The sequence below is a fragment of the Strix aluco genome, chromosome Z (genome assembly GCF_031877795.1).
Source record: "Strix aluco isolate bStrAlu1 chromosome Z, bStrAlu1.hap1, whole genome shotgun sequence".
Lineage (NCBI taxonomy): Eukaryota > Metazoa > Chordata > Aves > Strigiformes > Strigidae > Strix > Strix aluco.
The window spans coordinates 53905230-54481945 of record NC_133971.1 but is presented as its reverse complement, the minus strand read 5'-3'; the positions used below and the strand labels follow the sequence as shown (position 1 = coordinate 54481945).

The 576716-nt window shown below is 38.1% G+C and overlaps 2 protein-coding genes and 2 long non-coding RNA genes across 17 annotated transcripts in view; 1 reads left to right on the top strand and 3 right to left on the bottom strand.

Moving 5' to 3' along the window:
* The window catches only part of EFNA5 (ephrin A5), a 224401-nt gene extending 60553 nt beyond the window's left edge, over nt 1-163848 (bottom strand). For 2 of the 3 annotated variants that reach the window (XM_074812942.1, XM_074812944.1), the window contains exon 1: nt 161690-163488. In XM_074812942.1, coding sequence (XP_074669043.1) covers nt 161690-161814 — 125 coding nt within the window. In that variant the 5' untranslated portion in view covers nt 161815-163488. The other variant, XM_074812943.1, reaches the window with a different exon arrangement.
* An 11403-nt stretch (nt 163849-175251) lies between these two features.
* LOC141918519 (uncharacterized) lies at nt 175252-183119 on the top strand. The gene is made up of 3 exons (XR_012621699.1): nt 175252-175324; nt 177172-177228; nt 181592-183119. It is a non-coding gene; the product is annotated as an uncharacterized LOC141918519 (long non-coding RNA).
* Nucleotides 183120-217445: 34326 nt separating this feature from the next.
* On the bottom strand, nt 217446-223648 carry LOC141918888 (uncharacterized). The gene is made up of 2 exons (XR_012621823.1): nt 223542-223648; nt 217446-217699 (listed from the first exon to the last, which is right to left on the bottom strand). It is a non-coding gene; the product is annotated as an uncharacterized LOC141918888 (long non-coding RNA).
* A 3817-nt stretch (nt 223649-227465) lies between these two features.
* Nucleotides 227466-539293, bottom strand: FBXL17 (F-box and leucine rich repeat protein 17). 12 transcript variants are annotated; one of them, XM_074811923.1, is made up of 10 exons: nt 538227-539290; nt 524026-524148; nt 520774-521031; nt 519880-520011; nt 448977-449084; nt 437674-437804; nt 331579-331655; nt 246282-246424; nt 240901-240955; nt 229257-229395 (listed from the first exon to the last, which is right to left on the bottom strand). In XM_074811923.1, exons 1-10 carry the CDS (start codon nt 538980-538982, stop codon nt 229388-229390), a joined length of 1791 nt encoding a protein of 596 aa, XP_074668024.1. In that variant the 5' UTR covers nt 538983-539290; the 3' UTR covers nt 229257-229387. The 12 variants fall into 12 exon arrangements, 10 of the variants coding, with proteins under 10 accessions (XP_074668023.1, XP_074668024.1, XP_074668027.1 ...); XR_012621550.1 differs by lacking the exons at nt 229257-229395; nt 240901-240955; nt 246282-246424; nt 331579-331655 and adding exons at nt 396277-399467; nt 400729-400879; nt 401781-401853; nt 420584-420622 and having other exon boundaries at nt 538227-539291; XM_074811922.1 differs by lacking the exon at nt 240901-240955 and having other exon boundaries at nt 227466-229395; nt 538227-539287.
* Between the last annotated feature and the right edge of the window lie 37423 nt (nt 539294-576716).

Sequence of the window (576716 nt, the reverse complement as noted above, 5' to 3'; positions counted from 1 at the left end):
AGATGCTGGAGGACCTCTTGTGCAAAACTGTTTGTAGCCCTCAACTCCAAAAATTGGTCTCTGGTCTAACAGTTTCCCCCTACCCCCAAAACCAGAGCACAGCATTAGGAGTACACAGCAACACTACAGACAGCAGAAGAGTCAGCTGCTCTCAGACCTGCCATGTAGCCAAGGGTTTGTCTGAACAAGTAGAGCATGAAGTTGCACTGCTTTCAAGGTTCATAACAGTAGCAGCATGCAATCAATGTTTGCATCAGCTAAAAGACACATTCCAGACCTTTCAGTATCCATTAAGACTGCAGAGAATTTAAACATCTCCTCGAAACAAATAGTAAAAATCTCAGTGTAAACAAATGTTCCTATGAGCTTAACCAAATCACTGATGATCTGAAAGCAGTATCATACGAGGGTCAGTGCAGAAGAGTTGCCTTCGTTGCTCACTTATTACAACTTCAGGAAATAACTTTTTGCACTGTTTTACAGTTTTTGCACTGTAAATCCCCTGTCAGTAAGCCTTAGATTTACATCACCAATAAACGTTCTACAAAGATGGTTTGGATTGGGCTGGCAGGGTTACATCCAGCATCTACAAAACTGCTCTCATTTTTGTTTCCAGAGTGCTCTGAAGGATTTTGCAAGCCAGCATCAAACATTTTCATTGACACTCAGCAGAATACCTGTATAGTCCTACTATTTCAGTATTTGCATAGTAAGATACTGTGTCCTAATCTTAGGATGGAGACAATAGTTCCACACTCTTCTCTGTTTTGGTCTAAAGCTTTGTCAACTCAAGTCTGTGTTATTTTCCATCCAGATAGCATTATCCAGAGCAGAGCTCATTTGACAACAGAGCTCCCACAGCAGGAAAGGTGACAGAAGACAGCTTTTAAGGCTCTGCCCCTAACTTACCAACTGACAAAAGTGCAAAGAAGCCTTTCCCCACCCCTTATAGACGTTTCATCAGGAACTTGAATGCACTGAGGACTGCACCTCCCTGCCACTTAGCACCTTACTACATATTACTCTGAGACCCATCAGCTGATGAGCACAGTGTCACAATATTATGATGAGATTGTTACTGCAGAGGCTCCCTGTTACTCTGTTTTCTCCTGCAAAGCGAATTTCTGCACAATTTTAACATAAAGAAGGAGGAGCTCATAAAGGCATTTTGAGGCACTGGAAGAGCAGGATGCATTAATAAATACATTAAGTTAGACCCAACTATAACTACCCACATTATTTCCTTAATATTACTCATTCTTGTCCATTATGGCTTGCAACAAAAAGGTGGGTAGATAGCCTCCATGAGAGAAAACAAGGCACAAAGCAGTAGATCAGGACCTGAACACAACATGATCCAGTGTTGGCCTAATAACAGATTCCCTGCATGCTGTCCTACCTCAGGTTTTCCTTGGTAAAAACAGTAGTATTTCACTGCTTTGGCAAAATAACCACTGATGACTGAGTCATGTGGATACTATAAGGTGACATAAATATCTAGTTAGGAAGATGAAATGAGCAGTACATCCAACTTTCAGATTTGTCTGCTATTCCTGCAATTTCAACCACCAGTTTTGTTTTCTGCAATGAATTATGAGCAGCTGCACAGGCAGGAGCCCTGCCAACACCAGGAGCAGCTTCTGCCACCTGAGCTTCACCCAAGTCTCTTTGTACAGTCAGAAGATAAAGGGGCTTACACAAGACCATTTCTTTGCTGAAGCAGTCACAACGGGAATCAGCTGGAAGGAACTAGCTGTAGTGTGTAGGATGAATAAACATGAAAGCATTACTGCTATGCAAGTAACTTTTGGGTTTCAGACATGGGAAAAACTTAACTCTTATAATTTAATTAAAACTTTTTAAAAATTAAATTTTCTTTTTAAATTCACCTTTTGCAACTGCTTTCCCAAAAACATTCAATTAATTGAACACAAATTTATGAATACCTTTAGTGCACCTTATCTGATTTTTTAATGATTATTTTCATGCAAATAAAACCAGCTGAAAAATAAAACTCAATAAAACACACAATTTGATTTTCTTCCTCTCCCAAAAAATTCTAAACAGATGTTTCAGGGACTAAACGTAATAGAAGTCAGATCCTTTCACAACAGGCAGAATTCCCCTCATAAAAGTGGAGAATGTGGGTGAGAACTTAATAAGAGAAATCAAAAAATATTCAGGATCCATATTAGTGGGTGATCATAATACATAAAAGGAGCAATGAGAAGATGCAGCATAAGATTATGTTAATGAGAGGACTAGAAATTGCTGCAACAGATCATTTTCAGCATGGTAAGGGCTCAATGGTCAGAAGGAGTCCAAAGCAACCTTCTCCTCTTTCTCCATGCCTGGATCTGCACTGTGTTTCACCCCAGAAGCAATGTCTGGGGCTAACCTCCACTCCAGCTACCTTCCTGATTCATGGTTAGGGACACCTCCAAAGGGCAGCAGCATATGTCCCTCTTCTACTTCCTCCACACATCTGGCTGTGGCTTTAGCGTGATGGCTGTGATCCAGTGGGAGAATAGCACTACTTGGTGGGCAGGATAAATTGCAGAGGAATCCTTGCTGCTTCCCTGCAGACTTCATCAGGACTCCAGGACACGCTTGCCAAATGCATGTCACCAGGGATATGCGGCACTTGGCAGTTCTGCCTAGAGACCTGGCCTCCCTTTTAACCTATTTTTTTACTACTATTTTATTTTGTTTTTAATAACTGCATAATGTTTTGTTTAGGCACTTTACAGTCCTGCTGCAACACTGTAAAGTCTCAAGTGTGTACAGTGATGAAATGCCTCAGGGAGATAGTTTGCAGAACATGAGGTAACATCAGCTTTGTAATTTAATTCCCAGTGCATTTAGCACAGCTGAGAATTAGAAATAAAATCAAACTAAATTCCAGAGAGCAAGTTTCATCAGGCAGTGAGGGAAAGAAATAAAAAACTTTTTCTCTTTTTAATGAGGGACAGTGAAGCCCATTCCAGAGAAGGAATGCATTAGCTCCAAGCATCAGAGAGGTGGCTGACAATGGGCAGTGAAGGACTATACCGGAATTTGCACTCAGTGGCTACTTTATAGCATCAGCTGCTAAAGGTCAGTAAGCGCACCTGTGTACTTTTCAAGGACTTTTAATTTAGGCAGGCCCTGCTTGACAAACCTGATCTCCTTCTATGACAGGGTGACCTGCTCATTGGATGAGCGAAAGGCTGTGGATGTTGTTTACCTTGACTTCAGTAAGGCCTTTGACACCATTTCCCACAGCATTCTCCTTGTGAAACTGGCTGCTCATGGCTTGGATGGGCACACGCTTTGCTGGGTAAAAAACTGGCTGGATGGCCGGGCCCAAAGAGTTGTGGTGAATGGAGTTAAATCCAGTTGGCGGCCGGTCACGAGTGGTGTCCCCCAGGGCTCGGTTTTGGGGCCACTCCTGTTTAACATCTTTATTGATGATCTAGACGAGGGGATCGAGTGCACCCTCAGTCAGTTTGCAGATGACACCAAGTTGGGTGGGAGTGTTGATCTGCTCGAGGGTAGGGAGGCTCTGCAGAGAGACCTGGACAGGCTGGAGCGATGGGCTAAGGCCAACTGTAGGAGTTTCAATAAGGCCAAATGCCGGGTGCTGCACTTGGGCCACAACAACCCCCAGCAGCGCTACAGGCTTGGGGAGGAGTGGCTGGAGAGCTGCCAGTCAGAGAGGGACCTGGGGGTGTTGATTGACAGCCGGCTGAACATGAGCCAGCAGTGTGCCCAGGTGGCCAAGAAGGCCAATGGTATCCTGGCTTGTATCAGAAATAGTGTGGCCAGCAGGGACAGGGAAGGGATCTTACCCCTGTACTCGGCACTGGTGAGGCCACACCTCGATGACTGTGTTCAGTTTTGGGCCCCTCACTACAAAAAGGACATTGAATTACTTGAGCGTGTCCAGAGAAAGGCAACGAAGCTGGTGAAGGGTCTGGAGCACATGTCGTACGAGGAGCGGCTGAGGGAACTGGGGTTGTTTAGTCTGGAGAAGAGGAGGCTGAGGGGAGACCTCATCGCCCTCTACAGCTACCTGAAAGGAGGTTGCAGAGAGCTGGGGATGAGTCTCTTTAACCAAGTAACAAGCGATAGGACAAGAGGTAATGGCCTCAAGTGCACCAGGGAAGGTTTAGACTAGATATTAGGAAGCATTTCTTTCCAGAACGGGTTGTTAGGCATTGGAAAGGCCTGCCCAGGGCAGTGGTGGAGTCCCAGTCCCTGGAGATGTTTAAGAGTCAGGTTGACATAGCGCTTAGGGGTATGGTGTAGTTGAGAATGGTCAGTGTTAGGTTAATGGTTAGACTAGAGGATCTTCAAGGTCTTTTCCAACCTAGATGATTCTGTGAAAACAAACAAGGGACAAGGCAGAGAGGAATGGTAACTGCACTGCATCCAACTGCACTCACACAATTGCAGAAGTCATTCTGACTTCCTTTTCTGATTGATTTCATATCCTGTCCTTTCGTTGCTATTTTACTTCCAACTCATGAAAAAACATCTTTGAGATAAACCAAGGAACAGAACTGGACAGTAAGAGTATGAAATTATCACAGAGCATGCATTCCCCAATTCCTAAACACGTGTAATACACCAGCAAGTGACATCATCTAGACTTCTTTTTCTCTTTATTTTCTAAGTTTGTAACAACATACTGCTCCTTCATTCATGCTATGAAATGCATCTCAACAACACAAGAAATACCCTGTGCTTTGTTTTACATTAGCCTGGGCCCTGACAAAACATTCGATACCTTTGAATAGAATTACATCCAATAAGCAATTAATAGCTAGGCATGGCCCTTTCCTGTCAGTCAGACAAGACAGAGACCTTTCCCTACCCTCATTTAACTTTCTGCCTGTAACAATGTAAAAGAATTGATTTGTAAATAACTAAGAATGTGTCTGCTTTTTGATTTAGCATATGCTTTGTACATGTTTATGAGACACGGAAAAAACTGAAAGTGGATGAAAGAAGGACCAACTTCCACAAAGGATGAGGTTGTGGACTCCATCCATGTTTTGCTCTGTCTTCTTCTATTGCCAGATGACTGTTTCAGATCATAACAGAGCGCAAATTATCCATAAGTGCAAAATGGATACAGCACAAATTGATTTGGTAACATCACACAGACATATTGTATGAATAATGAGGTTCAGTTGCAGTATGTCACACAGAAAGCATAACAGTGTTAACTGATTTTTTGAAAAGTTGAGTAACATATAATTCACCAAAGGAAAAATATAAAAAATAACATCTACTCTTGATGTAACTTTCCTTTGCATTTTTAATAAATTGTTTGCTGGGAAAAATAGTATTTAATTTATTCTGAATCATATTCCCCTTACAATTAACTCTGAAAAATTCAAATGAAAAACTGAGATCATCTTGCCCAGGTAATCTTTATTACCAGCTAAATTCATGTTCTTCTGAAAGAGCTTGTTCATTGGTGTGAAACTTCAGGAAAAGCAGCAGCTCGATCTGAGTATCTTCAGTCTTTACTTTCCAGTTATCCAGATCCTTCACAGCTATCTCTAAACTCAGACAAGGCCATTACTCAGAATGGACCAATTTGGACCAATTCACAGGCTATGCACACTGGACACCAAGTTATTCTCCGTCAAGGATGTAGTCCTTTCACATACTCATGGACAGTATTTTCCTCTAACTAACCAATCAAGCTGCTCAGTATAATTGGGCAACTACTGTAATCTCTGAACTACTAAAGTAAAAGGCAAGCAAATACTATGGGTAACAGAAAAGCCTGGATAACATATCACAGGATATTTTACTTCATTCACTTGTGTTCATGAAGTCCCACTAGCTATGCATTAGCATGGCTTTGTCAGCCCTACACTGGCTTCAGGGGCATTCAGTAGATACTATATCAATCTCTTAGGTCTTAGACATGTTAGACTTGAATGCAGGACAAGTGTCTTTTTGCTAGCTTTCTGCTCCAGAAATACTGTCCCCTTGGTAGCTCATGCTTGGAAGTGCTGCTCAGCCTCTCTCCCTCTCCAGTCCAGAAGGATATCCCCAAACTAATGGAGTGACAATGGCCCAGGGTAGCACAGCTTCTGATCAGCCTCTCTACCCTGCAGCCCAGCACAGCTCTCCTGCTACCATGCACAGCTCATGGTATTGCACCAGGTAACTGGCTTGACTGTGACCCACTCAGCTCCAACACCAAGAGAGCAGCTTCCCCCATTCACCCCCTGCACAAGTTGGAGCCTCCCAGAAAGGAGGGCACATCCCAGGACAAAGCCAGCTACTTGCTGTTTGGCTAGTGACCATGCCTGCATCTGGGCAATCCACACTGACCCCTGGCTCATCATCCCACTGTATTAGCTACCACTTAAGCTGAAAAGTGTACTACCCCTGAGAAGTGTAGTAAGTGATGATGGAATAGAGGCTGCCTTATTATGCAGAAGATCACAGTAACAATCAATTTAAAGCACAATAGACATTAAACAAATACAGCAATAAGATGATTAACTGATTTAATCAAGGTGATTTTTAACAAGTCGATTATCTAATACAGGCAATACCTTTAAATAACCATCTGACTTATGCAATGGCTCCTGCAATATTGTAGACTCAGAGAAAGTTAAAATGAGTTCTGAATTCCTCACCAAATACTTTTAAAGGTTTGCAAAAAGTCTTGAAAGGAAGTAGGAACTTTCTGCTTCGGGCTACACAAATTCCAGTGTGTCCTACATACTGTAACCTCTTGATCAATTATTCCCTGCAAATTTTCAAAATGTTCTTTTTTAGGTTTGCCCTGATATCAGGGCATTGGGTATATCAGGTAATCAATGAAACTGTAATAATTGTACTTCATGCTGAAGATCTTAACTGCATGAAGTTATTTGACAGACTAAGACACAAACATTTTAGTGGCATGTAATAAGCTTTTGGACCAAGCACCAAGGCTTGCATTGAAGAATGTGGCAAATAAACAAAATAAAACATCTGCTCCACTGCAGTTGGTGTTAGTACTGTAAACTCAACTGCAAACTTTGTTCCAGGCAAGCCACCCACAATGCTGCAGAAGAGACAACAATTTAATACAGAAGGTCTGAACCTGTTTTCATTAATGTCACTGGGAATTCTCCCACTATCTTAAATGAGATTCCACAAAACCTCCTCTTTTTGGCTGCAGATTAAAAAAAAAAAATAAAATCAGCATCTAGGTGGCTAGAATTTTACTTGTGATTTTTCTGATGAGTCTCATGTGTGCTTTTAAAGGTCTCTTTTCTTGCATGTTTATAGTAGCCTTTACAAAATGGAAAAATTTTTCCCTTTCCCCTAAGGCAGCTTGAAGAAAAGGAAAACAGAAAACTGACATAACCCAAGAAGTTCATTCAAAACAGCTGGACACTAACACTGTGCCTACAAAAAAAGTAGGTTTTTTTAACAAATACAAGGAGGTATGCACATTGAACTGCTTCCCTTAAGGAGTGATCCTCTTTCTGTATCTTTGGGACTTATTGTTGCTTTTAACTGTATGACCTTTCTCTGAACAATCCCCAAAGTCTCTTCCCAGCCAAAAAATGGAGAAATTAATTGAATACCTCTTAAATCACTACATAGCAAGGAAATAGATTAAGTTAAAAATATGTTTTCTAAAAAAGCATTCAGAAATAATATCACTTGGACTTAACACTGCAGACAGTACAAAAATGTAATAATGATATAAAATGGAACTGTAACCAGTGGAATGACTGGATCTAGAGTATATGGTTGAGAAAACTCCTGTCAGAATTGATCTATGAATGATATAGCTGGATATGTTTTCCCACACAACAGCTGAATATTATGTTTTATATAGTTTTAAATAAATCCACAAACCTCCCCACATCCCATTTTCTCTTTCCTTTTGAAGAAGGGGGAGCGAAGCAATATGCAGAGGAAAGGGAACGAGAGACTTTCATCTGAAAATGCTACAATTGTACATGACTCATGATCTGTTTTAAAGGTATAAGGATGCAGTTATTGAGCTATATATCTGGGAATGAAGTGTTTAGTTGGCAAACCTCTTCTAGGCACAGCAATAATTTTCTTAAGCCTTTCAGTAAGGCTTGGAAGCAGGAGGGGGTTTAAGTGTGAAGGAAAGTTACTCAAAGCAATACATAAAATTTAGGAGCACTGAAGAACTTGAAAGTATGAAAAGCTTTTAAGATACAGTGAAAGCAATTACTTGCTGATACAGCATCAGTAAGAAATTTATTGCATGCAGTTTTACTGAGAGACAAGTAAGAGGCACTCTTACACTGGAACAAGTTACCATGAAGTATTTTGGCCCTGCCTTCACCCCTAAAATGTAGCTTTCCATTCCCTGCCCAGCATAAAATTCCACTTGACTGGGGTTTTGGAGCGAACCGATACAACTCAGGCTTCCACCACACTCTCAGCTGTCCTGAATTCATAAAGAAAGTTGCTGCAGATTGCGTCTCCTCAACCAAACTGAAACAAACTTCAGCTGAAATAAACTTCCTCCCTCAATTTCTCATTATCACTTGCTTCAGCAGAACCTGGGATTAAATCAAATACTGTATATGGCAGGTAATTGTCTCACACAAAAGAAGGAATGAAAACCAAAGAGATACAGTTTACTGCTTCTCATTCCAAGCTATTTTTTTTAACAGGAATGGGATGGCATTTTATGGTGGCCTGTGCCTCCCTGCCCGAGGGATGATATCTGTTGTGAATGTAAGACTCTTGTTTTGTCCTTGGTGTCAATTCACAGAGCTGAGGGCAAAACAGCACCACAAGGTTTGTACCTGTGACACAAACATAACCAACTCATGTTTTCTTCAGTGACCATTTCATAATACACATTTTTGCCTTCCACCAGGCTGGTATTTTCACAAGACAAGCAGGTGACTACATGTGTCCCCTAAACACAGGAATATTGCTGAGCCTGTTGCTTTTAAAAAATACAGCTCTTTCTTCTACTGATTGCATTGCTTCTATAGGCTAGCATAGTCTTTGGCTTAAGAATTACACAGAAATTTAATGGCACTTTCCTCTATCCCCCTTTCTATTCCATTGAAAACTTCTTCAGCTTTTTTCTCCCCTTTAAAAACATACAGTGAAACACAACATATTTAAGATTCTCTTAAGACAGCTATTTAGAACTGAAAACAAAACCTCTGGCAAAGGAAAATCATTGATGTATTCTTTCTGCAAACATAGCTTAACATGTTGGCCAAACCAGATTGTTAACTATTGTGTCATAGTAACTATAGAAAAAATCCGAACCACTCCCACTGAAAGCATATGAAGCAGATAAACAAAATACTTATTAGGCTTTGCTCCTAAGTAAATTCATCATAGGTTGCAGAAAAAAATTGACTGAACAATTATGTAGCGTTTCCATCCATTTCTATTCCTAGTTTTCTAAGGGGATTTCTACTTAATAAAATGAGTTTGTCCAAACACATCAGCCTCACAGCTTGGGGACATCAAAGAATGTAGAGAAAAACCAGACCAAGGTCACAGCAAACCAGTCCTCCCAGACTCCCAGGGAGGGAAGGCATAGCCATGCTCTTTACAGCTCTCGCCTCCTACACTATCCGCTGGAGAAAGTCACACATATCACATAATGTATCTTGTGACTATAATAACACTTACGAAACTGTAACAGGGACCCAGAAAAAGAAGAAGTTGAGAGCGAGTGAATGAACAACCATATGTACACACATACCTGTTATAGTAGAAAGTCTCAAGTCAGACTCTGTGTACTTGTTAGAGTTCATATTTATCTCGTCAGGGGTTGTGAACAAGCCGAAGCACAGCCAAAGTAAAACTCAACATCCCACTTAAATTTGTTAATTCATGTATGGAAAGCCAAAATGTGCATGTACCGATCTCTATTTTTAAATACTTCTTATTGGGGATTACTTCTCTTCTATGTTGGTTAGAATATATTGTGCTCACACACACACATGCAGACACACAGAGGATATTCATCAAGCACTTGCTGTGACCAATCACCTGCACAATCATGAAGCCAGCACAAATCATAATTTGCATGGATATTAGAAGAGAGTGTTCCAGCCGATGCAACAGTACAGCACAAATAGACAATTAGAAGGAAAAGAAATAAATGCTTGGTTTACAGTAACATTTTTTTTTCAGATTGCACATATTACTAAAGGAAAAAGGCATATATTTACAAAAGAAATTTTTTCCAGAAAAGCACGTATTACTAAAAGACTGAAGCTAGAAAAATGTATGGTGCCTGTTACTTAAATTCTCAAGTGGCTAGCATCTACTTCTTAGCTTCTTTTACATGTATTTTGTAAGAAACAGGTTGGCTAGGTTGTTGATACGGGATTATTTGCCTTGCCTGGATTTTTGATGAGAAGGATGTGTTTCACTATTTCTCTTTTGGCTTCTACAGAATTCTAGTTGTGTTTGCCTTGAAACAGATAATATGCATGTAAGGCACACAGCTAGTATAGATTAGATGTAACAAATATATCTACATAAAAATCTGTCTTGAATGATGAAGAAAGATTACAACACAGATGCTTATTCATTTACTTAAGTAGGAGAACTCTTGAAAATGTTTTTTCTCCCAAAGCTGAAAGTTGAATAACAGTTTATCACCAAATAAAAGGGGATTATAATACAGATTTAAACAGGCAAGACCCATATAATAAAAAAAATATGAAGATTTCATTTTAAACAATCTTCCTTAAACAGAGAAGAAAAAATTTGCTTTCAATTACAATATTTTTATCATGTACTGTCAAGAAAAGGGGGGGAGAGAAGATGTTTATGAGAAAACAAACTAATGATTGTGTTATTATGAGTGCAGAAGGAAATTAATTTTATAGTTTCTCACTTGTCAGCAAACTACTTCATAAGATATCACTACATGCTAGAAGCAATCCTTTCACAGACATTCCTGAATCATAATTGTGCCAATCAACATTATTTGGTGGAGTGGGCTCACTTTCCAAAGGTGTTTTTGAAATACTCCAGTATTCAGCTACCATGGTCCTACAATACAAGGACTTCCCTGGGGTCCTACAATAAAACCTCTCCTCCTCCTCCTCCCTTTACACACATGTATTTTGTTTTTAGGAACCAACTTTGAATCAGCAGCTCTGACAGATCTAAGAACTGAAATTATATGCCAAAATCCACCACTGATTAACCATTTGTACTCCAACAAAAAAGAACACAGCTGCAATGTGCTTTAGTGATTTAGTGAAAATGGACCTAAAGAGAATTGTTGAAATATAACTGAATGTTACTATGCATAGCATTACAGAGCATTGGCTCTAGACAGCCAGTGGACAAACACTTTTTTTTTAAATGAAGTTAATATCCTCACTATATGATGTCTGCTAATCTCCAGTTGACAATGGAAGGAAGTGAACAGAAACAAGTAAGATGAGGATGGTTTTGCCCTCTCCTCTGTTTTCCCTTTCTTTCTTCTTGTCCCCTGTCCTCAAAAACTCTGCTCCTCTTGCAGTTTCCCCAGCTCAGACAGTTATGGCAGAACCTCTTAGTGAAGGAAGTCTTAAGAAGCAGCCTAACAGGATGGCACCCCCTTCAGGGAACCTCTCCAGCCAGTAGGTAAGGCAACTTGAAGAGGAAGCAAGGATTTTTTCAAGTCAAGAAGTCTCCTATCAATTTTTTTTCCACTTAACGTTTCCAGCCTCCTACGGCCCTCTCTCATGCTAGAGAGAAAGACTCAAACTATATTTTTGACTAATTTTCTTTTGTAACAGTGAATAGAAGAGGGAAACACCTGGTAAGCTGTCACCTATTCGTACTTTGTGCTAGTTTGGCACAATCTTCCACGCTAGTTAGTCCAAACAGCAGCAATGCACAGACCACGGACTGGCACAAAAACATGTGGAATATGCTGCTCCACTGCCATCTTCATGAATAGTCTCTCTATCATATTTAGGAAGTGGACTGTGTTAAATGTGTGTTGCTTTGGGGTATACCTACTTACACTTACAGACTTTCACACTTCTTTGTTCTCTTTGCTCAGTCTCACCAGACAGATGGTACTCAAACTATGTGGCCATTACTAAGGCTAATAAGATGATCTTACTACTTTGAACTGCTTTAATGACCGAAGATAGCAATCCTTCAATGCTTTCAAGGCAAGTATTTGCTTGTTTTGATAAAGTGAAGAGACATTATGCCCATTCCCTTTGTTTCTATGGTACATCTGAATATATAAACGTTGGTGCTCAGTGAACAGTCAAATCCATGCCTAAGGGTTGTTTTCATAAAGAACTCGAGTCTGGTACAAAGGAACAAGTTGCAGTCATCTGGAAGGGGAGAACTGCAGACTACCACTGTCAATCTGACCTTGCCCCTGTGTAATTTTCCCATCCTTACTAATGTGTCTTTCAGCACAAGATGGAATGTGCAAATGAGATAGAGTAAGCTACTGCCCTTCTCTGACAGTGAACACCATTATAGTATTTATACTATGCAGGAGTTCCTGTTTCTGCACGATAAACAATTTTGTCAGTGCAATTTAGCCTCTAAAAGAAGTTTGACTACTCAAATGCAATAGAAACAGATTTCAAGAAAATAAAGGTATATATCTAAATCATACCTTCCCAGCTAAAGGTATGTCATATGTCATCTTTCCTTATTCAGTGATTCCAAATGATCTTCCAATGTAAGAACATTCTCTGGTGATGAAATATGAAGAGGTGATGATTTCCTCAAATTAGGAGGACATTAACAATTAAGTGTTACTGTGAACATTGTTACAGTGAGGCAATTATAACTGTATTCCATGAAGAGCAATAGGAAATAATTACTCTTATTCTCAAGTGATAGTTCTAACAGAATGAGATTCCCAATCTTAAATTCATTAGACAGGCAGCTCTCATTTCCTAGTCTAAGAAAGAATCAGTCTGTCTTTGTTGGAAAGGTATTGCCTATCTTTCATTAGTGAAGTGTGAATGCACATTCATTTCTGTTTGATAATATCAAGCAGTGAGCTAAAAGACATTTTCAGAATATGCATCTGGTGCAATATCCTCCTCACAAACACTGTTCACCTCTTCCATATGACTCTAAATGCAAAGTTCACCCGGAACCAAGGAACACTCATGCTTACTTAGCACGAGAGATTCCTCATGTGTATGCAAGTATTCTCCAACTGGTGGTTCTCTGATTCAGTCTAAGGAAAAACCTTATGTGGGGACAGGTGCAAGTGCATCACATAGCACAATCAACACCTAAAATTTGCAATACAGAGAAGTTGGCCCATAGTAACTTGCATGCCAATGCTTGGATGCCAATGATCTTTACAATCTAATCTTCCAAGAAAGCAAGAGTATCACAGTCCTTCCTGTGGGTTATTAAACTTTGCAGAATTACTGGGGGGGTGGGAGAAGGGAATCTGATTTATGACTTTAAACAGCAAAGAATGCCTAAGTGAATTTTTGGTGCAAAGCTAAACAGAATGTAGAAAAAACTGAAATCAGGCATAATGGCAGCACCAATGCCTCTAACCACAAAACAGATACTGAAATCCTTCAGGCCTCAGAAGCCCTCATTCTTTGCTGACTTTTAGACACTATCACTCCACACTCTCCCTATTAAACAGAGGTACTGATGGGCTGTAATAATTAGGAAAGCCTGCCAAAAAGATGTTAGCACAGGGAATGCATCAGGTGACAGAACAGTGCCTGCAAGAACTCTGGGACCTGTCAACTTCTGTAACTATATCCTCCTGGCCTGACACAGTAGAGTTAATTAGAAACATCTGTAGTAGAGAGATCAAGCAGAGGCCGTAGGCAGCTTATTTGCACAAGAAAGGTACAACTCATGTGGGAGGTAAAGAGGATAGAATCACAAATACATACAGATCAGTTACATAAACCTGATCAGTTATCTGAGCTATATGTACTTCTGAAATAAACTTACCTAAGTAACACAAATGCAAGACTGATGAAAAGCCTTAACCGTAACACTTGGCAAACTGACTTACTGAGATCTTTACAGTGAGAACAAGTCTCCACTGACATGCAAAATGCCATTCATCTGTTCAGATATTATGGTATAGGCGGCTCCACATGTTTCTCTGAAAAGCAAACTATGTTGCCTTCACCTTTTATTATTGCTAAGGACCTTAGGACAAGCTAAAAATGCTAATTTGTTTAATCACAGTTCCTGCTGCTGCAGTTTATGGCAAGCAAATACTTTTAACTGTGAATTCCCTCCTCCCTCCCAAACAAAATGTACTTTGGGAAAAGTCTCTGTTACAGATGGAACTACGATTTTTCTTTCTCCCACTCCCAAAGCACAGATCTTTCAGTCTATCCAAGAAAATGTGCTACAATTTGGGGCTAAATGGTTGAATATTATACACCAAGCAGAATTCAAGAAATTCAAATGGTAAAATAAGTTTATGGATGAAAGAGAACTTGGCAGAGTTGTGCACATGCACAAATACAACTCAGAGAACTTTCCATTCCTACAACTCTGTCCTACATCCACGTTAGAAATCAAGAGCTTTCAATAAATTACTACAGGAGAGCTGGAGGCTTTTAGGCTGATCAGGGACCAGCCTAACCATACAGAGTGCTTCTGTGCCTGGGCACATCAAAACTTGTCAGAGAAAAGAAACAAAGTGAAAAAACAAAGAATTGATTTTGTTTAATCTGTAAAATACATGAGTAAAGAAAAACAGGATGCAGAGTCTTCAAAGTGAGCATGAAGAATTGCATAAGCAAATCACATGATCAAAATACAAATCTGTAAACAATTTTTGGCACGCATTTTCTGAAGCACTCATTCACTACTTAATTTTAATATGATACATTGCTGAGCCTTGGGTCCCTAGCACATGTACCCCAAGCAACCAGTTGCAGATGTTTACATGACTGTCGCCCCAGCACACCTCAGCCCTCACAAGCTGCCTGTTACCATGTGAGTGGTGGCATATATGGAAACACTTGCCCATGAATCAGTAGGTCCACACGTTGGGCATGTCTGTCCATAATCTTAGCACAAGCAGATTTCATGGGCTGCCTAATGAAGTAAGTCAGAGTCCCAGGGCATGGGCACCTTCTGCCACCTCCACTGCTGCACAAGGGTTGGCAGCAAGGTATGATGGCCAGCTGTGGGCAACAAGACCTCAAATCATCAAAGCTACATCTGTTGAAGTTAATTTGTTAGAAATACTAATTTACCTGAGGATTTTTGTTAAAAGAAGGTCACTCCCAATCACCCCCAAAACTTCCAAAGGAATGCCTGTTTGCTGACTGTAGTCCCCCTCCCCTTTCTCTCATGTCCAGCAGTCCCAGTTCAGAGAATCTTCTGTTCCAAAGCTCAAGAAGTCCCAGCTCTTCTTTGGTCCATTTGTAGTCCTCACATGGCTTTTTTCTTTTCAATCCAAATTTTTTCTGCTCAACCACTTGAAAATTTAGAGAGGTTTGTATTACCACATTGCCAAGGAACTATTTATAGTCATGATACTTAAACAACTAATTATCAGATTTTGACATATATATACTTTTTTTAAAAAAGACTTTTTTTATAAAAAATCTCAGCACTTAAGAGAATATACAGAGCTGCATGAAATAACAGCTGGAAGTAAACACGTTAGTTTTTGGTAAAGTTGGGGAGCTAATAACTCAAGACTGCAAAGATTTACCTGCTCTGGTTACTTATAACTCCAAGTGTGAGTGTTACTGAATTCTGTAGTGCAGCCTGCAGCAATGCAAAAACTGCGAAGTGGTTGAGCAGAATGCAAAGATTATGGTTTTCAGTGTTCCATTTTCATCCTAAAAATGCCATTAGCAGTATGTATGGGTAAAATCTCACCAGTTTATTCAGATTTGGAGGGTATGGCCCTAAAATCCCTGGCAGGAAGTCAAGAAGGACCTTAGTATTTGGACACTCCTTTAATATTCTGTTACATGTAGGGCACATCCTGGAAGAAATCCAACAGCCTGTGCTGAAATGGAATAATGCTTTCATTTTCCAGTTCACTTTTGCTGATCTGAAATGTCTGCATCATACATCACTGCAGAAATACTTAAACCAACAAGAATATCAGTGTGTGACTTAATAAGGTACCTAAACAAGACACTTGCTGATACACAGGCTACTTAAAGCAAAGATATGAAAAAGTAAGAACAGATTTTTCAGGTGGTTTGTTTTGGAGGTTTTGTTTTGGTATCTCCTTTCAACACAAAAGGTGTTCCCTGTGGAAGAATAATCTCTTTTCTTTCACACCACCAGAGACTGCTGGCTGTTTCAACTGCTTTCAAAACCAAGTGTCTGTGCAATTACAAAAAGACTGTTGTTAATGTGTTTCTTCTTTAACAGTCATTAGAAAATAGGCATATACAACATTTTCAAAACATGCAGGTACAGGATGCATTCCTGATGAAAAGAGGAATTAAAAATTTGTGAGGTGTTCAACTACACAGATTTCTGATTACAAAAAAAAAATCTAGATGTAGCCATGCTGCCTAAACCTTTCTAAATCCATACTCTGTCTGTCAAGTTATGGCTGTGTCCACACAGCATAGGCTGAGCAACCCATGACTTCCTAACTCAGTTTAACAAGCCATCAATTAAAGGCAGATTTTTAGATGAAGCAAAACTGATTGGTTGCAGAGGGATTTCTGGACATTTTAACTGATACCCACTGAAAATACATGAGAAGGATTTCAAACTCAGAAAAAATTGACTGCAAAAAGCCCTGACAGATATATAATGCCATGATAAAAATACTACACATTATGTCATATCTAATAACCCACTCGTGCCACATTACACAGCTGTTTTTGTTACACTGCAGTGCCAAATACAGTCCCTTCTCTCTTTCTCTCTTCCTCACTCTAAATTAACAAAGAAGAAAATTAAACTAGCAGTTTTGTGGGCACCACCTCTATGCAGAACACAAGTTTTACCCTAAACTAAAGTCACAAAGATGAGGTAAGTAATTCTGAGAGTGAACGAAATTTTTAGTTGCTTTCCCAAGCTCATTAAGAAAGGGCCTGATTCCCACAGGTTTACCCAGAATAATTAGCAGCAACAAACACTGGTAGAATTTCAGTGTGCAGGTCAGCCTATGGGATTAGTCACAAAGGTTTTGTAAATTTCAGAATATACCTACACAGATGTCTGGGGTAAAAAAAAAAAAAAAAAATATAAGGCTATATAATGAATGCAGCCAGAACCATTAAGTAGTTTAGAATTTCTAAGACTCCCACAACCAATAAATTTTATGGAAAAAAACATTAAAGTCAGATGGTAAAAAAATATATAGCATAAAAGTTTCAAACTTCTAGACAGCTTGTAAAACAGTGGTAATGCAAGAGGGAAATGGTAAACACACTAACAAGAGTTCATCAGTCTTAATAAATAGGACAGGGTCACACGGGTTTACTTCTGGAACCCATAAACGTCTCTGAGTATCTAATTATTTCTGAAAAAAAGTCTGAGGTTTTATTTCCTTCTATTCCTCAACAGATTAGCTCATTCTTCATCAGATACCATTTTAAACTGAAATATACTCCTTTCAAAAAGGTTTGTTTCTTATTGACATGATAGAATACTATGTACCATCTGTTCTTCCAAGAGAGTATTACTAAACAATATTAAACACTACATCCTAATGAAAGTATCACAAAATGTGTTTCTTATGAGAAGTACATAACAAAATTGGTCATGGCATCAGTCTATATAGTAGCTCCAGATTTTGAAGAAAATGTCAGATTAAGATCAAGAGTTTTCACTTCTAATTTGTACTGCAGACTACAAAAATATATTTTCTATCACCTTGCCAGGGGAAAAATGGGGTTATATTGTCATCTTTACAAGGAGGCAATCATCCCCCTCACTAGGCAGATTTTTAGTTCATTGGGCCTGACATAAAGTTGACAAATGCTTCTTGTTCATGTTTTTGTGAACAATTACTTCATAGTGTTGCTCAGGTTGGTAACTTCACAAATCATAAGTAACAAACGCCACCTTTGTGACCAAAAAAACCAAATAATGAATAATGCATGTGTAACTGCAGGGTACATATGTAAGCAAATGCATAGTAATGGGGTAATAAAAATAGCACTTTGTTCTGACTGTGGTGCTAATTAGAATCTGATTTGCTATTTAAAAGGTATAAATGAGCAGAACCCATCCTACCATGACTCCCAGGCAGGTTTCACTTTTTAGGAACTAAGGTACTGACCTCAACAGCTGAAAAACTAAAGAGTGAGTGGAAGTAAGAGGTCTGTTAATGTACCCCTGCCCCGTGTTACTTTGGCATAATAACAATTTTTGTTCAAGTGAGGTGCTTTTTCACTGAAGGTGCCACTGCAGAACTGGCTGGGTACCCCTACTGCCAAACAGGGCATTACCAGGGAGCTTTAGAAAGTAGGACATAAAACAATAATTGATTTCGATCTTTCCTTCCTCCCTTTCTTTCCCTGGTTCCTTTTTTCCCTTTCCAAACACATTGTTTTGTTTTTCGAGCTACAAACCTTCATTCCATAGTAGCATACTGAAGAAATTCAACCTCAAACACAGCACATGATTACCACCACATAACATTTGCAAAAAGATTTGTGTTCATTAAAAACATAACAAAACAAAACAAGCTAGACAGACAGACTTCTTTTCGTAAGTAATAGCATAAATATCAACAACTCCCAAGTTCTACACTGGTTAGATACAACAGAATGTCATGTGTGTCCCATGGAAAGCAAAAATCATTATGAAACCCAGAGGAAAAATCAAATCTCCTCCTCTCATCACCTCTAGAAAACAACTGATGAAGCATCAGCTAAATGATGTATCCACTATGTCCTTATTACATTATCCCACCTATATATTCAGTGTCCTTCAGATATTACTTAAAACCCCTTAGGCTATTGTCTAAATCGAACTGTTAACTATCCTTAGTATTTCGGTACTGTTAAAAATACAACCTGAAGTCACAATGGGATTTCTCCCTCCTCAATTTCTCTAAGCAAAACTATACTTATACTTGTGCAGGCACCCCCAAGCACTACTCTCTAATGTTCTCATCCAATATGAAAGCTTATGTAGGATTCCATATGGTCATATCCCACATATTGCTATATATTTAAAATTTTTAAAAGTCAAAAAGAGTAATCTATGTTACTGTACTTCTGTAGAGTGGCAAAATCCTGGGTATTCTGTCCAATATTAAGAAATAGGAATATCTTCTTACAAACATGACAATACTGGACACGTGATCAAATGTTTGGATATGGTGCAGAACAAAAAGAACAATTTATCAAACTAAATATAACTCATCAAGTTATATTTATCAAATTATAATGATAAATAATTACATGTATTAAAGCTACCGGCTTCCTAAAGGAAAGCCACTTCAGTACATAGATAAATGTGTGTTCTAGAGAGTATCCGGAACATTTGCACAATTTGGCCTGTTACCCAATTCATGTGTAAACTGACAGAGGAAGACAAAAATCCAAAGCTACTGAAACACTTATGATGTATAACACCTGTCATTGCTATTCCCCTGTCCAGCCAACCTCCCATAATGCACACAGTCAAAGCCCATGCCGTGTCCTCCCCATCCACCTGCCTCCCCCCCAATCACCCCGATGCTGGGTGAGCTAATTAGCGACTTGTCATCTCACTTGTGCATAGTTTAGCATGGAGTTGGGCACAGGGCAACAACAGGAATCCCTCTGGGTCTCATCATGACATCATTTGGGCAGCATAGCCTGTGATAGCAGAAAATGAAGCTGGTATTTATACACGGGCATTAGAAGGGGGCCCTCCCTTATAAGGCTTAAGATGACAAAATGTCAGCTTCAGTCATCTGACAGGCTTTGGACTCCCTCTGTAACCTCTTTCTTTTTGGCTGCTCTTTTTTTATATATACATATGACACTAACAGAAAAATAAATTTAAAAGAGCACTGAGGCAGAGTGTATTTCGTGAACTGGTGCCAATGCTTCATATCTCATGAACACTGCAAAAACAATTCATTGGACTAATTAGTTTACAGTGTTTAAGCAGCTTGTTTTCATCTTTAATCTTCTTTATGTAATACTGCCAACAAAGCCATATTATCTTCTGATTTTTTTCTTATACAGTTTAACAAATATAATCTTTTCTTTTCCTGGAGATTACTTCATTTAGACATCAAACTACCCTACCCTCCCCTACTGTTTTTTATTCTCAGGGAGAACAATATAAACAGCACCAATTCATTTGCTTTTCAAAGATCTTCAAGATTATGCTATACTTTTTCTTCCTTTTTTAAATCTTATCCAGTTCATTTAATTTCTCATTTTTAGCTATCCTTCAGAAAGCAACTGTGTTTGCCTTCCTCTGAAGATAAAATGACTGCTCTTCCCCCCTCATGGGTCCTAGTAACTGAAGAGTGTCCCTATCTTACAATCTTTGTTCAACTTGTTTTAAAAAGTACTGGAAAAGCTAATAATAACTAGCTAAAAATAAACCAAGCAAGCTTTTAAATCTGAAACAGGCTCATCTTTTTACATTCATCAGCAATGACTGGCTTGAATTAGAAGAAAACATATAAATAAACAAACCAAATAACCTCTATTTACGAGTCTGGAAGCATGTCTATTTCCTTGTTCCCTCAAATGTGACTTTGGTGATGTCCAGGACTGTGAGCATGTCTGGAGCTGGCTCAGTCACACCAGCTGACTACCACTCTCCCTATTTCACACTAGGGTCCAAAAACATGAGCAACACTTTTGAAAGGCTTGACCCAGTAGGGACACAGTATGAAACCTCCAGGAGGCCAAGACATTACTGTCCCCACCTAGTCATTCTGCCTCTTGTCATTACCATGTGACAAGCAAAATCAGTAAAACCAATCAGGTGTGTACTGAGCTGCATCCACGTCAAGGCAGCCAGGCTACCTTCAACCAACGTTGAAGGTGGGTTAAGTAAACTCATACTGAAAGATTAGATTTTCTCAGAGAGCTAGTTAGATTTTCAAGTCAAAACATATGCTCAATCATATTAATAGACAGCTGGGGACAGCAGCTTTTTAAGTGACTCCAACCAGGGTCATGGAAGGATTGTCTTTGATGCTGAACACGTACAGCCAGGACTGGACTTTGCAACACACAGTCATAGTCACTGTCTTTTTAAAGTACAGAAAGGGAGATTGTAGTACATGCCTTTTATCCAGTAGTTTAGTGGCATGTTCTACCAGTAATGTACATATTATTAGTTTAATTCCTGTCTTTGGTATTATTTCTGGTTTTATACTGCTTGAAGTAAAATGAACAAACCATCCTGGAAACAGCAAATCAATACTCCAGCCACAAGGTGAGAGAGAAAAAAATATTCCTTACTTTTTAACAGCTTTTATCTCTAAGCAAGATGTAGGACATCTCAGTGTTTAGTTGGTAAGTGCCCAAACCTTTTCATTGATACTGCTCTCTCACAAAGAGGCATCTTTGGACATTTATTTCATGCAGATAGCTGAAGTCCACACGGTCAACATTAGTTTCCTTTCTGATTCTTTGCTCGCTTTAGAGCTGTCTGCTGTCTCCCCATGCTTTCCACATTAAAGTTCATGCTGTCCTTAGTTGTCAGATTCCCAGTAATTCTTAATTAGCACTGAGAGGTGACACTGCTGCAGCTTCACAAGCACAAGACCACCAGTGGAGTTCCATCCTGTTGTGCTCAAGGGACTTCTCCCTTCTGTCTCAAGGTTAATGCCTGTAACTCCCCTGGGAGCTAGCAGCTATGCAGGCTGCTTAACTTAAGATACCCAAAATCTCCCAGCCACTTGGGGATTTAGTGACTGCAGATCACTTGCACTATTTCTGAATGCCTGAAAGGTTACAGGAATAAACTTTGTAAATGAGTGAAAAGCGTGAAAAAATTAATGTTATATTAACTTTTATTAACCTTCAATTTACATTCTAAACTACTGGATTAAAACCTCTTGGGTTGAAGTTTTGCTTAAAAATTTTCTCTTTAAGAATACATGCAATCCCAGAACTGTCTAATGTTAAATATATGCAGGCTTTTCTATTCAACACAGACGGGTACCAGTAAACAGGATGGGAGAAATGAAAGATGAGAAATTACAAATATGCATAAGCACATAAATCTTTAACCCTTTATTCACAGGAAGATTTTGCAAGTGTCTTAATTTCTCTCCTCATTTTATGGTTTACTTCTGGACTAATTTAATGAAGGTTGGAGAGGGATGAAAGATGCCTGATTGTTACCACTTCCTTTCTCTCATTTAAAGCAAAAGCATGTATTTTTTTTTAACTTACATCTAATACTTAGCAATATATGAAGCAGACCTGCTATTACTCTTAATATAATTCTTCAGTGTATCCCAATATCCTCTAGAAAGTTTCAACTGTAGTTCACAAAGAAAGTGATGAGTTTTCTTCCTAGAAAAAACAGTGTTTGTGACTCATGGGAGCTGATGAAACAGGCAAAGTTTTGATGTTTGCAATACTTCTTAAGAGTATTAACTGCATCCACTAAGACTGGATAAGACCAGTTTGGCAAGAATTATTTTTCTGGTCAGCAGGAAAATTCATTCTGCAGCAGAAAAGTCAAGTCTCCATAGGCTCATCTTCACAGATGAGTCTTTTAGATTGTTTTTTTCTCATTTTTCTGAACCTATTACCATGATTAACAAAACATTATGAAGTGTCATATTAAATGTATTCAAGTGGATGAAATATTCTTACACAAGATTTCATGTTTTGTTTTCTTTCTCATCTTCAGCCTGTCACATTCCTGATTTTTTTTTAATATTATTTAAGAGTAAATAGCCACATGATTTACTGTGGAGAGAAAACATCTATGCATATGTAGAAGAGCTCACATGTTCTTCCATCTCTTTAGTTACAAGTCTACAAACAAGATTTCTCATTAAATGGCGGTGTGATAGAAATCCATCAGACACTGTTCCTAGTAAATGCAAGCCCTTAACCTACCTACTTTGCTATCCACCAAAAATACCACTCAAACAATATCTGGCTCACTTCTGTGTTTGTTTGGTTTTTTTGTTTGTTTTTTTTTTTAAATCACTAGACAAAGACTGGCCATGTGTGTGATGCCCCACTGCCTTTTCCTAGAGGTTTTTTTTCTGCCTTCTGGTTTTTGGGATTTTTTACAAAGCACAAATTTTGTACCTGATGACTTCTTACTCTGACTGCACCTGATACCATAATTTAAATGATAGTGCATGCACTATACCTGGAACTCTCCTAGGCTAGAAGTAGCCACTGCTAGTATCTCCTCACTTGAATGACAGTGGCCTGCTTCAAGACTGACTCCAGTAAGAATTGCTAACAGAGACCTACAAATGCAGATTAAGTCCAGAAATTGTATTCCAAACAGAGTTGTTATTATAAAAGATGTATCCATCCACAGCTATTGTACCTACTCTTACCCAGTGCATAAAGTTAGAAAATAAAACATAAACTGAACGATGTCAAGCACTGATAGGAAGGATTTCAGCCTTGATTACACTTGGAAAAAACTCACCAGCTTTTTCCTTAAGAAATTCTTTACAAAGCACTGCATTACAGATGTTGTATTATAGCTGCTCTTTCCCAAAGGAATTCTCACTCTCTTTCACACAAAGACATAGACACACGTCTGCCTGAAAGGGCAAATGCTACAAGCTCTGCTTGTCCTTCACTGGAGAAAATCTCCTCCCAGCACTGTAGGACTGTTGCACTCTACACATCAGCAGGAGAGGCTCATCCACCAATTTCAGCTCTGAATGGTTTCTTACACAACTCAAGTTTTATGCACACATCAGTAAATTCTTAGTCACTAGTGGCACAGGCAACTAATGCAGCTCCTCAGGTACATTTAAAAAAATAATTAAAACAACCCAACAGGTAATTGAGAATCAGTTGAAGAAAGACTGCACGAAGTGTTACTTGTCCTCTCCTGCTGCAGTTTTATCACAAAGCAACACCACTAGGGTTTGCACTCTGTGTTTATAGGCATCAGATTGTTAATTACTAGTCAAGCTGGTTCACAAGTATTAGGCAAAGCTGTTGAACACTTTTAAAAATCTCACATTCAATACAGCCTTTAGTTTATTACTGTTTTACCTACATGACAAAATAGATGTTGCACACTTTCTCCAAAGGATTACAGAAGTTAAAAGTGTTGCAAGATGTTTTAAAATAAACTTATTTTATCTGAACATTCAACTTAAAACTACCTGTCTACTGCTGTTTGTTATCAACCTATACAGCCTGATTTCAGCTATTCACTTTGCATTTGAAAACTATTTGCTTTTTACTAATAGAAGAACAGCATTCCTACAGTAAGGCTTCCTTCTCAAAGCTGTATTTTGATCTTTAAAAACATTATAAAATCCATCCCACCTGCATTTTCAGTAGCATACCATCTTCTCTTTTCTATAAAGTCCCTCTGTTGAAAGCCATTACCATAAAGAAGAAGTGGAGGACTTTACTCAGATGTGTACAAGTTCTCTTCAAAGCTGAGAACCCAAAGATAAGAAACTAGACTGAATTTGCTGCTGTGAATTGTGTTTCTGGCTGAGTTGATGCTCTGAGATTTTTCAAACTATTCCAGATAAGTGATGGCTGGTACTCTACCTACCTTGGTAAAAAGAAAACTGTTAGGTCATAACACCAGTGGTGGCTAATGCAGGATTTAATGCATGAACCTGATTACTTTTACCATCTCGTGTAGTAATTACTAGAGCTAAAAAGATATTGTAGCTTTCAGGAATAAAGAGAACATAAGTTAAAAATGTTAAAAGACATAAAGAAGGTTTATGTAAAAAAACTACTAAGCACTCATATGTCAAATACACTCACATTTGTATGCATGTGAACAAGAGTCTTAAAAATATTTAAGAACTATATGAATAGAAACAGAATAAGTGGTCATTTTCTTTACTTGAAATACTTCACAGCATAAATTTAATGAGCCTAGTCTAGTAACAATACGGCATAATTCCTTATTTTGCCAGTGAGTAAGTCACAAGAGCAATTATATTCCTATTAGCTGTTATCTGTAGCTTCGGCCAATGATAACAATCATCAGAAATAATATTTCTACCTCAACAAACTACAAAGTATAACTCATAATAATCCAACATGCATTTAGATATGGAGGCACTTTTAGTGTTTTATTCTACTAAACCCCCTCTTTTTATCATAAAAAAATATATATTTTATAAATCAAACTAGGATATTGTGAACTGTATTATGACAGCCCGCACCCTGTGAATTTCTTATTCAATGTATAAGTATTAGCTCAGAAAAATTCTGAAGTAGTAATTCTGCAAATTTGTTTTGTAGTATGTAGACTCTATCAACTACAGACTTTCCTCTAGTTTTTCCCCTTCTTGTTTGAGAATATTCAAAAAAAGAAAAAAATAATTATCAGTATATGAACATACTGTTTCCTGATTATTATAGATCCTTATTAGGATTATTAGAATAGATATTCTAATATTTCACCTTATGTCACAGTATGAATTAGAAGAATTCAGCTTGACTCCAGTATTCTGTCTTTTGATATTTCATATGATTGAATTTGAACCATGTCTCATACATATGATCAATACCTGACAAAGAATTTCATGTTTTTAAAGTACCCATGCATGTTCTGCTTAGAATAAGTTAAAACACTCACAACCCAATTTCATTTCCAAGTTACCTTTTGAATTACGTGGACCATCTCACTGAAAGACGTTCTATTGATACAGAAAAAATATTTTGGCTTAGTATGTAAGTCAACTTTAAGGTAGCCATGTTTTTCAATGTCTTTCAAAGAAAACCTGGGCAGCATGCATACTGAACAGGTATTTCTTCTAGAAGCCAGTCCTGTATTCAAAAGGGAAGAGGTGATCCTTATACCTCAGCCATCTTCAGCACCAAAAAATAGCTGAATGAAAATTTAACCATAGAAACACGTGTGCTTTTTTACTGTCAATGCACAGGTGCTTTTGACAGCAGATGCTGGCTGTGAAATAAATTTAAAAACTTTGTTACCTTTGATAAATGACAGAAAATAATTCAACTGTTCTCTGGTCCTGCCTGTGTTTGCAAAACTAAAGAATGGGAAAGCAGATGCACTTAAGTGGACTGCAATACCAGAGAACACGTTTTTCTTTCTAACTGCAGCTGCACCTCTTAAATAAGCACAACTTATAAAACTATGCAAGAAGAGAGATGAAAAATTGTAAAGAAAATGGTGCAAAATGGTGGGTGACAAGGGCCACCTGGTTGGCTTACACTTACGAATCTGTATTGTTCTTATAGAACCTTATTACTACTCCAAAAGCCATGCAAAAGGAAAAATAGCTCGACTCTCCAAGAAAGGTACAGAGTTCTCTATGTGGTAAATTAATAAATTACCTAACTGCTTGTTAATTACATCCTTCCACCACTCATCATCCCAAGTACCCCTACACTATCACAAGCATCACCTCATCATGTGAAAAAGGAAGATTACATGATCACTATAATAATTATTTTTCAACAACAACAGCAAAAAAAGCTAGGTAAGTACTCTTATTTGAAGCCATCAATGTGCAGAGAATCATAATTAATCTTTATGTAACATTACCATTTCTCCTCAACTATTTAAGTATCATTATAATTGCAGGTCCAAAACAGGAACCTCTTGGCTTCAGTTAATGATTCTCTCACATGCTTTTCTCCCAAGACAAAGCTCTGATCTGAGAGCAGAGTTGTAAACAAAATTAAGTGAATATAAGTGGGAGCAAGAGTAGGGCAGGTCCTAATGACTTGCCTGATCAGATGAAAGGGTTAACCTTAAATACCTGTACTCTGGGCTGGTAGAAATTAAGACAACCATGGTGACAAGGAGCAAAGAAAGGATAGGGCCAGAGACCAAGGAAAGGCAAACACATTTCAGTCTGTATTTACCCTCACTTGCTACATTTGTTTGTTTACTACAGACAGGATAGTTTTGGGGTTTTTTTTAAAGCCTTTGCTCTTTAGAATAAGCTGCTAAAGGCAAATAAAACCTGCTTTATACTTTATACTGCAAAGGTTATTCAAGTCCTCTTCTGAGTGCCCAGCTAGAAAGCTCTCTCAATATAAGGAGAGTTACAATGTTTCTTTTAAGTCCTGGTCTACTCAGCCAGAATGCCAGAATCAAGTGTGAAAAGGTAAAGCAACCCTTCTAATGGCAGATACTTCTAAATATATGTCAGAAAGACAGCATGGGGACTAAAACATCATTTCCAGTTTCATTGTAATAGAGCAGACCTAGAAACAGTTTACAGTAGAAATATGGTACTTTTCTAATGGCATATTCTTTACCCCTCTGTTCTTCAGGGTGCTCTTGTCTGGAAGAGAAAAAATTTTCATTTTTTTTCTGCTGGCACACATGAATTATGTTACCACTGTAAAAATCATGCATAACAGACCTAATGTTCAGGTTTGCCAGTTGCTCCACAAAAAATATTACAACTGCCATTCTGGTTTTGTAACATTTTCTCCCGGTTATGCCTTCAGCCTGCAGGCTCTTTAGTAACAGTTTAATGCCTGGATCTACTGTAAATACTCATACAGGTTATACTTCAGGATACCTGCTGACTCAAAATAGCATACAGTCAGTCGTCCTCTAAATCTCATGACAAAAATCACACACTGTTTGTGCTGAGGAATTTTATTTCTCACCCACGATCTACTATTCACTTACAGGGACAAGGAAGATGTCATTAGGGAGCACTGAGCAGTATCCAGGTTAAATCATATTAAAAAGATATAGTATATCTGCAAGCAGCAGTTTAAATTTAGCAAGCAAACATAATCCTTTTTACTTATTTTCTATCAGTACTTGTTTGTACTTCTCTTATTCAGAGGCATTTTCTCCACATGTTCACATCACCCTTGCTTTATGCCTTTTGTGGCATAAAAATCCTGACATATTTTCACCCTGAAGCTATGATCATCATCTTTTGAAACTAACAAAGCACAGACAATGATGAAAAAGCCCATAAACCCTAACACTTGAAGAAAATGCCTGGCAAAATTTTAGCCCAGATGTATGCTAAATATAAAGGTATCAACTAATGACTACAACAGAATAAAATACTTTTTATGTTTTTAATTAAAGCTGCCATAACAGGGAGTTTATTTCTTCCACACTCACTCTTTCCCTGTCAGTCTAAGCTGTTTTATTGTAATGCTTTATTTCAACATGGGAGAAAAGATAAGAATGCCCTAAGGTGGAAGTATTACCAACACAGATGGATCAATCTTCCAAGCACGAAATGACACAGATCACAAAGCAGGTAAACTGTACAGAGTATCTGGAGAAAGCTAAATAAACAAAAAGAGGTCAGTGACTCAGTTCTGTGGTGCTCTACAGCCATTCTGGTAGAGATAATTTGCCTGGTGAAATTGTACTGATCAGTAGCTCCAAGGCAGCTGTGACTTGGCTCTGTGACAGTCTATTGACTAGAGCCTTTTTTTTTTCCTTAATTCAAATACCATACTTTTGCAGCCTGACCCAGGCTGAAAGGTCCCATCAGCAGATGTTGACATTATCTCCTGATTCTAACAGTTCATCATAAACAAGTAGTCTGCTTTTTGAGCTTTGTTTTGGTTGGGTTCTTTGAAAAAAGGCCACATAGGGGAATAGAGGGGGGAAAAAAGATTATGATTTATAACTTGGTACAGGATGCATGTTGGCACTTCTATCATGTGTTTCCATTATGATGAAAAAAGCAGGATGTCATTATTCTGTATTTTCCTACCTGACCAAGTGCCATTATGTTCTATCGTATATTGCCATTTCCTTCAACAGTCCACCTTAAGAAATGTCCAAAAACACTGGTTTTGTGCTGCTGCTGTCTAGTTACATTTCTAAAAGTATCCCTCTTTTCTCTTCTGTATCATACTTTTTTTATCAGGCATAACAGCTGAACTCAAATATGCTACACCTTCACCCCTGCTTAAGGTCAGTGACAGGTGCATTGTTTATTTACTGTTTTACACTGTGTGGAACAGTCAACAATTTGAGAAGCGGTCCTCTGCTACAGCTATGATCTTTAAATATGTCAAAGTAAGGACCATGCTGTACCATGTAACCTTGACACAACCATATCAGTAATGAAGATTGAACTGTTCCTCATGCATCACCAAACCAGATGCAGCAGAAGAACAGAGCACTACTGACACTCTCTCACGAACAGCCAGCTGCCATGACATAGAAAAAAACCCAGTTCCTTTTGATGCAGCTAAGAGACTTTTCAAGCGTGGCCTGGTGCACAAATTTATTCAGATAGTTTTATGATTTAGGCTATTGCATATGGAAGTCTTCAAGGAAGATACTGAGCACCATTTCATGGGGATCATTAGCTAGAACTGACCTGAAATGCCACAATCAAATCTACAAAGAGATCAAGACCAGCTCCATCTAAAAATCAGAGTGATTTTTTATGTTGACATCAATGAAAGCAGAGTGGGATTAGTGGGGAAATATGAACCCAACTAAAAGTCACACCTACAAATGCCTTGCTTTGGAGTCAGTGAGCAGTTGTACAGTCAAAAGTCTAGTACCCAAAATGAGTAAGATGAAAGCTCTATTACAGAGATTTTGATTACTTCTCTATTTGTTTGAGGGTACAGCCTGATAGGAGAGGCACATAATCTAGCAAATTGGCCACTACATTCAGTGTTGTCATCTATGTCCAAATCTCAGTTTAATCAGTAACATGCTCTATGACCCTGGATAACATGCTGCCTGCCTTATAACTCTCCTCGTCTTGGGCCTCTCCTGAACACTGCCCAGCCCTCAATTCAATGAGCACACTCACCACAAATGAATCCAGCTTATGATTCCAAAGGATATTGTTACACAAGTAATTCCTATAATTTGTAGAAATAGTTGAAGTTTAACATTTGTTTTTGGAATCACTGGCTACCAAAACTAAATGTAAGATTTGACTTCATTTAGAAAAAATAAAAAAGCTATTAAAGAATCAGCTCCAACCCACACATTTAACACTTGCCTCACTTCTTTTCTTCACTCTATACACTTCTACATTCTATACATTTCTGCATGTAATTACACCTTGGTGTAATTGGTGTAATTACTGTGGTGCTGTGTCAGAAATTGTGCTCATTTACTGGACTAGTGCAATCATCACTGAACATTAAATCTTTCATTTGTTAAATTCCAGCATTATAAACAGAATCATCTCAGGCTATTCAGAAACCAAGTATCCAAGCACTTTCACGTGTTATTCCACTTTAAGAAGGGAAAATAATACTGAACTACTCACAGGTGATACTGAATACAGATCAGCAATCTTAACTCCATTTTATATTAAATATGCAGTCATAACATTTTATCATAAAACAAAATCAGATACACATTCATTAAATTGTTAATTCAGGATTCCAGGAACTTCTGGCAGCAGTGTAAGATTTAGTGACTCTTACTACTTTTCTTTTCCTTGAACCAGGATACACAGATTTTAAATGTATGCAGTGGGTATGGTACAGAAAGATTTTGATGGATGTGCAATTTTCTTTCTTGTATCTTTCCCCTGCCTTTTCTGCTTCACAAAAGTTGAGAGGTAATCGAAGTGCCCAGACTGTATGGTTCATCAACAGAAACTGTTGATCAAGTGGAGCCTCCACAGCATACCCTGTTATCTGAGCAGGGTTAACACTGTATCTGGACTGGTAAATTCTCCTTCTACCTCTGCTGACTCAGAAAGGAGATTTAAATGAATCTGCTAACTCTCAGCACACTGCTGATTCTCTGAAGTGAGCTATACACCACTTACAATCAAACTGTAAACTAGTCATTCCACTTCACTGATCTTGTTCAGGCTTCCCAGAGTTTAACAGACAACTCATTATCCAGTCCATCACACTGCCTGTCTACTTCTCTCTTCCAGTTGTTTCAAGACACAAGATGAAGCAACTCATGCTGTCTTATACAACCTGCTTTCTGAGTTTCCCTGTTAAAGAAAGCTGCTGCGCAGTGGACTGAAGGGAAAAAAACTCCAAAACAAAACAAAAAACCTCACATCACCAGTGGACTTACTCACAGCACCTTGAACAGTGCTATCATCAGCAACAAGCAGCTACAAATTCTCCAGTGTGTCAAGGACGGATTTCCTAAACGTGATCCCCTAAAATGGTATATTTCATCTGGCATCTTTTTCATCGAAAGTACATTAACTAGCAGGAACCTCAGCAGTGGAAATGGACTTAAAATAACCTAACCCTATGAATAGCAGCTGTATCCTGTTATTTGTGATGGGAGTCTTTTGACAGCCGGCTGCTGGAAAGCACACACATGGTCATGGGCAAGTTGGGGAACAGCACAGAAGAACCAGGCCTTTTCTTCTGTTCACATACAAAGCTGCCTTCAGAACTCCTCTTCCCATCAAACTCCAGCAGAAATACTTGAAGAATGGGTCCTGAGAGAGCACTTCTCCTTGCCTTCAGTGGCAACAGCTTGCAGACATATGACACTTTATACATACCAAGAGCTGGCAGCTTGAAAGGTGGGAAGGATAGCATGCATCTGCTTCCTAACAGCATTGGTGCTCCAATCCTTTTCCCATTCATTGCATACAGAAACGTCTCCATTAAGAAACTCACCATCAACAGATGGTCCCAGGCTAAGGTGTAATCAGGAGCAGCTTACTAAATTTACCCCAAACAAACAGAATTACAGGCTTTTGCTGAATCTGAACTGAATTGGGAACTTGGGTGGTACAGAGAGTGTTAACACAAGTACATCCCAAAATGATGATCTAAAGTTGTCAGCAAGAATCAGCTCTGCCCTGAAGTTGCATATTTATACTCATGGTGCTTATTGTCTCAGCTTATCCAATAGATCCTTATTTTGAGAGAATTTTTAGCTGCATCCTAATTAAGTCATTTACCTCCTACAGTCCTCTTCTCCCCTCAGGATATACTCTGCTAAAAATGTTTTAATGCAAAATCTACACTTTCATCACCTTCAACTCATATTTCAGTATGTTGACTTTTTACTCCATTAAGAAAATAAGAACCACTATTAAAATTGGAAAAGCCTTTACCAAGACAGAAAACTATGTTATAACATAGGATTGGATGTGTAGATGCCTTTGAAAGCATCATTACCTTGAAGTTATTTGCTGTTTTGTTGAATGCAACATTTAAGTTTGGAATCATGCCCTGTTACAATTTGCTAACAGCAATTCCAAACAGAAGCAAAGGAAAAAAAAGATTAATTTCAAATGCAAGTTCTGTATTGAGATTTAATATCTGAATTTACATTCACTGTGCAGAAAACAAATGTTTCCTTCTTAAACAAAAGTTTATACAACATCACCTTATTGGACAATGTTAAGACTATCTGTTGGCTCTAATGACAAAAATAAGTCTTTAAATTTCTTGTAGACACACTGCATATAAGAAGATTTAATAAAAATCACAGCCTCAACTGCCTTAAGAGAATCCTTTAGCAAATCATACCAGAAAAAACCAGTTCTCTTCTACAGACTGGCATACACACATAAAATAATACCCAGCGTGCAAGTAGTCTGCACCAGTATAACTGCGGATCTAACCTCGCCAATGGATTTCATACAGTAATAGCAGGCAAAATAACATGCATCTGTGTGCTAGTGATTGGAAAAATTTCATTTGTAGCAAAACTGACCACCATTTTATGTATTAATTTGATCACTTGAAGGGAAAATTGTCCAGGTGACAAAAAATATAGAATACCAAAGTCATGAGTGTCACTGCTGAAGATGACATGCCAGTGCTACTCTGTGGTTAAAAACTACACATCAAAATGTAGCATTGCTCCATTTTATGTGATCCCATTGCCTTCAGATGGCAAAATCTGACTAAACAGTGAAAGGACAATAAAAGCTAATTTCTTCAAACTAGCTTTGAAATAATTAAGTACCTTTGTTTGCCTTGTAAAATTTAGGCCATTTACACAATTGATGAAAACAGAGTCCCGAGGCTGTAGTTTTTCAGCACTTGTTCAACTAAAGGAGTCCCTAAACTTCTGTCTCAGGGCAGTGTACTGCTCCCAAATTGTACCAAAACAACTACTTTTGGGGCCCTGATACATTAAGTGATTTGGTTAAAATAACAATAGGTGGCCGTTAGCAGAGTTATTTTTGATGTTGATCAATCCCTTGATCCATTTCATGGTGTGCAAGCTGTCAGCACAACTGAGAATGACAAATGCTCAACTACAGGGAGATCTCAGCAGACAGCCAAGGAGTAAGAAACTAGACCTAAAATCAGCCAATCTGCCAGAACCCTTCACACCACAGAGCTGTGGCTTAGAAAAGAACTTTTGGGGCTGGGTCTTACATCAGGGTATCAGCCTTGAAGTTTGAACCACCATTTGTGCAGTCACCTTCTTTACCCCTTTTTAGCACTGAATGGTTGCCATCAAGAGCTCCTTCACAGTTATCATTTCTGCCATGTAAAACTTTAGGTCAGAGATTACTGCCCTTATGGACCAGAAACTCTCCTTCTGTGTAATTACAATCTATCACATCTAGTCGCTACACATACCTGCACTGCAAATGACTACAACTATGGATTATTATTTTTTTTTAAAAAAGCAACCTACAAAGATGATTTTTAATCTTTTCCAATATCACAGCGACATTCTTCTTCAGTTTAGTTATATAACAATATTGGCTGTTGATGATTTTTTTGTGATTTTGTGATTTTGATAAGGAATGATTAGGCATTAGGCATCAAATTGGTGTCAATAAGTTATTTTATCTCGTTTTGGTGACAGTGCGAGACTTCTTTTTATCTCATAAGTTGGTTTTTTTTTTTTTTTTTTCTTTCAAAAATAAAGTACCTATAGGTATTTATCCTTTAAAAAACTGTAAAGATCTAAGTGCTATGATTTAGCTGATAATAAATGTTTGTCATTTTATAATGGGAAGTCTGGCAAATGCTTAAGTACTGCAACAGAAAATGTGAGCTGTATGCCAAATCCCTCACACAGCCTGCGGTCCTTCATGAACACCAGAAGCACACCCTATACCTCCGAGTGAGTTATGGAAAAGGAGATACTTCCAGGAGTAGTCCCCAGATGGGCAACAACTACCATCTCCAGTCACCCCTGTAGCTTCACCAGGGGCTAAACCTTGGATTGGAAGCCACACTTGAACCATTCAAAAGGTGCAAACTAGTTGTTCACTACATAAAACACATGTCCAAATACAATTGCAGCTTTGGGTAATACAAGCCTCTGCATAAAAGCAAAAAGTTTTCTACTAATTTCACTAAAACTGTTAAGAGTTACCACCATGCTAATAGACAGTGACAAAGACAGCCCAAGTGAATGAAAAGGAATCACAGAAGAGATAATGTAGGAATGCTACAGTAATGGTTTTCAAAATAGAACAGATATATTCCAGAATAATAGAAAATAAGGCTGAGACGTACATCTTCCCTGAGAGATACCTATTTCGGATTTTGAACTATATTCATTATTGTATAAATTTTTCTACATTTTCCACATGTACTTTGTAACTAGTATTAATGTTCTGGTTTTAGAGCAAAATTAATTTTGTATGAAGAGAACTGGTGAATACTTATACTTGGAGAAGACTCTGCAAGCTGATGTCTGCCTCCATAGCACCAACATTATCATATAAATTTAATGGAGCGGAGTAAAAAGACCAAGCCGTAAGTCTTACCACTTACTTGGAAAAAAGTTAAACTAATAAGTTCATGACTGCATAGAGCAGCCTGAGATGTATTGTGTGTAAATTGCAGATCATGTACTAAATCCACCTAAGGAATATGTAATCTGTAAATGCAAAACCTACTATCCATCTATCTGATTACAAAATCTAGGTGCTAAAGTTGTTTCATAAATGAGTCCTAGGTGGATTTTTCTGTAACTTCTGCCATTTTTCTGTTCCTAAGTCAGAAAAGGAAATTAAAGTGTCCTTTGTGGTATTTTCTAAATTTGGCACTGAACAATTTTCTGTCTTTTAACTTTGTAAATCTGTAAGGTTAGCAAGCCTATGTAATGATTAGCAGTAGTTCTTATTCTTTGACTAAAGTGTGTGCCAACATACTGAAGCCAGAAAAATCATACAGTGAGTTATTCAAAAGCCTGCTATAAAAGTTACTAAAGAGGCAGGCCTCTTCTCTGGGAAACATATCTTGGCTTTGCAGCCTTGGATAAGGAGATTCCTCAACTTGAGGTGCTCCGCTACACTGCTGATCATAGCAAATCTGCCCATCTGAAGTAAAAGAATTATCACCAGCATATTATTAAATTTCTGGTAGCTGGATCTATCAGCAACACACGCAGCCCCTGGTAAATTCAAAAAGACATTTCCAGTATTAAGGGTGCAGAGATTTTCCTTTGCCCATTCTTAAGCCTGTCATATCTGGTATTTAGGAAGGTAAAGAATTGCCTAATGAGACACCAATCTGTTTCTTTAGTTGTGGGATCAGTGAAGAAGTTTTTAGCAATGCTGATCTCTCCTTGCTTGCATTCCCTGAGGTCTCACACGTAACTGGATCCGCAAAAACCCATGCAGGAGCACAGAAGAGGTGCTTCCTTCTATCACTCTCTCCTGTCTCGCTTCCCAGTTTTGTCCCTTTTTTTTTTTTTTTTTTGCATGCCATAAAATCAGGCTGCTTCATTAAAATGCAGTATATGAAGTGCCTCTGCAGAGCCAGAGCACCTGTGGCTCTGGCCATGTCAGCAGTGCACTGCAGAGTAGGCAAGGGGAGGCTGATGGGGTGGGAAGAGATATCCTCCTTGGAGTCTTCCGCTGTGCGAGGGCTTCCCTCCACGGCCACCTTGCTTCTGCTGAGGCTTTGAAGGCTCCCAGTCACAAGAGCACTGTGCAGCAGCCATCTTGCTTCAGCACACTTCCAGCTTCATGCAGCAAGCCTCAAGCAGAGGCTATGCTTTTTGTTCTTTATTATCCTGACATCAATGTAACATAAAGGTAATCCAGGCGCAGGCTATACGCAATGTAAAAACAGAAGGAGAAAGCTGGCAGCAGCAGCCTGACTTCAGGCTTTCAGAAAGTCAGTGAGAGCCTGCCAAACACAATCTTAGGTAGAAGCATTAGCACATCTGGGACGCCCCAAATGCCTAAAACCAAAACCAAACTAAAATGCTCTCTAGCCATGCCACTGTCTCCACCTCCTGGTGGGGGGAGAAGCAGAGGGTTTTGGCTGAGAATCTAGTAATCACCAATTCCCCAGATGAAACTATGTACGACAAGTTCAGCCTGCAGCAAGTTCGTGCAGCCAAGTTATAAATCCCTCAAAGAGGGTCTCATAATAAAAATGTGAACACTGTCTTAATAGATGGCATCTTGACCTGACAGAAATTTGGCCTCCATCGCTCTGTCAAAGCAGTCTGAGACACAGAAACGAGCAGTCCCTCCCTAACCTAGGACGTGTGGGGAGGGAGGAAGGGGTTGATGGATGGTTTTGTGGACAAAAGAGAGAGGGATGAGGAATAAACTGCAATTTGATCCGTGCAGCAGAAAAAAAGCAGGATGTGACAAGGTAGACCTAGCTCAGTGTCACACAGGTGCAAGCCTTGGAATTGGTTTCCTGAACATCTGCAGCAAACATAAAAAACAACTGCCAGTACCAAGGAGGGAGAAGAAAATAACACATCTCGTGTTGCATAGAGCAAACCAACCAACAACACAACACAAAAGCAAAAAAAGTTTTCTCTGTGACCATGGCATTCACTGGCTGCTCTGTTCCTAATTTCCTGGTTTAAGCTGTGTGTTTTGCCACATCATTGAAGAAAATAAGAATCCTGTTTGGAAACATCTCCCTGTTGAGACCTTAACAGAGACAGTCTTCCAGACCAAAACAAAGGAGGACCATTCACAGGGCTTCTGGCATGCTCCTCCCCAGCCTCCCACCACTAAGTACTTCAGACTAAATACAAATTGGAGTCTCCTCCTAGAATCCACAAAGATCCATCTTAAGAAAATATTCAAGTACATCATAGTCAAGGAGTCATTTGTGTGTTTTTCTTCGCCTATGAGAACGTCTGGCAGAAGAAGAAAAGGTTACTGTTTTGCCCATAATTATTTCCCCTCCCCCTTTCATCTTTCCTATTCCCAGGGTAAGCATATGAAACAGTATACCAGCACACCAGATTGAATTCATTTACAAAGCTTTAATTTTTCACTTAGCTGCGTACAAAGCAAAGGTACTAAGGAATGACCATTCACACGTGAAGAGCTAAATTAATTTGCCCAAGAACATGAGTGCCTTCAACTCTTACAGAAATAACCCAAACAACAGATTCTCTTACCTTGCCAAGAAAACAAACTCCTTGCTCAAAAAAAATGAAACAAAAAAAGTACATTTCCCAAAAATTCTTCAAACCTGTTTATTGAACCTGATGTTTTCCAAGTGATTGACTGCTTTTTAGTGGTCAGAACATTTTTTTTTAACTACTTGAGATAAAAAATTTGGCTTTTTATCACTTTTCCCCTCATATGGCTGCTACTGCCTTCCTTAACTCTCTACAGTAAATGAAAAAAATTACCTCAGCTACAAACATCACAAAATCCATGAATAAGTATTTATTAAAAGTATTTAAAAAAAAAACCCACAAACCTCCCAAAAGGCTCTGTTCTGATGAAATGATTCTCACAAAAGCATGCTTTCAAACCACAAATCTGGCTTAGCTTTCCAAAAGAAGCTGGTAGAAAAATGTGTGCATTACTTACTATAAAACAAAAAAGAGGATAAAAGAAGGAAGTACTAGGAATAAAATAACTATATTGTGAGAGGAGACTGAGAGGAAGAGTTATTCAAATTACCAAGTGGTTTGGGAACCTAGTATCTTTTCTCCCTCGAGATAAAATCCTGGGCAACTTGGAATAGCTCACAACTGCCCCTGAATATAAGTCTCTTCATGAGGAGTATGGAAAATGTCAGGGAGAGAGCATAAAAAATTAACAAATCCTGCTACATTTATCTCTTGATGGATTACCTCAGAGATGCAAGCAAGGGCTACTGTTTTTCTAAAGGTACATCTCCTCCACAAACAATAGCGTATTTTGAAAGGTCCGTTTCCCCAGCTTGGTGCAAGTCGCCTCCCCACTGTCTGCCTGACCACAGCCTGTAACTACAGCACCCCTAAAACGCATAGGAAGTTCTCCAAACAGCTCCCATCTTCCTACAGCAGCTGTAAACTTGTACACACATGCAAATGTGTTACCTGGCAGTCACAGGTAACACATTAGCTAATTTGATGGACACCACAGCATACTTACTCAATTTTGACAAGGACTAGAGAGTCACTTTTCACTCTCATCTTCCTTTTTCAAATCACCTAAAATTAAAATGAGAAGACGGCAGCATAGGCATTCCTGATGCTGTGAGAAATCCAGCACTGCTGACATACTGTGGAGTGAATCAGTTTTCTTACTCCTCTGCAACTGACAACGTGATACTGGTACTACTGGTAGCAAAGTATCATATGGAGAAACCTGTGCTAGCCCAACAGTGCAGTATGTCTGAGCAGACCAGTTCACATGGACAGGTATCTCTTCCCTTCTGAAGCCAGACATCCTGCTGTACCACACAGACCAACAGAAGAGGAAAAAGAGGGAAGGTTGCTTTGGAAAGAGGCAACAGAACCTTCACTTCTTCACACAAGCCTTGCCCTCTTGTGCCTGCTACTTCCCAGTTTTATCCCTTCTAACACTCTGTCTTGCATAAAAGACATTTATTTAATAACAGTAACAGAGCTGTGGAAGAAGGCTTTGTAGTTCCAGCTGGAGTAAGGATAAAAGGAAGACTGGAGAGGGCAGAGGACTTTTGCATCCTACCTCATAGTAAATGAAGCCAGGGGATACTCTGTGCTGAATTCAAGCCTGGGAAAGTCATCTCTGGCTAGAAATTGTCTTCATTTTTTTTTTTTTTTTCTTTTTTTTTGGGGGGGGTGGGTGGGATGGGGCTTAGATGAGTGTTTTTATTTAATAAAATGCAAGTACAATCTGGATAAAAGACTTTTTAATGAAGCCACTGCAAATGACATTTTTCTCTCTACTTTAGAATGCTGCAAATAGCAAATTAGCATACCTCAGAGTGGAATTTCTGCTACAGGAGAGATGAAAGGTTAACTGTCCAAAAAGTAAAGAATATGTTTGACATCTATTTAGAAAAGAAAGTGTCTCCTAATAAAAGCAGAGGTCCAGCTTGATGCTCCTAATTCTCCTTCAGTGTTTGCATAATTAGAGAAACCTAGTCCAAAAGCCTGACTGAAAAAATAAAAAAATAAACAAACACTGGAGACCTCAATGCCTTGTTTGCTGTGCTTGTTAGAAGGCTCTGGAGGTCACAGTGATTGACAAGCCTTTGGTGCCTGTAGGAGAAGTGCTGATGCCTACACGTCACTTGAGAGGCAAGCTCTGCGTACTGACCATGACTAATAGGCAAAGGGCAGCCAGCAAGCTGAACAATGTAGCAAGCAAACCCTCATGAACTAAGGGTGGTTGAAAGATTGCAAATTGCATTCTCCATCAATTAGTACCAATTACAAAACAGGAGGGTATGGTATATCATGAAATAAAGATCTGCCCTCAGTCCAAGGGATTTTCATAAAGCTAACTTTGTTCCCACTTCTTAGCATGCACCTTACTGCTGCACACACATGCCTTGGCTCCCACGACGGATTTTGCTGTACATGTTACTAAAGCAGTAAAGGTGTTTAGAAAAGCAATTTGAGCCAGGGCACACAGGCTTAAGTTTCTACATACTACCATAACATAAGTGCTAAGACTGGGGTTTCATAAGGTGTGACAGAGACAGGAATCCATGGCCTCAAGCCAGACAAGACTCTTTCCAAATGGATCCCACTCCAAGTGCTCACTGCAGCCTCACATAAACACCACTCAAAGCATCCCCAGAAAGCCAGAAGCTCTCAGTGGCTCCCCCTTTCAGTCCCTAGTCTTCACTTGGGCAGAGTGAAGAAGAAATACCACCAGGAAAGTAGATGATTACTCTCCCTTTTTCTAGCTCTGTCTAAAGCAGGTCTTGTTGAGTTCTTGTGTTTGTTCTATGCATGGTTAAAGACAGCAAATTGCTTCCACAGGCGCACTTGTAAAGGTGGTTTATGACATGGCTCCATGGATTTGTCCTGTGTCTGTGCTTGTCTACTTCTGTAGTGTTTTAACTCTTCCTTGCTGTTCTGAAGGCATGGTGTAACTCATTAGGTTACACCTCAAGTTGCATCTAAGCTTCGTTAGCATTTTAAAGACAGCTGTGCCTGTTTAGCAAAGGAAAAACAGCCCCATTCAGTGTTTAAACTTACACCTTCAACAAACAGTCAAATATTGACTGATAATATTGACTATGTTTTTCAAGCTTTACTGAATCTCTACATAGGCTAGACGAATAATAATATAAATGTGATTAAACTTTCAACAAGAGTAGGCAGCAAGAGAAAAAGAACGTGTTATTTTATTTTACTGAAGTCACCTTAGGCATCATACTTGTAATAATACTTTGATCTTAGCAGTTTTCACTAGTAAAGCTCCATCGTATTTTACAAAGGAAGGTGGTATTGCCACTTATGTATAGGGTACTGTTACTGCACAAAGAACTACTGTTAATTTCTTTTCTCATGCACCTTTCCAAGCGCTAATGTGACAAATTAAAAAAAAAAAAAAAAATCTAGTAAAAATTATGGAGCCTTGGTACAGTTATCTTTCAAAGACTTGCTGGGTCCTCATCTTTTTCCCATTCACCAACAGCTGGCCTTTTCTGTCCAGAAAGGATCTGGGGCTTGCTCCAGTACTGGAGACAATGAGAACACCGCTGTTGTGTGACTGAGTTCAGTAGGTAGGGCTGGGCTCTTCATCTATTTCATTTCATTTCATCTATTGTTGTGAAAGCCTAGTGTTCTGTTCAAGTGTGATATGGAAGCAAGACAGAGAAAAGTGCAGCAATAAAGTTCCACAGAAAAAATAATACATTTAACACTACAAGATAACTGATGCCAGAGCCAGCAAAGGCTATCTTTTTATATATACTTTAAAAAAAAAAAATTTTTTTTAGAAAGCTTGGCTGGGTAATTACTTTTGGCAAAACACAGGCATTCCTGGAAAATCATGTAGCACAAAAAGGAATAAAATATGGGTGTAACTCTTAAAAGTGAAATTAAGATCTTAAGTAAGTGCCACAGTTATTTTACAGACTTGGTAAAAATTCTTGGGGTTAAAGAAAAATGGAGTCTTGCTTCAACAGCTTCATTTGGATATTTTCTTTGAAAGCAAAAAAGAAAAAAGGGCATGCACACATTTGAGAAGCACTTTAATATTTCAGCAGCTCTAGAGCTGAAACTAAATGATACCAGAGTAAGGACTGGTTTTCTCCTTTGAACTGTAAATACTGTTCAGCTTGTGTCAGGTATGATAAACCTAAACTAAACAGTGCAACTGTGACAAAGCACAGTGACTCACTTTCCCACTCTCCCCTATTTCTCATTTATAGCTTGTTTTTTCCTACTTGGAAAGAAAGAGGGGCCTTCCATTCATTTCCAACAGGGGCACAGAAGTATTTCAGGAGGTAGAGTGACAGGATGTCACCAGGACAACACAAGTAAACACAAAAGACAGATACAAAGAACAGACTTCTTCAGTGGCATGTTTGTCAGATGTTTCATAAATCACAGTGTCACCATATTACAACAATAACTGCTCTCTTGTAACATACTCTGGGTTACCCCTCCATGTATGGGGTAGTAGATATAGCTTGCAAATACCACAGCTGGCTTGTCACTAACTACTATAAATGGAATAAATCAAGAGATTGTTCCTCAGTTCTTGATATGCTCTGTTACAGACAACTTTCATAGATGTAGACCACATGAGGTATTACTAGCCCCAATTACCAGGTTCAAGATAATGGCACAAATGACAAGACCCTCAAGAGGGTACAAAGGCCTGTTTCATCAGTGCGCTCCACACCACAGAATCTGTCTGCTCCTCTGCGCTACCATAAGCACTTTCACCAAGGTCATCACCTAAGTCTGTTCATTTTCAAGTGTTTTAAAGTGCATTTTTTTCTACCTAATTTCATCCAATCTAATCTAGTTTGACAGTGATAAAGGATGGGTGGGGTCTTGGTGATACTTCTGAAAATTCACTTTTATTTCAACTCCATAGCATGAGTAATCATCAGCTGCCATAGGCAGTCAAACATAGCGCTTTCAAGTTTGCAAATAGGGCCTTGGTTTCCCCACCTCCAAAGTCTCTCGCCTGCACCACAGCACATACTTCAAAATATTTAACTATATTTAACTGGTAAACCAGTTACAATATGGTAGTCTAGAAGGAAAACTTACCTAAACATATTGAGGCAGTACAGAAGAAGAAAAAATGAAGTAAAAGAAGCCCTCTCCAATATCTTTCTCATATTACAGCAACAAATGATACAGTCACTTTGGGGCAAGTTTATGAAAAAAAAGGACCTTCAGCTGTAAATTGCATTTTCTAGTCTGTTTTTTATTTCCACTACACTTCTGTTGCTCTCCAAGTCTTGGTTGTTTACTTATTCACATGCACACATATATGGTGGTCTTGTCCATGCAGTAAATTGGATTCACCATTCACTGATGAGTAATTTCTGGTCTGCCCATTAATCTCAGACGTTGTATTTTTCCCTAAATTTCAAGTCTTTGAGTAGCTTCAAACTACCAGAAGATAAATTTGTCTTCATTTCTGATTATGAAAAAAAATATATTCCAAATTACTCTAGTGTTGAGCCCAGCATAATTTTGTCCTGCAAAAGTGACAGATTTAAAGGTCTGATTTCTTGCAACCCTTCACATCTAGAAATTTCTGTGACATTCTGGGAAGAACATTACTTTCTAATCCCTGGATAGTAGTTTGAAGATAAGGGCCCTTTTTTTTTTTTTCCCCAATGTAAAGAACCCATTTTAGAATTTCTTAATTTATTTTCAGTTATCACAAATCTAAGTATGGTTAGCTCACAAGAAACCATGAAAACCTCTAAAATTATGTACAATTTATTTTGTGTAATTAAAAGCTACATGACTTTGTCCATTATCTGAAGCTTCCCCATGGCCACATTATTTAATTTCAGTAGCAGTGTGGCCAGCAGACATGACAAAAATATTTGCAGACATATGTATATTTAAGCATACCTGTTTAAAATTAAATAAACAAAGATACATTAAAGGACAAATGAGGCAGTCAAACTGAATTAGATATTAATGTTTCACATTCTTCTGACATAACTAACTCCTGCCTCAATGTACAAAGTCTATTCGGATACTGGTTTATCCTATTTTACACTTACTAACATTTTCACGTGTATTTTATCAGTTATTTAAAGTAGGTGAACCAGCTGAATGAGAATACAAACATATCACCTATGAAGATGACTTATCAGTGCTCTTCTGAAAAATAAAGACTGCAAAGCCACGTAATCCATTATAGTAATCTGCTCAGATCACTTAACAGATGTTGGTCTGAGAATGTAAAAATAACAGCAACTGACAAACAGCCTGTCATCGTTTTCAACCTGAACAAATACTCTTAACACAACAGGATATATACAAATATATTTTTAGGGGATGTGTTAAATCTCTAAATTAACTTCAAAATAGCTCTAAACTTGTGTGATGCACTTCCACTGAACATATTTTTGTAAAACCCTGATAGTCCTTCCTTTTCTTAGTCCTTTTGGCTAACTTATGTACCAACATGCTTAATATTAGCTCCTGTACTGCCATTAACCGAGCACATCCCCTGAGAAGATGTCATCCATTTTGCAAACACAAAATGCTAAAACCAGATCACCCCTTCACAAATGCAACATTGTGGTTTTTTAGCTTCCACAATCACAAATAAAAAATTACTTTCTATGCAGGGGGGTGCAAATGCGAGAAAGCTTGATTTTTAAAAACCCTCTTGGAGTTTGAAATTTAAATTTTTGGAGCTATGCTCATCCTGCTATAACCAAATGAGTGATGGGGAAAAGCTCCTTGCACGGGCCAATTGCAGCATGTTTGGTTTTGGCAGGGTAGAGGAAGTGACATGTCAGCTCAGTTAATATGTTTCTCAGGCCAAGAGGAAGAGTCAAAAGGCAGTTGCATGACTTTCTTTTTTGTAAGGAACACACCATCAGATGTTTTGACCAGTCACTTAAATCTGCCTACCACATAGAGAGCTGTGCAATGAAGAACCCTCCAAGTCCCAAACTGAGATGCAACATAAAAAAAAAAGTGGAAGTGCTTGCATTTGTGTGAATGCAAAACATATACTATGGATTATGTCACTGGAAGCAGCATGTCCTTGTTTTCAAAGGTAAGCAGAAGGAAATCTCAGTAGTGCACCTGCAGATCAGGCTTTCTGCAAGGATTGATGCTTTCAGAAAAGCACGGAAGGAGACCACAGGCCAGGCCACATTGTATTTTCTCAGGAAGGCTCTATCGCTAACAAAGAAGGCAAAGTTTATCATGCTCAGTGCCCATATTCTGCAAGCTTGCTGTAATGCTCAAAGGGCTTAAGTGCCCTTATCTGCCAACCCCTGCTTCATGTCTTCATTTAAATAAATCCCTTTGTAATAACAAACGAAACTTGCTACTTAGCCTGTATGCAGATGAGGAGGGACAGCGTGCTTTTACATCTGGCTGGCAAAAGACAATCCATACCTGTAGCTAGCATGAACTGTTTAGGGATTACAGACAAAATTAACTAAATGGATCTCCCTGTTCCCACCTTTCCCCCACTAAATTCTTTAACCCTTCTTACTGTAACAGAGTACTTCCAATGCACAGTGATTAAAGCTACAGCTTTCTACATAATTTTGGCAACTGTGGTTTTATTTAAATTATGTTTAAATTAGTGATTTGTAAGAACACATTCTTAGACTTGGAGTGAGCAGAAAGAAGGAATAAGGGGAGTGGTTTCAGATTATTTATACAACACCAATTCCTGCAGTCCTGACATAGGCTTTCAAAGGCATAAGTCATTTACAGAGGTCAGGATATCCTGCAGTTCACCAGCTTAGGAATGCTTTTAAAAATTGGCTGTGAAGAGGAATACAGATGTTCATTGTAGTTACTAGAAATAAAAGCAATGGGCGAATGACCAAAAGCTTATTATAGAAAAAGGATTTCCTGAATGTATTTACATATTCCTTAGATGGCAATTTACAAATTACATGTTCTTCAGCAAACATAGAAATTAGAAAGTTAGAAAAAAACTACTGGAATAATTTTAAAATATTTTTAAAAGCTACAGAAATAACCTGAGATTTCATTAAGCAAGGCCACAGAGGTCTTGACTGCATCTGTGATTTCTATCATGTGGGGCTTGAAGACAAAGAGGACATTTACATGAGTAAAGATGATAAAGGATTAGTTCCAAAATGCTGAATTGTCCATTATAAAACAAATTATGCAAGTTTCTTCTGCAATTTAAAAGCCCTAATGTTTTACACACCAACAGGTCAAAACTAGTAAGTCACTCCGCGCAGTCTATGCAGGCTCAGAATTAAATAATGTCAAAAGCACCATAACTAAGAAAAAAAAAAAAAACAAACTGAAGAGATAAACATGGCTTTACCTTCCTTCTCCCAAGCATTAGTAAGCATTTATATAAAGACTTAAAATTTGAAACATAGAACCATACATAGAAATCATAAAGAGCTCAATAAATGCTCCAGGCCAAAAGTACCTTTGGAATTTTCTAAAAATAGAAACAAAACTCCCTACCCTTTATGCTGATTCTAATATCCTAACATTACTCATACAATATACTTTGCCTACAGAATTTAAAAATAAATCAGGTATTTATTCAGGTTATCAACACAAGTTTGTGTTTTGGAATTTCTTTACATCCCTTTCTTCTCCTACAACAGGGCTCTTAATTATTACCACGTGAAATAAAAATGTAACATTGATAGTTTATTCTCCATGCTTTCCTAGTAGAAGTCTTAATCTGTCCTTCAGTGCATTGCCAGTCTAACAACTTTTCTCCCTGCAGAAGATCATAAGACTAAAAACATCTTAAAGATACACCCTACCATTTTTTTATTTGGTAAGGGACTATGTTGGGTTTTGTCCCATGGACACTCTTAACATAAAAGATGTAATCTAGTTCACTGATGGGCTACGGTGTCTGTACATTTTCTCTCCGTTAAAATAGCATACGAACACGGTTTACAAACCCAACCAGCATAGAGAAACATACTGACAGCATATATTTCTTTAATATTTACTTGACCATCTGTAACATCATTGAGGAAGTTTTAGAGATTCTCAAGTGACAAACAACTAAAGAAAGTAATAACTAATTTAAAAGTTCCTGAACTGTTTATTTCCAGTGCCCTGAACTCACACAGTTTTGCTGCAGATGACAGATCTCCACCGTTCTTAGTTTTCAAACATGCTAACAACAAGATACATAGGAAAGTTTATTTTTGTCTCCAAACAATGCTTGGAGAAACACTGGAAGTCTTCTTCAATTTTGTAAAAGGAAAAGAAATTGTACATAAACTGAAGAACTAGAGTTGTGTTTCTGAATCACCAGAAAGTTCTATACATTTCTCCTTACCTGAAAATCATCATCAAAAAGGTTGACTTTAAGAAGTACTATTACAGCCAATAACTTTAGTCCTACTTGTATATAGTCTTCTTTCATATGACTAAATTGGAGCTGCATAATGGTTTCAGTAATATTGTCATGGTGAATAGACCATATGAATGATGAGAAGTTGAAGCTGAGTCAGATAAAAAGACATTTCATGCAGTCCCCACTTCCAGCTCTCTGCCACAGCAGACCTTCTCCTCCATCCTTCTAGCATAAACCAATATGTAGCTAGCCCTTAATTCCTCAGTATCACCTAGGTTAGTTTATATACTTAGCATTTTAAAAACCAGACAGAACCAAGTTGGAGTGTAGCCACACATGCAGTAATGTCAGCAGCACAATTAGAAGCAAATACCCCTTTAGCCTCAGTCAGGTGCAGCTGGAACAACACATCTAACCTACCTTTCATATATGTTATCTAGAGTGTAATGCATGCATGTATTTACTCCCTTCTGTACACTTGTGACTCCTGAAAAAGTTCTTGTCGATCACATTTTATATTCTCTATGATCACATCCCTCTAGGATCAACATAAATTATGATCTGATGACAATATTCAATATGCGTAATTATCTAACACCCAGCACAGCCTAAAACTTTCCAAAAAATGCAAACATTTTTCCTAGCATACAAGTCATTATCAGAAAGAAGTTCCAGGGTCTAGATGTTAGTCATATTCTGACATTTTATCAAGACAGATTATTCAAGTAATATATGATTGCCCTTAGCATCAGTATTTTGATAGCTGCACCCAACAGGTGCCCTCTTCTCTACATCCACTTCTTCATCTTGCAAGAAACATAAAAAACATTCACTCTAGAATGAAATGATTGATATATACAGACTAACTGCAAAAATATTCCTAGCCATCTTCACCAGAACAAAATACTGTTCCATAACAGTAACATTTATCTCTCAAAAATAAACCACTGTGGACTAGAGTACCAGTGAATCTGCTTCAGGAATTAATTTTGCTATCATTACTCAAATCAGATATTGAGGTGTTGCATTTTTTCCTAACGATTTTTTTAACAAATCTATTTTCCTGTTCAGCATTTACAGTCTGTAGGGTGATACTTATCTAAGAAAGGCACATTACTGTGAAACGCCTCAATTACAGTATTCTAATAGACAGATTTAGTAACATGTCTGAGAATTTGACTCACTGTGTTCAATCAGATTGTTCATGTCGTAAGAACTCGTATGTTTATAAAGCAGGTGAATTAGGCCCATAGCCATTAGTTTAAAACTAACAGAATTTTTTATGCTAAACAGTGCATTTTAAAAAGCTATTACATGATTCTAGACTGGAAACATCTCATTAAAATGTGATGTTTGGGGCTGTCCTAGAATTTTAGTTTGTAAGAGCTCAGACACGAAAGCGATCAAGCCTGTGCTGCTATGTAATAGGTTTTCACTGTGAATATTAACAGACTGAACTGTGACACAAATTGGGAACGTGTATTTTAAATCTGAACTCTGATGAAATTTCTCAGTACAGCAAACATTCTGGAGGGCTGGAGGATGTGATCGAAGCTGTAAAGCCAGGGCAGCCTGGACTCCCTGCCTCCCAGCAGGGGCAGTGGAAGGGCACAGGAGTGCTTTTGCTTCACAGTGAATCAAGGAACTCTTTCTGGACCCCTGAAATATCACCAGCATCCTACTTTTCCTGAAAGCAGCAAATACAATGCTGGGGAGCCTCCTTCTCATCTTAAAAAGCAAAGGTTCACAGTGTGTATTGCAGAGACTGGAGAAAAAAAATCTTTTGAAATGACAGGCTTGCCTCTCTAATGGCATCTTCTCACTTTACACAGCAGGTCTTACAATTTAATTGTGTCATCACTGAGATGAATGGGTCAGTTCACAACTCTCAACTACTGACTTCAGCAAACACCACCGCATTGCGATTAATACTCAGGCTAACCTTTTTTCACAGTCATGAGGGTCAAATGTAAACACAGGATGCCTGAAGCTGAGACCCTCAGAATGTATCTGGTGTGCTTATGCCTTAGACCAGCCTAAAATAAACCTCATGAAGTTAAGAAAAGGATGTTAGCAGACATATTAAAAAAAAAAAAAAAAAACCAAACCCAAACTCAAAAAATCCAACCCGTCTACCCCAAAAAAACCCACAGAGGCTGAAATTTCCACCAGCTCAGTAAGTACTGGCAAAATCAGTATTTAATCCGCACTTGATGCTGGGGGCACAGGTGGCAATAGCCAGGTTCCCTGTTTTGACAGACCTGCAGACATCTAAAATTCTCAGACCCGTTTTTCCTCAGTTTATGACCCTTTACCATATGAATAGCAAGTCTAAAATTCTCTGGACATTTTTCTGTCCTCCTGTAGCTCCTGAGAGCTGTCCTCTCAGAGCACTGGAGCTTCCATCACCTCCCTTTATGCAACACTGCTCTCAGCTATAGCATATCTATCGTTAAAGATTTCCTATTGCTTTCATTTTTTTCACAGTGTTGTGCTATGCACTCAGAAGATAAAAAATCAGTAGCACATGACATAGAAGCTAAACCCTGAAGTTAACACATGCAACTGGTAGGTCATATATGTTGAACCAAAATTCCTAAGAACAACACTTGGAAAAGTTATTAATCATTAAGCATGTCCTGCACACAACAGATAAATGCTTGTCACATTCAGAAGGAAACCCTCCTCACCTCCATCAGCATGAGATCATTTTTCCAACACAGCAAAAATCTTCTACTCCAGCAAGTGACCCCCCCATGTTATCACAAAAGCCTAGGGTTCACAGACACTGGCGGGATTAAGTTCCCTGAAACGTACCCAGTGTTGAGACTGATGACACCTTCAGAATGATTTTTGGAGTCATGTTTCACAGATTCTTCTTATTCCTCCTCTATCAAAATTTGATTCCACAAACCAGCACATATTATGCTAAGTATGTGTGGATAGTCCTTTACAATTGTTTTCTTTTAAGCCTAAAAATGACAGTTACAAGTCCAAACAAGATAAATGGAACAGCATTATTTCTCAGGAGAACAGAACCAAATGGGGAAAGCATGAACAGAATAAAAATACTGGAATCAAACCAGGATTCCTAAAAGTATTTATTAACCTGTATATTCCTAAGGTCCATGATCAGAGCTACTTTATTCTATTTTGGAGAATATTCTTACAAGCAAACAAATCTGGCTGACCAAAAGCTGCTAGTGTCACCCAATATAATGTCAAATCATCACTACAGGGAGACTGCTTTGAAGAAGGGTAACATAAGGTTTCTCACAGGAAAGTCCTGAATTTTAAATAGAGTCTTTCCTTGCTATGGAAAGCTACAGATAAACAGAAAAATAAATAACTGCAGCGTTCCATAATTTAAAGAATGTATTGAACAGTGTGGCAAGGCAATAATACTGACATGTCATAACTTTCATACTATATGCTGCATGCAGCAAGTGTGCCCTGCAAGGTAAAAAAAACCTTTGTTTTTTCATTTTGCACTGCAGTCATCATTAAGAGAATTTATCTGCAGCCTGTTCTAAGTGCACTTGCAGAAGAACATCACACAAATGCTAGGAAAGCTTGCCTCCAAAATGCTTAGCTATAATAAAGCTATAATAATGGTTTTATTTTGCAGCCGAGCTAAGGAAAGCTGGAATGCAGGCATATAAATCTAAATTGAATTTGTAAATACTTGTTTTTAGGATTTCTTTGGAAATTCACAAAGAAAATTTAAGTATGAATTCCCAATATGCAGATTTTATGCTTTTATTAATCATATTTTTATTTCCTCTTCTGCCATAGATTTGTTTTTACCTATATAAATAGATCCTAATAATACAAGTGGGGTTCCATTTAAACTTGTTAATTCTCTTTTAGAAAATGAATTCTGTAATATATACAGGGATCAGTAATAGTTCCCATGGTAATATTAAAAAAAAGTTTAATATTGGACATAAATATTATTGTTGTAAGAAACACCTTTCCCATATGCTTAAAATAGCACACAAGACAGTATTACACACAATAATTTAAACATATGTATATACTGTTGACATATAAAATCCTGGTTATATACTTGGATTTATTATTTGTATGCTTCTTCATTTTCCAGTTTACAATGTATTTGCATGCCGAAGCCTTTTTTATAATGTACAAATTCTATCACACATATTATAAAAGCAGTACTGCAGAACTAGGTGTATATTAACCAGAAAACAGTAATGCACTCAGCTGAAAAATATACAGTAGTTCAGCTGAAAAACAGGCCAAATCCAGATACACAAATACCTCACTTTTATTACTCTTTCTTTATACTCCACTGAATCCATATGCTTAGCCATAAAGAAAGGCAGTTTTTACTGTATGTCACGTGTTTTTAACGAGGAAGGTCAATGTAAGGATTCTAGTGTGTCTTTAGTACCATTCTTCTCCTCATTATAAAATTGTGACAGCGGCTCTAACTCCAAGACAAGTTTAGCCTAAAACTTACTTTCTCCATTTTTTTTTTTTTTACAAGAGGAAGTGTTTGGATTTTACTAGCCAAGTCTGAGATATCTGTTCAGGGGTTTTGCAGGGAGGGGTGTGGTGGTGGTGGTGGTGTGCTTGTTTGTTTTTTGTTTTAAATCAAGATATTTCATATTTTAAAATTCAAAAGCTCTGGTTGATAACTGCAGAATACTGCTTACTGCTGTGGGAAAGGGATGCTGTTTTGCTGTGACTGTCTCTTCAGGATCTCAGTACTTAACATCATCTGGGTATCTGGATAGCTCCAGTGCCATCCTTAGCATTGTTACCACACACATCTATAAACTGTCCCACCACCCTACTGATGGAGGAAAAAAAGGGATTAAAATCACTCCTATTTTATCAGACAGAGAATTGAGGAACAGAAAAAGTAAGTGGCTTATCCAAGGTTATGCAGCAAGTCTGCTACAGAATACAAAGCAAAGTAAATTATTTTCCACATTCTTGTAGCCACAGTACCCACAATGCCATCCTTCTGTTCCCTTTTGAGCATAAAGAGTTTTTAAAAGGAGAGTGTAATATGCACCATCCATATCAAGTACACAAAAACTGCATGCTGCAGCAAAACAGACAGAAAACACAGTCAGCAAACAAAAAACCACAAGAAGGTTGTCTTTTCAGAGTGTACTTTGACATAATCTCTGAACCTTAAGGGCACACCAGAGGAAAAATCTCCCAGAGTTCTGTAAGGTCTCAAAAATTCACCCATAACCTAAATTTGTTATGCTAGGAAACCGATTTTGTTTATATAATTCTTCTCTCTTTTTTTTTTTTTTTTTCTTTTAGCATGTCAGCCATAAATAAATGTCAAACATATGAGCAAGGGACCAGCACATTTGTACAAGGTAACAAGGGGGAGTGACACTCCTCAAACTAAGGGATGGCTAAGAAATACACCAATGGCAAAGTCCTTAGACAAAACAAGTGTGTGTATCAGTTAGGCTCAGGACATGGAGGTTAATGGAGTATGGGGACAGCTGTGTTTTATGGGTCCTGCTGAAGACAAATGATTGTAGAGAGGAGCATAAGGAATTCTCTACTATTCAGAAGGTAAGCTTAAAAGACAAAGCACCGGAGTGTGAATGCTACATGGGACATTTACTGGTGAAGACCCCTGGCTGAAATTGAGCAGCCTGTCGGGATACGTAGGACATTTGATAGGTAAAATCACTCTTGCCATTTGGGTCACGATGTCATTAACAGTCAAACATCAGCGCTAAAAATTAATGACCTACATCTGACTGCCCAGCGAAAATCTACTCTTCACAACGTTTACATTTGAGAATGGATTTAGCAGGTAGCAGTTACTGTAGGCTATTTGAGAATAACTAATTTTAACTAGAAAGCATTAAAGCAGAAGGAACAGAAATTACATTCTGTGCACTCCATAATCTGTTAGGCAGAAGATAGAAGGATTTGAACGGAGATGCAAGCATAAAGTTCATGAAAGCTCCCTTACGGTCAGCTCCTCAGTGCAGAACACAGAAAACCATGTACGATGTTCCAATGCCTCATACAGTGACACACACCAGCTGATCTGCAAACAACAATCTGGAGGCCTTTACAGCATATCAATGATAAAGTACATGGCAAACTGGATGCTCTACATCAAAATGTATCAAAAAGCATGAGGGAAATGAGAACATTAAACACAAAAATACTAACCATATCTTTTTGGCATTATGCTGACACCAAACTATTTAAGCTGCTTAATGTTCAAGGGTACCACATAATAACCTACAGGTAAGCGGTTTTTTATGTAATCATAAAGTTAATCGATTCAGATAAAGTATGATTTAAAGTGATGAAATAAACAAATAATCAGTATAGTGGAATTACTTTCCACTAACCATACCCTACGTTTGCTTCAGTTGATCCCTCTAACCTGGATTTTCCAGCTAATGAACAGCAGCAGAAATGTCCTCAAACAAGAAGTTTCTAATTGAATCAGTTGATGCAGAAAAATTAGACAATGGGAAAAATAGAGCCAGGAAAACAATTGATAAAATAAATCTAATTTCTCAACTATTTTCTCTGACTCGAAACTAAAATATTATCCCACTGAAGTCATTTAGGGAAACACAAAAGTTTAGCCTCTAGCCTCAAAAAGGATTAGGAACTTCTCAGTCCTTTTCTTTGATCCTTTTCCCTCCCTTCTTTCCTGATTTGTATCAACATCATATTTGCAGCATTGTCAGAGTATCATCTCTGCCTCCAGAATGTCATTTCTGAAACAGTTACTTCTACATGAACATTGTAGTCTGGGGCTAACTGTGGCTGTATCAAAGAAAGATGGGATGTTAACAATGAAAGATGATAGATGTAAAGAAATAGGAAATAAAAGAAGCAAGGAAAGGAAAAGAAGATACAACAAAGGTTCTAGCTAAAGTGCAGTTTTGGTTCTGCACTGTTACACAGCTCATCTTACTCCACTTCCTCCTCCATTTATCATTTGAGGATTAAACAACAACATCCTAAAAATAAGGTGTACCCCTATAGATAGTAATAACCTCCTAACCAAACCTTACCGTTTTGGCCTTGGAGCTTACTTCAGAGAAAGATTTGAACTTGTGAGAATAATCAACACAGAAAACAGTTACCACAGACAACAAGAAACCTCTCCAAAATGGCATGATAGCATGTAGTAACATTAATCCAAATCCACTCCCACTGAAATTAAATGCTAAAATTATTTCCTTTATAAATGTAGATATATTTAAACTTTTACCTACATATTTTAGTCCCCTTTGTTTTCAGATTTTCTCAAGACTTTTTTTCTTACATGCTACAGGACCTTTTCTTGGCAGATCTTTTGGACTGTTGTAGATTTGCTACCAAATTTAGAAAAAACAAACCACATCCTGCTGTCCTAATTTCTGAAGTGGGAGGGAATTCTTCCATTTGCTCTGTTTAGTAAGATCTGGAAAGAGGAATCGTCCTGGTTCTTGCCTTCCCTATTGTGGGACAGCAATTACAGAAAAGCCATTGATGGAATATATTGACCTGAGAAATGAACAATGACAGAGAAGCAGTAGAGGATCAAGACTAAAGTAGTATTGCACTCTGAAGGACAACAAGAGTAAAGGAAAGTAAATGACAGTAAAGGTCCTACTAAGCATGACAGCTCCTACTAGCTTGAAGAAGTAAAGGCACATGTGAAAGACTAAAAAGAATTTTAAAAGCATACAATGAGAGGATCCCATCACACAAAACTCCAAAAAAGGTGACCCAGGACGGAGAGATACAGGGATGTTTTCTCACGTCAGAATTCTTCAGTTGTCTGACAAGGAAATCTTTCTCCTGTGAGATCTTCATGAGCTGATCTAACTGTATTCTGGCATGGGCTTTTAGATCTCTAGAGATGGGGAGTGTCAGGCCAGAAGAACTGTTATCCAGCCTTCCACCTGGTGCAGTCCAAAGAGACCACGGAAACGTTTCAGAAAATCTGGCCATTCATGGACAGGGAAGGATTTATGTGATGATTATCAGAAAAGATTCATTCTAGAGACAATCTCAATGTCATTGGCTTATGTACTTCACAGGGTGACAATGAAAGCCCAATTGGCATAATTTGGTAGGAATGTAGTCACCTTCGGACAGAAGGGGACTCCTGAACAATCACTAGAATCTGTCATACTAGTTATTCACAACTGCTCTGAGAGTATAAAGCTACTTATCAGTCTTCTTAAAGAACACCGTTACTTTCTTTGGCTACAGGGGAACTGGAGAGCTATCACTTCTGTTAAATAAAACAAGCATGATGATCTTCATAACATGTATGTGAATATATCTTTTCTTTCAAGAAAAGTACTGTTTCCAAGCAAAGGATGGTTTAAAATAAAACCCAAAAACCTAATAATTTTAGAAAATGAGAGCTTCTAGCATCTCAAAGACAGAGCTCCTGAGATTTACCTCTATATATTAGGGGTGTAGAGTAACAGTTCTTGTATTGGATGGTTTACGGCTTGTAGATCTATGGAGACCCATTTCAACTGAATTCTTTAGCAGCTTATATGACAGAGATGTCCATTACCCAAATGGACAGCACTCTCTATTGATCAGTGCTCCACTTAGCAATCCCATTTGTTATTCTTTTGTCTCTGCCCTCATCTGCACTAGATAAAAAGAAGGAAATAATCAGGCTCTACAATAGTTAATCCACCTATAAGGCACAATGAGCAATTAAAACACATAAGGCACAGAACACTTAGCATATCTACCTCAAAAACAGACATACTGTGTTTCTTTGTAGCTTTCCATATGACAGACAGGGAGAACGGAGAAACAGCCTTAGTATCAAAAAGGAAATAAAGAAATGCGACAGTCACTGCAAACTCTGTTTATGTCAAGTGTCACGTTCCCTTCACAGTTTCTTTATGAAATCTCAATATATAGTAGGAAAAAAAGCCAAAACCTCAATAAAATGACAGAGCCACTACCTAATTAACCAGTGAACCCCCTGGGGAGATGCAGCTGCAATTAACTGGATTTCTGCAGTTAGAATGCAGTCATCTAGTATTCACATACACATAGTATGTTTTTTACATAGTTCTCATACAGAAGATTAAATTTGTCATGACAAAAACAATACTGAAACCTTTAACATTCTCCCTTATAGTACATATAAGCACACATGTCACAGAGACAGAAGCCCTTTTCTTTCACTGAATGCCATAACAGAAATAATTAAACAATTTCCAGACCTGAACTGCATAGTCATTAGTCAATGATTTGAACCGCCACTAGAGCTCAAACTGCACTTTGCCCAGGCTTTTCAACCCATTTCCATTCAGAAAGCCTTCCATATCCAGATTTCCCCTGAGAAATGTTTTATGATGCTGTAAAGACTGTCAACCAGAGACGAGCTCCTCAGCACCTGAGCCACAAACAGAACTATCAAATAACACTTAATTGCTGGATGATGCTGGATGGCTGGGCTTGAATTCTGATCTCCAAATATTATCCATGCAACTGTCTGCAGAAATAAGACTGTTATGATAGCAGCAGATCAAACCAATTAAAATGGGGAACAGTGAGCATATCAAGACCCTGACTTTCACCATAAATACAATTTAACACACATAAGTGGCAAGATGTAATGTGCTCTCTGCTACATCAAGAACACAGCTGAGGACCTAAGTCCTCTGCACTGGAAGGAGGCATAGGCATAGATGAGGGAATAGTATAGTGTGAGTGAAGGAAAACACAGCATATTCAGGACTAAACACAGTAGCTGTTAATTACTTTTATAGACACTGCTGGATTGCAAATACTGATATCAATAGCAGACAGGTTCATTTTAAATTTAGGATGACGTTAACAGCTTCGGTCACCAGCATGAATATTCCAAGAGAACTACAGGGCACGTATCTTTCTTTTGCCTCACATCTGAGTAACTTCTGCTTTCCAGTTCATGCAATTCCACTAGCATCTCTGTCTGGTATTGTTCACACCCTAATCTACTTCATGATTTATCTCTCAGTGTTGCTGTCAAAACCCTCCAATAAGGCCATAACCTTTAAATTTTTACACACTCAACAACTAAGGAATACAGCGAAGATGTTGCACATGAAAGGAACACTGAATAAGAATTTCTTAGTAAGTGTATAAAATAAAGTGTATAAAAAAAGGCAGGAACACAGGAAAAGACCAAAATGGGAGGGTTGATATCAAATCTAAGTAACGGGTCCCACAGGGCAAAACCATAATTGACTGCTGGGAACTAGTGTTAATAAGGAGAATCTGGTTTTAATGGACATTAAGAAATAAATTTCAACTTTAACCAAAGAAAGGCACAGCACCATGCAACAGTGTTGCTTGGAACACCTTCCCCTCCACTCCAGTTTCTCTCAGTTAGACCTTTATAATTGAGAAGTCATTAGAAAAGGTGTTCACCTTGTCTGAGTTGAACAGTGAAAAAAACCCTTTAAAATTTATCCATAATTTTTTTTAGTGCTACTAATCTCTATTTAACTGTGACCTCTCCATATAAAAATGGACCTACAGTACCAGAATTAAAAGTAGAACAGAGTGCTCACTCCCATTTGCTTTTCTTTCTGATTCTTTCCCTTTTTTAATACTGCATTGCTGTGATGTTATTTAACAATTTAATGTTATTTAAACCTTGCAAAATGGATATTTTAAGTGACATTACATAGACAATCTTTTACATACTGTTTCAATTTCAGATGAAGCTTGCTCAAATTAGAAAGGAAGAATATTAACTTTTCCTCCTCATTCACAATCACCCTTGCAAATAACCTACACATCTAAACAAAAACAAAAAACCAAACCCAAACATTCTTATCTTTTTTCTATAGCTAAAGATTTTGTTTGTCCAGGCCTACCCACATGAACATCTGCTGCATCCTTCATATTCTGCTACCCAGTCTCTTGCATTGTCAGCATAACTCACTCAAGAGAACAGAAAGGGGGAAAAAAGTGATTGAGCATGTTATAACGGCCTTAAAAATACAAATGAGAATGTTTTTTAAAACTGATGTCATTACTTAAAGATCATTCCTAAAATCCCAGTCATCTCTTCTTACAACTTCTTTTTATCCTTCAAGGAGCACCATGCCCTAACTTTCATTATCTGCATTCTCATTGAGCTCACAGAAATCACAACACAGATGAGAAATGAACAAAACTCTGTTATTTGCAAATGCATGTCACATTTGAGCTACAATTTTACTACTTAATACAGTTGATTTCAAATGTTTCAGGTATTTTTAGTCCATTTATAAAATGTTTTTCCTTAAGCACTTCCTTTTATCTTAAATCAAAATAATAGCATTATTCCTGTCTGTACTGGTATAATTCCTGTATGACCATGCTTTGCGCTTTTAGTCTGTTTTGATCCTTTGGTCTGCTTCGTTTGAATCAGTGAAGTAATTCTTGGATCACTACCCCTTTTCTCAAAAATATGGCCAGCAGAAAGGCTTAGTGGCCTATTCCAACTACTTATTTTATTATTCCAGTTTTGCTCATTCAACTACAAAAGTATGCCTGGTACCAGATACACACAGTGCAACCCTGTGAGCAACACACTATTTCAGATATGTATACTGCATTTCTTCAGTATTCAAGCCAATGCTCTGCAGCTTACTGAAATCAATGGCTTGGCTCTTCTTCACCTCTTCAGAGGAGTTTCAGGAATTAAGATAAATTGGCTGCTAATCCTTCCATATTACTCTCTTATTGGGGGGCGGGGTACGACTCTGTTTGTCTATATGGAGTTTTACTCCTCTATAACATAATTGCAGTTTTTGCACCTTTTCTGATTACATTCACTTTCCCCCTTCAAGCTTCTCCCCTCTCTGCCCTCTTCTCACTTGTTTTGATATGGCTTGCACGTTTCCTGCTATTACAATTAACAATGCACATACAGAGACAATAGCCACTGTCACAACATTCACAGCTTCAAAGCTCTCTCCAACTTGCAAGAGAACACTAATGAAAAGGTTGAATTTGAAATCCCACTTATCCTGAAAAGGTTGTGCCACATTGAGATGTCCTTGGGAGACTGCTGGGAGACACTGGACTCTTTGAATGTTGTCATGATCATTTTCTCAGCAAGATAACTATGCTTCACATGTCCGGACTGTTTAGGGGCACAACACATACTAATTTAATTTATGTTTTTAGGGGAGCTGAAGCTTTTACAGAGAAAATGCAAGGGGCTATAGTTTGCACTGCATTCACAAGGGATTATGCCCATCTTTCAAGAGCTGACCGCAGAGCTGCAAGGGGCAGCAGTGAACATCAGTTCAGTTTCCTGGGAGTGTTCTTAATTCACACTCACTGCCTTGCAAAGAAACTACTCACATACACAAAAGGGATTTAATAAAAATCCTCCTGGACTTTATAAAAATCTTGAAAAGATTTGCTACTCTATTGCTACTCTAAATAATTAGGCAAACCCATACTGAGTACAGATATATTACTACAGGCAATGGCTATGCTGCTGCTGTTTTGCTATTTTAACAGCTTCATGCCATGAGTGTTCAAAATAACCTTTAAAAAAAAAAAAAATACTCTGTAGCTTTAGTTGCTTAGTACACTTAGAGCAGGTACCAACCACAGCTATTACACAGCATTTCGCACTAAAAGATTTGTTAGCTATCTTATGGCCATGACTATTTGTCCCAGACTATTTTAGGAAGGCTAGGAAGCTCTGTGCACTGAAACAGATGGCCTGACAGACTGTGATGAAACAACAGAAACAAGGGAATTTCAAAGAATAAAAAACTTCTAGCCACTACTTATACTACAATGTATTGCCTCTGCTGCAATACAATTCCTATGCTTGCAGATTTAAGCAGAACGACAGTCACACACTATCAATGAACTACTCTTTTCAATTACAGCCCCTGAATTCACCTATGTTGTAAGCATATGAGGATAATAAGTCCTTCCAAGCCACACCTTCAAACAGGAGACTTATTTGAGAGATTCAGGATCTTCTTGAAGTTTCATTCATTCACTATTAATGCCTTCGTAAATTTGAAGAAAACGTGTGTCCCAGCTCAAGGCTAAGTCTGAGGGCTATTCTCTTTTAGGTTTTCATTATACAAATCTCAGTACAATATTGGGCATGTGAAGACTGGTGTAAATGATGTACAGTAATGAGGACTATGAGTTAATGTGACTTCACCATACTCAACGTTAAACTTTCCACTTTTGCTAACAATCCTCCTTGTCCTCCACTATTTTGTCAGTACCTTCACAGGTTATGGCCTCAACTACATATTAGTCAGAGGCCCTGCACCACAACTTATCACTGAAAGGGCAAAAGAAGAAGGAAGAAACACAGTAAGAAAGTGTATTTTATATCTTAATTCTTCCATTTTGTTAACCATTTTCTTCTGAAAGAGCAGTTTTGTCTATGTTTTTGTTTTATGACTGGAAGAGACTTGTGGGAAGCAATGACAAAGGGTCTCAGGAAGTAAGTTAAAAACACTTTGACAAAATTATATCACGTCACTGACAAAGTGAACAGAATGTGAAATATTCTTTTTTATGTAGTCCTTTAGGCACATCAAGAGCTTGATATGCAGAGGACCAGGAGTCTCCATGTCCAAAGGAAGGGAAAAAAAAAAAGGAAGATGCAGATTCCAGGACCTGGTCCAGTAAAGACAGGAATACTAAACTCAAATGTATGTAAAAAGCCTACATCATGCAGGCAGATAGAAAAAGCATGTCTTCTCTACTAGTAGCAAACAGTCTTTATGTGTGCTTGACCAAGAAAACAGAATCCAAGCCTGTGTTCTCGTGATAACCAGACAGTGTGATTCAAAAACATTTGACATATTAATGCAGCAAGACTCAGAAACCCAGTGCAGCATCTTAGAAAATTGCTAAGGTATCCATTTCTCAATTTCATGTCATTAATGGCTTTTTTTGATCCAATTCAAGTATGTACCATTTCCCCATAAGAGGGGCGAGATAGCATTCTTTACTGTCAGTGTTCAGGACTCAAGAGCTGAACTCAAATTGTCTTCCCTGCTCCCTTTGCCACTCAGATCCCACAAACACAAAGGCTTGTGAGTTTGTTCATGTAAGAAATTTTAGCAGAACTCATTTGGAAAACCAAGTCAGTCAAGCTCACACATAAACATTGGAAAGACTGAGGCTTAGACAATTAGAAGGAATAGTAATCAGCAATTTAATTCGTCACTGGTGCACCTCATGCCAAATAAAAAAAAAGAGGAAAAAAAAAAAAGCTTAAAGCAAGCTGACATCTGCCAGTTTCTTCTCAGGAGAGGTCCAAGAGGAAAACAGCTGGGGCTCTGAAAAGCAGAATCAGGGTGCACTGGCAAAGGTGTCTCTTCTAACATAGGTGTTCTCCATCTCTCACTTTCTTGAGTACAAAACTAAATGCACATATAAAAATAGGAGACAGGAAAAAAAATCAATCACTCCTACTCTTGAATGTCTTGCAAGTAGGATCAGCAACTCTGTAATTTATTTTAACGTGTCCACTTTCTATTAAAAAAAAAATTGTGCTGTTCCGCACCTTACCTTTGTATCTAAATGGTGGCGGGAAGGAGGAAGAATGAGATTTTTAAAAGCTATGTTAAGGATTTTGTTTGGAAAATGTACATGGTCTTCAGGTATCTTAATTGCTATGAATTCTGCCTATTTTTTCAAATTTAGGACTATATACATTTGAGCACAGTCTTCTCAGTAATTCAAGCCCCACAACAACAAGCTAAGTACCATGGGCAATACATAATGGGAGATCAGCTACTATCTGAAGATGGGAGTATGACATCTGGGATTTCTGTTCATTTCTTTATCCATTTGTTCCTTATTGTTACTACAATCCTGGTACTAGGAATGGACAATAACATATAGAACTTACTACTGCAACTGAGAAATACGTAAGATCTTTCAGCAAAAACATTTACATTGAAAGTAACACTGGAGGCAACATCTATGAAGATAATCCTGTATTTCCCATTTATAAAACCCATTTTTTCATATTGTTCTTATTTTGCCCAAGTTTCCACAACTGGAACATATCTGTTGGGTATTTTAAAGAGGAAAAATGACTGACACGGGACAGTACAGGTGAGAAGGCAGAAGTAAGGCTAGCAGAATCCCTGCCTGTTAGAAAATGTTTCCCTATAGAGCCTGGCATGGAGATTCCCAACTCCCATCACTACCCTGCTGTCAGAATATATCAAAGCCCATCAGCAAATCCCTCCCTGCACAGTGCTACTATGCAAAACATGACAACCTGCTGCTGTTACCATTTATTCAGTTAGCTCAAATAGCAGAGAACTACGAAGTGACTACAAATTTCAGCATTCCCAATGATCTCTGGCAGTTTGATTTGTTAAGGAAAAAGATGCACACTGCAGAGAAGTGTTAAAAACATTTGTCAGGTTGCAAAATCAAGCTTTTCAAAGTCAGGAAATGCTGAAAAGTTGGTGGTATTTTACCTTGGTGTCAGTTTGCATCTGCTACAATACAATCCATAACTACATGATCCTAGTACTATTTGTTCTGTGGGACCCCTGCCTCATTCAGTCAGAGTGAGAAGAGTTTATTCAAGGAACAGTTAATTTTTTTCAGTAGAAAACATTTCCATTAACAGAACTGAGGGATTTTTTTCATATTTAAAAAACAGTCTTGCAACAAAAACCGTCAGAAGCTTGTCACTGCCTCTTACTCCAGTTACTTAGGTTGCCAATACTGCCAAAACTTACATTTCAACACTTCTGCCAGCTGAAGAGTATTATTAACTGTACTGTACAGAGATGGAATTAAGGCAGAAAAAGGTTAATGCCAAGACTGACCAACAATTTGGGCCCCCCAATCTGCAGTGGTTTGGGGTGTTTAGCACTTTGTCACTCATGTTCAAAGCAGAGTTCTCACTGACTACAATTGCACCTATGATAGTTCTGCACTTTTGCAGATCAGATTCCATAGCTTCAACTCAAGTCACCCAGAAAATGAGGAACATGCAGTTAGTAATCATCTGTGAAAAATCTAGGTTAAGCCATTTGCCTAAAACTGCACAGAAACTCTTTTTAAAAAGTTCACTCAACAAATCATATTTTTCCTGTGCCCAGTTCATTCCTCGCACTAGTTAAGAATTAGGCCCTGGGGATAAAAGAGCTCATTACCATATAATAAACTATACCACTTTCTGTCCAAGAAGATGCCACTGCAACTAATTCTACTTCATAAAGCAAATCAATGAAACAATAAACCACTCAACAGCAAAATTTCTACCCAAAGCAGAGTTTGTACTTTCAAAGAGAAGCACCCAACAATCCTTCAGATAACGTCAATCACTTGGCTATGACTATCAATGGTTCATGAAAAGTCCTTACATAGTAAGGTGAAGAAGAACAGTAAAAAAGGCATAAGATAGCTAAAACATATAGGAAGGAATACACAGAGAGAATTTGGTTAGATGACTAATTTCTTTTCACTTTAACCAGGTCAAACTGACGAAAGGTAGGAGGCAGAAGGGAAAAAAATAGGAACAGCAAGAACTCCTATCAGCATTTATATGGCACTTCAGACGTGTAAACTACTTTTAAAAATTAACTAATTAATCCTCACAACCCCATATTCCCATCTGATGCAGTATTATAAACCTGCATTTTACAAGACGAAACTAGGGCACAGAGATTAAAAGCTGTAGTTCCAAAGAGTCCATTAATACTGTGCATCAGTCTGAAGTGCCCAACTTGAGACTGAAAAAGAGGCCATAAGATATTCTGAGGACCCTCAGCTCCTGAGAAAGCCAGTACCCATCAAAAAATGCATCTGAGAAAAATATCTGAAGTTTGGCATTGTGATAAAAACCTAAAAACATTACAATTTAGAAACATTTTTTGAAGGGATTGTTACTGATACATATTAGAGACAGAGCCTGATATTAATTTAAAATTGAATGCAAGACAGTGAATTTAATATTGGTTCACTTAAGGGAAGGCAGCTAGCACTGAAAGAAATCTGAATGAAGCCTCTGTGCTAGGCAACTAAAACAATTTAGGTAACAGAGAAAGGGGTCCACAGAGAAATGTAGTGCGCTAAGTCATGGCCAGTCAGCACAGTTCAGCTACCGCAGACTGAATATGGTATTTGTTGAGTCAGAAAGGCAGGCAAGGGAGAAAACTGCAGTGCTTGAACATACAAGAGACCTTTCTACCTCTAAAGAGAGCAGCAATAAGCAGTAAGCAGCTCCTGAAATTTGGCATCCAGTGCAGTCTCCTGGAGCCCCCCACTGCTGGTCAGACTGCAGATGAGCTTCTTCTTCTGAGACCTCTGTGGGTACCTGCACATTCACTCCTCTCACCACACGAAAAAGTATGCTCCTCACTCATGTGCTTGCTTGCAGAACTCCAGGTTTTAAAGTAGGCACAAGAAGTGCTTGGAAAAAAACAAATATTGGATTTTTGAGAACTTCAAAAGTAATTATTTTCAACCTTCTGAAAACCAGACTGTGGATCAAAACACCATGAATAAACCTTTTGAAGGACCCTGTTTTCCTGTGGACAGACACAATTTTTAAAAGTCACATCTAAAAAGTGATAATCTCCTCTTAATTTTTAAACTGTGTCTTCAAATAAGCCTACCTATGATATTTACTATTTGCAATGAATGCGCTGCAATACAGCAGTAACAAACGTAACTGACAGCGTGCAGCAACTCCAAGCTGAATGCCAGGTGTGGAGTGTATGTCCTTCCCTGTTGTCTAAACCCCTTCTTCACTCCCCAGTAAACACGGAAATAAAAACCATGCATTGAAACTCTCATGTTTCTTAACACACCAAAACCACATCTTTCACAAACATTACCTGTCTGTCAAGACATCAGCCTTGGCATACCAAAAGGCATTTTGTGATCCCAGCTGCTAGCCATATATATTTACTCCATCAGCTGCTGTATCAAAAGCCTCATGTTTGTACATCTTCAGTGGAACATGAAACTTACTGGTATCAAAGAGGTTAAGCAGTTCATCCTCCTTTTTTTGGCATAAATGGAGAAAAACATTATGAAATAAAAAAACCTATGCTGCAGAAAACATTTAGACCTATATTAAATATACAACTATGTATGGGATTTCCCATTTCTAAAGGAAAAACATTCAACTCTTTCTAAGCAAGTTTCTTATACCAGTCTTGTTTGTAGAGCACTAAACACAATGTCCTCCCTCATCCACCATTCTGACCAGGACATTTCACAATAAACACTCTCCCCCCCACCCCAAGCCATTTACAAAGGTTACAGAGAAGTCCATTTCTGCTCTCAGCACTAAATAAAAAGCGTCTGCTTCCAAACCTTTCAATTTTTTGAAGAAGGACAGGTATTTTTTCCCAGCAATTCTTACTGAGTACTGCATCATTCCAGAAGTTAATTACTTAAGGCTGGGGTCAGAAACTTGTGATTTGAAAGCCACATGTAGCTCTTCATCAGCATGCATTTAGGTCTTCAGTCTTCTGGCACCAGCCCACCATTTTCAACAGCACACAAGTGCAAAAGGAGAGGGTTTTTTGCAAGAAAGGTTCTTAATGGCTACGGAATCAACAGCTCCAGCAGTTCTTCTCTGTATCTGATAAGAGCAAATCAAACTTCTGACAGTCAGTTTTGACAAGTAACATGTTATCTCTCGCTTCCCATCAACTTCACTGAAACATTGATATGCACACAAGACAACCATTAAAGTAAATCATCATAGCAAAAGCTTGATAAAACAGCAAGCAATATTTCCTAAAGAGTTATAATTCTGCATTTTGCAGCTAGGGATTTTGTTTTGTTTTGTTAAAAAAAGACCAGCAATACTAAATGTTGTCTTCCCTGATGGCAGGGAATTGTTCTGCTGCAGAGACATTTCAGTACAGACTCAGTCTTTGTCTTCTTTTTGTCTTGTACTGGAGCATGTCTCTCCAAATAAAAACAAACTTACACACATGCACACATAAAAACCAGGTTCTTCTTCCCTCCTGTAATGTTCTGGAGGACAGTTGATGACTGAAAATAAGAGGAGGGTGAAGGGGCCAGAACAGGAGACAGATAGTTTGTAAAGGCCACCTTCCAACATTGGTACTGCTCTTCAGTTCATCCTTGTGATCAATTTGGTTGTCTCCAGAACATCTCTCACAAGCTGACAAATGATGAATCCCATCTCAGAATCCATAAGCAGAAAACCACCACTTTGATAAACAGCTAACAGAAGACATATATGCACCTTTCATAAGGAAGATGAATCACTCTTTTTCACAAAGTGCTTCCAACAGGAACACTAATTCTGTATTTATTTGCAGAGCATATGTACTGTGTTCAAAGCAGTGCATTAAAAAAGATCTCTGGCAGCCAATTGGTTTGATTACATTACTCTTCCCAGTGCAACAACGGCTCTGAAACAATAATAATAAAAGAGTCTCTATATAAAGAAAACCCCCTAGCAATATTTTGTGGGGTGTAATTTCTTTGTTCTTGCTGGGGGGCAGGGGGGGATGATGCAAGGGGAATAATATTTTGAACATTTTTCTCCAAGAAATATCCACAAAATATCAAGGTCATCCAACAAAGGCTTTCATGCACTTTCCCTTCAACACAGCAGTTATTTTTAGTAATAACTCCAAGAATATAATGCAGGATTCTTTGATTTAGATCTGGTCATGTGAATTTCCTGACACCAGGGGACACTAGGTAAACTGTAATGCTCTTCCAAGTCAAAGAATGGTCTTTTTTAAAGCTAGGATGTTGATGAATTGTTACTTGCCAAGGCCTAAGCAAGCACAGAACACTATATCTATTTCTCCTTCTCTCAGGAATGATAGATGGAAAAATGAGGCAGGAAAATAGTTGGAGACCAGTCTGAGCTGACAACCTAGCAGATATAAGCAGGATTGTTTTAATCAAACTGTGAGAAAAAGCAGCTCTTTGTATTATTCCTCTAGTCTTGTTCTCTTATTGAAAACATAGAGCATGGGAAATACTGCACCACATTTTTTTGTCTGAAAATTGTAGCATGTTGAAAATAACAAATGATCACCCCCACACACCCTGAGACACAAAAAAGACTCTTTTAACAAAGGCAGCTTCACATAAACCCTGACTTACAAGTTATGACTCACTTGTAATGCCAACAGAGATGCTGGGGTACACATGGATTAATTAGTTTGTAAGTGCAAAGTAATATTTACCTCTCCTAGGGTAGGTGGATGACTCATACCCTACCATCTAGTGCCTACACCATTCATATTCCATGCCATAATAATATTTACTCACAGATTGTGGATAACAGAAAACAATTATCAGATATGCAAGTTTTCATGAATTTAACAGGAATATCTAATAAGATCCAGTTAGCTGTTTCCCAGGAGATGGATTGCACTGTCCACTAAACATATGCACTCCTGTAATTTTAACAGGGATTCAGACAGACAGGCCTAGAGATGGGTTTGGCATGCCATTCAGAGCGACCTGGAGAAGCTCGAGAAGTGGGCCCATGTGAATCCCGTGAAGTTCAAGAAGGCCAAGTGCAAGCTCCTGCACATGGGTCAGGGCAAGCCCTGGTATCAATACAGGCTGGGGGATGAAGGGATTGAGAATAGCCTTGTGGAGAAGGACTTGGAGGTACTAGTGGATGAAAAACTGGACATGAGCCAGCATTGTGCGCTCACAGCCCAGAAAGCCAACTGTATCCTGGGCTGCATCAAAAGAAGCGGGACCAGCAAGTCGAGGGAGGTGATTCTGCCCCTCTACTCTGCTGTTGTGAGATCCCACCCAGAGTACTGTGCCCAGTTCTGGGGCCTCCAGTTCAGGAAGGACATGGACCTGTTGGAGAGGGTCCAGAGGAGGGCCACAAAAACGATCAGAGGGATGGAGCACCTCCTCTGTGAGGAAAGGCTGAGAGAGTTGGAGAAGAGAAGGCTCCAGGGAGACCTTATTGCAGCCTTTCAATACTTAAAGGGGGCTTATAAGAAAGATGGGGACAGACTTTTTAGTAGGCCCTGTAGCAATAGGACAAGGGGTAGCAGTTTTAAACTAAAAAGGGTAGATTCAGACTAGATATAAGGAAGAAATTTTTAACAATGAACGTGGCGAAACACTGTACTCAGCTGCCCAGAGAGGTGGGCATTCAAGGTCAGGCTACTGACCTGTATGAAATTCATCAGTGATTTCAACCTTATTCCTACTGGCAAGTAACTGAATGCATGAACTGAACATGGCACAGAAAGAAACCAATGAACCAGGCACAGAAAAAAAACAGTCAAGCAGTGACATTCATTGGTGTATTTATAAGACAACTTCGCCAAGCAACCAAAACCAGAATGAATGTACAGGCTGAGCTTCCTTCACCAGCTCAGTAGGTTGTACTTCCTGCATCCCATGCTGCACAGAGGGCCTGGGATGACACCCTGCAACAGCAACTGCATACCATGGACTGGAGTGAATGAGTGATCCAGTATGCTGCAGCAGTGCGCTTCACAAGACGGGCAGAGAGCCACCACACATTCAAGTAAGGCATCATCTCCAGGGCTACTAATCCTGTGTTATACTTGTCTACTTCACTTGCCTGTAAATATATATGAAAGAGAAGAAATAAATAAAATGAATGAGTTCTTCTTTCAGAGGTTCTTCTTGGGCAAAAGGACTTAACACTGGTAATGCCCAGGAATGGTGTAAGAACATTCTTCCCACAAAGGTGTAACAATTTTTTTTTTAGCCTTGACATTTCTTGAAACATGGGACTATGGAAAAATCAAACTTCTTAGCTGCTATAATGCCTCAGAAGTAATACAGAAGTGCTTAGAAGCAACACAAAATTACTTAAAAGTTCCTCAGGCACAGTGAGGACACTCAAGCACACTTAAGGTCTCCTATCAGCTGACATACCTTACTTAACTATAGGAAGCAAGTTGGTGGTCTTCATCCATACAGACAAGTATCAATGCACAGGAGCTACCATTACTTTTTAAATAGTCGTAAGTGTTGCTAACAGTCTTCTGCAAAGAAGTCAATGCATGAATAAACTGATCTCCCACTTCCCCCATTCAAATAAGTGCTTTAAAAGCCAGACAGGAAAGCTGTGCAGTGAGCTGAACCTTTTGTTGCAGTATTTGGGATAAATGTAGTCTGTGGCTAAAACGTAGACTTCAAGAATGTCTCTTGCAATTTCATCTAAACCCATCAGCCCACTTCAGAGGGACTTCTAGACACATGCCAAGTGTTAACAAACTTGGCTGTACAACAATCTACATAGGCATGCAAACGGTAAAACAGTTTTTCCTGTTCTGACAGAAGTCAAAGCTGCAAGTCGGGCATACAATTTCATATAATTGAGTTCCAAAATCCTAACTGAGAAGTGGGGTTTAGATGCCAGAACAATTAGAAGCATTAAAAAAGATAGCTCAGCACACAAGGAAACCATGAAATTCTTCACAGTCTGCCTGTGTATTTTAGCATTGATCAGTGACAACCACATAGTCCAGTGCTCTTCCATGGCAATTTGAACATGACTTACTGAAATAAGTTAATTCAAAGTAACTAAAACAGATGTGTGTAGTCCTGCATGGTTACAGAGTTCTCTCCAATTACAATTACAACTGAAATTTCCATTACAGACATGATGCTTTGCTAAGATGGCATTTTTACTTTGTTTTTCTTCCCACCCCAACCACCTCCCTATTGTTAGTCCTGAAATAAAATTTTTTCAGGTTTTGTTTTTTCTCTAGCATGAGGTTAATATGGATTTTCCTCAGATAATTTCTTGCACACAAATTTCTCAAAATTTAAAAAATGACTGTGAAGGGAAAATAGGACTTTTACAGAACAACTCTATAATAAAAAGGTTTGAGAATGCCTGGACAATCTTAAGCTGTTTTTCATTCTTTTCTAAATCAGGGAAGTTCAAGGGTTTTAAGGAATCACTCTTTGTTTTAGTGAAGAACAACAAAAGGACAGCGATATTATCTGGGCCTTGGCTGTGCTTAAAATACAAACAAAAAGCAAAGCAGACATTGTTTTGCTTTTCTCCTACTTCACTACATTTGTTACCACATTTCATTATGGTGGGATTCTGTTCCCGTGATCATTGTGCCACAAAGGCACCTGAAGTCATTACTCACTCTGTTAATCACTAATATGGATGGGGAAGAAGGGCCAGAACCTTTTCACATGACAGTCTCATATTGCTCAGGGGAAATAAATGATCGAAGTGTTGAAAGACCATGAAATATAAAATGCCCTCCCTATAAACTTAAAAGGTAAAGCTGCCAGTTGTTTCTAAACTTTAGCTATCCTTGCATGCTACATTATTCATGGTCCATTATACTTCCATAGCACTCATTACTAACAATTTCCATTGTTTTCCAAAGCCTGTAAATATGAGAAAGTACTTAAATACACTTCTAAGTGTCAAATTTAAGCACTGTGTTTTCCCCAAGTTTAGCATCATTGCTCATGTAAGTCAGAGAAGTAAAATTTGACCTTAAGAAAGCAGTTCAGTTAGAAGTAGAGAATGTATTTATTTTTTTACATGCTGCAGCAATGCAAAGAGCTTCTTCTTCTTTGCCTTCCAAATAAACAAGCTAAAGGAGAAGGTTGCAATGGTAAAAACACTGAGGTAAAAATACCTGCGTCTCCACTCCATACACTTACAGCACAGTTCTTGCCTGCTTCGCAGCCCAGGAATTCTGGTTTCATCTCTTCTACTGGGCAATGTAAAAATCATTGTGAGTTCAGTCCGGTTTCAGTGACAGAATTTTCACAGCTGTCCAGGAGACAAGAAACTGACATTTCTTCCACAATTAAGGAAGCTAATACATTGCATCAGTTTCATTCAGGGAGAACTGAAAATAGATCCCCATGTTCTTGCAGGACAAGACTAAGACCCATGCCCACTACCTGTCAGAATGAACACACCAAACTGATCTATAAAACTACAGCTTAAACCCCGCTGCTCACACATGCAGAGCCTCAAATTCCTGCCAGACAATACTGCCTTCACTTTTCACTACAACTAACCGGAACCCTTATTGTTACTAGCAATGTTTTCCTCTTTTTATTGTCTAGCCAAAACTTGCTCCTTCAGTACAAATTAATAGCACACTTGGGATAGGAAGATCTTTAGGAGATCATTACAGGATTTCGACACTATTTGTGTTGTCACCATGTGGCGCCTCTTTTACAAAAGGGTAGAGCAGCAGGTTGTGCAGTGTGCTTGCAAGACCATAATGCTGAAGATTTTGTTTGTATATCCAGATAGAGGAAACACTTGCCTTTAAAAAGGTCAGTGTTTGATTTAACAAATGCCCTGCCAAGAAAGCAGACTCCATTCTCAGTGGTTTAACACTAGCACTCACTGGGTGGCTGGGTGTTTCAGAGCATTGCTAGCCACTACAAAGACTTTTTACATATGTGATTTTCCCCAGTTTGAAATCAGCCCAATTCAGTCATTTCTATACTTCGCAGTCTCTCTAAATACATGAGAGATGAGTTTGGCAAGCCTTTGTTCCAGCACTGCGTTACAAACTCATTGCAACATCCTGTAAATTCTGAGGTTAAAAAAAAAATCTATGGGGAAATGCATATTTTAAATTAAAGTTAATAAACCTGTCTTCCTTGTCTCTGTAAAGCATACTGCAGTTCTGTTGCTTAAGTTACGCATGCCCAAACCTTTGCTTATACAGTCTTACTGACTTACTTCAGAGAAACCACTCATACAAGTTCAGTCATACACGTGCTTAGACATTTGCATGATTAGGCTAAAATGGGTAAATGTGAAGCAGACTATCAAAATAATAATTTAAAACTCAAGTGCGTAAACACTGCATGCAACTGAATATAAAGTCGAAAGGAAAAACCTTATACTCCCAAGGAAAACTGATTTAATAAAACTACAGCAATAATAACAATGATAATAGCTACACTGATATGCTACTTTATAATTTCAGAACATCATAATAACAACAAATCATAGTGATCAGAGACAGCATCTATGTATTTGTTCCTAAGTCCATTAAATGAAAGGGTCACAGAGTCTCATTTTTTCCCAACTTTTCTGTGGAGATAAATTAAAGGAGATCGTGGCCCTTAATCACATATTCAAATTACGCACAGATGCTACTCTTTTGTCCCTACCCTCACAAATTTTGAAAATAAATAATTAATAAATAATACATGCATTACATTTGCAACGTTGTATTCAGTAAGATCCATCTAAAGGCAGCAACAAAACTCAGAACCAAATATGTGTGCTCTTTCTACTTCCATGGATGTTTAAGTGTTATTTCCTCAGTAATACTTTTTGTTCTATGGAAAATTAATCCAAAAAAGAAACAGTAAAAATCAAGATAGATTCCACCTTTGAAAAATAACAACACTTCATATATACTCAAATATCATTGCACTGATGCAGTATTTTAACACTAGTCTTCGTGCCACAGCTGTCATGAGACCTGGCTCCTGGTTGTCCTACCACTCAGGCTATCACCAGCATGCAAGAGTGGAAACGTGACAGAATTTGTGCTCCCTCTGTTGGCTACCTTGCTCTTTGGTAGGAAAAACATGAGCCATTTCACATTAAAAAAAAATCTTACTGGGAGGGAACACTATTTTAATTTTTTGGATAGACACGAAAAACTATTTGCCATGCAACAGAGAATGAATTTAGAAACAGAGCAAGCACACAAGCAATTAAATGTCTGAACTCAGACAGGGGCTTGACCAGGTCATAAATTCTGCAAGCATAAATATCTGCTCTCAGGGTTTTCTGTCTGTAAGGAATCAGTGACACGTACTACTAAAATCATCAGGTTTAGGCATGCAAGCACGTATTTAGATGTCAAAGTACTGGCATATCAAAGCACAAAAAACACTATCAAAAACTGTGCAGCTGCTTGTAAATGCCAAAGTTTAACAGATTTGGAAAAATACTGGACTATATATGCATATTCTTGGTATGTCATACCAAGAAACCTAAATCACAGTTTAAAACTTGGATAGTAAGAAAACTCCTTTTAAAAGGCTTTAGAAGAATTCCTACTTTATAGAAATGAATGCCAGCAGGTATTTGGTTCAGGAACACAAACCAAGTAATTATATCGCTTTAATAATTGTGAAGTCTCGAAGTGGTGATACTGGTCATAATATTGCCTTCACTTTCTAGACAGGTAATTAACTTCTATGATGTTAACCTCCTTACTCAGTAACACCATCAAACAACTGTATCGCAAGCACACCAGAAATGCAGGCGCATCTCCTGCCAAGAGCCTTTGCCCGTGAGCTTCTGAACCCAGCAGACCTCTGAGGCAGCAGAAAAAAGAATAAAACAGGGAGTGACTGCAATATAAACAGGGCTCTTCTGCAAGGCCCCAGGTTGTTAAACAAAACATATTAGGTAACAACAAGGCTTAGCAAGCCACTGACTTATAAGTCAACACATGGGTGTGTGGCTGGCTGGAATTCCCAAATGAGATTGTCTACCAGACAGTCAATTCCATTACCCTGCTCCGATAAAACCTGCAAAACCTTCAGACAGCTAGCCTCCCCCATCATCTGGCAGGACATCCAGCAAGTAGATCTGTGTGGTCCTGGGAGCAGGGGTCTATTCCCTCTTAGCTTTCTAGCTGTTTTTACTGTGACTTACTTCTTTGTCTTTCCCACCCACAATAAACTGAACTTCAGCCTCCAGAGCTACAGCAGTTTACAGGTTGACATCCTTGCCACAAAAACAAAGGTGCTGCTTGGAGCATTATTGTGACATTGTATTTAAAGTGAGTATCAACAGCTTAAAGGCATTCTACCTCATTTTATCAGGCTCAGTCATCTTAACATATTTTGGCTGCTAAGTGTTGTATAAATTGTAAGGAAACCAAGCTCTAGTTTTTGCCTGATGAGGAAATGGTGTGTACAGAGCACTGCAGAGGAGTGGATCTGAAATATGAATATGTTTAGATACTATGTATTTTTCTCTTGACAGCTGAGAATTGACGAAACCCTGGTCTTTACATTGCAGACAAAATGTTACTTGATCCCAGCTAATACTAATGGTTAGAAAAGCTTGTCTTCATGCTGCAACCTGCAGAAATGAAGATCATCCATGCCCTTGACACTAATCAAGTTAAAACATTCCCTCAACTTCCTTTTTTTTAAGGAAAGAAGAAAATTTAAAAAGCACCATATTCTGCTATATCCTGATTATTCCTATATGAATATGCCTCCAGCAGGACTCAAAAAACAACAGCTGCATCATTTCTGCTCTGTGGGGCACACGCCTTCGACTGCTAGGGTAAAATCCTCATATCCGCTCACACTTTTTACATACCAAAAGGGATGACAGTCATCTAAAGCAGACCTTGCATTAGTAATGCAGTATGCATTACTCTGACAGGGGATATATCTCAATAGCAATAGAAAGCACCTCTGTGACTTCTCTTTGAAAAGTATTTTGCCTGTGACACTGAGAAACCTTACAGGCATCCAGGTTGAGGGAAGGGAGTGGACAACAGTCTCACACAAAAAAGATTTTGGGCAATGATGACAGAAGGCTAGAAAAACCCCAAAATCCCAAAACTTTGGGACTAAGATGACAAATAGCTTATAACGACCCCCTTATTTCTAATGACTCAGCTCTGAGTTTTGAGTTTACATGTTTCTTGAAGAAACACAAGCACAGCATTAATATTAATACTGAGCATTTTAGACAACAGATACAGAAAGAAAACTCAAAGCCATCTAGCTGTCCATCCATACTATATGCCATACAGAGTAGGTCTTATCTACAAAGATAAAAAAGATCTCATCAGCTAAGACAGTAGTCCATCAAACATGCAGAAACCTAGAAAATACCATGTATGACAGTCATTTTGAATCTGGGAAGCCATGATATTAGCCAGTGAATACCCCCCAACAACTCCATTCTTTTATTAGAGAAATAAAATAATATAGTAACATTATTTTCAAAATACAAAGAAATTAGGGGGTTTAGAGTATATGAGAAGGTCAAATGTAGCTGTGTGGGGGTTCTGCTCCATAGAGTTTTAATAAGGAGAATTAATGTACTTGTTTCCAAAGATTTATGAAACCAAATGTGACTAAGTACTTATTTTCCTATACAAACATTGCATAAAGGATATTTAAAAACAATAGTAGAAACACAGTGCAGTGCCATCTGTCCTTTTCAGAAAACACAGATACAGTGAATGCTTCAACTCCTTAGTCCAAAACCTAGTAATAATTTGTGGTACTGCTGATCCATTTGTGACTAAATGCTAAGTGACTCTCTCTCAAGGATTTCATCAGCATGTACACTGAGTTAAAAAACATAAAGAGTAGAAAGAATATTTTCTCTCAAACCAGGGGAAATAAATTATTGAAAAGAAGTTTTTTTAAAACAACTCTCTGCCTCAATGAAGAAGGAGGCTTCCGTAGCAATCTCTGCAGTATAATGAGTGGAATTACTGAGAGAGAATGTCAGACACATTATAACTCAAACATAAACAGCAAAGATGGTTGCTGATACATCTGGAAAGCCCATTAGCCTTTAGAAAATAAACTTATTTAGATTTACAACTTCAAAATAGAAAAATCCAGAATGCTTTAAACTGAAATACACATATATACAGCTTACCTCAACATACATTTTGAAATTGACAAGTAGACTAGCTTTTGATATAATTTATTCAGATTGGTTCTAGCCACTAACCAATGATTGTGAAGTACCTCTTTAAGATTCAAAAAAAACCTGAAAGATGCTATATAAAATTTACTTTAAATTCCTTAGATTTCTACCACGAGGTTTAAGTTCCTTGCACTTAACTTTTTTTTTTTTAAATAAATTCTTACATTATGAAATGAAATACAGTACAAATCTATCTATTCATAATACTGCACTGACATAAGAAACACTTGCATAATGGGCAACAAGAAAGAATCAGGTATTCAGCTCACATACTGTATAAATCCCTATAATACAGGCCTGTTTTAATACAGCAGCATGGAGAAGTCCTCCTGCTGAATAGCATTCTACTGAGTTTAAGAGCACACATGTGAAGTTCTGTACTACCTCAGGATCTAGGTAATCTACAAGAGGCAAGCATACTTTTGTAAAGCCAAGAATCATCGACAGTTGACCAAAATATAATATATAAATAAATATAACTACAAATACAAGTAGTTGCAAAAGGGCATTTCAGTTTTAACTACATTAAAAAAAAACCCAACAAACACAGCAATAAATCATCCCTCAGGCTATAAAAAATTACTTTGTCCTGACAGCTGTAAGTGATTACATATCTGCTACATTTTTCCTAACCACACTTAAAAAACAAATAACAAAAACAAAAAAACCCACAAAAAAATCCCCAAGCAACAACAACAAAAAATTCTTAAATCTTTCAGAGTAAGTGAACCAAATTCTGAAGTTTAGACTAGGGGTTTTTGAAATAACCTTCTTTTCCTGCCTTTGCGACATGCTGGACTATTTCAGTAGCTATTTACACCTCTACTACAGAGACAGCTTGACTTATGATGTAGTTTCACAATCTCTGGCACAGGTCCACACTGCTGCAAATGGATGTTTCTGCTGACACAAAGGAAGAGGTAATGAGAAGGGAGAAGATGGGGGAAGAGCAGATAGCCTTCTGCAGTAACACCACTACTTTGTAGTGAACATTTTACTACAGAACTACTTTACCAGATACTCTGCCAGACTATACCAAATTTTTGATAAGATACTACATGAACTATTTAGCAAGTGACAATCTTCCAGATTCTTCTTTTCACATATATCCTAAAAGTCCAGACACTGGATACTGCTTTGACATGTCAACCACATTTTTGACTGTCAAGGATTCCTTCAGGTTGCTGGAAATGGAATTGGTACCAGTTTCCAGATTTGTTTATAGGTCTACTTAGGGAACAGGAATTACAGTTCATCAGTGATCAAGATGATAGTATTTTGTGCCTCAGAGCACCAAGATTTCCACATGGTTTTCTGAATACTATGGTTTCTCAACAAAAAGTGATAAGGAGACTAGTAAAAGCTTGTGAGAATATGAGTGGTCCAAAATAATTTATGAATAAAAAGCAAGCATTAGCTGTCAACAGCCCTGAAGATGCATGCAGTGCTGAACTTGTTCCAGTGACAGGAGTATCTAGTAGTAGTTGTTATCATACTGCTAACTCCATCTCAGTCAGTGACAAAATTGGACTTTCCCCACTTTGACTCATATATTCTTAAAATGATACTACATTTGAATTTGGGGTAAAAATTCTGTACCTACAACAGTGATGGCTCAGGGTTGACCTGGTTTCAGAAATCTGTCTCTTTCAGTTAGTTCCGGAGTACCTGCAAGGCATGTTTTTCTAGCATTTTGAGCATTTCAGAAAACAGTGCTGCTCACTTTGTTATACAGGAGATTCTGAAAGCTACAAATAACATCTGTGAGGAACAAACCACCAAGTCTCTGCAATTCTTCTATCTATTTCCTCCTTTTTCACAACTTCCTAAAGGATGCTTCTTGAATATCAAGTTATGAATACAATAGGGACAGCGAGTAATGTGAGCCAGCCATTTGTTTAACAGGGCTAACCCCAAGCCACTAGTGCTTGCACAAGCTGTTAAATTGTCATTATACCAGAGCTTCCCAGAGGCCAAGTGCAGAAAGGTCATCTCTTTGAGAAACTGTATACTCTTTACTTCGTGTTTTTACTCTCTGGGGTTAGCTGTAATGTGTCCTTCAGCATGACTTGAGGCTTGAGTTTGGAAAAGTACAGATACTGCAGCAGATATGAAGGGCAGCAGTGGTGTGAGAGCAGTTCCAAGGCAAAGCCATGAAGAAAGTCCATGATGGGACTAAATGATGCTGCACAGCAGATGTGTGCCCCCCAGCCCCCACCTCCTGCCACAGCCTCTGTGTGCTGTATACGCACAGGAAAGGAAAGAATAAAGAAAAGTATGCATGATTCAGAAAACAAGACTTATGAAGATTTAAGAAAGAAAATAATACAAAGCATGCAGTGCAAGAACTCAGGCTGTGCGCTGGCAATTACTTTCAATTTAGCTAGGATGTTCAGGTGATCAGAAAAAACATAAAAAGTATGCATGTTTGATGCTTTGTATTTATTATAATCTTTACGTAAATGTCACAGTATCTTTTATTGTCTTTGCTAATATGATTTCTGGCCTTCCACAGTGAAGACTGTGTTTGTCAGAAGTACACTTTTTCTGTTAGACAAGACTTTTTAGCATCTCAAGTTAAATGTTTAAACAGAAGACTAGGGAAAAGAGCATTCAACTATAGTTTTTTGATGAGGCGAACACCACGTTTTTAACACAACGTTTAAAAAATTGTCCTTTAGCTACTGTTTCAGTTCATGTTCAGCTCTGTTATCACAAACTATAAATATAATAATTACGTGTATGCTCTGACAGTAGCTGGTATGTGTCTGCTCTCGTTCATGCACCTAAATAGAAATTGCTTCTGTTCCAAAGAATTTGTACTCCAAGAATTCCATGAAACAAAGGGGCTCAGAAGTTCTCCATCTATCATCCCTTTATGTCCAAGGGACTTGAGAAGAAAGGAGGGAAAGGACATCAATAACCTCCTCTTCAGGCTCAGCATTACAAGCATGCCCCAAAGAATTACAGTAATCATTCTTGACTATACTCCTGACTTGGTCGTTGGATGCTTTAGCTTTTCTTTCCCCCACCTAAATTACAAGAAGATAATAATTTAAAATCACCTCAGTTTTCAGATAGGAAACATAAAAGGGAAGAAGAAAAATAAGACCAGAGTGCGTAACACTGGGCATTCACAGATACCTTTTAAGGACTTCTTATGCACAAATGGGTATGGAGAAAAAAGTTTAATTATATATTACAGTGTTTAACTCCTATCTAAGAATCCAGAGGTCTGCAAAATGAAAGGTTATCCCAAAGTCTAATAAAACATTATACCTGAATGTCCCTTTCTCACATGCCAAAGAGTAATGCAAGGCATTAGAGCTGCCACTGCGCTCTGAGCGCCAACCTGGCCGCAGCTAGCAGCTCATTTATGACCTCAGCATCAGTTGGTCAAAGCAGATCATTTAGCAGAAAACCTCCCAGGTTGGTTGTCTTCCCATCCCTCACTCCCCCCACATGGTAGCAAGCAGGTCCAGTCAGGCTGCACAATTCCCCGGCTATCAAAAGCACAACATTTTTCATGTTATTTGAGAGGTTCTTTCCCTCCAATTCAAAGCTGCTTTCACAAATGTGTTAGTGGGTGAGAGCTTTCTATTCTTGCACTAGATGTGATTAATTTGTGGCATTAACATGTCTAGTTCTGCACAGACAATGGGAATGGACTGGCTCAAACCCCATCTACAAGCAATTTATGCCACAGAAGTTCAGACTTAAAGAAAAAAGGGTTTGACAGTAGCAAGTTTCCTGATTGTTATGGATGGCACTGAGTGAACCACAATCAAGTATTTCTGCAAAAAAGAAGAGTGCTATTACCATTAGTACCAGTTATTATTAAAACAGACCCGATAGAGACAGAATAGCATTTTTCTCATAGCTGCACAGATGGCAACAAAACACATTAAAAAAGCAAAACCCGATTCTTACATTTTCTTTGGTTCATCCAGCAAATAATATGCACTAAGGAAGTAGGGACATGAAACCCTGAATAGAGAAATATCTTCCTTCAGATACTCAGATCTCCCTCTTACATTTACAATTACAGCTGCAGAAGTGTAAATAAACAGCAAAAAGAATATTTGTTAAATTCTATTCTCTCAGTATATTGTTCTGGCTAAAGCCCTGAAAGACACTCCTATCCAATTCTGTAATCAATCTTAGCTCACCTTTGATGGACTAAGATAATAAAAATTCAAAAGCATTTGCGACCATGTTTGTCCTAATATTCAAACTTTCTTTATTCCAGTTTCTCTTCTGTACAGGCAAGTGATGAAGATCACCTCTCAGCCCTCATGAATAAGCTCACTTGTATCATGCATCAGAAAGATGCACTGACTCAAATTCATACATAGATACACAGATATGAGAATGCACTGGCCTGAGATTTCATCTCCTATATATACACATTTCCTGGTCTAACCAGATACATAAACTGCATTATTAGATGCACATGGTAAACATGCACACATTCTAATCTGCATTAAAAAAGCAGGCCTCCATGTTATTCACAAAACAGGGTTTTGCAATTCTTCTGAATGTCTAACATAAGCTGATGACGTTCTATACAGCAGTCAAAGCATGCTATCATTATTAAAAGTATTTCATTGTTTACTACCTCTCTGGCAGGGTTTAAGAGAAAATTAAAAGGGACAGAACAGGAAAGCAAAAACCAGGCAAAGCGTAATGAATGTCTACTTAACCATATACTGGCATGTGTTCGAAACTAACTGGACCAAATTGCAAAGAAGGAGTCTGTGAAGTGAGCTGGTATTCTGAAATGCAATGTCAATAAATGGAAGGTCCTCTTAATTTCTAGCAATTAACCCAGTACCTTAAAGTCAGTAATTACATACAGAAGCATGCCCTGCACTGGCCTTGAATTTGTTTCATAGCCAATGCATATAATTAGTCCTGATTAATATCCCACATTGCACATCAACAGTATCAGCAAACCCAAATGATCTAAACTGCTGCTGCCACAGGAAGCCTTAGTGGTCTGATTGCTGCCTCTATCAAAGCACTCTGCCCAAATGCGATTGAGGGCTGATTTGGCACCCACACTGCCTGATTTATTAAGAGAGGAATGGCACTGCCTTCCACATAATCACCTTAATCCCTTGCATCAACTAATTAAAACACAGAGAAAGCTTTTACTTATGTGTGAGCAATTACGACAAGTTCCTGGTTGGTGTCCAAATGGATTCATGGCATTAATTTGTGAACAATAAAACTTCGTGTATTAGAGAATTTTAACAGGTGACTTTACATACAGTATACACATTTTCATTAACTGTGAGCACATTAGGGAGAAATAGGTGAACCTTACCCACACTTAAAAGTGTTCACAAGACTATTTCCAGAGAGAAACAATTAAAAATTCAAGCAAAATAAATTTGCAGCAATGATATACACAAAAACTGACAAACCTACTGCAAGAGTAACTAATTGTCTGCAGCATGTAATTTCAACTTCTCCAACAATATTTACATTCTGTTAACATTCCCTTCTCAGATCAGATTTGTCTGTAAGTGAAACTGAGTGACAAATAGTAGAACTGGTAGCAACTGTTATTGGGGATCATTCCCAGTTAAAGGGAAAGTGGTCTGTGCAGAAAGCTTCATCAAAAGCTGTGCAACCTGCTGTGTGGCTTCTGTTCTTCTGGTTTGTCTCAGTTAGAATGGGAAGCACTCCAGCATCAGGGATGCACATAATCTGACATGGGGGATAGTGCATGGGAACCCACTGCGTCAGTCATTCAAGCCAAGGCATTCAGTGATAAAGCAACACATTATGGTTACAAGCTCAAAGTGCACGACCTGTGAACTTTTCACTGTGCAGGTTGTTTGCTGTCCAGATACAGCATAACGCACCTAAAGCCAGTGAAAGGGATCACTGTTTTGACTTTTTTTATTTTATTAAGTGTTAATCATATTTGGCAGGGGGGATGATGCTAAATTATGCCACTCACCTTATGAACTGCAATGGAAGAAATCTACATCTGCCAATTAAAATGTAACAGCAAACAAAGTCATGTCAGCACCTCACTTTCTGAATAAATTCCTACCACAACTAATAATCCACGTTCCTCTCCAGGCTACAAGAAAAAAAAATCGGTGGGATTCTCCTGCTAGAATTTCTAACATGTTTCAAATGCAAGGGCAGTGAATGGTTTTCATACTGACAAGGGAGTGTACATACATAAGGGAACCAGTTTCCCTTACTCCAGAGAAATGAAAGGCTTGACATATTTCAGCAACTACATAACATAACTTGGGAATATTACTGAGTGAAAAGTAATGGCTGTTCCCTAAAGATGATGTTTATTATTCATACACAGCAATGTCCCTACAGGTCTGCAAAATCTCTGTGAAAGCAGTACAATAGAGAACCTGCCTACTGAAATGCATTTTGAACAGACACAGGGTACCAAATATTATAAAGCATGCACAATTCCCTGGCTTCTGTGAAGAGCAAAACAGTATCACTGGTGTTTGGGGGAGGGGGATGGGAAATATGGGGAAAAAATCTGGAATTGCTTCAGTGCTGACTAATTTAGTAAAAGGAGAGAAATTTAAATTGATTTTGTGAACTCCTCCTCTCTATACTGATCCAGTACACTTCCCACATCTGTCTTTAACTGCCCAGGGCACCTCCTGCTGTCTTCCTCAACATGGGCACTCTCCCTTGCCAGAGAGATCCTTAATCTGATCGGCCGTATCCTGACCACTGTGCCACTGCAAGATCTTACCAAGGAATAGAAGAAAAGAAAATGGCTTGGTAAAATAACAAACCTTAAGTCACAATACTCTTCCAGCCCCGGTTCCCTTCAAAGGCAATGCAACCCAAGCTGGGACCAGCAAGTGGCTGGCAGCCCTATGGCTCTGCATACTGGCAGCAGAGCCACAGTGTTGAAACACACACATTTCCTTCACTGAAAACTAGGAAGTCAAGCAAATGCTTAAGTTTTACAAGCAAATATTTATGAGGCGGTCATAAAACAACTTTACATCCTGCTAGTCAACACTAGGGAACATTATTTGGAGTTATTGTAATACAAACTGAGAGCTCTGTATAGCAACTGAATATGAGTTTTGTATCTCTTTCTCTCCCTTCCATCATGCTCCTATTCTTCATCCCACATTCACAATTCAACTCTCCCTTTTCACATTGTCTTGTGACTGGGGTTTGACAAAGATATTTTTTAGCAAGAGTTTCCTGCACCACCAGAGTGGGGTCCTTTTTATCAATGTCCCTGTAGTACCTTCAGGGTTTTGACAGAAAATCCTGTGTAACACAGGCAATGAGCTTGTCTGCCAGCACATTCCCACTATCATCAATTGGAAATGCTTACTTAAGCAAATCTGCCAATATGTTCCACTCGTCTCTGCCCCGTTCTGACAGCAACACTGCTGCTGAAAACCAGCACCAGGCAACATACTGCGAGGGCTGCTGCTGCCACATCTGAAAGTTTCCTTTCTCTTAACTACCCTATGCTATCCCTGGGCAAAAAATACCCATCGTGTTCATCACCTGTGGGAGAACAACCTGCCCCGGAGTGAGGATGGGCTGGCTGCCCTGGGGACCTCTGCTCTGTGCCTGCTCCCATCTCTCTCCTCCAAACATCCAGAAGAGAAGGGGGGATCTACGAGTGGAAAGAGACATAATGGCTAAAACAAATCAGCAGTGGTAACAACCTTTAGCTTGCCTGGCCTTGTTTTACTGTTTTACTTTAGGTAAGACACAAATCACATGGAAAGGGTGAAAGGGAAAAAGAAAGTACTGGCTAAAAGCAAGCATGCTGTTCTCTCCCAAACATGTCTTACCTTCTGGCAAAATATTCTGGGAACAAAGTGTCTGGCAATAAAACATTATGGTTTCCTTCTATTGGCCATTATTCTCAGCATGCAACATGAAAGTCTGTTTTCTGCAATAATAAGTCTTCAGGGTTTCACTGGTGCAATGTCTTAGCCTATCAAAACGTCTAAAACACAGTTCATGGTTTCCCTTGTATTTGGGGATGGGAGGGAAGCTGTGAAAAAATTCAGAAAAGAAAAGAAGATCAATACATACCAACTTTGGTAACAGCAGCTGTTGGCAAGTGTTCCTTCTTTGAATAAAGCTGTCAATATAGCTAAGAGCTTAAGGGCCAATTTCCAGAAAGAGTTACCTTCCCAGACTAAAAAAGTAATGATTTGTAAACATTCTTTGTTTCTGCCCCATCCCCACACTCTTTGTTTTCCTGTGGTAATCGGCAGAGGCAAGCTGTCACTTTCATGCGCATGTTATGAGCACAAAGAAGGAGAGTGTGATGTGATGGCAACCCTACTCCCCCCAGACTGCCTGCTTGTAAAACAAACAAACAGCAACTACAAACACCATGCTAAATCCTTCAGGGGAGGGGGAAAAAAACCCTTAATTTGATTGATTGTGTTTAAGGCTGTGGAGGAGTCTTCCACAGAAATCTACCACACTGGATCCTGGCATAGCATCCAGATATTTGAAGCGCTAGAATTATATATGGTGGCATGTGTCAGGCCATCTCACTGCACCTAACAGTTGTCTCCAGCTTCATTTCAAGATAATCAGCTGCAAAAGTCACTTGAGAAAATTCTCCCCTTCATGGGGATTTCACATAAAAGGCTCTAAAAAACACCTTCACCTACCAGAAAACTGAAGAAGTGGGAAAGACTAGAAAATTCTGTACTAAAACAAAATGACCATTTATAAAAAATCAGTCAACAGTATCCAGCATTAATAGGACAGAATCAAAATCTTTTTTAAAAAGGAAGAAAAATTAAATCAATAAATTAGCTCTGGCCAATGACAAACCTCATGAGTTTAACTTGATATGCCATTAATATGAAAAGAATTTGACGGTTTACATAAGGGATGTGACCTAGTGCAAACAACCTCTGGCTTCTACATCTTCCAGATGGCAAGAGATTAGGCTAAAGTCTTTATTCTCATAAGAAGATTTTTTTCCTCCGTGGAAAAACTATAAAGGACAATTCTGTTCTGAACTTCAAATCTCCTTCCCAAATGTCTACTCAATTCCAGGCCTTCACTAATGTCTTTTAAAAGAAGTCTTTGGGCCTGAAGTTGTGAAGAAGAAAAAGAATTAAAAAAAAGAAAAAAGAAAGACTAAGGGAAACCTAAGTTTAATGATTGCCTTTAGAAGATACATTGACAAAAGCAGCGGGGGAAGAGTTTGGACTATCATTAACTTAAAGAAAAAGGTTGGCAAGTTTCAATGGTGGATGTGAACATCTGTTTGAGTTTGATCTTGATGGACTTAAGACAGGGAAAAAGTTAAGCCTACTTACATATTAAAAAATGCAGTTATGTTAAATTCAGTATGTACCATTTTTCTCACTTTGATTTATACCTATCATTGACAAAGACTTTGAAGGACATTCCTGTTTAATATGGTAAAGAGTCACAGCAAAGGGCACTGTCTCTGCTTTGCAAACGTTAATATGAAAAATCGTCCCTTGACAAAGCATGACACTATCTCCCATTAATCCCTGAAATACAGCAAAAAGGGAAACTGGAGTCTTTCATTGCTTCTCATCCAGGGGAAGACATGAATGATTAATCAAAGTGGACCATAAGGTGAAAATATACTGTGTGAAACGTAACTTTTGCAGATAGAAATTCATAACCGATTAATCAGATTAAACATTTAAAAAAAAAACTCAAAACATATTCTTCAGTGCCTAAAGTATCAAAAAAGTAATCTGCGAGAATTGTTCACTTTTTCCTCCAACCACCACAAAGTATTACCTCATTTCTTGCTTAACTGGCATCACCATAGTAACCTTTCCCCTGCAAGAAATATTCCCCAGGGGCCACCACTCCCTTCAGCACATGCGTTCAACAGAGGTGCCATATAAATTGACTGATCTCTGAAGACTCACTGTAAATTCACACCAACCTCAGCCATTAAAGGATCATCTTCAAATGTAAGCTTAACAAGTGCTCTACACAGAACAGATTTTAAAGTGATCAACATTTTTGTTCAGTACAAGATGTAGAGAAACAGAGCAATTATTACCATGATATTATTTCCTTAACTAACCCCCTCTTCCCCCCAGCCTTTGGTAAGTCATTTTACACATGATCTTCTTTCATTCTCAAACATATAAACTGGTAAAGATAAATTTATAGGACTTTCCACATAACAGTTGTGTCACTCAGACTCACATGCTAGAACACTCCTGCAATCACACAACTTTAGAATGTTATTTAAGGAAGTGAGCTAAGAGGATTACATCATAGTGCCCGGTTTTCCTTGACTGTCCAAAAAGAAAAAAAAATAAAGAAAAAAAAATTGGATAATATACCAAGTCATCATTTTACGGACTTCCCTTAGGAAAGAGTAAGATCTACAGTTTTGCTTGTAAAATAATTTGGGGTATGGTCAAATACTAGAGTTAGTAGTAAGGCTCAAGGATGTAAAAATATTTGCCATAAAGTGGTCTCTTACCAAAGACAGGAGGTTTCTTACTAGGCAAGGTATTTTACCATTGTGCACCAATTCTGGAATCTTCTGTAATTATCAAATTAGAAAAACAGAGGGGTTTGACACACTCCTAAATGACATTTCTTTTCAGTCCCCCCCTTGGCCATTCTCGGGCTACACTGTTCCCATCCAGCAGATGGGGACAGTAAATCCTCCCAAACTCCTCTCCCCACCTCCTCCTCACTAGCAGAGGGCCGCTCTGAACGGGAGTAAGAGGGGTAAATCGGTTTCATGATGATTCAGAAACAAACTCTCTCAAACCCACTTTGCCCATGATGCTGCTCCAAGTGACAGCCCCTCTGCTACTCCCACCCCACCCACCCCACCTCTGCAATACAGCCTGGTATGGCCCAAGTAAGTCAGGGCAGGTTTGTACACCTTTACTGGTAGGATTTTGTTTTAAACCCAGACTATTATAACCAAAGCATGAGCATTTAGTCCAAAAATTCTGCGGCAGCAGTACCTTCTGTAAGAGCATCAAACTGGTGAAAAGTAACTAGGGGAGCAATTCTTTAAGCTTTCTGAGCTTTAACTAAAAACAAACCACAAAGTTTCTGATATTTCCTGAATGCTCAGAGAGGATTTGGTTTGTTTGATTTGTTTAATGAATAAGGAAAATTCAGAAGAAGGTTAATTCAGCACAGAAGAGGGTGGAAGAAAGTGATACAGATTTAACTGCCTTTTAACGTTCAATTTAACATATGTCAGTATCTTCTTTTTCCTGCTTTCAACAATGTATCATCTGCCCAGTATTTCTGAATGCCCTTTGAAAAGACAAATTTCTCCAGATCCTCATGGAGACTCAGCCCCATCTCTATTTGTGTGCTTTAAGGTATTCCCCTTTTCCTTCTCATTTATCCCTCAGTTTCTACACATCCAGTTTTGTTTTCTCTTTAGTTACACTGCACTGCATTTCTACTCAAATCTCTAATTTGTAATTATTTCATGCTTTCCAGGCATACTCAGCAGAGAAGTGCAAAACCAGAAAGTCTAAATTACTCTACGTCTGTAAGGAATTTTACAAGGAGGAAAGATCAGATATTTGACTGCTATTGAAGGAGGACTAGATTCTAGATATGAATGGGACAGCTGGAAATGCCTTGGATATATTTTGCCTTCCAGTTCCAAAAAGCTGGTCTCATTTAGGATTAAATTTGAAGGTTCTCTCTTGACAGAGAAAGATATAGATTTGTTTGTCAAAAAAAACTGATCAAAAAAACAAAGTTCTACAAAAAAACAATGAACGCTGATAACTGTTTATCCATTTAATTAATATATACTTTGATGCAAGATTCAAATACAATTCCCATGCAATCTAGACAGCAGTGCACACATTACCAATAACTAACTAAAAAAAAGTAACATTATCAACAGTAGCAAACCTCAATTTTTCTTTGCTAGCTTGTAGTGCTCTTAAAAAAAAAGCAGCTTTACAAGTATCTAAAACAAGTTTCTGTTGTTTTTTGGAGGGCGGAAGCTGAAGGTGAGGTGAGACATCTTTAAAGCCCTGGTAATAGATGGTAATAGAGATATGATTAAATGTATCCTTGTAATCTAGTACCCAGTGGCTGGGATAGCTGTGCATTGTACCTTGCAGATGTAAAATTCTAGTCCCTTAATCAAAATGAGACTTAGCAGGTTTGAGAGCAACAGAAATTAAAGTACATTAGGACACTGTTCTTCATTTGTCTACTTCCTCTCTGTGCCAGTAGAAGACATTTTCCCCAGATGGTATGCTAAACTGTGCTCAGAGATCAAAAAAACCACAGGCCAATCAAACAGTTTTTCACCTTACATCACCAGCACTTCTCTTCAGGTCACCAAACCTAAGCCAAGATCCTCACTTTCAAAGCACCAAAGAGCATTCTCATGTCCTGGGTCCTTTAGACTTCATCTGAAGCCATATTTGGTTATTGATTTCTTGAACAAATGAATCACAAATATATGAACAGTACCCCTCTGGGATTCTGGCAAAGGGTTTGCTTGTGTATTTTTATATAGATGCTGTTTATACAGTAGTGTTTTCAGCAATCCTGCTTTTGTCTCAAGGATGGTGACCCCTATCTGTTAAACCCCCAAGAAGTAATGTTGACAGAACCAGAGTTGCAATTTGTCTAGTAGCACGTGGAAATTACAGCAGCTCTTGGCAACAGTGGGATGTTTCTACAATGCACCTAACATCCCAGATGGGCTGCATCCAAAATCCACTTGTCCAACACAGAACAAGAAAGAATATCATTACAAAATATAAAGAGAGATCAACTTGGCCTTTACCTACTTAGAAGAAAACTGGGCACAGTGTTTTGTCAAGTTTTGGAAAGGCAAAGATGATTTTATTTTAAATTTCCAAACTCCACAAAGAGCTGCTTTTGTAGAGACCTAAAAAGAGAGATTAGTTGGGTGATCTTTAAATGTTAATTATGTCCCTCAGTGGCTTCAGCCACAGAGCTCATCTCTCCTTTCTGGACAAAGTCATATACCTTGCCATAAGTTAAATTATATCATTGACAGAAATCACAGATCTTGTTTACCATCCACAAGCTGAAAAAAATCTCATCATGCTGGAGCTTAAAACAGCCTAATGGCCCATTTGAAACTTGCAGGCTATGCTTTTCAATTGGGATTTGGCTGGAGTGGAAGGTGGGGACACCCTCTTCTAACTGCAGATTTTAGGTATGCCTTTGATTAGAAAAGCGTGGTCTCTTTGTACATACAAACACTTTGTTTTTAAGGGAAAAAATGAACTGCACTACTCCATCCGGCTTAGCAGAAATCTGTGCTAAACATTTTGTAGAACTTTAGTCAGGCAAAAGACAATCTTCAAATTGGGAAGAGGCGAGTAAATTGATTTTGCACTAGTAAATACAACCCTGTACACACACTGGAGCTGAGTGCTTAGTACTCCAGCTTCACAGCTAATCCGAGGGGAAGCTAAGGTTCTCACTTCAGTGGGTGAGCTGTCTGGCAGAAAGTAACAGGCAGCCTTCCTACCTTCAGTGATAACCAAAGCAAAATGTTTTGTTCAAGGTCAGCTCATTTTCAAGCTTCCTTTGTGCTCAAATGGCTCAGCTGCTCCCATGCATATATCTGAAACATACCTGCAGTGAGCTGCAAGTCCTTCAAATCCTCACCAGACTAAAACTGGAAACTCAGGATGAGGGGAACTTGAAAAGAAGCATCAGCAAGCCCCAGGAGGCTATTGGAACACCAGTTGCACATTACGTATCTGTTTTAAAAGATGTAGTTTGTAATCTCTTACATCACATGTAAGACTGTATTAAAATGTAATTCTGTTGCTGCTTGGTTCAATAATCTTATACGGTGGTTATTTTCACTCCTTCCTGCTTATAGCAACTGTAACTTGTGAGGAAGAGAATGCCTTGCAATTCAATTGCAAACAACACAATGGTTACTCTTGAAGTCTTTGTTAATAAATCTTCCATGAGTTTACAGTATATTATTAACTACATGGAAGCTAAAACCAGATCTAACATGCTCTGGACAAGGAGTGCAGCAATATCTCAGCCCTGTCATAAAGACAATGTATTAGTCAGGTACATAATCACATTCCCGAAACTGCAAGAAAGCATATTTAGCAACACAGACATCCACGTAACAGCTTCTGACAGCCACACAGCAGCTGGAGTACTGCTTACAACTGAAGGTGCATGCATTTAAAAATCAAACCCAAAAAATTACCCATATAAATACCTTTCAAGTGTATTAATCTCTGGATCAACTTTGTACTGAAGTTCTATTCCCCAGCTGTTTTCATTTCAGAATGACATTCATAAAAATATATTTTTAAATATTTATCTGCTTCGACTATTTTTTCTCTATTTTTTGAATGGTGTTAAGACGTGGTTGTTTCTGAAATTTTATTGCCACCAAAATATCAGAATGTGTCTACTAATTGGCTGTGGGATGAAGGTATTTTCAAATAGCATAGCATTTTTTCCAATATCAAAACACACTTTCGTGAGCTGAACAATTCATATTCCCACTCCTAAAGAAAACAAGATATATGAAATAATATATAGAAGACTCTGCATAGACACAACTGGTCAAATTTTTCACTAGAGCCCTAGCAGCTTTTCCTTCTGTTTTTTAACTCCTTACAACCTTTAGGCAACTAAAAGAACGATTTTATGCAGTCCTACGCCATCAGAACTATTCATAGAAGTATTCCCACACACAGAAGAAACCCAGTGTCCTTTAAAAATCACAAGAAGTTAAGATGCTTCCAAATCTCATTCTTAACCAGTATTTTAACTTTATCTCCATTTCAAATAATTTTTTTTTCCTATTCTAAGTCACCAACTGACAAAAGCCAGGCTAGCACACCAAGGAAATACATTGATTTATATTCGCAACATTCTTCTAAATTTTCTTAGAAGCCTTCCATATTGTTACCACCAGAATCAAAGATCTGATTCTATGCAAGACAGAGCCAATACTGCTGCTCTTATTATCCAATCTAATCTGTGCACACCCAAAGTAAAAAAAACCAACATAATAATTGATCCTCTGTGAAAGCATCCACAGGGTTTCTTCCATAGTGACAAACAGATGCTTAATGACTACTTCCTTGCAAGTTCACAAAATATACAAAGCAATTGCAGTAATGCCAGGTGCATAAGTACAGACCAAAATTAGCAACAGAAGAAAGCAAGCTGTTGTTACCAATTTTGCATAACACTAGAATAGCTAGAACAGAACTAGGCTCCTCTGAGCTTCTTTCAGAGACCTCTGTGATATCAGGCAACTTGAAAATAACCCTTTCACCACAATGTTTTCCTACCAACAGTCCTGCTCAGGACTTAAATTAGACAGCTTGCTCCACAGCTCAGTTCAAAAATACTATTTACCACTGAATTGGAAGTTTTATTGCTTATGGTGCATGCACTCGATTCTAAAACAACAAAGCTTAACTACTCAAGAGATGCTACTCTGAAAAAAATAATTCCTGTAAAATCACTGCTTCTTTACTTCCATATTACAACAAGAGAATTACTTTATGGCCACAGTTTGCTGTATTAAAAAAGTATGAGAGATACAAAGCAAAACAAAGCTCCTAAACAGCCATCCAGTCATTTTACACAACAGACAAGCAGAATTTTGGCTTTTTGGACAAACAGCTTAAACAACTTACAGTCAGGATTCCTTTTATGGTTTCAAAGAAGAGGAGCCCCTATGCTGCATCTACCCCACCATAAGAAAGTAACTGGGTACTTCCTGAGGTGCAGGGTAATTATTTCATATTTTATATAACCCTAAAATACTTCAGTGGAAGAAAGGAGGTGCAGAGAAAGAGTTTATCATGCTCTTTTCACAGCTCTTCATTATTTGGGTAAACATATCACACATGTTTAGAAAATAAAATGGAAACAACAGCTGAACCACAACTTTCAGCTTGCCAAGATCTACAGTATGTGACAGAAGATTAAAATAAAATAGGGTTAGTAAAGCTGGAAGCTTATCCAAAATATTACAGCAGAAATGCCTCATTTCTTCCTTTGCATACAGTTTTATAGGAGAAGAAAAAAAAAAAAAAACCTTTTCGGGATTATTTACATTTGCAAAGAGGGGTAAAATGAAAGCTGAGGGGCCTGAAAGCAACTGTTAAAAAGAATTGATATTTCACAGATTCTCTGCAGATTCAAATATGTGGATCCTGTTGGCTCAGCCTGCTTAGAAAACATTGCCAATCAACATGTGGCTCCTCAGCAAAAAGAAGCCTTCTTTCAGAAAGATTTCACCCCAAGAGAAAACTCTCTCCCCAGTACTGCCCTGGAGAAACTATGTACTAACAATCAGTAGGAAATGGAATCTGGAAACACACCACTTTGGATAGAAAGGATGACATTAGTCAGATAATAAGTCAACATAAGATCCCACTTAATATGAAACACATTTATGCTATCCCAATTTACATAGTTTAGGAGCAATCTGATCCAGTAATATATTTGATGCTTTCCAATGAGCAAGTTGGGACAACCACATCATTACTTCAAAACTCCTACAAAAAACGTTGCCTCTTGCTAATCTTTTGCTCCTGAAGGCAAAACCCCAGCTATCACTCCCAACATGAAAATCACAATGAAATTTCTGTGGATTTCTTTTTCTTCATCATTTCAGATGTTTAAGCCCTTAGCTTTTTATAGCTTCATTCACAGATGATTTTAGCAGGCCATTAAAAAAATTCACATCTGAAAGAAGTACTAAGAATGAGTAAACCGTTTGTAAACCCCATAAAATAAGATTTCCAAGGTAAATTATACTTTTTACTGTTTTCATGGATAAAGATAATTTGGAGGAGGAAAATATTCAGGCCTTGTTAAACCAGCATTGTGCATCAAACCTGCAGCAGAAACCCATTTAACCTCACAGTGTGCCCTGGACTATCATAATACAGATGTAAAGCGTAAGACAAAAGTTAGCAACATGAGATCCGGGCTGCTCAGCCGGGTTCTCAAAGGTAAATGTGCAATACATACAAGTTTTTATAGAACTCACTGCTGCAAGGTGAGCAACAGCTCCTGGGACCTCTCCCCAGAGGCAAAAAGGTGCACCTGCAGCCCAAACACAGCATTCCCAGTGAAAGGTTATTTACAGGATGGACTCATAAGAAAAAAGGTCTCTGCCAGTGCCCAGATATCCCAGGCTTAAGGACTCTGCCAATGCAGCTGGTACAAATCTCTCAAAATATGTTACACTACAAGGCCTTTTTTCTTTGAAATATATCTTCCTCAGCCTGGACACCAACATGCTTAAAATAAAAAACACAAGTTGGTCAAAAACTGGACAGGAAACAGAGGAAGCACCTGGGAGGAGCATCAGGAACAGAAAGCTGTTGATTTGGACCTGCAGATCAGAACAAGAGAAGCCAGTGTTGACGCTCTGCTTGCCTGTGCAGGAGGCCAGCTCTTCCTTCAGTTTTTTGTCCTGTTGCCTTACCCTTAAAGCACAAAAGGCTCATGAGACAGAAGATTTTGGAGATTGGGTACTGAGGAAAAGAAACAATCCCAAGCAGTTTTTTGTTTTTTTTACAAGTGACACTCAAGTTCTCCCCGTATTCATACTTTCCTCATCCTGTTTTCATTGCACTGACACTAATCTGCCTTGAAATTGGCTGATTCTGCCCAAGCCATGTTTACACAGAAGCATGTTTCATCTGGTTGTCCTCATTCAGAGACCAGTTTCTGCTCTGTGGCAGGAGAGATTATTAAAAACCGTATATTATAAGCATATGCTTTAAAGTGACTCAACTGGGAACGATAACTGTATTATATCAGCCTTCCACTCCCTAGGTCACAGAGAGGGAGAGGTAGCAGTAAAAATCTCAAATGGAAATTGCTTCCTAAATATATTATCCTCCATAAAAGCCATTTAGCAACTGCTAGTACCCACAAGACAAAGGAAAAAGATAAAAAGTACATGTGAGAGGACAGAGTAGGGAGCAGTGTGGAGGACTCATTTGCATTATCACACTGAACATTAACCACAAGAAGGAAAAAAACAAATGCTCCCTGTTTTGCACAAACATCAATTACATCTAGTAATTTCACTGATCGCTCTTGTGTAGACGGTGCTTTGCTGTCACTTTGCATACACAGTTCTGGCTTTTATGGTGCAGGCAGTGTTTCACTGACTGACTCTACATCAGAATTCCCCTTTGGGGGACAGGGGGAAAAATTTTCATTTTCTCCTATGATCAGCAGCAACATGTACAGTCCCACATGAGGCCTTAAGCTATACACAGTACCTAAACCTGGTAGCATATTTTATGGCAGAGAATACATGATAATTTTATATAAGCACACTTCAGTACAACACAAAGACACTTTTCCACCTAGGTTTTGGGTAACACTTTCCTGCTTTACAAAAACTCCAGCTGAAGGAAAGAGGGGCACTTGTTCCATTTGTTGGGCAAGAAGGTGAGTCCTTTGCTGCTGTTTCCTCATTACTATTCTAAAACATTAAAAAATGACCAGTCTTTAACTCCTTATTTATTCACTGCTTCAGCAGCTGCTACTAATCCCAAGAGAGCAGGACTTAATTCCGAATGCCAGCAGTCAACTTTGTGGGGGTCATCCCCACCACAACTCCTCCAGTAATTAAGACAAAAATGATGTTAGTCTTTCCCAGTTGATAATTCTTAATTTTCTAGACCTATGAGCCAAGGCAGAAGAGAGAAGTGTTACTGGTTTGCTTTCTATCCGTTCATTTTACACAAAAAAAGGAGACACCAGCCACACAAGAGGGAGTGTTAATCTACACTTTCTTGTATATTACATTTAAAATAAGATCTAAATTGCTGTCATTTGCAATTCCAAATAAAAGGTATCCAGACTTTAAAAATATGTATTCCTTTATGAGTTCAACAGCTTTTAACCTCCTAAACTATGGAGCTGATAATTCTATGCAAAAAAATCATCTGTAGTCGTGTCGTAGTTTAAACCCAGCAGGCAGCCAAACACCACACAGCTAGTCCCTCAACCCTTTCCCCTCAGGAATATAAAGGAGAAAATAAAGCAAAAGTCTTAAGAATCATGATAAGGACAGGGAGGGAAGACTCACCTATTATGGATACAGGCAAAAGACAGACTTGTTCGGGGAAGAAAAAACATCAATTTAATTCAAACACTAACAACCACAACACTCAACAGAGTGGGACAGTAAAAAGTATAACCACACCTTCTCCCCCACCCCTCTTTTTCCTGGGCTCATCTTTGCTCCCGATTTCAGTGCAGTGCAGAGAGCAGGGAACGGGGATTGCGGTCAGTCCCTCACATGTTGTTTCTGACACTCCTTCCTCCTCAGGAGGGGGTCTCCTCACACTCTTCCCCCTGCTCCAGCGTGGGGTCCCTTTCACAGCAGTCTGTCCTCCATGAACTTTCTCCAACATGAGTCCTTCCCACGGGCTGCAGCTCTTCATGAACTGCTCCAGCGTGGGTCCCTCCCGTGGGTTGCAACTCTTTCTGAACTGCTCCAGTGTGGGTCCCTCCTGCATTTTGTAGTCCTCCCAGTGCCGAACTACAACAGCAGGGGCTCAGCTCAGAGTCCTGGCCTTCTGGGAGTGCAGCCACCTGCTCCCGCAGTGAGGTCCTCCACAGGCTGCAGGTGGGCATCTGCTCCACTGTGGACCTTCATGGACTACAGGGGCACAGCCTACCCTCTCACCACAGGCTGCAGGGGGGTCTCTGCTTCAGTGTATCTCCCTTCCTCCTCCTCCTTTGCACAGGTGTATTTCTCTCACAACCCCTCCTCACAACTCCAACTCTTCCTCCCAGGTTCTCCCTCTTAAATATGTTATCACAGAGGCACGGCCACCTTCACTAACTGGCTCAGCCTTGGCTGGAGGCAGGTCGACTTGGAGCCAGAGCGAGCTTTGACGAGCTTCTTGCAAAGGGCCACTGCTGTAGCCCCCTCCCCCGCTACCAAAACCTCCGCCAGACACACAAACCCAACCCAGGTTGCTACAGCAACATCTTAAATTCAAAAAGAAACACAAAGCCATGAACTGCATATATAAACATGCACTGAACCCGTGTCCAGGCAGACTTGCTCAGTTCAGTAAAATGGGCAAAGCTAAAGCAGCTCCTCACCAAATTCTGGAATAACAACCACAACTGGAGATGGAAGACACACAGCAAAATCCACATCCTGAGAATAACTGCAATTACAGTGATGTAGGGAGGCAGAGATGCTTCCTATTTATTCTCCACCCCTCAAGAGATATTTCCTAAAATTACTGCAATTCCAAGAGGTCCTTAAAGACATCAAGAGACAGTGGAGCTAGGAATGAATGCAACAACTTGCCAAGAGGTCAGCAACAGACACTTTTGACTAATCTGTCAAAATATACTCTGTCCCCTGAGGACAAAAGAAGAGGCAGATATTACCCACTCACAAAAGGCCTTAGGGAGAAAATATATTTGGCAATAACCACATTTCACCAAGCTTAAAAAAATAATCAGACACAAACTGCAGAGCGTTACCAATCTCTAAATATATATTTGAGCTTCACAAATGCAAACGGAATTTGACCCTTCTCCTGGGATGAACTGCTTCTCTGAAATCTTAAACTCTAAGGGCAACACTGAGAAGGATGGGATTCTTGAAGTGCTTGACAAAATACATTCAAATGCCTGTTAGATAAAGGAAATTTATAGCTCAGTGTCAAATATAGATGTCTCAGGGCTCTTTTCAAGTGAGTACGATCATTGCTACACAAACAAATCTACTGAGGAGATGCCCACAGCTCCTTTACCATTAGCAACAGACTCAAAAAAACCCCCTATAACCAAAAGCTGAAATTAAATATGGTCTGATTTTTAGCTCCCATAATATATTGCTACTTTCTTAAACAGATGTCAGTATGTAAATTACACAGTTGTGCACACTTTCCCAGCTACATCAAGAGTTAATTGAACAGCAACACAGCTAAGAATATTTCTCCAGTACCTCAGTACTTGAATGGACTGTCACTTCAAGTATACAAACTGGCTCAGTCTGCATACCACATGCACACAGTTCATACTGGTTTTCAGTCCACAGACAGCAATGATGAGCATACCGTCTCCATCAAGAATGTGGCAGGTAGCATGGTGGGGAACCAACTGAGATATAAGGTAGAGGGGAATCAAGTCTGCATCATTCTCAACCGAAAAAAGAGTATTAACAGTGATTAACAAACATTTAACCCACTTTGCTCCAGAGATCCCTGGCCATTCTCATATAACACAAAGACAAAACCTCTGAAATAGATCCAAACAAGAACACAGGCAGGGGCTGAGCACTGTAATTCACCACTGCAGGCAGGCAAAAAATTACCACCTTTGTAACAAAGGACTGAGGGCACTGACAGATGTCTCTGGCAAACCATGCTGGGACGGCTGAATACCAGCTGCCCGCCTGCCCCTTCATCACTGTGCAACCTCTCAGCCATCTTCACCCACAGTCTTCAGTTCACTTGCTTGCCTCAGCAGCTCAGACTAATGCACTGACCTGTGAAGGGGGAAGAGGCACATGTTCCCTTTTATCACTTAGGTACAAAGCTGGTAACCTCTGGCAGAGGGTTAAGTGAATACACACACTGGACAGGCAGTAATTTTGAGTGAAGGGGTGAAGATGCTGGGGAAAATAAGCTATTAAAATTGACCAGAGAAGAATTGTTAGAGCTCAGCTCGCAGACCCCCAAATCTCTGATTTGCATGAATTGTCTGACACTCATGCCAAAGATCATCTGTCATGTTGTATGTTCACTCAGATCAACCTAGGAGCACAGCGTATTGCACAGGACTGCACATTGCGAGGGGAAAGAGAAGATAGGGCAAAATCAAAGACAACCACCCACTAGATGAGGTGAGAAAAGACCCACAAGGCAAGATGAGGAATCAGTTTCTAAAAGCTGATTTCAGACAATGACCATACCATTTAACTATCAGTGGAACAACCAGGTATTCCTTAAAGAAAAGGATTATGTCAAGCAAGCAATCCAGAGATGTCTTTATTTTCTTTGTTCTTCTACATACACTATCATTTAAAAGATAACCAGTGTAAGCCTAGATCAGAAGGAATGGATGGCTGGGAAGCAGATGAAAGTAAGGTTTACATTCAAGTACTTGCTACGGACTACGTGAGAACACAGGAGAGAAAAACAGAGAAAGGTAAGAAAAGGTGTATACATGTAGGGTGAGAGAGAAGGAAAATTTAACCTTGTGCCAAACACTGCAATGCAATTATCTTGTAGCTGCAGGTCTTGCACCTGAAGTGACATGCACATTAAGATCAGATCCCCTGTGCCCTTTGCCCCTCACTGAAAAATAAATTCTCGACCCTCACATAGTATTCATCTTAGTCTAGCAGGCTTTCTTTTCAGATTTCTTGAGACAGAAAGCGAAGGCTGCCTGTCCATACCAAATCCACTCTCAAGTAAAAAACAGTATTTATTCTTAGGCATTCTATTTATAATAGTGAGCAACAAGATACTGAGCGCTACAGATTTAGAGGAAGCTAGAATATTAAAAAGATTTTCATCCAAGAGCTACGGATATTTGGACATTTTGTGTTTGGAAGCTCTAGCTTGTATGAGTTTTATTGAAATACAGACACACTTCTCTCATCAGGGTGGCATGTTTCTACTATAAGACAACAGAAAAGCACTTGGAGGTCTTGCCCCATATAATCAGCTTCCCTATCACCGATGGCAAAACATACACCAAATGAGGCACAATAGAGGAACTTGGCTTTAAAATTGTTAAAATTCTCTTACACAGTTGGGTGATTTTATGAATATGATAGTAATTATAACTTTTAGAATTCAAGACAGGAACAGCAGATAGAACCTAATTAAGATAGAAAAATTACTAATTCATCTTCATAAGGACTGGGAAAGTCAACAACTCTGCAAAGGGAGGTCCTCTGTCACTTAATATATGCAGAAACAACTAACTAGACCAGGGACTTGCTGAGAAATAGATACACCTCACACAGGAGGCCAAGACACTGAATAGACAAGAAACAAGAGTAACAGTGAACAGTGGCAGTTTCTTCCATCATACATGACTGCTGTGGCCTGACTGCATTCTCAGTTTAGTATGCACAGAAAGACCATGCAGAAAATTTTATTTCTTTCAGTTACCTTCACTTCAACTTTACAAAGATCTCTGAAGAACTTGCATTAGCCTGTCCTTCTAACAAATACTGCAAGGCAGTAGAACCGTCTTCAACACTGGACTGACTTCCCCTCATACAGTTTAGGGAACAAGAAAGAGTAGAAGGCAGGAGGAGGCTTTTTAAGAACGTGAGGAGGAGAAGTATTTTTGTTCTTTCTGCTGGAAGGAAGGATGGGGATGGGGGGAGTAAGTAGATGGGTAGAGAGGGGTGCATAAATACCATCTTAGAAAAATCTGAAGAACAAATCCAAAGTGAAGATCTCAGCAAATACTCTGTATTCTTACTAAGCTTCTGACATGTCAAGAAGACATGTTTTATTCATAAAAATATTAAGATAGTTCAAGGGGAAAAAATAAATAACATAGCAAAAGATCTCATTCTCAACTAAATGCCTCACATTCACCTTCTAAAAAATCAGCTGGCAGTATCTGTACCTGATCTTCTCCACTTTTCCCACTCTTCAGCATAGAAATCACCAAATATGTACATACAGGTGATTTATTCCTCTTATTCCAGCAGTGCTGGGTTTACTTCTAAGGCAACTCAAGAGGAGGTAATGACGTAGCTGAAGTAGAAGCATGTAAAAACAGGTGAGAGATGACAGCCACACAAGGCCCCTTCTCCATTCCACAGGACGTTTTTCTAATTGCTGTTTCACCAAGTGAAAGAGAGAGAGTAAAAACAGTGAAGCTAAATTCATACACATACACACACACACACAAACCACGCAGCTTCTGCTTCTGTTCATGCAGTCCTTATCCAGACCCATTTAACAGCATTAGCTGGAGATGAAAGGAATGTTTTGCAGTAGACAAGCATGTGTTACTATATCCAGTTGGGCAAATAGCGGTGCCAGCGATAAAAATCCCATAAACTGTGCATTGTTGATACTTATTTCAACACCTACCTCTGTCATAGTAGCATACACTACCCCTTCACAGTAGCATAAATAGACACATTTGCGTACACACATTTTGTGTGCGTGTGGTGAGTGTGCTGCTTTCTCACTCTGGTACAAAGTACTTGTTCATGGCTGCCTCCTTATTTCTAGTCCAGCTACCAACTCCTGCATAGGATACCTCTCCATCCTAGCCCCCTCACCAGCTCTGTCTCCCTCCCTCTCACTCGCATTTCACAGAATCACAGAATCATTCAGGTTGGAAAAGACCTTGGGATCCTCGATTCCAACAATCAACCCTACTCTGAAAAGTTCTCCCCTACACCATATCCCCCAACATCTCATCCAAATGACCCTTAAACACATCCAGGGATAGTGACTCCACCACCTCCCTGGGCAGCCTATTCCACTGTCTGACCACTCTGTGAAAAATTTTTTCCTAATGTCCAGTCCAAACCTCCCCTGTTGCAGTTTAAAGCCATTCCCTCTTGTTCTATCGCTAATTACCTGTGAGAAGAGACCAGCACCAACCTCTCTACAATGTCCTTTCAGGTAGTTGTAGAGAGTGATGAGGTCTCCCCTCAGCCTTCTCCTCCTCAAACTAAACAGTCCCAGCTCCTTCAATTGCTCCTCATAGGATTTGTTCTCCAGGCCCTTCACCAGCTTTGTTGCCCTCCTCTGCACTCGCTCCAGCACCTCGATATCTCTCTGGTATTGAGGTGCCCAAAACTGGACACAATACTCCAGGTGTGTCCTCACCAGTGCTGAGTACAGGGGGACTATCACCTCCCTACTTCTGCTGGTCCCACTATTTCTAATACAAGCCAGGATGCCGTTGGCTTTCTGGACCACCTGGGCACACTGCTGGCTCATGTTCAGCTGCTTGTCAATTAGAAACCCCAGATCCTTCTCTTCCAGACAGCTCTCCAGCCACACCTCCCCAAGCCTGTAGCGATGCATGGGGTTGTTGTGGCCCAAGTGCAGGACCTGGCACTTGGCCTTGTTGAAGATCATCCCGTTAACATTGGCCCACCGATCCAACCTATCCAAGTCTCTCTGTAGAGCCTCCCGATCCTCACGCAGATCAACACTCCCGCTTGGTGTCATCTGTGATCTTCCTGATGATACACTCTATGTCCTTATCAAGATCATCAATAAAGATGTTGAACAGAAATGGTCCCAACACCGAGCCCTGAGGAACACCACTTGTGACCAGCCACCAGCTGGATTTAACTCCATTGACCACCACTCTCTGGGACCGTCCAGCCAGCCAGTGCTTGACCCAGCAGACCGTTCGCTCATCAAGGCCATGAGCAGCCAGTTTTTCTATGAGAATTCTATGGGGAACTGTGTCAAATGCTTTTCAAAAATCCAGGTAGACAATATCCACAGCTTTTCCCTCATCCAATAGTCGGGTCATGTTGTCATAGAAGGAGATCAGGTTTGTCAGGCAGGATCTGCCTTTCATAAACCCATGCTGACTAGGCCTGATCATCTGGTTGTCCATTATATGACTTTTAATGGCACTCGAGATGACATGGTCCATGAGCTTCCCTGGTACCGAGGTCAGACTGACAGGTCTATAGTTTCCTGGATCCTCCTTTCTGCCTTTCTTGTAGATGGGTGTCACATTTGCCACCCTCCAGTCTCATGGGGCCTCCCCAGTTACCCATGACTTCAGGTAAATCATGGAAAGCGGCTTGGCGAGCACATCTGCCAACTCTTTCAGCACCCTTGGGTGTAACCCATCCAGTCCCACAGACTTGTGTGCATCCAAGTGATGTAGCAGGTCTCTGACCACTTCCTCTTTAATTGTGATGACCTCATTCTGCTTCCCCTCCCCATCTCCCAGCTCATGAGGCTGGGTGTCCAGGGAACAGCCAGTTCCACTGCTAAAGACTGAGGCAAAGTAGGCACTGAGCACCTCAGCCTTTTCCTCATCCTTAGTTACCATGTTTCCCTCTGCATCCAATAAAGGAGGGAGATTTTCCCTAATCCTCCTTTTGCTGTTAATTAATTTATTGAAACATTTTTTATTAACAGCTGTAGCCAGGTTGAGCTCTAGCTGCACTTTGGCTCTCCTAATGTTCTCCCTGCATAGCTTCACTACATCTTTATAGTCTTCATGAGAGACCTGCCCCCTCTTCCAAACGTCATAGATTCTCCTTTTGAGATCCAGCCAAAGGTCCCTGTTTAGCCAGGCCGGTCTCCTTCCCCGCCTGCTTGTTTTTTGGCACGCAGGAACAGCCTGCTCCTGTGACTTTAAGACTTCTCTCTTGAACTATGTCCAGCCTTCCTGGACTCCCATATCCTTCAGGGCAGCCTCCCAAGGGATTTTGTCAATCAGTCTTTTGAACAGGTCAGACTTTGCCCTCCAGAAGTCTAAGGTGGCAGTTTTACTAACCCCTCTCTTTGTTTCTCCAAGGATTGAAAACTCAATCATCTCATGATCACTGCACCCTAGACGGCTTCCAACCTTTACTTCCCCCACAAGCTCTTCCCTGTTCACAAGAAGCAGGTCCAGGAGGGCACCTTCCCTGGTCGGCTCACTCACCAGCTGTGTGAGGAAGTTATCCTCCACACATTCCAGGAACCTCCTGGATTGTTCCCTCTCTGCTGTGTTGTGATCCCAGCAGATACCCGGGAGGTTAAAGTCCCCCACAAGAACAACGGCAAGTGACCACGAGATTTCCTCCAACTGTTTATAGAAAGCTTCATCCACCTCACTGCTTTGGTTGGGGGGTCTATAGCAGACTGCCACAGTAAGATCTGCTTTATTGGCCCTTAACCTAATCCAAACACTCTCAACCCCGTTATCACTATACTTGATTTCTGAGCTCTCATAGCATTCTCTAACATACAGGGCCACTCCACCACCTCTCCTTCCCTGTCTATCCCTCCTGAAGAGCTTGTAGCCATCGACTGCAGCACTCCAGTCGTGTGAAGCATCCCACCACGTTTCTGTTATAGCTACTATGTCATAGTTCTCGTGCTGCATCATGGCTTCAAGCTCCCCCTGTTTGTTGCTCATACTGCGTGCATTAGTGTAGATGCACTTGAGATGAGCTAATGAATCCAACACCTTTTTGTGAGTGTGGGCCCCGTTCCCTACCAGATCCTTCTCAGGTGCTTCCATGATTTCTAAACATCTTTCCCTTCTCTCAAATGAAATGCCAGAGGGAGACGCCTCACTAGTCCACCATCCTTCAAACCTTGGCATGCTTCCCTTGAGCTTATTCCTAACAGGCCCAGTTATATCCCCCTCTCCCCTCATATCTAGTTTAAAGCCCTGTCAATAAGCCCTGCTATCTCCTGCCCCAGAATCCTTTTCCCCCTCTGGGACAGCTGCATCCCACCTGTCCCATTTGTCACCAGCAGACCAGGTGCCTTATAAACTTTGCCACAATCAAAGAACCCAAAATTCCGATGGTGGCATCAGTCTCTGAGCCATGTGCTAATCAGATGTGTTTTCCACCCTCTTTCAGTGTTTTTCCCTTCCACTTGACGGATTGATGAAAACACCACCTGAGCTCCTGAGCCTTCAACTAGCCACCCCAGTGCCTTGAAGTCTTTTCTGAGTGACTTTAGACTTCTCTCTACCACCTCATCATTACCTGCCTGGATAACCAACAAAGGGTAGTAATCAGAGGGCTGCACCAGAGCAGTGACCTTCCTTTTAATATCTAACCCAAGCCCCAGGGAGGCAGCAGACCTCCCTGTACTAAAGAGCTAAAAAAACTGTAACTAAGGACATTTACATATAGTTCACAACATAAGTTGTTCACTTAAACATAAACCTCCGATAGAAATACTTCTTCAACTTAGCCAGCTGATTACTGGAAGTTTTTTCTAACTCCTGTTTTCTGGGGTTTTTTTCCAGAACTGAGCTTTTCTTGCTATTTGTGCTGATAGGTTCACTGAAACAATATGCCATATCCTCTTGCCAAAGCACAGAACCAAATCAGAGCATAAAGAGACACTCTATTTTGACAATAAAATGGCATAAATTAAAAACACTCCAGCACTTAGGTTAAGTAAAAGTGATAAAATGAAACCAAAACCTCAGGGAGAGCAACTCTGGCCCTAGAGGTCCCTTGTTGCTTGTCCGTGAGATACACATCAGGCATAATAAGATCCATTTCAATAAATGTTAAGCAAGAAATTTTCTATAGGATAAGGTGACATATATATTTTTACAACTGCTAAAGCAGCAGAAGACTGGAGATTCCCATGGTTCTGATAAGATGTGGACTGATTTCATACCTCAACAGAATTTTAAAAATAAGAATAATCAGAATGTGTGTATATATGCACTGTTCCCTAGTATGAAACTTCACAGGGACTGCTCTTTCATTTACATAATTTTGGGAACAGGAAAAAAAAGTAACCCTACGGTTGTACTTTACCAAAACTCCATGATGTACTTTACCAAAACAAACACTGAGACACTTGTAAAATGTTGAGAGGGCAGGGCGGAATTTGTGGTATTTTTACTTCGATAAAAATTTACACAGCTAAATGTCATGGCAACATGGTAACAGAAATACTCACAGCAAATGCTATGAAATGCATTAGCTCTACCAGTCACTCTAACCAGAAAAAGCCCAAATTCCTTGTTTAAAAAAGTAGAGTAAAATTAAAATTTGTTACTGTTCACAGTGAGCAGCACACAGACAGCATACCTACTGTCTATACTGAACTATAGTTCAGTATCTCAGCTGCCCTCACCCCAGAAGACACCTGTATTTGCCCCTAAGCTCAGCCTCCTACTGACAACCCAACAGCAGTCATCACATTCACAGACCTCTATGATTCTATGGTATTTCACTAGGCAGCCCAGCAATTTCATGAATATGTATGAGGCACTTTATGCCACCTACAGGCTCTACTGCTTTCTTTCTCTGAAATCCAGTGTTCATTTAAGCTTGTCTCCATCTATCTGACCACAACCTTGGCTGCAGCCAAGCTCCATCTCTCTCCAAAAGACTTTCCAGAGGTGTCCTGATATCAAGCTTCCTCTAACCTGCCTGTTCCCTCTCACAAGGCCTGACTGATCTCAGGGCCCATTTCTGCCATACATTTCTCTCCTCACTTTCAGATTTAACTTTTCCTGGCAAACACATCCAAGCCCCTGCCAGCCCTCACTATGTTGCTTTCCTACAGGACTACTGCAAGGACTAGAGCTTTTTTACCTTTCAGGAGCCTGAGTCTCCCTTGAATCCCACTACTCTCTGAAGTTCAGATAAAGCCAACAGGACTATTTGCTTGAGAAAGAATTAGGTGTTCAAAGCCAACTGCACTATTCTTTATCATTACAGAACGACTTTGGTATTAGTTATTTCAACATAATGGAAAACGATGAAAGCAAAATTACGAAACAGAGAAAGAAACTTTCTTCTAATGGATCGCTTTTTTTGAGAAATGGGAGAACCTGCAGAACACTGCACTAAGCCCTGGGAGCTGCATTACACAAATACACCACATATCATTATAACAGGAAGCATCTTCCTGAAAATCGTTCTCATACAAACTGTAGACAAGATGCAAAAAATCTTAACTAGTCCTCCTTTCTCTTCTCCACTTAACCCTTACCATCCCCTCCCCCCTAAAAAAACAAACAAGAAAACAAGCCATCAAAGGTAGGCAATGTCAGGAAAAGAGTCAATGTAGACACCTCTAAATTTCAGTGGAAGCAGAGCTTCAATAATAGATAGATTTTTGCTAGAGAGCTAGCAAGACAGGTTTTACTCTAATATTGTAAGGCAGAGTCAATAATGACCTGCAGACAACTAGCAGCAACGCCATTTATTTTGGAGACCCCAATATAAAGTGTATTATTTTGGCATAAATGCTTGTTTTGGGTTGGGCTTTTTTGGGAGGAAATACCATGGGAATCCTTTAGATCCTTCCTAAACATAGACCAGCAAAGTTTTCAGGTGACATGATAAATGACTTTATTGAGTTTTACAAGCAAGTCAGGAGAAAGCTGCTCTGATATGCTCTATACATCTCTAAGAGAAAGATGTGTTACCTCCTGTGCTCCTAGAAACTCCTTTATGTAAAAGGAAAGATACATTCAGACTTTGTAGGAAACCTCATCTTAAAAATCAGCAAACAAATGCAGCATCACCATATTTGGCAGCTGCAATATCTGCGTACTCCAACAGGTCCCTGTGAAAAGGGTCTTGAGATCTCATGAACTACTAGTAAAGTGTTGTGATTTTTTCCCTTGAGTCATGCACCCAATGTATTTTTAATCTAAAAAGCTTTTTACATGAAGAGGTTTGTACACATATTAACAAAACAAAATTAGCCATCCCAAAATTTATCTCCTGGACAAACTGTGACCGCATTGTCTTATACAGACCTGACCTGGAAATACTCTTCTGGTCCACACACGCATTAGGTTTCAGTCCCATTTTCCTTTCTTACCTTCAAAACAGTATGTCCTCTTCCTCCTGTCTGAGACACCTGAAAGCTGATGGTCCACTGACAGATGCCTGAATTGGTTTATTCTTCGTTAACTGTTTACTTTGGATCAAATGAAAGCAAAAAGACAATGGAAAACAGCTTCACTGGGAGAAGACTCATGTGGGACAAATTAGAAGCCACTGTAAGATTTAAAAGTCCAGGGAAAAACAGGACTAACCGGAGGCAGCTGTCAGGATGTGGTTTTTCTGTTTATATTCTTCTCCTTCCCTCCCTTAACCCCCTTATGGATATTAAGAGAGAAAGTAAGCATGTGTATGTGTGTATGCACAAGCAAGAGCAAATGAGCATGCATGCAACACTGACCTCTCTTCTCCATACAGACAGCAAGAGAATATAATGTAATCTGTATGAGTGAGGCAACTTGGTCACAGAAATAAAAACAACTGGTAGAGCCACTTATTTAAGAAAAAACTAACTTTTTTGTTATCCAAGTACCATAACATGCTGTAAAATTGCAATTTTAGAACATCCGTTTTAATAATTAAGTGAGCTGTAATCTGGAACTGGAGACTTAATGTTCCACTTTGGTCTTGTGAATAGCAGTCCTGTTGCTGGATCAAACTTTCCTTGTACTCCCTCATCCACCTCTCCCTCTAAATGCCAGAACACCAACTGTTCATAAGGCACATCACCATGTACAGCAGAAGTGTTCTTTATTCACAAAAAGAAAGAAAAAAATCTCAGTAGTTTAACTTCAACAAACAGTAAGTAATGCACACATGGTAGCAAAAATGCGAAAGATAAAAAACGTCATGACTATCTCCCCACTTACTACTGTTAATTCTCCACATAATGCACTGAAGAACAAGTTCAAAATAGCTTTTGTTAACTAATCGCTAAATCAGTACTCCAGGGATATCAGACCCCTACTCCTTACCACAATCTTCATCTTCATGTCTGTGGAGGTTTGAACTCAGCCAGCAGCCAGATGCCACGTGGCCAGCCATTCACCTCCCCCCTCCCCCCTCTGGTGAAATAGGGGAGGGACAAAAAGAAGAGAATTTGTAGGTTGAATAAAAAGAAAGAATTTAGTAAATATAACAAGAGAACAGTAACAATACTGAGTCAAAAAAAAGAAACGGGTAAAATGCAGCAGTGGCTTACCAAGCGCAGCGAACACCCCCGCAGCAACACACACCCGGGCCAGATTCGAAAATCCCGCACCTGCCCAAGAGAGCCCGCCCCTCTATATCCCTGGGCATGACATGACATGGTATGAAACACTCTGATGAAAGTTAACTCCATCCTGGTCGAATCCAGGACAGTCTCCACCCCTTATTCCATACCATTGACGTTATGCTCAGGTTCCAAATACATCTTAAGGAATCACCACCCTCTTTTTTCCCAGGTCTCACAGATATCATTCCCTTAGTCTATGGGCCATCCTTCCACAATGTCTGCTGAGTTCATTTGGTCCATAACTTTGGGTTCCATCTGTCATGGCAGTCTCTAAGGCTGAGGAATGAGGCGGAGTTGGCTCTGTTGGTGGAGCAGGAGGCTTTGGATGTGGCAGGAGGATGTTGCGGGGCACCAGTTGCAATAACAGGGTTATTTGACAGTCCGGTTCATTGGCTATTCTCACCTAAAATCAAATCTCCCTGAGGTACACATCGGACCTCTCCATCCTTCTGCATTACCCACCAAGTGCACCCAGGTCCTTGGGCAAAAGTAATCCCAGTCATGGGTTTACCTTTACCCAATGCAGGAGTAACTCAGATGGTCTTCCCCAACATATTCCTAATGCACACTATGGGGACTTTATCCCCATCCATGGTAAGAGGTCTGATTGAGCAGAGCCAGCTTGCTTGGCAGATCCTCTGGTATTGACTAACAAGGTGGCCTTTGTTAACTGCACATCCCAGTGTTTGAAAGTTCCACCACCCATTGCTCTCAGTGTAGTTTTCAGCAATCCATTGTATCGCTCACTTTTCCGAGGCTGGTGCATGGTAGGGAATGTGATATATCCACTCAATGCCATGTTCTTTGGCCCAGGCGTCTATGAGGTTGTTCCAGAAATGTGTCCCATTATCCAACTCAATTCCTTCTGGCATGCCATGCTGCCATAAGACTTTCTCCTCAAGGCCTAAAATGGTGTTCCACGCAGTGGCATGGGACATGGCATGAGTTTCCAACCAACCAGTGGCTGCTTCCACCATTGTAAGCACATAGTGTTTGCCATGCCGAGTTTGTGGGAGCGTGATATAATCAATCTGCCAGGCCTCCCCATGTTTACATTTTGACCATCGTCCTCCATACCAAATGGGCTTTAACCGTTTGGCTTGCTTGATCATAGCACATGTCTCACATTCATGGATTACCTGTGCAATAACATCCATGGTTAAGTCCACCCCTCTGTCATGAGCCCATCTGTATGTTGCATCTCTTCCCTGATGGCCTGAGGAGTCATGGGCCCAGCGAGCCGTAAACTGTTCACCCTTATGTTACCAGTCCAGATCTACTTGAGACACCTTGATCTTGGCAGCCTGATCCACCTGTTGGTTGTTCTGATGTTCTTCAGTGGCCCGGCTCTTGGGTACATGAGCGTCTACATGACGTACTTTCACAAACAGATTCTCTACTTGAGCAGCAATATCTTGCCATAGTTCAGCAGCCCAGATGGGTTTGCCTCTGCACTGCCAGTTGCTCCGTTTCCACTGCTGTAACCACCCCCACAGCGCATTTGTCACCGTCCATGAGTCAGCATAGAGGTAGAGCACCAGCCACTTTTCTCACTCAGTGATATCCAAGGCCAGCTGGATGGCTTTCACCTCTGCGAACTGACTCGATTCACCTTCTCCTTCAGCAGCTTCAGAAACCCGTCGTGTGGGGCTCCACACAGCTGCCTTCCACCTTCGATGTTTCCCCACAATGCAACAGGACCCGTCAGTAAACAGGGAATATTGCTTCTCATTATCCAGTAGCTCAGTATATGGTGGGGCCTCTTCAGCATGTGCTACCTCTTCCTCTGGTGCCATTCCAAAATCTTTGCCTTCTGGCCAATTTGTGATTACTTCCAATATTCCTGGATGGCTGGGGCTCCCTATTCGAGCCCGTTGTGTGATTTATGCGACCCATTTACTCCACATGGCATCAGTTGCATGGTGTGTAGAGGGGACACTCCCTTTGAACATCCAGCCCAGCACTGGCAGTCGGGGAGCCAGGAGGAGCTGTGCTTCAGTCCTGATCACCCCTGAAGCAACTCGGAAGCCTTCATGTGCTGCCAGTATCTCCTTTTCAGTTGGAATATAGCGATCTTCTGATCCTCTGTATCCCCAACTCCAAAACCCCAGGGGTCAACCCCGAGTCTCCCCTGGTGCCCTCTGCCAGAGACTCCAGGTAGGGCCATTCTTCCTGGCTGCAGTGTAGAGCACATTTTTAACATCTTGCCCTGTCCAAACTGGCCTGAGGGCTACTGCATGAACTATTTCCTGCTTAATTTTTTTCAAAAGCCTGTCACTGCTCCGGGCCCCATACAAAATCATTCTTTTTCCGAGTCACTTGATAGAGAGGGCTGACAATCTGACTGTAATTTGGAATGTGCATTCTCCAGAAACCCACAACACCCAAGAAAGCTTGCATTTCCTTTTTGTTAGTCGGTGGGGACATGGCTGTTATTTTATTAATCACCTCCATTGGAATCTGATGGCATCCATCTTGTCATTTTACTCCTAAAAACTGGATCTCTTGTGCTGGTCCCTTGACCTTACCATGCCTTCTAGCAAAACTGACTCTCAGAAGGATTTGGATTATTTTCTCCCCTTTCTCAAAAACTTCTTCCGCTGTATTACCCCATAGAATGATGTCATCAACGTACTATAAATGTTGTGGGGCTTCACCCTGTTCCAGTGCAGCCTGGATCAGTCCATGGCAAATGGTGGGGCTGTGTTTCCACCCCTGGGGCAGTCAATTCCAGGTGTATTGGACACCCGTCCAGGTAAAAGCAAACTGTGGCCTGCATTCTGCTGCCAGAGGGATTGAGAAAAATGCACTGGCAATATCAATCGTGGCGTACCACTTGGCTGCCTTCGACTCTAGTTCATACTGAAGTTCTAACATGTCTGGCACGGCAGCACTCAGCAGTTGTGTGACTTCATTCAGGCCACGATAGTCCACTGTCAATCTCCACTCTCCATTAGACTTTCGCACTGGCCATATGGGGCTGTTAAAAGGGGAGCGCGTCTTGCTGATGACTCCTTGGCTGTCTAGATGATGAATCAGTTTATGGATAGGGATTACAGTGGCTTGATTGGTGCGGTATTGCCGTCGGTTGTAGTGGCAACTGGCACCTGTTGTTCTTCGACCCTCAGCAATCCCACAACAGAAGGATCCTCTGAGAGACCAGGTAACACAGACAGCTGTTTAATTCCTTCTGTTTCCAAGGCAGCTATACCAAAAGCCCACTGATACCCGTTTGGGTCCTTAAAATACCCTCTTCTGAGATAATCTATACCAAGAATACATGGACTGTCTGGGCCAGTCACAATGGGGTGTTTTTCCCACTCTTTTCCACTTAGGCTCACCTCAGCCTCCAATACAGTCAGCTGTTGAGACCCCCCTGTCACTCCTGAAATACAAATGGGTTCTGTTCCTTCAAAATTTGATGGAATTAGGGTGCACTCAGCACCAGTGTCCACTACAGCCTTATACTGCTGCAGGTCAGATGTGCCAGGCCATCGAATACACACAGTCCAGTAAACTCGGTTGTCCCTGTCCTCCGCCTGGCTGGAGGCAGGGCCCCTCTGATGTTGGTCATAATACTCGCTAATGGCAAATGGGTTTGTGTGATGTGCATGGGTTTCAGCCTCATCCTGATCACTCACTTCTTCTGAATACAAGTCAGAAGTTCTTCTCATAGGATCATGAGCAAAGTCGACCTTTCTGCTCTGTTTGGGCGCTTGATTACTAGAAACTGGAGCAGCATTTCTCCTGAAAGGACCACATTCTGTACTTGTTCTTCCAGCTCACATACCTGCTTTTCTAGGAGGTAGGTAGGTTTTCCATCCCATTTCTTCATGTCTTCTCCATAGTCACACAGGCAATGCCACAGCTTCCCCCGTGGTGTGTACCGGTTCTCTCGAGTAGAGAAACGATTGCTCCTAATAGCTGAGATTCTGGTCCATGCAGGTGGGGAGTAGGACATTTTCTCTTTAAGTTGCTGGACATCTTGAGATAATTTGTTCACAGTCACGATGATGGGGGAAGAGACACTTTCTTCATATTGTAGTAGGCGAGCCAGTTCATTCACTGTTGGTCCCTCTTCATCTCTCCAGTCCATTAGTGCTAATGCACTGGCATATGATGAGGGTGTGCTCTGTACAAACTTCCTCCACATGGGCTGGGTGCATTGGACCTCATCTAGATTTGTGGGTAGCTGTGCATTATCTGGGTCATAGTAAGCTACCTCCCGCACAGCTAGCTCCCTCAAGTATTGAATGCCTCTTTCTATAGTGGTCCACTTACTTGGTCGACATGTAAAGTTGTCCTTGAAGGGATACCTCTCCCTCACACTTGACAGAAATCACCTCCAGAGACTGAGATTTTTGTGTCTCCTTTCCAATGACTTTGTCAGTGCCCCCTTCCCTAGACAGGGATCCCAGCTGCCTCGCCTCCCTACCCTCTAGTTCCATGCTACTGGTCCTGCTATCCCAGCACCGCAGCAGCCAGGTAACGAGTTGCTCATCTGGATGGTGGCTGAAATCTTTTGTTATGTCTCGTAAGTCACTCAGGGATAAGGATCATGTGACTATCACTGGCTCTGCCTCCTCCTCCTGTTCTCGATGGGCCTGGTTCATCATCACCCTGTACACTGTGAGGGGATTTTCTTGTGTATTTCTTCTTCTGTATGGGAGCAACTGACACCGTCATGGGTTGGTTCTCTGGCTCAGCTGCAGCGCCCGTCCTCGGGCTTGTAGTGGCTGCAGTTTCAGTTACTTGGTTACCAGGTGCAGAGCCCTTCTCTTCCTCTTGAGGATGCTGAACAGAGTTTAATAGCACTGGGTAAGTGTGGGCTATGCCCCAGCATGTTGCAGTGAGCTGTGCCTCTCTGGAATTACCCAGGTGACAACATACTTTTTCCAAATATTCCACTAGTTCTTCAGGATTCTGCACCTGTGCAGGAGTGAAGTTCCAATACAATGAAGGTGCCCACTGTCCTAGGTACTTGCCCATTCTACTCCACACCCCCAGCCACTCATAATTCTCCAACCTTGGGGTAGGTTTCCAAGTGATACTCTTAGTTTTAACCCTGAACAAAACCTGAACCACATTCAGGATCACACTAGCTCCTACAGCACAGCAACCATGTTAATGTCAACATTCCAAAGATATTTGAACTCCCCAAATTCCTCAAACACAACTGTAAATAGCCCCAGGGCCGATGACTGCAGCTATCATAGATGAGCATCACATAGCACAACAGAAACAAAACCTTAACGCAGCTCTCATGGAAGGTGAGCAACAGCATGGGAAACATGTATTGCAAATGAGGTGATAAGAACTTAAGGAGCCAAGCAATCCACATTTTACCCGTTTAAAACCTCGTGCCCCATGTTGGGCGCCAATAACTGTGGAGGTTTGAACTCAGCCGGCAGCCAGACGCCACGTGGCCGGCCGTTCACCTCCCCCTCCCCCCTCTGGTAAGATAGGGGAAGGACAAAAAGAAGAGAATTTGTAGGTTGAATAAAAAGAAAGAATTTAATAAATATAACAAGAGAACAACAGTAACAATAGCCAGTACAAAAACAGAAACAGGTAAAATGCAGCAGTGGCTTACCGAGTGCAGCGACCGCCCCTACAGCAACACACCCCTGGGCCGGACCCAAAAATCCTGTGCTCGCCCGAGAGAGCCCGTGCCCACTTGTATCCCTGGGCATGACATGACATGGTATGAAACACTCCAATGAAAGTTAACTCCATCCTGGTCGAAACCAGGACAATGTCATATCAGCTCAGGTCATTTTAGGGTGGAATGAACACCAAAGACACAGATAATAGAAGAGGAGACAGGAGGAACAAATGAATGGGACACAGCACAGGCTGCTTGTTCCAAACCACTGAACAGCTGACAATCCCCAGTTCCTCCAAAGATAGTTCTGCCTCTTCCCATTTTTATTCTCTACTTTTCCTCTACCTCTTGTTTCTCTCTCCATGCTTATTCCATCTATAAAGCTGTAAGTGAAATGGCAAATCTCTGGATTTCAAACTTCCAGGCAAATCAGAATTGCACAGAAACCAAGTTACACAAGAATCAAAAGAGTCACCTTTACTCCTTCTGTTCCTCTTAAGAAGGAATACATCAGAAAAGTTGATCTGACTCCATGTGTGATCAACATATTTAGAAGCAAAAGAGCATAAAAAGTTTTAAGTGCTATCACAGAAAAACAAAACACTAGTGCCTGGCCAAAGCTGACAGATGCAATCAAGAATGATTTTTCTCTAACTGTTCAAGCGGTTTGACTCTCCCTGCTGGGTGAATGAATCGCAGATAAGCTTCGTAGCAGGCATGTGCCTTTCACAGTCCACATTTTCTGTGTAATTATGTGCTTTGGTCCTAGTTTGCCAGTGTATTATTGCATTAAGCACCGCAACAGGTGATGCTAACAAAGATAATACTATAACAATATGCCTTTCTGCACTGTAGCAGCCACCTAAAAGTAGGCTCTCAGTTTGCTGTGAGCATGTCCACAAGTCATATGAGAAAAAAAAAAAGAAAAAGATGAGGTTTTGTCCTTCAGTGACACTGGCATAAAGTTCTATATCCAACATCCCCTACAGCAAGCTACTTGGGATGCCAGTCGAAGGCTACTCCTCTGTTTGTTATTGTCTGTGATTAAATACATTCCCATTTCTTTTGAAATAAATGATCATGCTTTTCAGTTCAGTCCTCAAAAACAAAATTTTTAAGTTAAAAAAAAAAAAAAAAACAGAAGACAAAACGCATTTAGTTTATGAAGGGTGAAAAAAGGTTGGAAAGACATACCCAGAGCTAATGATTGCATTTTATTCACCTAGCTTTCAATTTCTTGAGAAAGTTAACTAACTCACAATCCCACCATAACACCCTTACTGACTTTAGGTGGAAAAAGTATTTCTCCTTGCTAAGAATGCATATAACAGAGAAGACTGTTTTCCACACCAAATTACAGGTTCTTCTTGCAGTAACTACCATTCCTACTGGTTATTTTTATGACACATGAGTAATTCTAAAAGATCTAAATGTGTTTTTTGAACTACCACTCTAATGTGACACCTAATAACCTCTGGGAAAAGGGAGTAGCATTTTCTACATACCTATATAGGAAAACACCATGCTCTCTCAGCCTTTTCAGTACACATATTTATATGAACACATTCACCATCATAGGGTGCAATGTTCAACAAAGCATTCTCCCACACATTTAATTAAGACTTGATTGACAGAATCCAGAAAACCAGGATGAGAGCTAAGTCACTGAGCTATCCCTATCACCCTCAAGGAAAAAAAAACAAACCTGGCAAACCACCCCCCCAAAAAAAACCCAACAAAAACCCTTCACACATCAAAACAAAACAACAGAAAACCCATAGTTGTCTTAGCGTTGTCACATGTATTTATTCTCCCAGATGTTCAAAGGCAGCTGAGGCTGTAGAGGCTAAAATCCAAAAAGACCTTGTCTTGTGGCAAAGCAAATTTAATTTTTTCTAGACAGTTACATCCATTTGTTGTTATATTAAAGGCATCAATTATTCCTTGTCTGCATGAGTTTAATAAAAAAGAAAGAAATATTAGCTAGTGTTACTGAAAGAAGTTGCAAGGGAGAGAAACAAAAATTTTTCATGTGCATATGAATGGCCTTTAAATGGCAGTGACCTAGAGCAGGCTTGACCTACTAAACATTTCCTGCATTGCTTACACTCCTGAAAAGGATAAAAGCAGACTGACTGGGAGGGCTGAGAGTTCCGGCAATCCTTACTCCTGTATTCCTCAGATTCTTTGCTGGTTGGAAGGGAAGGGAGAAATGGAGGAAGGGGGAATAGAAGATGCACAGGAATAAGACAAAACCTCCTCAATAAATAACTCAATAAATGGCACAGGAAAGAGCAGCAGAGCAGCCAAAGCAAACATTAGCTGTACGTTTCTTCACTGAACAAAGTATCCGGTCCATTTGCCACTGTGGTTGGCAAACACTGCTCACTGTCTGACAAGTGACACCTACAGTATGGATGCAGTGGATCAGACACTTAAAATTAAACAGCTAACACTCAGTTTTTTACTACCTATATGTCATTCAGTAAATCTGTCCAGCTGTTCACCAAAAGCTAATCTGGCAAGAGCCCAAGGCTTAAGAATCAAAAATGTCTCGCTCCACGCAGACTGTGTCTGAGCACATTCGCTCCCTCCTGAACAGACTTCTCCTCGTGAGGGAGATTTCTGACCCACAGCCGAGCCATCCCATGCACTGCACAGCACCAGACTCTCCTCCCTTGGCAACACACCCCTTGCCATGTGATGCCTTTCAGTCCCAGTCCCACTCTTACTCAGACAGACTCCCAAATATGGTGCTGATGTTTAAATTCACATCTACATGGTCAATTCAGAAGCCCATTACTTTATTTAAAATCCATCTCCTTCTGTAGTGATTTTATTATCAATCAACACAGTGCCACAGTATATGAAGAGACACATCAATCCCTACCCCAGACAAAACCTGTTAAGGATGCATCTACTGGTGGGTGGGGGGTGTGTGTGTCTGTGTGTCTGTGAGTCTGTGTGTCTGTGTGTCTGTGTCTGCCTGTGTGTGTAGAAAGCTAACCCTGCTTGCAAGAGAAGTAAAGATGCAATGTTTTGCTTTACTGCCATGCTGTGGGAAATACAGTACTGCATCCAAGCCAGGCTTCTTTTTCCACACCGCGGCAGTAAAGAGAAGCAGCACAACTGCAACCCACCTTGGGATGCAGAATGACTGAAGAAGGGCAATGACTGGACTACTTTTACTACTGCTGACACAACAAAGACACAGTTTAAAAAAGAAACTGATCATGTCCGGGGAAGGGGAAGGGGAAGGGGAAGGGGAAGGGGAAGGGGAAGGGGAAGGGGAAGGGGAAGGGGAAGGGGAAGGGGAAGGGGAAGGGGAAGGGGAAGGGGAAGGGGAAGGGGAAGGGGAAAGGTCCCCAACTTCTTCCAAAGGACGCAGCTCTTCCTCCTTACTGCCCCATCTGTTCCTGGCTTTGGCTCTAACCAAAACATGCACTCCACTAAAAATGTTGACTGCAGACCTATACACAATACCATCTAGGACAAATCATTGCAAAATCAATTACCTTTCTTTGGTGTTAATCTAAAACAGTTATTTAAATGGTTTTGGCTAAAACCTTGCTCCTCCATGGCAGGTCCTTCAAACACTCGGTACATACATTACAGACAGGTAGTTTGGTAGTTTCTTTGGTAGTTTCTGTGGACTCAGCCCTGTGACAAGTCATGGTATTCAGCATGGCATCTACCACTCTGAGTCCTCTTGTTCACCAAGTAGTATGCCAGCAGTCTTGTTCATATAGTTTTCAGGATTGGGATAGGATTCCAAGTCTGCATACAAAAAACTATTATTTTTAAACCATCATGATTTAACATTGATAATACTTAATTCACACAATTTCCATTACCAAAGCCTTCCTATAGATTAAAGAAATAATAATCCTAAGAATTAAAATTAATTGCTTTTTGTGCCAATGAGGACCGCCCTACTTCCCTCTTCCTGGGGCTCTGACTCCTGTGATCTGTCCATCTCTGTTACAAACATAAGCTGCAGGAGTGGCAGGTTCAAGTAGGAATGAAGCAAATAATTCCTGAGTGGAATGAAGCTGAAACTGGAAAGCAGCTGAGATGCCAGCCTGAACTGTTCAGAAAAAATAACAGTAGTAACAATAAGAATTTTTGTAGATACCACCCCAAATAATCCCAACAAAATGTGTGGTTGGGAGACCCAGCATGCTGCTGAATTACTGGCAAAACAGCTTTCTGTCAAAAACAGCTGATCTTGAACAATCACAAGAAACATTCTTTTTACAAAAAAGGTTTTTTTATTTATTCCTTTTGCACATAACGTTCTAGACAACAAAATATTTGCACGTGAAACTAACCTGTATTCTACTTTTCTCTGATTTTCACACTCAACAGTTAATTAAAAAAAGAAGACCAACTGAACATCTCAGAAGATTACAAGTAACAAATCAAATTTATTATTGCCAAAAGAAAAAAATAAAGTGAAAAAACATGAATAAAAGCAAAATAACAAATCAAAAAATGAACGTGACCAGTAAGGACAGTGAGAGTAAAAGATAGGTAACACCCAGAAAGATGGCAACATAAAAGAAAGAAACCTCATTCTGTTCAAAACATAGGCTTAAATTATACTCTCTTTTATTTCTAGGCTTAAATACACAGATTGATAAGGGTACGAAACACCACACAGCTCTGTAATTTTTTATAGAGGGAAACTGCATGCTTAAACAATTTTCACTTGGGGAAAAAAATTACAGCACTTTGTGCCAACTATAAAGACTTTCAAAGGGTTTTTTTGTTTCATTACAATACTGTTATTAGATTCTCCCATTTCATACAAAGACAATATAATATACAGAGAATTTCTGCTGAGCACAGTAGTTTTAGGAAGGATGACCTGTTTTTTTAAGTTCAGGGGTTACAAACCCATTTCAGACAGGCTAGTAAACACTGCATCATTGGTATTTCCATATTTTCCAATAAACAAAGCTTTAAAAGCCTAAACAGTGTAACAAATGCATGAACTGGCTTTGCTATTCAGTCTTCACAACAAAGGCAGACTAACAAATCTAGGTAGAGAGCAAAACAAACCCTTAAACTGCTGAGCTATTACCTCTTATATCTTATCACCAAAAAAAGCTGAACCACTCCCTTTCCTCATTGCTTCATGGGTGCTTCTTTCCCAGTGTTTTAGGTTTTACTTTGCTGAGAGTTGGACAGAGGATAAAAAACAGGAACAGCTGTCAGAAAGCTACACTCTTAGTGAGAGTTTCACAAAAAAGGCTAGCTGCTATTTTCAATGCAGCATACAGGTTTCGGGCATCAAATCTAACTCAGGCTATTAAAAATCAGCCGCCAATGAAACACAATTATGTGACTGACAGCTGCCGTTGCCCACGTTTTATCACTGTACTGGCTGGCACTTGTACAGTGACCCTGACACTGTCACCTGGGGGTGTTCCCCCTCCCTGGGAGGGAAGAGGGTTTGGCTTTGGAGAGAAATTTCTGGAAGGGTGGATTTGGGCCAGTGCTCTGCTGTGCTCCCTGGAGCACTGCGTGTCACAAACACCAGAGGAGCATGAGGGAGGCACTGGCAGTGGGTGATGCACTGGGCAGTCATGGGGCTGCAGCACTGAGCCTGACGCTCGCTTCCCACTGTGTCTCAAATCATTTCCCTAGCCACAGAAGCATGAAAGAGGGGCAGTGAGAGACATGAAATCTTGCACAAAACACCCCAGAAAGCTCCTCTCTAGTATTTATTGGAAATTAACTCCTTACTGACTTATGTGACATTCAAACAAACCAAAAAGAAAGGGGAAAGGAGGAGGGACTGATGATGGGGCATGAGCTGTAAATCAGACTCAACCCAGCGTGGGGTGAAACGGCAAACACTGGAATTGACCTGCACCCAAAAAGGAAGTGGGGGGGGAATCTCTTCTTCAGCTCTACACTAAAATAAAATGATCTCCACTTGATGGCTCACTCATCTCAAGACAAGCCTTTGTTCAAGATACTACCTTGCTACCAGCAAGACAAAGTGGAAAAAAAATGAAACATCTGCTCATTCAAGAAGTGCTGTTCTCCCTCTTCTGCACAAAATGTTCTCTCTGGATTTTGGCTACAATGTCAAGTGGAAGAAAACCAAAATAAGAAGCATTAAACAGAGTGTGGTTTCAGCTCCTCCACTTCCTCCCTCTGAAATTCTGCCATATAGGCAGTGAAAATTAATTACAATTTTTTACAAATAATTTGTATATTTATATACAAATTACATTTATTTAATTTCAATTGCCATGTTGGAAAAAACAATTGCTTTGGCTTTTTTGAAGGAATATATACATATACACACAGATGAGAAGAGAGGCACACACACACACACACTTGGACAGACATATATATACACATATATATTCATATGTACAATGTACAGATCATAAAACAGTGTTATTAACCATGAACTCTGGAAAGTAAGTTAAATGTGCATTTATTTTAAAAACTAAATAAAATCTATGACATAATTAAAAAACCACACAAATATTTGTTATGTATTCATTTTTTTAGATTATTTAAACTTTGATAGGCTACTTTGTATGCACTTTTGCTCTGCTCACATTCATGTTGTCCTCTCATTTGATACTTACTGAGACTTAAGTGTCACATAGTTAATAACTGTGTCAGTGAATGTGAATTACAGTATAACTAAAAATGTGGGAGAAAAAGCCACCTGGCATAATGCAAAATATCCTCCCATAAAATATCTTCAGTACCTTACTGAACAATCATTAGATCACCTTTCCAAATTATTTGGTCTATTCCCAGAGTGTTTGTTGAGATTAAGAGGTTTCTTGTTACTACAAAGTGCATATTTCAAGGCAGTGATCCAAATAAGAAGAAGAAAGGCACATAATAAGATAAAAAATGCTTCTTTTAAACTTCTGTTAGATAAATGATTAATGTACTCTTAAATTGGGCTTCCATATTTGTAACTGACTTAAGACCTTTCTCCTTCCTCAATGTACTTCAAGTTTGAGAGGATGGGGAGGGGAAGGGGATGGCAGGGGAAGGGGAAGGGGAAGGGGAAGGGGAAGGGGAAGGGGAAGGGGAAGGGGAAGGGGAAGGGGAAGGGGAAGGGGAAGGGGAAGGGGAAGGGGAAGGGGAAGGGGAAGGGGAAGGGGAAGGGGATCCACCACAAACCCCAAAACAGTGTAAGGGAAAGAATATGGAGGCAGAGATTAAAGCAATGATTAAAAGAATAAAAATCTAAAAAATTCTGCAGCTGCACAGAAGAAAAGCTGCCAAGAATACAGCAAATCACAACGTTGTTCAGAACTGACTGACTGGGGCACCTTATGTGGAATTGCAACTCCTGGTGTTTGAATCAGTCATGGTATTAATAGAACAGAGTAACTAGTAGAGGAAAGGAGCTCCTAAGAAACTTGCTATTTACTATCCTGTAAAATCTACACTACTCTGCCAGAATCCTCTTAGAGGGAAATCTGCTGAAGAAATGAACCTTCAAGCACACACCATCAGGCAAAAGACAATGAGGAACCAAACAATCACCCAGATGAAACCACTAAAAAGACACATTTTCTTTGTTCACAAGCTGCAAAACAAGCCTTATTTTCTTCATCAAGTCATAAAAGAACATAAAACCAGTAAAGAAAATTTCCATGATGCCTAAGACTATATAACCCTAAGGATTTTCTTCTGCAATAAAAAAAAATAAATAGTAATAATGGAAAACCTTCGGAAATGTAGAGATTTTATTAGTTTTATTAACTCAACAATATAAACTTGAATTATCTCAGTTTGTTTATTTGCTACTTACTCATTTCAAAGTGCCTCTCAGTGCTAATGAAAATAAAATCTCAAGTGCTTTATAAAAGCAATGGGGTGGGCTGAAATGACTAGAGATTTTTATTTTATTCATGCTAAGATGTTTTCTCCTCAGTTAGTAACTGCATCGTTAATTTAGGAAGCAGTAGTTACATTTTTGTATCTCCTGTATTACTAGTGCCATCAAAATAATCAAAGCCAAACAAACATATAACCTGAGTATTAAAGTAAATATTATTTGGGCAATTACTTTTTATTTATTGTCACTAGTTATTTATTAATACCAGGATGCTAGAAAGGGGTATATTTAACGTTTTTGCCCCATCTCTAAATTCTTTAACTCTATGGCACAGTGTGACTATTTATACTTAATCTCTTTTTTCCTCCTTCATCTACTTGTTTTCCTGCCAGTTTGCGCTCCCAGCCTGAACTAAATTAAAAAACTATTTTCAACCAATTCGGAGCTATTTAAACTTATTACTCCTTCAAGGATATTTTTACTTGAAGCACTTCAGGACTTAAATTACCAAGTTAAAATCAAAGTAATGACCCCAAGCAGAGATTACTGAGTTGAAAAGTAAATTCATATAAATAAAATCGGACTGAAAGGCATTTCCCGCTGAATGGTAGTGCCTCAATTAAATCTTGTACTGGCACTAAGCATGCCTTGTGGTTCTAACAGCCCATCACTTGCATTAAGACTATCACAAAGTGAATGAATACCAAACAAACCCAATCAGCACTTTGCCCTCAAAGCTGTGAAAACCTCCAATTTCTTAATATTTCCAGACCACTTGAGTGACTGCCTCACAATACACAAGGATAATTAAACAGACATGAAATAACTGCCCTGTTTAAATCCTAGGGGCAGTTTGTCTAACCTTCTGATCCCAAAGGGACCTGCAGCCACTCAAGCACCTGTCTGTGGTCATTATGTGACAAACTTCACAAAAATACTCTTCCCTGCATATGGGACCATCTACCACATGAACTAACATGATCCATCAGCAAACGCAAATCTTACTCTCATCTGCAAATGTAAAACAATTTTGTTATGGTTCAGTGTTCCGTCAGCATCCTCTACGTGTATAGAAAAGCAAATACTCCAACCAAGTCAAAACATCTAACTCTTTATAAATCACCTCACTTTTAAATTATTAAAACTCACAGAAGCAGTAATTGCAAAAGTAAAAATTAAGCATATGTGAAATTGCTTTAAAAAAAAGGCCAAACAAACCCAACAAGAAACACACCTGGAATTATTAGAGGTTAAATTAATTTTTGTTCTCAGAAAGATCGTCCTCCTGAATTTACTTAACACAATGGCATTTTTTTCCATTGACTTCGATGAGATCATGAGTTGGACTTAAAAACTGCAAAATAACACATCTCATAATTTATAATCCATACTCGCTGACAATTTTCTCCCTTAAAAAGAAAACAAAAAAGATTTTCATTGTTAGGTCTTGTAAATTATTCACTTTAACAATTCTGTTCTTAATTGTGGTTACCAATTTCAAATACATTCACATGTTTCATAAAAGCCAATTTCCTTCTGTCATCTTGGATACTCCACAGCACAGTTTTGCAGGGACAAAAACCATTTTGTTCACCATTAAACTGTAATATAATAGAACAAGAAATTGCTGGATCTAGAAGGAGCTCCATCAGCATCTTAAAAACCTGGCTCCATCTGCATTATGAGATAAAACAAAAACTACAAAGTCAAATGTCTGAAGGACAACGAAGAAAACCAACTCCAATACCTGTAAAAAGAGAATCTGCAAGTAGCACTATTTTTCCCTTATTTAAAAAAAACAACCAAACAACAAAAACAAAACCAAACAAAAAAACTCTCTTTTGCATGTTTTTCCTGAAGATAAAATACATTTTGAGTATTCCAGTGTCATGATCTCCCACTCCTTTCACTTTAGGAACAACCAAAAATCTCCTCCTCAGGAGCTTCTCTCATTATGAAATAAACAAGATCACTCATCTATCTAAGATCTTGTCTGAGAAACGGTTTGGCAAGACTGTAGTGTACATCTTACAAACATTGATAACATTTGCATATAGTCCCATTTTATTCTAAAAATCAGTTCTTTCATTAACTCATTTATAGATATCTTTCTGAAACTTCAAAATTACTTGGCAGTCTCAGGATTTCAAAGGGTCAATTGATCTTCCTCTCATAGTACATTTGCAATATTAACTGCACTTAGGATAACGTCATTAGGGGCCTCAGTTTTATTATTTCTATGTATCCTCCAGGGCTTCCATTTTCATCCTCAGAGCTCAATCACAGTTTTTCACACACTGCTCCTGACCAAAGATAGAACTGTGCTTACCTTTTTTTCTTTTAAGCTATATATTCAGATGTATATCAAGTGCTGATTGAGAACCTATTCCATGATGATCCCTATTTTCAGTTAAAATACATAGAGTTTTAGATTTAAGTCCCTGCCTTTTCAGTCAGACTCATTTAGTTGAAGTCAATCAAGCATGTGATTAGAAATAATAACTCACAAGCAATGAATTCAAAAAGATTTGATCTTCCCCAACCTGTGTAACTGTGGCAAACTGCTACCTCTCCACTCATACTTCTAAAGAAGATACTAAAAACATACCTCAATAAACACAGGTCTTGGACATTAAACACTGCACTTGGGACTTACAATATCCAACATTTAAATTCTCGCTTTCCACAAGGCACAATCAATACAGGTGTGGCTTCCCTTGGGTGGATACCTCCTATTAACAACATTGTTCAATTAACCATGACCAGAAATAAAAAATATGGGGAGACTTTCACATACTTTTTTAAAAAGTGAAACTGTCCACAAGGCAGAAAATTTTTTGTTTTCAAGTAAAAATCTACCACTAATGACCTAAAATACAAAGCTGTATGTTAATGACATTAATAGTATCTTAATCTTCAGCTACACTCTGTCAGAAATGACTAATCACTGCAAAGTATATTTGTCAAAAATAGCAGCAGAACTTAAAAAAATGGCAGCTTTAAGAAGGAGAAAATACAGTTAGCTCTCTCTTTAGGTTCTCTCCCTCCAAAACCAAAGGTCGAAAAATGGTATTTTTTTGTTGTGTTACTTAACTAAATGAAGAGCCAAATTCCAGTGCCTAGTGTGCAGATTTCAGAATATTCAGATATTACTCCACCTGGTTTGTATTAACAGCTCCAAAGAATTACCTGCCTTTAGAAAAATCTACCATGCTCATATTAGCCTTAATGGGTCTCTGGCTTCACCCATCTCCTTTACCATCTATTTCCCACTCTTTTACTGATATCAGAGCAGAAATACAGAATTTAAAAATCATTATTTGGCAGCAGCTCTCAAGAACTGTATAAAGCCCTTCTTTTAATGTCAGTTTTTACAGTTGAGATTGCTGGCAGAGGAATGTTCAAGTGACTTGCAATAGTTCATTCAGCAAACTATTAATCAGAACATCTGGAGGTGCTCACAGTTCAACAACCTTACTTAACTTGCCAGCAATCCTAATATATTGACCTACAAAAGCTTTTAAATATTGTCCTTTCTGAGGTTTTCTCTGGTACATGTTAAGCATCCTTTTCAAAGACAGCAATCATACAACTTGCCATATAGTTCTGCTCCCCAACTGCTATTCTGTGTCAGCCATAGTCATACCTATTTGTCTCAGGCCAACTGTCTGAGCAATCAAAAGAAGCAAATCTCAGACTGAATAAACTTTGAAATATATCTCAAATACATGTCACATCCCAGTGCCAAAACTTGAGATGAACATTGGATACAAAGAAGGATTCACCACTACCTAACACCTAATTAAAAAAAACCCCAAACCAACCAGTACTTAAAGGGAAAAAAAACCTGCAGCATTTTGCTGCATTTCTCATATAAACTGAAAAACCTGCCACACAAGTGCTCTGAAAAAATACATACCATCTTTCCAGAACAGTCCTTTAAATCAGAAATGGCACTGAAAACATCTAGTTCAAATGAAAAAGGATGAACCATATATGGGGTATCTTTCAAATCAGCATTTTTTTAGTAAGTTGCTTTGCTTTTTTGCTTGTATTCTCTTAGACTCTTCTGAAGACAATAAACATTTTCTTGCAAAAAGAATAATAAGGGATTCTATGTTCTTGCTTAGTGTGTAATATAAAATGGCTTTAAAAATGTTTCTGAGGACAACAATCAGAAAACTCTTTAATTTCATTTCATTATGAATACATGTTAGGGTAATGACTATTCTTTAATAACCCAACTCCTGCTGTAAGACCCCACTAAAAATTTTGTCACATAATCTATGACCATTTATCTCCCATATGATTTCTCTGTAGCAGTTTACATTTTGCCTGTAACTTCTATTGTCTTTACAGGAAGGATAGATAGGATCATGACTGTAAATTTGACTTATATCTAGAAATAGCACAATTTTAATATTCATCCAATTAAAAAAAAAAAAAATCATGTTAACAATTCTCCAGCTCCCACATTTGATATCACATAGTCCCACAAATTTCTACTGTCCTACAAAAGGCACAGTTAACAATGTTTTTAAAAAGTCCTCACAGGCACACTGGGCTCTCCTGAAAAGCACTTAACCACAACAATCTTCCCCCTCCACAAAATCTCAGTCATTAAAAACTACAGAGCTATCATTCATTTTCAGATATGCATTTATAGAAAAATAATCAACAATACAATTTTTGAAAAAGTATCTTATTGAAAATACTGTTAGGAAAGCACATCTATTACTCCTTAAGTGAGCTGTTCACACACAGTTACCTATTAGTACCATTTTTAGTTGTAATCTATTACTCACAGTGTTTACATTTATTAAAGCAAGTGCAATGAAAGATTATTTTTAGGGGATGAAGAGACGACAACATGACATGTTCAAGATAAAAAGTAACCAAAGCAGCCAGATTCCTTTATCTAAAACTCAACTGAAGTCCAAGAATATAAGGCAAACAATTCATTCTAGACCTTGACAGCTATTTTATACAAATTTGGGAAATAATCAGGAGAAAAGAAATTTAATTATTTCATCTGCTGTCCAAGATGTCCCCTTCACAGATTAAAAAAAAAATCTGTTTCAAAAAGGTAAGAACAGAATTTGCCCTTCAGTTATATATACAAAGCAAATGATTTTTGGGCCCAACTCCAAACTCTATAGACTAGTGAAAATAATGCTTTTTCACTTTAAAAAAGTATCAGTGAAGTCAAAGAAGAATGGCTACTTGATTACACTGATGATTTTCATGACTAAGCCTTTAATTAAGTTTGGTTAGCATGTTCTGTTGTTAGAAGCAACATTCAATAGTGTTTGGGAATAAAAAATATTATCTGACTTCCTATTGTAGGTGAAAAGGTATTTTTATCCAATTTATGTCATATTATTCATTATAGCAATTATCATATTCCCATTTGTTGTCCATGAGTTAATAAATATACACACACCCTTCTGCTCATTTCGTACGAGAAAAACAAACAGAAAAAAAATCAAACCACCAAAAAGTAGTTAAATCTTAATACAGAAGTAAGAATCATCACAGATGGTGGGTATATCCTGCTGCACCACTTGTGGGTCTCCAGTTTGGGAAAAAAAAAGAAAAAAATGTGACTTTAAGTATATCATGTGAAATATATGGCAATATACTCTTACCACTAATCTTTATTGGTAATTTATAGCTGCAGGACATTTGTAAATTTAACAGCCTATCAAAGCATTTGAGGACTCAGTCCTAAGTACTCATTAAGTAAAATTAAACATAACTTTCCATAAAGTACTATGCAGCACGAATGGGTGGGCAAGCTTGTGGGCAGCTACAATAGTTTGTAATCCTGCCTTATTACTTCCAAAATTATTTTAAAAAGCACTTTGCAGCTACAAAAAAATACTTACTCCATGATATAAATTACTCTAGCAGAAAAATCTGTTATGTCCCTGAAGGATGCACTAATTCTTCCTTCTCCAGTGGAAAAATAAAGCTAAATACAGAAATACACCACCTCCCTTCATCTTCAGGATAATATCCCCTGCATGTTTTTCTCCCCACCTATTTATGTTCTCTCCACAAGCACAAGTAAGGCCAGTAAGAATTCAGGTAAACTCCATGGAGCTATCCGGACCATCCAGCTTTAGTAAGTATATCCTCCCTCTGAAGACACCTCTCTCTCTCCAACATCAAGCACAGAACTATATTGTTGTACACAAAAAGAAAAAATACAAGGACCAAGAAAGGAAGAGAGGAAAATTACATGTGACAGAAGGTACCTATTCAAATGTACATCTTAGACAGAAGTTTCTGAGATAAATAATACAGTTTTAAAAGCAGACAAGAGGGCAACTGGCAGCTTTTGTAATTTAGCCTTCCTCTGGAAATACTCTCAATTTTAGGTTTTTTTTTGGCCTAGGAAGCACACCAAAAAAAGCACACACAGAGAAAAAAAAAAAACCAAGAACAACTTTTGGTATCAAGGCATTTTGAGGTTTACACCTGACAGTGGATTACACCAAGCAATATGGGAGGTAGTATGTGAAAAATTCATAAAAAAGGCCCAAAACAACTGTAAGGATTAAAAAAAAGTATGTTTAAATGTACTTAAGGAGAGCAAAACATTTGTTAGAAGCCTCCACCTCCTGCACAGTGAGCTGACTAACTGCAGGACCGGCAATGCCGTGTTAATTTTTTTCTTGGGTGCCAGCAGCGCACTCCCTCTCAGTAACAGTGTGCAGAGAGCACGCCCTGTGCTCATGAACAGATTTGATGCTCGAGTGAGTCTGAGTGGTCAAAATGGCAGTTGGAGACACTGACACCATCTTAGACACACACCTTTGGCCCCTCCTGATTCAGTGAGATAGATACCCTGCACAGACCCCTCTGGGCACTGCACTATAAGGTCTTGTGTTTTATGTACATTATGTGTAATTCTCTCGTGTACTATTGCTCCAGACAGACTGCAGTGAGTTGAGCTGAAGGCCACAGAGACCACAGGCCCTGCAAAGAGAGGCCAAGGGAGCTGGGTGCATGCGCTGGGAGCAGGGATGGCTTCAGGGGCACCTGGGAGCACCAGAGACCTCCTGAGGTCCCTTCCAGCCTGGATGGTCCTGTGATTTGAAATTTAACTGTCATCCTTTTGACAGAAAGCTCATTAGCCATCTTACCAGGCACCCCAAAGCACACCTCTCCAACCAAATAAAAAATGGCAGATTTTACAACATTCCCCACTGTTAACTCCACTCATAAATACTGGCTACTATATACGAAGTAGTAAACATGATTAGTGACCTGCTACACCACTTAGACATACGCAAGTCTGTGGGGCCAGATGGGATCCACCCAAGGATACTGAAGGAGCTGGCAGAAGTGCTCAACAAGCCACTTTCCATCATTTATCAGAAGTCCTGGCTAACCGGGGAGGTCCCAGCTGACTGGAGGTTAGCAAATATGACACCTATCTATAAGAAGGCCTGGAAGGAGGATCTGAGGAACTACAGGCCTGTCAGCCTGACCTCAGTGCCAGGAAAGGTTATGGAAGAGATCATCTTGACTGCCATCACACAGTATATTCAGGACAACCAGGTGATCAAGTCCAGTCAGCATGGTTTTATGAAAGGCAGGTCCTGCTTGACTAACCTGATCTTCCTCTATGACAAGGTGACCTGCTTAGTGGATGAGGGAAAGGCTGTGCATGTTGTTTACCTGGACTTTAGTAAAACCTTTACGATTTCCCACAGCATTCTCCTGGAGAAACTGGCTGCTCATGGCTTGGATGGGTGTAGTCTTCACTGCGTAAAAAACTAGCTGGATGGGCCCAAAGAGTTGTGGTGAATGGAGTTAAATCCAGTTGGCGACAAGAGGTGTTCCCCAGGGCTCAGTACTGGGGCCAGTTCTGTTTACTATCTTTGTCAGTGATCTGGATGAGGGGATTGAGTGCACCCTTAGTAAGTTTGCAGATGACACAAAATTGGGCAGTAGCGCTGACCTGCTTGAGGATAGAAAGGTTCTACAGAAGGATCTGGACAGGCTAGATCAATAGGCCAAGGCCAATTGTATGAGGTTAAACAGGACTAAGTGCCGGGTCCTGCACCTGGGTCACAACAACCCCATGCAATGATACAGGCTTGGGGAAGAGTAGCTGGAAAGTAGCCTGACAGAGAAGGACCTGGGAGTGTTGGTTGACAGTTGCCTGAATATGAGCCAGCAGTGTGCCCAGCTGGCCAAGATGGCCAATGGTATCCTGGCTTGCATCAGAAACAGTGTGGCCACCAGAACTAGGGAAGTGATCATCCCCTTGTATTTGGCACTGGTGAGGCTACACTTCCAATACTGTGTTCAGTTGTGGGCCCCTCACTACAAGAAGGACATTGAGGTGCTGGAGTGCATCCAGAGAAGGGCAACAAAGCTGGTGAAGGGTCTACAGAACAAGTCTTATGAGGAGCAACTGAAGGATCTGGGGTTGTTTAGCCTGGGGTGACCTTATCACTCTCTGTAACTACCTAAAAGGAGGTTGTATCAACAATTGTGTTTCTTCCAAGTAACAAGTAGTAAGACAAGAAGAAATAGCCTCAAGTTGCGCCAGGGGAGATTTAGATTGGATATTAGGAAGAATTTCTTCACCAAAAGGGTTATCAAGTACTGAAACACGCTGCCAAGGGAAGTGGTTGAGTCACCATCCCTGGAAGTATTTAAAAGATGTGCAGACGTGGTGCTTAGAGTCATGGTTTACTGGTGGATTTGGCAGTGTTAGGTTAACAGTTGGACCTGATGATCTTAAAGGTCTTTTCCAACCGAAATGATTCTATGATTCTATGATTAACAGTTTAATTTTGGATCAATAAGAAATGTACTTCTACAGGACAGATTCACTGTAACAGTGCCAGTTAACAATTACAACACAGTATTAAAGGATCGGAGCTTTCTCCTTACAGTGTAACAGGGAACATGGCTGGACAGAGCCCATCTTTATTTCTGCAGTAGAAAGGAGACTCTAATTTCATAGCCTTATGTATTTATAGCTACTAAATATACAGCTATCTTACAAATACACATTACATATATACATACATACAAATTTACATTACATACTATATATATATAGCTATCTTACAAAGAGTGTCCAGGAAATAGAAGATAACTCAAAAACAACACACAAAACCTTGGAGTACTGAAGTTCTGAGATGTAAACAATGCATTAAGAAACCCACACATATGAGTAGCCTATACCTGAAGATGTTTCATAGATTGATATATCCCATTTTAAGAACTTTTGATTGAATACCTAACTTCTTAAATTGCAACTACTTGTATTTGCTGACTCACTAATCTGTATAATACACAAGCAATGGTAACTGCACTTTGAGTTATCAAAGCAGACTACACATCTGGATTTTTAAAGCGCTGGCATGCGAGAACTTCCCTGACGTAACCTTTAAAACTCCACCTGTCACCATTGCCATTAAACCTCTACAGCTGGAACATGAATTTCTGCCAGTGCTAAATCCTTCATTCACGTAGACAATAACAAATTAAAAGGTGGAAGCCAAGGAAGAACAGACCTCAATTCATACCACAAAGTTTTTTCTTCCTCCTCCTCTTCCAAAGCCAAAGGTAGGTTGGAGTCTTGATTTAGACATTGATATTCATATACTTGTGGTATAGATAGAGTCTATAAAAATGTGAGTTTGTTTAGCAATTATATACACACAAACACATGACCATGTATCTATACAAATAGGTATGAACACATAAATGCTATGTACCTATCTGAAAACACAGATTTCCTTATTCTAGAACACAAAAGTAATTTCCAGTTTGCAAATAACTTTGACAAAATCAAATTCTTCAAATGTTTTCTAATTGAAAAAATGTACTTCTTAATATCCTTACAGCTCTTGTTTAATGCAGTGCCAGGCAAACACTGCTTGAGGATTTTTCTTCCTCAGTTTCTAATTACTTTTCTCTTTGGTTTTGCCTTCCTAATGTTGTGGCACAGGACTTTTCTATAGTCATTATTTTCAAAAGAACACAGGTTCTCTACTTTATAGCTTATTAGGTTATTTTACAGCACCATCTTCAAAGCAGCTGTAAGGATTTGTGTTGTTTCATTAAATGTTCAAGGCTGCGTTTTCTATATAATTTTGTATATGTTTTGTCATTTTTATTGTCATAATAGTCTTTGCAAGATTTCCTTTATTTTTTTCTTTTCTAGCTGTTTGTTTGGGTCTTTTTGGCAGAATTAATATAGGAAATATTAATGAGACAAGCTTATTAAAGCACAGGAATGAAATTAATTGGGATCTCTGCACTATTCTTAACAATGAATGGGGATGAAACATTCATTTTCTCTGCTTAGAAATAATAATAAAAGCTATTAGCCACTTTATCATCTGAAGAATTGTCACAGAGTGAGTATGTAGCATGCAAATGCCAGCATCAGCACTACCTCTGTGTACGAACATAATACAAGCAGAGGTTTAGATAAATAGTGCATGGTCATTTACAACATGCACACAAGAAAGTGTGTTACTTATTATAAAAATACATAATCAGTTCAAGTGCATTAAAACACTCTGTTTGTTTCAAGGGCTCCAACTATTAGAAATGCATCAATTTCTACCAAAATGAGGTGCACAAATGTTTCATTATTTCAGCCATGCATCCCTTGTCACAATATGTCCATTTTTAGCTACACCAGTAGTGTTTACACAAGCTATAGCCCTTGTTTTCACAGTGGAGAAAGTCCTGCTCATTAGCACTATTCATTGGCAGTTACACAAGAGGTCTACTTGCAACTACACCACATGGCTAAACACTAGTTGTCTCAAATACTGCTACAAAAAGATTTCAATGTACCCAGAGATCAATACAACAAACCACAGTAACTTCCTGACTATCTTGTTGTTACTCTGACCACCTTCCTTGTTTTATAGTGAAATATTCTTTTTTTATCCTGATGATAACAATGAAGAAATGCTGGGGGTTTTGGTGATTGGGACATTTATCTAGAAAAATTAGCAACAAAGGAATTGCTGCTATTCCAAAAATCATTTAGTACTAAACTCTTAGTTATAAAGTACTAACTTTTAGTTAGATACAGGTCAAAGCCCAAAACAATGATCTTTATTGTTTAATAAAAAGGTTATTTCTTTTCATACTGGAGAAGCAATCCAAAAATGGTGTGAGATGCAATACCATATAAGACATATACGTGGCATGCTGGAGAGACAGAAAAATAAAACTGCTGAATTAAAACAAAAAAAAGCCCAACAAAAAGAGAAGAGGGAAAAAATTAACATCTAAAATGAGCTCATAGTTGTAAATCACATACATTCTTCACAAAATATTTCAGTATTTATGTCAGAAATTAGATATTAAGTTGCTTTATAAAATTAGCAGATGCTTCTGGAAATAACAGAATTGATATTTTCTGGGTGTATTCTATACTGTACTAATTTGCATCCAAGATAGACAAAATATTACAAAAGTCATTCCAAAATAGGGTAGTCTTTGGATTACTTTTGTGCGTCAGAGATTCCTGTGTATGATAAAATGGTCAGAATTTCTGAATGTCTGTAGCTTTTTTTAAATATTCCTGGTTATGCAATTCTCTGGTCGAGAATGACTACGGTATTATGACCCTTTTGCCACCCACTGACACCTGTCCTTGCACCATCCAAAATCATGCAGGATTCAAGGTAAACTACCCCCTTCTGAAAATATACACTTCTAATTCCTCTGAAAGCTTTACAGAAGTGGTTTGCAACAAACTACTAAAGCCTTCAAGTCCTCACTAGTCACGTGGCTCAGCTGAAGAAATCCTTTTTGCCTCAAATGCCAAATCAAGCCCCTGACATGATGCCTGGTGCCAGCCAGTTAACCTGCCCTCTCCAGGCAGCTGGAGCTGCCTAACTCAACTTTTGCATCATATTACTTCTGCTTTTCTAACTTTTCCACTATTGAGCACCATCAATTATGCACTAGAATAACAGAGGCTTGGCTCAGCAATGTAACATAAAGGCCAATTATGAATGTAAATAATTTAAACACCTGCATGCCATGTTTCTTTTAGGAGTGATATGTGGCTGACTGATACAATGCACTCATAGGGAAGGCTCAGACTTTTAATATATTGACAACTCCTCTGTTCAGATGATGGGGAGGGCCTGCTGCAATGCTGCTGTTGGTCTAACAACAGAGAGGGTTAAAAAAGGTTTCTTAATTAGAAAAGAGAATGACTGAGAGTCACAAATGTGAGAAGATGCAAGTTTCAAAGTCTATGGTCCAGAGAAGTTGGCAAACCCTGTTTACACCTCTGGTACATAGATTCCCTCACCTCTAACTCATTCAAAGGAAAGGTTAAAAATGGGTTTTCAGTCAAGGAATGCAATGTTAAAGTTATAAAACACAGCTATAAAACAACCTTAGGTTACTTAAGAGTGGAGGGGAAACCTGTCTTTTTAAGGACCAGCATATCAGAAAATTCAATTTTGTACTATTAACTATAGAAAGTCCACTTTTCTCTGCTAGGCCATTCAGTGTACATTGGTGCTGCCACTTAAGACACCGATACCAGATTTTACAACTTCTATTCCAGAGAGTTTCATTTTGCTCCTAGTATGTGACTCAGAGCTATCTCACAAACAGCCAAAGATCAAGCACCTGACACCTCCTGCAGAATGCATAGGTAAAGGTCAAAATGGGGCCTTCCTCAGATAAAAATGGCTAAGGAACAAGTTTGCAACATCTGCATTAGTTTAAGTATGCTCTGAGTTTTTTTATAATATCCTTTACATGATTCAGCATTTCTGTCACCAGCCTTCACAGTAATAAGATGTGTGACAACTCTAACATATGCTATTTTAAAACAACCACGGGACTGTTAAAAACTGCAGTTAAGAGAGATGGCTTTAAATTACACTTTTTATTGGCTTTGAAAATCCACAAATAATTTGACATTGTAATGCAGGAAACATGGAATGTTTCCGCTTGAAAAACAGTCCATACTCCAGTTAAACAAGTTTTGAACCGAAAACACACATACAATAACACAGTTCATAGTTTCACATCTGAGCTGAGGGTCATGCTACACAGGAAAAGTCCAAATTCAAAGGGTGGGGATGGTCAAGGGGACAGAAATAAGAAATATGAAACCATTACATGTATAACTGAAATACAAAATCTTTCAAACAGTGGTTTCAAAACTGTGTTGGGATTTGACCACGTCAACTGAAAGAAAGGGGTGAAGGCAGCAGTGGATGTTGTTGCTTAAAACAGCAAATCTTAACAGCATCCATATGATTTAGCAAATCAGTGTGGCCAAAGTCAATAAATAATCATGCAGTTATTTTCTGAAACAATTTATTTAGTTGCTTTGAGCTAGCGATTGGTAATTGAGGAAAAGTGTTTTCATATTTTTTCCTGTTAGATGCATCTTTGCTAAGTTCTCTTCAAATAAAAAGAAGGATTTTCACCTTTATTGTTGTATGAATATTTCAAAGCAACTTCTTTAGAAGGTTACTATGTTCTTACTGCATATTTTTTCCAGTACTGACTGACAGCAAATAGCCTTGCTTAATTCCTTGCCCACCATTTTCTCCTAAGGCCAGCATATTTATTTGTAACAGACTAGAATGGCACACCAGACTGTAGGAGTGCCACTAAGTTCCTCTGTGGTGACAACTACATGCGTGAAATTGTTGCTGTACCACTGCCAGACAACTTGGAAATCTCCTCCATCAAAAAATAGGCAAATGAAATCAAGTATAATGTCTGTTTATTTATTTTTTACCCAGGAGTTTTATTTTATGCTTACTTGTATGTAGCACACAATCTTCACACAGCAGTTCTTTGCAGCCAGGCATTTTATGTGCCATAATGAGGGGCATTTTATAGACACTGTAATTACCACTATTTTAGGGCTTAGGTAGCTGACAGCCTCATAGTGGGAGACTTCCCTACACTTAAGACAAAGTTTCTCATTAAGTAACATAGATACATTTCAGTTCTGTTACACACTGGCAGGCTGACAGGTAACGCCAAACTTGTAGAACCAGCCATCCATGGGATGAAAGGTCTCAGCAGTGAGCCAGTGTGTAAGGTAATTTTAATCAAGAAGGATTGCCATGGACAACATTTCTCTATAGGACAGTTACCATTTGTGTAGTATTATACAGCATCAACAACATAAGTCAACATTATAGAAATCCTTCTCTGACCATCTCGCTATGTATGTAATGACAGGATGCTATTCTGTAAGCATGTATACAAAGTATGTTTACAAAAAATGAGAAATAAAAATGTATGATATACTCAACCCTTTACACTTTAACCACCCCACAGTATCCCAAAGTATTTTACTTTCCCAAGTGGACTCTCTATCATTTATTGCTTTCCTTCCCACCTGTAATTAATCTGTTCTATTGATGAAAACGAGAGCAGTACATTGACACCCTCTCATTTGCAGGAGCACATCTCGCAGGTTCCAGTTTCAGGAATGCTAGACTGGGAATAGGTTGTTCATTACAGTTAGTGATGTTTACTGTGTTTGTGAAACTGTTTATGTAGCCACAGTCAACGGAAGGATTAACATATGGTCCGGAAATAGTTATTCAAAACCGTGCGAGTGGAGCGTCCTTGTATGTGGGAGGGAAATACTACAAGCAACCATCAACAAATCTCCTAAATTCAGGCATCTATGGATGCCTCTACCTCAGACCACCCCCCTTCCACGTGCGTGCAAAAGTCTGCCTGCCCTGCTCATATGTGAGATTGCAAACAGTGTTTAATATTTCATTCAGCCCAAAGCACAGAGCATGTTCAAATTCAATACAAGGAAATGCTTTATCTCTTCCTTCACAGACTAATAATCCAACAAAATCAGAAGTGCCAGAGAGACATGGCAAGTTGTGAGGAAATGACGTGCAGACATTTCTGAACACTTTTATTCCTGTTTACTGTTTGGGACACTTGGAGTGAATAAACACCAATTAAGTGTCTTTTTTTTCACTGAGCATAAAACCAGACTCAGGCCTGACTGGTTACCAGAGTAATTTTACTCTGATAAACTCTTTGAAACATTTTTTCCCCCTAGCTTTGTAGATGTCATTAAAAATTATCTTCCTCATTTTTCTCATGAGAAAATGGGTTTAATTCATGAAAAAAACCTGCTAATTTAACAAATCCACCCTAACGTATAAATGAGAAACTATATCCATAGAATGCTTCAAAAAAGATTCCTATTAACTGCTAAATTTCACTACATTTTCAGGATTGCCTTGATTTTCCCACATACTGAGACTAACACTATCATCTCATTTCACTAAAGGACACCTGAAAATATTGGCCATTTACAGTGTATAAGATTGCATTGTGGGACAGCACTTTGAACAGCATGATCTGGACGTGCTCATGGAGACGTTTAGATAGTAACACCCTTCTCCGTTAACAGAAATCTAAAAACATGGACTTCATTAAAGACATGAGACAGAAATCCTAAATTTTAGAAGTTCTGAAGTGACATTACTTACTATTTTATCACTTACAGAATGTGATTCTGTAGTTAACAGAACAATAGTTGAAGGAAATATATGCAAATAAAATAATTTATATTTGAATGTTAAACTATTATTTCCACTAGAAGGAGATTCAAAATTGCTGGTTATGTTTATAAATAGTACCTACAGATTATGGTAATGGCCTATCAACCACCTTTTAACTGTTTTAGAAGTTTCCACAATGATTTCTGCAACTATCCAGGAATCCAAAACACACAGGATAGTGAACTTGTTGATAAATGATTTTTACACACCTGTCTTTATGATACTAAGATCAAATAATTATTTCATGGCATATATTATTAACTAGGAAAAATGCATAAATTCTAATTAAGGGTTGTACATTTTTAAAAACAAAAACTGGAGAGAATCCATTCAGGCTGTAGGAGCCCTTAGCTAAATGCCCATGACATTTAGAATGACAACACTATAATGCTGTTTCATGACTCCACCAGGCTTCTAGACCTGGCAGCAGTAGACACTGTCAGGTAAATTACTGCACATACACCGTCTGCTGACACTGAAATAAAAAAATGTGAAAAGGCTAAAATCAGACACATCATACTGGAAGATGGAGGAAAGGGAATAAAAATATTTCAGCACTATATGCTTTTCTATGTTACAAACAGGCCTTCAAATATGGTTTCTGTTTTTCAAGTCCTGTCTTTGCATGTATCTCTTGCATTCTTTGCTATCAACAAAGAATCCTGATAGAACACAGTACGTGAGAAATTCATCTCTAATGGTATTAAAAATTAGACCTATTCTATTATTGGGAAAAAATAAGAGACAAAAAAAAATGTGGCAGAACCTTGAACACTGAGAAAGAACCTAGATGTTGAACATGATCTGAGGAATCATAGGTCTTACATACAAAATATCACACAGGACCTTAAATATTTATTTTGATCAATATTTGGACACTGCAGGAATATTCAGAGGTGAGGGAATGCACATGGCACAAACTTGCAGACCAGAAGTCCTTCTGAAAATACACCATTCTTGACATAAATCACACATAGCAGAAACTGGAAATATCTTGAAACGATCCAAAATTATAATCAAAACAAAGAACCCATAAAGCAACTTTAATGTTACATTCACACAAAGAAACACTGTACTATTATTCTAAACAGCTCTGCACATCCTAGCTAAAGTTTTAGCCTGATTCATAATGACACTGTTAGTCCAGTCTCATATTCACGCAATTCTAGGACAATCATTGAATCACACTGATGTCCCTGAACAGCACAATTGCTATTATATGTAGCATTACTTATGTACCTATTATCAAAATAAAAGCCTAGATGTTCCAGCATGAAACTACACATCCTGCAACCTATAGCTGAAATGCAGCAGTACATATGCTGAATGTTCTCAGAGGTGTCAGATCACATACCAGACTGTTTGAGGCACTGTTTATATATACACACAAGTAATCTCTAGCTGAAGTTTTCCAGTTTTATCAATTCAAATTGAACAGAAGACTCAAGTTTCAATGTTAAATACATCGTTCTAAATTATAATGATGTCTCTCATGCAAATTGAATTTGAGGATTCAAAAGATAATATGTAAAACAGTATTATTTCTTAAAACGGCACAAATTTTACTCACCTTATCCACTTTAATGGTTACCCCAATTATTTCAATGAGTCTAGTCATCAAAGTATGGCAAGCAGAATTTGTTTCAATAGCTTGTTACACGTAGAAACTGCTCCAAGCATTGGGCTGTCTGGCTCTTGGCCATTGATACCAGAGTTGTTAACATGTCAGCAACCTGCATCCATTACTAAAGTCAAGTCCTCTCTGAACATTTTATTCCTTTTTCATTTTGTTATCCTAGTAACACTTAGGTTCAGAGGAAAAAACGGTCTGATGGGACTGCAGGAGAGAAACAAAGCTGATCATTCAGTTTCAAAATGGGAGTATATCCAAGCAATCATGCTTATCAGTTTCAAAGGGGCTAATGAAACATCATCTTCAGGTGAACTGTTTTCCTGTATTACTATTTCTGTTACAAATGATTTCTTAACTACAGAGGTATCCCCTTACTCTACTTGAGAAATCTGAATATTCAGAGGAAGGAGGAAGAGTTCAGTAGTGTTAAAACAAACAGAGGGACCTACCTCTGTGCCCTAACCATCACCACACTTTCTAGAGTAAGACATCATCCTACTTTAATTTGGTGTAATTCTTTGAAATCAACAATTTATGAAGTAGAGCTGTTTACATACACATTATCAGCATGCAAAATTCTACCACCAATTCATATCTATTATTTTTCTCAGAGAGCAATCAAATACTCTTTTTGAAGTTTGAATTGGAGTTTCAGCCATTCCACAAATTAACTTGCTACAGCTTACTTGGGAGAAGAAACCTCAAGATTAATAACTACAGAATTAGTTCCATTCATCCAAACTATTCAGTCATAAGATAGTCCAGCTGTATGCTTTTTATTTAAGGCAATTTCTTTCTTTTATGACATGATGCATTTTGTTTTCTTATTAAATATGATTTTAAAAAATGAAGTAGTCATTGTAGAAGTCAAAAGCAAATGGGCAGCAACTGAGCTCTATATCAGAAATACTAACTCCAATGTGAAGAGGCACAAATTGGTTTTTCTGCCATCAGGGAGTCCAAGGATTAAAAATTTAATGTCCATCCATCCAGATGGAGAACAGCTGTTCAGCTAATAAGCCGTATTTCCCACTTCTTGCACAGGACTGCACGAACAAAAAACTCCGGCTCTACTGAAATTAGCTTTGCAAACACCTAAGTCACTAAGCAGTGCTTCTTGCAAAAACAGCTCCAGACTTTCTCTCCTAAACTCTGCACTTCCCTTATTTCAGTGGCTAAAATTTTATCCAAGGAAAAAGTGTTTTCAGAAGTCCACCACTTTATTTCCATGTGCTTCATCTAGAAGCCATGCCACACTGCAGGTAAAAGCAAACCTAAATGAGCCATTCCTTCTAGCTAAACATTTGCCCTCTCTTAATCAGCTGTATTTTCCAGACTTTCCAGACATCCACAACTATGAACTAGTTCTGCCTGCAATTTTTGTCCTCTGTTCCCAGTACTAAACTAAGAGATCTCGTTCTAGCCCTTTGCAGGTTATTTCTTCCTGTGGGAGCAGCCAAGACATACTCCTCATAATCAGGGGTATTGTGTTTTTAAATTACAAAGAGAAGCCACCTTACAGTGAACAGATATACGTAACCCCAAATTGCAGTTCTTAAGAGGTCACAGTTTAAATCCAGTTATGTATAGAAGGATGAGCAAACTTAGCTTTGATTAGCTGCAAAGTGACAGAACTCCCTTATTTGCTTTCTTTTCTCCCTCTCCCCACTTCTCATCCTAATCAATGACCAAAAAAAAAAAAAAGCCAAAAAACAAAATCAAACACTCTGCTCCAGTGATCTGTTTGGGGAATGCTATCTGCCCATGTGTAGCCCCTTAGCCATCTGGGCCATGAAGGGCCCTCAATCCTAGCCCTGAATGGTAATTGTCTCAGAGAGCACCCTCACAGGCATTTCAGGCAGTGGGGCTTATTAAAATCCTGAAGGGCAGTAATCCCTGAATGCCACTAAAAAGATCTCCAGCTGCTACCATTTATGAAGTGGGCTTGACAAGAGAGAGAAAAGGAGAGGGAGCTGGGGGAAGGGAGGGAAGGGAAAAGAAGAATTTAGAAGAGACAAGTTATCCAAAGAGGGCCCCTGTCAGGAGAGTCACGTTTTATCAGTTTAGGCCTTCTTGCCTCATTTCCCAAAGGTATCTCTACCCCAAAAACGGCATGAAGTCTTCCTTTTACTTGTTCCTGAAGGAGTTGATAAGGGGGGAACACCTCATGAACATACCCTTACAGAAGATCTAAAATTAGGTAGGAAAGAGATACAAGGAAGGCAGGTGAGGAAGGCTGAAGCAGAACTGAGGTCTGCCTTTTCCCAGCTGGTAGGAAGAAAATTTCTACTTGTGGAAGCATTCAGAAACAGTTTTCTCAGTATGTGCATATCTCTCCCCCTGTAATTCTGAAAAGGTCTTTTCATCTCATTAGGTTAAGCTGATTAATAAAAATTCAGCAGTTTGCCCATTGCTTCTTCAGAAGTGGTGAAGCAAGTTGAAAGATGCAGGCGGAAGGTTTTTGTGTTGGAGACAATAAGTGGGATGACTTCTTAAATCCTTCGTTGTCATCCTCCATTAGAGATAAAAAGACACCTTGGCTCAAATTCTTCAGACAAACACTACATTGCTACACTGCTTTATTTTCTATTAACCTTCATGAAAAGCTTTAACCCTTCCAAAGTGCAGGGATTTTTGTGGATATGTTTTACAATTCACCATGCAAGTGAAAGCTTTCTCTCATTTCAGCAATTATTTAGACAAGCTGTTGAAAAGGAATTATTGAACACTTAGCTGGAAAACAGAGGCTGTGGAAAATGAAGAATATGAGCTGGTCAATTGCTATATTTTAGTACAAAAATGCACTCAAAGCTGAAATTGAATGTGCAATTTGCGTATCTTCAGAAACTGCTACAACTTAAACAGGGTTTTAAAAAAAATATTCTAGAGGCCTGAATTTAAAAATTTTGCATTAATAAAGTTGAAAGCCATTACATGCATTTGTTTTTCTAAATACTATGAATGAATCTAATTCATCATCCAAGGCCCTAAGAATAAAATGATAACATCTGCTCTCTAGCTGAAAATAATAAATTTTGTATTTTGAGGTATATTTGTAAAATACATTTCCAAAAATATTTATTTCCCAGTTTGTCAGAGGCTGACTGTTCAAGTAAAAGATCAGGCTGAAAAATCAAATCACTGCTACCTGTTTCCTGACTATTCATGAAAGAGTCTATTACAAATTACAAGTTTCTTTAAACTATTTTAAGCACAAACATCACACATACAAATAAAACCAGCCCTCCACAATTTCATACCTTTCTAAAATGCTACAATGTCCCTGTACTTCAGAGAAGTGTCTGATCAGACAGGCACTTATATAACATGTTCGAAGTATTTCTACAGATATTAGACTACAATTTCATGACATTTTTTTCAAAAATGTGACCAGTAAGAGTAACACTCATGCATAAATATACATATATGAGTCTCTACCATTTTCTTTATTCTCCATTAAGGCAGAGTGCTAGACCAGATATCATGATTCTTATCTGCTGAAACTTGCAAAACATGCACAGATTTTGATATACCATGAGGCAGTTACTGTGCAGCTTTTAGCAAGAATCCTCATGTCAAACCAGTGAGTATCCTCTCAGGGCATTTGCTTTTTAAGTATGATTTGGGCTTGTATCTAACATCCACAGAGGTTAAATAAGCATTTTCTTGTTCTGTTTACAAAAATGATATAAGACTATGTTGTTCTGAACTTTTATTTCTCTCAGATAAGAGACTACAAACTACAATGGAGACCTTCAGGAACCTGTTGGGTTCATACTTTGTTATGCCCTGTTTGGTACAGCCATTCTAATACTTTGCAGTAGGTAAGTAATTATGCAAAAGAAAATGCCCATACTATAAAGAAGGAAGTTTTAATGCTTCAAAAAGAACTTTCATTGATGCATCCTGAATTTTCCTGGCTGTAAAATGTCAATCATAATATTGTAACTGTTATGTTAAATGAGAAATAAGGAAGTAAGGCATACACACAAATGTGAAGAATATAGAAAAATAGAAGGAAATTGGTTTAGACCAGGTGAGAACTGCTTTTATTGCACTGGTGTAAGTCACAACTGTTTTTTTTTAATAGAAATATGAAATATATATATACAGGATACATACACATATCCTCAGTGTGGGCAAAAGCAGCAACTCCAGTAATCCTTCCCAAGAATAACTGAAATATATCAAAATAAAAATATACACCTGTATGTTGTCCTGAATTTCATGTCCTAAATTATCCTCTCATTACAATTTAAATATAGCAATGAAACCCAGTATCGGATTGTCAAGAAATAAAACTATGTTGCCCAATTACAGTACCATTGTTTGCTACTGTTTCTGACTAATCAAGCCAAGTTCTGCTAAACTTCAATTTTACATTTCTTGTTAGTCACAAATTAACAGGTCAATGCAGAATCTTGTTAACAAACAAATACAGAAGAACATAAAGTTCAACTCCTTTCTAAATCCAAAACACAGAGGCAAAGACACATGAACTCTATGCAGTTAGAAAGTTGCGTACATCCCTGATTAACCTACCTAAAGCAATGGACTGGCTGGGCACAAACCCCATGCTCTAGAAGAACAGCTCTTTATCATGTTTTGTGATTTCAATTAATTCATCAAAAGCGGACACTGCCACAGGAAACAAGCTGTACCAATCAAACCATTAAACTGATTACACTGAAGCTGAACTGAAAATCAGTACCTGCACAGACCATGAGGGTTTTTCCTCCCTTTGTTCTCAGGCAGGTCTCTTTCAACGTGAAAGGTGTAAATGGTTAGCAGTGCACTAGGCAATGTAACTCTATATTGTTGCCTGCCCCTGCAACAGTTACTTCAGTCTTCATGGAGACATGCCTAACAGGTCTTCGTATGATTTTGTTTTGTTTTTTGTTGAGGCTTACTGCAAAATAAAACACTCTTCTTGAGAACAGTGTTGGAGAAATTCAACTCCTCCCAGCCCTTACAACATGTTAATTCTTTAAGTTCTTTTAAGAAAATACTGGTAGAATTAGATTTAGAAAAATAAAATAAAATAAAAAGCTTACAATAAACCCATTCAATTTTGTGATAATATTTGTCCATCATAAAATTTTGCTATTATAAAACAGGAAAGATAAATGTAGAATTTCTAAGAGAAACAGTGAGCATAACTGCATATGAAGGAGAGTATTTTGCATTAATATGGTACAGTTATCGTATGAATTTGAAATTCAGATAAATGTGTACAGAATAAAAGAGTCAAAAAAGTTTGAAGAAAACAGACGCAACTCAGTGCACAGGGTTAAGTACCAACAGCTACCTGTCTTTCAAACTGACTTCTGCTAAAATGGGAAAACACCTGGTTAGAATGTTAGTGTACAAAATAAATCCGCATTATGGAGCTGTCAGGCAAACGTAGCATTCAGAGACAAAAAAAATTTAAGACTATATTTCTACCAAGACATAAGCTTTCTAAAAAACTCATGGTTACAGTTCAAATACCAGCTACAGTAGTGAAGAAACACAATTTTTGGGGGTTTTTTAGCATGAGACTGAAAAAAAGGAACATAAATACATTACAATTTTGATTAGTCAATCATTTTTAATAAAAACTCACAAATGAGTGTCATTTGCACCAGTTGATTTGGCAAGTACAAAGAAACAACGCCACACTAAATTTTAAAAGAGGGATAATTTGTACAATAATATGTTGGGGTTTATCTGAATGATAAACCCTTCTGAAATGCAGGCATTTTACACTTTCTCATATACACATGCTTTAAGGTTAAAATAAAAATCTTATGACTCATGTAACAGAGAAGTGTTCCTATTGCTGCAGAAGCAGTAACTCTGTATTTCCCCGTCTGTAAAATATCAATCATAATATTAAAATTGTGGTATTAGGTGAGGAAGGAGGAAGGGATGTATACACACAAATGAGAAGGATATTAAAAAAGGAGAGGAAAGAAAAGTGGCCTAGACAAGAGTCTGGTTACCTGCTTCCTTATACTGGCTTTACTGAAAGCCAGTTCGCATTCAAGGCATACACAAGAATTCCTTCTAATGATGTTTCACTTTTTTAGGTTGGTGTTTGTGATGCAGTGGTTTTCAGTAAAATATATTTTCCAACTGTTGGTTTAAACTTCAACATAGAAGAAAACATAAGTAATGGTAAAAACTGGAAAACTAACAATATGGAAATATATTGTATTTAAAATACTAGTTCAAAGGAAAATGGACTCACTGCAGAAAAAGAAAATCATAAACCTTCCTTTTCTGTCTCAAATACACACTTCTGTCTTCAGAACAGATAAAGGAACTTGAACAGGATCTGGTGATCAGCATACAATATTTACATAGTATTTTCATTAGGGAAAAAAAAGGAAAAAATTGTTTGCTGAGGACGGGAGATCTACTTCCACCTAACAGATTTTATATTCTTAAGTTTTCTACACACCAGATCAACTGATCTCTAGTGAAATTAAAATCCTGGTTAACTAAAATTCAATCACATTGCTCCACAGCAATTTATAATAATGTGTTACCTACTTATCAAAGCAATTCTTTCTGACTTTGAAATAGTACTGCTCTCTATAAGCTTGAAAAACAATGTTTTTGATAGCTTTAAGGCACTCGAAGTTTCTATCAATGGTGTATTCATATTTCGGGTAATTCCTATCCCTGTTTTAGTTTATCCTACCCCCCTCTTAAAGACTCCATTTCTTCCTGCTATAGTGCTGCTAGAGGGTGCCAGCAAAGCACAGTGCAAACTCATTACTAGCACAGAGTCAAGCACTTCTTCCTAGATAAAGGAGCAGTGCAGTAACAAGACAATCCCATTCCCATCTGAGGAGAGTAAACAGAATTTGATTTTATACAGTCCTTTCGTATTCAAAATATCCCAATATGCTTTACAGTAATGAGACAGAATCACTGTCATTTCCGTAATCTTAAATGCAAGGCTTTGTCTTGCGAGTGGAAGAAAATGAGGTCATGGGTCCTTTGAAGTTTCCTTACATCATCTAGACTGAAGGACAGGAGGGAATGAAGAACATAACTGAGACAAAAGAGAAAGGAAGGACAGCTGACCATTGTGAAATTTGTGACACATCCCTCTCATCACATTCAAGGAGCACCTATTTAGAAGCAAAAATGAATCAGCAGGAAAGATTTTTTTCTTTTTTTAAAGACTGGCAGCAGGTACAGTGCTAATCATATTTTCTTTGAAAGCTTTTCTTGGGCAGGAAGGGAGGGAGGGAGCTAGGAAACCTGCTGAGATGAATTTCACTTTCATCACAGCAAGTCAGGGATCTATATGCATACAGAGATTTGGTTCAGGTGAATGTAATGTAGTAGGCTGTATTACCCACCCTGTCAACACAAGTACTCATCCTATAAAGAGGTGAAATATCCTGGTAAACAAGAATTTGAAAGGAACTTAGTAAAAAGCACTCCTAGGGAAAACGAGGGACAGGAGGGTGCATACAGATGAGACAGCTCCCCATCCTCCCTTAGAGCAAGGGTCCATCACCCGCCCAGCATGGGCTGGCAGAAGCTTCCCCAATGAGGATGAACTGGCCAAACAAAGGAAAACATAAAATCTGCAGTCTGTGTTTTATTGCCAAGCTGGTTCCCAAATTAATTGATAAAAAAGTGGTGGTCTAATTAAACTACATCCTCTGCATCTTGTCTTCCTTCTTCACAGACAAGACAACAGCTTCATGGAACAGAACAGCAGTGGTTACACTCCTGAAAATACTTCATCCATTGCTGCTCTGATTACAGCCTCAGTGAGAGAGAGACAGTTGCCCAAGAATCCACCTTCATTGACTAGCTTCACTGAAGAATCTTTGGCAGGAACCATCCCCTGAAGGAAACAGTTGGTACCCCTTCTCCACAACCTACCTAAATGATGCTAAGGCTACGTTCATCTATTACCTCACACTGAAAGAGTGTGGGTGCTGTTGGACACTCCACTTCTGCAAAGCTTTATGCAACCCACAGCAGTTCTTACCTCATTTTTGTTGGAAGCTTCCCTTTCCTCTGCACTGAGCAGTTACGCCTTCAGCTGTGTTCACTGTTTAATTTTCCCCACCGCCTTTCTTCTCCTAACACATGCATACTTTAGCCTGGGCAATGGAGTGCTGACTTCGGAGGAACAATAGGAGCCTTTCAAGTCTTCAGAGTGAGCTTTGAGCAAGGCTCAGCTCAGAGACCCAGTCAATATTTACTGCAGTTTGAAGCCACTGTTTCATGGCTCCTTCCAAGCAGAATGCACTAGTGAGGAACCCTGAGACCTTACTTCATTTCATTGTAGCAAGGTAAAAATACGGGGATAAACAGATTATAACCAAAAATATTTTTTCTTGGAAACACTCATGGTCACAGAACAAAAAGGAAAAGGGAAAAGGGACAGAAAAGGTATAGAGGACACTGAACAACACCACAATTTATGTTTGAAGAGTAATCAGCCACTTATAATTAGGGAACTAATTTTTCACCTAAAACGGATTAGCAAAGTTTGAAAATCACATATCAGACAGCTACTATATGCAAATCCATTTAAAGTGACCCAACCAAATAAGGCATGAAAAGAAACCCACCTCATCAACCATCTAAAGCTCTCCTTCTCTTTGAAATACCTAGGTCACAGCATAACCACAGATTATACCATGACCATAGATTATAACAATGTACTTTTTTGCACAGATACAACCTTCTGATGTTTAAAAAACATAAAAATCACACTTTCATCTTATCAATAGAACAAAGAAAAAAAAGGGTTAAGAATTGACTTTTTCATGTTAAAGACCTAAATCATATGTAAGATGTAATTACTTGCCCCCCAAAACAGGTAACTTCACATGTAATGGAAATACAATTGCAGGTTTTTAAATAAACATTTTTCTATTAAAATCTCAGGATTTTTTTTTTCTTTTTGCACTGCAATCAACCTTCTGTAGAAGTATTCATCTATTTCCAGAAGCTTGCAGAACTACAGCAAAACCAACAAAATCAAAAGAAGCATCCTAGTGAAAAACTGAGGCTGTAATTTGTAGAATCTCCCCTGCTGCTTCTTCAGCTCCTTCCCTTACTTCCTATATGCATTCACATTATACAAAAAAACCCCTCCCCAAACCACGTTTCTGAGAGTGAAATACAACTGGATTGACAATCATCATTTATCTGTTCAAACTTAAAGGCAGCTGTATGATTTTGTGTTTAGAGTGGTTGAGTCCTGTCAGAACATGCTTTCTCATGTTAGACTCCACTGAAAGTTTTGAGTCAAAGAGTCTGACAAGCCACTGTTAAAACATGAAAAATTACAGCTTTTGCTTCAGATGTGTCAAGATCTTTTGAAAAACACATTTAATGTCAGCCCAGGGTTAAAGGGCATGCAACAGCAGAACAGATGCACCTTTCCACCTCTCATGTTCAGTTTTCAGATGCATGGAGCTTTGATTGTTTGAGTTGCTTTATTTGAGAATGCTGCATTATTGTCATGGCATTTGCTTGATTTTTAAAATTTAGTAACGTCAGATGGGATTCCCAGTTCTACTCCTCTCACTTTAAGGGAATGCAGGAAAGCTTCTAAGCAGCAAAAGATAGGTAGAAAGAACCAGTACAGTTAAAGGAAGACACAAACACATCTGCAACAGAGGTAAGACTCTGAGTAACTGAGAAATGCTTCTTTTCAAAATAAGAGTTCAAAAGAATAAAGTTATGAGGCCTCCCAGTCCTAAGGAAGTAAGTACAGGCTTCTTTATACCAGAATCAGTTTGTAACAAATTTCTCTTACCTCTGTTTTATATCACCTTCTCCTAACCCTATATACAGGGTGAGAATTTTAATCAATATATGGATAAATAAGCTTTAATATATAAAAAATAAATATGTAACCATGCCCAAAACAGCACCTAAGATGGAACAAAAGTTTTTTAAGAGGAAAAAATATTCAGTAACCACAACCAAAATAAAAAGTAAAATAGACTTTGCAAAAGTGGTAAATGAAAACACACAGTAAATACTTTTAGAGAGATTTAATCATGCTTCATTTTTTAAAATAGCTTAGCATTAGTAATAATTTCTGGAATTTGGAGAGGAATAAAAGAGAATGAAGCACAGTGAAGTACTGTCGACTGAACAGTTGATATTTACTTCATTTTCTTTTATTACTGCAACAAAATAACATCCCCAATGATTTAGTAAACTCAATGGTAATTTCATTCAAATATAGCACAGCATCTCATCAGAGTATGTTAATACACTATCTTTTACTCTCTGTTCGTTAGATAAAATTGCAGAATACTACTTACAGTCTATTTCAAATAACTTATTATGGAATGCTGCAGAAAAAGGTAATTAGTAATCCCATATTGTCATAAATCAGGATATTCTGTAATAAATCAGATCATTTCTCAACTGACATGCCATATTTGTGTGAACACTGTTCTTGCTTCTGATATATTATTTAAATAAAAACATTACTGCAGTGGTGTGGACCACAATAAGTAGAGAGTGTAGGAAAGGTTCTCTCTAAAACCTATGAATTTATCTTAAAAAAAAAATTATTTATTTTCCTTTCCAAAAGTGGGAATGTTTCTCAGACCAAAACCATTAAGTATACCACCCCTAACAGGAATCACAGGTAACAGTGCTAATCTCTAGCACATTTAACTAAAAACCACCAAACTCTTTCACCTGGGTACCTCACCATATTTTGGGAGTAAGACACTACCAAGACTTCTTTGTCTCTTGACATCTTCATTACAGTGTGGAAAGCAGAGGACATTCTGTGTTAAGGGTAGGGCTTAATATGAAGGAAAACAGATAATTCAAGAAGACTGGGTTAAACCTACCTAATACTAATCCTAATCTAAAAATCAAGTTTTGTAGGCATCCACTGTACTAGTTTTATGAAGTAACAACACAAAGAAGACGCAATCATTTCTCTGCCATATGTAAGACAAAAACAGTACAGAAATCCTCATTGGGCACTGCAATGGTCTGACTTACAGAAGTTACAAAGGCAAAACTGCATTCATCAGTAATAATATATTGGCTCCAAACTCTACACCTAAAGTGCTTAGGACACTCTTCCAAATGCTTTGTTCTGAAGAAGGCCATTATATCAGCACTAAATCAAGACAGCTAGTATGAACAATGGAAAACGGAGATTTCTTTTTACAGTAAGCTATAAAATGTAGTTCAGTCAGAGACACAGTCTGAAAAAGTAATATTAAACTGATGTTGTAAATCACTAAAAAAAATTTGGTTTTTTTTTTAAAAGCTAACTATCATGCTTCAGACTAGAAACAGTGAGTATGGAGATTCTCTTCATAAAGTATTCGTTGCAACTTAAGTTTTATATAATTGAGACATAGAGAAAGGGTTTGCTTGGAATTTGAAGGCAGTGGATAGCCATAATATAACAAGAAAAAAGTATGATCTACCTCTATAATTAATTTTCCTTCTTCACCCACAGTCAGTTATGATAATGTGAATCTTAACCTTAAAGAGAAATTTCATACCACCTTGATTAAAGATACTGCAAATATTTTATTTTGGTTTTATTTTAATGAAGAATCTCCTTATACTCTCAAAATCCTCAACAAATGTATGGAACTTCTGCTAGTGGAGTTCCTATCTACAACACAACTTTTGAGAGACTGATATGTATTTCATGTTTTTGAGTGAGGATTATGCTATTAAGCATGTTACAAAATGATCATGTTCTCTGCAGGAAGCGTTCCTAGTATTTTTTGTAAAGGTAGTTTGTCTGAGGACTGTTTAAGACATAAGTTCCTCAATAAAATTGTGTATTAATTTCTTGGCAACATTTGTGAACTCAAAAAGCTATGAAACATTCACGGGACATTTTAAAAATACATTTAAAAAATCAACACAGAAAATTGTCAAAGATTTTTGGGAACCTTGCAGGCAACTCACCACAAATACATACAAGTAACATTAAACTGGGCCCAATGTCTTACAACTGGATCTACCAACACAGAGACTACAAAACATGATGAAATTTCAGATGTATGCATGATGGATACAGCTTAAGAATTAGAATCTGATTTTTTTGTGAGACTCTATTTTAAGAAAAAGCTTATTTCATCAACATGTGACTTCTCAAATTAAACATGTGCCACATTTCCTGAAAGATGTCTTCCTCTCATTACATTGTATCTCATAGCCACTAGACATCAGCAAGTCCACTGGAAATAAAGAAAAATGTAATACTTGGTGCCCCATTAAATGAAATTTCCTCAAGAAAAATTGCTTTCCCATTCTCCCAGCAGCCTCAAAATACAGTGACATGCCACAGGTCAAGAATGCCTGCTCACCATTTTGATAAAAAGGTAATAAATTACATGGTTTATATATTAAAGAGTTTACATTTGCAAGGAGGAGTAGCATTCTCCAGCAAAACAGGGATTTCTGTTTTGTAGAAGACTATTATTCTATTTTCTAGAAAACAGAAACTTCTTTCCTGAATACAGTGTTTTAATAATTTCAGTGGGGAAACAGTTCTATCCTATTTGGGCATTCACAAGATCCATCTCATCTTTAAGGAATATCTTATCTAGAAGAGAGCAGTATATTGAATATAGTGCTTTGGAAAATACATAATCTGTATCCCAGTGATGTACTAATATATCTGATCAATTTTACCTTCATAACCTTGAATGATTTTTTTTTTTTTTGGCACATACCAAATTGTCACCCACTATGTAAATAGTCCAACACCTCAGAGTTTCACTAATGCCTGTCTACTAAACACATAGGATAAGCCAACTCTCTTTTGAAACTGCTGACAGGAAAGCAACTACTCATTCTACCAGGTTCAACTTTTACCTCCAGCCTCTCAACGGTAGAGACCCTAACTGCAAAAACCATTCAACAAATCTCAGTCTGTAACTTATCTGGACCCAATCACACAAATACCCACAGGGATATCTAGTCCCATGGTGCTGTGCCCTCCCACTAGATTTGACTCAGGCAGATTGTGTGGCTCAAACAAACTGACAAGCCTAACTACTGAAACTCTTATTCATGAACTATACCTTAAAATCGATACAGGATCTAAATCAATTCCCATTCAAATCAGTGGGAGAATCTTTTTATTTCAGTTGTGTTGGATATGAACACGGCCGAAAATACTGCAATAAAAAAGTATTAAAAGGTGGTGTATTAAAAAAAAAAAACAACAAACCCCACAACATTAGATCCTGTAGTATCTATCGAGGCATACCATTCAAATAAATAGATGGACTTGCATTCCTCACTAGTAACCATCAGCTCCTACTGACTTCAGCAACTTTTTAAAACTAGGATATTTATTTAAACTACTTTTGTTTATCAGCTTTAGGGACCATTTTTTTAAAGGTATTTAAGAACCTGTGGGTGTAAAAAAGCAGAACTAAAATCTAAGACAGTTAGGCACCAAGCAGTCTCAAAAATCCCACATGGCTCCTGTCTGCAACTCTAGGTATCTAAATATATTCAAAATTCTGCTTCTAAGGATCTATTCTTTTTTATATCAGCAGGCTAAAAAAACCTGCTTAAATAAATTACTCATTTTACAGGCTACAAAAAAAAATAGTAAATATTAGTGTGAAGGCACAATTTCACTCTTTCAATGTCTTTAAGGACAACATTCAAGATAAATCACTCTGCAATTATGTACTTATGCTTACATTTGGAAATATTTGTGCATTGATAAATAGAACTGGCACACATTTCACCAAAGCCACTTCTGCAGTACTACAAAATCTTAACCTGATTTCACTGAAGATGCACACATGGGCTGAAAACAGAAAAAAGGTGAACATGCAAACTAGCTGCTTTCATTGAGCTTTTTTTTTTTTTTTTTTTAATCCTCTTTACTATGCAGGACACAAGCAAAAGCATACAAAGGGTAAGATCATTTGTACCCACTTAATAATTGCAGGCAAATACTAGCTTTGATCTCAGCAATTTTATTGGAAAGCTCAGTTCACCATAAAGTGTGCAAGACAGAAAGAGAGAAAGGCAAAAGTGACTGAAATTCAAAGGGAAAAGTGTATGCAACTTGGGCATAAGTGAAGGGACAAATACAACCCTGGAATTAAGATCTTTTGAATGCAAGAATAATAAACTTTCAAGTAAATGTCACTTCACTATGACTGAGTTTCCCCAATTGGGTATTGTATATATATAATTTTAAATATATAATTATTAGGCACACACTTCCCATGTTCTTTCTCCCCAAAAGCAGAGCTGACAATGGTGACAGCAGAGTGTGTAATTAGTTTTTATTGTTCCCCTGACAGCCATAGTTCTGCAAGGACCCCTTGCCTTTTCCATTGTAAATGTTATGGAAAAATACACTAATGACAGGCATTTAATTATGGGCACAGCGACCATGATGGGAGCTGTGCCAAAAGTGATTGACAGCTTTGCATACCAGATATTCACAGCAATGGTTCTTTTTCTCCCATACCTTGTAACCCAGATTACTAAAGATATGAGTTCTTAAAAAAATCTTCTCTAAAGCTTTGGATATTGTCTATAGGTATTATTATTAATAACCACCATCTTAAAAACAGACAGAAAAAATAAATATACAAAATGGTAATTTTTTTTTGTCCAAAAGTAGCATGAGTTATTTTGAAAGAGGTCTATCCACTGATAATGCCATCAATGTAAAAGAAATCCCCACCAACTCTGGCACATAGTTGACTTTTTTTAAAATTATACATAGCTACAAACAAAAAGATACTATGCTCCCTTAACATATCCTTATTCAATATTTACAATAAACTGTCCCCCATTCAACTGTAGTTGCTGAAGTCCTTTTTCGCCTGATTAATTAGCAATTGGGAGACACTCTTTTTGGCAGCTTTTGTATCCCTATTATTTCTTCTGGTTTGGCACAAAAACTCCCTTTTGGAAGTACCAGTATTTGTACTGTACCCTGCTTAGTGATGGATCACTAATTTTTAATAACCTGAGCCCCAAGAGAAACTGCAAAAAGATGTATAAGTGTATTGGAGCAATAACTGTAAACAAATTTAAAAAAAAAAAAGGGGGGGGGGGGGGGGAAGCTGTTGCAGTACATAAAATATTAGATCTTTTCCAGGCTATGCACGGATAGCCTATCCAGGAGATCACATGTAATCTGAAGAAATGGGTCTGAATCAGCTTTTAACTATTTGATCCAAATCTCTGCCTTTATCTTTAAAAAGCTTTAAAAAAGCAACTAGCTAATGTGGATGTGCATTTTCCTTGAAGAATGCTATATCTGAATGTCCCTTCACTGTTTCTCATCCCTCCCCCACCACCAGATGAATGAAATTACTCTGTGAAGCAGATCTCTATGAAGAATGACCACACAATTCTGGACCAAATGGTTCTAAATCTATGTAGCGGTCACAAATCCCTGGCTAAACTGAACAAAGCAACATTATTCCCAAGTGGTAAGTTTGGGAATGTAAAAGTGAAGCTGTCTGGCTCTAAAGTGGTAACTTGCAAATAGCTGCAGAATCAATGTTGGCTGTCCATCCCCCATCCAGCTGGCTCTCATATCAGTAACTTCAAAAATGTAGTTTGCCATTATGGTGGCTTAAGGCACTGTGTGCCAGTGCAATGACCATGCTGTGTGTGCATGTCAGAAGGTCAATACTTTCGAATTCCAGAGTCTCTCTTTATTTCCTTCTTTTCTGGAAACAATAAGAGAGCAGGATTGATAGCTCCTACTTTGTTAACTTCTGCTCAACAAACATGCTGCCTGTATAAATACATAACTATTTTTTTAAATCTGATTAGACATCAAGTAAAAATAAAAGAAAAACCAAAACAAATAAACCCACAAAAAACAATGCAGCCAGTTTTCCTGATCATTAACAACATTAATTAGCTAATTTCTTTGCAACAACTTTTAACAATTCCAGAGGACCCAACATCATTAAAGCTGCTAGCAGTCCTTAATTAACGCTGATGAACTAGCATCACAGACTGATAACTGTGCTACAAAGATTATCATCAAATCTACCAGTAAAATACTTTTTTTCTGTCTCCTCAGAAAAAATACATCTATATTTTACTTATACAGCACTACCAAAACAACCAAATATTAGACACTGAGAGATTTGGTATTTTTTTGTTTAGTTTTGATGAAAAGATTCAGAATGTATTCAATACCAGTTTCAAACACATAGACTGAGATAAGGTACTCAAATTTATTCATAAAATTAAACAAATGTAAAAATTAAAATAAAAAATCCTATGTACTAGTATTATAATAAAAATTTATATATATTTCTTAGCAATTCCCTGTGTGATAAGATAATGTGATCTGAATGTCTGCAGAGAGAAGGAAGTTCTTCTGAATTGTAATATGAATATGAAAAATACTACTTTGGAGTCCACAAAAGCAAGAAGGTAGTGCTCCACTGCTATCCACAGGGGAAAGGCTGCAGCATTCAACTATGACTGATGAACAATTCACACAATGTGAATATGCCTGCCACTGGCCAGCATCTACCCCCAAGAAAAAAAATGAAATAATTTTGGGGAGGAAAAATAATATTATTTTAACAAATAAAGAATGTCAATGATATACAGCAAACATTAACTACAGCACAAAATACATTCTGTCAAAATATTCATCCTTTTAAATGTCACGAAGCCAGATTTTATCTTTCAGAATGGAACAAAAAGATATTTTAGCACCATTTCATTACTGTCATTAAAAACTAAAAATGGTGCCTATCAAATAAGATACTTCTTCAAGAGTCAAATGAAAACAAAAAATATAAAGTTACTCAGTGATAAACATGAAGTAAAATTTTTTATTGAGGGTATTTCTGTTGAACAATTCCACATTAGATGAATATGCTGATCTAATGACAGAAGACGGAAAAGAAAATTTTAAAAGTGAAAATACTAATACTGTACTTACAGGTTTTGTCAGTCTAAGATCCTTTTTTTCCCATGCTGTGTATCAGCACAGATAGGTAAATTCTTCCACTAGATTATAATGCAAGTGACAATAAGAATTGTAATTTTCAAGGCTTTTCAAGTAAAAATTGCCGAACCTGAAGAATTTACTATAAATTGGTATTAGCAATTCGAGCAGACCTTGCTAAGTAACAGGACTCTTGTGTATCTTCTTGTTAGCTGATTTTTCTTATGACAGCATTTTTACTGGTCATGCATTTAAACAGAAAAATGTCCATAAAACTCCTAGCGTACCAGTTAACACAACACGGGCATCTACATGTTGCAGGAGTCAAAAATAAACAAACTCATTTTTTTTCATAAAACTAGGATCTAACAATGTATTCTCATCAACCTGTCAACAGTAAAATATAAAGGATATTTTCCTAGATCAAAAAAAATAAAACAAACAAACAAAAAAAAACCAAACAAAAAACAAACAAACAAAAAAAAAAACCAACAATGTGGGATATTTTTCTTTTATTGGAAACCTTGACATTCTACAGGAGAGAAACACAATCTCAATCCACATGGAAAAGCATGCTTTTTCAATATTTTTTCAAATACTTGATTTTAACATAAATTATTTTTTAAAATGTGTAGTAGCAGGAATCTGTGGTTTTGTAATTAACAATCTATGCTCAGTTTCTTAGAAGAGGATTTCAGACATCTATACATGTTTGCACACGATAAAATAATACCTACCATTTTAAATAGCTCAACTATAATCTAGCTTGTAGAGACTACAATAGGGAGAATGCAAAAATGAAAGGAAGACTTCCAATGCATGAAGGATTCTATTCTTCCATTCAGCTATGCTGAAGTACATTACAGCACTTACAGTGAGTACAGGCTTACTCACAATAACTGTAATACCACCAGAAAGCAATTTCAATAATGCGTCTGTTTATTTTAAACCAAACGCTTCCATTTCATTATGTTGGTGTGCTGCTGACTGACTAAATTTTAAGCACAAGTGCAACAAAAACTTAAACAAAATACAGCCCTTTATTCTCAAGAGTTAATTACACCATTCAGAAACACTGGAAGATTAAATTAATCATGAGACTAAAGATATTTTTTTAAAAACAATGCTCATAACTGGATAGCAGAGCAGAGTGATTATTTGCAGAAGATCCCAGTTCCAAATTACTTCTAATTGCATTTAAAAAAAAATTGAAAAACAGCCAAAGCAAGAGAGGTACATCTCACAGCTATGGACAAACCAGTGTCTACTCATGGTTTCTCCAGGAAAGTTTGCGTCTTAGCGTCTTCTCTAAGGTGGTCCAAATGACCAGCCTTGTTTACATGCTTTCTTAAAATTTCTTTCAACAATGCAATACTCCGCCCAGCAACAGACTACTTTAGGAAGAAACAGTCACAAGGTACTCTAATAAGCCCAGGGAGTTCTCAGAGCAGATCCTTGTAATCTTTTCTGTTTCATCTTACATTTGTGTGCCTAAGTACTTACTTATATACCTGCCCACCTACTGACCCAGAGACTATTATCATGTGAAGAAACAGCACAATGGGAAGATGGACAAGAACTAAAACACAGATTCTACAAATAATGTTTTTATTGTTATTTTTAATTTTAAACCAAAAGGTCTTAGCTGGAAGATGGGACATGGGAATTAGTTTGTAAAGCTATTAATTTTCTAAACACTTAAGAGTTCATCGCTTAAAAAATTTCATTTTCAAATACTTTTTTCCTCACGCACCACTCATGATCTACTCTACACCACATCACCTTCTAATGATACGCTCCAATGCATGCAAACATATGTGTATATATATGCATATATATACATTAAGTATACATAGACGTACATTGAAATGCACTCATATTTGCATACAAATGTATGACATATGCCTCTCTGTATGAATGCAAAGACCACGACTCCTGAAGGACTAATTACATTCATTTTCTCAGCCCAGCACAAAGCTGGTAGATTGATGGGAACATATCAACAGGGGAGAGAAAGGAAGGCTCATCTTTATCTGTTCCTCTCCAGAAGGACACAGGGCTAGCAGAAGAAATGCAGCAAAGTGTCCTCACCATGTGCATTTGGTAAAGATTCAATAAGTAGCATTTTATGAAGACTACGTACCACTTAACAAGGTGCCTTTCATACAAAGGTGGAAGCTAGTGAAACTATTGTTCTTTGTGAAGTTTTTCCATAGAATTTTCCAAACTATTTCAAAACCCCACTTTTAAAATAAATACCAATATTCCTCTGGAGACACAAGGCATTAGTGAAACTATTAAAAGCACAGAAACTAGGTGTAAAGATTGAAGGCTCTACTACTGATCTTTTAATTACAAGAAATTAGTCAGAGATTTCTTCAGCTCTCAAAGCAAGCTGCTGAATAAAATGCTATCAAAATACCAGCTATACTGTTTCAACATAGTTATATATATAAACATATACATATTTGTGTGTATATATCCCAAGTACTTGAGCTCTTATGCTTCCCTTGACATATGAAAACTATATGAAATACCAAAACCAAAGCAAATGCCTTGATTTCGCCCCTCTTCATCCTCAAGTCCTTAGTTGTTCTTAACACACATAACTGCCTTCTTTCTATTCCAACCATTTTTGCATGGTTTCCCTAATCTCTACACAGGCAGAACTATTTCTAGAGAGAAAACAAGCCAAACTAAACAAAAAACCAGTCACTTGACCTCAGCATATACAATCAACATGCCATGATAAAATCTGCAAACACATATAAATGGATGGTAGGATACTCAGACATCCAGCCCGCCAGCCAGTATACTACCAAGAAGTGCCAGGCATGCATGAGCAGCCACAGTCGGAGCTTCTCAAAGTTAAGTCCATGCATTTGGCTGGTTCAGGGAGGCACTTAAAAACACATCCATTCATCCACACAATTGTAACTGAACTTAAGTGTGTCAGCATGCACTTCAGGGAAGTCAGATCCTTTTCTGAATCAGTGCCTAAATACTCAGCTACAAAATCCACCTAAGTTTAGATATCCAGGTTGTGAAATTCTGGTTGACACATAGAATTTTCAGAAGCATTCACTCATTTTTGTGTTCGCTGCTCCCAAGTATCTTTAAAAAAAACCTTCTAGCAGTATTGGTCAAATTGTGTATCCAGGTTAATTATGGGAACTCACCAGTTGAAGTTGAAATTGGTTTTCAGTATCTAAACTCTCTAACAGCTCATTTCTTGATTTTATTATTCACATAAATACACAAACAGAAAATATATCAGCATCCTATATCTTTTTAATAATTCTCTTGTGGATGTAACTTTATACACAATTTTCTTGTATAAGATACAGCCAAATCCAATAACACTGCCCATATAAAATATTTGCTTTCATGAGACTACAAGGTTTGGCCTCTCTGTATAACCAGAAACTACGCTTGAAATGCAAGTATTTTTAACCACCTTGAAACTAGTAACAATTTATGAAACTACATAACCTGCCACTGAAACAATTTATAGGGAAATACCTATATATAAACCACAATCATGAAGCACAATCCTGCAAGCAGAAAAATGTAGCAATAATTGCAGATAGTTCAGCTTTAAGACAAGACTAAAAGCAATAGCAAGTGCTAACCAAGAAAATCACTTCAAAATCTGGCCCAGGTACATGACATTTTGGCTGAATTCTAATTACAAGGACACTAGTAATCAGTATTAAATGAATATGCTCCATTACAAAACAAACTTCCCAAACTATACTTTGACAATAATATTTTGCTGTCCCATATAAGAACACATATGCAAACTGTGCTGAAAGACTAATGCACTTTAAGGTGATAATTAGAATTCATGTACACTTAATTCTAAGCCTACATAAGTAACAAAAATTTTCAAGCTTACTTGAGGATTAATTTCCAATACACAAAAAAAACACCGATTAAAAAACCTTATTATACTTCAAAATCCTAATACTTATACATATTCTCATCTGAAATTGGACTACAGCATTTATGGTACTTCATGTATGTTAATTAAATGCATAAGAAAAATACGGCATGGGAATACTTAAAACATTTCTAAGAACAGACTTAGGCTCTGTAAGAATATACAACTTATACATGCTAACAATAATGATCACAGAACATTTTTTAATTGTTCGAGCAGAACTTTTGCAACTAATCAAGAAATGTAATATGATTTTTTCTAACAGACTCTTAGGATTTTTTATTTACCAAATATTGTTCACAGCAGGAGCACTCATCAACTGGGCCACTCATCGATTTACTAATGTGTCTTTTAAGAAGGATGAAATCTTTATGTATTTCAGTAAATTGCTGGAATTTCATACTAAAAACCTAAGTATCATCATATCTGAGGGAAACACAATCATTACTAAATTCTTCAAAGTTTTGATGAAACCTTAATTTAGAGTCCCTTTAATCTCTATCAAAATGATAATTTCATTTTTAAAGTGAATTAACTAGTTCCATAGCAGTTTGTTAATTCTGAATAAAGTAAGCTAAAGCACAATGGTGGCATTTGTGTTTAAAGAATGGCAGTATATTTTGTCTTCTAATTTCAAATGGTTATCACCAAGTAAACATCCCTACTTATTGCTACATGTATAAAAACTAGATTGTTTATCTCCTCAGTCTTCTCTGGAAGCATATAAATCACTGCTAAGTTATTCCTGTAACATTAACTGCTCTAAAAATTTTGATAACCAAAGTGAATTTTGCCTTCAGCTTATATTCTGATTAAACGAATTCAAAACAGAAGTGTTTTCTTTTCTTTACGACTCCTACACCTACCATTCAGGTGTTTGCCTGTTTTTCTGTAATGATTGTGTAACTTGGAAAGCAAACAAAAACTGGCACTGTATAAAACAAAGGAGAAATATATCTGCACCCTGCTCTTTCTCATATTTTTAACTCATGGATGAGCATAACATGTCCAAACAGCTACTTCCATTGTGAGAGTGTAGTGAATATTTTAAGACAAGAAGAAATGTTTTTAAAAGGGAAGGCTTAGAAACTTCCAATTAGTGTTTAGAAGAATAACAAAACTAAATTTTCTTTGCAGTCTGCTGACGTTTAATGTTGGCCTAAAAAAGATTTCATTAACAGTAATAAAATACAATTAAATTTACTAGAATCCTTACAAATCCGTTCAATGTGCAATACCTACCGATGAGGTGTTAGTTGTACCTTCAACTATCTTTACCTACACACAGTTATTGTGCAAGCTCATCACACACAAGAGCGCGGAAGTAAAAAATCTTGAATGTAAGGTTATTTTTGAAGTATTTTAGCTGTTATGTCAGCAACGTGTGCATTTAATCAAACCTATTTCTTTCAACAATTCTCCTTTTCCCCAGTGGGATTTGTACATACTTTTTTTTTTTTTTTTCCCCAGCAGTTACGTTTCATTTTGCCTAACAAAAGAAAAAACTGGTTGTGAGAGACAAGTAATTTTTTGGGATGTATGTTCTTTGATGTGTGATGTGAGATGTAACTTTTCGTCTTATTTACTCTGAGCAATTTTCTTCATGTAAAAAGAGGAAAATGTAAGATAGGTATCTAAAATTATAGTTGCTCATTCCCAAACATGATTGTTATTCGGATAAATCCTCTTTGTCTCAAGGTTGTTCTGCCAACTATTTGTCGCTGAGGCATTGTACCAGGAATGCAGTCTTAAAGTGCTGGACAGACTAGCTAACTCCGAACACTTGAAAATTCTGCCCATTAACTTCTGCATCACCTATTTTGAAGCAACTCTGGAATACTGAGTAGAGGAGTTTTCTGCAGGCAACACAAATCTATTAAAAAACACGACCTGTGACAAAAACAATGTGCTAATCTCAAACCAAACAGCAGTATCAGAAGCATAACAAAAGAGATAACCTAAAATTAAATATCCCCAAATTTACTTAGACTAACCTAACAGGTTTGGTTTGGTGTGGTTTTTTTTAAAAAAGTAAGTCTGCTTATATGCATTTTAACCAGGCAAAAAATTTAATACCCAGGTGACTTTTTACCCAAACACATGGATACCACTTGGAGCGGGGTTGAAATTTTCTGATGCTAAACATGAGGGAAAGCTCCAGAAAAGCTAAATGAAACCTTCCTTTCCAGTAGAAGGCTTGTTGAACTGCATGCAGAGCCTGGTGTCTGAAACCCTTCGGCGCGCCTCGGCGCGACGGGAGCGGGGAAGCTGTGTCAGTACCGCTCAGCCCCGACGGGGACGCCGGCGATGCGCCGCCCTGTCCCCGGCAGCACCGGCACCACCCCGGCCCGGGACGGCGTACCTACATCGCTTCCTCACGCTTCCCTCTAGCCTGCTCGGGAGAGGCCCCCGCCGGGCGAGCAAGGCAGGGCAGGGCAAGGCAGGGCAGGGGGAAAGCCACCCCTCCGCGGCCGCGGCTGCCGCCCCTGACAAGCTATCCCGCCTGGGGCTGCCGCGAAGCTGGGACCGGCCACCCCGCTCCGTCCCGCCGACGAGGGAGACAGCCCCCCGCAGCCTCCCAGACTGGGCCCGGCTCCCAGTTACCGGCATGCGGCTCGGGGCCGCGCCCCGCCTGCCGCAGGAGCCCGCCGGGGCACAAGCGGGGTGCCGCTACCTGCGCACCCTCATGCCACCCAAACTCCTGGAGCAGGCTCGGCCGCAGGCGTGGGTTGCCCCGCTGTGAGGGGCGCACACGCCGCACCGGGGGCGCACCCTCCCGGCGCCCGCGGACCAGCGACGGCCGAGCGCTGGTAAGCGGCTAGCGTGGTGCAGCGCTGGGGGATGCAAAAGGAGAAAAACACCACCGCCACTCGCCCCACCGTCGCTGCCTGTAGTCCTAACGCCCCGAAAAGGAAGTTTTCCACCCCATCTTGCATCCGGGGTAGTTTCTGCACGCGCTGGGCAAGAGCCGCCAGCGCTGGGATTCGCTCCCCGCTCGCCTCCCCCCGCGCCGAGCGCCCCCCGCCCGCCGCCGCTCGGTGCGCGCCCGCGGCCGCCCCGCGTACCTAGGGTTGGTGCTGTTCCAGTAGACAGCGTAGCGGTCAGCCACCGCCTTGGCGCCGGGCTCCTGCCCGCGCACGCACACCCATAGCGCCGCAGCCGCCAGCAGCATCATCTCCACGTGCGGCATCGCACCCGGCCGGCGGCGCGTCGAGACGGGATGCGGAAGAAATTAAGAAAGGGGGAAGAAAAAAAAAAGGGGGGGGTGGCAATCGGGACCAAGCCGGGGACGCGGGAGGTGGCGGGGGGGGGGGGGGACGAATAAATAAAAAGTAAGGCGCAGAGGCGGGTGGGCTGCGCGGCGTGCCGCGCCGCAGTGAGCGGAGGGCGCCTGCCGCCGCAGACGGCAGGGAGGCGCGATCCGCGGTCCCTCAGGGAGCCTCACCCCGGCAGGGGGAGGTGGGGACCGAGGCAGGCGGCGGCGGCAGGCGGCGGGTGGTGCTCATGCACCGGGAGTCCCGTGCGGAGCCCACGGCACGACATACACCGGCCCGCCGGTGCGGCGGGCGGGCGAAGGGCGCTGCTCCTCTGCTCCCTGCGAGCGGCCCCGGCCGGGCTTGCAGCGCGGCCCCGCGGCTCGGGAGCGGCCGGAGGACGCAGGGATGGAGGGAGCGGCGGGAGAGGGGGTAGAAGAGGGGAGCGGAGGGGAAGGAGATCTTCCCCCTGGAAGCCCGCGGGGAGGGTCCTCGCAGTGTATTAAAGGCCGCCGGCTGGGAGAGGGGCGAGAAGTACTAGCAGGTCTTAAAGTACAAAGTTCATGTCTTCCTTCCTGGCCCTCCGCTCCCCGCAAATGAAAAACAAAACAAAAAAGAAAAAAAGAAAAAAAAAAAAAAAACGGGGAGAAAGCAAAAGCCCTGAGGAGTTTGTTTGCTGTGCTGATGGAGTTGGAGAGCCTGTTCTGCAGCACAGAGTGTCTTGAAGGCGACTTTGTGGAGTGGTTTTCTTGTCCTTCCTGTTCCTGGGCGGTGGATGCACCAAGGATTGAGCAACAGCAAAGGCGGAAAAAAAAAAAAAAAAAAAAAAAAAAAAGGCAAGAAGAAAAAAAAAAGGGGGGGGGGGAGGGCAGGAAAAGAAAGAACGGCCAATCCAAGAAATATTGCGGCGTGGAAACCAAGGAGATGGAAGTAAAAGAATTGTTTTATGAGAGGGCGTGGAAAAAAGCAAAACCTCGGAGAAAATCAGGCCTGCAAACTCCTCTGATGATGCTGGTCTTGGCTGGCCTCTCCTGCTCGGGGAACGAACGGAGCGATACGGCGAGGTGCAGAAATCTGCTTCAGCCTCTCGGAGCCTCTCTGTGATGAAGCAGGATCCAGTCCCACGAACATCAACTTCTGCGGAAGGACAAAACAATTTGAAAAAGCAGAAAGGGGGTGAGAGTAAAAGAATCCACCCCTCAGATGACTATATAGGAGATCGAAAAAAAACCAAAACGCAGTTCTTCTCGGTCTTGCCCAACAGCTGCTCCCCTTTTCCCTCTGAAGCAGCAGCAAGAGGAGCAAGGGAAAATATACCACGCCAGCAGGCAAATAAATAAACTTGAATGCAGCGGCAGGCAGGGAGGGATCGTAAAGAGCGACGAGGATTGGAGGGGCAAAAGTCAGTTTTGAAAAAAAAAAAAAGCTTTATGGGAGGAAAAAAAAAAATCTTTAAACAGTCACGCCCCCTTTTGCAGTGACCGGTCCCTTCACTGCGTGTAAATCCGACATCAGCAACCTGAAAAAGCTAGGAGCATGGCGTGCTGGGTTGTCTCTGTGCATGCGTGAGATAGGCAGCCGCAGAGCTATATACGTGGTATATAGGAGGTACATACGCATACATACATGCACACGCGTGTGTCCGAGGCGGGATCTGGCGCCGGTGTGCGTGAGGGATGAAGGCGAGGAGGAGGTGCAGGCAGCCAGCTCGGAGCACGGGCGCTGCTGCTTGATCATGTGGGATTTTTTGCATGCAGTTTACTTGGGAAAGGGGGGGGATTTGTCGGCGCAACCAGTCACGGCACAGCCTGCTGTTTGCTTACAGATTGCGTTGGTTTTTTTTGTTTTTTTTTTTTTTTTTTTTAACACCTCGACCTGATTGGCTTGCAACACGAGAAAGGAGGCGTCGTCCCAGGCTTCTCCTCCTCCATGCCAAAAAAATACCCAACCCCACCTTCTGGAAACCTGACTAATTGAATTACTAAGACTTCAGAGCGGTTCCTGTGCAGCCTTCCTGCTAAATGTAACCATTTCAACGCCGGATGCTATGATGGGGTTTACGCGGGCTGTGTTCGGATGAGTTTCTGTCTGCCACGGGAAACAGTACGCCGAGTAATTACATCGTAAAAAAACCCTCCTTCCCCACTTTCCCCCCCGGTGGGTTTCGGCTCGCACGCCGGGACCGGCTGCGTGGCTCTGCAATCTGCAACTGTATGCTCAGGCGTCGCATGAGCCAGCGAATCGCGGGCGCCTGTTCGGCGGCGGGGAAGGAGCCTCCGCCGCGCGCCGTTCTGCCTCGCCTCTCGTCCCCTTCCGTGGCCATCGCTCTGGCGGCGGCCGCGCCGCGTCCGCCGCCGCCCGCACCGCCGCCACCGACGGCAGGAGAAGGCGGCCGGTGGGCAGCGGGGCCGGCGCTTCGCCGCCAGAAAGCATCAGCTCCGAGGAGGAGGCGGCGGTGGGGCCCCTCTCGCCGCCACCCCAGCGCAGCCGGCAGCCGCGGGGCCGCGCGGCGCGGGCAGGTGAGCGGCTCCCGCGGCAGGGGCGGGGCGAGCTGGCGGCCGGGGCCTCCTCCGGAGGGGAGGGCGCTCCCGCCGCCCCCGCCCCGCCGGCGTTGCCGGGTGACGGCGGCCCGCGCGGCGCCACGCCGCCGGGGCCCGCGGGGCTGGGCTGGGGCGCGCCGCTCTCCGCCGCACCGCCCGCCGGGCCGCCGTTCGGAAGCGCCCCGACGCCCCCCAGCGGCGGCGGCCGGCGGCGCAGGGCGGTGGGGGGCCGGCGGCGCCCGCGGGCAGAGCGGGCCGGGCGCCCGCGTCCTCGCTTCGGCGGCGCCGTGCGTGAGGCGGCCGGGGCGACTCGGCTTTCCTTTTGTTTTCTGGGGGTTTTGGTATGGTTTTTCTCAGCGTGGACGGAGGTTCCAGGTTAATCTCCGCCGGTCGCATCACCCAGCCTGCCTGGCCTTTTGCCGGAGAACAGCGGGATTTGTGCTCTTTGCCCTCCCCTCGGAAGTGATTGAAGCGAGGGAGCACAGACTGAAGTTCAAAACAGCCGCTTGAATCTCTTGGGGTTTTTTGGTTTTGTTTGGGTTTTTTTTTAGCAAAGGATCGGTACGATTTTCAAATCTTTATTATCAGAGGCCTAAAAACTTGGCTAAATTTTGTCTCCCTGTCGTCTCCTTCAGCCTTGTTTTTCATGTGTTGATGTCTGTAGATTGGTCTTGGTAGGATATGAAGTACATCACCGAATACACCAGGTATAACAGTCATCACAAAACTAAACTTTTTTCATTCCTTTAATTAAAACCCCACAGCATTTCCGATTTTTTTGCTACCTTTGAACTGAATACTTTGAATAGGAATGGGCACATCCACTGCTTCCTTAGTCTTTTTACTCCAGCACGGACAGACCTGTGGAAATCACCGCCATTACAGGAAGCAGAAACACTTTCTCTTTTTTTTTTTTTTTTTTCTCTGAAGAATCTCCTCAGCCATATTTATAAGGAAAGCTTAATTATTTTTTTTTTTCTTTATTCATGCCTCGTGGGAAGGATCACAAGGAAAGAATGAGGGGTTGGTTTGTACAACTTAATGCACCTTTTAGTAGCAGAGCCAGAGCTTAATCCAGTATACAAAATATCCTTGCAGGACTATAGTACTTGGGGTTTTTCTTTAACACATATAAAGCTGTGAAAAGGAGTCAAACTACTATTAACCGAAAAAAAAAACTCAAAAAAAGACTAACTATAGCAGGAAGATACCTGTTTCTCCCTGTTTTACTTAGCAAGCAAGCTGTAGGTGGCTATATCTTACTAGTTATAAACAATATCAAATACATAAATCCTTTGGACTCAAAATAAGAAGTAAATTCTGCGAGTAAGAAAAAAAATAACAAAAAGTTTTTGTTACATCATAACCTCATATGAACCTATCAAATAGCCAATACCCAGAAGCATACCAACTTCTAGTCCACTCTCCATTTTTGTGATTATATGATTAAACTGTTATTGGTATCATAGTTGTAAACTGCTTCTGTATACCAATGGCCCCTGGCATTAGCCTTCATTTGGCAGAAAGGTAAAGACTATTAACAAGTGATTCAACATCAGGTAAACTATTTTGAATACAGTATTTAGAAAAAATAGTACATACGCACAGTAGGTGTCTGAAACTGCCTCTGACAAGTCTCTGTAGCTGCCCCTGGATCTCCAGCTTCACAGCATAAATGAGTCTTTAACATACATTGTACAGCATGTATTTTCTCGGTAGTTGCACAGAATTTCGGTGTATTGATATGCAGTGCTGCAGTTACTGTGCTAATTGATCACATACCTCAAAATAATTGAACTAAGCACAGCTTTAGACTGTCTCAGGGAAAGGGGATATATCTGTAGGTTTTCTTTCTTTCCTGATTTCCCTTAAAAACACATATAGTAGTTCTATCATTGTTCATCAATACTTAGTATTTTAAACGGATACAAATTACTTCTGGTGTTACAATGTCGGTAGTATTGTTAAAATAAGTAATTTGCTTTGTCTTTCAAAGACACTTTAGCACCCGTGAAACACAGAACTAACAAAGATATCTCTACATTTTTGCTATAGCTTGTGTGTGTGGATTTAATTTTATAAATCTGAGTAGTGCTTCAGAAGTAAAACTAACTAGTAGGGCCCAATCCAGCTTTTTCTGATGTTAACTCCAGTGACTTTCAGTGAGTTAAATAAGCAAATCCCATGGTTTTTTTCCTTTTGTTAAAACCCAGAGAATTAAGGAAAGACCATTCCAGAAAAATGGATGTGTACTGCAAATCAGTGAAGAATATAGCTTTATTTCAAAACTTTTTTGTCTAAATTTTGTGAAAATGTATGTCTTTAAATCATGAGTTAACATTTCAATAGAATTCGATGAAAGGTAGCTGGACAGAAAAATCTATAATCCTCTAGTTGGTCTGTGTTTAAATCATCTTTGATGTTTTGTTAAAAGGACTGTACGAAAATACAGCTTTTTTGTTTATTAGTGGTATCCCTAGAAATGTGTTTTTCAGGACCTGAAAGCATCATGCTTTCTTTTATTTTTAATCACTCTCTGATCCCACAAATATGTTGCTGAAAAATGACTTAGAAGCAATCTCAGCTTCAAATTAATAACTGAACAGAATGGTTAATCATTACAAATTCTCTCATCTTTACTGTAATCCCTGATACTGTAAACTGTCAACGAGTAATACAGAATAAAATCTTAGACTAATTTCCATATGACAGGAGTAGGTACCAAAGGCATAAATAATACTGTTAGAGAGAATCACTGAATTCTTTACAGAGAAGTGTATTCATTGTTTGCAAATATTCTCAAGTAAGATAAGAGCTTTCTTTCTGGGTGACTTCTCTAACTTAAAGATATTTTTTTGGTCTCAGATACATTTACCTGTGAGAGACTGTGTGTGTACTGCATACATGTTGGGGTTTTTTTTCTCCTTCTTTTTTTTTTTTTTTTTGTTTTGGTCCTAGGAGGAAGAAATAGTCTGATGGAAGAGAACAGAATGAAATGACTGCAGACAAACCCAACTCAGTATTTACTTGTATGTGAGTATTTTTGGCTGGCTAGAACAGAGGAATTTAATGAAGATTCTTGATATTCTTTTTATTAAACTGTTTAGCAACTCCCTCACTTCTCTAACCCTAATTTTCCACTCTACTAACCAGAGATAACGTGTATTCTTACTGCGATGTACTGAGGCTCAATAACTTCATGTTTTTACATGTTCAAAGGAGTAACTTTGAGATCCTTGTATAAAAAAAAAAAAAAAAAAAAAAAAAAGAAAATGCCTTAACACAAAATACAGTAGTGAATTCTAGGCAACTTTGGGAGGAATATTTTTCAGAGACACTTCCAGGCTTGTTTTTGTGTCCAGAAATGATACGTATTTCTTTTTGCATATTATTCTTAAGAATTTGCTATTGTTTTTAATGAAAATTATCTAGTTATCAGCTTTGTTTCCATTTCAATTTGTCAGTTCAAAGTCTGCGTGTCTGGCTGAGCAGTCAAAAGAGCTTCAGCTCACATATTGGGCAAAACCTGTTCAGCATATAACTATGTGGATGTTAGTCTGGAACTTTCAGAAGTTTAATACATTGAAGAAAACTTTGAGGAGAAAACAAAAGATTTCCTGGCTTCATATTGACATGTTATGATTTTTTTTCAAAGTTTGCCATAAAAAGAATTAAAAGGTAGGAGATTTTCAAAACCACAAATGGAAGCAGGGTATTTGTCTACCCCTTGAGACAATAGAAATATCCACTTTGAAGTTCAGTGTAATGTTCCCTGCATATATACAGGTAATAACTTAGATATAGTGTGTTGCCATTCAAGTTCATGTTTGTTCTTCTTTACAAATACTTTTGTTCATGTTTGCTAAATATCTAATTATGAGGATTTTGTCTGTTGACACACTCTAAAGAGCTCTAAATTTATGTCTATGTGAAGTTAAAATATTTTTAATACTGTCATTCTGAAAGGCCAAATAAAAGCATTTTTTTCTACCCAGTCAAGATTCTATGTACAGTTTCTGGCTTTACAAAACGTAAAGCCTATTGCACTGATTTGTCATTAACATTGAGTCAATAAGAATCACTGAAATATCCCAGGAATAAAGCCAAAGCAAGAGAATCTGTGGCCCCAGGATAAATATATAGCTTTCCTTCTTGCCATCCACTTCAGATCTTCCACGCTTTCCAAATTAAAGACATTTATTTAAAGATCTTTTAAAAAGACTTTTCAAAGCTATTGCTCAATCTTAATTTATTACAGAGCCAGTATCTTACAAAATCTCTAATTTTGGTATTATCAGTGTAGAAACAAATACTTAAAGCTTGTAGGTGCAAGAAAGATTAAGTACTATACTGTAAAACTAAAGTATAAGACAAAAAAAGCAATCAGATACAGTGGACAGTATGAATATAGCTATCCCAAACATTGCTCTTCACTCCTGCAAAAAGCTCTGTATTGAGCAGATACACTGTACACGTACAGATTACGTTACATGAGCAGGCTGTTGTTTCAGTGTCTGTGCATCTCCTATGATGACATGACAGGATTGAAACCAATTAAGGTAAATAATAATCCTGTTTGACCTTGTGATATTTTAAAATTATATTTTGTGTTGCTTGCTGTTCAAATGCCCATGATGAGACTGCATTTTTCCAGAGTCCTTGTGATGAAAGTTAGCTTTACAGGATGATTTCTCTGCACTGAGTAACTGCAGCTGGTGGTCTAGAACATCAGTGTTTGCTTGGAAATCCTGTTTTTAAGCAGTCTTTTCAAGATAGACAGAAGGAGATTAAAAAAGTAACAGACAAGCAAGAAACCAGAAACCAAGAGAAATACACCTGCAGGTAAAACTGAATACTGAATTCAAAATAATATATGACAAGAAATAGGTCTTTGCAGGTGTATGTGGTTCTTGTTTTTGTAGTAATACACTGATTGGTGGAAAAATAATTGATCTTGTTCATGGGCATGCTGTCTTTTGTTTCTTGCTTGGTTAAGTCTTGTTATATGGGATGGACAGCTAGAAGTGTTCTCTTCTGTCTGTGTCCAGATAAGCGAAGAAAAACAAGTTAGAAGGTCAAGGTGGGGTAGACTACTGTTATCATCTGGAAACATGATGGAAATCCTGTGCTTGATTGCCTTCAAGCCCTATGTAGTAAACATGATTATTAATTTTTGTTATTAATAACACAGTTTACAAGAGTAAAAAAATGCCGAGGATGCCATTTAACACTTTTCAGAATTTAATCAACATTCAGGATTATTTTCAATTTAAGTTTGCAGTACTGCAACCATTATTCTTTCTGCCAATTTCACATATGAATCATAAGCTGTAAAATCATAAACAGTTCCTATCTGTTGCAAAATCCTGTTCTTGCTTGTGCATATCTTCCAGTGCATAGCAAAGTCTTAGCCTTTGACACTGTTCCCTCCTCACACAGCACCACCCATCAACTAACATTACTCATATTAGTGAAAATGAATCAACAGAAAAAAAAAAAAAAAAACACCACCAAAGAGCTGCAAAGTAGGTTATTACAGATCATGCTACAACTTTGCTCTTTTAACACTGGAGGCACTTGGCCTGATACATAACACAAGTAATAGTTAGAGTTTTACAGTCTAGAGACAGCTCTAAGAAGTTTATATGCAAAGATAGCTAAATGGCACAAGATAGTCCTTCCATTTAAGAAACTTCAGAGCTCCTGTGCTAATGCAAGCTTTGTGTGTATTACATGCAGCAGAGCCATTTGCAGAGGAGCTGCTTTCTTAACAGAACAACAGACCTGACAGTGAATTGTTATGTACCATGGATGGCACATGGCCTATGCAGACGGTGGTCTTCAAGACAGCTGTTGGCACGGCATAAAGGTTACCTCAGTGGATACTGTGTGTAACCTCTCACCAGTGCAGTTTACTTTGTAGAACAGCAGTTCCACTGATACTGCAGCAATGGAACAAAGTCCTTTGTGTTGTGGAGAAAATCTTATCTGGGTAAAAGAACAAACAGAAACAAATCTGATAGATGTTATGACAATTAATTACCAAGCAAATTCTGGAGAAGTGTGTGTTCAGCTATGCATCTGGGAAGGTCTTAGTTGGATGAAAGAAATCTCAGAGGTTTCAGTGATGAAATGCTGAAGACACATTTACTTTAGGCAATGTGGAAGACACTTGTAGTATCTTTACCTATACTGTTTGTATTACAACGGTGTTTTTCATGAAGAAGCCAGTTCTTAGACTAAGAAAATCCACCCTTTCATTTAAAAAATACATTTCTGCACAATTTGCAGAGTGGAGTTTGAAGAGTGAGTCCTAAGTGTTTTTAAAATAGCAGATCTCATGTTCATGACTGGGTACCTGGCATTTGCAGTCCTGTGTTTTGTGTCCATTCCAATACACAATAGAAAAAGGAGAGTTATCAAAAACATTTTGGAAAGTAACTAAGCCACAACTTTCAAGACAGAAGCATGAAAGAAGGGACTAGGAGAACATTTTATTAATCCTCTTTATTCCTAAATCAGAGAGGTCCACTAACATAGCACTTCTGTTGTAGATTTCATATGCAGCCTTTTCCATTGCATACAGTATACCAAGTTTGGCTGACTCTTGAATTCCAATAGATCAAGAACACAGCAGAATTAGCTGCTCTGTGTGATCTATGCCTACAAAGCAGATGTCAGCTTGACAAATGCCAGTCTGATAATTGTCATGGAAAGCCAGAAGCAGAAAAGGAATAAGGGTAAAATTTTTTAAGCCTGCTTAGCAAGACTTTGATTATAGTCTCATTGTCAGTGAAACTGCTGTGGATGTAGCAGAGAATGAATTTATGAAAACATTGCAAAAGTTTGAATGACATTGTCTACTTTGTGCCAGTTCTAAGTGAACATTTTTCTCCTTATCTTCAGCCGTGCCATAGCCTTGCCATTGTACCATTAGAGAAGAAAATAGGAGAATTTTATTTTCTTAGACCATAATGTCAAAAACTTATATGAGAGAAAGTACCCTTTTGGCACTCATAATCCCTTTTGTTTCATTAGGATTTTTTTTACCTGTTCCATCTCAGCTTCGCTTTTGTACAGACTTTGCACTGCTTAATGAAAATTGTTCATAAAAATATTACTTTTTGAAATTGAAGTTACAGAAGGCTTGTATAGTTAAGAAATTAATTTCACATCTTTTTGGCAATCATTTGCTTTTACTGTCCTTCATTTTGGACCTTTGCCATATGCACTCCAAAAACATGCATCTTATATTTGACATTGGAAAGGTGTTCTCAGAACTAATTATATCAAACTTCCATTTCAAAGTGAAGAAACTGGAGGAGATGGTGGAATCCAGCTAACAGATGACTAAAAAACAGTTTTGAAATGTAAAGCAGTCTTATAATTGTGGAGGGGAAATGCTGAAGTCAAGAATTGAGCAATTACTGATATATCATAAAAGGGTAGAAATATAAACATGAAAAGAATTCATAAGCAGATTTCTTAATTAGAAGGGATTATTAATATATTGTAAAATTATTGTGTATTCTTTGCATTAGAGCATTTAGCATTTCTGCATAAACAGAAGAAAACAAATGACAATTGTTTTATACTTCTGAAATCCTTTGTTAACAGGTATATGGTAGAAACAGTGGAAAATCATGTTACTCTAAAGGCTGCTGATGAAATCAACAGATCTGTAATCACTTATGACAGTGAAAATGTTTTCATTTTGAGTGACAATTGATGTTTTCTGCTGTGCAAATTTCATTGCATCTTCTCTGAGCAAAGAAATAGGAGTCACAGTTAATTTTGTGTAACTATTAAAACTTACTTTGGAGGGGGGGAAAAAAAAAGAAGGGAAAAGGTAGAAAAACCCAGACAAATCAAACCAGAATGTGACACTCAATGTCTGAGGTCAGCCATCACAGTGGGTTTTTTTATTACTAAGTTGTGTAGGATTTGACCAATTTGACAATCCTTTAACGTGCATTAGAATATCAGAACTTTATCAGAAGGAATTTGCCACATAATTTATTGCCACATCTTCCCATTTAACAGATTGCTGTGGTTATATTCCTCATTTATCTACATGACCTAATAAGCAGCAGAATGGATGTTCTTTATTCAAACACAGGGCACCACTAACATTGCAACTACTGTATAGTAATGCTCAGTTAAACGTCCTGCTCCTGGAAGGCACTGGTGAAACTGTCACACACTGAGCGTATTCATTTGTTACGATCTTTGGTACAGAGTTTTACGGGACTGAATTCAAGAAGATTAGACCTACAGCACTTAAATCGTCCATGAGTTACAGTAAAAGAAAACTAGTGTATTGTTAGAAAACAGCTGACTGTGCCTAGAATTCATTGAAATTGTCAGAAAGAGTGGCTTGCAAGTCACTTGTGAGAAAAGCTATAGCAACACACTTAACACAGTCCTGCCAATTTCATGCAGACCTGCCACAGTAGGGTTTCTCTTGCATGGCTTGTACCTGTAAGATCATGCTCCACTGCACAGGCTTTAGGACATAAGGGATTCTTGTATCTGTAGTGTAAATTTAAATATGTGATAGATGAGAAATAAGATTAATAAAATGTATGATAAATTTAATTAGTAATTGAAAAGTCTATGTGAAAAATCAAAGAATATTCAACTGAGTTGAAGTTTTACCTGCTAACTTATTCTTGCCAACAAAAATACTGTACATTGTAGATCAAGAACGTGTAGTACATGGTATTTAGTGTAACTGGGCAAAACAGCAAAGGATATTATTATAGCACGATAAATAACCCTATAGTATAAAGCCTGATATGACTGTTTATACTGGTAAGCTAAATATGGAATGCTAAAGCTTTTTTACAGCAAAGTTCCTTTTTTATACATATATATCTGGAACAAAGCATATAACCTGGAAAGGTTATAATCATGGTTTAAAATAAGTAACTCTCAATTTTTCCTTTGTGGTCATCAATCCCACTTCTCCAAAGAACCTCATAAACACAATAGGCCTAATGCCAAAACAAAAATTAAATGCTTGTGTGATCCCCAAGAGAAGGCATACTTTCACTATGAGGTATTCTCACAAGAAACCTTGTAAACCTTAAATGAAAGTGAATGATCTAGAGTTTGTGGCATTCTCGTTTGTTGCTTTGACAGCACTGTTTATCAAAACAGCTACCATTTTCAAAGAAAGATTACTTAAATTTGACTATATTGCTTTTCTGTTGGAAAGAACCTATAAATAAGAAGTTCGCTAAGATTTTTGGTTAGTTTGCTGTTGATCTAGTTTATTCCACAGCAGTCAGTTAATCCCTCCAAAGTATCATCTACTCATCAGTTCATTATTTTCTCTAAGCTTAGATGGAATATATTAAAGCTATTTGGAAGCATTTAAAAAGAAAAAAAGGTTGGAAAAGAACAGTACCCTGCATGTCAGCCCTTTAGAGAACTGAAAAAAAACCCAGATGCTTTGTTATATTGTTTTCCCAAGATACTTCTACTGTCCTTTCCCTTTTTCCTCATCTACTGTATTTATCTGTTTTTTCTTATGCTCATTTAAACAACTGCACTTAAAAAGCAAGTCAGGTTACATCTGACAGCTATGGTTGCATTTGTTTTACCCTGATACTCTCTAGCTGCTCTTTGCTTTTGTAACTGATTTATAAGAGCTGGCTGTAATTTAGTAGCATGCATTTTAAAAGAAATGACAGTTTAACATCAAAAGATACAGAAGCAGTAAAGGTCTCAGACTTGCACAAAGATTCCACATAATATACTATTGTTTGTACTGCATACGCATAACAATTGTTTGAAAGTATCCAGCCTTGCTTGCCTATAACTTCTCAGCCATGTGTATGGGCCTAGACCATTTACAGTTGGAGTTTTTTATTTGATCTGCTTAGAAAGATAGAGGCAAAATTCCACCTGGACTTCAGTGAGATCTGGATTTCACTCATGGTGAATAAGTAACCTAACAGCACTAATCAGAGTATCTGCAATATGCAACTCAATGGTGTTAAATCTCAGAATACTGTGCCATATCTCCTAATAGTGTTTTATTTGCAGCTATGGGGGGGGGGGGGGGGGGGGGGAAGTATATATTTGAATAGATTTCAAAAGCTTGCAAATTTCACTCCAAAGTATAAAAGAAAATCCTCTGATTTGTTTCATTTTGTTATGAATGAAGTTATGAAGATAGATCTTGCTTAGTCAAGGAGAGTGCAGAAGAATATATGGAAAATATAGCTGGTTATAAACAAGGGGAGATATATGAGGCTGATTGTGAGTTGGAATGAAATAATGCATTACATTCAGTCTTATATTAGCATTTTTACTTGACATTATATGCAAACAGGAGATGATTCAAGCAGGCATAGAAATCATAACAATCTAGCAGTGATGAACTAGCCCATGGTTATTCAAGCAGTAATGTGAAGCAAGGTTGCCTACAGTAGCAAGGCATTGAATTCATGTCTCAGACCTAGGAGATTCTTTCCTCCGTTGTATTCTTGTGTTTCTAAGAATCACCACTGGACATTGACAATCCACCCTGAAGCATGAGTGACCCCACAGGAACAAAAATTATGAGTTCCATGTTTAGGCTAGGCAATTTAAATATATTTTACAAAGGAAGGTAAAGAAGAGTTTTGTCTTCTTTTTTTGTTGGGAGGTCTGAGGTATTTGAGTTTGGTATTTTTCTAGGGGTATGTGCTTCAAGTCTGTAACTGTGATTTTTCTGTAGGTCCCTTGTCCTGGTTTAGCCAGGATAGGGTTAAGTTTCCCCAGCAGTGGGGGGGAAGCTCTAGCCGGGTTATTCATATATCATGCTGACGTCACATCCTGGCATGAGCACGGGCGAGCACGGGAAGAATTGGTGATCGCGTGGGTTGGCGCAGCCGGTTCTCTCACTGCTGTATCGGTATATACTTTGCTGTGTTCATTGTTATCACTGTTATTCTTATTGTTTGTTGTGTTGCTATTGCATTGTTGTATTAAACCTTTCCTTATCTCAGTCTCAGGGCTTTGTATTTCACTCCCTTTGTGGGGGAGGGGCAGCGGCCATGTGGTCTCAGACCCCGGCAGGGGCTAAACCATCACATCCCTGTAATTAGGGATGGCTGTGGATTACAGATCACTGCTAGCCCATCAGGTTGTTACCCACAAATACAACATTATGATATTGTAATTCTGAAACCTGCATTTCCTTTTTGTGTACTTCCCTCAGCTGTTCTTGAATAGTCAACAGAAAGACTTGCCTAATGGTATCATGGATTCTGTAGGAGCCACTGCATTATACAACCAGAACTGTTGAATACTGCTGTACTGGCTTCATTCTCCAGTGGTACCCAAAACACTCTTCTGTTAGGAACTGCTCTAGGACCAAGCTCAACTCAAGAAGTATATTGCAGAGAAAACACTGTGAAAGGCATGCCGTAGAGCTTTCATTCCATTTTCACAAGTTCTCTGTGGACCAATTTAATAGAATGCTGCAAACAAGAGAGAAATTACTCCCCAGGCAAACATAAAGGAAGAAATAAAATATAATAGCAATGAAAAAGCTAATTTGGACTGAGAATTTGGAGTGACACAAATTTAAAGACTAAAGTCTGGAAGAGTTTTACTATTGACTTCAGTGAAATCAGAATTTTGCCCAGTTTAATGTAGCATATCCAGGCCAGGATTTATGAACAACTTGCATGCTGATACCAGGCACCACCAAGCTGTATTTAATCAGATAGGGAGGGGAAAGTCAGAGCATGCTGTCTGTGGTGAGTAGTTTCAATAAATAGTGCCTGTCAAAGTCTTTACAAGTGTGTTCCACCATCTTTTTTAGACAAAGAAAAAGCACTGCAACCCAAACTTTATTAATAGCATCAACTGTTTTTGGTTTTGTTAAATAAACTGTCTTTTCACTAACCTCAGCTTCACAGATCAGCACTCTAGTCCCTCACCTCCTCTGTTCAGATCTGTTTGTTTAGCATTGAAAATACTTAGTTAATGCCACCTGACTGCTAAGAAATTAAAAGATCAATGTTGTTCTGTCCAGAATATAATGCAGTTATCATACTTATAAGAGTACTCACAACCTAGATTTTCCAGCAGTCCAGATCTGATATTTGCTCGTTGTACAACCTTTGACAAATCATTTAACCTCTCTGATCCACAGCTTATGTATCTGCAAAGCAGATTTAGTAACAATTACCTACTTTTCACAAGTGTTGAGGGGATTAATTAATTAGTGTTTGTTAAGCACTTAAAATTCCTTGGATGAAAGGCACTGAACTAAAAAAAAAATTACTTTTAGGCTCAGAATTTTAAATGCAAGAAAGGGCTGTTGTAATAATTCATCTGATCTTAAATATTAGAGTCCCTATAAATTCAGTGCATTTGGCTATGTGATTGCTGAAGAGCCTCTCTCCTCAAATCATGTCTAATCTTGTATTTTAAAAGTTTGAGATACAGATAATCTGATATCCCTAGACAGCTGTAACCTGGTGATACTACAAAATCAGTTGTTATACAACTGGATCAAATTTGCAGAGCTATAGCTTTTTTCTCTTGATTTCATCTAGCCTTTGTCTTCTATGTATAAAAGCTCTGTTATCATTTTATATCTTCTCTTCTAGTTGATGCTTATGTTTGCCTCTGAAAAATCTCTCTGATAAACTGAACCAACTGAGTGACTCTAGGAGCTCAGTAATAACCTGCTTTTAAGTTTTCCATTAATTTCTGTAGTTCTTCACAGAACAATTTCATAATTTTCAGCATTTTTGGTGTGGATGCTAGAACTGGACACAAATGGACTCAACAAGACACATAAAGGTAACAGATCCTCTTGCTTCTCACAGATAAGTATTTCTCTACCTACACCTCTGATGATTGCATTATCTCTATGAGTAAAGTTGAATCAAATAAATAGAGAGGCTTGTAAGCATCAGATTACTCACCCTAAAGAGAAAAGCAGTGGCTTTTAAAGAAGCCTTTTTATCCTATTTGTCTGCCAAAATCACCAATATTTTCTCTGTTCCATTGCTTGTGCATTAAATAAGAGTAACATAAATGAATACTTTGCTACATTTTAATCCACTCAAGAATCACACGTAGGAATATCAGACTCTTCATTCACAGGAGTAGCATGTAAAAAAATTTATATGTTCCCCTATTGCAGGGATATATTTAAAATTTTGGGGAGACTGAAGGTATAAGTCAGTAGCCTTTCTATGCTCCATATTTTTGTAGTTTTACATGCTTTAGCACTCTGTGATCCCCAGGCAATAACTGCATCTTGCAAGAATTTCTTTCACAGAACCTTTTTTTTTGCTTCCCCACATTTCTTTCCTCTGCTCCTTTCTTGCATTTTCCTTTCTTTCAAACTGACTAGAACAATCCTTAAGAACACTGTCTCCTTGCTCTGTTCCCCTGAGTCCTCCATCTTTGTACTCATCTGAACAATGAGTAAACTGCATTTTATTCAGTTCTTTTTATTCTGCATTAATTAGATGACTGTAGCCTGTTTTTTCCACCTGAAAATATGTACGTTTCCCATTTAATTATATTCTTGTCTTTCTCTGTCCTGTTTTTAAGGTAATGGTAAAGACATCAGTGACAATAATACCAAAGGCTCTAATAAGAGAGTTAGAAAGAAGCAGTGTTAAAAGCATATACAGTAGATTTAAAATAAATAACATGCTACAGAAAACAGAGATGGACAAACTTCCTCTGGTATAGTCCCTAGTGATTTTGCCAGTGGAATTTCAAATGCCAAGTGTTGAATCTTCACCTTCTCTTCAGAAGCTATTCCATAATGTTGCAGATCTAATCATAAGATTTTTATTCTGACATTCAAACCACATTTCTTTGTACTTTAATCTTATGCCATCCTTGCTAGCTGTATCCATAAACAATTGCTCTCCCTTCATGGGATTTACATTCTTGCAATGCATGTGTTTGAATTTAATTAGAAGGCATTTCAAATCAAAATTGTAAAAATTAGTTTTGCCTCTGTCTTATTGGACTATGATGATGTTAGTGTCCAATACTTTCTGACCAGGCTCTTTTAGATAATCCACATGAGGACAATTTTCATGTTTTAGTACCAAATTTATTTACTTTAAGATATTTGACATTGCAAGGGATTTTGATTCAGTGGAGTGATACAGCAATATACTGAAATCACAACACAAGGATACTAAAGCAATTTCAATATACAGTTGATTAACAATAAAAATGTGATTCCTGTTACTGGTCTGTATATGCTTACCATAACGATGACAGGCATGCCCAGTCACTGGGAAGGAATATATATGGGTTGAAACCAGCTCAAGCTCTGTTCAAAGTTCATTTTGTTGATTGCTTAGTTTTTATACTCTATGTTGGGCTGAGGCACTTGTACACTGCCCCCCTGCTGCTCTGGCTGGCTTAGGAAGACATTCACACCTTTTTGATTAACGCAGGGAAGGCCATTTACACAACTAGTTGATCCAGTCAACTGATAGAGCCATTGATCTAAACCAAAGGCCACCCTTATGTCTCCTTTGTGTTGGTGTAAGCTCAGCTTTCTTTACAACAGCTGTGGTCACCCCTTGTGTTCTTCCCTAAGCTTCATGAGCACATGTCTTTGCCCCTCTCCTCTGAGCCTTCTTCCATTGTGGAGGTTCATTGATCAGTTACAGTTGATGTGACCTGACTCTTAATGGTTTTGGAGTTATTTCCACAGAGAGAGGAAAACAGTTATGTTAAGACACATGCACTTCAGCTAATGCACTAGTGAAGTCATCAGAAATGAAAACAGTAGGGATGGCACGGGCTGTTACACACATATCACACCATTCTGAAGCAGCAGATAGCATAATAAAAATACGGTTGAGATCTGTACATTAGAGTAAGTACTTCTAGCAGTGGAGTGCATTTGCCATCCCGGATTTTTTTATGTTTATCCTTTCCTGATGCTTTTTTCCCTAAGTGTCCCTGGCGACACTCTCATGACAAGACACTGGACATGACAAACCTTTTGTCTGACCTGGTGCAGCTGTTATTATGTTCTTAATGTAATAGGAACATCACCAGGGCCACTAGCTAGTGTCAGTCAAACTTGAGAAGTGTTTTAATCCAAAAATCTTTTGAAAGAAATATGTTCCTTCAATGGATTCTGGCCCTCTTTCTTAAATTACCTTAAAGCAGAGGTGAACAAATCAAGACTGATATGCTTAAAAAACAGCTAAGGTTTATTTTAACTCCTTTCAGGCAAAGATCTCAAAGTAAATACCAATCTAAGACTACAGTATTCCTCTGGGAAGTATGCTTGATTCTGAGTTATTCTAATAGCTTTACAAATGCATGAATAGACTAAATGAATTATTCCACCAAACTGACATAATACTGTTATTACGTTTGACTTGAAGACCTGAGCAGACCACATACATGTAATGCCCAAGTGAATTAATGGAGCCCAAACACAGCTAGGAATGGTTGCTACGGCAGCGAGGTTATAACCTTGGTATTATAAAGTGAATGCCAATATAAGTATTTATGTAGCTACATTTAAGTGAATGTACACTAAAAAGCTGTATTCTTGGACACAGAATAATTCACAGATGAACACAAAAAAGCAAGAATCCTCACAAATATAAAAGGACCTTCCCTTTCCACTGCTGCTTGCCATCATCCTCATGTAGTACAATGTGTAGGTTCTCTCCAGTTCTCAACTGTACACACCAGATGTGGGAGTCAGGTGGTATTTGATGGGTGGAAAGCATAGCCACTTTTCATGACTTAAGCCACATGACAGGTCTTTCTGTCTTCCCCCATCCCTCAGACGTAGTACAGTTTCAAAGAAGGGTGTTCCATCACTCCTGCTCCTTCTCACACTTATGCCTACAGGCTGCCTATTTCTGCAGATTCATTCCAAGATAAAAATTCTATTCTGAAATTTTCTACTAGTTTCTTAAGAGGTGGAGTAGTCACTGGAAACTCATGGTGTTAATCAAGCCCAAAACCCAATGAAAAATAGTTTATCATCTGAAATGGTAGATCCAGGACAATAATTTCAACTTTCTTCCAAATTGATGAGCTGCACATGAAAACTAGCTGTTCAGCACATTGAAATTCACTGTCTATCTGAGGGAAAGGTAGAACAACAAGTAAGTGTTCAATCTGCATCAGAACTAACATTCCATATACAATTATATACATTCCATTAATACCCAAATGCATTTATGAAGTAGGCAAACTGATATACATAAATGTAAGGTCTAGTTTATAAAACATAGTTAGCAGATAGGGATGTTAGTGGGCAGGAGATTTCCAATAGAGGTGGACATTGGTGATAATACCTTCAAATGATTTCCTGCTGTCTACAGTTGACTGTAAATCTTTTCACAACTTTATGGCTCTAGAATTCTCCAGCCAACAACTCAAATTTGTAAAATATAATCATCTGAGGGCTTGATTTATCTTCTGGATATGCACTCTGTTCTTCCCAAAGACCTATGTAAAAAGCAGTGTAAGCATTACTAGCATTCTGAGTTGAGTCCCTCATGTAAAACTAAATTACAGCAATTGGTACATACCATAAATTAATTAAAATTTTGTAAGATACCTTTATTTCTATTGGTAGCCTAGAAGTTGTTTATGTGTTTTGCTAATTTTAGCCATTTTTGTCAAACCATGTGGTCTTGGGGAATCTCCTACCAGAAATACAATGAGTTCTGCATTCTGAGTGACAGCTCTAGGTTAACAGGTCAACAACATTGTAAAAAGGTCATTGGCAACTCCTCTGACAGACAGATTGCTTTGAGTTCTAAGAGCTTCCATGTACCTCTGGCAGAAGGACTGGGTGCTATATAAGATAAAACTTTCTAATAAATCTTGAGGACACTAAAATGAAGTGGAACAGTCAAGTAAGGGGAATGAAGAGGAATAAGCCCAATCTTCATGGCATGTTGCCACTGTGTTCCCAAACGGCTGCAAAATTAAACAAGGAGAGCATGTGCAATATCATGGAGCAATATGAGCATCCAGAGAAAACGAATTAAAGGCAAAACATTTTGAGGCTGTAAGGGAAATCAGATCAAAAGGGCCAAATTCATACCACATCACCACTGGCTGCTAAGGCTTTAGCAGATTATTGTGTATGTCAGACAGCTTTGAGAACAGGCAAATCACTTTTTTTTTTTTTTTTCTTTAGGTCTGTTGCCTCATTGCCTGCTGTGGCAGCTGGGTAATGGAGATTACTTCATGTCCAAGGAGGAATGAATAGACTACTGTGTATAAGTCTGTTGGGAAGAAGAATATTTTGGTTATCTTCAGCTCAGAGCAGGGTATTTTTGCAGGCAGTTCAAAGCAGTCATTAGGTTGCAGTGAACAGGGTGATAGAGTAAATAAGAAAATAATAGGCAATTTGGGTAACCTTAAAAATAGTATCAATTTGAGGTAATTTATTAATCTTTTAGCAATTTCACATTTGACCGTTTCTCTTCCACCTGTAGCCAATCCATGGTAGTCTCTGCTGCCTTGAGGTTAAAAAAGAACTCCACTACATTCCTTGGGTATAGCTGTGGGTACTGAGACCAAGATTGTTTAGTGTTCTTCAATAGGCAGCATCTTACTTCGTGAAATTCCCACTTCACAAATGTCATGACAACCTTCTGCCACCCAGCAGTGCAACACAAGTTTCTACACTCCTGTTTCAGGGTAGGTTAGACAGATATGACACTGTTGGTGTAAAGCACTAATATATTCCTTTTTCCCTGCTGCAGTGTCACACTAGGTCAGGAACTCGCCCTGAACGATGGAAAGTGGAAGATCTTGAAAACTGAGCCTTGGCTAAAAGTGTGATGAAAACAAAATTAGTTGTAATCTGGCAGCTGTAGATTTAACTGTGATGGCAGAATATCTATAACTAGGAACTGGACAGGCAGGCAGATGATATAGAAACAGCAAGCTTTTGGTGAAGTTTTCTGACTATGATAGATGATTCTGAAATGGAAAAAAAAAAATGTATTAATGAAGATGGCCCAATTGTTTTTATAGTGTGTGTTTTGTATATCAAGGACCAAAACTAGGACAAGTAAGACAAATAACCTCAGATATGATAGTTTTATCACATAAAAAATGTTAAACAAATGGACAACTAGCTAGGCTAGCAAAGGTACTTTCCAAACTACATGGTAACATTAACTCAATACTCTGTGGTTTAGGCTTTCAGATGAAACTGCTTGATGATCAATAAGTGCACTTGCTGTGTGTGTGAAAAGACTGGCATGAACCCTGCAGAAATGCTCAGCCACAGGTCATTAACAATTCTAAGAAGTATATAAAGTAAACCATAACAAAAGAAAGAAGCCTTGGGATTTATCTGAGATTTCCCCCATTAAGAGATGTACCAGTATACACTTTTCTTATGCCATCCACACAAGTGAAAAACTCAGTCCAGTGCTTCAGGCACTGCTATATTAAATATTGATGGGAATTCAGTCTATAGTAGATTTTTCCTTCCAAGGAACTGATAAATAGTTAATGAGGAGTTAGGCAGCTGAGTCCATCCTGAATGGGTAATTCCTTCTGTAACAACAGTTTGTTTGCCCCTTGAGGATTCATTCTTTTCTCTCCTGTATAACAAAATAAAATTTAACTTAGGTTTATTATTTGATAACCTAAAAAAAAAATATGTATTGATTTCTGGGTTCTAAATTATCTGAACACCTTTGGAAATCTTTTCCTGCTCATAAATAAACAATGAACAAGTAGCTTGTCAGCATCTGTTTGATGAATTACAGTGTTTGAAATATCACAGTCAATGTGATCTAGTCAATAATAGACAGCAACAAAAAAGATACCAGCCTACCAGGCACAAAATTAGTTTCTCTGTTACTGTTATTAATTTCTTCCCAGTCACAGTGAATAAATATACCCTTGCACATTCTAAACCTATGCTACTACTGTGGCAAGAGTCTCAGTACACTGAGCCAGCTGTTTGCCCACTGTGTGTTTATCAGCTATCAGCTGACTGCTTCTTTGTTAAAGAACTTTCTTTCCTGAAGATTTTGTGCTTAAAGAAGATGGCAACTGGAGCTGGGACCCCTTTGTGTCTCTACAGAGGAACACAGAGGTAGGAAACATTTCCTCCACAGCACACTACTAATATCCTTCAGTCAGACAGTGGAAGAATAAAGTTGTGAATCCTCAGGAATACCGAAGTCTGAGAAAGTGTATATTATTTCTTTTCAGAAACTGATCCCAGGTGAGTTTTGACGTGCAGCTTGCATTAGAATAGAGGAGGTGAATGCTCACAGGCAATAGTCACCAGCTCAAATCAAATACAAATGTCTTCAGCTGCGTCAGCTGTTCAGTAGCATACACAGAGGTCTTGATCCAGGTAGATAAGACAAAAAGAAGTGCCTAGAGACTGTTGGAAACTTGTGCAGGCTTTCCAGGTCACCTGTTATGAGCATGCCCAACATTTCGGTGCCTGTTTCTGTTCAGTAGCTGTTCCTGTTCAGTTCAGGAGATAAACCTAGGTCATTGGGTTGTCGATCTAATGTTTCTAAAATCCAGTAAGCATCTCACAGGTATTTTAAGAGAAAATAGAGCAAAGAATGTTTTGTAGCTGTAGGGGGGTTAAGATACAAAAACATACCTGTTTTTGTATAGGTATTTAAACATTTTGATAGAATGGGTAGACACAGTCAGCTCAGCACATGAAACAATAATATCGCTGACAATGAAACATGCTGAATGGTAGAATACCTTGTAGCAGATAACCTGAATGCTTTTATAGTTGGGCCACCTTCACTCCACATTATCTTAAACCATCATAAAGTGTGAGCTACTCCATTGCACAAATAATGCTTGCTATTTCTGCTATAAAAGGGCAATCCTAAACACAGTGCAAAAACCAAGCAAACTTTGCAATATGCATTAGAGAGATCCATAGAGGAGGACTGTCAGAGCATAAACATTACATACAGCAATAAATTGGTATTATATTAAATAAGAAAACCTGAGGATCAACAGCCACCTCTCAGGTTAATGGGAGAAGAAATTGGCTTGCATTTTTATGTTTAACAAGTAGTCTTATTTTACCATATGAATATTAAGGAAAAGAATTATCTGCAGGACAACCAGATGATCAGGCCCAGTCAGCATGGGTTTATGAAAGGCAGGTCCTGCTTGACAAACCTGATCTCCTTCTACGACAGGGCGACCTCCTTACTGGATGAGGGAAAGGCTGTGGATGTTGTCCACCTTGACTTTAGGAAGGCCTTTGACACCATTTCCCACAGCATTCTCCTGGTGAAACTGGCTGCTCATGGCTTGGATGGGCACACACTTCACTGGGTAAAAAACTGGCTGGATGGCCGGGCCCAAAGAGTTGTGGTGAACGGAGTTAAATCCAGTTGGTGGCCAGTCACAAGTGGTGTCCCCCAGGGCTCGGTTTTGGGGCCACTCCTGTTTAACATCTCTATTGATGATCTAGACAAGGGGATCGAGTCCACCCTCAGTAAGTTTGCAGATGACACCAAGTTGGGTGGGAGTGTTGATCTGCTCGAGGGTAGGGAGGCTCTGCAGAGAGACCTGGACAGGCTGGAGCGATGGGCTAAGGCCAACTGTAGGAGTTTCAATGCGGCCAAATGCCAGGTGCTGCACTTGGGCCACAACAACCCCCAGCAGCGCTACAGGCTTGGGGAGGAGTGGCTGGAGAGCTGCCAGTCAGAGAGGGACCTGGGGGTGTTGACTGACAGCCGGCTGAACATGAGCCAGCAGTGTGCCCAGGTGGCCAAGAAGGCCAATGGTATCCTGGCTTGTATCAGAAATAGCAAAAGGCAGCCCTTTTCAGCCTCTTCCCCAGCTCCCCCCATATCTATGGATAGAAGAATAATGTATGTCATTTTCTGTCACCACAGCCACTGTCCCCTGTTCTGCAGATTTTCTCCTACTGTGGCCTCTTTAACAGAGACACAAGTAAATTTGGCTTCTCATTCACAGATTTTTTTTTCCTCATAAAATCATAATTCTACAGAGATCAACCTGATTACCTAGGAAGTAGAGCAGAACCCAGTAGGTTGCAAGCAGCTGCCTGCAGTAAGACAGAGTGTAGCAGACAGAGTTCTTGCATTACCCTTTTAGACTCTACTTTGAGTCATGAAGGCAAGAACATAAGAAAATGAAATTAGTCATGCTAGATCAGACCAAACCATCTAGCACAGTGTCTTGTCTCTGTCAATAACCAAAAGCAGATGGTAAGTGAAGTTACTTATAGTATAAGCATGTGAGGCACTTTCTCCATGTTGGTACATTGTGAGGCACCATAGAATGTGATAGGAGCTGAACCTTTCTTCTCAACCTTGGAATTGATGGCAGTGAAGGATGAGGTTTGTGTACTTTTATCAGTGTTCCCATTAAAAAAACATAATTCATCTAAGTACTGCCTGGATTAAGGATTGCCTGATGAAAATAAGGTGATAATGCTTCTGTGTTTACAACTTCTTGCAATTTAGAGAGGAACATCAATAGTCCCTGAATAGCAGCTAAATCAGTCTGCAAACCACAGCAGCGATGACAACATCTCTGAAGAAACTAGTTCAAGGATTTGTTTGTTTGTATAAATGGACATGTTTTTAGTAAGTCTTCACTAATCTTCGGCTGGGTGATCACCTTTTAATAGGTGCCAACAACAGTTTGGAGTGAGGCAAACTGATTTATTTCTTTGATGGGATGAAAACCACAAACCACCAGACCCCAGATACGGTTACATTTACAATTTGTCTGAGAAGGAGGAATGCTTGTAGAGGTTGTTCTCCTTTACAATGTGCTTGGTGAACTGGGATGAAGTGAATAGGTTAATAATTTAGAAACGGTTGTTAAGAGAGTCTGTCTGAGACAGCATAGACTGGAGCAAACCTCACCCATCCTGACACATTTTGTGAAGAAACTGGAGGGCAACACAGAGAAACTCTAATGGAGAATACTGTGGCTACAATGACATCCTGGAATGGAGCACTGTCAATGTGACAGATGGTCAAAAGAGTTATGGAGAAAAAAGAGGAACTCCAATAGATTTTGGAGAGTAATAGTCTTGGCAGACAAGTATGCAAATACCAGAGTGATGGACATATTGCTACAGTGAATCCTAGGGAGCAGCTCCTGTAATTCTAGTACAGCAAATCACATGTCTCAGATAAAACTCATCCAAAAGTACCAAAGGAAAGAAAACTGTGAAATAGTAGAAACACCAATGAGGAAACTGCATATAATGTCTGGTAAACACAGAGCAAAAGAAGAAGCAACTGCTTTGCATTCTGTATATTCTGCTTGTAGAATTCAATGTCAGAGTGGGGTCACTGAATGAAACCCAGACACAAGGTGGAGCTGGTTCATGCTGTGACTTAATGATAACTCTGTGGTTATGCAGGTGATGGGCAGTCTGCTCTCAAGTTTTGACACATTTAAGGGGGCACATTTGGCACACTTAAGGGGGAAGGGAACAAGGTTAGAAAAAAGTGTCCCATGACTCAGCCACCTGTAGTATTAGTGGTGTGTACATTCTAAAATTTGTCTTCTCTGCAGGATCAAGACCAGCCATTACCCAGGGCCAATGACTATCTCTGAACGATCAGAGTTGTCTCTTAAAAAAAGATTGTTTTTTCTCCTGTAGTATGTTTCTTTATCAAGCCTCCAATCTCTGATCAGCTTCTTGATTAGCTTTGCCACAGCTAGTGTATTTCTGTGACAGTTTGATGGCCAGTGAATCCAGTCTGTGCTCACAGGCAAATGCATTCTGAGACCTACCTCTAGTGTCTCTACATTAGTGTGCGGAGCTTGAGCAACGGTCGTGAAGAATGCAAGGTCATGACTACATGTTGCAGGGCTACAGTGAGCACACTCAGAGTTTGAGTGGGACAGCATGCGTACCATGGGCACAAGCTTCTTTGGTGAGAGAAGAGGAGGGAGGATTGAATAAAGGAGCTTCTTGCAGTACACCTTCAAGTATGATATCAGCGGCTTGTCTTTTGGTGGTCTTTGGATAAAGACCTGGGGCTATTATTTGGATCATAACACTGGGGATATTATGGGGATGTAACGGAAAACAGTTTTGAAGAAATATGTCACATGCCTCAGCCACCTGTAGTGGTTGGGCAAAATGTAAGATTTGTTTGCTAAAGTACTTAGGGAGAAGGCCAAAGCTCGGGTGGAAGTAAACCCAGGTCTAGACTTTGAGGCAAATGTAACTTTAGTAAGTATGCTAGTACTGAAAGGATATTTGGAGAAAACATGAGCCTGTTGCTGAATGAGGAAAACAACCTAATTAGTAGTCATCAATATCTTGGTATCTGGTTGGCAGCTAGGAACAAATGGAGTTGAGGCCTATATGCTTGAATAATTTGATCAGTAACTTGGATGCTAAGAAAGCAGTTTGTGAATGGTAGTAAATAAGGAGAAGAGATTATTAAACTGGAAATTAAGACCTCAGTCCTAATGGACATTGGGAAAGTTGAAGATTGGTCAGCAGATGTCTTATGCAGTTCAAGAAGTGTAAATTCTGCACATGGGCATAAAAACTTAATTCATGCACAAATACAGGCTGGAACTGACTAGCTAAGTAGCAGCCCTGATGTAAATGCCTGGAAGTAGCAGTGAATACCAAACAAAATATAAGCCAGCATTGCAATAACATCACAAATAAGAAAAGAGCACACCGCCTATTAGGAGCCTGGCCAGCAGATCAAGGTGTGTTACTATACATTGTTTCTTGGCCCCTGTGAGACTGCACCTAAAAACACTGTGTCCAGTTTTGGGTTCCAGATCAAGACGGGTAAGGAGAAAGAGTGTCAAGCAGACATGCAACCTTCAAGGAGAAGTTGAGAGAGATAACCTTGTTCAGTATGAATCAGAAGCTATCTGATAGCAGCCTACAACTGCTGGTAAGGAATTTATGATTTGATAGAGCCAAACTCTTTTCATGAGGAGAAAATAACATCAAAAGGAGCAATGAACACTTACTGAAGCTGGGAGGTTCAAATTAAATGTTTGGGAAAAATTCTTAAAAAAGACCATAAGTGCAGCACTGAATTAATGACAGATTGTAGAATCTCCACCCTTGGAGGTTTTTATGACGTGTCTAGGAAAGTTCACACCGTACCTGATCTACAGCTGGCAGTAATTTTGATTCAGGGGAGAGGCTGAGCTAGATGACTTCCAGAGGAACCTTCCAACAAACATTTTTTGAATTGACTACTTCATGGTTAAGTATATAATTTTCTTCATACACTGTATGTTGTTTGATTTCCACTGCATCGAAATGAACTAGTTTAGATGAAGCTCAGAAATTACTCTCACAGTGTTCTTTTAAATCTCCTTTGCCTTAAAGGAAACACTAGCAAGGGAATTGTGCTTTTGTAACTTGGCAGAAGGCCTATACTGTAGGATAAAACCTATTTTCATGTTGGTTTGTCCTATATCACTTTTGTCAGGAAGAAGTACAATTTTGCTTTGCAGTGTCACTTCATTTGAAAGGATAGTCTTGAGTTAGTAGCAGCACCAAAGGTCAGGAGATTAGGAAGAAGAACTAATTGCATGCTATAAACAACCCAAATATATTTCATTCTGTACCATGGCTTTTATCAGCTCTTGTTTTATCAGAAATCAATCCATCCCTTCACCGTTTACTTGTTCATAGGATAAAAAATTAGAGATTGCAGTAGTAAATATGGGAACTATAGCTATAATTCATCAGTTCTGTTATCTCTGATAAGCTTATTTTATTCACGACAGAAGCTCCATGTATCTCTCATTTTACCAGGGAATGTCACATTTATTTCTATAAATAATTTTTACAGATAAATATACAAAACTGAGTCCACAGAGATATGTGGAATAACTTGCCAGTGCAGTTATACTGAAAAGACTTCGTTGGTCATTTATAGCTTGCAATAGCTTCACCTAGCTCAGAAACAGACTTTGGCTAGCTGGAAGCCCCTTTCTTTTCAGGTGTTATAATGTAACAAACCTCACAGCTATATTCTGTCTGATAATGTGTAATGGCCTTTGTCTTCAGTATATGATTTTCTTGAGCTTCAATCAGAAACCCATGTGTAGTTAGAACATAGACTTTTAACCATAGTCTTCAGTTTTCTTTCATAGTCATCTAAGCTCAGAACTTGGAGGGTAATGTTGATTAACACCAAAAAGAAAAAATAATATTCAAGCCATCCTCCTCACTCCACAAAAGGACTTTTCAGAAGGCTGTTTTTTACCCAGCATCACAGGAAATGTCTGGTGCTCCAGAAATGTGAGGGAAAGATCAGGCCCACACTCTAAGGAACATACAGAAAAAGAAAAGAAGAGAAAGAGCAAATAGAACAGAGGGAGGAAGACAGAGAAAGGTACAAAGATTCAGTCAGACCTCTCTGGGACTAAGCTTTACTTGGTGTAGTGGCAGGGTGTAAGACCTGACGGTACAGGTGCTGCCTCCCCAGGTGATAGCACTGATCAAGTGGGATACTCAGACTTTCCTTTCCTGGGCATAGGCCCTCATGGACCCACAGGAAAAGCATAGCCACTTTCTATGACATGGGGCAGAGGGGAAGAAGCACTCGAGGAGGGGAAGCAGCCAGCACCCTTTAGCTACCTCTCCTGTGTCTCCCCTCTGGCCCCCAGCTTGGTTCAAGTCCCGCTGGACCCAGGCCAGAGGGATGCACCAGGAGCAGGGGGTAGTGCTGGCTGCAAGTGATCTTATTGCTAAGTGTGGAGAGGAGAGAGAAGGGAAGAGAAAGAGAGGATGTGTCTCTGAAAACTTGGTATGACTGTTATTATTCTTTTCTCACCTGTCTCTGGCTGCCAATTTCATTTTTACTTCTGTCTCATTTGATGCCTGCTGCTGGCTCTTTTTTTTCTATTTGGAGGTTATTAAAATTTAGTCCTTTCTTTCAGACTGTAGCTCCCCTTGCCTTGTCATGAAATAAAATTATATTGAACAGAAGGGCTTTACTTGGATCTCAGACAGGAATTAAATACACTGGCTTTAACAAGAACATAAATAAACATTCCCAGACTTCTTGTACTGCCACCGTGAGCTTCCTTATTCATGTTAAGATATTGACAATCTATTTTCAAGGTACAATATATACTGCTTTGCAACTTTTATGTATGAAATGTTTTTCAGCACTCTGAATAGCTCTCAAAGACAGCATCACATCTAGTCCTTTTACAGTCCTTGCTATCTAACCACCTACTTTTCCTTGCAGGTAATGCATCTCAATAAGTGCCTTAAACTGTATTAAATATGTATTATGTATGTGCAGTCACAAGGAAGCAGAAAAGTCCTAACTTTGTCAGTGCGTTGCTGCTGATTTAATCAATGTATACTTGCAAACCAGTAAAGCGCACACAATATTTTCCTTCTGCCTCCTGCTTGCTCTCCATGTCTGTTGACAACATGGATAATACTGGAGCTGCTAATTTTCTGCTTGTAGTGCTTAATGCTCTTGCCAGAGCACTCATTACTAGAAGGACACTGAGGATCAAACTCATCCCGAGAGTAATCCAGCGTAGCACTGACTGAAGTCAACAAGAGTTGTGTCTCCCTATCTTAGGGTTGTATTTGTTGCTGAAACCATCTCCAATGCAAAGATGCCTTTCTATGTTTATTCTGTCCCACCATGTCCTGTATAATCAGGAAAGAATAAGAGACAGAAGGTTTATACTGTTGTTTTAATGTCTGCCAATAATAAGGTTGGAGATTCACAGCATCTGAAACCAATCAGTTCAGCAAAGTGCTCTGCAGCTGCACAAAGCACTCCATCTTAGCATTGCATCCAATTGTGCATTACAGGGGATCTTTCAATATGCTCTTGCAGGCTGTGCTAGCAAACTTAGTAGTATGCACTCTTGCCTTACTTGCTGACATGCTTAAAAAATAAAATTAAATACATTTCTCATATGGCTATATTGTGGAATTTTTCCACACTGTGAAATAAAATGTTGCTCTAGTTTATTGGCATTTCTGAGAGAAAACATTTCTTAAGTTCATAACTGAGTTGTGTGGGACATTCTGACTGTGCACACTATACATTTTTTTCCCCAGCACATATTTCTGCTATTGTGCCAACAACATATCTAAGATAGAAAATCAGCAACCCCTTCAAGTCTCACCAGAATAAATCAAGAGTAATTCTTCTGAAGTCAGTGGAGTTAGACCAGAGTACAGGAAGAGAGAATCATGTTCTGCCTGATCAGCCCTGTAAAAGAAAACAAGATACAATCTTTATTACGAATAACCAAGTTACAGAAACTTACTCCTTACTATGCTTTTTAATGTAGTTTGAGTGACAGTGAGACACATAATATCAGTAACATTTCAGGAGTAATTAAGAAAAATAGTTGCATGTGATGTGCATTTTTTTTCAGCAACAACCATGAGAGAAATTCTTTGAAACAATAGTTTTTCTTTGTTCATATATTATGCACACACCTGTGTGCGCATAGGTTATTGGCAGGGCAATAGGAGTCTTAGTGCGAATGTGATAGCCAGAGTAAAATGAATACAAAGGAAAGTTACACTGACAGACAGACAGAAAGGTTTAATGTTAGCCACTGGAGCTACTGGAACTGATACTTTGAGCTAGGGTTTCTTAACATTAAGGCTTCCTTCTCTGTCTTCCAGAAAAGCCTGCTACATAAATCTGGTTATTGGGTTAGACTCATTTAAAATCCATCCTTGTGTCACCTATTAAGCTCACAGATGTAAATCCATAGATGGATGAATTACTACTTCAAAGATGCTTGGCTCATGTAAAGGGATTGAAGCAGTGTATGATGCTTGGGATTTTTTATTTTCCCATTGCCTCATCCACATGAGATATACTTTGCTAGGCACTAACTTGCCTGGCCTTTTTGTCTCAGTCAGAAATTTTCTGTTAAAAATAAAAAATGATCCTAGCAGAGAGATACCAAACATCCATTGTTTAATCTCTGGGGTCCTTCAACCAATTTGAAAGTCAACGTTGGAAGAAGTAGTTTTTTTTCTGTTTGTTTCAGTCTGATTTCCTACAGTTGTTTAAACGGACCAGCACTCAGGAGTTTTCAATTAACTGAATAGTAAAATAAACCTATTGCATATAGCTTTTATAACATTTGCACATGAAAATATGGTTGTGAAAAAACCCAAAAAAAACCCCTAAAAAATACTATGGACTATAGGAAGGTGTTTTTACCACAGAGTAATACAGAGATACATATTATACAACAGAAAATTCCCTCTCTGTGAATTCTGGCTTCAACAGGTCTGAATCTCAACTATTCTGGAGGTTATTAACATATTCATGGTGAAAGATCTACTTTTGGTCCTGTGAAATGCTGTTTGATATACAGATAAATCATGTACATCTATACAGACCAAGTTATGTGTATGCATGTTCACAGGAACTTCTATGCACATACTGAGATCTCCACATGCCATAATGTAATATGGTGTATGACAGGCCACACAGAAAGATAACACAGAACAATCTGCTGTTAAAGATATTTGATTAAATTATTATAATGAGTTGCTATGATTTTGGCACTGATGTCTGACTGAAATAAAATCTCCAACACAGTCCTCACTCATTTTGGAAAACAAGCAAACAAACAAAAACAAGTCTGCTGAGTGAAGATTTATCATTTTAGAAACAAAATTTCTTACAGTTCTCCAAGGGGAGACAGAACTCCACATGATTTTATTAGCATTTAGAAATACCCAGGGGAAAATGTTAGATTTACAGGTGATCCCAGAGCAACAAGTTTCTGTATGCTGTGTTGAAGCATACACCAACATAAAACTCATTTGCTCAATGCTGCTGTTATTCATTTGGAGTCTGATAAAGAAATCACCAAGATAGTTCAGCTTCATACTTTGTTTAGGATAAAAGTAACCTCAAATCGCTCCAAAAGACTGTTATATTTATATGTGTTACATTCATTTAAAACCATTAAAATCTCTGGATTGCAGACATTTGAATCAATGTAGCCAACTGCAGGGAAACCACATGGTAACATGAGGTCTTGTTGCTATAAAATGTTAAATCTTAAATATTGACAGTAAGTTAATACAAGATACAAACATGCTAAAATATTGATATTCAGTGCATTAAATATCACCCCAAGTGAAGAACAGTGTAAGACTGCTGTTCAGTGAAAGCTTCAGTGAAAGCAGGGGTATTATGGAATAGAAAGGTATTTTCCCTATTCCAAAGTGCAGTCTCAGTTTAGACCTCTATGAAGTGATGGATTTCACCTTCACAGAAACCCAGTTTACCAAACAATTTGCTAGGTAGATGTACCGAGATTCTCAGGTCTCAGCCTCTCTAGAAACTGTAAAACAGAACACCAAAAGACAATCAGAAGGGGGGAGGCTTAATTGGGTCCCCTGGATTTAGTAATCTCAGTGCTCCTTGAATCAAGAAAACAACAAACAGACCCAGCTTTCTGCAAACTGGAACAGGTGCTGTATGGTGGGAGTCTTTCTTGGAGACCTGATGAAAAAAGATTTGTTTAGAAATTCTATTTCAAACTGTGGCTTGTGACAAAGGAACTTTCCCATTTTTCTCCTTTGCTTTTGATTTTCACTTTCAAAAAGGCAAATTAGGAGTCATCTGTTGTGTATTAAATACTCATTTCTAGATAGTCGGTGCTGTTTGTTTTGGTGTTTGCCAAGTTTTAAGAAAAGAAAAATTATTCATCTTTTGCAATTCCTTAAGGATTTTGGAGGCTTCCTCAGCAGTGGAGTTCCATAGAGGACTCTGTGGTAGAAATTAAAAGACAAGACTTGGCATTATACATTTGTTAATCCACTGGTTCTGTCAAGCAAGTCCTTCTGTAGGACTTGGGAGGAAGTTCAATCCAAAGAAAATGGTGTGTGTGATCTTGGGGTAGCCTGGATTGGATATGCCAGCTCCTCTGTTTCCTTTAGTTTCTGAAGACTGTAAATCTTAGTTAATAATATTGTTTCCTTCTTGCATGGTTGTAAAGAATCTCTCTGAGGCAACCTGATGTTTCGCAGCAGTGAAGTGTGTGTTCAGTACACACCACTATGCTCAACAGTATCGCTTGAGTTCAAGTAGTTCACCAAAATCAGTTTTCTTCTCTTTCCTTTTTTTTTTTTTTTTTTTTTTTTTGTGAAACAAATAACTCCTACAAAGGGAAGCTGAACGGAGGAAGAGCTGAGACCTCTGAGACTTTCCTAAATGTTTAGGTGCCAGACAAACACTTCTGACTGATTGGCAGTAGGAGACATCCAGCAGAGTTGTACCAGACCCCAGGAACTGTTCCTGTCCTGGGTCTTCATGTTATCAGGCAAGCATGGGGCTCGCCCCAGTGTTCTCAGTATGGAGAAGGCTTTCAAGCCTGTTGGTGGATTCACTGCCAAGACTTCAGCTAAAATGGTTGATTATCTGGGAATTGTGGCCAAAGTCCTTTTAAAATATTATTTCTGATTTCTCTGACTGCACTTCATGTTGAAGACACACCGGCTGTAGGGATTTCATTTTTGGCCAATTAAGCTTGGCAATTTATCTTTAAAATTATGTTCTCTTCTTTCCCAACAATTGCTCTACATACTGTTCTTGGAAGTCCTCAGAATAGTCAAAAAAAAAAAAAAAAAAAAAAGAAAAGAAAAAAGGAATAAAGCCCCCACTAAAGGAACACAAGGCACATCTATGTCAGAAAACTCTTGTTAGTGATTTCTGAACCACTTTTGTCACTGAAATTTAAAGCAAGAATAACAAAACCCTACTATAAAGGACTGAAACATTGTTTCTCCCTTTTACCTCTTTGTATTATCATGTCACTCTGATTCAACTAAAGCTGCACAGAGGGAGGAAACCACAGTCTCAATCTCTCTGATTTTTGTAGCAGACCTAATTTTAGAATCTGTTGTGTCAAGTTTTTCTAAACCTGTCAGTTTAATTTGGCAGATGCGGGTTAATGGAGACCTACTGAAAGCAGGGTGAAAATCTATCTGGGTAAATGAACATAATTCATGACTTTCACAGTGTAGCAGTAAGGTAATAGATAAATGTCTCTTCCTTGAAGTTGTAGCATGAAGCTATAGACAAAGATACCTTTTTAAGGAAAAAAAAAGCACTAAAAAAGAAAAAAACATTAATGGCCATGGGAAACAAAAAAAAAAGCTGCTATGTTAGATGGCCCCTTATCTTCAAATTCTGAAGTGGCAGCTGGAAAAATATCAAAAAAGGTAGGGCAGCAGAAGGCAGAGGCTTAGGCACAAAAAGCTTTAAATGGAAGCAGAGCACTTCAGGCACTGTGATACAAATCAGCGGTGGTGGGAGAAGACTTCCAAGAAAATAATTTAATATTTGTTAAATAATTTCTAAGAATTATTACAATATTACTTAGCTAACTTCAGGCCCAGAGTGCCAGGGAGTCAGGAGTCCAGAAAATGCTGTCCTGACTGGACGCTGCTCCATTTAGGTAACTTAATACATAAATCTAATGTAGGGAACTGAGAGATATTCAACTTTCTAATTATATTACATTAATTCTATAGTGATTTTCATTCTGGTAAAAAAAATTTACAAGTGAAAGTTCATAGCAACAGACTCCAGGATAGCAAACCCTACAAACCTTGGGTCCCATTGGGACAGTTCAAATCCCACCTGTCTCTCTAGGATCTTGGGGGGAACCTCCCCTCAGGGCTTCAGGCAGATCCTCTGAATTACTCCTTGGAGACTGTCAGAGAGTCCTAGCATTTCCCATTGCCTCTCACAAGGAACTAGGCAGAATTTAGACTTAAATTCTGAAGAGACCAACTTTCCAAGAACTTGGCTTTTTAAGGTAGGGCACACAAAACAGTACAGACGTTATCTGGAAGGATATTTGTGCAGGCAGATAAAAAAAATACATAAGCTTCTAACTTGCTTGTGAACATGTGAGGAAATGGGCTATTCTTCAGTTTTTGATGGTGCACTCTGTAAGTCCACCTGGAAAAGAAGGTGTGGAGAGCTACAGAGGAGTTTCCTTGTATATACCCAGGACGCGTCAGAAGCAGCCACAATCCACTCCACAGTGAGCAATCACAGACACAACATATATCTGACAGACACCTACAACTGGGCACCGAAGAAGGGAAGGGAGGAATCTCCCTCCTATATTAGTGCCATGACAAATTGCACTACTAACTACTGTAAAAGTCAGGACATTTAATTTTCCTAAGAGTGAAAAAAAAATGCTTATATTTATAAAACCTCTTCCTGACTAGATTTTTGCTTACAGAAGATCATTTGTGGGACATGCTGCAAGCCAGCATGGAAGCAATAGTGACTAGCATAGCAGCCCTCTGAGATCTGAATCATTAGGCCCTAGATATGTGTTCATCCATGCTGGGCCTGTGTAGCTTTCCTTTATCACAAAAAGGGATCTCAGTTATAAATGTTGTTCCTTATACACCCCAAACTGAGGACCTCAAGAGCACTGTGACAAGAAAAATAACTGCACAAGAGAAGTGAAATTCAGGCTTACCAATCTTACTTCTTTTGGCAGTCAAATGGCATCCACCCATATTAAATAGTTCTCCACCTGGCCTCCCCATACCTGGGAAACTCCAGAAATCCTGGACAAACCCCGTGGCAGGGTGAATGCATGCAATGTGGTGATCAGTAATATGTATGGAACAGTTTAATCAGATCTATGACTTTTGGACCATTATTCATCTGCTTATCATGAAAGACTGTTTAGACTTTGGAGAATTCTGGACAACAAGTTTTTCAGTGCTCTGGGTGTGAAGTGGCCCTACCACACCAGAGTCAGCATCTGCTCAGTGGGAGATGCTTCTAGCATATTGAGTGACAAAACCAATCGGTGAAAGAAACTTGGCTCATTAATAGAAGTTACATGCTAATGAATAATGTTTGGGCAATATTTTTGGCATGTAAGTCTCATTCATCTTGTGTTCAGCTCAAAATTCATTGGAATATCTCTAGCTGACAGTCTGAATCATAGAATTATAAGGAAAAGGGCTGGAGGGTCCTCAGGAGGTCATCTTTCTACCCCCAGTGCCTTAAGGCTGAAACCCCAGGGGTGCTAAGCATTCAGGAGCGATTATCTCTGATTCTGTGAGAAGTTTGCCTTTCAAACATGCTAAAGGGCAAAGGGCACTAAGAACAACTCTGATCCCTTCTACCACACTTGAGACATTCACTGTTGTGGGTTAAGGGTCAGGGTCTATCCAGATTATTTTCCATTGTTGTCTTAAAAGGAAAGGCCTCTCTGAATACCAAGAAATAGCTTTAAAGCCTTGATTTAACAGTACAGAATTTGCTATGCTGGATCATGGCATCAGTTCCACTGAGAGTGGTTTCCCTCCTCATTTGACAATCCACACCAGAGCATTCAGAAGGACCTCCATATGCCTGTGTGTGAGCAGATGAGATAACTCAAGTGCACTTAAAATAAGAGAGAGCATCTTCTGGCTCACAGAGATTCTATACTATGCTTATTGCTGTTCTAATTTGCAAACCTATAAATATTTTCAGCTGTCATAAGTTTATAAAGACCTTTCAAATATCTGGAGTCGTTAACGCAGAGACTTGCCACCTCAGTGAACTCCATAGACTGGCTGCTCTGCAGGAGAATCAAGATTTCCTTGTTTGTGTTCTGATTGTACTTGTACCTCCTTGTAATCTGTCATGCTGTGGGGCAAAGGTAAAGAAAAGAATTGCCAGTTTTACTGTAATTTGCATAAGCACCTTGCAATTATTTGAAAAAACTCCTTCACATTTTCACTATCATTTCTTCGTGCCTAGTAAAACAATCTTATTCTATGCAATCTGCTCTCCTGTCTTACCATGCTGTCAACAGTTTTTCTATTGCTCTCTTTTGTAGTAGGTTTTTCTAGCATCTGTGGGTCAGATGCAACATAGCTCTAACTAGTTCAATAAGCACTGGTGTCAGTTCTGGAGTCAGAACTACATATTTCCTCCAAAACCTCACAGCTTCCTAAGTGTAAGTAGGAGTTAAAGCAATAAAATAGAGTGAAAAGGAAAGAAAAAGAGTGATCCTAAGCCATGAAAATTCTCCATAGCTACACTTGCTCTTTAAAAATTAATTAGGACAGTTTATGGGGTTGCTTAAGTCCCTGAAATTAGTGTGATTCTTCAGGGTCCTTGAGCAGAGTTGGCACAAGCTACCAGTGCCAGTTCCTTACATAAGCTCAAGTTCCCAAAAGGTGATTAATCCCTCTGAGAATACCTGAAGTAAGATACATCCTCCACAGCTAGGCAAAGGTGAAAACCTTTTCTTCACATTGATGTGGTATTTATAATACTAGGTTCCATCTCTTTCAGAGACACAAGTGTCTTGACTGAGTGGTTGTTACAGTCCTAGTAATGACATCTCAGACATGACTGTATAGTGTCTTTCAAATTCATAGCTAATAAGCAGAAACGACAGGTTAAGGTTACCTTGATAAGGTTACCTTACCAGATCCTTAGGGGATAGATCCACAGGAGACACTGGGGCACATATCAACAGTCAATCTTTCAGAACCTTAGCCCACTATTTTCCTGGGTTAAATCCTGTTTTGCAAGCTTGAATTAAGTGCAGGAGAAGAATTAGGCACCTGACAATGGGATCTAAAACTGAGAAAGATTTGCTTAAGTGAAATAAGAAATGCTGAGGAAGATTGCAGGAATCCATTTAAGTTTCATCCTGAAGTCTCTTTCAAAGTCCCCTATCATGGTCCACACATTCTGATACAACATAGTCAGAGCCATATGAATTAGTCTGAATTTCAAGGTTCCCAGTTTTGAATCTTTGTATCAAATTATTTTAACTTATTTGAAAATAAGCTGTATTTATTGAAGAGATGAAATTGCTCCTTCATAAATTTATGGAATATTAAGCCGTAGTTGCAATTTTTTATTAAAAAAAATTACCCACTAAATTGACCCTTATTCTTTTTCTATTTTCTGGAATATATGTTAACTAAAATATTATTTTATTTCCTAATTAATTTTCTTTAGAAAAGTACATTGCTCAATGTATCATATCTAAATTGTATTTTTTTGCTTTAAAACACTTTACTACCATTAACAAATTAATTTTTATTACCTTTCATAAATGGCAGAGTGCCATGGAACAAAAAACTTCTGAATCATTCAATTATTTTCTGAGCCATGGTATCCAGGATTGCTAGTTTCACTATACAAATCATCTCTATGGTCAGTTAACGGAAAGAGTCTTCTTAATAGAGGACCTGATCCAACTCTGATAGAAATTCTCCACCTGTACTTCTCCACTGTATACATTATGACTGGAAGGATTAAGAGTTATTGAGCTGATAAAAACAAACAATAAAGAGGTCTGGGGAAAATCTGCTGTTACCTGAACTGGACTTGTTGAACCACCAGCACTTTGGCATCCTGAAAGGTGGTTTCATCTTGAAGTGCTGCTATTTTCACTTAGAAGAATTGACACCCCAAGATGTTTTGTCTGAGTAATAGGAGAGCACTGCAGTGAGCCAGGGGATCCTGATCTCCTAATTGTCCAGCTCCATTTCAGCCTGTGTGCCAAGTCTTTCCTCCAGAAGCCAAGACTTAGGAAGGACACACAGCACAGAAGGTTTCTGAGTTTATCTGCTGAAGAGCCGTCCAAGAGTTGTCCCCTTTCCTGCAGGAAAGCAGTTAGGGAAAATTTTATCTCTTCTCCTCCTGAACACCACCAGAGTTACAGCTTTTCTAGACTAGCAGTCCAATATCCATGGTCACATTTAAGTGTACAAATTAGGCTTCAAACTCGTTTGACCTCACTAGTTCATTAAACTGTGCTAGAGTAATAGATGGTATGGCAGGACTCACTCCTGATAAGAGTGCCTGGGTTGTCACAGAGGAGCAGAACAGTAACAAGTAACAGTTACGGTATTTTAAACTGATATCATAATGACAAAAATAATAAATTATTACAGTCAGATGTCTACAAGCTAAACTCTATTTTCTTCCAAGTCTAGCTGATTTTGGCAGGAAAAAAACAAACCCAAACCAAAAATAAAACACTTCCAAAAAGCTGTAAAAGAACTGAAAGACGATAACACTGCAATCATAATAATTCTGCAGAATCTCAAAACTTGGGATAAGTAAAGATTTATAGATTTACCTTCAGAACAAGTTTTTAGAGTGTAAGTTAGTGCTGCTGATATGCAAACTCGTGCAGAGAGAGCTCTCAGGACTTACACAGCAAGTCAGTGGAAGTTCTGGGGAAAAAAGTCAAGACATTGAAATTTTTTGGGGAAAAGTCAAGGTATTTTGATGTGTAATGGCTCTTATCAAACTATAGAACTGTATTTCAGTGATTTTGACTTTTTGTAGGTTCAGTGCTTTCTTCTCTCCATGCTAATCTTCTGTAAAAGTCATCCCTTGTTCCCCTGCACTCCCTTTTCAGTGTTGTAACCCTCCTTAAAATATGCATTGCATATTTTCTCAGTTTTTCCACTTTACTCTCATTCATTATCTGATCTGTGGAAGGCAAATACTGTATTTATATTTTTATAACAACTTTCAGTTTATCATCAGACTAATTTTCTTCTTTCCTCCACTTCTCCTGTATTAAGGATGTTTGCATGATAATAGAAGCAAAATTTTTATGATAGTGCCTGGAATCAAGTTTTCAGCTTTTAAAAGTCTGGCTATATACATTCAGATCATATTACCTTTGGGAAAGCTTTTATTAATCTCAATGTCAGAGCTGTTTCAACAAATCTACTGTAATAATGAAAAGACATCTTATCACATTTTGCTTTCAGTAAATTTACTGTTCTTTGATAAGGTTGCAAACAACTGGGAAGTAATTGATCTGTAATTAGTGTGGCAACTGTACAAGATAGACTGCACTGGGATTTCATTATTTATCTGCCCAGTGCTGTGCATCCTGCTCTGTAATATTAAATTATTTAGCTTCTCTCTTCAAATACAAATGGTTTTATGCATCCTCCATTATTTTAGGAACTCTCTGAAGATGAGAACAACATTTAAATTTCTGAATATCTGTCACCTGTAGAATTATTGCTGGAGAGATCATTTTTCACACATGCCTTGCCATGTCCTTACTTTGCAAGCCAATGTCTGCCCATGCTTGTGAATGGACTCTACAAAAGACCCTTTGATATGTACCCAGTTTGCTCTATTTATCACTTGGCTGCACTAAGCCTCCTGATATATGTGACTGCCATAGCTGAATTCTTCCAAGAGCTGTGGTAACTAAAGTGCACGAGTTTAGCGCACTGGTGCAGCATCACCACCATAATCTATATCACCGTTTCCAAGGCTATGCTGCAGGCCATCACATGAGTCCACAGTGAAAACAGTGGCTTTTTGACACAGGTTTTTATAGGTTGACTATAGCTTGATTGTAGGGGCATATGAAGTGTAAGATTTTTTTCAGTGCTGTGTTCTTCTTAACTGTGAAGACTGGAAGTAGCATGGGTGTTCATTGACTTGGGAAAAGAAGTGGCCAGAGTTTAATTTATGTAACTGAAGACATAATTTCTTCAATAGATAAGGAAGAGAGAAATGTCATTACCCTTTTGTTGCTCAGCTTCATTTTCTTTTCATTAATATTACATTAATCAGTTCACCAAGAAGCTGAAAAGAGAGCCTGTCACTTGAACTCAGAAGTGTCAGGACAGTTACATATTAGTTCATATCTAACCTATGAATCTTTATTAATTTCTGCTGTATAATTGACACAGGAAAATGAGCAGAGCAGTGAAGGTTCTTCAGTGCTGCTGTATATAGTGACATGATAAAATTTTAGATATTAGTTTCTATTCCATTTCTTATATACTCTAAGTCTAGCTTTTTCTCCACAGCTGTATAACCAGAGGTTTTTGATGAGCTGATCAGACTGATGTGCTGTGTTGTTGTTGTAAAACAAGTGCTTCAAAACCTCCTTTCAGTATATATTTTCCTCCAGCTAATTTAATTTGTTCATTGCCTTAGCTTTGCCATGCCCTCTGAAGTGTCTCACAGTGCCATCTGTAGCAGTGAAAATGCCTCAGTATTCTTGCTTATTCCCTATCACTAATATATTTACACCACCAGTCCTGCCTCAGCACTTTGAACAGTGTGTTGGTAATGGCACATTTCTATTTTATGAGTGCTTTACTTTTCATGTTTATGGCATTTAGTGCTCTAGGTATCTCTTTTAGTAGAAACCCCACCTCTCTTTCCATATTACAGTTGGAGAGTGGCTAGCTGAGCAATGGAACTTGGGCAGTGTTTTTTGCTGCCTTGCACTGGCAGCATATGTTTTGAGGATTTGCAGGTTTCCCCACAGCCTGTTTTCTAGTAAAAATTACACATGCAATGAAAAAAGACATCTTCCCAAGTGCCTCACCAAATCTCTGTCGTGCACAGCTTCACAGACGGTGCTCAGCCTGGTACCAGGTTTTCCATGAATGGAAGTGGGTAAGTAGATCTTGAGTACAAAATGTCTGCAAACTGCTCCTAATCTCCTGCGGTACTGAAGTACGTTTTTTCAGTGATTGTTATTGGACCCCTGAACTGCTGATAGGAATTTTGACTGGGAAGTATTCCTGACATGTTAAATTAAGTAAAGTCCTAAACTCTAAATACATTAATCTTTGCATTTTACTTACTCAAATATTTAACATCTCTGCCCATAATACCTGCAAATCTCCCTTGCTCTGATCCTAATCTTCCTTTCATTCATGCATTAATGTGCTCACTTGAACTGCACTACAAAGCAAGAAGCAAGAACTGGAGCCACAGGAGCCAGATGTTTTGTACTTCTCATGATTTACCGTGTTAAAAGTTATGGGTAGCGTAGTATATCTCAGAGAACAGTGTTCACATGACTTCTCACTTGCCTGAACTCACTGTGAAATGGGAAGCTTTTTGAGCAAGTCTCCCTACACAGAGCAGTACAACAAAGGTGCTTTGGGAGCCTCAGAGTTAGTGAGATTTAACTTGAAATTAACTTGAAATATATTAGTGAGAAAGAAAAAAGAAAATTAAAAGAAACTATAATGACATATACTGTGAAGCTCTTCATAGGCGCAAGATGCTTAGACCATGGAATTATAGGCAGGAGGAAGAAAAGCACTAAGGCCTGACTAGTTTAAGTTGTTTTACCCTTTTCTGTTTCCTCTAGGTTTAGTTGAGCTCAGCCATACCTCAGATCTGGTTGCATAAAGCATCTGCCCTTATTTGACTTCTCCTAGGCTCTGCTGCTCAGACTTATTTTGGAAATCAAACAGAAGCTGAACCTCATGATGATACACTAATGGTGGATTGTCAAAAAACCTCTGAACACACAACTAAATGTCAAGGGTGGTGTACTGCAGGCAAGCAAAGAGGAGTGTGCTATGATCCTGGGCTCTGAGATGAATATTTTGCATAGGGTTTACGGGTGGCTGTTAAGGTAGCCCTGAAGCTCACTCACTCGCCTTGGCTTGCATGGGCACTGCTGAGGAGGTGCCTTCTCTGCCCTATGCTTGGGACTTTTTTTAACAGTGAAACCTTGTCAATAGAAATTATTTATGCATTTGCCATGTAGTTTCCAAAGCATGTACATAAGCCAGCAAGTATTGTTTAAAGCTGTCAGGCCTGATCTCAGACCTGTACCAAGAGGTAGGTGCTTCTGTATAAAAAAAGTCCTTTGTGTATTTTTTTGGAACTATGATAAGAAAAAACAGGTGTATAAATATGCAAAGTTAGCAGTTGGCTCAGGAGGCTGGTAATGACAGTTTACTGATTTAAATCCAGTCTGTTCAAATGACCCAAATTAACTACCAAGTGACTGACTGGGTCAGTGATGGCTGGGTGACATGGGTTTGGTGCCCTTGGTCCAGAACAAAAGAGCCCCTAAAATCCCACTGCTGACACTGAGGGCTAGCAGAAAGGAGACTCCCACATGCTCATGCACACCCCATGGCCTTGCTTAACAGGCCCGATGCCAAAAGTGCTGTGCAGGAAATCACTAGGTGATTTTTTTAGTTTTAATTTTCTTTGTTTCTGTTTAATTTTCTTTAGTTCTCAGCCTTATGAGGAGTGCAGGAAATGGAATGTGCTAATCCCAGTTGATGCAATCTCCAAGAAAGGTGCAAAATCACCCCAAACTAGAGAAAATTGAATGCAGCCAGAAGCCTGTTTAATCTGACACCCCCCACCCCCCACCCGCTCCCCGGCCCAGTGTCCTTCCAAATACACTAGGTGATTTCCTGCACAGCACTTTTGGCATCGGGCCTGTTAAGCAAGGCCATGGGGTGTGCATGAGCATGTGTCTCCAAGACATGGAGCATGTGCCACAGATAAAGCATGTGCCACAGCAGGCTGTGGGGCCACAGCAGAACGGGCAGGACAGTGTGGCCCTGCAGTCCAGGCAGGAGAGGACATCTCTCCTGGAAGGGGCAAGAGGCAAGGGAGAACCCCCAACTCAAAGCTAGAAAAAGGGACACCTTAAACTATTCTCAATCATTAAGTAAAAGCAAATTTGATAAAAGGCTGAAAGCAAAGTTAAAAACAAATTATTTCCATAAACAAAAGTGAATGGAAATGGGCTGAATCCTGATGAATCTGCACAATGCTTACATAGTGGAATGGAAAAACATGAAAGCCCTACACATGCACATGTATGTATAGCCTGCCAAAACAAGATGTGATCAAAGCAAAAAGAAGCAAATATATGGACAAATTTTTATCAAGAGAAAAGCATAGCCAAGTTCACTGACCTTTATTTTAATTTTCTTTAGTTCTCAGCCTTATGAGGAGTGCAGGAAATGGAATGTGCTAATCCCAGTTGACGCAATCTCCAAGAAAGGTGCAAAATCACCCCAAACTAGAGAAAATTGAATGCAGCCAGAAGCCTGTTTAATCTGACACCCCCCCCCCCCCCACCCCCACCCCCCCCGGCCCAGTGTCCTTCCAAATACAGTGCTCTCTGATTCTGTGATTCTGTGATGCTCTGTCAGGGGTCACCAAATAAGTCAACAAGGAACTTGCAGTGTGGCAGAGAACTTGTTATTTAAAATATACTAATATAACTCATAGAAAGATGACTTCAAGTAGATGAGAATTTATTTGAAACACTGGGGGATAATTTTTCATATGGCAATGAAGACCTTCTGATTTTTTTCTTTTTCTGTTGCTCCATTTCCAGTGCCTCTGTTTATTGTCACATCATTTGATATCACCCAGCAGAGCAACAGGGGAATATTGCTAGGGAGTGAACTGGCTGGGGTTTTAAACTGGCTTCTGGAGGTCTATATTTGTTTTTTATCTTGTGATATTTTCAACCTGCTGCTACATAAATATTAACACTAAGGGTAGAATTTGAAATTTTCTCATTATTTTTACTTCGCATTTATGGAGCCATTTTCATCCCAAAGTATAAATTTAAGGCAGTGAAGATCCTTGTGAAGTAGTCAAATTTACAAACAAACAGACTATGGCAGCAAGATAGACAAAACCCATGCTGAATACATAATGTAGACTTGCCAGCATCTCATTCCCAGCTCCAGTCAGTACAATAAGAACATAAACTTTGGCCTTTCATCGCAGAAGGCATAACCTAAACACCTCCTTACTCATGCTTGTGGGAGTTTTACCACTGACTTGTGGGACTAGCATTTCAGCCATGGTTAGTGAGAAGCAAGGCTGCCAAATTGACTATAAACTTGGGTTGACAGCAGAGCATTGCCATACCTGTGCCACCTGCCAGCCCCAAAGCTGACACATGGATGTGCATACTGTGCTTGAAATAGTCTCCTAATGAACACCTGGTTATTTAACCTTGCTCTGTTTTCCCAAACATTCTTGAAGACAAGCCTTTTTTTTTCAAGGGCCCATCAAAGCTGATGGCCAGCAATGTGTAGTGGGCTACTGAGTTGTGTTTTGTTTTGCTCTGACTTGCCCCACACAGAGATTACCCAGTGGAGTTTATAAAATGCAGTGATGAACCCTATACAAAACCCAAGGATACACATACATTAAACTGTCCGAATCTTGAGCTGGTGTCTTAAATTACAGTTGAAGCTCTGTAATATGATAACTCTCTGATTTGACAATTATATAACTGCCTATAGAAATTTTTGTCTAAATACATTTTTAAAGAAAGAAAACTTGGTGCTTTATTAGAAAACTTATGACTTGGTACTTTATTAGACCATACAGTAATTTTTACTTTGAATTTTGCTTGAAGGTAATGCAGGTCCACAGTTTATCCACTTATAATATGGGTGATGGAGCATCACCCTACCAGTATATACCAAAGAGGTTATGATTTTAATTGATCTCTGAACCTCTGATCAGCAGCTATAGTGGGAGCATGATTGAAAATCTAGGTATTAGTGACTAGAGTAAGAGGTGTTAGCAGGAAGGATCAAGGGTGTTGAACTAAATGTTCCCTTCATGATAGAACTATTTTTATGAGATGGCTGTATTTTGGTTTAATAAATGTTGTTGATTTTTACCAAGGGATTTTGGAAAAATTTGGGAACAGAAACATTATCTTTGCACTATTTCAGAACAAACCCAAAATTTGTCTTTATTGTATTTTTTCCTCTGTTGCTTCTGAATAAAAGAAAATATGTTTTTCATTTTTGTTTTTATTGCTTTCTGCTCAGCCAGTTTTCAAATACTCTGCAGTGTTTTCAGCTTGCAGAGCAAAAATTCTGCAGCATCTCCATTCTTTTGTCTGTAACCTTTCTAAGCATGAAAATGTATGAAATATGGAAAGGTGGAGAAAAGTAAAAGTACAAATGGAAATATTAAAAACTAGCCTGCAAAATCATAGGCAAAACCTGAAAAATCAGGAGGAGAAGAAAAATTTAAAATGGCCAATCTGAAGCTTTTCTGCCAAAAAAATAAAAAAGGAGTTTCATAGGGAAAGTTTGAATTTAAATGTTAGATAGATGAACTCTACCATATACTATTTTCTCTTTGTAAGCTGCAGCTGAGAAGGTGAAAAAACAGCTTCAACTTTGTATAAAGCAGCATACTGAGACAGTACGGTGATATTATAATACCAGTCCATCTGTTTTTTACCTACTGTCAGCTTTGGATGTAGAGGTCATTATCCCTCTGTTTTACTCTGATCTTAACAAACTGCAACAGGGATCAGTCCAAAAGGCCTGTGTATTGCATACAAACCCTTCTGGTCTGAGTGATCCATTGGCCTTGTACCTGCCTCCTGCTGAAGAACACCTATGACCTGTTCGGTAGAGTAGGAGCATCCTGTCCTTTTACAGCTCACCCAGCAGAGCTATTTTGCCCCATCTGAGGTGCTCTTCTCCCTGCTATTTCCTCTGTTCATCCATGTGTGAATACTGGGATACCTAACTTGATTTTCTAGCATTTGTACTCCCAAATTTACTGTTTTATGATGGCTCATCAATGAGTTTTACAGCTGTTTGTTCAACCTCTCCTTGCATGCTGTTAGAACTGAGCTACTTTAAGAGTGGTGAGTCCAACAAGATCTGATCTCTGCTCAAGAATATTTATGTGTGGTAAGAGTATTCAATTTGCCAACAAATGATGTTACAGCATCATTCATTTTGATGTTTATTTCCTCTGGAAGTGGTCTCAGGGGTAGATCTTCCTTCCTGTCAAAAGGCTTCACATTCACTTCTCACTAGCTGTTCCTCTGTATCCCTGAATTTTTCCTGGACTGACAGAAATGGATGTTCTATGATTTTCTTGATTACAACCTGTGACAAAGAAAGCAGAGCCCAGACCATTGTTTTAATCGAATGCTATGGGACGAATGCTGTGAGAAATAGATTAACATTTTTTTTCTACTGCTTCACCTTTTCCCAGTGTAAAAGTGTAGTCTGTGGGTGCAGGTTAAGGAGAAGGTCCTAACTGCCCTCTTGATCTGGACCCAAGAGTAATTTTGATCCTTTACTTCAAAGTGTGTCACTATGAAGAACTATGCTATGCTAGCAGCAGATATTTCCTTCATCTCATCTCTTCTAAGCAGGCCATTTCTGTTTACAAGAAGACTTAAATAAATGCCCACATAAAGATTGCAGTCCGCACTGACAGGAGAAATAAAATCACTCCAAGCTTAGTAGTGAGAAAAACTCAATCAACTGAGCCAGGGCTGCATGTCACATACTGGCTGCTTAATGTAGATCTGATTAACACACTTGTACTTTGGAACCAAGTCCTGAGTTTGGGCTAATTCTTCATTAAAAAACCTAAAAGTAAATGAGGACAACAGGCCTTTTGTAATGCAAGTGATGTTGTATAAGCTCTGAGTCCTAGTTCCAATGACTTTGTGCTGCTCCCTTTCTTTCTTGGTTTTTTTTTGTTTGTTTGTTTGGTTGGTTTTTTTTCCCTGTGGGGCCTTTTACCACTAACAAAAACTGAAGTTGCAAAGCATGCATGTCTTGATGTCTTAATAGGTTTTCTACTCTACCGGGACACCTTAGCATCCTGAAAGTTTTAAGTTGATATACAGCATAACAGTAAAAAATTAATTATTATTAAGGGTTAACCAAGGACCTGAATGGTAGAAACCAATACAGTTGTGTATAATTAGACAGTAGCTACCTTGTAATATTGAAGCTGTAAATAGCCCCAGCGCGGGCCCTGACAGAAGCTGAGGTGTTTACAAGGCACAAGAGATGCTGCCTCAAAGTACATAATTCCTGTTGCCATAACTATTGCTGATATAATGGATGTGTTCATTAAAACCAGAGGATTGTTTATTCATATTCTTCTATTTCAGGCACTTCCTCAGAGGACAGGGGACAACATCCTTTCAATACAAATTTATAGTACACACCATTTTTTTGCCCAGTCAGAGGAATATTAAAGGATTGCTCTATTGATTATTAACCAGAGGTCGGCTCCCTGCTGGGGAAACCTGCTTCTTTGAACCACTTGCAGACAGCCCTGCAGAACCCAGAAGGGAAGGAAATGTATACACATCCTCCTATACACTTCCCTGTCTTTGTCTCAACCCATACAAGGTTTTTTATCTTACTGTCTCCTCCCTGTCGGGTTGGGGAGGGTGAATGAGAGAGCAGCTGGGTGGGTACGTGGCAGCCAGCCAAGGTCAACCCACCACAGCCCCACAGACACCTGACCCCACAGTCAGTCCTGCAGCCCTCAATGCATGGTTTCAGAGCTGCAGACCCACTTTGCTACACAAACGCAGTTCACTATCTCCATGCACTACTCCTTGACTTCCAGCATGTGAGCGTGTACAGCAACATGAGAAAAGACAGGAGGACTGCAACAGTAGCAATATCAGGTGACTGGTAATAACCGAGCAGATAGCATCTCTGTGTGGAGTCTTCACAGCTTGTTTCCAAATGGTGAGACCACAAGTGGCTGGGGTAGGCTGCCAGTAAAATGGTATCTTTACAAGCTATGCTAAAAACTTCATCACAGCTCCATGCCCCTGGAAACAGGCAAGGGACTGTTTTTCAGACTGGTATTTCTGGGTGGGCTTTACATGTCAGCCAAACCTAATTTTTTTCCTCATTACTACTACCTGAGGTGTGAGATCATGACTTGGGTTTAATATATATTTAGCTCTAGGAGATGCTGCTCCAGGTGTCCTCAGCCTGGTATTCTGCCATTGCTAGCATTGTTAATTTTGAAAAAAAATGTGAAGAATCAGCTTGGGGTTCAGAAGGTGGAGATCCAGTGTCAGGCTACTGAGAGCAAGATGCTTGCATGCATATTGCAAGCATGATACGAATAGTAAGTTGGTTACGTGCACTCTTCCTGCAATGGTCACTTCAAAATGAATTGTAGTGATTGGGAAAGAGTAATTGCCCTACAAACATCCATAAAATATATCACTTAACTGCATGCTATCAGAGTTTCCATGCACAACTGTATCTGAGAAAAAATTACTTTATTAAGAGAAGCCAGCTTTGCCTATAAGAAATAAGAAAAGTGTTTTTCTCCTACCATTACTTGTAGTCTAAATATTTCTCTTATCACTGCTGCTATCCTCACCTGTTATGGCTCATTATTTCAGATGTCAGATCTCCATCCTGTCTTTGGACTGTACCTTTATCCCCTTATATCTTTAGATACATATGCATTTATCTTGGTCAAATTTTTCTACATGTCGAATTTCTGTCACATCCGTACCAAATCCCAGAGTTAGAAAAAGCATACACTTTTTTTTTTTTTTTTTTTTTCAGTCTACCTACCCTTTATATACCGAAACTTTTGTGCCTTGGATTCCTGACCAGCATAGGGTCAGACCAATGTCTCCAAGATGGCATAAATGGTTTGGCACAAACAGCTCATTTGCCAGCTTGCCACATAAACAATGGGTGTGGTATTGGAGGTTGACAAAGTCTGGCAAGGTAAGAAGAAAGCCTCAGTGCAACATGGACCACTTTGGGATCTCTGAAGGTCAGTCTCAGCATCCAAAACTCTTTTGCTCTCATAGGTTTGGTTTTGGGTTTTGTTGTCATTGTTATTTTTTAGCAGGTTATTTTGCCTCTTAATTTTTACAGTTGCAGGCTAGATTTTAGCAAAGGCTCAAAGCAGTCTGCTTTGGTGTCTCTGCCCGTGCTGTGGCTAATCTGCCACACTGGCTGCACAGCTCAGACTCTGACAAAACCCAAGCAAGCCAAATGTATACATGATGATTTCCTGCCTGCTGATACCATAAGAAAGGCAAAAGAAATCCCAAACATAAGTAGGCCCTGGCCAGTTATGCTGCTCGTGAGAAAATGCGTTCAAGAATCCTCCACTGTCACCATGTCTAGTTGCGGAGGATGAGTCTGGAAGTCAAGGCTTGTACACCCATTCACAGTTAAATTATTTTGCCAAAGATGTCCCTTCTCCAAGTGGTTCAAAGTCACAATCAGTAACAATCTTCAGATTTTACTGAGGCTTATGAGGGGAAAGCAGCTCTGTAGAGAGTTGAATAATAAGACAGTAAGAAGATGTTTTAGAGGAAATTACCAGTGTTCTTAAACTGTATGGAAATGCTATTGCAAACCAGCTCTGGCCAAGTGGTAAGCACGTGCGCTTAATTTGAAGTATTGATTTAATGATTAAGCACTGTGCACAGTATTGACATATGTCTCTGAATCAGGGCCTTAAAGTGTGCAGTTCTTCCAGACTCAGTTCCCAGAGGAGAATGGCTCTTCTAATTAGCTACTTCTGCCATTTCCCCATAACCTCTTCATTTTATATGATTGGAGTTTTACTTGTTTATGGAAGCAAATAAAAGCATTCCATTAGAAAGCAGGAAACAGTGAATCAATTTGGTCCTTTCTCATGAGACATTTGATTCTGGGATATGCTGAGCATTGACAGTGCTTAACAGGAGTCACCACAGAGGCCATTGTATTACTTAACGCAGCTTGTCATTAAAGCAAAGCGTAAGCTTTTCTGGTTATTCATGTTTTCACATATGAACAAAAATCTTAAAGCATAAAATAGCAATATTCTTATTTAAAGGGGTCTTGAGAGACTGGAGCATTTAGTATTCAGCAATGAATGCATGGGACTGACACTTTTGGTACTAGCCAACTCTCTTGCACTGTTTTTTAAAAGATGACAGCACTAAGACACACATTCTGAAGAAATGCACTGCTGAGTACCTTTGCACTGGGAAGTATGGAGTTTTAGCAGGCATTGCTAATTTTCAAAGATGTTACAGTGCTGCCACTGAATAGAAAATTGTCAATTTCAGCACCCCATTCCATCCCAAAAATAGATGAAAAAACTTATTGCCTGATTATGTTTGTACAATTACAGTGACCAGAAAACTGTGTCACAAATTTGCTTATAAATCATCCTGAAATTCCACTACATAAAAATATGTGAAAACAGTCTAGAGGATACCTTTTTGGTACTGATACAGTGTTGCTACCTATAAGTAAATAAACTTTCTGGAAGTATAGTGACCTTCATGTAACGGAGTGGGAAAGCAATTAACTCAAGGTCACTTACAGATCAGACTTGCTCAGGAGGATAGTTTGGTCCTGAGCTGCTGACCAGGGCAATGAGTTTTATATATCTGTGTTTGTAGATAATATGATATTTGTTTAACACATCTGTCTGGATAATATTTGCACTGAACAAGCAGGAACGGAAGGATGAAAGAGCCAAATGTCAGCTATTTTATGTTTATGTGTACAACAAAAGGGAGAGTTTACAAATGTCAGCAACTTGATTTTGTGTTCCACTCCCTCAAAATGTCTTGCCACTAAAAATTGGATGTGACAAGAAATTAATGCATATTGTGATCTAATTATTTTTGGAATTATGGGAAAATGTAAGACGTCTAAAATATTTAATTGTGAGGAGTGTTTATTAAGCTAACTTTGAAGTGAACTTCTCATAAGATTTTTAAACACTCATGCCAGGTTTGAAGTGCCTAAATAACCAGAAGACTGTGATTTTCTTTTTCCAGGAGACACATGGATTCCACAAAAAAATCTTCTCTGGTTCTTATAATCCAACCCAGGGCCTGGGCATGGTGTCTTCTTATTACCATTGCATGGGCACAGGGGAAGGGGTTTTCTCCCTTGTGTGAAGGTGACGAGGTAGGTGGGAGAGGGAAGGTGGGCTGGGGTGCCCGACCTCAGGGAGATGCCCTGCTGAGCCCCATCCTCCTGCCAGCCTTGCTGCAGTGGAAGCAGTTCCTCATTCACATGGTGAAGGCTCAGCTTTGGGGAAGTGTTTACACAGAAACTGATTAACAACTGAAAAAAACTATATCTATATTATAAACCTCATTAAACTATCTCACTTTATCTCACTAATCTATCTCTGCAACAGATTGCCATTTCAGGCAGTGTTGTTAGGGGCATCTACACCGTGTTCAAAAGCCTGTAAATACCTGTTTACATACCTTTCTCCTAATACAGTCTGCTGTTGTGTGTTTTCATATTAAGCTGTAACAAGGCAACACAAGGCAGTTTGCTTGCTCCTTTTGCAAATCCAGGCAAAAAGGAAGTGCTCACCCAGGAGACTCTCTAGGGGGTTTGCCAAAAAATAACATGTGCTGAGGCAACCTGTGCAAACCAAACTGACCTGTCACAGACATGACCATTGGCACAGCAGTCATCCCTCGTTATGGTCAAATAACTCACATACAATGTGGAAATGAAGGAATTTTCAGGTCTTTTTGTGGGGGGGCATCTGTCATGGTTTGGGCCCAGAGGGCAACTGAGCACCATGCAGCTACTCACTCACTACTTCCACCTCAGGAATGGGAAGGAACAAATAAAACAAAAGGCTCAGGAATTGAGATAAGGACAGAGAGGGATGACTCATCCCTTATGATCACAGGCAAAAGACAGATACCTTAGGGGAAGAAAATGAACATCAATTTAATTCAAATACCACCACCAAACACTTAACAAACAGAGTAGGACAGTGAGAAGTATAACCACATCTTAAAAATACCTCCCCCCTACCCCACTTCTTCCCAGGCCCAGCTTTGCTCCCAATTTCTCTACCTCCTCCCCACCAGGGGGGCAGGGGAGGGCGGTTGAGGTCAGTCCCACTGCTTCTTCCTCCTCAGGGGAAGGAATCCTTGCACTCTTCCCCTGATCCAGTGTGGGGTCCCTCTCATGGGAGACAGTCCTCCATGAACTTTCTCTGACATGAGTCCTTCCCATGGGCTGCTGCTCTTCCTGAACTGCTCCAGCATGAATCCCTCCTGCATGTTGCAATCCTAACAGCACTGAACTACAACAGTGTGGGCTTCCCACAAAGTCCCAGCTTTCTTTGGGTGCAGCCACCTGCTCCAGTGTGGGGTCCTCCATGGGCTGCAGGTGAGCATCTGCTCCACCATGGACCCTCATGGGCTGCAGGGGCACAGCCAGCCCTCTCACCACAGGCTGCAGGGGAGTCTCTGCTCTGGCACACCTCTCCCCACTCCTCCTCCTCCTTTCTTCCACTGACCTCGGTGTTTGCAGAGGTGTCTCCCTCACAACTCCTCCTCACAGCTCCTACTCCTCCTACCACATTCCCCTCCTTAGTTATGTTATCACAGAGGCATGGTGACCATCACTAATTGGCTCAGCCTTGGCCAGAGGCAGGTCTGAATCTTCGAGAAGATTCCCACAGAGGGCCACCACTGTAGCCCCCTCCTCCACTACCAAAACCCACATACTGCCATACACATAAACCCAACAGAGCACCTACTAGATGTAACCAAAGAATGTAAAATAGAACTAGAGAAAGATAATTTTTTTTGGAAGAAAAAAGGTATCTTTTAGATATCCCTTTCTTTATGCTACTTGCAATATTCAGTGCAGGTTTTTAAGGTTAACTCATTAGACACATTTCTGTCTCTGAGAGCATCTAGGACTACTGTGAAAAGAGTAACAACTGCCCTAGGAAAAACACCCTTGGATCATTACTGTCCTATAAAAGTTAAACAAGGAAGGGCAAAGGGAAGGAGGAAGGAAGGGCAGAACCACTCAGACCCCTACTCTTCCCCATCTCCTCACATCCTCAATGTGACCCTGGCTCCTGACCCTCTGCCCTGACCTTTCCACCATCATGCCCCATGGACTGACCTCAAGGGCATCTCCCTGTCCTGCCCCAGTCTTCCACCATACATCACCTCTTCCCCCATGTGGTGACCAGGTCTCCACCACCTCTTCCGCAGTGTGAGGGCAGGAGGCAGTCTAGTGCGGCTCTGTCTGCAGGGCTCCCCAGGGCATTCTCTACCAATATGTCCACAGGCACACCTGCTCCATGGAAAGACTTTTGACAGGGGACAGTACCTCTCATGTCAAGTGTTCAGTGCTGGGCTGGCATCCAGTGGTTCCTTGTGGGCTGTAAATGCCCCATGGGCCACCAGTTCAACAGCCCCCATCTTCAGGTTTGCTTTGCTTTCTAATCATGCTGATGGCAAAAATGATGACTGCAAGTTTGTTTGGGTTGTTTTTTTTGTTTGTTTTTTTTTTTTTATATTTTTTAGATAGATTTCTAAAATTGTGGCAAATATTTTAAAATAGTGATGAATTACTTGTAATCAAATGATCTGGTAACTTTTCACATTGTCTTTGATCACTTAATTAGGTCTAGTATATCACATTTCAGAGAGAAAAATAATGAACATTATTTGCATTTGTATTAAAACTTTGACATTGTACAGGGTTCCAAAAGAAGGGATGATGAGTCTTTCCATATTATTGGCAAAACAATGTAACTAACACCAAAGAAAGTAGGAATCTGGCTCATTGCTTTGTATCTAAGAGAGATACTGATGCTTGTGAGAAATCCTTAACAAACACTATGACAGTAATTACGTCTTTAATGGTTGACTACAGCCAGTTTTCACAAGTGAAAATGACTACCAGAGCTGCAGGCAAGAGAAAACATGGGGTTTGGGATGTCCTAAGATTTTACCCTCATACCACTGATATAAATGGCAGTCTTCTTCCAACAAGAGGTCATTAGGTCAACCAAGTGGTTAAGTTCCAAGTAGCTTAATTTGAGTCAAGAGGACTGCATGGTTGTACAACTATATGAGAATATCATCAGATTTCACAGGCTTGCACACAAATTTTGCTCTTGCTTAACTTAAGTAAGTGTAGATTCTTGTCATTAGTGCAATTAATCTAAATATATACCATTATAATCCTCAGCAGCATTCACCTATTCAGAAGCATGCTCTCTTTATTTTGTGCAGGTAACTTTCCTTGACATTAACAGGAGGGGATAATAGACATGGATATGTGAAGAGAGGTTAATACTCTTCCCCGTGACCTTCCCAGAGTCATCATATTTTCTCAAGCTGACCCCTCATTATGCTGAAAACTGCAAAGAGAAAACCCCACAGTTCCTGTTGCTTTTTTTGTTCACTTCAGAGATTACAGACATCTGCCCTAAGTACATTCTGTTAAAAATTATTTTGAATGTATTCTAAAAATCCACATCATTCCCAAAGAGGGGAATAACACAAAAGAAATCCCAGCTGGTGAGGGAGGACAATGTGCAACATTATAAGCAGAGCTGGAGCTGCCTGCTGTGATTGCCACTCGGAGATAAAAATCATTCCTCACACTTTGAGACAAAAGTAAATGGCAGTTTGCAATGTTAAGAACTCCCGTGGAAATAAGACGAAATGAGATGAGGCTTCCAGACCTGTGAGAAAAATCAATCTGATGGAAAATTGACAAACTTGTTTAACGTGTCGGCACAAGATCTAAGAGTTGACCCACAGAGACCTCCATTTAGGCATACCGTGAAGTTACTGTCAGTTCTCTTAATCTGTTCAATTACACAACAGGGTCTCAAAGGAGACTTTTTACCAAACATCACTTTAAATTAACTTTTCTCCTTCATGTTTTAAACTTTCAGTCCTTCCCCCTGTCTTTGGAGCAACATGGGTAAATTACTAAAAAGCCCACTTGCTTATCAATGTAAATGCTATAGAAACATCAGTTTAAAATTTTGATTGGAAAGAGAGAAGGTTTGTGCAGTTAAAAAGAGAAAAATACTCAACTCATTATATGTGGCCAAATTTATTTCCACTGTAATTTCTCTGGGCAAAGGTCTAGTGTTTTTCTGGTTTGGGGGATGAAGAAATGGTAGTGAAAAGCAGCACACCATCATTTTTATTCCACTAGGAACATGAAACTGTGCCCCTTTTCACAGCCATGAGCCATAAAGAGAAATAGAGAAGGGTTTGAAATGCAAGAAATACCAGTGTACTGACCTGACCTTAAAAGTCTGTCTTTTTTCCTTGAGGAAGTGGAACAGGAATAAAGTAAGAAGGGAAGATGCTAAAGAATCCAAGGGATGAAACAAATTTAACTTTGAAGAGCAGGATTTAGGAGGGAGAGGTTGAACCCCAGATTGCTGGAGAAGAGAACTTGGGCTTTTCCTTCTTCATTATGTTATTAAATGCAGCTTTGAAACAAAATATTAATTTTTCCCCAAATCTATTATATTTGAGTCTGAAGTGAAAGATTCTGAAACTGAACAGAAAGAGCAGCAGGAATATGGCTAATCAATTAAACCCAAGTGCCAAGACTCATTTAGATTGATAAGTATTACACTGCAAGTGCCCAGCAATATTATTTAATAAGTTTATTCTCAGTAAAAGTATGAGTACCAGCAGTAACAGATTTCTGTTAACCGCCAAACTCATGGAGAATGTCCCAGTAGTCACAGTAGTCTGTCTGCTATTGATTTGGAGCAGGTGTGGATCATGTGATGGATCTTGCTGATGAATTCTTGATCTTGTTGATTTCAGAGAAATTAGGCTTTTCACCAGATTCTTTTCTGGTTGTCTGTTTTATGGCTTGTTTTTTCTATTGAACAGATCAAAGCTGAGAAACAAAAATTCGTTTAACATAGTAAGAAATGAAAAATGGAATACCAAGATGAATGATAGTGAATTTTTTTGGAGAAAAAACATAATTGTGAATGAAGCATAAACATTGAGAAGAGATTGCAGTTAGGAAGAGGGCAGAAGCAGCTTTTTTTTTTTTTTTTTCATTCAGAAGGAATTAAGTGATTTTTCTACTGTGCTTGTTAGAACAACTTAAAGGAAGAAGACTTGCTTCTGTAACCACTTAAAATACAAAAAGCCATCAAATTTGTAAGGTCTCTTGTTAGTTTTGTTAGAAGCAGAAGTGTTAATATTGTTGTAGTTTCAACAGCTCTTGATAGAACAAAATACAATCAACTTCTTAAATAGGTAGGACTTAAAATTCTGTTCTGATAAATAGTATGTTCTTGGTCTGGAGATTTAAGGTAAAGGTTAAATGTAATTTATATTAAATGCCTACATTACAAGTGAAAATAATTTCTAAATGTTTTCTCTTGTTAAGTCTCATTGGAAACTTGTTAAAAAGTAATATTACCCCTTTTCTCACTTTCTGACTTTGTTGCTCTTTTCAGCACAAAGCACTTTATAAAAGCTATGCTTCTCAATGAGAAAATGTTATTAACTCTCTTCAGTGGCTTTTTCACAGGCTTCAAAATCTTCAGCCTCCTCAGGGTCTGCAGAAATAGACAAGTTAGACTGAATAGCAGACACCCTTATGTTTGCAGACTTTTAATGCTCTTTGGCACTCTGTAGGTCCTCAGCTCAGACTATGTACACTTAGAGGAACAAATTCTGACCTAGAGGAGTAAGGAGGTAAGTTCCAAGGTGGTGTGAGTATTAAGAATACAACTGAGGTTAAAGGGGCCCAAATTCACGATATCTCCATTTGGAAGAATTGTCAGCTGGTTATCCCTCAACCACTCATCCATTCATCCAAGTGCAGAGATGGCACCTTACTGGCTAGTGACTCCAGCTGCTAGCTCCTGTATGTTACTTATTTGGAAACTACAACAGACACCACAATTTTTAGATATATCTTATGTGTCTAATGGCATTTTAGTTTAAATACTAAGGTCCAAGTTTTCTCAAAATTAGAAGGGTAGCAGCTCTACTCTTTCAAGGAATCTTTTGGTGGATCTTAAAGCTTTGTGACTTCACCTACAAAGAAGATTGAGTACTACTGAGTATTAGCACTAATACTAATGATAGTACAAATGCTAATGCTATTTACTTAGTACTTAACACTAAGTATTTTCTAAGCAAAGGGTCAGGAACAAGGTGTAACTAAGATGATAAATCTCTTTAACACATATATAGGTACATAGATGAATGTAATGACAATGAAATATCCTTCATATTATGTTTTAGATAAGTGATATAAGAATGTTAACATAGTAACGATAGCTTTAAAAGTGGGTTTAACTGAGCCTCAAACAATAAAGACTGTGGTTAAAAAAATACTTTAGGGGTGACTCTAGGCAAGTCAATAAATTAAAAAATGGTCTTTGCAATGTAGCTGCCAGCAAGTTAGGCTGATTGTTTTGCAGACAACCTAAAAGGAAGCACAATCTACATATCACTTGTTTCTTACTTAATTTACTTGTGCTTTCTGGCAGGGGAAAAGAATCATCACTTTATTAGACATCATCAAACAAGGGGAGGGAAGACTAGATGAACATGCAGCAAGGAAGTCCTTATTTTTGCTTTCATTGATGCAGCCTTGACTTACAAAGAGAAAGAAGCAAGAGCGAAATTTCTATGGCCCCTATCATAACAGTATATGGGCTTCTTCTATTAAGTTTCCAAAATGCCTCAAGAACTTAGTCACCTAAGTCACACAGAGGCTTTTGAAATTCTTGCTCTTTGTATAATACCAGTAACATCTGTTAATGATGTAAAGAGTTACCATTTATGGTCATTAGCTGTCCCAAGGGTTTTTTGTTTTCCAGTTCATGTCCCCACGCATTCACACTACAGAAATACACCTTTCTCCTCCCCCAAGTATACTGGGCAACTGCCCAGACTAGAAACAAACAGATGAGCTGTTCCTACTTATGTAGAATTTCTCTTCCTTTAATGTTGCCCTTGCCACTTCCCAAACATATTCTGTCATGTTGGCAAAGATCCTACAGAAGGCATCTTTTTTTGTGCCAAGTACCAAATCTTATCCTTATGTCATGGAATATTGAACTGTAGAATATTTAAGAAAGTTAGATGGCTTTATTTGTTTTTTTAATGGATTCAGATGTAATATTTATCTCCAGTTTTCAAGACTATCAACAGAACTTAATTTAAAAAATGATGGGAACACACACTGACAAACATGCAAAGGTCAGAAAAATAAGTTTCTGAAGGCTGGTAATAATTTCAGTATTTAACAGCTGCCTGCATTTGCTCAGCTCTACCTCTGCTAAAGAGGCTTTCACACATGGAAGATTTACCCAAGATCTATATTTTTCAGAGGCAAATTTTTCATAAGCAAAATTATTGAGCTTAATTTACTGCACATCCTTGCTCAAGCCTTTGTAGATGCAAAGTCACAGGGAGCTGTCTGGCTATATATGATTTTACATGCCTTGCAGATAGCTCAGAGATGCAGTTGCAAAATCTAGCACTCATGGACAGCTGGGAGTTTGTGACAGTCCCTGAAGGACTTTGCATCCATAAACAAATGACTGGATTACACTGATCCATAAATGCATTTTTCTCCTATCTCTGGCTAATGCAGTACAATATCTTCCTACTGTTAACTATTTCTGAAGCCACACACAAGAGAACATAAAGGAAATGGCATATATTCAAACAGAAAGGCCATCAGTTCATTTGCTCTTTATGCTAGCAAAAGACTTCAATACCTGTACTCTTGCAGGAAGTGCTAAGTACACAAATATTCCTTAAGTTCTGCTTTCATATTTTTTTGCTAAACCATAGTGATTCATTCAGACTATAGGGGGAATTGGTGACAACTTCTGCTATAGAGCAAGAAAGTTCAACTCATCAACAAACTGTGGGAATAAAGTTACAGGCTTGAGTTCACCAGCAGTTTCCTCCTCTGTAAGAAGCCCTCATGGTGATGACACCTCCCCATCATCATACTGTTTGTGTCAGTCCGCCTTAGTTCTTTCACTGCCTTGTCCCAGCCCACAGTCACCCTTGCTTAACTGACTGGCAGCTGAGAAGAGAGGCAGGATGAACAGTAGATCTACGGTTATCCCTGTGCTGAGAGCACAGCGGGACTCTGTCACCTGGACTGGTGAGGGGCTCTTCCTGTCCTCTTCTCCACTGGGTGGCTGGGAAAGGGTTGCTGCGCCGCAGTGAGTGAGTGAGACCCACTGTGACAGCAAGCTGATGCTCTGGGCCATGGTGTTGGACAGGATCAGGGTTGTGCTTTGGGACCCATGACACAGAGGAGCAGCTTCTGATAGATAACTGTGATCTGCAAGTATCAGTTGAGCCATACAGGCTATGTCTGTACAAGTAAATTGCTGGCCCAGGACAGCTAGCTCTCTGGTGCTGAGGCTGGTGGGTATAGGACAATGCATGCTTGTGCCATTAAACCCTCCTGCCCTCAGGAAGTAGGAGGCTAATACAGGGATTACCACAGGAAGCCTAAGGAGATGGCTACTGGGCATCCCTAACACCAAACTTGTTTAGGAGAGAGTCAGTAGTCATGGGACAAGAGCCTGTCAGTGACTGATGGAGCAGTCTGACAGCCCAGCAGTTCTTCTGGCACTGCTTGTTATCAGAAGTGTAGCCACAGAAACTAATGTCACATGCTGAAAAATACACAGTGCCTAGTCAGGGGACACCACCAGACTGAAGCTATATCTCCTGGTTTTCAGACCCATTTTATACTCCATTTCAGTCTTACTGCCGTTTTAGACTACATTTCTCTGAACGGTCTGCAGTTTCCCTAGACTGTCATGACTTCTATTGCATCAAAGATATTGTATTAGTATTTATTCACTGCCGAGCCCCTATTTTTCTTTAATAAAAAAGAGTAAAATTGGAAAACTCGTAACAATAAACCCTTTCCTTGTTCTTCTGTTGGCAAGATCATGAAGGCATTTGGACTTCTCTTCACACTTTTGCAGCGTTATTAAAGAGTAATTTTTCTTTAGCTGCAACCTTTTTGATTGCCATTAAAGATTTCCAGATGCATTTGCTTCATAAGCAGGGAGCAAATCCTTCCTTTGTAGCAAGTTTCTCTTCAAGAAAAATATTTTTTTCTATTTTCTAGCTTGCTCATTCACCTCAGTATTTGAGCATCTTTCAAAGTATCAAGCAATGTGATTAACATTCACTACATTTGTTTCTCATCTGTCTCCAAGGAAAGAAGGATATGAAGCATTTTCTTTTGTATAGAAATATTACTTTGCTGCCTATTTTAGAGAAAAAAATACCCATCTCTTAGTGCAGAGAATTATTTAGTTTATATTGCTTCAAAGACCATGCCTCACATAACATGCTTTACTGGGGTTCAGAGAGGTGACCATAGACTGAAACAGCATGAAGAAAATATTTTTGTCCATCAAAGGTAAGGACTGAGATCTTGATCTCGATTCAAGAAGAAGCTAGAGCAAGTCACCTGGGACAAGTTAACTGTGCTCACTGGGAGATAGTGTTGCTAAGATATTTCTTGAAGCTTTCTCTAACACCAAAGGCTGTCGTACTTTGCCATAAAGTACATGATGAAAACATGAGATTATGAAATTTTCAGTCCAGAAACCTTTATAACTTCATAGCAGCTGGAAATGCTCAATAAGCCTGGTTGCAAAGTTTTTAAGACTTCTAAAGCTTATTTATAGACAAACACTTTTCATAAACCACATATAGAGAGATCTGCCTAAACATGGAAGTGGAAACAGTTCAGCTTGCTGTTATTGTTGATTTTTTCCCAGACAAAAATTTGAAACATAATCCCAATAGTAAAACTTTATAAAGCTGGAAAACTTGGATTTACTTTACATAATCCTGACAGCCTTTACAAAAAACCCCCAACCCAAAACTTAAATAAAAAAATTTTGGCTTGACTTCCTTTTTAACAACTGTAGGGATGCAGCTGTTACACAGACCTTTATTTCAGTGCTACCTTATTCCAGTTTGTCAAAGTGTCTCCAGTCGAGCAACCACAGCTGCAGTGGTGGGATTTAGCTTATTTATTCGTGTTAATCTGATCCTAATGCTGACAAAGATCCAGAGGAACAGCTGAGGTATTTGACCGTTCTTCAGCAACTCAGGTCATCTACAGTGATTGCATCTGTGGACAATACATGCAAGGAGCCAAGCACAGGGAAGTAAGGAATCTCAAATCATTTAGTGCCCTCAGTTTTGTTTAAAACAAGACTTGGAAATATAAAAAAAACATAAAATAATGAGCTGTCTGCTAAAAGCAGGACAGACACTCTTAGTATAAACACTGTTTAATGAACAGCCAGTGAATTCTTGTAATTAACTTCGATACTGTCCCCATTTTCTATTCTTCTTTCTCTACTGAAAGTAGAAACAGCACATTTCATTTGTATAAGTTATGATGAGATATTTCGTGCTGTAATACGAAATGCTGGGGCTCTCCAATTTAACTTTGTGTAACACCTCATCTGTGCAACAGCTCTCTTTCCTTTCTCACTTTGTCCTTCAGTCCCCTTTTTGACTTGCAGCATTGCAGCAGTGGATCAAGCATAGCAGAAGTGCTCGAGAACAGGATATTATGTTTTAAATTCCTGAAAGAGTATAAGCAAAGAACATCACAGAAACACAAGAGCAAAATAATCATTCATTTGTTTGAAGTGTGGATATTTGACATACGTGTTTGGATATTTGACGTATAAGTTTCTTACCCTGAGGTTATTGATGCCTGTAGTTTAGTTGAAGATACTTAGTGGAGTCACTCAGTTTGGCCAAAATTTCTTGGCTGTAGAATAAACAAGTCAGAAGTGAAATTTCAGAAATACTTCTCATTACCTAATCATCCTGATCTATAGTTATGAAACAGCATTTTATTTTATTCTTGAATTTATCCCTCCAAGCATGAGGTATATAATACTGTTTAGACATCTGTAAAAAAAATCTATTTTAATCTTTATTTTATGACATGTAATTAGAATATTTTAGTTTGATTTGGACTTGATGTCCAGCATTAAATATTTCTGCATTTCTGTCTCTTTCTCAAAAAAAAAAAAAAAAGGTAAAGAAATTGTGTGCAGTTTAATCAATAAGTAGCTGTCTGTAAAGCTCAAAGTTTTGCTCTGCATACACCCACTTGTCAGCTCAATGCTACTTCCCAGGGTGAGACTGACTAGAAGCAGATGATATAGTAGCTCAAAACCAGTTGAAGCATAAGAGATTACAGGGATTTGGGAGTTTAAAGAAGCATTTACCAGTAAGTCCTTAGCTTAATTTTGATAGACTCTTGCAGTTAAATGTCTATTTCTTTCCTTAGCAGAACTACAGACAATTTAGCCAGTGGAGCTGTTTATGATGTATCAAGCAAAACTAGGAAAACACCACATAATTCAACTAATAAAGCTTCTGTTCCAAACCTGAGAGTAGGCCTCAGTTTTTTTTAGCTTGCAAACTTGATCCAAGATTTGGCCAAACATGAGCTCTTTCCAATTCCTCTCCCCCAATCTGAAAACCAATTAAATGCAGAGTTTTCACATATTTCTCAATGAAAATAAACATCTTGTGATCAATGTCTACACAAACTGAAAAAGAGGAAAATAGTACTTGAACCTTCCACCCCTTATCAGTAAAATTTTCAGAAACAGAAAGCCCCTATTTTAAACAACTTGTATCACATTCTGTAGTCTCAAAATGAAGTACAATACTGATAAAAGATCATTTCAGATCTACTTTTCTACAAAGAAATTATGTTACCAACAGGTATATGGTAATCCAACAGCTAATGTTACTTTTCCTCATCAGATGACTCAAATGTAGTTTTAAGGGTCAGCTGACATCTGTAACCAATGAAGCTGAAGAAAAAAAAGAAGTATATGTTTTTAAATGTCTACATTTATTATAATCGTTTATAACATGATCATATACGGGAACTGTCACATGAATTCATCAACTCAACATTTTTATTTAAGACAGCCATAATATGCTCATTCTGTATTTCCCTATATGATAACCACAGGAGAAAAGACAAAGAAATTAAAAGAAAGGCAGGGTGAGAAGAGGGAAGAGAGAAAAGTCTTCAGACGATGAGCATCTTTTCTACGGGTTTTCATAAAAAAACCCTGAATCCAAACAACAAAAACTAGAAGTCACAAAAATTCACCAAGTACCCCCCTTGTTTAGGTTGGAAAAATACAACTACTCTCACAAAGCATTATTTGTTTTTTAAGTGGTGCCAATCTAAGGGAGATTGCATGCTCAAGACTGGAGCATCTCCCAGGGTGTCCATGGTTTGAAATAACAACTTGATAACTCTGCTTTTAAAATTTATCAGAACTTCAAATAAAATCTCAGTGACCTATACTGCCAATATAGCAAGTCACTCATGGAGAAGACTGGGACAAAAACAAGTACAGGATGAAAAAAGTAACATTGCTTTAAATAATTTTATTTTAATGAACTCTTTAAATGCATCTGCTTTAAAGTCACTCTGTGTTAATATGGAGTTTCATAAATAAGCAGCATAAACCCTCACCTAATTTAAAATATAAATCTGAATATTTAAAAATCGGACATCATGAGAGTCTTTTTACATATGCTTTTACAATTGTTATTTTGCAATGCATTCTTTTATTAGGAAGTATTTCTTTACCAAGGGGGTGGTCAAACACTGGAACAGGCTTCCTAGAGAAGGTGGATGATACCCCAAGCCTGTCAGTGTTTAAGAGGCATTTGGTCAATGCCCAGCATGCCTAACATGCTTTAACTTTTGATCAGCTTTGGTCAGGCCATTGGACTAAATAATCAGTGTGGATGTCATCCAATTGAAATAGTCTATCCTATCCCAAATTATTTATGAGAATTCTTTTCTTGTTCAAGATCATATCACCTGATGAAAGTCTTGTCAGCCTCCTGAAAAGCTTGCTTTGCACCTCTGCTATGTTTTCATGTAACCATTGTGTACATGACATGCTGCCTTTCTTGATTCTATTCATGTCAATGCCACAGTTTAAGTATCAGCAAGGCCATATTTATTAATTGAAAATCTGGATGGACATTAGTAAGCTCACATGGAAGCCAGCTGAAAGCCTGGAAAAATAAGCTGTTGGTTAACTATTCTTACTATTATTTTCTCATTCGAAGGGGATTTACAACTTGTATTACTAAGTATTGATTTTGATAAACCCAGCTAGATAAACCGGTGAGTTTAATAGTTCTAGGAAACTATCAAGAATGGCTCAGACTTTTTGCAGGATCTACAGGGGAAGAAATGTTTTCTGTGAGTGAATCCAGTGGAGTTCTGGGGCCATGGCTGAGTTTTGAAGGTTAAGCAGGGTCGGTTGCTGTAGCACAGAAGACCTTTGGGTAATGGTTTTGAGAATGCTGAAAGTCACTCCCAGTAGCCACCTTTGGCCATACTGGGATCAGTTTATTCTTATCTGTGATATTTTTCACAGAAATTAACTTTGTCCCTACTCAAAGACGACTAGAAGCTGCCTACTACTACGCAGAGGCCTTGCTGAGAAAGGGACCCTGCGCAGAGTGAATTTGAATCTGCATGCAAAATGCCATGGTAGCCATTTTCCCTGCTGGGACAAATTGCATGAGGACACTCTCCTCCACTTTGCCCCTAAGTGGTGAGAGATAGGTAGAGTGACCACCGAGTGAACTATTTGAGTAGCATTAAAATGGAATTACACCTGGATTTAGAAGAGTGAATGACAGAAAATAAAGGTTATCTGTCTTTTTTCTATGACGACCTATTGGTTAGTTAAGAAAGCACTCAGAGCTTGCCTTTAGCCTCTTCTTCTGCAGGTTGTACAAGCCCAGCTCCTCTGGCCTAGAAACATCTCTGATAAGACAAATGATGAGCCACAGGTTTACCTATGTAATGGCAGGTTCCCATAAAGGTCTTGAAGGAACAAAGACATTTTGTCAGTAAAGTAGGCCTGTTGAAACCTAGGAAATCCAGCATGTAAGCTGCATGTGAGTTTTTGAATCCACTGTAAGTTTTGAGTAAGAGAAAACAGGGATAATTTTTCTTTTTACAAGATGCAATAGCTTTTCTTTTCCCCCTAAATGGTATTTCCCCTAAATGGCATTTCAATAATTAAAGAGTGTGCAGCACTGTTATTTATTCCTATAAAACTACCTAGGAAACATTGATTTATTATAAGGAAATTAAAGAGCTATCTTCATCTTTGACAACACTGCAGTTAGTAGAACATATTTCCATCTAGAATTCTCATACCACATAAACTTCCAAATTATGTAAATGACAAGATCCATGGAAATTAATTAGCCATACTGAGATCTATAAAGATTAATATGGTCAGAAAAATAAGGAAGAGATGAATAGCCAGTAACAGGAAAAACTACTGGAAGTGACTTAATGGCAGAAGTGAAAAGAGATAACCAACTAGATCAGTAATACATAAAGAAACCGTTAAAAGAGTTACTGACTTTTTAGATTGAAAAAGATCTCTGGAGGTCATCTAGTCAAACTCACAACAGGGTCAGCTTAGATCACTTTGCTAAGGACCATGTCCAGATGAGTTCTGCATATTCAAGGATGGAGATTTCAGTCTTTCTGTTAGCAGTCTAAGTACAGTTAGCAGTACAGATAAAGAGAAGACACCACATCTTTCTTCTTTTTTATTTGCAAGATTAAAGGTTTCACGAAAAAATAGAAACTTACAAATTGTGTGAATAGTTTTAATGCACTCATAAAAAGACAGTAAATGAAAGATGACTAAGATTCTGTACTATATCTGCAATATAATCCATTGGCTTTATTCTGAAAATATTGTTGCCATTTTAGAGTAAATAAAAAGCCTAGCATTACACATGTTCACATGTATTTACCATTTATTTAAAGCAAAAACTTTACCATATATTTTTTCCAGAGAAATTAGTTCATCCCCATTTTGAAAAGTCTAATAAGAAAACATTCAACACCCTCACTGGAATTACTGTGAGCTGATGTTTCTGTTGTAAAAAATTATGCTATGGAAATCAACAAACAGTTTTACAGAGAGTTATACAGCCATACTAAACAAGCTTCTAGATTATGCTGCATTAGACTTCCTGGATTAGCAAAACATTCTGACAATAATGGCAACTCTTCAGCTGAAGCTTAAGCATTTCATACTCTGGATTAAAATGCTGTAACCTTTGAAAAACAAATATCCAGTGTTACACACCTGAAAACATTCCTAACCAAATGGTAATACTCTAAAGGTTAATCCAACTTCAAATTGAAGCTGCAACGTCTGTATTTTCACTATCCCCTGGTCAAATTTAACTCCACAGAATGCAATGTGACACACAGAAAATTAATCTTTTTACGTATTTACTCTGGGTATTTTCTTGCATACACTGTATTACAAAGCATCTGATCCTACAAAATGATACCCACAATGGGACTCGTGTTTAGATGGCCTTCTTGAAGTAAGCACTATTTGCATTGTAAGATCTGTTGTAAAATAGCAACCACACAGGAAATGAGAGTAATCCTGTTACTGGCTTATACCCATTCATCTGAATTTCCCAATTCATCAACATAACAGCACAGTCAGAGGAGACAAGTTAACTTAAAAAAAAAAAAGTAATTTTTTCAATCAAATATTTAAACACTGTTAAGTTATTTCTGATAGTTGGTGATTCCATTACTGTATGACTTCTGAAGTGGGAACTGGGTATCAGTGTTAGGTTAAGCACTGTTAACTCACTTATAAAAATGGCAAGGTGTAAAGATTTGGAAATCTCTAAAGCATCGCCAATCCTAAACAAAACAAAACGAAAGAAGTTATCAATTCTGTTGAGTGATAGCAAGAAAAGAAGTAAGATTGTCTATTAAATATCCATTCTGTCATAATCATAATTTAATCAGATTTCTGTTTAAGATAATGACTTGTGTAATTATAAAAATGTTTAAAAGAAAATCACAATTCTTTGTAGTTTTTATTACTGTGCATCTTACAACCCTGGGGTAGCTTTAGTAAATAATAAGCATCAAGTTCAGCTCCCAGTTTCAACACAGGCATCTGTTGATCAATTCCACTGGTGCTAGCACTGAGTTCCCATTTACAAATCAAAGGAAACACACACGACCAAGGCAAAGTAAACAGAGGAAAATGAGCTTAACATCTTCTATAACTCAAACTATCCAGAGAACTAGTAGGAATCCACTTCAAGAAATCTGCCAAAGGCTTTTATATCTTTTATGCAAGCAAAAACACAATGCATTTCTAAAGTTTTGCTTCAATATTAGTTGTACAGTACATTAAAGTCAGTGTACAGCTTTTGCCATTTTACTGTAACCTCTGTAAACTCATAATTATATTGCATCATATGAAAGGTTGTGAACCCTCTGCAATCCCCATTAGATCTACTGAATACAGCAGAGTGGAACTGTCATGTTGGTGTAGGAGGTTAAGAGGCAGTAGACATATTGGGTGTCCAGCCCATTTGATAAGCTCGTTCCAATGTCCTCTTGCAATCCTGTAGTACAGTACTGAAGGTTATATGTGGATACTGCTGCACTAGCTGCTCCACTGTGGCTTCATTCACCTGTGATAGAAGAAAAGAATCCATCATGTGCAAAAAGTGAATAAAAAGGGCAACATTATGCAAGCTAAATGAATGATTGAACTTTGGACTCCCGGGAGGACTTGCAGCATTGGGCTTTTCACTGATGCTGTTAGTTTGGGTGCTTTTATCACAAAACAAATATACAGAATGTAAGGTTCTCTTAGCGAATAAAAAACCTCCCACACCTTGATTTTATTGCAGAGGGAGAAATTTTATATAACATGTTTGATTATTTGTGATTGAAAGCCAACAGGAAAGACAATTTGAAAACACCTTTGTTTAGAAAACTGCCACAATGTTTAACAATCTATTAAACTATTTTCTTTCCATGCTTGACTATACGCTGGCCACTCATAGAGCCCCAAACCTAGTTATTCAAAGAAAAGCCATCCTGTTTAAAAAAGTGTGCCCAGAGTTAACAGATTTCTATCTTGAAATAGAAGCATATTTATTTAAACTCACTCAAGAAGACATAGGTTTCAAATGTAGGATTTTCTTGGCTTTGGAAAATGAAAATTGATTACATCTATTAATTAACTTTTACACATACTAAGTAGTCACTCCACAATTAACCTTACTGAAATGAACTTGTGCTGTATGGTAGCTATCAATGTGGTTGCAATGAAAAATAAGATATAACATGACTAAACATGAGGAAAAGAATGCAAACTATTCTATATTGCAGGTAGATTAATTTATCAATTTACCAATTACCAACATAGGTCAACTTTTGCAAAGGTTAGAAGTCCTGCATGTTTTCACACACATCAGCGGTAGAAGTTTTTATTTTAGCCTTCTGGTGTGAGGCTAACACCGCACAAAGAATTTTGTGGGCAGAAATGGTGGGACCAATAATTAAAACACACAAGACTGTCAGGTCTGGGATGTCCCTCCTAAATCTTAAGACATCAAAGGTAGCACCTTTATTCTTGATTAGACAAGGCAACCAGACGAGCCTAGCTAACCTAACACCTTTACAATTGCAGCGCTGTGAGGGGATTAATTTGTCAATTATTTTTAAGGTGATTGCAGCTCGTATCACAGAGTAGACAACTTTCTTCAGCCTTTAGATAAATAAAAGATTAACCTAAGAACCATAACTTCTAGGTACCTCTCTCTGAAATCTTTGCTGAACGCTTGGGCATTTTAAAATGCATTGATACTACATGTAAATACTGAACCAGCTAAATCAGTAGGATGTACAACTGATATCATCGTTTGCTTTTTTCCCCAACAGTGTTTAACATTCAAGGCCAAAAGTAAAACACTAGACTTAAAATGTTTATTATCATTACAAAGATCCATCTTGGGAATAGTATTTTAAAGCACAGTGACCATAGTATCTAATATATATATATAATATATATATAGTATCTAATAATATTTTTGTCCTTAAAAGATAACAAGGAGTACATCCTTCTGAACAGTGATTGCATCCAATGACAAGGATAAATGAAAGGTTTAATATCCAGTTCTTCTACTTTGATAACAGAAACAATCAATCTTCATTGTAAGTTTCATCTAGCCAAAACTGACTTGGATAGAAAACTGTTTTAACTTCCCTTCATAGCAAAAACTGCACTCTTTTGGCAAATTACTGTTACAGTAACATCTTCCAGTGCTGAAGAACAAGAAGTGACTTTAATAAATCAAAATGAAATCAAAGATAGCATAAGTCCTCCAAAATATTTGATATTTATAGCTGAATACTGTAGAGCAACACTTCACAGAAATATTGCTTGGAAGGGAAGAATCCCCTAAAGTAGCAGTATTTGCTACTTTCTGCCTATTCAAAAATAGTTGAAAGCCTCTTTTTGTTAGATCTATGGTGCAGAGAGCCATGGCAGAATCTATCATACTACCATGAACTTCTCAATGCTTAACTCAGCCACAATGAAGATGCTTACCACAGACAGCTGTTCATTCTGCTCTTTCTTAATGGGAAACATAAAAAGAGATGTTTATCTACTAGGTATCTACAAATATTACTAGTAGATAGAGTTTATTATGATTTGACACATACCTGTTGGGCTTTATTTGTTAGAATAGCATGGATATTATGGCTTTAGAGCCAATATGATAAGCAGATTTTATGTTACAGGTAACAAATAATATGGCAAATTTGTTACAAAGATGATGTTCAAACACAGGAAAATAGGTAATAATCTTTTCTGCATTTTACCTGGAGTGTTAAATGAACATTTCAAATCATTAGTTTGATCCTAGACAATAACTTGAGTGGTATTAAACAGCAAAATAATGACAAATCCTTTGTACATATTTGGAACCATAAGAGTTACAGAAAGAAATTACTTTGAGCTTAAAAAATTGAGTTTACTCTCATCATAGAGGAAAAAATTATCCTACCAAGCTTCATGATAAATGATCAACTATATATAGTAACTTTTAGTTACGTGTAAATATTTTTAAACCTAAGAAAGTAACAGCAATTAGTTAAAAATTATGCTGGACAAAATAAATTCAGTGTAAAATTATACAACAGAAGAGGGAAAAAGGATCCTATTTGGCAGTAGGACAACCTACATGGTTGGATGAGAAACAAATGTGGACAGTTAAGCCACAAATGATCCCCTATCAGAAGATTTTGAAAGTTTTTTTTTTACCATGAGAAAAGTCAGGTCAAACACTAAAACACTGCAAAACTTTTAGCATTTAAAACTTTCTGTAGTATTAGAACTAAAACTGCATTACCTAGAAGGTAGGAAAAGAAAGAAATCAAAATTTTGTTCTTTGTTAATGAATAAGTAATATCTAAGTCAACTCCCTTAGTATCCTTGTCATCAGCTCCCCTAATGGTAGGATTAAGATGGAAAGAAGTTTTATGCCGAACCATTAGAACACAAGCTTCTGTCTCTTTAAGATGCAGTCTGGCTTGTGATAAAACAAAACTGCTGAATGCCATTCTCAAAATAAATTCATTACACAAACAGAGCAATTTTCTCTTCTGAGCTTGAACAGTCTTGTTCAATGAATGAAAACTAAAAATCTTTACTTCTTAATATACTTTAAAGTGTGGTATTTTTCTTCCATAGAACTTTCATTAATCTTCATCTTTTGACTTGTCAAGAGGAAGACTACTGTCTGAAGATAAACTAGTTAGATTATCTAATACATAATCATTCATTTGCATTTGAATAGCCCTTCAATTATGTTTTAACACACAATGAAATAATGCAGTCCTTATCATTAAGAGTCAAAGTAATAGGTTTGCGTGAATCCTAGTCATCAAACAGAAAAAAGAAAACAACAAAGATTGGTTTGAAACTTTTTTCTTCCTGAAATAAAAATTTATTCCAGGCCAAAGAACAGATTCAAAAAAACAAAGGAGAAGATGGGTTACAGAAACTGGCAGGACCAAGTGATATCATCTCCTTTTAACTCAATTAGAGCCGTTACCTAGAAGTCACAATTTTGAATCCTTTTTGCTTAGAGACCTCTGCACACACATTGCCTATTTCTCAGCAGAATATACTTGATTTTGTGACAAATGTTATCTGGGGTGGAACTTCCTTAACTTCTTCTTCTGATGATAGTGTGGTTGTGCAGAGAGTATTTAATTATTATCTGCACTAGAGAAAAAGAATACTTCTTCATGTGATAATTAGGAATCCATCTAGGAAATAAGAACAGGATTATCCATCTAGTCCATATGAAGTGGAAGAACATTCACAAAAGGGTTTTGGGAGTGCTTCCTTGGAGGACTTTAACCTCACTCTGATAGGTATGTGCATAACATGGGTGAAATACCAAGAGAAATGGCAAATCAGTGTTCAAAACTCTTCCTCTACTTTAGATAAAATTATCTACCTACAACCCCTCCAGTCTGTAAATACTTTTCTCAGAATAAACTAACTGGCATTTATGAGCTAATTTTTCAGGTTCAGGATAAACTACAGCTTTCAATTAATAAGCTACTCACAGGAAAATATTCACTCAGATTTTTGATCCAGTATGCTAGACTTACTCATCTGGTCTGATTGCCAGTACTTACTGATTGGTACATTGCTTATATCCAACACAGACCACCACAAGTAATTTATTTTATGCCATCTTTCACAAGTTCTCATGGAAAATTCTAGTAACTGTTAAATAATTACTAGAAAATTTTTAGGTTTTGCTTTTAAATGTGTCATGTCATTTGACAGAATTCTAGTGATAATTTCAGCAGTGTTTTCTTTCATTTCTAGATTCTAAAATCAGGAATTGCTAAAAATATCAAATTATTCCAAAGGGCTAGGATCTACTTTTTCTTTACTTTTTGCTTCTATTATGTTCTAGGACAGATCTTACTAAATTCAAGGGAGTCAAGTTTTCCTAATGCTGTTAAGATAAATTAGGGATTACTATTGAAACCGTCAGTTGAACTAGACATTTCTTTTTAATGAGACAGATAGCTTCATTCACAAATAAGGAACAGAAACAGAGGTTTAAGGACTTTCCCTAAACAGGACTTTGCTACTTACTTTTCGTTAACTTGCCTTTAGTTGATATCATGTCCAGGAGATCTTCTCTTGCAATGGAATAGCAAGTAGCACATAAAGGGGCTCTGAAAAGCTTTGTTTTTAACTGAGAACTCCTTTACTATACTTCTAAGAAGAATTGTAAGACTGCCTACTGATCTCAAAAACGCCTCCTATAGGTGTATCAAGGGCAGTCTTAGAATGCAGTTCTGATTCTAAAGCTACTAAAATGTCCCCAGAATGTCTGTGTTGTGCATTTAGAGCAATATTGAAAAGGGAGAGTAGAGTCCTAACTTGTACTGCAAGTTTTATGCTGCTCTACACAGTGAAGAAGTATTCAGTGTTAATCTAAAAGGTTTCCTATGTAAGGAATGGCTTCAGGGTAACATCCAATTCATGTGATAATTGAAGAGAAAAAGTTATCTCCATTCCAAGTTAATTAACTGAAATCAACAAGCAGCAATATAATTAAAAAAACCCAAGCCCCTGAACCTAGGCTCACATGCAAAACCCCAGACTTGCAAAACTGGATTAGTGCAAAGATGCAGTCTTGCTTATGCTCCTCAGTGGTTCATAACATCACACAGAGATGGGCTGCTGAAATAATTTTTGTATAGTATCTAACCTAGCCCTTGGAACAGGCTAGCTGATTTTGGAGAGTGCTGACATCACAGGCACTCTCCTTCTGAGGACAATACAGGTAGGTATCTTCAGTTATGCAACTTTATAGGCCAGTCGTTAATAGAAAATAACAGATCAAGTTATAATACAGTTAGTCTGTAGTATCAGCACAGAAAGGCATTAATAATATACAAAACTGCTAGCTTAATTTTAGAATCTAGTACTGGTAAAGAATTTTAGCGAAATGTTAGCAAGTGAGATGTAACATTCACACCAAAAGATTTTGAAGATTGTCATACAGACGATGTTTGATAATAAAGGTTAACAGGGCGCAAGTATTATCACTATATTTTAAAATATGAAGAATCACAAAAACAACTTTACACAAAAGAAATGCAAATTGATTTGTTCCAAAAGGGGTTTCTTATCATGTTATTGACAATTTTGCTTATGGACTGGTACTGCAGCATTAGGGGTATGGAAATTTGTGTGCCTTTCTGTCTCGGTATACTTAGAGTAGTATTACATGAAAGCCAAATTTGTATCTAGTGGGCAAAGAAATGACTCTATGGTCATTATGTGTATCCATAATGATGGATTTTGGACACATTTTATATTCCAATTTCTCTAATGTTTTAACAATAAAATCCAAAATATACACACTTGGAGTTATCAAGAAACACGTTTTCATATACACTTTCTCTTCTCTAAGCTGTAGTTTTGCTTTCTCAAGTCAGTGTCTTATAAAACCTGCACTTTGTTTGATTTTTTTTTCTGCTAATAGTTGAATGAATTATATTCTCAGGTGGCCCAATTATAACTGTTGCCTGTAGCCATAACAAAATTAAAGATTTCTGGAAACGTTTTGTGTGAAGTGCACTTGATCAGCTAAGGCAGACATATTCCACAGAGTTTCAGTGACTGCCCTCATGCCCAGGGGCAGAACCTTTGTTTAGGACTTTAATAAAATAACAGCACTACCAATATTAGCACAATATCCTATAGTCCAAAAAAACTCCCTTATGATTTCAGCAAAGAATGTGTTTTGACTTAATGGATGCTGTTACAAAAAAAACCCCCAAACATGCACGCACATACAAACAGTGTATTTGTGGACTCATAAACAATGAAATTGGCAAGTACAGTCTGATATACTAGTATTATAATGACATTCAATAACTTAATTGTGTTAAATCTTAGCAATTAATTTCCCACTTATATTTGGAAAAGGGGAAAGAGCAGAAAAAACAGGAATATCTGTAATCTTTTCTGCCATCTGAAGTGAAATAAATGGAATACCCAAACTTTCTAATATTCAGTGGTAGCCCTTCTGGAAGGATTTCAGAAAATGTAACAAAGTTGCTTGTGGATCTTTTATAGTTCTTTGCTTAGATCTCAATAAAAAGGTAGAATCCTAGAGGGATGAAATTAATTGTTGTGGTTGTTTACACAGGTGAATGCTACTGACTCAAACTGCCAGTCCCTGAACATTTGCTGCAGTCACTGTATTACTTCAAACTAACAAAACAATCCATTTCAGGTCTCTGTGAGTTTGCATAGTTTTCTAGCAGACCCATCATTTCAGGGCTTGCTGTCCTAATCGTTACTGCCAACACAATATTGAATATTAAAGTTGTATAAGTGATAAAGTTTTAATTCACAATTCTCTTTGCTTATTGTGAGGGTTTATTTTTCTATTAAATCAGAGAAACAATTCTAAAGGAACCTTTTAGTTTGGCTGGTTGGTTGGTTTGCTAATCCTGTTCATTTCAATTAGCTGAACTCCACGTATAAAAGATTTCAAGGTAAAAGTATTACCAGTATCATAAGCATTTCAAATTTATGATGAAACTCCTGTGCATTGCTTTGTTCCTACTTACAAAAATTGCAGTTAATAAAGACCCATGTGCAGTGAAATGACAGTGTTTATTTACACAGTGCTAATTATTCTTTCAGATTACTTTTTGCCTGTTGAATTAATGGCATTGAATATTTTCCTTTGTATTCTGCTACATTAACAATAATTTGAGGACATTATTGTAATACTTGTCAAAATGACAGTGTGTAAAATTAACAGAAAAATCATTCTCAAAAGTTGCCAGCTAGCAAAAATGACTGGAAGTCCCGGGGGTCAATGCTTCTAAAATATTTCTCCCTCTTTTTTTTGGATCATAAAAATGCTGACTGCTTCACATTACATATTTCCTTAATAGCTGGCCTTATCCTGATTTTGAACCACTGATCAGTACCTGAGAGTATATCTTTCTATTACGGTATGATGTGTTCAGGTGGTTGCTTTTTAAAACAAGGACAGACTCATTAACTCAGGAAGATTCCATCTTCAGCCTACTGCCATGGATTTATTGCTGAACTATCAGCCTGGAAGATAAAAATCTTTTGGTAAAGAAACAGTTAAACTAGAAGTACAAAAAGTTCAATTTGTGTAAAGAATTCTTTTTTATATTTTAGCAGATGCTTTCATTCACACACGTAATGGATCTGTTATCCTAGTTAGCTAGGGAAAAAAAAAGTATTGTTCAGTCTTTTAAAATTGTTGTATTGAAAATCAAAGTGAAATAAAAGCTACTTTTCTTTTGTTGTGGGTTAGCAAGGATAACTGTAGGTTCCTTCTAATTGGATTCACAGATTTTATGAATCTAAAATCTTCATTATTCATGAAGAGATGTATCAATCACAGCTCCTACATTATACATATAAAACTTTTAAAAATATAGCGTATCCTTTTTAATATGCAGCAATGTAACTTGAACAAATTATAGTGATTTATGAGAAAATAAGTGCTATAGAATTTTTCTTAAAGGGAAGGACTGGATATTTTCAGTCCTCTTCAATATCACAAAACCATAACTTCAAATCTCAAAATGAATTCCTTAAAATATAAAAGAAGAAATGGTAGCAATTTGTCAGTTTTTTTGATCAGGCTAATGACAGCATTTTCTGAAGGTGGAAGGCAAATTGCTGTGATAATTATATTAAAACAAGTCATGGTTCTGTACTCTGTGTTCTACTGTTGATTAGTAACAGATTAGCTCAAAAACGTATTTGAAATTTAAAGACATATCTCTAGAACTTAAGATCTTATATCTTTTTTACTAACTTACTTCAGTTACAGACTATCTGTGTAAATTAAAAGTTTGTGGATGAAGGGTAAAAATGTTTCCAGTCATGCTTACTAATATATATATGTATATTAAATGGAAATTTTTTTTTGCCCTGAGTTGATGTTTTTCACAAGCTGGTACTTCCTCATATGCAACAGGAGATGCATTCCAGTTATGCTAATGATTTGCAGTTTGCACAGGATATATATTTACAAATATTTCTGAATCAGATTTTATAGAAGGACAACGTGATAAATTATTTTAAAAATCTACTGATTTTCTAAAACTCTTCTTCTTACTTAAGATGCAAATGATCTCTTAACAGACCATTTTTATTTTTAGGGGTCATCTATATTCCTCTCTCTCTGTGGTAATATAAAAGAGTTTGTCTTTTTGTCAGTTATACTGACCATCAATTTCTGTGTTCTGACATCTCAGTAAAACTATAACAGGAAATACATGCTACAATTAATCTGAGAAAGTCATCTGAAATAAGCTATATGGTTTAGAAGTATTTTCATAAAAAGCAACCTGAATTTCTCAAAAAAGAAAAAAAAAAAAAAGAGAAAGCAAGAAATAAAGGCCATGATGATTTATTAACTTATGTGTATCCATTCACAGCCAACTCTGTCAGACTCCATTTCATTCACAGATAGCTGTGAATGTTGAATTTGCAGCCTCTGTTTTTCAGTGCCATTTTTCTGCATATTTTCCCAAGAAATTTCTCCTGCATTTACATCGTTAGCACTGCTGATAATCACCGCAAATAGCCCAGAGCTATAGGAAAAGGATCTTGAAATATGAAAATCTGTGTGAGAAAAGTGGCAAACTCCATAGGGAGATTATTCTGACACACTATTCAACCAGGCAAGCTATCAGCCAGAAAAACAGATCAAGTTTTTAGCCATTATTTCCTAGGTGATACCCAGCCATTTTCCACAAAGGTGAAGATTTCAAACTGCCATTATTTAAAGCTGTTTGGCTTGTTGTGAAAGCACAAAGAAGTGCTACAAATACATCTTTGAAATGAATTCCAGCAATAAATAGCATAGAGAACATCGCCCTCTTTCTCTGATTTATTTTGGAAATATGAAATACAAAATATTTAGAAATAATTAAGTAACTGTAATTAGTAAATATGATCTAGATCTGTTTAGAGGTAGGAATGTATAGAACTGTGTTCAGAAGAAGAAATTTGAAACATGTGGATTTGAATCTGTGAATCCGATGTAGGCATCATTTTGTGCCCTTAGGATGCAAGTATGGCTCTTAGGAATCCTAGAGTCAGTGTTTGTGGGAGAAAAGAAAGTACCCCATAACTGTCCACACCTCTCTCAAAGTATTTAAAGTATTTAAAGGAAAGGATGAATTATACTTTAAAATATATACTTTTTTAAGCTGTGATTAAAAAAATAGAGCTACAATTCAAATTTGGTTGAAGAACAGATAGCCATGTTCTCTTTCTGCTTTGGGGACTGAGATGAATTGAATATAATCCCTGGTTCTGGAGACAACTTTGTGCCTTCCTTGGTATTTACTGAGGTGACAAATCAGAGCTTCAGTTTACCCTGGCAGTACACAACCATCTATGTGTTCCCACACACCCATGTCAAGTCACAAAACATAACCTTGGGCTGCAGCCCACAACAGCACAGCACTCTGTGGTTTCGCTGCACAGACTCTGTGGTTTCGCTGCGTGGCCAGAGCATCAGGGAGAGGCAACACGAGGGAATGAAGCCTGGCTCACCACCCCTGGGAGTGGGGCACAGCACAAATGTAGGCAGTAACACCAGAATGCAAACCAGAAATAAGATGTCTTTTATGCCTTTTCCAATTACAAACCTCTAAAATGTCCTGCTTAGGCCTAAAATAGCTACTGATTTTATCTTACTGCTTTCAAAAGAAATGCAGACTCAGAATGACAACATTTCCTTTTTGTGAAACATATGACTTGTGCAGTCCCAACTGCTGTCAGGTGCCTGTACAGACCCACACATACATATACACACAAATACATATTTGCACACAGTTGATACCCGGTACTGTGAGAGAGATCAGAAGGGAGAAGGGTGCTAGCTGCTTCCAAGTATGAGTTAATGTTTGTGTGCAGGCAACTGGGGAATTTAATCGTCCAAAACATAAGTAGTTAAAAATATTTAGGGTCTACTTTCTGAATGCCCAAATACTTTTGGAAGTCTGGATTACAGTCTCTCAGAAGCCCATCTGAGAGAAAACTAATGCTATGTACTCACTGTACCTACGCTGTACAATGCAGGACCCTGTAGAGATCAATCTAGCATTGCCTGAGTTACTTATGGAAATGGAAGCAATAAGTTATACTACCACATCTATATGACAGTATCTCATGAGCCTTGCTGAGCGCCAATTTTCCTGGACAAGATGCTGTACTTTGGCAGTTAAGCCGCTATAAGGACTTATGCCCATGTGTCCACACTGCCCTGCACCTTTCCAGCAGTACCAGTTCATTCAGAGATCTCTCCAGGCCTCAGCCACCACTGCTAAGTATTGCAGGGAATGCCAAACTTGCCTAAGTTATGGACGTGCTAGGGAAAATTAGAAATAAAAGAAGAGACATTTGGTCAGTAACCTTGCCTCTAATATTTTTACATTGAAAAGAATATTTAGATTTTGTGTATCTAAGCATAAACATGTTTTCTAAACCAAAATTCTACTATGGATAGTTCTGAAAGACTTCCAGCATTTAATAATCTTTGACATCTTTCTGTATGTGATTTGTAAATAGTGATTACACTGCTATTTAGCAGCACTTAAATGTTGAAAAAATAGTGTTAAAATGCTTATTAGAAAACTTCCAACTTAAATATATGCCCTCATTATTATGATCTCATGGTAAAGTCAGCATTTTTTATGAGACTTCTCAATACAATGACATTTATTTTAAGGCAAAGATCATATTGCTCCTGTGGTGTGCATGTTAGATGGTAGGAAACATGATAGAAAGGTCATGGCAACAGCAGTTTGATGAAAAATGAATAATTTGATTATTTTCATGGTGTGGATCAATAATGCTCTGCATCTACTGAAGCACGCTGCCTGGAGGCACTCAGATAATCAATGGCATAAAACAGAGGCTGCCTTTACCCAGGCTTGCAGCCTCTCTGATCTTTCTTGGGAGGACCCTTGACGCCTCTAATTTATGTCAACTGCATATCAAAGAAATTCCAAAGAGCCTGGGTCATAAAGAGTATTTTAGTGGTAACCATTTGAAGTCTACTTACATATGTTCCTTATGTAACTGTGTTTAAGTACTTCCCCTCCAACGCCTGGGAATTCCTAGAAAGGAATAAACGCTGCCTGGTACTAGCATAACAGTCAGTACCTTAGAAAAGGAAGGCTGGTTAGAAGAGGCAAATGTTCTAACCCTCTCTTCACTGCAAGCTGACAACAGTCCAAAGACAAGAATTTCAGTCAACAGGGCATGTAAACAAGCCCTTCACCACCCAAGAATTCTCTTTAATGATGTGCCGGACATTGACATTTTTAATTTAATAGAGCAGACACTGGAAAAAATTCATTCTGTATGATATTGGGGAGATACAGTTGAAGACCTAATTTTATTCAGTAATTTCTCTGTTCATTTGCAATGGAAAAAGGGAGCTGGCATCTCCTAGCTGCCAAAAACTCTTAAGTCAAGGACACATACTTCATTTTGTCTGTGAAGCTATTTTTCCCATCAAGGCTTTGCAAGCAAGAAAATAATTGCCAGTGGCAGTCCCACTACTACAGTGTCTGCTGTAACAGCATTTACTCATTTCTTAACAAGTTTTAGCTACCATACTTTGAATACTTGTCTACATGCACACATGCAAGTGTGCACGCACACAAACATACATGTACACACTCACACACACTTGCAGGCACAGTCAACATTGCTTTTCTATGTTCCTTGAAGTTTTCTCAAAAAATATTTCTTTTTTCCTTTTAGCACTTGACTTGTATAGTACAAAAGATAGTGTATAATCCTTTGTAAAGAACTAGGAGAGTATTAACCAGCAGTTAGAGGAATACAGACTGTACTACATACAGTTTAACTGATGAGGTAGTAAAACTTGTTTTCAGCATCAAGATCGTAGATTTTCTATAGCAGCTGAAGATAGGCTAAAATTATTGCTTATTAGATCCTTGTTGATTGTTCAACATTAGCTAAATCCACAAAATAAATATATGTGTAAAATTGATCAGGTGATTCAGAGTCAGATCTAATTCCCAAGGTCAAGTAACTCTTTGGACATTCTCTAAGTACATAATTTTAGTACAATCCATCAGAGACTCACATGCTCTTTTTGTCTGCTAGCTCTTATAAAACACTAATGTTTAGGAGATTAAGCGGAGTCAGCTTTAACAGTCTCTTCCAAAGTGTTCAACCTCTACTCAAACAGTAAACTGTCTAAGACTGGGTTTGCAAAATGCTATTTCTAACTTTACAGCTGAACTGGAAATTATTATTCCTTGCAGGCTGAAATACTGAGTTTGTAACTGTCCTTTTGTAAAAGGATTCTGGGGCAGGAGTTAACAGGGCTTACTGACAGGGCTTTAAACTAGATATGAGGGGAGACGGGGAGATAACTGGGCCTGTTAGGAATAAGCTCAAGGGAAGCATGCCAAGGCTTGAAGGATGGTGGACTGGTGAGGCGTCTCCCTCTGGCATTTCATTTGAGGGAAGGGATAGATGTTTAGAAATCATGGAAGCTCTTGAGAAGGGTCCAGTAGGAAATGGGGCCCACACTCACAAAAAGGTGTTGGATTCATTAGCTCATCTCAAGTGCATCTATACCAATGCACGCAGTATGAGCAACAAACAGGGGGAGCTTGAAGCCATGATGCAGCACGAGAACTATGACATAGTAGCTATAACAGAAAGGTGGTGGGATGCCTCACACGACTGGAGAGCTGTAATCGATGGCTACAAGCTCTTCAGGAGGGATAGACAGGGAAGGAGAGGTGGTGGAGTGGCCCTGTATGTTAGAGAATGCTGTGAGAGCTCAGAAATCAAGTATAGTGATAACGGGGTTGAGTGTTTGGATTAGGTTAAGGGCCAATAAAGCAGATCTTGCTGTGGGAGTCTGCTATAGACCTCCCAACCAAAGCAGTGAGGTGGATGAAGCTTTCTATAAACAGTTGGGGGAAATCTCACGGTCACTTGCCGTTGTTCTTGTGGGGGACTTTAACCTCCCGGGTATCTGCTGGGATCACAGCACAGCAGAGAGGGAACAATCCAGGAGGTTCCTGGAATGTGTGGAGGATAACTTCCTCACACAGCTGGTGAGTGAGCCGACCAGGGAAGGTGCCCTCCTGGACCTGCTTCTTGTGAACAGGGAAGAGCTTGTGGGGGAAGTAAAGGTTGGAGGCCGTCTAGGGTGCAGTGATCATGAGATGATTGAGCTTTCGATCCTTGGAGAAACAAAGAGAGGGGTTAGTAAAACTGCCATCTTAGACTTCCGGAGGGCAAACTTTGACCTGTTCAAAAGACTGATTGACAAAATCCCTTGGGAGGCTGCCCTGCAGGATATGGGAGTCCAGGAAGGCTGGACATACTTCAAGAGAGAAGTCTTAAAGGCACAGGAGCAGGCTGTTCCCACGTGCCGAAAAACAAGCAGGCGGGGAAGGAGACCGGCCTGGCTAAACAGGGACCTTTGGCTGGATCTCAAGAACAAAAGGAGAATCTATTGCCTTTGGAAGAGGGGGCAGGTCTCTCATGAAGACCATAAAGATGTAGTGAAGTTAGGCAGGAAGAATATTAGGAGAGCCAAAGCTCAGGTAGAGCTCAACTTGGCAACAGCTGTTAAGCATAATAAAAAATGTTTCTATAAATTAATTAACAGCAAAAGGAGGATTAGGGAAAATCTCCCTCCTTTATTGGATGCAGAGGGAAACATGGTAACTAAGGATGAGGAAAAGGCTGAGGTGCTCAACGCCTACTTTGCCTCAGTCTTTAGCAGTGGAACTGGCTGTTCCCTGGACACCCAGCCTCATGAGCTGGGAGGTGGGGAGGGGAAGCAGATTGAGGTCAGCACAGTTGAAGAGGAGGTGGTCAGAGACCTGCTACACCACTTGGATGCCCACAAGTCTGTGGGACCAGATGGGTTACACCCAACGGTGCTGAAAGGGAGCACGAGAACTCCCAGATAACCAGATGGGTTACACCCAAGGAAGTTGGCAGATGTGCTCGTCAAGCCGCTTTCCATGATTTACCCGAAGTCATGGCTAACTGGGGAGGTCCCATTGGACTGGAGGGTGGGAAATGTGACACCCATCTACAAGAAAGGCAGAAAGGATGATCCAGGAAACTATAGACCTGTCAGTCTGACCTTGGTGCCAGAGAAGCTCATGGACCAGGTCATCTCAAGTGCCATTAAAAGTCATATAATGGACAACCAGATGATCAGGCCTAGTCAGCATGGGTTTATGAAAGGCAGGTCCTGCCTGACAAACCTGATCTCCTTCTATGACAGGGCGACCTGCTTACTGGATGAGTACCTTGTTTACCTTGACTTTAGTAAGGCCTTTGACACTGTTTCCCACAGCATTCTCCTGGCAAAACTGGCTGCCCGAGGCTTGGATGGGCACACGCTTTGCTGGGTAAAAAACTGGCTGGATGGCTGGGCCCAAAGAGTTGTGGTGAACAGAGTTAAATCCAGTTGGTGGCCGGTTACGAGTGGTGTCCCCCAGGGCTCGGTTTTGGGGCCACTCCTGTTTAACATCTTTATTGATGATCTCAACGAGGGGATCGAGTGCACCCTCAGTAAGTTTGCAGATGACACCAAGTTGGGTGGGAGTGTTGATCTGCTCGAGGGTAGGGAGGCTCTGCAGAGAGACCTGGACAGGTTGGAGCGATGGGCTCAGGCCAACTGTAGGAGTTTCAATAAGGCCAAATGCCGGGTGCTGCACTTTGGCCACAACAACCCCCAGCAGTGCTACAGACTTGGGGAGGAGTGGCTGGAGAACTGCCAGTCAGAGAGGGACCTGGGGGTGTTGATTGACAGCCGGCTGAACATGAGCCAGCAGTGTGCCCAGGTGGCCAAGAAGGCCAATGGCATCCTGGCTTGCATCAGAAATAGCGTGGCCAGCAGGGACAGGGAAGTGATCTTACCCCTGTACTCGGCACTGGTGAGGCCGCACCTCGATGACTGTGTTCAGTTTTGGGCCCCTCACTACAAAAAGGACATTGAATTACTCGAGCGTGTCCAGAGAAGGGCACCGAAGCTGGTGAAGGGTCTGGAGCACATGTCGTACGAGGAGCGGCTGAGGGAACTGGGGTTGTTTAGTCTGGAGAAGAGGAGGCTGAGGGGAGACCTCATCGCCCTCTACAACTACCTGAAAGGAGGTTGCAGAGAGCTGGGGATGAGTCTCTTTAACCAAGTAATAAGCAATAGGACAAGAGGTAATGGCCTCAAGTTGTGCCAAGGAAGGTTTAGACTGGGTATTAGGAAACATTTCTTTACAGAATGGGTTGTTAGGTGTTGGAATGGTCTGCCCAGGGAGGTGGTGGAGTCCCCATCCCTGGAGGTGTTTAAGAGTCGGGTCGACATAGCGCTGAGGGACATGGTGTAGTTGGGAATGGTCAGTGTTAGGTTAATGGTTGGACTGGATGATCTTCAAGATCTTTTCCAACCTAGACGATTCTGTGATTCTGTGTCTTCTGTAAAGCACTGCAAGGGATGTAATGTAATGGTTTTGAGCATGAAGTTTCTTAGGTGAGAAACCTGCATTTCCACAGGCTGTATCCAATCACAAATTTGCAGCCTAAGAGACATGCTTATGATGGGCATCACAAGCTGGACATTTTGTTCATGACGGCTGGAAAAGAAACAATCCCTGCAGATATATTTGAAGATTAGAGATCACAGATTCTGAACCTCCAATGACTTTTAGTTATTTCTGCTTTGTTCCCAAGCTTCTTGATCTCTATTCTCTCAACAGAGACATGATTCCTGCAGGCTATATACAGGGTGCGGTGGAGCTGGACTGCTTAATCCTCTTTTATTCTAATGGTAAAGTGCTAAAACATATAGACATTATTAATATATTCCAAGTAAGAAAGCTATATAATAAGAAATTCAGTAATTTTTTCTATTTTTAGCATTATGGTTTTATCCAAATCCTTGTCCTTGTGTTTTTGAAACCCTTATATATGAGCAAGAATAAGAGACATGTAGAAAATTACCCTGGAAGTAACACTGAAGTATTTTAGGGTTTTTTTTGTTTCTTTTTTTCTTTCTTTTTAAAAAAAAAGTAGTCTGTCATAGTAATGACATGACATACCAATCACTTATAGCCAAAAATACTCAAACCTCGCGGAGGGCATATCTTAAATAAAACTTTTGTGAGCATCTCAGGCTGTGGGTGTAGCCTGTGGGTGTATTTTGAAAATCCATGTCTGCAAAAATTTATAATGGTCTTTTTCGTTCTCTAGATACTTTTTTAGCTAAAGATATGAACACAGTACACTGAAAGAGTAACCAGAGTAGTGAATACCAAACCTGTTTGCACAGAAAAACATAAATCTTCCTGTCTCTCTCCTTCACTCACACATACCACATGAACACTCATTCTCACACGGACTCAGAAACAGGCACCAGTTCACGCAAATGCTCCTTACCTGATCACATCTCATCAGCCCTAAATACCTAAGAGACTTGCTGCTTTGTGCAATTTGGGTGGCTCCATTGTCTGTGATTTCTTTGCACCATCCAACATCCACTGTCTCTATTGTCATGCTGTATCGTCCAATGGCTATCAGAGCTGTAAAGATATTAAAGGTATGAACTATAAAGCTCATGCAGATGGTAAGCTCAGTTCTACATACACACTAAATGATGTTGAAATTAAATTCTGAGAAGCAGTTGTCACATACCTTGTAAAAGATCTTTAATTTCAGCATTTTTGACTATGAAATAAGCTGTCTTTTCAAATTAAGACCACACACATATGTAGACACACATAAACACCTAGATAAACAGATCTTCCTATATATTTTTCTATCAATCAAGATAAATAAACTAGTTAGCAGAGATACTCTATACAAATTCTTTTATTTTTTTTGTAAGAATCAAGGATCAAATAATTGAAATTGAGATAACTATAGAATAAAAATAATTCTAACTCACTCTTCAGAGAAAATAACTGATTTTATACTATTAACACTTTTTGTTCTGCAAAATAATATTGCAAAGGCAGCACAGAGAATAACAGGACATTTTCTGTGTCAGTAAAACAAATGGTTTTAGAAAACCCTGCAAGTATCTTATGTCATACATTTTATAACTATATTCTAAAATTGCATTTGTTTCCCATTGTTCATACTGATGATATAATAACAACAGTATGTCTTGCTTTCATGTTTTCTTCTTGAACACTATTCCAATAAAAAAATAAAAAAAATTAAAAAGGCCAGGAGGAATTAAATCAAAAACTTGAACCTTGATAAAAGGAAAGAGAATCTGAAGTTCTGAAAGGACTGAAAAATGGTAGGTAGGAGAAACCACGAGGCATCAGAATAGGCTGGGAAGGCTCTGTCATGACATGGCTAGTCTGGAATGACAGAAAGGATACAAATCTCTAGAACCCTGGTCACCACAGACTAGAACACTTTTCAGGAAATACCAGCTCAGAAACTGCTAAGTCAAGTTGGGATCTATTAACAGAAATGAGCAACACCCTTCAGCAGCTAAAATCTCAGCTGAAGAAAAAAGTCCAACATATCTGGTGTAGAAGTCAGCCATCTGCAGGTAGCAAAAGGGTAGCATGTTTACACTTTTTAACTCTAGCTATAATGCAGTTGCTGAAAAGGAAGATGAATGAGTGACTTAGTCCAAATAATGCAAGCATCTTTAAAGGGATGATTGTTCAGCAGCTGAGGGCCAGTTCTGTTTATGCTACAGAACCTATTGTCAAAAAAACCCAAAGAGGAGTTATGAAGAGCTGGTAGCTCTTCATATGCCAGATGTCAGTCTTAGCTAATCAGGGTGTAACTGAGATCTAGAAGCAGAGAGAAAGAACTCACCTGACCTCACAGTGGTTCTGCAAAGATCTGTACTGATGCTAGACAGCAGTAAGGACAATTTGGTAATTTATGAATATTTAGGTGGACTTGATTTGCAAACAAAATCAGCCAAAAGAGGCCAAATACGTGAAGGGGCAGTGGTACATAATTCTTTTCTTGCGGTTCACGAAAAAGGGCAGTGATAACTGAATTTTGTAGCTGACATAATGAACTTACGATACAATCATCTATGTAGTTTCATTATGGTTTCATTGATTTTTGTAGTACAATACCAGCTTCCTGTTTTCATCCCAGTACATCCCTAGAAAACAAGTCCTAACTTTGCAAATACGTAACTATAGTATAGCAGAACATAAACTTTGTACTTTTTTTACAGAGTCCTTTTAAAATACCACTTTAATAAAAATTATAGAAAGTCAGGAACTTTTTGCACATATTATGCAATAACGAAAGCTATAGCAATTATAGATTATTGTGACTCCACATAAAATGTTATAGACTTCAAGCAGTGCAGGAATACTGAAAGCCTGCCATTACAGTAGAATATTGTCAGTTAAACAAAATTTCAAATACTGTTTCTATTTGAATACTTTTGATAGTTTTTGTGAAGTTACAATCATATTGTGTCAATTTCAATGCTTCATGTAAAACTGATAATGAGAAGAAAATCAACAAAGAATACTTTTATGAGAGTGACATAAAAGGTCATCAGATCACATGTTAAAGGAAATTAGAGATATAATTTCTGGGAGTTCCCTCACAAGACTTAGATTAGAGAGGAAGTAGGGGATGGTGCTGTTTCAAGACCAAAAAAGGGTATTATACTGTGTGCAGAATGTCCAAGATTAAAATATAACCTGAGCATCATTAATCCAAGAGGCTGCTCTGAATGTGGCAAAAAGATGTCTTAAAAGCATGAAATTTCATGAAGGCATCTTCACATGCATATATTAAACAAATTGGAAGAATGAAACATTCTCTGTCTTACTCATATACACTATTTCATAACAGAATATTCATAGAAAACCAATGTGTAATAAAACATAATTTAAAACATGTTAATTCATTATTTGATACATTACTCTTTGTATTTTGGCGTTCTGGAGAGTAAAGCATTTAATTTCTACAGTAGGACCTTATTAAATCTCAGTTAAGTTTTATGGATTTTTTATACAAAAGTAAAAATATTTTTACATTTTACATAATGGAAAAATGACTTAATAATTATTGAAATAATTACAAAATAATGATCAAATAACAGATCATGAAGCCTCTTTGCAGAACTGCCTTTCACTGCTTGTCTTCTGAACACTTATACTTTAACCAGCCAATTGTTATTGGGTCATTTCCCTGAAGCATTAAAAGGGATGAAAAAGATCATCCCTATGATTTGGGAAGCATAAGTTTCCATAAATCAAAGTGTATATGTATGATTTTTGGACTACATTGTCATTACTATATTCTGTCAATTATCAGGAAAACCAGAACACAACTTTAATGATACCATGAGACAACCACCATGCTTTTTGGTACAAGCAACAATACTTAAAAGAACAACACAAAATGGAATAAAAACCCCTCAGGATGTTACGTATCAATATGATACATAAAAAATGGAATGGAAAGAAAAAAATTCCAACCGTGACATTTGGGGAGCAGGGCTTTCTAAGTGAACATATTTTGCAGTGTAGAAGTTCCAGACAACTGTTAATCTGTTGTCTTCCACTGTGGTCCACATTTATGTATATGCAAATAACTGAATGAATTTTCATGTTTTAATCAATCTGTGTGTCTAACCTGTGCATCTGGTATGTCTTAGGCTAACCATGGCTGGGTATACTATAGATTAGGGACTGCTGAATGGATAGCATTTTTGTCTGCCTGGCCTTTCCCTTGCAGCATTCCTCATCACTGTCTCAACCCTAATCATTCCTACAGAGCCCCTACTGTCATATGCACATATTTGATTCTCTGTTCAGCAGTATTAAATAGCTGGGTATTCTCTAATACATACAAATAATTGACAACGTTTTTCTAATTTAATTACAAATGACACTAGAAATCAATTACTGCATTACAGATGGCTGAAGACATACAATATTCTGTCATATGCTAGTAGAAAATAACATATTTATTTTGTAGTTTGCAACTCTTTGTCCTCAGATTAGCAGACATCTTTTGGGAAAGTCAAGTATTTTGACAAGCATGTACACTTGTCAAAACACTCTATGTTACACTGTAGTCATATATTGCAACAGTTCATCTATCAAACATATAGAGAGTATGCCATTTTAAAACACCAGTGACTGTATTTTCAGAAAATGTGGGCAACTGCACCCCAAGAACACTCTTGGTCAGAGAAAAGATACACTATTCTGTTTCTATCAGCAACCAACAGTGGGAGATAAAGAAAGGTTATGAGAACAGGTGAAAATGTAACAGTATTTTCCCAGAACACTTTCCTCACATCAGAAAAATTGTGGTCAGGGACTTTCTGAGCTTGGGTTTATGCCTCTGTACTTCTGTAAATTCATCTAATCAGTCTTGTAATCCACAAAATCTTTTAGGTTTCACAACATCCTGTGGCAAGGAGTCCCTCAGTTCAACTACACTCTCTTTTGAAAACCACCTTCCCTTGTTTGTTTTGAACCTGCTCTAAAACTTGATCCAGGGCTTCCCCTTTTATGATGCTTAGTTCCTTTGCAAATGCTTTCTAGAAATCCCAACAGACTGTATCAACTTAATCCTTTCCTGACTTCTTCAGGATTGTGAAGAACAACCCCTCTTAACAAAAGCTGTATCAAGTCTTCCTGGATATGTCATATTTATTCATGTGTTCACTAATTGTATTCCATATTATTACTAATTTGCCTTATACAGATATCAGGTTTACCAGTTAATATTTTTTGGATCTTCCCTGATACCTTTTTTTTTTTTTAATACCTCTGTCAAGCAATCCCGTGGCGGTCAAGCAGGTTTAAGTGAAGGATTACACAGTGTAGTTAGGAGCTCAGCTATTTCATCCTTGAGTTCTTTTGGAAGTCTTGAGTACACATAGTTCTTCTACTTGTATGAGCAAAATACTTTCTTTAAGGCACAAGTTTCAGCTAAGAAAATGTCTGCATTGCTCAACAGCAAAATATTGCCCAAAATAATTGGAATACATTGCTATTCTCGAAAAGTCTGTCAGTAATTTAACAAGGAAACATACAGTAAAAGCCTTAGAAACTAAGTTTGGATTCTGTGACTTAAGAACTTGTGGCACAATCAGCAGTAAAGAACAGTCACAGGTGTGTTTCAATGCTAATGACAACCGGACTTGAAAACATAGTGAGTGACTGAACTGAACACGATACATTGGAAGTAAGTAGAGCTGGGTACACAAAAATCCACCGTGTAGTTTAAAGATGTTGTCTTTGACATATGAACCTCTCTGTATGTGAATAGTTAATGATTCATCCAATTCTTTTACTTTTTTTTTTGTACTCCCATTTATTTTGGCAAAAGCCAGATTTCATATTTCTTCTTCCAGTGCTGGGATGGTGGAATGGAAACCAGCTGATGTACAGCTCCTACATAGCAGAAGATAAAGTGTAATGTCTCTAACTGGAATTGGAAAATCAGCCTCGAGCTGTATTAAGCAAAAACATTTTCCAGTTGTAACGGTATTTTGTTGTAGCTGAGAACGTGAAAGGACATCAGCAGGACCAGGTTTGTAGGCAGAGGTAGCATCTTTTAGACGATGAACTGGAATAGTTGGAGAAATAAGACAAGCTTTGTCCTTAGTGGAGCATCATTAGAAACAAATAGTAACCTAATTTTTTTTTTTTTTTTTCAAACTGATTAAGTTAAACTGGCATAGCAAAGTGAATCTGCTACTACAGGCAGAAATAACTGCCTTAGTCTGAGAGGAAAGGTCTCCATTTAACTATATGTAAACTCTGAAACCAATGGTTGCAGTGCAAATGTTGTCATGATTAAACTATTTCTGGACATGATCTAGGCAGGCACTGAGCTCTTGCATCTAACAAATTTGGGTGGAGATGAGACTGCTGTATTTATTTTGTAAGATTATTTTGGTAAACTATAGCTGGCAGTGTATCATCTTGAAGCTTTCCTCCTTGATTTTGTCTATATACTAAAAAAAATCAGAAACAGGTATCGACTAAGATGTTAAATAAACCAGTAATCTAACATTTATAATTTAGTCACGAACATTCCCAAGTTTAAAGTCACTACAACAGAAGAAATAACATATATATCTTTGGTATGAACAACTGCTATTTGGCCCACTCTTAATTAAATTTTAATGTATTTTTAAATCTGGAAACAAATATTCCACGTTTTGCATAATTTTACCAAATAATATTGTTTGGAAATATGGTGTATTAAGCAGAATTGCATCCAATTAAACATATTTTTATTGAGATGCACCTACTACACAATAGAGTACTTCCTTAATCAATAAATCCTAGTTCAATTTTGTTGAAAATACACCTCTGTGAGGTTAACTGTGTTGCTGTTTTTCTCCTGTCATCACCTAACATACTGCATATGTAAAATGCACTGCATTTGGTCAGCTGTCAGTAAGGACTGGATAGAAATGTTTTTAAAAATTGATTATGATTGTCATCACCCTGACACCAGGGCATTACACACATATATGTATTCATGCAAAAAACCATTCTAGCATTTATTAAGCTCTTTTTTCATTAATGTCAAAAGCATTTAAATGTGCAAGAATTAGAATTTAAAATTTCCAACCTCTCTAAGGGTTTTCCACAGAGTAGAAATCAGTCAACCAAGTATTACCAAGTAACAGTCTTCTTATGGAACTTTCCATTATCATTTATTTATTACATAGCCAAAAGCTATTAAGGGGGCTTTGATAGCCATCTACTAGCTCCTGATGAACCTAAGGTACAAAAAACCTAGGAGGAAGTTTATGACAGTTAAAATTGCAATAAGTAGATGTAATAAAAATAAAATTAGCAAAGAAAACTATACATTTAGATGTTAGAAAATGGTGTAACAGTTCAGCTTAGTGGGCTGTAAAATATTCTCCTTCTTCTGGTGGAGTTATGCAGTTACTCTCATCTGCTTGAGTTATTTAAAATACCAATGGACGAAACTCTGGAAAGGCTACAAAGAGAATCTTGTACAAGGCAGACAGAACAAGCCAATTTAAATAATCTTTTCTAGCTTTCATTTACATGATTCTATTGAATTAGAAAGAAAGAGAAAGATGTAAATGACGCACATAAACATTTGAGTGCACTGAAGCTTTACCAGTCACAAATTAGTCTGATATTCCATTTCTAGTGATTTGTGGAGAACATTTATAAACTAACCTGCAATTTGACACAAACACTTGTCAATTGTAAAATACAGTTGAGTATTTAGACAATATACTGACAACTAATTTTAATATATTATTACATTTACAAATTAAAACATTAACTTAGATATGTTAATAATATCCTCTACAGTTTACAACAGATTTAAGTACTGAGTATTTGGTTAATATAAATATTGCTTATACATAGAAAAGGCTCTTCTTTACAAGTGCAAACCTATAAAATCTTCTTCTCAGAAAATTTTTCAGTGACTTCAGTTTTTTTGCCTGAATTTGGGCAACAGATTTTAATTCTTTAGAGCAAATCTTGATGCCATAAGCAAAAGCTTGGTAATTTTGCCCACTTGATACTAACAGATAGGACTTGTTTCTACCTCCTGCATCGATGAGGTTGATGGTTACCTGCCATGCAAATAACATGAGGTCTTGCAATTTAGCTAATCTGTTATGTGCAGAGACAGAGTACGTGCCTAATCCCAATTACATGTGTCAAGAGATGTTTTGTTGCTGTAACTACAGACAGTGGTTGAAGAAATCACTGCTTGAGTTCTCTGCTACTTCGTTCATCCAGCAGAGTAATCATAGATCACAATTCATGTTGCCTCTGCCTTAAATGAAAAACATTTGTATAAATTTCACTGAATGATACAACTTTTTATAAAATTCATCTACTCCTGTTTCAAATTTGATGACTAAATGTTTGTTCATCATGTAGTGATATAAATTATGCATCAAGCACTGTAGTTCATCTGCTACTAAATAAAGGATACAATGGATGTATCACTCCAAAACTTCAGTTTGTGCTGGTTTCCCAATCAAAAGTCTAATTGTGCTTGGGGTTTTGCACATCCAGCTGACAGGTAGTATGACATGCATTTTTTTCTTTTATAATCATGACCTCACATAAAAGCTACATTTCAGTGCCACCATGAAATAGCAAAGCAAGAGAGACAGAATTTGTACAAGAACTGGCTTTCTACCACAGAACTCAGTCAGTCCATTTATAATCAAGCCCTTAAATACATTCCTGGTTTTAACTGTATGAGCAGTTCCCTTGAAATAAGAGTAAATACACCAACAGAGGAGGCAAGCATGAACTTCACTGTTGTCATGATCAAATATCAATCTTAATTCCCTAACTACTTTCTCTTACAGGACATATATCCATGTAATAAGCAAAGAGGGAAGCAATTAAGTCCTTTTTCCCATGGTATGGCAGTGATTCAAAAGGGAGATTGGTCAGTGGTTTTTTTAATATTTTACACTAATGGTATTTTAATATTTATAGTAAGTGCTTGCAGAACACAGTAACTGGAAAGGTACGTAAGTAGGTAAAGACTTAAGCTACTGTAAATCCTAAAGAAGGTTAGAAAGCCCAACCTAAAAAAATTTCCCGATGGAATGCTGTATCATCTCTTTGCATGCAAGCCTGCATTTTTAACATACTTGGTGTATTTTGTTTTTTCTGTTTCTTCACCTGCCTCAGGCTGCTTGAGGTCCCCTGTGATAATTTTATTGTTATACCTTCGTGCATATGTGGCTATGGGCATTTCTTGAGAAAGAAGTATGGGACTGCAATAAAATGCAGAAAGATATAGGGGCATGACCACACTGGGAAACCAATCTAATAAGATGGCTCAAGGAAATGAAAAGGACACAATCTGTATCCCTTAAGCAAACCTGTTTTCTCCAAGAGTTTAGGAAATCTGGTTAAATCCCTTCTCTCTAGATGAATATTTTGACCTTTATTTGGAAGTACGGTGCAAACCACTCAAGTAGTGATATTATTGTAATTTTGACTAAAAAGCTGTTTGAAAGAGAACACGTACATTTTAAAACAATATATTTCTGGTCTCCCTTTTGAAAATAAAATATCATTACTTAAAGTATTGGTTACATAGAGAAATCTAAAGAAATTCTCTGGAGGCAAGAAAAGTCCTAAGGAACTGAAAAGACCTAATGCCTGTGAGAGGAAAGATGGCAGGGACTGCTTTTATGCAGGAAAAGTACTTTATTTTATATTTTTTTATATAAAATACATTTAATACAGGTAAATATTTTTTTTTTTCTGTAAAAGACACAGAAATAATTGGTATATAGTTACCCAGCTATGGTCTGGTTGTAGTATATGTTTACCATTAAGTTGGTCCAGCATACACTGCTGTACTCAATACCAACTTTATTAGCTGGTACATAGAAAAAGGGCAACTGAACTGTTATCCTACAGCTCAAATCCCATGAAACATGGGCCAACTGAGGGCTATGATTTCCCATGTAGAATTAATCTTTACTTTTTGTAAAGTAAATTGCTTTACTTTTTTATCTTGCATATTTGGCCAGACTAAAACCATAAACAAAACAGTACATTTGTACAGGGATTATTAAAAAAACTACCTGTTGTCCTATAATGCAAGCAAAACTCTGCCATAAACTAGAAATGAAATTGAAAAAAACGGGAAAGAAAGATCTTTCAAAATCATCTTTAACATAACAAGTGTTAAACAGCTGCTTCCCCAGAAGTCCACACTAAGAACATGGCTAAGCTATGGACAAAATCATACAAAATAGTTTGCTGTATTTTATACAGGGCTCTTAAGAAGGAATTTCAACATGGACAACAATGAATTAATGCTAAATACACCCGTCTTCTAAACAAACTCTATCAGTGTAGAAGAAAGGCTCCATGACATTTCAGCCATTTCAACAACATCTTTTACTCAACAGCAAAAAACAAACCAAAAAAAGAAAACCTCAAAATCTTCAGTATGAGGATGTAAAAAGATACTAGTACTGGAAACTGAAAGGCATACAGCACATATAGTTCTGTCCTGGCTGTAGACATCTCATAAAAATATTAAAAAACACCCATTTCAGAGACGGACTGTGAAAGTGGCAGTAGCCGTTGATTTTAACCCCATGGTTTTAAGACAAAACAGCCCCTGTGTACCAAGCTGGTAAAAACAGCTCTATTTTCACTTGTCTGAGGACACTGAAATATAACTTGCTTTCTTAGCATTATTTTGCATAGGAGTATTTTCCATCATTGCACAGACACAGTCTGATTGCAAATGGAAGACAGTAAGCCTGACTTCAATCCCCAAGAAAATTATGGAGCCAATTTTCCTGAAAGCGACATCTGAAGGACACATCAGCCAGCACTGATCTGCAATGTGAACCTGATTGCCTTTCTGTGATGAGATTACTGACTCAGTGGACAAGGGATATGTAAATAAATATTTCTTTTTTTTTTCATCAGGAGAGTACTGAGAAGAAGTGCTATAGACTCTTAAAGATGACTGTTTCCTTTTCCAGTCCAAAGATAGAAACATTTTTGTGTCAGGGTAACAAAGACACCAAAAATTACCCAAACCCCTTAAAACAGGAATAAGAGATATGCAAGAAAACTGAAATACAGTATTTTTAAAACAGATAATGGGTTTTGAGCTTATTTGAACAAAATGTACCTAACCTATGAAAGCTGTTACTCCAAGATGTTATTGCATGCAGGAGCTTAGTAGCATTCAGAGATGACAGTCAGTAGTGATGACAGTGAAAACCCAGATGTAGACAGCGTTAAAAATAAAGGCTGTAACCCTGAATGATGTGAGGTACATGCAACATATTAACCCAGAGAGGTAGGAAAGAAATAATCTTTTTTGAAATCTGGCATCATCTGGAGAACTAGTGTATGCACTGCTTTATGTGAATGCTTTGAAAAAGCTGGATCTTGGGGCATTTCAGGGTCTATAGAGACAGTCACAGGATGCAGAATATCACACACAGACTAGATGTAAAGTTCACTTAATGTTTTGCTGGAACAACTTGAGATAATAAACTGGCAGAAGCTAGAAAACTCACTTTATATCACTTACTAAATACATAGTTATTAATATACAATTATAAGTTATTAGCTAATATGTATATATTTGTACATATATAATTTATATATATAAAATTAATAATATTACAGTCACTTATTAATTATCTCTTATTATTCCAAACTTCTGGTGAATGAGTTGGGTTTGGCAAGTCCAAATTTCACAGAAGAAATAAAAAGCAGGATGTTAAGATGCTGATTGTCAAAAAAGCAGAATTTTAGTTAGTTCTTAGTCACATGGGATTGTAAGAGAGTGGGTAGAGACAGAAGATGTTTTCACAGTGAGGGAATTTAACTGTTTAGCTTGTTCAATTATGGGATCAGCCAAGATAAGAGAGCGCCTCTCTGGAGAAAGACAGAAAGCAATACTAAATTATGTGGGAACATACCCTTTTGCAAATTTAGCTTTGTCCTTCTTGCCTAATGACTCTAGCTACTGTATTCTTCTGATTAATAAATACTGACTTTGAAAAGACTGCTCAATGGTCTGCAAACACTTGCCAAGACAAAGGATGACAATCTCTGACACAGGTCTATACTCATTCTGCCACAGAGGGAAAATGTTGAAAATAGAGGTCCTAAGCTGAAGAACGATAGAATTGTGCATTTTGCCCTTTCAAAGAGGAGGACTCATCAATTTATCAACTTGAAAGACTACACATCAAAAAGAATAGAGACTGGAGGAAGGAGAACATCTAATAAATGCATGGCAGCATGTTACTTCTGTCATGCACTAAAGAATTTTATACTCTTTGGTGGTGAGAAAATAACAGTGACTACTTAAACCATGATTCAGTAAAACCACTCTTCAGTTTCTATGAACTTAGCAGGAAATACAACACAACAGATACATTTTTAGTACATAAAACTGAATCAAACGGAGACAAAGGAGACAAATACCTGCTAGAATATACAAACTGCTTACAAAAATAAAATTTTAGGTTTACAATCTAAAAATGGAAGAAAATGGTTATTGAAAGTTTTGGATTTAATTATAAAACTCCTGGTGTATAACTCTTCAGTACTCAGTAAGAGGGTATATATTTGACTGTTCACCAAAACACGCAAAAAGTAAGAGGCAATAAAACCAAATCTACCATACAGCATGAGCTGTTACACCAGACAAGACTGTTTAGGAACTTCAACAAACATATGTGGTCAGTATTTTTAACTCACACAGACAGACCCAATGCCTTTTTAAGATACAGATATTTACAGTCCTCTACTTTAGGCGTACAGGTTATTTTTCATGAAGAACTGCATAATTATTTTTCTAACTCAGCCAGTTCATATTCACTCTCTTGCTCAGTCTTCTTGCAAAATGGTGAGCAAAGACTAGGAAACTGAGATTCATGCAGTAGGGTTAGAATTGCTGCATAATTCTGTAAAGTTGTATGCTTAGGAACTTGGAATATGGGCTTGACAGAACAGCACTAAACAGAATGAAAAAATTTCTGTGGACTTCAAGATACTATAGATTATGTTATAAAAAGGGAGCTAGCTGCGTGAAAGGGCTAGGCAGGAGAGAAGGTGAGTGATCATGTGAAATATAGCACATTTTGAAAGCAGAGAAGAGCAGAGAAGAGAATGAAATTTTAAAAGTGAAACAAGAAAAAATTCCTACACATACATACATAGACATATCTGCACAGACCACATAAATCCATGCATATATGAAAACATAGCTTATTAACGTCTTTATTAAAACTCTTCACAGCTCTGGAATATCATTCTCTGACACATTCTGTTTCCTCTATAACTACCTCTGGGCTTTTTTTTTTTTCCATTTTTTTCTAAAAAAAGTACGTTGGCATCAAACATTGTATTTTGCTTGTCACATGCACATCTGTAATGTGCAGTGAACTGCTAAAAATGTAAACAAACAAACCACTTCAGTGCCAAGTTTCAATATATTCCATAAACCACCACACATCCTGATTGTCCAGTTTATCTCCAAAAGACCTGTGCATTTAATAGTGGTTCAAAGGCTACTGCCCATAGTCTCAAGGACAACAGTTTGAAAGCTGCTATTTCAAAAAGAGGAGATTCAACAAGTCCATAAAGAGAACGAAGAAATTACTCAGCTTTAGATGGTGGTAGGAAAGTCAGAATTAGTCTAAAACATATTGAAGAAATGCTTAGGCTTATATTAGAAAAGCAATTTGGAAAATAGCAGCAATAATAGAAATTACCTAGTGACGTGACAGAGATACTATTATGACATTTCCACAGCATTAAAAAAAGAAGTCTGAAATACAGCATTCAGACAAAATAATTCATGTGCACCAGCACTGATCTTTCACCTGTTTCTTATTTTTCAGATGCTTTAATTTTATTTTGAATATCTATCTTATTTAGTGGGAGAAAAGCAACTTCATACATTAGTTCTGCCTTCTTTCATCCACAACAGATTTTTATCTACGGAACTAACATTAATATGGCTACCATATTTAGAAAGTTTCTCTAGAGACCTTGAGCTGGTGAGACCGCATTTCAAATACTGTGTTCAGTTTTGGGCTCCTCACTACAAGAAAGACAATGAGGTGCTGGAGTGCATCCAAAGAAGAGCAATAATGCTGGTGAAGGGTCTGGAGAGCAAGTCTTATGAGAAGCAGCTGATGGACTGGTGTTGTTCAGCCTGGAGAAAAGGAAGGTGAAAGGAGACCTTATCACTCTACAGCTACCTGAAAGGAGGTTGTAGCGAGGTGGAGGAGGTCTCTTCTCCCAAATAACAAGTGATAGGACAAGAGGAAACGGACTCAAGTCATGCCAGGGGAGGTTTAGATTGGATATTAGGAAAAGTTTCTTCACAGAAGGGGTGTCAAGCACTGGAACAGGCTGCCCATGGAAGTGGTTGTGTCACCATCCCTGGAGGTATTTAAAAGACATGTAAACGTGGTGCTTTAGGGACATGGTTTAGTGGTGGACTAGGCAGTGTTAGGTTTATGGTTGGACTCAATGATCCTAAGGGTCTTTTCCAAGCTAAATGATTCTAGGATTCAAAAGCATTTGGACAGCTATAGCTATGGGACAACATAGTTCTTCCCAAACTGAATCTGACCACCAGCGGTATTTTTTTTGAAGGCAGTCATCAGCCAGTATGATTGCAGAGGAGTAATACATATAGTGCAAGTATAGTAGGAACAATGTTGTTTGGGGAAAAACAAGTAAGACAGTAGAGGGTACGAAGCTAGGATGTGGAAGGATGATACAGACAGCGATAGTATCTATTTTACAACCTTAAGCTTGTGCAGACATCTTATCTAATTATTCCTGAGTACATTTGTACACAAGTGTTCAAGACTGCTCTGGGAATACCACTTGTTGTTAAAGACTTTGCAATGATCAGCAGAAGTACAAGCACTGCATATTGTCCAGGAAAGCTGTATCTCCACAAACAAAGGAGACTGGACATCCATGGAAGAAGATGCGAAGGGAGTTCATGTAACTAAATCAAGGTCCAGATTTACCTTCCAGATGTGCAGCAATATATAATAGAATCAGGTGTATATTTGCCAAAGTATATTTCAAACCATTGTTAAGATGCAACCCTACATCATTTTAAAATTAAAAATAAGATTGAATTACATGCTTTTCTACATAATCTATATGTATTTCTTTTATTTTGATGAACCCTGGAATTGAAATAATATTTTTCTTAAAACTGCTGAGTTAAAGTATATTACTGAAAGTATCTTTTAGATCTTTAAAGATACCCAAATAAAATCTGATGCAGTGGCTGACAAGAGTGCTCTGACTGTTTTCTATTGTGCTGATTGTTGCTTAGGTCTCAAATCACAGCATGAAGTTACATACTGCATGTGCTGCAACAAATCAGGAATGAACAGACTGTCAGCCTGAATTTTGCCTTTTGCTGTTTTTCTCAGCATGTATCACTCCACAGTTCAACATAAATTAACTTAAACACAGGATTTAATTTCTGTTAACAAACATTTAAGATGTTCCAATGCAGATATTGTTCTGCTTTGGAAAACACAATCAGAGAAAAGTGATGTAACTTGCCGTTAATTTCATTATGACTAATGAAACTGAGAGTGTTCATATAAAACAATACAACTGGATGCTGAGAGTGAGTACAACTGACAGGGAGAAATTAAGATAATGTTAAAAGGTTCCATACTGTGAATCTTCACAAGCAAGCTTGAAAAATAGTGAAGAAACTACTTCCAGGGAACTCATTTTGAAGATGCCCCCTGTTAAATATCCAAAATGTGTTGTGAATATTCTAGTACAACAGCTAGAGCTGAGTTTCCATGAAAAAAAAGAATTTATCTGTAATTTCTTAACGAATATTTCAGTGTAGTCATCAAACTGCCTTCAACTAATGACACCTAAAATACATCTGCAAGATGCTTGTAGCTGAATGGTTACACAATCTTCCTTAGAATAATAACAGTTCCAGCATTAATTAGCTGTCCTGTATAATGCACAGAATGAAACTTCATAAAATTAGCTGAATATAATCACCTAAGGACCTCTTTAAATGATAATTAGCATGATGAAATGCAAACAAAAAATGTTAGGCCCTAAGGGCTGGAAAAATATTTGATTTATGAAGTATTTCTCCAGTGTACTTCACATTCAGGCATCTAATCTATACTCTTAATAATAAGGGTCATTTTCTTGGGAACTATACAAGAAAGCAGTTTAGCACAGTAGAATCTTTTCTGACAAAATCTGGAATTTTTATCTACCCAGATCAGGAAACACAGAATAGTTTATGCCAAGTAGATATTTTCTAATTATTAATACTATGTATGAATAAAATTTGAAATTTAAAATATAAATATGGTTTCAATAAAATAAAAATGCACAGCTATGCAGCTTGCTAAAGTGACTGCTTATCTGAGTTGCTTAGTGGGCATTAATTTTCTTTTTGGCTGCTTAATATAAATATGGAAGTTTTTCTCCTTTATGTTGTTATGTAAGAATGCAATAGCTTACCTAATAACTTCATTCAAGATATCTTGTTCAAAAGAATCTAAAAACTGAAATAACAATCAAGTTTTCAATGAAGTAAAAACTTTTTTTTTTTTTTTTTAATTTGCTACATAAAGAATTGGCATGAACACAGAGAACACTAGTGTTGAAGATAAAAATTTCTCCAATTTTGTATCAGGCACTAATTTTCCCAAAAAGCAGAATGCTTTAATACTGAAAAAGACACTCATTGTTTGCAAATTGGGATATAACCAGTGGATCAAATAAAAAGTAAACCGAAGCTGTATACTGGGAGCTACATGGTTCAGTAATAAAATCTATTTGTGTGTCATCTACTTATTTTCTTTACAGTTTGTGCTGTCATGGCAATAACAATTTTTGATATACGAAGTCTTATATTTTCTTTATGCAGTCTGAAAAACATTAAATACACGTTTGTCATAACTGATAGGCAATGTCTGTGAGTATCATCTGTGATAAAGCCTGGGAGGAAGAAAAAGGTCCCTGATAAACTGTGGATAGGACATTACTCAATAATTTTTGGAAGTTTTTAATGACACTGCATGTGTTCATTTATATACATATATACACTTTAATTAATAAACTACTGAAAGCAAGCTTAAGTGAAAGTCATCTTAGTGATGGTAGTGACAGTCACATAGAAACATCTAAAGTCAGACAACCACTGGAAGTTTCAGGTTCTGGTAACTTTACTCATTAAGAAATTTTAAAAGTGTCTATATTTGAGTATTTCAGAAAACCCTTTGTTTCACTTTGGCACAGGAAAAGTCCTTTCCTTCAACAGTGGTATCACTCAGATAAATGAGTCCAAAATCTTGCTTTGTCTTCTGTAAGAACAATCTTTCTGGAAATGTTGAATCAGTCTGTTCTATTATCAGGTAAAATTCTTAAAAAATTAAGCAAATTTTAGCACATGGGAAGGGTCCAAACATTTAAACATTATCTAAATGAAGAATGGTATACATGGAATCTTGTTAGTGGCAAGCATTTATCTGTAGCACATCTGCAGCAGTTTTGAAGTCTTTTCTTGATGTGTAAGCAGTCACACAGGCTAAAGAAACACATTTTCTCCTTTCTGCCGGAAGAATAATTCCTTTCAATATTATTTATATTTTTGAGCATGAATTTTAGAATTTTCTGAGGAAAAACGTGGTGAATCATACTCTGTTTTGTAATCCAGAAGGGTAAGCAGTTGTAGTGTTAGCATAACAGTGACTATGAAAGTGAAAGCCGAACTGCTACTAACGGAACTTTCCAGATACACGATCTCAGCAGATAAATTCATGCTACTTTGGCTTGTCCTCTGACAGTTGTCCTCTGACAGGTATCGTACAGGTCTACATTCCATTAGAGACCACTTCGTGTATGGGTGATGAGGCCTCAGTCCTCGCTAAACGTTCTGGGTCAAGAAATCCAAGTGTATGCATGTATAAAGGCAATTTTCTTGTGGGAGATATGTTGGTAAGTTATTTCCAAACTTCTATCTAAATTGCATTCTACTGAAATTCCAATCACTATTTAGTTGAATTGTATGTTCACAAAAGGCATGAGGGAGACAAAAAGAAAAGGTCAATATAATGACATTTAAAGTAAAATCCGCAGTACCTTTCTTCAACAGTAAGAGGAGAAAAAGCAAGGCAAACTTTTGTCATGGAGTTAAAGAAGTATTTTTTCCCTCTCTCTCTGCTAGCCATAAGTTTTTCTGAACATTAATCAGAAAGATCAACAGTGCTGCTACAGATAATTTTCAACATCGAACACACCTTTGTGCATGTAGTGTAAAAAAATAATTTTGATCCTTGCAATAGGATCAACAGGATCAATATCTCTGTTTTTCTTAGCTGTGAGCATTGCTTTTATTCTGGATGTCTTTTGTTCTACTATATTGCAGACAATGTCCCCAAACCTGAAATGGACTTCCACCACATTCTGTTGTTATCGCTTTTTGCCTCACTATCTCTGTCTTCAATCATACTGACAGCAACTGTTTTAAAAAAAAGTTTAAACTTCTTTTCATCCAAAACAGTACTTGTGCCAAAACTCTGTATGTACTGCTATAAACCTCTATCCCTTGCACTTAAACTTTTTGGTTGTTACTTTGTTTTTAGTTTCAGCCCTTCTGTTGCTTAGAGTCATACTCAAGAACATTATAGCTTGTACCGTATTAAGTAATTATGACAACTAAGTGCTTCATCTGTAAACTGAACAGTAAAATTCAACATGGAATCAAACCCAAAAGAATACCCAAACCCAAAAAACCAATGAGCATATACTATTAACTACTGATTTATTTCCAATGCAAGTGACACTTAAATTAGAATAATTCAAAATTGTCCATACACCTACTTTTTAATTTACTTTGGCAAACAAATTATGTCCACAAATTTGATAAGCTGCAGAATCACACATGAAATGAGTAAGATTCATTGAGAGGATAGCACCATGTCTGTTTCAGAGGTGTATGGAGTATTTATTTTTTAAGAACGGTAAACTGAACAGAAGCCATAATCGTCTTTCACTTCACAACACAACCACATTAAAAATCCAGGAAACTGAAGTTGCTTCACTAAAGCAAGCCTTATCTTGGAGGAAAAAAAATAATTATTTACTTACAGAGGAATTTTCATACATGTAGAGTAGCTGTAACATTCAATAGTGGTGGGAGAAACAAACTCCATTATGGTTGATGTTGATGATCTTCATTTACCCACTAATCTTTTCTGACACCAAGCTGCTGTAAGCAGAAGAAATCTGTGGACTTTTTTCTCCCTTGCTATTGGCCTATTACCATTTAAAGGATGACAGATCCATGACAAAGAAGGTAAGAAAAAGAGAAAAGAATAAAGCTAGCTGGAGTTTGGAGATGTCAAAGTTTCTCTACTCTTCAATTGTCCATATTCCACAGACTTTATGTTAAAGTCACTCCCAAAGCCTCTATGAAGACTGAAAATTCCAACAAATGAAATCCCCAAACTTCCTCAGTCTTCTAAACTTTAGTGCAAGTGATGAAGAAGACACAATTTTCACGTAACAGTTTCAGTGAAAAAAGTCTGAGTTCACCCATCTTCTTGTCTTCTTCAAAATGGAGTGCTTTTCTGACTGATTATATTGGAGAATGGCATTATCATATACCATCAATATAACTTATATTCCTTTACTGAAAATCTTTCATTAAGATGACAAGTTAGGAATTTAGTCTTAAATTGTAATTACAGGTACATGACTGTCCTGGTTTTGCTGGGATAGAGTTAACTTTCTTGAACTGGGAGAGAGCATAGTTGGAGTGCCCGACTTGGATTTTGGCCAGGATAGAGTTAACTTTCTTTGAGCTGGGAGAGGGCACAGCTGGAGTGCCGGGTCTGGATTGGCCACTGGAATATTCCATATCATGTAACATTATGCTCAGTATATAAAGGAGGCGGGTTCTCTCTCGCTTCTGGTCTACGTGGCAGGATCTTCGTTCTGTTGGAATCACTGCCGGGGCGGGCTGTGTATCAGTCAGCGGGTGGTGAGCAAGTGCATTGTGCATTACGTGTTTGCACTTCCTATTATTGTCATTATTTTGTTATCATCACTAAATTGTTTTTTATTTCAACCTACGAGTTTTTCCTTTTTGTCCCTCCCCTATTTTCCTGGGCAGGGGAAAGGTTGAGTGACCTGCTGCATGATGACTGGTTGCTGGCCGAGTTCAAACCACAACAATCACTAAGTCATGGTCCCTTTTTGACTAAGAATTAATTTAATTTTCTGTGCAAATCAAATTGTTTTAAATAAACATTCCCTTTCTAGGATGTCTATGTAAATAGAAAGTAACCTTTCCTCCTATTGCCATGTCAAAATGCTAAACAAAACAAAATAGATTCTGTTTTCTTGCTGAAAATTACACTGAAAGTTATAAGAATGGTAGATGTATTAAAAGGAGATATGTCACAACTATGTCATAAACAGATGGCCCCTGTAAGGGTTGATAAATAGTACAATAAGCAACAGACCGTTTAAATAATCCAGTCATGTTCAAGTATATTTTGTTGCATATCAAGTTAAAACTTGGTTGCAATTTTAAACTCGGTAAAGGAGGAGCAGAACTCTGAAGCATACCAGGTACAAATTCCCTTTATCTTTCTAATAGCCAGAGGTAAGAGCATAACACAAACAGAAAACAGTACAGCCAAGATGATTCATAGTTTTAACAGAATTACACTGTAAATTTGTCACCAAAAAAAAAAAAAAAGCTTATAGTTCAAAGTTTTCTTCATTTTTTCCAAATGCAACAATGAAGTAAATCCATATTTCTGTAATACCGCTCAATTTGTAACTGCATGATTTGGTTAAGAGAGAATGAACATAGATTAGCTTTTTGTTGGTATAATGCAGTGGTTTTCAGACAGTGTTCTGTGGACTGTAGAAATCTGCAATACTTCTGAAGACTCCACAGAAAATTCAAACACGACACACAGTAATCTATATATATTTCTAGAATATCCACATTTCCATCAGAAAGTTTTTAGAGATCGACAAATTAAAGAAGGCTGAACACCACTAGTATGAATCAATAGGTACACTGATGAAAGTATATTTAAAAGAAAAATTCATTTATGTTTTGTATAAATGCATGAGAGGCTTGGAAGAGATTGTTGACAATTTTATTGTCACATTTAAAGCAGCAAATACACCATATTATACATATCAAAGATGCTTAATTTTAATCAAAAGCATGCATTTATTAAATGCACAAACATATAAATATACTAATCAAATCTGCACAGACATCTTAAAAAGATTAACAATGCACCCAAAGAATCAATTGCTTCATCACTTGGCTCAAAATTTCTAAAAATTTAAAAGAAACACTCCCTGCCCTCAAGACTTCCACAGACACCCACTCCTTTAAAAAGACTGAATGGAAAGATAAAAATGTGAACATTACACTTACAAAGACAGACACTCTATGGTTCATTGCGAGATTAAAGTCCAGGATCCTGAGACACTGAATGAAATCATCCATCTTTTACAATGAGATACTATCATATCTTTGTCTATTCAAGTTGTTGGAAGCTAGCTGATGAACTAAATTTAACTTACAGGCCAGAACATGCCTAGAGAAATTATCCGGAACAAAATCATACAAGGTCTTACAGTAAAATCAACATCTTGAATGTAGTTAAAAACTACCTAAAAACATGCTCTGGAGTATATATTGAAAAGTTCTGCAGAGAATCCATTGAAGCAGCAGGCAGCAATATTCTGTTCTAGCCAGAATTTCACAGTACATTCAGACATAGCTTCACGAAGAGTACATTTGTCTTAATATGCTCTCAAGTCAATAGAGAAAGACAAGAGTAGACAACCATAGCCAGGGAAAAAAATTTGAAGCCTCCTCACCAAACATAATTTCTGCTTGTTTACTTCTATTTGATAATTTCAAACCAGAGAACAACTGAAAAAAATTCATATACAGAATGGTCTACCAGAAAATGTAGGTATCATGTGGTATAAAATCAACTATCTGGGTGCTTCTTCTAAACTAAGCACTTTTGCTGAAAATGGTCACTTTAACGTAGTATAACTTGATAGCTATGTAGGCAGCCCTCTTCCATACCTCTGTCCTTATTACACACATGAATTAGAGAGAAATTCATTCTTTCATCTCAGTGAAAAATGCAAACTTGACTTTAATTGTTTGGATTCCGTTATAAACCAAAATGTAAGCATCTTCCCCACTGACTAAAGTAAAACACTGGAAGACTTTAAAGAAGGGAGTGCATTAACCGTAGAAGAATTACTTTATTATGTTAACCAATCCTTGGACATCACTGGAAAAAACACCTGGAGTTAGGTCTGTTACATGTTGTTTATTCTAAATATCTCAAAGATGTCAAATACTACTGGTAGTAAAAAAAACCCAGCTACTTAAGCCTTATATTAATGGGTTTGCTGCTCAGTTTTAGAAAATACAGTCATGTAGCCAAAATGTTTTTAACAAGTACTGTTAAGCAATTTCTTAAAATAATAGGTATTCTACATTGCAGGACTTCAGACAATTTTCAGAAAGTAAATGCATATAATAACCTGTTCTAAATCAACTGAACTGCTCACCAGTTCAGATCAATACTATACATACATCTGAAACAACCTCATACAGCAATAAACCTGTTGCTGAGGCATATTTAGTGTTCACCACAGGTTAAGTGTTTAACAGGCCTCCAAAGCATAATCTGTCAGTGCTTGAAGATTTTGCTGCAGCTTCAAAGCTATGGAAATAGCTGCACAGCTCCACTAGGAACTGTACAAGTTCCTTGTGTCAGACAACTAGTAGAGATGCTTGCCAGTTTCACCGGGCCTGAGCATAGGTTTCACATTATTTCCCACTTGCCTACATTTTTAGTAAGTATATGATGTTCATCTGCCTAGAATATATGTTCACTGCCAATAGATTTGGAAAGTTCAGATGTAAGGATAACTTCGCCTCTGCACCCATTCGCAAACTCTTTCTACAGCGATTGTAAACTATATAGACTAATGAATCTATTTGAGATGATTCTATTTAAACTCTGAAATCTTTTAGCTAGTGAGACTACACTCACATAAACTTCACACATAATCTTAGAAAAGTGGGATAACCACAATGTTAAGACACCAAAATATACTGGTGAGCATAGCTAACCACATTTGCCTTAGTCATATGGGGTTTTTTTAATGTATTTGTCTGTGAAATAGGTAGACCAAATACTAGGGGAAAAAAAGTCACTGGAAAAATAATTTAATATGGTTTTATAGGTTTTCACCTCAATGAGATGATGTTCCTAATACAAAACAATAAATTTGTCTCCTATTTTTTGGGTCAGTAAATGTAAAATACACTTTTTTTTTGAAAGGACAAGAGAATTTCTCTGCCATGTGGGAAATGCTTTAGTTCTGAAGCAAATTAACAGCTCAGATTGAACTACTATAGACTAGACATGATGCAGAAGTGAGATGTTGGTCACTGAAGTGATGGTGCCAGACATACAACTCCCACTGCAGCTATCTGTCAGCTAACATGCACGCACCCACCCTCAGGTTGCATAATACATTATCTAGAAATCAGTGCCTAGTAGTGTTCAATAAGCACAGTAAGGACTCTTTCAGTTAAGATACTTTCACAGAATGTTGTTCTCTTCAAGGAACTTTACACAGATAATAGTGGCCATTTCTGTTTGGTTGAAGGCCTACAGTAGCAAAGCAGTTATGTGGTCACGTGGGCAACAGAACTGACAGAGTTTAGTATTAATGTTCCCCCAGGATTCAAGAACTCACAGCAAAATCCTAGTGTGTAAATATTTTGTATTTATGTAAAGCAATTTTGTTCTACATGTTGTCTTTGTGAGACAAAAATGACAATTCTCCTGGCATTGATATTTTACATGAAAATTTCCAAAATAAAATGTCTGGATGTAGTCAGACAATGGCTTCAGCTGCATTCTTCTTCAGCAACAAGAGAAGGTATCCTAAGAAGTACTCTACAAAATCATCACTAAGAATTGTTACTTTCAGCATTTCCTTCCAGGCTGGCAGGAGCTCTCTGAATCACAGAGAAGCTTGCTTCAAGCAAAACATGAGAAATTTTTCATGTCTGTTAAACATTTTTGTTCTCAGTCACACCTATAGTCCATTTACCAGATGCACTGAAAACAGTATCTTACTATGGCTGCACAAGTACATTATAACAGGCATTATCAGTCATTCAGACAGACCTAACCTGTCATAATCTGAAGTTTCATTAATTTCAATGGTACTATCCTGGTTTTCATGACCAAGGATCTGGACCATTTTGTGGCTGCATTAAATTACATTAAATACTATATTTATCTAAACCACTATCTCAGCAGGAAGGTTTACCCATGCCCATGACAGGTTGTAGAATATTGCTCATTACTGACAAGTAGAATATATATAAACAAAGATTTATTTCCTGAGCAACCACTGTCATTAAAAGACTCCTCACTCTGCTTTAGGTGTATTATATTAGCACAGAATCCTAAACCAATGAAATTTGAAGGCTTGGACAAACAATTTCCAGGGGACTGTAACAAGAAAATAATGAAACTGAAGAAAAAACAATGTTACAGAAAATAAAATTTGAGATAACTTTTTAGGTTTCTTGAATACGGTGAACCAGCTTTCAGAGTAGTGTAAACAGTCAGACACCAGAACTTGGAAGAAGTATTTTAATGCTTGGCCAGGTGTACCAATCTAACAGGTATGTATGCACTGCTCACATCAATTTCATTGAACTGATTTCCAAAAGAGCAGTAGAAATAAAGGCAAAAAGCTTCTCAGGCAAAAAAGAGTTCACCCTTACACGTCGCACTAGAAGAGATTGCATACTGACTAGACCACTTGGAAACTTGTTTAATCAGGTGAATCAAGAACAGGAAGCTGACCAAAAAAGAAACTAATGAAGAATGTTTATGAAAAATAGTAGCTCATTTACAACCAATTTGGGATGTGGACTATTTACAAAGGCAGTTCTCATTAAGCATAATCTGCAGATTTCTTCCTGAAACCCACTGCTTTTCATCAAGATCCTGATTTTTCAAGACCTTCCTATACACAAACTCAAAATCTTACATTTGACATTGCATTTTAGAATTAAAAATCGTTTTAGTATCTTCATAACTGGAGAATAAAAAGGTAGCCTGTAGAATTTGTTTCAAAAAATATTAAAAATTATGTTATCTTGAGTTTTTTTCCCCAAGTAGCAGCATTTTTATGACTGCAAATAAGACAACTGTACAGACAGGTTTTCAAATGCAATATCCTATGCCATTCAGAAAAATTCTGCAATAAAAATTCTCCCTATTGGAGAATTAAAATATAAATGTAAAATATGTGTAGGTTAAATCAAAGTAAGATATTTAAACAAGATATTATCTGACTGCTCTAGTTGCAAATGAGGATTATTGTCAAATAGTTCCATTAGTAAATAGATAAAAAAGTATAATAATTTACAATCAGTTTCAACAGGTTTTTTTGTTAACTCATCTCTTTGCTAATTACATTTTTGCTCTTTCATCCTTTGTATTTTATTAATATATATAGATATAGAAACGGAAAGAAAAAGACCAAGTGTAACATTCAATGAAAAAATGATGAAAAATGTAACTTCTGAAATGTCTCTTTAGGCCAGCTGATTGCAGGGTAACTACTGAAAAGCTGATACACACACTTTTATTTATATCTACTCAAAAGCAAGAAAATGTCAAAGAATCAGGATGAAGCTGATTTCCCTCTTGTGTATGTGCATAGGTTTTGATTACAGGTTTTTTCCTCAGATGATGAACTATTGCGTGGAGTTCTGAAAATCACTTTACAAAAATAGTGCTGTGTTCAGGGTCAGTACCTCTCCAACAGTCAGCTATAAAGTTGTCACTGATTTTTTTGAGAAGAATGGGATCAGGTCCCCTTTATTTTGACTAGAGAGAGTTTGGAAGTCTGCTTCCAGGAAGAGTAAAAACCCCACATCTGATTAATTTGTGGTATTCATTATTTTTTTCTGCTAAAAGGACAAACTGAATATTATTTTACACAATTAAAAGACTATCTTACAACTTGGGAAGGAATATCACTTCATCTGAATGTTTTGCTACACCTGTAAATACTAGTTATACTAGTAAATATAGTAATTATCAGAAAAGATTAAAAAAAGATAAAGTAACAGATACAATTTTGAAGTTAGTTTTCCCCATTATCAAAGGACCACACCACCTTCCTCAAGATTCTGCATAGTGCATTCGTTTTGACTCTTCTTCAAAAACTTCACTGCTTTTCAAGGTTAATGAAGGAGTTTACACAAGTGTCTTCCTATAACATATGCAGTGCATCTAGTATGACGTATCAACCATATAGCTGGTAATCAAGGGTGATACTCTTTATATGGAAAAGCTTGATCCCTATTTTTCACTTTTAATGATATAAACAGTCTGAGTACATAGAAGACTTTAAAGTCTTCATGCACACAGCTAATCCTCTAGCAACTTTCCACTATTCTGTCCGCTCTCCTGTTTCTCGCATTTTCTTCACTGTATCAACTTCCTCACAGAAAATATAAACAAATGTAACAACAAACCTATCTAAATTCCGTGTTTACACGATGGCAACCAACAGGTCTCTGCAGCTCATGGGCTCTGTTGCACTGCCAAAGCATTTGACTTCGTCTATACTAGGAACAGTTACTGGTGATGCACCAAATGAGATTTCAGTCTCAGTAAGGGTCTTGAACTATTCCTATGTAAACATGTAATTAGAATAAAATGTGCTTGAATAAAGGCTTGCCTGTAGCACTAGTATCATAGGTTGAATATACCATCTCAAAGTCCCCCCAGAGAAGGTGTTTCTATCAGACAGGAAAACAGAACAAGGAAGATTAAGTGTAATTCCTAAAACATAAAGAAATCTGTGACAGGGACAGGAACAAAGCATGGATCTCCTGATGTTTTTCACCCAGTTTTAGCCTTCTGACTCGCTGCCTTTCCATATGCAATACAAACATAAAATCAAGTTTAATTCACATTAATTATAGGGCATTATTATGCAGTGTTCATTGCTTTTAACGTCTTTCTTTCATAATTTCTGCATCTTTAGAACCAATATATAGCCACTCCAAGTTTTGCTGCAGAATGCCAGAAAGGGAAGAGAGGAATAATAAAACACTTTTTTTTAATTCAAAGCTGACCATTCGTTCTGCAAGCACTACCACTCTTCCCACGCAACAGCATGAATTACACTTCTTCTACCTAGTTTTTTTTTTTCCTGACCTTCTTTTGGCATTTAAGTGCAGAAAAGAAAGTATTTCAGGGCTGCATGTGTCACTCTCAGAGATCTGAAGTTCCAGTTGCCAGCAGAGGCCATTTAAAAACATTAGTGTTGTCCTGGGAAAAGCAGCCTTTGGACATACTCTCATCCATAACAAAAGAGATCTAAATAATAATAAGTGTGAGAATATATTGTTTCTCTTTGACCACTGGTGTAGGAAACCTGGTTGTATCATAAAGTCTCATGAACAGAAGAAACACATAGGGGCAAATAATGGGAAAATAGGACACCTATGGTGCATGTTCAAACTCTCAGGAATAACTTTTACCAAGATTAAAAAGGGAAATGAAACTGAATCCTTAGACCAGCTTTGCAGTGAACCTTTGAGTAGCTTTGTAGTGAAGTGAGTATACGGTAGCAATCCGTTCCACTCAGGGCTCCAAAACCTTTTTTACGCTGTATTTATGTAAGATAGTTTTGTTTTACAATTTGATTTGGCAAGCAGAAAGTTTATTTCATATTCAATAGAGATTTCTTTTCTAAACAATAACAATAAAATTGCATTTTACCTGTAGACACAGGCACTATCTTTAAATGCAGAGCAATTTTATTTCTTCAGTAAATGCTAATGTTTAGAAATGAACTTTGGTCAAAAGCCTTTAAAAATGATTGCAGCTTTTTCAATCAGTGGCATTAAAACAAGTTGACAGCAGCTGGATGGACAGTCCATGCTTTCAGAAAAAGGATCGCTTCATTAAAAGGCTTACAGTTGATTAGAATGACTTCTTACAAAGAGAATAGAAATCAATCTTTTCCCGGTTCTAAGATGAGCACTTCCACGTTTCACTTAGTTGCATACCTACTTATAATTACATCAATTATTCAAATAACATATAAATGCTTCTTTAAAGCACCACATTCTAAAATATTATCAATTTTAAACTGATTTATTAAAAAAGATACTTTATTTGGCAAATCTCTACACTTACATACTGAAAGTACAGAACATCTTTAGATATAAAGAACCAAATAATTCAAACCTTGCTTTGTCAAACACAGTCTTTTATGATTTTATATCCACAGGTCATGTAATGGAGGTCAAAAAATATCAGCAATGAAAGGTAAAATCTTTTTCTCTCTGTATATGGTCCCTCAAAGGATCTGGCCATATCAACAGTAAAAAGAAACCTGACTGTCAATATTGAGCACTCTGACAACTGAAAAGACACAATAACCAGTTCTGGTACTTTGTACCCAAGCAAGTGATCTTTCTGTTCCATTTTTTGGGGGGAAAGAGATTCGGAGATTGTATGTCAGTACATTTCACCACTCCTAACTCTTATATGCATCAATTTTGTGTATCTAAAATACTTCATGTTCTGGGAGTTCTTCCCAAAACAATACATGAATTACTTACAACTTTAACAGTTTCAAGCAAATGGGTAGCTAAATGGTCTGCCTTTGAATTCCCTGTAAGATGAGTAGTAAACAAAAATAAAATATTGAGACTACAGTTTAGTGTAATTAGATATAATTAAGACAGGCATATAGTGAGAGGAGTCCCTGAGCTATATGAAAACATTCATACATATACAATGAGTATTTGGTAGAGGCTGATTCAGACAGCTGGGAAAATAACTGTGACAAACATACCAGAGTGTGCCACAATCTCAAACTCTTTGCTACACCTTCTCAACAAACTGTAGAACTCTACATTAAAAGTTAAGAATCAGATGTTAACCACATGTCTGGGATCAAACTGGATGAGTCCAGGGTTTTTTTTCAATTGTGCTATGAATATATGTGCAGCTGCAAATTTCACTGGAACATTTTCAAGGATATTTCAGCATGGTAGTACCAAAAGAACCCAGAGTACAGAAATCAGCACAAATGCATTACAAGTACTGCAGACTTCTTATCATGAACTTTGATATGAAAACAGAAATCCTGACAAAGTGCATCTGCTGAAAATAAAAAGACATGGATCGCTCATGTAACAGCTCAGAATTCAAGCTTTATTGGGCAAAAGCCCAATAACCAGCATGTACTGCAGAACATCCAGAGCCCATAAAGAAGAGTTATAGAATGGAAATTTAATTACACTAACAGACAGTTGGGAGAAGATAATCATTTGGCATAAAACTTACAATGTTATAGAATACAGATCTATTTTGAAATCTACAAAAATAAAGAAAAAACTTTTATCTCAGGAAAATAATATACTTCTAAGGTGAACAAGAGATTTGAGTTTATGCTGATAGAAGAAAATTTTAAGTCTATTTGATTTTTCACTTCTGCAGATGGTAGTTCATGAGATGAGAAAACAAAACAGCAAACTTTAATCCCCCACTGGATCCCCAGTGTCTTTCAGTTGTGAGGGCTCTGGCATTTTACCTGATATGAATTAAACTATCGGGTTTATCCATAAAAACAGAGGAGTCCTAGGGGTATTATGAGACATCAGACCCATCTGCATGGACTAATGGACGTTCTCTATTCTCCTGGAAATGCTGTTTCCAAAGAGCTGCACTACTCCAGAATTACTATTACTGGGAACTTTTGTCTAAGAAAGGATCACTGCCTATCTGTTTTTTTTTGTGGAACAAAAGATGACAAATTTAAAGTTTTATTATGCAGTCTTTGACCACTTCAGTGAGATAAATAATTTTTAAGTAACACAGAATGTATCCAGCATATTTTAAACGCTGACACAAAATATCTAGTCTTTTTACCTAGGAAGTTGCAGGTACCTAAGACCAGCTTTGTGCAGGGATACTGACAAGCATTATAGGTGGATAATCAGCAACATATCTACTCGTATTATTCAAAGTATATCTATTAAAAATGTTCTTGGTAAAACCACAGTTTAAATTTAATTTTCTGGCACACGAAATAGTTAATAGTTAAGTCTCTGACTTGAAAGACTTCATTTTCCTGCAAAAAATACATCTAAATATTTGTTAATTGAATCTTAGGGGGTAGCAAATAAAAAAACTAAGTAAAAATTAGTTTACCTGTTTAATATTATGCACACTCTTCTCCTTTTGGACTACAAAGTAAAGCTGCATACAGCTTCCCAAACTATTACGCAAAGTACTTCACATAAAATAAATTACATTTCTATTTCAGTTTTTTCTGTCAAATCCAATGAGTGTGACTTTAACCCAAGCACACTAAAAAAATTGAAAAATTCTAATTGCTGACAAGGTGTGCAGCAACATTTAGATAACATCTCATGAAGGAACAATATTTACATAAGCCATCACCTTTTTTTCCTTAGATATTTGAGATTATTTTTGGACATGGAAGGACATAAGGGGATTGGACTTGAGCTCTGAAGATCATTCTGTAAGAATTCATACTGAACCAGAAAGCAGAAATGTTGAAAAATTTTCAACATGAATTCCAGCAATCAGTTTTTTGGATCGACTTTCAGAATTTATATTTTAACAGATCAAGGATTTCAAATTATATGCCTGTATTATGCTATTGCTATCAGTTAAATCCACAATAACAGATAATAAAGAACAGTGAGGTTTATTTTCTTTAATAACTTAAACAGTTTCTTTTGGTGAAATTATTCTAGAAGTATATTTTTGCTTCTGGACACACTAGTGAAGTGAGCAATTATTTGTTATTTTGTACACATCATCATGATTGAAACACTGAGAAAAGTTACATGGTCAGCTTGCAGACATTCTAGACCTTTCAGTTCCAAAAAGGTGAATAGTTTCCTCCCTCTAAAATAAAAGCATTCTGAGTAGAACTGCCAAGGAATCTTAAACATGATTTACAGATATCACAAACCTGTCCTAAATTCAACTATGTACTCAAACCTCCAGGCAATTTAGTTAGAAACAAAAATAAGTATTTCAGAAAGGTGGGGGTTTTTTTTGCAAACCCCATGCTTCACACAACAACAAAATTATTTAACTAAGGTCATACCTATACAAGGAAAAATGCATCAATTTAACCAAACTGATTGCTTTTAAGTCTAGTTAAACCGGCGCAAACATGTAATGTAAATGCAGTTACCTCTGCTAAGACCTCACTTAAATTGATTTAGCTTACTTCAGCAATTTATCAATGTTAGCTAAATGAATTCTAGCAAAGGTTAAGCAGGTTTAAGTGCTTCTGTATAAGGAATTTGAACATATTTAACTATATTGACTTAAAAACTTTTTAATTAAAACAGTGTAACATCGCATACAGGTAAGATTTAAATCCCCATGGCAGAGAAGCAAAGCAGCATATGTAGTTGCATTTCATGCAAACTGAAATCAGTCCTGGCTTCCAGTGGGTACCCCTCTGCTGACAAAGGATACATATACTGTGTAACCAGCACTTGGGAGGAGGCACAGTACAACCAAGATTAACGTTCAGACACCAAGGATTTTGCAGGACCAGCAGAAAAAGGAGAAAGGAAAAAAAAAATCCCAAGCCCCAAACATGTAGTTAAGAACTGAGGAATCCTGGTCTGGATATAAATGAAATACAAGTAGAATCCAAGCATGGTATTTTAAAAAGTCACTTCTCAGTATGGAAACCTGTACATCTGTTTGAGACATTAAATAATACTGGTGTAGTATTCAAAAAGGGTTCCTCTTTTAGGCATCAATTCAGTTAGTCTGGGAATTTCCTGGTGTATTTGCGTGGTAGTCTCCAACACCTATATTTAAAAGTGAGCCTCACAAGAGGGATGAGCAGTGGCAAAAGACACCAAGATTAATTTTCTCCTTCCCATCAAAACAGTAGCCACTGCATGCTGTCAAGCAAACTTTCATACCAGCTCATCCTTGGCAGTCTTGAGAGGCATAGATCTACAGACAGGTGCAGGGCAAGTCCTCCACACCTTCTGGCTGGGGAGCAAGCCTGTGCAGTCCAGAAGGGACACAGTGTCTTACTCTGCCTGGGATAACATAGCTGTACACCCATGTCTCATAAAAACATCTATTCCACCTCCTCAATACATGAGCAGAATCAGTGCAACTACAGGCACTGAAGGCATCTGCACAAATCCACATTAAGTTTTAACTTTATGATCCTTAACACTGTTAGCTGAAGATTTTAAAAGAATATACAACTACTAGAATACTGAAGGCAGCTACAGCAGGTAGCTTTCATTCCGATTAATCCCAAAGTAGACACTAACCTAAACTCACTGCGGCTGTCACAGTTGCACATGACACTCCTGCTCCTTACATCCTCTTTCCACAAGCCTACTTTCTGCCTTCTCTTTTTGATTTTGCAGCTATCCTTCTCTTCTTCCTGAAGTTTATTGGCACTGAGTGCAGTTCCATGAAAAAAAAAGCTGTTTAAATGTCTTTTTGCCTTTCTGTCTCCAATCCTACGAGATGAATCAGCTAAGATGTTATGAGTGGGATAAATGTCTGATTCCCTCCCTTGACACCTGAGATCATCACCATTACAATTTGCTTAGTCTCTGCTGGTCCAATTTTTAGCATCCAAACTTACCTTTCTCACAAAGATATATCCCATAGCAAATGAACAACTAAGTTAGTGACTGCATATGCTTAAAACTGAAGCATTTGGAGAAATTTAATAACATGTTCCCAAGTGAACTAGATATGTATTGCCTCTAAATCTTTAGGAGAATGAAAGAAACAATTGTAGTTAAACTTTCTGAAGTAAATTCTGAATTGATGAATTTTAGAGCTTTAAAAAAAGTCTAAAAATGCTACAGTATGTGTTGATTTTATAATTTACTAGGATACAGAAAAATATATCTGTAATTTAAAAAAGTAATTAAAAAAAGGGGCTGTGTATTTTAAGTGCTTTTTCATGAAGCAGCTTTATCTTTACCTAATTGTCATGGTATGCTTTGCTAATTCTGGTATTCTTTGGTAAACTGTTTGCACATTATCAGGCAACTAACTTCTTGGTTAAGGTTAATGTTAAATGCTACTGACATTTCTAAGTATGAAAGATAGCACTTTATACATTTGCTTTTGATATTATCAGGTGTTTTTCACAGTTAAACATTTTATGAACTTTTTGCCAACGTAAAACTCTATTCTCTCTTTAAAGGTATAGTAATAAAATTTAAAATGAAAGTTAAGGACTGATTAATCTCATCTTATTTTAGCCCTGGAAAGTTAGAAGTCTCATCTTTGCTGTTTGTCTGATTAAGCTCTGTACACAGCTCAGTGGAGGGGTACTTCTGGAGATGCCTGAAACAGATGAATCATCCTGGGAATACAGGTCTTGCTCCTCTCCAGCTGAAGAAGTACAGATGGCTTAGACTCATGGCTGACACAAGGTAAGATGAATCCCACACTACTTAAGCAACTTGAACAATTATTTACATATTTTCTATGAAAACTGCTGTTATTTATATATAGGAATAACACAGGGAATGGACATAACATAGTCATGCCATACTTTTAAAGTATCATTTTTATAATTTATTTTGTCTTGCTTTAACAAAATCCACATTATTAAAATACAATACTTGCTAGTGATGCAATGTGTAATAAAAAGTTTGCAGATTTAAACTTCATCTAAGAGGGTTTTTATAAAAGGATCAAATGTGCTTACTTAGAACCACCTAATTTAAGATTCTTTTATAGAATTTTTTTTCACCCTGTATCTTACATTGATGTAATTTAGAGAGCTTAAATCACTTCAAACTCACAATCTGTTTAGCACATTTTTACTCTTTTTTTTTAGTAAATATTTTTGCTTTATTATAGATGTTGCTATATTTCATGTTGTCACGCATCTTAGTGTAAACTTTGTATGAATCATTGCAAGACTAGCACTGAAAGCAGGACTTTCATGGCTAGCGTTTCACTAGCATGCCAGAAAAGCATATTTGCTTTCTTTAATTGCTACAAGTAGGTATTGTGTAGAAAGTTGCTGCAGATAGACACCTCAGATAAATACATAATCCATTTACACAGGTTAAACAAAACAAGGGAAAAAACATGCACTACACTGCTTGGCACTTACATGTTCTGTACTGGGAACAGACTTTAACATCATCAGACTGTAATATTATTACTTTTTGTTACCCTCACTTGCAAAAATACCTTCAAGCACACCTCCAAGAAAAACCTACGAATGTTTCTTCCCAAGATGACTTTACTTTAAGATGATTTCCATTACTGAAAACCTTAACAAGACTAACAAAAAATCTGATAGAGAACTTCGATGAAAGTGCTACAAAGTTCTGCCAGCAATCTTGATTTTGTCCCCATCACTAACATCCCTGATTGCTGAAAATAAAAGTAGGCAGAAATGTGAATAATCTCTGAATCAGCCCAGCTGGAAACTAATCACACAGCCAAGTGTTTATGTTGGAGAATATCCATCCAACGCATAAGTAGAATGTGTTGTACCAGACTACCATGTGATGGATCTAATATATAACAATACAAATTTTAGCCTTCAAAATTCTTGACTCAAATGCTGGACCAGACACTGCTGGGAAGTGCTCATGTTCCTGATGTGGCGCAATGTCAGGACAGTCTGGATATTTTCTCTTAATCGCTCAAGTTCATATAGAGGAAAACACTCCTGCTCCAAGTTCCCAACAGAAAATAGCAAGAAAGATGAGTATAGTCTGAACAAGGAAGGAAATAAATAGGGTAGAAAAAAACATTACATGAGAGGACTGGTTGTTGGTCAGGTATAAAAATGGGAGAGCACACAAATGCCCCACTGAATCCTTCCCAGTGAAAGGACAGAATAAATGAAAGAACTTCACGACTGGCTTAAGAAACATAGCTATAGAGTATAATTGACTCACTATAGCATGAATCACTTTTTAATTAATATAAACAGATTTATTTTTTGGTGCAGAGTATAGTAAGTACACTGTTACAGAAATGCAGTAAGTTGAACTGGATTCAGCTTATGATCTAGCCCAATACCCTATAGCTATATTTTCCAGTTTTATAATCTATGCCTTTACAAATAATTGCTCTATCTACCCTGCAGCTTTACAAAAATAAACAAAACAAAAACTTCCATTACCAACACTGATAATCAGCAAGTGACTAAGACACATTTTTGCATCTCCGTAGTAGTGATATATTATAGTTTAATCTCTACAGCACTGGCAGTACAATCCTTTCCATATGGACACCCATATGCTATATTACTAGTAACATATCTTCCAGGAAGTAGCCATATGTTTCACTTTTAAACCTGTATAACTTAAAGACTGCCTTGTATTTTTACAGTTGTTCTCACTGTACATTTGAAATACCCACGGGCATTAAGTAGCACAAGAATAATTAAAGTTATATGGAACTCATGCAGAGCTATCATTAGAATTGCTTCCACATTCTTGGCTGTTTTCAGGAATGATTTTTAAAAAAGGATAAATATTTCTTAACTTCAGTGTTGACTATTCATACTTTCCCCATCTATTCCTAGAAACAGTGGTGAGTATTTAAGTAATGTAATACAGTGAACAAAGAAAAAGAACATTCACTCTTGAATTTAGTCCACTAAAGTTCGCATCTCCATGCAGCCACGGCATTGCTCTGGAGTACTGTGGGACACTCTGAACGTCCATCCTGCCTATCAGGTCAGGCTCAGGCTATGAGCCTGAGACCGGAAAGCTCTATTCTCCAGGACTGGGCTGGAAGAGGTCTGTCCTCTCCATCCATTCTCCCTCCTTTACATCTCTCTGCTTACACCACTCAGGAGTCTTGGCCACAAGAGCAGACGGACATTTCAGTTAGGGAATCCATGCAAGCCTCACACACAAACTGGCAGAGACAGCTGGAATCAGTACAATTCACATGCCATCTTACTCTGTCCTCTCTCTGTATGGCTCTGGCTCTTCCTAGAGACTCAGATACACTATGGCCATAGAAAAAGGTAGTGAGTAGGCTCCTAATGACAGAGAGCACTAACTTGTAAGATTCCTGTAGGTCTGAGGTAACATATGTCACAGAGATCAGCTATTTCTGAACCCCTAAGACTCAACCCTTCACCTTGAAGTCCACCTGCCCAGAAACCTCCATGTTACTGAGGAAAAAGAATGCCCCTGTCGAAAAATAAAATAAGCTTATGGTCTTATTCATGTCATGTTTTTCTTGCCATGTCTTAAACTATAAAGTGTAACTAAAAACAAGTGTTAATGAACATAAGGAAAAGAGAACTGATGAGACTGGTATTGACTTTGCAAGATCTTTCTAAACACTTTCTTCACTGGGTTTGAATTTAAAAAAAAAAAAAAGTAAAAAATTCAAACTGTCCAGTGAAAGAGTCTGGTCAGAAGCTCTTTTCTCTACTGCCATTTGTAATAACATTTTCACAGCATGATGTTCTTTTATTGATCAATTATATTTTTTGTGCTGTTTCAGTATTATGTCACTATTTCTTGTTTTATTGCTTGATTTGTTCCCACAGAGATCAATGAAAATCTGTTTATCTCAAGTTTATTTAGTATGCACTTAAGATGTTTAATCTCAGTAAGATTTTGCAGTTTCAGTCCTTATTTAGAAATGCACAATTCATATAAGTTAATTATTATGCATTATTTAAGAAAAAACTCTATCAAAATGTGATTTGAGAAAATATTAACTAGTTTACTTTCAGCTGATTTATGCTGCTGTTTATTCAACTAAAACACACCAGGCTAAAATACCAATCCTCCTAAAAAGAGAGCTATCTAGCTATTAGGTAGTGTATGTTCTTTCTTTCTAGTGCTCACACAAGGTGAAAATGATAATAAAAGTGCAGAGTATTAAGGAACAATGTAACAGTGCCTGGTAACTGATGTCTCCCTCTATACTTTTGTCCACTCTCTTCAAAAAGAAATACAAATTTCCAACTAAGATCCTGATTGTAAACATGATTAATACATGCAGAAGTTCTACATCTAAGTAACTACACAAACTGCAGTTACTTTATATCAATGCATATAAATGCATCTTTTTGCACACTGAACTCAATATACTTCAGTGAGACTACTTATAGCAAAAGATCTACACAATTAAACTCCAAATATAGAAATGAAATCTATATAACCCAACACTATAGCAAACATAATTTTACTTCTGTTCTTCTGCCGTTGGTTTATGCCAGCAGTAGAAGATGAATTTGAGTTATACTTCCCACATTCACATTTGTTTATATACACTAATTCATCACTACATAGAAAAGCCCTGAAGTGTATTAACACAATATGTTATGATTTCAGACATCTGCTTTGTTTTGAGAACCAAAAAAATATAAATAATAAAATATTACTACAGATCTCATGTACAATAACTCACTATTTTACTAAATATTTTAAAAATATCTCTATCTGTAAAATATAGTCATAAAGAAAATTATGTACAATAACGTATTAGCCTCTGATTCTGAATTTACTTATAATCTGATCAATTTGAACCATGCATCTCATGATATGTCATTGAAATACTTATTTCAGAAACAACCTTGAGTATTGTGTCCAGTTTTGGGCACCTCAGTATGAGAGAGATATCGAGGTGCTGGAGCGAGTGCAGAGGAGGGCAACGAAGCTGGTGAAGGGCCTGGAGAATAAATCCTATGAGGAGAGATTGAAGGAGCTGGGACTGTTCAGTTTGAGGAAGAGAAGGCTGAGGGGAGACCTCATCACTCTCTACACCTACCTGAAAGGACATTGTAGAGAGGTTGGTGCTGGTCTCTTCTCACAGGTAATTAGCAATAGAACAAGAGAGAATGGCTTTAAACTGCAACAGGGGAGGTTCAGACTGGACATGAGGAAAAAATTTTTCACAGAAAGAGTGGTCAGAGAGTGGAATAGGCTGCCCAGGGAGGTGGTGGAGTCACCATCCCTGGATGTGTTTAAGGGTCGTTTAGATGAGATGCTGGGGGATATGGTGTAGGGGAGAACTTTGTAGAGTAGGACTGATGGTTGGACTCGATGATCCCAAGGGTCTTTTCCAACCTGAATGATTCTGTGATTCTGTGAAAATAATTAGCACAGAAAAACAATGAACTTGGAATTTACTAGAAGAAAATTTAAGGAGTATCACAGTCAGTAACAGCCTTTTCTGCCATCTGTTTTATATTTTTACAGTCCAACATACAAAATAAACCAAATACATTAACCTGAATTTTTCCCAAATGTTTCAATTCTGATTTTTTTTAAAGGACTTTTAATTTCAGCTCTTTTAACAGATTATTGTTCTTTCTTCTTAATAGCTGTGTATCACAATGTAAACACCACTAAATTCCACTCAGTTCCAAAACTGAATATTTGAAAACTAGAAGTAAATTGATTCGCAGAGCTGACTATGGAATTAATATACTAGGACAAAAGAACAGATTACAACATATGAAGACTGCCATGACATACTACTTTTCATATTTAGTCATGTCACTGCAGGAAATTTACCGTGGTAAATTCCAGGCTTTGTAATTCTCTACAGTGGACTGTGCACCTACGTACACTGTCAGCATGGCCAATCAGGGCAGCAGGACTAACATCAGACCTGCCAACAACTGGCACTGGGTGTTTGGCCTGAAGGCCTAAGGAAATGGAGGATAAACTAAGCACATTCAGTGCCTGTGTGTGTCTGAGTGCCCAAGTTTGCCTTCTCCTGACCTCCACAAACCAACAAAACCTGCAAAGCCCAATGCTGCATTTGTACATGACTCATTGCTCAATTCCAACCAAGTCTGACAGAGGAGGAGTTGCTAACTTATGAGGCTTTTGAGAACTGTTTTCTGATGACCCATCAATGCTCACATGGAGAAAACGGTTGCAGTGTGAGGTTGTCCTTGCTTTTAGACAGCAGGGGCTCAATGTGATCTCAGTCCACAAATGCTAATTCACAGGAAACCATGCTTTATGGGTTGTGCTGCTGAGAAAATATGTAGTTTTCTAAAACCAATGTACTATAACATACAAATATTAAATGGAACAGAAAACTGTAACAACTAAACTGAAAGTTTGAGATTTCTTCTCAATATCTTTGATGTGATGCACGAAAGACTGGCATTCTATTTATGTCTCACAAAATCTCAGCTTGCAGAGGATGTATACCCAATTTTAAATATCTTGGCCATTTTAGCCCAGAGTAAACAATGGCTCTGTGGTAAAAAACATGGAAACAGATCCTCCCTATCCTAAAATAATTTCAATATTCAAGTTACTGTTACCAATATTTGCCCATGATTTTCACTTCTCTGATGTTCACATAGGAGCAAAATGCAGAAGAATTGGTTAATTCTTCCATATCTTTCCTCCTAAATGCTTTCCTGAGCCAGAAGAAAGCAAGTATACGTAAGGAAATTGAATGGATAACATCAGTATAACTAATACTGCTGTATGAGTCCATCAACTGTGACACAACTTCCTACCAATCACAACAGGGCTGCACCTACACTGTATCATAAGACCCATTTTGCAGCTTGTTGCATAGGGTGGTAGGTTAACACTCACTGGCATGAAGTAATTGATTAAGTTTGGTAAAAACTAAGAACATCATTCTGGGAGTTCAGTGTGAACATAAATCTTAATTATCTTCCATAATAGAGCATATTTGAACATAGAAAGAGACATAAATATCATAAGTTAGCAGATATTGGGAGGTGATATGGCTGAAGCTGTCAATTAGTATAAAACCACCACAAGGCTCTAAGACAGTTTAAATATAATTGCCATAAATGTTTCCCCTTTCCCTAATTTTGAGATATAGTAAAATATTTTTAATAGATATTATCACGTTCAAACTTTGCCAAATAGAAAACTATTCTTTTGAGAACTTTTATCTATGTATGTATATACATCCATAGCCACACACATGCACACACACATTGTGTACATATGCCACTCACCTACACTTTGGTCATGCTGGAAATATATTTAATCAAAGATATTTAGCATTTCCGAGGTGTATAAATTTGTTTGCTTTTTTTGCAGTTACTTCATTCTCAATAATTTTGTCTTTTTCCTCTTGGTGCAATCCACAGACACCACATAGTGCCTTCCTCATTTTAGAAATTTTTCCTTAAATTTAAGATACTTAACACACAAGGATAGTGCCAAGCAGCTTATGAAGGTATAGGTAGCTTTATATCTTATAAATTTATAATTTTGTATGTAGAGATGTAAATACATAGAACACTTGGAAAATAATTAGAACATTAGTAAGGAATAATTGTAAGTTATATTTCATGCACAGTAGTGATTCATGAGTCACTATTTGTGACAATCACCACATTTAAATAAAGGCATGAGAGTTGATTAACATGCTGTCTTTAATTCCAGATGCCATATATTAATACAGGCAATATTTTAATTATGAGTTTCAAAACTGCTGCCTTTTCTATGTAGAACAAGCATAAATATTTGAAGAACTGACTGGTTTTGAGGATATTTAACAGCAGAGGAAGCCATTAAGACCTCTGCCTTGTAGCAAGCACCACACAGATGACACTGCTACTATACCAGACTACCCATGCATGAAGTCAGAGGTTATTGGCATAAAGCAAGTTTTATTGCTGGCTCAGACCAATGTGTTTGAGAACTCTTGACTTCTCACAATCCTGTTTTCCAACACTGGCAACACATTTTTGGTAGGGCTTTCATTTATTTTCAATGATTCTGACCACTCACAATGTAGACATTATGTTTTTACACAACAAAGTAAATAAATAATGAGTGTTTTTGCAAGGCATCTCCACTATTTATAATGGTTTCCATTATTCTAAAATAAAAAATTAATATGAAAATGTCCTGGTTCAGCTAGGATAGGGTTAAGTTTCCCCAGCAGTGGGGGAGAAGCTCTAGCTGGATTATTCAATACCATGCTGACGTCACCTCCGGGCGCCCAAGTGCGGCAGCGCAGGAGAGTTGGTGAACATGTGATAACCTCCGAAATAACCTCATAGATGCCAGGCAGAAGTACACAGCATCGAGGGGGTCTACGACATCCCCTACCACGCACCAGCCTCTGGGAAGATCGAGCGCTACAATGGACTATTAAAAACTACATTAAAAGCAATGGGAGGTGGAACCTTCAAACACTGGGACACACATCTGACAAAGGCCACTTGGTTAGTGAACACAAGAGGATCTGCCAATCGAGCTGGCCCAGCTCAGTCAAAACTTCCACGTGCTGTAGATGGGGATAAAGTCCCTGTGGTGTGCATGAGGGACCTGCTGGGAAAAATGGTCTGGGTTAGTCCTGTGCCGGGCAAAGGCAAACCCATCCATGGGATTGCTTTTGCTCAAGGACCTGGGTGCACCTGGTCGGTGATGCAGAAGGATGGAGAGGTCCGACGCGTACCACAAGGGGACTTGATTGTGGGTGAAAACACACCGTGAATTATACTGTGCTTTTGTTAATTTTTCTTTGTTATTGCTAATTGCTAAATGGCAGCTGGACGTGATGTACATGGTATAGAATAAAGGGGTGGATTATGTCCTGGTTTAGCCAGGATAGGGTTAAGTTTCCCCAGCAGTGGGGGGGAAGCTCTAGCTGGATTATTCATATACCATGCTGACATCACCTCCTGGAGCACTTGGGAGCATGGGAGAGTCGGTTAATGCGTGTGTTATGCCATCTCCCTGTTCTCACTGCTGTATCGGTACATATCTTGCTCTGTTCATTGTTATTACTGTTATTGTTATTGTTGTTGTTTGTTGTGTTGCTGTTGCACTGTTGTATTAAATCTCTCCTTATCTCAGCCCCGGGGCTTTGTATTTCACCCCCTTTGTGGGGGAGGGGCAGTGGCCTCGTGGTCTCAGACCCCGGCAGGGACTAAACCACTACAGAAAAACATGATTATAATTGGCTGAATTACACAGGTGTGCTGTGTAATTCACTGACAGGATATTCCAGAAAATTATCCACTCTGTCACACACTTTTCTCAATTTATTTTTCTGTCCTAAAAATAGTGTATGTCAATTCATGTTTCTGTTTGATTTCAAGATTCACTGACCAACTTTATCTCATTTTGCTTTCAGTCTCACACACTATCTTCTTTAGCAGTGAGACTGAGGCTATCATCTTCATATATTTCCATCTTCTCAGGCATTATAGTTCTTTCATGTTCTTTGAGAACAAAAAGCCATTATCTTCTTTTTAATTATTTTTTTTTTAAAAAATCATGTAAGAAAGAGTTAATGTAAGAAGGATTTCTTATATTCAGTATACATTTCCATACATTCAGGCACACTCAGATTTGACAGACTATCTGAAACATCAGTAATTAAGGTTTCATTACAGGGAAGAGTTCTGAAGTTGTTTATATCTCTTCAGCATTTCTGTTGTCTAGTGAAACCAAACAGACTTTTTTTTTACCAGAAAAAGATGAAATTTTACGACAGATTGGAACTAGATGACTTAAATATTTTAAACCATAAGGATTAGCATGTACTTCTTCCATTGTTAAAAAAATTAATGCTATCTAAACTGAACATGCTGAAAAATCCTGACCAAGAAGATGAGTGGCAGAAATCTGAAAAAGGGGAAACAGTTTAAAGAACACACAGAAAACTTGCAGAATTCTGGTGGAAAGGCCTCATCATTTATAAAAGACCTAGTACAGCATACTCTGTGTCATACACACAATCGCTCAGGAACAGCTACTTGGGAAAAACCATTCTCAAATCCCTTTAAATATACACCAGCCTACAGAAACTGCATGTCACCCAAGTAATACAAATGTCAGACTTCTTTTACAATCTCTTGCCCTCCAGCCTCTAGTAACTTTTGCTACTTTAAGCACACTAAGTATCACAGATTCTCAAAAACCACCATCAGTATCATACCACTGGCATGCTGAGACATCTGTCTTTCATGTTGACCAGATTTGCTTCATTGATTCTTTGTATCTTCCAGTTTCATTCTGTTTACCTCTAGTCTTCAGTTTTATACGTGGAGTATGAGCTCTGAAGGGCGAGGACCTCAGGGACCTTTTTGTTCTGCTTTTAAACAATGCCTTGTGTAAGTGGATTCCCCAGTCTGCTGCTAGACTCGTTGTGCTGTGATAAATAGTGCAGGAACAGTGCAGACTAATGACTGCTCTTGTGCAGCTCAGTGTGGATGGGAATAACAGTATCATGATAGCAGGCATTATTCCAAGTAGTGAAGGCATACCTTATACACAGAGTAACAAATTTAATAAACTGTTTCAATAACCAAAGATAAATGCTTTCAAAGATGGCAAATTTCTTTATTTTGATATTATACCATGTCAAATATGCTAGTACGTGGCCCCAGAATCCAAGCACCTACTGAGGACACTGCTTGGGGATCATAAACTTTGCCATCGGTACTGGTTTTATAAGCAACAAGGCACAAAATGTACTATTAGACATGGTGAGGGACTGGACAGAGTTTGGTGGTGGGCTCAGACCCACTCTTCAGGAATCCTACACTACAGATGGGATGTGCATGATGATGGGATCTACTCACCTAAGGTCAGTGTGCACAACAGAACCACAAGTTTTTGCAGTGGCACAACCTTATCACAGAAGGGTTTTCAGCATTTCTCACAAAGTATTTTAAAATCACATAAATTAAAAAAAAAAAAAAAAAAAAAAAAAAGAAGAAACGAAACAGCTAGCTACAGCATGTTATGAATTAATGAAGCCTGGTTTCCAAAGGATTTGTGTTGTTGCTTATTGAGTTTTTAACTGCATTACACTAAGACTGTGGAGGAAAACCTCTAATTTTTTGTATATCAAGAGAACCAACATAAGAAGGAAAAGCCATCAAGGACTAAAGAATTCTATCAGAAAAGAAACCCTGATTGAGGATGAGGTACTCTGACATCTAATATAGCATTCTCTGTAACAATTAAAGCATTCATAGTAGCTCTTTTTTAACCTGGATCTTTGGACGTCTAATAAAAATTGACATATAGCATTTTAGATATTTTGCTAAGTGGGGTAACTACTGGTTTCTCTTTTTTACCCAAAAAACTGTTTTCACTAAATTTGTTGGAATTTAAGCCATCTGAGATTTAGCTGAAATTAGCTGAAAAACTAAAAAAATATATATTTGTAGGAGGGGAAAAACAGATGCAAATATTCAAGCAAACAGAGAGTGATAAGGAACACTGTAAATTCAAACACAGAACTAATACTGAGGTTATCTGCTCACCTTAATTTCATCCATGCGTCCATGTGATGATGACAGGTAATTCAGCATGAGATCCCAACAAACCCCTGCCACACTGGATGTGCAGAATAAATTGCTTGCCACTGATTGAGAATCTATTTAATGCTTCTTACTAACCTCAAAATTTACTAAGCATTATTTTTGCATACAGTATGCTTTTATGCTTACAACCTACATATATGGTGATACTGCTACTGTATCTTTGTTCTTTACAAAAATTAAGATCTAATGGTATGTCCATAACTACATCGCAAACTGGATAGAATTATATTATCATCACAGTTTTACACACGGGGAACTGAGATGCAGATTAAAGCCAGAAATGACCAGAGGGTTGAAAACAGATGGTTGAAACCATCAAATAATATTGAAATGGCTGAAAACAGAAGTTTTCACCAAACCTCATGTAAGCATCCTGACTTCACCTAGACATCTTAAATATAGTAGGTCAATACATTGGAACACAGAGAGGCCTACAAAAAGTCTAGACACATCTTGCCCAGCATCACACAAGAAGTCTCTGACAGAGGCATGCAGCAATTCAGTTCTCTGGCAGAGCATTCAGCTGTCTTATCATGACACTATACTTTCCTGTACAGTCTCCAATTCATTCACTACATGGGTCTCATAAGAACATATAACCTCCTGTTTCCCTTTCTGGAGACTAAACCGACACAAAATCTCTGGAATATGCTCTAGTGAGTATATACTTGTTTGTCCTGATCCCCCCTCTTTTCTTGTCTCTAGCTCATGTTGTCCCCTGTTGCTCTGACCAGCTCCTGATTCCTATCTCTTGACATTTTCTGCCCTCTTCTCCTTAGCCTTCAAACTGTTGCCGCCTTCTTTGTAGCTCTAATCACTCCCCTTCACTTTGATTTTACCCTCCTTCCATGTTTCCAGCAACCACCTTCTACTATCTTCCCAGCATTTGTTTGCATGTCTTCTCCCTTAACCTCCACTTTGACCCTCTGTGCTCTTTCCTCACCATTCTTATTTCCTTCTTTTTGGCTTGCCAGGATCCAGAATGCTAGATGGAGGAGTGAAAGGTGCACAGAAAATATTTTCTTTCTTCCCCCACTGGGCAAATGGTTGGTTGCTTTCCAGTTGCCTTTAGCAGCTGAGAGTCTCTGAAGACTTGTTCCACAAAATGTTCCCTCTTTCAAGACAATTTACATGAGAGCTGTGAAGGGATACACAATACCCACTACAGACCGAGTACTGCCAATCTCTAATAAGTCTTGTCTGAATATATGCAAGCAGATTTTATTTTAGAGTGTATAATTTAGCCATATGTGGATGAATTTGTACAAGGAGAGCAATTACACTAGTATGACCCGGCCTTCAAACTTCATGTATTTTCAAAGTTATGACTGCTACTTAATTAAATTATTTTTTTGATGCTTACCATGGACAAAACAACCAAATTTAATTATTGAAAACTGCTTAAACAAAAATATTTCAGAAAGTTAAACTGAAACATACATCTCCCATGGAGAAATTAATCCCAAAATTTTTGACAAATTGTAAAGAAATTGAAAACAACTATCTAATGAAGAGTGCCAAACAGCCATAGCTATGGATTGCACTCACTTACCACCTGCAACTAGGAAAAGTATTTGAAGCAAATACATTATTGATAGCATTAAATATTGCTTTTTTTTTTTTTACTACAAATCTACCATATTTTTCTTAATCATCCCTAAGAAAATACCAAGCCTTCATGTAATTTAAGGTTTAGTAAGTTACACCTGAAATTTAGGAATCTAATAGTGAAAAGCCTTGTCTTGAAGGAAGCCACTGACAGTGCTTCACCTTCTCTAAAGCTCATTTGAAAGCATTACGAAGTGTTGAATCTTCTAAAAGGAGTAACCGCAGCTGAAAGCTATTAGCGTGCAGTGCGACAGCAGCCCGTGTAGGAGATGAATGAGACTATCCCATTGATAAGGTCACAATCGATCTCAGACAGACTTTTTAAATTAGTAAAATGTTGCAGCACTTTAGAAAGTGTCACCAACAGCCCTTCTCCATGAAAAATGCTACAACTTGTTGGAAAACTGTAATTTATTATTTTAAACAAAAAATTTGCCTCATAGTGATAGAGTATCATCTGTGCCTTATTTATTTCAAACCTACCCTTTCACTGAAAGGGAGCTCATTTTTCTCAAGATAATATTCAGATCTGTACTCTTAAGTTCCCTCTATGCCTACTCTTACAAAGATGCTCTTCAGGAGTCATATGAACTACTTGAAAAGACAAGGATAGTGGTGAGGGTGGTGAGGCACTGGCACAGGTTGCCCAGAGAGGTTGTGGATGACCCTCCCTGGAAGTGTTCAAGGCCAGGTTGGATGGGGCTTTGAGCAACCTGGGCTAGTGGAAGGTGTCCCTGCCTGTGGCAGGGGGTTTGCAACCAGATAATCTTCCAACCCAAACCATTCTACGACTCTATGATAAACTGAGATTCAAAATACACTGAGACTAGTTATATTAGAAAAAGAAAAAGAGATAGCGGCCAACTTTAATTTAATCAGAATAAAAAACTACTTAGAAATGTTTAGAATGGCTTGGACTTCCAATCACTTCCAGTCCTTCCGCACAGGATGGGGAGGTGAAATCTAAAAAGGACCATGACCTGATAGAACCTAAAACAAAAAAAGTGGATGCTCATTCTCAGGGCCTTTCAAACAAAGGCTGTTCCTTTGAGTTGCAAAGCACCCTTATCATTCATTGTATTTCACTGTGCTCAGACCCTGGCAGTATCTGAAGTGTTGAGAGCAATATGGTAATGATGTTCATGTAGACACTATGAAAAATTGGATCATTTAAGAAAGAGAAAGTCATAAAGGAGTGGAACACTTCAGTCTTTTAATGCAAATTGAGCTAACTTTTTTCATAGACTTTAGAAAGAATCTCTCCCAAACACTATAGCTCTAGTTAAGCTGGTGCTTTTCAAGTTTCCTTTAAAAATATGGTTTTGAACACCAAAGAAGGATGAAAATGTCAATGAAAAAGGTCATACAAGGACACAGTTTCTCATTGACCTCAGGCACCAACAGTGAATAAACTCCAACACATAGTAGACATAAAAGCTGTGGTGCAAAGCATGTATTCGGTAATAACAGTGTTAACTATTTACATGTGAAAGAGCAGAATTAACATTAAATATAAAATATATAACTGCTGTTCCAGCTGTATTTGAAATAATCTCTTATTAGTGCTTGTCCTGGTTTAGCCAGGATAGGGTTAAGTTTCCCCAGCAGTGGGGGGAAGCTCTAGCCGGGTTATCGTGCTGACTTTACCTCCTGGAGCACTTGGGAGCTCGGGAAGATTCGGTGAGTGCGTGGGTTTGTGCAGCCGTTCCTCTCACTGCTGTATCGGTACATACCTTGCTTTGCTCATTGTTATTACTGTTATTGTTATTGTTGTTGTTTGTTGTGTTGCTGTTGCACTGTTGTATTAAACCTTTCCTTATCTCAGCCCCGGGGCTTTGCATTTCACTCCCTTTGTGGGGGAGGGGCAGCGGCCGCGTGGTCTCAGACCCCGGCAGGGACTAAACCACTACAATGCTGAGACTTTTCAGTTCTGTTTCTAAGTTATTTAACAAATAATCTTAACTCACTAAATTACAGGTTCTTAACTGTTGCCAGTCTCAGCAGAGGAAAGGTCAAGAGCTGAGCTAATATAAAAACTGTTTATGAAAAATAGGAATAATTCAACAGAAAATAAAACCAAAATGGGACACATCTTTTGCTTGAAAGGTTGTATTGGAATTACTATTTTTATGATACTTGATCCTTGGATAAGTAACAGTTCTAATTTTTAAAAAGGATAAACATAGCCATACAGCATGTGGTAGAGGTACAGTTCATACTGTCTGTTTTATATATGCATGTATTTAGAATGTGTTTTATCTAAAAGTCAGAAGAATTTCAGATGACATTAGGTAAAAGCACATAATGTACTGCTATAGGTAGAAATGAACAATGTACTAAACTAAGACTATAATCTTAAACCAATTTCCTGTTAATGTAAGGTAACAACAAAATACAAGAAAAAGTCATGAAATGTTAAATTTAGTAACAATACCATTTACACAGCTACAGTGTATACTCTGAATACTTTACTAAGTACTTTCAAAAGAGTAAGCAGTGACATTATTTACTTTTCATTATAAATATAAAATATGTAATTAACAAAAAAGTATGATAAAAATACTTGAGTAAATAATTGGACTACGTTAACATTACAGTATAGCATTTAATTCCTCATGTCACAGCTTCTTAGAAAATGCTATAGCTTGATTGGTAACAGGCTGGGGTAGAACTAATCTTCCTCTATGGACATGTTATTTCCTTTTTATCTTCCTGTAAAGCATGTGATCCCAGTTATTCTTAGATGCAGGATTTATTCACCTATTGGTCTAGTCTGGTAATCAAATAATGTACTTTGGGCCCTGAAATTCTCACATTTCTTTGGCACAGTAGCTTTTGGTTTTTTTGAGAGCAACAAAAATGAACTGCAACTCAAGAACACTTCACATGCAAGTATGTGTTTTGCATGCAAGTCCTATACAATTCATTCCAGTGATGTTCTCTGTCAGGTGTCTTCTCACACTCAAGAAGCAATGAAACTAGGTCTTACAAGGTGAGGTTAACAGTTTCTAAAAACAATAAATATTTCTCAAATTCAAGCTCAATTCAAAAACTTTAAAGAAAATGGTTTCAAGGGAACTATATGTTCCCTTAAAGTCAAGCAAATATTCAAATGACTAATCAGGAGTATATTGTCTTGCAGTGCTCTGAAAAAAAAAAATATCTTGAAATCAGCATCACAGGACTGCTGCTTGTGTTGCCTCTTAAATTATGGGAGCCCTGGGTGAAAGACCTTAATCACAATAAAATGTCAAGTGTGCAGCATAAGGACATGTCAAGGGTGTTTGCTTGATAGAGTACTTCAATTTCAAGCAACCATCAGAGCAACAGTAAACCCCACAGCTTACCAAGTAACCAAGAGCAACAGCAAATGCCATAGTCTGAGTGAAAAAAGTCTGCATCCATATTATATTGTATCAGTGCATATTTAATATAAATTGCATGTTTAATGTAAAATGCACAAACTTATGAGGGAAGTTGGACACTTGTCATCAAACTGAAATGTTTTCCTCTAATTCAAGGGTCACAGAACCATGATGGTTCTTATTCACTCTTCTTATTACATGTATCTTCAGTCCCTTCTGTACAGGGTCTCAAAATGCAGACATTGCAGCACCCAGTTGGTTTGCACTCAAGTTCCTTCCTGCATCTAACTTTCAAGCTCCTGACTACTGATCATCCCACCCTACCTTCCCACAATTACTCTACTGCACACATAAAGGGTCCAAGTCTGCTACAATTAACTAATTAACTGAAGTGAAAAACTCATCCTAAGAGTTACAAAAGCCAGTGAACTCATTCCAGTGGCTCTGTAGCACACTGGGAGGAAGACAGCACCAGCCAGGACACCATGACTACAAAACCAGGGCTTTACAGTGTGAATACTCAGAATTCAGTTAGGGTAACTTCCACAGTAGCTCTGTGATGAATCCCATCACCACAAGGCATGGCAAGATCTTGGTAATCTGGATGGACTCTGGTTTACACAAGTCCTTTTGCTCTATTAAGGAAATCTCAATAGGACTTCTGTGAGCAAGTTCTGATAGGATTTCATACAGAGTTCTTCAAGGATGCATCATATCACTCTTCCAGCTCAGTGAGTCACAGAAAAAAAAAAAAAAAGCATATTGATTTAGAGCTTCACTATGTTCCTATTTAGACAAATGTGCTTTGTACCTCTCTTCCATCAGGCTGAAAGTCTTTGCTTCCTCAGAATCTCACTACAATTATGACTGGATGAGAGCAAGTTGTCTAACTATCTGGAGGAGGAAGATGTAAGACTTGAGGACACAGAAGAAATCTTGTTAGGAAAACAGTGCATCTGCACCTTGCCTTGAGGGATTATGGTTTATGACTATTTGACATAGTTCAACTACTGGCAAATGATAGCTTTTATGAAACTGTATGAGTTTTATCAATTGTCACCATTAACTTTTTGTGCTTTTGTAAATGTGCATGATGTTAATTAAAAGTAATAAGTAAGGCTAGTGAAAAAATCACTGCAGTAATTTTTACACATATGTAAAATACAAATTAAATTATATAAGAAGTTAGGAAAAAGCTGCAGATTTTCCCTAAAAAATATTAAAAGTAAATCATTCTGTCTCATTAACAGAAATGCAGAGCACAGATAAAGCCTCTGAAAACAGGACTTTCCTCCTTAAACACTATATGTAACAATGAACTAAGTAACAGGAAAGGGGGCTAGCTGTAGCTTTTCTATTTTCTTGCACTGATGCCTAGATGACACAATATCTAGATAACTGTTTACCACATAGTGTGGGGTTGCTTTGCTCCTTATCTATTCATCCCTGCAAGCCTAGTAACATGACCCGAAAGACCTCAATTTACATAAAAAGAAGGCACTACTGTTTTTACACAGGTACCCCCATTCACAACTGTGCAGACAAGTTTTAAAACTCAATGTCTTCTTAGGTGGATTTGGTTAGGGATGACTAGCTAATTGGGGGAAACACATGAAAGCACCTCAAAATCCAATTAGCACTTCAGTGCAGTTAAATAGCTTTACTATTCTGTAGAGACATGGCTTTGATCTTGCACTGAAAAGTGTCTTTCCTTAAAGCTGCTTTTTGATTTTTTTTCTCAGTAATTAGTGCTAATTGTAAAGCCATTCCTGACATGCTATAAACAGAGCATTTTGCTGCATTTGACACAATGACATTAAATCAGTGTTCTCTTTTGTCTATATTGTACTGGTTTATTACTGGCCTAGGTACTTTGCTCATTATCAAATGCACAATATGTAAAACATGTTAAAGTGAGATGAAACAAATTACTTGGGTTTAAGAGTTTGTGTGGATACCTTCACCAGTGTTTTTAAAACTTTGATTCCAAAGAAATAGAGGAGAGAATTTAAAATAATATTAGATTAGAATTACACTAGACTGCTTCTTCAGGATTCTTTTCTTTTTCATCTTGAACTGGAAAAGACAAATTTTGATTTATCTCTTTTTTTTTTTTTTTTTTGTCTTCCATAAAATGCACACTGAATAATGAACTAAACAAATCATTCTTATTACAGTTGTCTTGACCACTCTAAGCTACACTTCTTACACCTGTGAATTTACTATCTGGGTTACAGACCTCTGTCCCCATTTACAAAAAAGGCTGTGTGTGTCAACTCTGCCATAAGCTTTCCTGCAGGTATGCATACTTTATGTCTTGGGTTACACTGTTAAAACCTAAAAATAAGGGTTTAGAATTAACACCACAGTAGCAGTGAGAGTCAGCTGCAAAGAATTTTCCATTTTGAAATGTTCTATAAGAAAAAATGTATTTCATGAAGGGAATAAACTGACTGTAGTACACTACAACAGCTACACAATGACGCATATATTGCAATGCTCTTTCAGAGTTAAGTATCTGAAAGAGCTCTTTATAACCTACATTTTGATCTCAAATTTAAGCTTAATAACACAAAGGCATGAACTATTTATGCACTAATATTCCACTTCACAGGAAAAATGTCCCAACACTATTTCTTCTTTTATTTTAAGGAATCTCTCACAGATATAAAACCTTTCATAATATATCAAAAATTTTTTTTGAATGTCAACCACTGCAAAATAATATTCTGAAGAATTAAGATACTTATAGATGCACACAAGACTCTTTGATTACACTATAGCTGCAATGTTTAGGTAACAAGATTCATAAGAGAAAATTATTTCTATTTAGAAATGAGACAAACTTCAGCAAATAGAGCACCTTTTAGAAAAACACAGTTTTGGCCATCCTAAAAGTATCCGGGAACATGCCAGTGTTTTTGGTTTGCATTTTGTTTGCATAAAGCTGTCAGAAAAGCAATTTCTATTGTTTCTTCTTCTTTTCCTTGTCCCTCCTAATTCCACAGTTGAAGAAATCACCAGACTCAGAAAGCATAACTTCAAAGTCCACCTGAATTAGGCGAAGAATCTGAAACAAAACTTCTTACATTCTCAGATAACTTAACCGCTACCTACACAGAATATATTCAACATCTGATCTTTCTCATTTCTTTCTAGGTGGATCTAATTAATTTTGTATAAAATGCTTACACCATAAAAGTGTGCTTAGTTAGTTGTGAAAAACAGTGATGCATCATTATAAGGGAGAAATCCACATCAGCAAAAAAAGCATCACAGCATCAAAAAGCTGTCATATTTGTTTTCTTTCATCTCATTAAATAAAAAATTATATTTTCGTCTTTTGTGTTTCAGGAGTTAAAAAAAAAATAAGCAATTCACATACTCATAGGCAGAGCATGTGTTAAAAGACAGGAGGTTTGTGAACCCCAACAGAAATCACATTATTCTCAGTTCCATACTTTACTACAGTCCTTTGGCCTAAGATTCTTAATGTCCCTGAGACAAATTTCACCCTGCTGTGGTTATCTCTTTGATACTCTACTGAGATTTCCAGTTTTGTGAATCCAAACTTTCACCAACAATGAAAAGAGCTGAGCTGAGCCCAAAATGTCTAAGTCTAGCTTGTTGCTTTGAAATGGCACTGAGCTTCACTCAGCTGCGTGTCACTGGAACAGAATCAGAGGTATATGCATCTCAAAGCAAGCCAAGTAATTCTGATTTTGTTCCCACAAAATAATTCTACACTGACTAAAAAAGTTAGTCTTTTAGTAACATTTAGTGACATAGTTAGATATACAAACCTCAGGCAACAGGATCAATGTTTTAACAATCTGTTTTCAGGGTTGAAAAATGATGATAATATCTGCTAGATTTTAAGAGAAATATTTATGTTAGCTCAGAAGCATTTTTTCCATCTACAAGCTTTGAACAAGTGACTTAAAGCATTTATCTTAAAAAAAAAAAGACAGGATTTTATATTGAGGTGACTAACAAAAAAGACAGATCATACTAAGGCTTAATCCTGCACTTTGTGATGTCAGTGGGACTCTTGTCATTGGCCTCATTGGATAAGAAGAGGGCCATTAAAATATAATTTTACTTTTAGTCAGTCTTAATTATACAATGATCGAATGATTCATTCCATTGTTCAATTCATAACATTTTAGCATTTATAAATATGATTAAAACAACTTTGAAATAATAATTAAGTTTTAGGGGCATCTTTTAAAATAACATTTACCTATTAACTCTAGTAACAAGCATTAGAAATAAACGTAAATGGCACACATTCCATTTGGAAGCAAAAAGTGCGTCACTGCTAATGATGCTGATGTGTTATATCAGTATGTTCTACAAAATCAAATGCTTTGATAGAATACTGATGAGGCTGCCAGATTTTCTCCTGCTTTCGTAGCAGTGCATTCCATCCTATCAGCTCGTTTCCACTTCCCCATCCCTCTACCCCTCCATCTTCCTGTCTTTTTAGCACCTTGTAACAAACTTATAAATAGTAGATACTGAGACTTAGGCCAAATTCTAGCATTAGGAATTCCTTGTATATGTAAAGAGAAGAAGGATGCTCTCTCTTTTCCCAGTGTTAATATCCAGTTCAGGTCTCCACAATGAAGAATGCTCGATGACCATCAAGCACTTTGCAAAACATCTCTCTGAAATACATATCTCAAGGTGAGTTAGCTCCACTGACACCCTGACTTGCAAGGCTGGTCACCAGCCACAAAACAATACTTTTGCATCCTAACCATACAAGGGATTAGCCTTCAGTACTTTCCAGTATCTCAAGCTTATTTGTCCCCTTGCTGGCTATAGTCAAAATGGATTCAAAATGGGTAATTCCACGTAAGAAAAGAAAATAAGAAATAACAGTAATAAAATAAAAGAATACAAAAAATTCTCCAGTATTATTTGCATAAAAGAAAAACCGTGATGATTTAGCCTATCAAATGTGGGTTTTCTCAAACACTTGAACAGTTCTCTTTAATTAGAGAGATGGTGCATAATTCTGGGATGAGTGGCTGCATTATGCAATCTGATGTCTGTGTTCTCCCAGGAGCACCAACTGGCCCAAACGTGCATGTGCTGGGTGTTCATGGAAGCCCTGGGGCACAGCTGCCTTCCTGCGCAGGAAGCTGAAGGCTCCCAGAACCACTTCGTGATTTTACAATTGCCTGCAACTTGTAGGTGGCTACTAAGGACACTCTAGGATAGTTAAAGACAACAAGAATTTCAATAATGCCTTATGCAAACTGAATTGATAATTGGTATTTACTCTGAAGTCTTCACCAAAATCTGACACACCACAAAACAATATAAGAAAAAGGAATTTTCCCCAGCTCTGTAGTACTGCAAGCAGATCTAAGGAGACCAATCAGGACTCAAATAGTTCTTGGTAGTCAACTGATCCTCAAAGTAAGAGTCAAAAGACCAGTGGTATTCAGCAAAAACTATAACAAGGTGCTGCAGGGCATAGGAAGATATGCTCCTACTGGGACCTACTGAGGTATCCCTTGAAGGAGGTGTTACATTAGCTGAAAGGCAGTTTTATAATGGAGCTGATAGATACTGACTAATGATTAGAAATAATTGACCAAAAATGTGAAATGCTTCATGCTGTAATACCTGCATATGGTAGAAAATTAAATCTGTCATAGCATTGGTATCCTAGAAGATGGTAGAAAAAGCCACAGACTGCCCAGAAACAATAGTATGACTACATTATCATAATAGTAGGATATTCAATAAATGAGTATCATGTGACTGTCAAGAACCAAACACCAGTCAGGTGGGTTATAAAGCCCTTCAGTAGCCTCTCCCTGTATTGCGCCAGGACTTTCCAAAATGTTGAACACTGCAATATAAATCTCAAAAGCCAGACCATTCTGGATGCTGAGTAGGACCCACAGTGCAGTCTGCCACTTTTCCCAGATCCCCAAACTGATGACAAGCCAAGCACACAGCCTCATAAGAAATCCAGAAAGTAGTTTAAAGATGAGGTTTTTATCTGTGGAAGTAATCTTCCATTCCTTAATTAAAAGTCTGGATGTAAGTCAGTCACCCATCCTACCTAAATGGACAGTGGGTTGAGCAAGCCCACTCTTAAGATGCAGCATCCTCAGAGGAGCAATCCCTAAACACTGAACAGTGTTTTTTCACAAATACTTCAAGGTAAAATATAGAAGGCTGTTTACTATCTATTTACTTAAAAAGCAGAATAAAAATTAGGCCAAAAAGTGATTTGCTGTATTTAAATATCCCTGCAGAGAAAGAAAGTTCCCAAACAAACATCATCTTATGTACTTCTGTCAGAAAGAAAAGGGAAGCTACATGTATTATAACCATCTATGACTAAATTGTAATGTCCTGGCACGTACAGCACCACTTCATAGTTAAAGCCCAGACATGCTTCAAGAGCACACAAACACACTTCTGGTTTTTATCTAACAACTTCTTAATGCAAAACTATGGACTATGGAAAATTCTTAAATAGCTAAAAAGGTCCTGTAACACCTTATTAACATTCACAATAGGAAAACACGATGGAAACATAGGGAATAAAGGGAATGAGGGAAAAAAGAAACTCTCCACTTTCCTCAATTGGGGACTGTATTTACTCAAAAGCAACAGAAAATCTTTTAGATGGTAAATTAGAGTTTAAGATCTGTTTTGCCATGTTTTAAGTCCTACTATTTGGTATTAATCTTTTAGTACCTGTGGCAATAAGTAGGCAGTGAACTGTGAATGCTGCCCTAGCTAGAGATTAAAGAATTTCAGTGTGTTTGGACTGTTAGTATGAAAACATGTTTTGATAAGCCTTTTTATTTTCTTATGCATTCCATGCATTCACAGTAGTATTATTTAACCAATACCACCAAAAATGAAATGTTGTTTTTGCACATTTAAACTGTATTCCTAATTTCTAGGCGAATGATGCCTGATATAAATCACAAGTATGCACATAAAAATTTACAAAATAAGACATCTGCTGTGTTCTGAACTTAAAAAAGTAAAAAATAAGCTATGTTTTTGCTAAGTCAAATAATTGTTTAAATGAATTTCTGGCGATAGAGGATACAATCTTGATTAACAAAAGGAATAACTAGTTATATAAATAGGCTTGTCCCACATCTTTAAGTCGCTTATAATGTGATTACACACATATCTGGCTATTAAGCTGCAAAGACCTGAATCTCTTCCTAGGAGCAAGAAAAACCTTTTCCTCATCAAGGACTCAGCAGAATTTCTGGACACCTTTGGCTGCCAACACATACTTCTTGGCTACACTTCCTAACCCCAGAACCACACAGTATCACCTGATCCTCAGCACTTTCAATCCAAGTCACTTTAGAAGGGTGGCAACTACTTTATGCTGTTCTATCTTCTCCAACATCCTGAAGCTTTCCAAGCAGGAGTCAGTACTCCTTTGCCAAAGACCTGCCCTAACTTAAAAGCAGCTATTTCCTACCCAACACCCTTGGTGAGAACTGGTGCCCAGTCCACAGCACATGTCTCAGTAAGGCCCTCCATTTCATGAGACCCAGCACTCTTGGAGTCTGTCACACTTTATGTACTACCCACCCTAAGCTCATAAATATTATAGAATCATAGAATATCTTGAGTTGGAAGTGATCTATAAGGACTGTTGAGTCCAACTCCCTGCTCCTCGCAGGACTATCTAATCATATGACTAATAGTGTCATCCAGATGCTCCTGGAACTCTGACAGGTTTGGTGCCATGACCACTTCCCTAGGAAGCCTGTCAGTGACTGACCACCTTCTCAGTGATGAACCTTTTTCTAATGTCCAATCTGAACTTCCCCTGATGCAGCTTCACTCTATTTCCTCACGTCCTATCACTGGTCACCAGAGAGAGGAGATCAGCACCTGCACTTCCACTGCCCCCCTTGAGGAAGTTGTAGACTGTGATGAGGTCACCCTCAGACTTCTCCAAGCTGAATAAATCGAGTGACCTCAACTGTGCATAGTAAGTCTTGCCCTCAAGACCTTTTACCGGTGGACACACTCTAATAGTTTGATGCCCTTCTTATATTGCCCAAAAACTGCACATAGTACTCAAAGTATGGCCACATCAGAGATTTTCTAAGAGTATACACCTATATATACACATACACACACAGAGATATATACATATGGGAGATTTTAAGAGATTATACACACACATACACATAGATGTATACATATATATACATCCAGACAATGATCATGCAGAGCTACAAGCTCTAACCAGTTCACTCAGGGTAATGGGACTTGTCCGAGGAGACTGTATTATCATGTCTGGAAGGAGAATTGCATGATTGTGCATTTGCATCTGATGTTCATCACAGGCATCATGATCCCTGTGAGCTGGCACAGGAGAGCTTCCAATCGATTCAGAAACATCTGAAGACTGGCTGCCCATCAAGCCCATTACCTCTTCTTTAAACAGCTCCTGCCCAACTCACCCTTAGGCATGTCTGGGCAAACCTACTGTTTAACTCTTGGAGCTTCCTTCTGCTTCAGCCAGGCAATCCTGAACTCAACCTGGGAAATCTTTGTTACAACAAGAGTCAGCCTCCCCTCTCTCTATGCCCACGATGGCTATCCAGGCTTATGGTCCTCATTCTAGCGTTTTTGATCCTTCATTAGTTCAACCCTGTCTTCTTAGCTTCGACCTTCCTTCCTGTCAGTCCTGGGTTTTCATTTTTTCCAGCTTCCAGTTCATATTCTTTGAACTGTTTCCTATTCCCTTTCCCTTCCCTTCAGTATAGTCTTGGCTGCTCAGCTTTGGAAACAGAGCTTTCTTTGATACCAAATTGTCAGCAAAAGGTTTATTACCAGCAAAGAACAGACAAATGCTGTACTTTCAGTTACAATGCTCAGCCCTACCTCAGACCACAGATGGGGAGAGCAGGTAAATCAGGATGAGTTCCTGCTCTGAAGCACTCTCCCTGATTTGGTCTTTGTTCTGTGGCCATGCTAGGTCTGGTCAGCTCAGGGAGCAGTGGGGACTTAAGCTTAATACTAATAAGGCTTCAGAATTTTCACTCTTGCAAATTATACAAGCTTGTATGATCTGCAATGCTCCAAATATTTAAAACAGATTGAGTGGCTTTTCCAGAGGAGGGCAGCCTCTGCTACTAAGATCATGTTCTTCTAAATGTCAAGTCCCTCTTCCAAAGTCTGCAGGTGCCACAGCATATCAAGCAAAAAAGTCTATAAAACATTTAACATGGGGAAAGCACTATTTTTCTTCTTGTACTGTTCTGCAAAATAATTAACCATTTTGACCAACACAAAAAGAGTAAGCCTGCAATGAATACTAAACATGGCAAAATGTCCTTTTTGTAGACCTTAAAGCTACTACTTCGTAAAATGTTATATGAAGCAATTGTATTATGAACGCTAAGATATTGTAGTAACAGAGGACACTACCACGCCCATCTATAAAGAAACTTTTTCTGAGTGTAAAATTTAATGAACATGATAATAACAATCAATGTTTTATTTTGGTTTTATTTTATTTTTAATTCTATTGCTCTGTGTAGATTAAAGTGTAAACATTGGCCTTGCAGTAACTCACAACAGGGTCCTGGTTCATGACAGGGACTTGCTGAAAGTAACAAAAACTGAACCAAAATAATGACAAATGCCTGATGCATTCAAACTTCTTTATGGGTATGGATTACAAAGGAATTTATTAATTGAAGCTTCTCTTTCAGGTTCAAAATATTCAGTGTTAATAAAAATTCAGGGCCTGATATCAGGCTCATTTATTTTCCCATGACAGTGATGGAAAGAATATTACATGAGACTACACATTTCAGATCTTGGATATCTTTTCAGCAGCCGGGTTTCCCTCTTCAAACAGAATCACAGAATCATTCAGGTTGGAAAAGACCCTTGGGATCATCGAGTCCAACCATCAGTCCTACTCTACAAAGTTCTCCCCTACACCATATCCCCCAGCATCTCATCTAAATGACCCTTAAACACATCCAGGGATGGTGACTCCACCACCTCCCTGGGCAGCCTATTCCACTCTCTGACCACTTTCCTGTGAAAAATTTTTTCCTAATGTCCAGTCTGAACCTCCCCTGTTGCAGTGTAAAGTCATTCCCTCTTGTTCTGTCACTAATCACCTGTGAGAAGAGACCAGCACCAACCTCTCTACAATGTCCTTTCAGGTAGTTGTAGAGAGTGATGAGGTCTCCCCTGAGCCTTCTCTTCCTCAAACTAAACAGCTCCAGCTCCTTCAATCGCTCCTCACAGGATTTGTTCTCCAGGCCCTTCATCAGCTTCATTGCCCTCCTCTGCACTCGCTCCAGCACCTCGATATCTCTCTCGTATTGAGGTGCCCAAAACTGGACACAATACTCCACGTGTGGCCTCACCAGTGCTGAGTACAGAGGGACTATCACCTCCCTACTTCTGCTGGTCACACTATTTCTAATACAAGCCAGGATGCCGATGGCTTTCTTGGCCACCTGGGCACACTGCTGGCTCATGTTCAGCTGCTTGTCAATGAGAACCCCCAGATCCTTCTCTTCCAGACAGCTCTCCAGCCACACCTCCCCAAGCCTGTAGCGATGCATGGGGTTGTTGTGGCCCAAGTGCAGGACCTGGTTGTGCAGGACCTTGGCCTTGTTGAAGCTCATTTAAACAAGTGAAGCTTAACTGAGCAGTCCCTTAAAAATTTGTGAAGAATGTAAATAAAATGTAATACAAGGCAGTACTCTTGCATCTTTTGATGGCTGGCTAGAGACCACATACAGAATAGATACAAATTTACATTCACTCTCATAGTGTCCATTTTGTAAATATTTCTCAAGCTCTTAGAGACAGATTTATGTAAACCACGAACATTTATGGAAACTTGAAAGCAATTACATGGTTAGTGCACAAACTTGTGTGAATTTCCTTTAATGCATAACAACTGCAGAGTCATTGCTCAGCCATGTCATAGTCTGACACATGCTCTACTCCCTGTTTGTCAAGCTACATGTGCAAATAAAAGGGATACATTTTTCAGGTATCCGCACTTTCAGTTTTAAGTTGTTTTTATGACATAGAATACATACTTACAGTCATATCTCCTTTTAAATATCTCATAAAGCAGAATATGATGAGAACAATATATTTTGTGCCATTTGCTATCCACTTGAGAGACAGTAATAGAAAGATCTCACAGAGGAGGTATTATTAGTTAAACAGCAATGTTGTCCTTTATGTTATTGTAAATAGATGTTTGATTTTTACAGCTCTAAAGCCCCTGGTTCACATTTAAGCATCAGTAACATTGCTATGAACTTTAAAATGTTCTGAAGGAATGACACGTATATTAACAGAAATCAGAAGAAAAATAGTTGTCCTATGCTGTATGTACTTCTACAACTAGAAGTTCTTCTGAAATTACTAGGTTCCACCCACCTGTTTATTCCAAATTTCTACGCAACTGATGGACCCTGCAGACAACATTCCTGTAAGCTGATCTTAATTACCAAATGTACCGATTATAATGTCATTCAGAAATAGACCACAATCCATCTTCTTATCATATTTAATGGATTTCTAGAAAACAGCTTAAATGTACAGAACAAGTGATGAATTACACCAACGCCATGCACAGCCTTTCCAGTTAAAGTTCTGTCATATTTCCATTATAAAATACCTTCACTTTCTACCTACATCAGGCATAAATTATTAGACGTATAACTTGTTAATGTTAGCTTTTAAATAATAAGCATGAACATATACAGCACCTAGCACATCATGAGATTTAGTAACAAGCAGTATCAATATGAGAAGGATAAATTTTAAAACTCCCCAAAACAACTAGTCACTGCTGACCTAATCATTAAGTTGTCAGGCACACTTCCTCACAGGAGCATGTATTTTTCAGGAACTACCTTCATCTATGATGCTCACATTCTACAGATTCACCAAACATCCTTCCACCTTCCTTGCATAACAATTTTCCCTGTTTTCAATGTAAGGAGATTAAAGCATGCAAATACAAGACTGAAGCTAAGCTGTAGAGAGGTTCCACACCTAAAGGGGAAATCTGCAGAAACTGAGTAATGCCTAAATAGCATCATCAGACAGAAGACCCATTATTGCTAAACCATCTGCTGTTTGTAACATTTTAGGATATAGATATCTCTTGAAATAACTGAAGCCATACATATTTACCTCAGTTGTAAGCATACTCATGGGAAAGAAAATAAAAAGTTTACAAAACATTCCAATAACTTATAACATTAAATTTTAGTGAGAAAGATTTAAAAGGAAGACAAACAAATCCAAACAAAAGGCCTACTGCTATAGCTTACTATCATAGACTTAGCCTTAGGACATTTAAAAATTTGTCCTGAATTTTGTAGTTTCTGTATCATGGGACTAAGCTGACTGAGGTTTCTGTATGTGAAACTCAAATCTTGGTTAATTAATACACAATAAAATGTCATGTTAACATTTTCAGATCAGTTGGCCTAGTCAGCATGCATGTCTTACAAAATAAGTTATATATGCAGCAGTTACAATCATATGAACATACTGCATCTTTATTAAAAGCAGGGTTAATTCTTACAGAACAAGATGCTGGAAAAAAGTACTAGGATGTTAATATATTAAAAAATTAGAGTAGTATGTCTACTTAAGTTTTGGTCCATATCTATTCCAGACTGTTCTGTCACAGAAATAGTCCCAGTCAAAACAGATACGTGGTAAGCACTGGTAAATTAATTTTAAATATTCAGTGTGATATATTGAAGAACATGCAACTAATGTTAGTTTTTGTGAGACACTAAACATACATGGTTTAAACTAGGACATGAAGAGTTACAACTTCTCTCTCCCCACACTGCCTTTCCTCCTTCATCCCCAAAACATAACCAACCATGGAACTAGAACAAATTAACTTTATTACGGAACCAGAACAAATTAACATGAAGAATACTATAACCCACTATGTCATTACGCCAGAGATACAGACAATTCCTTCTCAAGCAGTTTTGCAAATGTCAGGTTTCCTTTTAACCACATGGACAATTTTAAATCTAAAGTGTCAAAAGGAAATTACTAAAAAATAAATCATTGCACCCCAGTTTCACATGAAACTAGGTCTCTCCATGTGAAACAGGTTTATCACAAATTCTTGTGACAGGATAAAGATGACTGATAAACTTCAGTGACCAAACTAATTTAAAAAAGATGTCTCAATCTTCTGATCAGATTTCTGTTTTTCAAAGATTTCCACACACTTCTGTAGCTGATATGTAAGGGTGTTTAAGGATGATGAGCCATTTACTTTTGGCATCAGGCTGCTATGGCACATTGCCAGCTGTCTCAAGAGAAAACTGAAAATCCAGTACATGAGGTACAGATGGTGTAGCTACTCTTGCGTTACCTTGGAGAACAGTCTGACTCCTCTCAAGTTGTGTCATTCCTTAGTACGTTAGAGACTGTCCTAGGAAGCATCTCAGTTCGGCCTCTTGAGCTTCTTCCCCTTTTACATTGCAAACTATGTAGCAATGTGGCAAACAGCACTACTTAACATTTTATTTTTTATTGTCATAACACGAACTTTTCCAGGTTTATAGACAATCAATTGGCATTATACCTGATTTCTTCACTTCCAAAGAGTAGAGTGCTAGCAAGGTTAAAGTGAAAAGTTATTTCTGCAGCTTTTAAGGTATTATTGAAAAACCTACTCTTGCGTGTGCACTTCACTCACATTTTCATAAAGGACCACCTGAACAAAATGAACTGCTACTGCACTGAGGATAAGTAAGTATGGACAGCCTGTATCATTACAGCCTATACCACTGATAGCACTAAGTATTAGCAATACATGGAAAGTTAATGGTAGAAGCTGGTCAAATATATATATCAAAATGGAAAACTACCAGAAGCAAAATCTCCCACATATTAGGAATAGACAGGATGCTCCCTACACAACCTCTATATATGCTTTTAAAATAACTGCTGGTGCTAAGCAGCTAACTTCTGTACAGCTGACTTGTGTATTGTATTTGTTTGCCATTATGCTGCTTATACACTGTCTTTGTCTTGCTTCCTAGTTCTTTTAGCAGATTTTCTTAATCTTTCCCCGCAGCAAGAAACCCAAACATGAGCAATATTCACAATAATGATCTAGATATTTCCCGGTAATCCTACAGGAGAAAACAAAAAATATTTCTCATATGGAGGAATACAAGTAGCAACTTAAATAGATGATCTTCATGAAACACAATCAGAGTAAGGGATAAACAATGAATGGGATGGGTTGGTTGTCTTGGTTAAGCATGATACATACAGGCAAAAAGGAGAATTTTAGCCTGCATAAGAACGTGTGAGTAGAGGTATGTATGTACTTGAGACTATGTACACATGGAACAAAATATCCAAGGATGTAGCTGTGCAAACAAATTTTAAGATGCTATGGAAAGGTAGTCCTGGGGTGACTCTGCATGCAGTGTGCATGCTTACATGGGTAGGAGGAAAAAAGATTACCTAGTCCATACGTATTTTCATTCTAAATATGCTGTTAGACATTTTTTGTATAGGATGATGTTATCTTGACACTTTTGCAAAGCTGTATTCCAGTTATGATTGCCACAATATCTATACATAAATTATAAACAGAGTAAGACCTGCATTGAAAACTGTATCACTTGTTGAAAATAACTATTATTCACCTTAAAAAAACCCCTGTCATACATCAAACCCAATATTCATTGAAATAAAATCAAGATACAAAATTAATGTGTCAGCTCCTGAGTTCAAGTCATCTAAGCACAGGCATCTATGTTTTTATCTTTGCTTATTAACTCTTTCAGTTTCCACGTACCCCAGATTATATCATTATTTGAAAACATGCAATTCAATAATTGCTGTAGTACACGCTCCATGTTTCTCTGCCTTCTGACCTAAGAAGTAAACATTTCCAGTACCTGCCCAGTGCTTGGACTGCATTTTATAACAACATTTATAAAGTAAAAAAAGTCACAAGGGGACAAATCATCTGGAGATGTGTACATAACTTGTTCAGATTCACTTATTATAATGTTATTAACAAACACCACCAATAAATAAAGAAGCACCACACATAACTAGTAATATTCTTACATGTAGCAAATATAAGCATTACTTTCAGATAATAATTAAACTTACAATTAAAGCCATCTCTATTCATAGCAGCTGATACTTCAATATTTTCCTGAACAGGGATACTCTCCTGAACTGTGTTTGCAGAAGTAGGACTGTTGACAATGGTTTGTGAACACAGTGCATGAAGACATTTAGCTTTAATAATTTTTTTCAACTGGTAAAAAAATACTGAAAACAGCTTTTTTCTTCGATGCCAGATAAATTGCTACCTCAGTATAGATCATTTATTTGTAAGAAAAATGTTTCCTACAATACTAGAAATTGGTCTTTCCATGCTAGTTCAACAAACACTTTTCTACTTGTCTAAATCATAAGGCAGAAATCTGCTGAAGAATCACTGCACATCTGGAAAACCGTTGCATTCGTGGAAGTATCTAATCACAATTACCAGACTACTTATTTGATAAAATCATCATTCCATTTTTCAATTTAATACATCTGTGTTCCCTAGTGGCTATGAGATATTAAAGCGATGAAATCAAAACACTGCTGACCGGTTAAGTTACAATTCCATTTTAAAGTTTTGTTTAGGGGGTTTAGGTTTCACCCTAGCAGACACTATGTCAGCTGTTTGTAAAAAAAATGACTATCATCAACAAAATAAAAATTCTTCAACAAAATCTTTTAGGCACTTGAAATGAAAAACCCTACAAAAAGGCTTCATATGCTATTAACTGTTTCCTTTTGTAACTTCTCTTCCAGTCTTCATGGAGCTGCATAAGATTTCCTTATGAAAGTTAGAAAGGCTTTTTTATTATTTGTGAATATAACACAGAAATATTCATTTAAAAACATTATGATTCCAACCTATGGAAGACTTTGCTGATTATGTGCTAGGACTAAGATGATATTAAACCATTTAGTTACATATGAAGTAAGTCAGACTGTTGCCTTGAAGATGGTCCATGATATAGTATCAATCCAGAAGGTACAGGATAGCTCTACAATTCTTCTGGTTTATTCACCTTGGGAAGCTATAGCAAAATAATTCGGGGCATGGATTTAGTAATTGTACTTTATGCTTCATTAACTCCTTGAGTAGATAATTATCCCGCATCTCGAAGTATGCTGTAGTGGTTTAGCCCCTGCTGGGGTCTGAGACCATGCGGCTGCTGCCCCTCCCCCACAAAGGGAGTGAAAAACAAAGCCCCGAGACTGAGATAAGGAGAGGTTTAATACAACAAAGCAACAGCAACACAACAAACAATAACAATAAGAATAACAGTGATAACAATGAACAGAGCAAAGTATATACCGATACAGCAGTGAGAGAACTGGCTGCACCAACCCACGCGATCACCGATTCTTCCCGCGCTCGCGCCAGGATGTGACGTCAGCATGATATATGAATAACCCGGCTAGAGCTTCCCCCCAACTGCTGGGGAAACTTAACCCTATCCTCGCTAAACCAGGATATATGCATAATCAGTCTTGTCCCACACATAGAGAACATAAAGCATTTAAAGCTCCTTGAATAGCATATGGAAAGTACTAGTAACAGTAGAAGACATATACTTTCTATTATGTAAGTTACAAGAAATATCAATAACCCCAAACATGATTTTTTTTATTCCTTTTTTCTCTAGGAAGAAGTAGAATAAAGCGAAAAGTGACAGCAGTCTATTTTGGAATCTGTCTTTCCCAGCAGGTAACAAGACTGGGAAAACAATTCAAAAGCAGAGAAGTAGGGTAGATTACACGTTAAAGTACAATCTAATTTTTTTCAACCACGTCATATTCTGTACCTCCTCCTCCCTCCCCTCAATCTTCCTTTAAACACCTCTTGCTTCTTCAAAACTTTTCTCTCAATCTCTTACCTTTATTTCTCCATCAGGCTTGATTCTGCCCTTCTGACCTACTCTGGTATATAAAGCCAAACATTACTCTCAACAGAGAGAGCAAACTGAATCTTATGTTTCACTAACTCTTTGAGTAAACAGTTATTCTGCATCTCAAAACATGCATAATTTGTCCTTCCTACCAGAGACAGTAAAAGAGAAATCTAGGAAATGGCATCACTCACATGAAGAGAGTCTGAGTGGAAGTCAAACATGCCATAATAGTGGGCAGGAATGAACAACCTGAATTAAAAATACTCACTGTATGAAGAAAAGACTAGAAACTGAGCAAATGTTCTACTTTGCACAGACAACCATGAAATCATGGCAGGCAGGTTTGGATTTTTATGTCAGGGCATAGGGACTTCAGAACTGTGCTTACCACTGCAATATACAAGAAGAAAAAGACTTGAAGTAGAAAAATTTTCAGGGATCTTTCAATCCCCTCACTTAAAGCAACCTTTTCTTTCAAGTGTAAAAACCGCAAGAACTTTCTTCATCATTAATTTTGTTCCAATTCTGCAGGAAGCCAAAAAGTTACAAAAAGTCTTGGCCTGATAAGCAATGCAGATCTTTGCAGGACACAACATGTCAGTTTTCAAGACAAGAGAGAAATAGGCAGGATGAATGACTGGTTTTGTGCCTGTATAGTGTAGCTGACAGCTGGGACTATGAAAACAGTATTTTCCAGGTACAAAACATCATGGTCTTTCTCATGAAAACTGTCTGCTTCTTTCTAGCATATGTTCTAATGCTTAATTATTTTGCTGGCTGAGAGGGATTTGATAAGCTCCAAATAATTCAAGTCATCTATGATATCTAAAAGCAGAACTTCAGGAAGTCAATTTCTACAAAGCAGAAAAAGTAAATCCCTCTCTCTGCTGCTTGTATTTGTCAGTCCTGTCCTGGTGACTCCTCTCTGACTAATGCATTTGCAAAACTTCTTACATTAGGCTGTGTCCATTTTTCTTTCTGAAGAGATGACTCTGCAGGTCAGCTTGCACAATTTGGAGTCTAGAGCAGACATGTATTTTGTGCATAATTTTCCTTGTTTATTTGCTACCAGACAGTTTGAGGCTCACCTCTGCCTACAGGACAGAAAAGATGTCTCCTGTATCTTGATAGCCAGAGAATCACTTCCCAGGTTCCTTTCAATGGAGAGTTTTTCCTAATATTTCACATCTTCCTATACTAAGTTTTCCTTTGCTCATGAATCAAACTAGAAAGAAGATTTTAGTTCTCTATTTAAACTATTAAAGTAACAGATCAACTTGTGAGCTTTCTGGATCATATCACCTTTATATCTATTTTTTACTTTCAATCTTCATTTTCCCTTTCAAATGTCACTCTGAGTACTTATACTTTATAAGAGCAATCCATACTTTCATAAATACATAAAACAGCTTCAAGTGTATTATATACCCCTTCCACAAATAAAGTTATTTTCCCCACATAACTTAGTTTTATGTAATTTTAGCCTATCCCTTTTTCAGTAAGAACAATGAATTGGTGCCGAAGATTCAAGACAGAGCAACAAATATTTTATCAATCAATATTGCTCTCCTGGTGTTCAGATGCAATTTGGATAGCAGAAATGTTTTAAAAAGTCTTTTAGCTAATTCCACTTCTAAACTGACAACCCTGATACTCACAAGAAGCTCACAAAACAGTTTTCAAATGCTGGTTGACACAAACAATATTTCTGAAATCTTAGAATCATCTGCTTAGAAGTTGTATGCCCAAGAGTTTGTACAGAACACATAAATACTGTATTTAGATTTAATCAGTTTACTGATTTTCTATACATGAAATCCACATACCTTTTATTCTATGCTGTTTGCAAACAGAAACAAAATCCAAGTTCCAATGCATTCTGTCCTCACTATCACAGTTAAAATGTGAAAGTATTTGTTTTGCTTGCTCCTACACTAAGAGATAAGATGGAAAATAGGCACTTGGGAAAGGTAAATATAAGTACCACACAATGAAAGCTGAAATCAGACATGAGCATGGAGTTGGAAAGAACAACTTAAAAAACCAAGTTTCTTTCTCACCACAAAGAAATCATTTTTGTATAGGGGATTCTTCTTGCTTCAAGGATAAATTAAAACTGGGGGCACTGGGCATATCTGAAGAACATGTGATTTAAATCTACAAAAGCTAGGACAATTTCCTGCAAATATACAGGTAACAATGGCAAATTAGAAAAACACTAATATGAAAACAACAACCAAAAAAAACCTAACAGAAAGGCAGCAAAAATGCCTACTCTATAAATGACATACTTGCTAAGTAAGAATGTGTGGTAAAGCTGGTATTTGTAATGCCACTGTAAATTGAAAATGGAGATAGACATCTATTATAACTCCCAGTCTAAGGATACAAAGACAGTAGAGATTCTTCATATCTAGCCACACAAAGTTACTTATTAAAATCATAGAATAATTTAGGTTGGGAAGGACCTTTAAGATCATTGAATCCAATCGTAAACTTCAAACTGCCAAGTCCACCACTGAACCATGTCCCTGTGTGCCACATCTACATGACTCAACCACTTCCCTGGGCAGCCTGTTCCAGTGCTTGATAGTCGTTTAGGTGAAGAATTTTTTCCTAACATTCCATCTAAACCTCCCTTGGCACAACTTGAGACCATTTCCTCTCATCCTATCACTTGTTACTTGGGAGAAGAGACTGACACCCACCTCGCTACAACCTCCTTTCAGGTAGTTGTAGATAGCAATAAGGTCTCCCCTCAGCCTCCTTTTGTCCAGGCTAAACAACCGAGTTCCCCCAGCTTCTCATTATAAGACTTGTTCTCTAGACCTTTCATCACTGTTGTTGTCCTTATTTTACATGCTCCAGCATCTCAGTATCTTTTCTGAAGTGAGGGGCCCAAAACTGAACACAGTAATCGAGGTGCGGCCTCACCAGTGCCGAGTACAGGGCCAAGATCACTTCCCTGTCCCTGCTGGCCACGCTATTTCTGATACAAGCCAGGATGCCATTGGCCTTCTTGGCCACCTGGGCACACTGCTGGCTCAAATTCAGGCAACTGTTGACCAACACCCCCAGGTCCTTTTCTGCTGGGCAGCTTTCCAGCCACTCTTCCCCAAGCCTGTAGCGCTGCTGGGGGTTGTTGTGACCCAAGTGCAGGACTCAGCGCTTAGCCTTGTTGAACTTCATACAATTGGCCTTGGACCATCGATCCAACCTGTCCAGATCCCTCTCTAGAGCTTTTCCTCAGGCAGATTAACACTCCCTCCCACCCTGGTGTTGTCTGCAAACTGAGGGTGCACTCGATCCCCTCATCCAGATCACTGATAAGAGACAGTAAATACAACTGGCCCCAAATACTGAGCAGGCCTAAAGTGGAAGAGTAGCTAAAGACTTTATGAGTGTAAATGGTTGAATTTACAATAGCCTTGAAGAATGAAAAAAACCTAAGAAAAGTGTCTGACTTTCTGTAAATTTCTGACTCCGATATCCCACCACTGCGTGGTAATTTTTTCCTGTCAGTATTTGTACCAGATGGTCTATAATTCTATTTTTTCAAAATATCATTTTTTCCTTTTAAAGCTATTACACAGAGCTTTAAAACCAAATGACTACTGACTTTACAATGCATCAGACAGCAAGAGATTCCATGGCTTCAGAACACACATCTGACTCTTCAACTTTTCTTTTAAACCTCTAGAAACACCTATCATATAAAGCATATGATTCTCATAAAAACTTCTGAATATATGATGCCTATGTGTCATTGCAGCAACTTGGTACCACTTTCTAGTTCTCAGTCTTCACCTGGAAAAGAAAGAATTTAATCATAGTAGAGATAAGGCTGATATAAATATTTAAATCTGGGGGACAAGAGGGCTTGTTTATTGAAAGCACTCAGATACTACATCTCTGGTAGCAACAGACAACCCACTCTGGTAGCTGAGTGGGTTGGGAATTAACATTCCTGTACAGTGAAAAAGAAGGATAAGGGCATGGGCCTGTGTGTGTATTCTTTTCCCCAAGCAAAGGAGTGGCCTGGGCATACCCTAACCCTTGCTGAAAACCCTCTCCCTACCCCTTCTACTCTAACATCCATACCTGCTATTCCTCCTATTCCTGAGATAAAATTATCTATGCTTTAATACATGAGTGTTTTCCAGCCCAGGAATTCCCTATTCCCCAGTTTTCTTGAGGGTCTCACCTCAGAGCTCCCCATGTCACAGTCCACATTCAGTCGGCTGAAACTACATCCCAACTCCACATGGGCCAGTCAAACTGCTGGAGCGATCAAATCCCTGGATCCCTCTTCTCCTCTGTTATTCAGGGCCACCAACACCTATTAGTGGCTTCTAGGTGAGCCTGCTATCTTATTTGGCCCTTCAGAGAAAAGGTGGTTTGGTTCTTAACTTTGGAAGAGATTTAAAATACCTACGCTGACTTATGAAAACATTAGAAAAGTGAAAAGAGGCCAGGTCTAGGTAAGAGGGCACCTACAGTAGCATTCTTCATACAAAGTCACTGAAATTCAACAATACATATCACCAATTTGCAATGGCCAAAGTTAACACTTGATTCCCTCCCCACCCCCACCCCCCCCCAGCCCCAACCATTCTGGAACATAACAGTGAAGGTTGATGCCTCCAAAACAGATCAAGGTTGCCTCAAGACCATCAACAGAGTTGAAAGTTACCATAAACTCTGTATTCAGTGTAGCAGAATTTGAAAATATTTTACATAATCAATTAGAACTTCGAAAAGCAGAGAGAATCTTTTCTGAATTCCAGAATACATCAAGGTTCAAGCTGACAGCAAAAAATCCAAGCATTTTTTCCCCTAAAACATGGCTGCACATTATTGCCGTGACTGATTGGTTTTATTTTGAATTCTTTTGCTTTTATTCCCATACATATAAAACTGCTTTTCTTCCCTATGTGTTATCATCAGATGTTCAAGTTTTAAGTCTATGTCAGCAAAAAGACCCCAAGGCTTTCCATCTTTCACAATCTGATGTGCACCAACTCTCATTCAACAAAAGACCTGTCAGTAGCTCCATTATCAAGTACAGTAATAAGCTTAACTTTCTGTGTGCAGTTCTAAGCCACTTCCCATAGGAACCACACAAATACCTCTTTGTTAAATCTTGATTCAAGATTATGGTCTTTTTATCTGCAAACTGCGAGGTGCTTCAAAATCTCTAGTACTGGAATCTTCAGTAATCAGATGAGTGACAATACACAAAGATGCAACTACGATGATTAGAGAATCATGAGCATTTTACATAAGAAACAGAGCACAGATGTGTGGATAGGTAATTTTATCCATCTAAGGAAAGAGCTATGTCTACCTATATTAAGAAAGTATTACAGAGTTTTTGTATGTTATCTGAAACAATCAATGACCCATATAATTAATTAAATCTTCATGAACTGGGGAACTGGGTTCTTGCATGATGGGTTGTATCACTAGTTTCCACAGCTTTCAGAATTACCTTTAATTTTTATTTTTTTTTTTTTTTTTTAAATACCACAGCACAGTTAGATATCTCAATGAGATTCAGGCACGTTGTAAATTTGAAACAGATTTTGTGCCTGCATTTTTCATATATATTTCTCAAAACTGTTTACAATTCAACTATGGTTATTTCTTTGTTTGGCACTAGCAGAAATATTTACAATTGCATGAAGAAAGGTAAATATAAAAGGGTGCACCTCATTTATACAGTTCATTTCCCTTCCATTAGAGACCTTCCTCTTCCTCAAATCAAATTAAATGGTATTATGCATTAGCAGAAAGTAACCAAATTGTATTTTTTTTACTATAAAGACTACACTGTTGACCTTTTTATTTTAATTTTAAAAATAACAGGAATGCATGTGAAGAAATTTACCAGTAATGTATGTGACATACAAAATGTTCAACTGCATTATAAAGATGTCAAATATGTAAAAAAAAAAGATTTTAAACTGCTATTTAATCTCCTTTCTTTTCCCTTAAAGATCTCCTTGTAAGATGTGTGCTATTTTTGTACTCTAAAGGCAGTTTTTCAATTATGATTATATAAGAAACAAATATAAAGAAAGAGCATTCATCCAAGGTATTTTTTCTGTGTGCGTTTGTATATGCGCATGTAGTTATTGTATACAAGTGGAAACACATGCCTGTTGGCAAACTCCTCTACGTAAGATCACAAAAAGATTTTGTGCAGATACCTAGCCAATGTATCTTTTAGCCTCTTTTACAAAACCTCACTGGTCATAATCATAGCTTGTAAGAAAATCTGGATTGCAGAGGGAACAGAGACCTCGATGAATTGGGTTTCTTTCAGTTTGCAGTCTCTATATTAGTTTCACGGTGTACTTGTATATTTATTGACAAAATAGATTTCTCTTTTTCTTCTTTTTTATTAGTAATAACATTTGATCAGAATAGTTTCCTACTCCTCCTCCTTTAATTAACTGACAAGAACACAGCATGGTAGAGAAAACAAGTTCTGTTTACATAAAATTGTTGAACTACATCTAGGAAAAATAAAGAGCTGATTTGTCCCTAAACTACCAAAGACAAATAAAAGAGATTATCTAAGTAGCCGAAGTGAAATCTGTGGGCATTATAATTTCTTTCAGTGACAGATGCAAGCATCACTTCAAAGACTTACAAGCAAAAAATGGATATTTCAATCCAAGATTTGGATCGAATAAGTATATTAATTAGTAGCTGCTGAAAGTATAACCCTATATAAAGTACCTCTTTTTCACTGAAAATTCCCTATCAACATGTTTTTCACTTTCTCATCATACACAAGCACTGCCCTGATCTAAACAGTCCCTTGTGGACCCATAAAGAAAGAACAAAGTCCTCCATAGAGTCATTCCAGTACAGTACAGGGGCTCAAAAAAATCCTCACATGTGCTGGTGCCACCAGATTCAACACAAAACACACCAGCCATTGTCACACTGATTGATGACTGTGATGTAATTAAAATGCACTGATCAAGGAAAAGGGAGTGAAATTTTAAATATGTTACTGAGCTCATTTTTCCTTAAAAACATAGCTCCGAATAACTTCCAATTTAGTGTCATCTTTCCATCTGGCCATCTGAGGTACCCCAAAACCTGAAGTATACCATGTTGCCAGTCAGTCTGGGTTCCTTTATATGACCAAGTTCCTAAAACGTAGGTACACCAACACCACTTTAGGACATCATTAGTCATGACCCTGACCTGGAAAGGGCTTCTGAACTTAGCTTTTGTTTTTCAAAATTTGCTAAGGTTTTTTTCCTCCTTAACATTAATCAAGAAAAACTGATACACTAAGTCAGGCAACAAAGTTTTCTGGTGGTGGAAGAAAATAAAAAGAGTCTAACAGTAGACTAACAGTAAAGGTTAACATTCAATTATTATTTTCCACTTCATTGGTCAAAAGAGGTACAAACCTATGCTTCTAGGGAAATAGCAGGGATTCAGATGAAAAGTGAGAGGTGTATAGGAGATGTACAATACACATAAACTGGCATCTGTTGCACCAGACCAGCAGCTAGTTTAACCTAATTACGCTACGAGTCCTTTTACTAGGCAGCACCCATTAAGTACTATGATCTCCCCTCTTTCACTTTTCATAACAGATATGTTACCAGCAGAGCTAGTAGGTTAGGGCAGAACTTTAACCTGTACTGCTGCTCAAATATAAGGAGTTTTTTCCATTGTGTTTGCTTTCAAAACAAAATGAAACTTAAAGAACTTATGGTTTACCAACATGAAAATACAACAATATCCAAGAAGTCAAAGAAGCTTTTTTCCCAATGTTTCCACTCATTTAAAACAAAGCTACAGGCAACAATATCACTGACTTTTAATGATATTTCAATGTAACTGCAAAAAGAGAGCAAATAAAATTAATTCACCAGGCATTAGTTTTTTTCTCTAAATAATAAGTTAGTAAGTCAAAAGGAAATAGTAAAAAAAGTGCTCATGGCCTAAGGAAAAATTCAGTGTAATAGATATGCAGCATAGGAAAAGTCATTGGTTGGCTAACCAAGAAATAGAAAGTTCTTTTTATGAGCATTTGTTAACATTTGTTCATTTCCAATATTATTAAATTCCAGGTTCATTTCACATGCAAAACCAACACACTTCTTCCCACAAATACAATACTGTGGTAAGATCTGAGTTGTATTGGTGGTTATGTAAACAATTAAATCAAAGTTGACTTGAGCTTACCAAAGATATAACAAAGTCAATGACCACCACATAGTGTGGCTTGTGAGGTTAACATTGGGCATTAGAAAAAAAAAATAAAAATCTTTAGGAGTGTAAGTGCAGCACTGAAACATTGTCCAGAGACACAGTGAAACCTCTGTCCCTGGAGGTCTTCAAGAAATAGCCAGGCAGACTGACAGTGAACCTAACCTAGGGCTGGTGGCAGCTCCACCCTGAGTGAAAGACTGGATTGGATGACTCCCAGAGGTCCCTTTCAACCAAAATTTCTATGATTTTTTGATCATACATATAAAGAGTTTGGCCAATGTTTGTGTTCAACCTCTAATGCAGCAACACTTAGATCTTTCTTACAAACCATGTAAATGAGCTGATGAACAACTCTAATTTCATCTTTGATGTTTTTGTTTCCTGGTTACTTGCTAAACTTCAGGAGAGTAATTTTTTAAAAAGCAAGTAGTTACTCTAGGATGCTTTCTTTGTATGAGAGTGAGTAGCCAACTTAAGATACCTGACAGATGCTTAAACTGAGAAAATTCTTTTGTTTAAGTTGCATTAACTCAGGTGCTCGAAAAGCTAGACCAACAAACTAATTATTTATTTAAGAAAACACAGGTAAGGGACTGTGAACTCCTAGCACTCTTGACAAGATGGTGTTCATTACCATTTAAGTTGGTACAAATAAAAATGAGCTAGAGTGTTTTTAAACATAAATTTGTCACTAGACTGCTATTACTGATGTAGGCCTACAAATTTAATCAAGGAACATATATGCTTCCATACTTGAAGCAGAGAGAGATGCTTCTACTACATGTTCAAATTAAAATGATTTAGGCAAAACATAAGCCACAATTCCAGTGCTTTCAGATTTTGAGCATGGAAAAATTTTTTACCTAAAAGATAATTTAGTGGCACATTGTATAACATAAATTCTATTTAAAAAGTTTTAAAAACCCCAACAAAACACTGACCTGAACAAAAAACCAAAAAAGTATTGATATCTTCAGATTACTGAAAGGTTTTAGAATTTTGTAAAACTGGATCATTATATCTAGCCAATAACATTCACACATTGCCAATATTTGTACTCTTTTTTTAAAGTATTTAAACAGGTTGACATAATGAAAATTATTTATTAGCTACAAAATATATATAAAAATGAACCAAAAAACCTAAATTGCATATTTAAAAAAATTTCATATATATAAAATTTGTTTTCTTACATTATTCAAGAATTTCCTTTATCCACTTTTATTCCTTTCCTTTGTACTAACAACCTTGTACCTGTATATTTTTGGACATATTTTACAATGTTTCTGTATTAGGCATCTCATAATTATAAGTAATATGGTTCTGTATGTATAGCTAAAGATTAGGGGTGATGGCACCAGGCCAAAGAGAACTCCACATAAAGCAGTCTTGTTGACTGAGTGTTTTGGAAGGATACTTGACATTTCAAAAGCTAAAATGATCCCACTTGACTTATGAGGCACTAAAATACATAATTTAAAATCTACTTTCAGACTAATGTTTTTATAGAAAACTCTTCAAATCTTTGAAGTTGACCAAACTAGAATTTTTATGTCAATTTAATAATTTTTGAAAGCATAAAGATTACTTTTCAGATTTTTATGAAGTGAACCATGTCCCCTACATCAGTAACAGAACAGTTTCTACAGTCTGTTGTACTATGGTGTGGAATTTACAGTTTACAAAGACAACATGAACGTCTTTGTATACTTCATCACAGAAGTAAAAATCAAATGCTTTTGTCACAACAAAGCTAATCCAGAATAACCACAGTTAAAGGAATGCAGAGCAGAAGTACCACTCATGCCACTTCATTATGTAACATACAGTTTGGATGCATCCTCAGTTCTTAGACAAGTTGATAAATACCCATGTTATTAGAATTTTTAATACTGTTTTTGCTGTTGACTCATAATTCATGTTTCAAACTAATCTGAATAAAAACATGATACAGTCCCTACGTCTTGGTATTTAAATACTGGGCCACAGATGCCATACTTAAACATAACAGATCTATTCATGTATATACATAATGAGACCTCAGTAATACACCACAAGGCAGAGATGCAATAGTTTAGATTTTGTTTTCATATTCTCCTTTCCATTCTTAAAAACATTTAACCATTGAATGGTTTTTGTTAAACATTTTTTTATTAAAAAAATAAGGCTCTAAAACACTATTTATCATATTGCTCTGATATTAGGCTTTAGGTGTTATTTCTATTCCAGTGAACTACATCAATATCTTAATCAGTATTTTTTCAGGCATTTTAATAAAAAAATTGTTTCTAGGTATTCAGTCTCTTAGTGCAATCTTTGAGACTACAGATATGATTAAAAGAATAAAATAATTTTTTCCTTAAATTCAGGCATTCAAAATAACTGCATTATTAGTACCTCCATGAAGTACTTTATATATTTTTTAAGGTGGGCAGCCAGATTATGGTCAAAATGAGATATGTTCAGTAATGTGAGTATTACTGGAATGCAACAACTAGCCAGGAGAAGTTAGACAATAGAATATAGAAAGGCAATTGTCTCATAAAAAATTAATATTTTTAAAGACATAATTTGAATAATTATGTTGAAACAATTATATTACTTGCTAAGAAGTTTGAACAATGTTCATCAAATTTAAGCACTCTGAATGGAAATCTTCCTTATGGATACTTCCTGAAGAAAATAATCACTTTTATTTAGGAAACACTGAAGTAACATATTAATTTGAAAATGTAGTTTGTTAAAACATACTTTACAGTGCATTAAAAAGGGTATTATAAAACCGGTTTCCAGAATTTAGAAGAAATAAATTGCAACTGCCCCAAATATGGGGCAAGTCTTTACTTGCATGATTACATATACCAACCAGAGTTTTGGATCACAACTGATTAAATGGAAAAAGACTCAGTAATTTCCTTTGTTTCTCCTTTTTGAATTCTGTTTTCTCTCAAGAAAAATACAAATGCTACTTTTAAATCTACAATTATAAGAGGGACCCTTAAATAATCCCCACTGAGACTAATAATAGGTTTCATAAGAATAATTTAAAATATAGCTAATATATAGGTTTTTTGAAGTATACTGGTAATAGTTAATAAATAACGTGGTTTAGGGGAAAATTTTAAATTAATTCAGAAGTTCAAATAGAAAACTACACAATAGCAAAAGTGTGTTAATGTGAGTCATTATTGGTGTTTGTCAGAAAATATTAAATGTTTTAAACATTTAAATTAAATTAAATTCTAACCAAGCCAGAAATACATTCATGTTAAATACAAGTTCCACTGTTGCTTTTATCAAGTAAATCTTCCTCTGACTGCAGATCGAATTTCTATGGGCAACGGTATTCTCCACTGCAGTGTGAAATTAACTGATACTGCTTGAAATGAAAGGTAAGACAAAAGTATAAAATGACGATACATTTCTTTGGTAGCTTGGTGGGGTTTATCAAAATACAAAAATAAACTGCAACGACCCTAATGTTCATAATATGATCATAATTACATAATTTACATGTAATTTATTTGCACTTTAAATCAATCTTGAGCCTCAAACGAGAAGTCTTTAGACAGAATAATTTCAAAAATATTTTTGCTGTGTGGTAGCTCACTGAAGACGCACTCACACACTGTTTTCAATAGAGGGGATAACATGTGCACTGAAGGAATAAAGCTTTAGGTTATTTTTTAAAGGTCATATAAAACAGGAAATACAAATATCACAAGAGAACAAAGCTGGGTCCTGGGTCAAATGAAAGTTTAGTATTATAACATAGTTTCCTGACACAGTAAATACATCAATTGAACAAACAAGAACCCGAAAATGTATTTCTGGTAACATAGGCAGAGATTGTGGCGATTTCAATTTTTTGAAATATGAGAAATGCACTTTTTGTTTTGGTACTCAGAAATGAGGTGCATTTTTCCAAACATTAGCTGAAGCATCTCTCTCTAGAGATAAAAAAGCACAAAATTAAACTTATTACGCTTGATAAACTACTGCCAAGTTTGTCACCAAAGAATTGAAATAACAACCCAAACCACTAAGTTTGCCACAGAAGAAATGAAATTAAAGCAGCAGTACCTGTGGATCTCTCTATAAGATATCCAAACCTGAATTAACACATCTCTGTTTTCCACATTTAGAACACCCCATCTGGAACAAACAGTGTACAAATCATAGGCTTCTGCTCTGTTAATCTTGATGAATCAGAAGTGCATCTACATCCAGCTTCCTCCAACTGGCTATTATACTACATTATTTTTAAGGGTACAGGTTAAGGGGGACAACTCACCTTCTAGTATGACAAAAAATGGTTTGGAAGTTTGTCTCACCTCATGGCTCAAACAGAAAATTCTTTATTATGTACTGTAGGGCAAGCTACACTGTAACTATCTATTATTTGAGAAATAGGCTATTGCTGTAATTTATGTCACTGTACTGGTCTTGAAGATGCACAGTGGTACCTCAAATCAACTTTTAAAGAAAACTGCATGGAATCTTCATGACATTGGGAATACTGATAAAACTTACACAAAGAAAATTTGTTTTTTGATAGTTATGGTGCTGACAGATTGTTCACGGGCTCTTTTCTGCTTCAGGGATTACTTTTGGTAAAGTTTTAATTTGACTTTTTATTATTAACAATTTCTACTGAAAACTCTAGACAGGTGACTGAAGTTATCTATTCACTCCTTGAGCACTTAACAGAACTAAAGATGTCCTCTGATAGGGTTCCAATCCCAAAATAAAAGAGTATACACCTATCTTTCCTCACAGTAACAATATTCATGGTTTCAATGTCAACAGGATCCCTTATGGAAATAAAATTAGTTGTCAATACATGAAAGGCTGTATATGAACAACTACTCCAAATAAAACGACAGTATAAAAGGAATATAAAAAAATCAGAACAAACAAGTTGAAAAACATCCTTACAAAAGCTGTACACTCTATATTATTTTTCTCCTTGCTAGAGGGAAATGTACAGAAGTTCTGAAATACATGAAAAGACTCCAAATCTTCACTCTGCACACTCCAACATAAACAGTAATGACATTTAAATGAAGGAAGGAATAGTAAGTTAGGCTCTGTATTGCTGCTTTGTTAAACTACATAAAACTCTGTAACTCACCTCTACAGATAGAATAAACTTTCATCGATCCTTTTAATTACCAGTGTTTCTATAGAAATATTTGCTTCATAACTGTGAAAGAATGGGCATTTTAATATAAAAGCAAACAAAACCACTTTACTAGCTGCTAGTGATTTTGTCAAAGGAAGCAAGTATCATTAATGCATACAACAGGGCACAGATCACTTACCACCTACTTATTCTTCATGTTATTAATCCTTACAGTCTACTGGAGTTAAAGTTGCATCCTACCCACAGAAAAGGAACCTTAAAACTAAGAACCTCAAAATTTAGCACTAAACATCAACAATCCTGATTTATTTCCGTGAGTTCAGGCTTCTGAATAATTAAGTTACAGAACAAAAAGTAGAAAGAAAATGCTTTTGTGGAGAGGAAGAAAAAATAAGTTTATAAGAAAGCAAGATATGTATTCTTTTTCTTTCATATGTATATAAATACGTAACGTAATTAGATAATATAATGCCACCACTTTATGCACACACAAACATACATATATAAATAACATACATAACCACTAAAGAAGATAACAGAGGCCCGGGTCCTTAAAAGATTATCTGTACACTTATCTACAAGCATAAACACAGTTTTCAGTGTGATTACTGTTTGCATGCATTGGGTCATTAGAAGAGTACAAAAGAGAAAGAGATATGCACAGGATGGGAAAACATAAGAGGGGAAAGATTGATTTTGAGAAGAAGGGAAACTTGGAACTCAATATAGCAGCAATTCAAAATAATTTTGAAAGGGAAAATGAAAGCTATATTTATTTAAATGATATAAATTAAGGAAGAGATTGCAAATCAGTAACGTGTGAGGAGGAAATCTTTTTAACTCAAAAATGCATTTACTACCTGTTCCATTCTGTCTATCTATAAGTGCTTCATTTATCCCACAAAAATATATCTCCCTTCTGAATAATACTGTACAAAAGACATGGGGTTTTAAAAATAGGTTAAAAATGGCTAAAGTTAGGAAAGAAATAGTTTTAGTGAGATCAAGCATTAGAGAGATTTGCTAATCCAAGCAAGAAGCAGAAATGAAACACTCTTTTATGAGGAAATACCCACAGTATGCTTATTCTTCATGATTTACATGACAAATGCTAAATATTGGGGAGAAAAGCGACTCTCATGGGATTTATCTGTATTATTCGGTAAAAAGACCTGAACCCCTGATAATTAAAATATTCTGTTTTAAAATAGAAAGCATATGTAGCCTAAATATTAAAACATTAAATTTAACAGCATCTTGGAAAACTATCTTAACATCGTTAGCTGTATCTCACTTCTCAGAAAATAATCCATAATCCAGTTACAAAGAAAAAAATACAATTTAGTTATGTTTTATCTTGCGACAGTTTGACTTGACTCAGTAGAAACACTATCTTATTTCTCCAGACATCTACGTGTAACAGCTATGCCTCATCTATAACATTTTAAAATAAAACTATATAATTCAATTATAGTTTGCTGAAACTCATTTTTTGCTTCAGCAACATCCTCACAGAAGAAAAACCTTTTTAAAAAATCATGTGTCCTCAGAGACACTAAAAATATCAGTAAATGATGAAAAAAGGCAGTATGAAAAAAGAATACTCACAATTTTAGAAAACAAAAGGCTACATGTCTAGAGATATTCAGAATCTTAAAGGTATCAGCAAAATACCACAGTTCATCTCAGGTCCTTCTGCCAAGTATTTAATCTGAAAAGCTTTGTGCAATTACTTTACAGTGAGAAATGGAGACTTTTTAAATTAGGCAAAATCCAGAACTACTAGGTAATGGAAATTCTACAAGACAACTATTTAGACAACTGTCATCTTCTGCAGGTTACTTGTCAGGAATTGTTATGAGACAAACATATTACCTGAACTGTGCTAACTGCACTCCTATTAATGACAGTTTGGGCACTTTGGTTTGTCAGAAATTTCTTAAGTGATTTCTCATGGCGCAGCTGTACAAAGTGCTGACTTTGAACAAACACTTCCTTCCAAACTTTTTTCAAGAGTTGTTTTTTGGTTTATTTTTGGGGGTGGTGGTGTTTGGTTTGGTTTGGTTTAGGTTTTTTTTCTTTTATTTTTCTTCTTTCTTTTAGTGGAAGCCTACAATTTAAAGCTTACCTTGAAATGACTTTCTGACATACAGATGAAAACCACTGGTCTGACTACTTTTCTAAAGTGGAAGTAAAGCATTAGAGACTTTTATCTCTCAGTTTTTAAGTAATGCTTAGTAAATTTACACTTAACATTACTGTAAGATCAGACCCTTAAAACATCTAGTCCTGTAGGCTAGTTTCATCAAATTTTTTCATCTCTGAACACAAAATCTCTTTTGTGTTTCTAGCGCTCTGACCCATTACAAACTTTATATACGTTATCATTTATTTAAAACAAATTCCCAGCACTAAGGATATCAATAAACCTCAGAACCAGAGCATAAAATTGAAAAGACTGTTACACAATTCTCTGTGTGCTTGCAGCCCTAGCTCACTGCTATACACCTTCACATCAACTTAATTCATTTGACACACAGTCTCCCCACAGCTGAGAAAGGCTAGCTTTCTCACTAGTTCTTAGTAAAAGCTTAAATACAAAGCCCCCTATGTTTAAGTAAAGTTAAGGTTGTGACAGAAATCAACAAAAGGCAGGAAATTTAAACACTGACAATCCATGTTTAATTCATGATTGTTTAACAAAAGGGCAAAATGGTAAGAGGAACTAATGTCAGCTTTAACTTCACTCTGTCTGTGTTCTTGGGCAAACAGGTGTTTATTTCAAAGATTACACTAATTCAGTCTCTCCTGTCAGTCTAGGTAAATTCTAGTGATCATTTAGCATTTAACAATGTGCTCGATGTAAAGAACTTTGGAACTAATTTTCAGCATCCTAACATGTTACATGGTAACAAACATCATTAATTAAAAATAGTTTTTTAGAAATTATTATGCTAGACAAATATAAAGATATTATTCTCTAAATTTTTCAGAAGTAAACAAAATATACTTTCTTGTATACAAAAAAATACAAAATTAACCATTTTGTAATGTAACATGAAATAGAGCAATATAGTCTTTTTTTCTCAGAAGTTAACAGCTCTTAGTATGTACATACACTTCAACTCCTCTTTGAATCCTCTTTTGTCTGTCTTTTTGTATAATATAATAAAACATTTTTCTGGGCAGCAAAATGTCAGAGAAAGTAATGCTGCCTACGGCTACATTACCAGGATGCAGGGTTTTTTAATTAATCTTTTAGGCTTCAAAATGAAACTTAGGATTTAGTGTGTTTTAAAAATACTAACTCCATGTAAGCACATCTGTCTGGTAGTTTTGCATACTGTCTTGTAGAAATCAGAAAACAAAAGAATAAAATGAAAAAATGACTAAGTTTGCACTTCATAGTCTTCGCTGGAGTACATGAAATTACCTCACACATACATATCTATAGCATTAATTGCAGGGCAACAATAACAGTTTTTGCTGCAATTATTTTCTTTATTTACTGCAATTATTATTATTTTTGCTCAATTAATGTCTCAAATGATTCCAAATTCTGTTGTAAATTAGTAATACTACTTTTTTTTTCCCATCTGAATTGCTATGCAATTCTGATCTTGTTCCAGAGATCAAATCTCTGCTAGCCACTGTAGCATCAAAAATTGTTTCAAAGAGGGCTTTTAAAATCCTGCATCTGTACTTCATTTGTAATCCATCAAGCTGCAATAAAACTGGTTACCAGCTCCAGATATGTTTTAAAAACCCCAGTGAAAATGTGCACAGTTACAACTTAAATATGCTGTCAAAATTTTAATTTCCAAAGCAAGGACAATTCTGTGTTTCACCCTCAGGATTATCAAACAAAAAAAGCACAGTTGCATACGACTGTATGCTCCCACCCAGTCATCCCACAGAGCTTCAGACACTAGTTACTTATTGATGGAGCCTGAACAACTATGCATGTTAAGTTGTAAGTTTTTGTAAGACCATAGGACACCACCTGAATGATCCCACAAGAAGTTAAGCACACGCTTCTCAGCTGATTTTCTCTACTTGCCACAAATACAAAGGTGCAGAAGACATGAGGACTTGAGCCAGAGGAAGAGAATGGCTGCTCTTTTCCCTTTGTAGAAGGGAGGCAGCTTCTTTGATAGAGGAAGTTCAACAACAAACTGAGCTCATAGCACTGTAAGGAGGTCGCTTTTTTAACCCGACAGCACCACAAACAAATGTGGGAAAGTCTTCCACTGAAGTACCAGGGAGTAACTAAAAAAAGAAGAAAGGAAAAGGGTGAAGCCTGGCTCCACCCTGCAACACTCTTGTTAACCTAATTAATATTCACTTGCTATCACATTTTTAACCTAATTTCCTTACAAAGCATAAATTATGCTTATAAATTCTACTTTGCTACAGTTTATTTTGCATTTTCAGTTCAGATACCACAAGCAGATGACTATATTTGTCAGGCTGGCATGCTGAGATATGCTGAAGATCATAATGATAATCAATTAATCTTAATAATGTATCAAAAATCAGCATCACAGCTGTTTTGCTGAATGTCTTACTGATCCTTACTAGCATAAATAGTCAAATTTTTAGTGAATAGTAAGACCTAGCATCAACACTATCAACTTAAAAAGTTCTCAAAGTCCCAGTAACTGACTGCAATAATGCTGAATGATTGCAGAATCCAACACATTAGGACAGGTGAGCCTTAGGCCACAGAGTCCACAGAAGCCCAGGTTGGATGACTAATCATCCAAACTCTACATACATTCTCCACTCATTTCTTCTGTGAAACACACTTCCCACTTTTCATCTAGCCATGGACACTTCTTTTTCTCTTCCTCCATTCTTTCACAAGCAAGTCTTTCCCTACACTCAGTTTCTTTGCTTTAGTTTCTCCGTGTGTGTTTTCCTACTTTTGGGAGAAATCCTGTTTTCCTCTCAATAACTGCAGCCAGTGAAGGGTGAAATCCGTGTGAGAAATTATTGATCTTCAAGATATGGGATTCCATTATTCCTATGATCATTCTTTCTACATGGGTTGTCAAAGTCAGAAGGTACAGAAGCACAGCTAGTAGATCTACAATACACAAGTAGACAGTCTCACTTCCAACTGAGGTCCTGTACCTCTGATCTTATAGCACTGACAAGAAGCACGTTCACTGTCACTTTGTGTTCTACAGACAATTCCCATCCCTGAATTTCCAGCAGGTAGTTCCCATTTCACAAATTCACAAATTTATCTTGACCAAGTGGTATCAAGTCAAGAAAATCCATTCTCAACTTTGGCAAGAGCTGTCTGTACATGGAAATACAAACTACGGCAGACCCGAGGAAATGGTCATGTAAGCCCATGGTCCCTCTCCTGTGCCATGCCCCAAAGCTCTCACAAGTGCTACAGCTGTATTGTGAGTTCATGTTCAAATACTGTGGACATGAGGTGAGCTGAAGTCTGCAGACAAATATATTCTTGAATGCAGCCACGAAAACCCCAGTGAAGTGCTATATTTGAAGGGGAAAATAAAAGAATGAGGCTGTGACCACTGGAAAGGTAATTTATTACTTTGACACAGTAATTCTTCATAAAGCTATGGAGTAAAAGATTATAATAAAAAAAGAGTGAATGAAAAACAAAATAGCCAGAAAACCTGACATGCACATCTCAAAGATACAATTTGTAAATCCTACTGAAATTTAGGCATTGAAGTAGGAGATAGGGAAGTTTGAGAATTTGGCCTCACTGCAGAAGTGTGTGCCTTATTTGAGGTCAGTATCTCATTTGAAAAAAACAGAACAAGATAAAACAAAGCAGCCTCTGCAAACACACTCAAGTGCTAAGACGTTTTTCTATTCCAAATACAAATCTGTCTATGCAACCTACCAGACAGAAAGCCCAATTCCTAAGGTGTTCCTGTCTATTTTATAACAGCATTTTTAAGAGATCATCAAGTTCATTAAAATTTATGGCTGACAACAGGCAATCAATCCACACTCATAGTTGCTTAGTTATGCTTTTATAGCATCTAGAAATGCGCATGTAAATTTGGATTTTCTCCCAAATGCTCTCCTGGTCTCCAGGAGAATCCAAAGGGCACTCTACCCAGTCTGCCTAGTAACTCAGTTCTATAAGGAAACCTTGCAGCACATACATACACTGACTTTCATACTTCTAACCACAGATATTTTTAAGCATGACAAACAATCTTTGTACATTTCCTATTTGTATGGATAAAGGTCTTGAAAACTTTTATCTATAGATATCCAAAATTTTTATAAGAGCCCTTGTGCAAAGCTAGTAGAGCTCAGTCTTCACAAAACAAAAGATACAGGTGTATTACATACCATAGTCAGTGATCTTACAGGATACTAAATACAGCTCTTTCAGGTTCCGGCCTTCTTTGGCAATCACCTCCACACATCTGGAAGACACATACAGTAAAATCACAGTTAAAAGACAATAGATCATTTTTAAATAGCAAGAACACAATCCACAAGTGTAATGTACTGTATCTCAATTTCTTCATTTTGTGAATTGTTCCATATAATTCACTGAAAATGCATATGACTACATGTATACACTGGAAGAAAATATTATTTTACATTGAATGCTTTTATATCAACATTCCCATGAGCCTTTGAATATGTGAGTTGCTTGAACTCTATACAGACAAGTCCTTTGGAAAAGAATACAAATGTGAATTTCCATTTCTTTATTACTGTGTAACTTTGAAAAGTTTCTATTGCAATATTTAAGCTTTGAGTTTTCTTCTAGGGAAAACCTATAAATGCACTGTAATGAGGACAAAAAATAAGAAAATGTAATTTTAAATTCATGTTTTTATTTCTTCAGTGACTATTGAAGGAGTCAGCATTCATCAGATCATCAAATGCTACATGTCACTGGTGTACCAATATGTTGCTAAAACTTGTATAGATAAGACAGCTCATTTGTTTGCCTTGTCACAACTATGATGAATTTGCAGTGAAACACCTAAGTTTTTTTCTCTTAATCTCATTGCTTGATTTCTTGTAAGCAAGAAAATTAATATGAAAACTAGAATAGTCTTGTAATAGGAGCTTCTTATACACTTGTGATCAAGTCAATATTAATGTTACGTTTGCAACTGCATTGTTTAGTATATCACTCAAAAATATAGTTCATAAAATATATTTTCGGTCCCATTAATGTAAAATGTACAACTGTTCATTAGATCAGCTAACATGACTATTGTGCTATTCTCTACATTGAGACATTTTCAAAAATGCATTTTATATGATAAATAGTAAGAATTTCTTCTGATCCAATACATTCCTCTTTAATTTTTAGATCCATTTCCTAATGATCTGCTCTGCCTCTTAAATCAACCCTCCTACAGTACACAAAATTAAATTACTTGCCAAGTTTGAAAAAAGTAAGTATTGATGAATTTGTCGTAACTGTTGGAAAATAGACCTACAACCTCAGGGGCCTTTTTCCTCCACTTAGAACCACCAACAGATTGTCTCCCAACCTGATTTAACTGTTCAATGCTGCCAATTCTAGATTTTAACAGCAACCACCTAATTCTTATAGCTTACTATAACACAACTGAATGATAGCCCTTCACATCTGTTTGTCCCCTCTCTGCTTCCTTCTAAAATCTAGAATGAAAATTCATTGCTACTAATAAAACAGCATGCCTCTGACAGAGTACCTTAATCATAGTTCCTTTACCACTAATATAAATTTTCAACCCTTGGAAGCTGTGAGAGCCTAATATTTAGAAAATTTTTGCAGTGCTTGTCATTAGGAAAAGGTTGCCTTACTTTATGAATACACAAAGAAAGGAGAGAAATATTAACATGGTAACCCCTGACATGGAAGAAAAACAGGGTGAAACTCCAAATTCTATATTCGTTTAAACCCACAACCTCTCTGCTAAGAAAATTAGCAAGCACGACAGTTATTTTTCTTTCAGAAGTCACACTAAGCCTATGCTTTTTAATATAAACTAACCTCAGAATTATACATTTTCATCAGGTTATTTTCCTAAAAACCAGACAAGATTTAGAGTATTAAACTCATTCTATGTACATGAAAAAATTCTATACCTGTAAGACATGATTTTGAACAAGATACTCATCTTTGTTAACTGGCTTATCGAGATCAACCAGGTCATAAGAAAGACTTTTTATTATTTATTCCAGAAAAATACCTCCTAATAATGAGATTTTATTGCTGATATTAGTAATATGAATAACAGATCATGTTTTTTATTGTATAGTATGTTCATTAGATATTTCAGCAAATAAGATATAATTGAAAAGTGAATGGACATTGCAGTTAAAAGAAGCTTTCATTAATTCTTACCACATATATCATTTAGCAGAATACTGAAATTATTAAACACTTCTTACCTTGGATAAAAATTCTAAACCTAGAAAAATATTTTGAAAATTTTATCTAATGACTCTACAAGTTTTCAAATTATTTCTCATCATTTTTACGTACTGAGAGACAATTAATGGATCAAAAATACAATATAGCAATCAGTGTCACAAGACAGTCAAGATGACATAAAAGACTACCTAATTTCCCCTACAACTTCAGTTACACAAATTTTCAATCAATCCGCGCCAAATTTTTATTATCTGCACAAAGACATATCTGCATGTGCATCCTTCAGCATCCTTGTATACTTAAATCTCACGATATTGACCATTCTCTGGCTTCAAACAAAATTGGTTCAACTGTGAAGAAGGAAGTTGTAGGTTCTCTTCCCTCTCCCCTAAGGGTGCCAGTATATATTTATGAGCTTGTCTTAACAAATAAAGAGTGCCAGAAATACAGTGTTTGAGAAGAAATTTAGATGCAGTCACTTGATTCCAGGAGAAAAGTACAAAACTATTTGCCTGTGTGGCCTTTATAATTACATCCTTTTATCCTTCCAGATAGTGCCAGCTCTAAGGGCTTTTCCAAGTGGCTTGAATGATTCCAATCCTGTTCTCAGTGACATCTTGGAGTCTAAATGAAATACTTTTCACTTTTGTCTAATGGGAGAAGATGACCTTCAAAGTCTTTAGCTATTTCCATTAAACAGAAAATAAGGGCAAAAAATGTAGCTTTGAGTGCCTCATTTCTTTTTGTTTTTTGAAAATATTAAAATCATCTAACATCTAAAAAAATGAGGTAATGACACATCTAGTTTGGAGAAGAAAAAAATCTATAGCTGAAATATTGAAAATATAACTTTTTTGTCAGCCTTCTCTAACTTTCCAATTTCAGCTTTAATTTGTATTATCTTTTCTATAGATTATCCTCATGTAAATCAACTTGCAGAGACAGAAGAAACACTTTATATGGCCTCATTAGATTATGCTCTGTAGAGGGTCACACAACACATAACTGTTAGTAACAACTGATTTCTTTACAACATAAGGAAAAAAAAAGTAGTTGTGTATTTATTACTTTTACCTTTTAATCTTTGTTAAACATGACAGCAAAGAAAAAGGTTAAAAGGACAAAATGAAATTAACCTTTTCTAGAAAGCAAGGATCAAGTCATGTTAATTCTGTTGTAATAATCCATCAAAATTATATCAGATTATTGCCCTATTTTTGGAAGTCTTTATATTTACAATGTTGCTAAATTAGACAACAAAGAAGCCTAACCTTAAACACATCAGGATAACACTGGTAAATTTGAGAAGCAAAGTTATTGTTTAAAGCAGTTGCAAATGACAGAAGTGAGCAAAACAGATAATTGAGCCCCGAAAAACTTGGGGACTAACTCCAATCTGTCAGGGAGCTAACACAAAGCCTCTTGGTAGAGAGAAAATATTTTAAAATCTCTTAACCCAAGGTTACCAAACAGGCTTTTATCAGCTCATCCTAATTTTAGTAACAAAAAGACATGCAACATCTACATGAAGTAGTGAAAGTTACAGGGACGCAGGTATTTCTTTTACATTTTTCCTCCAAATGTATTACAATATAAACATTCTTCCAAGAAGAAAAGTAATTTTCACACTCAGAATACCTTATTACCAAAAATGAAACGTGGGTTTATTAGCCAAGGAATAAAGAAATAAGACTACAATTAGAGCTCTGATAATATACAATTCTGGATCAGAGCTGGCCAAAGCTAAAATCTCTTCACTTCTTACTTCACAAATGAGTATTATTTAGAACCATTTAAGACATGAAAAACAGAGAACATGAAATACTTATTTTAGGAAGAAACTGCTTATTCATTAAATCTACTCAATATTTTATGAATGCTGTTCTCTGATAGACTGTATGCCATTCAGTTTCATTGCATTTGATTCTAAAAGAAATTAATACCACACACTGTGAAATTTATAGTGCAATCAGAAACAAGAAAAAGGCAAAAAGCAGAAATTGATTTCTCATAAACAAGCCAATCAGTATTTCTGAAACCAAGAGTATAACTAAAACCATACCTACCTACTGTTAATACAAAATAGTGACAAGACCAGATGTTTGTAAGATAACTAGAGCTTGCTCAGCACTGTGATATTGAAACATCAACATTCCAACATCCCAAAGTTCATTATGTTCAGAGACTAACAAACCTAAGATCGCCTCTTACTGTCATAATTTCTAAAAATGTCCTCCTACTTGAAAAGCTAAACAAAACCCAAGAAGAAAAGGATGTAACTATAATGTTGCTAAAATTCCAGCAATTAGTATCAGGGAAAAACTCTATCTGGGTTACAGAAACTACTCAAATTTGTCTACTAACATGTATTTGCATATGGTGCTCTTCCCACCTGGTCTGTATAAATGACCAGAAAAATACTTAAGTGTACAAAGATCTACTGGTATAAAGCTTCTCTGCAAACAAGTCTCTTCTTCAAAAGTAACAAAACTGTGTGACGGAGACATAGAAATGTCTACTAATAATTTCAAATTTAGGCCCATTGTCTTGATGGCTCCCACGTAAGTCTGTGCAATGAATTCATGAAGTCAAGGTTTCTGACTTTCCATGATGTAATGCAAAATGTAAGAGCTTAAACATAATTAAAAAAAAAAGACAATTTAGAAAATAAGACATTCAAAACCCTGTAATTTTCTTCTCTTCGTCAACTGATCCCTACATTCTTTGTCTTAAATGAAAGCTTAAGGTTAATGAATTAAACTGTGCAAGCTTATACCTGTAAGAAAAGATACGAAAGACCCTTGAGTTACGGAAAATAATTGTCTTTTCTATATACATATACAGCTTTTATGTTTTTGGTCTAATTTTAAAAACACTAGAAAATCGTATTTGTTACAAACGAAAGAACTAATGAGAAAATATGACCACAGTACTTCTGGCGTAAGTGGTCCTGGGAGACCTCGTTACAGCCTGAGATGCTCTTCAGCCTCGAGTGAAGATAACTGGAGTTGCCATATGCTGGTTAAGAGATCACAGTTTGAGGAAGTGAGTTTCACTCACTATAGAGGTGTAAAAACCCCAAAATATTATGTCTTGGTTTTGGCTGGAATAGAGTTCATGTTCTTCCTAGTAGCTGATATAGTGTTGTGCTTTGGGTTTAATATAAGAATAATGTTGACAACACACTGATGGTTTTACTTGTTACTAAGTAGTGTTTTTAGTAGGTCAGGGACTTTTCAGCTTCTCATGCCCTGTCAGTGAGAAGGCTGGAGGGGCACGAGAAGTTGGGAGGGGACACAGCCAGGACAGCTGACCCAAACTGGTCTAAGGAATGTTCCATACCATATGACATCGTGCCCAACACATAAACTGTGGGGCAAGCTAGCTAGGGGCTGCTGCTCAGGAGCTGACTGGGCATCAGTTGGTGAGTGGTGAGCAACTGCATCATGCATCACTTGTTTTGTATGTTGTTGTTATTATTATTACCATTACTATCTTCTCCTTTTCTGTCCTATTAAACTGTAATCCATGAGTTTTACATTTTTTTTCCTGACTCTCCCATTCCACTGGGTGGGGGGAGTGAGTGAGTGTGCGGTGCTTAGTTGCCATCTGGGGTTAAACTACAACACGTTAACACACTCAAAATGAACATCAGACTGTTTACATTTGCATTTGACTGGCATACGTTTGTCTCTAAGCAGTAAAATGAACACTTCAAAACATAACCAAGTTAGAATCCTTCCATAACCAAGTTTAGAATCCTTCAAAACATAACCTTTCACAAAGAAGTATATGGAGCTCCTCAAAAATTAGTGTTTCAAAGGTTAAATTTAGGCAGAAAATAGTAGCCGCATATAAAATAATACAGTCATTGGTTTTGATGAGTTAAACATTCCTATGGAAGGCAATAATGCAATATAATAACCAGTCTCTCCCACATCAAAACAAAACCTCTTACCACAGAAGCACAGAAGTCTTAAGAAACTGATGTAATCAGAGGCCTTCGGCACTCATAAGGAATAATTTAAAGGCAAAACCAGTGAAAGGACTAACATTTTCTGAGAGATCTATAAACCCTTGTAAAACCTCATAACAATAAATTATGAACTTCACACGCTGATGGATACATATTCTTGGTTCATGACACTCTTTTATTGATCATTTTATTTACATTATGAATGACGTATTCCTTTTGCTTTCTAATACTTTACACTAATAACAGGTATGATTTTACTTGTCTTTCAATTATCCTGGTTTTTACTGCCATCTTATCCTCCAGTTTTTATTGCCATTTTAACATTCCAATCACATGTAAAGTATGTATTTTAAAATTGTTTCTAATTTGAATACCAAGATGTGCGTCTGTAAAAAACAGTATTAACCACAAAGCCACCAAAATAGATTTTCAATCAAAAACACCAACTGAATTTGAAAAGCAATTTTTGACTAGAGCCAATATGCAAAGTGTTGCTAGTTATATAAGTTAACAGCAGTAATCTTAGGGCAGTCATTAAGTTCTGATTAACAAGAAGGTATTCCTTAGAAAATCAATGTAATTTACAATCAGGTTTATCAAACAGTTTTGCCACTTACAGCACAGGAAAATAGATAAGCTTTTCTTCATGCTGGAAGTCACAAACTAGAGATAGGGGCAGACAAGTCCCACAGTGTCTGCTTGTGCTCTGAACTAGTCAGAGGCAAGCAAGCTCCAATCAGAGAGCTACACGGATAAATTAAACAGCCCTGTGCTTAAGCTACTGTGCTCCGTCTTTCAGCAATAAATATCCATTTTCAGATATTTGTTAGTAGTCTTATCTAAAATTAAATGCCTTTATAATTTGTGTTACCCTGACTGCATGTAAATCCAGCAAGCAATTAAGCCAAGAAAGGAGAGATTTAGCAAATTGTTTAACTCCACTATCTGACATTTACACGTAGTAGTATTCCAGGTGACCTTTGGTTCTGTTCTGACTTGAGGAACTAGATACTATAATGGATTTAACAGAAATAAACAACTATGAAAAATAATTTTATTCTAAAAACCTCATGGATCTGATTTTCCACAGCTAATCATGCTAAAGTCTGGAAGACAGTTAAATGGTATCTCTTAATTTTAAGAACTTTGAAATATTTTGGAATTCAGGTTTGAGATGAAAAAACCCATTTGATACAGCACTTCAAATACTGTTTCTTAAATTCATTGTGGCAACTTGTCTATTGTCACAAGCAAAACCAAGGAACTTTTAACTACCAGAAAGCCTCTCACATTTCTTAGCAAGCATTATGTTTTGTATTCTACAAACAAGTAATGGCTTCCTTCCTTGAACTGCTTCAGTTGTGCCTTTCCACTGGTGAAGTTTTTGCTTTTCTTTACATGTACGATACAGCTGGATTACTCCGACATATTAGGGTGCTGGTGTAGAAAAGGAATTGCTTACGTACATGTTGCTTCTTCACAGTTAATCTCTTGATGGCTTTTCATCAGACAAGCGTAAAACTATCATAATGTTATATATTTGCAACTGCAAAAATTGAAGATTTACAAAATAATGACTGCACAGTAGCTACACACAGGATAAGGAGTTGGCAAACTGTAGATTCTATTTCTCTGCACATAATCAAATCCTTGTGAATTCAAACAAGATACTTGATATCCCACTGACTCATTTTAATTTCCATAAAATGTACTGCAGTGTACAGAGACAGTGCAGTGACATTCGGACGCTGAATGTGTGTTCTGGCCCAATCTTTAGTTGAAAAGATTAGTAATTGATGTTGCACATGGAAAGAAGTTCAGAGACAGACCACCACACATGCTGCAATTTCAGAGGAATGCAAAGAAGAGACATTCATGACAAGGAAAGCCCTAAGTATCTCTATAAGTCTCTTTCCCGGTACAAATCACACAAGGACATACAATGGCACAGTTGCACCATTTCTAGCATGGAAAGACTGAGCTTTGAGCAGGGGTAGCTTTGCTTCTTCCTGGCATTTTAAAGATTATATTGACATGCTTCAGACCTCAAGATTTCTCCTGAAGTTACAGTGGCCTCAGTTTTGATAGACTTTTTTTTATTTGAAGTGGTCTTGTGTCATCCCATTAAGCTATAGTATATAGAGTAAGAGTATTCAGAATCCATTGTTTATATTGTATGCAAAACAGCCTTCTTTCCTCAAAAAAAGCTTCCAAGTTTAATAGTAAAAATAAGAAATGGGAGCATACTGCTGTACTCTAACTTCCTAAAAAAGTTCTTTAGAATACTAGGATAAACTTAAAAATGAAAAAACTTCATCTGATATTTTGAAAATAAAATATTCAGTGTTTATACAGCTCTGTACTTCTTGATCTCAACAAGAACTGCACACATGAAAGAAGATTCCACCACATTCACTGCTTGATTTTTATACCAGAGAGGCTGACATACACTTCACTGAGCTTTGCACACAGGCAGCTAAACTAATAGATTGAGATTTACCCTTTCAATCCTCTTTGCATCACTTACTTTTTCCTAATCTAGATAAAACCCTACCCTCTACCAGCTATTCTTGTATACATTTAAAGACTATCCTTTCTTGAAAAGACAGTACAGATCATGGTGAATGGGTGACATGGACTGAGAATGGACTTCATCAAGGGTGTCTCCTGATAAGAAAACAGCAAAACCTCTGCCTCAGTTTCTCCTTTCCAAAATGGAAACACATTCTATAAATCTACTTTTTTACTGTGTTGTAAACAGAGGTGATTACATATTGTTAAAGGCTCGGTTCTGTGAAAACATAAAATCCCTACAAAAGTTTGATAAAGACTCTCAATCCTATTCTTAGGAGCAGTAGTATTGCTAAGGCTTATGATCTAAAATTATACGAGTTGAACAAGGTCTACAGGGAGAGGTAGCTCTTCCATTGGACAGTGAAAACAGTTAAGTCTTTTGGAGGACGTAAGGGAGCTTTCTGCAAAACAGTCCTAACATCAGATCTGATCTTCCTCTTCTACTGCTGAAGAACATTCAAATTTGTAGAGAATTTCACAGAATCACAGAATTGTCTAGGTTGGGAAAGACCTTGAAGATCATCCACTCCAACCATCAACCCAACATTAACAGTTCCCAACTACACCATATCCCTCAGCGCTATGTCGACCCTACTCTTAAACACCTCCAGGGATGGGGACTCCACCACTGCCCTAGGCAGCCCATTCCAATACCTAACAACCCGTTCTGTAAAGAAATGCTTCCTAATATCTAGTCTAAACCTTCCCTGGTGCAACTTGAGGCCATTACCTCTTGTTCTACCACTTGTTATTTGGTTAAAGAGGCTCATCCCCAGCTCTCTGCAACCTCCTGTCAGGTAGTTGTAGAGGGCGATGAGGTCTCCCCTCAGCCTCCTCTTCTCCAGACTAAACAACCCCAGTTCCCTCAGCCGCTCCTCGTACGACATGTGCTCCAGACCCTTCACCAGCTTTGTTGCCCTTCTCTGGACATGCTTGAGTAATTCAATGTCCTTTTTGTAGTGAGGGGCCCAAAACTGAACACAGTCATCGAGGTGCGGCCTCACCAGTGCTGAGTCCAGGGGTAAGATCCCTTCCCTGTTCCTGCTGGCCACGCTATTTCTGATACAAGCCAGGATGCCATTGGCCTTCTTGGCCACCTGGGCACACTGCTGGCTCATGTTCAGCCAGCTGTCAATCAACACCCCCAGGTCCCTCTCTGACTGGCAGCTCTCCAGCCACTCCTCCCCAAGCCTGTAGCGCTGATGGGGGTTGTTGTGGCCAAAGTGCAGCACCCGGCATTTGGCCGCATTGAAACTCCTACAGTTGGCCTTAGCCCATCGCTCCAGCTTGTCCAGGTCTCTCTGCAGAGCCTCCCTACCCTCGAGCCGATCAACACTCCCACCCAACTTGGTGTCATCTGCAAACTTACTGAGGGTGCACTCGATCCCCTCGTCTAGGTCATCAATAAAGATGTTAAACAGGAGTGGCCCCAAAACCTGGGGGACACCACTTGTAACCGGCCTCCAACTGGATTTATATCTGTTCACCACAAGTCTTTGGGCCTGGCCATCCAGCCAGTTTTTTACCCAGAAAAGCGTGCGATCATCCAAGTCTCAAGCAGCCAGTTTCGCCAGGAGAATGCTGTGGGAAACAGTGTCAAAGGCCTTACTGAAGTCAAGGTAAACAACATCCACAGCCTTTCCCTCATCCAGTAAGGAGGTCGCCCTGTCATAGAAGGAGATCAGGTTTGCCAAGCAGGACCTGCCTTTCATAAACCCATGCTGACTGGGTCTGATCATCTGGTTGTCCCACATGTGTTGTGTGATGGTACTCAGGATGAGCTGCTCCATCAGCTTCCCGGGCACCAAAGTCAAGCTGACAGGCCTGTAATTTCCCAGATCATCCTCCAACCCTTCTTATAGATGGGCGTCACATTGGCCAATTTCCAATCTGTCGGGACCTCCTCGGTCAGCCAGGACTGCTGGTAAATGATGGAAAGCGCCTTGGCGAGCACCCCAGCCAGCTCCTTCAGCACCCTCGGGTGTATCCCATCAGGTCCCATAGACTTGTGTGTGTCTATGTGATGCAGTAGGTCACTGACTATCTCCTCCTGGATTGGGGGGGGGTCGTTCTCACAGTGTCTGTCTTCTGGCTGAGGAGGCTGGATTCCCTCCATACAGCTAGTCTTGCTATTAAAGACTGAGGCAAAGGTGGCATTTTCTGCTTATATAAAATGATGACAGAGCAGAAGAAGAGCCAAGGTAACCAAAGAGGAAAAAAAAAAAAATTCAATAGTCATAACTCATATATCTTTGGAATTGATTTGTGGTCTAATTCTCTTTATACTTTAAGAATTAGAGCAAGTTGGTAGATCTGTTACATTCACTTATTGCTGCTGATGTTAGTAAAACTGATGAAAGAAAAAAATCAAGCTTTATGCATTTTTGGACAAATGCTCTAAAGAAGAGACATTAAAGAATGTGAGGTATAACTAAATTCTACAGTTCTCAGGCAAGGCTAGTATGCTAAGGTCTCACCCAAAGGGTAGTATCACAGCAAAGCCTGTATGTGAAATTTGGTGTAATTCATACATCATACATTACCAGAATTTTTAGCATACGAATTTTAGCTGAGAAAAAACCCTCAATGCCTACCAAAATCTTAAAAGTATTGATTTGCCATGAAGTACTATATAAATCTTGATAAAAATGCAAAGGTTCTTTGAAGTTTCACTTTAACCTAGAGAGAATGCACTGCGATAGCAATGACTTTTTTTAAAAAAATGCTTAAAGCCAAATTTCAGAACCTCTTCATGAAATGACTATGAATTCCTTTCCATAAGGCTGTCTGGCTAGCATTTCTATTACTGGTACACCTCTTGAAGAAAGCAACAAAAAACCCCTTGATGGTACTGTCTGTGCTTTGTATGAACTAAAACAGCTTCCTTTCAACTCAGACAAGATACTAGCAAAAATATTTATTAGAAACTGTAAGAGCAGGTTTTTTTTCTATGTGTCATATAAACTTATTAGATTTCCAATTATATTCTGCAAATACAGATTTTAATATCACCTAAAAACATATGCATTTCACCTAATATTTTCAATTCTTAAAAGTACTTAACAGAGTAACTTTTCATGTAATCTTACTGGAAAATAATCTGGCTAGACAGAATACTAGGATATACTGTGCCCTTTTAAATTATAGTGAGAAAACATGGCAGTTTTCAGTAGCTGGAAAATTCATAACTGAGCAACTACAAACACAATGAAATGAATGATACATTTGTTTGTGTTTCTGATTTAAAGTATGACCAAAAAATCAATCAGAAAATTACTCTAGATTGCTGTTGTAGTTAAAAAAAAAAAAAAAGTAACAGGTAGGTTAATTCTAGTTAAAATCTGTAAACTTAAATTAAAACTTGAAAGATATTATACCTAACTGAAGGACTTGCATTTTTACATGGCATGTATGTAACTTGTAAGAATTAGCTTTATTAACCGAGCCTGAAGGCTAATCCTTGTGACCACTTTGAATCTCACAGAAAATGCACAGTTTCCCAGACAGTTACACAGCAACAGAAACAATTTTTGGCAACTTGAACATCTTTGTGGAACTCAGAAGTCCAGAAGCACAAGAAGATTATAAATCAGCTTTATATAATGTGATGACAGATGCTTTACACAGATGTAAGTGAAGAAATTTTTCAGTCCCTCCTTAGTGTCCCCTGAGACTTGTTGAAATGGTTCTGATTTTGTTAGAGCATTGAGTATGCTGGTAATTACTTATATTTGGTGTATCATAGTAATATTTATACTTTTATAAAAGAAACATCACTTAGTGTTATCTGCCTGCACTTCCATCTGCAGACAGTGTTGTCTCACTGGTGACTCCAAAAGCCAGTGTAATAAACTGCCACCTAAAAGAACAAATAGAAGGATTTTGACTAAAATTATGAGTTTGATAATTTTTTCATCCTGATCTATCAGAAGCATTTAACAAACCATCACAGCCAACAGTTCATATTACCTTCTAGCTGAGTTTCTCTGTTCATTGATGCAAATAACCTAAATCTTGACAGTCTAAGTTTAGATGTCTTTCTGGCAAGCTTCAGCAAACTTTGTACAGAAACAGAACACAAATAGTCATCTAACTCCTTAATGGCATCTCAGCTATGACAGTGATTATTATGTTCTGCTGCAAGACAATCAGAAACAGCTTCAAATGATACCTTAAATTGATCCAACTGGAACCCCAAGGGTGCAACGGACTAAACCATTAGAAATTATGTAGTCAATTGAAATCTACATAGTCAAAAAGCCAAGAAAATTTCCATGGGTTGCATTTTTGCCTCCCTGGAGAAGTCAGGCAAGAATTCTGTGATGTTGTCATAAATCATTACATGTAACTATCATTCCACAGAATTTTTAATAAACCATTATTAAATAAAATACAAAAAAAAAAAATCTATGAAATCACTTAACTGCAGATCTGTCTTTCCTTATTTTTCTGTAGTAATATATTTAAATTGGGGTTATAGCAAGCCACATTTATTTCATTCATAACTTTAAAGACATACCTTTCATTCTCAATATATTACATTCAAGTAATAAATATTGCTGATGGTTGAAGCTTTCTAAAGGAAAGGACAGTGTTACCACGTTAGTCTTAGCTCTAAAACTTGGCTGTCACTTAAACCAGGTCAAACAGAGTTGGAATTGCCAGTCTCTCTATGTATGAAGTCCTTTCTGTATAAAAGTAACAGACCCATTTCTTCACTCACCAGGGAAGATAGGGGAAAAGCAAAGTAACTTGTGTATGTGCTTGATAGAAACAGTGGGGGGCAGGAAAATGTTACATATTTTCCATATGTGCAACTTTGAGAAATCACAGAAGGAACAGTACTAAGAAGACATAAACTCACTTTGCACTTTTATTTCCAGACAGCTAAGCAACCCAGACAGCAGAAGCATGCTGATGGTTAGCTGAAGCAAACATGTAAACCATTCAACACAATGTTTCAGGTTATTAAGAAATTAATTCAAAGCAGATACTCTTTGCCAAAGTTGTTCTGACATCTGTTGTGTTCAGAAATTCTGTGGCTGTCAAACGCATTTGCTGTACCTCATTAGAAAAACTGTAAGAAGAAATCTCTAAAACAACATAAGCATATTCTGTACTTTAAGAATAAATACTGTGTCAGAGACACCTTGGTTTCAGTTGCAGCCACTGTGTATTAAATATTCACGGGTTATACTGACAAAGATAATTGAGAAAGATTATGCTCTCCCTCTTACTAGTTTTCAAGGTTCACACGGAAGCCTCAAGTAATTCCCAGCTTATTGGGAGAACACATAAAGGAGTGTGGTACTCATTGCTAGACATAGTCTAGTAACACAAATTCAAATTGTCACCTGGATAAAAGCCTTCTTTATGTTCTTACTAATCTCCCTGTACCTAAGATAGACATAGGTAAATTTGAGTTTCTATTTGTCTTCAGATTTCAAAATTTACAAGAGGCCTGAAAACTTGTTTCCTAAGTGCAGGATTGGAATTCCATTAGGAGGTGAATGGGCAGCAAAGGCAATTCACAAAGCACAGGCAATGTGTTCACATTGGATTGAAAGATGAGTTTGTACCTGTTGCTCCAATTTCATTTTTTGTCTGGTACTTGTTACTTTCAGCATCAAGTACATAGGATGAGTCTGGTTTAGAGAGAATGATCCTCCCCATGGAAGAAAAATCCCTTTTCTCCATAAATCATAAATGCAAAATCCTTTACCATGGCAAGTAGTTTTGAATCTGTAACTCTACTTCTCTGTGATGTGGCCAGAAACAGTATTAGGCCTTCAAACTGGCTTGATGACAGGTTTAATGATCTCCACTACTGGTTACTTCAGTGTTGACAAGATCTTAAAACATTTCTTTTGCTAATTAGCATCATATGTGTTTATGGAGATGCATTTCAGTTAATGTTGGTCTCAAACATCCAGGAAACATACAGGTAGCGATATGGCACGTTAAATCTGTTGCTTAGGGCCATGAATGGAATCAATTAGCATTATTTAACAATTCAAAGATAGCAGTTTCTTCTAAAACAAGTAACTACCAAGTTGTGCCACAAAAAGCAGAGCCAGACTCTTCACATTCTGGCCAGTTGTTACACAATTGCATTTGCGAAGTCTTCACTAAGGCAACTCTATTAATAATTGGAATTCTAATGCCTTTTTTGATTTTAGCAACTTTGGGTTTAATCATAGACTTAGAAAATAGTTCACTTATTATCTCCTTCTGGCATCAGGATGAATTCTTCACATACGTGGCTAAACTTCTGTTCAGTATCTCTGTAGCAGGTGCACCAGCCCTGATAAAGGCCAAAACTTCTCAACTGCTGAAAGAAGAGGTAAAACTAGATGCTGCAGTTTGAGGATGAAGCTGCCCATCCTGGGCTGTGATTTCAGTATGAGGACCATCATATACCCCGGTCAGAAGGCAAGGCCCTTCAGCCAACAAGCAAGTGCCTCAGACAACAAAACACCTCAGTCAAGAGAAGTTTGTAGACTGCTGACCATGTATAAGCACGGATCAGATTCAACTATGGTACAAATGGAGCCCCACAGGAGGGCAAATGGAGCCAGTTCTCCTTGGAGCAGCAGGTCTGCTGTCAAGGACTCTCCCCTTAGGTTGGGACCCTGCCTAAGGGAACTCCCTGGTGTTGAGAGCCCAAAACTTTTAGGTGAGTGATTTGCACATTTGAAACATTTTTAAAGCTTAAGAATTCTCAAGTCAGTTGTACAATAATTAACCTCTCTTGCATCACTGAACCTGTGGTCTGCTAATGTTGTCGGAGTTCTAAATGATTTTGATAACAAATCTTGCTAAATTTAACACTTGTTAAAATTCAATTATTACTCATTTTGTTCAGAAAATGATGAACAGTAGCTCTGCTTACTTCTCTTGTAGCAAAATCAAGGGGAGTATCAGTAAGTAGAGCTCATATGCCTTGAGATCTTTCTCCTCCATTAATTTTAATGTGATCACCTGCTCCTGTTTGATTTGTTTGTGTGGCTCTGGAAGAATTAAGCAATGTATCCTAGGCACCTCAAGATGCGATTTTGATCATCATTGTGATGAAATAAGGTCTGAACATCTTCAAGCTAACTCCTATCCCTCTAATCTACTAAATAAAATTTACATACTCTGTGATGGGGTTTGGGACAGCAATCTTAACCTAGATCATTGTGAAATAACGTTTCTATGCTAAGTGAGGCAACCAGCTGAAGTAGCAGATGATGAAGAGTAGAGGTTATATATCACAAGAAAACCAACATCATATCCTTTCCTGAGATTATATCAATCTATTATAGACCCAAACAGACTAATAGAATCTGTAACTCAGGCTGTCACCAGTCACATTTTTCAGTTCAGCAGGTTCCCAATCCAATATGTGGTCAAACAAGATGGTGACCATCATATGTACAAAATTAGATAAAGCATTTGTATCATGCCTTTAATTTGTAGTTCAGTCACCACTAAATTAATTTATACCTGTACCTTGTAAAAAAGATCTTTAAGTATTTGTTTCTTACAAATATGTTTTTTACATATTTGAATCTTACAAATTAAGGTTTTCTGAACTGTAAACAGTGCAGAATGTGACTGTTCCCTAATGGAATTTTCCAAATAGACTTTTCTTGATTCCTGCTTACAGTTTGTATTTTCACTTTATAATTGATGAATCTTGGTTGACAAGGATTCCCTCCCATTGAATGATACAGTTACAAGCAGAGGGACACACTCACATTAAGAACACTGGCTCAGCAAGGAACAAGAAGGAAAAGATCTTTCCATCACATATTTATATTTCACTTGAACGATGTTCAGATGAGGGTTAACTTGTTTTGCTAAAGATTTAGATATTTCTGACAACATTGAAGAGTTAGCTGCTATCACTACCGAATCAACACCTCTGAACTGTATATTTAAATAGAGTACTACATATTTAAGTAAGTAAATAATAAGCAGGCATCAATTTAGATAGAAATGATAATGACTATGACAGTTTGCTGTCTTTGTGATCTTCTTTAACGCTAAGTTTTTCAAATAAAGATTTTGGTATAAAATATTTACAGTTAGGCCTTCAAAGATGTATTTTAAAATATTTTGCTGTATTAATATTTCTAATTAATAACAGATTAAAACATACCAGATATACAGTATCTGCATATTTTTCTATACTTCCATTAATGTAGGATTTTCCCATTTTTCTGGTATAAGAAGACGAAAACAATGCTAATGATATTACAGTAGCGAATTCTGTACAGATCTACTGGAGAGAGGAAGAGGTTTTACAGGATGTAACTCCACCCCTAACTATCAGCCCCAAACAAAGCACTGTCACCCTGTGTATATAAATTAGACATATATAATGTGAATAGAAGTCAGTCCATAAATCAATGCTAGTTTTCTCCTAAGGAGAAACCCCACAAGTGTGAATACAAACTCTTTCATGTCAGGGATGGATATGGTTGCAGTCACACTCTGACTAGAGCACAAACAGCTGCAACTAATACGCAAGTTGACAAGAAATGCTTTTTGGAGCACTCCTCTTAGCATTCATCAGAAATGATTAATGTCAAAAGTGTATGCCTTTCAGTCACTCTGCCTCAGACATACTATAGGATTTTGCAATTATTAGATACAGTGTGAATCTTCTGTCCATAGATTTCTTTGATTTGAAATCCAGATTAGCTAGTATCAACTGGTCAACAGTCAGTATTTAAAAAAAAGGTAGCCCCTCTGTTAAAATTAATTTTAATTTTATTTTGGATATAAACAACAGCTATTAATGGATAATTTAGAAGAATAGTGTTTCAGTGAAATGAATGCAACATAAAAGGCATCCTAAAATAATCCATAAACCTTTATTACTGTAATACTGTTACAATAATGATCCACAATCTTTAGCATCATGATGTAAGAAAGTGAAATCACGCTAAGCATATGCAAGTGAGAGAGATATCTAACTGAAATCCAGGTAGCTCTTCAGTTGAATCCAGAATTGAAGACTTTTCTGTCCTTTAATAACTTTGTTAGTGTAGGAATAAAGAAACAGCCATAATTCTTGCCCATCAGCTGGCATCAATCAACTCCCAGTACATTATTCTGAACCATTTCCACTCTCCTTCAGTATGAGAAATTATGAAACCAAGGTCTGTGCCTGCACAAAATACCACAGTGATTACAGTAATCTCAGATCTTGGTTTTTTGTGTCTTTCTCTTGTAGGCAGCTAGAGACAGAAACTTCTCTTTTCTCCTCAGACAGATTCTTTTTACCTGGGGTAATTTGGTAATTTCTAAAATGTCTCTACTTTTCAGCATGGCTTATCTTTGTGAGAAATGTTTGGACAAAACTGGTTATCTTTGCCTTCACTGCCACCCTCTGGGCTCCTTACTTCAAAAATAAAATAGCTGTGGCACAGGGATTTCAGTACACCTTAACACATACCATCTTGCACATATAATTATTAACAATAGTAGTATTTACTTACATAGCACCTTCCCCCTCCAAAAAGATCTCTGTCAAATGGCTTACAAATTGGCTGGATTTCAGCAAAAATTTAAAATCAAGAGCAGTTAGAATTATTTTAATCCCAGAAATTAAGATGACGCCACACTATTATATAATCTACATTTTCACAACTGATGTGTGACTGCAGGTGAGGACTATGTCCTATTGATAAGAAGTTAACATTTACATTCCTATTTAGCTAAAAGTATGAAAAACTCAGTGATGATCCGAAGTCCCCAGGGTCGATTTCTATTTTACCCAGTTAAACAGTTTCACCAGTATAGGTTCCCATACTAAATATATGCCTATGATACTAATTTTGACAGACAACCCAGAAGCTTTTTTTTTTCCCCCCCCCCACGTAAAAACAAAGAGGTAAAGGAGCCCACACAGACCTGGGCTGCAGCAGAGGAACAGCTCTTGGTGAACTCTGTGTCTGCATCCACTTCTTTCTGTTTTCTTAATCATTGTGTGCTGTAGCATACTCCCTGACAATGAGGAAGGCAACTAAATCACTGTACATGTGTGGCTATAGTCTGAAATGGGTTGACAACTACTCTGAGGAGTTGGCAGGGGAAACTAGTTCTTCTCTTTTCACCTTCTTAACCACAGTCTCCCCCCACTATCCTCTTAAACATATATTGACTTACACTCAAATTTATTTTCATTTGTACTTAATGTATGAGACAACAAGGTAACAGCTCAAGTCAAGTTTGAGGGTTACTAAGGGTGAAAACAGTGATGTCTGTCAAACACAGTGGAAGAGAATTTTCGGTTATGTTTGTTCAGTGGGAGTATTTGATTTCCAATATAGTTTGGAAAATTTCCTTAAAATGGCAGGTCTATTAGAAAAAGAGTCATAAAAGAAGAATTTATGCCTACAGTCACTTAAATTAAATGCTAGGAAGACAAAGTTCACTGTACCTGTTATAACTGCAATAAACTCAAAGAATTGAAGCTTTTCCCCAAAAATTCTCGAAATACTTCAGTCATGGAAAAAAAAAAAAAAAGATGCTTTGCAAACACCCAGAACTTTTAAAATCTATTTTTCTTACCATAACAAAATACAGGACAAAAAAAACAATGAAAAAGGCAATACTCCTTGGGTTTACATATAACATGGTTCTAAATTTTGTTTATGCCTCACATAAAATGATACAGCTATGACCGCAGTAATTTGTGTAAATGAGCAAAATCTCAATCATTCAAATAATTCTTTGCAGGCCTCTCAACCAAGCAAGATCAAGGAAGACAGAAGTAGCGACTAATCTTTAAAAGCACTCAGTTTAGGGTTAAAGACTTATAAAGTCTTGATAAACTGTTCTTAAGGATTCTAAAATACTTCAGCAGTGGTCTTTAAAAACAATCACAGTAATGTAATTAACAACTTTATTATCATACTTTGTAATCTCCTACAAACTCACACTCAAATACTAGCATACAAAAGAAAAAAAAAGTATCCAAAAAAGTGATTTGTTTTCCTCTTTCATAGAAAAGGCAGAGAGTAGGAGGAGAGATATAATCTACGAAAAACTTCCAAAACTACAAACTAAGATAAATAACACACTGTAATACATTGATCAAGTGACAAGAAAAATAAACAAAAAAACCTAAATTAAGACATCGGGAAAAAACATATTTCCTAGTATAAAAACAACTGAGCTAGATAAAGTTTTATATAGGAAAAGGAATCCTCCAGGTTTGAAAAGCATTGAAAGAAAATCATGTTTAAAAGAACACCTTTGAAAACAGTAATATTAAAAACCAAAGATAAAATTAGACTGTTTTAACCTATTGGTTGAATCTACCACTTAACAACCCAGATCCTTATACTGTATCTTTTATCTATCAAAAAAATGCAATGACATGTAAGTATTGTTAATACAGATTTTTTCCTGCAATTCCTTAGTATATCCAATACTTCCCCAACATACTGTGAGACATAAAAGTTTCAGGGTTCTTTTTAAGACCCTCTACAGTGCAAAACATAGTTGCTCACAGTTCTGTTCATGCTCCTTATATTAAGCATAAATACAAATAAAAATAACATGTAACAACATAAAGCACCCCCAAAAATATTACACATAATTTGAAGAAGAAAAAAAAAAATCTTGTATCTTTAGGGAATAATGAAAAATGGATTTACAGATCTCACAAAGAAATTGTTACAAGTTAGATACCTTGAAAATTAAAAACAAGACCTTTTTTATGTTGAATGAAGTTCAAAATAGTTTTTATTTTCTGTGCAATTATAGAAAATCAAGGAAAAAACCCAATACAAGTAATTAACATAACCATCACTGAACAATAAATACAAGTAGTTATAGTAAGATATGCTATGTAATAAGTATTACAGAGGCCTTCATAAACTAGCAGTCCATGGTTTTGGACAGCAGTCTCAACTGAGTATTAATAAACATCTATGTTTGTACACATATGACTATAGTTGCAAATAGATACACAGCTTCTCAAGCAACCCTATGATTAAAAGCCAGATAAATATGTATGACAATACATGTAAATTTAGTACTGAATTTTGTTTCTCAAAATGTAAGTTGCTAGATAATCACATGGAATAATTTGTCAAATGTGACAAAGAGCCAAAAAAAAGAACATATGCACAAGTGAGATGAAAAACTGAATTTATCTGAAGAGTTTAACTTGCCCTCCTTTGGCATTCACCTACAAGTCAGAGGCAGGCAGAGAGGAATGGACACTTTATAATCAAGTTTGAAACTTAGAAAATTGCTGAAAACTGATGAATAACCGCATCCTGAGTCCATTTTTATTGTTGTTCATTTCAAAAGTGAGCAACATTTCCTCCCAGTCCTCTAGAAAGATGTCTCAACACTTCCTCAAGTGTTTCATGCTGACCCTGATGTAACAGAAAGCTGTGGCAGCAATCAGTAGTCATGAAAGCAGCTGAAATTCTGAATCTTAAAAAACATCTAGCGGGAATGTATGAGACAGGAGAAAATCAGTCCAGCTTTCCAAAATAAGTGGGAAGTTCAATATAAATGATAGAGGCTGCTATCTGTATCAGATCAAAGGGCATCAAGCCGCGAATTAGAGGTTACCTGCTCCACACAGATAACCCTCATGTGGAAGCATGAGCACCCTTTATAATACTCAGGAAAAGTCAGTAAAAATCAAGATTCCAAATGAACCTCTGCACATTACATATCATACATTTAGACATGTATCAGACCAGTATTAGTTTACTGCAGAAATAAATACAGCAAATATGATTTTACTTCTACATATGCCTTTTTTTAAAAGCACAGTCTCTTAACCTCAGTTCATTTATTTCAGATATGAGAAATACACATTCTTTGCTCTCTCTGCAACAAAAACATCAATCCAATTCCTTTTAAGTGTACTGAAAGCAGATGCTTCAGCTGTCTGTTTTTTATAACTATGATAAAATATGTCGCCTGTATGTTTAAAAATAGGAATACTTCTAACGGTATGGTTATGTGCCAGCTGGACTAAATAGAAAGCCCCTTGACAATAACAGTTTATGGCAGCAAAATTAAGAAGATAATTCAACATACTATGCCAAATGGGAGAACACTCCTGAGTCACTTTCCATGAATTTTTGAAATCTTAAAATATCCTCACATTTAACAGTATAGTTGCTATTGTAATAAGCTAGGAAGGATCTTTTGCACTGAAAAGAAAAGTTAATAAAACCTCATGTAAGTACAAGCTGTCTCAAACTGTATTTGAGAATAGGATTTTCAACTGGCTTTCATTACAGGAAGCCATGTAAAAGACTATTGGACTACTGGAGAGATCTATGCTCCTAAAGAGATGCATTTTGCCTGAAGCTGGGTACTGAAAACATCTTGTTTTCAGTGTTTCATTGTAAACTATACAAGTATCAAACATTTCAAACATTCAGGGTACATGGGGAAGCATTACCTGAAGAAAGTGGGGTATCCAGCTAAAAATGTATACCTTTATATAGTTTTATATCAGTACTGTTGAAGATCTACAATTATACTGAGCTTTTTATTTCAAATAAGGCAACCAGACATTGCCCTTTAGTCAGAACACTTCCAGAAAACTAGAAATGACTCCTGACGTCTTGGCAAAAATATTTGCCATAGCATTTTGTCACAGATTTTCAGCAAGAAGTAGATTTTTCCATTCATCCTTCTATTATGCAAGTGTCTTGGATCTAATCATCTAAACTTTTTTCAACATCACAGACAGAATGGACTTGACTTTGATTCCCACATTCAACTCTTGTGTTGTGCTGCACACTGTGATGCAAAGATCCTTTGGCATATGATCCAAGGCAGGGAGCATGTCATATGCATACATTCTGTCTCTATTTTCTTCCCTTGTTTAAGTGGCTCTTCTAGTTTGATTCCCAACATTTCTTGCTTTTCATTACCAGAAAGGGCAACAATGCCTCCAGACAAACATAATCAGCTCAGAAAGTGTAAAGATAGCAGTTATCAACCTAGAAATCCAGCATACAGAAATCCACAGGGTACAAACCAAAGTACAGTATGCATCGAGGTATAGTATGTATCAGCACTGATTACATTTGGTACCAGACAAAATGATACCATCTACAAGAGATATGGGACACACTGAAGGCCACCGCTGTTATTAACCAATATAATACACATTCAAGCACAATCAGCATCTACACTGCAAATAAAGGACGCTTGACCTTCACCCAGAGATCTCTAGTCTCTTTAAGAAGCATGCTAGAAAAAGGAAGATCCTGGATCAACATCTCCTCCCAGCAGGGTTAAAGGTTCCGAAACCTATAACCAAGTTGAATGCTACCTTTTTACTTTTTCTACTATTTGGCCATGCCAACAAGTTAAAAACATCCAAAAAACAAGTGTCTCTTTCCAGCTTTTGATCAACATGCTACTGAGACTGCTGTATTCTTTTCTTCTCACCTTACCACCTGGCAGTTTGCCCTTCCCTGAACAAGCTCTGGAAGAAGCTATTCCATTCTATGATATAAAGTGGGTTGGAGTAGAAATATGTGGAAGATAATTGCTGACAAGTCTTCTGGCCAGACATATAAATAGAATGCTGCAATTTGACCTTCAGAGCCTCATGGATTTACTTTTGTTGGTTTCAGACTCATGATGAACGTTACAGAAGTTTTCTCTGTCCCAGTGAAAACAAATATATAGTCCATCCAGCTTCATACTGGGAGGAGCAAAGTATTTATCTGTACTCTAACAAGCTGAAACCTAAAGAAACAATTAAGTGGCTCTTTCCATAGAGGAATATGGAGTCCATGATATCTCCCTAGGCTGTTAAACATACCTCAGACAAAAGCTATCAAATGCCCAGACCCTACGTGAGGAGAAAAACTGTTTTCTTCTTTCATGAGTCTTGGACAACCTACAGAAAATCCTCAATAGTGCTGACAAAAAGCCCATCGCATTCAACCACCTTGCCTTGGAAGTTTGAAGAATAAAGCTTGTCAGACTAGTAAGGCTACTTAGAAAGAAAATTTAAACAACTCCAAATTATAGCTGCAATTATCCAAGCCAAAGTAAAAAAATGCTCCTAAATACCAGTCATCAAAAACTATGATACCCTCTTTACAGAAACCTGCAAGAATAAAAAAGCTCAGAGTCCAGATGTAACATTCTTTCTCCAAAACATACCATATAATGCATTACCTTCAAAGGAGCAGAGAAACAATCAATCAACAGGTTCTTACCCTTAATAATTCCTCTAAATGCCAGCTATACAAGTAAGTTTTTGGATACGAAAGCGACCTCCATTATTTGCACCCAAGTGCAAATGCTCCATGAAGACCACAGATGCCACATATAAATCTGTTCTTTTGAAAAAAGACAGTATGCATAATATTACAATATTGAGGGAGGCCTAGGATGTGAAATATTTTGAAAAGGAGGTTAAAACATAAGCAGTGAAAGGCAGCAAGAACCTCACTTGATTTAACACACTCCTCAAAAGCTTCCCCCCCACCCCCTTAAAATCAGCAATCCAAATGAATTTACTAAAATGCAGAGAAATTACAAAATGATGAGTCACACCCTGCTGTACATTTACTTTACTTTACTTACTGCACTTTTACACAATAAATTGGGAACTTCTTTTGTACACCACTACTATTTAAAATGAATCCCAGAGTGCTCAAAGCCAGGTAAAGCTGATAAAATAGAAATTTTCTCTACAGATAAGTAATTCAGCACAGCATGGCAAACTTTCCACAAAAATGCTTAGACAAAAAAATCCCAACATGCCAGTAATCCTTCATTCACTGAGTTAACCAAAACCAGTAATGCTTCTCTGATATTTCAAGAATTGCTGCAAATACTATGCACACAAGCCCTTACCAGGTGAAGCTGACATGCCAAACAATAGTTTAACATGCCTAAACATGACATCCTGGCTGATTTGAAGGGCTCTCTAAAACGTAACCTGAACAGTGTATTTAGCTGCCACCTGGTGTGCATGACTGCTTCATCCATGAGGAAGTTTTTCCACTGCCAAACATGGTCACCAAAAGACTCTTCCACCATATTACTATGGGCATACTATGATGGCCACCATGTTACTAAAAAAGTTGTTCCCTTACTTAGACAAGCCAGTGTCTCTGGGAGATGACTATCTGCATTGTGGCTCCAGTATAAATGAATATCTATTCCATAAGTAAGCGTGTAATACAAGTCCTTCTTTGTTCCAGTACACAGAGGCTATAAGATGCTGAAACTCATAGCTACAAAGCACTGGCTATTTGGCTAAATCTGGAGTGGCTTTTAGCTCTGGGGCTTGGTGATTCAATTCCCTTTATTGTCAAGAGAGCAGTTAACCAAATGCATTTGTTAAATTAATGCATCTGTGAAAACTGCTGTAGGTCATTTAATAGTGTGCAAATTTAGCCCCTCAAAACACACAGATATTTTGTAATATAGTATCTGCTTCATAAACCAAAGCAAAAATAATTTGCACTAGGACATACTATGCATGGTCACATTTAAAATAAATCTGAAACATGCATGTGCTTTCACTAATTTCTGTGACCTGAGAAATGTTGCCCTTTCTCATTTATAACTCATTAAGCTTTACCTTCAGCATCATCAAATAGCTGCATAGGAAACTGGGAAACAAAATTCTGAAATAATAGCAGCTCTGTTCAGCTTTCTTGGCTGTTAAAAACATAACCATAAAAAGCATGAAGAGGAAAGGCAATCAGGTTTAAAATGTGACATATCCTCATTTCTGGTCAAGGGACAATGCAATTATTTCCTGCCCCAGACAGAGAACAGATAACAAAGGGCCAATCTTGCCATAAAGATTGTATGGGTTAATACAGATTATACAGGTTAATATTGGTTTATAAATTCACCGGATGAAAAATCATTTACATTACCCCCTTTTTTTTCTAGCTGCTAGTCAGTTACAAACCACCTATGAATATTAAGTCATTAAATTAAAATAATACTGAAGTGAAAAATAGAAAGCATAATTTCATAACTATCCTAATTTTCTCCATTCAATATTTCAGTAAATTGATAATAATGACTTGATTATCAAGCAGTTAAGTAATAAAAAAATGCATTTTTTAATCACTGAAAGCCCATGAAAACTAAGTGGTAGAATCAAACTGTTATTTATGCTCACAGAAAGGCCAATAATATGCTTATTGGGCTAATTAGAACTTTGAGGCGGGGACATAAAAGAATGCATAAAGGATGAAAAAATAACTACTTGCTGCATCCTCTCTTATGTAGATATGATTGTAAATGTACCTTAGAAGAAGGACAAGATATAAATGATAGAAAAATATGATTATATGACAGAAAAAAATGTAAATTACAATGAATCTAGAGAAATGTATGAGATTAGCACCTCCAGGTAACAGTAAAAAATATTTTTAAAATGTAAGTATGTTTTTGATGTATGTGATATGTGATGTACTGAGATATATGAAAATATGGTAACAGTTTTGAGATTAGGCATGAAATTATAAAGCTGTTCCAACCAACATTCATTCTAAAATCTCACTGACTAGGGGCTGGAGGTTGTTCTTTGAGTTATTTAATGAGAGACATTATAAGCAATCCATATTGCAGGATGGTTTAATTTTTTTTTTTTTATAATAAAGCTACTGGATACAACATGGATACTACAGCTAATTCTTTAATGATAATTTAACTGATTTATTACCATTACTATCTGAAAACCTTTTTCATTCATACAATTTTTATTTGCATCATTTAAACCTGTGTCAGTAATATTTTAAAACATTTAATTTGAAGGGAAAAAAAAAATTAAACCATGAAAGAAGTATAAAAAAGGTGATGACTTCATAAAAAATACTGGCTACCAAAACAACAAGCACGAAGAAAATAGCAAGTATAAACATGAAAACAGAAGTTTGCAATTGTTTTCTGAAACATCAGTACTCATACCACTTTATTTTTGTTTAAAAAATCCTGAAGATTTCTCCAAGATAAAGTAGTCACAGGAAATACAGCTGTATTCAGCACCACAAAGGTACTGCCCCTGACACTCCAAACAAACAAATGAATATATGAAAATTAGGAAGCTTTTCTATTTTCAATGCTCACAATTTTATAAATACTGTGTAAATAAAAAACCTCCCTATTTTTAAATAAAGTAGTGTTATAGACTAGTGAATAGTTGAAAGACTACAGTCTTTTCAGCTTGGCACCTACTGATTTCCTAAGTAAATTAGTTTGAACTGATCAATGACTACAGACACGTACCTGGAGATTATTAAGTCTTGCTTTGCCTCGTGCTTGCTTCTATATCCAGCTTCACTTTTGACTGGACTAAAGGTCTGTAGTTAATTGTCATTTGTGCTTGCATTTCATTCAAGCCACAGTAAAATCATTCATACTGAAATCACCACAGTCCATGCTTGTTTATTTATTCATGAAATGCTTAATATTGAAAATCATGCATCACAAAACAGAATCATGCACAAGAACTTTTCTAGGGATCATCAGCACTTTTCCCATTAATCTCCAAAACAAGATTAAAGAGATAAAAACACATCCAAGTTGGTCTCTGTCCTTCCATAGATGTGATTTGCAGATGAATCAACAATCTCCATTCAACAGTCCAGAAAACAGACACCCCTGCTCATTTCAGCAATTTACCTGACCTCTAGCAATCCTAGAAGAGATCACCTATAACAATAACAACACAGTACCTCTTCCATACCTATTTCACTGTCTAAACTGAAGATTATAAAAACCATTTATGGTCAGCAATACATAGCAAGAACTGTCTCACTACAGCCCTTCCAATGCCGCAAATCAGAAAAATAGGCAACAACCTGTCAGGATGTCAATATCAAGTGATAGTACATGAAACCTCAAGAACATACTGAAAGAACTTTATATTTCTTAGGGTGAGTCCCTTTAACAAGGAACACATGCATCCTCAAAACTTAAGGATCCCAGATCAATTAAATAACTAACTTTGTAAATTCCACCATTAAAATGTTAACCATAAACCATCTCAGGTTTCACATGTCTTCATAAGACAATTCTTTCTCTTGTGTGCATTTCTTTCATGCACCATGAGCACCCCACAGAATACAGTACTTCTAACGGTGAAAAATAATGCAGGAGCCAATTGGGAAGAGCCTGGGAAGAGACAGAGATTTTGTTTAAATGTTAAAACAGATTTAGAGAGTTATACAAATACACATAAACACACATCTCAAATGATTTTGTCTGTTTTATTTAAAATGTAATGTGGCACGTTGTAGCATGTGTGTTTCAAAACAGTTAGGTGGGAGTGACACCAAACAAGCAACTAGGATTTTTAACAGCTTGTGTGGAGATAGAGCCAGGGAGGAGATAACACTGAATTAAAACATCTGACCTTAAATAATGAGGAAATGGTGCAGAATAAAGTATTATCCTCTCTCTTGAATAATATTTCTGTAGATTCAGACTTCTGTTTTGCAAAACTAACAGAGCAGATGGAAAAAGTGCAGAAAGAAGTTCGAGAATCATCAGATTGTGAATGAATTTTCACAAGAACAGAAGATAAAATGACAAAGAATTGGAAATGGGAACCACCAGTAAAATAAAATTAGAAGAAGGATAAGGTATCAAAAGTTATGATCACTGAAATCCCAATGCCAAGAGGTATTCAAAACCTTTAAAGGAAAAAATGACTGAGAACAAAGTGGCCTCAAGGATTTTCTAGGACAGGGAAACAGGAGCCTGTGACAGCACTTCATTTGAACTAAGCTGGACACAAAGCATGCTAAATTGGATTGCAACCAATTCAAATAAGAAGCAGTAGCAGATAAAGAGGTGAATATGTGCGTATTAGTTCTTGCAGGTAGCTCCTCCAAGCTGTGTTCATTACAAGTTATGATGAACTCAAATCACTGTGTATATTAGGTCTTCTATGTTAATTAGGAATTGATTATTGTTTACTAACACAGTCCTGATTTGTGACTCAACTACAATGGTATAATGGATCTATGTGTGTTGTTTAATATATATCTGTCAGTTGGCAAAAGAAAGACTTTAATCTAACTAAATCAGTAAAACAGTTGCAGTTTGGTGTGTAGTTACTTCTGGTTTTGACCATTATCTGATTTTTCAAATATTATTTTAAAATAAAAAGCTTTAACTTTTTAGCACCAATGGATTCCTGTTTCAGTTTATTACACATTTCCACATACTTTAATGTTGGAGAATGTTTACTTCTTTAAAAACAATTACACTGATTTTTAATATTCCTTTAGTTTGTAAAGGAGAATAACATCCACAGATTTGAACTGTCTTTTGTGAATTTAAACAATGTTTTTTCAGATGCTAAATGCATTTAAAAATCCAGCTCCTGAAACCACACATGTAAAGAACAATAACTTCTAAAATAAATATTGAAAATCTTAGTTTGTCGCAGTTTTCCACTGCTAATAAAACAGGAGCATCAAAACTTAAGTGTCATCTTTTGCCTCAAAGTTAGAATGATGTAATATGTCATGCTAGTTATCTCACATAAATTTGTATGGTTATGTGCATGGAGTAGACTTTGGATTATGGTGGAGAAAGCTATGGGAAAAAACACAGAGGAAATGGTTATAATTTTAGTTTGGTGATTGCCATGACAATCAATGGAAGATGAGAAACTGTTCATTGTGCTACCTGTAGTTTATCTAGACATGATGATGTTGCACTTCAGTAAAATTTACAAAACTGCTTTTGCTCCCAAGTGTCATTTTGTATAATAAAGGAAGGCAGAAAGCAGTTACTGAGTTTTGAGAGATGAAACTAGAAGTCTTTATGAAAATTATATGATTGTAAAAATGTAAATCTGGAAGATTAATAATTTATTTCAAATTAATTCTCTGTTCTGAGGCAGTTATCAAGTGTACTAGGAATATTCGTCATAAAACTATGTCTAATCTCTTATACCACACCACTTCCTAGGAAACCTATTTTAGTACTTAACTATTCTGACAGCGAGGTAAGGGAACATAAGCAACACAGTCTGCTACAAGCGATTTATTTTTCTTCCAAAGATCAAGGAGAACAATGTAGCAGGATCTTTTTTTAATAGCTACATTTGACTTATTGGAAATCTGTTGATATATATTTCCATCTTAGCCTTTTTATCAGACTACCTAAACCCTGTACCTTCATCCTGTCATTTAATTGCTAAAAATCTGTCTAGAGCTGATACTGTCCATTTTTGAAATGGCTGTCCTGAGCTGGAAACAGAAGGCAGTGTGAAACAACTCAACAGGAGAAATCACCTCCTGTGCTTCACAGAGTTTTATTAATACAATGCTGAATGAGATTCACTGTTACTCTTGAGTAGTCTGTAATAAGTTGAAATATTCTACCGATCTTTGTGCTGTTTGCTTTTATCTTCACCAAAGCGGGAAAAATAAATCTTTGTTCTTTTTCTCTGCTTTAGTCTGCAGAGGGGTCTAAATTTGTGTATATTTAGAAAGAAAACAGATGTTGAAATCACAATTTCGTTTTACATTATACTATCATGAGTAATAAATTATTTTTAATTATTCAAGGCTTGCCAATGAACTCCTGAGTATTTCTGGGCATGATTCGAGTTACAGGAAAACTGGGAAAATAATATTTAGTTTTTTGTCATGTGTAAAATATGAATTTTAACTCCATAACCAAAATAGGGAAGGATGTGTTTAATAGAAGTTTTGCTGTCAGTTGCTTGTGAGGGGGTATGTAAGAGTATTTTCTGGAAAATTAATGTAGTGAAGCATGACAATTGTCTAAGTAGTTTGCAGTCAGAAATCTTGAGCCATGTAGTTGTTAATAGTATATTAAATCTAGTAAATATATAGCTACTACAGCTGTCAACCTTCCCCTTTCCCTTCTCGTACCATACAGACTCCCTCCCTGCATCCCTGCTTCCCTCCCTGCCTCCCTCCCTCCCACCTCCCTCCCTCCCCTCTCTCTCTCACGCTCATCTCTGACCCCCTCCCTGCCCTTTCCCGGTTCCTCTTTGTTTCCCTTTGTCTCTCTCTCTCCTCCCTCTGTCTTTCCCCTTGTGCTGCACGCTCAGCAGTACAGCAACTTTCAGACCCTTGGTTATGACTAAGTGAAAAAGGGAACTGTCAGAAATTCTGGTAATCTTTTAGTACTTGCAATATGAAATGAAAATAGCTCTCCTTAAAAATAAATTATCAGGAAAAACAAAACTAAGTGAAAAACTACTCTTGCTTTTAAATTACTGAATTTAAATAAAATTAAAAGGTTAATTTAAATAAAAGGTTGAGGTCAGACCTGGGTTAGGACGGGAAAATTGAAAAAACAATTTGATTACAGAATCACAGAATCATCTAGGTTGGAAAGGACCTTGAAGATCACCTAGTTCAAAGATTAACCTAACACTGACAGTTCCCATCTACACCATATCCCTCAGCGCTACGTCGACCCGACTCTTAAACACCTCCAGGGATGGGGACTCCACCACTGCCCTGGGCAGCCCATTCCAACGCCTAACAACCCGTTCTGTAAAGAAATGCTTCCTGATATCCAGTCTAAACCTTCCCTGCTGCAGTTTGAGGCCATTACCTCTTGTCCTATCACTTGTTATTTGGTTAAAGAGACTCATCCCCAGCTCTCTGCAACCTCCTTTCAGGTAGTTGTAGAAGGCGATGAGGTCTCCCCTCAGCCTCCTCTTCTCCAGACTAAACAACCCCAGTTCCCTCAGCTGCTCCTCGTACAACATGTACTCCAGACCCTTCACCAGCTTCACTCGAGTAATTCAATGTCCTTTTGTAGTGAGGGGCCCAAAACTGAACACAGGAATTGAGGTGCGGCCTCACCAGTGCCGAGTACAGGGGTAAGATCCCTTCCCTGTCCCTGCTGGCCACGCTATTTCTGATACAAGCCAGGATACCATTGGCCTTCTTGGCCACCTGGGCACACTGCTGGCTCATGTTCAGCCGGCTGTCAATCAACACCCCCAGGTCCCTCTCTGACTGGCAGCTCTCCAGCCACTCCTCCTCAAGCCTGTAGCGCTGATGGGGGTTGTTGTGGCCCAAGTGCAGCACCCGGCATTTGGCCGCATTGAAACTCCTACAGTTGGCCTTAGCCCATCGCTCCAGCCTGTCCAGGTCTCTCTGCAGAGCCTCCCTACCCTCGAGCAGATCAACACTCCCACCCAACTTGGTGTCATCTGCAAATTTACTGAGGGTGCACTCGATCCCCTCGTTGAGATCATCAATAAAGATGTTAAACAGGAGTGGCCCCAAAACCGAGCCCTGGGGGACACCACTCGTGACCAGCCACCAACTGGTTTTAACTCCATTCACCACAACTCTTTGGGCCCGGCCATCCAGCCAGTTTTTTACTCAGCAAAGTGTGTGCCCATCCAAGCCACAGGCAGCCAGTTTCGCCAGGAGAATGCTGTGGGAAACAGTGTCAAAGGCCTTCCTAAAGTCAAAAGCCTTTCCCTCATCCAAAAAGCAGGTCACCCTGTTGTAGAAGGAGATCAGGTTTGTCAAGCAGGACCTGCCTTTCATAAACCCATGCTGACTGGGCCTGATCATCTGGTTGTCCCGCATGTGTTGTGTGATGGTACTCAGGATGAGCTGCTCCATCAGCTTCCCAGGCACCAAAGTCAAGCTGGCAGGCCTGTAATTTCCTGGATCATCCTTCCGACCCTTCTTATAGATGGGCATCACATTGGCCTATTTCCAATCTGTCGGGACCTCCTCGGTCAGCCAGGACTGCTGGTAAATGATGGAAAGCGCCTTGGCGAGCACCCCAGCCAGCTCCTTCAGCACCCTCGGGTGTATCCCATCCGGTCCCATAGACTTGTGTGTGTCTATGTGATGCAGTAGGTCACTGACTATCTCCTCCTGGATTGTGGGGGGGTCGTTCTCCCAGTCTCTGTCTTCTGGCTCAGGAGGATGGATTCCCTCAAGTCAACTAGTCTTGCTATTAAAGACTGAGGCAAAGAAGGTATTAAGCACCTCAGCCTTTTTCTCATCACTTGTTACCATGTTTCTTCCTGCATCTAGCAGGGGATAGAGGCTCTCCCTGGTCTTTCTTTTCCTACTGACATACTTACAGAAACATTTCTTGTTATGTTTGACTGCTGAAGCCAGGTTAATTTCTAGCTGGGCTTTAGACCTCCTGATTTCTCCCCTGCATAGCCTCACAGCATCTTTGTAATCACTGTGAGTGGCTAGCCCCTTCTTCCACAGCCCGTAAACTCTCCTTTTCTCCCTGAGTTCCAGCCAAAGCTCCCTGTTCAGCAAGGGTGGTCTTCTCTGTCACCGGCTTCTCTTACAGCACCTGGGGACCGCCTGCTCCTGTGCCATTAAGACTTTCTTCTTAAAGAGTGCCCAGCCTTCCTGGACCCCTATCCCCTTCAGGATCATCTCCCAAGGGATCCTTTCAAGCAGGTGCCTAAACAAGACAAAGTCAGCCCTTTGGAAGTCCAGGATGTCAGTTCTGCTGCCACCTCTCCTGGCCTCTCTAAGAATAGAGAACTGTATTATTTCATGATCGCTGTGCCCTAGTCGGCCTCCAACCACCACATCCTCCACCAGTCCTTCTCTGTTCACAAAGAGGAGATCCAGCAGGGCACCTTCTCTGGTCAGTTCACTCACCAGCTGTGTCAGGAAGTTATCTCCCACACATTCCAGGAATCTCCGGGACTGGTCCTTCTCTGCTGTGTTGTATTTTCAGCAGATGTCGGGGAAGTTAAAGTCTCCCACAAGAACAAGGGCAAGCGATCGTGAGATTTCTCCTAAATGCTTATAGAATATTTCATCCACCTGCCTGGGGGGCCTATAATAGACTCCCACTACGACATATGCCCAGTTGGCCTTCTGCCTGTTTCTGATGCAAAGACACTCCATGCTGTCTTCACTACACTTGTGCTCAAAGCAATCATAACAGTCCCTAACATACAGCCCCACCGCACCACCTCTCCTTCCTTGTCTATCCCTCCTAAAAAGCTTGTAGCCATCAATTGGCACACTCTAGTCATGGGAGACATCCCACCATGTTTCTGTTATAGCCACTACATCATAGTTTTCCTGTTTCATCATGGCTTCAAGCTCCTCCTGTTTGTTACCCATGCTGTGTGCATTGATATAGATGCACTTCAGATGGGCTGATGTCCCCAGCACCTTTTTGCATTTAGAGTCCTAAGCCCAGCCTGACCTGTCACAGGTGTTACCACAGTTACTGATCCATCAGTATCCCTTGCATCTTTGTTGTGCTGTATCTCTCCATCCCTTGCCTCCACTGAGATGGCAGGGCGAGGGTCATTGCTGGCACAACAGCGCACAATCTCTGTTAATCTACCCTGGGGCTTAAGTCTGGGCGTTCCAGTTTTGTCCCCTTCCCCCTTCAAATCTAGTTTAAAGCTCTCTCAATGAGCCCAGATAACTCCTGCCCCAAGATCCCTTTCCCCCTCTGGGACAGGTGCATACCATGTGATGTCAAAATGTCTGGCGTCCTGTATACCGACCCATGATTGAAAAATCCAAAGCCCTGACTGTAACACCAGTCTCGCAGACACAAGTTCATCTGTTTGAGTTCTCCTGTATTCTTCCTCATCCATCCCCGCAACTGAAGGGATGGAGGAGAACACCATTAGCGCCCTGACCCCTTAATCAGTCTCCCCAAGGCCCTGAAATCTCCCTTCATTGCTTTAGGACTTCTCCTGGTAATATCGTTACTATGTACCTGAAAAACCAAGAGAGGGTAGTAGTCCTTGGGTCTCACTAGAGTGGGGAGTTTTGCTGTGAGGTCCTTTACCCAGACCCCAGGGAGGCAGCAGACTTCCCTGTGAAGTGGGTCCGGTCTGCGTATTGGGCCTTCGACACTCCTCAGAATGGAGTCACCCACTACAATGACTCTTCTGCGGTTCTTTTCAGAATTCGTTTTAATACCTGGTCTAGAGTGACCCGGCCTTGGTGGACCTTCATCTTCCTCCTTGTTTGACTCATTTTCTTCATCCTTCTCTGTTTCATTCACAAGTTCCAGGGCCCCGTATGTATTGTGAAGGGACACCATGGAGGATGAGGGAGGTCGAGAGGGGATTTTCCTGCCTCCCTGAGCGGGGACCTGTTTCCAGTCTCCCCCATCTCTTAGGCTCCTTCATTCTGCCTGGTAGCAAGAGGGTGAGTGATCGCCTGGCTCTTTTGGAGCCTCCATTTGCTCCTTTTGCTTCAGGGGTGCCAAGGTGCTACTCCACCTATCAATTTCCCTTTCGCACTCGCTAACAATTCTTAATCTTTCAACCTCTTCTCTGAGTTCCTCCACCAGGCTGAGCAGGTCATCCAGCTGATCACAGCACACACGGGTCTTGTCACTGCTGCCCTCCGGCAGGATTGACAGGCTCAGGCACTCCCTGCAGCCTGGGACCTGGACCGCTGCATGTTGGCGTGGCAGCTCCGTCTGGGTCGCCACGTTCTTTCTGGTGGTGGTTTTGACCCGAGTGGAGACCACAGCTCAGTCTACTCGTGGAGGATGATAAAATGAAACTAGTTCAGATGAGCTCTAGACCCAGTAGAAGGACTATGCCCTGTCCGTGCGAACTGCCATGCAAACTGCCGCGCCACGCCCTGTTTGCCCGTCCTGGTCGCCGCCTCCCTGGGGAGCTCTTGTACCTGAGGGGCGTTGGGTGTCGTCACTCTGGTGTCTGCCCGCCCTGAGTCCCCGCTGCCCTCGTTCGCAGGTCGCTCTTCCCGCTCGGGGGGGGTGTGTGACTTGAGGCTCTCCCTCTGCCCTGGGCTTCTGCCTTCTCGGCTTGCGGTTTTGCCGTGGGATTTTTCACGCTTTCGGAAGGGTCCCCCGCTGCTATCCTCCACTTTGGAGGCCCTCTCCTCAGCAACTGAATTTACTCAGTTGCCTCACTCTGATAAAAACTGAGAGTTCTACTGAGGCAAAATCACCATGCCCAAAATCATCTGCAGAACAGGCAACAAGGTACACTTTCTCAACAGATAGTACCAGTTCAGGCCTCTCAAAGTCAAATTAGGAAGCAGGAAGCTGGGATCCAAACACTGTTGGTTGTATTTGTACTTTTAGTTCTTCACCTGATGTTTCTCTTCGGATACTGGTCATCAAAGCATGACAATTTGTAACTAAATGGTTGAGAGGTCTATATTTTATGACACAGTGCAGTGCTCCAAGTAAGCTAGGTCACATCCTCCACCATGGCTGGCTCTGTCCTACTGAGAAGCATTATCTGTATCTGCACATCACTGCACTGTGCTATGTAGACGGCATCCAAATTATTCTTTTTTCTTTGTGAGTTAGGAAGATATACTACATTTATATATACTGAAGTATTCACAGAACTCAATATACGTTTAATTGAATTCTCACTGTTTACATTTTATTAGAAAATTATTAGGTTAAAGCATGAGAGGTTTTATTCTTTAGTGGCAGTGTGTGGGAACCTACACTTGGATAAGCACTAGATTTGGTTGAAGTGCACAAAACAACATTTTCTGATAATTTTTAATGTAGTTAATAGTTTATAGTGATTTTTGCTCTTGATTTACATCAGGTATTCACTGATAATTTTAAATAGCTTTATTTCTGATGCAAACATCAGAAGACCAAGCACCCAATCTCTTCTACTTTCAACCAGTCCACAAAGCACTCTACTCCAATTTTCTTTTGCCCTGACCTATCTTAGGTCCACAAAGCCTTTGGGTACACATGCCTCCTCTTTCAGGAGACAGTAACAGTGCCCTTTCCCATCTTCTCCAGCAAGGTATCACAGGGGAAAAGAAAAAAGCAAAAGACCTGTCCCTGTAGTTACTGTAAATGTGAGGAAGTAAACAGCAGCCTTCGTTTACTCGTTCTCCGGCAGCACGCATCTGCCTTCTGCAGCAACTTCTGCTCTTACAAGGCAGGTAAGAAAGGACAGTACAGGGAAGGAAGGTGACTCTCCTCAGCAACCAGGCTTACTTTTCAGATGTGTCTGTTTCATACTGAGTTAGTGTACTTTGCGCATTGGTTTGACTGAGACAAAGTTTTTAAAGGCTGGAAAAATATTTTTTGTGTGTCCTGTACAGCTTTGAGCAAATTGCCAGCACTTAAAAAATTAATAACAACAACAATAACAACAAAATGATAAGTGCACTCTATGGATACTGAATCTCTTTGCAGAGTCCCCTAGAAGTCATTAGGTGTTGTTCCCCATAAATATTTAATAAAGATTTGATTTCCAGGCACTTTGAATGTCTAAAATGTGCTCTTAAAAAGCCTGTGAAAGCACACAATTGTTAAATGAAGACAAAAGAGGGATGTTACTTCTGCACTTTACAAAGTTTGAGCACTTTATGTCAAATGATACATGCTATTATTACAGCTGTGTCTTGAGTAATGGTTTTAATTTTGTATTTCATCAAAGGCGACAGACCATTGTGTTGCTAGTATAGGGTTAGAAGTGACTTATCTGGTTAATATTTTAGACAGAGGTAACCATACTGCAACTCAGACACTAAAAGTGTAAGCTGGCATACTCAGATGTACAATTAAAAGAAAAAGACCATTAGCTCGCCTTTAACCAATATTATTTTTAACATTAACTCTGGGGATGAAAAGTCAATCCCAAGGAATCCAGAGGCAAAAATTGGTATTTTACTGTTCTACAGAAACATGTTCAACACAATATGTATCTGTAACTCATGTGGCATATCTGAGAAACGTGTACAACCTTTAGGGCAGATTCTCTTAATGGTAACATTGCTTCAATTGGAGAAAATGGTATTACTCTATTTTTCCTTTTCTGTGACTAAATATCAGTGCTATATATTTATGAGGTGGTGGTATGGGAAGTTCCAGGCATACCTGAAGCATTATAAATTTAATAACTATAGAAATAAATTATTTTTAACCTCAATGTGTATAAAAATTCAAAGGTTTGAAAGCAATGACTCTGAAGGGGTTCCTGAATACAGTGCTATTTTATGCTAAAATAAATGAAACTAAATATTTATATCACATTAAGACTCCCATAATTGTAATCTGTTTATTACCATGTGCCTACGGCGCACAATAATAATAAATACAGTGATTCTGCTATCACCCCATTTAACTATAATTCAAATATTTTTTTTAAACTTTTTTTTTCCTGTTTCTTGCTAGTTTTGTTGCACGAACACCACAACCCAGTTAAGAGCCTCAGTGTGGATTCCCTTCAAGGCAAGGCTTTAGCCACTGAAACTTTAAAGAGGGATAAAAGGAAGACTGCTCCCTATACCACTGTTCTATAGAGACTCTAAAGATTGCCTTAGCACAAGATAGGCATGACACTGACCTGGGGCGGTTCTCTCACACAGGCAGGAGCTGTTAGGTGAAACTCATTAAAAGTGGAGGAAAGGAGGGCCGGGAGACTGGAAGCATGGCTCTGAAGCCCTGGGGAGGGGGAAGTTGGTAGATCTGTGACTGGCAGGACCACACTGGGCCAGCCTCCCTGCCTATTCTGACAGCACCTTGTGATACCTCTTTTCCTTCACTAACAGCATCACTGAACTTGATGTGTTCTATTACAAGCTCAATACAAATTCTTACAGCCTAATTGAGATATGTTTTGCTTAGTTCCCAGGGTTGTTTTGCCTCCTCACAAACACATATATATAGTTATACTAGAATACTTTGAAGTTACTTAGTACATTGAAGCTACTTGAATCATCATGACACAAATAAACAAAAATTCCTCCTGTGCCCTGCTGTCCTTCTATATATTTCATCCTAGACTATCTATCAAACTCACAATTCAAATTTTATGCTTCCCAGATCAAATACCTGACCTCTGTATGATCTTTAAGGCTAGTAATAAACTTAGAAGCAGTATAAAATAACAGTATGAAAATACTGTATTTGCTTTGAAAATAAGCAAAAATATTTCTGGAAAGGAAAAGACAGTGATGATACCTTTACATCTCCAGATAAAACTCACTATCCTTGTTGACTACACCGTGGAAAATCTGAACTGGCACAAGTGTACCAGTTCATTCCCATTAGCCTCTGTGTTGCATCCTCACCATGAGCATGGTTGCACATGTCACTGTGACTCCAGTGCCTCAGCTGCCACTGCAGCTCCTGACCCAGCTCCCTGTGGGATTTTGGCCAATCAGCCTGCGGCCAAAAGGACCTCTCCCTTGTTGAGGTCCCAGGTTGCTGCACTATGACTGCTGCAGGCAGTGATACAGGATGGAGCCCTGTTCTGCACCCTGCAGGAGAAGGAGTCTTGTCCTCATAGGCTACAACACTGTTGCACAGCTTTGTAACATCCCCTCCTGACTTGCTAGTGGATCCTCCCAAGCTGCCTACCTGTGAAGCAATTTCTCTGATACAGATGCTGTCAGCAACAGACAAAAAGTTCCTTCAGAAAGTAGGTAGCAGAATATGTTGAACCACTGGCAGTCCACTGGCCACTGTTCTAAATTTCTGCTTTTATACATACATACAAGAATATACAGTATTTACATACATAGTTTTAGTCCTTGCAGTGTTTTTAAACTGTAAAACAGCCCAAATATTACAAGAAATTAATTTTTTAAATCCAGACTTTGTAATCTTTAATTCCTAATTCCACAAAATTTAACAAGATGGAACTTGCATTATCTTAAATAACAGCACAGGAAAATACTATGCTCTGAGTTACTGTTTGAAACATATGTATAACAGTTAAAAAAAAATTTACTGTACCAGTGTTCAGCCATATTGACTGGTTTGTTGGATCAGTTTTATTGTGTCACTAAGGCACACATAATGGTTTTATTTAATTCGTAATTTAATTCCATGCTCTGTAATACATAAAACATCCTGAGGATACCCTTTTCATAACATAAAGAGCCTCTAAATTCAAGTGGAATCATACACACTTGTTTCAATGCTGTATTATGTAATGGCAGAAACCCCTCAATGATTTCGCTTAAGAACAACTGTTTTGTATCTGGATATATATGCAAAAACATATTCCTGTAAATAAGGGCATTAAAAAAAGTTTTACTGTAAGATTCATGTGGAATATTCTTCTACACAGGTATTTCGAATTTAAAACCCAAACAGCATTTTACTCCATGACATTGGTTCATAAAGGCCTGATGAAGCTTCTTCTCAAAGCAATGACATATAGATTACGTATTGTAAGAATTTAAGTTTTGTCACTATGATAGAACCCCGGCGAAATAATCACTGGGTGCACTATGTTAGGCCAAGAAATGTCAACAGGAATTCACTATGAAACCATCTGTGGGGAAAAAATTTATATCTAAAGTCTCTTAACTGAAAAAAGACTTCTTTTATTATTTGGGAGAGAATTATTGTATTTATTCCTACATGAAAAAAAAAATGCATTACAACATAAACTATGTTAAAGATGAATTATGCCTTTCTTATGGAAATGTAAAATTATCACACTTCACTAATGCTGGAATCAAAAGGAGCTTCCTAGTGGTATTATCACAATTTTAGGGCAAATTCACAATTATTTAATTAGCAATTAATATAGATGCCATTAATGAGACTAGCCTCATCAACAACTCTATGATAACTTAAGATGCCAGATTCTTAGTCACTTGATGTTAATTATCATATTAAGATAGGCTATTAATTACTGATTTTTCACTGGTTATAAAGAACATAAGAGAGTCTGTTATTTCTCTGTTAGGATTGCACATATTTATTTTTGTTCTGTAGGGCTGATGGGGAAATATCTTTTAGTTAGTTACCGGCATTCCAGATTGATAAAAATTTGGGGGGTTTGGGTATACTCAGTATGAGAAAACTTACTGAAAATACAAAACTACTACTGTAAACATCTAGTGACAAAATTTAGTATCAAATTCAATGACTGGAACTACATAACCAACTCATCCTGCTACCTGTTCGCATAAATGCAGGGATTTTATTGCTTATCACATTGAAGTTTGAGAATTACCAAGTGTGTGGTACATCATATGTTATACAATAATGGGTGGTACCTTGTTTATCACATAGCTATAGCAATGGCTCCAATTTACACAAGAATTACTCAAAAGTGACTTAAGAAAACTGGAAAGATTTTGCTCAAGAAACAATGTTTTACTTACAGTTGTTCACTTCAGCCTCATGCCCCAAGAGTAAACATCCAAATAAAATCTAAAGATACTAAGCTCAAGATTCTACATTTTTTATACATGTAACAGAATATATATGCCTCATTGTAAGCAAGCACTTCATGTCTGCTGCACCACTGATGAAGCAAGGAAATGTACTGATTTTGAAAATATATACCAAATTCTATCTGAAAAAAATCTGAAAGGAAGAACTAATTATCCTGCTAGTCAAGACCCAAGTCAATTTAACTATAAAGATCATTACTAGCACACAAAGAAAGCTTCAAAATTATTTTAGACACACTTAACTCTGTTTACAGTATGTACCTGTCAAGTTAACATACAAGATACAGTTTCAAACCAATGGCACGTGTTTAAATGAAGTATTAAATACAACAGCCAATCCGTGACCTTGTTATGAAACAGTTTTATATAATCAGAACAAGAGATGTTCCTTGTTTAAAAAGAATAAATGACAAGCCTGAAGAAAGAAAAGTAGCATCCTGCAGCTTAATAAGGGTTGCTGTCCTGGTTTAGCCAGGATAGGGTTAAGTTTCCCCAGCAGTGGGGGGAAGCTCTAGCCGGGTTATTCATATATCATGCTGACGTCACATCCTGGCGCGAGCACGGGAAGAATCAGTGATCGCGTGGGTTGGCGCAGCCGGTTCTCTCACTGCTGTATTGGTAGATATTTTGCTCTGTTCATTGTTATCACTGTTATTGTTGTTGTTTGTTGTGTTGCTGTTGCACTGTTGTATTAAACCTTTCCTTATCTCAGTCTCGGGGCTTTGTATTTCACTCCCTTTGTGGGGGAGGGGCAGCGGCTGTGTGGTCTCAGACCGCGGCAGGGGCTAAACCATCACAGTTGCATTGACTTTGCATCTAAAAACATGGGTTCAATTTCTACTACTAGAGCAAATTTTACCACATCTTCCACAAAATTACAAGTTACATAAAATGAGTATGTAAGCTATTTTATGAATCTTGAAATATGCACCTTGATGCGTTTAGTTAAAAAATGCATTTTAAATTTTGGTCTTGCAAGAATGAGTATCATAAGGGATATTCACAAAGCTTAACTTCAGTAAGGCCAAGCTTCCTGGGCTCTCTGTGGTAGATCAACTCCCCCTCCCTTGCTGGGCTGCTCAGGGCTTGGTGTGATTCCAGCCCCATTCCTGAGCCACATACCAACCTAGGTATGGACTGCAAATGGCAGTGGACCAGAGCGTTAAGGCACCCCCTTGACATGCCTGGCTCCTGCTCCCCCTATCGCTGGGGAGTGGTAATAACAGTCCATCACCTCCTGACAGCCTGGAGCATCTGTATCTGGGATGTGGCTGAGGGAGGGTGATAACAAAACTGCACATATCCAACAAGTTCTGGGCCTGCACAACTGGTAGAAAACACCAGAATATTTAACCACTCGAGTTGGGCTGGAGTTTAAAAGTAACTGACCCTATAAAGAGAGTGAGACTCTTTGAGCTCTCCTGGATTGCAGCGGGCCTGTGACCAGCATCTCCCCTGAGCTGGGACACCTCTCAGATATCAACTCCTCTGTCTGCCGACAAAGCTAACAAAGGGCCAGGGTGAAGCTGACCGCCTTGAGTCTCAATTATTGCCCGCTGAGGAATGCCGCTGCATTGTAGTATTTACTCTAAACTCAAGAAGAAGGAAATTTTAACTGTAGGCCAGCTTCTCTTTCACCCACATCTCTACGTACCTATTTGTTTGGGTATACACAGTTACCTTCACAAGTGTGGGTACACAGATATTTCACTGGATCCAAATATTTTTGCCTGTCTGTATGTTTGTACATCTTGTGTTTATGAATATACATATATATATTGATTTGGGATACCTTATAGTAAGTTAGGGTAAATCTTGTCATTTTCAAATCTGTAGTTGAGTCACTATTTTAATTATAATGTATTTTACTGAATTATTTTGTAAATCCTTACATTGGTTAAGTGCTGCTACTCATTAATAAATCTTGATTTCCTGATAATCATTACTATGTTAATATTTCCATCTGCAACACTCTCCTCATAACCAGTAAGAGGTATGGGAGAGAGACTGACTATTCAAGGTAGCTTTGAGCTTTGAGTTTCTCTCTGGAGGACTTTCTCAGTAGTGGCTAATGCATTTGAGATATTGAGATATTACACTCTCTAGGACAGACAGATCAATAGGATAGATTTATGAATACCATTCAATGAGATCTTTGTGGTCTCCAGTAACGCTAACAGAACAACACAGGGCATTTCAAATTTCCCATATAGAAAGGCCTTGATAAAACATAATAGAAAAGGCAGCACTGAAGTTCAAAAACACTAGATTACCAGAGAATTTAAAGAGTTGACCTCTTTCAGATTTGTTATGACATATACTATTGTTTTCAACAAGATTGCAGCCACAGACTTGCCTTGGTAAGGAGGGATATTGCTGTCTCTATTAGCATGCCTTTCCGTCCGCTAACAACATCTCTTAAAGCATATTCCCACAGGAATATTGAGTTGTGGTTACCATTGTTCCAAGATGCTAACTTCTTGCTTTCAGTTAATTTCACTGTGTGTCTATACATGCCACTGGGTATGATGGGATGTTTACACTTTCACTATGTTGGCAATTTAAAGGAAGGAAAAGAATTTAGCATGTCTGTCCATTGTGCTGCTTCTGTGCAACAAGCCAAAGAGACTGAATCTGTATCTGAAAGCAAAAATGACAACATCTGTAATGACCTGAAGAGGTGCAGTATCCAAATTATATCTCATAGGAACTCCTCAGTTTATATATTCAATGCTGATGTTTAATTAAAAAGTGAAATGTCTGTTTAAAAAAAAAAAAGAAAGCAAAGATTCCTTACAAAAATCTCTTTTAAGAGTAAATTTCAAAGTATAATTATTATTTAAGGCTAAGCTTCATGACAGGGATGCTTTGATTACTTAAAAAAATGTATTTGCAATTAAAGTAAGCTATTACAAGTTATTACAATCAAAGTAAGTTCTAGCAAGCTAAAGTATAGAAATGTACATGGGACAATGAAAAAAAGGTATGTTTTTTCTGCCATATAATGGTATCACAAAAAAAAAGTCTCCTGCTATCAGTTAAGTGTAATCTGAGACATAAGACACAGAAGTTTCTCCTAGAAATTAGTTAACAGTCTGGGAAAAGACAGTTATAAAAGGAGAGTTCAGTTGCTGTTAATATGCAGCCAATTCTAATCACTATGAGTGCTGTTGCTAAGTTAACTAAGGCCCTCATCTTGATGAGTGCTCTGTGAATGGACTACTATGGTTTCTTAGGAATCGTAATATACAAGAAGTTCACTAGGAACCTTCTGAGAGTTAAGATCTTTTATTTACTATATGAGGACATCAACAGAGTACCTACTAATTTGGATACCTGAAGTAACTTCCCTCACCTAGCTTTCATTTGATCATTTGTTGCTAGAATGTTTACTTACTCTGTATTTCTATAGCTTTGAGACACAATATTTTAATTAAAACTTTACTTTAGAAATTCCTGGCTTCTTAATACATTACAGCCTATCCATTTTAAGTAAGTTCTATGGAAGCTTTCATTTAAAAATCTAAGCTGGAGATACTCGGTATTCATTCTATGTCACAGAAAAGAGTGTTTGCTGCACACATTGGAAAAAAAGGAATTTTAATAATAGTCAGGGTTTCTAAAACACTATTGGTACTAACAGGAATATTCCATCCTTTTTGCTACACATTTTTCCATTAAGTAGAAAAAAGAAAAAAATTAGTCTGTAAGTGAGCTCCTAAAGTTCTGACCTTTAAATGCAGTCTATATGCTAATCCTTCCTAGTTAGGAATCAGTTCCCCAAATCATCAATGTGAAACACTAAGCATAAGTCTTCTTTGGGATTCAAAGAAGTAACTTTGTAAACATGAGAGTTTTCAAATGGATTTTTTTAAAAAACTGTTTGAAAACTCATTGTTTTTAAGAGTTTCAGCTTGCCATAGAATTTATCTTTCATATTCCTATATAGTTGCTTTCTTCTATGTTATCAATAAAAACTAACACTGAACTTCCTCCTAGAAGGTTAAACTCCTAGCTTCTGTTTGAAACACTGGAGTGCCTTTTCTCAGAAGAAATGCTACATATATGTGCCACCAGCAACGAGAAAGAATACTCTACTGCTCCAACCCTTCATTAGTCAGAGGATTTTGGCAACAGCAATAGTGCTTATATACAGTCTCTGCATGAAAAACTGTTTTCAAAGATAACCTTGCCAAGGGCTATGTTCTGTCTTGGCAAAAGGAAGAAAACTTTACTTTTCTATCAATCAGTTCCCTCTGCATGAGAAACAGGTGTTATGACAGGAAGTGGGACTTGGAGCAGGAACAAAATAAAATTCCCTAAAAATAAGTTTGGTTTGAAAAAAATCGGAGATAATAAGCCTGCAGGGCTTACACGCTTTTGCAAAATGCAAATTATGAAGACCGGTTAAGGGATTAAATGCTCTTTTTCAAAAATGACCATGGAGATTATAATCATTAATTAAAATCATGTAAATAATATTCTGAAAGAACTCTTCCTTTTTATCTCATAGGTTTCAAACGGCCTAATGGTAAAGGGTGTAGTCTCAAAAGAACTACTCTAATTAAAACTAGAAATTTAGTATAATTAATAAGTATGACTAAGCTTGCAATCTCATCCACTTGCAATGACAATTTTTTAACAGAGAAATAAAATTAGATTTTTAAGCATCATTATACCAGGTTACAATAGATCATATTCTTACATGTCCCCTTATATATTTTCCAGCAATTCAGTCAGCGCTGTTACTGAAAACTTCTTGACTTCTGGTCACTCATTACCAGTACTCCTTAAAACTCTGCATGTGATAGCATTTCTTCTGCCCATATTGTAATACCCTGTCCTTCATCTGTAGCGATGTATACTTGAAAGACACAAAATAGACAGACTCAGTAAAAATAATGACAAAATAAAATGTATCCATACAGCACATGGACTGTCTCTGTATTCTGTAATTTCTCCACTGGAATCCAGTGATGGAATATTGCCCTTTCTACTCACTTCTTTTCAAAACTTCAAATTAGTCTGGCAAGGGAGAGTAAGATATCTCTTGTCTATCACATATTGAGGCTCAGTGAAGATATATTGTCTTTTTCATGGAAACAAGAGGGGAATTAACTTGCTCCATGTTGAACTCAAAGTATGCTTTTAGGAATCCTTAACTGTGGTTAGTGTACCCATATAGATGGATGATTTAATCTTTTTTCAGGAGGTACAGTAAACCAGAAGATATGAGCACATTTAATGATGTAACATAAACTGCATTGACAGTTGAAGAAAATATTTTTCTAAAATGAAAGCCTGAAAAGTTTGAATTATGTTAAAAGCTATTTTCCAGTTTTGAAGTATATTGACAAACTGTGCCTTTTAAAATCTGATTTTTTTTTTCCTAATTTCAGCAGAGTAATTGCTATTTTGAAGCATTTCACTGGAATAAGACTGGTAACATGTGGTCACAACAACCCCATGCAATGCTACAGACTTGTGGGAAGAGTGGATGGAAAGCTGCCCAGTGGAAAAGGATCTGGGGGTATTGATTGACAGCCACCTGAATATGAGCTGGCAGTGTGCCCAGGTGGCCAAGGCGGCCAACAGCATCCTGGCTCGTATCAGAAATAGCGTGGCCAGCAGGGACAGGGAAGTGATCTTACCCCTGTACTCAGCACTGGAGGGGCAGCACCTTGAATACTGTGTTCAGTTTTGGGCCACTGACTACATGACAGACATTGAGGTGCTGGAGCGTGTCCAAAGAAGGGCAACAGAACTGGTGAAGGGTCTGGAGGACAGGTCTTATGAGAAGTGGCTGAGGCAACTGGGGTTGCTTAGCCTGGAGGCTAAGGGGAGACCTTATCGCTCTCTACAACTCCCTGAAAGGAGGTTGTATCAAGGTGGTCTCTTCTCCCAAGTAACAAGTAATAGAATGAGAAAAATGGCCTCAAGATGCATCAGGGGAGATTTAGATGGAATATTAGGAAAAATTTCTTCACCAAAAGGGTTGTCAAGCATTGGAGCAGGCTACCCTGGGAAATGGTTGAGTCACCATCCATCCCTGGAGGTATCCAGAAGACATGTAGACAGGGCACGTAGGGACATGATTTAGTGGTGGACTTGGCAGCACTAGACTGTTGGACTTGATGATCTTAGAGGTCTTTTGCAACCTAAACGATTTTTTGATTCTATGATTCTATTATTGATGGGCTGGAATATACTTAAAAATGCATTTTAGAAGGAAAAATAAATAAATGCATCTAACAACCACCTTTGACTTCAACTAAACCATGAACAGCTGAAACAAGTCTGAAAGAATTTTCACCTATTTCTCCATTCATCCTGCTACTATATAGTAACTTGTTACTGTTACACTAAACAAATACAGTCCAAATAATGCAAGTGCAAAAGGTTTGTGTTGTTTCTCAGAATTGTTGTCTTGTTCTATAACAAAGTAAAAAAGCACGACAGTTGGGATTTTTTTAAAGTATCTGACACAGTAAGAAAAAATATGAAAGATGCAAACAGAATACACTGATATAAGATGGTAAAAATACTTGAATTTGAATATGAAACTCATCTTGCAACTTATCTAAAAGCCACACTCACAATTTGCAATGCTACATACTCTTAAATTATATATACTCTGGCTACACTGAGTGTTACTCTCTTCATGTACCCACCCCACCCCCCCACCCCCCCCCCAATTAAGAGTAAGTCTAACGTCTCTTAACTTCTTACAGGATTATTTTCATGACTTTTTGTAAGTGCTGTACCAACAACTTAAAACATCTTCCAAAATAGCATTCTTGCTGCATTCTGATTAATAAGAGACTATACAGAGAGACCTGTAACCCAAAAAGGACAAATATATTTAACTGTAATAATGTTCAACAAGCTCTCAAGTCCTAAACTCTGAGGATGTCTCTATTTTAAATATCTCAGGGCATATAGAAGTCACATTGCAGAAGAGCAGGTAGCATGGAAAAAGCAAATGCAACCTCTTAAAAGTTCATTTTATTTTAGATGTAACTGAAATGCTCTATGTGCTAACCCACTTGAATTTTTTGCTGTAATCAAAGAAACACGAAATCAGAATCACTAGGCAACATATGAGAAGACATACAGTGCTCTTAAAATTAGCATTTAAATTTCTATTTGTGCTCAATAACAAAGCACAGATTATTAGATAAAGTGGAATGCACAAATGACTTGTCATACTAATATTACCTATTAAGACCTAAGTTCTGTGTTACAATCACATAGGCAGCCCATTTTACAAGAAATGGTGAGTAAATTAGAAGAAATATATTATGGTTTTGTAAGGAGTTTACAGTAGTGTAGTGCCAATCTGGAACTATTATAAAAATTCTCTTGACTCACATTATTAAAGCACAGGTCTGATAAACTAACCTCTAATACTTAAACATGCTCTTCCCTCACTTATTATTCTATGCAAATTGAGTGTCATGAGACTACTGAGTTAAAGAAGAGAGTCAAACCACAAGGGAAACACACTCTCACATAAACAAGCTAAAAGTACCCCTAGATTTTTTTAAGCACAAAATGGATTACATAATCATTGGTGATTGTTTGAATGTCCCAGAAAGCCTGAGAAATTATGAACTTGGTAAACATTTAGGGAAAATATAAGTAAAACCCAGTAATATCTGTACTACTTATAAAATGGTTTTATAAGAAAATTGTTCACAAAAATTACTGTTCTTCATTCCTAGGTGAACATGTCAGGCACGTGTTTTTCCACCATACATGCGGAAGGATTGCCAACGCTGAGTCTACTTTTTTTTTATTATAGAGCAAATACTCCACAGAACTTTAAACTATCAAGCAGATTAAACTTTAATCTCTGCAAATGCCATTTATAAATTTATGATTACAAAACACTGTAAAGAAATCACAGTTTTCCATTCACTTTTAGAAAAACAAACTTTGCTTCTGAAATGGAAAGACATTCACTACAGAACTTCACTCTAGTTAACCTTTTCATCCACAAATAAGTAAATAACATAGTATCAAAAGTCTATAAAGAATGTCACTTTGTGTGACTGAGAAGAATGCTGTCAATTAAAATTCCCCTATAATATGCATTGCACTGATCTCACATTGTTAATTTTGCTTGACTGCAATTAAATAAATGTGTCAGAACATCTTTTGGTAGGTGTACTTTCAAATAATCACAGTACTCTCTTAGTAAGTACTTTATTATAAAACACAGGCATCATAACTGAGGCACAATCTTCTCATGCAAGCACTACAGTGTAAAGGAAGATCACTGAGTTAGACACACAGAACGTTAATTTCTTCTTTCTGTGGTATGTAGCTTGTGAAAATGGCCTTACACAGAGGCAGTTTAACTCCCAAAAAAACAGAGGGAGTTAACCACACAGATTCTCAGTGCTACAGTATCCTGAACTACTCTTAATAAAAGTTTAGCCATAATCAACTTGCACAGGTTTGGAAAACACTACTTTAAATGATACGAAGACATACTGGCTGAACACTCAAGACAGGCCAAAGAGAGAAGTCTCCTGTAACACGGTGTTTCAGAATGATAAAGGGGAGAGGAAAGCAAGAGTCCAGCGTCAATAGAATTTCAACCGCAATACTGAGTATTAGGTATTTAATGTGATGTTGACACTCTGTAGTGCATGTAAGTTCTTCATATGTTTCCTTAGATATTGCAAGCCTATTCAGTACACTTAAAAAGAAATTCATGCAAGAATTCAGAGAATTTGAAATCTGCAAGGTGCACTTTAGAGAACAGTTGTGAGATGTTAAATTCATGCAAGATCACTAAATTTGACTAATATTTTTTCAATAAATAAAAAAAGTATAAACAAATTATTTGACTGGACTATTGTTCAACTGTAACAATTTACACAGCAAGCACTGCAAGGCAAATACACTTTTGCTCAAAGCAACAAAGTCCAGCAATATTTCCTATGCAACTGAAAAATACTCTTGAGGCATGTAATAATATAAACATGTCTGTATGACTTTCATGCCTCAGCCACTTACTCAGTAAGGCTCTGGAGAATACAGATTTGGCACATTTTGTAAAAGTATTTATTTCATAAAGAAGTATTACTGTTTCTTGTAAAAACAGTTGCTAAATGTTCTAATTCCTCCCCACCATGAAGTTAGCTCAGAGTTCAAAAGTTATGCATAGCAATGATTTAAGTTTCTTAAAGAATAATTTTAATATCTTTTCTATGATCTAGGGAGTTTCGCATGATCTAGCAAAGACTGACACTTTCCACAAACAATTACATGACTGCAGAACCACAATAGTGAGTCATATTTGAAATGTACGGTAAAGGACTTGTATTCATTAACCTGACTGTTTTTCTCAATTATCTCTTTTACTGTTAAGTTACTAAATTCAGGGGACAAAAGGAACAGTGCTGAAAATGTTCAGGTTTTCTCTTGAACTTCTGCACCACACAGCATAAGTGGGGAAATACTTAATTACTGAATTAGAAAATAAAAATTTTCTCCTAAAAAAATTAACTTTTAACTTGCTCTGCAGTACAGAATAAGCCATGGAAAATGAAAACCCATATACTATCAAGACAAATTTAAAAGAAATAGAAGTTATGTATAGTACATACTACAGTATATAGAGAGTATAGTATATAGTTTTGCAATCTAGAAAAGACTGACAGTTTCTTTCTTTTTAGTTTCAAAAACATATTCCTGGTATTTGAAAGGGATATACATAACACCCACACCAGAAGTTTGCACCAGATAGTTTCCATATTATTGGCTGGAGAAATGGGGTAATAAAAATCCCACCACAGTACCCTGCAATCTGACTAACCTTTAAGTTCTGAAACTACATTTATTGGATAGAAACAAGAAATGGAGCTAAGAAGTGCCACCAGTAAACTAGAAATAAATTGCATTGCTTACAGTTCAGCTCCAAATTACAGTCTATCCTAACCAATTATTCGGAATGTCCAAACATTCAGTTTTCCGTGGAAATCCTCCGTTTCGGTCTAAACCTAAAAAATACTTTTAGCACATCAACAAATATAGTTCAAGTGAAGCCTGAAGTCATCCTTGGCAAATTCAGTTCATCAGATGATTAGAACATTCAGCCTTGACTGTGTTGGTGCGTGTCAGTAAGACTTGAAAAATTAGAACAAAACTAAGGCAATCTGAAGAAGCTGAGTAGTTTTTAAAAGTCTGGGATATCTAAATCTGTCAACTTGAAACCCTCATACTTTAGCTCAATTCAAAGCTACAGCTCTTTAGAGCTGGAAAAAAACTCAGATTTGTACAGATCTGAAATGTAACTACAGGTAATGTATTTTACAGATTGTGTTCCGGAAGTTCTCTAAGTCAGAAATGGTCGGGAAAGAGAACTTCATGCTTAAATTTCCAGATCAGAGTATTTATATAGATCTGCTGATGACAACATCTTGACTGAATTCTTCATGTCTTTCATTCCCTTCAAAAAAGCTATGACAATAAAACAAAGATGAAAGAATTCTACAACTAATCCAATGTTATGACTGAAATAATGAAGATTGTCCATTTCAAATTTCAGAAGGGAAAAGTTTCATTAAGGTTGTGTCACATTTATATATTTAAATTTCCATCATATGTAGAGTTAGATGTTATATTATGAAAGACAAAATATAAGCTTTACTCATGCACTGCAGGCATATGCAGGCACATGCAGGCATACGACTAAGATGCAGAGAACTTGGACAATACTCATTTAACAAAAAAAATTTCATTCACTAGAGGATAAGCACGAGCAAATTGATTAAGGCATACATTCATAAATGATATTAAGGGCTTCTTGACTTTTAAGTATTTGGTTTCCAGATTCTTAATAATGCTTCCATTTTTATATTTAATAAATACATTTGATCCAATTATGGAAAAAGAAATCCATAATTACAGTGAAGAAAAGACATCACAAGTCTCTATTCACTTGCTCTTCATTATGATTTTATTTAATTTTTTAGGCTTTCAGGATACTTCTTGGGAAAAAGGCAGTCAGATTATTCTTTTGTATTGTATCTGAAGATGCTAAAAAGATCTCCAAATCTATTATTTACAAGTAAGTAACATGTTAGCTTTTATTACTCAAAACTTCTAAGTGAATAAGCATAGCCCAAATGAACCATCAAATTGGTATAACTGAGTCTCTTTACATCTAACTGAAAACTGAAAAGAGTACACTTGATTTAGTATTTGAATATGTGTAATGTGGCTACTAATATGCTTCCTGCATCTTAATGTCCTATGAGGAATAAGCAGCACTTAATTTGCTGGCAACATAAATGTTTATACAGTGGCACTCTTTGTACCTTATTGTTTGATTTATAGCCTATCACCTTCACCCCTAAGATTAGCTTCTGAAACTGAAAATTCAGTTAAAAATATTTTCAATTTCTAAAATTCTTTGTTGCATCACAGTCCCTGATCTGCTTTCAGTATTCTCTGTTAGGTAGTGAGAGGCTACAGGCTTTTGCTTGCAGGACAGCTAACTGGCAGATACATAGTACATCATACAGTGTTTTAGGTCTCTAGCTTCACGAGAAATGCTGAATTGAGGTGCTCATGCTGAAATGAAGACACTCACTCATGTTGTCTACTATCCTCTCCTCCCACTCTCAAATTCATATGCACAAATACCACTGGCAGAATAGGTGCACAAAAGCTCATACTGATAAAATAAAAAGCAGAAACTTAATTGTCATGCATTTCAAAATGAGCCACAGTGACTTCTAACATTAAGAAAGGCAGGATCAGGACTCAAGTAGGAGGTTTAATTATGCAAATGACATGGGCTCAATTATTCAAAAGGTGCTACAAACCAGAGTGTCAAAATTAGGAGAAAACACAGAAACAAAGCATCAGAGATTGGCATGCATTTTACTTTGAAAATCAAAATGAACAACTCAAAACTTTGGATGACATTTTAGTTTTTCTAATATGATTCTAGTCAAATATTTTGGTTATAACAATTTTTTTCTCATTGTTTTCTCATGGTGCATATACAGTCGGGTGACAGTTCAAACTAGCATTATGTTTCTAGCTTTGACAATGAAGCAAACGCAAACAAGTGCTAATCTAGGCTTTTTTTATTTTCAAAAGAGTCATTTGAGCAGCAAAAACTGCTTGAAATTCAGTAACACTTCTCACTGTTCCAAAATGACCTGTTTTGCACTGCAATGAACCAGTGAATTTATACATAGACACAACTATCTGCAGACAGTGATTTTCAGAACACAGACAGAAACAAGCCAAAAAAAGCTAAGGGACTAAAGCCTAATTAAAGAATAGCTTAGTTTTCAACTGTCTGAGGTGAAAAAAAGAAGTCATGATGTCCTTCATTATTGATTTCACCTTATACAATTTTTAGAATAATTCCAGTTACTTGTCTTAAACAATTAACATACATCAATGAAAAGACAAAATGAGAATTTGAGCTAATGTAATAGTATTATGTTTTCCATAACAAATTACAGTACGAAGTTAGAACAAAACCATCTTATTATTCAATGTCTTTCTCACAATGCCGAAATTATCTGAAGTACTAAAATACATGTATTTTTTGAACACAAAAAAAGCTCAAAGCCTGTATTTGTTCACAGATTTGACTAAAAAGTAATTAGAACTTTGTTTAAAGCTATGTTAACATGTTAGATTTGCTCTTAAAATAAACACTGTTGCTATCTCTATTTTCAACTTATTTTTCAAGACAAGAACTTTTTCGAGAAAGGAAAAAAAAATTACATGCAGATATTTTAAAGATGCACAAATAAAAACTTCAATTCAGACTGGTTTATCTATTTTTTAAAATACATTATATACTTCCCAACAATCAGCTTTAGACAAATTTAGCTCGTTTAAAAATCCTATGCATTCTGATTATACGAAAACGCAAAATACCCTGAAAAAATTACTTTATTCCAAGGATACAAAACCAGGTGACCCTAAATTTGACAGCTCGGGAGTTCAGGTCATGTTTTCATCAATCCCTCAAGTGGAAGGGAAAAACACTGAGAGAGGGTGGAAACCACATCTGATGAACACGTGGCTCAGAGACTGGTCCACCACTGGAATTTCGGGTTCTTTGATCATGGCGAGGTTTATAAGGCACCTGGTCTGCTGGTGACAAATGGGACAGGTGGGATGCAGCTGTCCCAGAGGGGGAAAAGGATTCTGGGGCAGAAGATAGCAGGGCTTATTGACAGGGCTTTAAACTAGGTATGAGGGGAGAGGGGGAGATAACTGGGCCTGTTAGGGATAAGCTCAAGGGAAGCATGCCAAGGCTTGAAGGATGGTGGACTGGTGAGGGCTCTCCCTCTGCCACTTCATTTGAGAGAAGGGAAAGATGTTTAGGAACCATGGAAGCACCTGAGAATGGTCTGGTAGGGAATGGGGCCCACACTCACAAAAAGGTGTTGGATTCATTAGCTCATCTCAAGTGCATCTATACCAATGCACACAGTATGAGCAACAAACAGGGGGAGCTTGAAGCCATGATGCAGCACGAGAACTATGACATAGTAGCTATCACAGAAACGTGGTGGGATGCCTCACACGACTGGAGTGCCACAATCGATGGCTACAAGCTCTTCAGGAGGGATAGACAGGGAAGGAGAGGTGGTGGAGTGGCCCGGTATGTTAGAGAATGCTATGAGAGCTCAGAAATCAAGTATAGTGATAATGGGGTTGAGTGTTTGGATTAGGTTAAGGGCCAATAAAGCAAATCTTGCTGTGGGAGTCTGCTATAGACCTCCCAACCAAAGCAGTGAGGTGGATGAATGATTGTTTTTCCCTGTAAAGAGACTACACAAAGTAAGTAATACTAAACAAGAAAATTCCATTTTATGAAATCTTCTCATAATCTAGAGAAGGATACTGTAATATAATTACAAATAATGGCATAATGGGTATCAATCCTTATTTTTTCTTAGCAGATTTCACATTTTGGTCACTTTACAAATAATTAAAAATTACTGCAAGACTACAAATGTAACCTCTAATATGAAAATCAAACTTTAATCATTCCATTTTATGCTGTAACATGAAAGTCAAAGAACACGAGCCTAAAATTAGCTCTGTAATACTTACACAAACTCCTTGGCGATAAGAGATTCCTCCCACTCTGATAGGAGGTGGGAAAAATTGACAAATTTATGAAAACTAAAGATGTGAGGTTTCTTCAAGTTCAGGATGTGGAAGACACAAAAAAAAAAAAAGATTGTTCTTGACAGACTTGTTTTATATGACTGCCCACAATCAGCTGAGGGAGCCTTAAACTGAAAAATAAAGGAAGGAAATTGGGAAAAACACCTCCATTTACTATATGTGAAGAGAAGGGACAAAGTAGGCTTAAAAGATCAGAAGATACAAGCTAGGAAATGGGCTGACATTGCAAAAATGCAATTAAGAAATATGGACAGTAATTGACGAAACATGGGCCAAACACTTAAGAAAGCAGAACTAGGAATACCAGACATTATGCAATTACAAAAAAATGGTCATAGATTGATCTACTGGTTCATTTGACAAAGAAATCAGGAAAGCACATTTAAGTTCATCCTTGTTCATCAAAGCACTGAATTAAGTACTTGACTTTAAGTTACCACATTTACGTTGAAGCTTGCTTGTTTTGCTGAACAGGAATATCTTCCTGAACTGAAAACTACCCAAACTGGTTTAAACTTCTTGAATATGACATAGCAGTGTATTACAGGAGACCAGAGAACCTCTTATCTTCAACTTATTTCCAGTATGGGGGGAAAAAAACAGACTTAAGAGCCCATGTCTAGTGCAGAAAAACAGAGGTAATTTCAACGCCTATAAATTAAAAATCCATACTTATCTTAATTAATAAGTTTAGTAGAAGACGTAGAAGAGAACAAACTCCCTTTGTGACACTTACTTTTCCATATTAAGGAGAGTAATGCTGAAAATTCAGTGCTGGAAAGCACAGTGCCATGCCTCCATCTATAAGCGAAGCAGTTTCTGATGCAGAATGATTACAATGTTTTTACTCCACCTAACGACTAGAATACTAAAGCTGTCATTGCGAACCTAAAGCCTATTAGTCCATTATGCTTATCTCTGAAAAAAATTTCTATAAAGCATTAAATACATAATATATTAATTCAGTGCATTCTATCATTCCACCCTATAATTCTTTCATCTAGTTCTGTTAGCTCTATTTACTTTGGTTTTGAATCACCTAACTCCTTAGCTAGTATATGGTGTATTGCCTCAGCTAAAATTTTACAATTAATACACATGAAACCTAGAACTCACTTAAAGTAGTCTCAAATATAACATTCTCTGCTACTTCACTTTGTGGGAACATTCAAAGGAGAAGAGGCAAAAGCCACGATGAATTATTGAGTGATGTGTCACAGTGTGGTCTGACTTGACAAAAGATGCTTACTTATTATCTCCTTCTAGAAAATGAGCCTCCGTTTCTGTTTTCATATATGACATACCAAGTTTATTGCTTTGTTTCTTCTTCATTAATAACAAAGTGCCTTATCCATATCATCTCAGCTCAACATGAGAAAAATATTTAAAATTGGGCAAGTGTACAGATGCAAGTCTTTCTGTTTGTGTGACAGTACTTAGGTTTACAGTTAATATTGTGGGTTCTACACATACCCGCAAAGTACTTTCTACCTTGTATTATTTTCTATCAGTCTTCCTACACTGTACAAATACGCTTTCAGTGTATCTACATTCTATTCTAGATACTTTAATCCTGCCAGGGTGTCATATTGACTGTCTTTGCAATGGGACATACATGTAACAACAGGTAACTAAAGGAAGAACACACCAGCCCTAACACTAAAGACTCTATTCTCCATACTTCATAGCACAGGACTCAGTCAAACTTGCCTTTGAATACTTGAAGTTTGTATTGCCCTTGAAAGAAGCATTTTGAAAACAGTGTATTACTGCGTGGTGGTGCAATTCTTACACACACACACACACACACACACACACACCCCGCCTCTCTTTGTTGGGCTGCTTGGTGCTAGGTGCGATTCCACCCATCCCCCCAGCTATACACCAATCTGTGGAGATAAGGACTGACAATGTTAACCAGCCTGGCTCCTGCCCCTCCCGATTGCTCGGAAATGGTTAAAATGGCCCATCAACTCCTAAGGGCCTGGCACACCTGTGCCTGGGATGTGGTCAAATGGGAACAATAACAGAGTCGCACATTAATCAAATTCTTTTGTAACTGCTGGAAGGCACCAGAAGGTATTTGACAAAAGTCAATTATCTTGGACCCTATAAATGGTGACCACCAGGGAGACCCTTTGAGCTCTCCTGGATCGCAGCGGCCTGTGACCAGCATCTCCCCTGAGCTGGGACGCCTCTCAGGTACCAAACCCTTAAGGTGTCGTCTGCTCCAGACGGAAGGCCAGGGCGAAGTCCCCTGCTCGAGTCTCAATTATCGCCCGTTGAGGAATGCCAAGGCATTGTGAGTATTTGCTCTAAACTCGAGAGGGAAATTTTCTTTGAGCTAGCTTCTCTTTACTCTGTCTGTGTGTGTGTGTGTGTGTGTGTGTGGGTACGTACCCTTGTTTCTGTGTGTGTATGTCTGTTCTGTGTTCATTCTACTGAATCCAAACACCTTTGTTTCTGTATGTTTGTCTGTTCTGTTTTGTGCATGCATATATATATATATATAGGTACCGTTAAGTAAGTTAGTGTGAATCTTGTCATTTTAGAATCTGAATAAGTCGCTTTTCTTTCTTTTAGTATCTCTGAATTATTTTATAATAATAAATTGCTGTTAGTTATTAATAAACCTAGATTTCTTACTAAATATTACCGTGTCAATACTTTCATCCGCGACATACTGTGATACAGAAATTTTTTTTTGCATGGAAATTCCTATGCAGTTCAGATACTATGACATTATTAAAAGAATGAAATACTTTGTATATGTACACACAAATCCACTCACACACTTGCACATATATATGCAATGCATTCCAGTATCTTAAGAAATTTTTCCAATCCTTGGACAAAGGATTGTGTAATTAGTAACCGTTCTTTTTTCTCTTTCCACACCCTGACAAGACTTTACATGCTTCCTGACAATGGAGTAAGGGAATGTCTTTTATTACTAAGCTTAAATGATTTAAGAAGAGAAGGCAACATTTGCTCCCTACACACATACGCTATATATCTATTTCCTTAGATCATCTACTAAGAACAACTGTGTGGCAATACATGGGTTTTAGTACCCCTGTACTCGGCACTGGTGAGGCCACACCTCAATTACTGGGTTCAGTTCTGGGCCCCTCACTACAAAAAGGACATTGAATTACTTGAGCGTGTCCAGAGAAGGGCAACGAAGCTGGTGAAGGGTCTGGAGCACATGTCGTACGAGGAGCGGCTGAGGGAACTGGGGTTGTTTAGTCTGGAGAAGAGGAGGCTGAGGGGAGACCTTGTCGCCCTCTACAACTACCTGACAGGAGGTTGCAGAGAGGTGGGGAGGAGCCTCTTTAACCAAGTAACAAGTGATAGGACAAGAGGTAATGGCCTCAAGTTGCACCAGGGAAGGTTTAGACTGGATATCAGGTAGTATTTCTTTCCAGAACGGGTTGTTAGGTGTTGGAATGGGCTGCCCAGGGAGGTGGTGGAGTCCCCATCCCTGGAGGTGTTTCAGAGACAGGTTGACATAGCGTTTAGGGATATGGTGTAGCTGAGAATAGTCAGTGTTAGGTTAATGTCTGGGCTAGGTGATCTTCAAGGTCTTTTCCAACCTAGATGATTTTGTGATTCTGTGATTCTGTTTGTTAGCAGAACTATGAGGTCTTCATGTGGTAAACATCAATGCCCTCAGTGGGCAAGGAATGATTGCATAGTGTCTCTTGTCCCAAAATACCTTTTATAATTTTATGAGCAACATAGCATAGTAAATCTGGTTTGTGTTAAAATGGTATTAACAAAACAACTGTAAGGGTCTTTTCTGTCCTAAAATATGATTCTGTAACAACATCTTGGCTACATAACCAGTTCTGTATGAAAATATACTGCAAAAAAGATTTAGGAGGTGTAAGCATTCAGGCAATAATCTGTTCATTCTCAGTGGAAAAGATCTTTCCCAGTCTCATTCTTCTATTCTACATGTGTGGCAAACTTAAAGAACATAAAATTCTAAATCTTCTGCATGTATCAATTATACTGTATGTAAGTCCCTGAGCAGTGTTTAAAACACAAAGAACTGAAAACAATATTCCACTTGCTGACAACACAACATCTCACCAGTACAGCTTTAGAAAGCTCATGATTTTAAAAAACTGTAAATATTTTTTTCTCACAGATGTAGCTCATTCAGGAAACTGTCCCAGCTACAGTGGTCTATGATATTGGTTGATATCTTAGGGAAAAAAACAAAACAAATTTCTGTGTGTAATATTGCTACATAGTGTTCATTTATAAGTCATCACACTCACCAACACTTTATTTTTACAGTCTGATAAAGATGTTTTCAGTGCTATCTATATGAACAGACCTGTTTGCATGGAAGGGAGGAACATGTAAACAACAATAAAAGAAGAACTGGCCCAAACCACCCAAACTAAATGCCCACATGTGTGGCACTACAAAGAATGAATTCCTGTCAAGGGGTTCAAAGAAAACTTAAAAAGAGTTCCCATTATTTGGGTAAGAGTCAAGCTCTTAGAAATGAGACACTATTACCTCTCATGCTCACTTTCTGTAAAATGGTTACATACTCCTTAGAACCAGAAGATTTTGTCCAGCTATGTGAAGAAATAGAGAAGTCTTCAAATTAAGAAATACATAGTTTTCTGATACTATTCTACATTTCAAATGGGCTCCCACACAACTTCCTATGATCGATACAAGTAAGCTGAGATCCCAAATAACATAAAATAGAGTCCCAGACACTAAACAAATAAATTTCATACACATAGACCTTTACATAAAAGTTTGATAAATCTGCCTCAGGAAATTCAACACCTCGTGTAGCTGACAATGGTGTTGGCTCCCAATATTCCTCCTGCAGCAAGTGGAATCTTCTTTTCTCTTGGGAAGAAATGGAATAAAGTATGCTTGCTTAAATCCTCTGATAATTGTTTAATGACCTGTATAAGCAGGAGAAATACCAGCAATTCTGTGTAGGTCTTTTCTACAAGTGAAATAGGAATAGGAGCTCCTGGCAAAAATCAAACACAAAAAGAGAACATGCAAAAGGTGGACAGGTAATGTGGGAGGAATACAGAAACACTGTCCAAGCATCTAGGGATGAGGTTAGGAAAGTCAAAGCCCAAACGGATTTGATTCTGGCCAAGTATGCCAAAGACAACAGAAAGGGCTTCTAGAAGTACACAGATGACAGAGAGAGGTTAGGGCTCTCTGCTGAATGAAGTGGGGGACACAGAACACAGAAAAGGCTGAGGTACTGAATGCCTTCTTTCCCTCTCTTTTTACTAGCAGGCCTTGATGAATACCAGGTCCCAGTGCAAAGGAAGACGTACCTTTGAGGGAAGATACTTAAGAACACCTAAGCAAACTGGACGTAAATAAGTATATGAGTGCTGATGGGATGCACTCATGAGTGCTGAAGGAAGTGGTAGGTGGCACTTCAAGGCCATTCTCAATAACCTCTGAATGATCATGGCAACTGGGAGAGATGCCTGAGGACTTGGGGAAAGCAAACATCAGTCCTATGTTAAAGAAGGACAAGAAAAATGATCCAGAAAACTGCAGGCTGGTCAGCCTCACCTTGATCCCTATGAAGGTGATGGAGCAGCTAAATCTGGAAACCATTTCCAGGCACACAATGGACAGTAAGGTCATCAGGAGTAGTCAGCATGGATTGACTAAGGGCAAGCCATGCTTGATCAACTTTATCACCACCTATGATGAAATGGCCAGCTTGGTAGATGAAAGCAGTGGATATTGTCTACCTTGACTTCAGCAAGGCTTCTGACACTGCCTCCTCTAAGAATTTCATAGAGAAGCTGGTGAAGTATGGGCTGGAAGAGCAGACAGTGAAATGGACGGAAAACTGGCTGAATGACCACGCTCAGGGAACGATGACAGGTGGCACAAAGTCTAGCTGGAAGCTGGTAACTAGTGGTGTACCCCAGCAGCCAATGGGTCCTGCTGAACATCTTCATTAATGAGCTGGATGACGGGGTAAAGTGCACCCTCAGCAAGTTTGCAGATGACACCAAACTGGAAGGAGGGGCTGATATGCCAGAGGGTCGTGCTGCCATTCAGAGGTACCTGGACAGGCTGAAGAAATGGGCCAGCAGGAACCTCATGCAGTTCAACAAGAAGTGCAAAGTCCTGCACCTGTGGAGGAACAACCCCAGGCACCAGTAGACGCTGGGGGCTGCCCAGCTGGAAAGCAGCTTGGCAGAAAGGGACCTGGATGTCCTGGTGGACATCATGTTGAGCATGAGCCAGCAACATGACCTTGAAGTAAAGAACCCAAGGGTATCCATGGCTCCGATAGAAGGAGTGTTGCCAGCAAGCTAAGGGCAGTGGTGAGGCCACACCTGGAGTGCTGGGTCCAGTTCTAGGCTCCCCAGTACAAAACAGACGTGGACACACTCAAGAGAGTCCTGCAAAGGGTCATCATGATGATGAAGGGACTGGAGCATCTCCCATAAAAGGAAAGGTTGAAACAGATGGGACTGTTCAGCCTATAGAACAGAAAGCTCAGGGTGATCTTATCAGTGTATATGAATATCTGAAGGGAGGGTGCCAAGAGGACAGAAACGGGCTCTTTTCAGTGGTGCCCAGTGACAGGACCAGAGGCAATGGGCACACACTGAAACACAGGAGGTTCCTTCTAAACATCAGGAAATATTTTTTACCTGTGAGGGTCACCAAGCACTGGCAACAGGTTGCCCAGAGTGGTGGTGGGGTTTCCATCCTTGAAAATACTCAAAAGCCATCTGAACATGTTCCAGGGCAGCCTGCTCAGCTAGCCACCACTTGAGCAGGAGGTTGGACCAGATGACCTCCAGAGGTCCCTGCTGTGAATGGGAAGACCTTCAGAGCAGATCCATACAACCTGATCTCCTTGATGCTGTCTCAAAGGTGCAAAAACCATAACTGAGTCTTGCAGATTTTGGGGAGCTTAACCTGTTGCTCAGTCTAGGAATCCTGCAATTAAATCAAACAATCTACCTACCAGAGGTTAGGTTTACACGAGAGAGGAGGGGAGGGGAGGGGAGGGGAGGGGAGGGGAGGGCAGGGCAGGGCAGGGCAGGGCAGGGCAGGGCAGGGCAGGGCAGGGCAGGGCAGGGCAGGGCAGGGCAGGGCAGGGAAGGGAAGGGAAGGGAAGGGAAGGGAAGGGAAGGGAAGGGAAGGGAAGGGAAGGGAAGGGAAGGGAAGGGAAGGGAAGGGAAGGGAAGGGAAGGGAAGGGAAGGGAAGGGAAGGGAAGGGAAGGGAAGGGAAGGGAAGAATAAATTCAGTTGGATGGGACCTAAAATAATCATCTTGTCCAACTGCCTGACCTCTTCAGGGCTGACCAAAAGTTAAAGCATGTTATGAAGGGCATTGTCCAAATGTCTCTTAAACACTGACAGGCTTGGGGCATCAACCAGCTCTCTAGGAAGCCTGTTCCAGTGTCTGACCACCCTCTCTATAAAGACATGCTTCCTAATGTCTGACGCACCTTTGAGTCATTTCCAGGTGTCCTGTTGCTGGATCCCAGGGAGAAGAGATCAGCACCTCCCTCTCCACTTCCCCTCCTCAGGAAGCTGTAGAGAGCAATGAGGTCACCCCTCAGTCTCCTTTTCTCCAAATTAAGAAGTACTTAGCCACTCCTCACAGGTCATGCCTTCCAGCCCTTCCACCAGCTTTGCTGCCCTCTTCTGGATGCATTCAAGTGCCTTAACAGCCTTGTGCAGACAGTACTCAAGGTGAGGCTGCACCAATGCTAAATACAGTGGGAAAATCACCTCTTTTGACCAGCTGAAGAAAATCAAGAGGCAGAGATGCACATCCCTCTTGATTTTCTTCAGACACCATTCTGAATTTATCCAACATGGTTCACATTTCTCATTTGCTGCTTTCCAGACTAACAGACACCGAAGGAAGATACAATGAGAAATTACATATGGGAAACTGCAGTTATAACCAAATATGTTCTCCTTCTGCTTTACATGCATATTTCACTGTGGCTGAGTTCAAATAATGTCAGTCAGACTTAGGTTACGGAATGAAGAGCAATAAGGTATTTTGCCAAATCTGTTTAAAATCCTTCTGTGCTGAAAAGACAATTGAAAGTATGCAGGGAGTTCCAGCTGATGATTCTGCAATGTCCAAACTAGAGGTAGTCCAAAGAATCCCTTCAATTCTTGTAGGCTCTAATGAAATCTAGCAGGACTTAGTGCTTTTAGCACACTGACACAGTAGAAATAGAAATAAATAGACCTTGGCAGAAACTGCTGTTTCTCTCAATCTTTTGTTTACGGAAACATCCAACACAAAAAATTTCCAGGGAGGTTTGCTGATGTACAGCTCAAAAGCACTACATAGAAGTTACATCTAAAGATCTATCATGGGGACCAAGAAATCTCCATGTTTCCTCTCCAATAATTATGCCTGCTTGCTTCTGAGATGTAGCTAGACATGTGTTATTACACAAATTCAGAACACCTTGCATGCTAATATGAACATAAAATACTTGGTGTGGGATCCCACTGTCCTCAGTCCTCACAGCGCAACTACTGAAATTTTATCTGCAAAAAGACAGGCCTTTGGCTATGAAGTTCAGATCTGCTTCTAACTTGAGCAAGTTTAGGCCTGATCTTTGAGGGTTCACCAAGAACCCAAGTTGTAGAATATTTGGAAGAATCTCTACCACAGACTGGCAGAGGTACACCTCAATACCCAGATAAGAAAAATTCCATTCTTCGTATGAGGCTTGCTGCCAGCACAATGACCATGCCAACAGCTCATGGTGTTCTTGAGTCTCCAAAAAGAAGTATCATAAAGTGACAGTAATCCTCAGATAACATGAACCAAGAATACAGCTATCATCTATTATAGACCCAGAAAGCCCCATGTTCTTCTGGAAAAGAAAACTGAATGTGGGCTAGAAGCAAATGAGAAAAACAGCAGAAATAGGTGGCCACTAGACAAGAATATTGTTTGGAACAGTAAAAGACAAACTCAGTCTCAAATCAGAGGTAGTTAAGAGCATACCTATAAAATCTTTTTATCATGTCTTTAGAGCACACACATATTTGTTTTGTTAGTGAAACAAAAGCCTGATGACTCAAAACTGAACAGTCATTATGTGGAAGATCTGGCATTTTTTTAGAAAGTTTTCTTCTTGTTCCATAAAGTAACTATGGAGAAGCTATGCAGAAGTTGGTGAAAGTGTTTGGGGGTGGGGGGATGGGTGTTATTTGGTTTTCTTTTTTTAAAAAGTCTTATTATGCAGATACCATGTGAAGAAAATCCTGACATCGTAAAGTAGTATCATGACATAATCCTGTTAAAGAAGCAAAAAAATTCCTTTATATGCTTCCCAAATGCATACCTGTCAGCCACAGATTTAGATAGTATTACAAGAGCTCTGATATATGAGCAATGACAGAATCCTTTCACCTGGTTAGTATTGGATGCACTTTCTGTCTCATAACTGCAGATGTATATAGTTGGACACTTGCAGCAAACCAGCTTGGTCACTGTCTTATTATCAAATCAGAAGCACTGTAACATAAATGAAGAATTGAAAGGGTTAACATCACACTGACTTTAGTATGTCACCTTATCATAACTTGCCCTGAAGCAACTAGTATTCCAATATTAAAAAAAATAAAAAAAAAACCAAAATCTTCTGGTAGTTGTCACTCATAAAATTTCAAATGCAATAAAAGTCTACAAAGCACAGCTGAAAATCATGAGAAGTTCCATAGCACCATTTTATTCCAATGCATTTTTAAAATTTAATGAGATGTTGATGTCTTATATCATTTGTTGAAAGAAGCAACAGGGAGACACTTCAGTGCACAGCTGATGATGATTCCAACAATGAGCTTCAGAATATGAAGTCATACATTCAAAAAACTTTTTAGAAATTAAGGGACAAAACATACCAAGATTATTTTCACTAAATGCATAATCAAATAATGCTACAGCAATGCTACCACAATGATAATTGCTGCATCCATGTTTAATTAATATAATTAAAAAGATATATTTTACTATCTGATATTTAACAACATAGGATCAGTTCATCTGGAGAGTTTTCCTGGATGAATTACATCTCTTCTTTACTGTAGAACTAAAAGCTATTTTGAAAAAATCCACTTAATGATACAATGAAATATGAATCCAGGACTTACTTTTACATGACCTTTATCACACGTCATGTTTGCTGTGTGAGAAATATCTTAACTGTGAAGTAGATTTGCAACCACTTAGGATTCACTTAGGCACTGATCCCCTAGAATCCACGCAAAGTTCCTCAGTTTTCAGTGCAGTCCTACAGAGATGTTTCTGTCTGGTTCTGGAAAAACCATGAGCTGGAAGAACTTTAAGAGCTGATTAATAAAATCTACCATGCATTATAAGACTGCCTGTCAACCACAGACATGCAAGCCTTCTGCTTTCCAATATATGCCACCTAAGGCACAACCCAGCAACCATTTACAATTTAGAGTAGTAGTTTCTGAATAAAAATAGATTGGGACATCATCATAGAGGCTCATATGTTTTGAAATTACTTTGGCATTGTCAGACTATAGAAAGAAAAATTGAATCCAAGTATCTGATTTCGTTAGATATTACAATTACTATTTTCAATCATCTGTGCTGAAAGAAACACTGCATTCAATTCAGATGCTATGATACATTTCATTTAATGATTCTCCACAATTTTAACCAAGGTTTCTTTTGAGTAATCAATTTTTTACTACTAGGGAAGACAGCACCTTCTGTCTTGCACTGTAATTTAGCACATACTCAAAAGGATGACTAGAACAGAAAATTTTGTAACAATTTAGTCAGCCTGCAGTTGCATAGCTTTTCAATGACTCTTAGTTTAGACTTTCAAACACGATTTTTTCTTGTTTGTCAAGATTAGATGAGCCTAGAGACTGATTTTGGTTGAAAAAGTAAGAATTCTGTATTTTTTCAAACACTAGCAATAATGCCATCTTACAGTGAGAAACTGGAATTCAGACCTGAAAAAGCACAATTTAAATGGGTTTCCAACTAATACACAACCTTTATTCATTCTGGAAGCAAGACACCAAAAACTGGGTCTAAATTGTGGTACTGGCAATGTAAACAAACATTACAAAAAGCTTATGTCACGACTGTTATGGCAAGACATTACACACTCTTAAGTAAAATTTAAGGAATCTTTTAAGGAAAACAAAGAAGCCAAAACTGGTTCTTCCACACACCACTTTTACAAAGGATCAAAGTTACCAATCAAATGTCAAATGCCTGAATCAAATTTATTGAGGGGTTTTAATATAGCAATCTGTGAAATGATCCATTGTTCTCAAAAGCGGTGAAATGCCTGTTATGCCTGTTTAAATAGTTTGATTTGTGCAAGAGAGTGAAAGAAATCAGGCACTGATGCACACAGATGATTACTTTTTCATACAACTTAGTCAAAGTCACAAACAAATGGACCAATATGGACAAATAAATATGTCCTAAAATACTGACTGTGACTACATGAGACTAATATGAGTTTCAGTTGTACTAGCTACTAAAAATCAACATTTCTAACTGTAATTCACAAATCCTTTTTCCAAATGTGTCAGCCCAGTTTTGCTGGGAGAGTTTGGTCAAATCCACAAGTACACTAATGCAATAATTCACATAATTCACAGCTCAACATGCTTTTTATATGAAAAAGACCCCATCAGCAGTAAGTTCCAAGACTACATATGAAAAAAAATTGTATCAGTAGTAGAGTAAAAAAATGTGGGAGAGGGATTGCAATTCTCAGACCCTTACAATGCTATCTGGAGACAGCAGGTTAATATGGTGATTCTGGTAACATCAGTGAATAACCTGTTCTGTTCCTATGCTTTATCTCCTTATCACTGCCTCAAAGGATTTACAATCTAATTATGCAGTAGGGCTTACAATCCTCCTCTGTCTCTGATCACCTCCCTTCCTTTCTGTCATCTTCTGTTGCTGATGTACTGGTGACAGGGAAGAGAGGACAAAATTCAGCTTAAGAGTTGATAGGCAGAAAATTATTTGTTTTCAAACATGGAATCTTGAAACCAGATATTTATCAAACTCACTTAGATCATGAAGCAAGAAAAGTTAAGCTGCTTCAACCATGACTTTTTCCATGAGAATCATAAAGACAGCAGCAGAGATACAGACACAAAATAGGATACATATTAGGTGCGGCAGTGCTACTAGCACCATTCCAACTAGTACACCGGGATACCAGTACTGGACACAGTCATTTTGTCTGGCTTTCTTGAGAAACTCCAGAACAGATTCATTCAGTTTTTACTGAAATCATGTATGATTTCTGGTTTCTCACAGGGATCGCAAGTCAGGCTGTGACCGGGACCTCAAAAGAAGTCAGAGAAAAACAGATTTCATTAATCTGAGCTCCCCCTGCTGCTGCCTGTCTGCAGGGCTGACTGCAGTCCTGGCATCACTCAGGTCACTGCAGCTGGTCTGCAGCTGGCAGATCCAGAAAGCAGATCAGATCAGAGCATAAGCACTTGGCAGCACTGCCCTATCATTGCTTTATTTTTTAAAACACTGAATAAAATGCACAGGTTTCTATGGACACAAGAAAAGTAACTGCTGACAGTTCTTCTAGGTCTTTACAGGTTTTGGAGATAGCTGTGAGGGACTGTAATGTTGAAAAACAACTGACGTGCACAGGTTTCAGGACATATATATCTAGTTATGGATCTAGTAGGTGTCTATTTTTTGTGTAGAGACTTTTTCCCTGCAAATACTTTCTCACAGGTAAAACCGTGTGTGAGAGAGAATCCGTTACAGGCTTAGCTTTGCATCCTTAACTGTAGAAGTTAACATGAGCCAAAAAAGTCAGCAATCCAGCACTGTCAGCACAGACAGAAGTCTAGAATGCCTCCAGACAGACCTTCCTCCTTCCACACCTTCACCTGTCTGAATATAAAATAAGATAAATGTTATTTTAACTGAGACTTTCTTGGAAAGGTAAATGGGTCTTATTCCAAACTAGGAAAAGTAAAATAACACTGCGTAAGAAGCAGTGCGAGGGAAGAAGCAATGTGCTCCAAATCTAAATCTATTAAAAGACCTAGAAGGCCTTGGAAACCTTCTTCTAATCCCTAAATTCTCTATTGTCAGACTCTTTTCCAAGTATTTTCCAGTCTGTATTCCAAAAAAGCCTTAGCAAAGTTCTATTTAGTTGTACTTAGTAAAATTGTTATTTTATTTTTATGTCATTAGGTGCCTTCTCAGGAAGATCTTTATTTAAGAAACATTGATCTAGCTTAGAAGCAAAATGTGTTGTAGCTGTATGGTCCTTATACAGTGGATTTAACATCATCAGCTCATAATAAGATAATAAAAAGAATACTTAGAATTTTAATAAACACAAATATTTCTATTATTTGCATACTTCAAAATTGCATCCTTCTTGCAAGTTATATCACAACTTCATGGGAAAAGTTAGAGGCTACACTGTACCTATAAATATTTTGCAGTCAATGTTTTCCTTCTCTCTCTTTTATGGGACTTTTCCAGCAGCAGGTGAGTCTTAAAAGGAGCTAAATCTGTACTCATTTCCAGAATCATAAGCAATTTGTGTTTTAAACTTCCAAATGCTCCATATCTTTTTTGCAAGTCTACTCAAAGCAACTAAAGAGACAATCTGGGTCCACAAAATACCAAGCAATTATTTTTTAAAATGTTAGTTTGTTACAATATGTTGACTCCTCTACATTTTACATGTAAATTGCATTTTAACTACGATTACTGCTTTTTAAAAATATATTTTAAGTTTGAAATTTGAAAAAGAAGAAAAGCTTTACATCAGTCATTTCTTGTTAGTTTGTTGTGGTTTAAAGAATTAAAAATAGTATGATGTCTAAATGAAAGGTATGTAGACCGACTAGATTAGTACACAGTATTGTGTAGAGAAAATGCAATACCAAAAAAAAACCAAAAAGATCCTTTTTGTTGAATGAAACAGGAACATCAAGATCAAAGTAGAATATACTTTTTTTTTCTTTTTGGAGGGCTCTCTGAAATTATTTTGCATTATATATTTCTGAGCCACTTGTTTTCACACAAACTTAGAAACTTTTTGGGATCACTTTATTGAGAAGTAGCAGTAAAACTGTCAACACGTGTTTCCAAGTAAGTTGCTAAATTTCGTTATTTCATTAAAGCTCCCACTTACATTAGGAGATATACACATACTCCGTTATTGGGAACCCTAGAGGCTACAGGGGTTGCTGCTCGCCACAGACCAAGTCAGCAGGTGCCCCAGCTGCTCTCCGAGGTGCTGAAATGTCCCACAGTCCAGTTGTGTCATAGCTCAAGAGAAGCAGCTGGCAAAGAAAAGAAAGCAAGCAAACATGCCAGCAAACACTAGCATGGTTTAACTGCATACACAGAACTTAAGGGTATATATTGCTCTGAGCTATGATTTTATTGTGAATACACACACTTTAAGATGACAGTAGGCATACTGCATTAGCTTCAGCCATTTTTCAACCAGTATTACAAAGAAAATACAACTCCTATTTGCCCTCTAGCTATCTGCTGTCTGTGTAATTACAACATAACTCTAACACAAGATTTCCAGGTTTTGGCTAAAACAGAATTAAAATTCAACATGCTTAACCGGGTTTTAATGAGTTCACAAGCAATATAAATTTAACTACCATAAGTGCTAGTACAGACGTTCCACAATCATTTGCTTGTTGTCATTGTCAAGCACTTCTGTTCTGGAATAAAGCTTTGTGAAGTGCTTGAACTAACATCTGCAATTCTCTTAATTGAATCAGTTCATCAATGAAATAAACGTTGATTTTTACATATTTGTCACAATAGCAGTTTCATTCAAATCCGTTTTTTTGAAAGATGCAGAACATACTGCAGAACAAGGACATTGTAACTCCTTCTTCCACTCTCCCATTTTAAGAGTTAATTCAGAGAAGTATTTCAGCATATTCTCAACTTAATCACTTGAATATACCCATATGAGATTAGCAAGATTTTAGCAATCAAAAGAAGCACAGGATTATTCATGTACTTATTTTTAAGTAATTCTGTGACTCTGAGTCATATAAAAATAGTCAGAAAAACCAACAGATTATTAGTTAGTTCAGATGAGGGAGTTCTAACTTCTATCAGGCATAGCACTATTATTTTCGTCGAATCTCTTAATAGAATATACTTCCCCATGGTGATAGTCTTCCAGCACCCATAATGCTCTTAGCTCATCACCTTTTCATGAAATAAGTGACCCCCGCTGCTCGCTCTTTTGCACATTCCATATAATGATTATCCACGGTGTTACCTAATGAGAGTATAAAAGTCCATGTACAGAGTCTTCAGACAGTAACAATAATCAGCAATACAGGAGTATGTTGCTCAAGCTAGTTTGGAAAGTGAATTTACAGTGAGACAACCCAATTTATTCTCCTGACATTGCTTAAAAGCCCTAGACAAAATATAATTTTGGTATTCCTTTTTTATGTGGTAGACCAAACATTCCTCTTAGCAATACATGGCACCACTATTCTGAGTAGCATCACAGCAGGAGGCAGCTTCCTGTCTTGCTTTCCAAGGCACTATCAGGTGAGTATTCTCCTTCTGCTCAGACTTGGTCAACCACCTTCACTTTCAGGGCTCAAGATGAATCTCTCTCCTCAGCTTTTGTGTTCAAAACACTGTTATTCATTTAGACTATACACAGGGCATGAACAGATGACTGTTAGCACGTTAATATTAAGCTACCATCCCTGTCTAGTCAAGAAACATACAACCATGTCACCAGTTCCTGAAAACAAAATATATTTGCCTAATACCCTCCTGAGTGATGCAACAATGAGCCTTTTCTCCTTTGTACTGCAAGGGAATATCAGTATGTACATGGCCAGCTTGTAGATTTCAATGATTAATGCACTAAGTGATTGCTATGGAATGATTAACAACAACTATGGGGCAGCAACTTACTAAATATTTAGTTCCTTACTAGATATTTTAACAATCCCTTTCTAATAATCTGATACTACATTTGGGCATTGCAATATATACATCTGCATCAGAGGATGTAACATATTCACAGGAAGATAACAGTATAAATGTTGTACAGTTCTCCATTAATGTGTTTTTTGTTTTGTTTTGGGGGTTGGTTGTTATCGGTTTTTTTAGTTATTATGCAACTGCAATTACATTTAAAGACTAAATCAAATTTACTGGAAAACCAAACTCAGGCAACCGTAGCCCGAAAAAATTTCTATGTATAATAATTTCCAAATATAAAAGGAACATAAATTTAATACAATAAAAAGGTGAAGGGAGAAGAAGAGATCAAAGTTGCAATATCAATACCATAAGCTATTTTAAAGTTCAAAATTAGTTATTTTTAATATGGGTGAAGCATACTTAAATGATTCTGACAGCTTTTTCCAGGAAACTTTTTTATCACATAAGTGGCAGTAAGAGGAAGAAGTGCAAAAGTATTTCTTTATGTGTATTAATCATATTAATCTCCATTGACAGAGAGAATAAAAAACATTAAAGTTTTTAATAAAATCTGTGTAAATTACATCTGTGAGCATGACTTCATCAATATTCTTCTTAATACCGCATTTTAAAAAAAGGTGAGTTCTACTAATATTAAGTATACCAGTTCCAGTTTTTCACAAAACATAAATAAAGTTTACAGGTCTGTTATCATCAGCCTCTTCCTGTGAAAAGAAAACATTAGTGGTACTACACCTATCTTATCTAAATAACCACTCCAAACACCTTGAGTTGCAAACTGAAAATAAGTGTATCTCAGTGTTTCCTCAAGAAATATGTGTAATTTAATTTATTTTCTCATCAGCCCTAGTGTTTTGCCAATGCCCTCCAAGTATTCCAATAAGCAGAATGTACTTTTTCTTTAAATTGGGGAAAAAATATATACCCATAAACCCTACTATAAGCATTTACACCTTGTCAGTTTGATGTTGAGTATCTCCTCTCCAAGTATGCTCTCCCAAATTACTTAAGTTACTTTTTTCCTGAATTTTTTTCTTTTCCCATAAGCACTTATGTAAATATGAGTAAGTTAAACACAAGGCTCAAATGAAAAGATTACATAAGACATGGCTTGCATAAAACATGAAAGAGAATCATGATTCTACCCAATAAGAAAGAAGAATCTTATATTTAAGTTGTTGCAGCCATGGGACAGTACAAACCATTCAAGGCTCTTTAATAAAATGTGAAGGGCTAATGCCATTTTGCCTGGCTCAACTTGTAATCTCTTAAAAGATCTTTAGGTTAATTATATTTAAATATCAATTTTTTTCTGAGACATTACAGAAGCTTTACACAGTATGTAAAGAAAAAAACATTGCCTGTTTAGTGTCCTGCTAATATCCTAAGACTTCAACAGTAATAACACAGGTGTACTGTGAACCAGACTTTGTGAGTCTAATCACTGCCTGAAGCATATATTGTATGAGATTTTCTTTAAAGGTTACTATAGGTTATGCAATACCCACTATAGCCATGCTTTCAGTTACATGAAAAAAAGACAAAAAAATAAAAGAAGAAAAGATAGTATATGAAGAGAAATAAAACAATTTACATGTATTCTTGCCCAATTTTGGCAGGCATATGAGACTTGTAGGGTAGTTACAGGAATCTATTCTAGGGCACCATGCTAAATTTAAAAAAAAAAAAAAAAAAAAAGGTAGAAACTAATCCGGATTTATCAATAAAAAACAGAGAACAGTTTTGTTCAGTATTTTTATTTATAAAATACTTCCACAAATGCTCAGACTGTGCATGCAGTAGCTATGGAAAAATTGTGAATATTTTTCAGGAATAGTAGTAAGATGAAATTTGCCATTCTATACATCTGAACAATTCTGTATTCACACACTCTTAGAGCTCTGTAGCACAGTACCAACAGTTAATCTGTTGGCATTCTTTTTCTCCCAAAAGATGTTATTACGACTTTCTGAACTAGCTGCTACTATTTGGCGCAACATTCAACAAGCTTATCTTAGGATAGAGAGGTTAGCCATGATAAATTTGTGCAACAAACTCGTATATAAATGCCAAGCAATCCTAAAGCATTTATGTCACACAAAGATCCTAAAAACAATTCCTGTTTCTTGGGATTTTCAAACACCAGTGACATTTATAACAATGAAATAATTGCACTAAATCAATTTGAAATTTATTAACTATCTTCATCTGCACTTGTCTGCAAGGGGAAGGACCCCTTGCAATGGTACAGACTGTGCACTGACTGGGTGGGAGGTAGTTCTGCAAAAAAGGACTTGGGGTCTTGGAAGACAGCAAAATGACCATGAGCCATCAGTGCACCCTGGCAGCAAAGAAGGCCAACAGTATCCCTCTACAACAGTCTGGGGCTGGAGCACAGGCCCTCTGAGAAGAGGCAGAGGGGCATTTTCAGCCTGGAGGAGAGGTGGTTTGAGGGGGATAAAGCAGCTTTCCTGTACCTACAAGGTCATCAACAGAACAGAGTCAGGCTCTTAATAGGGGTGCATGCTGGGAGGATGAGGAAAAAAATGTGGAATCTGAAACAAGAGTTTCAAACTCAGCATCTGCTTCAGACTTTTTCCCCATGAGGATAGTCAAGCAGTGGCAAAAGTTGCCGAGAGAGGTTGTGCAGACCCTGTCCTTGGAGACTTTGATACTCAGCTGTTCTGGTCTGCTCTCACAGATGATCCTGCTGTGAACAGAGGGTTGGTCTAGAGACCTCCTGAGGTCCAGGCTGAATGATCCTATTCTAATTATATTGTATACTAGTAAGCCAGTCGTTTATGGAAAGTTTAAGACATGTCAGTTACAATCTGAAAATAAAATTTTTAAAAAAGCAGAACTCTTTTGTAATTCATTCTAAGATATAATTTATATTTAGAATTGATTTAATTTCAGATTTACATGTCCATTTCCAAACACAAGTTCTTTCTTTCTTATTTACAGATTTTAAAATTTCACCATTATCTTGAAACTCTTCGACACCTGTTTTGCAAGATAACTGCCTTTGAATCTTTCTGAAGTGTTAGAAGACCATATTCCTTTATTGTAAAAATTATTAATATGGGAACTGTTTCTCACATTGTGATATCATCCTTTTAAAGGGTATACGCAAAGATAAAATAAGCTCCTTCATGCTAGATCCTTTCAACAAGTGCTGGCTTGTCATGTTTAGATAGTAGCTTGAGTTCACTTTTCTCTTCATAATCCCTAAATCTGTTTCAGAATCACTGCTCTCAAAGGTGTAACTCCTTCCTCATTGTGTAGCTATATTCTGCATTCTTTATTCCTTAATATACAATTTTGTGTATAGCTATACTGAAATATATTTTTCTCAGCATGGGCTTGGTTCACTAAAATAATCTAGATGGCTTGGCATCAAGAGTCTATCTTCAATGTTATTTACTACTTCCCTCCTTCTTGCACCATGCACAGATTTTACAAGCTGTAAGTTTATATACACCTAGAAGATACACATAGAAATAACGAATGACTATTGATCGCTTACCAATCTCTTTCAATATATGACACCAACCTAGGTTCAAATTTACAAAACAAAATGCATGGAAAAAATAAGAGTAAGATTCTGAAGTAAGAGAAAGATTATATTAACTTCATTCTGAAGGATATAAAAATTAGATTTATAAATATGAGCTAGACTAGTCTTCAAATTTATGAATAAATACATATTTCATAGTTCCTATTCTGTTGCTTGAGAAAGAAATAAATGTGACAGTGACTACCCAGGAAGAAGAAAGAAGAAACTTCACAAGCAATCAAGTGATAATCCCTTGCAAGGGAATACCACAGCTACAAGTCTCAACTTCTGTTACATATTAGAGAATTCCCAGTACTACAGCAGCAAGCAATGCATTCTGATCTCCTTCTGCAAGTATTTAACAGATTCTTTTTTCCAGGAAGCACAGCACAAATGAAAATGAATACACAGCAAATCTCTAATCCATAAAATGCTGTCTTTATAAATAACCGATACTACACTCTACTTCATTTAGTCTTTTTTCAATATATGAAAAGAATCCTGCAGAGCTACAAATACTACAAATCTGATGTATGGTATCAGACTCTTAAATCTTAAGACAGATACTCAAATTATTAGATACTGAAATACAGGTATTTCTGCTTTTCTTAAATTCAATTCCCAATTTATACAATGATCTCTCTCCACTTCAGCTGTGCTTTGTAGATGAAACAATAAATATCTGTGATCTTTTAATTAGTAGTCTTGAGAAAGATCATTTCCCTTTCTTATTTTATAAAGGAAGAAATGGAGTCATTGAAGTTTAAATGAGTTAAGTTAAAAAAGACAGTAACAGTAAAGCCTGAAATAGCACTCAATTCCGATACCATATTCACAGGACCACAGAGTTTCACAAAATATCTCAGCATTTCTTAATATTCTTAACTAATCTATTATGCAAACAAATACTTTTTTCTTTCTCTTAAGTATAACGCTTATAATGCTTATTCTGCTTGCAATACAGGATGATGATAAAAACAAAATCTCTCTTCCTCAGGTAGTTGCTATTTAATGTGAAATTAATGTAAAACTTCAAGGTTCAACAACTCTTTCATAACTTTTGAGCATACATTATTTAACAAATAACATCTAGCAAAAAGCGTGGGTCAGACCTGAACTACTGAATATCATACACAACACTGTTTAAATTTGTTAATTTCAGTGTCTCAGTCCCTGAATCCCTCCCAAAAGTCCAGTATACTGCTCTGTGTACCAAGAGCCCAAGACAAGCACTGCAGGTGTCCAGGTTCCACTTCTTTGTAGATCCTCAGAAACATACTTGTAAGTAATGGAAAATTACTTTACAAGGTCTATCAAAGCCCCCAAACAACAAATACCCTCAATAACCTGACCTTTCAAAGGTTATGAAATAAGAATCAGTTCAACAGCTTCCACCTTGTACCTTGTCTTCCATACAACAGAGAACTGAAAAGGCCATAGTACTTTTAAACCCTGGCACAGTTCTTCCCCCTGCAATTCTATAGCTTCCTGCTGAAAGTATTAAGATTTATCTGTCAAAATGTTTGACTCTGTAATAATACAGACATAGGATGAATGGGATAAACAACAGCTGCAACTTCATTTACAACATAAATGAATACAAATCTAAATATCTAGATATAGTATCTAGACCCACATACAATCAGTTTACTCCTTCTTTTGGAAAATAAGTAGGAGACTCTAGTCTGACACAACCTTCTCTCCACTCCCACTTCACACCCACAATAACTGCAATCCTGAAGCATAGCTCTTTGTAATACCAGCTCTATTAGATCTCACAGTTTAATCAAATGTTTTTTGAAAAAAAGTCAAAACAAAGCCATAAATACAATCAAAAAAGATGCTATACAGAGGTATGTAGAGTATTGAAAGAGAGAAGATCATGGTCCATCTAACACTGATTTGGCCTTTCAAGAGGATTTCCCCATGAGCCCTGAAAAGGAAGCGATCAAAACAGTACTGCATAGCAAAAATAGTGGTTCAAAACACAACAAATGATAAAACGCTGAAATAACTCCAAAGCCTGCTCTAACCAAATATACCAAGGTAAGGTTGTCCAGAAACCTATGGAGGGCCTTGTAGCACCTGCAGTCAGTCAGATGAGCTGGGCAAACATATGGGCAAATCCTTCACAAGAAACAGCAGCTGCATGGCTATTCTGTCACGTGTTCTTTTGAATTATGCCAATCTACAGACCTGGATGAATAAAAATTCAGCTGACTCAGAGCTCCTGTTTTTCTGGGCCCAGCTGTAAGCAGCTGTCTATGCCTCTGCCTTTTGTTACTGCTCTATACCCTCTTTCTAAATATGGTGCCTTGGTATTTGCTGTTTTATTTTCTAGGTATTTTGGATACCTCCACTGCTATGAATACCTCTGTGAGTATCTCCATGACGTTGCTAGAGAATGTATCCCAAAAGCAATCCATCTTTCAGCAGTATATTGCCTATGTTCCTATCATATGTTAACAAAATAACTCTTTATGTCAAGAGGTTAAGTCAATTTCTATATTGTTTTTTAATTAATTTTGATTCAGTGTTCCAATTGGACGTATACAGCTCTATTAGGTGTTGGCAACATAAGAAAGCAACCTGTGGTCTGACACAGTGAGAATCTTTCTTTTTAAGGTATCGTGAAATACTCAGCTTTACTCTTAGGGTACTGCCAGGCATGTGGATTAATAATTGCCTTATTTCGAGAAAGACTCTATTTTTATATTATGTTCCAACAGTGTAGAAATCTGTTTTTCATTTTTTATATCTTGAGTGGTTGCCATTGAAGACAAGAAATAAGGACTTCCAATGTACACATTTTTGATCATAGATTGCTCTATCATTTTATCATAGAATCATGGAATGATTTGGGTTGGAAGGGACCTTAAAGATCATCTAGTTCCAACTCCCCTGCCTCGGGCAGCAGCACCTTCCACTAGACCAGGTTGCTCAAAGCCCCGTCCAACCTGGTCTTGTACACTTCCAGGGAGGGGGCAACCACAACTTCTCTGGGCAACCTGTTCCAGTGCCTCACCACCCTCACAGTAAAGAATTTCTTCCTTATAGCTAACCTGAATCTACCCTCTCTCAGTTTAAAACCGTTACCCCTCATCCTATCACTACACTCCCCTGATAGGGATACTCCCCATCTTTCCCGTAGGCCTCCGTTAAGCACTGGAAGGCTCTCTCCAGTCTGAACAACCCCAACTCTCTCAGCCTGTCCTCATAAGGGAGGTGCTCCAGCCCCCTGATCATCTTTGTGGCCTCCTCTGGACTTGCTCGAGCAGGTCCATGTCCTTCTTATGTTGGGGGGCCCCAGAGCTGGACACAGTACTCCAGGTGGGATCTCATAAGAACAGAGTAGAGGGGGAGAATCACCTCCCTCAACCTGCTGGTCACACTTTTCTTGGTGCAGCCCAGGATACAGTTGGCTTTCTGGGCTGCGAGCGCACATTGCTGGCTCATGGTCAGTTTTCCATCCGCTCCTACTTCCGAGTCCCTATCCACAGGGCTGCTCTCAATCCACTCTTCATCCAGCCTGTATTTGTGCTTGGGATTGCCTTGACCTATGTGCAGGACCTTGCACTTGGCCTTGTTGAACTTCCTGAAGTTTGCACATGCCCACACCTCCAGACTGTCAAGATACCTTTGAATGGCATCCCTTCCCTCCAGCGTATTGACTGCACCACACAGCTTGGTGTCATCAGTGAACTTGTTTCTCTCCTTATGTTCCTCTACTGAACCCTTTACAAAGAAAATCAATATCAACCTTAAACTTGATTGTAACTGTCAGTCTTTAAAAGGATTTTTTTTGTTTTCACTGAATTGGTTCTCATTTCTGTCAGCTTGCCCCTCAACAACCTATCCATTTTGCTGCAACTCCTTTGAAATTATTTCCAATTTTATGAAACTTTTAGTGTTTTTCCATTTCTGAACACTTTCCCTAAAATTAATTTATTCCTTGCTGATCATTTGAGTAAGAACAGAATTTACAGGTAAGATGTTACCATACACTGACAGTCCTTAATTTTCTTTTTTTTTATAAAAAATGGTCTCAACAATTTTTAAGCGCAAAATACATTTTCAGGACAACCTATAGAAACATAACCACACTTAACATAGCTGTCAGGAGTGTACATATAATGAATTATGCTGATAACTGACCTCTGATTTATGTGTGTATCCTGGAGAGGATCAAGAGTGAAAGAAAAAGAGTAGGAAAAGAAAAGAAAGTTGAAAAAACAGTGTCATGGTTAAGATACTGCTGTCTTTTTTGATATGTACTACATCAAAATTAGCTTAAGTATTTCAATATTTAACATCACTATGCATTATATATACCCTTTGTCTAGCCTTACTACCAGTTTGAGATTCTGAATTGTTGATAATCTAGATATTTGCTATAACTCTGTAATCATCTCATATTATGCAAATTCAATACAAACGTTAAGGAAGTTTCAAAGTCTTTGTAAGCAGGAAAAAAATCAGGCCTTCTAACAATGCAATATAAACTTACATTTGCATCATATCAGTTTCCATATTGATGTCACCTTGTTAAATAAAGTAAGAATCTGAAACAGAATTTACTCTTCATTACTGAATGCTGTTCTCTCGTTCAGATGGATTTGATGAAACAGTCGGTAACTTTTACTGTTCAATTTTTCATTAAATTTACTAATTACATGTTTAGTATTTTATTCTTAATCAAGAGCTGGTTGGTTGTTTTTCTTTCATATACTCTCATTTAGAGAGTACTACATTACTGGATGTTTGCATTTCTAGATTAACATGCACAATGTTGCCTTAATGGTGTGTGAAAGATTGTGTTTACACAAAAACAAACACAGGCACCATAAAAAAAACAAATCACGCCACAGAAGGGAGAAAGAAATAGACTAGTTAATTTACTATATATGCCTTTAAATTTCAGAATGGTGCATACATCTAATCTTCTCATGCCATAACATAATAAGTCTTTGTAAGGTTTACTATTTAACCATTTTTATGTAAAAAATACAACAGCAGGTGAGGAAGAGAGTGTCTTCAGTTCTAAGAAGCTAAAATAATGACTTAAAGATAATGAGTGGTTCTATTAAACTGTTCATTCCCTTTAACAAGGACATATCAAGTTTATCAAATGATTTTGCATATTTTAGTAGGTAGGTAAAAATAGTTTCATGGTCTTTATTGTTTCTGCTCTATACTACATCCTCAATGCAATTGCGGAATAGACTCACAAAAACGATTATTGTGCAGCTACTAACAAGAAAACATGTTCTCAATTTTTACTTCCTTCATGTAAAAAAAAAAAGTCTTCCTAAAAGCTGCATAAGTCACAGACAACACTGGAAAATACTCTATTACTGGAGAATACTCAACTTCTTCTCAAGCGCCCATTTTTTAATAATAAATTTGTCTCTAATGGAACTGGAACCCACAAGACTATTTCCCATTATTCCTATGGCTGTGCCAAGCTCTTCCATATCTAAAAATGTTAGTCTGTACCACTATGGTCAGAAGACTGTGAGGGCTGATCTAAGCTTGACCTGGCAGACCAACAAGAGATGAAAAAATAACACGGTAGATTTACTTTGTTGTGCTTGCTCATCACCTTGTCTCCTACCACTTAAGAGCAACCATAGTACACAAAGTCCTTACAAAAGAAGTATTCCCTACAATAGTACCCACAGGATATATTAAACTTTCCTAAAGGGCAGAAAGGGCACCTAAAACAGAGTATGTGCAATTTTAACAAGTATCCCCTAATCATTTGTTGAAGTTGATGCCAACAAAATTATAGCACCTACAATGTAAAGACTTTGTCCTGACACCCATCCTGTCCGAACGATGTGAAAATAGAAAGGTGAAAGTGCAATCTGGCACATCCATTTCTATTCATTAAAGTATCCATGCTTTACTGTACATAAATCTTGAGAAACATATAACAACGAAAGAATGTGCAATTAACAGACAATACTTAAGGTTATCACTATTCAGCAGCATCAGGTCCCTGTAATAGAGCAAGTCTGCTGTAATTCCAAGAAAGATAAGATTTACATATCCTAGCAAACATGTTATATACACTGATGAGCAGCATAAAATTGACAGAATCACAGAATCATCTAGGTTGGAAAGGACCTTGAAGATCATCTGGTCCAACTGTTAAACTAACATTAACAGTTCCCAACTACACCATATCCTTAAGCGCTATGTCAAAGCAACTCTTAAACACCTCTAGGGATGGGGACTCCACCACTGCCCTGGGCAGCCCATTCCAACGCCTAACAACCCGTTCTGCAAAGAAATACTTCTGATACCTAGTCTAAACCTTCCCTGGTGCAGTTTGAGGCCATTACCTCTTGTCCTATCGCTCATTACTTGGTGAAAGAGGCTCATCCCCAGCTCTCTGCAACCTCCTTTCAGGTAGTTGTAGAGGGCGATGAGGTCTCCCCTCAGCCTCCTCTTCTCCAGACTAAACAACCCCACTTCCCTCAGCTGCTCCTCGCTCCACGTACGACATGTGCTCCAGACCCTTCACCAGCTTCGGTGCCCTTCTCTGGACACGCTCGAGTAATTCAATGTCCTTTTTGTAGTGAGGGGCCCAAAACTGAACACAGGAGTCATCGAGGTGCGTCCTCACCAGTGCCGAGTACAGGGGTAAGATCACTTCCCTGTCCCTGCTGGCCACGCTATTTCTGATACAGGCCAGGATGCCATTGGCCTTCTTGGCCAACTGGGCACACTGCTGGCTCATGTTCAGCCGGCTGTCAGTCAACACCCCCAGGTCCCTCTCTGACTGGCAGCTCTCCAGCCACTCCTCCCCAAGCCTGTAGCGCTGCTGGGGGTTGTTGTGGCCCAAGTGCAGCACCCGGCATTTGGCCGCATTGAAACTCCTACAGTTGGCCTTAGCCCATCGCTCCAGCCTGTCCAGGTCTCTCTGCAGAGCCTCCCTACCCTCGAGCAGATCAACACTCCCACCCAACTTGGTGTCACCTGCAAACTGACTGAGGGTGCACTCGATCCCCTCGTTGAGATCATCAATAAAGATGTTAAACAGGAGTGGCCCCAAAACCGAGCCCTGGGGGACACCACTCGTGACCGGCCGCCAACTGGATTTAACTCTGTTCACCACAACTCTTTGGGCCCGGCCATCCAGCCAGTTTTTTAACCAGCAAAGTGTGTAATCATCCAAGCCTCGAGCAGCCAGTTTTGCCAGGACAATGCTGTGGGAAACGGTGTCAAAGGCCTTACTGAATCAAGGTAAACTACATCCACAGCCTTTCCCTCATCCAATAAGCAGGTTACCCTGTCGTAGAAGGAGATCAGGTTTGTCAAGCAGGACCTGCCTTTCATAAACCCATGCTGACTGGGCCTGATCATCTGGTTGTCCTGCATGTGTTGTGTGATGGTACTCAGGATGAGCTGCTCCATCAGCTTCCCAGGCACCAAAGTCAAGCTGGCAGGCCTGTAATTTCCTGGATCATCCTTCCAACCCTCCTTATAGATGGGCGTCACATTGGCCAGTTTCCAATCTGTCGGGACCTCCCCGGTCAGCCAGGACTGCTGGTAAATGATGGAAAGCGGCTTGGCGAGCACCCCAGCCAGCTCCTTCAGCACCCTCGGGTGTATCCCATCCAGTCCCATAGACTTGTGTCTATGTGATGCAGTAGGTCACTGACTGTCTCCTCCTGGATTGGGGGGGGGTCGTTCTCCCAGTCTCTGTCTTCTGGCTGAGGAGGCTGAATTCCCTCAAGACAACTAGTCTTTTTATTAAAGACTGAGGCAAAGAAGGCATTAAGCACCTCAGCCTTTTCCCCATCACTCATTACCATGTTTCCTCCTGCATCTAGCAGGGGATGGAGGCTCTCCCTGGTCTTTCTTTTGCTGCTGACACACTTATAGAAACATTTCTTCTTGTCCTTGATTGTTGAAGCCAGATTAATATCCAGCTGGGCTTTAGACCTCCTGATTTCCACCCTGCATAGCCTCACAGCCTCTTTGTAATCACTGTGAGTGGCTAGCCCCTTCTTCCAAAGTCCATAAACTCTCTTTTTCTCCCTGAGTTCCAGCCAAAGCTCCCTGTTCAGCAAGGGTGGTCTTCTCTGTCACCGGCTTCTTTTCAGCACCTGGGAATAGCCTCCTCCTGAGCCATTAAGACTTTCTTCTTAAAGAGTGTCCAGTCTTCCTGGACCCCTATACCCCTCAGGATCGTCTCCCAAGGGATCCTTTCAAGCAAGACAGTCAGTCCTTTTGAAGTCCAGGATGTCAGTTCTGCTGCCCCCTCTCCTGGCCTCTCTAAGAATAGAGAACTCTATATAATTTCATGGCCGCTGTGCCATAGTTGTCCTCCAACCGCCACATCCTCCACCAGTCCTTCTCTGTTCACAAAGAGGAGATCCAGCAGGGCACCTTCTCTGGTCGGTTCACTCACCAGCTGTGTCAGGAAGTTATCTCCCACACATTCCAGGAATCTCCAGGACTGGTCCCGCTCTGCTGTGTTGTATTTTCAGCAGATGTCGGGGAAGTTAAAGTCTCCCACAAGAACAAGGGCAAGCGATAGTGAGATTTCTCCTATCTGCCTATAGAATATTTCATCCACCTCTCGTCCTGGGTGGGTGGCCTATAGTAGACTCCCACTACAACATCTGCCCTGTTGGCCTTCCCCCTGATTCTAATGCAAAGACACTCCACCCTGTCTTCACTACACTTGTACTCAAAGCAATCATAAAAGTCCCTAACATACAGCGCCACTCCACCACCTCTCCTTCCTTATCTATCCCTCCTAAAGAGCTTGTAGCCATCAGTTGGCACACTCCAGTCATGGGAGACATCCCACCATGTTTCTGTTATAGCCACTACATCATAATTTTCCTGCTGCATCATGGCTTCAAGCTCCTCCTGTTTGTTACCCATGCTGTGTGCATTGGTATACATGCACTTCAGATGGGCTGGTGTTTTGTCCCCTTCCCCCTTCAAATCTAGTTTAAAGCTCTCTCAATGAGCCCAGATAACTCCTGCCTCAAGATCCTCTTCCCCCTCTGGGACAGGTGCATCCCATGTGATGTCAAAATGTCTGGCGTCCTGTATACCAACCCATGATTGAAAAATCCAAAGCCCTGACTGTAGCACCAGTCTCGGAGACACAAGTTCATCTGTTGAGTTCTCCTGTATTCTTCCTCATCCATCCTCACAACTGAAGGGATGGAGAAGAACACAATTTGTGCCCCCAACCCCTTAATCACTTTCCCCAAGGATCTGAAATCTCTCTTCACTGCTTTAGGACTTCTCCTAGTAATGTCGTCACTACCTACTTGAAAAACCAGGAGAGGGTAGTAGTCCTTAGGTCTCACTAGAGAGGGGAGTTTTGCTGTGAGATCCTTGATACGGGACCCAGGGAGGCAGCAGACTTCCCTGTGAAGTGGGTCCGGTCTGCATATTGGGCCTTCGACACTCCTCAGAACGGAGTCACCCACTACAATGACTCTTCTGCGGTTCTTTTCAGAATTCGTTTTAATACCTGGTCTAGAGAGACACGGCCTTGGTGGACCTTCGTCTTCCTCCTTGTTTGACTCATTTTCTTCATCCTTCTCCTCTTCATTGACAAGTTCCAGGGCCCCAAATCTATTGTGAAGGGACACCACGGTAGGTGAGGGAGGTCGGGAGAGGATTTTCCTGCCTCCCTGAGCAGGGACCTGTTTCCAGCCTCCCCCATCTCTTAGGTCCTCTCCTTCTGCCTGGTAGCAAGAGGGTGAGGGATCGCCTGGCTCTTTTGGAGCCTCTATTTGCTCCTTTTGTTTCATGGGTGCCAAGGTGCTACTCTACCAATCAATTTCCTTTCGCACTCGCTAACAATTCTTAATCTTTCAACCTCTTCTCTGAGTTCCTCCACCAGGCTGAGCAGGTCATCCAGCTCATCACAGCACACACGGGTCTTGTCACTGCTGCCCTCCGGCAGGATTGACAGGCTCAGACACTCCCTGCAACTTGGGACCTGGACCGCTGCATGTTTGCGTGGCAGCTCCATCTGGGTTGCCACGTTCTTTCTGGTGGTGGTTTTGACGCAAGTGGAGAGCATGGTTCAGTCTACTCGTGGAGGACGATAAGATGAAACTAGCTCAGATAAGCTGTAGACCCCGGAGAAGGACTGTGCCCTGTCCGTGCAAAGTGCCGTGCAAACTGTCGCACCTCAACCTTCTGACGCGCCACGCCCTGTTTGCCGCGCTCCTGGTCGCTCGCGCTCCCTGGGGGATGCTCTTGTACGTGAGGGGCGTTTGGTGTCACCACTCCAGTCTCCGCCCATTCTGACTCACCGCTGTCCTCATTAGCAGAATCTCGCTCTTCCCGCTCGGGGTGGGGGCGACTTGGGGCTCTCCCCCTTCCCTGGGCTTCTGCCTTCGCATCTTGTGGTTTTGCCGTGGGTTTTTGATGCTTTGAGGAGGGTCCCCCACCACTGTCCTCTGCTTCGGAGCCCGTCTTCTCAGCAACTGAGATAATGGTTCTTCAGGGTTATAAACATGCTTTCTTTTGTAGTTTAATCAACAATTACTAGATTTATCTTTTCTCTATAAATTTAACTACAGGAGAGCAACTAGACAAATCATCACCTCTATCATTTCCCACACAAATATAAAGTAAAAATAGGGGATTCTCAATCACCTTTTCATGCTGTTACAGCAGAACAGCATTTAACACTTGGAAATCATGAGTGAAAGCTGGAATTAAAATTATTGTCTTAAATCATATACTATAATGAAGTGACAAATGTTATAAATACTCTACACCATCCAATCTCCCAAATACTGTGTCCCAAACAAACATCTGTGTCCTTCACTATTACCATAATTGAAGAGTTTTTTTTCTGACAATTCACATTTTCACCTGTCCTCTGGTTCAGAGTCCCTGTTTTATAAGTAGTAATATGAATATCTAGTTTTATACAGACACAGTCTAAACTTCCCATGCATGTGAATGTTTATCAATTCCTAACAGTGGGATTTTACATCAGGTATTGGAACTGTCTCCTTGTTTTTAATCACCCCTTCCTCTTCTCTGCAGGCAATTACTGAGTGATGTCAAAGTTGAGATGACAAAAAAATAAAATATTCTGATCTTTCTGCTATGCCATTCATCAGAATACCCATGATTGTTAATGGGAAATTACAGGGTATCCTGTTTTAGGATTACTTCATGAGATAGACATGGACAGCTACTAGCAACGTACATGTGGAAAAACAGTGAAATTAATTTCTTGTAGAATTTTAATCTTGATTTTAAAAGTAATGTTACAATGATCTTGGGGAAATCACATCAATTTTCTAAGACTGAAAACAAATTCATAAATTGGAATATTAATAATAATACTAATATTAATATTAGCTTTAATCTAATACCTCTAGAATACTATTTCATCTTGATGTATGACCTTAAAAGTCTTGACACTCTGCATTTATCAGTAAAACTTCTCCTCTTATGTTTGAACATTCAGTCTTTATGGAAAATTCTGTACAAAAATTCACTTCAAAGTTCCAAAACAAATTGTGCACAACATGCATGGATGTATATATATTTATGTATATGGATGTTATACAGTATTTCATATTTCAGTGAAAAAAAGGTATCTTGACATTTCAGGAAACATTAAAATATTACATTAGATAATGAAACCTTTATGGTAAAAATTGTAAAACACCATGTGAGTAAAAATAATGGTTCAAATCACATGCAAGTCTCACATTCTGAAAGTAATTTGTAAAAGTAATTAACATTGTGTATATTTGTTGAAAGAATTTCTGTTTCCAAAACTGAAGAGATTTTCATGTAACTCGTCTAGACATTTACAAGTGCAATGCTATTCAAATGGTGTGTTTTTAACTTGAACAAAGCTGGGTTGCTTATCTAAATTATACCACCAGTGGATGTTAAGATACTGTAAACTGAGAGCTGATGCTCATTCAAAGCACCTAGAAAAATTAACTATTTGCTTTTCCTGTAGCCTTTTTAAGATGCAATTGAACAATATATATGAATCTTTATATGACCGTATAACTTAAGTATAACAAAAGTTACTTTGATGCACGTGTCTATTTAATACCACTATTTTCAAGGCATTTGCTGAAAAAGACTGTGACAGGCAATAGGGAGTATACAGAGAACATTACATGCTTATAAGGCCTTTACTCCCGATACAATGACTAACAAAATTTGCAGTCTCAAGAGAAGCTTTACTTTGCTCTACAATATTTTATTTTACCCTTTGAATACTCGAAGTATCTATGTAAAATGAAGCTTGAAAGCGAAGTGTGATAAAATAATTTCCTGAAATTAAGTTGACGATCCAGTGACATATTTTAGCTGTAAGCTCATTTTTTGAGTCCTTGTCTTGGGATCTATGGACTGCAAAAATACGCATTGGGAATGCCTAGGGAAATGGGTACTTGAAAATCATGTACTATAGTGAACTATAGTACAACACCAGTTTTGTTCATCCACTGTTTGACAGTATAATGCAGTGTCTGGAATCACAGCTTCTGACTGCAAGGATAAATTCACTAAGACATAGAGGCATGGCCGCCTGCCTTCTCATCCCTCACTAGCTAGGGCATACAACTGGAGCACTGTCTTGCCAACATGAAGATTGGGCTGAAGATTGTGTTAAATGCTGTACAGACAGGAGATACAGGCTTGACCCAAAATACAAACAATAAAGAAAATAACAAAGACAAATAAAGGGCAATGTCTAAACAAATTGGAAAGGATGATCACTGTTAAGTGAACTCTTTTTAAGAGACAGACAATTAAGTGAAGGTGCTGTGAGCACTTGAACAGTGCATGAAGACAGCCTGAAAAAGCCAAGTACCAGAGAGCAAAAACTGTCCAAAGATGAACTTAATAGAATACTATCAGATAATGTCACTGTAACCTATAACATTCAGAGTGGTTGAGGGCAGCTAAGTAGCCTTAAGGCCATGCCAGTTCCTTCATACATATCACACAGCTCCTGCCAAGGTGCAACTCTAGCCTGTGATCTCGAGATCACAGAGTGAATTTTTATTTTTAACATCATGAAACTATCTCCAACACAACATGGTTTAATTCCTGATATAATTCTTCCGTCAAGCATGGTTACTTGTTTGAAGAGTCCAAATTTACCAGGAAAAAGTCCATTGTTCGTTTTGAATAATGCTTTATAACCATGTTAATCATCTCTGTTCTGAAAGAGATCTATGCACTAAAAGAAAACTTGAAAAGCCTATACAGTATGCTCTTTATACAAATGGAAAAAATTTTACAGAAATTCAGGACAAACTTAGAGAACTTAAAGGCTAAATTTTGTGATCATTAGATGTGCAAACAATTAAATCTGAACTGAAGCCAGTAAAAACTGAATAAACAATAATTATTGTTCTGATAAGCCTGTAAATTAAAGGATCTAGGGCAAGACCTAGAGAAGGAAAAATAATCAGCACCTGTTATTATTTCTCTCCTGGCAGTTTCCATTTTGGCAGACAATATAAAAAAAATGCTTCAAGGAGGTTTTTTACAAAGTCTACCCTTCACTTACAGCCATTTCTAAGGCAAAATTATGGAAAACTATTTTACAAAAAAAGGAAAAATCAAAATCAAATCTATGTGAAAACAGCATATTCCTTTAATTTCTAAAAGGTACACATTTTATGCTACTACAGGCTACAGTACAGTTTTGTACATTCATTGTATGGAACATTCATTGTTTGGAACAGTCCTTGGAGAGACCACGCTCTCCATAATTTTCAGAAAAATATATAATAAACGCCGATTTATAAGTTTTATGATTGGTATGTTAGCAAAAAATGGCTATAGCAGTGAAAATTCAAACTCTAACTTTTGTGCTGCTTTCTAAGAACAACCATAATTTTCACATTGCTTCACCTTATTTATTTCATAAAACTCATAGGCATTTAGATTCATAGATATATTAATATATCACCATTTAGATCAGGGCTAATCAGGAAACATTTTTGTAAATTTTATTCATCAAATATTCAACAGTATTGACTACTAAGCTACATATACTATATAGTAAAGCAAAGAATCAAAACAATGTTACAGGCAAGAAAAAAAGTGCTATTGAATATGCGCTATTGAAAATTCTTCTGAGATGTTTATTTTAAAATTTGACCTCAAGATTTTAAATATTTAAGCAAATTCTTAATAGCCTTCAATACTGTAATAAGTTATTTCAAAACAAGACAATGTTTTATTTAAAAAATGAAATCTGTCAAGGACAGTGATGAAGTATGTTTTGTTACACCAATTATACAGTAACTAGAGTAACCAAACACATTTTTTAGGAGAGAATGACACAAGAATTCCTTCAAAGTAAGAACTTTTATCCTTTTGCTTAGAGCACATATTTAAGATAATCGTTTAGCATTACAGGTAAGGAGAAGAGGGAATACAGCAGAGATTAGCCTGATGAGTTGTCTAAAGAATATTTCTGTATTATACTCACTCTTTGAAATGTAATGCATGTAGACTGCAATTCACTAAGCTGCAGAAAATGTAATAAAATATGATTTGTAAAAATGATTACTTGATACTACAAGTGGGATGATTTGAAGTTTAAGAGGTGCATCTATCTAAAGGCAAGAGCCTTTTCAAGTAATGTTTGGAAAAGTAAGCTATTACAAGAAAATCGAGTTTCCAGTTGTTATTTCAATTCTTTTTTTGAATTCTGAATGTTGAATCTTTAAAAAACATTGTTATGCCCCAGAAGTTTATAGAGTACTAAAATAAAATGGATTTTTGTGGTTCAATGATGAATTGAGGGTTGGAAGTAACCTGAAATTTCTGAACTACTATTGCTATTATGTAAAATCAGGAATGTCCATTACTATCAGCTCCAAGCTACAACAAATATTGGTAATTCTACTGCTACTGTAATCAGAGAGACCAGAAACAGACAGGAAAACAGTCCAAATGGAGACCACTGAGCACAACTATGTTGCACAGAATGTATTTTCCTTCTTGTTTGGTTGCCCCAGGGGAGTCTAATACAATTTTAAATTCCAGCCACAGTCTCCCAGGCTAGAAGACAACTAATGGAGGAAAGCTTGTGCACACTCTTTTTATTTTTCCCCTGCTGAAATGCTAAAGGATAGCATAAACTTTCTAAGCCAATTGATATGTCTGAAAGCAGAAATGGGACTACAGTTTGCAATACATACTACAGAAACACTTTCTTTAAAGTCTAAATGATCAATTACATTTCTGTTCTATTAGCTAAAAGTTTTAAGCATTGTTAGAACCCAGAAATATAATTTACATGTGTTTAATACAAGAAGAGTCTAAATAACTACAGATTCACACTATCTATATAAACTATTTTTAGTGAATTGGGTCATATATCAGTAAACACAACAAATATAGTCATAATACACTATTAATCATCTGAATCTTTAACAAAACTATTTCATGCTTTTAGTTTTTCTGCAGTTTTTAAAATGCAAGTATAACAAAACATCTAGCCTATATCGAATACCTGAGGAAAGGCATTCTCTCAATATAGCCTATATATGTAAAAATTGGAAGCATCACTTAAAAAAAACCCAGAACCACTGCATACAGATGCATAGAAAAAGAAACCATTGAAAGCTAGCAGCCAAAAGAAATACGTAGTTTGTAAACCATACAGCTATAAAATTCTGAAGGTAAGACCTTCTCCTTTAAGCACTTTATTCACAGTAGGAAAGTACTTTCAATACCTGAAAAGACAGCATGAATATTTGAATGCCATCTGACAGGTCTTGCTTAGTAATATTGTATATACAGCTCATTGTTAAGCCTTGTTGATAGATAGCTGCCAAGATCAGCATGGAAAAGCAACTTCTACAATAGAATGATACCTAGACTTTGTCAGTAAAATTTACATGACAAGATTCTAGTAAGGAAATAAATACGTCAAGACTGGTTTTTACTCTCAATTATATAAACAGGTATCTTCTCAGTTACAGTAATCAAAAACATACAAAATTAAGTTTGCTAGATTAGCACAACCGATGTTTGATTTTTAAACATTCTGAAGATACGTCTAAATGAATGCATTTTATATCACATACCAAGTGTAAAATTAATTGAGAACTATAAAGGGCATTTTGACTCCTCCTAGTATTGACAAAATCCAATTTTTCTCAGTATTCTTCCAATCCAGTATGCTTCTTGTTTGTTTGTTTTAAATCAACTCATGTTTGAGTCTCTGAATTAAAGTAACTGTGCAACTTCAGTAGTGTTGAAAAAGACTTTCAAGGAGCTTAGCATCATGCACTAGCAGTACTGCATAATTCTTAACAAAGTTTAGCTAATAGTAATTTGTAGCAGGAAAGAATCAGAGAAGAGCAGAACAATTAACAGAGAATTCACTGTACACATCCATGACTTCAAAATTCAGTTTTATAAACGAAATCTCATTGTTTAATAATAGGTGTACAACCAAAATCAGCCTTTGGGTTCTGTTCTACTCTGCACTGGGCCGGGTCAGCAAGCAGCAAATGACTGCATCTTTCTTGCAACCAGGCTTTTCAGATGCTGCATACAGCCTCAGGTTTTGGCACAGAGGGTTTAGCATGCCTAACTCTTGGTAAGGTCTGAAACTGGAACATAGTGTGTCTTTAACTAAAAAAATACTACTGTCCCATATGTTAGTCCTGAAGCTAATTATAGTAACAGATTTAGAAACTTGCCTAGATGTAACTTACCTAGACTTAGACTTCCCTAGATAGGAAACATTCATTTATTCAATGCCTTTAGCATGCCTACACAAAGGCAAAAACCTTTTATTACCCATCCAGAAAACACAGCATACTATGTTGAAAGTCCAAAACAGTCTCTGACTTTGGAAACAATGCTGTCAATCTTGTTGCAACAGTACCAGACTACAGACCACAGTCTGGATTGAGTGCAACCTGGCAAACCTGTTCCAGAGCACAGCTTTTGGCATTGCTCTTAACTCTCCCACTACCCCAGGCTCACAATGATCTGTTAAATACCATTGGCTAGATAAATTAGACTCTTATAAGATGAAATCTGAAGAGGAGGAAAAGGAAAGACAAGAAATAAGACAGAGTAGGAGGAGGTAATTGTTACTGGGCGAGACAGGAAAAGAATGAGAACAGAAACCAACTTTTTCTCACTCATCACTGTAAGCAATAACATCCATGACGACGTCAATGTCTTACATTCCTTGAGGACCTTCTCTAGGTCCTGCTTGGCCCATACATTTTCCAGAACCAGGAGGTAATTGTCTGTTCAAGCACATCATGACAAACCTTGAAAAACTGGAAGCCAGCAAGGAAGATGGCTGCTACAGTGAAGCTCAGTTAAAACCTCCAGTTTTCTTAACTAAACAATCAAAACATGAACTATCTCTAACAGTAAGTGTTAGACTCACAGAATGGATGAGGTTGGCAGGGACCTCTGGAAGTCATCTGATCCAACTTCCTGCTCAAGTAAGGCCACCTAGAGCCCTGTTCTCCAAGGAGGGATACTCCACAGCCTCTGTGGGCAACCTGTGCCAGTGCTTCCTCAACCTCATACAGAAAAAGTGTTTCTTACTGTTCAGAGGGAACCTCCTGTGTTTCCATGTGTGCTCATTGTCTGTGGTCCTGTCACTGGGCACCACTGAAAAGAACCTGGAGCCATTTCCTCTATACTCTCCCTTCAGGTATTTGCACACATTGATGAGGTCCCTCATGAGCCTTCTCTTCTCCAGGTTGAACAGTCCCAGCTCTCTCAGTCTGTCCTCACAGGAAAGCTGCTCCAGTCCCTTCACCATATTTGTGGCCCTTTGCAGGACTCTCATCAGTGTGTCCACGTCTGTCTTGTAGAGGGGTGCCCAGAAACAGACACAGTACTCCAGGTGTGACATAATGCCAGAGAAAGCCCTAAAGATTATAAAAGTGGTTTCCAGTGAAAAATTCAGGCTATATCTAATGAGTGGGTAGGGTGCTTCCTGTTTTCTCTGTGTGTATAGAACTGCGAGGCCTGGAAACACGCTGCTTCTGCGAAGGTTAGCTGTATGAGTCCCAGATCCCTACTGGCACAGTGAAAAGCAGTAGATCATGATCACAGGGTATGCAGAGAAGTCAATGAGACTCCAATCCAAATGTAAGTCGCTGTTTAGCCTTTTAAATTTTTTTTTTCTTTGCATCACTCACTCATCGTTCACTGTCTATACCCTACAGAAACCACCACTTTCAATTTGAGTTGCTGCTTATTTTTACCTCATTATATTACTACTGGCAGTTCCAGAACTACCTAGTCATTCATTCTGTCAGCTCAACTTCAATTTCATCACCATCTTCCTCTTCAAGCTTACTACAACTTCTCAAAGGCACATTAATTTTTCATCTTTACAAGTCAGTACTTACTGGTTAATCTTGAATTCTAGATACACAAAAATAACTACATTTAACATCACAGAAAATTCAGCATATACTAGCCTTCTTTGGTTTTAATGAGAGAAAAAGTGGGAATCATTGCCTTAACCTGATCAGGATTGAACACAATTTGCATACTGAATCTGACACATTTCCTGTTTATATGGTGGCATGATCCCACCAATAACCTGGGTCTTAAGCTCACTTACACACAAAAATCCCGCAAAAAATTTTTCTAAATTATTCTAATTTTGAGCTTATAACCCATGCAAGGAATAGCCTAAAGTAAATTTAGAACATGGTTATGCTCCTTTCAAATGGTATTTATAATGGATATGCTGACAGACTCTAAACAATATAGTCAGTGCAGTAAATCATTAAGAAGCCATCCTTTCTTCTGTCCTTTTTCAAGTACTGTGTCTCTTCTGACTGCATGGTGAAATATTGGTTGTAACCTCAAAATGCAGTGGTAATTGCAGTAAGGACTACATATTTTCTGAGCATTAGTAGGTTGGATTTTTTATTTTTCTGTACTACTTCAAATTATAACACTGCAAATATTTTATTTGTACAGAAATGATAAACATACAAAACATTTCCGTTTTCATGATGCACTAAGGACTCAGACTTACAACACACTGTCACTTCTATGCCTTCAGGGAACATTGCACTTTCTTAATTTCTGCAAGGAATGTCATACAGAAAAGAGTCAAGCCACATTTGTGTCAAGTCTGACATTTTTAATTATTAGCAACCATGTCTATGCAATTTCTCCTTTGGTTTAACAAGTTCATACCTATCTTCCAAAATTATGCTAGAACTCATAAATTTGTTTAGGCTCATGCTAGTCCCTTGCATTACATTAATAACTCATCACAGGAGATATTTATCATCTCGAGCTTTTCTACATGAGAATTGTCAGACTTAATCACCCTCCTCGTATTTTCACTATTTACAGAGCTTCGTTTATCATACATTTCAGCAGTGTGACAACAGTGGACTATTTTCCCCACTTTTCAAGTATGTAAAGAAAGATAAAAGGGTGTCAAATCATGTCACTAGCTTGGAAGTTTTACTCTTTCTGATAACATCCATTTCCACCAGAAAATGATTCCTAAGAAACTATTTAATACCAGTCATAGACAGAAGTAGAATTAGCAGGCTAAAACCTCATTAAATGCAGTTACACCTAATTATAGAAAATGCATTCTGATTTTTGTCATTGGTTAAACTTTGCAGACAGTATAAGAGTGATCTGTTCCAATCAAATGTTTGTAAAAATTAACTTATTTGATAACAATGCCAAAGAAACTGTTCTCAGAAGCCTTTATAAAGTGGGTTCAGGACTTATAACTATATGCTGAAAGGACTACTAACTCTGATAAGGATAGCGATTTGGGGGATAACTGCTAATATATATGTTGAACCATACCCCAGATTTTTTCCCAAGCACTTGCAGGCTGGACTGAAAAGTAACGTAGCGTTTAAAACAAAGTTATAACAGAATAGCACAAATGTGCGGCCACTACTAGATTCTGCACAAGTTCATCTTGCATTACTGGACATCTAGGATGTCATTCTCACACAGTATTGTGCAATGAGAACAAAAACTAAATTAGTAAGATATCGCATCACTGAAATAAGGTATGAGTGACAACTCCCAGGTCTACTAATTCAAAACATTGCAGCATAAATGCTACCTCAACGTTGTGATGAAATATTACAGCCTATCTGTTTCGATAACCATAGTAAGAAGAATCATGCAACTTCACCTTTTAATTGGTTTGGGAAAAACAACTGACCTCCCGTAACTTGTTCTTAGTTGTGAAATGAAAATCACTGTACTGGGTGCAGATGCCCAGGTGGTGGCAGGGGGGCTGCAGGGTGGTCTTGGTGAGGAGAGATCAGGGCTGTCCCATGCCAGACACCGCTGGCTCCAACAGACCCATGGCACAGCTGAGCCCCTCAGCCAAGATGGTGGCACCTCTGGGAAAGTATACTTAACAAAGGGCAAAAATATGCCAAAACCACACCACACAGAGAGGGGAAAAGGGAAAAGAAAGAGCATGAGAAACAGCAAGTACAAACACCAAGCTCAAGGCAGAGGAGGTGGAGGTGCTCCATGGCACTGGAGCAGACACCTACATTACAGAGTGTAGATAAGCCCACGTCAGAGCAAATGGATACTCCTAAAGGAGCTGTGGCCTGTGGAAAGCCTGCATCAGAGCAAAGGAAATGTGAGAAGAAAGGAGCAGGAGAGAGGAATCACTGTGTACTGACTGTAACACCTCTCTCCCCATCGCCCTCTACTGCTTAGGGCAGTAGAGGACTTGGGAGTGAAGATGTAAAGTTAAGCCTGGGAAAGAGGCATGAAAGGTGTTGCTTTAATGTTTGCCTTTTAGTTTCTCACTACCCAAATCTATCTTAACTAGTAATTAATTAGAACTAATTTTCCCCAAGTCAAATTTGTTTTGCCCTCAGCAGTAACTGGTAAATGATCTCCTTGTCTTTACCTCAACCCATGAGCTTTTTTTTTTTTTTTCTCCCTTTGGTCCTGCCGAGAAGGGAATGAGTGGCCAGGTGGGTGTTTGGCTGTTAGACAAGGCTAACCTATGACAAGAATAAAACTGGAGATATTTATGGAAGAATACAAATAGTAGCGATAGCTAACAGACACAATAGTGTTTGGGGTTTTTTTTTGTTGTTTTCTGTATGTTTAGGTCAAAGAAATCATCATAAAGAATGGCCAAGATGACATGGCACCTCGAGGAAGGTATATTTAAGAAAATTTAAAAATGCTGCACAGCATAATGTGAGAGAGTAGTGAGGACAATGTGAGAGAAACAGGCCTGCAGACACCAAGGTCAGAGAAGGAGGAGAGGGAGGAGGTGCTCCAGGCACCAGAGTTAAGATTCACCTGCAGCCCCTGGATGAGAGCATGGTGAAGCAGCTTGTCCCTCTTCAGCCCATGGAGGATCACATTGCAGCAGATAGCCACACTGTAACCTGTGGAGAGCCCCATGTTGCAGCAGATGGAGGTGCCCTGAGGGAAGCTGCAACCCATGGAGAGAAGCCCATGCAGGAACATGTTTTCTGTCAGAAACCATGGCCTGTGGGGGACTCATGCTTGGAGCAGGCTGTTCCTTATGATTGTACCCCATGGAAGGAAGTCATGTTGGAGCAGTTGTTGAAGAACTGCATCCTATGGGAAAGACTCAAACTGGAGCAGTTCGTGAAGGACGTAGTCCATGGAGAGCCATGGTGAGTTAACCTTGGCTGGTTGCCAGGTGCCCACCAAGCCACTCCCTCGATCCTCCTCCTCAGCTGGACAGGGGGAGAAAATAAGATGAAAAAGGCCTGGGGGTCAAGATAAGGACAGGGAGATTGCTCACCAATTACCATCACAGGCAAAACAGACGTGATTTGGAGAAACTGGTTTAATTTATTTCAAATTAAACAGAGCAGGATGAGAAATAAGAAATTCAAACACCTCACCTCTCCCTTTTTCCTGGGCTCAACTTTAGTCCCAACTCCTTTACCTCCTTCTCTGAAACAGCTCAGGGCAATGGGGAATGGAGGTTGTGGTCAGTTCATAACACTTTGTCTCTGCCACTCCTTCCTCCTCATGCTCTTCCCCTGCTCCAGTACAGGGTCCCTCCCATGGGAGATTGTTTTCACAACTTTGTCCAATGTGAGTCCTCCCCACAGGCTGTAGTTCTTCAAGAACTTCTCCAGCATGGGTTCTTTCCACAGGGTATAATCTTTTAGGAATGGACCGCTCCAGTGTGGGTCCCCCCCCAGGGTCACAGACCTGCCAGAAAATGCATTCCTGCATGGGCTCCTCTCCATGGGCCACAGTTCCTGCCAGGAACCTGCTCCAGTGTGGGCTCTCCATGGGGTCACAGCTTCTTCAGGGCACATCTACCTGCTCCAGTAAGGGGTACTCCATGGGCTACAGAGTGGATCTGCGGCTACAACCCCCAGCAGCGCTACAGGCTTGGGGAGGAGTGGCTGGAGAGCTGCCAGTCAGAGAGGGACCTGGGGGTGTTGACTGACAGCCGGCTGAACATGAGCCAGCAGTGTGCCCAGGTGGCCAAGAAGGCCAATGGCATCCTGGCTTGTATCAGAAGTAGCGTGGCCAGCAGGGACAGGGAAGTGATCTTACCCCTGTACTCGGCACTGGTGAGGCCGCACCTCGATGACTGTGTTCAGTTTTGGGCCCCTCACTACAAAAAGGACATTGAATTACTCGAGCGTGTCCAGAGAAGGGCAACGAAGCTGGTGAAGGGTCTGGAGCACATGTCGTACGAGGAGCGGCTGAGGGAACTGGGGTTGTTTAGTCTGGAGAAGAGGAGGCTGAGGGGAGACCTCATCGCCCTCTACAACTACCTGAAAGGAGGTTGCAGAGAGCTGGGGATGAGCCTCTTTCACCAAGTAACAAGTGATAGGACAAGAGGGAATGGCCTCAAGTTGCACCAGGGAAGGTTTAGACTGGATATTAGGAAGTATTTCTTTACAGAATGGGTTGTTAGGTGTTGGAATGGGCTGCCCAGGGAGGTGGTGGAGTCCCCATCCCTGGAGGTGTTTAAGAGTCGGGTCGACATAGCGCTGAGGGTTATGGTGTAGTTGGGATCTGTCAGTGCTAGGTTAACGGTTGGACTAGATGATCTTCAAGGTCCTTTCCAACCTAGATGATTCTGTGATTCTGCTCCATCACAGACCTACACAGGCTGCAGCAGGACAACCTGTGTCACCATGGTCTTCACTGCAGGCTGCAGAGGAATCTCTGCTTCAGTGCCTGGAGCACCTCCTCCTTTTTCACTGACTGTCTGTCTCTCTCACATATTCTCACTCCCCTCTCCTGGCTGCCTTGGCACAGTGTTTTTTACCATTCTTAAATATGTTACCACATCACTGATTGCCTCAGCTTTGGCCAGCAGCGGATCCGTTTTGGAGCCAGCTGGAACTGGCTCTGTCTGACACAGGAGCAGTTTCTGGCATTTTCTCAGAGAAGTCACCCCACTCCCAAAACCTTGCCACAAAAAGAGCCCATGCTGGAGCAGAGGGAGAGTGTGACGATGGAGTGGCAGAGATGAAGTCTTACGAACTGACTGCAACCCCTGTTCCCCACCACACTGAGCTCCTTCATGGGGAGGAGTTAGATGACTTGGGAATGAAGGACTGAAGTTGAACCCAGGAAGAAGGGGAGGGTAAGGGAAAGTGGTTTATTTTTGCCCTTTTTTTCCCTCACTATCCCACTCTGTTTTTAATTGTCAATAAATTAATCTGCCTCAAGTCAAGTCTGTTTTGCCCATGACAGTAATTGCTGAGTGATCTCTTTGTCTTTATCTCAACCCATGAGTTTTTTCATCTTCTTCTCCTGTCCTTTTGGGATGTGGGGAGGAGGAGTGACAGAGCAGCTGGGTAAGCATTTGTCAGACAACCAACATTAACCCACCACTCGACTAATCTCAAAGTATTATTTTTTCATATATTTTTTCATAATCACTTAAAAAAAAAAGACCCAGAATTTAAAGGACATAATTCAAAGCATGCCAATTATCGTTCTTTGTCCAAATTCTATGCTTTATTTCAAAATTTTAAAAAATGTGATAGTCAACCTTGAATCATTTTACAAAACACATCTGCAGGGTAAAGCAAATTTTCTTATAAATTTAATTAAAAGGAATGACATTCAAAAAAATAAGTAAGTTTAAAAGTAAAATTAATTTGTGTTACATTATGTAACTTTTTATGATCAAAGGAGATCACCTTTCAGATAACACTGAAAGATGACATTAAATTAGAACTAAGAAATGCTAGTATTCACCTAGAATGATTCATGACAAATATCACACAAAAGTACAGTTACTCTTCTGGAAGGCTCTACTATATCCCCAAGTCCAGATTATATACAATGACACAAATAAGTATCAGTGCTCCTGAAGCACATTTCCACTTCAGTCAGATCAAAGGTGATGAATACTAAGATGCTATGTTAGCATTTGTAGACACCAGACAAAATGAACATTTTTGCCAGTGCAAAAATATAGGCAAGCTGAAAGCTTTATACATTTTTATTTTAGATGTAATTTTATTAAAATAATTTCCACATCAAATATGCAGAGACTTATACTGTCAGGAAAAAACCATTACTTTTATTTTTTTCTTGAAAATAATTCTAGCATTCATTAATCCTGCATTTTATAGGAAATCTACTTTAAGAACTGTGCTACCATTTTGATGCTCATGCTTGCTAGTGAAATATTGAGTCATTCACATACACCAGCAGCTCTGGGACTAAACACAGTGAGCTAATCACCTGCTGAGACTATCTTCAGCATTGTGTCCTCTACCCACAACACAGATGCTCCCAAGGCTTATTACATTGGTTCACATGAGTTCATGGTAGGCAGTCAAAACAAATTTTTTAAACGCTCCTCTAGCATATGGAAGACCATGTTAACAATTCACTCTGCCAAATAACAATGTAGAAATCCCCACATGCTTTACGACAACAAATACGATATACCCAATCCTAAGAAAATGATGCTGTATTAGTGACCTAGCAGAAAAAAGATGGAGCCTCTTCAAAGGAGAAAATGCCCCTTTCTCTTCATTTTCAGGCTTATGGTCTGGCTTCCAACCATCTACCATGTTTCCTCTGCATTTGTTCCATATTTTGACTTCCTGACTGCTACCCTTGTCAAAAGTCTGTATTACCAAGTTCCTCCATCTTGGACTCCAACCAGCATCCTCACCAAGTCTTAATCATTACAGTACAGTGACTGTCCCATTACACTATTTACTCTGGTTTATCCACAGTGATGTTTCATGAAAGCACTACAGAAGAACAGCAGTTTTCTCAGAACTGGTATAATTAGACCAAATCCAGGTTTCCCATCTGCGCTGAAAGCTCAGGAAGGTGCACATAATGCTTTTCTTCCCCCACATCACTAATCAGAATTCTGATGGCAGTAAGAGATACCACTACAAGGTCATCAACCAACATTATTTGCTGTTTTACTGTGCCATGCAGATACTGGATACCTGCCTCCAAACCACAACCATAGCTTACTCTCAGCAACCTCCAGATGCTCTGTAAATCTCAGCACCTGCTAACAAAGTCACCTACAATCACTGTGTGATAAATTATGTGAAAAAATACAGCACTCTTGAAACATCATTACAGTAACGCTTGGTACCACCAGCAGAGGAAGAACCAAAGTTCTCAAATGGTTGGGAAATTATTGTCCTGTGACTGCAAAACCAATCATTAATTTTGTTAACTAGGTGGAACCTTATCCCAGATGACTGGCAGTGCCCCCAAAAATCTCACTGTAGCTCTAGATAAAGCTCCTGACCTTATCTGCATTATGCCCTGCACCATGATGTTTGTTAGAAGAACCATAGATACAATATGGGCTGGCAAACATCCTCTATACAGATATTACTAAGGGAGTATTTTAGCAAGAACAAAGACTTAAGCAAGCAGAAATACTCGACTTCACAGTCACTGAACAGCTTTTAATTGTCTACCACTAGGTGAACTATGTAATACAGAAGTTGAAGTGAATTGCAACTCAAAGTCCACAGTGATAAGATTCACAAAAAAATACCAGATTAACTGCTGTTTGTTCCTTGATCATTTATGGATATAAAACATACCAGATGTTCCTCAAACAAAGAAAATTTACACAATACTGAAAACTCTGCCCGTACATCATACTACATTTTCCTGAATCTCACATGAGATTTATTTCTAGATATCACTATTTTTATTGTATCAATTGAAATTCATATGAACAAAGGCAGTGACCATTAAAACAACAAAGTGATAAGAACTTACTTTTACTCCTTTGCAACTGCAAAGACCTGAGATAATATACTCATGATGCATACTACAAGAATTTGCAAGTTTGGTTTTGTTCATATTTGAAAGAAGTACTAGGACTGTTTCTATAATGTATTTAACCACCATGATAAACAGAATATGAAGCTTTTGAGGGAGTTGTTAATACTTACAGAAGAAATTGTTGTGTTAGATTAATAGGTCTTTTTTTTTTTGATCTTGCTTAACTCTCAACTTTTAAAGACATTTTACAAGTCATAAGAGACCTATTTTTCTTTCATTTTAAAACTAATGTCAATAGTATCTCAACTGAACATACTGAATATATTTTTTGCCTTAGGTAAAAATATATTTTTTTTTACTGCCCTTTTAGATGCACACTTTCAAAAACAGAAATAGCTTTAATAAAATAAAAATTGAGGCAATTACCTTTTGAGGCAATCCCATGCACAAATACAGGCTGGATAATGAGTGACTGAGAGCAGCCCTGCAGAGAAGGACCTGGGTGTACTACTGGATGGAAAACTGACTATGAGGCAGCAATGTGTGCTCACAACCCAGAAAGCCAACTGTATCCTGGGATGCATCAAGAAAAGTGTGGCCATCAGGACAAGGGAGGTGATCCTCCCCCTCAACTCTGCTCTCATGAGACTCCCCCTGGAGTACTGTATCCAGCTCTGGGGCCCCCAACATAAGAAGGACATAGACCTACTCAAGTGGGTTCAGAGGGCCACAAAGATGACCAGGGGGCTGGATCACCTCCTTTATAAGGACAGGCTGAGAGCACTGGGATTGTTCAGCCTAGAGAAGAGAAAGCTCCAGGGAGTCCTTATAGCAGCCTTCCACTACTAAAGTGGGCCTACAGGAAAGATGGGGAGGGACTCTTTATCAGGAAGTGTAGTGATAGGATGAGGGGCAACAGTTTTAAACTGAAAGAGGGTAGATTTAGATTAGCTATAACAAAGAAATTCTTTACTGTGAGGGTGGTGAGGCACTGAAACAGTTTGCCCAGAAAATCACAGAATCACAGAATTATTCATGTTGGAAAAAACCCTTGGGATCATCAAGCCCAACCATCAGCCCTACTCTACAAAGTTCTCCCCTACACCATATCCCCCAGCATCTCATCTAAACGACCCTTAAACACATCCAGGGATGGTGACTCCACCACCTCCCTGGGCAGCCTATTCCACTCTCTGACCACTTTTCTGTGAAAAATTTTTTCCTAATGTCCAGTCTGAACCTCCCCTGTTGGAGTTTAAAGCCATTCCCCCTTGTTCTGTCACTAATTACCTGTGAGAAGAGACCAGCACCAACCTCTCTACAATGTCCTTTCAGGTAGGTGTAGAGAGTGATGAGGTCTCCCCTGAGCCTTCTCCTCCTCAAACTAAACAGTCCCAGCTCCTTCAATCGCTCCTCATAGGATTTGTTCTCCAGGCCCTTCACCAGCTTCGTTGCCCTCCTCTGCACTTGCTCCAGCACCTCGATCTCTCTCATACACTGAGGTGCCCAAAACTGGACACAATACTCCAGGTGTGGCCTCACCAGTGCAGAGTACAGGGGGACTATCACCTCCCTACTTCTGCTGGTCACACTATTTCTAATCCAAGCCAGGATGCCGTTGGCTTTCTTGACCACCTGGGCACACTGCTGGCTCATGTTCAGCTGCTCATCAATGAGAACCCCCAGATCCTTCTCTTCCAGACAGCTCTCCAGCCACACCTCCCCAAGCCTGTAGCGATGCACGGGGTTGTTGTGGCCCAAGTGCAGGACCTGGCACTTGGCCTTGTTGAAGCTCATCCTGTTAACGTTGGCCCACCAATCCAATCTATCCAAGTCCCTCTGTAGTGCCTCCCAATCCTCATGCAGATCGACACTCCTGCTTAACTTGGTGCCATCTGTGATCTTACTGATAATGCACTCTATGTCCTTATCAAGATCATCAATAAAGATGTTGAACAGAAATGGTCCCAACACCGAGCCCTGAGGAACACCACTTGTGACCGGCTGCCAGCTGGATTTAGCTCCATTGACCACCACTCTCTGGGACCGTCCATCCAGCCAGTGCTTGACCCAGCAGACCATTTGCTCATCCAGGTCATGGGCAGCCAGTTTTTCTATGAGAATTGTACGGGGAACTGTGTCGAATGCTTTTTGAAAATCCAGGTAGACAATATCCACAGCTTTACGCTCACTGAAGTCCCCCACAAGAACAATGGCAAGTGACCACGAGATTTCCCCCAACTGTTTATAGAAAGCTTCATCCACCTCACTGCTTTGGTTGGGAGGTCTATAGCAGACTCCCACAGCAAGATTCGCTTTATTGGCCCTTAACCTAACCCAAATACTCTCAACCCCGTTATCACTATACTTGATTTCTGAGCTGTCACAGCATTATCTAACATACAGAAGTTGTGGATGTCCCCTCCCTGGAAGTGTTCAAGGTCAGGCTGGATGGTGCTTTGAGCAATCTTATCGAGTGGAAGGTGTCCCTACCCGTAGGATGATCTTTAAGGTCCCTTCCAACCCAAACCATTCTGTGATTCTATGAAAACAGAGAAATAATAGTTCTTGTTAATTCTTGCATGTGCAAAAAAATCACAGCACCAAAAATCTTAGCAAGTGTCTGCTATGCAGAGATCTTGCACCTTGGAAGTTTCAGTTCCTTTCAGTTACTTAGCAAGAAATGTAATGATCACAGGATTAGATCTCACACTCTGTCAGAAGCAAGAGAGCACTATAAATGTTCTGAGACCACAGCCTTGCTTATGGAAAGTATTTTTGTGGATTTGTGGAAACAATAAAGAAATCTAAAATAAAGTTTTAAAACCAGTGATTTACTTCTGCTGTAAAACCCCCAAATAATCAACTATCTTTAAGAAATAATTCACAGATACATCTTTAAATTATATGTATTTTTGAGAACTTTCAAGTTTTCTTTCACCATTGATTCTGCACAAAGGAATAGAGGAAAAGTTTTCCAAGGCTTTAAAGAAAAAAAAAAAAAACCCAACCCTCAGTCAGTCTAGAGAGGACAAAAAGGTGTTTTGTTAAGTTTGAAAAAAATCTGAAATACAAGCCCTACATAGTTGGATCTCACAGGTAAACAGATTTGATAACAGGGAGTGGGGGGTGAGGTGATGGAATTGATCTCTCTATTTTAAAACCAAGAGTCAGGTAAAACATTATACTGCTGCTATCTCATATATGTTGGAAACAAAAGATTCACTCATAGGTATCAAGGTACAGAATCTCCTCTGACATCCCCTCTAACTAGGAGTCATCAAATGGCATCAGATAAAAAACAAAAAAATAAAACTCAGCTTGCCTTAAATCATTAATATACTTAGTTAATTTAAACTAACTTGGGTTTTTACCCAAGGTAAGAACCTGAACAGTCCTGTGAACTTGTGAAGAATCACTCATATCCTCAAAGTGAATATGCTCACAATATATGCTCTGTTGAACTAGTGCCTACATTGATTAAAGTCCAGTGGCTGCATCACATTCCTTTTATATAATTTTCAGCAATTCTTAATACGGCATTTAGGAGGAGTAGAGCTTCTTATTCAGTTAAGACTAGTACTTGGAGCTTCATCTCACTAGTAAAATAGGAAAAATACTTGAAATTGCCAAATGACTGCCTATGAATAAGATTTAACAAAGGCATCTTATTTTCTAAATCCTCTCTTTGTTTCCTGTTAGGTAGAAGCTAATTTAAATAGCTAAACTTAAATCTGTAGTCAAGGTTTAGGTATCAGTTCCAAATGCATAAAATGCATAAAATGCAAAGAACTACAAAGACAAAGTCAAAGCTCCAAATCTAAAAGTTTACATACAACAGCAGGCTATCTGTCTGTGCTAGAAAGGGTTCCCTTTTCTTCTTAAGCTTCAAATACTAACTCTATTTAATATGAAGTTTTAGAGACATACGCACATAATTAAAAGATACATTTCTTACTCTAGCAATTCTAGTAATTTCAAGAGAAGTTTGACATCAGTTTGGATCATACTTAGCTGCCTGTCTTACCATAAAGTTCAAACAGAAACATATACCATTTCTAAGTACTTTAATTAAAGCCTGAAAAGTGCCTGTCTTTTAAATTTACATTTTTCTTGTTAGTATTTTTTATTCTCAATTTTTCCATTACAGTAGCCTTATTCTGCATATGAAAATAAAGCCCTCAAACAGAAATATCTGAGGCAACTAAATGCTTTCAAAACCAGTGAAGTTACATTAAGGGTCTGACCTAAACCTACAAAACCAAAGCAATAGTTTTAAAGGCTGAAAGGAGTTACAGTAGAAGTTCAGTGGTACTTCCTATTCAACACATTCCAATTTTAGTATTTTTAGAACATTATAATTTCACCAAAGTCTAAGCTCATATATACTTTAGTACATTCTTAAAGACTTCAGAAAACCTTGAAAGAGAGTATGTTAGAAAAAAAATCTGTAACCACAGGAAAGAAGTACAATTGCTAAAACACATTGTTCTGGTTTATATGAAACTGTTCTAGAACCCTTCTCTGTTCAAACTGTTTCTTTCCTTTTGTTTAAAGCACCAGTTATAATAAACTAATCTGTTAAAGGTAATTCAAAATGTTCTTTCCTGTGCACCTTGAGGTAGTGGCTTTGCTCAATTTTCTCATTTTAAAAGGAAACCTCCACTTCTAAAATTCTCAATATTTTTCATTTTTCATCTGATCTGCAATATAACTATACATCATCTATGCTCATTTACTTAATGTTAAAATAAATTACTTGATCAAAAGGACAGAAAACAGCAGGATAGGAGGTATTCTGGTCGAAAGGAAAAGCCTAAGGTAATAATCCAGTTATTCTTTCAGTCTCATTCTGAAGAGTCTCTTTGCCAAAAAATGAAAGACTTCTTGCTTTCTAAAACAAAAGGAATCCCACTACGTAACCCACAAGCAGTTTATTTTTCCTGATGTAGCCAAAAATATGCTTCCTTGTTTGTATGTATATAAATCTGTTTAAATCCTGACTACCTGCTGAAGGAGTCATGATTGCAATTGTACATTTCAATCAAAAAAGAGTACATTCTCATGAAATCTACAGGAAACAGATTAGTACTGTCATCCAGTTATAACTAAATTTTTTTCTGCCACAGAAATATACAAACACTCTGTGAAATATGTCTAGATGATTTACCCAAAACAAGAAGATAAACACTCAGAAAACAGTGCTTGCTTTTACTGATCTTCTTGAACGCCTGATCCATGAGGAATTACTCTCCACTATTACCACTAGTTAAATTTGCTTTATACTGGTTTTAGATGCTATAATGAAGTTACCTGTCATTAATGATCCAGTTCAGACACAGATTAAGGGAATTAAGGTTTTTGCATCTCTTTACTATTTCCATCACGGTTTCATTGTCCAGTTCTGTGATATGACGTAGATCCAAACTGGAAAGATTTCTTAGCTATGGAGATAAATATGATAGGAAGAAATAGTTTGAAATTCGTTCACATACATAACTTATTAAAAACGTTAAACTTTTGGGAATCATGTAAAATATGTGCAAGCTAATCAAGAAAGGTGAGATTACTGCATTTTTCACAAAAAGGAAACATACCAGAGATATTAATCAAATCCAACTTTAGCAAATTTGGAATTCAGGCACTCAGTTATACCATGAAATCAAGACATTCTCAGTCATGGTCCAGTACATCTACAGTAGGGGCCTAGCCCTTCCTCCTTTTAACTACATGGAGTGTATAATACCAAGATAGCATAGCAACTCATTTAATATAAGAAAAATAGGGCATTGAAGGAAGGTGAAACAGCACATTTGTGTTTAGATTCAAATGCAAGTGATTAAAGACTCCAGAGTCTAAGGCTTTCCAACTAAGTAAATATTACAATCTCCCTGGAAAATACAGTATTTATACTGCAATCTCATCTGCACAGCCATCAATAATAACTTGGATATTCTGAACAAAAGTTGGAGTCACGGAACAATATAATTAAGATTTAATGCACTGATTAATCTGATTTATTACTCTTGTTAATCACTATAATGTCCTTCAAAAGCAAACAAAACCCTCTTATACTAGTTTTATGAGCTATGGATTCAAAGAAGAAAATTTTTACAGATTTCTGCAGTATCCTTAAACAACAAATCAGTTTAGTAATAACCTCCAAGTGCTATTTGCTTTTTAAGATGTCTGAAATAATCTCAGTTATACTCTGGAAGAATAATTGCATTAGGTAATACTGACACTTTAATTAAATTTACCTTCCCTTAAGAGAGAAAAAATAATCCTATTCAGTGATTTAAATCACTAACGATTTGGTTAAGTAAAGGCATACAACTGAGATCATATAATCAGTCCACTTCAGTAGTTAATTAAGTCAATGTATTTAAGAAAAAAAAAAAGATTAAAAAAAGAGAAAAGTTAATAAAAGGTAAAAAAGAGGACTTCAAATGAGGTAGTCTTCCACAGAAACTGTTCTGGTATTCTGTTCCAGCGGCTTTAACACTCCAGACTAAAGCTGAAGGTAAACCACATACAGCTTCCAAAAATTTTGCAGAACAAACATAAAATTTGTGCAGCACAGGCTGGGATCTACCTGGCTGGGAAGCACATCTGTGGAAAGGGACCTGGGGGTCCAGATGGACAAGCTCAATATGAGTGAACTGTGTGCTGCAGCAGCAAAAAAAGCCAACAGAATGCTTGGTTGCATTAACAAGGGCATCTCCAGCAGAGATAAAGAAGTATTATCCACTCTACTCAGCACTTGTCAGGCCCCACCTGGAATACTGTGTTCAGTTTTGGTTGCCACTATACAAAAAAGATGTGGACAGGCTGGAGAGGGTCCAGAAGAGGGCCACAAAGATGATCAAAGGACTGGGATGCCTGCCATATGAGGAAAGGCTTAGAGAACTGGGGTTTTGTTCAGCCTTGAGAAGAGAAGGATTTGAGGAGACCTTGTCACCATGTTCCAGTATTTAAAGGGTGGCTACAAAGAAGATGGAGGGTCCCTTTTTACAAGGAGTCACATGGAAAAGACAAGGGGTAATGGGTACAAGTTATTCATGGGGAGATTCCAACTGGACACTGTCCTGGTTTAGCCAGGATAGGGTTAAGTTTCCCCAGCAGTGGGGGGAAGCTCTAGCCGGGTTATTCATATACCACGCTGATGTCACCTCCGGGTGCCGATAGCTCGGGAAGAATCGGTGAGCGCGTGGGTTTGTGCAATCGGTCCTCTCGCTGCTGTATAAGAACATACCTTGCTCTGTTCATTGTTATTACTGTTATTGTTATTGTTGCTGTTTGTTGTGTTGCTGTTGCACTGTTGTATTAAACCTCTCCTTATCTCAGCCCCAAGGTTTGTATTTCACTCCCTTGTGGGGGAGGGGCAGCGGCCACGTGGTCTCAGACCCCGGCAGGGACTAAACCACCACAACACAAAAGGAAAATTTTTCACAATGAGAACAATCAGCCACCAGAATAATCTCCCCAGGGAATTGGTGGATTCCCCAACACTGGACACTTTTAAGATTCAGCTGGACAGGCTGCTAGGTCATCTTGTCTAGACTGTGCTTCTACTAGAAGGGTTGCACCAAATGATCCTTGAGGTCCCTTCCAACCTGATATTCTATAATTGATAAAATTAAGGAACCTGACCTGTGAGAAACAACCGCATGGTATGTCTGCAGGAAGTAGAACAATAATATTCCTATTATTTGAATACTACCACATGTGTATTGTGGAGGTGCTTGTTGTAATCCTGTTGAATTTCTGATAATCTTATTTATCTATCAGGGAGAAAAGCACATAATGATTGATATAGTGTTGGTAAAATGGACAGATTTTACAAGCTCTGTCTGTCTGCATTTCATATATACTGCTCTAGCAGGAAGTTTAAAAGACTTCCTTCTATGCACTCAAAAAAACCTCACAACCAATCCCTCATTTTTTCTGTATAAATTACCAGAAGAAGGGGAAGCTTAGAGCAACTTGTATTTTCTTCACCTCCATACAGCTATTCATATTAGATAACTTCAGCCTTTATACTATGTTTGTAATAACATGGCCAATGCCCATATCATAAGAAATAAACCTACTGGACATTCAACAACGCATATATTCTATCACAGTAAACAAATATTTACCAGGAGACCTCAAAGACAAGTAGAAAATCTTCCCATTAAAACCCACAGAATTCTTAACTAAAATTATGCTTTTTTTCGCAACATTTTTCTTATGACCAGGTGACAATACCAATGTTTCTTTAGTTATTAATATTACGTACACAGTAAAAAACATGAACTTATGCTAAAGATAAATTAATGCATGGAGGTCAGTTCTTCTTTGAAAAGTATGTAACTAACATGGGTTCAAATTAGGTAAGAGGTAACAGTAGAGTAACTACCTCATTGAAGCAATGATGAATGCAGCAGAAAGAATTTGTGATTTCCCAAGAAGAAAGACTTTTGCATTGCATGGGTAGACTCGAAAACTAAACTGAATTCCTAGTATTCCTATTGACCAAATAAATACGGTTTCCAACGTAGATTTTATCCTTTACCGTCACAGAAGAATGATCATTCCCTCATTTTTTCTTTCCTTCATACTAATAATCATCTACCATTATATTCAATATACAGAAACCCAGCCATCACTTGTCTTTTTTTCTGTCACATTCATTCACCTGACACCTCACCTACTTGGTAGGTTAATTCTTTTTATCAGGCACAAAGTACTTGATCCAGAAAACCTTACTGACATAGAACTTTGAATAGACTACTTCACATCGATACAAACTCCTCCAGTATAATTTGATCCATACAATCTCACTATTGCCGTTTCACATGAGTGAATGACTTTCAAGAGCTGCAGAACTGGATACATATTCCCCTAAGTACTGGACCTTCTGACATGATTTTGTACCAATCTGAACAATATAGGTGAAATGAATATCCCTTGGCCTATTTAAATCAACATCTTACTACTGGTCAGAGAATTGCTATAAATGTGTATGTAGTAATTTTTCATTTCAAAAATGGGATGGATATTTTAATTACAATGTCTTATTTTATATCTTACCTGAAAAAGTAATGGTAAGGGGTTAATGTTACAATGCTGAATTCTTTATTAATCACTAATATCACAAAAAAAATTGTAAGAAAAATTACGTATGTTTTATATTCTACCTATAACCCTCACATCTAAAAGTAGTGTGATATAAAAAACCTAAACTTCTCTGAAGCAGACAATTGGACAGTTGGGATGTTTGAAACTTCAGTGCATGCATAAATCTTGAGATTAAAATAGCATACCTTTAATTAGCATTTTTCCACAGAAAAGGATATTCTATGAAAAATACTCAATCTTAGGGCACCAGGAATAAAGTTTTTCCTTTTTTTTTTTTTTTTTAATCTAAAGCAATTTTCTTCATGCAACAATTCGTCTTCAACAGATATTCAACACTTTTCTTCAACTCTTAATTTTATAGCTCTACAAAAAATGCTCAGCATGAGCAGAATTTAAACTTTGAACTGAGCTCCAGCAGACAAAATATTTTAACTGAAAAAGGAATATTAAATGTGACAATAAAACAGACAATGCAAATAGTAGACAGAGGATTTAAAAATATGAAATAGAAAATAATTAAGAGAAAGCAAGAACAGTTAAACTCATTTTGTGTGCTACATATATACACAACCTTGCTAAAATTACTGAATACTGACTCAGTGTTAAAACTGTATAAGAATAGTATTTAAATTTCAGAGGGAGTCTAGTGAGATAAACAGATTAGAAGGGAACAGGATGTTGGTCCCTTCCTCTCAGTCCCACTAACAGACAGAGAATTCATAGCACAGTATGTAAAGGCTTTGTGAGGAGTTTTCCTGTTAAAAGGTACTGAAAGGGAGTTGTTCCACTGTGAAAGATGCAAAAGAACCACTTAGATCACAAAATGGTTTTGGACAAAGGAAGTTTGAAAAACAGACCATCAGCTCTTTTAAAAAAGATATTAAAATTAAAAATTAAACTACTGTATTTAAGAAGCTACCTACTACTTTTGGATCTCAAATATTTTAAATTATGGTAAAATCACTTTTGTTCAATACTTCTGTTGGTTGTTTTAAGTGAAATTTTATGGAGGTTGATATATCTAAAGATGCAGAGATTATTATACTATTTGTGTGCCTGAGTGTTATGGAGTTCACAAGACTTCTTTCTTGATTACTAGAACTTGTAATATTAAAATATGCGTAATGCTAATCAAGAAGCTAGAGCATTGAAAACTATCATAACCAAAAAAAAAAAAAAAAGAGAAAAAATATGCCTGATTTGAGACTGTTCAAGTTTAGGATAAATGTCATATACTTTGGATGATAAATACTATTAACATTGGGATCACAGCTAATTTTTCTCTGTGTGTGTGTGTGTGCGTGTGTATCAACTCCTGTGAATATTTAGCTGTTATTGTAGTGGACTACTAATATAATGAGTATGCAATTCTTTTTTATTTTTCTTTGTTCCCCTCACACTTCCACAATTCCTGCAGAGATATGCTTTCTTAAAATCTTAGAATAGAATAGAATCATAGGATCATTTAGGTTGGAAAAGACCTTTAAGATCGGGTCCAACTGTAAACCTAACTAACACTGTCAAATCACTGCTGAACAATTCACATAAAATCAATCCTCTTCAGAACTAAAGCCAGATTATTTCTGAAGAGAAGTGCTTATAAGGACTTAATGAGCTTTAAATTCACATCTTTTGCTAATTAAGCTTAATATTCTTGACACTCTCTGTGTATGCATGCCTTCAGGGAATAGTCCCTCTCCTATTTAAGCCCCTCAAAGCGAATGTATGATCACAGGAAATAAAAAATAGCAACAGGAACAAATTGTAAATCACATTCTTACTATTATTATATCAATAGAATCTATAAACTATTTTTTAAAACTCACATACATTAATTTTTACTTAAGAGCTGAAGTAACTGAACTATATTATTGAGATATACTGTGTTCCTGAAACATTAATCATACATGGTTTAAAGAATTGGAAAATGATTGAACAGTTGCAGAGGAGACTATTTTTCCATAGCCTGATTTAATGTTCTGTACGTTCAGAAATTTTAATTTCTTAGAGTTAAGTACTGCAGAACATTGAGCTCCCATTGCTTAAGTAAGAAATACATGTTCAAAACCTGTGCTGTAAGAACAGAGGTTTAATTTGCATCACTTACAAAAAACAAAACAGAAAAAGTTTGTTTTGAAGAGTGTAGGTATCTGTAAAAGAACATGCCTGAGAAGAAAAGGGAGTTGAAAAAATGTTAAGGAAACAAATTTATTCAATAGATTCCTTTGTTTTGTAATGTACCACAGCAAAACGCAATAGGAAAGTGAATGACATTTGAATTCAAGCAGATAGTCCTTTCAAGATGACTGATAACAATTTGCCTTTTGATTAATTGCATGCATACTTTTACAAGTTATGCTACAAAATAAATATATTGCCCTCCTTTCTAACATTAAGACCCATTTTAAAGGAGCTATTTGCCACCCATATAAACAGCACATATAGTACCCATGTTACAAGACTTATTATAAATTCTAAAAGTCACTGTTAAATTACATTATCACTGAGTCATAATTTGGTCTCCCTTTGTGTTACTCTCAAGCACCTCTAATGAACCTGTTTTTTTTTTTTTTTTTACAGTTTCACACACCCACAGAGTACTGAAATCCTTTCAACTGTGCAGTCTTCTCTGCAATGACTTTTTTATTTCACTGCAACTTGAGAGAAACTGGAGTACAACTATCAAATTCTTAAAAATGGTGAAAAGAATCTCTTAGGACAGACACAGTTGCTTCCTTCAACAAAATGGTCTGTTTTATTTTGACAAGATGTAAAAAGGCCCTCTTATACAGTCTATAGCACCACATCATTTAACGTATCAAGCCAATCCTCATGAAGAATCTCCCAGAATCACTATGTCCAGAAATCCTTACTTAATTACTTTTTCCTAGGATTGGTAGACTAACATTTAAAAGGACATCTTATTAAATGCAGATTCAAATAAATCATATGCCATCTGGTGGAATATAGTTCATTATATAAATTGATTAAAAAACTGCTTTCTCTAGACCTAGTCAATGAAGAACAATCATGTTATTAGTTAGGAAGCATGATGATTTTAAGATTAAACCATATGCTGAAATATTACCATTAAAAAGACCATAAAGCAGAGCACTTTGTGTCAAACCAACCAGTTACTAAAAAAAGAGACCTTACCATACTTCAGTTTAGAAAAGGCTCTTACAAAATCAGTCTTGACATAGATTATAATTATATATCTGTCAAACTGATAGTGCCTGCACTGAATGAGTCCAAAATATTTGCTCTATAAATCTGAATTTTTATTGACTTCATACTGGCCACCAACTCAGACACAGGTATGTCTGAGTTAGATTGGACATGAGTCTCAGGTAACAATTAAGAGATAGAGAAAGAATAAAGATTGTATGACTCCAAAAATAGTTCCTAGATAAACTGATTTCATGTACTGGTGATTAGAAGAGTAAGTTCGAACTTCTTCCTATCAAGATGTTGTTCAACAATTCACACGTTCTTAGATGAAAATGTCTATAATAACTTTACCAGACACAGTCTGTCAGAAATACATGGTGTAGAAGCACAGTTATACTGCTACAAAGCAATTACTCTTGCATATATATATATATATATATATGTATCTGAACTCAAAAGAAGCAGCCAAGGAAGTGGCTTGGAAATAAAACTATGTCTAGATGTCGAGATTTGCTGATGCCAGCTGTTGAAATTGTATTAGAAGTGCAACAATTAAACTGCTCAGAGGTAATTACCACAGGAGGGGAAGACAATACCACACTTCTGGGGCCAAAGACATAAAATTTAAAAAAATCACTACTTCATAGCTAGCATATAGAGTTTCTTATTCACACTAATAAAAATTATCCATCTGGTTATTCAGCGTATATATACTTTGCACATTTGCATAGATCTTCATGCTTACAAGAGAAGAAGAGAGTGAAAAGTAAAAACTAACCAGCAATAAACTCCTGAGAGACAAGGATGTGAGGAGGGAAGGAAGGGAGAAAACAAGAAAAAACAAATCATGTAGGGAAAGATAAGTAAATATTAAAACAAGTGAGGAAAAAAATACAAAACAAGGAAAAAATAGTTGAGGATGTACTGAAAACAGAAGATAAAAACTACAACACTATATCTAGTACATGTTCTTTGCTCCTCCATGGAAACAAAGTTGATAAATGTTGGTCTAATTTTTCTGATGTCATAGAATAGATCATTCAGATCTTTTGTGACACTTTTTCACACATTACAGCTCAAAGCAAAATAAAACATTCTAGGTCATCAGAACAAACCACTGGTTTCAGCTGGGAGTCCATCTGTGAACTGCATATACACAACACTCCCTCTTTCCCTTTCTCTCGCCCTGTGTATCTACATACAGTGCCTCTCACCTAGCCCAATAATCATTTACTTTAGGTGCATTTTTTGTAGTTTATAAAGCTTCAAGGAAAAAAGGCACCAGTGTGATAACATGGTTTTGCTCAAGAAGCAAATTTTTTTGAATGTCACCATGTTCAACAGTAAAATAACGAAAATAAACCCTGAAGGTTTCTTCTTTTTCTAAAATATGTAACATTTTCACTACCATACCCCATAACTAGCTATTAAAAAAGCCGTGCACAATTCAGCAGCACTGTGATTCAGAATTTTCAAGTGCCAGTATTTTTAAAGAGAGCTAACATTACTAGTGGGAAAATACAGTAATAACAAACCACTCAATTTTTATACATCCATCAGTCTCAAAGCAATTTTACAACAAAAGCCACTGCTGTTATCTCCAGTTTGCACACAGGAAGCAGAAGGACAGAAGGGAACTAGCTCTGCACAGCCTTGCAGGACACACTCATGGGTCATGTAGAACAAAGAACAGATTCCACATTCTCTACAAACATGGGACCAGAATTATTACTAAGCACTTATGAAGTACTAGTTAAGAACTCTACACAAAACTGACCATAAGACATACATGATGGTTAAAAAAAAAACATGTCATCAACAGATGAATTCTGGAAAAGACAGACGTAGCAGTTAAAAATCACGTTACTACTCCCCAGATATTTATTTTAACTCCCTGCTGGAGCTTATTTCCTCCAAAGTACTCTAGAAATGGAACACGTGTCTGCGTCAGATGCTTCTGTGCAATTCAGAGTGCGTTAAAATTGCCTTCTGTGCAAGGAAGCAACACCTGCCAGAGGAGCCAGGTGGAAACACTAGTGAAGTCACTGCAGCAGATGTCACCTGTCAATAGCTTCAGAGTAAAGAAGCCTGAATTCCAATACAATTTCCCAGTCACTGTATGATTGGGAAAACCTCTTACTCTTTCCCCTCAATAAATGGCATCATCCCACCTGCCTACATTACATGCATATATACCTCAGCTTAAAGTAGTAATAAATGTAAATGAATACCTTGTTATTATGCACAGAAAGTCACTCATGCAAAAGAATATTTAGCAAACCTTACAGAAGACATCATATCATAGAATTGTAGAATAATCTGGGTTGGAAGGGACCTTTAAATGTCCTGCAATGAGCAGGGACAGTGTCAACTAGATCAGGTTGCTCAGAGCTCCGTCCAGCCCGGCCTTGAATATTTCCAGAGATGGGGCATCCACCAACTCTCTGGGAAACCTGTTCCAGTGTTTCACCATCCTCATCGTAAAAAATTTCTTCTTTATATTTAGTCTGGATCTACCCTCTTTCAGTTTAAAACCATTACTCCTTGTCCTGCTGCTACAGACCCTATTAAAAAGTCTGTCCCCATTTTTCTTATAAGCCCCCTTTGAGTATTGAAAGGCCACAATATGGTCTCCTTGGAGCCTTCTCTTTTCCAGGCTGAACAAGCCCTAATGTTCAGTGTTACCATAACACTGTCTTTGCAGTATTAATAGTCTACAGAAAGTTTCTATAGCTACAGCTTGAGGGAAGGAAACTGGAATCCCAAAGCCTCAAGTCACAACAAAAAGCACATGCATCAATGCTTGTCCCATATGACTTTTTCCAACTTTGTGACAAAGTAGCCTCCTACATATTTTCTGAAGAACTACATACAATAGTGTCACTCCTATGTAAATCAGGATTTCTAAACATTTATTATTATTAAACCACATGAAAATCTGAACTAAATGTTAATAAGAAAAACCAAAATCTTGACTTTTCTTTAATCAAATAAAGTCACTTGGTTGAAGGATAAGGCATCCCCCCTTAAATATTCAATAAATCTAGGCCAAAATAATACAGCAACCAAAGCATGCAACTGAAAAGCGATCTGTGTGGGAATTTCCCACAAAGCCTTGGACTACATAACCTGTCTATGTCAGATTTCTAAATGATGTACTTCCTGTATTTATGTTGTGTATATAAATATAACCTACAGTTACACATACACCGTTTTCATAGGACATGTAAATTATTGGATTATTTCTCTCTTCCACAGATATATGCCCCTTTTACACATCATTTCAATTTAGAGTCCTTTCCAAATTGCATCCTTTGAGGCGCTATAACTTCACTATGCAAATTAATTTCTCTGTCTTATTTGTTTTGGCATGTGTTCCAAAATGTTTTCAAATTCTTCTGCATCTTCAGCTACTAGGCTGCTCTAAACTGATAAAAATATTTTACAGATATGCTGGATGGTTCTGTATAACAAAAGAGCTGCACAACTGCATCAAAAACCCTGTATTTTCTTCAGGCACATTCTGTTTTCATAAAACATTCTCTCCACTTGCTACTTCGAGAGGTCTTTAACCATTTTTATGTTTACCAGAACTTTTCATACTCAATACCCATTTCTACAGTCAACTCTACAAGTTATAGTAAGTCCCACCTTCCCATTTGAGCATTTTTTTACAAATTCTTAGATAGAAATAGTAATTTATCTATTCCAGATACATTTTTCCTCTGTTCTACCATATGTTTGCACAATCCCTGAATTTACTTTAAGTTACGAATTTTAATTGATATGCTGTTTGTTCACCTCATCCAAATAATTCATTTTATTGAACCCTTCCATTATTTTCTGCAGGTTCACTCAAGTTAGTTCTCCCACACATCACTCCTCTTACATAAAAGAAAAAGGAAAGGAAATAAAATGTATCTGTCACACTATCTGTTAAAAAACAAAGATGGATATATACAAAATGTATGTGCATGGGGGATATACTGTTGCAGTAAGGGGTCTGTCTAAATCTCTTGCACTAGGAATTCTGCACTTCCAATTACAGAATTCTGTTTTGTTTGCAGTGGAATTTGGTATAACTAGGCATTTTAAAGACTTTTGAACTGAGCAGTATTATTATTTCCGAGAAAAAGTATCATCCCTTGAATATGTTTTTGCTGCAGTGTTTTTACACAGGGAAATCTGAATGTGTCTGCTCAAATAACAAGAAGTTCATTTATCTTGTCATGTTTCCATCCATTACTTATCCTGGCTGATACATATAGTTTGGCAATAGTCAAACACACTAATGACTAGCTAAAAGTAGTTATGATACTTACATTGGTGAGGTGAATGACTCCTTTTGATGTAACTGAGCAGCCCATAAAACCAACATACTGCAGTTCAGGACAATGTTCAGCAAAAGCTTTCACTGACTTATCTGTCACCTGCAGAAAAGATACACAGGCAATAGTTGAACAGGTGATGTGAACACATACTTAATACAGCCTAACCACTTCCTCTGTAACATTGGCAAGCTGCTCATTAATAATCACTAATGCTCATTTTATAATCACTACTATTATTTATTTCAAGAGTTTGAGAGAAAACATCAGGTATGCACACACATCTATATTTTTGTATGAAAAGGAAGGAAAAAGATCACCTTTGGCAGATGGGGATCATCTTCTTGGAGTAGGAGAAGAAATGGAAGAGAGATGACCACAAATTCTAATATTTTTGTCACCTGATTTATCTGCAAACATCCCAAGAGACTATTCTATCCACTATTTTCACAAACTATAAGCAAACATGAAAATACTACCAAATTTATGTTATTGCCATCCTGCTGAGTTATGCTATACCCATAGACTCCACATAGAATTTGAATTGTTTGATATCTGAAGTTTATATTCCATTACTAAGCTTTTTTACTAAAACAAAACAATTGTTGATTTTAACTTAAAGATAAGCTTACATGCATTTCCCACAGACTTGTATCATGGTAACATATCACTGTGTCAGTTGCCAGTTGAATGGACATGTTACCAAATTTATTATTGTGATTTATTTATGTCTACAATTATTTTTTTCTTTATAATTAAGTTTGTCTAATAAAATTTTATGACCTTGAAACACAATCCATTGCATAAATGTAATGCTTTGTAGGTAGACTAAATATTCAAAAGGACAACATTTTATGAACTTTTGAAGAATAAAATATTGACATGCATACACTTAAGACATCTGCGTATCTGCCTTTACACAGGTGTTGGGTTTTCTTCTAAGAAGTATATATTCTCAGTGCAAATGACAGTAATGCAAAACTATATTGATTTTGGGACAAAACCTGTATTTTCTAGCCAAACTGATCAGGAATGTCTCACTATGTCTGGAATCATAAATCCTGAATGTCAAGGCTTGTCAGAAGCAAAACAAGTTTTGAAATATCTGGTCCACAACTCAGCCTCAGGTGAATACATACATAGGAACATTACTTCTGCTGTGCTGTGGATCACCTTTATTCACAGTTCCAACTTGCCTGACTATACCGTATCACTTAACTGCACACTGGCAGTATATGGTGACCTTGGTGAAGACTCTGGCAAAACAATTTCTGAAAAGATAGCACAGAGATAAGGGAGGTCAGCAAGATTATAGGTATACCACCACATGTAAACTGCATTGGTTTGGGGTTACTGAATATAGTTGTAAGTCTAATGCAGCCTTCTCAAAGCAACAATTTCTCAGTGAGCAAAGATTTTTATCATTGCACATCTGTGAAATAAAAGGCAAGCCTTTGGGGATTGTGTATTTAGAAGCCAATGAAGCTGAAAACAGGCCAAAAGGAAGGAAAAAAGGGTCAGCTGAACAGATTCAATCACAAATTTGGTAGTGATCATGTCGTATCCGCACAGACCCATGTCTCAAGTCCATGCCTACTTGAACAAAAAAAACCCCAAAAACAGTGTAGTGAGAAACTTCTTTGATTTTGATTTGATATGATCTTACATTTTTATTTTTGCACACTCCTCTCACCTGGGGAAAGCCACACCAAGTATCTGGGAAATTTTTAAGATATTGACTACTAAAACCCCTTGACAAATACTATGAAAAGTCAGTGACTTACAGATTTGCACTATTTAGCTTTCTACCAGCACCACAGTAGGGGGGGAAAAAGTTTATCTTCTCTGTAGAAGATGAACTAAACCCTCCGTTTCAGCTAACGAACTAAGAGAAGGACCCTGTTAGAATATTACCCTCTTCTCTCTATAGGGGATTAGAGTATGATTCTCTGTTAAAGAAAGGTTTGCCCTAGCTAGCAAGAAAATGATAGCATAAATGCCTAACATCCCAAATTCATTATAGAGTTTAAAATACAAGTAATTTCTTACATATAGTTGACATGTGGGTGCTTGAAGACTTAAAAAAAAAAAAGTTAAGCAAATAATAAAATTACTATGCCTTAATATGTCTTTTATTCGTACTATGGAATTTTCTGCATCCCAAACAAAATTTGTGGAAAAATAGTTTTGGTAAAAATTAATAACAGTAGATTATTAGTATATATATATATCAAATAGTTTACAGATTAGCAGTGAACCTTTTTGGTACTTGTTAGATATGCAGCATCTACCTAGTCAGAAAAAGATTCTTCATTACCTCTGTATGCCATGCAAGCCTCATGATTTTCCAGGTTTCGAAAAATTATTTACAATCTCTCAACAGTAGTGTGACATTACCTGAATATGCCTTACAATTACTGTGGTAGAAATCACCACTTTAGACAGGCATTTTGCTACTGCAAACAGCAATTTCTGTTCTTAAATCTTGACATAAATAAAATAGTGGTGCACTGAACCTGTTGTCTTTAAGCTCAGCTCAACAACAGATCCCATCCTTTGCTGTCAGTCAACAAAAGTCCATGACCTGCAGAAGCTGACTTCAAGTTTTATTGGGCTACATAAAAATTTTCTTGATCAGCACTGTAATCTCACAGTCAGCATTCTTTACTATACCAGTGCCTAGGTATATATTACTTCTTTTTCAGACCCTATGTCATTTGTAGCAACTGATATTTTTATAATGTGAGTCCCACCCAGACAGGCTGTAATGAAAGCCTCTTGGTATTCTGTTTGGATAGTTACTCTTAATACATGACAACACTTTCCTGTGATTGTATCAGTTGAGAAGGAAAATATACATATATATTTCTATATATACATATACACACACACTTGTAATTTCACAAGAATAGCTTCTCATAAAATGCATATAAGATACTATGTATAGAAATAGTGGATCAAAACACCTGTAAACTAAGTATGTGATGAAAGGGTAAAAAAAAAAATTTAAATTAGACCTTTTTGTTCTCCTTTTTGCAGGGGTGGGGGAGAGTAAGAACACAGAGTAGCTTGGAATTTATTTATAAACATATGTGCAGCATTATAGTCAAGTACAATTACCTAGTCTTCAGTTAGAATAATTGATAACTGAATCCTATCTGTCCTTATTTATATATGGCTCAAAAAATATAATAAAATGTTTGCATGTAGAAGTATTATTTTTCATTAGACCTATTTGTATAAGGGAGGAAAAAAATAGATAAGTTTCAGACAGATCTGAAAGAGAAGAAACAAAGCTAAATTTAAAGCTCAAGTAAAATTCTAAGACTGAAAACAACTATTCTTCTGCTTAATTAGACTTTCTTCTATTTTATCATCTGCAGTACAGATGGCTTATATGCATATTTGACTTTTATATTTAAACTCAAACATGCAGGCCAGCTCACTATTTCTACTGTAAGTAGGTGCCAGAAATAGTAACCTCTTTTATTGTACAAATGTGTTTTATGTTCTGAAGAGATAGCCTGCTCTGCAGAATAAAAGAAAGATAAGTGACTGATGAAAAAAATGCATGGAAAAGTAGCAATGGCATGCATGCAATGATTATGCAATCTTAACACTCTCTCTTCATAATGCAGTATGTAACTGTATGCTACATTTTCCTCAAAGGTCTCTTCACCACTCAGGAGACATAACAGATATATGAAATGTGTATTATAAATACAGCTTCTGCAAACTAACAAATATTTTAAACAACTGACATTCAAACATACTATACAAACAGATTAGACTAGCAGAATCTAAAACCAGATTTCCATAGAAATACATTGTAGTTCTACAGAAATGCCACTTGCCGACAAAGATACAGAAATTCACACCCAATTCTTTTATAGATCACAGTACTGTTCTTCCAAGAATATTTCATAATTGAATTGTCTATTTGACCTTCATTGACTTTCATTCATCCTGTCTTGCTTGATATTAGTCTTGCTTTGAAAAAGTAATATATAATGATGAGGACAGATTTGTAAGTTATGCACTAAAGCATTGTGAATGGGAAATACACTGGTCTGGAACTAATGGCACAGATTTTGCTCCTGTTAAAAAGATCTATGATAAGTGAGATATAGTTTAATAATTTTCTTTTTAAATATTGCAGCCTATTATATAATAATTCCATTGTTTTACAGAAATCAATATTTTGACTATTCTGAATTAGATTCTATAAGTATTAGTTTATTTTACATTCTATTCAATGACTGAAGGAGCAAAAATGAACCGCTCTGAAGCAAAGATGATAATTCAGAAAGAAGGCTTGAGATACAAGAATACAAGCCACTTAAATCCCAACTAAAAAGCCTCATAATTAATAAAAACTTACAGAAGTTCAAACAGAAATAACTGAAAAAGAGATAGGAATATAAATAGTAACTGGCACAGAATGAACACCATATTCTCTTATTTAAACAGGTGCACTGTAATGTAAGTAGATCTTAATGTGCAATTTTTTCCATGTAACATACATAAATAGAAGTTTGCAAAATATGTAAAATACTCTTCAGAAGACACACTCCTAGCAGGATAAACTCTGCCAGAGTAAAATATGTCCTCATTTAAGTAGTCAGTCTGCCATGAATGTAAGTATCCACTGCAGAAGTCAGCACTAACAGTAGAAGAAACCCCTTTTCTCCCAATTCCCTACTCCATCTTGGTCAGACACCAGATTAACCAAACTTATTTTGGGGCACCACAGGAAGAAGGGAAGGGTCAGGGAGAACTTACTAAAATTCAGTTTTATGTTTGAAAAGAGATAGGTTTACAAAAAACTCATCTGCTACTAAAACCTTCTTGTCTTACCTGTGCGTTATTATATACTACAGTCTAAGGCTCACATACAACCCACTCAGAAATCTGCCCTGAAGGAAGCATGTGGCCAGGCCCTCCAATATTTGTGTTTTCTATCACATACTCAAACAATATACATTTTCCCTGGTCTGTTTTCCCTGAAAGCCTTGCATGCCACTGACCATAGGTGCAATTAGGCTAACCTCAGGCTTAAATTTGTTTTACTCCTTTTTACCAAAACTCCTGAAATGCATTCATTTCACAAGATACAGGCAAATCACACAGCAAAGGCATTTACTCTGGAGTAACTCAACTCACCAGCTTACAGGTGAGCTCAATTACATACATAAGGATGTAATACATGCAAAAAAAGAAACATAAAGCAACGGGGTTGCTCATATACAGAAATATCTGTATCTATTGTAAACAAATGTGGTCAGGCTACCACTGTTCTATCAGCAGAAAAGACACTAAATATCATTAAATAAAAATTTTAAAAATAAAAATAAATCACAGCAATGAAATAGTTTTGAGAGAAACTGCCTGACGACAGGTGTGTGCTTATATAGCTTCTTCCTGCTTAGCTTAAAATTTGCATTACTACCTCTGTACTAAAACGTAACCACCAACAGCTTGCCATCATGCAAGCTAAAAGTTGTTGAATTGGTTGTACTTTGTCAAAGGGTGAAGATGGAAATAAAGGCTAGTCATTGCAAAGAATTATGATCAGATGATCCTTCTTCGCCACAAAGGGAATGATGACATTGTCTCTCTTTTGACTAACACTTCTAAAATACTTTTTAACAGAGGGTCACAGATCACAACATAACACCAGAAGTTAAATGCTAGTATTTTACACTGTTAAACTAAACCAGACACTTACAAATATTTCAGATTACATATACCTTCCTAGTCCAATGAGTAAGAAATTACAATTTAACAATTAAACAAGTTAAATTTAACAATTTAACCACATTTGAATTAAAATACAAATTCAATTTAATTTTAAAATTAATTTCTACAGGAGGCTGCAATACTCAAAACACTTACAGATTTAATCCTAAGGTTTCACCAAACATGCCAGGGCACTCATTAGCATAACTTCCTATCCTTATTTTAGTAATAGAATTTATTAGAAATAGATAGTACTATTTGATTGACCATGAATATAAACCCAACTCATTTTAAATTAAATGGGAATACAGCACAAATGTATCTTATAAACACATACAAATCCTGACAACTGGCTCTTCTGCTCTCCCTCTCCCAGAAAACAAAAGGCAGAAAATGTGAAAAATGAAGCTGATGTTTAAAAGATTTATTTCAAACTTTAACTGGAAAAGACTTTCCCTATTCAATAGTGGCAATACACTGTCTGCTTTCCACAAACAAATTATATTTGTCATAAAAGATGTGACGAAGTAATTATTACTGGCAAAGATGCATTTAATTCATGACCCCATATTGCAACTACAGAACATTGACAAAAATAAGGTCTGTCGTCATGCTCAAGTTCTCAGGACACTCAAATTTCATTAGTGAACAGCAGCAAGGCAAGGCTCATCTTAACTAACTGCCACTGGACAAACTACATATAGCTTCACATTCAGTAACATATATGGATAAATGTAACCGTTTGCTTAATCACAAAACAAATTCAACAACTGTCAGCTTTAACTTGCAGTAGTAAGGGAAGATTTAAGATGTACTGCCAATTTCTATGAGCACTCAAAATAGAGAAATATAAATACTTCTATTCCTTCATCTCCCAAGGAAACAAAAGGAAGTGATCCCCACTTTTTAGTATCTATTTGTGAAGTTTAGGCTAGATCTTAAATCTTTTCACAACCTGGGTTTATAAGCTTTGATTGGTTACCTTTCATTACAAAAAAATCTTTAACAAAAAAAATGCGCAGTCTTTCACAAAATAGAGCACCACTGCTTACTAATGGCAGTAAAACGTTTTTCATTATTAACTGAAAGGGATGAATTGATCCACAAATTTGAGTGACTTTTTACAAACAAAGAAAACAAAACAAAAGTTCTTCTACAGTATTTTAAGATCAACTTATTTTTTAAATGTTAATTTTTTTCAGAAACCTGTTTCTTGAAATGGGTCTCACCATTTAAGCTGAAATGTAAACTTGAAATAGAGAAGCAGAGTCTTCATTGTAAGATGAACCTTGCAACATGAGCTATTCCATCATACTCAACAATTCACAGCAGACAAGACTAATACAATAAGTAAACCATGGACTCAGAGAAGGCCTTAGCTGCCTGAAGCAGCATCCAAAAATACAGAACTGAGTCTGGCAGTACTCCTTATATGCTCGCTGCCTTGTATCTGCAAAGCATCTTGTATCTGTTTCTGTGGCCGCCTCATTTTGAGATGAGAATGTGACATGAGCCTGGAGTTTCTACCCTGTGCACCCGTGGCTACCTCAGACTTCATCAGAGCATATTCTCTTGACAAGGCTCTGTGCAACACTGCAACTAGGAGGAAAAGAGTGAAGAGGACTACACTGCTATCCTTTTCTTCATCCTTAAACATTAGCTCAGGAGTTATTACTACTATGTGCCCACAAGAGGAAAAGATAGACAAAAGTGTAAGGTCTAATACAAAGAATTGAAAGAGGCATTTTATTTTATGTTCTATTTACAAGCTGGAGAGTAATCAAATACATTCTGGTAACATCAGCTACTTTAAAATACCGTAAGTATAAAAAAAACCCTCAAATAGTTTAGCAGTATACTCAGTTGAATACTCCAAGGGAATCATAATTTTATCACGTATCCTTTTAGTACCCCTTTGGATTTAATGTTTCTTCCTTGTTTTTAAGAGAACTGAACAACTGGCTATAAAGAACAGTGTTTCTGTTTTATCTTGATAACACAAGCTATACAAATTCTTCCTAATTAACATAATTTTTAGATACGGAACGCTAGCTCAGTTAAGGGCAGTACAAAGTATTCGTTCTCTTCCTGTAGCACAAAATATCACTGCTTACTCTTATTCTCTTCTTGTTACTAACGTCACAGCCATCAAAACATCTGATGAGCTCCTCTTCCTATTTTTATCTATTTTATCCCCTGAATTTAACTAAACAACACACATGGAACTTATTAAGTTTGAAATAATAAATATCTATACACAACCACTATCTTCAAACTGGTTTAAATGTCTGGGTTAGAAAAGAAATCTCAATTCTCAATACAAATTATCTCTAATTCCCATTAACTCACAATTTAATACAGTTTGAATGTACTTCTATTGAACAAAGCTATCAGCACACCCTAATTTGTTCATTGCAAAAGGCAAATAAAATTGTAAAAACAATTCTTCAACTTATAAAATACTGCCCTCCTACAAAAAGACAATATTTATTATCAAATATTTATTATATGCTTACTCTGGATTGTCAAAACACTGCTTCTGAAACAAAACTCTACGCCTTTCATTAGAGAGCATGTATACATAACCTGATAACCATTAAAATCTCAGAAAAGTTTAAAATAAATATATACTTATTTGCAGACAAATAGTGCCACTGTACTACAAATTATGCAATGAGAACCACACATCAGGAATGCTGTATATTCATAAAAGTTTATGGGAAAACTAAGTGCTGCTCAGCATATTTTTAAACAGAAGAATGTATAATTTCTAAGAATTAAAAATAATATCCTGACCATCCTTTTTTATTTATAATACTGAATCAAAAAGACTGATCCACATGCTGGGAAGTACATATCAAGCATTTTCATTTACTGTCATTCTGAATACAAAGGAAGAAAAATATTTCCATGTAATTGCAAAATAGGTCCATGGTTTGTTGGTCTAGCCACTTAATCTTTCCTCGTTGTGTAAAGAGCGTATGAATCAAATACATCCTTTCTGTGACAGAAGATGACTTTGCATTATCTCCTGTTTGAATGCCCCCACAGCTGTACAAGCATATTTCCTATTCTGTATTATGAGTAGAAAAAGAACAAAAAAACCCCAGTTTATTCAACAGCTTTATTGTTTACTGTAACACAACAGATCTCATTCCCATTTAAAATCTTTTTGTAAAGAAATTAACTTTTATTTTCATTTTACCTATGCAATTTGATCTTACACTTTCCCATTAAAATTATGTCCTCTGGCACATTTATCTGTTTATAACAACTTCAAGGCTTCTTCTAAAGAGCCTGGAAGATTATTTTACTGAATGCATTCACTGCTTTGTGCTCACACTCTTTCCCCTCTAAAACGGATCCAGAAGAGCATTGCTAATGTCCAGAAATACAGGCAGCCTTGTTCACACACAACCCTTCAACTACTTCGGTAATTATGCCTGAAAGCTGTTAAACACTGTTAATCTACTTCCTTTTGCTTTATTGCAAGAATATTGTCATTTTCACACATCAAAAACATTAAATGTTTCATTTTGTTCATTACTCTGGTTGGTTACCTTCTGAAGGCCTCCTAGCTTCCCAAATAAACCCTTTCAGTTTTCTTGGTCAAGAATCTGACAAATCCATGTTCTTTTCATTAAAAAGCACCATCATGATTATAGCATAAGCTTGCTCTGTTGTCAGATCATTGTCATGGGCAAAACTAATCTATTATTCCCTCAACATTTTTATTTCAGGTAAGAAATTTAAATATAAACGTAGGCAACACACAATACCGACTGAAATAGTTGTTTCTGACAGATTTTCACATATTAAAGCTGTTGTACATTAATAAAACAACAGAGCAGTATGAATGTACTGTAACTCTCCTTCTACCAAAACCTACTACCAAAAGCGTCATTGTGGTACACTATAGGGATAAGTATTTGCCAGATTTTTCACTATGTCCAAAGAAGTTTCCTCAGTGAAACAAAGTGATAAACAAACCAGAGCAAGCCAAAACACTGATAAAAAAAGAGTGATGTATCTAACCAAATCTCCAAATCCCTCCGTCTGGCCAACATGTAAGCATATTCCTAGTATGCAATGCAGTCAATAGTAACACCTACATAGCACTAATACATATGACAGTGGTAACACAGGCATTGTAACGTCTAAGGCTAATATGCACACAAAGACATCAAGTATCTGGTATTTACTCATGCCTACAAAATCATTGCAAAATCTTAAGAGGAAGACCAGGATAAATTCCTTGGTATCACACATTTATTTTCAGAATTATGAAATATGACTGAAGAGGTAATCTTTTAAAATAATGTGAACATCATCTCTTAAAAACATTAGACACTTGGAACATTTACTACAACTAGAAAATTACACAGTTCCTGCTCAAATCTTTCGAGTTTCAGAGATAGCATGTAATTTTACTGAGCAGGGAAACTCCTGTTGCAGTTGAAAATGTAATGTAGTGTTTACACACAGACTATTCTATAAAACCACTAAAGAAATCACAGCATTTGCATCCATTTTTCATGTAACTAACCTTGGATTTTTAAGTGGAATCTACTCATACTAGCCATACATAAAAATACACAACTGAAATACAGTATGACATCATGAAGCTGATATCATCAGCTGTAATATATATAGGTAAGGCTGCCACCAGTAAACATCTAAAGATTGCTACTGCAGAAACTGAAAGTCTGCACAAGTACCTAAACCTTCTTGCAACCAATCTTCAAGACACTTCCATCCTATGGCATTCCATACCCCCTACTGACAGATTCATCACCTTCTCCTCTTTCACAAGCATAGAATGACAAATTTTCCCAGCATTTTCCAGTAGAGGTCACAGGTGCAAAAGTTCTGTCTGCCCAGTCCACCAAAATAAATTTCATCCAGGGAAGTGTTTAATTCTGCTTATGTGGATTCTATTTGAAGGATATGATCACCATATATTATAAATGATGGGATAAATACATGTGTTAAGGGGAGAAAGGAGAAAGTCTTATGTTGCAAATTATGCTCTTCCACACGAAGCACAGGCTCTCCTTAATTGGTGAATGGTCTCCCATGTTACATAGGAGACAGGGGAAGAAATAAAATAATTTCCTAAATATTGCAATAAATACAAGTTAACATGAAGACAGCAGAATAACTACGATTACAACTGCATAGGTCAAAGAAAGTAACTTCATAATTGTTTTTTCTCTTCTATACTTTTAACAGCTTTAGTCCACAAGGAGAAAGGGGAGAAGGTATTTTACTGAAAAATATTAAATGGCTCTGTATGCAGTATCTAAAACCAACATTCTACAGCAAAGCTAACAAAAAAATACAAACCATTTAATGGACATTACCATTCACTGGGGATACCACAAGAGCTTCTTAAAACAGTTACATCTTGCTCAAACAAATTTACATATTAGCCTTCTTGGGTAACACTTGTTAAACAATACATGCCATTATGTTTAAAACAAATATGAAAACAACACACAGAATGTCACTCAAATTTCAGATACAAACAAGGTTACTGACTGAATTTATTTTAACGCATCTCTTAGGGAGTACAGATAACTTAAAAATTTTAACCAGCCTTGCAGATTTCCTTCTGTTATTGTAAGCCAAAACATCCTGCTAACATTTTTTTTTGGTCTTGCTTTTTCGTCTTGCTAAACATATTGTAAGGTGTTCAAATGAAATTACATTCTCCCTAATATAAGTCCTTCTAAAAATAAAAAAGGAAGAATTATATGTGCAGGAAAAAAAGTTTTTTGTAATAGAGGTTAAGGGACATGGTATTATATCTTTACTACTGGCTAATAGAGTATTGGGTATTCAGTAGTAATGCTGTTCAGAGTACAAGACAACAAGTTTCATTAATGAAAAATCTAGAATATTCCATACTATTCTAGCCTACAAAAAACAGGTAAAGCCAGAATTCATATCCTAACTGGAGCAGACATTTTTTCAAAGCACCTGTATTCAGAATCACAAGTTCAGATGAACTCAGGAAATGTAGCATAAACTTACCATCAGTGAAAGCGAGACACATTGCACAGAAATTGAAATGGGTTTGGCTTGATTTACAATTTATATATATGATCTTCACACAACAGAATTACCATTAAAAGGAAACACTTGATAATTAGAAGGAATAGAAAGAAATTTTTTCTTTGTAATTTTTTCCTTAGTGAACTGCATGCTTTACAACTAATGTAATTTAGAATAAAACACTGTTACAGCAGTCTGATCAAATAGTACAAAACCCAATATATCCTATCAATCTGAAGCAGAATCATCTTTAAATCATGAAGTAGTTAAAATCTTGAAATGCATGAGACATGATGAAAAGACTAATAGAAAAAAAATGTGAATTAATATAGTTCTCTAAATTTTTCACTTTGTTTTCATGCTTTCTAATCTACTCAACACTACAGTCAGTGGACTTATGGTCTGCTCAGCAAAGACATTAGTGTAACAGGCTGGATATCATGACTCTTTTAAGAGCAGCTTTTGAGTCTTGTCCCTACATTTACAAATTGGTACTGAGTTCTCCACGAAATTTTATGTTAAAAAATGAACATGCTCACCCTGTGAGAGTTATTACACAAATGCTACTGGCCTACAATGAAAAGCTTCAGGAAAATTGGTCATTAAAATGGTAATCTTCAGCATTCACTACTGTGATTGACTACTTCATTACAATCACAGTTTGATATCAGCAGCAACTGGTAAGAGAAACGTCCAAATACAGCAACAATAAAAAAAATTTGAACAGCAGAAATAGAGCTTTAATATGCATGTATACAAGGACTCAAACCCAAATAAGACAACTTGGCTTAAGGTTGAAATAAAAATTGGTATCGCATGGGACACATATACACAATTTTGCATACACTTCAGTGGAAATGTACTTTATAGATTTTAGCAAACAATCACCTCTAGCCCAGAAAAGAAAAATCTTAAGTGGAAGCTCTGCACATTTATTCCTTACACATCTTTCTGTGTTTAGCTACAAATGTACACTATTATACCTTGTGACCAAAAAAACCAAAACAAAACAAAAAAAAAAAAACCTGAGCTGTAATTTTTTTAATGTTTGCACTAAAAAACCCAAACAAAAAACTAAACTAAATGAAAAAGCCTAAAACTTTGCTTTGTCCTAATGACAATAGTAAGGAAAACGATATACCTCCAATAAAACATTAAAGATGTTTATAGCCAGATAATCTACCCAAATTCTTCAAAACAGACTTGTTTCTTTCAGCTGATTTTTTTTAAACAGATCTTTGTATTAAACAGTTTGTCAAAACACAAAACTAGGGGCGCTTTTTTTTTTTTTGCTTTATTTATTCTCATAATATTTAAAGCAGTCTTGATTTTTTTCCTTTCTGAAAGCTGGGTGAACAAGGAAGCCATCGGTCTTATTTGATTAGAAAACCATATGTACAGTAGTCTACCTAGTGGTATCATTTACATCACTAATTTTGATCTATCAGAGTTAAGTCTGAAGAGGCCATCTGGATGCAGATCACAAAAGCAACCAAGAATATGCAATAATAAGCACAAATAAAATATAGTCAGGGAACCACTTAAACATATTGATAGCCATTTGCCTTTTTGTCATCTGGATTAAACAATTTTACATTTTCAATGCCAAAGACTAAAATAGGAAGAGAAATCATCTCATAAGGGCCCTCACTGACACAGTACAAAGTGAAGGAGTGGGAATCTACAGCTCCAAGAGAAGCACACTGATACAGAAACTAGAAATTGAGGATGTTTCTCTCTGTCATCATATCAAGGCAGAATTTGAAACAGGCCCAGAAAATTATGGCTGAGACATTACAAAGGGTATTAGAAGCAAGTAGGTGATATAATGTGAATGTGAACATGAGTTAGATTTGGGGGTTTTTCCTTACGAGTTGTCTAAAGGCATACAAAAGACCTGTTCAGGTTATTTCAATCTATCACTGCATACATGGATGCAAGAACAGCATGTTGCTGATGAGAAATGTAAGTGGGACTTATATGAGTTATGACTGGAAGCAGCTACAATCCTGATTAAGCCTAGTGCAAAACTAGACCAGACCTCCATGGAGAGAAGCTGAAACGGGAGAACCTGTCATCACATGGATCTACAACCCAATGTCTGACAGGCTTGTGTGAAGCCCTGCATGCTGTGTGATAATGGCAGGACCAGCACAAGAGGGTGCTGAAGTTCAGCAATTCAGTTTTAAAAAGAGAAAAAAAAAATAAAAGACAAACACCTGCAAGCTCTTCCCAGAGTTTAGTACATTCAGAAAATAAGGAAAACAATAAAGAGGGAGGAAAAAAACACAAACCAAGAGAAACAAATGATGCAAAAAAACCCAAGACAATTGCTCACAACCAACCAACCAATACCCAGCCAGTCCCTGAGCAATGGCAGCCTGGTCAAACTTCTTTCCCCCCGCAACATTTATCACGTTACACAACATCGTATGGTATGTAACATCGTTTTGGTCAGTTGGGGTCAGCTGTCCCAGCTGTGTCTCCTCCCAAATTCTTGTGCACCCCCATTCCACTTGCTTGGTGGGGTGGTGTGAGGAGCAGAAAAGGCCTTGGCTCTGTGTAAGCACTGCTCAGCAAGGACTAAAACATCTCTGTGTTATCAACACTGTTTTCAGGACAAATCCAAAATATAGCCCCATACAAGTTCCTATGAAGAAACTTAACTCTAGCCCAGCCAAAACCAGTACACAGTATTACCACGAATTCTCATTTTGGTTTAAGAAAAGTCAAAGGTTTAAAAAAACAAAACCAAAACAAAACCCCGAACTACCACAAAACCAACACACCTTCAAACAAATAAACCCAATTCTGAATAGACACATAAAATAACAGACATATCAAGTTAGTCAACAAGACTTTTTTGAAAGAAATAATACTTTTTTTTTTTTGATCTTTCTAATCTTTGCCAGTGTAACACCTTTCACCTTTACCCTATCCCTCCCTATTGGTAAATATGACAATTACAAGCAGGAAAGTAATTTTTTATTCCAGAGCTGTAAAACAAGCTATATAAATCAATAAGGGAAGATGAACCATTACCTTGCTGAAAAACACACAAACTATTGCCAGTCTCCTAAATCTTTTGATGAATTCCGTCACAAATCAGCTGCAATTTTGTGAAAACAGCAAAGCATACAATATCCAATGCTTTGAATAATCAATGCATTTTCAACATCTCCAGCTTCTGGCAAAGCAATCAATTAGGTCATGTCTCATATAATCATTAGTAGTGCCCAAGTACACTGTTCAATGACTTCCAGTTGTACTGCATCAGCAATGGGTTGGTTGTTTTGTTGGTTTTTTTTTTTTGGGGGGGGGGGAGCAGGGGGCCGGGGAGGTGATGGGGGGCAGGAGGCAGCAAGAGAGACAGACACAGCAAGAATGATGGTATCCCTATCCATAAGTATAAACAGAAAAACAATTATGTTATTTCTATTCCCTATGTAGTATCTGGAAAGGTGTTAGAGATTTATTTTTGTTTCTCGTCTTTCTCCATCCCCAACTCACTTTCCCATCCTCATACATCTGCAGAACCAGCAGAATATAAATGAGAGCTCAGGCCTCTTCTGGCTCTCCTTGGCAAGCCGTTTCTTCAGAAAAAAAACAGAATGACTAGCTGGACAATCATAAAAATTATCTCCTACCTACTTCCTTTACCCTCGGATAGTTGGATCCTTAGATGTCTGTCTCATTACCTTAAAATGAGACTTGCACAGCGAGTGTCTGGTTCTGCAAACTCATTAACTCAATTCTTCTTCTTCTGACCTACTTAGTATAAGTTATTCAAACAATTACCAGAATAGATTTTAAGGAAAAGGATGCAGATGTAAATGAAAAATCTAAACTACACATTTACCTAAAGTAAGTGTCAACTTATCATCTGTGGTTTTTACAACTGTGTGGGGAAGTTTTCTTGGATGAAGAAAATGCAGCAACAATTTATGCGTAATGCCCTTCACAGAATATCACAAAACAAGTCATTAAACTGAGGAAGGTAGAAATCAATGTAAGAATTCAAAGATAGTAAAGGAACTGGCTAAGATTGAGATAGCAATGAACTGGATTGAAAGGAGAATAATTGAGCTGGGTGGAGTGAACAGTTACAAGCAGAGTTTGTAAAGTCTTGAAATAGGTATTAAACAGAAGGATATGAAATCCCCAAAAAAGCAGAATGCAATGAACTTTACTGGTGAAACTGGGAGTATAATCTCCATAGACGAGAATAACACACCTGTTCATGAAGGACTGGATGAGTTTGAAGACTTGAGTAAAGCAAACAGGATGAAACCGAAGAGCATTATGTACAAAGTCACTAGAACTTCTGTTACAAACTCAAATCTTATCAGCTAGAAACACAGTAGAGGAGAAAACACTGGGTATACTGCCTAGTTACAGATTAGTACTATAAGCACCAATTAGATGCAGCCATGCAAAAGACAAACTGCCCTATCATTATGTATTAGGCAAGGTTTTCCTAGAAGAGAGAAGGAACACAATTCTGGAACGCACTCAGTAGAAGTATGTAAAAGTTGTTCTCTGTAATTCTGTTCACTCATATTCAGACCAGACAAATGTGGAGAACAGGTACCAAAATCATGGAATGGAAGCAAATGAGACACTTCAAAAAGCACAGAGTTTATCAAAGATAAAGCCAGGATCTGATCTCTTACCAGGAGATAAGAACACAACGAAAAATTACCATAGCTAAGGACAATTAAAACCACAAATCTGATGTGAAAAGACTGGTAACAAAGAGTAGGAATTAAAATAAAGTTTCAAATTTCACAGCATGTCAACTTTCCAGTATTAATAGTATAAGCAATGTAACTGGTTTTTAGATTGAAACAGATATACTTCCAAACAGCACTAAATCATGTGATTAACTATGGTAGCAAGCAGTGGCACTCCCTCATGCAACTGATCTCTATTCCATATATTTCCATACATTCCTTACACTAGTTAAGATAATCAGCCAAATCTCATAGACTTTAGGAACCTTGAGATTTAATGAGAAATTTTAAGGAGTCTGGACTACTTGGCAGAATATTACTACACAGGAAAATATTGGAATAGTGTTGTAATCTAACAGCCATCCTGCTAAAACTCAGGTATAGTAGTCAGCATAAAAACATAATGCACTGTAGTCATGGCTACTAGCAGATTTGCTTAAGTAATTTTTACTCTTCTTACTGACTTAAAATACCAAAGAGTCCTCCAGTTCATGATGACAAACCTTCAGAAAGCACATCAGTTTCAAAGATAAAAGCAGAACTAAAAAAAACACCAAACAAACCCAAGATCAACCACACCCACCAGGTTGGGACTCTCATCCAGCAGTCATGGAGTGACTACAGACACATACATTTGTAAGTAACCAGCTGAAAGTAATTGTTTCAAAAATAAAAATGAACACTTGGGAGAGTATCAAATTTGGTATTTCCCAAAAATGCTTATGTGATAACATCAAAAGCTTATTAGGTAAATAAGTTTTAAAGGGGTGCGATAAGAAGATACTTTGCTTTTTGAAGGAAAAGGACAATATTTTTCCTACATATTATAAAACTTACATTATGAAAATTAGAATTGCACCTCTATTAGGGGTTTTAATTTCATGAGATCTTATCTGAAGGATGAACATTTGTTTCCATGTGCTACAAAGCCTGGTGGTAATTTTCTTGTGAGAAATAGATCCAGTAAGTGCCCTTTGCAAATATACTTAACCCAAGGCTCATGGAATGTGCTTTACTGGGGTAAAGTCATTTAACAGGGACTGGAAAGACAGGCAGACTTAATACCTGACAGTGACTGTCACTAAAACGGCTCTTTTCCCCTAAAGTTAGAACTGTTAGCTAGAAAATGTGCCTTACACAAACAGAAAAAAAGCAACTGTTTTATCTTGCAGCTGTTTTTATTTCCTGGCTTATTGCCTCACTGCACTGCAAGAACCCCAGCAAACTGGACATGCAGTTTATTCAAAGCACTCTAACTGCTGTAAGAATATGAAAACAATATTCCAGCTTCACTATGAAATGACCTTGATGATCAGTATAACATTTGTCAGAGACTAATAAAATCTGTAAAGATACTTGCTGATATGATTGATTTCATTCTTCACTGCTCCAGTTACCTCAGACTAAATTGCCTGTCATTATAATGATGAGTTTTGTAAGTGCAGTTTCTTAATTTTTTCCTGTCTTTCAACAGAGATCTCAAAATAGATTGAAAGTGTTTATGGACCTATAATGTGCAAGAACAAAATACTGCACCCAAACAAGTATTTTTAATCTTTCTGCTTATGAGGCACTTTGACAGAGAAACTATGTTCTCCACTAATGCTAAGTAACAGGAAAATAATATCCAAGCCTAGTTTGGACATATGCAGCACCACAAACAGCCAGAGAATCCTACAGATTCTGAATAGTACCAGTGCTGGCGCTTCATGGTTTTCCCAATGGACAAAAAAGAAAGTGAAAAAATTAATAAAGAAACTGTAATCACACATATATCTAGACATACCTGATCACAGTCTGTCTTGTTAGCTACTCGAGTGTGCCTGACCTGTTCTTCCCTGACACTGAGTTCACATGCATTGCATGATGCAGTGATAACCAGAAGGGCTCTGAAAGAAGCCAGAAAGGATTCAGAGCATTTACTTATTTGGGCTCTAGGCACTGTAAAACATCTGCATTACTTTCAGTCTCTGAAAACAGCACATCTTAATTCATATGGGAACCCAGTTAATCAGGTCATCCTGACAGCATTCTTCAGGATAGGGTACTCGGGAACCAACAGGGCTGCCCAGGGCAGTGGTGGAGTCCCCGTTCCTGGAGGTGTTTAAGAGTCGGGCTGACAAAGCGCTGAGGGATATGGTGTAGTTGAGAATGGTCAGTGTGAGGTTAACAGTTGGACTAGATTATCTTCAAGGTCATTTCCAACCTAGATGATTCTGTGATTCTGTATCTCTGTACAAAGAACAGTAAATCTTCTTCTGCTAAGATCAGGAAGTTTCTTATTCACAGCCAGGTTCATGAATGTCACAGGTCCAAATGCTCTAAAAGGAACTCTCCTCAATAACTCACAAAGTTGAGAGAATTACCAGAAAAGTGGAAGTTTCTCTACAGATCAACTTTGTTCACTAAAAATTGAGCCAAAATGAAGGCAGCCTCCGACAGGAACTTATGTTTGGACAGGTGCCAAATGAGAATTCTGATGTGTACCAGCTACTGAAACTGCAAAAGATGGTCCGCTAGATTGTTACAAGCAAAACTGACTGGTGGGCTTGACCCTGGCTGGCTGCCAGACACCCTCTCATGCCCTCTCCTCAACAGCACAGGGGGGAAAATAAGATGGAAAGGCTCATGGGTCAAGTTAGAGATCACACACCAATTACTGTCACAGGATAAACAGACTTGACTCTTCTAACCCTGCCCCTCCCTGAGGAACACAGGGAGATGGTGAATGGGGATTGAGGTCAGTCCATAGCAGCTCTTCTCTGCTGTTCCTTCCTCCTCACACTCTTCCCCTGCTCCAGTGTCAGGTCCCTCCTATGGGATACAGCACTTGATGAACTTCTCAAACATGGGTCCATTCCACTGGGTGCAGTCCTTCACGAACAGACTGTTCCACCATGGGTGCCACACAGGCCACAGTTCCTGCCAGAACACCTGCTCCAGCGTGGGCTCCCCTCCACAGGCCACAGGTCTAGGTGCTTGATCTGGCACATGGTCTCCATGGCTGCAGCTTTCATCAGGGCATCTCCACAGGCTGCAGTGTGGAAATGTGCTTCTCCCATGATCTTCTCCAGGGGCTGCAGGGGAATTGCTGCTCCAGTGCCTGGAGCACCTCCTCCCCTCCTTCTTCACTGACCTTGGTGTCCGCGGGGCTGTTTCTCACACTTTTTCCTCACTCCTCTCTCACACTTGCTGTGCAGCATTTTTCCCCTTTTTTAAAATATTCTTTCCCAGAGGTGGAACTATCTTGGCTGCAGGGGTCAGCTATGCCTTGTGGTGGGTCCACTGGAACTGGCTGTGTCCAGCACGGGGCAGCCCCAGCCTAATAGAGGCCACCCTGCACCCACCCCACTGCCAGCACCTGGGCATGGCCACCTACTACACTGACAAATGAACAACAACAACAAAAAAACAACTAGAAAAGAACCCAGTAAACAGGTTGGGACTTGACTAGGTAGGAGCAAGATAAAGATATTATATAACATACCTGAAGGTGGCAACTAGATGTAGACTTCTTAACAGTGACTACTTCTAAATTACTGCTTCTCATTACATTGGACTCCAGGAAGTCAAGGTTCAAACACATGCCCTGACAATACTTGTGCATTCTAATACACAAAACCCATTTTATAGCAAAGTTATATTTATAGGCTCATATTGCTAAAAACATATTACCTAGCTCTGATTTTCATTAGCCAATCTCCACAGTTTTTACTTAAAGTGCAGTATTATTCCATTATACAGACAGACTCAACTGCTTCAGGTCACAGATCCGATCTGAAGCAATGTCACAAAAGACTGCAAATCTCTTCAACCCCATTCTTTTGCTTTTACCCCTGAAGCACTGCTTTAGCTTTAAACACCTCTCAGTTCAAATCACAGCATCCTATTCATTAATACTTTCAACTATAATTTCACATATTTCAACTAGGCTACTCTAAAGGTTAAAGCAGTATCTTCAGAACCTAAACTACAGAAGAAAGTGTACTTACACACAAAACTATGAAGATCCCCAATATTAAAAACACCTGGTCTTTTAAGGTGGTAATTTTCACTTACTTTTCAGTAAAACTTACCTCTTCCCCCTTTAGCACTTCTGAATACCTGAGTATATGAAGCTATATAAAGCACTGCAAAGCTATATATAAAACTTTACATGAAACCTCAGCCTAAGGAACACTTATGTGCTACTACGGAACACAATCTTGACCTATAAAAATATAACATATATATTATATTTTAAAATACATCTTGGATATAAATATATATATGCATTAGCCAAGGAATACACACATTTTCAGACAGGTCAGCATACAATATGAGAGATGTTTCACTTTGTATTAATTTTCCAAAGCCAAGTTCCTCAAAGGTTCGCATTCTTTCTAATGGGAACGCAATTTCGAGGAACGTGCTGGCTCCATGCATATTAAGTAGAATGGTGCTACAAAGAAATTCCAGCAGGCACACAGTCTGTAAAGTACAGGCTAGAACAAAACCAAATAGTTCACCTAAAATCTGTATCTAATTTGGTTATACAAAAATAAAGGAGTGAAAACACATTTACTATAAGAACATCACTGTTGCTTTGCTCAAAACCGTTGCAGATGAAGTCACTTACTTTTTGTGCATTTTGTCCTAGATGTGTTGCTTTGTACCGACTTAAGTCATTCTTTCCCTCTCTGTTTACATTTTTCAAGTGCTTGCATGTTTTGCTGATTAAGGGTATCAAACTCGGACACCAGAGTGAAAAGAGCAGGCATATTTTACTGGGGATAACTAAGTAATGTAACAGAGTAATACAGAAAACATACAGTAAGAAAAGACAGAATAGTGCACTTAAAGTAAACAAATAAGAAAATACAGGGTAATGCATCAAATCATTACTACCTGAGAGAGAGAACAGTGATTAAGAAAGATCCATCACCACTTGCATACTTTACCATCATCCAGATCCGCAGACGCTGGGCAGCCCCGGTTACAGCGAGGATTTGGAGAGCCTGTCCCAGCAAGTGGGAAATCCTACGCAGTGCGTGCACCCGTAGGTGAGGCTTCCAAAGTCGCTGTGAGCGGGTCCAGCCTTATATAACAAAAATCAGCAAGCCAGAATAGCTGGCACCTTTGTTTTAAGTGCAAACACCTGGTTTCACTCTCACATTAGATTCCCCCAGAGCCTGGCCAGGGCTCAAAGGGGAAGCTAAGAGAGTATCTAATTAATTTATGAGCAAGGTCACACATCTGGTCACAAGGCCAGACAACTGGCTCCATGGCCCTGTTAACTTGCCCACACACAAAGAAAGATAAAGATATATTCAGGATAGACATGTTTTATGATGTTTAAGCTACATCTTCCATTAACGAGCACACGTATTTCACTAATGACTACATACTAAGTTAGCAGCTTTGGCTCAGGGCCTGTTGTTCAGGCTTCAAAACTTCAACACTTTAGCACTTTTTACATCAGCATAGGTGGTTTGTTATAACTTAGCACAATGGTTATCAGTCATAACATATACAGAATTCATCTATAGGTCAACTGTGGCTTGGGCCTGTTGTCCAATGCACTTCATTGCAGCTAACTGGTATGACTAAAAATTTGAAGCTCAAAGGCACAAATAGTTAAAGAATTAGTACTGCACTGACAGTATCTAAATATGACCATTTTGTGTTGTGCCTGACAAAAATGTAACCAGATCGTTCTGAAAACTGACAATAATTTTCAGATTACTGGGATTCATCAACACTGGTGATAATTTTGAATTGACTTTAAAAAACATACACTATTCTCCCCTTGTAATTAGATTTGAATGGATACCCAAACTGATGCCTTTGAGAAAAACACAAGAAATCCTCCACTTCAGAAAGACATAATGTTGTAAACATTAAAATCATAAATTAATCGTATCTCCTTTCACTGCTGCACATACAAGATGGAAGAACACCGACCTCTCTTATTACTTGCAAAACTTACACCAAAAGACATGATATAGCCTCAGGGAAGGACTAAACTACATTCCCCTCATCATCAACCAACAGCAAGGAACTAGAAATAACATTCCAAGGCTTTCTTTTGAAAAAAAGCACCATTTCTTCCCTTTGTTCTTAAAATCAGCTGGAGGAGTGATGAACTTACAGGGATTGTCTTCCAAAATGTTCACTAGTATATAATTTTCTTAGGCAACAGAAGAATGCATCACAGAGTTTTGAAGAGCTACTGAATTCAGATAAACTTAATTTAGAACCTCTTCTCAAGGTTCTCCTGGAAACAAAATATTTTGTGCCCAAAACATGTATCCATGTTTTGTACTAACTTTTGTACCTATTCACATATTAAACACAAACTTCTCATGCATGAAAAAGACAAACATCATTAAGAAACAACTTTTTTGGTGGTTGCTTCCTGCTTCCCCATCTGCAGCCTTCCAGTACTTAAAGGGGGCCTATTTTTTAGCAGGGTCTGTGTGACAGGATAAGAGGTAATGGTTTTAAACTAAAAGACGGTAAATTCAGACTACACACAAGGAAGACACCTTTTATGATGAGGGTGGTGAGACACTGGAACAGGTTGCCCAGAGAGGTGGTAGATGCCCCTCCCTGGAAATGTTCAAGGCCAGGCTATATGGGGCTGATCTAGTGGAAGATGTTCCTGCCCATGACAGGGGGGCTGGGCTAGATGATCTTTAAGGTCCCTTCCAACACAGACAGTTCTGCGATTCTATGATCTTCTCATAACAAAGTCCCTGCATAGGTGATGCTACACTGTTGTCAAGCATTTTCCTAAACTGAAAAAGTATTGAGGTTATCAGTAAAGATAGTAATAATATGAGAAGCTCCTTAACTAATTAGGAAAAAACACAACCCCCAAATGCCGTTAATAACTTCAGTGTATATTTGAAAGCTGCATATATTTGGGCAAATAAAGCACCTTTAATTATTTCATAATAAATAGTCTATTATTCAACTCCTTGCTAGAATTTAAATAAAATCTCTTCATGTATGTTATCACAAGTTCACTTTGCTACATCTTCTTTAAAATAAAAAGATAAAATGGAAGACACGCACTGGAAAAATTAAGGCTAAATATCTAACACACAGAGGTTGAAGGTATTAAAGACTTTAAGAATATTTTTAGCCACAACTTTCAAGTAATGCCCCCAGTTAAACTTTCATTATATAACTATATAAAAATATGCTAAATAATTTTATTGACTAAAATGGAATAAAATTGACTAAATTATTTTTGAGTCTGCCTTAACATAATCTCTGCACATAAAAGGAAATAAACAAAAAGCATTTAATAAAACTAACCTTAAATATACAACAGCATATTAAAGAGCAATATCACCAATAATCAAATTATTCTTACACACATTATTAGCTATAATCAATATTATAAAACAAAAGCACAAAAATTACTGTCTTGTTTACACAACAGTGAGGCAATGCTACTCCTCTTTAGATAAATATGACAATGAGTCAACAAATTTAATTGCATCAAAACAAAACAGATCATAATCTGGTCGCGTTACTAAAATAAATTCCAACTATTAAAGGCCTCTATCATACTTAATATGGATGACAGCAAAAAAAGTGAAATAATTATTGCTTAATAAAACAACATGTTTTCAAAGTTATATAAACTTCAGTAATTTGTGTAACTTCACTTTTTAAACTTAATTGATGATCCATTATCCCTACCCTTTTATTTCCTATGTTTTAAAGTGTTCTTTAGTAATTGAAAGATATTCCCTCTTATTCTACCAATGCTTGGCCTCCTAAGAAACTTTTTAAGGGGTGGCTGTAAAAAAATATTTTGAAAATCCAAATGAACTACATCAACCAAAACATTTTTTCTATGATTTTTAATATTTTCAAAATAATTTTCTCTTGAAACACTCTTCCCAAATGGATCTTACTCAAGTATCCACAAATTCCACTTTCTATTACTGTTCTGGCTACTTTATCCAGTGCATTTGCATGGCTTACTGTCCCATAATTCCCTGGATCATAGACAGAAACATTAAAATCACAAACACATACAAGCAAAATACCTAATGTTGCATTTGTCAGCCTGCAGTCCTCAGGGGATAAGGCAGCCCTAAGTAAGAGGTTAGACATGTCGATCATTAATTCAGATATTTTCCGCTTGAGTTCCTTAAGAACTCTGCAGTGAATGCTAGCTAGTCCAGCAAATTTGTTTATGTTCATTTCACTACAAACATGAAGGTATGCCATACATTTCACACCTCTTCAGTAGGCATTTCAACTTCAAACACAACTTCTGATGAGCACTCTGTGAAGGGAGGCTCTGGCGTGGGAGTTCTCCACAGTGAATAGTATTGTCAGAAAACCATTTAGCATCTGTACAAACTGGCCCTACAACCTCCCCAGCAATGTTCCCATGCCTGAGTCATCTGCAAAGAGATTCCTCAGTAGTTTCCTTCTTTTGCTAGTTGTTCTTCATATTGTTTTTTATTACTTTAGTGCATACTTAAATTTAATCTGCCAGATTTTATGATGCCGTTTCCTTCATCTGATTGTAACTTCAACTTTTAACGGATGCATTCTTGCCTCCAGTGATTTCTCTCACGAACATCCTTAACCTTGTTTGTTAACTTTTTGCCATTCTTTAAGTCTTTCTTGTTGCATGCTTCCTCTTCTTCCTTAAATATCTTCCACTGACACATGGATTTAGCTTTCTTTACTGTACATTTTACATTCTCTTCAATAAGCTGTTTTGTTTTACTTATTTCTTTGAAGTTATGCACACTAATGGGTGTGTGGGGTGCTGTGCTGTTTGTTTTGGGGTTTTTTTGGTTCTTCATTTTTCATACTGATTCACAGTATGTAATGGTCACTTTCACTGATAAGTGCTCATATTGCAAGATTTTGCACCACATCCTGTGCACTACCCCATTGATTAAATCACCTCTTACATGTTCCATAACCAGTTCTTGCATATCACTGACAGTCTATAAATCTCACTTTAGTTGCATCTCAGTGTGAAATTCTCCCATAACTGTGTCTCCCATGACTACTGTACTTCAAGACCATTATATTTCTTGCTCTTTTATCTCTTTCAGTATATTATATACTGCCAGTGCCACCATCCTGGTCAAGCCGTCAGTAATCAGAAACTATACTATATTATTCCTGTTTAGGCCTAGTATTTCTACCTATAAAATTCTGCATGGTGAGATGATCATTTTTTCAAATTGATCCAATCCTAAACTCTCTCAGCATATGTTACATGTTGGAAGTGTGGGAAAAGCAAAACAATGAAAAATCTGCAAAACACACATTTCCTTGACACAGGGTGCCCAGAACAAACACAGGACGGGATGAAGATCCAGTGATTTGTGTTTGCTGTGGCACCAAGGAGGAATGCGAAGCGAGGTGGAGGCCATGCGGTCCCATTCTTTCACTTATCTCCTCTCAAGGACTGTTTTGCAGTAGTCTGCCACCTTGTCTCTCATCCTTCCTCTTCTCCCACAAAAAACAGTGCACCCCTCGCACCAAGGAATGTGCTGTGTTGTTAATCAAGAAACAATGGCTTGATCACAGTCCCACCCACTCATACATACATACAATGATAAATACTACCCCAAGTTTGTACCTAACTTGGGAGGACGATAATCCGACACCAAATCAGAGGGACAGATCAATGGGTTTGTGCTCCTTGCCCCCCCCCTTCCTCCCAAGGGACGCCTTTTGGTAAGATTTGGGCCCTCGGCTACGCCGAGTGATTACCCGGGAATTAAGTGTGTGTGATTGCAATCGGTTTCTGCGTGTAGTACTATATAGCCAACCTGCAGTTTGTGCATTTACCATAGGCAATCTCAAAGAATCTGTAGATGTTGCATAAGAATAAACCGTACTATTCGTGAACCTGACTGCTTCTCTTGAATGCAGCCGGACCTACAGCATTCGGGCTGTTCGTGCAGCTGGTGTCAGGCCTACAGTCACGGCCCTACTCGGCATACCTATTAGATAAGTCCAGCCGCCCCTAGCCCCTCTAATCTCTGAGGACTGGCTAGAACGCAAGGGGATTCATCTCTTACCAAATTTAGCCTCACCTTAAATGCAACAGCATGTACCACTACCTTCATCAGCTGATTGCCCTCCTTCCCATCTAGGTTAGAAGATGTCCATTACATCTGTGTCTTCATTTATGGAACTTCATTAGAAGCAAAATATACATAGAATGATTCTTCCTTGTGCATCCTCTCATGGCTGTGTAGTACCAAATAAAGACAGAACATTTTTTAAAGAAAGCTAGAGTTCAAGGAATACTGTGGAAAGCATCAAGAAGTTCAATGTACTTGAACCACTACTGAAAAAAATTTCAATTTAGCCAGGTGCTAACATAATGGAAAACTGACAGAACTTTTCTGTCTGTCTTTCAGAGTGAAAATTTTTAAAAATTGAACACAAGCTACACATTCTTCGCATTAGAAAAATCAACAGAACAAAATAATTTTTCTATAATGTGAAAACTTCTTTTCTTCTGGCTCCCATTTTAGAATATTATTCCCTAAGTGTAAAGAAACAAATTCATCATTAAGTTCAAATCGTTAAAAAACTTAGCAGCACATAACACCTCTTCAGAATTAAAAATAAAAAAAAAAATTGAAGACAATAAATAATGAATGCTGAAATTTGTTAGAGATTTTTCCTAAGTAGATCAAACTTTTTTTAAAAAAGGGGTTTTTTTTGTTTGCTTTTTCTTATATTTCTTACTACAGTGGACAGAAATGCAATGGAACTCAGCATACTTATAATCTAAAAGCCTTTGCTTGCTAAATCCTGTAACAAATGTTCAATTAATAGACTAACAGAAATATTTACCTAATACTACTAGGCTTAGAAACGAGAATCTAAAACAGACTGTCTTGGAATTCATCATCATGATAAATACAGGTAAATATAAAATAAACACATAATAAAGGTAAAATGTTTCTAAAATACAAAATAAACATGTAATAAATATATATAAATATATGATTCTGAAACATTTTAAAGTGCCTCTCCAAGGAAAAGCCTTTACCAGCCTTTCATTCTTTTCTACCACCATCTTGAGTGTTCCCTCACTTTCACTTTTTATGAAAACTTTTCTTAAAATAACTCAAGCATTTAAAAAAATGTTTGCTATTCTAAATGCACTATGAACAAGATGTATTTATAACATGAAGCTTAGATTCATTAAAAAACACTTTAAATTTAAAATTAGATTGCTCCCTGCCCCAAACTTCCCACACAAGTAGCACCCAGTGCAATTCTTGCTAATAAACTACAACTTTCTAGGCTTTCACAAAATTGCTGGACATCAAGATTAAAGATAACTTTCCTTCAACTGCATATAAATGTAAATTCAATCTCATGAAATAGCTTTATACTAATGGGAAGTAAAAAGTTTCTTCTGCAAATATATAAAGTTTAAACCAGAAAAAAAAGTATCTACCTTGTAAAACCTTACTTGGAAATAGTTGTATTATAAAAATTAATCATTCCTTCTAATGTTGCATTCATACTTCAGAACGCCAAATAAATAAATATATTTATCATTAATATTCTATTTTTAGGCTGATACAAAATGTTTTCAAAACGTTGCTACAATATCATGACTGCAATATTTCTGTATTTTTAGTTTTAGCAAATTAGATATTTTAACTCTAGATTTAGAACAGACAAAAACATTTATAGTAAAAAATAAGAACAGAAAGCATGCAGTAAGAATTATAAAACTCACGACCTCCTTACAACTACAGTTTCCAATTAAAATTCTGTATCCACTCTTATTAATACCAAACACACTTATTAGTACCAAACATAAAAGTTTTTAAATAAAAAAATGTTACTTACAAGATCTATTTTTGTTGTATTAATAGTCTGAGATAACTGTACATCAAAAAAATACACTACTTCTTTATTATCCATTGATAAAGATTATGACTTTGATGCAGTTCTAAAAAGTCAGTAGTAGGGAAAAAAACCCTACAGATTTTGTTGTCACCTTGAAGAACATCACAGATTTTTAATTACTTTTTTGACACAACCACATGTCAGCTTGGACTTACTCCATGCTGCACTGTAGGTATGTTGAGAGATTTCTGGAAGCACTCAAATACACTGTACTAGTCATCAACTTCCTTGTTTTGTTTTGAGAGGGGCAGTACATACATCTCTACCACAGATGACATAGCTACCCAAAGAAGAGAAGTCATGTTCTGGAACCTACATTTCCTGATACCCTTGAGTTTAATAAAAGATAAATGAAATTTCATAAATAATATTTACACCCAGTAATATCCATGATTAGAAACATCGAAGAAGCAAAATAAGGTAGAACATAAACAGAAGATTTCAGTGGGGGGGTTTCATTGCTTCTTTTTGACTTTTTGTATTAGCCAATGAGAAAAAAAATGTAGTCTGTTGCATCTCTTGCTGACAGTATTCCTAAATACAAATACATACAATCTTGAAGTCAATTTGCTAATCAGAACCACTATCAGTAGGCAAAGGGACCCCATGCATATAAATACGTTACTGGTTTTTCTCCATAAAATACAAGCACACAACACAAAGCATGACAGCAAGATTAGCAAAAGATAAATAAAGTAAAAATAGAGGTGGAAGGATGGTATAAGGAGTATTAAAATTTACAAAGACTTGAAGAACTCAGTGAGCATCTTTTATGAATGGCTAATTGAAAATGAGCATAGTGAGTCAACTACACTGTCCAGAACTCAAGTTACGACCTAAGAATGAAGAAAATTTTTACTGACATCCAATTTTAATATTTTAAAACAACTTCCAAGACTTGTATTTTCACCACACCATTTCAACACTCTCACTTCTCTACAGAACAAAAACCTTGTATTTGCAGTTCTACTGACTGAACTAATGAATGTTCAGCAGTTACTTCTCTTTAGGAAATACATCAGAACAAAGAAAACTGGAAGAAAAGACATACTATACAATCCTATCCAGAGACCCAAGTCCTTCCCATGAACATATTTTTCAAAATTTTATAGAAATTCAGATATTTAAGATCAATTTCATAATGACAATATCAGCCTCAAGGAAAACCAGAAAAAATAAGCACTGAGAAAATATTTAATTCATTAGTCTGACTGATCTTCGAAATTTAGCTGAAGACAATCCTTTTTCCTAGGATAACTCAGAATCGAAATATTCTATTCTTCAGGAGGAAAAGAGGCCAAAAGTATATTTAAAAAAAAAAAAAAAAAAAAAAAGAAAATATCTATAGGTATCTACTACCGAAAAGTGACTTTATTAGTCCACCAATAATGAACTGGCTTGCTGAGTTTTAGATATAGCCACAGAATTAGCCTTGTTTCTTATTTTTCATGCAATACTTAGTTACCTTATATAACAATCACAGAATCAAGAGGAATTGATAGGACAATCCTAAAGGCAGAACAGTCTTCAGTGCATTTTACACATGATGGTTTCTACAAGTAAGCAACCACAGACACTGAAGTCAAAGTGAAAATGTAGGTAGGTAGGTAGGTATATAGGTAGGTAGGTAGGTTTGTGGTGGGGGTGTTTGGGGTGTGTGTGTGGTAAATACAGATTCTAGCACAAGAACGCAAGGGCTCCTTCCCTTCGTTTCACTATACCAAAAATAAAAAAAAAATTAAAATCTCAATTGAATGAGTGTCAACAAAAGAAAAGAGAGACCTAGTTTACAAGGATCCAACATGTCTGGCCATCCTTCAAAGCAAAGGCACCCTTCTTCTCCTCAAAAATATACTTAATATTTTCTTCAGTAAGTCCATCCTTGGCATAGACCATCCTTTTGTTAAAACCTGTCCATTTTGAAATCTTACACAGGTGTGGTGGGCTGATGTTGGCTGCTGTCAGATGCCCCAACTGCTCTTTCACTCCTCCTCCTCAACAGGACAGGAGGAGAAAATAAGATGGGAAAGCTTGTGGGTCAAGATAAAGCCATTTTAATAAGAAAAATCAAACAGTACGCATGGAAGCAAAGCAAAAAGAGGAATTCTTCCACGACTTCTCATTGGCAGGCTATGTCCAGCAACTTCCTGAAAAGCAGAGCCACAGTACATGTAGCAGTTGATTGGGAAGACAAACTCCGTAACTACAAATGTCCCTGCATTCTCTCCCTTACCCTCAGCTTTTATTGCTGAGCATGGCAACATATGGTATGGAAAAATCCTTTTGGTCAGTTTTGTCACCTGTCCCAGCTATGTCCTCTCCCAACCTCTTACCCACCCTCAGCTTACTGACCTTTGGGAGGGATAGGGTTGGACATAAAGCCTTGATGCTGTGCAAGCACCTGTTCAGCAACAGCCAGAACACTGGTATGTTACCAATACTGTTCAGCCACAAATGCAAAGCTCAGCACCATACGGGCTGTAGTGAAGAAAGTTAACTCCATCCCAGCTAGATTCCAAGAGCAGGGTGCAGCAGTTACCCACTGGGGTCAGCCATCAACCTCACCCTTCCCATTAAGTGTATCCAAACATTAGACCTGTTACCACACACATTATTTGTAAGAGTAAGAGGTGAAAATGGCCTAGTGACCTTTCAGTTTCCATGCTTCCACTCTAGACCCTAAAATTTAACTCATGTTTCTATTACAACCTTTGAAAATATTCAAATTATCATTCCTAAAATATGCAGTGTTATTTAGCACTGATGATCTCTATAAAAAGCATTTGATGTAACAGTTTTTCTAGCCCTGAAACAACAACATTCTTTCTAGCCCTGAAATAACTTAAGATACTCAGTATCTATTATTCTCAAATCACTTAAATTTCTGCAGTATTTATAATGATTAATTTCAGGGTTTTTCCTGATATTTATCTGCTTAGCAGAGTTTAAGGAAATAAACTGTACAATTGATCTGGAACCCCTGACAGCTTGTCACTCCACTGTCACAGTTTTCTGATTTGTGTCAAAATTTGTTTGCTCAAACTGTGACAGATGACAAGAGGGTTTGAAGAGTTATGTCTATGGCAAAATGAAGCTCTAATAGGGAAAATACATAGTTTTGAATCGTTACAGTAAAGATTTGTGAGCATGCTAATACTGAACATTATATCTGTTGCCATAGGTAACTCAAAGCATGTAGTTCAGTAGCACCTGTCACACACGTTTACCTTATCATCAAACATAATCATCAACTTATCATATCTTCAACTACACCTTTTGTCAAAGAAATATTCTGCACTTCTGGAATGCCCTATCAAAATTTGAGTATTTGTTCTGAACTAGGTCATCCTCTCCTTCTTATGCATATGAAGTGAAGAGACATATTCTACCTAATGCACTGTTTTGGAACCATAAATACCAAATTCATTGAAGCTGATGTGGAACCTCACTGCTAAAAACAGTTGGGAAGAACAACACAAGAACTGTAATTATGTTATCCATGTATGTGCTCGCTGAAGTCCACTCACTCTGCAGTATTTCTAAAGAGAAAACAGCTCTTCCTTACCATAGCTGTGTTTATAAAAGTTTAAAGCAATTTTATTCAAGGAAAAAATAACCTATCCGAAACAGTGGCACCTCATTTTTGGGAAATATTTTCTTGTCTCTAGAAATTAAGGGGTGTTTTCTTCAAGAATGAAAACAGGAAAAGGAGAAAGTGACACACAACAAATAATTTCTTGCTAAGGATTCTTAGAAAAAGTATTTCAGATCTTTTGAGTTATGCATCAAATAGGATTTATCTGAATTACAGATATTCTGTTGCTTGCAATAAAAATCTTAAGTGAACACACGAAGGTAAGGAGAATCAATCCACTGTCCTGGACTATGTATTATTGTCCTCAAAAACCAAATTCATATACCTGTGTCATAGGATAACATAATTTGTCATTCTGGCAGTAAATTAGATTGTATTACTATTTTAAAACGCCTTGCAACATTCAGTCAAAACATGCTACAACAGTGAACCAGCATTTAAAATATTTCCCCTAAACTGACACAGAAATAAAACAGGTTTTTTCCATTTCAACAGCAACTACCTCCTCTTCATGAAGCATTTGATCTCACAAGATGCTCCTAGTATGACTACAAAGGAAAACAACAAATTAAACTCTTGATTCCTTCTGGACCTATTTATGAACCACAGAATCCCAACCCACAGCATATTAACAATATGGAATTATTGGCTCTTGAAGCTTTTACAACAGTGAAGTCTCCTCATTCTAGTGAAGATCATCTGAAAGACAGATTGTCCTTAAATATTCATAAATTGGGACACATTCGGCTTTGTCTGCTTTTCATTACCCTTCCTTTAGAATATTAGATCATGAAAATCCCCCCCCCCAAAAAAACACTCAATACGACAAAACAGGTTAGAAAATTCTCTATTTAAAAAACTTCATTCCAATCCTTCAGCAGCACTTTTCACACTCTCTTCTCCAAACTGCTACAGAAATGAAGCTCAAACTTTCATGTCATGGTTGCTCCTAACTTGGTCATCCTAACTGTTGGATCATTCAGATTTACCTTGCCCCCCACTTCCTCCTTAGTTCAACAGCAAATTTTTGGAAATTATTTGGTTAATACTTATGACGCATTTACATCTGTGAGTGAAGAGCAGATAAAAAGTTCTGCCTTCAGAACAGCGTATGCTGGGGAGCAAACAGTAAAATATGAGTAGTGGCCACAATTTGAAAAACTAGCGTAAAGAAAATATTGGCTAAATTCCCACAAATATAAGCAACATACATTTTGTGTTTGAATAAAATGAAGTTCTGAAGTAAGACATGGAAATTATGATCTTTTAAATTTAAAACTGTATCATAGTATGCATGTCAAGAAGGCTTAGGTTACACATGCAACCTTGAATCACGTTTTCCTAATTTTTGACCAGTCAACTTTGCCACTAAAGATATGATTCAATTATAAACACATTACATATCCAAAGTATGCCTTAATTTTAAGCATTGCTGTAACTCTGTAAAGAATCCTACCTTGTTATTTGTCAACTTTAGATGGAGTAAGTATGTTGTAGAGAAGTAAAATAACTAGTATTACCTGTTACTCTTACTTCATAGAAGAATAACAGCTTGGCTTAACAGGTGCATAATTTTCCATACATTATTTTAAACGTCTTTCTAGCTTTGCATGTCTGATATTTCTAAGAGTATGGTAAAGTGAAATGTAAAAGCATTCTTCAGAGATGCTCACTCATGCTGCCAAATAATCACTGACAGACAGCTGAAGTTTTCACCCTCAGTGTTATAAATTAATACGTTGTTATTTTTGAAGCACAGGTTAAAAAGTCAAATGCACATGATAGTTCTTAATGAAATTATCTTTTAAGAATTTACACTAGTAATTTTTCCAATTTCAGTATGTTTCATATCTATCTCATGTTTATACTGTGGTAGACTGGCAAGTTATTACACTTTCTTTAATCTCTGCTTTAAATACTACCTTGTTACATGTGTTATGTTTAATTAAAAACATATGCATAGCTTAATGCAAGTTTTACCATACAACTTCTGCTGCAGAATAGAAGCAAAACATGAGACAGTCAATTATTTCCAATATAGAAAGAACTGACTTAGGTTTTATTTCAAGCAAAACAACAAAAAAGATAGACTGATACAGAAAATGTTTAGAAACCTCAATAAAAATTCTCTTTCTGAAATATTTCTTTTTTCTAAGATTTTCCACTGTGAATTTTATATTTAACATAGAACTTCCATTTCTTCTTCACCCTCCAAATCTGAGAACGACAATTGCTATTAGAGATATGTATGTTGATAGAACACTGCTGAAAGCCTTGAATTAAGAAAGTTGCTCTTGAAGAGAGAAGAAATACCAAGCTACTGTTTTCTAAAACAGAAAAGGAAGATTTTCAGTAGCTTCACAGAAGCAATTCTAAGCAGATAAAATTTCAAATTAATATAAATTGTACTGTTTATTCATTACCTCAAATTTCTTTGACTTGTTTTTTCTGTTGTTTTCTAAATAAGTACTCTAAATGTGTTTCCTAATTTTGGTGTTATTGAATATGTTTTTAAAAGGCCTTGGAAAGGTTGGGAAAAGAGGGAAAGGAAATAAGTTTTACTTAGGTATAACACTACAGCCTACACTTCCTTCCCTCCTGTGACAGATTCATTTATCTAAGTTTCTACACTACTATACACTTGAGGTTGGGAAGGTGGGACGGTAAGGTGGGGGAGATGAGGCAGCAGCAAGCACCACAGGAAGTTATAAAGCACAAAATATTATAAAATATGCTTCAGAACAAATGCAAACACTTAATATAGTGAAAAAACTGTAAGTAGCCACCGGAACTGGATTCAGGATAAAGAAAAATCCCTACTACTCACAGAATCATAAAATGGTTTGGGTTGGAAGGGACCTTAAAGGTCATCTAGTTCCAACCCCCCTGCCACGGGAAGGGACATCTTCCACTAGATCAGGTTGCTCAAAGCCCCGTCCAACCTGGTCTTGAACACTTCCAGGGAGGGGGCAATCACAGCTTCTCTGGCAACCTGTCCCAGTGCCTCACCACCCTCACAGTAAAGAATTTCTTCCGTATAGCTAATCTGAATCTACCCTCTTTCAGTTTAAAACCATTACCCCTTGTCCTATCACTACACTCCCTGATAAAGAGTCCCTCCCCATCTTTCCTGTAGGCCCTCTTCAAGTATTGGAAGGCCCCAAGCCTCCTCTTCTCCAGGCTGAACAACCCCAACTCTCTCAGCCTGTCCTCATAAGAGGTGCTCCAGCCCCCTGATCATCTTTGTGGCCCTTCTCTGGACCTGCTTGAGCAGGTCTATGTCCTTCATATACTGGGGGCCCCAGAGCTAGACGCAGTACTGCAGGTGGGATCTCACGAGAGCAAAGTAGAGGGGGAGAATCCCCTCCCTTGACCTGCTGGCCACACTTCTCTTGATGCAGCCCAGGACATTGTTGGCTTTCTGGGCCGTGAGTGCACATTGCTGGCTCACAGTCAGTTTTCCATCCACTAATACCCCCAAGTCCTTCTCCTTGGGGCTGCTCTCAATCCCCTCATCTCTCAGCCTCTAACTGTGGCTGGGATTGCCCTGACCCATGTGCAGGACCTTGCACTTGGCCTTCTTGAACTTCATGAGGTTTGCACAGGCCCACACCTCAAGCCTGTCAAGGTCCCTCTGGATGGCATCCCTTCCCTCCAGCATGTCGACCGCACCACACAACTTGGTGTCATCTTTCATTCATTTGGTGTAATGACAGAGTAACGCTTTTGAACTAAATAAAGAATTCAGTGTTGACAAAAGGTGAGCAAAGGCAGGAACATGAAACTTGTGGGAATAGATATGATGTCGAATTTTCACATTAAGGTAATTTGGAAACAAAACTATACAATAGCAGAATGATTCAGAAGTGACATGATCAAAATAAACAACTGCCTCTTTCATTGTAGGAAGAAAGAATTTGAATGATATTTCCAGTTTAATATTCCTAACTAGTGCAGAAGATATACTGACTGTACATTTCTTTTTATAAGTATTTAATACCAATATTATTGATAGTAGTTTTTCAGCTATGAACGTCCAACTGAAACAGTGGGTTTACCTCCTCAAGTATACTGTAAACTACAAAGAAAATTTCCAAAGACAGAAAAGGGTCACTGTGTCCTACCCCCCTGATCATGAATCAGCTATATACCATGCTATACCAGCTCTCCAAAGTTGGAGAGAGCAGGCTTGCATCTCATTCTATCTACATTATTTAGTAGCTTCCATAAGAGCCACATCCCATTCAGTGACAGCTAACAATATGAACCATAAACCATCACCCTTCACTCTTGCTTAGCAACCATGACTTAAAGGCCACCAGAATTTCAGCACTAGAGCACTAACAGGTCTCCATGTATTAGTGATCTTCTCACAGACCACTTAAAAACCCAAAATGTTATGTTAGTTTAATCTGAACCAATGTTTTAGTAGGCACTATTCAAGTCCCTGCCATTATTCTGTTATTGTCACAGTTAGTTCTGTGATTACAAGAACAGGAAGCACATGTGCAATCCCCTAGTTTTAAGAGACATAAATGGACCTATATTAATTCTTAGAATACAATTGTGTTTATAATATTCTGAAAAAGATCACATTAATTACAGACATTTGTCATCAAAATACAATTAGAAAAAAATCCTATGAGAAGGCAAAATAAGTTTTAATTCCTGTGGGCCTGAGGATCAGAAAAAGTCTAGGTTTCATGAAGCTTTTCATTGTTTAATATTGATACACTTCAAGAGGATTAACTACTCCATATTTATAGAGTACTTCAGAAACACAGAGAATTATATAAGAGCTAGGTATTACCATTCCAAGCATCCTGGCCAATAAGCTCAAGATAAGATGCTGTTCTTTTCCAAAAAGTCAAAGGCATTAAAAAGAGGATTTTCAAAACGACTTCCTTCCTAGAAGGAAGACCTTTTTTTTTTTTTTTTTTTTTAATTCCTGGAGAGGTTTTTTATTTAAAACTACATTTTTATTACATAAAACACTTCTACAGACTGTAGCATATGTAAAGAGACACACTTTATATGCTTTGGCCTAATTCGAATAAGCTAAACTTTATAAAAAAATATTTTTAGAACCACCTGTCAAAGCACGCTAGGTGAACAACATCAAATAAATCTCACTTGACCAAAGCTACTGAGTGTTATTCACAAAATGACAGTTTTATCCATATACAAAATGAAAGAGTAATGAACAGTGTAAGTTTTTCTTCAAGAACAAAATATCAAGCATTAGAGAAGGGGAGATTAAAAATCTCTGCATCTATCCCACCAGCATAAAAAAAATTGTTTCCCCTTACAATTTTATAAATTACACTCTCCATCCAGAGAACTGAGCTTACAACTTACTCTAACTGTAGCAGAAGCACCTGCTCACATAATTTGCCTTTCAATTTTCCTTTGTCAGTTATGAAGAAATACAATAAAATAAATAAACACATTCTAATTCTCAATTCCAGCAAGCTGTAATTGAAGGTCCTACTTTGTATTAAAAAATTATTATATATTTAAGAGCATCTGAGTCTCCTACCATTTATTCTCAGGTCAATGTCCTTACAAAGCAGCTTGTCAACCACAAATACAATTTTCCAGTGCACATTCTTTCTAATGTTCAGCTGGTTTGTTTAAAATTACCTCCACTTTTTTCCTGTCTTTCATATTAAAAATGTCAAGGAATGGAGTGGTTCATCCAATAAAATAATTGTGCACAGGGCGGGGGGTGTGTGTGTGAATTTGTCCAACAGCATTGTAACCTTTATTACAAGTATAGATAACTCCCACTGCCCACATTTCCTCAAAGACTTCTGAAGATCTTCCTAAAAGGCTTTCTTATTGTACAAGATAATACCTCTCACTTCATCTGCAAATTGTGCTTGCTACAAAAGTACTTTCAGGGATTTGTGGTGTTTTTTGCTGCTTGTTTTCTGAAATTGCCATTTCTACCCAAAAGGCTAACCTTTCTTTTCTGGCACCTGCACGTATACAGAGATAGCACAAAGACAGCATCAACCTTTTTCTTTGTCAGAAATGCCATTCCTTCCACTGTAAAGTCGTACAGCAAATTACCAATATAATCCAATAAAATTATGGATAGAAAACCAGCTACTGCCCCTACAAAAAGCTTCATTTACTAAAAAAAATATGATCGTTACCAGATCTGATGGAAGAACTTTCAGTTCAGTTGTTTCATGCCCTTTACAACCATATTTCTCTAGTAAAAGAAGTCTTCCAAATAGGGCAGTATCACTGAACTTTCTCTAAAATGTTTACATTTCTGTATTTTGGTGATCCACTGAAAAGGTCAATATCCTTTGCGCAGTACCTTTAAAAACACACAAGAAATTTCTCATCCTTTGTCTGTATTGTAACTAGCCCCCCCCCAACCTGCTAGATGAACTATTCAGACACAATTCCATGACTACGATATACCATAGTACATGAACTGACAATCATATTCTTGCAACTTCCAACTACTTTTTTCCATTCTATTTATCACTACATGCTCCTTTCTTAAAATATTTCTCAATATAATTATTTTATATATAAATAAAGGTTAACATTTGAAAACACATAAAAATCTTAGTCTAGTTTCTTATTCTCACTAATAATTATTTAATCACTGATACACAGAGTTCTTGTCCACTTACACACAGTTTGGAAGAAATAAAACCCATGCTTTTGATTTTCAAAATTATTTCCTATTTTTGCAAAAATGACTCAACTTGTCAAGCACTACAGTCTGACTAATTCCTCCATCTCCACCAGTGAAATGAAATATTGCTACACAGCAGATGAATGGACATTCCAAGTATTTGCCTAACTGGAACGCGTAACAGGCTGTGCCAGCAAGAACACAAGAGCAGTAGGGTGATCAGACACTGGAACAGGTTGCCCAGAGAGCCTGTGGAATCTCCATCCTTGCAGATTTTCAAAACTCAGCTGGACAGGATCTGAACAACCTGCTCCAGCTTTGACCAGGATGCTGGACTAGATAACTTCTCAAGGTCCATTCCAATCTATATGATTTTATTAGAGACAGTTCTAGGACTTGTATGAGTAGGTTCTTTTTCCTTAGTGTTAATTATTGCCAAGCATTTTAGTGTATGTTTTAACAGCTATTCTGTCTCCCAGCTAAATTCATGGAAGGTAATACCTTCCATAAGGCTTGAGTCTCAATCTTAAAGCAGACTGAAAATACTGTTCTTCCAACAGTTCATAAGGTAGCTCTTATTAGCAATGTTGTGTCAGTGGGGAAATTGATGCAAAAAGGAGTTAGGTGATTTACCCAAGACAACAAGGAAAGCTTGTCCTATCTGGAAAACTCCAGTGTTACAGTATCTAAAAAACTTATCACAGAGAAAGAACAAACATTTCCTCTGCCTTGACATTCTGCAGCCTTTTAGCCAGCTCCTGCTGGCAGTGAAAAAAAGCACTTTGACTTCCAAGTCAAATATATATATTGCCTATATATTGCCCTCTTGTCTTAAGTCCTAAACTTGCTTAGGCACAAGGCCACCTGACAAAATTGTAAAATAATATTTTGATGTTAAGTAGTATCTGAAAATATGCATGCTGCTATAAAATATTTTTATGTCTTTCAAGTGATAGATACACAAAGGCAGCAAGGAAAGGCAGAAAAAAAATAGTTACAATCAAATTTCAAACAAACTGTTAGCACAAGTTGGTGTGCAACACAAGCGTTCTTAAGTAATGACTGCAAAAAGCTAAAATGAGCTACATACTTCCAAGCAAAGTGCTGTTTTTCTTTTTACCAAGAGTAACATTTTCGTAAATCAAGGGAAAAGAATAAGTTCATTTCAAGGTCAAAATGATGCATGTTTAAATTTTGTTAGTTGTAAATACATTACTATCAAAATCTGACAAACTCATAGATCATTATGTACACTCTGACAATGTTCCCTGATATCAATTCAGAATGATGTAGATTAATCACATTCTAGTTTGACAAACTGCATTGAAATATTTGACTTGTAAGTACAAAATTCGACAGCTCAGCCATCTACATCAGATAATAAAGATTCAAAGACCTCTTTTCATCAGTGTCATTTAATTAGTCCCTCTACAGAAAGAAGCCCTTTTCTATGTAACTTTTTTCTCCAGATTTATTATTATCTATATATCGAGATAAAAATGGTGAATAGTAAGGTAACAATCTGTTTTGTTTTATTCGAGCTATAAATAGAGCAAATGGTGTAACACGAGTCAAGAACAGAAAAAAACTTGCTCAAACACCTACTACACAAATAACCTACTATGAAATAATCATATAAGGATATATTTTATACTGTACAGCCTAAACTTTAGTATTAATTAGTTCTTTTCAGTTACACTGAGTCTCTTTTACCTAAACAAAAGTAAACATATTTTAAATAACCTTCACAAAACAGTGAACATTAAGTGAGATGCTACACTAGAGCACAAAAGAGAAAGGAGGACCTAAAAAAAGCTGCACAAAATAAGCTACTTTAATGTTAACAGCAGTAAGAAGATAGCCTGCCTTATCACAGGAACAAAACAATTACCTATTAGACATACAGGAAAAATAAATGGTGTAAATAACAGTCTCTCATTGCTAATGATCTCAAGATACATGAAATCACCCAAGGTATCATGCTATGTTTCCCTCATTAACATACCTTAACCATTCTTCACAACAATTACAATGCTAAATGTTTTACAGCTACAATAATTTTACATCAGTTATTTTAGCACAAACAGCTGACTTTTAATACAAAGCTATCGAGCAAACCTGAAACTGTTTGCATATTGCCCGTCAAGATTATTTCTGTAATTTAGGAGAAAGGAAATATTCTGATACTGGTAACTGACACAGCATAAATTAATTTTTAATACTTCATAAATACTACCATTTAGATTAACATAATATTACAGAATAGGCACTATTAACAAGCAAACTGTGTGACAACAGCATATACAAATAGTACGAAATTACCTCCGCCATTTCAAAGTACAGCAATGGCTCTAATCTACAGAGCCACAGCATCACTGATAATAATTAAAACTACTACTACTTTTTTTTAAATGGATTGCATTATTATATATTAAATTACAATTCTGAAAAACAACCACTTAATGGCTAATCACAAACAAATGTCAGGAACAAAATCAAATTTATTAAGCTTGTGTTATTTTTTTCTTCTATGACTGCTCAGAATAGTTGGGAGCAATTTTAAAAGAAATATATTGTTTAATATTAACTGAATAGTACTACATACTGATTAATCAGCTGCATTTTTTATTCAAAGATTTTTTTTATTTAAAATGTATTATTTCCATTAATTTTAAAATATTTTTTTTTACACATGCTATCTATAAAGATTACGAGATAGCTCACTGAGAAAGGGTGCTGTATACCATGTCTTCGATTTAGAAGGAGACATAAAGGCTTGCAGCAGCCCTGTTTTCAGTTATTAAATTGTATGCACACATGAACATATAATTTGCACTTATCCCCGATTTCTTTATAGTTTATTAGAAAGTAAATGTCAAGTCCTTGCACTAATTTAAAAATTTTTTGTCCCAGAATTTGTTACATGCACAAAGCTTAAAATTAAGTCATATACACACACACACACACACCCTGCCTCATATGCATGCCTAGATATTGAAGGTACAGTTGATGGGAATTCAGTAATGCATTCACAATCCTGCATGCAGAGGTTTTTATCCTGTCCTTAAAGGACATGCCACAGCATTTAAAAATTAACTTAATCTGTGTCTGCAAATGCTAAATACTTTCTGTATAAACAGATTTACATTAACTTTTACATTTAATTATACTTAACTGTATAAATAAAGAATTATTTTCTGCTCTGCAGAATCACTGGCAAACTCATGGCACCTCTTATAAACCAGAAGATTCTTAAATTCAGGACTTAAATGCACAAATATGAAATATTTTGAAGTAAAGGAATATTTTTACAATTTTTTTTTTTAGATTTTACTGCAAGTATTATACACTGATTGCTAACTGCAATATTATTTTATCAAATATTAAATTTGTTTTAAGACAGTTAACTATAATAGCATACTGGTATGATTTTGGTCAATTTTCATATGAACTGAAAAGCAGAAAAACGCCCTGTTGAATAAATGCTGTTACACATAATATTTAGCATACCAGTCAATGCTCATCAGTATGAAAAGCACACAGATTATGACGTTGTAATTTCCACTTTACTCACTTCCCAAAACACAGCGATTTGCACACTGAGCAAAATGTAGCCTTTCATTAACTTTGATCTCCAACATTACAATTAAAAACAGAAAAAAATCTCAAGTTGTTACCACATAACCATACTGTCAGATAGGACTTGCATAACGTGCGAATTCTGTTTGCTCATGGGGAGTCCGGTAAACACAATAGCATTTATTTATTTTAATGAAGACATTAAACAAAAAAATTTAAAAAGGAAAAATTGAACACTAACTAGAACATGTTTTGTATTGGTAAGTAAAAGTACATTCAAATAAAATGTATTAATTGGATGAAATTAATTGTATAATGTAAATTAATCTTATAAAATGGAAAATATTTAATTTTTAAAACAAGCATCTCAATAAATTTAGCATAGCCTTTAGAGTCCTGCACATGAAAAATCCCGAACAAAATAACAAGTGTTTAGAAAACTGTTTTCTTGACTGCTAAATAAAAAGCATTTTCTTGTTAAAGTTAAAAATGAACACTATTTCCTTAATAAAAGCTCAAACTTAAAAGGCTGAATTTAAGGAGGTTTAATAAAGTATTCATTTTTCAAATAGTTAAACAGTCTCAAAAAGAAGTTCAAATTACAGAAAGCACACTGGAAAAGCGGACACAGGACGTTTCATTATTGCTTTGCTATTTTGTTAACACGTTTTTTGCATTCAGCTGCAAACTAACGTTTCTGAACTTACATAGTAAATATAATAAAGATAGTAACATATATCCCTTTTGAAGGATTTAATTGACTTGTTCTTTACTTCGTAGATATTTGTGATGTGATTAATAACAAACAAAGCAAACGTTTCTTCCTTGTAGTTAGTTAGTTATGTTCATTAGACTTACCAGAATTACAAAAGAAAAGTTGGGTCCTTGTTAGATACATTTGCAATTGCTTAAGTGTAGAATACAGAATAACAAAAAGGTATGAAATGTATACACCAGGCTAATATAAGTCCCCCAGAAATGGACAAGAAAAAATTTCTAACAACTAATAGAGAATATATATTTCTATTAAATTCATGTTTAATATTAAAATTATAGAACAATAATGAAAGTAAAACAAGGTATGAAGATCAAATCATCATGAGCGAACAATATGTGAAGTGAGACCTTACTAATATGTTCAAGAAAAACCACTGCCTGTCACAAAAAACAGCAGCGGGAGGGGAGGCATGACTGCCACATCAAATGTTTTCTTAGACATTCTTCATTTTAGATAAATACTTCATTCATATGTTTTGAAAATATTAAACACAACTGTAATCCAGTAATATGAAAATTAATTACAGCAAATGAAACAAGATTCCAATCCAAGATCCTGCTCCAACCCACTCCTGCCAAATCACAAATGAGAAACAAACAATATGCTCTGGTCATACTTTTACTGCTAACTTCTACAAAACCTTTCCTGACACTACAAAAATGACTGGTACTTAATTTGTAATAGTAATCAGATATATTCAGGAGATGATGAGCTAGTTGTACATGAGGCACCAGAAACTGGTACCCTGGAAATAACCTGAGTGCTGTATGACTAGTGTTCTATCATTATACTTTGCTGTAAAGTTTATTAAATTTTTCCAAGAAAGAGTAAAAACAGAATGGATGGATGAGGAAAAAGTAGTATTATATTTTACAGAATTTGATGACCAAATCACCTTTCAAAAAATCATCTGTGAGATCACACGTATCTCCCACTCACCCACTTTTTCTTTTTGGAGCAATACTAGTTGCAACAGGATTGTTCCATCCCTCACATTACTTAACTCATGCTCAAAGTAAATTTAAAATTACCAATTTCCACATTCCCAACTGTCTTCACATTACAGCTGGGTGTTTTGCCCTTCTGAACCAATGTCTAAAAACTTCATTTGTGCTCTAGCAGTGAAAGACTAACCAGCAGATGACTGGTCATCAAGCCTGAAGTAGAAAAAAAGGACAGTGCATGAGAATAAATGAGCTTACAAATTCAAATGCTAATGGAAGGTCTCATCGCTGCCAAAGTATGTTTAGACTGTATTCATCAGGTATTAGAGTTAAAAGTGTAACTAAAGGAGTCAAGTTATTCATGGCACTTTTTAAAAAATGTAATACCTACTGCCTTTTACATTTTAGAAGTTTACATAAATACTTGTACATTATTTTAAACTCTTCCACATTTATTATAGTTTCAAGGAATAAACTCAGTTCGTATTGCAAACAATATTACAAGATAGTCTTAAACATAAGGGACAACAAACACCATGTTCAATATAGCCAATGCAGACTGCACACACATGACCTGGTATTTAACATGCTCAGACACCATCTGAGACTTAAAATGCTTTTGCATTTAAAATCAAAAAATCCTATGAGATGTTTATGATATTTAATATTTAAGCTAAATCATAGTGTGCCATTAATCTTAAGAATCAGAGTTAATTAGATGAGATCAATACTCAAATGTCAAGTATTTGGTAAATTTCTAAACTGATTTATTAGAAGCAGAACTTTATATATTATACAGTTGAGGTAGACTAAAAGAATTAGCAGCATCTTTAACCACAGCGAAGTTTTGTTGTGTGAAAAACAATCTAATCTAAAAAACAGAGGCATCCTTTCCCTTCAGAACAGTAAACAAAGACTTAAATATGATGTAAAAACAAGTAATTTAGAACTCTTGTTAGCATGCTGAGTGCAGAATTTCTTTCAATTCACTTTCAGGCCTATTGCCCTCCTTTTTAATTTCAATTTCCTTCCTCTTTTTTTATAATGATTTTTTGGTGATGTTCATTAATATCTGTTATGCAAGTTAAGGGAATCTCTAAATTATAGATGATTTTGCCACCTCAAAGATATAGTTTATGCAAGTAAGAAAGAAGACCAAATATTTGAAGAAACTTCTTTCAAAAACAAACATAACAAGCTACCCTGAAAAATTATTACAAGATCAACAACCACATGGCCTTGATGAGAAATAGCATTAAATACCCCTCAAATGTCACCATCCTTATAACTGTTTTATCACTACAAAGCACACTATCACTGTATAACAAAGATCATCAAAATATTAAACACAAACTCTACTGCATTTCTTGTTGCAACAAAAAGAGTGCCTACCATACAAATGCAACTTCCTAGAGCTCATTATTTACTTCATTTTTTCACCATCCCTTTCTCCCCTACAATTTCCCTTTTCTTTCTTATTCCTACCTTTTGATTTTGCCTTTCTTCTTCCCCTTTCTTACTATGCACTTCTGTTTTGTCATCTGTTCTCATTTGTTACTTTCTTTCAGCTGGCAGCATGTGAACCCTGGGGCAGAGGTCCCATTTAAGCCTTGTCTGAGAATGTCAAGCAATTCTGGCTATAAAAGCCAGCTACCACCTGGGAAGGGATGGAGGGGGGCTTTAAGCCCACCAGAAAAGCCTGCCCAATAAAAGTCAGCCTCACAACCTGTAATTATAACTTCTCATACACATACACTGCAGCCTTGGAAACTGTCCAAGCTCTGCTTTTTCCCACCTCTCCCCTCCTGTTTGTTCCCTGCACTCTAACAAACAGAGAAGAAACTGAAGTGGTAGTCAATACTTTGGTACACCTCAAGGGTCTTATCTTACAGCCTAAGTGACATCTTCCTGCAAACAGATATCCCACCAACTGTGAAAGAGTATTCAAAAATCCACAAAACATACTAATAATCTTTGAGGATTTTAGAGTTGCTTTATTCAGTGAAGTACAGGATGCTCAAGCAGGATTTCTAAAATAAATTGCAATTCCAGTGTAGTTTGTGAGGTGAATTTGCAGCCTTTTTTTACGATTGCAGACACATTCTTTATGCTGGAAGTAGTATCACTGGTGTACTCACATTTAACAAAACAGCCTAAGAGCCCTTTTTAACCTACTGAAATTATGTTAGAACAATCATTTTAACTGAATCCTTAAAAATATTTACAGGCTACACATATTACTAATATTATCATCAAAGAAAATTTACTGACATGTTCATCTCAGTGTAACACACACTATTTTATCAGTTACACACATCCTATGCAATGTATATGAAACAGAGATATCCTAACATTAGTCAGTACATAAATAGCTGACACATCAAAAAGATGTTAGCAGATCAAAGAGATCTTCATTTAAATATCTGCAGTATTTCTGATGTGCCAAACCACAACATTATTTTTGCCACATTTAAAATTTCCTGAGTGTTTTTTAATAATTTGGAATGTTTAACAATGAGCTCTATCCTCCATTACAAGACCACACCTTCTGTAAATGCATTACAGCAACAATGAAGAAAGCACACTGTGCCAGGGTAGTAGCTTTAAGGAAAAAAATCAAAGCAAAAAAACCTCAACAAACCAAACACCAACCCAAAAAACCTCACCAAAAAGCCCAAACCCACAAAACACTGAAATCAGTAGGATACTACACAGGCTCTGAGTTGGAGTTTTTGTTGAATAATTTTCTCAAATACTCCAAAATGTAAGATGAACCATTATCATTAATTCTAGATTTAAGCTTTAATAAACAGGGTGTCACAATGCCCTGTGACACAAATTTATCTTGTTTCATGAAATGATTTGTACCAGTACTATAGAATACTTATTGAAGTACCTAAAGCATCCAACACTCACACACACTCAGAGTTGTACTTTCAGCATTAACTTAGCAATAGTTGGCACAAGATAATGCTCTAGTTCTTGCTACAAGGAAAAAATGGCAGCACAATTATAACCTCACATACTGAGAAGTTTTATGAAAAACAATTCTTAAAGGCAAATCCAGTGAGCACAGCAAAACATTTCTCAAGACATACAAAGTAATGAATCAGCCCAAATTAATATCTTAATTTACTTTCTCAAACTGTGATACATTTATCAGATAGTCAAAAGAATTAAAAATACTATGTACCATGAACCTACAGGGAAAGCACTTCATACCATTTTCAAAAGACTACAGAATTAAACATGTCAGTATACAAACTACTTCTGAATTAATTTATTAAGTAAAATAATTTATGTTTATATTATTGATGGATGACTCCATACATACCAATGACAGATTAAAACCACACATAATATACAAATGCCATTATGGCAAGTTTTATGCTATATAATGGTGTAGAACAGAATGACCCATTTTGAGTCCAATTAGCTGCTATTGTTCCTATGTCACAGCAATGCTCATGTAAGTGGTATAAACCTTGTTTAAGTGATTAAGACCTAACCACTGCCTTCAAAAATCTTGGACGTATAGGTGGGATTATTACCATTAGATAACTTTGTAATTCAGGATTACAAATTTAAGAATACAGTTAATTTCTACCTTTTAGTATATATTTCAATAGATATTTGTCTTTTAAGTGACTTTTCTAATACTTTAGATATCTAGAAGTATTCAGTGTTCTAAATTTCAGTTTCTCTTTCTCCCAAATTCAAACGATCTTTGCCTGTATTAGCTAAAACACTTCCAGTGTGATATCTTCCTCCCTAACAACAGCACACTAAAAACAAGGAACCATTGTTTTGGGACTTCGATGGTCATGGAGGGCTCTTTCTTCATTTGTTCATTTTCAATGCGCCAAAAGATTTGACATAGACCTTACTAGCAACTATTAGCTAAAAAGCCTGGCTGATTGACTTTTTTATTCTTTCTGAGGTCTAATGTTCTGATCAACTTGTATTTATATAATAAAAATATCCACATATCCTTAATTTAGTTATATTTTTCTCAGCTTTACATCACAAAGTTCTCTTATGGTAACTTCCCAGAGAAGCTCAGATGATTTCAGTATTCCTGATAATATTCAGAACTTTCATTTTAACATTACAAAGAATTATCTAGCTTTGTAGTGGAAAAATATGATTCGACAGTAAAGCAAATCTAAATAAAGCATTCTTTACACATTCAGAATTAAAAAAATGAGGTTTCAAAAATAAGCATGGAAGGAAGCTTCAATTTTACCTTTCTAAACAAGGTAGAAATGCTGTGAAAAAAGGAGGAAGGCATCTATTTGAAACAAATATAGAGGGAGTCAGTATACAAAGGAAGAACATGCAGCCTGGAGAGTCCCGTATTCTCTACAACTAACCATGCATTTATCATTACAAGTCAGTATGTTTTTAGATGTAAGTTAGATAAGCATGTAAGAACAAAATATAAAATACCGTGGATTTAAAAGCAGATGCACAGGTTCACATTACTTTTAAAAAGCAGATGTTTCACAAGGAAAAACTTTTTTTAAAAAAAGAAAACCAAAACCCACTGGTGGAGGGAGGTGGAACAACAGTTTGGAATAGTCTAATAATATGAAAAATACCTCAATTCCTAGATGCATGAAAGATACCTCTAAAATTATGCAATGCTTTATGAGAAGTAACTCAAGATAAACAAAATCAGCCTAATACAGAGACTGCATTATTTATAAAATTTGGGCAATTTCTGGTGTCTGGGTGGGGTTTTGTTTTTTAATTTGAGCCTAAAGCTAAAGCTACAAAACTTACAAAATGGTTATACCACATTAAGTAGCTCTAGTAGAGTCTATACACATGCAAAAAAAAAAAAAAAAAAAAAAAAAAAAGCCAATCAGCCTATTTCCTTCAGAAGGATCTCACCCCGTTTTTTCTTCCATTGGTTGCAATTCTGGACACAATGCAGAATGAATTTAGGAACGCGTTTTTGTTTTGGCTAGGGTTTTATTTTTTTGCCAGTTGGAACATTAACTTTCAGAAGATAAACACGACACCTGAAGCTAGATGTTAAATGATAAATCTGTTAAAGGAACAGAAACTATAGGCAAAATGTAATAGGGTTCTTTTAAATTTTTAGGCCAAAGTGATTTACTATGAGGACTCAGATGACACCACAGCTGAAGTTGCATTACGTTTTACTGCTCACAGGAACTTTAAGATTGTGAGTGCCATTTTAATAATAACAATAACAAAGTAATCATACATGCATAGCAAATTCATTCTCATTTATCTAGATTACAAGAGGCTGAAAACCATATACAAACTCCTCTTTGAATACAAAAGTGTATGCTGAATTTTCTTTTTTGGTGGATTTCTAGTTATTTCTCTATAGACCAGAGATTAAAATAAACCAAACTAAATATGCTTTTCTCCAAAAGATATACAAATACTAGTCACTGATTACAATTATTGTATGTGTGAAAATTATTTTGATTTTAAACTACATGGTCACTTGAAATGGAAGAATGATGTCAATTAATGTAAGAGTAAAAACTTGAAAAGTTGCATGAAATCTGAACTATTACATAATCAAGAACAAAAGGCCTCCACAAATGTACAGAATGATCTCAGAACGGTATTTTTTTAAGTATTGCAATAGCGCAAATATTTCTGTTTCTGTAAGTTCTGCACTATCTTTCAAATATTTACAAAGCTGCACAGACATTTCAATTTTTCTTAGGCAATACTGAACTATGTAAAGCTTTTCTGATTGATAATGAAACTGCTAGAGTTTTTTTAAGCAAGTTTCATTTTGTTTTTATTCTAAGTTATCAAGAAAAATAATGCATCCTTTTACCCTCTGAAATATCTGGCAATTTACAAACAGTCACACTTCCAGATTTAACAAAAAACCACCATAACACATGCTCATTATGACAAAAAAACAACACAAAAAAGAGTTGGGAATCTCTCTTAGAAAACACTGAAAATTTAGATTAAAGTTATCAGCAAAAAGAATTATATAAATTGCTAAATAAACTAAAGAACAATTTCTAATAGTTGATTTGATTAAAATTTATTTTCAATAAGACACACTCTACAAGATGTATATATATACTTCTTATTCTGAGAATGGAAAAAAAGTTATAATTGAAATGTGACACTTATGCCTCCTAATACAATTAATTTTTTTTACCACTTTTGCTGTCTAGAGACAGCCATCCATAACAAAAGGTACTGTAAAATAACTTTAATAAAAAGGATGCAAAAATGAGGATGTTAGCTTAAATTCCAGTAAGTTTGCTTAATAACAGTAATTTACAGAATTATGTCATGAACCACCATGAAAAGCCATCAAAGCTATAAAATTACTTATATTTTGCAAGTGTGTATACATATAGATAAATATTTCACAAGTGGGACACTATCTGTGGAACACCAAGTATGGCAATCATCATCACACTTGAAATGTTAATAGGTAATCACTTACAGTTACTTTTTAGCTAGCTAGAAGTCTTCACGCGTAAAAAAATGCACTTGTGGTATATGCTTCTACATCTCCACTCCTGTTTAAAGAAATTTTGATAAATTTACGAAATTTTGAACAGTACAGAGCCTAAGACATGTTTTAATGAGTATATTAAAGAAAAAAAGAAATATAAAAAAATCTAAATTCTGCAGTTCTGAGCAAATCCACAAGGTATTAATCTCTTGTATGCAGCAATTCATTAAACAGCTTAGCAAAAATAACAGAATTGTAACAATTTATCATTTTCTTCAATAAACTAAAATAAAACATTAATGTCGTTTTTTTCCTCAGCCATGGAAATGCAATGCCGTTGAAAAATTCATCAGTGAGACACAAGGCTGGAAATAGGAAACCTAAGCCCTGAACATTTTGATTCAAACCAGCCTTTCAGAGATTTTTTTCGTCCATAAAGTCCATGTCAACATTACATAGCAAAGCACCTTTAATTGCCCCAAAGAAATGGGAGATAAAACTCCTGCCTCCCCACTTCAGTTTCCATCTTCACTCATTCACTGTACATCAAAGGGAATCAACACAACCTGACACACAAGGACTATTTCCCTCAGTGAACTGGCAGGTGCCGGGGCCAGACAGAAAGCCTGTTTTCCACAGCCCTTTACCTTGTTTGATCGCTCGTTACTTTTGATCTGACACTGCCCGCACACTAGAAATGACTTCCCCCCTTGCAGAACCCACTTCGCATCTGTCACCCAGAATAAAGGGTATCATGTTGCACCCTGACAAGGCCTATGGCCGTAAGATGTGCTGCCACGGAAAGGCTCCCCAGCTCCCACCATTTCCAATTCAGCTCCCTTTGTTCTGCTAGGTACTGGGGCCAGGGCACCAGTGACAACAGGAAGGATTATACACCAGCTGTGAAGCTGAGCCTTCATGAATTTATATCTTTTCATCTTGGCTTCATCGTTTCCTTAAATGCAGTGAACTTCATGTGGTTACTATGAAATACACATCCAACAAATGTTATGGAAAGTTTGTTTAAATCCTCTTTTCCTGGTAAAGAAAAGCCAGTGAATGTCCTCTAGTTAAACTAAGAAGTGCTTTTTTCCCCCCCAACTATTATTACTAAAGTTTTCCAACTGATATTGTAGGAGGTCACTAAAGGCCAGCTGGCTGGTAGCACTGAAAGGGCAGAGAAAGTGAAAGAGGAAGAATATTATTATTGTTTTGTTGATAAAAAGCATTTCAAAGTTAAATAAGTTCTTTATATCCATTTTTTCTTTGGAACTGTTGTGTGCTTTAACAGTAGGTAAAGAAAAGTAGAGGAGAACTTTAAACCAGATCATGTGACTTGCAGAATATATTTAAAAATTATAAAAACTACTCAGGTAGTACTACACAAAATAAGATAAAATGGATTTTGTTTTAGCTTTTTATTAGAAGTACTTTAATGACATTGTTTGAATTTCAGTGTGGTAACATGTATTTGAAAGGTATAAAACCTTTTTCTGTCTGGAAGTCTAATTAAAGAACTGAAACATCACAAAAGATACAATCTCACTTTTTCACTACTATGTAAACACAGATTTGCATGACATGGGTCAGAGTCTATTCTTTACACACTAACTAAAAGGGTCCTGACTTTCGCAGAGCATTGCATCCTCCTATTTTAAAATTAATAGGAACTGAGCATACTAAAAGTCTTTGGAAATAACATTTGAGGACCTAAGTGTGAGTTTAGGAACGCAATTACATAAACTGCTCAATTTCCAAAACTGAAACCAGATATTCTAAAGAGCTGTAGATCTAGTTAACACTTACAGGATTCAGAATCAGTACCTCCAGTCACTATTTAAATTTTAACTAAGTTCTGCTGAAAATTCAACTTCTTTTTCCAATTATTTCCTCTTAAAGATAATAAGTGAACTCTAGAATCTAACTGTTGATGTTTGAAAAGCTGGAATAGTATCTGTCAAGGCCTGCTGAACTTCATGTGGCAAGATAATCATGCACAGCAATAGTGCATCATAACCTGCTGACATCCCCACATGCACCATAGAATAATCATGAAATTAAGTGAAAGAATAATGAGGTCTCCACTCAGTCATTTTCCATCAAGAAACCCTTGCCCATCCTTGCAAGATCAGACAAAAAACAGGTAGACACGACAATAGATGGATTTGTCAGACTTCGTGCAAGACATTAATTGGGAATACTAAAGCACTGCAATCATTATTTAACGAAGCTGGTTACCTTAAAAGCAAATGATGCTTAGAGGTCTTAATACAACCATGGTTTCTTGACAAAATTAATCATTTTCAAATAAAACACATTTTGCCTGATAATTTAACCCTATGTGTCATTGTCTATCCCTACATCATCTTTGTTGCAAATGGGGGTTTTTTAACCTAAGAAGTGGGTTACTGGATTAATATAATGGAAACAAAATAGATCTTCAGAACAAAAAAATACAGGGAGGGAAGGCAAGTATACAAATTGTGGGAATTAAACTGGAACAGATCTCTCTGATTTGAATTGAAATACAAAGCTACAGGCTTAAAAAAAAAAAAAAAAAAAAAAAACAACCCAAAAAAAAATGAGGAGGACAAAAACATTTGCAAGACCCAAGGAAAACAAAAACTATCTGCAATACTTCTTGGCTTCAAACAGAATATAATGAAATGCACATGAATGAAACTGATGAGATATCTTTCAATATAGCAACCCATGTGAAACTTTAAGCATAGCCTAGAAGGCAAATACTTCAACTATTCTAGTATTAAAAAAAACCTCAGACAATGGAAAAAAGAATAAAACCTAAGTTTAGCAATCTTGAAAGATAATCAAAGCAATAATTAGAAAGATAGCAGGCACTGACAGACTGCTAGATACTTTTCTACAAACAGTTGAAAAGATGACTGAAATTATAACTTCCATGGGAATAGGTGATCAATTGCAAGAAGGAGAGACATGTTTTCCCTGTCAAACAAGATAAAGAACAGTGTACCGATTCTACAGCCTGGACACTGAGATACATTTACAATGAGCATAAAGTTGTATCAATACAGGATTTATTTCAGGCTAATCTTTAGACTAAATGGAAGCCATTTGAACAAGGTCAGCATAATGCCAAGTCTGAGTCTGTCTTACATGTAAGCCAGGCCTACACACTCAGTGCTGTAATAAAGGGGTGGGGGTGGGAGTGAGGGGTAGGAGGGGGAAGGAGAAAAAAAAAACAACTCAAACCACCTTATCCACATACACACACCAGCTCATCCTCAACAGATCAAATCTTAGTAAATAACTGTCCATTCTGTAAAGCAGAATAGATCCTACTGTCAGCTGGGTGCCCTTCAGTCGAGGATTCTTGCTGGTAATTTCTCTTCCCTCTTCATAGAAGTCTTAACACTCTAGTTCTGATAAGAAATAGCAATCTTTTTGAAATTTTAATTTTTTGTACTGGGTAGAAGGACGATGCCATTCTTAATGGTGTTAGACAGATTTAAAGCTAACCAAACAGACCTTGAATAAACTTGGGTGTCAAAAAGTGAAAACTGAAAATAAACTGTGAAAGTATACCAGGCAAAGAGAAAAGTACTCAACAGAAGGAATGCTTGAGGGGAAAAAAAATAAAAATCACTTCAGTCAACTTAAAAGGATCTCAATAACATTGAATAACAACAAGGTGAGAATTATGGAGTTGCATCATAATTGTAATCTACTACTTGAATCTGAAAAGAAATTGAGGTCTGCAGACAGAAGCCCTTCATCTCCTTCAAAAATTGGCAAGACAGAATAATAAAAAAAAATCAAAAATCTTTTTGAGAGAAATAATAACTTTCAAGAAACATTTTAGACACTGACTAGTCACACCATATAGAAAAAATTAAGTTAGTATTAAAAGACAATTATAACAACTAGATTAGATTCAATAACAAAGGTAAAACCTATGCAAAACCATTTAGCTTTCAGAGGAGAAAAGGTAAAGAAAAAAATGTGGATATACAAAAATACGAGTTACATAAAAAAATAAAAAAAATCCCATACTCTATATAAAAGTTTACTTTTTTATTTTAATTAAAAACAGCATTTAATGCTGTTACTGTTAAATCAAAATTCTTGATCAACAGGAGAGTCCAATTTTTCCTTTTATCTGAAACTTTGGAATTCTGTTTTTGTTTGCTTGGCTGGGGAGCAGAGAAAGTTTCAAAAAAGAGACTAAAACCACACCACAGTCCATCTCTGATTTCAGTAACAAGTAAACAGTTCCCCTGAAATATACAATAATTAGGTAGAGGAAAATCTTCCTTTCGGCCCCTACAGCAAGCAGTCCACAGTGGTCAGAAAAAACACATTCAAAGTAACAGGAACTGTCAGCCTCAATCCATCAGAAGAACTCACACATTGGCAATGACTCATGAGAGTCACCAAATAATGTTGTATGTTGGGCCTTTAAAAAAAAAACACAAAACCAACAAAAACCCACAACCCCCCCCCCCCAAACAAACCAAACAAAACCATAATTTTGACATAGCAAAGTTTTCACCCTATACAGATGCATACCATTTACTTCAACCAAGTAAATTTTAAAATAGCAAACCTAAGCATTTTATAAAATTGATACTGAAATTATTTACATAATATTAAGTTTGTATTTAGAAGAAGAAAAGTAAGCAACAACATTAATACTGCATGACAAAATGCCTTCAATTCCAACAGTAATTCAAGAACTGTACAAATAGCAGCTACCGGATAGTGAGTAATTTAAAGCTTCACTGTGTAATTCACATAGAAAAAGTCTAAGAATGATTTTGGTGCCTGCTGGCTCATAAATTCACAGAGAAATAGTTTGAAAACTGACTAATAAATTTTTGGTTTACTTGATAAAAATCACAGTGTTAATGTAATAGATTGGACTTCATCAAGACATCACAGTATGTGTAAATTAAGTTAGAAGTTCCCAAAGTTATAAATGAGGTACTATTACTGAGGGGTACCTGTCTACTAGCCAGTTCTTAGCCTTTACTGTACTTAACACATTTGTCTTTTTTTAAAGACAGTTTGGTATAACTGAAATCCATTGGTAAACACTCAGAAAATACGCTTGTGGTATAGCATGAAACACAAAAATAAAGTATCTATGTCAATTTATACCCACAATCTATATGGTAGAAGTCTACCCATGGCAAAACCACTCCAGCTCAGCAGTGATTTAATTTTTCACATTGTGCTGTATAGCTGAGATTTCACTCTTCAAGATGAATCCAAAACCATTTTTCATATTCCTATTAGCAGACTCAATCTTTTAAGATGTGATTTCTGCCCCCCTTTACACCATGGAACATGTTCAAGAATGATTTTTCCCAACCTAGTCCGATCCTTATAATCTACACCTTTTATTTCACATCCATATATTACTTTGGTTTGGTTTTGTTTTTTTTTTTTAAAGACAATATCATGAGGAGTAGGAATTAGTAATCCTCTGTGATAAAAGTAGCTTGCATTTACTCTCAGAAATAATACTAATAACACTGATGACTTAAACATGTTCCAAAAAATGCAAAAAAAAAAAACCCAACAAACAACAGTTAGTTGGGGGGAATTTGATCACCACTTCCCACTCTTTTCCACCAAAGAAAAGCTGTAACAGGTTGCAAGACTGGATATGTTTGGAAAGCAGTGTCACTTATAAGACAACTGACCGATGTTCTTATTAGGCCTAGTCTCAACTTTAAGAGGATCCATGGGGGAAAAAAAAAAAAAAAAGTAGGAATGAAGTTTAGAGCACCACTTATAAAGACTCTTTACAACGTCACAGAATGTATGTCTTCTGGGAAAGCAAGTGTAGTTTATTCATCTTGAGGACTTGACCAGCAAGGCTTTCCCAGAACTTTTGTTACTCTTTTTAATGCCCAGGCTATATTCTCCGCTTGATCATTAAAAAAAGAAACAAAACACAAAACCAACAGAAAATCCCAACCGCAAACCCACAAACAAACAAACAAAGAAACAAAAATCCTACCCAAAACCCACCACCAAGCAACTTTATTCTTAATTTTTCCAGCACAAAAGCTTGGCATATTAGTTAAAGCTGCCAAAAAAAAAATAAAAAAAAATAGAGTTTTATGGTACTGCTCTAGTCTGTTCTTCACCACATTCCCTCCACTAACTTTTGCTACAGGGATGGAAATCCTCTCAGAGAACAGGAGTGGGACCTCTTTTTAAACTGTTCCATCCATTTTCTATATGAGAGAGAGTCAAGAGCCTCACAGTTCCCTCATTTTTCCATGTTCTTCACATAAACCCACAAAGTTACAAAACATAGACGAGGAAAAATTAACCGACAACACAAAACCAAAATTACCTTTTACTTGATCCTACACTACAGCAGATCCTAACACCTAGGGCAAGAAATTTCAGGTAGCCCTAAAAAAACTTTTCAGACTCTAAACAGAAAATGTTCATATTGGGCCATGTCACACCACATTGCTCTATATACATTTAGCTAAGTAATCCATCTCAAAATTATCTTTAACATATAGTATGTATAGGCAGAAAATAACATAAGTCAGTTTCTTCTCAAATCTTGGCCTGAACACAGGCAAGCTGTATTTTTCAGAGGACAATAAAACAGCAAAAGCACATCCTTTATACTGTGGTGGTCTCCCCTGCTAATTGGTACAGAAAACCTAAATTTTAAGGTTTCCCAAGTGGACATTCATACAGAGTTCTTACTTTTTTCCTACAAATATCGGCTGTTAAAAGGTATAAAGCATGTTTAATTCAAGAAGAATCTATTAAGATTTCTTTTTGAACTACTGGACAAAAATATTACATTTTTGCTTGCAAATGTTCTGTAAAAATATAAACCAAATAATACTATAGAATGAAATATTTGAATTCTTGTTCCTCAAATAATGTGCTAAAAATGGTGGATCATTTGTATTTATACTATGCTACAAAAATTTCTGCACAGCTAGTAGCACCTGAATGTAAACTAACTGCAATCAAGAGAGATACTCTGCAGATCAAAAATGCTTATACTACCACAAACACCAAGTTTTCAACTGTTTTTAATGTACATTTACTACCTTTAATATGCTGTAGTACTTCCTATTACCTCGTTAATCTTCAAACTTAAAAGCAAATATTAAATGAAAGGTAGAAATTGTTCTGCAGATGAAAAAATATCTACACTTGAATCAAGAAATTAGTGTCACTCGATAACACTTTTTAATGCATTACTAAGTAAATAGTTTAAAATTGACAAAAATAGTCAAAATTGGTATCCAGATTTAGTTATTCCTTGTTATAACACCTACTTAAAATGTACTTGGCATTTCCCTTAAAAATATCTGCAGTTTGAGAACAGCTTAAAGTATTTGTCTCAACCTTCTACTTGTGTCTAATTCGATATACAAACTGTACTATCACCACCTTCATAGGATCAAATTACTAGCAAATCTCAAGTTAGCATAAAAGATAAACAACATAGCAACTTTTTGCATTACCTCATCCAAGTTTTATTTTAGGGAAGTAAGGTGTAGATTCACAGATATATTAGACCTATTCTTACAGTCCAAGATACCGCTGAGTGAATGGCTACTTTCATGCAAAGCAGCAAAAAAATAAACTAAAACAGCAGTATTTCACCATGCCAATCTTTTGTTTATATAATTATTTTCAGTCCAAGAAGACAGCGCTTTAAAGGAGAGGAAAACAACTGTCTAGGTGTGTGTATGTTACCCAGTCCTTTAATGGGTCCACATAGTAATGCAGCTAAACTGTCACCTGCATGAAAGCAACAAGTAAGCTATTGCCATGTTATCTGAACTGTCTGGACAGAGTCAAAAAATGTTTGAATTTCCAGTTAACTCCACCCACAACAGAAATGAGGCACATGGAGGAGGTGGGTAAAGGGGGGGCATCACAGGGCATCACAGCTGTACCAGATATAATCACAAGAACTTTGTTACCTTGTGTCAAAAGAATTACTTCTCCAAAGATTTATCATGTTCTTTGTTTTCAGTTTGTGTAATCGCATAAGTATCCAAGTAGTATCATTTAAGTTTAAAATCCACTGTCCAGATTTCTTTCCTTACAGCAAGAAAAAAAATCAACCACTTATCTCTACAGCCACTGAAGTTCCGTAAGTTTCACATCATTTCACTGAGGCCTAGTATCACAACTGACAAAACAAGAGATCAGGTGTAGCAACCCTTCCATGATAGTTTATTTGCAACACCATCCCTAAGTGAGATAAAACTTCTATTAAAAAAAAGGCAAAGAACATCTACAAGATGTACATACTGTAAACAACTTTAGCCCGAACACATACTACTTTTATCTCATTAAATGCACTGCAGTACTCACTTGTTATTGAAATTTTGCTGCAAATACTTCAAAAATCTGAAGAAACTATCATCTATGAGCAACAGGAACAGTATAGTGTTTTTCAGACTGCACAGTGCTAAGAGACATTTAAAAAAGAAAAACAAGATATTAGCAGAAGAATGATTCCTATAGGAAGAAGAAATCTTCTAAGATATTCTGAGGTGTACCAGGCAGTACTAAACCCAAAAGAAAATGCTACTACATACAGCAGTTCTGAAATCTATAAAACACAGCAGTTCTGAAGTATCCGCCATTATGTATTTTCAGAAATAGCTAAACCCACTGAAATTCTCAACCACTATTTCATTCTAGAAATTCACATTTTCATGAAATAACAACTACATTTAAACAGATTTATTTAGTATGTGTTGAAATCATCCAATTTCAAGAATACAGTCAAAAATCTCTTACTCGTGTTATACTGTACAGTATATTATTCTCTATATATTTAAGTAGTCCTTAGTACTTTTCAAGAGGCTGCACAAGATTAACAGGTATTACTTTGCCACAAAAAAATGAGCCAGCTTCAGTGCAACAGAAAACTTTAGCTTTCACATATTTTAAAGAGTAAATCAAATAAAGTATTAAAAAGCATTAAGATGATTTTAAACAAAACTATAAAACTGCTTTTACAATAATGTATTTTCAAAACTATAAAACGTCTCCAAATGTGAACAGATTTGGAAATACAACAAAAGAGAATAACACAGATGCAAAGAGGTGCAAATTTGACATTCTGTACAAAGTAAACACCTCGTCTGTAACAACTACATTCTTGCTGCAAACTACTGCAGTAAACTAGCTAACCCTACTACCTCTGGTCCAAAAATGACAGAGCAACAGAAGTGTAACGTCTCCAAACACAACAGGTCTAGAAACAAATCCTTTGGGCACGTGACATTTGTGTTAATAAGGGAGACAACAGCAGAGGCACAGCTACGCCTTTAAGCAGCAGCACTGTCTCACTGTGTGATCGTCACTGTAAAAATGTAATCCTTTGAAATAGTCTGAGGAAGACGTCTGGAAAACTGCAGTTGCCGCTGCACACTCACATCAAAGCAGGCCCACTGGCTTACATTTAACAAAAACTATATTTTTTTCTTTTGGGGGGGGGGAGGAAAATACTTTGTGAGAACCTTACTTTTTTTTTAGCATGGGGAAGTTCCCAAAATTCATAGTATTGTTTAATGAAACAGTAAAGCTATCTTAACAGTTCACAGCTGCTCACTCCTTCTTACCCTCAAGCATGCTCCTGCCCTTACATTATCCATGATGCTTGACAGACCTATTACCTTCTCAAGCTTACTGCACAGTAAACTCAGCTTATCAACCCAGGAGAGAAGTACTCATTTTTAACCACCCTCACTCCACAGGTTGAGATCACTCAGGTCAGAACAGTGGAGATGGTGTATGGGAAGAAAATGGAAGCATGCAGTGGAACTCACTCCTTGCAACAAATGCCGTTTTGCAGAACTTAGCCATAGCTTGTCATTGTTTTTCACAAATGGCATACAAGCAGCTAGCTAGTGAGCTCACAGATACTCTTCTGCCCTACATAGCATTCGTCTCTTAAGAGCTGGAATATCAAGTTATACAAGTTAGCTAGCCTTTTTTTTTTTTTTTTTAACCCTTACCAAATAATTTCAGATCATTCATTGACACGTTTGTTTCATTTTCTATTGACCACTCTGAAGCCTAAAAGAAACAAACTTAACTCTTATTTCTCATATAGATTAGCTCTCCAAATACTCACATTGTCATACAACATTTAAGTACTAGTTAGATAATACTAACAGTACAGACCATATTTTGTTCATCCTTCAAAATGTTTTCCATTTTAGCTTATACACAGCTTAGATGTTTTCTCTATGTTTAAGCAGAAAAGTATTAAAAAATAAATACTTCCCATTCACATTTGATCTTTTTCACCACAATTTTGCAACTCAGATTTTTTTCTAATTTGCATTTTCATAGTTTAGACAGAAAATATTCTTAAACCATTCTTATAAATTTACCAAACTGGTAAGAAATGGAACACCAGCACAATCTTTTCCACTGTTGTGGTTTAACTTCAGCAAGCAGCTCAGCCCAACAGAGCCCCCAGTGGGATGGGGGAAGAGAATCAGAAGGGTAACAGTGAGAAAACTCAAGAATTGAGATAAAGACAGTTTAATAGGTAAAGCAAAAGCTGAACATGTAAGCAAAGCAAAATAATGAATTCATTCACTCCTTCTGATCAGCAGGCAGGTGTTCAGACATCTCCACGAAAGCTGGGCTCCATCACACTATTACTTGGGAAGACAAACTTTGTAACTCTGAATATCCCCCCTTCCTCCTTCCCCCAGTTTTACTGCAGAGCATGACACTGTATGGTATGGCAAGTCCCTCTGGTCAGTTGGGGTCAGGTGTCCCAGCTGTGTCCCCATCAAATTCTTGTGCACCCCCAGCCTACTCACTGGTGGGGTGGTGTGAGAAGCAGGTAAGGGCTTTACACTGTGTAAGCAGTGCTCAGTTATCAACACTCTTCTGGTCACAAATCCAAAACCTAGCACCATATGAGCTACTAGGACGAAATTTAACTCTATCCCAGCCAAAACCAGTACACTCACAAAATCATTCCTATGGTCAGTTTTGGTGGGGAGGGGGGAAGTAAACGACTGGCCACATGGTGATTGGCTACCAGCCGAGTACAAACCACGACAGCCAGTGGTCTCTTTGCCACAAGATATCACTAGATTAAAAAAAACCAAAACCAACCCACCCCCCATCCCCCCCCCTCAAAAAAACCCTACAGAAATTGAAGATTTTTGTTACAATGCAATTTAGGCAATTTTACTACCTAGCGGCACACATTCTATTAAAAGACACACTCTAGTGAAAAGATTTTTCACTCTAGTAGCATGGAATTCTGTTTAAAGTAGTGCAATAATACTTGGAGCATTGACCTAAATGGTAATTATATATGGATATTTCAAATAATCAAAAAGGCTCCATATCCACCTACAAATCTCTGGTCACCAAGTTTTAAAATTAGATTAAAAGCTCAACTAACCTGTTCAACAACAAAAGCCAAAAAATCACAAAAACCCACCAAAAAACCCTCAAAAACCACCTCCAAACAAGTGCATACACGCTAGTTTAATTCAAGATCTATTATGTCCATTAAAATTTATATAAATCTACCCAACATAATCAAACTTAAACATTGTGCTTAGTTCAGTATCAATTCATCATTTCAGTAAGCAGATTGAAGCATAAATTTTCTTGTAAGATTTATTAATTACTGTAATTCAGAGGAAAAAAAATAATTTCACTGTATACATCTTTTTCAATGTAGCAGTTACATATTATTACAGAGGTTTTATAGCTTCAGTAAAAGCCTCTTTGGAAGGCAGTGTGCTATTGCAAATTTCTATTAATTTGCTTTTACTTACTAACAGGTCAAATTAGACATAATACTACAACAGTAAAGAAACTGTACAGGCATCTTCTGAGTTGACTACTAATTACATTTGAACTTTGTATTTGCAATCTGAGCACTTAATAAAAACAAAACATTGCATGCTCTAGAAATACAGAAATACCCTATAAATACTACTAATTTCTGTACTACTGTTGCCCTTGGTATGTATTTCAATTACAATATACAATGGCTTTTTCAATAACTATACAGAAAGCAGGAAAACTGACTTATATTTAAAACTCCTACCTTGCTGCAATTTGCTTGTAGGTTGCCTCCATCCATCTGGATTTTTAGTACATGATCCTCAATACTGAGAATATTATTCATTACAGTACTTTGTAAGTTTGATGTACAAGTTCACTAACATGCCAGTCGTTAATGCACAGGCATTAGCAGACATCCCTTGAATGTATCAATAAATTTATTTAATGTCTTCTAAAATTGTATGCAAAATATATCACCTGCAATATCAAATTAATAATAATTTTATAACTTTGACCAAAAACTTGAAAAAAGTTCTGCAACAGCCACTTTTCCACTATTTTATTCCATCCCTCAGTACTTTGTTATTACGTTAATGTATGTAGTATGCATTTTTATACATAAAATATTCATAAAAAGTGGTAACAAATTACAGCTTAAAGAATTATTTTAAGTGGTATAATACCTAATTTCACATCAATATAAAAAATATAAGTTCTTTAAACTGGAGAGTAGGTAAGGTCAACAAGAGTCAAAAAATCTAAGTAATGCAACAATACAGATTACAACTCCAGTTCTTAGTTGCTTTTAAAATGTATGTATACACACACACACACTGTACATGACAAGTCAACTCACAACATAAAATAGTTGATTAAAAAGCTCAAAGATGCAGTACTTGTTTCAAAAATAAAAGAGAAAAAGAGCACAGCATAGTGAAACCATATAGCTGGCCTTATTATTATGCCAGAGTATTTACATGTACAGTCAGGCATTTGAAAGGGGTATACAACTAGCTTTACAAGAAAATTAGTGTCTATATGCACATCTTGTTTCCTCATGGTATAAAGAAGCTGCACGAGTATTTATAAAGAGACAATTCAGGGAATTGGTAATGGGACATGGAGCCATTCACTTCTACCAGTGGCCCAGGTCTGTGAAGTTAAATCATTTGACAGATGGTTGGTAGTTTTTTATGACTGTACTTTCAGTCCAGTTCCTGGTGATTTTGTGATGTCGGTATCTATCCACTATCACAAATGGGTACTCCAGGAATGACTGAGTGAGCATGGAGACTGAACAAGCCTCTTAACCCTTGCTAGAGGTCTGCCTCTAGATCAGGGTTTGCAGCACTTCGGTGGGGCTGCTCCCACTCATGTTGTTCCTGCTCAGTGGACAAAAAGGGGACTTCAGTTTCCAATGCTGCCAGTCTAAAGAGTTTCACAAACATTGAATTTATGTTAAAAAGAAGTTTTCTTTCACCTGTTTAAATACAAGGTTTCCCAACTGAAGACAAATATTTGGAGGAGGGAAGATGGGGGACAGAAATCATATAAAAAGATGAAAAACAAACAATAAAAAAACCCAAAAACCCACACCCTGCAACTTTTGAGTAAAATGTCCTGCAGAGATGTCTTTTGAAAAATGCAACATAGAAAAATATATTCAGTACAACTTAAGGTATTGCATTTAAAACCCAAAAAGTTAAGCATTAAGCTGAAAACTATTACTTTAAGGAGCTCCTAACATATCTGGCATCAAGGGCTTAACCCTTTGCCCCTCTGACAGTTACCTTTGAAATATAATTGAAGAGTGAGACACTTCAAGTACTTTTGTTTTACACTATTAAGAAATAAAATGAATGTAGGAAGTAAGAAAATCCACACTATTAAACAAGAGTACACACAAAATAATTTGCAAAGTTTCCTCTGTTGTATTCCTAAATATGCAACCCCAGAAGACAAATCTTTGGCATTTAAGAAGCCACAAGTTCAAAACTGCATTATCATCACAGAAGGTGGTCTTATCTAGGAAGGGGTAAAAAGTAAATCAAGGAACAATAGTTGGTTTTCTCCAAGGTTTCGCTCAGGATCTCCAGTAGCAGTTAGTTTCAACTCATTCACTTTATACTCAGTATCTAGTATAGATCATAAAATCATATAATAGTTTGGGTTTGAAGGGACCTTTAAAGGTCATCTAGTCCAGCCCCCCTTCAATGAGTAGGGGCAGACTCAACTAGATCAGGCTGCTCAGAGCTTCATCCAGCCTGGCCTTGAATGTTTCCAGGGATGGGGCATCTACCACCTCTCCTGGCAACTTGTTCCAAGATACACACATTTCCATTGTATGTTCTTCGAACTCATTCTATTTTAAAAGAACATAAAATATTCCACAATTGCAAAATTCTATCAGTTTTCTCCTTCCTCTTTGCTAACTAATTAATGAACTACACAAAGCAAACCTCTTCAAATACTTCAATAAGAATATACATAACTACACTGCAAAAGTCAAACACTATTTAGTTGAGTTGGCTTTGTTATACTAACAGTCTGAGACATTTAAGAACTACTTAGACAGCAATCCTGGCAGCTGAACCGAAAACAGGATCTGTGGAACCAGCACAATACTCAGAAGCTATCTGCTGTATATGGGTAATTCACTATAGCAAGGACTCAAAGACCTGTTACTACTGCAAAGTCAATACTGCCACCTAAGGGTGACGACGAGTATTTATTTATTATTGTATTTATTGCCAGACTACTTACAGAAACATTTATATAGAAAATAAAAGCCTGACACCTGCATACTGGTTCAGATGCCTTTACAGCAAATACATACGTGTGCACTAGCACACAATCTTCACTTTTTTTTTTTTCCCCTATTAACATCAAACTCGGCATGAATGTTTTACCTTAAGAACAGTATCACAGAAACTGCCCGAGTCAAACCATAACAGTTCTAAACACAAAAAACAAAAAGATTATCAAACTCTGAGAAATAAGGTTGTATCAGGTTGATTTCTAAAAAAATGATCGAACCATTTTATTTTGTTGTAAAACCAAACAAAGTGAATATTTCAAAAGGGCAACTGAAAGACTAACTTTCCGATATGGCTTTTAATATTGAACAGATGTCTCAAACAGTCCTTATGAAAGCATGTTTTCCCGTTATCTCAGTTTAGTTTCAATATAGTTATTCAATGCATCTTTACAGCAGTGAACTACTTATTTTTATGGCACATTAGTAGGTCTTGGTGCATATATAACATGTCTGACAAACTAAAATACAAGAGGGGCTTTATCATTACTAGTGAACACTACCAACAGTGTCAACTGTAAGGAGATTTTGCTTTAGAAAGCTCTAATTTAATACATGGCAAAAGATGAAGCATCATTGTCCAAAGCTATGATATACAGTAGAGAAATCAATCTCAGTATTGGTATCATACTTAATACATATGCATATGTTTAGCAAGTAACTAGTCCTATACGTGAGCTCTGTGTCTACAAAGAAAACCAGCAACACTCTCCTGGAGAACATCAGTTTTTAATAAAAAAATAAAATAATTGAAGGGGAAAAGTCTGGAACAACTACAGTTCTTTCCAAAACTCAAAACAATGAAGTAAGGTAGTTAGTATTTTGGGAAAGTATTCACAAAGCAGCATGGGAAAAGGTTCCTTTTTCTGAAATTTCTCCAAGTAGAACAGTTTTAAGTAATTATGTGTAAAAATTGAAATAGCATATGTAATATGTTGAGGGGAGGGCAGGAAGGGCAGGAAAATCACACTCTTAAGGCATATTTTTCCCAAAAAGTCTTTTTCATTTACTTGCTACCAGTGAAAAAGTAAGTATTTCTATATATTCTAAACTTAAGTAGTTCACATCATCAAATGACGTGCAGGTTACGTGCCTCACAATACCGATTTTTTTCCTCAAACAATTTGCCTGGACTAAACTCAAAGCAAAGTACTCTCTCCTCTCCACATTTGCCCTGTGTCATGCACAGGGCACACTGCTGAAGTAAGTGCTCTGTAGGTGACATGTACAAAGAAGAAAGAGAACTGCTTCCTAAAAAGTCAAAAAAAGCAGAGGGTGGGGAATCTCTCAGTAAAACATAAGGATAAATAAATCAGATTACACTATGTTGTGATTATTCAGGAAACAAGAAAATTAAGTTTAATTTGTTCTATAGATTTTCATACTAGCTTGATTGCAGTCAATCTTTTAAAAGGGTATGTTAAGTATTTAACTGACATAAAACTGAAGTGCTTGTTTTAGTCTATCTTAATTCTCTACTGCAACTAAAAAAGTATATTATTCACATATCTTAAGCATTACAGTTTCTATCAAATGTAGCGTTACAAATTTCTACTCTGTTATCTGCTACAAACTGCAAAGTAACAGAATACTCATCTTTAAAAACACTATTAAATAGTCATCTGTAAAATATTTACTGTGAAAGTGTTCTCACATATCGAGCATGAAAAAAAGGTTAGCAAACACACCACTAGTTGGACCAAAATTTGATTATCTTGAAATGTCTTCCACTCACAGTAGATTCTGTCCCTGGACAGGGTCAAAAGACAAACAAGGAACTAGAAACATGGTCAAGTTAGACCATAACCATCTTAATGAACGTATGTGAGAACCATCAGACAAATTATTTGTCTTTAAGTTACCTACTTCACCAGATCATTTTATTGGAAAGGGAGAAATGCTGCCATCATTCCAACTGTAGTAGCTTAGCTGCAGTATCATCTCCCATCCACCCCTAAACAAGCTTGAAAAAGAGAAAAGAGAAGAAGGAAAGAAAGTTTAGAGGTAGGACTGCTGTCATCCTGTTTACGGTATCTAACTCCATCTCTCTTCATCTTTAGAAGCTCCTTCTCCCCATCCACACATAATTCACCATGAAAAAACACAGACACTGGGTGGAATAAGGAGGTACAAATCTAACTCCCACCTCCTAAGTTTCAGCAACCATTGTATTATTAGCCATTAAGTCACTCAGTTAAGAAAAGGCAATAAAAAATCATTTAGTGTGTAAAATCAACATAGTTGAGTGGAGAAGGTTTTTCCCAGCTCTAAAATGAGCTCCCAAATCCAGATCAACTCTATTCATCATGAGAAAATGAAGACTTTACGCACTGCTCGTACAGAATTGCTTCTGGGGGCAATCCTTCCCTTTGAGTGCACTGTAGTCACAAACTTGTTCTGCATCTCTCTACGAAGAAGTTGCAAAACCTTTAAAATCTCTTAGGGCTCCATTCTTCTAGGGAAGGCTGCAATGAAAAGTATTAATTTTCCTTGACAATTCTGGTTAAGTACAGCCCCACCCCGTGTCTCAGTGAGTTAGCATTGAGCAGTTCTCTGATTTTGCAGCTGAAGCTATGTACTGTCTATCTGGGATAGAAGGACAAAAAAGGGGTTGGCAGAAAGTTAACAGTGAAATTAACCAATTCATCTTCCACCAGCTTCATTCACAATTAATCATTCATATGAGGCAAACATGAAAGTTATAGCATTTAATTCTAGCTATGACCATAAAATAAGAAGTCCAACTAAACTCAACCAAGAAGGTAGGAAATTTCCTAGTTTTGTCTAGACAGAGCTACAATCTGTTCCTCCATTTACACTGAATTTCTGTGAGACTGATTGTATCAGACTGCTTGGGGACAGATAAGGAAAGACAACTCAACATAGTGGCACATTTCGTAACTCCTGCAATTTTATTTTTTTTTCTTTCACTAGGTTCCCAATTTGGCCAGTATGCTTCAGAAAACAGGATCTGCATCTTCCATTCAAAGAACAGAGGAAAAATAAACATATTTTGAGAAGACATAAATCATAAACAGTTATGCAAGCAACAACCTTGTGTTGTTAAGTTAGCCTTGTGATGTTAACTTTTTCCTCCTTTGTTTCCTTCCTTTGTACCCGTTCATTATTTGTAGCTTTCACTTATTACCATGACATAATCAGCATTTCAAAGAAAGGAAGGGGTCTGTTTTTCTGTGAAATGCCTAGTGTATTAAACAATCAGAACATAAATTCTTCTTTCTCTGTTTCTGCTCAGCAGTCTGATAATGGAGTTACTTAGCAACAGATGAAGAAACTGAACTGCATTGCCTGATCCACATTTCACTGTACAGTAACACTCACAAAAGCATTATTTAGCTACTGGTTGCCTCTGTACAGATGTATTTTTGAAGTATAAGATCCATTAGTCTGAGACAAGTGTACATGAAAACCCAGTGATCATGTACCATCTATAACAGACTACACATTTTGAAATTAATAGAAATTGCCTGTAATGGTCACATGATTTTGAGTAACTGAAAAAGAAAGAAACAAGAAAATACAAAACAAACAGACCTCATTTACAGTATTTACACAGAAGCTACAGAAGCTGTTTAAAAAGGTGGGGCGGAGGGGGAAAGGGGTCTTCTTCCTATAGCAGACTGGCAATCTATGAACTTCAAATACACGAACCAAGACCTTGTATGTCAAGAACACTTTTCTTGCCACAGAATATTTTGACTTCAGGGAATGAATACTAACTTATTTTGAAAACACACACAACGCATTTCCCCAAACCACCTTCACCAGAAGAGTAGGAAGTAAGATGTACCACAGCAAATACTAACAGTGGTTTTATTTTAAAAGGCAGTTTTAAAACCAAAAAAAGTAATGCACAGGATTTCACAAATCAAACAGTGGATATTCATTTACCACCAACCATTACTCCCTTTTAAGCTAACTCTGTGGTATTAACCAATTCCTTTTTTTCTTTTTTTAATTTGGAAGGTGAAAATTTTTATTTTATAACTGCATGAGAACTTCTTACAAGTTGTCTTGATTCATCACACAAAATTACACTTCCAGCAAGATTTGAAAGTCTCTTATCCCTAGCAAGGGGAAAGCACATCAGTTTCTGCTGCTTTGTCATCTAGTGGAACCATTCAAATTTTATTTTATTCTAATGATTCAATACCCCGCAGTTCATAACAACTTTATAACTTACTTCATGTTTACATTTCTAGACCAAGATTTAAGGAGCTGAATTTGGACTTTACAAAGCTAAATCAAGTTTGCTGCAAGTTCATTTTTTCCTGAAAAATTAAGACTGGGCAGTAATTTTAAATAAAATTAAACATTAAAAAAATCCTACAGTCATCAAAAATTGTGCAAAGGGTTAGTTTTGATAAGTCACTTGAGAAATTTTCAGAAGTGATGAAATAATTAAAAGAAGTTTCCTATTCACTGGCAAGTATTTTTGTCTTATTTCCAATGAAAAATTAATGTTACATTTCCAGTAATGAAGGCAATCAAATAAAGTGCAAGAACATCTTTCCTGATTGTTGTAAAAACAAGAAGATACTTCCTATGTCTTATTTCAGGTGAGAACATGGAGGACATTTGAGATAATAAAAGCACAGAACTTAAGTGCTAACAATTGTAATTTCAACTTCATAGGTTACATTTCAGACTACAGAGTGAAAACTTCAATGGCAAGAAGTGTAAGACTTTATCTATAAGGAAGGCCAAATTAACGCCTTACCCACATATTTTCCAATGACTTATGTAGGTATTTATACATACAATAACCTTTATGTACAATTAAGTAATCTTTCATGTACAAATATGCAAACCTTGAATATGCACAAGTTTTTCCTCTTTCATTCAAAGACAATATTTTGAATTTCCCTTTCTCCAGTTAATTTTTGCAGGAGTATGCTTTCCATCCAGGCCTCACAGAACTTTCATTTCTTTCTTTTTTTTAATTAAAGGATTTTCATGTATTAAAATAAATACTACAAGGACTAATTTTGATAGTACCCAAGATTTTGTTTTGATACAGAAGGAGGGGACACACCATTTTTTCTGCATTTGAACTATTTTGAGATCTCTGTTTTGGTCATTATCTCCTACATCTCACCTTCCAACGATTTTTCTACTTAACTTGGAAGAAAAAATAAAAAAATAAAATTAAAGCCAGTGCTCTACTATACCATTTAGTAGAGACCATCTTTCAACATTAGAAACCACCATTTCAGAGACTGCTTATAATCAGGACACAAAACAGTTTTATTACTCCTCAACAACTTCCTTCTACTAGCACCGGCACAGTACTCTACTGCAGCCTGATGAGAAAGTGACATACTTCAAGTGAAGATTATCAGAGTGTATTATTTGTAATCAAGAACCCAACCTCAAAAAATCTTTTAGTTTAGGTAAGTTTGCACTTTTTACTGTAAAAAAACGTACTGGTATAAACAAAAGAAACATAGAAACATTCCATACAGACTAAGCATCTTCCTACAGAAATCAGGCATCTTCTAAACAATTACTCATGGAATGTTATGTCCAAACCAAAAGTTTATATGTATCTGGAATAGCATTAGCTTAACTTGTACTTTGAGTCATCTTCTGAACTATCTATGTAGAACCCAAATTTGCACAGCTAGAGAACATTTTTAAGCAATTCACTGTCAAAAAACAGCTATTCACACAGAAGTTTTAAACATAACAAGCAAGAGCAAGCTTTGACAATGAAAACGCTGTGGAAGAAAAAACCATCGTGACGTGTACTTACTAATTTGTTTTCTTGCATGTATATTCTTTGCAACTTCAGACAGCCTTTAGCTATAATGACCATTCCTTCATCTGAGATCTTGTAACATTGTCCAAAATGAATGTCTTTCAATTCTCTGCATTTTGAACCCAGCTGCAATTAATGAAATCAAAGCAAGTATTTAAGAATAAAGCTAAAAAACCAACAGGACTTGACTGAACAGGAGAGCTGGGAGTTGAGATTTCTTTCTGCTTCTCCGCCCCCCCCTTAAAAATTATCTTTCTTTACAGGTTTTGTAAGTATTATACACAAACAAGAAAAATTATAATTAAATACATGACAAAATGAAGTTTCTAACTGCAATCAACAAAACAAAGCTATTTATTAGGCATATATGTAAGTAGCTAACAATGCCTGTATGCTAAATCACTGACAGCATATTTGATTTAACATAACTACTTCACAGCTCACCCTAAATGCTCCTTTAACATGACAGAGAGTTAATGAAACCTTCCTGTATACCTAACAAATAAAGGTCTCAAATCACCTTTGGCTTTCATGATGCAAAAAGAGTTATTTAAACACTGGTTCCAAATAGCAGCTAAGCTCAGGAAAACTCAACAAGCCAGAGATGAAGTACAGGATGTCAAACTGGACCTTTCATTATACAAGGGATCACTTAATCCCTGGATATATACAGATTTTTTTTAAAAAAAAGAAGTATGTGCAGTCTCTAGAGAACATTTACTGCACCAAGAAAATATGTCCATAAACCAATTTTAAAGTAGAAGAGATTTTAATTAAATCCTAGAAGAGGGTACTTTCTTCCATGTCCCTTTTTGAACTTGATAAGAGGTTGATAAGAGGTTGAAAGATACTAAAGTTACAGAAGAAATTTGTGGAATGGATGGTTACCTGCTTTAGGCCTTCATCAGTGAGTTTGTCTTGATTGCCTACATGCACTTTCTGGAGAAGAGGGCACTGAGAGGCAACTGCTATAATAGAGGTGTCAGAAAGCTGTTTACACCTGTAGGCAGTATATCTCAGGAGTCCAGGACATTTAATTGCTAATATGCATACTCCTGTATCAGATACATTGCGACAATCAGAAATATTGATTTCAGTAATATTCTGGCTTCTTGATGCTATCTTTTCCAACAGCTCATCAGTGACCTGCAAAGAAAATCCAAATATTCAAATTTAACTTTTTTCATAAACATCTCTAATTTCATTAGCACGAAAACTACTATTTGTAAGATGCATTTCCACAAGCTATGGGGAGAATGAAAAGATTTGTCTCCCAAGATAAGCGCATACTGCTATAATCAGTTTTACAATTATCTTTAAAGAATTCTGCACCAACATTCGGAGACAATAACAGTTAATGGTCCTCGTCATATTTTAGACACAGATTACTCCATCTTTTAAAAGAAAAGGATTTGCTTGTCCTTCTATAGCAGCACTCTACTTATGTACCTAAGGAAGCATTTACAGAGAAGTAAAGGGTTTATGTGTCTCTGAAATGCAACAGGATTTACTTAGGTTTTGATAATCATCCAAAACCAGGTGCCAGCAGACAAATACTACACTGATGCAGGTAACAATGGGCTTCTTTACAATGGAAAACAGTCACCTAAGATAGCAGTGAATGAAAGGAATGAAAAGGAAAGAACACCTAACAGAAAGAAAAAAGCTAATTAAAACCCCGTAAGTTTCCTCCTCTTATTGCTCAGTTTTAAAACAGAATACTTGCATATTTTAGTCTATGTGAAAGACCATTAAATCAAATACATGCACTATTTTCCCAGAGCTCCTTTGAAGAAAAAAGATTCTATCCACTTTGTACCCATACACGTTGTAGTTAGCTAACATGTCAGTAATTTTAAAAGAAGCCAGTCCTATAAAGCAGGTAAGAAACGTAAGATATTCTTCATGCTCAAGCTTGTAAGTTAAAACAATACAAACAGACCAAAGCAGGTAAGACAGTGCATAGAACTCCCTCACTTTAACAGTTAGTTTCAAAAAACTTGAGGTGACATACAACAAAAGCCTTTCTAACAAAACTGTTCAGGAATGCTTATCTACCACTTAGCACAGATGAGATTTAGCTTTAAGCCTGTAGAGGGCAAGAAAGCAACACGAATCTGTTTTGTTTTTTTCTTACACAATTGAGAAACAAACACTTTCTTTGCTGCATTCAATCTGCCTTATATTAGTAGCAAGTCCAATCTTTTTTCTTGCTATTTCACCAGGTATTAGCTAGAAAACATGACAAATTGAAAAAAAAAAAATCAAACAACCCACCCAAAACAACACCTAAAGAAACAAACAATCCCCCTCCAACACAAAAAAACCACCCCAACAATAACCAAAAAAACCCAAAACCACCAATCCATACACACACACAGAGAAGGATAACATTTGTGCTTAATATTGATTTAGGAACTCAATAAAAAAATTGGTAAGATAGGTTTCTTAGAGCAATGCCACAACTGATAAGCTTTAGTGAGATTCCAAAATACCTAATAGGCAAAACCGTTAAAAGCCTTTGTTGCAGAAATAAGGCTACCTTTCAAGACAGTGAAGAAAGGCTTATTTGACCCATAGTACCTCCAGAGCAAAAAGATGGACCTCTGGTCTGAGTGTGCTTTGGAGTCACTTGAGAAAAATCAGACAATCCCTCTGGTCTGAGTGTGCTTTGGAGTCACTTGAGAAAAATCAGACAATCTGCAATATAACTTTTCTATAGCGGTTCAGAAATATGTTAACTAGTAACTATAGAAGCAAGAGAACTTGCATGCTTTCTTACGAATTGATGATCTGAAAAACAGTATCACACATACATTCTTTATGTCCAGCACAGATGAGCTCATGTTGCTGCTTCTTCAAATGGGACTGTCCTGATTTCAGCTGGCATAGTTAATTTTTCTTCTTAGTAGCTAGAATAGTGCTATGTTTCAAGTCAGTATGGGATTTGGTATGAGAAGAACGTAGATAATACACTGATGTTTTCAGTTGTTGCTAAGAGATCAAGGACTCTCCAACTCCCCATGTCCTGCCCATGTACAGGTGTACAAGAATCTGGGAAGGACCAGAGCCAGAGCACTGGACCTGAATTGGCTAATGGACTATTCCATATCATGTAGCATCATGGTCAGTATATAGAGGAATGTCAGCTGGGAAGCTGGGGATTCTCTCTCGCTTCTGCAATTGCAGTTTTGGGATCATGACTTTTCCGGGATCACTGGCCCGGAACGGGCTGGGTATCAGTCAGCAGGTGGCGAGCAATCACATTGGGCATTACCCTTTTGTACTTTCCATTATTGTTATTATTGATTTATTTCAACTATTAAACTCTTTTTATCTCAACCTACAAGTCTCCCTTCACCCCTCTAATTCTATCCCCTATCCCCCAGGCAAGGGATGGTGAGTGAGCGGCTGTGTGGTGTCCGGCTGCCAGCTGGGCTCAAACCACGACAGGGGACCCTTCAATGGTGGTTCCCCTGCACCCTATCTTTTCATGAAACTCTCAAGAAATGGTTTTATAAACCTCTGCAAGTAACAAGAAACCTAAAGGGGATGGCCAAACAACACAGACATCCTTAAAAAATTTTCCAAGGAGGAAAGTAACCCTGAACAATCTAAGGCTAGACTCTGTAAGTATGTCACTAAATTAAATCCATGAATCCCAGCCATATTTAATTGTAGGACTGGCTAAAGGCCTAAAAGGACATAATCTGTCTTCTGATCAGTAGGAGTCACATCAGTTGAAGAAAAATTAAAGAAAATTTGTGAAAACAAACAGAACAAGCAACAGTTAGAGCACTCTCAGAAATGCTCAGGTACATCCTTCAGTTAATGAGATCTGACAGTTCTTTTGAATGGAACTACCACTACCTGATGCAGACCTGAGACAGGTAACCCACAATCCATTTCAAACAGCACCTGTCCTCACACTCTTTAACAACTGATCGCAGTGAAAAGAAGCTACACTTCAAGTAGTTAATCTAAGGGTCCAAAGATTTTCAGCCTCTTGTAGCAAAATCCCTGAAAGCAGACATCATGATTTTATGGGTTTCTTTTGTTGACCTTTGGTCAAGAGTACAAGTTCTGAGAACAAATTCTGAGTCATCAAAACATAGTTTTTCCACAATGATATCTTCATACCTGTTGACGACTACTGAGATCCAGTTGCTTCCAAAACTGAAAATCTAAACAGAGGTCACGCCAATATTTACAGACTAACGATGCTGAAAGGCAACGCTCATTCAGAGATAAATTGGAAAATATCTGTAAAGAAAGGGAAGAAAATATTATTTGCCAGAAGCAATCATATTTAGAGACAGAAATATTTTATTAGTAATCTGTCTTGTAAAAGACAGAAAACTATTAGCATGCATTGCAACACTCAGTTCTAGAACTTGCCCCCAACTTGATTAGTCAAGGACAATAACCAAAAAACTACATCCCACAACAGCTGACAACATTAATAACTCACATTAGCACAACTAACAACAGAATATATCCTACTTAAGTACTCATTTCTTAGACCAAATTTCAAATGTGCTTCTGAGATGGCACACCTAAAGAATTACAAGTATTAGCTCAATGTCATTTGCAAGCCATTTAAAAGGTGTTTTCATTCCCATTCTGATTCAGATAGAAAAACCTTTCATTTCTTAACTGAATTGAAAAGAGTCATAAAGGTACCAAAACATCAGTCTGTGGGAATGGGGCATGGGATGGTGGAGCAGATCAGCAGAGCAAATCAGTGTCATACAAGGAACCTAAGCACAGAATCAGCATTTTATACCCGATGTTTTGAGCACTGTAGCAGCCTACAAAAAAAGAATAAACTGTAACTTTATAGCAGGCTCATAAATTGCTGTTACATTTATTATATTCAGCCCTTCCTCAGGAGTACTGCTGTTTATTAATAAAGGTCTGTCAAGAGTTACATATGAAGGTATACTGTAACGACAAGTGACCTTTAATCTACACATCACCCTGTAACAAAAAAAGGCAACCACTGTATTGATACCTACAAAGAAATACAGACAGTAACACATGAAACAGTCCTCCCACGCAACTTAGGAGGACATCAGCAACTAAGTAGAAGCACTACAGCCAATCTCAGGCACTGTGCTCCAGAAAATCTGAAAATATTGGAGAGTGTCCATAGAAGAGCACTGAGGTCTAGAAAATATCCAAAGAAAAGACGAGGAGTGTTTAACCAAGAAGAAGGAATGGCCCGAAAATTAAAGAGAACAAAACTTTCATCATCCTTGTGGTGGGTAGGACAATTAGTCTCAAAAATTGTTAGGCTTCTAAACTAAGTATAATGAAGCACTGGAATATAATACATGGTAACTTGAGTTCATAGAATCATAGAATAGTTTGGTTTGGAAGGGACCTTAAAGATCATCTAGTTCCAACTCCCCTGCCATGGGCAGGGACACCTTCCGCTAGATCAGGTTGCTCAAAGTCCCATCCAACCTGGCCTTCAACACTTCCAGGGACAGGGCATCCACAACCTCTCTGGACAACCTGTTCCAGTGTCTCACCACCCTCGCAGTAAAGAATTTCTTCCTTATAGCTAATCTAAATCTACCCTCTCTCAGTTTAAAACTATTACCCCTCGTCCTATCACTACACTCCCTGATCAAGAGTCCCTCCCCATCTTTCCTGTAGCCCCCTTTAAGTACTGGAAGGCTGCTATAAGGTCTCCCTGAGCCTTCTCTTCTCCAGGCTGAACAACCCCAACTCTCTCAGCCTGTCCTCATAAGGGAGGTGATTCAGCCCCCTGATCGTCTTGGTGGCCTCCTCTGGATGTGCTTGAGCAGGTCCATGTCCTTCTTGGGTTGGTGTCATAGAGCTGGGCACAGCGCTCCAGGTGGAGTCTCATGAGAGCAGAGTAGAGGGAAAGAATCACCTCCCTCTACCTGCTGACCACACTTCTCTTGATGCAGCCCAGGGTACTGTTGGCTTTCTGGGCTGTGAGTGCACATTGCTGGCTCACAGTCAGTTTTCCATCCACTAATACCTCCAAGTCCTTCTCCTTGGGGCTGCTCTCAGTCCACTCATCGCTCAGCCTGTATTTTTGCCTAGGATTGCCCCGACCCATGTGCAGGACCTTGCACTTGGCCTTGTTGAATTTCAAGAGGGCCCACCTGTCAAGCCCATCAAGGCCCCTCTGGATGGCACATCCCTTCCCTCCAGCGTGTCAACCACACCACAGAGCTTGGTGTCATTATCAAACTTGCTGAGGGTGTCTCCAACAAAGATGTTAAAAAGCGTTGGTCCCAACATGGACCCCTGAGGAACACCACTGTCACTGCTCTGCACTTGGACATCAAGCCATTGACTACAACTCTTTGAGTGCGCCCATACAGCCAGTTCATTATCCACCAAGTGGTCCATCCATCAAATCCATGTCTCTCCAATTTGGAGACAAGGATATCGTGCGGGACAGGGTAAGAGTTCCTACTACCAGTATGAAACAGAATACTGAAACTTTAAAGTTATAAAAACTTCAGAAGAGAAGAAGACAATATAAAGGCAATATAATTCACATTATGTTTAAACAGATCTCAGACTGATTCCAGTTAATACAAAGAAGGGATGACAAGGCTGGCATTATAGAATACTTTAAATAATCTTTGCTACAGTGGGAAATAAATATGCTTATCTGTGAAAATAGCATCTTCAAGAAACAAGGGCTTGCAGTTCTTAAGAACAGGGCAAACATAGAGAACTTTCAAGACTGTTGCTAATCAAGCTGCCACTGTGAATATGAAAGCATTTAAATAATTTTTGTTCCAACTATCATCCTACCAAAACCTGAAAACCCTCACAAATCACAGAAGACCTACTGCTTCTGCTTTGCTACTCTATGAGACACAGCAGTATCAATGCCGAAACAAAAAAGAAACAAGCTCGATTCAGTACTTGACACAAACTGTATTTCTGCACAGACAATATTATTCTGGAAGAAATGTCTCAAGGCATTTGTGGTCATGTTTTAGTCCATGCTTTTGCTGCAGAGACAAGGAGTGTACAGGTGTTGCAAATTGACTTCTTAGAGAAAAAATCATCAGTGAAGCCACCAGGGGGAAAAGAGGCTGCTGAGAAAGTCATTGCAAAGTTCCAGCACGGACAGGAGTAGCCACAGAAGTTACCCAGGTGGTACATGCTTAAAGACAAGGCCTTTCCCATTTTAGTCCAACTATAAAAGGATTCTGAATAATGCCATGTAAAACATCAATTTCTCTTCAGAGCTTGCAGTTGTTAAAAGACATACTGAATTACACTAAATGGAATTTAGTAGCTGTACTGGGTCTGGCCACTGTTGTGGCTACTGCTGAGTAGTGCTTACACAGCACAAAGGCTCTTTCCAACATTTTCCCCCCTCAGTGGAACGGGGTGGGCAAGATCTTGGGAGGGGACACAACCAGGACAGCTGACCCGAACTGACCAAAGGGATATTCCGTACCACATGGCGTCTGCTCAGCATAAAGCTGGGAGAAAGGAGGAAGGGGGTGGGGTCACCCTTGGTCCTCCGAGGCAACCACTACGCGTATTGGAGCCCTGCTTCCCGAGAAGGCCCGACATCGCCGGTTCGTGGGAAGTAGAGAATAAATCTGTTTTCTTTTTGCTTCCACACAAGGACCTTTGCTTCGCTTTGCTTATATTAAAACTGCTTTTGTTTTACCCATAAGGGTTGGGGGTTTTTTCCTATCTTATTTTCTTTCCCCTCTCTGCCCTGTTGGGAAAAAAGGGGGAAGGGGGGGGAAGTGATAGAGAGACTTGGGGGTACCTGGCATTTAGCCAAGGTCAAACCACCACAGTAGCAAAGCCTATACATATTCCAGTTTGGTGGCACATCATCCTTACGTTAAGGGATTATCTTAGCTGCTGATTAAAATAATACACTAATGCATAAAATGCTACAACTCACTTTGATGAACTTCACCACCCTTTAATCTAGTTTCATTCTCTAGATATATACTGATACTACAGCAGCTTAATTGTCCTGAGTTTTAAATTGCTTTCTAATTCCCAAGGCTGTGTAAATACAGCTGAAAGGTAAAAGCATTCCTACCCCCAAGCTTGTTCATTTAACTCCCGTCTGTGACAGATAACTTTCTGAGGGTCTACTAATTAGCACATTTAATTCCTGAAAATTGCACTCAAGTACGTACCCCTGCATATCCAATACTCACTTTCTTTCCCCTCAACTCTCTAATCCCCCTTCTAAGCACCAGAGAGACTGAAATATCCTTCAGCACTCTCAAAAGAAAAAAAAATACAAGTTTATTAGTATTTTCTAGATGCATTTCACACTTTTTTCCACTGTTGGCAAGAGGCAGGTGTTGGAAGCGTAGGAAAAGCAAAACAGCGAAAAATCTGCAAAACACACATTTCCTTAACACTCCTTAAACAAACACAGGACGGGATGGAGATCCACTGATTTGTGTTGCTGTGGCACCAAGGAGGAATGCAAAGCGAGGTGGAGGCTGCGCAGTCCCGTTCTTCCACTTACCTCAAGGAACATTTGACATGACTATGCAGATTTATCTCTTGCTCTTCCCCTTCTCTCAAGGACTGTTTTGCAGTACTCTGCAGACCTTATCTCTCATTCTTCCTCTTTTCCCACAAAAAAGCGCACACCTTGCATCGAGGAATGTACTGTGTTGTTACCCAAGAAACAATGGCTTGACCACAGTCCCACCCACTCACACATACATACTATGACAAATACTACCCTGAGTTTGTATCTAACTTGGAGGGATGATAACCTGATACCAAATCAGAGGGACAGATGGACAGGTTTGTGCTCCTCGCTCCCCCCCCTCCAAGGGATGCCTTTTGGTAAGATGTGGGCCCTCGGCTATGCCTAAGTGTGTGTGATTGCAACTGGGGTTTTTTGTGTGTAGTGCTATATCGCCAACCTGCAGTTTGTGCATTTATCGTAGGCAATCTCAACTAATCTGTAGATGTTGCATAAGAATAAACCGTACTATTCGTGAACCTGACTGCTTCTCTTGAATGCAGCCGGACCTACAGCATACGGGTTGTTCGTGCATCTGGTGACAGGCCTATAGTCACGGCCCTACTCGGCATACCTATTAGATAAATCCAGCTGCTCCTAGCCCCTCTAATCTCTGAGGATCGGCTAGAACACAAGGGGATTCATCTCTTACCAAATTATTTCATTACCTTCAATGCAAGGGGTAGAGGAAGTAGAGTTCTACAAAACAAGCAAACAAAAACCCCTTACTTGTGTACCTCACTCTCTCTCATCTCATGCTTTTTCAGCTCAAGTTCCAAAAACAGATGTCAGTGTCTCCTGCTTCAACCTTTCAAGTGATAGTTAACATTAGTGGGGTTTTCTTCCCCTTCAATGGATACAAAAGACTTTCTCAGTATCCAGGCTATATCCTGTTTAAGGATCAACACTCATAATGTTCAACACTGATGGCTTTATCATACCTTTCAGGTATCATTAGTTCTTTAATGTCAAGCTCTTGCTTCGAAATAAGTGTTCACACAGACTGACTAAAGACCATAGTGAAAAGAAAATCCAAAAATGCAATGCCCAGGATGGTAAAAGTTATCTAACAGATACAGCTGGCTTTCAGTCAGACCACATTCAATCTGCTGAACTCAATTCAAACAGTCCAACTTTAAGTCCTTGATATATACAACCATACACATGCCTTTACCTTTAAGCAACTAATTCCACACCACTGTAGGTTTGTAGCTGGTATTAATGTGTCTCATCAAGCACAAGGACCACTAATCCCTGGCTTCACTGTGTAAACCTGATACAGGCCTTGCTAACAACTTTACCATCGAAGAGAAGTTAAAAGAGGGATAAGAGGTGAGCATCCTGCCCCAGAAGGCACCAGAGGCTGGATGATTGCCCAAGAAGCATGAAGTCAGCAAAAATCCGTGGAAACTGGGGGAAAAGTAAAGGCAGCAGGGGGAGATCACAACCACTGACTCAATTCAACCCTGAAAAAACATCCCCCCTCCCCCCAACCTGCAAGGAGCATGCGCACTAATTTACACAGCAAGTGAGGCTAATTTAAATATAACTAACAAATAGCAGGTGGAATGGTAGTTACGGACCAATGAGTGTAAACTTAGATAGGTTTTTACTAATCATGTGATAGGATAAACAGGCTGTAGTTGCTTCGTGTAGCATGCTAGCTTTGTGGAATTACCCCCTAGCACCCATCTTTGCACAACTATGGAATAAAACTGCTATCTCAGATCTGTGTGTGAGATTGGCTTTTGCACATCAGGTAATGAACCCTGTTTGACGGACAACACTACTATCTTCAGTATGCCTGCACACACCTGTGGCAATCCACAATTCTGGATCACATGATGGTTTGACTGATTTTAATCCAGCCAAACTAAGTCCTTGCACAGCACACTTCAGATTGTCAAAAAACAGTGCCTGACCAAGTTTTGGGGTCTTCTTCAACTTTCTGGAATAAATATTTTGTAAGACAATGGATGGGAAAGGGAGGAAGAAGCTGCTGATTAATATTATTGAAGGCTCCAACCAGAAAAGCTAGAAATAAAAGTTCTTCTGTGTAATTCTCTCCTTTACCACCAAGTCTCTGTATGATGGGTTTCAGACATTACACCCTTAACACTTCCCCACTGTTTCTACATTAAATGTATATTAAATTGTCCTGGTTTTGGCTGGGGTAGAGCTATTTTTTCTTCTTAGTAGCTAGAATAGTGCTGTGGTTTGGATTCAGTATGGGATTTGGAATGAGAAGAATGTTGATAATATACTGATGTTTTCAGTTGTTGCTAAGAAATCAAGGACTTTTCAACTTCCCATGTCCTGATAGCACAGACCAGAGACCAGCACAGCATGTGGTTTAAACCGCAACATAGATATTTTAAGCTGTGTATCCAAAAAGGACTACTTTGAACTTTTGTCCTAAATGTTAGCATTTCAGCAGGAACTGGGGGAGGGGAACCAACAACCCAAAAGCCACCACACACTATCAATATCTTTTCTTAAAAGATTAAAGATATTTAAATATTGTAAATCCATGTATTAATTAATCTATAAATATTTTATAACTTCAGCCTTAAATCAAGTTCCTCAAACTTCAATCCAGTGAATGAGATACCTAACTGCACTTCTAATCAAAGGAAATAATGAAAAGTTAATCACACCCATGAACATTACTACGAAAAAAGAACCACACTACAGAATTGTGCATGTTTGGTGACACAATATCCTCAGCACCAAGTTTTTCAAAATCAAGAATTCATATCACACAAGTAAAATATGAAGCATAAGCATAATTCAAGAAAGAATTTTAGCTTAGCAAAAGACAATCCTCTGTCTCCTGACTAGGCCAGGGGGAAAAAAAAAAAATCACAGTGCAACTATAGCATGTCTTTCCAGGTGTAGGTTTATTAAAAATAAATGCCAGCGTTCAGAAGTCAGAAGACAAAAACAAAGGTCTAGTTCTGGTCTATCAAACCCACTTCCTATCACTCAATCTTAAATGCAGTGCTAGTAGCACAGTAATAGCAGCACTGCATCTAGTATCAACGTTATCAAAAGGAAACATATAAGTTGTTATAGCAACAAAAGCAAACATGTATGTTACTACAGTAAGGAAAGATTGAGAAAAGTAAGTAAAAAACATTGAGTAAAGATGCAAGAAAAGGAGCCAGTAGTGCCTCAAATAATAATAATATATTCATTAAAACCTTAAGTTAAACAAAATACACACTTATCTTCCCTTCATAGTGCATTGACAGAGTCCCTGCTGCAGAGCACCATGTGTTCATGCTTTATAAAAGTAACAGCAGCAAACGAAGAAAGAAGACACCAAAAGAAGACATCAAAGAGGTCATCTATTCTAGATCCTTCTCTGTTTTGAAACAAGTTCAAGCACACCAGAACATCCCTGGTAAGGACATCTCTTACTGTCAAAAAGATAAATAAAAATCCCAACTCTTCACATTCCTCAGAGGCAGGAAACCAGGTGTCTTTGCCAAGACCTAAATGTTCTCATACTGTGCCATTTTCCAAGTATCTCACCCAAATTTCCCTCACATCAAATTAAGCTTATTATTTCTTTTTCTTTGACAAAGGACAGAAACACAGTCAAACTTTTTATCAATTTTCTCATACCACAGGAGTGCATCTCTGTCTTTTTTCTGAACAGAAGTGTCAGTCAGTTTGAACAGAATCTTCCAACTACCGTCACAGGCCATGTTTCCACAACCTCTAGCTCTCCTTTGATACCTCTCCAATTTGTCTGTGGGTTTTCTAAGGAGACCCCAGTGCACACAACCTGATACAGTACTCTAGTAGAGGCTTTAAAAGCATCAAGCACAGCAGAGAACTTACTTTCTGTGTTCTGCACGCATAGTTCCTGTTAATATGGCTCAAAAGGAGGTCTGGACTGTTTGAATCAGCATTACTAAGTTCACTCAGTCTGCAGACCATTTTACATCAGTTACCTTTTTTGATTAAACAGCAGCAAAGAGGTAACAGGTACAACAGGAGATTTCTTTCTGATTTTCAGAAATAAATAGCAGTGAAATTGCAACAGGTGCAGATTTGTGATAACCAACGCGAAGTTTTGAAAACTTAGTGATACATAGCACAAGATTTTCTAACCTTCTGCACTGCATGCTTATGAACAGCTCCCTCTTTTTTTTTTTCATTCACACATCGGTCTACGTTACAATCAAGTTGACTGATCTCTAAAGAGAATGGATTTAAATTACCCTTTAGTCAAACATAATCACCCTCATCTACAAAGATTAAAGATTTCAGTGACCAAATGAAAAGCAAAACAACTTATAAGCTTTTTTAGTCTGTGGAACCACAGTTGTTTTATCCCCCCATACCGATGAAGAGACCTCTTCCCCAGCCGAGGGAACAGGAACAACTGGCATATTGCACTGTGAACTCCCTTATTCACTGGGGCACATCTGACAATCTGCAGGCCAAGTTCAGTCTCACAAACCCTTCCATTCAGACCTGTATCCTTCAATTCGGTGACACTTATCAACTGGTTAACAACAGAACAGCACCTGAGCAGCCCACAGCAGCCACTTCTAAGGGGCCAGCTACTACTTAGGAGTTCCCATAATGTACCTTTGGACTTGTCTCCAGCCCACATACAGACACATGTGACAGCCACTCCTGCACTAGCACCACTGCATCAGGAGGTCACAGAGCTGGGAATCAAAGGAAGGAACAAAAACACCAGGATCTGGCTCCTCAGAATTCTGAGGACGGAATCTCTTGTCCTTGTATTATGGTTTGTGTCCACCTACTGTGAAAAGGTTAGTAAAGACTTTGGGACTCAGCAATGTGTGCTTGCAGCCCAGAAAGCCAACCATACCCTGGACTGCATCAAAAGAAGCATGGCCAGCAGGTCGAGGGAGGTGATTCTCTCCCTCTACTCTGCTCTCATGAGACCCCACCTGGAGTACTGTGCCCAGCTCTCCAATACCAACCCAAGAAGGACACGGACCTGCTCAAGCATGTCCAGAGGAGGCCACAAAGATGATCAGGGGGCTGGAGCACCTCCCTTATGAGGACAGGCTGAGAGAGTTGGGGTTGTTCAGCCTGGAGAAGAGAAGGCTCAGGGAGACCTTATAGCAGCCTTCCAGTACTTAAAGGGGGCTACAGGAAAGATGGGGAGGGACTCCTTATCAGGGAGTGTAGTGATACAATGAGGGGTAACGGTTTTAAACTGAGAGAGGGTAGATTTAGATTAGCTATAAGGAAGAAATTCTTTACTGCAAGGGTGGTGAGACACTGGAACAGGTTGTCCAGAGAGGTTGTGGATGCCCCTTCCCTGGCATATTCAAGGCCAGGTTGGATGGAGCTTTGAGCAACCTGATCTAGCGGAAGGTGTCCCTGCCCATGGCAGGGGAGTTGGAACTAGATGATCTTTAAGGTCCCTTCCAACCCAAACCATTCTATGACTCTATATTTGTCTCCCACTGTCTCATAACAAAATGGCACCTTTGGAGAAAGGATTATATTTGGGATATTTTATCTATATCAAAACCCAGCATATGAAGGCCTTTAGACACCTGTACAAGCCAGTTAACAAAATACCATGTCAGAAATCTGAAGCTAAAAGTCCCCTAACAAAATAAGATTCTATGGAAGCAGACAAAAAAAAATACCTAAAAACCCACAAACCAACCAACCCAATCCATAACTCTAGCTAAGGATTGCAGGGCAAATTGGAGGGTGGGGGGTGGGGGGCAGGGAGAAGTGTGCGACATAATTAAAAAAAACAACAACAGGTGAGTAGGCTGGTTCCAGTCACTGGAATTAAAGGCAGGCTTTTTCAAAAACACTATAGAAGGAGTTGGACTACAGAGAGACTAAAGACACAGAACAATTGGGGGAGATGGGGAACATGACAGAAAAACTCTTGAAAGTACAGAGACAAATGAGGTACTGTGTCAATATAAAATAGAAAACCATATGGAAAAAACATTTAAACTAGTCCACAGGTGAGATGGACATGACACACCTTCACTATTAAAAGAATTGGTTTATGGCAGAGTTACAGATTGGTATTTTTAAAAAAGTGAAACTGGGTACTAAAGTAACGACAGAAAAGTACTTGTACCATTATCAGAAAAAGTGTTTAAGTCATACTAAACAAGTCAGTCCAGTTTGAAATCCTAAACTAACAGAACATCAAAGAAAAAATTCTCTTTCAACAATAGTGGCGAATAGATGGATTATTTTTTAGAAGAACTACATGACAAAGTTTCAATTCCACAATCACAGAAGAGATTAATTCAGGTATGATAGTTTATGAATTTTAAATATTTGTCAAAAAAGGAACTTCAATAGTGCATCTATGAAATATGATGTACCATTACTCACACATTCATGTGTACCCAAGAAAAACCCCAAACAACAACAAGAAAAAACCCAACCAACTGAAAACCCCACAGAATTAATTTTATGTGCAAGACAGACAGATAAGTAGACAGCTATTGGTTTAAGCCAATGGCAACTGAGCACCACACCACCACTTGCTCACTCCTTCCCCCTCAGGAATGGGGAGGAGAAAATATAACAAAAGGCTCAGGAATCGAGACAGGGACAGGGAGGATTGACTCACCCATGATGGTCGCAGGTAAAAGACTTTGTTTGGGAAGAAAGTACATCAATTTAATTTGACCACCACTACCACCACAAATTTACCAAAAAAACAGTGTAGGACGGTGAGAAAATACAACCACATTGTAAAAAATACCTTCTCCCCACCCCTCCCTTCTTGCCCAGCTCAGCTTTTCTCCCAATTTCTCTACCTCATCCCACCAAGTGGCACAAGAGGGCAGGGGATGGGGGTTGCGCTCAGTTCATTACATTTTGGTTCTGTCGCTCCTTCCTCCTCACGGGGAGGACTCCTCACACTCTTTCCCTGCTCCAGAGTGAGGTCCCTCACACAGCAGACAGTCCTCCATGAACTTCTCCAACATGAGTCCTTCCCACAGGCTGCAGCTCTTCACGAACTGCTCCAGTATGGTCCCTCCCATGGGTCACAACTCTCCCAGCAACAGACTGCTACAGCGGGGACTTCCCTCAGAGTCCCAGCCTTCTTTGGGCACACCACCTGCTCCAGCGGTGGGGTCCTCCACAGCCTGCAGGTGGGCATCTGCTCCTCTATGGACCTCCATGGGCACAGGGATACAGCCTGCCCTCTCACCACGAGCAGCAGGGGAGTCTCTGATCCAGTGCAACTCCTCTCCCTCCTTCTTCACTGACCTTGGAGTCTGCAGAGGTTTTTCTATCACATCTCACTCCTCTCCCTTCTTCCCACCCTTGCCTCACAGGTTCTTCCCCTCTTAAATATGTTCTTGCAGAGGCACCACCACTGTCACTGATGGGCTACCACTGGGTCCAACTTGGAGCCAGGGAAGCTTGGGGCAGATTCTCACAGGAGCAGCCCTGTAGCCCCTTCCCCACTACCAAAACCCAACACAAGAACAAAATAGTAAAGGCAGTCTTTCTTACATTGGGATTGTACAGTTAGTAGTTATACAAAGAACAGGAATAGTCATCTGTCTCACGCTCCTCCATTATCATGCCCTGCTTTAAGTTTAGCCATCTGATCCCAGAGTCAACCGCTCTAATACTAAAACTCCATGCCCCAAAATTTAAAGACACACTCTTACCAAACCATGGAAAACATCACAGGCTTCAGTTCCAGTCAAACTCTGCTTTTTAGCTAAGGTTTAGCTGCAGAAAGTCAACATACTGTCTAGATCAACAGAGTAGCTTAAAAAATGGAAAGTAATTCTCAAAAGAACACAGTATTAAGGGAACCAAAAAACAGCAAAAGAGACAGGAAAGAAAGAGAGACAGTTCTTTGAAGATACAGAGCAAGTGGTTACAAAAGCATGTAATTCAAGAGAGCTACAAATACTTAGGCTGACATAAGTGAAACCAGTAAAGCCAAAACTGACTCAAAATATACAGTAATACAAACTTTTTTCCCAACGAACATTGAAAACTTGTCTGTGTAGTTCTGACCTACACAGAAGCACTAAATACAGTAATTCACCCCCTTGCTGAATACTCCATTAGTGATATAAAAAGTTACCTGTGAAGTACAGGCAAATTGTGCCTGATGAATTTGGTGGCCTTCTACAATGGGGTTACAGCGTTGGTGGTAAGGGAAGAGCAACTGACATCATATACTTGGACTCATGCAAAGCTTCTGATACTGTCCCACATGACATCCTTGTCTCTAAATTGGAGACATGAGTTTGACAGATGGACCACTCGGTGGGTAAGGAACTTTCTGGATGGTTGCTCTCTAAGAGTTGTGGCCAACAGCTCAATGTCCAAGTGGAGAGCAGTGATGAGTGGCATTCATCAGAGGTAAATATTGGGAACAGTGTTGTTTAACATCTTTGTTGGTGACACGGACAGTGCACACATTCAAACCCACTGCCCGTGTCACCTACAAAGATATTAAGACAGGAACTTTGCAAACGACACCAAGCTCTGTGGTGCGGTCGCCATGCTGGAGGGAAGGGATGCCATCCAGAGAGACCGTGACAGGCTTGAGACATGGGCCCATGCAAACCTCTTGAAATTCAACAAGGACAAGTGCAAGGTCCTGCACATGGGTTGGGGCAATCCTAGGCAAAAATACAGGCTGGGCAATGAGTGAACTGAGAGCAGCCCCAAGGAGAAGGACTTGGAGGTATTAGTGGATGGAAAACTGACTGTGAGCCAGCAATGTGCACTCACAGCCCAGAAAGCCAACAGTACCCTGGGCTGCATCAAGAGAAGTGTGGTCAGCAGGTAGAGGGAGGTGATTCTTTCCCTCTACTCTGCTCTCATGAGACTCCACCTGGAGCGCTGTGCCCAGCTCTATGACACCAACCCAAGAAGGACATGGACCTGCTCAAGCACATCCAGAGGAGGCCACCAAGACGATCAGGGGGCTGAATCACCTCCCTTATGAGGACAGGCTGAGAGAGTTGGGGTTGTTCAGCCTGGAGAAGAGAAGGCTCAGGGAGACCTTATAGCAGCCTTCCAGTACTTAAAGGGGGCTACAGGAAAGATGGGGAGGGACTCTTGATCAGGGAGTGTAGTGATAGGACGAGGGGTAATAGTTTTAAACTGAGAGAGGGTAGATTTAGATTAGCTATAAGGAAGAAATTCTTTACTGCGAGGGTGGTGAGACACTGGAACAGGTTGTCCAGAGAGGTTGTGGATGCCCCCTCCCTAGAAGTGTTCAAGAGCAGGCTGGATGGGGCTTTGAGCAACCTGGTCTAGTGGAAGGTGTTCCAACTCAAACCATTCTATGAATCTATTACGAAGCTCTAGTATGAGTCAAAATATTTAGGGGGCAGCTTCTGCAGCAGTTTTGTCTGTCTTTGCCGCCAGTTAATGAGTCACAACACTGTTTACAATGACAAACCAAAACAAAGGGGAATAAACAAAATCAAAAAAGACACCCATAACCGTATTTATCTCACAAATGCCAGGTGAGCTAGGTCGCGCATGGGAGGTGTTTGGGGCACCGTACTTTCCGGCAGGCCGCCCCGCTCCCCCCCAGGCCCAGCAGACGCTGCAGGTGTCGTTGCGGGAGGCGACGCACAGCGCCAGGCCGGGCCGGAGGTGTCGAGACCCCTCAGGGCGGGCCCGACCGCCTTGACCCCACCGTCTCTGGCTTCCACACTCCACCGAGCCCGTCCAGGGACACCGGCACCTGTGCGGCCTCCACGGCGGCACGCCCAGCCCCGAGCCTCCGCGCCCAACCGCGCGTCGGGAGGGAGTAGGCCTGCCTGCCCCCCTGTCCCGGACCCACCTTGAGGAGAATGGAGGGCGGCAGCTGGTTAATGTCCAGGGCCGGCGGCGGCAGCGGCTCTCGGCAATAGTCGCCGGGGTGCTCCAGCGGCTCCTCGCAGCCCGACTCGCCGCCCCTCTCCTTCTCTTTCTCCTCCTGCTCCTGCGGCGCGGGGGGCGGCGGCGGCAAGGCGGGCTGACCCCCGCCGCCGCTGTCCCCGGCGGCGCCCCGGGCCGGCACACCCCCACCGCCCGCCGCGCAGCCGGCGGCGGCGGGCAGGTCGCAGACCTGCGCCTCCCTCGGGCACTGGCAGGCAGAGGCCTCGGGCTCCGCCGCGGCGGCCGCGCAGCGCGGCTGCTTGCAGGGCGGGCAGGCGGGCAGGCCGGTCCCCTTGCGCTTGCACACCATCTCGGAGGCGACCTCGCCGGGCGGCCTGACCGGCCCCAGGAGGCCCTGCACCGGCGATGACAGCAGGCCCGAGAGGAGAAGGCGCTGGCAGCGGCCCCGCGGCTCCCAGGCGGCGGGCGGCAGGCGGAGGAGGCGGCGGGCGGCGCGCTGCTCCGCGCTGGCGAGGGCCGCGTAGGGCGACGGTGGCAGCAGGGGGTCCCCGGCCGGCAGGTGCTCCGGAACGGGCGGGTTTGCGCTGTGCACGATAAAGCAGAGCATGCAGGGCCCGCGCAGGAAGCAGCTCCAGCTGCGCGGCGGCACCTTCCTCCCCCGGCGGCAGCGGCGATCGCGGCTCAGGCTGCTTGCCTCCTTCGAAAGCAGGTGGCCCATATAGGAGGCGGCAGAGGCGGAAGGGCCCTCGGGGCGTCACCCGCTGGAGGCGGCGGCGGGCGCTGTCATGCTGCCGGCGGGGACGGCAGGTGGCGGCGCCGCGCCGGGCCAGGCCAGGATGCCGCGCCGAGGCTGGTTCCGGGACGCGGCGCCGGGAGGGAGAAGCTTCCGCTACCGCCGCCCTGACCTCAGCCGGGCGAGGCGAGGGGGCGGCGCTCCGCGGCCTGGCTATCGCCCGTCTGGGAGCCGACGGCGGCGGGGAGCGGAAGGCAGCGCGGCAGAGGCGCCCCCGGCAGCCTCTCCTCGGAGCGGCCCGTCAGGGAGCCGCGGGGGGCGCCGGTAACGGCTCCCCGGCCGGCGCAGGCCGCCCCGCCGCCCCTGGGCGTGTGGGTGGATGTGCATGTCGGTGTGCGCCGGCCTGCGCCCAGCGCAGCGGTGTGCGCGCGTGGCTGAAAGGCGCGGTGGTGTGAATACAAACGTGTAGAGCGGAGCCAATATGGAAGCGTATAATAGATATGCGTGTATTATATAGAATAGGAGTATGATACATACATATTTTTGAATACCTGAAATAAAAAGGTTTTGGTCACAATTGGGAGGGGAAGGTGAGAGGGCTCCTGCCCACTACTGTCAGACTGTACATAGCTGTGCAGGACTGCAGCTGGTTTTTTGCAGTGGCAGCGTAACACAGCCTTTGAGACCAGCAAAAGAGTTTCTCCAAGTTTTCTCCCATCCAAATGCGTTCTTCCCACCAACACACACCAGCAAATACCTGGTTTACGCTGTTTTAAAACATCGTCCGGGCAGAAACAGGGCCTTTATGGGGCCTCCGTCCTCATATGCGCTGCTCCGATGAATGTTCACCTCTAACTGCAGTGTATTGTACCTCGCTGCAGGTGCCCAGGGTGTCTGTATCTTTGCAAATATGGGACATAATTAATTAAGACTCTCCTCAATGCCTAGCAAAATTCATTTGCATGTTTCAGCATTTGTTTCTAAATTCTTGATGTAAATTGACTTAGATATGTAGGTTTAAATGCATACAGAATTTTGTCTTTAGTAAAAGGTGTTTGGGAAGGGAGAAGGCAAGTTATAGCTAAAGTATATATATGGTGCAGTACTACTATTAAATGACAAAGGGTAGCAGAAGAAATGCAGTATTATATACTGTGAAGCATATCTTTTTGGCATTTTGCCCAGGAACAGGTTATGTTAGGATTAAAATACCTGTGACATTATTGGTTTTGTTTCTTACCTGTATTATTAGTCTTCAGCAGCTCAGTAAAAGTAAGTTTGCTATGAGAAAAATTCTAAATACACTATTGGGTAAAAGTAGAGTAATAGAACATTTTATCTGAGTTTATAACTCACTGAGATTCATCAATATAAGCTGCAGCAAATTTTGGAAAAAAATGGCAAGGTCTCTTCCTCCCTCAGATTTCAAAAATATATTACAATAAGAACAAACAAAGACAATGTTAAAAGAAGATGAAAGTCCAAGTCAAGCCTTCAAACCAAATGCATTCAGAATAAATGCTTGCAATGTCAAATATTCAGAATAAATCTAATCTTTAAATCTGGCTGTGCGGCTTCTGAATAGTCATTGTGACACAGTCTTTACTTACATCATCACATACTAGTATTTCCTGCAGAAATAGTGGTAAGAGTGCCTGACTTCTGTATATAACTTTCACATCGCATATATATTGCCCCATTATTTTGAGATACATACACACCATGCATACACATATATCTCATATGTGGAATTCTTCCCATTCCTCTAGTATTTACCTTGACATGATCCCTCTATGCTACCTCCTTTTGAAATTAAGTTGACTTGTACAGAACATAGACAAGGACACATCTCATCTCATCTTGTCCTTCCAAAGCAGTTTCACCTTCAGATAATTTTCCTACTTAATTCTTGTCATTTTTCTCCTGATAACTAAAGCTCTATCCTTGAATTTGGTATTTGGGACACTGTTCCTGAAGGGGTTTTTGTTGCTATAAAGATCGCAGAATGAAAGAAAGAAAATTAAGACAATAAATGGTCAGTTTTCCTATGCTACTCATTCCTTTAGTGCTCTGTCACTTAGCTGGTAACAAGATTTTGGCCCTAAAGATGACAGCACAGCTGTTCCACTGGCAGTTCTATTGGCAGATACTAGAACCATAAATATATGCAGAATAACAACTGCTGATTCAGTGTAGCACATGTTATTTTTCTGCTCCAGCATGAGATACGAGAAATGAGTTTCAGCTGTCCACTGAGTAGAAGTGAGAACCTGAGACAATAATGTTTAGAGAAAAATAATCTTAGCTCAAGATTTATATTTTTGTGAACAGAGAATGACTTGTGGGTGATGTGATGGTTGGAGGCCATCTTGGGCACAGTGATCCTGAAATGGTAGTTTAAAATCCTTAAGTAAAGAGGAGGTTTAGCAGAACTGCTGCCTTGGACTTCTGGAGAGCAAACTTTGGCCTGTTTAGGGGCCTGGTTGACAGAGTCGTTTGGGAGGCAGTCCTGAAGGACAAAGGAGTCCAGGATGGCTGGACACTCTTCAAGAAGAAAATCTTAAAGGCAAAGGAGCAGGCTGTCCCCATGTGCTAAAAGATGAGACAGCAGGGAGGAATACTGGCCTGTCTGAATAGACAGATTTGGCTGGAACTCAGGAAAAAAAAAAAAGAGCTTCTGACCTTTGAAAGAAGGGGCAGGCAACTCAGGAGGACTACAAGGATATCGTGAGGTTATGAAGAGAGAAAATTAGAAGGGCCAAAGCCCAACTACAATTTAATCTGGCTACTGTGGTAAAAGGCAATAAAAAGTGATTCAGTAAATACATTAACAACAAAAGGAGGGCTATGGAGAATCTCCATCATTTATTGGATGCGGGGGGAGACATAGTGACAAAGACTGAGGAAAAGACTAAGATACTTAATGTATTCTTTGTCTCAGTCTTTAATACTAAGACCAAGTGTTCTCAGGGTACCCAGCCCACTGAGCTGGAAGACAGAGATGGGGAGCAGAACGAAGCCCATGTAATCCCAGGGGAAACAGCAACATGCTACACCACTTAGACACACACAAGTCTCTGTGGCCAGATGAGATCCACTCAAAGGTACTGAGGGAGCTGGCAGAAATGCTCAACGAGCCACTTTTCATCATCTATCAGAAGTCCTGGCTAACCAGGAAGGTCACAGTTGACTGGAGGTTAGCAAATGTGGCACCCATCTACAAGAAGTTCTGGAAGGAGGATCCAGGGAACTACAGGCCTGTCAGCCTGGCCGGAGTGCTGGGGAAAGTTAGGTCATCATGCGGCACGTACAGGACAACCAGATGATCAGGCCCAGTCAGCATGGGTTTATGAAAGGCAGGTCCTGCTTGACTAACCTGATCTCCTTCTATGACAAGCTGACCCGCTTATTGGATGAAGGAAAAGCTGTGGATGTTGTTTACCTGGACTTTAGTAAAGTCTTTGACACTGTTTCCTAAACCATTCTCCTGGAGAAACTGGCTGCTTATGGCTTGGATGGATGTAGTCTTCCAACCCAAACCATTCTGTGATTCTAATACTCTTCAGTGCATAAAAAACTGGCTGGATGGCCAGGCCCAAAGAGTTGTGGTGAATGGAGTTGAATCCAGTTGGCGACTGGTCACAAGTGGTGTTCCCCAGGGCTCAGTATTGGATTCAGTTCTGCTTAATGTATTTATCAGTGACCTGGATGAGGGGATCAAGTGCACTATCAATAAGTTTGCAGAGTGTTGATCTGCTTGGGGGTAAAAAAGCTCTACAGAGGGATCTGGACAGGTTGGATCAATGGTCCAAGGCCAACTGTATGAGGTTCAACAAGGCTAAGTGCCGAGTCCTGCACTTCGGTCACAATAAACCCGTGCAGCGCTACAGGCTTGGGGAAGAGTGACTGGAAAGCTGCCTGACAGAAAAGGACCTCGGAGTGTTGGTCCTTTCAGCTGGCTGAATATGAGCCAACAATGTGCTCAGGTGGCCAAGAAGGCCGACAGCATCCTGACTTGTATCAGAAATAGTGCGGCCAGCAGGACTAGGGAAGTGACCATCCCCCTGTACTTGGCACTGGTGGGGCTGCACCTTGAATACTGTGTTCAGTTTTGGGCCCCTCACTACAAGAAAGACATTGGGGTGCTGGATTGCATCCAGAGAAGGACAACGAAGTTGGTGGAGGGTCTAGAGAACAAGTCTTATGAGGAGCGGCTGCAGGAACTGGGCTTGTTTAGACCTTATTGCCTTCTACAACTATCTGAAAGGAGGTTGTAGTGAGGTGGGTGTCAGTCCCTTCTCCCAAGTAACAATAGGACAAGAGGAAATGGACTCAAGTTGTGCCAGGGGAGGTTTAGACTGGGTATTAGGAAAAATTTCTTATCTGAAGGGCTGTCAACCACTGGAACAGGCTGCCCAGGGAAATGGTTGAGTCACCATCCCTGGAGGTATTTAAAAGACATGTACACATGTCACTTAGGATCATGGTTTAGTGGTGGGCTTCACAGGGCTAGGTTTATGCTCAGACTTGACGATCTTAAGGGTCTTTTCCAGCCAAAATGATCCTATGATTCTATCATTTTGTGTTATCTCGGTTGTGAATACTGTTCAGGAAATGAAACTGTTCATAGCTTGTTCATAGACATTGCAAGTCTGAACTTAACCTGTGAAAGCTGTTGTCTGGTTATGCTCCATTTGTAGTAGAGCTATACCAGCAAATCCTTTCTGCTATTCTAGTTAAATGTTTTCTGGTTATAAGTAAGGAAAGAGCATTCCCCACCCCACTTCCCTTCTAGCAGTTGATGTGGCCATGCTGCCAAACAAAAGTGTAGATCAAGCATAGAAAATTAGAGAATTTCAGTATGGGTGCATAAAAGAATGATTGCATGATGATAAGTATGGGTTCCCTTAAAAAATGCAGCACAGTATAAATATGTCAGGTAAAATGCATGAGAAGTACGTTATTAACTAGACACTATTTGAATAGGCAGAGTAAGAATCCCCAGGTGCCTGCTTGAATAGGTATGCTAATTACGCAGTGTATGGTTAATCTATTTGAAGATTCAAAGCAAATATAGTACGCTCATCTCAGCTGAAGATGACAAACTACTTCTGAGACTATTAATCACCAAGGATAGTTTTCTTACTCAGCCTTCTGAGGACTTTGAATAGGAGAAGTTGGGGGAGGGACTTTTCTGATTTTCTTAAAAGCTTGTCCCTCCCTCAAGCCCTCTGCCTGAAAGCCAGACAGAACAAGCAGAACTTGCAGGAGATTGAAAGAACATTGAGGGTATGGCAATATTCAGAAAAGGGACAGCTTATCCCATCAGAGGTAATTAGTTGTTCAGTTAATCTGATATAAATTCTGTTGACAGTAGATGCATTAGACTTGAACTTTTCCAAGTTACTTTGGCTAGTAAAAGAAATTCTTGTTTTAAAAGTACTGCCTAAAATATCTATTACAATGATTAAGAATGATTGCTGGCCAGGGCCAATCCACAACAGGGCTAAACCATAAATTCACTATCAAGAAAATTAGTCAATCAATAAAAAGATTTGTGACATGATGACAAATGATGGCAGAACAGTCACCAAAATATATCGTGGGAATTATCAAATATTTCTCTTTTCCAGTACAGAATTAAATACAATTTTGTAGTTGTTTCTTTTCTATAACATTACATTAAGACAAATTTATTGTCTTTGTCTGTGAAAAGACCAATTCTTGTTTTTAACATCTTTCAATTTTCTGGATCCCTCAGAATTCTTCTTCAGAGAAATCTCTTTGGACAGTTAATGCCTATAAATTGCATATGCTAGTAATTTTTTGCTCTAGATATCAGATTGAAAAACAGCAGCAATTCAATTGGTAGAGTGGCTTTTGATTATGACAGTAACACATTATCATAATCTTAATTTTTTGAGCCTTGCAAACCAGGGGTTTCTTCTAATGGTTTCAACCTCCTTTACCAACTTTTAAAAGAATTAGCTTCTAATTTCTGCTTGCTGCTGCTCATTTTCCTCTGCCCATCTGTTGTATTGGTATTTTAATTTACTGAATTAATCTCACCATTCTGTCAGGAACAGGATTTAGCCAATTCTGTCATTAATATGTAGAATTATGTTTTCTGATCATAGGATAAATGCTTTGAAAAGGTGACCAGGATGCAGTCTCAGAAGGTGGCATTCAACTATCTACAAATAGTTGTAGGAGTTTCTCAGATGAGCCAAGTGACTGAGCTCTCCACAAAGGGCTGGGGTATGTGATGGAGGGCATAGCTACAGCCTAGAGGATCACCAGCTGCTCTGTGGTGTCCCATGTTTAGACAGCTGAATGACACCATGTAATGATGGACTGTTAGCAGATAGTTTTTTACTTATTAGTATTCTGTTATGTTGGCCATCTGCGCTTTTTTTTTTTTTTTTTTTTTTTTTTCCAAAATCCTGTTTGTTTTGGTATTGTACTGGTTTTGACTGGGATAGAGTTAAATTTCTTCATAGTAGCTTGTATGGAGCTACGTTTTGGATTTGTGCTGAAAACAGTGCTGATAACACAGAGATGTTTTAGTTCTTGCTGAGCCATGCTTACACAGAGCCAAGGCCTTTTCTGCTTCTCACACCACCCCAGCAGTGAGTAGGCTGGGGGTGCACAAGAAGTTGGGGGGGAACATCCGGGAGAGCTGACCCCAACTGACCACAGGGATATTCCAGACCATATGGCATCATGCTCAGAGATAAAACTAGGGGAGAGGTTAGAGGTTAAATCACAACGTTGAACGATAACTGAGAAGCATAGGGAAGTGCAGGGTGCTTCTGGTCAATGCAAGGTTTTAACACTGGGTGTCGCTATGGCTTCATGCAAGGGAAGCAGGTAATCGCTGGAGAAGCAGAATGAACTATTACACGACCAAGTGTCTTTATCAACTGTAAAATCTTCACCGCATTAACATCAGAAGGAAGGTATAACTAACAGTTCGTTTCTTCATTATCATTGCTTATATTTCATGAAAGTAGAAGTCATAAAACTATAAGTCATATGTTGGAAGCCTGAAATCTACAACTAACACAATCTAGGAATTAAGCCGTAAAATCCCCTCAATTTATGATATTAAAGGTTTATTACATATATAGCAATATATATGTACATTGTGACATTTTTCAGTGTTATCCCTGTGCATATTTAAATAGGCCACACAGACTGATGGCCCAAGACTAGAATGGTATTTCGGTTTTGAGCTACAAAAGAGCACAAGAAATAAATTTTTTTAAGATAATTATGATATTGTATCTGGTTCTGATACCCATAAGTGCATGTTCATCTGGATTTCAGGAGTGGCCTTTAGGAAGCTGGGTCTATAAGAAGTTTTTGGCCATATTGCCATAGCTTGTTGCTGGTTTGTCACCAAAAACGGGGTAAAAGAACTTATCAACATCAATTTGATGTAGATAAGCAGACACTCCTTTATTAACAGCCACATTCATAGGGAAATCATCTCACCAACAACGCACGCCTAACTCGTGTGACATGCTGCTTATACTGGATACAGTAATACATATTATTCAAGTTCTCATACATAAACATGTGAATTCCCATAACTCATTTTCATATTCCCACCTCTTTCCGGTCATGCACACTTGAGTGCTGAAATGAGTCGGGGGGCTGCTTTTGTGACCACCACGGACCACTGACTCAGAAGAAAAACCCTCCAATGCCCTTGACTCAAGGGCTTTGTCTCACATTGTGATTTTAACATGCTTTGAGGCTCTTTCACAAGGTAACTTTTAGAACACCTGGTCTACAGGGCAATAAATCGTCCTTACCAAACAGTCTAACAATGGTATCTCATCATTAGTCTTACTCTTTGAATAGAAATCTAGTTAATAATTATTACTAGCCTGGGACTTTACAAAGGACTTTGTAGCAGCATAACTGGTTGTATGATTAATCTAAACTAAATACAGTATTTCCATGACTACTTAAAACATTGCACAACTATCTTTTTATAAAACCGATACTCCTGTAAAATTCCATTTAATTGATTAGACCTAATCACTACTTATCAAAATCACCAAAAATCATTAAAATCAGCTCAAATTAATAACAAATCAGTAACAGGTTGACCCTACCAACTGGTTCTTAAAGGATGGATTAACTTTTAAATGGTGTGTTAGGAATGCCATTAAGAACTAGATAGAAGGAAGTAGCAGAATTTCCACCTTAGGTTTAGAACCAGCATAAAAGTACAAAATAGAGACCTAAAGTTTCCCTTACTGGTGTTTTTTTTGTTTTTATTGATATTTTTACAACAATCTGTTGTCATTTTCTCATCAAAATAAGTGTGTGTATATGACAATTATAGTGTGGATAACATGCAACATTTTTATTAAGGTAGTAAGTTATGGTATCTGCTTGGAAGTGTACTTGGAGAAAACTCAAGAGAGAGATAAACCCATTTTCCCAGGCACTTTATGTGCCCTTCAAGCTCTGAAGAGCTTGAAATCTATGGTGTAGTACAGTGGAAAGTTTGTAATGTGAAAGTAGTAACTCCTCCTACAAAGGAACATGTGCACATCTGAGAACAGCAAGATGTAATGCCTGATAAACAGGTGGTCTCTGTGTAAAAGGCGTAATGACTTAATATCTATGTTCTGAAACATCCTGTATAAGCAAGAGATTAAAGACTATGTCCTGTTTTCTGATGATATGCATATATTTAATCTTGTTTCATCTTTTCAAAATCTGTATAAAAATATAGGGCTGAGAGACACCTCCAGAGTCAATTAATCTTCTGCTATCATGGGCAGTTACTTTGCATAATCCTGTTAACTACATTTATCAAAATCCATTTTAAAGCTAATTATCTTTCTTGGTCTGACCACACCCATGGAAAAACTATACTATAATCCCACATCTTTCATGATTGGATATCACCTACCTGTTTTCAGATTAAATTTATTCATGATCAGTTAAGCTCCCAATTTCATCCCTTTATATCAGATCTGCAGGTTTGTTTCCAAAGTTCTGGGATCAGTATGGCCTTCTTCTTTTGCCTTTACTGTTTTAACTGCTTTACAATTGCTTTTATTTCAGTGCAAGCTAAAACAACACTGAAAGAAACCGAAAAACAAGAAGTCTAATTATTGTGGCTATGCAATTGATCTGTTGGGGTGCTTGCAAATATGACTGATAAGTTGGGTAACAGACTAAACAAACAAGATGTGTACATTCAAAGTATTAATGAGGTGTACACACTACATATATGATATTGATACAGGGATGTGCACACCAGCTATGAAAATAAATAATTTAAGATATACAGCATGTGTTGATAATATGGGACTGTAAAGGACTGAAGTCTGAGTGCCTGCTCCATGCATAAAGAGAACATTAATTAGATAAACAGATGATAGAAAACTGTATCAGAGAGATGCAAGGTACTGACAAATCATATGTAAATGGATGCTGCAAATTTGGTTTGGACTGCTAGATGTCATTGCATGCTGTTTGGTCACTAATAGTATTGTTGTTACTTGCCATGCTACCTGAAAAAAACCCCACTGTTTTGGACAGATTCTTTGGCTGAATAAAATTCTTGGGTGAAAGAAGAAACTCTGGAGCAGCAAATATTAATACTGTCTGCTATATAAAAGGGCAGCCCTGGAATACCTGTGTCAAGGTCCCAGAAGTGCTAGCAGAAGCCAGTGGAAGAGGCAGAGAGGTGACCTTGAAGATCTTGCTTTTGTCCATGTTATCTGGATGTCTACTCTGTAGCCTCAATTTTTTCTTCCTTGTTCTCTTTCTATTTATATAGAACACTATAGAAACCCAACAGAACTTCAGTTGTGACTGAAATACAAGTTTTGAAGGGTATGTGCTATTAAAGAAAGAAAAATGCATGTATAGAGTAAACACTGTAGATAAGCCATAAAGCCTGTAATAAATTACACAAAAATAAGAGCTAGCGCAGACCTACCTTTGGTACTTGTATCAGTTTTGGCTGGGATAGGGTTAAATTTCTTCACAGGATCTGTATGGGGCAGTGTTTTGGATTTGTGACTAAGACAGTGTTGATGACACAGGGATGTTTTAGTTCTTGCTGAGCAGTGCTCACACAGACTCAAGGCCTCTTCTGCTTCTCAGACTACCCCACTAGTGAGCAGTCTGGGGGTGCACAAGGAGTTGGGGGGGAACAGCCAGGAGAGCTGACCCCTGCTGACCAAAGGGATATTCCAGACCATAGACGCCCTGCTCAGCAATAAAAAGCTGGAGGAAGAAAGAAGGGGAGACATTCAGAGTTATGAAGTCTGTCTTCCCAATAACCATTAAGCATGATAGAGCCCAGCTTTCCTGGAGATGACGGAACACCTGCCTGCTGATCAGAAGGAGTGAATGAATTCCTTATTTTGCTTTGCTTGCACATTTACCTATTAAACTGTCGTTATCTCAACCCACGAGTTTTCTCACTTTTACCCTTCTGATTCTCCTCGCCCATCCCACTGAAGGGAGGGAGAAAGTGACTGTGTGGGGCTGAGCTGCTGGCCAGGGTTAAACCACACCGTTGAACCCTTGGTCAACATGAGTATGAATGGAAGTTCCCCAGTCCTCCATCCTTGTAGACCTACAATTTTTATCAAGCTGCAAAAGTTACACCAATATGGAACAGTAACGTACTGCTGCTGGAGAGCAGATCTCCTCAGCTAGAAGAGTACATTGGGAAGACAGAATTAAAAAGAAAAAAAAGACCATAGCAAAAGAGACAGAACAGTGAAAAGTTCAGACATACTGAAAGGATCAAAAATTATAAGCCTATTAAGATAGTGAACCAAATCAGCCAGAATTTTGAAAATGGTCTACCTGCATTTTTTTATTCTAAAAACACATAGAGTTTTGCAACTCTACAGCTGTATTTTACTGGGACACAGACAAGAGAAACAAACTTTTTAGGCAGAGAAATCTCAGACCTGCTAGATGAGACCTAAAAAGGTGTACATACAAATCTCTTTTCTGAACTCTGTGTTATTGCAGTTAGTCTCCCCAGCAACATTTAGTGACTCCCTGGATTGCAGCCACGCCAAGACAAGGGATCTAAGGGATGTGATGGAGGTATGGAAAGTCTTTCTTTTTAAAGTCCTGTCTATGCCCTGCCTTTTAAAGACTCCTGTGCAGCTCCTCCACTAGCTTGCACCCCATGTCCATCCCATCCCAACTCCTTTCTCGGGTTAACCCACCACTCAGATTGTGCTAGCTTCTGCTCAGGCAGAGTGCAGGGACTTGGGAAAGTACCCTTCCTCCTGGCTGATTTTGCCACAGAGAAGGACATCTGATAGCTGGCAACGAGGCAATACAAGAGAGACGGTCCACTGTGCTGTACTGAATGAGCACTAGTATGGAACTTCAGGCACAGGAGTGAGGAAAAGGGAGGAAAGAGAAAAAAGGCGAAAGCAGGTATCTCCCTTCATCCTCTAACTTCAAATTATGCCTCTGCAATGTTTTTCTTCCTTTGTGTAGTTCTTCTGGCCCTGGAATAAAAACTGAGGTGAGCCTGTTTCTTGGGCAAGTAGAGGGGGTGTAGGCTGAAAGGCACTGCTGTCTCTTGTGCTGTATGCTGACTGAAAGTGTTAAACCATAGGCTCTGCTCAGAGCAGATCCCACAAGAGCATGTAAGACAGTGAAGGCACTTTTTCATTCATTTCCTACAGAAGATGGATGGCAGGAAGTGTATTTTGTCCTACTAATTAAATAGAAGACCTAAATTCTTACCTATATATGTAAAACGACCCTGAAGAAGCTCTTCCACATTTATGGAAGGAGGGCAGGATTCATCTCCGGTGTGAAGTTGCAAATACCCTATGTACGGTGATTTGCGGTACACATGCATGAAACTGGTGAACTGTTCTAGGAAGTGACAGAGACCTAGCTGTAAATTACCTGGGAAGATGGCACCCACATAACTGCATGTTATTACTGTGATTGTGCCTTGAAATGATAAGCAACCCTGTCTTTCATTTTATCTGCAACTGTGGAAGTACATTTGGACATGTAAACTTTATCCATACTTTTACACAGTGAAAGCATGGGCTACTTGAGCTCTCCTTAAGAGCAAGCTGATTATGGAGGAAAGGATAATGGATAAATTTCAGCTGTCTTCATTTGTCTGCATTTTGATTTCTACAAACATTAAAGCAAGTACTAAGCTCGGTGTTTCAAAAGCATTATTTTGACAAAGTAAATTTTCCTTTATTGTGTGTTACTTTTCTAATACTGAAAGGCTGGTGATTAATAAGGGTTATTTAGGCCTGCAGTGATTATATTGGATATACTAAGCCTAATAACCACAGGTTATCACACTTAGATCACTTACATAATCACAGAAAACATGAGGGAAGGCAAGTGTCTTTATATGAAGTTTTACCTGAAGGTCCACAGAAACCTTTAAATTACTTGAACCTTTGTTCAGCATACACAAAAATACTTTATTTCTCCATCTTCTCCTCCCCACCCTCACCCCATCAAGTATCACTATCTGATATTTTGTAATACTGCAAATTCATATGAAATTTCTTAATGGCTTTGCTTCACAACAATTTTCAATGTCAAATTTTCATATTTGAAAGAGCAAAATGTTAATTACTAAGTGTCAGAGGAAGTATGCTCCTCCTTTGTCTGGGAGAGGCAGATTCAGCAACATTCCTGAGTTCCTACTCCTGATGAACCAGAGGGCAATTATTCCAGGATAAGGAACCTCCAACTGATAATTCAACAACATCCATGTTCCATGTTCCATACCCTGTAATAATGCAAGGAGGAACCCAAGAGGGCTAATTAGAACACTACTGAACATCTGAGAGATCTGTGTAGTTCACAAGTTTGTCCATAATATAAGGACATTAAAAAAGGGAGTATAGGGGAGGCTAAAAGAAGTCATATATATTTTTTTCTGACACAAAAGGCTTAAGCAGAAATAGGAAAAAACATTTGGAAAATGGTAAGATAGGGCCAGCTCTTACAGTAGGCCCAGAGAAGAAACAGAATTTGAGGGGACTAATGCCTTATGGGCCTTATCCTGAAAACTTAGTAGATTCAAATCTCAGTCTGCACAGTGTGAGAGGTTCATATTTCAGTGTGTTTTTCAGGATTGGATGGAGAAGTTGGGAAGAAGAAGATTTTTGAAGTCATTATATGTTTGGTGAATTATATCATAAATTTTCTAAATATGCTGTTCTGAAAAAAAAAAAAAATGGTTCTTTGGAGGGTGAGAGGTATCACTTTAAAGGATAAGTTCCCCAACACAGAGGCTGCATATGAAAGTATAAAAGAATATTCCAGCATAAAAAAGACATAAGGCTTTCTCTGAGATCAGAATGCTCACACCTAGTAACAGATTTCAATTTTAGAAACAGCACAAACAAGAAGTGAAATATCATAAAATCTGTGAGGACATAATCTAGAATTTGACTTTTCCTTCATAGGATATTAAGAAATATAAAAAGCCTACCTAATTTTAACTGACTCGCATGCTTGTTTAAAAACAGCAGTCAGGATCCAGCTGCTCTTGACGTGTTTTTTGTTGTCTGGCATTCTGACGTGTTTGCACTGAATACAGTATGTATGTATTATCATATCATACCCTGCCAGTACACTAAGATAACAGCAGCAGTTCACATTATGAAAAAATATTTTGGGGAAAATATAAGTATCTGATTTTTTGCTTTAATAAGGAATTAAAAAAATCTGTGTCTCAAAGTTTAAATAAAAGACTTGACCACTTATCTATACCTTTACAGATTTAGTCTTTGTTTCAACTCTTTTACTGTCTGATTCTTTATGTGATACTTATGGCTGAATACAGTAGGTCAACTCAATTTCAGGGCACTGTAAGAGGAAAAGGAAAGTTAATGTTACTGCTCTGCTGAATACTTGGGTGGTCTATATTATACCATTTATCTGTTTACTGGGTTAAATTGCCTTTTCTAGTTTGTTCTGCAGATATAATCATCTGATGTTCAAATGCCGTCTTAAAGTTCTACTTTGTTGGAAGGGGAGAAAAAAATATATAAATATGACACAAAATTTCAACCCACTTAATTGTAATAGTTCACGCTCTGCTTCTATAATGACCTGCCTATGTGTTTGATAACATGCAGTATGCATACTCAGAAGTGTTCAGCAGTCAGGGTCTCAAGTATGGCTACGATCTTAACAGCTTATCTCTCATTACAAGAAGGGAAATAGTTGGATATTTTCATTAATGTTTAGCCCAACATAATGGCTAGGTGTGTTTAGGTAGTGGTAATCCTCTACCCTAAGGTAGAAGGCAACCTCTCAAGATCCCCTTCCATCTTATGCAAGGTATCAATCCCTTACCGGGCAGAGCATAGCAGTAACAAGTTTTTTGTTTGTTTGAGATGATGATCTACTTACTCAGCAATTAAAAAACCCTCAAACTGGTAAACATGAAACATGGTCTGCCTAAAGATGGCAGTATTTGATTTGGAAGAGTAAATCCTGGCTAGAACTGCAGCTTGGCTCCAGTTTTATTATTCACATACCACAGCACCTAAGTGACAGGCTGTCAATAATTAAAGGGAGGGTAGGAGAGGAGAGGGCACATGTTTCATAGTCTTCTGACCTGCCATAATTTTTTCTTCTCAGTCAGCATGAAGATTCTCTAGTGAGCGTGGAGTAATAATCTATTTACAAGCATTATAACACCTGCATTCTAGTCTCCAACAACCCTTTCCTAAGAAATCTTTCATTGTTGTTTTTTAATCATTTTCCAGTTAAGATTAGTCCTATAATTAAGTGACGATGCTAAAGATGTCAACACTGCATTGCTTCCATTTCACAATTTTTTTAAGTGTTTGAGAATACATTGATTTTATAGTACTAAAAATAATTTTGTATCCAGATATTTAAAGATTAGCTATGAAGTACCATGTTTAAGTTAAAATTATATGCAACTTCAAAGGGGCTACCGCCTTAGGAGAAAATAAAGTTAATAACTTACTAAGTATTCATTCTAGATTTCTTTTGGTACCTCACAGAATCATTACAGTTGCCCTGTAACAAATTTTTTCTTTACAAGAGTATCATGTGAAAACCTTGTGTAAATAAACAAATCAGCCCAAATCAAAATAAAAGCTATCTTAAACAAAATACTTATAGACTATTCTTATTTTCAATTTATCTGTGGAAATCCTGTCTGTATTATGCATAAATGCTTTTTTAACATCCAAATCATTTATGTCACTGGGTTACATGTGTGTATGAAGATCTTTTTATTGCTTTGATTAGAGACTCCACAATACTCCTGAGGTTCAATGCAAGTCATAAGTGGACATCATAATGACAATGCTCTTGTCTGGTTACAGAGTTGAGAAATTAGTTTCTGGTAACATGGTCACATTTTATTATTTATGATAGTTGCTTCCAAAGTAGAGCTGTGATTCCCAAACTGGGTTATGAGGCTTGCAAGATCAGAAGAAAGGAAAAATTGGAACATCCAACCAATACGGGATTTATAAGTCCTCTCCTCATCATAACCAGAGATAAACTCTTGTGCTCATAAATGCAGTTTTCTAGACCATGAGAGTTGTGCATCTTTTATGGCAGAATGTGGCAACCTGCCAGATGTACTTCTAATCCCTCAAAGGGGGGAAGGCTAAGTGTGTGACCTTTAACTTCCTCTGAAAGATGTGGTGTCTTCTGCTCCTCACTTATTTTTTCTAGGAAGTTTGCTTTCCATCCTGGGCTTGCTTATGGTACTTTGAAGATCACAGACTATTTGCATTTGTTTGATGTACTGGTGTGCGCTAAACACATCCCTGTTGTCACATTCAAATATTGTGTGTCAGGAAAGGGGCAATAACTTTTTAGGACTCTTGCAGCTGAAAGTGAATATGAAATGTGACCAAATCTGATTGGTCAAGTTTAGGTCACATTAAAAGAACTCACCTTGAAACAGGCTTATGAGCATTTACAGCTACCAGCTGCCTGCTACTAAGATGTGGCAGGTAACAGTGGAGAGCTTCATGCCATCAAGGGACTGCTTGCTGCAGGACTGGAGCTGTGCCCCTTCCTTTTCTCCCACATACATCAGGGTGGGCAGGGTGATATTCTGCACTAAGTGAGCCACGTAGACATACCATTTACCTCAGTAATTATTTTCCAAAGCTCAGAGGTTTACTTTACCTCAGTGCATATAGTCCCCACAACTAATAGTTAAAGCTAGGAGTTCCTATAAGCTGTACCATGCAAAGGAGTAATGCGGAAAGCATCATACCTGCAACTTTTGACATTCCAGTCCAAGTGACTAGTATGCATTTACAACTGGACAGGGCAGCAGAAGCCTTTGGCAAGTCTAGAGCAATGGTGAAATTTTGCACCTGAATACATGGTAAGACACCAGAACTGTTATCCAGTACTCCAGAAACTCAGTAATTTTTTTTTTTTTTTGGCAGGTTTTTTAGTTTGTGGGGTTTTTTTGGCTAAAGGGATCACAGTCATTTCAAGGACACAAAAAGAAAGGAGAAGCTGTTTGGAAGTTCCTTAATGCAAAGAAACATGACATTTTTTAAGTAGTTCCTGATTTTAACTGGGGTCATTATTTCTAATCAAAGCTTGTCAGCAGATTTCGCTTCATTTAATCTGTGTTGGAGAGTGATCTTGGAAAGGATTTATAATAAAACCAATCACAGTAATTGAAAGTGTTACAAGAGATGGGGGGAATGTTAAAAACTGGGAGGTGTTTTGGAGAATGGCTCCCAGACAGGATTCATACTTGTACCTTCAAGTACAAACCAACCAACCAACCAACCAGCTACATCCCATCCATGCAACTCTTTATTCTCCCACATATCTCTAAGGAAGAGGAACAGGAAAATTAGATTGTAGAAAAATTAGATTGCAGGCACACACAGACAGATAATGCAATCTGTCTACGTACAGGATGTCTAAGTATAGGAGTAGATACTAAAGGTTTCTGAGAACAACTCCTGCCATGATAAGATTCTCCGCTTTTTTTGGATAGAAATAAGTGGGGCAAGTTAAAGAAGATTTCGTCATGACAGCCCCCAAGATAGCAGGTAAGATAGCCCATGATAACTTTCCATGAAGAGAGATGTTTGAAGAATCACTTTTAAGCAAAATTTGTAAGAAATCTTTATGGTTAAATTTATAAATTAGTAACATCATCCCTGTCATATTCTCTTCCTCCCCTGGTTTGACTCTTCTTCATCCCTCTGTCCTGCCCACAAATGTTTCTTTCAAGCAGCCAAACAGTAGAATGGCTGAAAATAAATGACTCCTACTGCTGTATTATTCTGCCTAGTTAGTGTCTGTCTATTAGGCTGATGGTATAAACTTATAACCTTGGCAGATGAATATAAAAAAAAATAAATAATACAATCAAGCATGGGTAAAAGATTTTTTGAAAAGGTGGCCTTTGGTTTTGTAGCAACATTTTAAAGCAGTGCCAACTCCCTGCAGTCTCTGTCTTTGAAAAGAAATTGGGGCCTTTGCCAGAATTTGTGTTAACTACTGCTGGCAAAAACCTACAAACTGGCCCTTTATCTGGAAGCAGCAGCTGCAGCACTACATTTCAGAGAAACTGCATCTCTTGGTAACCTCTCAAAATTTCATCACCTTGCTCCCACAAGAGCAGCTATGTTAAACATTTGTACTCTTGCAAAATACATAACCCTAAAACTAAAGAAATATCTAACAGGCAAATATAAAAAGTTTAGGAAGATGAGAGGCAAATTGACAGGTTATATGAATGCTGCTGTTAGGGTAGTTTATGTTTCTGCGTTTGGCACATTTCAGTAAGATAGGACGTATTCCTAAAGGGTTGACCTATATTGAATGAAATGCACATATCTTCCATCTGTCACCATGTCAGGGAAATAGAAGTGATATGTATTATGAGATCAACTAGCCTAGCTAGAAAAAGAAACACATTTCTGGGTGCAGAAGCCGGTTTGGGTTCCATGCTGACCTATGGCTGAGGCATGGGAGGGAACAAAACTTACTGAATTAAAAAATGCATAAAATAAGCTTTGCACATTTCATGTGCACATTTTAACTTTCTTTACCAGTATGTTTCCAAAGAGAAATAGAAATTGTTTTAAACGATGAATGTTCTGCCTTAGCTTGAAACTGTCCCAGTTGCTATATACAATATTGCACTTATATTGTTGAATGTTGGATAGACAGACCTGACTCTCCATGTGCAAAGTCCAGCATAGTTATGTGGGACTTAAAGTTGTAAGATCAAGTCCTGAATTAGGTACAATTCTACTGCGCTAAAAGATTAAATGAAGGGTCCTGCTGCAAAAGTATAACAGGTGTGTAGGAACTGCCAGAAACAGCTGTAGACAGCCATTGTCTCCTGCGCTCAATGCAAGACTTATAAAATTGGCTGCTGCTTCCCTCTCCTTATGCATTTGTCTAACAATATCTGGCACATGGGCATGGAGTGAAAAGATCCTGTGATGCAATTGGCTGGCCTGAGGTGTTGACAGACTGTGTCTTGTAAATGGAATCCAGGCTTGGAGAAAGCCCTTAACATTGCTTTCCAGGAATCAGCAAGGCCAGGGCCTTCTCTCCCATGTATGCATAAACGTGCTGTAAAAGAGGTGCTCTTTGTGCTACTTAGGCTCAACTTCTCTGTTAGAGACTTAATGTGCAGTTTGCATGCTCATGTTTAAATATACAGGGGCTAGAAAGCTAGGGGAAAAAAAATATTGTGAGACTTCCTTTAGACTAAAGGAACTATGAGACAGAAATAAGGGAGCACTTGAAGAGTGCTTCTCCACGTATTAAACCGGCAAAAGTTTGGCTTGCTTGATATCAGTTTCTTCAGAGGGGAAAAAAAAATGTCCACAAAACAACTGTCTGAAAATGTTACATGGGAAATTGCTATAACTGCGCAGGGTGTTGCATACACCTTGAAAAGGTCTTTAGGTGCTTTAGAGAAGCCTTGAAAGCTGATATTTGCTGTAGATCTGTCTCATCCCACACAGTGGGTTAAGAGGGTGGTGAATCTTTTGAATTCCCCAAGAGCCTGCGTACCAGTGGAAGAGCCGGTCTCTGCTCGGCAGAGCCGCAGGGTGGGCCAAGTCACCACAACTGCACTCAGAGGAGCAGTTGTGCTGATGACTTTATTAACTGACCACTTTAGTGAGTGAATGGAGACAATTTGGCAACAATCAACTGATAACCATCAACGAATAAAGGCACTTTGGCGATGAGACTATTTTCCTAATAACCCATCAATGATCAACTGATCGCAATTCAATTCCTACAAAATTTATACACATGAATGTATGTTAGAAAGGAGAGCAGAAAGAGGAAAGAGAAGAGAGAGGAGGAGGGGAAAGGAAAAAGGGAAATCACCACCCTTGGATCCCACGTTGTCGCACAGTAGCCAGTGGGTTCCCTAGGTGGTGGGTCGACAAAGACACACGTGGGGTGTTGCCTTTATATAGTCTTTTTTACACATACACATGTTCCAGAAGGTTCTCATTTTTTTCTGGCTTGTACCTGCACAGTTAGGCAAGTTCTGTCTCTGGGCAACAACAGGAGGTGGGGGGAGAGAAATGGCCCACAGTTTCACGTCAGCAGAGCTTGCTCCGCTTCCCCCCTCACAGGGAGTCCCACTCGAGTTGAGACATCCTCTTTACGAACAGTTTCTTGTTTATGAACAGTTTGTGACAAGATCTTGATCATTTGGTGAAAACATTTAGCCTTGAATGTATAACTCAGGTTTTGACAATGTGTCTTGAGCATACAAACCAGCAAGACCAGCAAGTCTCAGCAAGACCATCAAAGTACCTAAGGAAAAACATAAAGCAGTGCTTTCATTGTATGAATGTATCCAGTAATTTTATCCATATAAATGAAAGCATAGTCGTTTGGCCACCTGAACCCTGATGGGTGGTGTTTGCTTTTTTTGTTTGGCAAAGTTACATCTCCAAATACTATTGTTGCAATCCATAAAGTACAGTATATTCCTCTTCTATGTCTGCACTGCATGACACTGTCTAGCCTGCAGGCAAATATAATTCAGAGAATTTAGAGAGAAGGACAGCGTGGCATGGCTATGATAGTTGCAGAAATCCTCATACCATTATAGGAAATCAGTACCAAAAAAACTACATGTCAGCGGTTGCAAGAACTAGAGCATATGCTACCTAATTCTGCAGAATGACAGCTATACTTCTGAAACTTAACATTTACTCAGCTTCTTTACAGAAACATGCAAACTGTCTTGGTACAAAGTGGGATTATTTAGAAGTAATTGCACAAATTGCTTGTCACATACAATATTCCTTTACTGCTTGAGAAGTACTCTCTCAGCTGCAGTTAATTTGGGCAGTAGTGCCTAATATTTGTTAATTAAAGATCTATATTCCCTGTGGATTATCCTGTGTTCTATTCTCTACTTTGTACACTGATGTAAATTTGAATTGGTTATGATGTTGTTTCCTGTTAAAAATTCAGAATGAAGTTCTTTACTCAAATAAATGCTTTGTCATAATCGGTCTGTTAAAAATAAGCTAAAGTCACTTCTCAATATTATTAACACAGAGTTAAAGTTGCCCTGTGGTGCCTGATGCTCTTCCAGAATGTTTTGTGCAGTAACAAGTCTTTGAAAAGCAAAAAATATTGTTTTAATAGGTGCCTCAGATGTGTCATGACACTTTCTGTGCAGGGGCTGGCTGTAAATGCTGGAATTTATCTGTATGAAATCAAGCTGTATTAATAGCATGAAGTGTAGTTATGTTCGGTGAGGTAGGAATGATGGAGGGACTAGTAGAAACAGCTTGGTGAAGCTGTGGTTTTGGTAGAAAGACATCTGGAACATAGAGTTAAGATCAAAGGAAAGATGCACTCAGCCTGCCTCATTTTTCTGTTTTCTGTGTTGTTTTAAAAGTGTTTAGATACCTGATGATATATGATTGTCCATACTAAGGTGAACTACATAGTACGGTACAAGTTGGGGGGTGATTGCTAGGTGAGTCCTTCTCCCATAGAAATCTGTGCTGGTGAAAGGGAAAGTCAGTCCTACCTACAACACTTCATGTCCTCAGATGCAGTAGAAGGGCATGCACAGAGTAATCTTATGTTTCCTCCATAAGGCATGTGGAATTCACATTCACAGCACTTTTTCTAAGAGGAATAGTATTTCAAGTTTTTAAAAAAAGTGTTTTCTCTAAAGGTATTTTAATATAACTAAAATCAGAGGCTGCAGATTAAAGCTTTGATCTGAATGTGAGAGAACAGTGGAATACAACTGTTTCAGCTTGCTCATGCCCGTTTCATCTGCCATACCATTTACAGGCACACCACTCCAGCAAGCCATTAAACCATGAAGCTTGGATCTCTTACCAAAAAAAGCATTTTAATGTTTCTACCCAAATCAGTCATTCCAATCAATTGTTTGCTAATCATTTGATTTACCTGTTCCTATGATAACCCACTTTTCATATTTAATTGTTAAGAATTTTCATACACATCAATGGAAAACTTTTGGGAACAGCACAGATGAACTGTAAAATGGATTCCTCAGTAGCAGTTACCTAATACTTATCTTTGTGGAAGTTAATTGAAAAGATAAGCCTCTCCTATTTCTTGTAGTCCACAGTTCTCAAACAGCTTTTCTTAAGGAAGAGCCTTGATATTGACACTGGCAGTTCCAGCCACAAGTGAGAGAAGGACAGAAGAGGGCTTTTCTGCTGTCTTGGAAAGGAAGTCTCAGCTGACATTGAAATAGCAATGGCTTCAAAAGTGAAGGAAAGAAGAAAAAAGAATAATGTGAGTCTTTTCCCTGTTTACTGAGGGAGCTCCACACTGCAAGTGTGTCTTTTATAGGAGAAAGTGACTTCTAAATATTGATGAATTCAGGTTCACATTACCAGGAAATACAAGAAAACTGTTATCTACATGCACAAAAGAGGAATAGGAGGCACAGGCAGGTTAAGACAGCCTATAGTCACATAAAAAATCTGAGACAGAATAAGAAATAGGACACAAAACTTTCCAGTCATTTCCTGTGATCTCCTTACTTACCTGATTTCCCCCATAATGGGGGCTGGGAATGAATTTAGTACCACATCTTAATACTAGAATCTCACATAGAGGAAGCAGGGAGGTGTTCAGGACTGACATGCTTCCCTGTATAACACTATCTCTGAGAGAAATACTAAAATGCTGGAGTGTCTTAAAATGTCTGAAATTATTCAACTTCATTAGGATTAAATGTTCTGAAGACTTCATGATGCAAAATGTGTGAAATAATTTGGAGATGAAAAGGGAACAGTTTTGAGTTTGAAGAGATTTGAGTCTTCAGACAATATTATTTCTTGACATACAACTTGTGATCTATCAGCATGAAAGGCTCCAGAATATAAGAAAATTGAGCCTATCGGTATGGAGATGAAAAATTATAAACCCATCCTCCTTCCTCATCTGCTCTGCATTTGATTTGACAGCATTTTAAAGTTATTCCTAGAATTTTACTTTTTTTACTTTTACAGTATTATATCAGTATTTCCCAGCTTTTTGTTCACAAGCAATATATTGCTCACAAGATCTGAAAATAGCATTTGTGGCCACACTAATCATCTGTCCTTGCAGCCCATATTGACAGGAAATGCCATTCGGATGTTACCTTTATAATGTTACTTGCTCCACAGCTTCCCAAGGGTCAAGTAAAAGTTGAAGGCAACTTATTCATAGGAGTAAAATTGTTTGAAAAAAATAGCTCTAGTCTGGCCTTGGGGAGAGTAATTGTGGTGGGTTGACCTTGGCTGCCTGCTAGACACCCACCCAGCTGCTCTCTCACTCCCCCTGCTCAGCTGAACTGGGGAGAAAATAAGATGGCAAAGCCTGTGGGTCAAGTTTAAAGATTAAAGATCGCTTACCAGTCACCATCACGGGCAAAACTGACTGGACTTGGGGAAAATTAATTTAGTTTATTGCCAATTTAAAAAAGGAGTAAGATGGTGAGAAACAGACAAAACTAAACCCACCTCCCTCCAACCCTTCTTCCCAGTTCAGCTTCACTCCTTCGTTCCCAACACTTCCACTTATTCCAAACCAAGCAGAGCAGAGGGACAGAAAGTAGGGGTTGTGGTCAGTCCATAACAGTTCCTTCCCACTGCTCCTTTCTCCTCAGACTTGTCCCCTGCTTCAGCATGGAGTTCCTCCCACAGGATGCAGTCCTTCATGAACTTGTTCAAAGTGGGTCCTTCCCATGGGTTGCAGCTCTTCACAAACTGTTCCAGCATGGGTCTTCTCCACAGGGTGAAGTCCTTCAGCAATGGACTACTCCAGCCTGAGTTCCCCACAAGCAAGAGATCCTGCCAGGAAACATGCTCCTGCACAGGCTCCTCTCCACAGGCTGCAGCTCCTGTCAGGAGCCTGCTCCAGCATGGAAGACTGCAGCTTCCTTCAGGACATCTCCATTTGCTCTGGCATGGGGTCCTTCATGGGCTGCAGTGTGGATATGTGCTCCACTGTGGATCTCTGTGGGCTGCAGGTGGACAACCTGCATCAGCGTGGTCTTCTCTGAGGGCTGCAAGGGAATCTCTGCTCCAGCAGCACCTCCCCCTCATTCTTCACTGACCTCGGTGTCTGCAGGGCTCTTTCTCCCACATTCTTCTTACTCCTTTCTCTCACAGCTGCTGTGCAGTGTTTTTTCCCTTTCTTAAATATGTTATTACAGTCACCACCATTTTGGCTGAGGGGCTCAGCTGTGCCCTGCGGTGGGTTCATTGGAGCTGGATGGAATCTTCTGTGTCCATCATGGGGCAGCATCAGCATCTCCTCCCAGAGGCCACCCCTGTAGCCCCCTCTGCCAGTGCCTAAGCATGGACACCCAATGCAGTAATGCAGTACTTGATGGAGAACCTTTTGGTTTCATGCAACTATCATAAATACCAGAATAGAATAGAATGGAATGGAATGGAATAGAATAGAATAGAATAGAATAGAATAGAATAGAATAGAATAGAATAGAATAGAATAGAATAGAATAGAATAGAATAGAATAGAATAGAATAGAATAGAATAGAATAGAATAGAATAGAATAGAATAGAATAGAATAGCCTCCATGGTGTCCCTTCACAATATATATGGGGCCCTGGAACTTTTGAGTGAGGAAGAGAAGGAGGAAGGAAATGAGACAAACAAGGAGGAAGACCAAGGTCCACCAAGGCCGGGACATTCTAGACCAGGTATTAAAACCAGTTCTAAAAAGAACCCCAGAAGACTCACTGTAGTGGGTGACTCCACTCTGAGGGGTACCGAAGGCCCCATATGCAGACCGGACCTGTTTCATAGGGAAGTCTGCTGCCTCCCTGGGGCCCGTGTCAAGGACCTCAAGGCAAAACTCTCTGCTCTAGTGAGACATAAGGACTACTACCCTCTCCTGGTTTTTCAAGTAGGTAGTGACGACATTACTAGGAGAAGTCCTAGAGCAATGAAGAGAGATTTCAGATCATTGGGAAAGTGATTAAGGGGTCAGGGGCACAAATTGTGTTCTCCTCCATCCCTTCAGTTGTGGGGATGGATGAAAAAGAATACCGGAGAAATCAACAGATGAACTTGTGGCTCCAAGACTGGTGCTACAGTCAGGGCTTTGGATTTTTCAATCATGGATTGACATACAGGGCACCAGACCATTTGGCATTAGATGGAATGCACCTATCCCAGAGGGGGAAGAGGATCTTGGGGCAGGAGTTAGCTGGGCTCATTGACAGAGCTTTAAACTAGATTTGAAGGGGGAGGGGGACAAAACATCAGCCCATCTGAAGTGCATGTATACCAATGCACACAGCATGGGTAACAAACAGGAGGAGCTTGAAGTCATGATGAAACAGGAAAATTATGATGTTCTGGCTATTACAGAAACATGGTGGGATGTCTCCCATGACTGGAGTGTGCCTGTTGAGGGCTACAAGCTCTTTAGAAGGGACAGACAAGGAAGGAGAGACGGTGGGGTGGCACTGTGTGTTAGGGACTGTTATGATTGCCTTGAGCACAAGTGTAGCGAAGACAGGGTAGAGTGTCTTTGCGTTAGAATCACGGGGAAGGCCAACAGGGCAGATGTTGTAGTAGGAGCCTACTATAGGCCACCCACCCAGGACGAGAGGTGGATGAAATATTCTGTAGGCAGATAGGAGAAATCTCACAATCGCTTACCCTTGTTCTTGTTGGAGACTTTAACTTCCCCGACATCTGCTGGAAATACAACACAGCAGAGTGGGACCAGTCCCGGAGATTCCTGGAATGTGTGGGAGACAACTTCCTGACACAGCTGGTGAGAGAACCAACCAGAGAAGGTGCCCTGCTGGATCTCCTCTTTGTGAACAGAGAAGGACTGGTGGACGATGTGGCAGTCGGAGGATGACTATGGCACAGCGATCATGAAATTATAATAGAGTTCTCTATTCTTAGAGAGGCCAGGAGAGGGGGCAGCAGAACTGACATCCTGGACTTCCAAAGGGCTGACTTTGTCTTGTTTAGGCACCTGCTTGAGAGGATCCCTTGAAAGATGATCCTGAAGGGTTTAGGGGTCCAGGGAGGCTGGGCACTCCTTAAGAAGGAAGTCTTAATGGCTCAGGAACAGGCGGTCCCCAGGTGATGTAAGAGAAGCCGGCAACTGAGAAGACCACCCTTGCTGAACAGGGAGCTTTGGCTGGAACTCAGGGAGAAAAGGAGAGTTTATGGCCTTTGGAAGAAGGGGCTAGCCACTCACAGTGATTACAAAGAGGCTGTGAGGCTATGCAGGGTGGAAATCAGGAGGTCTAAAGCCCAGCTGGAAATTAATCTGGCTTCAGCAATCAAGGATAACAAGAAATGTTTCTATAAGTGTGTCAGTAGCAAAAGAAAGACCAGGGAGAGCCTCCATCTCCTGCTAGATGCAGGAGGAAACATGGTACAAGTGATGAGGAGAAGGCTGAACTCCTTAATGCCTTCTTTGCCTCAGTCTTTAATAGCAAGACTAGTTGTCTTGAGGGAATCCATCCTCCTCAGCCAGAAGACAGAGACTGGGTGAACAACCCCTCTGTAATCCAGGAGACAGTCAGTGACCTACTGCATCACATAGACACACACAAGTCTATGGGACCGGATGGGATACACCTGAGGGTGCTGAAGGAGCTGGCTGGGGTGCTCGCCAAGCCGCTTTCCATCATTTACCAGCAGTCCTGACTGACCGGGGAGGTCCCGACAGATTGGAAACTGGCCGATGTGACACCCATCTATAAGAAAGGTCGGAGGGATGATCCAGGAAATTACAGGCCTGCCAGCTTGACTAGGGAGGCTCTGCAGAGAGACCTGGACAGGCTGGAGCGATGGGCTAAGGCCAACTGTAGGAGTTTCAATAAGGCCAAATGCCGGGTGCTGCACTTGGGCCACAACAACCCCCAGCAGTGCTACAGACTTGGGGAGGAGTGGCTGGAGAGCTGCCAGTCAGAGAGGGACCTGGGGATGTTGATTGACAGCCGGCTGAACATGAGCCAGCAGTGTGTCCAGGTGGCCAAGAAGGCCAATGGTATCCTGGCTTGCATCAGAAATAGCATGGCCAGCAGGGACAGGGAAGTGATCTTACCCCTGTACTCAGCACTGGTGAGGCCGCACCTTGATGATTGTGTTCAGTTTTGGGCCCCTCACTACAAAAAGGACATTGAATGACTCGAGCGTGTCCAGAGAAGGGCACCGAAGCTGGTGAAGGGTCTGGAGCACATGTCGTACGAAGAGCGGCTGAGGGAACTGGGGTTGTTTAGTCTGGAGAAGAGGAGGCTGAGGGGAGACCTCATCGCCCTCTACAACTACCTGAAAGGAGGTTACAGAGAGCTGGGAATGAGTCTCTTTAACCAAGTAATGAGCGATAAGACAAGAGGTAATGGCCTCAAGTTGTGCCAGGGAAGGTTTAGACTAGATATTAGGAAGTATTTCTTTACAGAACGGGTTGTTAGGCGTTGGAATGGGCTGCCCAGGGAGGTGGTGGAGTCCCCATCCCTGGAGGTGTTTAAGAGTCGGGTCAACATAGCGCTTAGGGATATGGTTTAGTTGGAAACTGTCAGTGCTAGGTTAACGGTTGGACTAGATGATCTTCAAGGTCCTTTCCAACCTAGATGATTCTGTGTGATTCTGTGTGTGAATAGAATAGCATGAAATGGAATGGAATGGAATGGAATGGAATGGAATAGAATAGAATAGAATAGAATAGAATAGAATAGAATAGAATAGAATAGAATAGAATAGAATAGAATAGAATAGAATAGAATAGAATAGAATAGAATAGAATAGAATAGAATAGAATAGAATAGAATAGAATAGTTCCATTGGGAGGGACCTACAACAATCATCCAGTCCAACTGCCTGACCTCTTCAAGGCTGACCAAATGTTAAAGTATGTTATGAAAAGCATTGTCCAAATGCCTCTTAAACATTGACAGGCTTGGGACATCAACCACCTCTCTATGAAGCCTGTTCCAGTGTCTGACCACCCTCTTGGTACAGAAATGCTTCCTCATGTCCAGTCTGAACCTTCCCTGCTGCAGCTTTGAGCCATTTCCAAGCGTCCTGTCACTGTATCCCAGGGAGAAGAGATCAGCATCTCCCTCTCCACTTCCCCTCTTCAGGAAAATGTAGAGAGCAATGAGGTTACCCCTCAGCCTCCTTTTCTCCGGACTAGACAAACCCAGAGTCCTTAGCCACTCCTCACAGGTCATTAGTTCCAGCCCTTCCACCAGCTTTGTTGCCCTCCTCTGGACACATTCAAGGACCTTCACATCCTTCTTAAATTGTGGGGCCCAGAACTGCACATAGTACTCAAGGTGAGGCCACACCAACACTAAATACAGAGGGATAATCACCTCATTTGACTGGCTGGCTATGCTGTGTTTGATGTACCCCAGGGTGCAGTTTGCCTTCTTGGCTGCCAGGGCACGCTGCTGACTCATGTTGAGCCTACTGTCAAGCAGTGTTGTGCCTGGCGTTACTCCATCCTAGGTGCAGAGTCCGGCATTTGTTCTTGTTAAATTCTGTGCCAATGATGATTTTCTAATGCAGATCGCTCTGCAAGGCCTCTTGTCCCTTGAGAGAGTCAACAGCACCTCCCAGTTTGGTATCATCAGCAAACTTCCTAATGGTGCATTCAACTCCTGCATCCAGGTCACTGGTAAATACGTTGAACAGAACTGGCCCTGTGATTGAGCCCTAAGGAACACCACTGGCGACAAGACTCCAGCCAGATGTAGCCCCATTCACTACAACCCTTTGAGCTCTGTCCTTTAGCCAGTTCATAACCCAGCACACTGTGAGCCTGCTTGTCTCACAGTTGGACAACTTGTCCAGAAGAATGCTGTGAGGGACAGTATCAAATGCCTTTACAGACCAAAAGGTATACAGTATATGCCTTTTTATGAATATTTCTTCACTGTCTTTAGTAGTCATACCCTTTAAGATAGAGAAGACAATCTGCAAATCAAGCAAGTTATAGTTGAGTACATTACTGTTTTGCAGTCCTCAGCTACTTGCTCTGGTGGCAAGCTTTTCTTTTAAGTATTTGTGTAGCTGTAGACCTGCTCATTCATTCAGGGTCTACTATATAAATGCTTGACAGCCAGGTGTGTTCAATGGAGTGGCTGGGCAGCAAGTAGCCTCTTTGCTCTGCCTGAGGCTGCTCTGTGCCTGGAGGGAAAAGATCACAGTCTCCCTGAGGTTTTCTGCCACATGGGCTGGGACAGAAGACAACGACAGCCTACAGGGCAAGGCCAGGCAGAGAGCAGTGACAAAGGGCAGAGAGAAACACCAACTTTGCATGGGGAGAAGCCCAGAGTCCTGAAAGTCCGTGGAAACTCAGGAGGCCCGTAAAAGTTTTTCACCTCAAGATGAGCCTAAATGAGAGGACTGCCTTGCCAGGAGAGTGGACAAGGCAAGGAAGGATTTGTGTATGAATCCTTTAGTTTCAGTCTGTTTCCATTTTCTCTATGTCTTCTAAAAACTGCTCTATCCTAGTTTGTGTTCAAATGAAAGACAACCTTAGACATTCCAAGCCACTTTGTTGCACAGGTGGAACCACTCCAAAATTCTTATTAAACCGGGGTCCCGTTGTAAATTACATTGTACTTTTATGGGTTATGTACTAGCTGTTTCTGTCATCTTGCTGAGTCACAGTGCTTTCAAAAAAGGCAGTAATGTTCTTTGCTTAACATGCGTTTATTTTTTGTAGTCCATTTCCTGAGTATTTTGTACAGCATTTTGAAGGGACTCATTACTGAGGATAGGGATATAATTAGTGAACACACCAGATGAAAATAACTGAATAGGATGATCTAATTTTATTTATAGCTTCACAGATGATAGGAGTTAACACCATAGGCCAGGGGCTAATGTCAAGTTATTTTCTGCTACATTTAGTAACTTACAGTAAATTACGGTAGGGACATACACGACAGAAAAGCAAACCATTCCCCTCCCAACTACCACATTAAGTCTTCTCCTTGTATTACAACTTTTAAAAAGCTTAATCTCTCCCTAGATAACAAGAAAAAGGTGGAAGAAGAGTGAGAACCCAAAACCTGGGTCCCACTCCAAATCATTGACTGTAGGGGCTTGCTAACTCTGTTGCAGACCTGTGCATACAGCACAGCATTTTATTTTTCTCTTTTCCAAGATGTCACTACAGTTAGCTGTATGGTTTACAGTACTTTCTTCCTTGATGATATGAACCAGCTTTGATGGTTGGGTCAGCTGCGCTCTATTCCTCCTGCAGTGCAAACTATTTTTTGATGGCCACAGCAGCTTCAGGAGCATATCACACATGAGACAAGCCAAAAGGTCAAAAAGGAGTGCTAAGTGTGCCCAAACTTTGCAATTGCAGAGGGTTCCTAGGCATGATGAGTTGCATGAGCCTGCCCAGCAAGGTCTGCCTCTGGCTATGAAAGTAAGGTGCAAAATACTGCTTTTTTTTTTTCTTTATCAGGTTGGAAATACTTACCAAAACTAAACTGCAGATCTTGGAATTGGTTTCCTCTCATTACATGACTTTGATACACCACCCAAAAATCCAAGTGCCTGACATTGGATGCAAGCATTTAGCCAGGAAAGTGCTTTCAACTGGACAGCAACTTTTCATTAAGTTTAGCACCTCCTGCTGAGTTATCATCAGTTTATCAGCAGAGATTTGACTTCTACTGAGTAACTGAGAAAAATATCAAAATCCTGGGCCAATGTCTATTTCCTAAGAAATCTGTGTGCCCTGTTCAGTGACCTCACATCTTTGACACCTTTTTAAGGTCTGCCAGAAAGAATTTTTAATCTAATTGAATGTTTTTCTAGCTTGCAGTATTAGTACGACATATATAAAGGAATTAGGAGGTATCATTGGCAGATACAACTAAGCAAATGATAAGTGTCTGTGAAAATCAAGGTCTACAATAATCCATACGCTCTCAACCTCTTGGATAAACATATTTCTGACAGAACTGCAGGTTTCATCTTACAGTGAAATTATTTTGATCAGATTTGATTGTTTCTTGGCCTCTTTCTTTGCATTCTTCAATCATACTGTCCTACCTCTCAAGGATGCCAGTCCTGGAACTAGGTGCAATTCTGTATTTAACTGGCTTTTCCATTCTTAAGGAATATTACTGTTGTGATTATCTTGAATTAAAGCTGTTAATGTTTTTCTAAAAAAACAAAGGCTATAGGATTGATCTATCTGTCCACAATACCATCCTTTGCAGCTACAATTCCCAACATTGTTCCGAATACAAAGCAGAAACTTCTACTTTTTCTACACTGCCATCTACAGCTTCACCATCTGCATCTTGTCAATTATCTGCTATCAAAGCTATGTTCTCATTGACTTTGTTATACTGCAACAGGCATATGATGCATATATAGTACAATAGTTTGCCCAGAACTGTTTTTGCTGGATCCTTTCATCATGCTGAGCAATCCAGAGGTAAGTCATTAAACATTACAAGATTACACTTACAGGAAAATCTTTAGCTCATTGGCATTAGCTCTGAAAGCTGGGGATGTAACATCCCATGCCACCTGCATGGGATATGTTCTCTGGTGCAGCCAGTGCCTAAGAGCAAGGTCACATTTGTTCTTCTAGTGTCAAAGGTGCTAGGTAGTGAATACAGATGTATTGTCCCACATCTGGCTGGCAGTGCTTAGCAAGTTACATTGATGTTTCCATACCAGTTAGGGTATAAATGCCAAACCTTCATGAAATGAACTGACAGTCACACACAGAGAATGACTGTCATGACATGAATAGGACTTAAGGAGACCTAATTAATTGTTTCCTTGACTGGAGTGGCCATTGATATGCATTTTATTTTCCTCTTTAAGAACTGTGTTTACTTTTTAAGTGTATATTCATTGACATTTAATTTCTATGTTTTAAACTCTATTTAAAAGCACATTCATGGTGAAAAATGCTTTATCACCACATCTGACTTAAATGACTTGTTGAAATTTATTCTGTAACTTCTGTTTATGGAATAATGGCTTTTGCTATTCAGTAAGGTATCCTTCAAGAGAATTTCTAGTTTTCATTAGTACTTTCCATGTTTTTAGTTTAAGAGAATTTCAAATCATTATAATAATAGTTGCTTCAAGTCTAGTTGTCTTTTTAGAAAATTCAAACTTGATTTTGGAATGCTGGCACTGCATTCTATACATATAGAACATATAAAATTAAATTATGATAATTGGTTCTACAGGCAACCACTAATTTTTAGCTTTAACACTGCATTTCTGCATACATCTGGTAAGGTGTTACCACATGCAAGAGAAGAGGCTTTTGGTGTTTAAAAGGAAAAACCATTTATATTTACAAACTTTCAAACAGCTTTGTTACTGGCTGCATAAGAATACTTAGAAATCACAGAATCACAGAATCGTCTAGGTTGGAAAAAACCTTGAAGATCATCTAGTCCAACCACCAACACAACATTAACAGTTCCCAACTACACCATATCCCTCAGCGCTATGTCGACCCTACTGTTAAACACCTCCAAGGATGGGGACTCCACCCCTGCCCTGGGCAGCCCATTCCAACGCCTAACAACACGTTCTGCAAAGAAAAACTTGCTAATATCCAGTCTAAACCTTCCCTGGCACAACTTGAGGCCATTGCCTCTTGTCCTATCGCTTGTTACTTGGTTCAAGAGACTCATCCCCAGCTCTCTGCAACCTCCTTTCAGGTAGTTGTAGAGGGCGATGAGGTCTCCCCTCAGCCTCCTCTCCTCCAGACTAAACAACCTCAGTTCCCTCAGCCGCTCCTCGTACGACATGTGCTCCAGACCCTGCACCAGCTTCGGTGCCCTTCTTTGGACACGCTCAAGTAATTCAATGTCCTTTTTGTAGTGAGGGGCCCAAAACTGAACACATTGTCCTGGTTCAGCTAGGATAGGGTTAAGATTCCCCAGCAGTGGGGGGGAAGCTCTAGCCGGATTATTCAATACCATGCTGACATCACCTCCATGTGCCAAAGCGCAGGAGCGCGGGAGAATAGGTGAACGCGTGTGTTATGCGATCTCTCTGCTCTCACTGCTGTATCGGTACATATCTTGCTCTGTTCATTGTTAATACTGTTATTGTTATTGCTGTTGTTTGTTTTGCTGATGTTGCACTGTTGTATTAAACCTCTCCTTATCTCAGCCCCGGGGCTTTGTATTTCACTCCCTTTGTGGGGGAGGGGCAGCAGCTGTGTGGTCTCAGACCCCGGCAGGGGCTAAACCACCACACACAGTCATCGAGGTGCGGCCTCACCAGTGCCGAGTACAGGGGTAAGATCACTTCCCTGTCCCTGCTGGCCACACTATTTCTGATACAAGCCAGGATACCATTGGCCTTCTTGGCCACCTGGGTACACTGCTGGCTCATGTTCAGCCGGCTGTCAATCAACACCCCCAGGTCCCTCTCTGACTGGCAGCTCTCCAGCCACTCCTCCCCAAGCCTGTAGCGCTGCTGGGGGTTGTTGTGGCCCAAGTGCAGCACCCGGCATTTGGCCTTATTGAAACTCCTACAGTTGGCCTTAGCCCATCGCTCCAGCCTGTCCAGGTCTCTCTGCAGAGCCTCCCTACCCTCGAGCAGATCAACACTCCCACCCAACTTGGTGTCATCTGCAAACTTACTGAGGGTGCACTCGATCCCCTCGTCGAGATCATCAATAAAGATGTTAAACAGGAGTGGCCCCAAAACCGAGCCCTGGGGGACACCACTCGTGACCGGCCGCCAACTGGATTTAACTCCATTCACCACAACTCTTTGGGCCTGGCCATCCAGCCAGTTTTTTACCCAGCAAAGCGTGTGCCCATCCAAGCCACGAGCAGTCAGTTTTGCCAGGAGAATGCTGTGGGAAACAGTGTCAAAGGCCTTCCTAAAGTCAAGGTAGACAACATCCACAGCCTTTCCCTCATCCAGTAAGCAGGTTACCCTGTCATAGAAGGAGATCAGGTTTGTCAAGCAGGACCTGCCTTTCATAAACCCATGCTGACTGGGCCTGATCATCTGGTTGTCCCGCATGTGTTGTGTGATGGTACTCAGGATGAGCTGCTCCATCAGCTTCCCAGGCACCAAAGTCAAGCTGGCAGGCCTGTAATTTCCCAGATCATCCCTCCGACCTTTCTTATAGATGGGTGTCACATTGGCCAATTTCCAATCTGTCGGGACCTCCCTGCTCAGCCAGGACTGCTGGTAAATGATGGAAAGCGGCTTGGCGAGCACCCCAGCCAGCTCCTTCAGCACCCTTGGGTGTATCCCATCCGGTCCCATAGACTTGTGTATGTCTATGTAATGCAGTAGGTCACTGACTGTCTCCTCCTGGAATGCGGGGGGGTTGTTCTCTCAGTCTCTGTCTTCTGGCTGAGGAGGCTGGATTCCCTCAAGACAACTACTCTTGCTATTAAAGACTGAGGCAAAGAAGGCATTAAGCACCTCAGCCTTCTCCTCATCACTTGTTGCCATGTCTCTTCCTGCATCTAGCAGGAGATGGAGGCTCTCCCTGGTCTTTCTTTTGCTACTGACATACTTATAGAAACATTTATTGTTATCCTTGATTGCTGAAGCCAGGATAATTTCCAGCTGGGCTTTAGACCCCCTGATTTCTGCGCTATATAGCATCACAGCATCTTTGTAATCACTGTGAGTGGCTAGCCCCTTCTTCCAAAGGCTGTAAACTCTCCTTTTCTCCCTGTTCAGCAAGGGTGGTCTTCTCTGGCACCAGCTTCTCTTACTACACCTGGGGACAGCCTGCTCCTGTGCCATTAAGACTTCCTTCTTAAAGGGCATCCAGCCTTCCTGGACCCCTATCCCCTTCAGGATCATCTCCCAAGGGATCCTCTCAAGCAGGTGCCTAAACAAGACAAAGTCAGCCCTTTGGAAGTCCAGGATGTCAGTGCTGCTTAGCCTTCTCCTGGCCTCTCTAAGAATACAGAACTGTATTATTTCATGATCGCTGTGCCCTAGTTGTCCTCCAACCGCCACATCGTCCACCAGTCCTCTTCAGCAAGAGCCCCTGAAGTTGAAAAGGTCAACTTTGAACTCTATGAAAGGTCATATACATATCTCTGAGACTGGATCCTGATCTCACTGAAATGAATCAGAGATTTATTAGTAAGTAATCTGAAAATGTATTTCTTTTCTGTGAGTTTGTTGCATGAGGCTATCAGATTCATCTTGAACAAATGCTGCTTATCAATTTATGGATGACAGTTTGCACCATGACCTTATCCATAAATATGGATTCTATACTCACTTAAAATTCAATGACAGAAACTGCTTCAGACAGAGTGAGCTCAAGGTTAATGCCATATGAGACATTCAGATGAGGCATTGTTAATTTAAAAAATACAAGAGAAATAAAATGTGCAAGTACCAGGTTATAATAATATTAAGCCTTATTCCCAGGCAGTAACCATACTGAATGTTGTAATACCCTACAAATTTGAGGGGGTTTGCATATTGAGTAGGACCATCTTTAACTGATGATGGGTTAAAAAAGTATCAATAGAAAAGTTTAGTCAGTTTGAAATATTTTAGAGTAAAAATGTGCTTTAGGGGACTCTGGGAAACCCTGGATTGTTTTTCTACCTGTGTTTTCCTAAAGCAGTCAAATCAGCAGCTACATTTTTTCAGAAGTTTGAAGAGGAACTAATTACAACAGCACCTTTGCTAAATTACTGAAAAATAATTAACCAGGAATTTGAAAATAAAAAATAAAACCACAAACCAAAAACCAAAACAAGAAGAACAACAATTTCCTCTCTTCCCCCTCCCCCCATATTACAGGATCAAGATACATTTCTTATATGAGTCAATTCCTTGTATTGTAATTTATTGTAATGACTTTTGCCTTAGAAGAGTACTACTTACAGCAATATGTAACCCAGCAACTGCAAGTTTTCAAAAAACAAGCTGTAGAAGTATTGATCTATGGAGACAAGGAATTTCCTCCTTTTTCCTCCTTCCAGAACAAGAAGGATAGTATTTTAGATTAATGCAAAAGGGACATTTTCTGTTCATACAGTTGTTACCCTTCTGAAAAAACACAAGCCCAATTCAAGCAGTTGTAAGATTATTTTCCACTTCACCTAATATGGGGAATTTTAATACAAAAATGTGCAGTCACTACTGCTGTTATAACTGGCATTGTACAGTTGCAGAATAACCATCCCCAAAGAGTGCTGAACTTCAACCAGTATCAAATGGTTGAAGTTATATGACAGTGACTTATTAAGATTAAACATGGAAGGTATCACATAAATATTCCGCTTTTGCAGTTCTCTCAGAGGTCATCTGCATGCTGACATCCTGAAAAGGAAGTGCAGCTCCACAAGAGCAGAAGGCAATGGAGCTCAGTAAGAGGTGCCAGCAGCAACAGCTGCTGCTGCTGCATCACCAGTGAAACACTCTCCCAAAATATCCAGCAGTCAAGGAATCACAATACTCTCCCATATCTGTTGTGTATGTAGGTAATATGTGCATTTTACTAAGACTGCAAAACGTTTGTTATAAATTTCTCATTAATAGCTGTCATATTATACAGTTAATAAAACATATACTCCAGCTGACATAACTAACTTGAGCAGTGATTAATGTTGTGACTGTACTTGACTCAGTATTAACAGCTATGAAATTTTCTGCTTCTCTGATTAGTTAGTACCCTAAGAAATATTTTTAAATATCCGTGTTAAGCCACAAATGAAAAAAAAAGAATAATTACACAGTCCCCCTCACTTTGATAAGGGGAGCCTCTCTCCATCAGTTAGTTGGGGTAGATACTGCTTTTTTGTCTTTTAGATCCCAGATCTTTGGTTTCAGATAGAGTTTGAGCCTAAATAGTAGCCTAAAAATGAACCCTTCTCAGATAAGGAATTACACTCTTGAAGAACAAACAGAGCATCACATAGAAGTACAAGAGAAAGTACCTGTGGGAAGGTATGAAAAGGGCATGAAAAGATTAAGAGGAATATTGTTTGAAAGATGTCACAGTGTCCTGGTTTCGACCAGGATGGAGTTAATGTTCGCTGGAGTATTTCATACCATGTGATGTCATGCCCAGGGATTTAGGTGGGCGGGGTCTCTCTTGGAGCTTTTCACTTGGGGCTTGCACGCCTCGCCTGCCGCGGGATGCTGCGCGCTGTCTGCTCCTGTGCTCGGTTGGGTCTTGTTGTTGCTGGGGGAGGCGGGGGTGGTCGCCGTGCTCGGTAAGCCACTGCTGAATTTTATCCGTTTCTTTTTGGACTTGCTGTTGTTACTGTTGTTCTCTTGTTATATTTAGTAAATTCTTTCTTTTTATTCAACCTATGAATTCTATTCTTTTGTCCCTCCCCTGTTTCACCAGAGGGGGAGGGGGAGGTGAACAGCCGGCCACGTAGCATCTGGCTGCCGGCTGAGTTCAAACCTCCACAGGTAGATAAGCAGACACCCCTTTATTAATGGCCAGGTGCGCAGGGGAGTCATCTTACCAACAACGCACACCTAACTCGTGTAGCATGGTGATTATATTGGATACAGTAATCCATATTAAGTTCTCATACATAAACATGCTATTTATCAGTTGCTGAGGAGAAGGGTTCCGAAGCAGAGGATAGTGGTGGGGGATCCTTCTGAAATCATCAAAAATCCTGTGGCAAAACCACAAGCCGAGAAGGCAGAAGCCCAGGGCAGAGGGAGAGCCTCAAGTCACACACCCCCCCCGCGAGCGGGAAGAGCGACCTGTGAATGAGGGCAGCGGGGACTCAGGGCGGGCAGAGACCAGAGTGACGACACCCAACACCCCTCAGGTACAAGAGCTCCCCAGGGAGGCAGCGACCAGGACGGGCAAACAGGGCGTGGCGCGGCAGTTTGCACAGCAGTTCGCACGGACAGGGCATAGTCCTTCTACTGGGTCTAGAGCTCATCTGAACTAGTTTCATTTTATCATCCTCCACGAGTAGACTGAGCTGTGGTCTCCACTCGGGTCAAAACCACCACCAGAAAGAACGTGGCAACCCAGATGCAGCTGCCACGCCAACATGCAGCGGTCCAGGTCCCAGACTGCAGGGAGTGCCTGAGCCTGTCAATCCTGCCGGAGGGCAGCAGTGACAACACCCATGTGTGCTGTGATGAGCTGGATGACCTGCTCAGCCTGGTGGAGGAACTCAGAGAAGAGGATGAAAGATTAAGAATTGTTAGTGAGT

Excerpts from the sequence above, each read along its gene's own strand:
- FBXL17 (XM_074811922.1), bottom strand. The coding sequence starts at position 538,982 with ATGGGCCACCTGCTTTCGAAGGAGGCAAGCAGCCTGAGCCGCGATCGC. Across the intron at positions 521,032-524,025 it reads ATCTCAGTAGTCGTCAACAG|GTCACTGATGAGCTGTTGGA; the intron begins GTATGAAGATAT and ends TTTTCTTTGCAG. Across the intron at positions 437,805-448,976 it reads GAGTCATTCACCTCACCAAT|CTAAGAAATCTTTCCAGTTT; the intron begins GTAAGTATCATA and ends TTATCTCCATAG.